This window comes from Cinclus cinclus, chromosome 17, assembly GCF_963662255.1.
Source record: "Cinclus cinclus chromosome 17, bCinCin1.1, whole genome shotgun sequence".
NCBI lineage: Eukaryota > Metazoa > Chordata > Aves > Passeriformes > Cinclidae > Cinclus > Cinclus cinclus.
In genome coordinates, this window is record NC_085062.1 from 3,505,509 (window position 1) to 4,049,656 (window position 544,148).

The 544,148-nt window shown below is 49.2% G+C and overlaps 25 protein-coding genes across 58 annotated transcripts; 11 read left to right on the top strand and 14 right to left on the bottom strand.

Moving 5' to 3' along the window:
- The first annotated feature begins 9,406 nt into the window (after nt 1–9,406).
- CUX2 (cut like homeobox 2) lies at nt 9,407–35,356 on the top strand. The gene is made up of 19 exons (XM_062504094.1): nt 9,407–9,505; nt 19,089–19,167; nt 23,911–24,048; nt 24,201–24,309; nt 25,095–25,171; nt 25,253–25,319; nt 26,053–26,101; nt 26,813–26,917; nt 27,409–27,600; nt 27,709–27,767; nt 27,884–28,128; nt 28,327–28,962; nt 29,877–29,978; nt 30,632–31,407; nt 31,834–31,993; nt 32,414–32,683; nt 32,917–33,105; nt 33,209–33,482; nt 33,899–35,356. Exons 1-19 carry the CDS (start codon nt 9,407–9,409, stop codon nt 34,560–34,562), a joined length of 4,290 nt encoding a protein of 1,429 aa, XP_062360078.1. The 3' UTR covers nt 34,563–35,356.
- Nucleotides 35,357–37,809: 2,453 nt separating this feature from the next.
- On the bottom strand, nt 37,810–40,131 carry PHETA1 (PH domain containing endocytic trafficking adaptor 1). 2 transcript variants are annotated; one of them, XM_062504121.1, is made up of 2 exons: nt 40,047–40,131; nt 37,810–39,553 (listed from the first exon to the last, which is right to left on the bottom strand). In XM_062504121.1, exon 2 carries the CDS (start codon nt 39,540–39,542, stop codon nt 38,793–38,795), a length of 750 nt encoding a protein of 249 aa, XP_062360105.1. In that variant the 5' UTR covers nt 39,543–39,553; nt 40,047–40,131; the 3' UTR covers nt 37,810–38,792. The 2 variants fall into 2 exon arrangements, with proteins under 2 accessions (XP_062360105.1, XP_062360106.1); XM_062504122.1 differs by lacking the exon at nt 40,047–40,131 and adding an exon at nt 39,784–39,807.
- A 2,404-nt stretch (nt 40,132–42,535) lies between these two features.
- On the top strand, nt 42,536–69,361 carry SH2B3 (SH2B adaptor protein 3). Of its 5 annotated transcripts, XM_062504112.1 has the most exons (9): nt 42,536–43,430; nt 44,174–45,201; nt 51,472–52,254; nt 63,321–63,422; nt 63,681–63,772; nt 63,858–63,952; nt 64,131–64,345; nt 64,614–64,785; nt 65,088–69,361. In XM_062504112.1, exons 3-9 carry the CDS (start codon nt 51,499–51,501, stop codon nt 65,381–65,383), a joined length of 1,728 nt encoding a protein of 575 aa, XP_062360096.1. In that variant the 5' UTR covers nt 42,536–43,430; nt 44,174–45,201; nt 51,472–51,498; the 3' UTR covers nt 65,384–69,361. The 5 variants fall into 5 exon arrangements, with proteins under 5 accessions (XP_062360096.1, XP_062360097.1, XP_062360099.1 ...); XM_062504113.1 differs by lacking the exon at nt 44,174–45,201; XM_062504115.1 differs by lacking the exons at nt 42,536–43,430; nt 44,174–45,201 and adding an exon at nt 50,290–50,311.
- Nucleotides 45,955–50,171, bottom strand: LOC134050790 (uncharacterized). 2 transcript variants are annotated; one of them, XR_009933737.1, is made up of 2 exons: nt 49,589–49,688; nt 45,955–49,001 (listed from the first exon to the last, which is right to left on the bottom strand). XR_009933737.1 is itself a non-coding variant. In XM_062504125.1 (2 exons), the coding sequence occupies exons 1-2, from the start codon at nt 50,169–50,171 to the stop codon at nt 48,682–48,684; spliced, it is 606 nt and encodes a 201-aa protein (XP_062360109.1). The 2 variants fall into 2 exon arrangements, 1 of the variants encoding a protein (XP_062360109.1); XM_062504125.1 differs by lacking the exon at nt 49,589–49,688 and adding an exon at nt 49,886–50,171 and having other exon boundaries at nt 48,682–49,001.
- A 493-nt stretch (nt 69,362–69,854) lies between the features above and the next one.
- Nucleotides 69,855–119,412, bottom strand: ATXN2 (ataxin 2). 9 transcript variants are annotated; one of them, XM_062504095.1, is made up of 25 exons: nt 119,148–119,409; nt 112,495–112,531; nt 110,835–110,894; nt 110,072–110,143; nt 109,702–109,852; nt 103,038–103,162; nt 101,731–101,822; nt 98,884–99,081; nt 98,200–98,378; nt 96,404–96,613; nt 94,112–94,294; nt 92,457–92,645; nt 91,652–91,759; nt 90,686–90,756; nt 89,691–89,998; nt 89,211–89,274; nt 88,963–89,115; nt 87,967–88,033; nt 85,858–86,042; nt 85,097–85,229; nt 80,928–80,981; nt 75,679–75,824; nt 74,870–75,097; nt 71,363–71,531; nt 69,855–70,512 (listed from the first exon to the last, which is right to left on the bottom strand). In XM_062504095.1, exons 1-25 carry the CDS (start codon nt 119,258–119,260, stop codon nt 70,484–70,486), a joined length of 3,324 nt encoding a protein of 1,107 aa, XP_062360079.1. In that variant the 5' UTR covers nt 119,261–119,409; the 3' UTR covers nt 69,855–70,483. The 9 variants fall into 9 exon arrangements, with proteins under 9 accessions (XP_062360079.1, XP_062360082.1, XP_062360083.1 ...); XM_062504098.1 differs by lacking the exon at nt 80,928–80,981 and having other exon boundaries at nt 69,855–71,531; nt 94,142–94,294; nt 119,148–119,410; XM_062504099.1 differs by lacking the exon at nt 80,928–80,981 and having other exon boundaries at nt 69,855–71,531; nt 85,127–85,229; nt 119,148–119,410.
- A 9,397-nt stretch (nt 119,413–128,809) lies between these two features.
- BRAP (BRCA1 associated protein) lies at nt 128,810–142,700 on the bottom strand. Its single transcript, XM_062504196.1, has 12 exons — nt 142,567–142,700; nt 142,258–142,416; nt 141,572–141,773; nt 140,636–140,825; nt 139,160–139,273; nt 138,578–138,726; nt 136,691–136,766; nt 136,026–136,164; nt 135,599–135,708; nt 133,962–134,051; nt 132,098–132,201; nt 128,810–131,057 (listed from the first exon to the last, which is right to left on the bottom strand). The coding sequence occupies exons 1-12, from the start codon at nt 142,646–142,648 to the stop codon at nt 130,697–130,699; spliced, it is 1,776 nt and encodes a 591-aa protein (XP_062360180.1). The 5' UTR covers nt 142,649–142,700; the 3' UTR covers nt 128,810–130,696.
- Nucleotides 142,701–142,783: 83 nt separating this feature from the next.
- ACAD10 (acyl-CoA dehydrogenase family member 10) lies at nt 142,784–152,627 on the top strand. The gene is given in 14 exon segments (XM_062504698.1): nt 142,784–142,821; nt 143,450–143,670; nt 144,311–144,459; nt 145,017–145,211; nt 146,317–146,475; nt 147,219–147,378; nt 147,747–147,891; nt 148,172–148,240; nt 148,978–149,156; nt 149,710–149,860; nt 150,351–150,496; nt 151,001–151,174; nt 151,620–151,972; nt 152,151–152,627. Coding segments are annotated over 13 exon segments (2,121 nt in total). The 5' UTR covers nt 142,784–142,821; nt 143,450–143,513; the 3' UTR covers nt 152,235–152,627.
- Nucleotides 152,628–154,577: 1,950 nt separating this feature from the next.
- Nucleotides 154,578–163,368, top strand: ALDH2 (aldehyde dehydrogenase 2 family member). 2 transcript variants are annotated; one of them, XM_062504699.1, is made up of 13 exons: nt 154,578–154,703; nt 155,778–155,882; nt 156,898–157,038; nt 157,244–157,323; nt 157,683–157,794; nt 158,201–158,329; nt 158,792–158,905; nt 159,214–159,316; nt 159,936–160,120; nt 160,425–160,589; nt 161,576–161,733; nt 162,415–162,529; nt 162,756–163,368. In XM_062504699.1, exons 1-13 carry the CDS (start codon nt 154,581–154,583, stop codon nt 162,786–162,788), a joined length of 1,563 nt encoding a protein of 520 aa, XP_062360683.1. In that variant the 5' UTR covers nt 154,578–154,580; the 3' UTR covers nt 162,789–163,368. The 2 variants fall into 2 exon arrangements, with proteins under 2 accessions (XP_062360683.1, XP_062360684.1); XM_062504700.1 differs by lacking the exon at nt 156,898–157,038.
- A 649-nt stretch (nt 163,369–164,017) lies between these two features.
- MAPKAPK5 (MAPK activated protein kinase 5) lies at nt 164,018–184,324 on the top strand. 8 transcript variants are annotated; one of them, XM_062504651.1, is made up of 14 exons: nt 164,019–164,418; nt 168,042–168,115; nt 169,043–169,118; nt 169,959–170,056; nt 171,060–171,168; nt 172,999–173,088; nt 173,655–173,750; nt 174,778–174,858; nt 176,251–176,438; nt 178,331–178,451; nt 179,027–179,157; nt 179,757–179,878; nt 180,176–180,280; nt 181,247–184,324. In XM_062504651.1, the coding sequence occupies exons 1-14, from the start codon at nt 164,383–164,385 to the stop codon at nt 181,339–181,341; spliced, it is 1,422 nt and encodes a 473-aa protein (XP_062360635.1). In that variant the 5' UTR covers nt 164,019–164,382; the 3' UTR covers nt 181,342–184,324. The 8 variants fall into 8 exon arrangements, with proteins under 8 accessions (XP_062360639.1, XP_062360635.1, XP_062360636.1 ...); XM_062504652.1 differs by having other exon boundaries at nt 164,020–164,418; nt 179,757–179,872; XM_062504655.1 differs by lacking the exon at nt 174,778–174,858 and having other exon boundaries at nt 164,018–164,418.
- A 2,225-nt stretch (nt 184,325–186,549) lies between these two features.
- Nucleotides 186,550–196,414, bottom strand: TMEM116 (transmembrane protein 116). Its single transcript, XM_062504588.1, has 11 exons — nt 196,292–196,414; nt 195,798–195,844; nt 195,607–195,670; nt 191,951–192,082; nt 189,719–189,823; nt 189,218–189,267; nt 188,667–188,750; nt 188,445–188,583; nt 187,590–187,734; nt 187,427–187,500; nt 186,550–186,750 (listed from the first exon to the last, which is right to left on the bottom strand). The coding sequence occupies exons 1-11, from the start codon at nt 196,337–196,339 to the stop codon at nt 186,550–186,552; spliced, it is 1,089 nt and encodes a 362-aa protein (XP_062360572.1). The 5' UTR covers nt 196,340–196,414.
- A 744-nt stretch (nt 196,415–197,158) lies between these two features.
- Nucleotides 197,159–201,743, bottom strand: ERP29 (endoplasmic reticulum protein 29). The gene is made up of 3 exons (XM_062504314.1): nt 201,624–201,743; nt 200,170–200,308; nt 197,159–198,901 (listed from the first exon to the last, which is right to left on the bottom strand). Exons 1-3 carry the CDS (start codon nt 201,741–201,743, stop codon nt 198,399–198,401), a joined length of 762 nt encoding a protein of 253 aa, XP_062360298.1. The 3' UTR covers nt 197,159–198,398.
- A 2,268-nt stretch (nt 201,744–204,011) lies between these two features.
- NAA25 (N-alpha-acetyltransferase 25, NatB auxiliary subunit) lies at nt 204,012–228,861 on the bottom strand. Its single transcript, XM_062504563.1, has 24 exons — nt 228,804–228,861; nt 225,967–226,052; nt 224,833–224,971; nt 223,078–223,196; nt 221,390–221,464; nt 220,471–220,578; nt 220,021–220,099; nt 219,450–219,561; nt 218,561–218,650; nt 218,066–218,235; nt 217,181–217,293; nt 214,860–215,070; nt 214,294–214,380; nt 213,240–213,420; nt 212,601–212,700; nt 208,885–209,036; nt 208,262–208,387; nt 207,777–208,020; nt 207,474–207,597; nt 207,048–207,113; nt 206,520–206,617; nt 206,202–206,312; nt 205,632–205,778; nt 204,012–205,499 (listed from the first exon to the last, which is right to left on the bottom strand). The coding sequence occupies exons 1-24, from the start codon at nt 228,859–228,861 to the stop codon at nt 205,377–205,379; spliced, it is 2,919 nt and encodes a 972-aa protein (XP_062360547.1). The 3' UTR covers nt 204,012–205,376.
- A 79-nt stretch (nt 228,862–228,940) lies between these two features.
- On the top strand, nt 228,941–237,245 carry TRAFD1 (TRAF-type zinc finger domain containing 1). Of its 2 annotated transcripts, XM_062504391.1 has the most exons (11): nt 228,941–229,323; nt 230,562–230,697; nt 230,769–230,822; nt 231,931–232,186; nt 233,148–233,411; nt 233,795–233,868; nt 234,048–234,263; nt 235,114–235,237; nt 235,452–235,746; nt 236,154–236,226; nt 236,344–237,245. In XM_062504391.1, the coding sequence occupies exons 1-11, from the start codon at nt 229,274–229,276 to the stop codon at nt 236,383–236,385; spliced, it is 1,584 nt and encodes a 527-aa protein (XP_062360375.1). In that variant the 5' UTR covers nt 228,941–229,273; the 3' UTR covers nt 236,386–237,245. The 2 variants fall into 2 exon arrangements, with proteins under 2 accessions (XP_062360375.1, XP_062360376.1); XM_062504392.1 differs by lacking the exon at nt 228,941–229,323 and having other exon boundaries at nt 229,438–230,697; nt 235,114–235,239.
- A 248-nt stretch (nt 237,246–237,493) lies between these two features.
- On the bottom strand, nt 237,494–304,706 carry HECTD4 (HECT domain E3 ubiquitin protein ligase 4). 2 transcript variants are annotated; one of them, XM_062504081.1, is made up of 76 exons: nt 304,536–304,706; nt 294,909–295,426; nt 292,118–292,207; nt 291,639–291,769; nt 290,459–290,567; nt 289,627–289,765; nt 288,286–288,456; nt 287,294–287,486; nt 285,747–285,908; nt 285,538–285,651; nt 285,213–285,353; nt 284,653–284,885; nt 284,109–284,254; nt 282,255–282,325; nt 281,630–281,735; nt 280,926–281,046; nt 279,954–280,082; nt 278,661–278,785; nt 277,479–277,632; nt 277,101–277,201; nt 276,110–276,308; nt 275,051–275,170; nt 273,858–273,962; nt 273,044–273,207; nt 272,483–272,716; nt 272,160–272,352; nt 271,909–272,013; nt 271,743–271,831; nt 271,280–271,455; nt 270,465–270,600; nt 270,175–270,316; nt 269,916–270,082; nt 269,229–269,375; nt 268,778–268,962; nt 268,210–268,363; nt 267,691–267,971; nt 267,072–267,261; nt 266,176–266,257; nt 265,417–265,619; nt 265,099–265,234; nt 264,304–264,486; nt 263,904–264,074; nt 263,307–263,476; nt 262,862–262,977; nt 261,941–262,044; nt 261,555–261,716; nt 261,274–261,422; nt 260,979–261,058; nt 260,698–260,861; nt 259,946–260,183; nt 259,380–259,516; nt 259,089–259,215; nt 258,360–258,497; nt 258,107–258,243; nt 257,796–257,956; nt 257,444–257,625; nt 256,870–257,075; nt 256,423–256,553; nt 256,050–256,255; nt 255,011–255,190; nt 253,417–254,723; nt 251,754–251,961; nt 250,861–251,084; nt 250,628–250,779; nt 250,101–250,207; nt 249,184–249,307; nt 247,540–247,730; nt 246,484–246,630; nt 244,284–244,403; nt 244,028–244,183; nt 243,446–243,549; nt 242,383–242,604; nt 241,870–242,036; nt 241,270–241,465; nt 240,762–240,984; nt 237,494–240,262 (listed from the first exon to the last, which is right to left on the bottom strand). In XM_062504081.1, the coding sequence occupies exons 1-76, from the start codon at nt 304,704–304,706 to the stop codon at nt 240,126–240,128; spliced, it is 13,260 nt and encodes a 4,419-aa protein (XP_062360065.1). In that variant the 3' UTR covers nt 237,494–240,125. The 2 variants fall into 2 exon arrangements, with proteins under 2 accessions (XP_062360065.1, XP_062360064.1); XM_062504080.1 differs by having other exon boundaries at nt 273,858–274,037.
- A 12,780-nt stretch (nt 304,707–317,486) lies between these two features.
- RPL6 (ribosomal protein L6) lies at nt 317,487–321,601 on the bottom strand. Of its 3 annotated transcripts, none has more exons than XM_062504198.1 (7): nt 321,554–321,601; nt 320,750–320,998; nt 320,561–320,659; nt 320,057–320,200; nt 319,134–319,182; nt 318,436–318,620; nt 317,487–318,041 (listed from the first exon to the last, which is right to left on the bottom strand). In XM_062504198.1, the coding sequence occupies exons 2-7, from the start codon at nt 320,996–320,998 to the stop codon at nt 317,889–317,891; spliced, it is 879 nt and encodes a 292-aa protein (XP_062360182.1). In that variant the 5' UTR covers nt 321,554–321,601; the 3' UTR covers nt 317,487–317,888. The 3 variants fall into 3 exon arrangements, with proteins under 3 accessions (XP_062360182.1, XP_062360183.1, XP_062360184.1); XM_062504199.1 differs by lacking the exon at nt 321,554–321,601 and adding an exon at nt 321,081–321,280; XM_062504200.1 differs by lacking the exon at nt 321,554–321,601 and having other exon boundaries at nt 320,750–320,873; nt 320,970–320,998.
- Nucleotides 321,602–321,984: 383 nt separating this feature from the next.
- PTPN11 (protein tyrosine phosphatase non-receptor type 11) lies at nt 321,985–345,915 on the top strand. 2 transcript variants are annotated; one of them, XM_062504706.1, is made up of 17 exons: nt 321,985–322,116; nt 326,369–326,491; nt 327,541–327,735; nt 328,789–328,981; nt 329,289–329,291; nt 330,068–330,184; nt 330,649–330,762; nt 333,424–333,520; nt 334,040–334,125; nt 334,206–334,364; nt 337,080–337,211; nt 337,849–338,003; nt 338,592–338,659; nt 338,794–338,945; nt 341,748–341,860; nt 342,072–342,173; nt 342,476–345,915. In XM_062504706.1, the coding sequence occupies exons 1-16, from the start codon at nt 322,103–322,105 to the stop codon at nt 342,139–342,141; spliced, it is 1,791 nt and encodes a 596-aa protein (XP_062360690.1). In that variant the 5' UTR covers nt 321,985–322,102; the 3' UTR covers nt 342,142–342,173; nt 342,476–345,915. The 2 variants fall into 2 exon arrangements, with proteins under 2 accessions (XP_062360690.1, XP_062360689.1); XM_062504705.1 differs by lacking the exon at nt 329,289–329,291 and having other exon boundaries at nt 334,040–334,119.
- Nucleotides 345,916–371,928: 26,013 nt separating this feature from the next.
- On the top strand, nt 371,929–394,838 carry RPH3A (rabphilin 3A). Its single transcript, XM_062504320.1, has 21 exons — nt 371,929–371,964; nt 374,283–374,486; nt 374,902–374,916; nt 375,585–375,719; nt 383,679–383,808; nt 384,392–384,478; nt 384,822–384,984; nt 385,402–385,428; nt 387,435–387,572; nt 387,676–387,768; nt 387,898–387,960; nt 388,033–388,221; nt 388,863–388,942; nt 389,504–389,578; nt 390,605–390,714; nt 391,261–391,387; nt 391,804–391,860; nt 392,550–392,701; nt 393,706–393,787; nt 394,290–394,386; nt 394,708–394,838. The coding sequence occupies exons 2-21, from the start codon at nt 374,410–374,412 to the stop codon at nt 394,836–394,838; spliced, it is 2,028 nt and encodes a 675-aa protein (XP_062360304.1). The 5' UTR covers nt 371,929–371,964; nt 374,283–374,409.
- Nucleotides 394,839–420,854: 26,016 nt separating this feature from the next.
- Nucleotides 420,855–431,934, top strand: WSCD2 (WSC domain containing 2). Its single transcript, XM_062504615.1, has 8 exons — nt 420,855–421,239; nt 424,040–424,154; nt 424,715–424,899; nt 425,643–425,764; nt 426,469–426,643; nt 427,428–427,592; nt 429,246–429,446; nt 431,481–431,934. Exons 1-8 carry the CDS (start codon nt 420,864–420,866, stop codon nt 431,831–431,833), a joined length of 1,692 nt encoding a protein of 563 aa, XP_062360599.1. The 5' UTR covers nt 420,855–420,863; the 3' UTR covers nt 431,834–431,934.
- Nucleotides 431,935–439,720: 7,786 nt separating this feature from the next.
- Nucleotides 439,721–440,806, bottom strand: CMKLR1 (chemerin chemokine-like receptor 1). Its single transcript, XM_062504585.1, has one exon. The coding sequence runs from the start codon at nt 440,804–440,806 to the stop codon at nt 439,721–439,723; it is 1,086 nt and encodes a 361-aa protein (XP_062360569.1).
- Nucleotides 440,807–460,174: 19,368 nt separating this feature from the next.
- FICD (FIC domain protein adenylyltransferase) lies at nt 460,175–463,103 on the top strand. The gene is given in 3 exon segments (XM_062504608.1): nt 460,175–460,282; nt 460,285–460,684; nt 462,016–463,103. Coding segments are annotated over 3 exon segments (1,581 nt in total). The 3' UTR covers nt 463,089–463,103.
- A 639-nt stretch (nt 463,104–463,742) lies between these two features.
- Nucleotides 463,743–479,467, bottom strand: SART3 (spliceosome associated factor 3, U4/U6 recycling protein). Of its 5 annotated transcripts, XR_009933753.1 has the most exons (21): nt 479,233–479,467; nt 478,635–478,761; nt 477,857–477,961; nt 476,690–476,874; nt 475,612–475,717; nt 474,765–474,889; nt 474,197–474,352; nt 473,263–473,401; nt 472,828–472,935; nt 472,365–472,442; nt 472,136–472,194; nt 471,561–471,670; nt 471,220–471,332; nt 470,642–470,718; nt 470,085–470,250; nt 468,931–469,373; nt 468,123–468,275; nt 466,859–467,043; nt 465,655–465,996; nt 464,227–464,311; nt 463,743–463,788 (listed from the first exon to the last, which is right to left on the bottom strand). XR_009933753.1 is itself a non-coding variant. In XM_062504606.1 (19 exons), the coding sequence occupies exons 1-19, from the start codon at nt 479,398–479,400 to the stop codon at nt 465,816–465,818; spliced, it is 2,730 nt and encodes a 909-aa protein (XP_062360590.1). In that variant the 5' UTR covers nt 479,401–479,467; the 3' UTR covers nt 464,326–465,815. The 5 variants fall into 5 exon arrangements, 3 of the variants coding, with proteins under 3 accessions (XP_062360590.1, XP_062360591.1, XP_062360589.1); XR_009933754.1 differs by lacking the exons at nt 463,743–463,788; nt 464,227–464,311 and adding an exon at nt 464,327–464,845; XM_062504606.1 differs by lacking the exons at nt 463,743–463,788; nt 464,227–464,311 and having other exon boundaries at nt 464,326–465,996; nt 475,612–475,663.
- A 465-nt stretch (nt 479,468–479,932) lies between these two features.
- ISCU (iron-sulfur cluster assembly enzyme) lies at nt 479,933–482,118 on the top strand. Its single transcript, XM_062504616.1, has 5 exons — nt 479,933–480,066; nt 480,140–480,253; nt 480,478–480,588; nt 481,220–481,298; nt 481,722–482,118. Exons 1-5 carry the CDS (start codon nt 479,983–479,985, stop codon nt 481,814–481,816), a joined length of 483 nt encoding a protein of 160 aa, XP_062360600.1. The 5' UTR covers nt 479,933–479,982; the 3' UTR covers nt 481,817–482,118.
- Nucleotides 482,119–482,715: 597 nt separating this feature from the next.
- On the bottom strand, nt 482,716–487,825 carry TMEM119 (transmembrane protein 119). Its single transcript, XM_062504614.1, is given in 3 exon segments — nt 482,716–484,679; nt 485,623–485,755; nt 485,758–487,825. Coding segments are annotated over 3 exon segments (1,182 nt in total). The 5' UTR covers nt 486,041–487,825; the 3' UTR covers nt 482,716–483,913.
- On the bottom strand, nt 487,820–491,612 carry SELPLG (selectin P ligand). Its single transcript, XM_062504613.1, has 2 exons — nt 491,571–491,612; nt 487,820–490,855 (listed from the first exon to the last, which is right to left on the bottom strand). Exon 2 carries the CDS (start codon nt 490,848–490,850, stop codon nt 489,636–489,638), a length of 1,215 nt encoding a protein of 404 aa, XP_062360597.1. The 5' UTR covers nt 490,851–490,855; nt 491,571–491,612; the 3' UTR covers nt 487,820–489,635.
- A 1,776-nt stretch (nt 491,613–493,388) lies between these two features.
- CORO1C (coronin 1C) lies at nt 493,389–533,229 on the bottom strand. Of its 3 annotated transcripts, none has more exons than XM_062504611.1 (11): nt 533,159–533,229; nt 515,530–515,729; nt 506,003–506,125; nt 500,758–500,887; nt 499,771–499,952; nt 499,118–499,237; nt 498,076–498,180; nt 497,062–497,207; nt 496,516–496,573; nt 496,187–496,432; nt 493,389–495,527 (listed from the first exon to the last, which is right to left on the bottom strand). In XM_062504611.1, exons 2-11 carry the CDS (start codon nt 515,722–515,724, stop codon nt 495,408–495,410), a joined length of 1,425 nt encoding a protein of 474 aa, XP_062360595.1. In that variant the 5' UTR covers nt 515,725–515,729; nt 533,159–533,229; the 3' UTR covers nt 493,389–495,407. The 3 variants fall into 3 exon arrangements, with proteins under 3 accessions (XP_062360595.1, XP_062360596.1, XP_062360594.1); XM_062504612.1 differs by having other exon boundaries at nt 533,143–533,164; XM_062504610.1 differs by lacking the exon at nt 533,159–533,229 and adding an exon at nt 516,547–517,347.
- Nucleotides 533,230–544,148: the final 10,919 nt, after the last annotated feature.

Sequence of the window (544,148 nt, forward strand, 5' to 3'; positions counted from 1 at the left end):
GCTGGGAGGAGAGGCACTGCCTTGCTCCGTGCTGGAGAGCTTTTCTGCACTGGCGGTGGCACAGTTGGCCGGGGTGGCACGGAGCATCCCGGGATGTGTCAGTGCCAGAGCTGAGCTGGGGAGTGGCTCTGGAGGTGACTTTGCCATGGAGCTGGGGAGAGAAACTTTGCTTTCAATCTGGAAACTTGTGGCCAGGGATTGGGAGATGTTAGCTGGGACCTGTGTGAGGAGTGAAGCAGGAGAGTGGGAAAATGGCTCCAGGTGCTGGTGGGAAAGAGGAGTGTAAAACTGGTGTGGGAGGGTGAACTCCTGATGGAACTGGTGTTTTAAGTTGTTTGTTTTTCCTAACTCATGAATCATGTCTCATTCCTGGTCTGGTGCTGAGCATGAACTCCCCAAGCCCCAGGGGTACACTCCTGTCTTGGGGACACTGTCTGGGACTTCCCATGGTCCAACGTTTCCCCTCAGCTTCGTATTCCCATATCCTCCTCACAACATTTCTGTTCCACAACATCCTCTCTTGATATCTCAGATGTGCTCCCCATTCCAGTTTCTGGCCATAGAATCTCCTTCTCCTTGGGACTGTCCCTCTCACTGGCACTGCCATGAACTTGGGGCTCGGGGAACATCAGGGGCTCAGTGAGAGGCAGCTGCTGATGCACGAACTACATATCTTGGTTTAATTGGCTTCTCCTTCAAATTATTAGTGCTTGTACAAGTTTTCAGGCCACGATGTTTCCCGGAGCCGCGCGGTATTCCCAGGTTGTGGCGGCTGCCTTGGATCTCCATCCCTGGCCAGGACACTCAGTGCCATGGTAAGGCCACCTAAATATCTCTGATTTACTTCTAAATCAGGAATTTCATTACAATTTAATTCATCTGCTGTGGGTCCTCTGCAACATGGCGACAGAGCAGGGTCCTCAGTGCCCAACCCTTCATATCCTCCCGTCCCACACGGGCACCTTTGGACACGAGCATGACTGGTTCTGGAAATTCCAGGTATTTACCCAGTTCAGAGAGAGCTGTAAGTGGGACACACAATGTCTCTGTACTAATATGGTAGGAGAGTCTTATTGTATTAGCAATTTCCCATCAGATCATGTCATATTAGTATTGTATTGTATTAATATTTGTTTTCACTAATGTGATGTGAAAGTTGCTAATATGATAAGACTCCTGCATTGTATAGTGAAAATAAATATTAATATGATAGGATGGAAAATAGCTAATAAGAAACTAAGTTGCTAATCTGACGTGATGGATATCCTAAAGGAATTGGTTGTAGCTTTCCTGTACTTTTCCAGGATCACCTTCAACCCTGCTCGGGGTGGGGGTCGGGAAGGCAGCAGCACTGCTGTGTGGCACTGGTGGGTTTTAAAGGGATGAATCCACCTGGAAAGCAAGAACTCCTCCTTTGGGCTTAAATCCAGGCTTTCATTAGGCAGAAGAAAAAAGTAATCACGTGTTTATGGGAAAGCCCTTGTCTGCTGGAAACCCAAGGGTCCTGGGGCAAGCTGATCCCTGGCAAACACAGAAAATATGAATTTAGGGGAGCACAGAGCCTCTGACAACCCAGGAGGCCACCCCAAGCTGCAGTTACACCACAGTCTAACCATGACAAGACATAAACACCAGTTTCCTAATTTTGTTTTATTTTTTTTCCCCAGTCACCGGAGCAAAATATCAATTTCTGACACAGAGATCCCAGGGTAGGTGAACCAGAGCTAAATAAAAATAAACATTAAACAATTATTGGAATTTAGCTTTATTTAAAAAATCAGCGGGGTTGAGGGAATGAGCCACCTATTAGCGGGGAAAAAAAAGCTATTGGGCTTTTTAACAACATGCTGTTTCTTGGCGGAGGCTGGGATTTGGGCTGTGCACAATCATGTTATTGATTAAAGATGATGTAGCAGCAGCACAATTATATCACAGTTTGTGCTCGCCGCGGTGGTACCGTTGGCCTCTCATTTGTCTGTCGGAGATTGGTTTGTTCTCCTTGCCCTTCCCAGTGTTGCTCCTCGCTCTGATGGGTCCCCTGGTGCTGGTGGAGGAGGCTCAGGGAGCTTGGGGACTTGGCGTTGTCACGGTGGTGAAAATGGTTTTCATTGTTTCTCTTGCCCTGTTCTGTGTTTAACGGTAATGCCGGTTTCTGCGCCGTCGACGGTGGTGATGCAAAAATAGGGGAATGTTGGTGTTTTTGCAGGAATTGAACAGCCTGGGATAGATCAAGGACAGCAACTCTAGTGGAAGATTTCCCTGCTCATGGCAGTGGCGTTGGTACAAGAGGATCTTTAAGGTGCTTTCCAAGCCAAACCATTCCATGATTCTATGACCCGTGGTGGCTCTCACCCTGCACTGCAGGGTCTGGTGTTTCCCTGAAATCAGGCCAGATCCAGCCCAGCTGATTCTTGGGGTGCCATAGCAGGCAAAGCCACATGGAAAGGTAGCTTTAAAGCATTTCCAGAAAATTCTCTTCTGGAAGTAAGAAGGCAACACGAGAGGATGGAAAGGGGCTGCGTGGAGCCGGCGGGTGGCTGGCGGGGAACGTGCGCCTTCTGATCGGTCTATAATGCAATCAATTCTGTATATCCCCAGTGAAACAGCAACATTTATTTAACGTCTTTTATAGAGCAGCTGAGTTTTATCACAAATCACATTCCATTTCTATTCTTCGGGGACCCCTTGAAGGCTAAAACGCACTTACTTTCCTCCAAGGAAGTTTACCAATTCTTCAATAAAGCCCCATTTGCGTCCGTATGTAAAATTGACATATTTATTGAATATTAAACATTTGCCTGTGCACTTCTTTCGGCTTTATCTGGTGCCCTTAAAAGTCGTTAAGGGAAGGATATATCAAAGTCATAATAAAGGTGTATTTATGGATGGGAAGAGGATGTTGGAATCTGCTGGATGGGTTGGTGTATCCTGGTCAGTGGTTCCATCCTTGGAGTAGCCCTTTTTTCTCCACTATCTCTTGGCAGTAATTACTTGGCTGTGTATTTGCTCTGATCCTCCTAAAGGAATTTCTGTGCTCAAAAACCTCTTTGGTGTTAGGTGCTGGTCGGGGTCATGCCAGGTTGCAGGAATACACTTTTCCAACCCATAGTCAGTCCAGCTAATTAGCAGGAGGTCCAATAAAACAAGTTTTTCTTTTATCACTGTTAGTAAGTGCTGCTGTAAATGAATTAAAATGTATTCTAGTAATTCTATTTTTCCTTGGCGACTTTGTTTAAAGAAATACTGAGCCATTAACAGCATTTTCCACATGTTTGTTTGTGTGTTTATGGGAGAATATCGAGCTGTTGATGTTAAGTTTGGTGCTCAGTGATGAGCTCAGGATCCTGTCCTGTCCTGTGCTCATCCCACAAGTCGTGCAAGGTCTTTGCATCAATTTATTTGGAGAAAGGTGCAGGTTTTTTGAAGGTAGTAAGGAGGGAATTTTCCTTTCCTTGAAGCATGGATATTCATGCCAATGGTTGTTCTAATTATTAATTGATGAAGAGGCAGCCGTGTTCTTTGAGCGCATTCTTGAGTTGTTTTTTGGGGAGGATGTGGGAGCAGTGTGTGGTGATCCTGCCTAAACAGACCTAAAAAATGCCAGCCTTCATGCAATGGGAAAAACCTGGGTGGCTGGAGGAGAAAATTTGCCAGGAGCAAAAAAAAAGAGGGATTCACCCCTTCATCTGAGCCATCCGTTCTCTCTCTCTCTCATTCCCTGCCTTTTCTCTTCTTTAATTCACATTATTTTAAGTACCACGTAGGAATCTGGACTGGCTTGCCCTGCTCTAGGGATAATTTCTCCCAGGCCACTGGCTAATTGAGGATGCCTCGTTAGACTGGGAGGTGGCTGCCGGGTGGTTTCATTGACTCTGGAAAGTCAGCAGAGCACAAACTTGAACACAGCCACTTGCTGGTGGCCACCTTGGGCAGCTCAAACAGCCACCCTGCCCCATAAACCTGGAGAGGTGAAGGTGCTCCTAAATCCCATCTGGAGACAGATCCCTGCCATGGGGGATTAACTCCTCAGCTCCATGTTCTGGCAGCTTTTAGGAGAGTCATCCCCAACCCATCCTTATTGTTTTCTATCAGTTGTGTTTATCAAGAATGAACTTAATAAATTAATACTTTGCTGACCACCAGGATGGGACCAAACTCTCAGGTTTTGGGGTTTTTTTTGGAGGGGCTGAATTTACCAGAAGGAATAAGGAGTGTTAGGTTGGAGATTTAGGAGTTGCTTGGTTGTTTTGAAGGATTTCATTTTGTCCCTCCTTTGGAGCAAGGTGACTTTTGGAATGCAGCTGGCTGCAGGATGGGGTTTGGCTCCTGCTTTGCCGTGGTTACAGCTCCATCCTTGGATGCTGAATTATAACACTGGGTCAGAAAATTAAGTTCCTAGGGCTGAGATATCCCAAATGGAAGAGCAAATGAGTGTGCAGCAAACCTTCAGAGGAGCCAGCCCATCCTTGCAGTGAAGGCAGATTTTTGGGGCACTTGTCCATATTAGCTTATAAAAGAAATAAATAATGAACGTCACCTGAATGGAGCTCCAGTAAACACAGCTCATCAGGAGTGTATAATAAAAATAATACACAGCTGCCTCTCGGCAGCTCCCGACTCGCTGCTGGATGGGAGGAGAAGCCCCTTTGCCAGGATCCTGCTGCTGGCACGACCCTCATCCCACTCAGAAATCCCCAAAAGCAGCTCCCGGCACAAATAACCTTCCTAGTGCACAGAGAGGCTCTTCTTTATGGGTGAGGGAAAGTGCTTAAAATGCTTAGAGGGAATAAACAGCTTTTAATGAAGTTACATTGCCACATAATGGGTATCATAAAATTGCCTTCATAGTACAGGGTCCCAGGATGGCTTTTATTATCGACTGAGCAGGAATCCTGTCTGTAAAGCTCCGGCAGCTGCAGAGAGGAGAATGCAAAGTCTTCTTAAATTACCTGATTGAAATAACCGGCAAATATTCTGCTTTGCTGCTTTGTTGAAGGCAAAGCTGCCTTTGGGGTGGTCTGTCAGACCTGGTTTGCAGCTTCTGAAGAACACAGGAGTTTCATTGCAGCAAAACAGATGTTCATCTTGTTTCTCTATCGGCTGTTTGATGAGAGATTTATTGCTCTTCTGCTGGGCTGGAGCTCCTCTGCTGCGGAGTCTATTAGGCAGCCTGGGAGCTGGCAGGGAGCCAGGGAAGCCGCGTTTTGATGAAACCCATGAAAAAGCCTCGGCTTGGAAGGCGCCAGTAATAATGCATCGGCTAGACTTGGATCGGGCGATTGATTGCCGTGATTTGATTTATTGATCAATACCCTCAAATTTGGCGTCTGAGAAGCTGAACTAATCTTTAACTGCTGTGAACATCTCTGCCTGGTGGAGAATTAGAGCTGATAAGGAATGTATGAAAGGAATCTGAGCTTATCTTAATCACACAGTGCCCCGACGCTGCCTGCACCGAGCGGGAGGGGATGTGTGCAGAACACAATCACCAGGCAGAACAGAGCAGATCTATAAATTGATGGAATTCAAAGCCTCCAGCATCGATTACCATTATAACAAACAGTGGTGCGCTGAATGTCTGATTATTTTTAGACAAAGATTCTGTGCTCTCAGCAGCAATTTTGCTGATGCTGTCACTGTGTCAGATGTCTGTTGTTGATTGCAATTAGATGCGATACAAAAAAAAGAGAAAAATTTAAAACTATCTCTGCCTATAGTTTTATTTCCACTTATTAAATCTCCTCCTTTGTTTGCCTCCTCCTAATGTCTGCAGCTGGATGAAATATTGCATTACCAGAAGAGATCTCGTATATTCAGTTGGGTATAATCACTTTACAGATCATTGGATTATATCTGATATGGTTCAGATAATCCTGGGGAAATGTGGGACATTTACTCTGCCTTGGTTAAATAAATGTGCCCTGGTTTAGGGTTTTCAATGTGAATCTGCATAACATTTGGGTTTCTGAAACAGGGTCTGCAGCCCTCCCAATGATCCAATTCTATTAAAGCACTAATCAATTCCCTGTGACGTCAATCTGCTTTCCTGCTGGTCCAACGTGGATTTATCCTGTCCTTTTTAAATGGCTTTTGGAGCTGCCATAGCATAGGCTTTAATGGTTCTAGGAATGGTCACTGCCAGCAGTGGTGTTGGATAGTGGGCTGTGGGGAGCAGGGCACATCAGGTACCACAGTTTGGTGTTCCAGGGTTCTGTGTGCCAGGATCCCAGGAACATCCATTGGTTTGGTGCTTTCCAGTTCCCTTCCAGTCTTGGTGTGTGGCTGAGTGGCCACATTTGGGACTGATCAATGTTGTGGGAAAGTCCTTACAGGGAAGTGTGGCTGGGAAAGGGCGGTTTCCAAATGGCTCTTGCCGATGGGGAAAGCTCTTGGGGAACCTTTGTGAGCTGCCAATGGGGTTTGTGAGTCCATACATGCATCAGGATTCCATGGACAGCCCTGTTGTCCATGGCTGGGTTTGTACTGCTGGGTGCTGGGGTCTCTCCCTGCATCCCACATTTGATGCTGGTGCAAGATACTTGGGGAATCTCACGTTTTAACTTCAACCCCAGGCAGGGGCCGTGGACTTTGGCAGGTGGCTGTGCAGTGGCCGTGGCCCTGGCTCTGACCTGGTGGCCAGAGAAGCTGAAGGTCTCCTGTTGAACGTGACCTCATCTTGCGCAGCCACGCGCGGCTCTGGGGCTTGATGGAAAAATGCAGCTCGACGGCGGAGGAGTTATGTGCTGCTGGCAGCTGGTGTTTTCTTTCTTTGGGAAATCTAATATATTGATTAGCTTTCTTCAGAACAGCATCAATAAAGCGTATAATGGCATGGCTGGTGCCTGCGGCGTCTCCTCTCCTGGTCTGAGCTCCTCTGGAGCCGGGAAGGACCTTGGCTGCTCTGTGCCAGGCTCCACGTCCCGTCGGCTGCTCCTCCCTTTCCTGGCATCCACGGGCCTGCTCTGCCTGGAGAACGTGCTTGGCTGGACACCCTGATCCTCTGCAGGGAGCTTATCTTGGGCAGCCTTCCTCCACCTCCTCCTCCTCCCTTCCTGTGTCTCTGTGCTGCCTCTGGCAGGTTTGGCTCAATCAGCTCCAGTATGGAGGAGCTTGGCCAAACCCTGGCAAATATCTCCAGGGTCTGGATAGACCATAAGGGATGGTTGGGATGTGCCTGTGCTGGTCATCCCCAGGCAGTGAATGTCACCAGTGGAGCCACCATCACTCGAGGGGGGTTGTGTGACTGGTGCTTTTGGAGAATATTGGGTGTCAGGGGAATCTCATTGCTCATTGCCATCGTGGTCCTCTTCCCATCTGTATCCTGGCCCATGGATGGTGGCTCCAACCCTGTGGTCACGGCTGGGGAAGATGGAAGGACTCATTAAAGTGCCTGAGAGAGTTTGGAGGTTGGTTTATTGTTGTTTTTGCGGTTGTTTTTCTTTAAGCTGATTGATTACAATAATGAATGGGGCCCAGAAATCAGCCAGAGCAGCGGCTCGAGGCCGCTGCTGGATTTAAAGTCCTGGTTGGCTTCAAACCCTCTCCACTATTTTAGCTTTCATTGGTAAAATACACAGAAAACCAGCAGGATCTTATTTAGGGCCCTCCCAAGTCCAGGTCTGCCCTGGGATGCCAGTGCTGGAAAGAGCTGGTGCTTGCCAAGAGCTGTTTTATGAACTGTTGTTTTATTTATTGCTCCACGTTTTGCTGGAGAGTGAATCCATCCGGAGCCACAGCCCGTTCCACCACGTGGTTCCTTGGCATCATGTGCCAGGTAAATTCATCCAGGATTGATCCCACTTATGGATGCTTTTATTTGATTTTCAAGTCTGATCCACTTGTGAAGGGATGGAGGAACATCCTGGTCCTGCAATGCCCTGGGATGGAGGTGTCCAGGCTGCATCCCACCAGCCAGGAGCCTGGAAGGGTTTTCTCTGCTTCCCAAGCATCTTGCAATGAGCTCATTTCAAAGAGAGATTTTCAGGGCAAATTGACAGCTGATGACTATGGGAAGATGTTTTCCAAAGGAGAAACAATTTACGATAATTAGAAATTTATAAAATGTCTTTAAACATGTTGGTAATGGGGATAAGAAAACACTTGCTGCAGTGTAATCAGTTATTAGCAGCTGATCATTTATCTCGATGGATAGTTGCTGCTGGTACGGGGATACACGTGATAAAAGGACTCTTGATTAACTAATTTGAATATCTTTTGAGAACAAATTCTGAGTTCTCTTTTTTCTCCATTGTAACAGATCCGTACATCTGTGAGATAAACATGGAATGAATATGGAAATGAATATTATTGTGGGAGTGTAGCCCTCGAATGCTGCTGCTGCTGTCCCAGTCCTGGCCTTGGGAAGATGCCTGGGATGGATCTCATAGGGAAGGAACCTTAAAGATGCTGGCTGGGAGGAGCTGAGGCTGTGGGATGCAGGGGAAGCCTGGTGGGGGATTTGCCAGGATGTGGAGTCTGGAGGGAGAGGACCAGGCTGGGCCCTTCCATCAGCCCCTCTTTGGCGTCTGGAAGGAGCAGGATAGCAAAACTCTGGAGATGCCTGTGAGCACCAGCAGAACACCACAGCATGTGATAGCATCCCTTGATAGATGGGTTTTTTAAACACACAGCCTGCTCCTGCCTCCCCGGGAATGGGAATCTGATGCAGGTCTCAAATCTGCCCTCTGTGAGATCCCATTACGGCTCCTCTGATAATGCTTCGTAAACCCTGATTCCATTTTAGATGCTGAAACCTCACTCTCAGCATCTGTGCTCTGGATCATTGGTAGCCCTGGGATGGGCCCTGGGGTGACCAGTGGCACCAGTGGGGGCCAATCCCTCCTCCCTCTGCTGCTGTGTTGTTTGCTGTGTGCTACGGGTGCCGGGGTTAAAGATATGGCTGGAGCACTTGGGAAAGCACAAGCTTGTATTCCTCTTTTCTGGCACAGCAGGCAAAGGGAGGAGGTGGCTGCTGATAGGGATTCAGTGGGATGTGGTCTCAGTCCCTCTTGGTTTCCCTGGCAGCTCCCAGCCCTCCATGCCAGCCACCCATGACCTCGCTGAGTTCTGGAGCAGCTCCTGCTGCCCGTGAGTTATTCATCGTCCTCAGCCACTAATGGACTCCATTCAGCGGCTTCTCCCTCATTCCCCCCCCCCCCCCCCCCCCCAGTGTGATTCATGTAGTGGCTGGAAGCAGATTCCTTTTGGCAGTGAGAGTCCCAGATATTTTATATTTACGCATCGTTTTCTTCCCAGGATCTCAATTTCCTCCTCCTCTCATCTCTCCCTTTCTCCCTTCAGCTCCATCCATGCTCAGATGGGGTCGTGGCTCTGGCTCTATCACCCACCATCCCTTCCCACGTGCTGCTGAGGGTGGGGGATGCTGGCTGCATCTCCTCCTGCAGGAATGGGAAAGGGATGCTTGGAGGTGTTGGCGCTGCTCCTTCTCAGCTGTATTTACTGCAGCGAGGAGCAAAGTCCACGTAGCTGTGGATGCAGTTTACAGGTAATTAAACTCAGCTTGGTGAGGATTTAAACATTAATATTGATGCTAAAGTTTTTAATAAAATATAGGGAAAGAGAGAAAGAGGTATCGATTTTTATAGGCTTTTTATTTTTTCTTTCCTCTGGCTTCATTGTCACAGGGAATGTGTTGATGTGAGCATGAAATTAGGGTGTCCTGTGCTGGCACGGGGTCTGCAGATGGGGACAGATACAATTCCAGAAGGATGAATTGTGAAAGACTTAAGAAAATGCATTCAGGATTGATCCATGTGGTGAGGCTGTTCTTGACCCAACCCTCCTGGGCATCCTCAGTGGTAGGCACAGGCTTGAGGACAACATCCTTTCCTTGGGAATGGTGCTGAACCTCCAAGGTTTCCATATCTTCTTCTGCATTCCCCATGTTGCTCTCTCTCATGGCTGGCTCAGGACACAACCCTTTTAACCAGGCCACTGTCTGTGTGTCTGGGCTCATTCCAACATCTTTCCCATTCCCACTGTAGCCTGGGGGGTCCCTGAGATCCCCCAGTACTGTGGTGGCACCGTGGTCATCCAACCCCTCCGCAGCCGTTCCTTCGCCGCACCAAAGGCTGTTAAAAAGATGCTGACGGCCGTTTTTCACTCCCTGCTTCTCTGTATACACACAGGACCTGGCTTTATCTGCTTTCTCACCAATATTTTTTTATATAACAGTGAAATATTTATATTGTCCAATAAAAGGCAGTAACTTGCAATCTCGCACAAATTCTTCTGAGACCGGGAGCTTCGTTGTCTGAATTTTCCACCCGGCAGTGACCCCTGGTAATTGGCTCCATACATCTTTGGCATCAGGGATTTACATAAAGGGGAGGGAGTGATGGATGGCCGGGGTCACCCCCCTGCCCTGTGGCCTTGGCTGGCAGGGGAGGCTGCTGGCTCCCTGTGCTGGCTCTCCTGTCCCACATCCCATCACGGCACAGCCAGGTGGGTTTTGGTGATGCCAGGGAGGAAAGAGCCAAATCCCTCATGATTCAGGCAGCCACAGCTTAAATCCCCACGGTGCTGGGGTGCAAGACTGGTTTCATGGGAGTTTTGAGCTTTTGCTGGGACATGATAATGCAGCAAACTGCAGATCCTGCAGCCCAGGACCAGCTGCTGATCCTGGGGGAGGTAGCTCCTTCCATCACATACCAAATTTGTCCCAAAAGTGCCCATTTTGGGAGCAGGACAGGCAGGTTGGGGACTGGTGGAATTGCCAGCAGCTGGAGCTTGGGGCACAGCTGAGCCCCAGGAAGACACCTCCTGACCTCAGCCAGCAGCACCTCGACCCCCAATTTATCAAAAAGCAATTAATGGCCACCCCCCGCCCAGTTTTTATGGTGTCTGTCTCTTCCACCGACTGCAGGGCAGTAATTAGAATCTGTCTGATCAGGTTTCCATAGTGGGAATACGTCCTCTCACTACATCTCCCCTCCAAACAAAGCCTTTGCCACAATTTTAAGGTGCCAACCTAATTTTTTTCCAGTTATTTTCACCATGGTACAAGCTGGATAAAGACCAGGACATCCCTTGGGCTGTGGAATTTACCAGGCAGCACCCAAGAAGTCTCTTCCCACCGCATCCACCCCATCATTTTGATTCGATTTTATTTTTTTCCTACATTCCACCAAAATTAAAAAGCCATCTATATCTTAAAAACCTTATTTATGAACACTTAAGCGTAAGTAAGTCATCGTTGGATGGCTTCCCTCCCTGCTGATGGATGGAATCTGGCACCGGGGTGGACCGGGAGGGAAATCTGGCAATACAATATGCTGTGCTTGACTATTTTGACACTCGGAGTGCGATGTTTTTTTTACAGTTACTGATGAGCTTATGGCACTGCTCCTTTTGGAGAATCGAGGAGGAGGCTGGGGCTGAGAATATTGATTAGCGAGCTCCTGATTATCTCAACAACCCTCTCGGCTTGCCTTTTCTTTTGTGGGGAATACAGAATTTCTTCAATTATTCATGTGAACCCCCTTGTCGATACTGCCAGCGTGACACTGAGCAAAACTGGTCCGGGGGAATTGTATTGCTCAAATTCAAACTCCAGCCCTCCTAAACCCCCTCTATTTTATCTCCCCCCTTATTTTTCTCATTGTTTTTGTCCATCTTTGGTTTTTGTTTTGTTCCAGAAGGAGCTTCCTTGCTTTGGTGCTGGCAGGGTGGCGGGGGGAAAACGCAGAGTCTCATAAACATTTAATTGAACTCAGTTGGGAATTTAGGATAAAATGTACCTGAGGTTCAGGAGATTTGCTGTTAAGGAATTAACTCGGCAGGATGGCGGATTTCCCTCCCCACCAACGAGATTTTTTTGGAGCTGTAGATATGAGTGACTAACAAAAAGGAAGTTAATCGGCCACAAAGGCAAATTTAAACCCTAACCTTGGGGATTTCTGGCTCTCACCACCTCTGGTATCTATTGGGTGAGCAGAGCTGTGGGAAAGGCATTTTTTGAGGGGTGCAGCATCCTGCTGGATGCAGTATCCACCTGGATGCATCCCAGCAGCGAGGGAGGGAATTTTGGGTTTCGAGGCGTTTATAAAAAGCAAACGTCGAGCGTTTGGCACGGAGCTGCTGGCACCCAGCTCGCAGCCCAGATGGGGGGAGATGGGTTGTTTGTTAGAAAAAAATGAATTAAAAAAAGACGAGAAAGGGGGAGAAGAAAAAAAAAAGAGCAACTCGAAAATAGCTTTTCTTGGAGGCTGTGCGGGGAGGGGTGTTTCTACCAGCCTGGCTGGGTGGGAGGGAAAACTGGCAGCATTAGAGGGAATGCTCAGAGGAGTTCTGGGCAACGGGGCCAGGACCTGCCCTCACCACCCACGGTCCTAGGGATGATCTCAGGCCATTCCCACCCTGCTGGATCTTCAGGAGTTGAAATGGGAAGATCCCTAGGAGGGAAAGACTGGACAGAGCTTCCAGGCAAGGCATGGAGCCACCAGTGCTGGGAGGTGCCAGAATGGGCCAAGATGTGTCTGAGAGGTGCCAGGGTGTGGCCAGGAGATGCCATGATGCTTTCAGGTGCTGCCATAGCATGACCAGGAAGCACAGTGACACGGCCAGAAGGTGCCACGGCCAGGAAATGCCTCGATGTCACCGGGAAGTGCCGGGAGGGGCCGCGGCACATCCAGGAGATGCCGTGGCACGGCCAGGATCCCCTGGATGAGGTTGCACTGGGGAATCTGAGGAGGAGCCGAGCCACTGGGGTGGGACAACATGGTCCCAGCCCATCATACTGCCAGGGCAGATTTCTCCATCCTGCCCCAGGTGCTCCACACCCATGTGAACCTTGGCTTTGGTCCCTGATGGTGGCAAGAGTCTCATGGCACTTCAGGACACCTCTTTTCACCCTGGCAATTTGGTGTTTTATTTAGGGGCTGCTTCCCTTACCCCTCTAATGTGCTTGGATGGAAATCCCTGGAGAGCTGCTGGTGTTCTGAGCTCGCCAGAAGCGACACATTAGGATCTGTCATCTTCTGAGCATTACCTGGTTTTAAATCTGTCTCTTTGGAGCTACGGAGCTGCATAGGAAAATATTAAAGTAAACAATAAGTGGATTTACACAAATGTGACTGATTTCCATATTTTTCATCACTTCATTTTATTACCGGGTTTACGGATATGCTCATTTATTTATAGGGCAATCCAGTATTGATTCATTCCGATGCACTGTGCATAAACACATAAAAGAGAGTGATAACAATAGGAATACATTTTCAGTCTTTTAAATACTGCATTTTTTCCAATAGTCTTCATTAGATCCGCTCCAGGAATATGAGCAATGTCCTTTGGGAAGCCCAGGCGGCCCCTCTGTCCAAGTGGCTCTGGATTTATGGGGGTGTCAGGGAGAACAGGATGCTATTCCCAGTGCACCAGCAGCAGCTGCTTCTCCAGCTCTGCCACCTTCCTCCCACCAGGCAGTTTTTCCACAGGAGATTTTGGGGGGATTTTAACCCCAAAAGGTGGATTCTGCTCCCTTGAGGTTGGGTTTCTGGGCTGTTTTAGTGCCAGGCAGTGCAGGGTGGGCACCAGTGAGCTGCTGCTGCTCCTGGAGCCAGACTTAAGGGGCTCAGGACTCTGTTCTTCCCATTTGTCCCCTCTTTTCCCTTCCCTTTTTTCCTTCCCTTTTTCACTTTCTTTTTTCCCTTTCCTTTCCCCCCTTCCCTTCAGTCCTTCTCTATTTACCTTCTTTTTTCAAATGTTTTCCTTTTTCCTCCTTTTCATCTTTTTCTTCTCTCTTTTCTCTCTTTCTGCTCTTTCCTGGTTCTTCTCTCTTTTTCTTTTCCCCCTTCTTTTCCCTTCTTTGTCCCTTGTCCCTTCTTTTCCCTCTCTTTTCCCTTCTCCCATAGGGAGAACCGAGTGCTCCATCACTTGAATCACAGGAAGGAGCCCATAAACTCAGGGTGATGGATGGCAAACATTCCCCCTCTGCTCCTTCCCCTAAATGAGAAGGAAAAAAAGGGAAAAAAATATAATTTTTAATCATTAACCTGGAGGGGTGTGGATGGGCCTGTTAGGCCCTTTTTGTCTCTTATTCCTGAATACATCTTCTAAATATTTAGGCTCTTACATATTTTTTTTTCCTTGAGGAAGTAGTAGCAGGACCAGGAGAAGAAATGATAAGCACAGAGGATAAACCCAGCTTTTATTTTTTCCCCCCTCTTCAACTAAAGGGCAGCTCCTTTCTCTCCCCAAAAGCAGTTTAATGGCAACAGCTTGAGAGGGACAAAGTTTGAATATCCTTGTGCCGGAGAAAAGAGCAGAGCGAAAGCCCTGCTAATTACAAAAGTTGCTTTATGAAAGATAATTCAAAGCAATAATTTAGCAAACATAATCAAGTAGCGCAGATGGGGATTTTGATGAATAGTTTGCAACATGCAATTAGCAGCTCTTGCAGTTACATATCATTAACCCTCAGAGCACAAAAATTATTTTCTCATTATTAGATGAAAAGGTAAAATTAAGCTGACTAGACAGTAAAGGAACAAACTACAATTAATTACCTTCATTTATTACAGTCATTATTTTAAACTTATTTTTTTTTACTCTGATAGATAGATGAAAACATCTAAATTAAAAGTTTTGTTCTGCTAAGTGGGAGGTGAAACTTTGTGATGCTTGGGGTGCGGGGCCAGCCTGGCTCCATCCCAGCTCCCTCCCAAATCTGGGGATCAGTGGGAACCCCCTCATCACCCCCCACCATCCATGCCAGGGATGCAGAGTTTGAGCATCCCTGCCTGTATCCCATACCAACCTGGACCACTGCTGTCATCCACATGGGGAATTCTTGCTTATTTCTGCAGGAAAATATTTTTCCACAAGCATAACTTTCCAGGAAATTATTTTTCATCGAAAATAATTATGGAGGGCTTGCAAGAAATCCAGACTTGCTGGGAATTAACTTGCCCAGGTGGCACCTTCTCCTGGTGATGGTCAGAAATCAGGCTGTTCCTCATTGGGTTGGATGCTGAAAACTTTGATTTTGGGATTTGTGTTGGTGGCAGATGGTTCAGAGCTGCCAACTGTCAGTGAATGCACTAAAAAAAATAAATTCGGGGAAAAAGAATGGAGGGGAAAAAAAAAATGAAGGAAAGAACCAGCTCGAACAGTCGGTGAAAAAACAGGGATTAAGTTATGGTGGGGAGGGTGGATAAGCTTGAAATATTTTCACTGCTGTGGGGGTTCAGCCCAAGAAATCCTGTGATGCACAGGAAGGAAAGAGCTTGGGCACCTTCTCCTGAGCCAGCAGGGTTGGGATGATGTGAAAGAAAAGGGAGGGGGAAAATAACCTAATGAGCTGAGTGTTCTCTGTCTCTGCTCCCAAGAACTTTGCCAAAACAGTGTTGAACTTGTCAGGCAATATTACAACAAAATTAAGAACCAGCAGCAATTTTCTCTCATTCGGGATCCCGCGCTTTATAAAGTAAATTATTAATGCATTTTTTTTCTCTGTTAAGCAGTTATTTGCAGCAGTCTTGGTGTATTTCTCATTAGAAATAACATCATCTAAAGAACTTATATTGATTCTTCTTTCCCCCACCCCCTTTTTTTTTTTTTTTTAATCTCTGAATCATGGACGTGAACAACATATTTCTGTGATGTTCCCTTTAACTAGAATTCTCAGGCTTTATTTTTATATTATTGATCTTTTTGACATGAATTGCTTTTTGGCCTTGTGAAAATCTTGGGAGCTGCTCCTGCCTTTGGAGGAATGGGGGGAGGGCTGTGGGTTCTGGGTGGTTCTGATGGGTTTGGGTGGGATGCAGTGTGTTTATGGGGGGGGGGGGGTGTGATGGGTCTGTGGATGCGTGTGAGGGGTTTTTGTGTGGCTGTGATGGATCTCTGGGGGCGTGGGATGAAGCTGTGGGTGCACAATGGCTCTGTGAACACCTGTGGTGGATTTAAGGACTTGGTTGGATACGGAGGCACCACAGGACCCCAACATGTGTCTGGTTCCTCATGGTGGTCCATCTCCATCTCCCAGAGCTCTCCCGGGACAGAGGCTCCTTCCCAATCTCCCCCTCCTTTCCACCCTCTCTCTCTCTCTCCCCAATTTCTTTACACATCAGCAAAAAAACAAAAACAAAAAAAACCCAAAAAAGCAACAACAAAAAAACACCACCCAAGGAAAACAGCGAAGGCTTGAATTAATTTTCTTCATCACTTTTCTCCAACATTTAGGGTCTCTGTTGCCGCTTTCTCCCCCCATCCCCGACAGCTGTTCCTCGACGCTGAAAAAGAGCTCATTTGTAGTTTACTGCCACCAGTATTTAGATGGAAATAACCCACTACTTATCCTGCACTTGATCTGGTGGATGTACGAATAAACTCTCCGCCGGTGTGATGCAAATCCCGCGCCTCTGGAGCGGGGATGCTCAGACGCTCCGAGCTCGCTGCCGCGCCGGGAGGAGAACCGGCTGCGCCGGGGGAGTTTTACCATTTTGTCAGTCAATTATAATAATATTTCTGCTTCCAAATGTTTAAAAAGTTGGCTTCGGAAGGTATAATCATGGCACAGAGGCCAGCCTGACAATAGTAATTAATTAGGCTATTACGCATTCTGCAGTGATAATTGCTTTGCTGGAAAGTCACCAGCCATGAAAAGGACCCGGCGCGTAAATGTAATTTATCAGACGGCGACGATCCCGCGCCGCTGCCGCGCCTCACCTTGAGCCCATGGATGCTGCGGAGGGAGATGGAGGAGGGAAAAAAAATGGGAATTAGGAGTACCTGGATGTTTAATGCCGAGGCAGAGCTCGCTCAGAGCGGGCGCTGAGGGCTCTGCAGGCGGGCGGGGGGTTGTGTCGCTGATGATGGGTGGTGATGGGGAGAAGGGAATAGTGCCATCCTGATCCCACTGAACCAGGGCTGCCTCCAGGGGACACTCAGCTCCCACCGTTTTTAGCCATTTTCTCCTCTTTTTAGCATGTTTTCAGACGTTGCTTTCTTGGATGTGAGCGCAGAGTTTGGTCCTCAAGAAAGTGAGAATTTCAGTGTTTTAATTATAAGAGCTTGATTTTGGGGCTGGTGTGGGCTTTTTCCAGGTGTTTATTCAGCTCTGTGTGAGGAATTACTGCAGTTTCAGTGTTGGGTGAACCATCCCTGTGTGGGACTCAGAGCTGCTCCAGCAGGAATCTCCCCTGACCTTTAAGTAAATTATCCCCCAACCAGAAAAGATCACTGAAAATGTTAAATATCTTTTCTTCTACTGACATGTCCTAGAAGCTTAGTGGGATTCTGCAAGAGCCAAGTGGGTGCCTGGCTCACCATCCTTCCAGTTGTCCTCACTGGTGGTGCCCTGGCACTGACTGGAATGTGCTGGAGCCCAGCTCAGGGGATGCTGCAGGCTCCTTCCCACCCCACACTGGGGGTGCTCAGACCTCCAGAGGCATTGCTGAGGAGAGGGAAAGGTTCCCCTTGGAAAATGCTTTGTCTCTACCATGTGACATGAGGAATGAAATGCAGTGCAAGCAGCTGGATTTGGAGTCTGGGCCAGCTCTTTGCCCCTGGCATGGGTTAGGGGTGTACAGGGTGATGGAGAGGGAATGGAGAACATTTGGGCTGGATCTTTGCTCTGCACCCTTTGGTCCATATCAGCTCAGGGGAGATGAAGCTCTTCAGAGCAGCTGGGGCAGGTCCAGGCATCCCCATGGCCCCATGTCTGCTCCTGCTCCCCCTCCCCTCCTGTGCATTCCAAAGGGTTTGGGAATGGGGAGGTCACACAGGGCTGATGCCACAAGCAGCCCAGCACTGCTGTGGCCCCACATCCCTACAAATCCCCCATCAGGGCTCACCCCACCGGCAGATTCAGCAGGCATGACTCTGTCCTGCTCCAGCACACGGCCACTGCTGGCTCCTGGCTGCCTCCTCCTTCCTTTCCCCTCTTCACTATTATTATTTTAAAGCACCCTGAAGCCAAGCATTTTTGCAGAACGCTGAAGAAAAGCCCCCAAATTCCTCCTTTGCTGGAACCACGGTGCTGAGAAAGTAGGTTTGTGTACGAGCCGCTATAAAAAGACCAGCTTATACAATTTTAACAATAGAAAAATGATCTTTGTGCTCCAGTGCCTGCGAGCTCTGGAGGAGAAGGCAGCTTGCTCAGGTGGCTGCTGGATTACAAATAAGCAGTTTGCTTTGGGTTGGAATGACAAGCAATGGCAATCCGGGCTGGCAGGGTGAGCCAGGAGCTCTGCTGGCACAGAGGAAGGAAAAATGCTCTGGTGTGGGAGCTGCTACTGGACTGAGGCCCAAAGTTCAGGGTTTCTTTCATAATTAGGCCATCAGTGGCTTAAGAGCAATTTAATTGATTATTTCCCTGTCACAACAGTGTGTCTGCTGGGTGGGCACCTCTTCCTCCATCACCGGCTCGTGTGAGTGCCCAGTTTTACTCCAGCTGAATGTTTTCCAGCTGGGAATGGGTCACTTCCATCTTGATGCCTGTGCCCTCATGTCCCTCTGGTGCCTCATCCTATCCGCTCCGGGTGGGGCTGGATGTGAGGGGTAACCAGGGGGGACCTGGTGGGCAGCAGCCCCTGCCCCGAGGTGTCATTGCTTTGAAAAATTAAAGAGAATAAATGATTCATGCTCATGAATGTTGGATGGGAACACGCAGCAGATTAATGTTGTTGTGTTATTGGGATGAGGCTGGTGTGAGTGTCACCAGCACCCCGGAACCTCAATGGCCAAGGGGGACAGGGGCAGGAGGACACGTCCCAGTCCTGGTGTGAGCATCACCTCCACACCCAGGTCCGTCCTGGGAGGATGGCTGGGGAAGGTCGTGTGCCGGATCCCGCCCGGCAGGCAAAAAAATGGGCAGGCTTCTTTATTTCTTATTTAAGCGCCAACATTAAATTATAATTTTCATTTACTCAGAGCACATCAATGATTTAGGGTGACGTGACATGGCAGAGGCACGAGGAGTTTAGCCACAGGCAGCGAGCGGCTGCGCGGGGCACGGAGCCGTGCCGGGGGGACCCCTGTGCCGGCTGCGGCCACACGGATCCCGCTGGCTCACCCGGTTCCTCCCTCCAAGCCCATCCCTGACCCCTTTATCCCTCTGCCCGCAGGTGATTGCACTTAGTAAGAGAAGCAAGGAGGCTGAGACGGCTTTCCTGAGCGTTTACAAGCAATTGCTCGAAGCTCCAGGTAAGCAGCGTGGTGGCGACCTGGCTGCCTAACGAGTCGTGTGCCGGTGCCCAGAGGAGCCAGCGAGGACCTCGGCACCGTCCCTGGCACGGCTGGCACCGTCCCTGACACGGCTGGCACCGTCCCTGGCACGGCTGGCACCGTCCCTGGCACGGCTGGCGTCGCTGACCGCGGCCGGCGCATGGTGCTCTGGAGATCCCAGCCGAAGAGAGGAGAGGAAGCAGCTTTTGCCATCGCTGTGTTTCAGCCCCTGAGCCAAATGCATCTTGACGTTAGGAAAGGAATACATTTGCTCAGCCCGTGTAGTAACACTGCGGCTATTCCCACTTGTCTGTTTGATGGTAAGTTGACCGAAACGCCTGAGCGCCGGCTTGCAGCACGAGCCACGGGCACATCCTTCCTCTGTCACCCTGTGCCATCCTGGGAGGGGGAAACTGAGGCAGGGGGTAGCCCTGAGATTGGTGTTGGCAGAGCTGGTCCTAGGGAGAGGCGAGGGGCTGGGAACCCCCTCCTGCTGCTCCCTACTTTGGGGGGGGTTCATGCGTGCCAGGCACGGAGCGTCCCCCGGCACGTCGGGGACTGAGAGCTGCAAACGGCTGAAGACGCGCGGAAAGGCTCCTGCAGGGCCACTAATTCATTTTCCAGACATTTAGGAATAACAAAATGTTTTAATGATTTCTTAGGGGAATTAGGGAGATATATTTTTGTCCTCATTAAATTTTCTCCTGTGCTACGAGAACCAAATGTCAGTTTGGTTTCCAGAACCCAGTTATCTTCCCTCCCCACCTCCCCGCACTCACCCGCCGGCTTCTCCAGCCTGCACATGGATGCACACCCCAAAACTGCATCCCTGTGCTCTCTGCACTCCTCCTTCTCTTCTCTTCTCTTCTCTCTGCTTTCCACAGCATCATGTCTTGTTCCCCTCCTGCTCCCCAAATCCTCCCTCCCACAGTTCATCCCCGTCTGTTCCATGTCCATATGTCTCTCGACAGGCGACTCTTTGTGGAATACTTTCCAAGCGCCACATAAGTCCTGATTCGACATTTTTTGCTTTGAATGGCTGCTGTCAACACAAATCTCTGGCAGAGACTGTAACAGAGCCTGATTGCTCAGCAAGTATTTTGATAAGTGAGCTGGCTGTGTGTCTGTAATTACGGGAGAAAACCGTAAATCTTTTGGATATTGTTCACACAGATGTGGCGTGAAGGGAAGGGGGGGAAGCAGTAAAATGTGTTAAAAGCATAATTAATGTCATTGTTGTTGGGGATGATTTGATTTAAGGCTGACTTTGACTCGTGGAGGGATTCGTAGGGCTCTGGTGGATGTGTTTGAGCAGGTTGGGATGAGGTGGCAGAGGAGAGGCCATCGTGGTGGAGAGGTGACAACACTATGGAGGTACTGTGGTTGTCCCGTGGGTGCACCACGGGTGACCTGTGCTCCTCCTGGAGCCAGGCAGCAACAGCATGGAATGTGGGCTGGGTAGAATGGCCCTGGCACCGGCATTAGCTGGTGATCCCCAGGGATACAGGTGCTCCCTGGAGCTGTGCCTGCTCAGAAGAAGGTGAGGAGCAATCAGAACTGCCCCGTCCCTGTTAGTGAACATCCAAAAGAGGGCGTGGAGATGGTGAAGGGTCAGGAGGAGGAGGAGCTATGTGAGGAGCATCTGGGGGCTTTTGGTTTGTTCAGTCTGAAGGAGACTGCAGAGAGCCCTCATCCCAATCCAGAGCATCCTCACGAGGGGCAGTGCAGGGGCAGCTCTGATCTCTGCTCCGTGAGCCGGAGCAGGACCCAGGGAACAGCTGGAGCTGTGTCAGGGAGGTTTAGGTTGGCTGCCAGGGAAAGGTTCTTCCCCCAGAGGGTGCTGGGCACTGCCCAAGCTCCCCAGGGAATGGTCCAGGCTGCCAGAGCTCCAGGAGCATTTGGACCCCACTCCCAGGGTGGGATTGTTGGGGTGTCTGTGCAGGGCCAGGGGCTGGACTCCTGGATCCCTGTGGTCCCTTCCAACTCAGGATATTTTGTGACTCTGCGATCCTGCTGCAGCGCCCCCGGTGCCACTAAAGGATGGCCAATGACGCCAGCTAGTGGTGGCACTTATACATGTATTTATTTATTTATTTGATTACTATGAATAAACTGCGTATATAGTGGGTGAGGGTAGGGAGTGATAGATCAGCGTGCCGGGGCAGGGACTCACTGTTTCCCAGGGGAGCTGGCTGTGCCACTGGTGGGTGATGCTGCACCCAGAGTGTGTTCAGGCACATGTGTCCCTCATGTCACCCACCACCCATCTGTGCTGCTGGCCAGTGCCAGGTCTAACCTGTCCCAGTGATCCATGGATCAAGGGACTACATCCCCATATCTCCCATGTGGTAGCAGAGCTGGCCCCACAGCCAGGGGTGGCGTTTCCCAGTGGATAGGCAGTGTGACATTAGCTCAGTGTAGTTATTCCACCTGGGAATTTGGCATCTGCGCTGCCCTGGTTGTTGCAAAGGTTTGCTCTTCCCTTCCCAAAGCTCTGCTCCCACCATTTCATCCCAGGCTGGCAGCTCCAAACAGGTAACAGCACACAGGGGCATCACCCCAGCTGTATCTCACCAGCAGGGCTGCAGCTTGTGGGAAGGAAAATGCTGATCTGAGGAAAATCCCTGGTGCTTTATCACTCAGACCCATTTTCCCCATATTACTTCTCATCTTGGAGACAGGAGGAGTTGCTGGTGAGGATTGAACAGGGCCTGTCCCAGCATTTATCTCCAAGGAGGCAGCTCACAGGCTGGCACAGAGCCTCCTCCCAACACTCCCAGGGCTGGGGAGTGCAGGGGGGACCCTGGCAGCCCCCAGAGTGCAGGGTTTAATTAACCATACCCTTATCTCCACTCATGTACTTACAGGGGGTTATTAATGGCTGTTTGGGGCTGTGCTGCATCGCTGCCATCCTGCACCTTTGGGTGGGGAACCAGCCTGTGGGATGATGAGCTGAGACATGCCAGGAGCTGAAGGATGCCTTGAGCATCCCAGGAAGGTCCCAGCTGCAGCCAAGTCCCTGATTCAGTGCCAAAGCTGGCAGCATTCAGCATCTGCCTCTGGATCCTCATGGCCAGAATCCTGGCACAAGCCTCTTCTTCCATCCATTCATGGGGTCTTTGTGATGTCCAGAAGAAAGAAGGGATAAGGTTCCCTGTGGAGGAGGATGCTCCAAGGGCTTTTGGCCTGGCAGTCACTAGTCCTGGGGAGAAGCTGTGTAGTGGGTGCTATGGGATGGCAGGGCAGCACTGGGGCAGGCAGACCCCCAAATCCCATTTGGAAGAGTGCATGTCTTGGCATTTCTTGTTTGCAAGGAGCATCCATGTGGGCATGGACCAAATCTTGGATCTTGGACAGGTTCACCCCAAAGTCATCCAGTGCTGTGTTTGCCCTCAAATCCCATGACATGGCTTCCTTCATCCCACACTACTTCCATCTCAGCCAGGGACTTGCTGAGCAGCAGAGCTGCTTTGTGTCCCGTTCTGAGTGGGGGCAGCCAGGTGTTGGAAGTTTTTTCTATCATTGTTATTATCTTTTACCCTTGGATGCCTGCCACGTGTCTGTGCCATACAGTCGCATGCCCAACTCCATCCCACTTCCCTGTTTGTCTAACTTTTTGACCCTGGAGAATTCAAATCTATTTTCTTTCCTCTTCTTTTCCATGAAAAAAAAAAAACAAAAAAAACCAAAAAACACCAAACCTATATTAACCTGGCTCAATAGGAGGCATTTTCTTGAACTTATTAAAAAATCCAGACTTGTAAATTAATTTGTTCATGTTGTACAATGGCAGTGCAGATGGACTCATTAGCATGCACACAACAAATAATTATAGATGAATTTTTAGCTGGCCTGCTTAATGGGCTTGCTGGGTTAATTATGTCAATGTATAATTACATCAGCCCTGGGAGACATAATGGCACACCCCGCTGAGCAGACACTAGCTAATGATGGTGTAATGCTGACAGAGGGAAGACGGACGGCTCCGGATGCACCTGCTTACCTCGGCACAAACCTCCATTGTCTGTGCCCAAACCAGCCCTGCCGGAGCCACCGGGACCCCTGGGTGCCACTGGTTCCTGCTGGGAGGTGATGCCCCCGTGCCCTCTGTGCCTCGGGGCTGGCAGTGAAAGGCAGGACGCCAGGGATATCCCCATGGCTCCTGGAATGGCAGGATTCAGGATGTCCCCACGGCTCCTGGAATGGCAGGACTTGGGGATATCCCAGTGGTTCCTGGAACGGCAAGATTCAGTATGTCCCCATGGCTTTGGGAAAGGCAGGATTCAGGATATCCCCATGGCTCCTGGAATGGCAGGACTTAGGATATCCCCATGGCACCTGGAATGGCAGGACTTGGGGATATCCCAATGGTTCCTGGAATGGCAGGATTCAGGATGTCCCCATGCCTTTGGGAAAGGCAGGACTTAGGATATCCCCACAGCTCCTGGAATGGCAGGACTTGGGGATATCCCCATGGCTCCTGGAATGGCAGGACTTGGGGATATCCCCATGGCACCTGGAATGGCAGGACTCAGGATGTCCCCATGGCACCTGGAATGGCAGGACTCAGGATGTCCCCATGGCTCCTGGAATGGCAGGACCTGGCGTGTCCCCATGGCTTTGGGAAAGGCGGGACCCGGGGTGTCCCCACGGCACGGGGAGGTGGGAGAGGGCCTGTGCAGGGCCATCCCCGCTGCTCAGCGCCCATCCCACATCCCGCAGACCCCGCTCCTGTGCTGGAAGCTGCCCGGAGCCTGGAGGATCGGCTGCAGCAGCTCCAGCGCCTCGACCCCGAGCCGCCTCCGCTGAAGGATCTCAGCCGGCCCTGGAAGAAGCACACGGAGCTCTCCGGCACCAAAGGTACCGCCCTGCTGGGGAAGGGTGACACCAGCCGGGCCCGGCGGGGCTCCCCGTGCCGCCGCTGAGCATCCCTGGGATGCAGGGTGTGTCCCAGGGCCAGGAGCTGTCCCCTGCTGTCCCCTCCGCAGCCGTGTGACTGTGTCCCCCCGCAGAGCGCAGGGAGGGGAAATCGCCGGCAGCCGAGCCCCCGCTCCCCGGCCTCGACAGCAAAGCGCCGAGCACCGAGACCTCGCTGCCCAGAAATGAGGCAGACAAGCAGAAGTACGTGAGTGCCGGGAATTGGGGTGGTTTTGGGGCGCTGTGGGGACACGTGGCTCTGTCCCCGCTCCTGCGCGGGGGTGTCTGTCCATCCCCGCGGTCGCATCCTGCTCAGAAACCTGACACCGTTTCAGACTCTCCCAGAGTCCGTCTGTCTGTCCATCCCCAGTCCAAGGTGGTTTTGGGGAAGCAGCAGGCACAGGCACAGGCACAGGCGGGGCAGGTCCTGCCTGTTGTCCCCCTTGCCAGGTATCCCTGGCACGTGGCTTTGCTTGGACTAATGGATTGAATCCAGGGAGCTGGATGAACCTCATTAGATGACCTTTTAATTTGGAGACTCCCGGCCTTCTCGGTGCCTTCATTGCTATTCCTTAACACGCTGCACCGGGAAACAAATGAAGAATCTTTAAACCCTAAATTGCAGATCTCTGCGAGTAAGTTCCTGGCAAGTGCAGGCTATAAATAATGCAGAATAACTTTTCCCTGATTGCTTCCCCCTCCTCCAGTTAATTACAGGTGGGGGTGGGCTGCCATACCCCCCCTCAGAAGGGTTTCAGCTTCAGGGATCAGGGACTGTTTTCAACCTAAAGTGAATTTTTTTACATTTACGGCCATAAACCCCTTAACACTGGGAGGACAACGTGGCCTGAACACATCCTGGTATCCACTGGTGGGTCTTTCCTAGCTTCAGTGAGTGATGGGGTAAAGGAGGGGATGCTTGGAGGGGCCTCTGTGTGATTTTGGGGGGCTGTGGGCACGGCCCCTGGCACATCCCTGGTCTCTCGCAGGGGCCTGCAGGAAGCTCAGGTCACCTTGGCCGCTCGGCTGGGGGAGGCAGAGGAGAAGATCAAAGTGCTCCATGCAGGTAGTGGGTCTGGGACAGGGGCTGCTGACTCTGGAGGGTCCAGCCCCCACCCCAAGCTCACCCTCCTCTTCATCTTGCCAGCGCTGAAGGCCACCCAGACGGAGCTGCTGGAGCTGCGCTGTAAATACGACGAGGAAGCGGCGTCCAAGTAAGTTCCCAGCAGGGCTGGGTTGCACTCAAAGCTGAGCTGAGCCACTTTTGGCAGAGCTGGGGCATCTCTGTGGTGGCTACTTGAGGAGCTGAGATACTTCAAGCCACTGCAGGAACATCCTGGGTTGTGGTGTCACCAAAACTGAGGGAAAAACAGAAAGTCTCCAACAACATCTTTTAAGTGTTGGAGAACCAAGGCATTACTTTATTCTGGCCACGATGTGAAAAAGAAATTATTTCATCCACACATGCCTGGGTTGCGCAGTGAAAACTCATTCAATCACGCATGGTTCTTTACCAGACCTCTCACATATTTATACATAAAAACCCCACAGAAATTCACATTCATTGGTCTCAAAGGACACAATTTGAGTATTCAATCTTCTATTAATCCCTTCACCTTCAATGCTAATTGGGTCCTCATCCTTTGGTTCTCTTACCTTTTCCCAGGCCAGGTGTCTCCGACTCAGTAGGGGGGAAATGTTTGTTAATGTTTTCTTATCTCCTGTTTATCTCCTGGCTACTCCCAATTCTTCCTCTGTGAACAGAGTCTTTTGAAGAGAAACTTCAATTCCCCTCCCCCTGGGCAAAGGTGAACAAGCCTCTGACTAAAGTTCCAAAACAAATTTTGAAAGTTGTATAATTTCCACCAGCGGGGTCTTTATCCCTAAGCCTCCTGCTCTTGGTCTGGGCTGTGTCTGTGCCTCCACACCTCTTGTTTTCTGTCACAGGGCAGACGAAGTCGCCATGATCATGACCAACCTTGAAAAAGCCAACCAGGTGAGCCAGGAGCTGACTTTGCAGGAGCTGGTGGGGTTGGCCCTGAGGAGCCCGGGGTGCTGCATGCACCCCAAGCATCTGTGTGACCTGGATGTCTGTCCCCAAAACTGATAAAGGGTTGACAGGCACCAGGATTGGGAATTCATGCAAAGGAGACCTCAGGTTTCCTCCCCCTGCTGGGAGCCCCTGCCCTTGTGTGGAGTCAAGGGTGTGTTTGGAATTCTGCCAGGTTCCATTTGGCTGCTGGAGCTGGCACTTGTCACCTCCAGCCTCTCACAGGTGTTTTAGGCCACAGCCCACACTGTTCCTCTGTTAGATTCTGGTGTAATCCCTCTTGGTCCTGTCCATTCCTCTTAATTAGTTTTATTTAATTCGGAAAATGTAGGTACAAATAAATGCATGTCAATGATTTAAAAAAAAAAAGAGGTCTAAAGAATCATTTGCATAAATAAAACCGTAATTTTGGGTGGAAAAAAAACGGTGTCCTGGAGGTGCTCTGCAGCCAGTGCCCAGGGATTGGGATCAGGAACCGTTTTAGGACATGGGGACTTTAAATACCTGGGGGGAGCTTAAGTACCTGGGCTGGGTTTATGATGTTGGAGGTGGGAATGGGATGCTCAGGAGAGGCACAGCCTGGGGCAGATCCTGGATCCTGTGTGGAGTGGGATGAGCTGCAGTGCCCGGTCTGATTCCTGTTTTGTTCTCTTGCAGCGGGCGGAGGCAGCACAGAGGGAGGTGGAGAGTTTGCGGGAGCAGCTGGCGGCTGTCAACAGCTCCCTGCGCCTGGCCTGCTGCTCCCCGACGGGCACCACGGGGGTGAGAGCATCCCCGGGGCCAGGAGCACCCCTCGGGGCCAGGAACAGCCCTGGGGACAGGAGCATCCTTTCGGGCAAGCAGCGTTCCACTGCAGCTGGCAGCATCTGACACAGCCAGGAGCATCCCATTGCACTTGGGAGTACCCCACTGATGCAGGAGCACCTTTTTGTGTTTGGGAGCACCCACCATGTTGGGGAGCAAGCCCAAAATGCCCGAGGAGTGTTTCCACCCTGAGGTGGTGGTGCTGGCTGTGCCCTTCAGCGTCCCATGGAGAAGGGGACGTGGACCCCCACAGCACCAAAAGGCACCTGGGAGATCTTTAAGGGCAGAAGGAAGGACTTTCCCTCCCAGGGCTCCGTCACTAGGGTCACCAATGCACCAGGCTGAGCTCTGGGCTCACCTGCTTGCTATGAGGACGTGTCCAGTGGGGAGGGTGGCCCTTGTCCCCTTGTTGGGTGGCCGGGAGCTGATAGTGTCCCCTCTCCCAGCAGGACAAAGTGAACTATTCCATGTGCTCAGGGTCGAGGTTGGAGGCAGCTTTGGCTGCCAAGGACCGGGAGATCCTGCGGCTCCTGAAGGACGTCCAGCACCTCCAGAGCTCGCTGCAGGAGCTGGAGGAGTCCTCTGCCAACCAGATCGCCGAGCTGGAGGGGCAGCTGGCTGCCAAGAACGAGGCCATCGAGGTGCGCACGCGCGGGCTTGGGGCGTTCTGGGGATGGGGGACTCGGGTCTGGCTGTGCCGGCTATCCACAAGGATCCGGCTGCAAGGACTCCCCTCCTCTGCTCCGCAGAAGCTGGAGGAGAAGCTGCAGGCACAGGCAGACTACGAGGAGATCAAAACAGAGCTGAGGTATGGCTTGAGCGGCACCCGTGGCTGCCTTGCCGGTATCCCGGCACCCTCGGTGCACTCCCACAGTTGTGACACTCAGGCACGGCTACCATGTCATGCCCTTGTCTCCCTCCCAGCATCCTGAAGGCAATGAAGGTGGCCTCTGCTGGCTGCAGCCTCCCCCAGGCAAGTGCCGTGGCACGTCCCGAGGCGCTGGCTGGGCAGTGCCAGCCCTGCCGACGGTGCCTCCGCCGCCTGTCCCCATCTCTTGGCTCCTTGCAGAGCATCTCGAAGGCAGAGGAGGCCCTGCTGCTGGGGAAGGAGGCTTTCTACCCCTCCCAGAAGTACCTGCTGGAGAAGCCCAGCCTGCTGACCAGCACTGGTAGGGATCCCGCTGGGAATATCCATGGGAATGTGGGCGGCAGGGACAGATCCTGCCCTGGCTGTGGTGGGGTAGGGGAAGGACAGGGGGTGGGATGTCACATGGGGAAACAGGTGGGAGCTGTTTGGCTGCAGGGCTGTGCCAGAGCCGTGGCCAGGAGGACCCTAGTGTGTCTCCTTCTCTCTCCTTCATCTCTAGAGGAGGATCACTCCGAAGACGAGTCGGGAAAGGATTCACTGGGCATGGAGCAGCCATACCCATCCCCCCACCACGCCCCAACCGACGACCCCGCCTCTCCCACTCCCCTCCCGCCACCGCCTGGCCCCGGCATGGCCCCCGACGGTCCCCGGACTTTCTCACTGTCCCCCTTCCCTGGGGGTGAGAGGCTTTCAGGGGACCCCAAGGCCCCCCACCTCCCTCTGCCCAGCTACAAGAGCGAGAGCAGCAGCGGGGGACCTCCCTTTCCTTCCTCCTTCTTCGGGGCCAAAAGCAGCACCGTGCACCCCGTCCCCGTGCCAGCCACCAGTGCCACCAGCCCGCCCGGCGAGCCCTCGGAGGGCAGCGCCGGCAGCTCCGCCGAGGAGGAGCAGCTGGACACGGCTGAAATCGCCTTCCAGGTGAAGGAGCAGCTGCTGAAGCACAACATCGGGCAGAGGGTCTTCGGGCACTACGTGCTGGGGCTGTCGCAGGGCTCCGTCAGTGAGATCCTGGCACGGCCCAAGCCCTGGCACAAGCTGACGGTGAAGGGCAAGGAGCCGTTCATCAAGATGAAGCAGTTCCTCTCCGACGAGCAGAACGTGCTGGCCCTGAGGACTATCCAGGTGCGCCAGAGAGGTGAGTGGTTGGGGCGGCCCTGGCCAATGGGTCCTGTCCCGGGATGCTGCAAGCAATGCTGGAGGCATCCCCTCCCAGTGCACCCCAGTTCACCCTGGCAGCACCCTGGGGTGCCCCATGCTATGGCAGGAGGGCTCAGCAGACGGTGACACTGGTCCCACCAGTGGCACCCCAGGATTTTCCCTGGTGGGATGGAGCTGGCTGCCGGGTGGGATGAACTCTGGCAAACTGCAGCAATTAACAACAACCCACGGCTGTGGAAGCTGCATCCCTGGATGTGCTTTACTCATTTATTCTGACAAGTGCCATTTAATTATTCATTAGACTGTTCTGTGCTGTATGAATCAATGTGCTCGGGAATATTTCGTTAAAATAATGAAGTTTTAGAGCTGCAGAACCTTGGTGCGGTGTTGGCACTGCCATGGGACAGTGATTCCCATCTCTGGGGACAGTGACTGCTGGTGATATCTCAGCAGTGGCAGCTGGTCACTCAAGTCCCCGTGGTGGCACCAGGACCGGACAATGCACACCCATGGTCCATGCACCTGCTGGTTTCAGCCTGGAGAGCTCTGATTTATCCCCTGGATCTGATCCATCATTAACGCTTCTCCTGCACAGCCAGGAGGGCACAGTGCCAGGGATGGGGACAGGTCTCTGCTCCTGGTGGAGAGAGGGTGCCCTTGGTTGGGATGAGCAGGGTGGTGGGAGATGCCGTGCCGGAGGCAGGAGCTGGCAGCCAGGGCTACCAGGGCTCCCTGTGCTCCAGTAGCGACTAATCGGGAGTGACATTTGTCTTCAAACCAGCATCCCTAAAAATAACTGAACATGAGGAGCAGTAAACACTTCCTGACATACAAGTGGAGCTTGTAAAACCAGCACTGGTGACAAAGCTGTTATCCTGCCTCTTTGATCAGGTAGCATCACGCCACGGATCAGGACACCAGAGACCGGCTCCGACGATGCCATCAAAAGCATCCTGGAGCAGGCAAAAAAGGAGATTGAGTCGCAGAAGGGAGGTAGGTGCTGCCATGGAGGTGGCTCCAGGGGTGACCAAGTCCCTGCTCTGCCCTGTGGCAGCAGCACCCAAGGGGGTGCCAGTGACTGGGGGTGTGGGTCCCATCTCAAATGGAATGTTTCACCCATTGACATCCATGGAGAATTTTAAGTCATGTTGGAAAGAAATACCATGTGGGAAGGAAGAGCCCCCCTGCAGCAGAGTTCAGACCTGGGCTTTCAGAAACTTTGGATGCAATCTTTTCCTCCCCCGTGCCCCAAACCAGATGATTAAATGAGTATTCAGGATCCATCTGGCACGAGGAAGCATTAAAGCAGCTGCTCTCGCAGTCAATTACAAGAAATGAAATACATTAAAACAGGTAGTCTGCTGAGAAAGCAGAATCCCGGAGAATTAAATTAGACGGGAACGGTGGAAAAACAGGCAGGGAAAACAAACATGTTTGTCTATCGCATTGTTGATAATGGGATTTATTTTGCAATCGTCAAAAAAGAACTTGGCTTCGAATTGGGCTGTTGAAGCTTTTGCTTTGTGGGTGCTGCTGGTCCAAACCAGGTTGGGATAAACCACTTTCCTCCTGCACTTTGACTTGTGGCCACGCAGTGAACGACGAGTGCTGCTTCTCGGGGCTGCCCTCACTCCTTTTCTCTGCAGGGGAGCCCAAAACACCGTCAGCATCGCAGGCAGTGGCCAACGGGGCAGGCGGCAGCAGCTCGGAGGACGCCATCAAGAGCATCCTGGAGCAGGCGCGGCGGGAGATGCAGGCACAGCAGCAGGCGCTGCTGGACATGGAGTCGGGGACCAGCGGGCGCGGGGGGGACGCGGCACCTGCCGAGCGCTCCACGCTGGCCGCCGTCAGCCAGAACATCGCCCCTGCCTACGTCAAGCAGGAGGAGGGCAGCGGGGCCAGCCCCGGCCCTCCACAGACGCCCCTGGCCGTGCTCTCCCCCGCCGCCTTCGTCCAGAGCATCATCAGGAAGGTGAAGTCGGAGATAGGCGATGCCGGCTCCTACTTTGACCAGCACTGGGCATCGGAGCGGAGCCTGCTCAGCCGGCCCTACACCTCTGTGTCACCTTCGCTGTCCTCCTCCTCATCGAGCTACTCCAGCATGGCCAATGGCCGGGGCTGGCCGCGGGGTGAGCCCGGCGAGGGTGGCACCAACGAGGACGAGCTACAGCCGGCGGATGAGGAGCCCCAGCGGCTGTCAGAGATGAAGGCAGAGGGAGCCGGAGCGGAGCCGGCATCTGGTGGGCGTCTGTCCTACTACCCCACGTACGTGCCACGGACCCTGAAGCCAACGGTGCCACCACTGACACCGGAGCAGTACGAGATGTACATGTACAGGGAGGTGGACACGCTGGAGCTGACCCGGCAGGTCAAGGAGAAGTTGGCCAAGAATGGCATCTGCCAGAGGATCTTCGGAGAGAAGGTACCAGCCTGGAGAAGGGGGGTCTGGTGTCCCCTCTGCTCCATGACCCAGAGCCTGGGGCTCACTGATGGCCTTCACCAGCTCCTTCCTTTTCCCTGGTCTGTTTCCCTTTGGAGGCTTCTGAGTCCTCAGGGTCTGACCCAATCCCAGTCTCACAGTGGCCACCACTAATTGGTCAGAGTTACTTCCCACCAAGAAGCCCAGTCCCCTGAGCAGAGCCCTTTGGAGACCAGCCTCCCACCCCACTGGGTATCCCAGGGGGGCCCATGGCAGGAGACAGACGGTCCAGACGTTCTGTGGGGCAGTGGGTGGCAGTGGGTGGCATCCTGCTCCCCCTCCCCTGACAGGGGGGTAGAGGGCAGGCAGTTTCCCATCAGCAGGGGAGTGCACCCCACCTTTGGTGAGTGATACCTGCCTGGTGCCCAGGTGCTGGGACTGTCCCAGGGCAGTGTGAGTGACATGCTGTCGCGGCCCAAACCGTGGAGCAAGCTGACACAGAAGGGTAGAGAGCCGTTCATCCGCATGCAGCTCTGGCTGACAGACCAGCTGGGCCAAGGGATCAGCCAGCAGCCCACACCCTCCCAGGGTAAGTGACATCACTGTTCCCATGTGTCATCAGTGTCCCCACACTTTCGTGTCCATCCCCTGCATCCCTGCTCCCACCCCAGTACTGGGAGGAGATGTCCCTGCCAACTCTAACACCATCACCCAGATCCTGGGAAGCCCATTTTATCCCCAACCCCCTTAATTTCAAAAAAAAAGAAAAGGCTCATCAAAAATCCTGGACTTTGTGCCCGACATAATGAAGTAACTGGATTTTTTTTATTATATTGGTGACATTTTCTCTAATTATTCCACCACCGCCACCTCCTGCTTTGCTGTAGCCACTGGAGAAGCTTGGCTGGTATCCCTCTTCTCCAGAGGGCAAAGCCACGGGCATCTCCCAAATGTCCCTGCTGGGTCCCTGCACTGTCCTCTCCCTCTGACCACTCTGTGTGTCACACAGCCAGCCCGGCAGAACCCCAGCCGTCCCCCTCGCCACCCCCCAGCCCCGCCGAGCACTTGAAGGGCTGCCAGGAGCCTCTCACCCTGGCCTTGGAGAGCAGCAAGGAAAACCAGCAGCCCGAGAGCCGTTCAACACCTGTACTGAGTGGGAAGACGTATCCCAATAGCCAGGGGCCCGTGGGCATCCAGGAGATTGTCGCCATGTCCCCCGAGCTGGACACCTACTCCATCACCAAGAAGGTCAAGGAGGTCTTGACGGACAACAATTTAGGTGCGGACCCTCTCTCTGCCCAGGTTTTTGGGAACTGCTGGTGAGAGACTATGAATCCAGCACCCCAATTCCTGTAGATGCAACGCCCACCCAGATGTTTTTTTCTCTGGGTGCTCATGGAAATTCCAGGAAGATACTGGCTGGGAAATGGGGTGCACCTGCTCTGCAGGGGGACTGCAGCACCCATCCTGCTGCTCTACCCCCTCTAACCACTTCTGCTTCTCCTCTGCCAGGCCAGCGGCTGTTTGGGGAGAGCATCCTGGGCCTGACGCAGGGCTCGGTGTCCGATCTCCTCTCCAGGCCCAAGCCGTGGCACAAGCTGAGCCTGAAGGGGAGGGAGCCCTTCGTCCGGATGCAGCTCTGGCTTAACGACCCCCACAATGTGGAGAAGCTGCGTGACATGAAGAAGCTGGAGAAGAAGGGTGAGGGATGGGGTGACACGGCCCTGCTGGGTGAGGGGTTCTGGCCAAGGGGGGCTCCTGGGCTGGGGGGTGAGTGTGGCCAGCTGGGTGTCCTCTCCTGCAGCCTACCTGAAGCGCCGGTACGGGCTGATGAGCGCCGGCTCTGACAGCGAGTCCCCCAGCGCCCGCTCCGAGTGCGCCAGCCCCAGCGTGCCGCCGCAGGACCTCAGCATGCTCCAGATCAAGAAGCCACGGGTGGTGTTGGCGCCAGAGGAGAAGGAAGCCCTGAAGAAAGCCTACCAGCTGGAGCCATACCCCTCCCAGCAGACCATCGAGCTGCTCTCCTTCCAGCTCAACCTCAAGACCAACACCGTCATCAACTGGTTCCACAACTACAGGTACAGGCACTCCCGGGCTTTGGAGGTCTGATGGTGCTGTGCCACGGAGGGGGTGTCACTGTTCCCCTTCCAGCCTTCCCTGTCAGTCTCCCCAGATAAAAAGTACAGACCCACAGGAGGTCCCCAGGTGCACCCCAGGCTGATGGGTGGCGATGGCTACCTTGACCAAGTCAAGCATCTAAAGATGTTTCCATGCTCCCACCCACGTGTTGACCCCAGGGTGGGAGCTCTGCAGAGGGGGAGGGAATGCCTTATGGAGGCTGCTGGAAAACGGGATCCATTCCCAAAGCAGCCCAGCCCTGGGGAGCAGCACAGGTTTCATCCCTAGGTGGTATTGTAGTGGCTGGAGACGTGCGGTGGCCGTGGCATGGGGCAATGGGTGGTTGCTGCCACCCCTCCGTGGTTGTGTCCCTCAGGTCACGGATGCGCAGAGAGATGCTGGTGGAGGGCACGCAGGACAATGACACGGACCCAGAGCAAAGTGGTGGGACAGCCATACCCGGCCGCCGGGCCCCCCACAGCCCCGATTCGGACACGGAGGATCACAAACCCATATTGGTGGAGGGCGAGCCCCCCTGCGCCGCTGTGCCCGCGAAGGTCAAGGAGGAGCAGGGGGATCCTGGCGGCTGGAGCCGCCGGCGGGACTCGCGCAGCCCGGCCGGAGCGGCCGAAGGGACCGGACCTCCCCAGGAGGAGCGGGGGGCAGCCCCCCACGCTGCCACCCCCAGCGCCAGCAGCCTCCCACGGCGGGGAGGCCGAGCCGGCGCCGCCGCTGGGGGACCTCCGCCACCGCCGCCGCCGCATCCCGACAGCTCCCAGTCCTCCACAGGGTCATCCCGTTGCAGTTTGGTGGTCTCCCCAACATCACCCTCGGCAGCTTCCTCACCTGGCCTCACCGGCTCAGCCTCACCAGGACCATCCTCTGCCGGGCCGGTCTCGCCGGCGCTTCCACCGGCTCCCGGCCCCCGGCTCAGCACCAGCGTCCAGCGGCGCCATGAGAAGATGGCCAACCTCAACAACATCATCCACCGCCTGGAGCGGGCTGCCAACCGTGAGGAGGCCCTCGAGTGGGAGTTCTGAGCCCTCCCCCCCACCCTAAATATATATATATACACCCCCACACACACATATATATATATATATTTTGATAAATGCAGTGTGCACCGAGAGGTGATGAGTGGCCGGCGCCACGGAAGAGGAATGCCCGTGGAAAAGAGGCTCCCCTCTATGGAGCCCTCTCACACCTCTGGCTTTGTTTTAAATGTGAAAAACTGGGAACAATTTTAGAAAAGAAAAACAAAACAAAAAAAAACACAAAAAAAATATTTATAGACCTCTTTTAGATATTTTAATAAAAGGATACTTTGGAATTTATTAACAGCTTAAGCTGCTTTGATATTAAAGATAGCTATAAAATCAAGATGATGTAGCAGTCGTGTCATTAAATGTACACTGAAGTCTTGTAGTTTGCCACTGGATGAGATTAAAAACAAATAAACAAACAAAAAAAACAAACAAAAGCAAACCAACCCACAGAAAAGACTTTTTGAGCAAAGCCATCAAGAAGCACTATGAGACTGACCAAATTTAAGAAACATTTGCGGTTTCCACCTGTCTGTAAGACACTGCATCGCTTCTGCCCCAGCCAGAGACTGCACCCTAGTCCCTGAAGACTCTAAAGCCCCCAGTGCCATCGAGTATGTATTTAGTTCTGGTGGTTCATGTTTTTGGAAGCCTTTGTAACACAGAATGTCCCGTGTGGTTGTATATGTTGTAGAAATGTCTGCAATAGCCTTCTGGAACAAGATGTAGCATGGTCCCAACACCGTCCCTCGCGCTTCCTGCAGCTCCCATCCGGCGCGGTGTGGCTTGTGCCAGCTCCCAAAGGAAGAGAGAAATTGAGGCAAAAGCAAAGAAAGCAACTTGAGTTTGGGATTTTGGGAGTGGGATGGGAAAATGTACCTGGGTGTGATGCTTGAGGATGGACATCCATGGACATCCATGACATCCCAGTTCCATTTGGGGAAGAAAAAGATGGAGCTTCTGAGCTTTGGCCCTGGGGCAGCAGTGCTTGAGGTGAGCACCCAAAAATCGCGCACCACACACTCGCAGGCTGAGGCTCAGGGCTGCTCCAGCATTGCAGCCAACTCTTGGGACTGAAGCACTTTTTTAGGGAGAGCGCCTGGGCAGGAGGAGCATCCCCTTCTCACAGACATGTCCCCAGGTGGTGGATGTCAGCGATGCCAGGATGAGCTCTGGGATGTCACACCAGGCTCCTGCCTGAATTGGACAAGCTCAGCCCTGAGCTGGGCAAAGCACCACTGAGCTTTGGCTTTCCAGGGCTGATCCTGTGCAGACACAGGAGCTCAGTGGTGGCACCATCCCGGTGTTGTCCCTGTCCCTGACCCCACCACCACCAGCCAGCCTCTGCTAACAAAATGCCTTTAAATGCACTGGAGTGTCCCACACTGGGCTGCTCTGCCCTGTCCCCTGCCCAGAGGGCATCAGCCATTGCCTACCAAGGCCCTGCCAGGCTCCCAGGTGATGCATTGACTGATTTTCCACTGTAGATGTTTTTATCAGAATAGAAGGTATTTTTATACTCTGGTGGTAGTGGATGAGCAATGCTGAGTGAGGGCTCTCCTTGCCTGCCTCCCCTGCCCTGGCAAGCCCCAGGATGCCCATGGCTGCTCTGCCACTGTGCTGTGGAAGGTGGAGGTGTGACCACTGCCTGTCTGCTCCGTTGTGTGCTAGAGGGAGCTTTAGTGGGACGGGATTTGAGGAAGCACTTAGGATAGTCCTGAGTACAGCAATCCTGTCGTATGAAAGCCAGCGGGACACATCGGTCACATTTTTGTTAGGCTCATGCTCTGTACTTCAAAAGTTTCTATGAGATCGATGAACTTTGTTTAACAATTTTGAAAGGAACAAGTTCTGTAAAGAGCCACTAAATACAGAAGTTGGATACGACTCTGGCCGTGGAGTGTGTTTGTCTGGAGGTGGTGGAATGGGAACTCCTCTCACACTTGCCCGGTGCCTGGTGTTGTCACCCTTGGAAGTCACAGCTTTGCCTTGGGATTATGGCAAGAGCTCTCATTATCCCAGTGACTTCAGGATAAAAAAAGAGGGTGTTAAATGGGGTTATTCCAGCTCAGGGTGTGATCTGCCCCATGAAATTCCTGTGCTCATCCCTGCTGCAGGTTTGCTCCTTCCCTTGGGGTAGCTCAGCATTGTCTAGCGTGAGTTTCAACTTGGTTTAACATTAAATCATAGTTTCCTGGAATGGTTTGGGTTAGAAGAGACCATAAGGATCATCTTATTCCAACCCCATGCCATGGGCAGGGACACCTTCTACTAGCCCAGGATGCCCAAATCCCTGTCTGACCTGGCACTGCCCATGGCACCGCACCCCAGCACGGCTCTTGTTTGGAGTCGACCATTGCTGGGTGAGTCGGCAGCTTCTGACATGAGGCAGGGCTGTTTGTGTTTGATGAATTAATAAATCCATATGTTGCATATCTGTTTAAGCTTGTTTGTCAGCTAACATGTTGAGAAGGACTTATTTTTGATGGATATCTGAACGTCTGGAGAAGCTGGGCCAGCTGCCATGGAAACTGGAATCTTCCCCTGCGGGGAAGGACGAAGCCGCGTGAACCATCTGGGTGCTCCTGGTGCAGCTGCACCCCGGCTGCCCTTGGCACTGCTCCAAATGCCAGATTCCACAGGGGGATGCTGTGCCTGGCCAGGAGCAGGGCTCCACGCTCTGCAGGGCTCTCAGTGAGCAGGTGATCCTGGCTGGCTTTGTGCCACGGTTTCCCCAAGAAATGATTGCCCAACCCCGTGTTAAAGAGAACCTGGAGACGTTCATGCAGGTGAGATGTGTGGGCAGGGGCTTGGGGACATGCTGGCCACTTTCCCAAGGGCAGAGTCCCTGGTCCCTGTGAAACGCCAACACTGTCCCCAACAAGGGGACAGATACTTTGTCCTGATTAAGATCCACCTCTGACATGGGACCACCCTGGCACTGGGTGTCCTGATGTTCGCAGGGTGACCCCATCCCAATTCACCCCATCCCTGCAGCCAGGTATCAGGCTCCAGGGCACTGCAAGACCCTGGAATTGGCCATGTCCCCTTCAGGTGACACAGTCCCTGACCTGCCCCTCAGCCATAGTGGGGACAGGAAGAGGACCAAAATAAAGCATTAATTCCCACCTGGACCCCCCTCCCTGGGGGCTTAAAGGCACAAACAAGGACCGTGGGTTGGAAGGAAGTTCTAAAACAACTTTTATTGTAGAAAAATCTTGTGCCTGTCCCAAGGGAGCAAAGGGAGCTGAAGCCTTCCAGCCCTAAGTGAGGGCACCCTGACTGCTCCCACCTGCTCCAGCATGGGTCACCCCACCTCTGGGCCAGCACCTTGAGTGTCTGTTGTGGAAATAAGAGAGAAATACAAGCATGAGACTCCAGCTTTGCTCTGGTTTGGCACATGACTCATTCCTCACGCTCTGCTGCTGACACACTTGTTCCCACTTGCCACCACGAGCGATGCTTCCCCTCAGTGAGCTGGCACGGGGATGATGTGCTGTCCCAAAATATCCACCAGCAAGGCAGTGCCTGCAGCTGCTGAATTCCCCCAGGTTCTGATCCCCCCATATTCACCATCCAGGCTGCAGGCAGCAATTCCTCCCTGCGTAATGCCCAGGGCTGGGTGTCACCAGCTCCCCGGAGCATGTGAAGCTGCTGCTGCTGCTGCTGCTGCTGTTAAGGAAGGGCTGCACTCACTGATATTTACATTTCAAACCACATCCTGCTGGAGCAGAGGGATCTGGCAGAGCTCAGCCGACCTCAGCCTTGTGCTGGGCCGGGAGGGGAAGTTGGTAGCAGGCTCTCCATTGTGGAACAGCCACACGGGCACTCAGGCGGGTGAGATCCCATCAAAATCCTCCTCCAAAAGCTGTCAATGTGTGATCCCACTGCCAGAGCATCAAGAGGCCCTAGCAGAGGCAGAGCAGAGGTCGATTGCCAGGAGGCCTCAGCCCGTGACTGGCTTGTAGTTTGCTTGTGCTCAGTGGAGCTCCCCACACCCACACGGGGGCATGGCTGGAGGGCACCCCTGTGATGCCCATTTCACCATCACAGACCAGCACAGGCATCCCTTGCTGCCAAACCCTCGTTGGCACCACCAGAAGGTGTCCATCACCACCACAGCCAGGCCTGCACAGCCCGGGGTGAGGAGGGGACTGGACCAGCACCAAGGATGACCACCTGCACCCTGCCCCAGTTCCTGGTAAGTTCCCAGGGCTCATCCCCCGCTTAGGGCCGGGGGTCACGCTGCCTCTGCTGCCAGTCCTGCCGCAGCCGGGCCACCTCCCGGCTGTACTGCTCGTGGAGCCGGCAGAAGGTGGACGGGCTCTGTGCCTCGCCGTCCGACACCCGCCTGCGCGGCGGCAGCGGCGGCGGCCGCGGGGTCCCCTCCTCATCGTGCCCAGCACAGCCAGAGGTGTCGGGCAGCCGCTCCGCCCCCAGCACGTTGTTCCACACCGCACAGCCGTTCTCCTTCGGCAGGATGGCGGGCAGAGCGGGCAGCCGCTCCCGGCACTGCTCCAGCCCCGACGGCTTCCAAGGACCGGGAGGCTCCCGGGAGCCCGCACAGCCTCTGGCCAGTCCCCGCCTCATCTCCTGCAGCTGCTTCTCCAGCTCCCGCACCACCAGCCGCATGTAGTCAAAGCTGGCTCGGGACAACGACTTCACCCACGACTCCAAGGCCGCCTGGTTCTCCGCCGCCAGCACGTAGGTGCGGGACTTGGTGCCGCCAAAGCGGATGGCGAAGGCATAGCTCTCGGCTGCCTCGCAGAGCTCCACATTGCAGCCCTCCAGCACGATGACGCCCACGGGCTCCCGGCTGTCGCGCTCCTCGAAGTAGAAGAGCATGTTGCCCTTGAGCACGAACCAGCGGCGGTGATAGGCCGTGTGCCGCTCGCCGCGCTTGTAAAGGAAGCCGGCGTTGTCGGCAGGGGAATCGCCGGTGGCGTAGAAGACCAAGCTCCGCTCGTTCAGCTTCATGGCTCCGCGCCCTGCGGGGACAGAGGGTGCTCAGCGCAGCGCCTTAATTGCATGAAAACGAACCATCGGCTTTTTGTTCTTGCTGGCAGCAGCCCTGACGCCCAGGAAATGGAGCCGGTGAATAAACAAGCTCGGGATAGCTGGGATAAGCCCGCTCCCGGACAAGGTGATGAGACCGGCGGATTCCGGGTGGGCTGCTGCTCCCCAGCGCTCACTAGGAACGAGGCTACCCCCTCCATACCCCCAGCAGAGTGTTTTCCCACGGAGGAGCCCCAGGCAGGGTTTGTCCCGGTGCCTCACGTCACCTGGCACAGGTGACCTTCCCGCCGGCGCCGTGGTTTCCGTGTCGCGCCGCTCCTCCCCACGGCGCACAGAGGATTTTGGCCGGCGCCGTGGATCCGGCTGCCGCTCCAGAGAGCTGTGGCCATGAACCCTATCACAAGACCACCGCTCCTCTTGTCCCCCAATCGCTGGTGGCCTCGTCGTGCCAGGCTTTCCACCCACCTGGATTCTACCTCCGGTCTGCGGCGGTCGCCAGCATCAACGACACGGGCACGGCCGTGGTGGCCGTGAGAGCGCTGGATGCGGGGTCGGATGGTGCGAGGGGGCTTTGGGGCACCGCTCCCGCACGGTCACCTTTGTCCTCGGCTCCCACCGGCCCGGCCCGGCCCGGCCCCGCGGGCGGAGCGCTGCTCCCGCCCGCCTCCGCCACCGCCCATCCCCACGGCCGCAGCCGGGAGGGAGGAGCTGGGAAAACGCTCCGGAGCTCGGCCCCGGGTCAGGGAACTCCTGGCTCGGCCCTAAACCCACGGCAGGTCACGGCTCCGGACACCGGGACTGAGGACCAGGCAGCACCGGGGAGAGCGAGGGGGAAGTGAGGGAGGGATGGGGGCACGCACTGGAGGGTGCAGAGGATACGAACATCCCGGGATGAAGGTATGGATGTACACAGGGATGTGCACATGTGTGGGAAACTCGGGAGCTTAGTCCTGAAGGTGGCTGCACAATGTTGAATATTTGGACACATTTTTGAGGCAAAGAATTGGGGTTCTGGGTGCATCTGGCAGGGAATGGGCAGAGACTGGTGGATGAGGTGGACGACACAACCCCACAAGGAGGGCTGGTGGCAGGCCGTGGACTGTTGCTGTGTGGGTGGGGGATGCTGCAGGGCACCAGGCTGCAAGTCCTGGCTTCTCTCCTGACCTTCCGGCCATATCCCTGGGCCACAGCCAAGTGTGGGGTGGTCTCAGTGCCGAGGAACAGAAGAAGCTGAATGGGGACCAGCCTCCAGTCTGACTTCTGCTCTTGGTTGGCCTTCCAGGCTCACAGGACCACCTTGGGCAGTGTTGCTGTGCTCACCATGTACCAGTAAAGACCAGCATCAAGGATTTGCACTCATCACTGTCCCTTTCCTCCAGTTTCTCCATCCCCTTGTTCTGCTCCATAGCCATGTGTTCATTTTAGCAACCAAGGCCCTGGCAACAATTTTACAGCTCCCCACCCCAGAAATCCTACTGTCCCTGACCTCTGCTACAGGTTGTAGTCCATTCCGCACCCATAGATGCCCCCATTTCCCTGCACAGCTGCCCAGGGCTTTGCAATTTTCTGCTTGTGTCAGAGGTTTTCAGTTCATCGAGGGATTTCCCTGTCACCTGCAGACTTTCACTTTCAGGCTATAAAAAGGGATTCAAGCCAGCAATAAAACCATCTGGGCTTTATCTTCCCTCCTGAGCAGAGCAGTTTGTTCAAGGTCGCTGCTGGGAAGTCTCAGGTCTCTGCACCACTTATCTCCCTGCCTTGCCGAGAGATGCCTTTTCACAAAGCAAGATTAGAACAGGAAGGGCCGTGGGGAGAAGCAGTGTCTTTATTAGAGCAGCTAGGGTAATTGGCGAAAGGCAGCAGCACTCCCAGCTCTGCTTTCCTTTCCTGGGACTCCAAAGCCACATTTTCATCTTGCAGAGGTTGTTCCTCCTCCACAGCTGCTCTGGAAAATCACCCCTATTCCTCAAAAACACCGACAAAATTCCCCTGTGGATTTTTGCTTCCCATTGGGTCTCTCTTGGGACAATCCAGTCGCGTGCTGCTGCACAAGCTCCAGGACTTCCCCTTCTGAGCAGCTCCAGATTTTCCCTGCTGTCCCCCAGCATCCCCTCCACCAAGGAGCCCGGACCCTGTGCCTCAGTTTCCCCTGTCAAGTTTTGATGGGAAAGATGGGAAAATGAACTCCCATACTGAGCTTGCCCGACAGCAGGGGAAAGGGAGAAGAAAAGGGTCTGAAAGGAGGCATGCCAGGAGCATTTCTGGATGTGGGATGCTCTTGGCCTCCTCTTCCTGCTGCTCCCATGACCGGTGACTTGGTGTGATTACACAGCAGCGGGTGCTGGCCGGCTCAGCGAGGTGAGTGGGAGCTCTGAGTCACCTCCATTGCCGGGAATCTTGGAGTGCTGGGGTACCGGGGGGTCTCGGATACCCAGCGCTGTGCGGATCGCCGGCCAGCGCAGGGAGGAGGACTGCGGAGGGGTTGATCTGGTCCGGGGGAGTTGCTGAGGCTGGGGCAGGGCAACCGGCTGTGGTCCAGGGGTGGCACAGCACCAGCAGGGAGTTTGCATTTCAGTCTTTTCTTCACTGGAAGATGGATTGGGAATGGATGGGGTGAACAACGGAGGCGTATTTCAAGCACCAGCAAAGCGACAGGCAGAGAATGATCATAAGGAACCCAAATGTATCCCAAGCTGTATCTTGGCGTTCAAGGCGAACAAGTCCCGACTGAAACTCGGGCGTGGGGCGGGCGCGACATTCCCCGGTGCCTCTCGGGGTGCGGGACCTGTCCCGCTCCACTCCCACGCGGGGTTCGCCGTCCCACGCCGTCTCCGGCCCGGTATCCGGACATCGGGGCGCGCTGCCCCCGGGATCCTCCACCCCGCTCCGGGGCAGGCGGAGCCGGGCGGGGAAGGGCCGGAGGCGGCGGGTGCAGCGCGGGGAAGAGCCGGGAGAGGGCGGCGGGAGCTCGGCCACGGCGGCCGGAGCGCTGCGGGGCTCGGCCAGCCTCCGTCACTCCCTCCGTCCCGCTCCATCACCACCCCCTCCATAACCAGCCCAGTCATCCCTAAATCACCACCTCCATTACCACCTTCATCCCCATCCAACCCTCGGAAGGGGCACGTAAAAGCCAGGCTAAGATTTTGGGGAGGCGTTTTCCAACTCGGCACAGACCAAACATTTCCAGATGTCGTCAACCCCAGGTCACTCCGGGCCGGTTGGGACGGACATTACCTCAGTGTGGGATGGCAAAGGTCACCTGAAACCCATCACATATCACCTTCAGAAATGCAAATGAGCCACTTCCAAACCACCCCACCCATTCTGAAAACAGAATGGGCCATAGCAGAGGAATTAAGGAGGGAAGTAGGAAGGATGGCTGGAAGGCAGCTAAGAGTTTTATACAGGAGAAAGAAAACAGCAATGGTTAAAAGCTGAGGGCAGCGCAGAGCGGAAGGGAAGCAGCAGCGCCTGAGTAAGAGCATCTGCGCAGCTCCACATACACACAAAAAAAAAGCAACCAAAAAAAAAAAAAAAAAAAAAGCAAAAAAAAAAAAGCAGAAGTCGTCGGGGGTAGTGAATTAGCAGTTGTGGACTGAGAAAATCCATACAGGAAGCAAAACAAAAGAGAAATCTCAGGCCACTGGGGCTAAGGACGCTGAGAGGGCGCTTCTGACATAGATGAAGTTGATAAAGAAAAGTGCGATCGCCGGGAGCTGGGACAGCCGCCCGCGGGAAGCGGGGCAGGCACCCGGATCCACCGGCCGCTCCTCCGATCTCAGGAAAAGAGCCAGAAGGTGCAATTATGCATAAAGCAACGGCAGGAGGAATTAAAAAGCAGATTTCAAGGTAAGATTTTATCATGTCAGCTGCTCCCAGCCGCTTCCTTGTGGAGTTTGGGAAGGGCTGATTGGACGCAGTCACCTGGATCACCCGGCATTGCCAGAAGGGGCTGTGGGGTTATGGCTCAAATCTGATCTGGGGGGGTTGCTGAGGCTGGGGGAGGGCAGCAAGGCTGTGTCCAAACCGGCTGTGGTCCAGGGGTGGCACAGCACCAGCAGGGAGTTTGCATTTCAGTCTTTTCTTCACTGGAGGATGGATTTGGAATGGATGGGGTGAACAACGGAGGTGTATTTAAAGCACCACTGAGGATGGACCCCACGGGGGGTGACACACAGATGTTGTTCACAAACAGCTCAGTGTGTCTCAGCCCTCTCCAAGGGCAAATTCTTGCAGCTTCCACCTTCCCAACACCCACAAATCTATTGTGCGGTGTCTGTAAAAGCCCAGCTGCCACATCCCTGGGCTTTCCTTGGCTTGGCGTGCTGGGTGGGCACCAAACCCTGGGCACCACCACGGCTGCTCTGCCGTGACTTTCGCCTGCCCAATGTGAGTGGCCTCTGCGTGGGGATCTGTCCCCCTGTCCCTGGCACTGTTGCCATTCCAGACAAGGCTTTGTAGGAGCTCTTGGCACGCCCAGTAACATGAGTGGGGGATGCCAATGGGCCAGACGTGTATGTACAGACCACAGTCCAGCCCTTCACTGGGAAAAGGTGCAGTGGAAGTTTATTTTCCCTCCATTCCCATGGCAGAGAGGGCGGCTGCAGCTCTGCCGTGGGGCCCCTGCTCCCCTGAGACGAGATGGCACCAGGATGGCAGCAGGATGGCTGAGCTTGACCCGTGTCCACCCACATCAGTCCCCAGTCCTGCTTGGGACCAAGGGACACTGTGACCGCTCTGTCATGGCTGAAGCCCTCGCCCACGGTGTGGGACAACTGTGGGTCCTGTGTCCCGATCTGTTCTGGCTGGACGTGGGCAGCAGCCTGCGGTGCCTTTCGCCACAAGATAATTTGGAAAATTATGAGAAATGGTGTTTGAGACGGCATCTGGCCCACTGCTGCCGCCGCAGAAGTCCCTTGGGTCCCAGCCCGCAGAGCTGGGGCAGACGCGGCCAAGCAGGAACAGGAAAGGGGGGTGTTTTTCTCCCGAGCCTCCAAGAGTCCCACGCTCAGGCTCCCTCCCCACTCCTGGGAGCAGGCTGGGGCGGACACCCCCAAATCCACGGAGAAAACATTCTAAAAGTCATAAAACCTAAATACATACATGCAAAAATTAAAAAAATAAATCCACCCCGGGATCGCGGCGGCCGGGGCTGTTTGTGCCGCCGGCTCCGCGGGCGCGGATGCGATAAGATAAAAGCAGGAACGGGGAGGGGCTGAGCGGAGCTGCGCGGAGCCGGGCGCACCCGTGGAGCCGCCGGCGAGGCCGGGCGGACGGACGGAGGGACAGACAGACACACAGACACACACAGACACACACACACACAGACAGGGTCAGTCGCACGAGCGAACGGACGGACGGACGGACCGGCCCCTCCGCTCCGCCCCCGCGCAGCCTCCGCCCCCGGCCGCGCCGCTCCGCTTTACATAACCCGTCCGGGGCCGGGGTCCGCGCCCCGCGCCTCCGCCCGGCGGAAATGCGGAGCCGCCTGCCCCGGTTTCCTGCCTGAGCCGAGCCGTGTTGAGCCGTGCTGAGCCGTGCGCCCCGTCCCGCCCGCCCCGTCCCGGGCGTTCCGCCGCTCCATCATGGGCGAGCGGCAGCCGGACGCCTTCTCCTGCAGGTAAACCAGGAGTGCGCGGCGGTACCGGGCTGGGCTAGGCTAGGCTAGGTTGGGTTGGGTTGGGCTGGGCTGCACCGGGACGGACTGGGCTGCACCGGGACGGACCGGGCTGGACCGGGACGGGCGGCCCCGGGAAGCGGCCGCTGCAAAGCGAAAGTAGCGGCGGGAGGAAGCAGCGAGGCGGCCGCTGCTCTTGTGCAGCCCCCGGAGCTCGCCCGAGAGACCCCGGCTAGATTCTCTCACCCGGGGAACTCCGGTGTTCCCGTTCCGGGTTTGTGAGCCCCTTCCTCTGCCAGCCCTCGGACAGCAGCCCCTTCCCCCAGACCCCATTTCTGTGCCTTATCCCTGCCCTTTCCTCAGGCTGCCTCTTTCCAGGGACTGCTCACCCTTGGGGACCTGTGGTCTCCCAGCTCCCGTTTTCCCCGTGGGCACTCCCTGTTCCAGGGGCTCTGTTGTTCTGTGGGTGTCCCCATCCTGGGGACCCCCGTCCTTCTAGCACAACAGGACCCCAGAGCACTCTTCTTCTGGGATCCCTCAACATCCCCCATTTCCCAGCATCCGTATTTTGGAGATCCCACATCTGGGGGTGCAGCAGGCAGAGAACCAGCCCTGCTCTTCTCCTCTGCCTCCTCCCGGACCCCTGCAGCCCTGCCATGGGGGTGACCCCTCTGAGAGGGTGCATGACCTGTGGGGTGATGCCCACCTGCCCCATGTTGTGGGGTCCTGCACTGTCCAAGGGGGCCATGCCTCACCTCTGCCCCCATGCCCGCTGTGAGTGCCAAGCAGAGGTGCCACCTGGAGCCTGCCATGCAGCTCCTCTGACTCTCTGCTCCCTGCAGACTTTGTTGGCTCCGTGACTTGGCAGGAGCTCGGAGCACGAGGCCGATGCACCAGCGGTCAGCATCCCCATGGCCTTGCCACGTCCTGCCAGCATGCACAGTCCTGCCTGTGCCAAATGCCATCAGGGTCACTCACAGAGAGCCTGGACCCGCTGGCTCATGGCAGTGACATGGCCATTGCAGCCCAGGCTGGGATTTACTGTCAAGGAAACCAGGATGAGTTGTTGAGCTGCGATTTTGATATTGTTGTAAATTGATTCAAGATGTGCTGAAGTTGTGGGCTGGTGGCCTGGGGACTTTCTGGGGCTGCAGCCAGAGGAAGAGGTGGCCTGTGCAGGGACCTGGTGCTGCCAGCTCCTGCACTTGGATTTGCTGGCAGGAAACAGGTTTGAAATTTAAAGGCCCACGGAATTAGTTGCAGGTTTCACTTTGGCTTGTTTGGGACTAGAACAATGCTTTGGATTTCTTTTTAGCTTTTAGCTTTTGGGGCAGGAGAGATTAATGCCTGTGCAATCTTCCCTCGCCTTAGTTTCTTCTATTTTTTCTTTTACTTTTATATACTTATTGCCTCTGGTAAGATCTGGTTTGGTTTCACCAGAGCCCACAGGGCTGTGGGTCTGCCAGCACACTGTGTTATGTTGGAGAGGTTGGAGTGTGAGTGCCAGTGGCTTCTGAGGGATCTTCCATCCTCCACCAGAGCAAATCCTCCCCACCCACACACCTATGGGACTGATGGACACTGTGAAGGTGGTGGGACAAATCCCAGTGGGTGACACAAAGTGAAAGTGCAAGCGCTCATCTCTGGTGGGGTTTGTGGTGCCGGCGGTGCTGCCGCAGCTTGGCAAAGAAAAAAGGGCCAAATCCAGCAATCCCTGGGGGGCTGCTGCAGAGAGCCTGGAGAGCCAGGCTGGCTGGGAGCTGAGCTGCTGGCTGCTGCCTTCTGTCCCCAGGGACCCCTGGGCAGCCGCTCCCCCGGGAGCGTTCCCTGCACCCCGTTTCTCCCACGCCTACACCACAGCGATTCATTTCATGCAACAAAACAAGCCCTGTCGAAAGAGGCCACCCTGCTGCTGGGCTTTTCCCCGCAGGCAGTGGGTGTAGGAGAGTGTGATGGTGTAAACCAGGCTGCAAGGTGCCAGACACCATGGTATGGAAGCAGGTTGAGGGTTTTTGGGGAGCTGGGGTGGCCACAGCTGTTTGTGCTTTTGAACTGCTGTGGGTCGAGCCAGCGTGGAGCTTGGATTTGACCTGAGATGGTTTTCTGTCCATCCATCCTGTCTGTCCTGTTGGAGTGGTCAGGGAAAGCCAAACAGGTGAACTTCTTCGGATTTGAAGTGCTGCAACATCACCCACATCCCCAGAGGTCTGTGGTGCTGCTCAGCCCACACAGAACTGTAAATTAAGGCCAGTTTGGGTCTTTAATATAGAAAGTTGTGCAGTGCCAGGTGGTGAAATGAGAGGAGTGTGTACATCCTGTGAGAAAGTGGGAGAAGGAAGGCAAAATCTGCCTTCCCACACTGGCTTTTAAACTGTTTTCCTACAGCCTGTATGGACATGTGGATTGGGGCATCTCTCTGTCCTGCTCCTTTCTTGCTTCTTAACTTCCTGGCTTGCTTCAGCCAAAAGAGAGAGAAGGAACCTCCTGAGACCCTGTGGGATTTCCAGCTTGTGTGGAAACAGCTAGAGGGGCACAGGGAGTGATGGTGCTGTGCCAACACCCTCTGTGAGACCCAGAGAATCCTCACCATCACAGGGAACTGCTCCAGAGGGAAGAGGACAGTGCTGGGCAGGTTCTGCTGTGGATTGTGCTGGCACTGGCTTTGCCTGTTTTGTAGTGATGCTGTAAATATGTGGGTGCATCCCACATCCCAAGGATGCAGCCAGACCCTTTTCCCACCTCTCCCCCTGCACCAACCACTCATGCCTTCCTGAGTGGCAGCATCTCCATGCCCAGCCCCAAATGGCTGCAGCACCCTGCTTGTCCCCCTCAATCCAGGGGTGCATCCTGATGTTCTTCCAGCATCCGCCGTCTCTGGGGGATCAGGATGCAGAGAGGGGCTGCACCATCCCCATCTTGGGGGGATGCTCTGCATAACCCAGCCCTTGCAAGCCCACCTGTGGCTCTCTGGATTCCCACAGGGAATCTGCATCCCTCTGAGCCCACCCAGCGACCTGCATCTCCCCAAACCCACTGTGCCAGATGCTGTTCCATTGAAAAGTGCCGTTCATTGTAACCTGGCCTTTTATAGCTGCCTCAGAGCGGCTGCGGGGCCATGCCAAGAAAGGCTGCAGCCGGCTCAGAATAGCTCTTTTCATGGAGGACATCCTGGGAAGGAACAATGTTCCCGCTCTTGGGATTGTGGGAACTTTGTATTTCTGTCACTCAGGAAGCGGAGAGCTGCAGGGCTGGCCAGGGCGTCTCCCAGCCCCTTGCTTCACCCTCTCCTGAAAATAGTCCTTGGGATGAGTTTTGAACAGTCCTGTGCTTATAAAGGGAGCTGCAAATGCCTCTGGACACTTTTCCTCCAGTTGGGAACAGTTATTTCTGGGAAAGCCGGTGCATCAATCATGTTTCCTATTCACGTCACTGGCGTGCATTTTCCTGGCGTGGAGCTGACGGCGAGTGGGGCTGGTTTCATTTTCAGGTGGTGGTGCTGCACATGCACAGCGTGTGAGCAGGGCTGGGCACGGGGCACTGGGCACGGCCATGTGGGCTCTGCTCCCTCACGCTTCCCCTTGAGGCTGGATTTGTGGTGCTGGGTACTGGAGGGTGACCTTCCCGTGTGGCCACAGCCCCTGGATGGCTGTTCCATGGTGGGAAGGTGGCGAGTTGGATCTGGCAGCTCCTCCGTGGCGAGGCCAGCTGGCTCTGAATGCTCATCCTCTGGGAGCGGGTGGCAGGATTGCAGCGCTGGCTCCCAGCACTGCCCTGGCACTGCTTGGTGCTGCCGGCTTCTCTGGCTGCAATTAAACAACAAATGCATTTACTGGGACAAATAACCCATTGCCGGAATCCAGGCGCAGATTCCTGTCCTGGTCAGTGCTGGCACCGCCGCTGCAGCAACACTTAGGTTGGGCAGGAGTTTAAGGGAAGCTGCTGGGGGTGGCTGGGCTGAAGGGCTGGATCCTGCACAAGCCCCAGCTTGCTGTCCCAGCCCGCATCAAAGCCACCACGGCCGGTCCGTCTTGTCCTGCCCTTCCTCGAGTTCCTGGCCCAGCACCCCAAAACAATCCCAGCACCCCAAAACAACCTCAGCACCCACAGACATCCCCGAGATGGGGCGGGCTTGGTGATGTACACCTCTTGCAGCAGCTGGCAGGGGTGGAAGGCTCCCATCCCAACTAATCCATGGTGTGTCCAAGGACGGGCTGGATTCTCCATTCAGAGCAAATTAAAGAGATCAGAAGTATTTCATCCAGCCTGCAGGATGCCCAGGAGCCCCTCACAGGAACATATGAGGAATAAAATGTCAATTCTGCCTAAAAGCCAGTGGCTGCTGGATTCCAGCTTTGTGGAGCACGATGGGTTAGAGCAGGGAGAAGCTCACCCGGCAGCAGGAACTCTCATCCCTGTGGATGTTGTTGCTGAAACCTGGGGCTGAGCAGAGGAGCGGGAGGCTGCTGTGGTAACTCCTCCATGGGTTCATCCGGGATAGCTCTTTCCATGTGGGAAATTTGCCAGGCAGAAGCAGTGAGCTCTGCATTGTGCCAGTTTTGGGAGGAGGAAGCTCTGAGGAGTATTTCCCATCGTCAGCTTGGAAAAGCCCGTTGCTACTGGAGACGGCCTTCGGCTGCTTCCCACCTCGTGGCACAGACGAAGCCCGGTTTTTCCCCGCTCCACAAACCTCTCACGAAGCTGGCGCGAAGAGACCCCGAAATCTTGGAAGGCGAATTCCCTGTCCTGCGAATCTCCCACCTGCCTGAGGAGCCGTTCGCACGAATGCCTCGCTTCCCTCCGCATTTTACCGGAGCATCCCGCTGAGCGTGCCGGCGGCGTGGGTGGTGCGGCGGCGATTCCCGGGTGCCGGGAGGAAGCGTGAGCTCTGCGGAGGATGCTGAGTCATGAGCGGGCTGGCGGCGCTGATAGACGGGGCCCTGCTGGGGGATTCGGCCGGGCTGCGGCGGGGGCATGTCCTGCACTGCCGGCACGCCGGACGGCCCCGAGCTTTGGGCGGCTCTTCTGAGAAGCCGGGCCCGGCGAGGCTGGAGGGGGACAGATAAAATCTCCCCTCGCCTGCAACCTTCGCGGGACGTGCTCGGCAGGGCAGCGGGTGGGAAGAGATAGAGCCCCGCTCCCCGGCGTTATCGCTGCCCCGGCTGCGAACGCGATCTGCTGTGCCCGCTTCCTCCTGGCCCTTCTGGGTTTTTTCTGGTTGCTTTTTTTTTGTTTTGTTTTGTTTTGTTTTTATTTTTTCCTCCCCCTGACAAATGCAATCTGCTTTTCCTCCCTTCCCAGCAGCCGGGGTGCTGCTGCTGGAGTTTCGGGGAGGTGGCAGTGCCCTTGCCGGAGCGGCAGGATCCGGGTGGGTTGGCCGATGTTTCCTTCCTGAGCGGAGTGCGCGGCCCCGATAAGTGCCCCGGGAGAGCACGAGGTTCTCTGGTGAGCAGCGGGGCCGGCCCTGGGGAGCACCACTGGCGGCTCAGCCGGGCACGCCGGGCGGGCTGCACGCCATCCACGGTGCCGCCAGATTGACCTGGCAGCGAAATCTGCCGGGGGGCAGAGATACGGTGTGGTTTGCCAGAGCCCGGCAGCTCTCAGGTCCCGCAGGCAGCAGAGCTCACCCCGGGCAGTGTCGGCGGCGTAGCCGCCTCTCCCCGGGCCGCTGGGACCGGGAGGATCTGGCAGCGAGGCAACTCCATCCCTGGATTTCTGCAGCTTTTCATGCTGTTTCCTCCCCTCCCGCCCCCATTCCAGTTTTATCAACTCCGTTGAAATCGGTCCCTGGAGGGAAACCCATCGGCGCTGCGGAGCCTTGGCAGGAGCCGAGCGGATGTGGCCGGGCCAGGCGTCCCCGCGGGCGGCGGGCAGCTGCAGGCAGCTGTGCTGGCAGGAAGCCGCGCAGACGCCCCGCACCGGGACCTGCCCGCTCCCCACCGCGCAGGTGGGGAAACTGAGGCACGGCCCTGCCAGGGGGGGATGGGCGCATAAGGGTTAGGGGCTCGGAGTCCCACGTGGCCACTGCTCGTGGTGGCCACGGGGGTTGTTCACATGGCCGTGCTGCTCGCTGGGAAGCGGCTGTGTCCCGGCCATTTCCGATGTGTCCATGGGAATGAGGCAGCTTTGAGTGGGACCCAGTTGACCACAGAGTTCCCGGCGGATGCAGGTTCCGAGTGGGGTACTGCCATGCCAGCCATGGGATTCCCCCGGGGGCGAGGGACACGCACGGGGACCCTGGGGCTGCCCTCACCATCCGTGTGCTCTGTCTTGCAGCGCGGCCGCCTCGCTGGAGTCTCGGCAATGAATGGGCACTCGCTGCCGGCCGGCACGCCAGCGCATCCCCGGGGCTGGCATGAGTTCTGCGAGCTGCACGCCATCAGCACCGCCAAGGAGCTGGCGCGGCACTACCTGCGCTTCGCCACCGAGCACCCGCACCATGACCTCCTGGCCGCCGAGAACTTCTCGGTGCAGTTCACCGACCTCTTCCAGCAGTACTTCTGCCACGAGGTGAAGGAGGGCATCGCCATGAACCAGCTCCGCATCCTGCCCGCCGGCCCGGCGCGGGATTACCGGGACACGCACCGGCGGCACACCGATGCTTCGCTGGGCACGGTGGCCGCCAAAGCCGAGGCGGAGCTCGGTGCCCGCCCCGAGCAGCCTGTCCGAGCCCCCGAGGCTGCTCCCTCTGGGCTGCGTAAGTCGTGGAGCTCGGAGGAGCTGGTGGGACCGGCACGGAGGCCCTTCTCGCTCAGCCAGCTGCGCAGGAGCTGGCGCAGCCTCTTCCGACGCCGCTCCTCGGATGCGCTCCCCGGGGATGGCGAGGGCGAGGCGGCGGAGGCGGCTCTCAAGCCGGGACTGGGGAAGCGCATCCTGCCGTGGGGGCTGTCGCGGGAGCAGCCCCCCGAGATGCGCAAGGAGGGGCTGCTCAAGTACGGGCTGCTGGATGAGAATTCCCTGGACAGCGGGACGCGCTGGCAGCGCTGCCGCCTGGTGCTGCGGAGAGCGGGGCCGCCCGACGCCGAGGAATTTGTGCTGGAGCTCTTCGACCCACCCAAGGTAAGGACCTGCTGGTTTTTGCCTGTTGCTGCCAGTGGTGCTGTGAGTCCCTCGGCTGGGGATGATGCCCAGATGTCAGAGCATCCCACAGGGAGGAGCAGGACCACGGTGCATCCAGTACCACGAGGGGCCCAGATGGGTTTGCTCTGCCTCTGCTCTGCCGCTGCAGCCACAGGAGGCTGGGCCTTGTTTATTTAATGCCCCTGAGAAGGAGATAAAGCCACCCCTGTGGGGTCATGTCTGGGGAGTGAGAGCTGCTGAGACCAAGGTGTGCTAATCATTGCAGTCGGTCAATATGTCACTGCATTTCTCCCTGCTGGGACTCCAGAACTGGGTTTTGCAGCTGGAAGCGGAGCCCCTGCCTTCTGAGCTGAGGATAGAGGCTGGTGGCCTCCATCCCACTCATCCCAGCCTCATGGACCCATTCCACCAAGGTGAGGGGCAATCCAGTCTGATGAACACCAAATTCACCCTGCCCCCTGTGCTGTGGCTTTAGCAGCCTGAGCGTCTTCTTGCCTGGGCAAGCTGGGAGAGGAAAGGAGAAATTCTCTGCTCCCACTGGGACCCATAGTTTTACTCTTTGTAAGTTTTGTGACTGGAAGTTCAGCTCTTGGCTGCTGCAGGGAGCTCCCATGGTGCTGGGATGTGGTTGGAGTGGAGATGATGCAGGATGTGAGGGAGTGGGGGGTGATGTGGGGGGAGCTGGGTGTTTAATCTGTGAAAAGATGGTTCCTCCACATGGCAAGACTTGACTTGCTCAGGCATGATGGGTTTTGTTCTCCTTTAACTTTGATGACAAACTTGTGCTTTGGAAAGAGGAAACCTCCGGTAGAGCTGGAGCCTTGTCCCTGCCTTCAGGGCAGCAGGGTCAGGGAGCAGCTGGCTGAATTCCTGCTATTTCCGTCAAACGACTCCAATATTAAATATTTGAAAAAAGAAACAACATCAAAATTGTAACATCTGAAAGTAAAAGCTGGTTTTGCTCTGTCATGTCAAAGGTTGCAGTTGTTTGTCCCCTGGGAGTGTGTGTCCCCATCTCGGGGCACAGGGAGGTCAGAGGTGCTCTGGGGCACTTGGAGGGTGCTCCAGCAGCTGGATAGCACTGCCTTTTTTCCCTCCCTCACACCTTTTCTCCCCCTTTTTTCCCCTTTTTTGTTTTCTTTAATCCCTTATTTTTTTAATATAGTTTTTTTCTTCCTCCTTTTTCTTTTATTCACTTCCCCTTTTCTTTTTTCAATTCTGCTCCCCCCTTTTTTTTTACTGCCCCCATTTTTTTCTCCCCCCCTTTTTTTTCCCTATCCTTGCTTTGTCTTTATTTCTTTCCCTCCCCCTTGGGAAAGCAAGCCCAGCACATTCTTCCTCTCCCCACATTCCCTGCCCAACTTTGACCCAGGGGCAGGAGACACTTCAAACAAGACACTGACCAAGTTCCCCCTGTGCTCTGAGCTTTATTCCTTGCAGTCTCCATGGGATGGAGATTTCCTGGTGCTCCACATCACCACAAGGCTGGAGACCCCACGGGCCCTGGAGCCCTGAGCAGGGGGATTCTCAGCCAGGCTTGCGGAAGTGGGGGATGCTCCTTGCTGGATTTTGCAAGTCTCTGGATTAAATTGCTTCCTGTGCAAATATTCTCAGGGCGGCTCCTTCCTTTCCAGTTCTCTGGGCTAGGGCCAGCTCCTGTCTCCTTTACAGCACAATCAATCCAGACCCTTTCCCAGTAACTGTGGTTGAATTCCGGGGGTGGTGGAAAATCCCCCGCGGTGCTGGTGGCTCCCACTCCCCAAACCCAGCACGGGGGCAAACCACAGAGTAGTGAGAACAGCACAGTTTGTTGGGATGTTATTTTCCTTTAAAATAACTAAATAACACTCAACACCCCCCTGGGAATGGCTGTGAGGAGCCCCCTCCCCTCCATCCTCCAGCCCCAGATGCTCCCAGGGCTTTGCCAATGCCTTTTCCCCATCTCATGGAACTGTTTCTGATTTGAGGATGCTGTTGATCACCATAGAAAATGGATGGTTTTAAATAAGCAACTGTAAAACCAATTCTTGGGATTTTTCAACCCAAACTGTTCTCTGAACTGTGGGGTGGGGTCTGCCTAGAAGCCCCTTTCCTCCTCTTCCTTCCCTCCTTCCTCTTCTTCCTTTCCCCTTCCTCCCTTCCCCCTTTCCACCCTGTAAATAATAGGATGCAATTGAAATTTCATCTCAGCCTCAAGGCTTTACAGCATCAAGCCAAGCCCCCAAATATCCATCCCCTTGGAATGACCTTGAAAAAGGCAGGTGTGTGGAAAAAGGAGAGGGGGTCCTGCTGCTTTTGGCAGCTTTTATCTAATTTTCCTCCCTTTCTCCTGGTGCTCCAATGGGGCCTCTGAGCTTAATCCCATAACGTGCCCAGCATCAAAGGGAGTGGGGGCTTTGAAGAGCCCTGATCCCATTTACTGCTTGGGTGGCTGTGCTGGGTGAAGGGGTCAGGGAGCTGTGCTGGAGAACCCAGCAAAACCTACGGCACTGCCTGGAGTGAGGATCCCCTGCTCCAGGCGTGTGCCAAAGGAGATGAGGATTTTGGGAGAGGGAGCATCTCCCCTTCCCCTGCTCACAGCCACAGCTGGCTTGGTTTTGGCATCACTCCCTCCTCCCTTGAGCACTGGGAAAATGATGTTGCAAAGGAGGGATTTGGGGATGATGGGATCTGGAGATCTCCTGGGAGAGGGTGACTGGCTGAGGGTTGGGGATCAATCCCACCCTGGGGACATTCTGGAGGGTGCTGGGGTGTGAGGAGGCCTGAGTGAGGTGATGATGCTGTATGAAAGAGGAGCTGGAATAGAGGGATAGTGGGATACCTGTAGTGCTTGTATATATGGCTATATTTATATCCGTGCCACAGGAAAACCTGGGCATGGTCCTGGAACTGCAGCCCAGCTGGATTCTCTGATGTCTGTTTGAGGGCAATGCTCACCAGTCCTCCCTGATTTCCTTAGAGGCAACAAGGGCTTTCTCCTCTCCCACGCCATTTAATCCCATATAACCTTTAGGAATGGGTACTTCTGAGGTCTCTCCACTTTCAACAGTTCAAACCAAAGCTGGCAAACCCAGGTTTTTGGGGCTGCCTCATTCCTCAGCTGAGCCCCAGCCCCAAATACTTCTCACACGGCCAAGTCCCAAACTCCGTGAAAACCGTGATTCGCAGCGGAAATGTCCCGAGCCGTTTCTGTTGACCAGATGTTTTTACAGGAAGGGGAAGGGAAATGGGATTTGCATTTGTGCTGCTTTCTTTATAGTGTTTTAATGAAATCCAGTGCATCCCATAAATTGATGGCACGCCAGGACTAGCCGGGAAGACTCCTTCCGGAGAAAACCCTTGGAGCCTCTGCCACAGCTCAGACATCTTTGCTGAAGCCACGGGAGGAGCAGTATTTTTATCTCTGCTCAGTGTGAGGCTGCTTTGACTTCCTTTTTTTTTTTTTCTCTTCTTTTCTCTCTCTCTTTTTTTTTTAATTTTTTTTTCTTTTTTTACCCCTTTCACCTGAATCTGGTTTCTCAGAACTGCTACCTCCTGAGCCAGCAGGTTCCTGTCCCCGATTTTTGGTTCTTGGGGCTGTGAGTGGCAGCTGGTCAGGCATGGGATGGGGCACATCCCAGTGTTTTGGTCCCTGCTCCCTATCCCTGCTCCTCCTGGAGCTGCTCAAACGTGGCCTGAGTGATGCAGCCAAGGAAGGGCAGTGGTTGAGGGGGAGTTTTCCTCCCTGGAACACCTTGATAAGAGTTTTGCCAGTGATGGGAAGCACGTTAGTGTCCCATCATCCCATCCCTGGTCCAGGAAAGGGCATGTTTGTATCAATCTGGATCCCCAAAATCACATCCCTCTCCTGGCATCCTTCTTCTGGCATTCCCAGGGACTGCGTCACTCTCTTGGCTTCTCCAGGGCCTGCATCCTGTCCTGATGCAGCTGAAGATGTCCCTGCTCATTGCAGGGGGTTTGACTCGTTGGCTTTTCAAGATCCTTTCCAACCCAAACTATTCTGTGCATCTGTGATCCCTCTCCAAACATCCTGCTCCCAGCATCCCTCTCCTGGCATTCCCAGGGACTGCATCCCTTTTTTGCCATTTCCAGGGGCTGCATCCTGACCTGGTTGGTGTCCCTGCTTATTGCAGAGGGGTTAGACTGGGTGGCCTTTGAAGGTCCCTTCCAACCCATGTTATTCTGTGATTCTTTGATACTGCTCCCAGCATCCTCAAGGATTGCATCCCTCTGGACCACACAGCCAGGAGCTGGGAAAACTGCTGTGATGACGAGCCAGAGGGGGGTTGGTTGTCCTGCAAATCCCTTGGGAGAGGCAAAACCACCCCTGAATGCACCCGGAGCTGCCCCAAAACCCTCAGGCAGCCTCACCCCGGGGCAGGGCAGGCACATCCCTTGAGCTCTCTGTTCTTCGAAGGCACCGGGGACTGGGCGGCCTCAGGGCTTTGTGAGATTTTGGTGGTGATTTTTGTTCCCTTCCCCCTCCCCCCCCCCCCGCCCCGACTCTGTTTTTGGGTATCGAGGGGGGTGGGGGGGAGGGCGAGGAGACAAAGGTTATTTGTCATTTATTAACCACAACTTTTTCCATCCTTGGTCATGCACGGAAAAAACACTTTTAGCAGCGTAACCACAGCCCCGGCGTTAATTGCTGAAGAGCAGAGTTTCTTATTTTGGAAACTGTTGCTGGGATGGGGCTTGCCAGGGCCTGGGTGTGAGGGGAAGGGTGCAGGATGGACCCCAACCTCTGCTTCATTGAACTCTGGGGTTTTGGGCTCGTAAGGATTCCATCCTTTTAACCCCATCCTTTAAAATCCACCCTTCCTGGGGATGTTGTCCTACTGCTGTGCCCACCCTGCTTATCAGAGTGTCACTCACAGCGATGCTGCACAGCTGCTCAGGGTGGAAAGTACCACTTGCCAGCTGAGAATTGGGCAAAAAATGGAGATATTGAGCAAACCACAGGAAAAAGGACTGAGAAAGTGCTCAGGGAATGCATCGCTTCTCCTCCAAATCTTCCCACAGCTGGAGTGAGAAGAGCTTTAAGTGCTGAAGGGTGCTCGGTCCACACAGTCGATGTGAGATGCCTAGTGGTTTTTGGTTTTCTTTTTTTTTGGTGGTTGTCTCTCTTTTTTCCCCCCTTTTTCTGTTTTTTTTTTTTTTTTTTCCTCTCTCTTTTCACGGCCCAGGATGTGGTTGTTTCAAGGCTGAGAGCTGCTTCTTTCAAAGGTAAATATTTATGAGAGCCTGCGAAGGCAGCGCAGGGTCTGGAAGGATTCAAGGATTCATCCCAGCCGTGGTGGGGGCTCAGCTGGGGTGAACCCATCTCCTTCCCACCAGGCAGCCAGTCCCAGCTCCAAGTATCTATGATGGGCACTGTGATGTTCAATGGCATTTTGGGATTTTGTTAAAAACGAGCATTTTGGGCAAACTCACTTCCTCTAGCCCTGGGCAAGGGGCAGGAATGAAAATACCTGTCCAGTGGGATTGAATGCTCCCACATGGGCTTTTGAACCTTTTCCTTCATTCCATGGGTGTTGCAAAACCTCGGGATGATAGAAGATCCCAGGGCATCCCAGGGACTGTGGGGAGCTGCAGAGTCTGTGCTGGACCCCCCCATCCCTCTGGGGCTGAGGTTTGGGGTGACTCAGTCCTGGCTGAAGTGGCTCCCTCTTGCACGCAGTCACCTTGTTTACTTTCCATGCTCATTATTTATTCCAGGAAATTATTAAAGCAGCCCACGCTGGAACTGAATTTGGCATAAAATAAATTAAAAAGAAAAAAAAAATCAAGGGGCTGGAGAATGCCGACTGTTTACAGATCCTGTTTATAACCTTCATCACCCTCAGCCCTGCTGTGAGCCACTGGGCTCGCTGCTTTTGGGGGGCTTTGTAGAGTTTTGAGGGGCTTTGCTGGGTTTTGGGGGGCTTTGCTGGGTTTTGGGGAGTTTGAGAATGTTGGCTCATTCAGAGTAGGGAGGTTTATCAATGAATAGAGGAACCAGCAGCTCCAGGGATGGATGGGTCCTGCCTGGACCCCCCCAAATCCCATCCCACAGACTCACCCCGAGGCTTTTGGGGTTCTGTTTAACAGCACCCCGGATTAATTTAATCAGAAATGAGGGCTCAGGGGGCGACGGGGCCGGGGCTGTGTTTTCTCCCATCGCCGTTCGCCGGCGCTCGGCAGCCGCCCGGAATGGGAACAGAGGGATCTTTGTGCCCCGGCCGCCCCCTGAGCCAGCGCTTCAGGCCAGCACAACGGTGCCTCTTGTCACCGCTGGGCACGGTCCCCTCGGGGACAGCTCTGTCCCCTGCCGCAGCCCGCGGGATGCTCGGAGACAGGGTGTCCTGGAAACTCCTTTGTGCCTCTGCTGTCGGGTTGAGGGCGCTGGTGAGGATTTGAGGTGGGCAGAGAGGGGGTTTTTTTTTGGGGTAGGGGATGTTGAGCTTGCCCAGCAGTGGGAATCACCTCCAATGTTCCTGTTTGACAGTGAGGGAATCTCCAGGCTCCAGTTCCCCAAGGCCAGAACAGAGCCCACGGTGGTGCTTGCTGCTGTCAGGAGGTTTCCAAATGAGCAGCGTCCAGCTGCAGAGAGGCAGGAATGTTTTGGGAATGTGTCGCCCTGGGGCTCGGGGAGAGCTGAGCTGAGCTAGGGGTCCCTGCAGCAGGCACGGATGGCCCAAATCAGTGGGATTCCAGTCCCCGTCCCAAAAACCAGCATTGGGAGGGGCTGGTCAGGGTGGACCTCTCCCCTTGGGATGAGCTGTGGAAGAGCACAGGGATTAACTGTGCTGTCAGATCGCCCAAGAACTGGGATTAGCTGCTGGAGGACAGAGGGATTAGTCACGCTGCAGATCCCTAAGGATGAATACCAGAATTAGCCGTGGTGAAGATCCCTGAGGATGAATAACTGGAGTGGTTGTGGTGCAGATCCCTGAGGATGAACACCAGAATTAGCCGTGGTGCAAATCCTGAGGACACGTTTTGGGATTACCTATGGTACAAAAGTCCTCAAGCATGAGCGTTGGGTTTAACTGTGCTGAAGCTCCAAAGGGAAACCACCAGGATTTCCTGCCACACAAAATCCCCAAGGATGAAGGTTGGGATTACCTGTGGTGCAAACTCCTGAGGACAATGGCTCTCTGGCAGACACTTTGCACTCTCCAGCAGGACCCTTGGAGCACTCGCAGCCCCATAGTGCCCCGCTGCCTCCCACAGCCCTACCCTGGCACCAGGGGATGTTTTCCCACCCAGTTCACCCAGAATTCCGTGTAAAACAGCTGTGTGCATGCAGGTGTGTGCATCCGTGTTCCTGGAAAACTTCACAACTTCCCCCAGGGCTTCAGGAACAGGATATGGTTTTGTGTCCATCCAGCACAGCCAGGCCCAGCCAGGCCTGGCACTGCAGCTCTGTCTGAGGTTTGTCCCTTGCGTAAGGACAGAGCTCTGTGATTTACAAGAAGTGACAAATCTCGCCTGTATCCGTTGGGGACCTTGCACAAGGGCTCAGGCACTTCCCCACGTCCCGTGGGTGACTCAGAGTGGAAGTGAGAGCTGGCACGGGGAAACCCCCGGAGCGTGGAGGGGCCAGGGGCAGATCCTGCTGCTCTCAAAGGTTTTGCTCTGCAGGATTTTGCCCTGATGGCCCAGCCACCATCACCATCACTGTGACAATGCCATCATCACCGTGCCACCGCCATCACCATGCCACTGTCACCATCACTGCGCCACTGCCACTGTCACCATGACACTGCTGTCATTGCCATGCTGCTGTCATTGCTGTGCCACCATTGCCAGACCACCACCCTCATCACTGCACTACTGCCATCATCACCAAGCCACTGCCATCATCACCATGCCACCGCTGTCATCATCATGCCACTGCCATCGTTGCTGTGCCACCACTCTGATTCTTGGAGAGCCACCTTCCACCTCACCTGAGTAGAAAAAGCTGCCCCAGCACCCTCAGTGTCCCCTGAGCGTCCAGACAGGATATGATCCTTATGGCAGCAGCTCACAGCATCGTGGGGAGAGCATTCCTGGCACAGGTGGGCACTCTGAGAGGAGCTTTGCTGTGAAAAAGGCCATAAACCCCAAATATCCTTGTTGGAGATTTGTAAGGGACCTGCCGTGCTGAGGCAGTGATTTCCCCAGCATAGGCAAGGGAAGGTGTGCTGGGAGAGCTGCTGGAGGAACGCCAGCCCTGAAGGAGCCAGTGCCACACACACAGGGAGTGAAGAGCTGGCTGTGCCAGCGCCGAGGCAGGGCTGCTGCTGGGGTTTGCCAGGAGGAAATGCAGGTGCTCCGCTCCGCAGCCGTGACCTTGGCCTGACCTTCACTCACACTCCTGGCTCAGCCACAGCGCTGAGCTGGCATCCTTCCTAAATCTGGCAAACTCCACTTTCTCCCTGCCTTCCCTGGGTGTGTAGTGGCCGTGGGTGCTCTGGTGGCACTGCCTGTGCCATGCTGGTTGTTCCTGTGCTGTGCCAGTGCTTCCTGTAACACGCTGTGGGGGTGTCTGGGATCGGGGATGTGGGGACACGCAGAGGGGGTGCAGTGGGGTGTTCTCACTGGAAGGGCTCTGGTGGGATGCTCAGGGCAGGGAGCAGGAGGCTATTCTGTTCTTGGGGGCATTTTCTTCTGTCTTCCAGTTTGCCCCATGTCCCCTAGCACTGGGAACAGCCCTGGCCTGGCTGAAGCTTTGTACTTTTAAACTGTGGGGAAATTCCTTGCAAAACCCAAAATTACTGGTGTATTCCAGTAGGTCCTGAGAGTTGGTGCATCTCCTCCATCCCCATCCTACGGAACTGTCACCTCCATAGGTGGCTATATGTTCCCAGCAGGGCTCAGCCACAGGTGAGAGGGAGTTTGGGGGAGCTGAGCCAGATCCCACTGCCCTGAGAGCTGGAGAATGACCCGAGGCACAGCCCAGGATGCCCAGTCTTGAGTGCCAGGACTGGGAATGCCACAGCAATGGCAGGATGGCAGCTGTCTTCTGGGGGCTTGGGAGTGCAGTTTCACAGAGTGTCACAACCCAGCTGATTTTGGGGGGCACTCAACCTTATCCTGGGCTTTCCCCCATTTGTACAGGATCTGTTTTGGAGCAGTGGGGTGGATCTCCACGTGGAAGCTGACGCTGGTGGGGTTGGGGCTGAGCTGGAGCACCATTCCTAAACCTTCCATCCCATCCTGAGCTCACTGAGCCAGGCAGCAGCAGGCATTACCCATCCCTGCAGTGCTTCTGGGGCACCTCCAGCCGAGAAGGAGCCCGTGGGTGAACCCTTGGTGTGTTGAGTGTGCACTTTTGGCTACTGAGAACTCCCTTTCCTGGTACTGGCTACATCGAACAGGGCATCTTGCGGTCAGGTGCGGCGCCCCGGCAGCGGAGGCACCGTGCCTGTGGCAGGCACTTCTCCGAACCCAACCTGGTTTTTTGGGCACTGTATCTCTGTGCTGCATCATTTCCTTCTCCCTTCACGCTCCAGCTGCGCTCTCCACACCGAGAGACTCAGGGGGCTTCGCCGAACTCCCTTTTCCTGGAAATTCCCGATTTCCTAAGAAGCTGACCCAAACGCTGTGGTTGGGATGTTGATAAAACCCGCTCAGGGTCATGCTGGACGTCACAACCCCTAGGTGGGAAAGTGGCCAGGACGAGCAATCCTTCCACCTTCCCCACACAGGACATTGCACAGGGCACGGTTATGTTCCAAAGGTGGCAGAAAAATCGAATTCCTTTGGGATAAAGCCCTGGCGCTAGCGCGGCGCCTCACGGCAGCCTGGTGACAGTGATTGCAGCTGAGCTGTGCTGAGCTGTGCTGCAATCACTGTCACCAGCAGGCCCGGGGGTGCCGGAGCCACCGCGGTGTCACCAGCCCTGTGCATGACACCGTACACGAGTGACTTCTAAGAACTTTCTTTTCAGTGCAGCTCGGTGCTGGTAAGGACTGATCCCTCTCACGCTGCGCTTCCGGCCCCAGAGAACACCGAGTGCTCGGCCAAGAGAGGGAGGAAGGAGGGGGGGGATGGAAAAAAAAAAAGGGGAAAAAAAAAAGCCACAGCTAAAGGTGGTGTGGCTGGGTGAGCAAGGAAATGTCCGATGGGGACACTCTGAGTGTCGTACAGGTGGTTGGGGATATGGTGGGAGTGGGTTTGCTGTGAGTATTGCAAGCTCAGAGCAGAATTTGGGTAGGTTGGTTGGCAGATGCTGTTGTGGGGTGAAGTGCCGCAGCCCAGAGTGTAGAAACACTGTCCCTGTGTAGGGACAGTGCTCCATGGGAACCAGCATCCCATGGGATGATAAATCAATGCGTGAATCACAGCCAGCAAGCCTGGCACAGGGGGATGAGGCAGTGCCTGGCACATGGTGGCACTGCCTGGGCTTTTCTGGGATGCATGGGATGGCTCTGGCCGTGGGGCTGAGAACAGAGTGTGGGCTCCATCACCCAGCACTGATGCGGGGGTGCTCAGGAAATTTCTGCCCTCCTGGCACCCTGGATCCTGTGCCACTTGCTACAGCCTCCCGACAGTCAGCGGGGCAGCAGAGGAACCGAAAGCTGCCACAGGGATATTTTAGCCTTTGTGGAAGTGTTTGCTCAGCATTTTGTCACGTGCCTGTGTCAGTGCCAAACCCTCTGGGGAGCTCTTGGCAGGCCACTGACCCTTGCACCCATGAGCAGGATGTTCCCTGCCTGCACCCCAATTTCCCCATCGGTGCCACATCCCTGGAACGTGCTGCCACGCTGGGAACCCCCTTCTCCCTCCTCTTCTCCACCCATCCCTCCACTGCAGGGTCTTTGGGACCCCTGATGTAGGTCTAGATGTCACTCAGCCCCCCTGGGGGGACTGGGCAGTGCCTTGGGGTGTATTTCCTCACCACAATGGAATATTTCCTTACCACACTGGCTATTTCCTTGCTGGCTGCTGTGCCTTGGGTGGCTCCTGGACCTGGTAGAGCAGTGGGGTGTGGGGCAGTGTTCTGGGCTCTGGGGAAGTGTTTTGGGGCGTGGGGGAGTTGGGGCTCAACTCAGGCTCTGCATTCCCCCTCCCAGGGCTCCAAGCCGAAGCTGCTCGTCGCCTGCTCCGCCGTGCAGGAGGTGAGGAGGTGTACACGCCTTGAGATGCCCGATAACCTCCACACCTTTGTCCTCAAGGTAGGACCTGCTGAAAGGGTCTGCAGCTGCCGCTGAGGCCTTTCCCACCCTCTGGGCCACACATGGCTCCCAAAATCTCCCATGCCAAATTTCAGTTCCTCTTCCCATCCGGGGAGGGGATGCACAGGGGGATTTGGAATGCAGGGTGGGGGATGTGCTGTCCCTGCTGGGGTCCCAAGAATGGGTGGGTGGGAGGGTGGGGGATGCACATCTCTCTCTCTCTCTGAAGACCCCATGTCCCTCTCTGATGTCCCCCAGGTCACCAATGCCACCGACATCCTGTTTGAGGCAGGGGATGAGCAGCAGCTCAGCTGCTGGACGGCCGAGATCCGGGACTGTGTGCACAGGGGGTAAGTGCCTGCCGGATGTCCCTGAGCCTGGGGCTGGCTCTGTGTCCCCACTGCCAGCGCTCAGCCTGACTTCTCCTGTCCCCAGCAGGTCTGACACAGGTGACCCTGAGCTCCTGACGTGCCGACACCCCGACCCTGCGGCCTCCAGCCCCACCACCAGCACCGACCCCTTCAGCCAAGGTGAGCTGGGGACACCCCGGGGACAGAGTATCCCTCACTGGGGGGGTCACCACATCCTGCCGTGGCTGGGCTGATTTGCCTTCCCCAAATGACATGAGGGGAGAACAGAGAGGGGAGGAGATGGGGGCCATGGACACGGGTCCCATTTCCCAGGGACACTCATCCCTTTGCCTGGCAGGGGCGACACCAGGGGGCCCGGGGGAGGCGGCGGGGCCGAAGATGGAGCAGTTCCTCTCCTCCTGCCCCTGGTTCCATGGGCCCATCTCCCGTGTGAAGGCAGCTCAGCTGGTGCAGCTGGGGGGGCTGGAGGGCCACGGCGTGTTCCTGGTGCGGCAGAGCGAGACGCGCCGCGGCGAGTACGTGCTCACCTTCAACTTCCAGGGCAGAGCGAAGGTACGGGCGGGACAGGGCTGGGATGGGGAGGGGAATCTCGCAGGAACACCCTGCTGCAGGGCAGTCCCTGTCCCACCGCATCCCGCCCCAGGAAGGTGCTCTCCTGGTCTCTGCCCCGATGTTCGCAGTGGGGTGGTTCCCTTCTCCCGATGGACAGAATCCTCAGGGAGCCACAGGCTGGGGATGTAACACAGAGCGCTCCCCTTCCCAAATACCCCTCCAGGAGGGAGCTGGAGGGAGGATAACTGGTCCCTGCTCCTCCCCACAGCACCTGCGGCTGGCGCTGACGGAGCGGGGCCAGTGCCGTGTCCAGCACCTCCGCTTCTCCTCCATCGTGGAGATGCTGCACCACTTCCACCGCTACCCCATCCCGCTGGAATGCGGCACCGCCTGCGATGTCCGGCTCTCCAGCTACGTCGTCGTCCTGCCCCAGGCACAAGGTGTGCGGGAAGGGGAAGGGGAAGGGGAAGGGGAAGGGGAAGGGGAAGGGGGACGTTCCCGTGGGATGGAGGGTGGGTGTGGATGCCCCAGGGCTGTGCAGAGCTGGGCCCTTTGGTTGCTGGTGGAGTGGGGAAGTGGAAGCCTCGGGGCAGTGGCACAAAAGGTGACTCCCAAGCTCCCAGCTTCCTCTTTTGAGAAAGGAGAAGCTGCTCCTAGCCACGGGCTGCAGAGGGGTCATGGGATGCACCCTGCACCTCCAGAGATGGAGTGACAGGAGCATCCCTCCTTTCTCCACCCGCAGCTCCCGGCTCCAGCACCACGGTCCCACTGCCCCTGCCCTTTCCCAGCTGGAACCCCGAGTTCAGCCTCATCCCCTCCGGCTCCTCCTGCCCACACGGCCCCGATGAAACCCTCGGGGGTCCCCCAGCCGAGCAGATCTTCCACCTGGTGCCACCACCGGCCGAGCTGGCACAGACCCTGCGCCCTGCCAGGGCCACCACGGCCACCGCGCCCCGGCCCCGTGACTCGGACTATGAGGTGGAGGCACCGGGCCGGGGCCACGTCCGTGCCATTGACAACCAGTACACACCACTCTGACCAGCACCACGCTGGCACTGGGATGCACTTTCGGGTGGAGAAATCCTGGAGACCTTCTGGGGGATCCATCGAGAGAAAGAATGTACCTGTTTCTTCCTTCTGGTTAGGGATTATTATTGTATTTTTGCAAGGAAGGGGGTAATTTTTCACTCCTGTACGGGTGTGCTCCCTCTCGTTGGCCTGTTAAAGGGCCTCTTATTGTTGTTTTTGTTGTTCTTATCAAAGCTTTCTCATTACTGTTTACACAACGCCGCTTGTGCCTGTGCCGGGCCCGGTGTCCTGCCTGTCCCTGACAGCGCCCAGCTGAGGAACCAGGGGCTTGTGTTACACCCACGGAGTTGGAGGGAGTTAAAAAAAAAAAAAAAAAAAAAAAAAAACTAGGATAACAAGAAGAAAAGGATTGTAAATTCATTGTCAAGTTGCTGCTCCAGGCCTCGTCCTCCCACCCTGGCTGCTGAACCCACCAGCAAAGCCTGACCTGAGCTGAGCTCCCATGAAGGGTGATGAGCAGGGTTTGGGCTTTTTTGTTTTTAGCTAAGGCAAAAACTTGCTTTTTCTTGCTTTTCCTTTTTAACCCAGCACAGCCGTGGTCACTCCCTGGGCTAGCCAGAGGGATCCTCATCCTGCTCTCCCAGCTGATTGAGACTGAACACTAATTGCTCCATCATTAGCCATGGCACCAGCTGAGAACTAACACAGAGACTGACACAAACCACTCCTGCTGGTGAGGGAGGGGTTTATCCTGATTTATCCTGGTGATGGATGCATTCTATCCCGGTGATGGAGGCTTTTTATCCCTGTGCTGAATGGGTTTTTATCCTGGTGATGGAGGTGTTTTTGTTCTGGTGATGGAACTGTTCTATCCTGGTGATGGAACAGTTTTATCCCAGTGCTGGAACCGTTTTATCCCAGTGATTTTAGGCACAAATCTGAAGTCAGTTTTCCCCCTAAAGAACCCCCCTACTCTTGCTTGCCTTTCTTCCCCCCAAAACACCCTGTCACCAGGAGCTTGGTGGCATTTTAAAGCTCCACAATGGCCTCTTGCAGGCAATGGGGGGCCCTGGGGACCACTCCTCACCTGGAGGAAAAACTTGTCCAAATCCAGGGGTCCCAGCATCCCCTAATCCCCAACTGTCCCCAGATTCTGCTGCTGCTCCTGAGCCCCTGGGGCTGCTTCACCTGCCTGGGGCAGCCGTGAGAGAGGAAGCACTTCTGAGAAGCTGCAGTTATTTTAGGAAAGAGGAAGGGCTGGAACCGTTGCGCCACACAGGAGGGGATGTTCACAGCATTCAACTTCCAGATTTCCCAGAGCAGCCTTCCCTGGGATTTTGGATGTAAAACTTGCCTTGAGATTGCCTTGTAGAAAGCTTTTTAATTTCTATTTCCCTTGAAATTGCAATACACGTGGGAGCCCTCAGGAGCATTAATATTTAGGAATTAATTTGAAAACAAAGCCTCGTTGGGCTGAGTTAGGGAATTCCACAAAAAAAATCCAGCCCCTAGGACAGGCTTTGGTGTGAGGCAGGTTCTGGGTGAGCTCGAAGTCCAAGGAGACAAAGTTAGGAGCTGAAGGGCAAGGCCAAAATATCTGGGGCCAAAGAGCCCAGGAAGAAGCCATGAGAGCAAATCTGGGTTTATAAATCAAAGTACGAGGCTGGGACAAACAGGAACCATCAACTGGAGAAACCATTTAGGTTTTCCTTCTCTGCCTCCCCGTTGCTTGCTCTTGCTCTCCCCTGGGGTTTCTGCATTTAGAGCAGGCAAAGGCTTTTTTCCCCCCTTCTTTCTCTACACTTGTGCCTGAAACTGGAGCATTAAGAGTAAATTGCACTGGTCCTGCAGCACTGCCAGCCCTGGAGAGGCTGATGGAGAAACAAAGCCAGCCCTGTCCTCACTGGGCTCCTCAGCTGTATCCGCATCCCATTCTCCTCCCTGGAGCAGCACAAAGGCTGCAGCCAGAGGCAGGAGCACATCCCCGGGGCTGGCTAGTGCCAGGCAAGGCAGCTCCTTCGAGGCTCATAAATAACTCCCCGTGCTCTTGCATTTATAGGGATGGGGAAGGGAAGGGGGGACGGCGCAGCACAAGTTGTCGTTTCCTTTCCTTGCTCGCTGCCTGCTTCCCAAAGCCTTGGAAAACATAGGGATGTGCTAAATCTTGCTAAGATTCCTGGTTTTACTCCCACTGAGCTCCAGGCAGCTGCATTCAAAGGGGTTTTCCCCCAGAAGGAGAGGTGGAATCACCCGAGTCTCCCTACATCTGCAAAGAAAGGATGGGCTGGGAAAAGGCAGCGCTATTCACATCCCTTGCCAGATGAATCCAGAGAAATCCTTGCCAGATAAATCCGATGCTGCTGGGGTGGGTTGTTTTGGCACGCCAGGACTTTATTGTTCCAGTGCCAGAACTGAAACATGCGTGTGCATGTGGTATTTTTAACCTGCAGTTTAATTACAAGGGGGTTCTCCACAGTTTAAATGGAAATTGCTGTGCTTGATTAGTAAAATACACGTTGGGTTCATTATCTCCCTGTCAGCCACTTCCCCCATGCAAACAAACTCCAGTAGGGGAGAACTCCTGTTCTCCCCACCAGTGAGCAGTGGGAGAGTCCCTCTGATTATTTAATAGTTAATTCCATGCCCAGATTCACCCACAGGCAGTGAGGGCTGTCCAGCCCTCCCAGCTCCTCCAGCTCCTCATTTCAGATCCACTGCAGCAGGACCAGAGGGGTTTTTTGTGCTATTTCCCAAGCTCCTGGGGGGACTGAGTTTGAAATCCCATTTCTCCTAGAAAACATCTGGCTTGTGACACAGGTCAGAGCCTGACTCTGCTCCTGCCAACATGTTACTCCAGCCCCAAGGTACTCACTCTGCGTTATAGCAGCGGGCAAAGAGCATTAAGCCATTCCACTCCATGGAATAGAAGAATTTTGCAGGATTTTTATACTCTTGTGACTTGAGAGAAGAGCTGAGGGCTGGGCAGGTTTAGTTCCCCAGCCCCTGTGGGCTTTTACTGGCATTTATGGGAATTTTAGGAGGAGGGGAAGCCAAGGGGAGAGCCCCTGGCTGGCTTTGTGGAGGTGCAGCCTCCTTAGAAATAAAGTCAGGTGCGGCCACCAGTTTGTGCCTTGGCCCTGGAGATGGGCACATGGAACACGAGTTTGGATCCCACCTAACAAAGCCGTGAGCCCCAGGAGCAGCTCTTGGAGCTGGGCTGGAGGCCCTGCCTGTTGCCCCAGGAGAGCCTGGGGATGGGAAGCCCCATTTCATCCAGCTACTCAGGACAGTTTTTAGCAATAAAGATGAAAACCAGGCAGTGCCTTTGCTCTGTGATAACAGGGACCTGGTTTAGCGCACAATCCAAGACTTGGGTCTCTCCAGGATCCCTCTCCCTCCTCTTCCCCTTGCTGTTTGCTGGAACTGCTCCTGCTTGGTGGCCTTTGTGTCCCCAGGGGTGTCAGGTTCTGAAGGAGCTCCTGGAATGAAGCATTATGTCTCCCTCCCTCCCTCCCACATCCCAGCCCGTGCAACAGCACCGGCAGGTACCGAACACTGACACCACCATTCCCCAACCATCCCTTTGGGTTGAAGCTAACTTGGGGTGAAACCTCCAGGAAAAGTTCCAGGGAGAAGCCAAAGCTTCTCATGCTTCATTTGGACCACCAAACCCCGGTGTCATGCAGCATTCCAAACTTCTAGCTTTGATCCAAACAGCCCAAATATTCCCCAGCAGTTCCCAGAGGCAGGGAGGTGACTGTGTATTCCCTAACTCAGCCTTTAGCAGGACGATTAAAGCCAACAATTTTGTATTAATTTGAAAGTTCTACTTTTCACCTGCACAGAAAAGTTCTTCTTGTAATTTTTTTCTATATATTGTTTCTGTATGTACTGTACAAGTAACTTATTCTTGAATAATGCAATTTTACCATAATATTAAAAAAAAAAATCTGCTCTTAATAAACTGTTTTTAGAACTTGTTTCTCACTTGTAGTCTTCAGTCTGATTCTCTCCAGGGGCCTGGATGGTTTTAGTGGATACTGGATGCTAAAAGTCAGAAATGCTCCCTTGGACATGAAAATCCTCTGGTTTGTCCCCATGGGATGATGCCTGCACCACACAGGACAGTCAGGACACGGCACTCGGAGCAGGGATAACTTTCTCCCCATCTTTTTAGGGCATTTTGCCAGGGAATTCTTACCCTTCCTTTCCTTTTCCAGCAGCACCACTGACTTTTATCACCTTAAAGGCTCATCCAGGACCTTTCCTGACCCCATCCGGAGCAGCCCAAGGCTGAAGGATCAGGAACACAAAATCACATTGAGACAAAACCTTGTTAGAAAACTGTACTGAATTTGTGATTCCCAAACTTTTCCCTTATTCCTGCAATGTCCCTGCAGCAGCAGCAGCAGCAGCCAACAGACTCAGGGCAAATCCTGGCTCCAGAGACTCAAAAATCACCACACAAACACCAAGGAGGGTCAGTTTTTAAAACTTTTTTTATTTTTTAATTTTTTTTTAAGTTTTTATTTTATATTATCTACAAAGTAAAAGTTTTCTTAACTTAAAAGTTACATCACTGTCTCACGATAGTGATTATCTCATCAAACGTGATTTATAAATAATAACTCATCCGTTTGACGATTAGAATTTTTTTTTTTTTTACTGAACCTGTTTCAAGTTTAGTTAGAAGTAAAAGGGATCTCCAAGTCTTGATTTTTAGTGATAATAGCAGCAAGAATCACTCTTGTTACTTCTTTTGCTAGCTGACGAGTTCATAACTTTGAAGGGTCATTAAAAAATAAATAACTTCCAGTTTTCAGCAAGCAGAGTTGGGGCACTTGCAGGACTCAGATACAGTGCATGGAATTATGGAATAGCCCACAAGTTCCTAAATGCCTCTACTCAGTCCGAATCTCTCCCACTGCAAGATGAACTGTTAGCATTCCTAGTGGATGTTACAAGAAATCAAAAAAAAAAATTTTTTTTTTTTTTTAAACAAAATAAAATGAAATTCTAGTTTTCTGTGCTTCCAGTTGGCAGAAGCAGTAGAAGGAGGGTATTTGGCCTACAAAAGGTATCCAGCCTTTCAGTTATTCCAGATGAGCCTTACAACTGCTGTTGGTGGTGGGCTTGTACTGTAAAAAAAAAGTTCAAATGTAAATAATAAATTGGCAAGCCACACAACAGTTTGCTAGTAAAGTGGTCACAGGACAACTACTGAGCTCAACTTTCTTTTATTTTTATTTTTTTTCTCTTTTTATTTTTTTAGAGAACAAAACAAAACCCTGCACATCAAGATGTCCTTGGGATGGCTTTTTTTTTTTTTTTCCTTTTGCCCTACCTAAGCCCTCAGAAAGCAGCTTTGTTCTGCTCACACATTCCCCAGGAAACATCAGGTAAAACTACATCACTACAGAAGTTCAGACGCTGTTTGAACTTGAATAATCAAAGAAGCCTAAATAAGGTTAAATTTAAAGTGGAAAGAAGTCACACAACTCTAACTTTTCCCCCAAAGTAAAGCTGCAGAATGTTACTCTGAATTCAAGTTTAAATTACAGTTGTCACTTTAACAGCAGCCCTACCCCCACACAACATTTCACTCCTGCCCTCAAGATTTACTCAAATCTCTGATCATTATAAACGACACACGGTCCATCCCCCACGGCAAATCCACGGCAACACCTGGAAAACTCAGTCCCACAGTGCCAGTGTTTCACACTTTACTTTTCTCTACTCCAGCTAGAGAAAAAGCAAGAATATTCCCTTCATTAGGTACATCTCACCAGCTAAACCTACGCTCCTCTAGGCTGCCAAAACACAGCGAAATACAAGGACATCTTAAGGTCGGTTGGTCTTTTTTTTTGTAGTTTTTTTCATTATTTATTTTTTTTTTCTTTTTTTTCCCCAAAAATCTGGTTTCTCCCAGTTCTCACTCCTCGACCTGGCTCAGTTAGGGTGCAGGTCTCCCGGGCACACACTCCTCACCTGAAGGGTGGGTCATATAGGGGAAATGTGTTGTTGTCGAGACTGGAATGGGCTGTAGTGCACTTTGAGCGAGGGCGGCTTGGGGACCACCGGGAGGCTGTGTCGTCATTAGCATCATTGGAGCATGGGCAGTTGGGTGAGAAGGAACCATTCCTGACTGTACATGAGCCTGAAACAAAGAGCTCTTTAGTATCATGGTCACAAGGAGGCAGCAACTCCTGGCCACATGACAGGCGAAAAGTCTGCTCCGGCTGCAAATCCGGAGGTTTACTCTTAATTTTTTTTGTTGTTGTTGTTTTTTTGGTTTTTTTTTTTTTTTGTTTGTTTGTTTTTTAATTAGGTTAGGGGTTAAGGCAGAGGTTGTAAAACAAAAAGAAAATAATAGTAATAATAACAACAAAAAGGAAAAATAATAATTAAAAAAAGGGCTGAAGTCCTTACTGCTGGCTCTGAGTTGCGGTCTCGATTTTAGCCGTTTTGCCAGCAATAAACAGGGGAGTATTAAAAAAATAATAAAAACAATTCAGCAACAAATCTTCAAAACATTTCTGTTAGTCACCTTCATCAAAGCACTTCCTAGAGGGTACAGATAGGAACTTCACAGGCACTGGGAGTCTGGCATCCCTTCCCCAGCTCTCTCCTTGCACAACCCCACGTTCTCTCCTGGCTCCCTGCCCTGGGAACCTCCCTGTCCTCTCCAGTGACCTGTGCCCACACAGTGCTCAGCCAAGTCCTCCTGACATGAGTGATTTCATCCCTTCACACTCTCAGGGCAGCTTTGTTCTGCTTCCAGTTCAGCTCATCGCAGTTCTTGTGTAATCTGAGCAATCAGGGCTAAGTCTCAGTGGAAAAGGAGATTAATCCTTCCCATGGCTGATCACCTCTGGCAAGTAAGTTCAGGAACTTGGTGGGTTCTTTAGCTCAGAGCAGTTCATGTCTCTAGAGGTCATCAATGTATTTTATTTAAAATCCTAGCAAACATTAATTTCTTAAAAGCACAAAGGAACTCGGAGCTCTCAGTGGATTTCTCCTGGGGGAAAAAAAGCCCCAAAACCCCATCATTTGTACCTAAGGTTTGCTTTGTCCTTCTACCATATCCCAGAACTGCAGCCTCACAGGTCTCCCATGCCAGTAAAGACAGATAGCAGGTAGTGGCTAGAATTTTATTTCTTTAAAGACAAAAAGGGTTACTTGACTCATCACAGACATTCCCAAACTCTTTGATCAGACTTGCACGTGTTAGTAGCACCCCAGAAGCCTTTAAAGGCAGGAACTGCAATTCAAATCTCACTCTTGCTCTAAAAAAGATTTAGGAGATCAGGCTGTGGAACAGAAATACCTCCCAGGACTGGCTCCACGTTGACTTTGACAAACATGCTATTGTAGAAGCCATCATTATAAAGCAGCTATTCATAGAGCAGCTGGAGTCAATACACACAGTGGATAAAATTTTTCTGCTGCGGCTCAAACATTTTGCAAATTGGCAGCTGACAGCACTCTGTAATGAATTTTAAAGTACTGGTTCTCAAGTGAGATATCTACCAGCTCAAGATTCATCTGATAACCTGAAGGGAAATTGAATTGATCCCCTGTGTTGGCCTGACTGAAATTCTTACTACGTGGTACTTCTGAATTGTGTTTAGAAGCTGGGAATGAGGCTGCTAAAAAACTATTAAATCCAGTGATTAGTTTCCCCACGATGGAATAATTACATGCATTTAAAATTTCTGACAGAACTGTAGCTATTCCTTCACTAGAGATTTTTGAGGGAACTACTTCATTGGGAAAGTCAATTAGTTTGGTGTAAACATCACAAATTGCAGGTTTCATTCTAAAAAATTCTCAGAAGAGACTGCACAAGTTAAAATCAAGGGCAAGGCAGGCTTTGTCTGTGATTGCTAAAAATCCTGCCCGAGCAGTCAGTTCTGACTCAAAGTTGCATCTGATTTGTTTAATTTGGATTGCTTGGCACACAGAAAGGAAGGCAATGGTCACATCCTGCATCCCTGGCCTGGCCAGGGCACAATTCAGGCACAGCTTTACCCTTTCATGGCCTTCAAGCAAATGTTTCATGTTTCAAATCAGAGCACTGGACTTGCCACTAAGCCAAGACCCCTCTGGAAGCTCTAAACACAACCCAGGCATTCACAGCAGTGCCTTCACACCAGAGCAGAGCAGGAGTCTTGTTTCTGGCAGAAACCAGAGAAGGGGAGGACGTGCCAAGATGCCACAGCAATCATCAGCTTTGGCCATCCTCTCCTTATCCTCTCCCCAAAAAAGCAGAGAAATCAAAAGCCTAAGAGCATCAAAAAGCTAAAAGCTCAACATCAGTAAAAGGATTCCTAAAGAACTACTGATTTATTGGCTTAACTGACTGTCCCAGGGACCAAAACAAAGATTTTATCAGAATTCTGCAAGGGACTGGACACCTGTCAGATCAACATCCCTAATCACAGTCACTTTATCCCAAACTACTGTTAACCTGCATGAGAAGGCAGAAGCCAGACACCAAGTTCTTGGTCTGAAGAAGAAATTGTGCAGGCAAATCACTGACTGAACTGCCCATTCCTTGACAAAGGACACTAAACCCAGGAGATTTAGTAAACATCAGAAAATCTGTGTCACACTGCTTTACATGGAGCTCTTGATTAATCTATCATGTGCTTCCCTTCCCCAAATCCTTCTTCTCAGGGAGCTGATCACAAGAGAGCAGTTAAGAGAAGTGGGTTTCTGATTCTGAAGCAAAGACTGTTGTTTTAGGTTGCCCAACAATCTTTGGGAATCTTCAGCACGAGCAGTTCATTTAGAACCACGCACACACCACGCACACACCACGCACACAGAGGCTTCTTTCTGCAAGGATTGGCCTGCAGACACCTTAACTCTCTCCTCCCTCCCTGCACTGCCTTGCTACTCCCTGGAAATCCTGTCATGTCCTTTTCTGGATGTATTTGTATAAAATTTGTCTATGATGCAGAGCCTGAAACTGCCACCAAAAGCAGCAATTCAGCCTTTCTGCACTCAGCTCCCACCTCCAACCTTTCTGTATGCCAGCTCGTCCTGGGATCAGGCACCTGACTGAGCAGGGAACTGATTTGACCAAGAAATAGCCTAAAAAGGGGGTAGGGGAGGCAAATTTCAGCTGAATCGTGTCCCCAGCCTGGTCTGCTCCATGGCCAAGCAGTTCTGTGAGCACAGTGGTGGGGCAGGGACAAGGATGGGAGCCAGGAACTGGGAAGAGAGCTCAATTTATTTCAGTAGCAGTGCCAGCTTAAGATGTCTTCATTAAACTACAGTTGCAGATGCACTAGGTGTTGGAAGCTGAGGTCCAAACACACTGTGTCAAATTCTAAATAAAGGCAATATACAGACAGAACCCTAAAGAACAACAACAGGTAAGTCTGTGCTGAGAGGTGACAGATTGGCAATCACTTCCAGCAGGCCCGACTGTCCTAACTTTTGTGGCATTAAGACATTTAGTCTTGAAGGTTGTTAAACTGTGTTTACCTGGGGGACATGGGCCATGTGTGGCGGATTGGTATATGCAGGTTGAACATGGGAGGGATGAATGGTGAAGACTGTTTGTTGTGCTGTAGGAAAATTGTTTTGTGGAGACTGCGTGTTGGAGCCTGGCGTCATGGAAGGAGGGGTTGGAGCTAGACCTGCGTGGTAAATCGCCGACTGCTGCTGGGGGTTGGCCAGGTGCAGGGCCTGGGCAGCCTGGTGCTGGTGGTGCTGCAAGAAAACACAGAGATCATCTAGGTTAGGGCTGAGGAATTATATTGATCACGTTAAGGAGAAGGGAGTGGGGGAACGGCTCTCAGTTCTGAATTTGTAAATGGTGAATCGAAGGATCGCCTGTGCTCGTGGGGAAAGTCTTTACAAGCCCACGAGGCCCAGCTTCTGCTGGCACACAGAACCCAGGCTGCCAGGTAAAGCCATGGAGAACCTGGAGCTGGGAGCGCCTCACAGCTGCAGCCAGAGTTATTCCCAGGAGGGAATTAAGGAATGCAGCACTATTCCAAGGACTACTTTGATCTTCAGCTGCTTTGACAAAATCCAATCTAACACTTCCCAGCATTTATCTGCTGTTTCCACTTCACCCACATGAAAGCACTGACACAATTATCATCCTTAATTCTTAAACTGAAACAACTCCCATGCCCTGTGAACAGGGAGAAATGAGCAGCTGGACTCTGCTCCAACTTTTTCCTCTCAAGAGAAATCAATATATCAACATCAAGGACCAGTCATCTGCAATCCCTTCAACACAATTGAACACAATTTGGAGCCACTCAGGCCCTGGGTTGTGTTACCTGCACGGGGCTTGGAGCAGGGTGGCTTCCAGCATGTTGGCTTTGCTGCTGGCCAGTTGGGGTGGCAGAAGGCTGAGGATGAGGAGGATGCGGGTGCAGGGTAGCATTAGGGTGGGCATACTGCTGGGCAAGTGAGCCAGTGGAAACTAGGATGAAAAAGAGGAATATTTAACACCAGGTACAGGACATGCACCTCTATCAAGTCACCATCTGCACTTGGAGAATTCACTACAACTCAATCTGTAAATATATTCCCTCCCCCTTCTAAAAAAAAATTTATATATATTTATCTTGCAAATAGCTGATGATCTTACCTTGCTTTTGTGTAGTTTGGTTTGGCAGGAAAGTCTATAAACAACCATAATTAGACAGTTCATCTTCCCTAATTTGATAATGTAACACATATTACATAGAGAAAAGCAGTATTTCATCTTTTGTTTTGTCAAACAGACCAGTTTCAAAGATCAAATTTATAATTTTCATACAATTTAGGATTTCCTGAGATATACTTTTCAAAGGTGTTACGAGCCATTTTTATTTCCACCATCCAAAAAAAATTCTTTGGCCTTATACCTGGCTAACCTCACCATGCTACTCTTCTGGAAATTTCTTACAGAACAGTCAGAGGGAAGCACAAACTCTGCCCATACGCTCCAGAGTAAATAAACACACCACAGCTGAAAAAACTGAGGCTGCTTGAGCATCAGATTTTTGCTGAAGCCACTTTCTTGTGCTAAAATAACCCATTCTGCCTCTGCCCTCGAGGCCAATCTGTTCTGGATCACCACCATCCTGTGAGCTCCCCAACTCTGCCATGGAATTCTTCATTCCTTGAAACAGTAGCAAATAAGGTACAAAATTCCCAAAAAGGAAGAAACTGAACAAGAGAAAACTTTCACCCCAGTGAAGCCACATTTGTTGCTACAGCTGTGCCAGTCTCCAACAACAAACACCAAGTTCCTTCTTGGATCCTGCTCTGTCCTGCTTCAAATGGGCCACACTAAATCCTACTTTTTTCTTTTCTTTTTTTTTTTTTTTTTTAATTTTTGAGGGAATCCAAGCAAGTATGAAAAGCCATAGTGACAACAAGTCTTTTCAACACAAAGCATGCAATGGGAAAGCAGGACCCTAAAAATGAGGATGTTTCCCTTATTTCTTTTAGGTCTTGTGCAACAACCAGACCATGTCTGCATCTACTTCTACTTGTGTGTGACAACACGTGTTAATCCCTCTGATGTCACAGCCTGAAAGACCAGGGAGAGTTTTGCTGACAAAAAGCTAAAAAAGCAAAGAGCCAAAGAAAATTATCAACCTGCTCCTCAATATTTCCTTCCACTGTTCCTTATTTGTTTTGGTGCCTTTTGGTCGTTCTGAAGTTAATTACTGATGAGTATCTACCAGGTTATATTTTTTCTTTAATGGGGTTGGTATTATATGATGGCATTATTTTGATGGCCACTGCAGTTTTCCTCCAGTCTGGTTTGCCATAAACCTTACAAATCCAAGTTCTAATACATTCCAACTCACCAGAAAACAGAGAGCCGAGATATTTTTGCCTAATTGAGGTTTTTCTCCCTTGTGAAGGTTCCTCCTTTAGAAAATAACTGCCTGCCACATTTAACTTAATCCCTGGCAAGCTCTATTAAATTTTCACTGAGCAAATGGCCTCGCAGTGATGAGCAGTTTCAGGCTATTAATGCAGATGAACTAAATTCCTGCAGCCTGGAGTTGATTCTAATGTTCTTATCCATGTGTGCAAGCACAATTGTACACTCTGAGACTTCCTGACTGAGAGGGGTTTCAAGAACACCTCAATATTTTCTAAGAACAGTGTCAAAAGCAGCAGGATCTTCTGCCACAGCATTTTGTTATGCTTTAAATCCAAGATTTTTTGTTTGCTTTTTTTTTTTTTTGCTATCACGACTAAAATGTATTTTGCAGCAGCATCCCTGCCATGCCCCTATTTGACTTTCAGACATCTCTCCTCTGACAACACCAAAATTATCAATGGCAACACTGATCAATTTTACAACACCAAGTTTATGTCTTTCTACGGGAGGAAAATTTCTCAACCTCATTATTATGTACACTCTGAAGAAGGCCAGAAATTATTACCTTTGTAAAAGTAATAGAAATAAATGGAAGGAGGGATTACTTGCTTGCCAAAAGCATGTTAGACCAGCAGTGCTCCCATTGCCTCAGCCACAGAGCTGGCAAGCCTGACTACAAATTAACTCCAACTCCATTGAAGAGGCTTTAAAATGTATATAAAATTTAATTCTGAGTTGTAAGATACTCAAGAATTCCCACATTATTTGTTAAGAACCCCCAGAATAATGTGGGACTCCCTTAAACCATTTGTGTAATTCATCTTTTGGTTCTTTATGGTCAAAAGAATAATAAAATCAGTTGTTCTGAAGCAGATATTTCTACAATAAAACTTCACAATAAGGAATTTCTCTCTTAAGATACCAGTTAAACCAAGGAATAGCACCCTAAAGAATAGCTATAAACCAGGGGGAGGATCAGGTTTTTGTCATAGTGGCAGCTCTTTCAAAACCATCTAATATTTTATCCACAGCTTTGGATTTGAAGCACTGGACTTTTTTATATGGAAGAATATTTATTTCTCTAGTTTCTCCTCTCCTTCATTTTGTCTTCAGCAGATCAACCTAATGACCAAAATTGTAGAGCTTCAAACCACTTCAGATGCTGCTGCAAATTATGTTTTAATAGTAAAAGTGCCTTTTAAAAAATGTTATCTGGGCACCTCTCTAAATCCTGGCCAGTCTCTGCACAGAAACCAAGAACGATTCAGCAGGTCTGAAATGCATTCCCAGTCCAAAACCAGAGCTCAGACTCCAACTCCAGCAGTCTACGTGGTATTTCATGTTTAGTTAGTGCAAGTAATTCCTGCCAAGCCAATGAAATCTCTGAGACCAGCAGGGCTGTCAAAGGAGTCTTGTAAAAGTAATGAAAAATTCACCTGCCCAGCCAGAACTAAAACACTTTCCCTGGGATTTTTTTTTTAAGGAACTTTTGCCTGATCATCAAAATAGCTCACTACACAAATTAACAGCAAATAAGACAAGACAGGAGGTGGGAAATAAAAAGGAAAAAAAAAAAAAGACCCAGTATCCAACATTTTTCCCCAATTATCAGTATTTTGGAGATTTTCCAAATGGCCACCTATTATCTGAGAATGTGCCAAGAGAGCTGGAGGAAAGGACACACCTTGCTGCAAGTCACCTCAGCTCATTCCAGCACAAATACACTGGGTTTCTCACCTTTTATGCCTTAAATTCCTCTGCCTGGGCTGACCTGCTTCACTTCTGCATCTTTCTAATCAAATTCCTTCTCATGTGAGATATTTCACTGTACTGACCCGGCAGGGACATGCGGGGAGGGAAGCAACTCAGTCATGGAATGGGGAAAAAAAAAAAAATATCACAGGGACTGAATGACTGAATTCAACTCTACAGAACTGCACCCCATTTCTGAGAGCAAACAAGAAGTAGTCAGCCACAGAACCCAGAGAAGGAGCTGAAATCAAAAGAGGTCAGAGCAGCAGAAATCAAGCAGAACTCCCAGCTACAAGGGAATATGTGAAACCACATCGTGTCATTTTGTAATTTTGTCTTTTCCCTGGAATTTCAATGGTGCCAATGGTGGTCAGCGTTGGTCATGGTCCAAAGATGCATTGAAGAGCCTATTTTCAAGAACTGACCAGTGAGTAAACTACAAAACTATTGCCAGAGCCAGTAAGATGGTGAGGATAACTACATTTAAAAGACCTGAATGGTAGGAAGCAAAGAAATATCAAATGTTTCTTTTATCATACAAACATTTCAAGAACTCATTTTACACAGCTAGAGTGGACTTCACTTCAAAGACAATCCAAGAAAGGAACGAGGTTATTGAAGTGATTTCAGTGCACCAAACCAAGAGGCATGAACACAGCACAGCACCCTACAGGCCCTGCTCAGGCAGAACCAGTGTGGCACAAGAAACACAGGAAATCAGGCTCCAGAGGAGATTTTTGGAGAATAAGTGTTTTTTTTTTTTTTTTCACATCCCTCTTGCATGAGCTAATGCAAAAAAAAAAAAAAAAAAAAAAAAACAACAACCCAGGAGAGTGCCTGGCATGGGCAGCACAGACTTACAGACAGACACAGCAACAAGTGCCACAGCAGGACAGCAGCAAGAACAGAAACACCCTGAGACTCTGAGACTGCAGCTCCTCCTTTCCCAGGTCCTGGGTGAGAGTTCATCCTGCAAGAACCCCCCTCAAACCTCAGCTTCCTCAAAGCAGCTGCTGAACACCAGCAGACAAGGCAGTACTTTGCAGTTCTCTGCCTTTTCTGGTAAGTGTGGATGAGCTGGATCAGGCTGTTGTGCCCAGAGAGCACCAGTCCCTGTCCCAGTGCCTCCAGTGATGCTGCTCACCAGCACATCCCCACCTGAGCCAGGGAATGGAACTGATAAAGTTCACCTGCCAAGGAGCCCTCGTCTCATCCCTGTCATACAACCAGGAGCACAAGTTGCTCCCAGCACTCCTTCAGTGGCAGCTCTACAGAAAACTTCCTCCACCTCGGCTGCAACTCGAGTTATTTCCTCCCAGAGGCTCAAAACTTGAGCCACAGCTTTTTAAAAGGATGAGGCCCAAGCTACTTCTCCTTTTAGGAAGCTGGTCAGGTGTAAAAATCATGTTTGGCTCACAAAAGGGTACAAGGCAGCTCCCACAGGTTTAAGTAAGGGCTACAGAATCAGAGTGGTTTGGGTGGGAAGGGACCTTCAAAGATCATCCTGTTCCACTCCTGCCACGTGCAGGGACACCTTCCACCACCCCAGGTTTCCCCAAGCCCTGTCCAAGCTGGCCTTGGCCACTTCCAGGGATGGAACAGCCACAGCTTCTCTGGGAACCTGTGCCAGAGCCTCCCCATCCTCACAGGGAAGGATTTCTTAGAGCTCACTTCTGGCTGCAGATGAAAAGACTGGGTAGGGAAGTCAGAAATTTTTCCATATTCAAAACAATTTTTTGAAGAATTGACAACTCAGCTTCCTGTGATCATATAAATCTGTTCCAAGGCTCCATTTTCTGCCCACTGAGAGGAACCTTCCTGCGTTTTCCACATCCTGGTTTGGTGCAAGGAAACTTGTTCCCTCAACACGTCCCATTCCTTTAACATGTGGTTCTTTAGAAAGTGCTTTTCTGTACAATCAAAATTAGTACAAAAAACCCAACTCACTGGCAAAGTAGAAAGAAGGGCCTGTCTCCTTGCTGTATGGTATTTTGGGACATGCTGAATTTGGGAAATAGAAAGGTAAATTAGCCTCTTGCCATGTGCATACTTCCCATCTTCTGGAAAGGTCAGTGTCAATTTTAATTTTTTTTAAATTTTTTTGAAGACTCTAGAACCATGCAGATATTTTTATTTACTTAGCTGCTATTAGAGCTAGATATTTCATTTTACAAATGAGTGGAGATGAAACACAAGTCTCAAGTAAGCCTTCCTTCTTAACTGTGACACTGAAGTCTGCAGTTCTTAATTAACAAAAAAAGAAACTTTTTGTCAATTCACGGTCTATTACTGTCCACTGTAACAAGAAGGTTAAAATGCAATTACACTAGAGCAGAAACTGGCCCTTGCTTTTTCAGCTATAGCACTGCCATTCTGAACAGTTCCAAGACAACTTTGGTGACTGGTTCACTCTTAGTCCCTGGAGAATCCTCTGAAGTTTATATTATATCCACCATTGTACTATCAGGGGAATAGAATTTACTCTACTGCTGAGACAGAAACCAGATAAAGTTAGAGACAACACCAGACCAGTAAAACATATGCAGAAGGGGAAAGGGGAAGGGAGAACGGGGACAGGAATGGAAGCACAAAAACCAGGAAATGCTTCTGTGTAAAACCAAGGTCTGGTTTTACACAAGCTCTTAAACACAAAAGTTCAGTTTTTCAGAGGACTCCAGTTATCTGAAAACAATTCAGCCACATGGAAAACTAACACAAGTTCATTGTCACAGGAATGGACAGATCCATCCTCTACTCCAGTAACCAAATTTTCTACCAGCAGCAGAAGCCTGGTCTGGGCTTTGTGTGACACAGGAGCCAAACTGGGACCGTGGCCAGCAAACTCCAGCAGCCCAAGCACAGTGACTGGGAGGCCACCCCAAGCCAGCAGCTGCCAGGCAGACACAGAACCTTCTGAACCCAAGGTGCAGGAGAGGGATGACACCTCCAGGTCGGCTGTGTGGCAGGTAAAAGTGTCACATTTCAAACTCTCCGGGACACGGGTGGCTCCGCAGCTGAAGTGTCACAGACTTTGTTACCATCTGGCTGGGAAGAAAGTTGTTTGGACATTGTCCTTCCCCATTTTGAGGGGAAAACCCCTGTGATCTGAACACTCCTCTGTTCTGTCTTTTGCTGTGGTTACTGAGACCACGCAGCTCTGCTTCTCTCTCAACCCCTGGTAACAGCGGGGCTGTGACACTGTGAACTGGCAAGGAAATCCCAGAAGTGCAGGAATATCCCATTAAACAGCATTAGACAAAAGTACTTTTCTTTAAAATGGAAGAGTGCTTATCACCAAGTGTAGGTCACTGTATGTATTTTGGATTCAGCTATCTCTTCACAAGACAGGAAGGAAAACAACCCCAAACTTTTGGCAGTGAGGGTGGCTCCCCTAAATCCACAGGAATTTCTCTTGGCTGCCAGGCTGTTACTATTTGTCACAGACTTTCAACTCGTCCCAAACCATTAGTGAAGGTGGAGTTTCAGATCTTACCAGAAAACATTTCACACCTTAGGAATACTTGATAAGCAGTTTCCCCCCAACCCCCAGGTCTCAGCACAGTAGTTCTTGCAGACATCTTCTCTCTACCATATATGCAGGAGAAAAACTGAGTGAATTTTGCAGGAATAACTCGGAGCAAGCACCAGTACCTTGAAGGGTAAAAGGGCAGTGTAGCCCACTGAATCCTGATATTAGTGCTAAAAAGAAGTAATAATATATTTTTTAAAAACCAGATAGCAATTTTAAAGAGCCAAAAGGGAAATTGTTGGAGCAAAATCAAAAGCAGCAGCGGTGGTTGTTTCTCAGGAAGTTGTTATTCTGTACTTTCAAATTATTTTTTAAGAGAGGACCAGAATCAAAGTGCACAGGTATATTCAGTTCAAATGTGGGTAAACCTAGGACTCCCAAAAGACAGAGCATAAGTTATAGATATTTTCTTATAGTCAGTCAGATGTGAACAATTCCAACATGATGGTCTTTAGCTCCACAAGCAGCTCAGATTGGTCACCTCTGGCATTCCTGCCTTTTCCCACACATGGATAAATGGAAGCTGAAGTGGACACGTTACAGCTGGACACCCTTTGAGGAAGCACAGTCCATCTGGGCCAGGTCTTCAGGCACTCAGCACATGGAAGACTTGCAAAAAAGTGAATTGAGAGGGTGCTGCAGAACATCAGGAGTCATTCCATGTGTCACTGTCACCTTGGAAGGTGAAGGGTGCATTTGAGACAGTTCATGTTCACTAAACACGTCTGCACAGGGGCAAGAACACACCCTCCAAAAAGGTCTATCACATGGACTTCATGATCCTCTTGGGTTGAATGGTTTCAGTAACAAAAATTTCAAGCACTCCATCATTTACTGGAAGGTGGGAGAATATTTAGAGGAGTCAGCAAGTAGCCACTTGAAAGTACACAAGAGGACAGGCCATTTCTGTTAAATTAGGTGCTCTTGGGAAAGTAATATTTAATTACATGGCAGGAAATACCAAAGAATTCTCAAGTTTGACCCAACTTAGTTGTTTGCACTGGCAGGCAGTCACATATCTACAACAGACAAGCTGCAAAACCAACACAAAATGAGTTCTAACAGTTTTAAATTAGAATATCAGTGAAAAAAACTATACAGACATCTGATCAAAGCCAAGCAAGGCAATGGACTCGTACTTCTGCAGAACCCACTGATTACAGAAGATAAGCATGGTGCACAATGGGAAATTGCTAGGAAGTCACATGCAGCCATTCTGAATCAAATCTCAGATTATCTCATGTTTGGTTTTATTTTAATTAGAATTTGAGAGGAGGGTTTTCACCAATAAAGGTCTGAAAGCCTTTGATCATTCACTTTCTCGGAATTCTATTTAATCTAATCAAAAAGCAAACAGAAGATCTGTTTACATGGACACCTCAAGCACAAGAGTTGAAAAGATCAAAGTAATACAATTAGCAAGGACCTGCGAGAGAAAAGATTAATCTCTACAAGTAACTTCCATTTCAGCTTCAGCACAAATGAGCTCAAATGTTCTTCCTCCAAGTGTCAAAATAAGTTATTTTTGTTTCTTAACTCTGTTACCACACCACTGCAGAGATCTGACAGGATGTTTTCAGATGGGTAAGACACCTCTTAAAATCAGAATTAATTTCCCACTAAACTCCAGATTCTCTGTAAGTTTTCATGACATGTCATGGACTTCCATTAAGTAGCAGTGTAAAACTAAGCACCCGAAAACATACAAAGATGTCTAAAGGTACAGAAAATCTTTTATTAGAATCTAAGTCAATAATATACGTGACCCAATAAAACTTTTCCTCAGATGCTATAACAAGTATTGAAATGCCATGTTTTCAAGAGACCATCTGCTGTTTTGACATTTTATGACAATTTCCAAGCCTTAAACAACCTTGACTCTACCTCTTTCAATAGCATGTTTTGCAGTGAACTCTTTTTCCTCCAAATTGGGCCTTGATTTATCATACATTTATAATGCTTTAGAAAGTTCTTGCACATTTTACTTTTGTCACAAGGTAACCCACATTTTCAGCACTTCACTGTAAGTGAAAAATGCCCATCTGATAATGCTAGAGACTAATTGTCCAAGTGAGAGCAATACATGAGCTGTTCCATTTACTTATTCTTGACTTACCAAATGAGAAAGGTAAGCAACACATGGTTTATTTTGCTTAAACAGCAGTGTTCATACTGTTAATAATGCCAGTAGTATCATAAAGACAGCATTTCACTAGTTGCCAGAACTAAAGTCAAGTTTGAAACTGAGGTCATAACCTTGCAATAATAAAACAAATACTAATTATAATCAAGGAACAAACAAGGGATGATGTATCAAGAGAACTTGAACAAACTTCTTTCAGCAGATATTCTTTAGCAGCTCCCAGGTTGAAATCTCATCTTGGTCACTGGTATCCTACCGAAATCAGCACACTTGAGTTTTCATTTGAACCAGCTGGCTCAGTTTTCAATGCTCTGCTCATCATCATCTTATGAAATATAAACCACATCTACTGAATGATACCCACGTCTGAAGGCTGAGATTAAATACATCCCCTGCACAAGGTAAGGACTTAAAAAGTTACATATAACACAAAACGTTTCCTACCATACATAGCATGTGTCTGTTCATGCGCACCGTACTGTGTTGCAGAGGAAGATACTAAACCCGGCTGTGCGTGTGCTGGTGGGGCCATCATCCTAGCGTTGCCCTGTATTACAGGGCTATAAACATGAGGATGCTGCAGGCAGAACAAAGGAAAAACCACACAGTTAATTGAGGAATTACTGCAAAGAAACTTCTGTCATCTAAACAGTCGTGGTTGAAACAGAGGCAGCTCGGCCTCGCTCAAACGCAGAGCGAGCTGAGGATTTCACACTGTTGTGATTTCACTGTTGTGATTGTCCCAGTTGCTTCCAAAATTTAAGGGCTAGAAACTGACAGAAAACATTGGCATATCCAATTTTTGCCATTCTGATAATGCACTAAGCTTATACATTTATCCAGTTACACATGTAGACTTAACAGCCTTTGAAGTAAGAGCAGTCCACCAAGTAAGTTATTTTTAGAACACTTAACCAGAAGATGTGCTGGCCACGACATAAAGAAATTCTTCAAAGAGCTAAGAAACCATATCAATAATAAATGCCAACTTCTAAACTGACCTTAAAATTCATTAGGACATTAAAATTCATTAGGACCTTAAAATTTGTTACAGGCTTTGAAGCACATTCCAAGATCACCACGTGTGCTCCAGAACACAGAAACTCTTCAGGGTGACTTAGGACTGGACACAAGGGGGTTATTTAACTCTGAGCTACTTCATTATTTGTGCTTGGACTGATCAGGAGCGTGGAAAGGACTCTTACCTGAGATTGGTAGTGTGGCACATGCTGCACAAGAGGCTGATTAGGAAACTGTTGGGGGCTATATGCAACATATTGTGTAGAGTAAGCAGGTGGAGTAGCTACAATTGGAGGGCCTGCTGCTGAGGCAGGATGCATCATGGTGCTCTGGTGGTGTTGGTCTTGCCGCTGCTGGGGCATATTTGGTACTGGAAAACAAAGATTGTCTCATGTTAGGAACACAGAGGAAAAAAATTCGGAGATTCCTGAAAGGTTCTACATTATAATAATGTCACTAGGACCATGTGGAATATCTTCATCCCACACCTTTAACCATGGGTTAGAGCTCTGTCAAAAAGGAACAGTGTGAAGAATTTCTCCTGGAAACAAGTGGTTTTCTTCACTGCCTTTGGGCTGGATATACACAGCCACAAACCCAGCCCTGCCTTTTTTTTGTGAAGGAAGAAATGTGGAGGGAGAGAAAGACTGACAAGAATCACTGGAAGAGAAAGGTTATATCAGGACACTACATTAACCAATTAATTCTGCTCCCTTTAAAAGGCTTTCTCACCCTCTACGGGAATGACTCAGCCACTGTTCCATCAGCTGGAAATCTGAGTCTTTACATTAAAATGATTTGTGCTTATGGCTGAGGAGAGCACAATAAAGGTCTCCATGCAGCCACAACTCGAGGTATTCACATCTTTTGAGCTCTGTGCTACCCCTCAGGGCAGCAGAAAGCAAATTCTAGGTCACAGACAACAGTGAGGGAGACAGAACCTATAAGGAGTAGGAATAAGTAAGAGGGAAGAAGGATGAAAAGAGCAGAGCAGTGTGGGATCACCTGAGCTCTCCTGGGAAGGTGACCACCCAACTCACTTGGAACAAACTAATTCAGCCTACAAAGCATGGGCATGGGAGCTCCAGGAGGGTTCCAGCTTCCTGCAGTCAGGCTGCAACTATGAACTGAGCTACCTCAAGCACCTGTGAACTCCACTGCAAGGGGCAATGCCTCAAATCCCTTAGGGAGAGGAGAGGGAAATGTTGAAAACATCAGTAAATTAACTCAGTGATTTTATTTACACTGCAGACCAACAACAGAAATAAGTAAACACAGGAGGCAACTTGAGCAGTGTAAAGGCACAGAGCTGTAACCCAGGCAGCTTCCTCAAGGCTGTGCTGCACACAGGTAGATATGCAGAAAATATTGGATCCTAAAAAGGAATTCAGAATTGGAGCTGCCCCACCCAGCAAACCAGCACTCAGCAATGTATTTCTGATTAAAACAGTGTTACCACCAGAAGATTTCAGGAGTGAGACCCCAGGGAAGTTACTGTGTTTTAACATAGAAATACATTGCAGGGTTTTGTCTCCCCTAGGTTGATAAAGGCCACTTGTTTGTTTCTAAACAGCAGGAAACAATTTCCTCCAGCAGTGAGTGGAGCTGCAGTGCTGGTCCTGCCCTGCAGCACTGGCTGCCACGGCAGAATCATTCACTGGGCAGAGCTACAGCATTCCCTGGAACAGGAGCAGAAGAACAAGAGCAGCACTCTCTGCTCCCTCACTGCCCTGCCCAGCACAGGGAACATCTCACCACCCATGGTGACTCCACAGCCACAGGTGTCACTTAAACACATGGCATTGTCATTGTTAGTCCAGCTGTTCAGTCACTGGGGCAGCAGGAATGAACAAGAACAATCTGGAACCAGCTCTTTCCAGAAGAGCACCAGAGCAATCTTTTCCTGAAGAAATAGTGACTCTGCACGTTGTTAAAAAAACCTTCTATTAAAGCATCAGTTGAGGCACTGCTGCAAACCAGCACAGAAAACCACCAGAGAAGTTTTCACTTTAAACAAACCTGTAATATTTATGAAATATAAGAGATGATCAGCTCACCCTAATGCTCCAAGTAACAGAGACATTTTCCTGTTTGTCAAATTGGATTCCAAACCAAGCAACCCCCCATTCCACAAGCCTGGCATGTTTTGGCTGCATCAGTTTATCTGATTAAAAATAGCATTTAAAATACCAATTGAAACCAAATTACCATGGATTACAAAGAAAACCACAAACATTTGTCATTTAGCCATGCTGCATGCAGACTGAGAACCAAACAGGCAGTATTATTCTCACCTTTACCTGCTCTATATGTCTTGGCTTGGTTCACTGGCATGGGCGTCATGGGAATAGGATACAAAGGCTGAAACAAAAGAAGTTGAAGGTATGATACTCCTTTAAAAACTCAGTGTCTGCTGGGTTGGGGGCCCCACTCAGCTTTGATGTGTTTCCCTCTGTTCTGTTACATGGTTTAGTGAACTCTGCCTAACCTATGAGATTTTCTTGGATCAGTGTCATTAAGTCTGAACGGACACACAACTAAGACCAGATGGTTGGCAACAACCAGCCCAGGAATGCTACTGCTTCTACTGCAGGCACTGGGCTCAACCTGACAGCCTCACACAGCAGCTTTTTTGGTATAAAGGTGAGTCAGGTTGGGGTTAGGTTGGATATCAGGGAGAGGTTCTTCCTCCAGAAGGCTCCCCAGGGAATGGTCCCAGCCCCAAAGCTGCCAGAGCTCCAGGAAGTTTGGACAATGCTCTCACAGGGACAGGATGGGATTGTTGGGGTATCTGCGCAGGGACAGGAGTTGGGCTGAAGATCCTTGTGGGTCCCTTCCAGCTCGGGCTATTCCATGATTCTATGGTAATGCAGCTTGATTTGAAATCCCAGTGGTCCCTACAACAACCAGAAACCAGCGGGACACAGCTGGAAACAAAGCAGCAGTTGCAGAGAGCGAGACTAGGCTTGGAGGACTGGGAGGAAACCTGCACAGATCCACAAGAAATGCAGGCTGCTGGCATTTACAAGTGTTTGGGATTATTTGAACATCCAGATTGAGGGAGCACTGGGGAAAAGTCAGTATTTACACAGCCAGAACTTAACAACAAGGTGATTTATATTTACAAGAGCAATACAAGCTGGACTATTTCACCGTTTTAACTCAGAGCTCCCAAGCTGTAACAACCTGATATTGAAGGTCCTTCCCAACCCAACCCATTGCATGATTCCTGAATCTGCTCAGCTTCCTGAGGATCTCTGTGAAGTGTTGAGGGGTTTGCAGCACTTTACCTGCACGCCTGGACTCACTGGAACCGGGTACATCATATTTGGTGCAAAACAAACAGGCTGAGTGTACACGGGGGTTGGCTGCTGATGCCCCACCATGGAGGGGCTGGGCTGAGCTTGAGGACGAGGGGAGGTTGGTGTAGTAGAAGGTTTCGGCTACAAACAGAGGTGAGCAATGGATATAGCAGGGTTAGTTTTGAGTATCCCCCATGGAAAAGTTTGGCTTATAAAGATTTACTCAAATCACTTACTTGAGCAAAAGATCGGGGGTTGAACTCTTTAGCATTAGGATTAAGTGTTGATTTTCTAACTTGCCTAAACATAAAGAACAAAAAATTAAGTTGGGCATTATTCTTTTACAAGAGTGTCTGCAATTAATAATTTAAGAAACACCTCATTTCCATCTGTGAGTCAGATTTCTGAGAAGTCAAGCACCTCATGGCATGCAAAAAGCCGCTCTCATTGAGGGACTCTTGCTACAACTATCCACAAAAGTTTTCCAGTTGATACCTCAGCTCATGTGAGTCAGGAAAACATTGAAATAAGGTTTTAGATATGAACTAGGCACCAACAGGGCCAGAGCTCTGCACTGAGTCAGGAGATGACTTTCAGGGCAGTCCCTTCCCTGCTGTTCCTCCTGTGGAACAGCACTTAGTGCAAGGAGCGTGTCACCCAGTCATGACTCCTACATAAATAAAGATGTGCTTATTCCAAAAGGCATCACTACTCACTCTGAAGTATCCTTCTTCTCCTCTTTATCCTCTTTGTCTTGTTTACTTCCAGGCCCAGATGTCTGTACACCTTGGGAGGTCACCTCAGGCCCTCGCTTTTGCTCAGAGCTGTTACTCATGGAAGGAGAAATACTGGGACTGTTGGGTTTGCTACTGCCACCATTGGAGTTGGTGTTACTGCCAGCTTCTATGATAGATTCTTTAGGGGTGGATTCTGTCTTTTCTTTAACTACATCTCTTGATTTTTCACCTTCTCGGGTTTTGTTTAGCAGCTGATCCACTGCATCTGAAGAGGAACTGGACTGTAACTGGAAAAACCCAAGGGATATATTCAGTAAATTGATTCAAAACTCAGGAGAGACCATCTAATGCTGTGACATACACAAAGTAAAACAGTCCCACAATCCCTCAATCATCTGGAAATGACCTTTTAAAACACACATTTCCATTTCTACTAGGAAAGAAGTCCATGGGCACTGACAGTGTTTAAGCTGGCACTGTGTAAGGAGCTATTCAGCCACTCAAGTGACCTGTATGTTGATTAGGGTGTCACAGGAAAGCTTCAGACAACCCTCTGGATTCATCCCCTGAGTGATTTAACAGCACCACTTTAAAAGCTAACCTGATTTAATAAACCCTTATAACCAGGAAATAAGTAATATGAATTCATCTTCAATTTTCCTCCGCAAAGCTTTTCATTTAATTTTGCAACAGCTCCTCCATATGGAGTGTGAGATGATTATTTGTGCCTAATGATCAAACAGGTTTCAAGACCTGTTTTCAGTCTACAGTCAATATTCACATTTTTGTGCATTAGGCAATTACACAAACAAGAGCCTGCATTGATTTTACAATATCTAACATGAATTCTTACAGATATTTTTATAAATTAAGCAAAAATATAAAGACTTGCTAATATATGCAGTGTGTTCAGTTCATTAAAATAATCTGGATGCACATGAGAATGATGACACCATTAACAGAGAGAAACTTACCCTAAAGTCATTCTTAAATTTCTTTAAATCATCAATCTGTTTTCTATGCTCTGAAACAATTGGAGAGACACCTGCCAAATACAAGATCAACATTGTCCAAGCATTTATAATACAAGTTTTATACACATTACTAAATTTGCAGCAAGATAATGGTTCTGCAGATATAAAAATGAAATCCAGCGCTTTATTTTGGGTTTTAATTTGGTACAATTCCATGACCTATGTGGATGAGCATACAGAAAGCCTCTGTGAAAGCAGAGCATTACATAACTGATTTATCTTTAGTTCTGATGCACCACACCAAGGCAGAAGCCCCGAGGTGCAGGGACTGCAGAACTCACTGAACACAAAGAACATGCAACAAAACCCCCAACCCAGCCTGTGAAAGCATTTCAAAACACAGCAAGTGAAGGAGAAACACTGATCAAGGTGAGCTTTATGGTTGGACTCATCCTAAAGGTCCCTCCAATGAGAGAATGAATGAATCTGGTTCTCAGTTTAACAACATGGAAAGATTTTGGTTTTTGAGAACTGAATGAACAAACAGTGCTACAGAGACAAACAAATGTAAGGCATAATAGGAAAAAGCACAGTTAGAGAAGCTCTGCTGACCACGATGCTCAGAAGTATTGTGAGCACAGTTCTAAGCAGAAACACTTTCAGTCCAAAGGCAGCTAAAAAGCAGCTCTGTGAGCAGGGGAAAGAAAGAAGGGGGGGGGGGGGGGGGAAGAAAAAAACAAGTGAAATCACACCATCCACATGAGCATCTCTACAGTTGGTGTTGAAGGAATGAGTCACAAACAACATTTCAAAGTGCCACTTCACAACTACATGACCAAATTTCACTGTAGAACACCAGACTGCCTCCAAGCCTTCCTTAAAATGCCAATTAAAGCAGACAGGACAGCAGGTTTAGTGTGCACAATTCCTACAGCACTCGAGTACATGAAAGCTTTTGATACAAACCTTTGTTTTCAGGTTTAGAAAAACTAGGAGAAGTCTCACTTGGCTTTATATTCTCCTTGTTTCCAGCTGCAGAATTTTGCCTCTGGTCCTGAAGCCTGGTATCTTTAGCTGGAAAAGAAATTGCCAAAGTTATTCTCTTATACACAACTCCAGCTGACCAAAGAGAGAAGGCAAGAGAGAAATAAGGGAGAGATTTAACTAGTTTTAGCTTGGAAAACCTTTTAAGTTACACATTTCCTGCTACCTAGTTGGTGCCTGGAGGATCATCCTCCCTCCCTCCCTCCCCATCCTACTGTCAAATGAGAAAAAAAACCAATTAAACTCATCCCTCTCATCATACACAAAACCCTAATTAGGCTGAACAAACTATAAACTTAGAGCCAATTATTTTCAGCAGTCCAAGCTCTTCATACAGAATGCTACAAAGATTTGAGTGTTCTTAGACATTTGACTGTGCTCCTGAATGTTTTTTTTCCCCATTCCTTTTGCTGTGTACAAAATAGTTCTTTGAAACCAGTGGCCTGTGTTTTTTTAACACAGCAAAGAGGCAAAAACTCAGCTTGGAAAAAGAAATCCTCAATTAAGTCAGACACCTATAAACCCATATTCCTTAAGGGCACAAGAAGCTAAGCATAAAGACTTCTCAAAAAGCCTCTCTCCAACCTTAGTTTAAAGCTGGAGAAATGGGAACTCACAGTAAATTTTATTTTCCCATCATTCAGCAAGCAGCTCTGCTCTTGCCTAGGCACCTTCCTTGTCAGGAATTTGGGAAAGGGAGCATTTGCAAGGTAATGAGGCCACTTACCTTCATTGGAGGGGGTGACTGCTCTGTTGGATGCAGGGCTGGCAGGTGTAGGAGAGGCAGCTGGAACAGGCATGGCAACAGATTCAGTGGGAATGGTACCAGGCTGAGGAGAAGGCAGAGCTGGTCCCATGGGAGTGCTGCTCTGCCTTGGAGACCTAGGCCTGTGTGTTTTAGGGGATAATCTCGGAACTAGAAACAAACAGGAAAAAGCAGTTATAGGATGAGCTTCTTCCATCTGCTCAGCAGTTTGTTTTAGTTTTAAAATGGCTAAAAACATGCTTTGAAACACTTTGTGAGACATTATATGGTAACTGAAAACCTGTTTACCTTTCAGGCACATCTCCTAGTCCTGTATAACGCAGCAATTCAGATAATGGGGTGATTTCTCTGCAGATTGTCCCCCAAAAATTATCACTGCCCTCTAATCCCACCACGAATCTGCAAAATGCTTCCCCAAGTTCCCAGTAGTACAACTACAACAGCTCACATCAACCCAGTTTCAGGCAGAACACAAAAGGTGGTCAGGTCTCCACACAAAGAGATGTAAAACATTTTTTAAGAGGGCTGAAAAAACACATCCATTTTACAGTGTCCTCTTTTGGAGGTTTGCCAGCTGGAAAAAAAACAACACAGCCTATTGAAAAAAGAGTGCTTTTAGGTATATTTTTGCCCCCGTGTTAAAGAAGCAAGGAAAGTTGTGTATTCTTTGAGCAGTAAGTTGTAGCTCCTGCTTCCTGCTCATCCCACTTATGCTTTTTGTCAAATATTAACTCCCAGTGAGTGAGCAGAAAGACAGGTAAGTGGTTTAACAGTCCTACTTGCATGTTAATCATGTATAAACAGGGAAGATGAATCACAAATAATGCCACAACAGATGAGTTGAAGGTTTTTTTCACAAGGCAACAAGTCTATGTGGCTATCATTTATACCTCCTTTCTGAGAAATGTGCTCCCACTATGCTCCTCTAGAATTCTGCCCTGCTAAAAAATACCCCAAAAGTACCTAAAAAGGACCAAACTGCTGCTCTGTTGCCCTCAAGGAAACACCCAGCTCCTGACAGCCCACCAGAACATGGCCTCAACTCAAGAGCTCCAGACTAGACCTGTGGCACAAGACTGAGCTTTAACTTTTAAGTCAAATATTTTAAATTATATATACATAATAACTGGTTAAAAAAAAAGACACTCACTATAACTGCTCCTACAGCACAACATCACCATTTAAAATCCATGTAAATTTTAAAGGAGAAATACACCCAACTTAACTTGAGTATCAATTCTTCTTTTAACACCAACCTTCCTCTACCCAAACACCTCCTTGATTTGTAAACCACAACCCAGCCACGCTGCCATAACCAAACTCAGGGATGCAGTGGCAAATCTCTAACTCCTCCAATAAATCCCCTAAAACTGAATCCTTTCAACAACTAATTCCCACACTTCTCCTTCCCTTCTCTTCACACAGCACCTGACTCTACAATTAGGACAATATTGCACCAACTCTCACTCAGCTATCTGGGAACCTCCTTCTCCCACTCCAACCTCAGTATTTGATTATTCAGAGCCTGAATTGCCTGGAAAGGCAGGATTCTGCTGAGCATTCCCACTCTAAGGATCCCCCTGCAAGCCATCTGCAATAAGCCAAGCTTTACCTACCCCCACTGACAACTGATGACCACGTCCCACCTGAAGGGCTGCCTCGTGCCACTGCAGCAGTAGATGCTTCCCCAGGTGCATTATGAGATACAAATTCTAAGCCACTTGAAATTGTACCCCTACCAGTAGAGACTCTGTGACCTCGAGGGTGCCGTTGAGCCTTTGGAGACATCCGTGGAGGCCCTGAGAAAAAAAAGACAACCCCACACAATAAGTGCTTAATGTCCACCAAAGAAAACCCAAATATCTCTTCTTTAAACAGCATTTAATTCTCAATAAAGCAGTAATAAAATCAAGCAATTGGCACTGATATCCTAAAAAGGCCAAGCCATTGGTCCAGCCAGGTTGCCAACACTCATCACCTCCCCAGAGCAGCTCCTGGGTATTCAGAGGTTTTATCAGCACTGAAACAGGTGTGCAAGGCTTGGATTTAAAATATTTCAATCCAAGCATCCACCACTGCCAAGTCATAAAGGTCAGTGGTGCAGCTGCCCCTGGATAAGCACAGCTCCAGGCTATGAAACATTTTTCCAGAAAATAAAAAATTCCCAGTGCTTTTGTCAGGTGGTCAGTGATCCCAATCATTTATAGTCACCACTGGCTGACCAATGCTCTTGGGGAATTTCAGCAGAGCATTCTCTGCAGCGAGGCTGAATTGCCTGCAGCAGGTCACAATTCATTTACAAGTCAGCAAAAACTGCAACTAAACAAGGGATTGTTATCCCAAGGTTCAAGTCATGCATGTTTAACACCAGAAGCCAAAGTCCTAAGTGAATACAGGAATTCTGCACAGCCTGTACAGCTGCCACACCATAGTTATGCTCAAATCTAAGCAGTGATACAGTTCTTACATCCTAATAAACATTTTCTTTACAGGATTAGACTCAAATGTTGATACTTCAGAAGGAGAAACTGTGTGTGAACAGAATCTGGCTGATTGCAGTTCATTTTTAACATAGGTTAGTAAGAGGGTCAAGTTCAGATAATGGCTTTTAGGTTTCAGAAAAAAACTTCTAAAATACCAAGTACCTCTCCTGGTTACATAAATCTTTAAATGTCAGCTTCTATTTTAACCAAGAATCTCCAGTGCACCTCAATGCAAATTTCATACAAGTGAGTATTTTAAAGAATACACATTTCCCAGGAATAATCTTGCAGCAGTAGGAATTAAACATTGCACTAAGCAGCACTGCATACCTGACAAACCAACCACGAGTGCTAAGAAATAATTCAATTTGCAGGTGGATTCTCAATTCCTTACTCCACAAAAAAAAACCCCACAAAAACACAATAAATGGACAGTAGGCCAGGCAGATATGGCTACCACCCACTTTTTGATTAGGAACATTTCCCAATGTTCCTGCTCAGTCTGAGGGATCATTCCTCTCTCTCCCATGGCTCCAGTGGAGCCAGCTACAGCACCCACTGCAAGTTTCCAGGGAGCTCACTATAACCACACTGTATTTTCAAGGCTTGCTACACTGTGTTGTGCAGGGTTTAAGTGCACTTGAAATAAAAATTATAAACCATGTTTCCTTATTGTACTCTTCCAGGACAAATTTAGTTGGGATAATTCTGCACACAGCTACCAAGGACTCACAGGTCAGCCTTTCTCTGTGTATTATTGACTTATAGGGAGCTGATTTATTGTTCTGAATAAATATTTCCTACAAATTCACCTTTGAAGCAGCTCATCCTACCCCATTCCACAGTTCACTTCTCTGAATACAGCATTTTTATTATCATTATTGTCATTGGTTGCTTTACAAGAGGTTATTCAATGATTTAGTTATGCTATTTTGTGGAACAACTGAGTTAAAATTGGTATTATATATAAATTTATAGTCTCTTTAAAGTTGTCAGGTCCTGCATGTTGATGTTGGTTAATTTGAGACACTGAGCAGCGTTTACAAAGCTGAGTTTAATTTCATACCAAACTCGGGAAATTTCACAGCTTTCTTTCGTTTTTGTAAAGCTCTTCAAATCAAACAAACAAACAAAAAAAAAAAAAAAAAGAAAAAAAAGAGATCCAAACCAACCACCAACCAAACCAACAAAACAAACCAAAAAAGGTTAATAGAAATAGTCTGATAAACTAAAGTTAAACACAAATTACAGGTTAAGTAACGAAGAGAAAAAAAAAAAAAAAAAAAAACAGCACGACGACGGAAAAAAAAAAAAAAAAAAAAAAACAACTCGCCAATAATTAAAAACTCACGGAGGAGTTAAAAACTAAACAAAAACAAAAAAAAAAAAAAAAAAAACCATGAACAAATCGTGGTATATTTGTACCTTCTGAAGACATGCGTTTAGGCATAGTAGAGACAGGAGCTGGAGAACCATGAGCAGAGGGGTGAGACGGGGGCCTGGAGGGCCGCGAGGGGGGCCTGGAGGGCGGCCGTGTAGGGGTGGCTGCCCGAGGTGGAAGAGAGTTGGGACCTGACTGGTAGCGAGAAGGTGGGCGAGAGGAAGGAGATGGGCAAGGCGATGGCCAGGGAACACCTGACAGAACAAATGATATGAAGGAAAGTATAAAAACTAAAGAAAAAAAAAAATTATGGGGGGTTGGGGGAGGTTTTTGGGGGGGGGGGGGGGGGGGAGGGTTGTGGGGTGTTGGGGAGGGGGTAGGGAGGTCAACAGAGAAAAAAAAAACAAAAAAAAAAGTAAAATATGACAAAATGATTTTTTTTGTTGTTGTTGTTTGTTGTTTTTTTTTTTTTTGTTTTGTTTTTTTCCTCCACGGTTTAACCCTTTGGGGATGGGTTGAGGTGGTAACTAAAGAGATAAAAGTCTCTGTAGGGTTGGGTTTGCCTTGGTTTTGGGTCGAATTGAACTTGTGAATGTCACAGGCTCCCCAAAGGGTTAATTAGGATCTACAAGCACTACTAAGGAATAGACAGTAAAGTTTGATCTGTTAGCCTGGCATACCAATGCTCCACAGCACCCAGCACTCCACAAGGTCCTTAACAGCTACCAGAGGCTCTCAAACAGCTGTTCACAAACAGCACTGACCACACAAACTGCTACTTTCAAACCAAATGATGAGTAAATATCCATCTAGGAGCTGGATCTTTACAAAAACCAGCGGTGTTCAGTGTCTGAATCCTGACATTTATGCTTTTATCACTTATCTGAGGTATTAATGGAGGATTTTAATCTAGGATACAGGGCCCATGGTTTCCAAAGCAGAATTAATTGAATTTACAAGCCATTCTGAATATTTTAGGTCTATGATGTTGATTCAGCAGAGCAGTAGGGTGAGAGAAACCACAAATACTACAGACAAATTTCAGGGTAAGCATTGTTTGGGCAAGGCTCAGTTGTCCATCCTTTATACAGCTGACTCTGGCTTTAGAAAGCAAGTCTCACTTACCTTTAGATGCTTCTCAGACTTCCTCTCCAGACAGATCACTTGAGTATTATACCTTTTTCATTTACTCACAGCAATTTACTACGATAGCATTTTTAAATTCTACAAATAATGCCTTGAGGACAGGCCACTGCTGAAATCCAGAAATTTGGTGTTTGGCTTCTGGGACACCAATTCCTGCCATGCAGTGCCTGCTGATGCCTGGTTAGAAATACTACCCATGTGTCCAGCAGAAAATACTCAAATACCCATTTGGAGGGAAGGCTTTGGATTCCTTGTCCCTAACACTGTTCTTGTTTCCCTCCTCTCATTTTCATGAAGTCAGCAAGTGGCTTTATTCTTTTGCAGAAAGGAAGGAAAGCTTCCTCCTGCCACTGTTTTTCACCAGGTGTCAGCACTGCTGCTCCTCCACACAGAGCTTTGCAGTGCTGATGCAGTTTTTCATCTTTAAATCCACACACTGCACCATCATCTAAGACAAAGGTGTTTGAGGAGGAAAATAAATGACATTTCTGCTCTGCAAAGCCACACACAGCACAGTGCAAACGACTGTTCCTTTGTAAGTTAAGCCCAAATCCAACTCAAAACCTCTGTGCTAAATGATGAATGCTAACCTGGTTTATGGAATACACAACCTAATCTCACAGCATTTCAACACAAAATGAGGTAATTTTCTGCAGTGTTATCAGGCACATTCATTCAGATTTCAGATACTTGCCTCCGTTAACTACTCTCTGATCTGCTCCAGAGTTAGGGCTGAATTCTGAAGTGTGGGATCCAGACCTTGAGATTGGTGGGCCTGATCCAGACTGGCCCATCCTCGGCGAGTTTTGTCTTCCACTTCCCCAGGACAGGACATCTCTGTTCCTCTGTCCAGGTGGAATGTATTTATTTTCTCTGAAACACAGCATATTTCTATCAGTGTCGAGACACAACTGAGAGGTAACAAAAAGCACCCCATTTTCTCTCTTTTTCTCCCATCAAGCCAAGGAGAAAAATCTAAATAGTATCAGATGTTGACCCAACAGTCACCTCATGAATTGGCTTTTGATAAGTGGCCACACAGCCCACTTTATGAGCCCACAGGCACTGAAGGATTTAGCAGTAATGCCTGAAATTCTCCAGGACACAGCAAAACCACTGCCCCTTCCTGTAATTTGGGACAAATTCACCACGGTGACAGGTCAGAATGGGGAAGTTTGTTTCACTACACAGATAATACAGGGCCAAGCAGAGGTGTCCAAGTCAGCCTGAGTGCCAAAACCAGCACAGGGTTGTTTACACAAGGTTCCAAACCTAATCAGGCCGGCTGAAAAAGCCCAGTATCAATGAGCAAACTGCTACAGTACCAAAATACCTCCATAATTTAAATAAAAATACTATTCATAGTGTACTCAAGTACCTAGTGTTCACACCATGTCCTTCTCTTTCATTAGCATTTCTCTGAACAGCAGTATATTTTTCTTCTTCTGTCCTTTCATCATTTTCCAAGGCAACCCGAGCTTTGTATTGGGCACTTGATTCAATTTCCTCTGCTAATTGAGTTGCTCTGGCTTCCCGTTTTAAAAACTCTTCTGAATTATCTCTTTCTAATGGCACCCTAAAAAGACAATGGAAAGGAAAAGAATCTCTGAAATGCATTCAAAAGCACAAAGGAGCTACAAAAATCACACAGTGTTAGTTCTAACCAAATCAGAGTGAAAAAAATTCTTGCTTCTAAGCCAGTAGACTTGCTGTCTTTTTTTAAATCCAGAATTTCTGGACTGGTTTGATATTATGGGCACATTCAGGGTCATTTACCTGCCTAGAGAGCTGAGGTCAGGGTGCAGAAGTTTTCCACAGGATTTGTAAAATCCCCAGTCCCTAAAAGCTGTGCAAAGGCTCCAACTCTTAACATGGTTGAGAACATCAGGAATAAAAAGCCTCAGACTGCTGTTTACATAGGAAGCTACTCCCAGAGACCAAATCTGATATTTTTTTAGCTATTTACACATTGCCAGCAGACATAATCCTACCGAAATTAGAGAGTGACATCCTTAATCCTTTGATAATTCCAGCCATAGAATTTCAGCTCTCCTAGTTATGAAGAACGGCAGAAAAGATGGATGCAACAGTTCAGAGCACAGGACCAGAAATTCCTGACTCATCTGTGAGTGCCAGGACCTCAATCCCATCCATTCCATGTCTCTCTCCATGGCAGGCAATGGAACATTGCAAAAATCATCCCTTAGGAAAGCCACCAAGTCAAAATTCAATACATGAGCACTGAAACACTGAAAAAACCCAACCAGGGGTGGGATCATACCTGGCATCTCCTTCTGACACCCATTTTTGGAGTTTAACTGTCTTAATTTTTGTGTCAGGTTTTAAAAAACAATTTTTTCCCCTGATTTTAACTTCAAGTTGCAAACGTTGTTCCACCAACCTTACTTCAGAATACATAAAGCTACATAAAAATACAGAACAGAGCTGAGGCTTGGCCCATTCTCTGCTGGGCATTATAGAATCACTACTGCCCGTATTTTGAATAATATAAAGGAGAAAAACAAAGAAAGTAGGTGGAGATACAAGCCAAGTATAAAATAATATATGCAAAATTGCTCAAGTGTTGGTGGCAGAACGAGGAAAACAAGTGGCTTTGCCAAATTCCAAGCCAGCACTCAACTCCTGCAGCACAAGTATTTTTCCCCACATTTTTGGCCAGTCAAAACATTTACTGGCCTTGTCAATGGTAACTGCAAGAATATTCAATAAAACCCTTCAGCATAAAGCTTTGGTTCAAATAAGATTTACATGAATGCAAACCTGGTCCCAGGTTCCCTTCTGTTAATAACACAGTAAAGGAGAACAGCCAGTAATCCTCATTTATTTAAAGCGAGTGCAAAATATGAAGGAATGTATGGCACCCTAAAGAGGCAAGGAATGATTTCATGTTTTCTAACAGGCCAATAAAGATGAGAGAAAGGGGATGGACAGGATGACATTGTTCAGAACCCTGGTGATGATCAATACATTTGCTGGAACATAAACTTGCACCTTGATGCAGTTTCACAGACTATACCTGCTACTGCTTAGCTCTAGGAAAAGAAAACAATCAAACAATAAAGCCTTTGCAATCCTTCAGCTGCACATCTAAGCATTTAACTACACTGCTGCTCATCCCAGAGTTGGAAAATCAGGAAAAGAGCTTCCCACTTTAGCAGACTGATATGCAAAGCAAGTTGTTTAACACAGGGGAAAAAAAAAATGGAATTAATTTAAAGCCACCTTCATGTTTTTAATCTGTTTCCATTAATATCCAGAAAGCAGAAAGATGGAAGACTAAAGTTCAAAAGTACAAAAAGTACTTAGAGCAGTGAAGGGAAGGAAAGAACAGCTTCCCCAGGATTCAAACATAAGCTGATTAGGACACTTTGGTTATCACCATGTTACAGGTCCATTTGCACAAAACACAGAAATCAGAATTGCTGAACCAGAGACCTGTAGACAAGTGCACGCACATACAGAAAAAAAAAAAATCAAAATATTCACTGAGATTCCTTGATATTTAAAAAAATAAGTTTCTGCTTTGGGGGTTAAAAGAGTGGGGAAATACTGAAGCCATTTCACAATGGCTGTGAACATCTGCAGTCCATTTGTGTTGCAGTTGCAGTGAACATTAGAGCTGCAGACTCTGGGGAATAAATCACTGCCAGAGTAGCCAGAGCAGCCTTTATACTACTTCTATATTTCAGTTGTTATTATATTTAACTAAAACTTCAGTTTAGAGCTGGACAAGTCTGCTAAACAAGCCATTCCCAGCACACAACCCCCATCCTGGTTAGCAGCAGCTTTTCAGCATTCCAGTAACTTCCAGATCAATTGTCTCAATAAAATCAGGATTTAGCCAAACTGCTCTGCTAGGTTAAACAAAAACTATAGGTATAGCAGCTACATACAGATTAATTCACAGCTTTCCACTCTATTCCTGGAAGTTTCTGCAAGAAACAAGCCTTATTACATGGCTAAATTCAGAAAACTCTGCAATGGGAAAGAGCTGTGCCCATTTAAGGGAATATATAAAGATTTCTACATCTAACTATTCACAGAAAGCTGGCAAGGTTTCTTAAGCACCATTCATTCATTGCTTTTGCAGTTATTCGATTCCACAACTTCAGAAACTATGCAAAATGAGCTGCAGAATATAAAGTTTGTCAAACCAGGGAGAACATTCAATACAAATCTAATAACAAAATATTTTGGAACTTACGTATAAGAAGATAAACTGCTGTCATAAGTTGACACTACACCATAATTTTCTTCATTGTAACGAAACATGTCATTGGGATCCCATCCATTAGACTAGAAGAAAATGATGCTTGTTTTTCAAAATGACACTGGAAACACATTCCCTTCAAATAAAGGGCTGAGGGCAGAAGTTAAACCTTCTGCCCTTTTACCTGGGCCTATGAATTCACTGCTCAGATAACGAAGTTATTAATGCCATAGTTTATTTCAGGGAGTTTTGTTCATCAGCTGCACAGATTCTACCTTCAAAATCCCCCCCCCCCCCTTTTTTTTTTTTTTGTTTGTTGTGAGTCTTTGTATTGCTTTTATGAGTTTTTTTTTAGGTACATGTTCACTCTGTACTAGAAGACTACTGGTTAGCAAGACTTACATACATTAATGTCTTTTTTGCCTCTTCCAAAAAGTGCAAATTAACACTCCTAGAACTTTTCAAAAGCACTGATGGAATTACCTGAGAGGCACCACAGGCAGAAGACTCCTGTTGATTTTCATAACTCCCCCACTTCAGTAAAATTGCTATAACAGCAGTCAAGCACAACAATAAATGGTTTGAATATTTTATAAAAGCTCTGAGAGTACTGGGTATTCCAATAAATCTCAGCTCTACAGTATGGACACCAAAACTGACAGGAGAATTGTTCTACCCAAAGTTAATATGCTCTAATCAGTAACATTATCTCCCTGAACACACTGTGGGCTGAATACCTGGCTACAAGAATTTCTGCTTGAGGAAAAGCTGACTGCTGTGATATATGAGGACATTGCATTTGAGACCATATTCTTCATCCAATGATTCATAATCTGAGACTGTCCCTGTGCTTGGGTCAGGCTTCCATCAATTCCCTCCATCTGCAGCACAGGGACACTTAGCTGAGCACAATCTCCCCATAATTTCCAAGTGCAATGACAGTCAGACAGGAATGCTCTGATTAAACATAAATCACTTTGGGGCACTGCTGGATTCAGAGTCCCTAACAAAAGCTGCTCTTTGGTTCCAGGAGTCCAACACAGCCCTCACCACAGCAGCTGCCATTGGTCAGAATTTGCCAAAAAATGCCATTTGTAAGGCAGTTATTCTCAGTCAGATCATTCCAAAGGGCTGTGGCAGCTGCTGGCAAAGACTGAACATCCACCAGCACAATGCAGAATGGCAATTTTGCTCCTCCAAAGTTCATTACTAGAGTGAAATTAAGGAATTATTTCAAGACATGTCCAGGGAAACAGCTCATTTTCTACTGCTGGGCAGAGATGATAAAAAGCATCACTTACAACATCTGTCTCCAGTGCCTCCAGCTCCTCAGAAGCCGTGTTCTCTCCTCCATCCCATGGCTCCAGATCCTTTTCCTTGTGTTCTCCATTAACTTTAGCACTGATGGCTGAATCAGTAAAAGCATCTGCAACACAGTGGGGAGGGAATGGGACCAGTGAGACCAGTTTGGGTAAGTTTGCACACTGGTTTTTATCTGAGGAACAGCCCAAATGCAGCTGAATCACAGGAACAATATCATCATTCTACTTCTCTTGGAGCTGCTGGACACCAGAAAAGTCCCTGCTCCAGACCCATGCAAGTACAGACTAACTTCTCCCATATCAGAATTATTTTCAGTTATTTCAAAATATCTTCCACAATTACATGTATATTTGGAGGAGAAAAAAGAGAAAAACACACAACGATCTTTATTCCTCTAGAAAACCAAAGACTTGTATAAAATTTATTTTCCAACGAGACCACCCTATTGCACACCACAATAGTGTGCAAATATCAAAAAAAGCAGGAAAGCAACTCCCTAAATGGGCAAAACACAATCTTCCTTTCAAATATCCAAATTTATTCTATTTCCACAACTCCACAACACCAACAGAGCAATCATCCACCAGCTTGGTGCTCCCATTTCCTGTGACATGAACAGAGGGGTCTCCTCTCCCGCCAGAGTTTTTCCAAGCAGCATCTTATCCAAATCACACAGAAAAATCCAGGAACTCTCTAATTTTTGTTCCCAACAACATAAGAGAATAAATAACCAGTAAGGTTCTTCTGTTGTTCATAAAAATTTAAAAATATTAAAAAAAAATAAAGATTACAAACATTTATTTTGAATCACTCGTGTTTCATTCAAGCCAGATTTAAGAAGAAATAATACCAGAGTATTCCAAGTACTGTAAAAATATATCTAAAGCCATTCACCAAGGAAGCCAAGCTTTTGTATTTGTAAGCAACTGGATCTCAGAACTACATACAGAACTTTAAAAAAATCAAATAAGCTTGTTATAACCTCATAAATAAATAAATCAGCCTAAAATAAATAAGTCTTCAATCCAGAATTTCCTATCATCATTCTACTGATGAAATAAGGAGCAAACATTTCAGACCTTTAGAAAAGATGAAATCAAACCAACAGGCAGTGCCAGATAAGGAAAAACGTGGCCTAAATTAAATTCTGGCAAGATCTAAAAATCTGCCTAAAAAAATAAAATTAACTTTAAAGCTATTATGAAAAGAATACCCAACATATGAAGTTGGCCACTGATGTAACAGCTTTTACACAATCACTGAAGATGTTTTAAAGAGAGACTGCTGACATTGCTTATTAATCCTGTTTTACCCAATCTCACTGTGAAATTCTGCACATACATTGAATAAAAATTCATTATGCTTGGTCTCTCTAATAACAGCCAGCACTAGCCCATGAAATGCTCACACAAACAGCTTTTAAAATATACTTTATTATAATATATATTATATATTTGCATTCAGATGTCATCTGGAACTACACAGGAACACAGTGCTACAACTCATAGTTAAGTAGCAGCTAAAGAGCACATTTTTAGGAATTTTTAAGAATGGAAACTCTGCACTTACTTCATCAATATCCTGTGGGCTAACTCAGATAAACCAGTGCTTCTCTTGCCCCAAACATCATTAATTCCATGATTTATTTCTGCTCAGACTGGGACATTTTACACCAGATCCGAGGCTGTTCATGTCTTTCAGGAAACTGAAATTTGTTTCTGCATCTCTGGGAGTGGAGGGAGCTCCTCTCCAGTGAGATTAGATAAATATGAATTAGGAGCCTGATGGCAGCACCTGATGAAGGCAATCTGTTTTTCAGAAGGGTGTTTCCTTAATTTCTATTAAATTCCTCCAGGCAAACTCCACACAACTGTGCCATTTTGGATACAGTGAATAAAATACCAGCTTAACAAGACTCATCTACTCAACCCACTAATTTTCTTATTTAAACAGCCACATAAACATTCAGAAGCGCTGTTATTGTAATGATACAGATGGAAAAAACACCCAAGTCAAAACAAAAACTCCACTATCAGCAAGTGCTACAGGTCTGAGTAGGATGTGTGCAGTCACTGCTAAGCTTCCCAGTAAATCCAGTATATCACAGGGCACAGGAAGCTCCACTGCTCTGCATTCCTCTCCCATTTTACAATGAAAGTCACAAGTGAGACTGTGCCTGTTTGACCTCCACAACTCAAAGAAAAACCAAAGACAGAGAAATTCAAGCTACAAAGGCACTCCCAGTCAGACAATGTGGTCTCATGAGCATGCAGGTAAAGTTTAAATGCAGCAGGATGGTACTTCAAGGTACAGATCAGTATTTTCCTGGAACAAACAACTGGGCAGGCACAGAGGAGACCAGAATTAAAAACCCAGCAAAGTCTCTACCAAAATTAATCAGCAACAGAATAGAGAAAGAATGTTAAAAACTCCAAAAATAACTGTTTCCAAAACAAAAATGTGGCTCTTAAAATTATTAATAAAGCAAATGAGCTGCTGCTACAAGTGCTGACTGGCAGAGCAATAACTGACAAGACACTGCACAGGCTCAGCTTCCCCCTTATCTGGTGCCTCTTATCTCTGAGCTTATCTCTGCAATTCACATGACACCTTGACAAGGCCAAATTTTTAATCAATCCCTTCTCTACATGGCAAAACCCAAGTTAAAGATCAAATGGAACCTGGTGAAACAAGAGGCTGAGACTGTAACTCTCAATTAGGCCCCAGTGCCTTTGTACCTGCTTAATGTGACATTTCCTAAGCAGAGGAGTTGAGTATCAAAGACCTTGTTTTAAAGCCTGGTAAAAAAATCATGAAATCATTTTTCATGAATGGAAAAAAATCCCAAAGAGAATTCTATGCAATGGAAATTCATATGAAGACAAATTAAAAATACACATTCTGCAAAATACTCAGCTGGGGCAAATTCTTCAAGTGTGTGCTACTAACTGAGTTAAAGATAAAAGTGCCAGAACAGAGCAATTAAGAGTCCGGGTTTAATTAATTTCAATGTCTAACATGCTTGTTTTCACAAACAGATTTGGGTGAAGAGCACAAATGTGCAATTAAGTGTCAGTCTGCAGCTGAAATGCCATTAAATCAATCAGTGTTATGTGCCAAAGGTGCTGATGCCACTCACTGAAGCTTTGATCCAGTCAGAGTAAGCTGAGGTTTCACCAGTAAACTCTGATTTGTTTTGTAACTACTTACTACTGATTTGAAACATTCAAACCAGTTACCACCGGCTCTGCAGAGCCAACATTTCCTTCCTTTGTTCATAAGATGCCTTCTGCTATTCCCCTTGCAACACTTTCTCTGGAAGGATGCCACTTTCAGAGCTAATTCAAGGAAAAACTGAAGTAGCCAATTCTCTTCTGCCTTTCTTTTCATTGGATTTGTAGTATTTTCCTCAGCGTGCCAAAAAACAATAAAAACACTGCAGAAGTCTTTTACTTTACCAGTAAGTTATGATGTTTGAATTGTCTTGTCTTTAAAGGGAAGCCAAGAAGGCTTACTGAACTTTGAACTCCAAAGCCTTACTGAAATTTGAATCCCATGCAAACCAGCTCTGTGGACTGATCAGTGTTCAGAACTGCAGGAAACACTTCTGGTGTAGAATCAGGAGAAACAGAACCTCCTGCATCAATCAGGAGCCCAAATCACCCAGCAGCAGCAAGATCCCAGCACTCAAAGGTTAAGCAGAAAGATGTGATGATATTAATGTACAGACAAGGATTTCAGCCTGCACGGAGAGTGGATTTTCAGGAGCTGATTTCCACTGCACATACAGAAACCAGTGTCAGTCCCTCTTTAAAAGCAGGCAGAACAGTCTCAAAAGGGGAATGATGGGTATAATACAGCTTCACCTGAATTTCCCAGTGTATGCTTCATTCATCAGCCTGCCTGTACTGCAGCAAATCTCAATTCTGCAGAGACAGACCCTCAGGTGAGTCCCTCCCATTCCTCTGGAAGCCAAACAAGCACCTCCAGGAGCTGCAAGGTCTGTGCAGACTGACAAGAGCTGCAAATAAGGGCCCAGGCAGCAGGGACACACAGATTCTTTTTCAACATTCACAGTCACAACACCCCTCTCTGCACAGACCTACCAATTTTTCTCCCAATTTTTCTCCCAATTTCTACAATCTGGGCAGACCCCAGGCTTTGTCCATGGGTGCCTCTGAAGGTGCAGTGTCATGCTTGGCACAAACCCACGTGTGCTGCTCCCAGTTCCACCCTGCAGGCCTGCAGTGGTGTTCCCTCCCCTGAACTCTCTGGGTGGGTTATCAGCTCCCTGCCCCAAAGCTGCAGGGCTGTGATAACACTGGGAGCTGCCTGGCAGGCTCTGGCAGAGGCTTTTCACACACAACTCAATTTTCCTTCTTCTGAAAGGAGACTCCATCCCATTCCCTTTCTCCCCACCTGCTGCTATTTCCCATTCCTCTTCCAGTCTCTTTTTCATAATCAAGAGAACATTTCTGCTACTCAAACCTGAGGGTGGACCAGGAGATCCAGACCCACAGCCAGGAGCCCATTTGCCAAAATTCCTCCAGCCTAGCAGAGAACAAATGCCAGAATAAAATCCACGGGTACTTATGCTGAATTGGGAGACCAGGATGCACTAAAATTTTCAAAACAGTATCTTCTGCAGAAATTTATTTAGTTCAAAGGCTCCACAAAATTCCTCAAGTCTCTTACAGGGTAAGAAACTACACAGAGAGAATCACAGAATATTCTGAGTTGGAAGGGACCCACAAGGATCATCAGACCCCAACATCCCTGCTCCAGGTAAGCCTCCCAATGGAGAGCTTGTGAAAAGTCCTTTTATTTGACTATGATGTCAAAGCCTTTCCAACCAAATATTTCCAAATTCTCCCCACTTGTCTGTGAAAGCCAAAATCTATTGAGGGTCAGACAATTTAGAAGTCTCTGTTCCTAAGTAAGTGTAATCAGAGGACCAAGCAGGGACAATTCCCAAAACCAGGAGCACCAAGTCCTCAGGTAGGAGTTCAGAGCCAGTTTTCACTCTAAATCATCCAGTACCACAAAGATTTGGGTTTAATTACAAGAGCAAAAGGCCAGCAGTTCCTCCATGCACATTCATAAACTTCCAGCCTTTTGAATTCTTGTTTATTTAATTTCCCAGGAAGCAGAAAGCCCCTCATTGCTCTAATTTGAAGGTGTGATCAGAGACTGAGTTACACTTTTAAGTGTCATTTCCAGATAATGTATTTTTGAGACAAAATGGAAAGCAGATTAATTCACCCACTCTGAGTTATCAAGTGCTGCAGCCTTCCAGTTTATCTTGCTCCAAGTCTTCATGGCTTTATTTCAGCTCTCCAGTATTTAAGAGATTTAGACTCAGTCATTCCACCTAATAAAGTGAACTGAGGGACTGTTCAACCTGAAACAGTCATTTTCTTCTAGAAAATGTCCATTGAGCAATTATTCCTAGAAGCAGTAGTATATTCCTCATTCAGTCTGCTCAAAATCCATAAAGATTGTGTGAGGGAGAGCCCAGTTTGCATTTACATTAAAGGGATGTTCATACCAAACCCATTATACAACAGCTCTCATGTAATTTAAATTCCAAGTCCCATCCAGAACCTGGAACTTATCTGCATTTCAATGCTGCATTTGCTCTGACATTATGCATCATCATCTGGGAAAAGCAAAAATTCCTTGAAACAACAAACCTCTCATTCTGCAGCTTTAAATCAGGCAAGAAAATCCACAGGTACAAACACAAGGTGAAGAGAGAAATTCTCATTAAATGTCCTCAGGTCCCTACACATCTCTAAGTCCCTGCAAATGGGAATAAAACCTGTGTTCCAATAACCACTGAGCTCCTGTGACAGTTGTTAATCAACCTGTAAATGTACACAGAGAAAATTTCACCCCATGCCATAAAAACCTGTGCATTTCCTTTTACTCTTTATCCCAACAAATCAGAAACATTAAGCACAAAGACTCTGGAGATTTGCTGCACAAAACCAGAGAAATCTGCAAAGGAACAGAACTGACCCATGAGCTCTTAGGTTCCAGAAAAATAATCAGGGGCTTGGAGGTCAGACATTAAAAGTATGAAGGCTGCCTGCAAAATTGTTTAATTTGAACAGTTTCAATGCCTTCAAGATTTTAAGATTTGTCTGAAACCTCTCTGTATTTTAAAGAGCTTTCTTTATCTACATGTCTACAAGAAGTAAAGGAAAAATTAAAACACAAATAGAGGATTTTAAAAGAATTTTTAGCTTTGTTTGCTGGAGTATTTACAGACTATTTCTATGAATTCATGTTTAGACACAGAAGTTATCTCAGTATAGACTATATCTCTCTGAGAAATATTTTTTTCCACAGAGCTTCTGTATTCAGTGATTCTTGTGCAACACTTAACAGAGAAATTTAGAAAGACATTCACAAAAAATGTCTCTACCTCCCATAGAACCTATAAAATATTCTGTAAAACCACTAAGGCTTTGCTTTCCAGACACCAAACCAGCCACTCAGATTTCTGGTTCTAATTTCACAAGGTGCTGAAGTTTTGCACTCTTTTTAAGAATTACGAATCTAAAGAAGAACTTCAGTATTTGGATCCTAAAGCATCTACTTCGAAAACATTAAAAAAAAATAATTTAAAAAATATACCTCTTCTGGCATAATTGGTATCCATATCCTTAAAATGCACCATAACAAAGTCTGAAGACTTGAACAAGATACTCTCTAGGATGTCCTCCCGTTTTGGCCCCAAACTGGATTCTGCAGTTTTCCGATGAGCAGCATCAACCACTAAATCACACTGTGGGAAATACAAACACAAGGCACTGCTTTACTGCACAGTCATCCCCTCAAAAATTTCACTTGTTTGCTAAAAGCTAGGTATTTACAATCTGCCTGTGTAAATCTAGGCATGAACAGACAAAATAATTCATGGTAAATATTCCAATTTTAATTAAATGTTGGTTATTTGGTATTAGGAATTTTCTCAATAGGGAAGGGTTAAAATGTAAAAAATTACCTTAGGACTGTAGGTTTTAAAAACTCCTTCATATATACCACCATTTTTCACCTGTACTTCACATTTGGATCCCTAGAAAGCAAGAAAAATGAAAATATAACTTTCTACAACACGACAAATGACATTACAGTGATTTTCTTGAACATGTGTTCTTTACATAGGTCCAAAGTGTAAAAATACAGCTCGGTTTTTAGCCAAATCTCCTCATTCAGCATCTGTCCATTTATAAATACACTGCTGTGCTCTGCAAATTGAAATAGCTGGGTGTGTATGGGCAGCTCTGAAGGGATTTAAGATACTCATTGGAGAATATTTGGTTCTCACAAGACTCTTGACCAGTTAAAACACACAAAGAAGGTTTTGTGCAAACCCAAATCTGTGCCTGTGTGGGTACAAATAAGGATAAAAGCTTATCCTGGCCTCAAGCAGATGTGGGACAGTCTGCCTTACTTCATTTTGCCATGTCAGGGCTACCCTTAAAATCTTGGAAGAAAGGTTTCTACTCCCTGCACGTGGACTCATTTTACTTAGCCAGAACCTCTCTAAAGACAGGAAATTCAAAATACAACCAGTGTACGTAAGAAATCTGCTTTATCTCTGCAAATTAAGAGTTAAACCTTTCCAAGCCTAAAATCACTGTGATCCTTTAAAGTTCAACCTTGGCAAAAAGTGTTTAATATTCACTCCTTTATATTATAATTAGTGGAGCAGTTAACAATTCCCTGTCACTATAGGAACCATTCTTACAAATAAGAAGACTTACAACAACTGATGTGAGTATGTGAACCATTCTCATGTTTGCATAGATGCCATCAAAAGAAATCTGAAAAATAAGAAAGCCATCATGAATAATGAAGAAATTCCAAAAGCCAGAACACCCAACCCAGGCTTTCATCAGTACACAGAAAATCTCAGAAATATTGGGCAGAAATCTAGCTCAGGCAAGATACATGGAATGTTTATTATTAAATATTAATACCAAACATGCCAGGGGAGATTTTCAGAGGGCCCCTGACTTTTTTTTTTTTGACCAGTTAAAGTCTAACACCCTCCCAAACAAGCTAAAAAACCCAGGAGAGTCCCTAATGTCACTCCATTAAGGAAATTCTCTGGCTGGCTGGGTGCAGCTGATATGCACAGATTTGAGAGATGTCAGCAGGGCTTTGTTTTTAAACAAAAAAAAAAAATAGCCCTGCTGGTTTAAGAACCATCAAGAGAATAAGGCACTTTCTGTGCTGCAGAAGCAAAAAGGTGTTTTCAGGCCTGCTCAACCTCATCCTTTCATCTCCCAGCCTTGATTACACACATTAACAGGAGCTAAAGCCATCAAATTGTGGAGTGCTAAAATGCCACAAACCCTGTCATTAATTTAGTCCAAAGTAACTCAGTGCAGCACCAGGACCTGCAATCCTGACTGGGAGAGCTGGGCAGGTGTCCCCAGGCTGCTGGAGGACACATTCACCTCAGTGCAGGTGTTTTGATGCAATACCTGCTATCTCTTCGTGTTTGTAAAACAAGAGATGCTAAAACAGCTCTTGGGATCTCACCATATTCTGAGTTTTTCAACTGACAATGTAATTTTATTTGTCATCCACTTTCCTGGGCTGAACAGACAAGTTTAGGGACACTCCTGTGCTCAGCACTTAGTACACAGCACACACAGACCAACATTTGGGGATGTTTAGTGTTTGCCTGTGACCTTTTCCACCAATTTTCCTCAAAGCTTCTTTAGCTTTCCTCAAGTGTCTTGATATCTTCAATAAACATTTATGTAAGCAAACTGCAGCCCTTTTAAATCTTCCTGCTTCTGCTCCATTCCCCAAAATTGGGCATCTTTGAAAACCAGGCCAGCAACAAATTGGCAAATATTTGATCAGTGAAGTTCAAAGACTCACTCTTTCAATCGAGATCCATGAATTTAGCTCTGATAAAATCATGTTCTGCAAGTCAAGCCACATCTATACTCCAATAATACACAGCCTTGAGAACAACTAAAGCTGCACGTTAGAGCTACTGAGAATAATGTTTCAGCAATTTTAAAGTAAAGCTAGACAAAGTAGTTATTTTTATTTCATTAAATGCTGCCTTACTGTCATTTGTTTCACGGAGAAGCCAATGTTAAAAATTTTCAGATAGGAACTAATTCAAAAAGCACTGCCTTAAGTTAAATGTTATTTATATTTACAGCTGTAATTGCAAGAAAATGCAGAATATTTATATTAGCGCAGTCAAAAGTTTAAGTGAACCTTCCCAAGAGACTTAAATGAATGCAAGATGCTAGTCTAGAAAATTGTAGATTACTCTGAAGTATCCACCCACCATGGTAAGGAAAAAAATGGAGAGAATATTCCAGTATCTGCCATTCTTATAAGTTGTTTTCTCCTGCTCTGCAGTGGCACAAAGAGGAAAAAGCACAAACTTACCGTAGGCTGAGGTGGTCCTTTGCCACTGCTGCGGCCTCTGGAATTAAACACACACATGGGATATGATTAAAGAACTGCTGAAACTGCTGGATTTCCTACCAAGCAACAATTCCAAACCCATCTTCATTTAGACTTGAGAATGGGGTCAGGAAAACCAGCATTTCCAGAGAGCAGACCCACTGGGTTTAGCTCCAGCCTGCTGACCTACCAAGTGCCATCAGCAGTTTGGGGGTTACCTGTGATAAATTAAAGGACAAAATGAAGAAAATGCTAAGCTTATAAAATCAGAGCAAGAATAAAAGAACAGCCCTGCAACTAAAGCAAACTCCAGAATTTTATGGCAGATAAAACCAGGACCCATCTCAGCCTCAAGCCCTACACAGAGGGTCCCTTCCTTGAGCCAGGAGGCTCCAGATGTTGTCACAGTGTCAGATTTGGGCCACCCTAACAACTGACCCTACCACAGGCCCCAGAGTAGCCCTGCTGTGAGGCTCTACCTACAGAGCTCATTTCTAACTGTTCCACATCCATGCAAACCAAATAATTCTGCCCATTCCCCCAAAAACACCAGCTCCTCCTAATGCCAATCTGTCACTGTATAGCACTCAGGACACCTGGGGATGTTCAGAACACCCTGCACACTGAGAAGGGTCAGTCTGTGCCCTCCACCCCAGACACCTGAGCCCCAAAACATGCCTGCAGTTAAAAAAGTGTCCAACAGCTCCACTGGTGTGTCTTAATTCTAAGTTCCTTTCTTGTACCAAGAAGTCCTAGTTTCAAATACTCCTCATAGTGATTTTGATTTGTGTTATGACTTGAGGAACGCTCACTGTGAGGCAAAAATAAATCTTCTGTTCTATTAAAATAAACCTCAATTTTTAAAATAGGCTCACCTTACTGACACACAACCATTTCAATAAAGACACGTGAAGAATCATGTCTGGTATTATCTAAACATCACTGAAATCTAGATCCAACTGGATGTCATAAAATCATGGAATGGCTGGGGTTGGAAAGGACCTTAAAGATCCATCCTCATCCCATGGGCAGGGACACCTTCCTCTAGACCAGGTTGCTCAGAGCTCCTGAGCACCTTCATTAGATACCAACTGCATTCAAATGCTTTTAAAAACACCAAGCTGAGGCTGAACACAACCTACCCCCCAAAATAACAGGCCCTTATAAAAGAGAGCTCACAGGGTAGTCAAAAAATCAAAGGAACTTCTCTCAGTGAACATAAATAACCCTTCAATAAATTCTGCCGAAATAAGCAAAGCCATCAGAGACCCATGAAAGGCCTTAATGAGGAAAAAATGAAAAACCACTAAACTATCACCTGACTCATTTCCAACAAGCTTCTGCAACAGAGCTGTGGTCTCACAGCATCACACATGCTGGGGGCATTGGCTGATGGCAGAACTGCAGATTTGGGGTGCCCAGCAGGCATTTACAGGATACTGCAGAGTGCTAACCTCACAAAAAAAAAAAAAAGCTCTAATGCAAATTACCTTTATTTAACTACTCATCAGCTTTGACTGTCCTTAGGGCAGCTTCACAATATCAGGTTTGCTCTGGAGCAAACCTCACCATTTAACAAATCTGACATTTGTTAAATGGCCTCTGAGACAATTGAAGCCTTGAGAACCTGGAACAACATTTTTACCTAATATTCAGACTCTCCTCTTTCTGAAAGTCATTCCACCAGATGTGGAACCCCCACATAAGAGGCACAGCCCAGTTTGATTTGTCCTTCTACTACAATCAAAAGCGTGACCATCATGGTCACTCACAGAACTTGGCCAAAGTCTAACAATTTTATCAGTTCCATCTGCTGCTGTCATTGATTTTTAGAAGATCCTCCTTCCTCCATCAGCTATAAATCAAAAGTGAAAGAGTTTCATGTCTTTCCAAGAGAAACCACTCCCATTTCTAGTGACAAAGTATTCTTAGACCTGAAATAACTGGGTTGCTAGACTGGGCAGAAAATTTGGAGTATTCCCTCTAAGCGTGAACTCCAGTGTTCCAGATTTTCCATCTCTTACCACATTTCCAAAATTACTGCTCCTGCCCACATTTCTTCAAGACACAAACTGATTGTGCACATCCGCATCAACAAGAAGTCCCAACCTCTGTATCAGCCAAGAACTGAAGCAGAAATTCTCTAATCTATCAGGTCTCTTTATAGATCTAACCTCTTGTTTTCAGGCTACAACTGTTAATCACAAACCAGTGGGGAAAAAAGAGCACCAAACCAAAACACATTCACAAAGATGAAAAAAGAAATATATTTACCAATCCTACCAATGCAACAATTTAGCCAAAACTGTATCTATTGCTAAAACCAAGGCCATCAAGTTGAGTTTCATATTCCAATCAGGTGAAGACTCAAGTTCAAACAATCATTTGATACATCTTTGATGCAATATATGATTAAAAAAAAAAAAACACTTAGGACTTTTGTAAAAGTAGAAGGTAGATGGGTTTTGCCAGATGTTTAACATAATTTGGAACAGGAGGGTAACACACAGAAATGGAGGTGGGGGAATCTAGGAAAGCTCAGTAGCAATTTGGCACTGCTACCTAAAGCCCCATTTCCATCAGGGCAAATATGGCAAAATTTAAAAAAAGAAATCATTTTACATTGCAGACATGTGGTTAAAGGTAAACCTGGGTAAAGGCAGGACAGCCTGGCAAATCTAAGCAGGAAGCCCTTTGGTTTGGGGTAGCAAAGTCACAAACTCAGGACAAAGTAAGGACTGGGCAATTAAACTCTGTGCCAACCCCTTGGGTCCAGCAGTTACACATCAAGAGGCAAAGTCTCCATCAGGGCCTAAAAGCTGCACTATAAATGTTTTTTCCCAGCAACAACTTGCACATTTTCTATGTTTGAGTATTTCCTCAGCATCCCTCACCTCCCTCCTTAATGTTTACATGCCAAGTAGAGCGTTTGTATAAGCAAAACAAGGTCAGGCTTTTGTATTTTCCCAGTTAATGCAAGGGAAACAAAGTCGTTCCTGGATGGGAAAGAAAGTCTCCAGTTTTCTCTCCAGCAGCATCTTCACTTTGAAACTAAGAAACAAATGCAGACACACTGCAATTAATGTCTGGAGCAGAACTGCAGCTACAAAGACTTGAATTTAAGGAGTGTGAATGGATGTTTCTGGAGCACTGACTGACATTGTTGCAGCTTGGAAAACAAATTTACCGGTCACTCTAAAGAACTTTAGGGCAAAGAGGTGGTAAAGCTTTTCTTCTAAGGGAGAAATCTGAAGTGCAAGGTTTTATTTCAGCTCAGTGTTTGGCTCTATAACGTCAAATTAATCGAAGATGTCAAATGGAGATTATACAAGAAGTCCTGCAGCTTTATTTTCTGTAGATTTGCCCCCAATAGTGATATCAATAATGTCAATTCCTGTCTCCACACAGGGTGACAGCTTCTACAGCATCTGGATATGTAACAACCTCGAGTCTGGCCCAGTGCACACCTGGAACCTGTTGATGGGCTTAGTCACTGAAGAACCTTCACAGACATTGCCATGAATCAGTTGTTAAATTAAAAGCTACTCAAAACCAGAGATGTAACACCACCCTGAAGTGCATTCACAGGGATAAGGAAACAGGCCTGCAGGTTAACCAGTCATTCTGCTCAGCAGTTTAGCACAGTTGCACTAAAACCCACACAGAGATGTCAGAACCAGCTAGAAAACCTCTGACTGGCACATGGGATCAGACCTCCAGAACAGTCACTGCCCTCAAATTCCATCACCCTGGCACTGCACATTCCCCCTTCCTTCCACCTGAATGGGATGTTCACCATCCTCAAGCCTTCAGTTAGGCTCTCAAGAAAGGGATGTCAAGGAAGAAGGGACAATAAATGAAGGCGGGAAGTTCGTGTCGTTTGCTTTTGAGACTGAACCATGGGGTGGTTTCAGTTTGGGGTTTTTGATGAAAAAAAAGCCATTTTTAAAGGACAGTAAGTCAGTGTACTCTTACAAGACCCCAAGCTCAGTTAGGCAAGCCAGCTACCAAAATGAAAACACCCTTCTGCCACAATAGTAACAAGACAAGAAACATCCAAACCCTGACTCTGAGGTGATCTGCTTTCACATAAAATAACGATGGGGGAAAATTAACAACAAAAAAAGGATGAAGAGATGGAAGAAAGCTGGGATAGATGCAACTTGCAGCCAGAGGACAGCTAACTCTCCTGTGCTTGCATAACAGCAAAATTCCCCTCAAACACAGAAAGTGGATGTTAGATAATGTTCTGACAGCACAGGGAGCAAGTTTGTGAACCAAGTCTACATTTTTCCTAATTACAGCTTGCTGTGCTATTGGCATCTCCCCTGCAGCCCAAGCCCATCTGCCATAGTCCACATTAAACAAACACAGCATTTCACTTGGGGACACTTTATAACAAAGGTATTAATACTTTTTTTTTTTTAATATCAAACACCTTCAAGGATGCCTTCATTTCTGATTTTTCCCTTTGTGTAAAAGCAACTAATAGTACAGTAAAATACACTGGAATGTCTTGGGTTGTTCACATAGGATTTTACCTTTTCTAAGCTGAAATACAGATGTGCAGCAGTATGAACCCATAGATACCAACACAGTGAGCAGAGCTGACCCTTCCCTCATGATCAGAGGTAGAAGGACAAGTGCTCAGCCCAATTCCTCCAGTAACAAGCCCACAGCACAAAATAAGGCCCAGGACAGTTAATTACCAATGACTTTTCTGCCCAAACTAAGCTTTCAGGAGGAACTTGGACATGAAAAGTAACATTTCTTTTTCAGCATGGGAATGTTAGCGCTACAGGGAAATGATCTGCTGGGCAGAAAGCTTGGAGATGTTTAGATTTTTATTAAAGAATACAATACATCAAATTGATACCAAGATGCAGGCGACCTAAATTTTCATTTTCCTGAACAGAAAAGCCACTCAGCTTCTCATCCACATGGCCAGGTTTACAGCATGAACCATCCTTGAATTTGCACTTCCCAAAAGACCAAGGACAGCTACAGGAGAAGTTCTCTGAAGGTGTTCCGTGGGACTGTGATTTTACAGACCCTCCATTCAGAAAAACTTTTAAGAAAGAGCAAGCATGAACACCTCTGAAGGAGCACGTCAGTTGTTCAGCAGCCCCAGCAGAACTCCCTAAGGAGTTCTGAAGTGGAATTTATCCAATAAAACCAGAAAGGCAACACTGGTAGGAGAAATCCAGTGGCTTTAATCTTGAACTTGGGAGGGAATTTGAGGCTCACATGCCCAAATCTATGGGGGCAAGTGCTTGCCATCAGGCTGAATTGCAAAAAATAAGCTGGAGGTTTTGTTGCCCTTCACGTTAACCTCTACAGTGCCACTGCGTGCTGGCAGGGACAGAGCCCAGTAAACATCACGTCCCATTTAATGTCATATGTAAAAACTATTAAATAGGTGCTCTGAGTTTCTGAGGTATTGTTGTTATTTATTTTGTCCTTTGCAACCCTTCCAAAGCTCTTCCGCTTCCAGTTCCACTGGCTGGGAACAAAGTAAAACCCTATTTCCAGTGATGTCCAACAATAGGGCCACTGTAAATTCTGTTTTATTGCCAGTGCACAAAACCGAGTGGGAATAAACGTCCAGTTGAAAAGGAAGATGAATAAAACTCGAAATGAAACTGCTCTGAGTGACTGTGACCTTCAGAACTGTTACCGTCCTGCTCTGATCGCTTGTTATGGCCCCCACAGCCCCGGAAAAATTCACAGCACTACAGAGTTTATTATTTGAGGGAAAGAAAGGGAAAAGATACGAGTAGATTTGTGTAGCTAATGATCTGAGAGCAGGAGCGGGATCAATCTTCCAGAGGCAGCGAGCGTGGGGCGGGGGGGGGGAGAAGGGAAGCGAGGAAAGGGCTCAGCCTCTGCAAGATTCCTGCCCCAAAAATCTGCGAGAAAGTGAGGCCGCGCTTGGAGCCACCATCCAGCGGCGCGGCGCGGCCCGCCTTCCCGCGAGAATTTTATTGCGATCTCCATTATTAAAATAATAATAATAATAATAAAAAGACTTTAAAAAACATTAAAATAATAACGATCCTTATATATTAAAATATTAAAAACAACAACAAAAAAAAAATCTCCCCCGTTTCCTCCCGGGTAAGCCGAGGGCGCTACGCCGCCATCGCGGGGCCGGATCGCCGCCCCCTTCCCCGCCCGGGCCGCCCCCCGGCCCCGCCGCCATCGCTCGCGGCCCTTCCCGCGCCGGCCCCGACACGTGCGGCCCGCGCCCCCCGCTCCCCCCGCTCCCTCCTCAGCAGGCGGGTCACGTCGGCCCGGGGGAAGCGGCGCCCCCCGCCCCGGGCCCCGCGGGGGGCCGAAATGGAGCCTCCGCGCCGTGCCCTCCCCGCGCCTGAAGGGCACCGGCCGCGGCCCGGCCTCGCCCCGGCACTGCGGAACCCTCTCGGCGGGGCCGCGAGCGCCGCGCCCGCCGCCATCGCGGCCCCCGCCCCGGCCCCGCCATGCTGCGGGCCCCGCGCCCCCCCTTCCCCGGCTGCCGCCGCCACCCATGGAGGCCGGTGCGGGGCGAGGGCGGGGGGGAGGGGGGCGGCGGGGGCGGGCGGGCGAGCGGCGCCCGCGCCGGGCCCGGGGCCGGTCCCGCAGCACTGCGTACCCACCTGCCCATGTTCTGCCTCCCCGCGGCTGACGGGAGGCCGGGGCCGCCGCCGCCGGGGGGCTTGCGGTTGTTGCCGGCGGGCTGCGCCGCCGCCGCCGCTTGCTTGAGGGACATGGCGAGGAGGGAGGGAGAGCGCCGGGGGTCGCGCCGGGCTGGGTGCGCTCGGCCGGTCCGCGCTGCGCTGGCGGGGCCGGGGCGCCGCTGGCTCGGCCGGTTGCTCCCAAACAGTGCGAGCGGGGCGGAGGGAGCGGAGCGCGGCGCGGAGGGATCCGCGGAGTGGGGGGGGGGGGGGGGGGGGATGGGGGGAGAAAGAGGCGGGCGGCGGTCGGGCCGCGCCGCGGGGCGAGAGCAGCTGCGGGGCCGGAGAGCGCGGCGGCCACACCCTCGGGCTCGGGGCACCCCCGCGGTGCCGGCGGGGCGCGGCGGAGCTGGGGCGGCGGGCGCGGGGCGGGCGGCGGCGCGGACTCTTTACGGGAAGTCGGAGGGCGCGGCGGCGGTGCTGCGGCGGGTGAAGGGGCGGGGAGGGACGGGGGGGGGAGGGACACGTGAGGCGGCGGCGGCGCGGGACGGCGGCAGCGCCCGCTCAGCCCGGCCTGGCTCGGCCGTGAGGCCCCGGCAGGGTCGGAAGAGTCCCCTCACCAGCTCAGCCCCCTCTCCGCCCGCCGGTGACACCGGGTGGGTCGGGCCCCGCGGGCTGCGCTCCCCGCGCTGAGGGCCCGCAGGCCGCGGCCTGGTAGGGCCCGGCCGCGCTCGCCCCTCCCCGGGCCCCAGCGAGCGGCAGTGGGAGGGCGGCGGGCTCGGCCCGCAGCGCATCGTTCAAAAGAAACCACGCATCGAGAGACAACGAAATGGAGGAAAAATGGCCGAGCCCCGGCCGGCTGCGAAAGGCCGGTGGAGGACGCCAGGCCCTGCGGAGCGGCTGCTGCTCCGATCCGCAAAGATCCCGAGCCAGCGCTGCCAAACAGATCCCTGCTCCTGGGGGAAAGCAAGATGGGGCTGGAGGATGGCTGCTTTCCCTGCAGTATCCCTCCATCTTACAGATTTTGAAGCAGTCAGGGCCTCCCCTTGTAGTAAAGAAATTTAAATATGCACTGAGTTGATGGATAAAATATTTAAACTCAAGATGCCAGTTTCCCCTCGCTCCATGTTACCTGTCCACCATCACAAGGCTCCTCGCAGAAATCCAGGCTGCAGTGGCTGTGTGTGGAACCTGCTTGGTGCAGAGTGGAAATTTCACCATACACAAAAATAAAGCCTGGTCTGTCTTATTAAAAAAAAAAATGCACATACAGGATTAGTAAGAGCAGATGCAACTTGAAAACCAAGAGCTAAATTGATTTATAGCCATGGTTACTCGAAATGCTTAGAGTTTAATCTATTCATAGAAATGCTCTAGAAATCCCACAGGATTCCAAGGGAATAAAAAGGAGCAGTGCTCCTAGGCAGACATTATTTATACACCTTGCTCCTAAAGCAACAGCTTTCCCATGCAGTTGGAAGAGTTGTGGGTGGCAGCACACAATGGTAAAAAGATAACAAATATTGAACAGCTTTCTTAAATTAGCATTTTCCTTACATTTTACCTTTTAAACTGATTTGTTTTACCTCGCAGGCCCAAGTAACCTTGTGGTTTACACTTTATGAGCTAGAAGATATCCTACCCAAAATGGGCTCAGCATGAAACATTGAAAATACTCTAAACAGAGCCAGTGATTTAAGGAAATTACATTTTTTAATCCTTTTAGTGAACTCATGAGATGCTTCACTATTTCACAGACACGGAACTGAGTGAGAAGGACACTGAGGATTTCTGGAGCCCAAGAGTTTCTGTGGGAGACATCAGCACCTGCAGAGACAAAGGTTACCACTGGCACCAATTTTGGGAGCATTTATTGTCAGAGCAGGAATCTGGTTCACTGTATGAGATGGGATAAATAAATCCCTAAGAGCAGCTAAGAAAAATCCTTTATATATATCTCTGTGTAAAACCCACTAGCATGAAAAAGCACTAGTAAGACAATATATAATAATATAGTAGTAGTAATAATAATAGTTGTAGTAGTAGTATATAACAGTATATAAAAATGTAAGAAATATGTAGAGCTGTTAAAGAGTGCCCAAAGAGGCTACAAAGACCTTGAAGGGTCTGTGCAGGACCAGAAGTTGGACTGGATGATCCTTATGGGTCCCTTCCAACTCAGGATATTCCATAATTCTGTGAACCAACCTCTTTAGGGTGCTGTTTATAAATTCTATGGCTTTTGGTTAGTCCTGAACCTTGAGCAACTTTGAGAAGGAATAAAAAAAAAAAAAAAAAGCACAAGGAAGTCTGATAAGAGAGAGAGTAGAATCCACCCAGGTCACTTAACGTGGAGGTTTTAGAGAACATCACTTCAATGCTTTTCCAGCCTGGAATGTTCACAGCTCACAGCAGTTAGTGACAATTTCTGTGGCTGAAGGTGAAGGACCATAAAGCCACCTGCAGCAGTTTGAAGGGGCTGTGGGGCAAAGATTGGGCCCTTGATAGTTAAGAATGTCAAAAAAAACGGAAACAAGTTGTACAGGCAGAGACAGTGACATGAACACACTAAAGTACATTTTAGGGTGACATTACATGCTCAGAAAGCAGGGGATGAATAGGCTGGTGTCCACATCCTCAGTAATGACTCAAGAGCAGTTGCAATTTGACTTGTTTTCCCCTTCAATGTATTCTTTGTTTTGTTAAGCTCTGTTTGGCTTTCGTTGTGCCCTCCCTTTTTTCTTTGTTGAGCATCTTTATGAAAAAAACAGATTAAAAGTAAATATAGAAGTGATCATTTAAAATAGCTCGGCAACGACCACCAGAGAAGCTGCAGGGTGGTTTCTAGTGGCAGCCAGCTTCTCCAGGGACACTGCTCTTCCTGTGTCTGCAGTGATCTCCCCAATTTCCCAGTGTAATGAGGTTCTGCTGCTGTTAAGGCACACCATTCCCTTTACTTCTTCCTGAATATGCTTTTCTTGATAGCCCACCATTCCCAATATTTATTATTTGATGGCTTGGTTTTATCAATTTCTCACCCTTTTTTTTTTTTTTTTTTTTTTTTTTTTTTTTTTTTTTTTGTTCTTCCCCACCATTTATAGCTGATATTTTGGATGTCAATGACGTGACAAAGAGCAGCCAACAGTGGATGTGGTGGTTTAGCTGGAGAAAAATTCAGGATTCAGTCAAGAAAGAAAGGAAACCATTCCTAATGAAGAATCGTGTTCCCTTTTGCCTCTCCTGTCCACGCTCCAGGTTAGAGCTGCTCCTTTCCAGGACTGCTATTTTCATCCAGATGTGTGAGTACATGTGCAGGCTGTATTTGCATGTGGAGATGAATGAGGCTGATAATAGCAGCACTTAGCAGGAAGTGCCGTGTGATGTAACATTTCCTTGATCTAACCTGCTGTTCGTCTTGTGCTCCTTTCCCTGAGCTACCCAGGGTGATCCTCAACAGCATCCAGCAATCCAAAACACGCCGGGGTACACAGGGACAGCAGCACAGGCACAGGGGGTTACTTTAAGCAAAATCACCTGCTGGAGAAACTCGGAGAACTGAGCTTTTCCACACCCTTGTTTTCCCTGAAGACTTCAGTTCTTCAGTGCCATTATCCCCACCCCTCCTCTGGGAGGGCAAAGCTTTGTGAACATTGCTGTGAGCACGGGGATCTCCAAACACTTGAAAGGATATTAAGAGAACAAATCAGGTACTGTGACACACAGGCAGCACTTCCCAGAGAGATACGATGTAGCTCGTCAGCAAAGCTGCCCTCGGTTCTGACTGATGACACACCCCTGGCCCGACCAGAGTTGGTACCACAGCAAAACCAAACCCCAAATTCCAAACCAACCACATGGGACAGCTGCTGCCACCTCTGCCTTTCCCCCCCACCCTGAGCTTCCCATTGCCTCCAGCTCCCAAATTCACAGCTCAGCTCTGAGCAGAGACCAGCTCCCATCAGATGCAGTTTTTGATCTGCACTTGCAGTTTTACTGCCATTTCTTCCCAATTCCCAGCCCTGCAGCTCAGTGCAGCCAGGGCATGCATGATGGATGTCCCTGCTGGGCCATGCATGCATCCAGCAACCAACAGGAGATGAAGGAAAGTGCTGATGTTCAAGGAGCTCTGGAGGGAGGCACAGAAGTGCCAGAGCTTGTGCGCCCATAATCAACACTTGAATGACCCTTACTCTTAATTTCCACGAGCCTTGGACACGACAAGGGCATTTCCTTCCTCACCCAGCAGAGCTCCAGGATCCATCTGACAAAGCCATGGTTCTGCAGTGATTGTTAGGACAGAGCTGCAAAGTGGGAGACACCAACCCTGCCCAGCAAAGCACCAGGAAATCATCAGCCAGGCGCTTTATGCCTTTAGACTTCACATTTTTAGGAAAGGGAGGGGGAAACCCAGCCTGGCTCCTGCTAAGCAGCAGCAGCAGCAGCAGCACACAAAGCAATCGTTATGCCAAGATTTAGCTGTTAAATCCCTCAAGATCTGCTGCTCACAGAGCATAAACAACCTTTGCCTCCCACCCTGGCCAAGCTGTACCTCCAGGTTTCCCATCACAGCCACACAGACCCTCCCATACCCATCCTCTCCCCAGCCCTTCGCTGAGGCTGCCGTGCCAACAAGAAAGCCAGTTGCCATGGCATTTTTTTCCCCCTACAGACAGATGTCCATTAAAAACCAAGTCAGCCTCAGGTTTGCTTCACAGAGCAGCTTTCAGTTATTATTACCAGCCTGTAAGGAATTTTCACTGTAGTCCTTCACCTCAGATGTTTCAATGCACTTCAGGATTAATCCCTGGGGATTAGAAGGAAACTACTACAGAGCAGGCACAGGTACGTTCAAAGGACAAATTTAGGATTATGACTGTGGTTTATGGTTTTGGCAGATGACAGCCACATGCCTGTGTTTGGAAAGGGTTGAATTTGTTACCTCTGGTGCTCTTTCCCCTGTTCACTGTGCTAAAATGATCAGGCAAATTGGAAGTGAGATGTGAAACTTTCCCCTCATCCAGTATGTCTTACCTGGGGCTCAGATTTGGGATTTTGGCTTCAGGAGGAACCTGCCTGTCCTGGACAGGGGCATCATCCGAGGTTCTGTCCATGGAGAAGAGAAAGCCCAGTCAGCTTCTGGGCCTAGCACTTCCAGCAGCCACAAGGATCAAGGAGCAATGTCTTCTTCCTTGGCCACACTTTATTTAAGAATGGAAAAAGGGATGAATGGATCCCATACTCCCCCCTCAGCCCATGCTGGGGGCCAAGGGCCTGTTGGAACTGTTCCTTGGGAAAAACAGAGGAGCTTCCTACTGCAGTGCTGGCAGTGCATCCCCAGCATCTCTGCAAGGATGGGCTTGGAGGGAACAGTCAGGTATTTTTATTTGGACTCCAACAGTGCTGAATGTGTGGGAATTAGACACTGAAATTTAACTGTACAGTGGAATTAGTTTTCCTTACTTAGCACTGCAGTGCTAGAAATCCTTTATGATGTCCAGGAAGGGATCTCCCCTCTCACATCTGCTCTGAACCTGGCAGGGCTTCCACAGCATTCCTTGTTTAAGCTGTGGCACTTGGGAAACCTCAGACTTCTGAGATTTTGGAGCCACCACTGCAGCTCAGAGCCCTGCATCCAGGCTGGCTCACAGGGAGGTTTCCACTGGAGCCTGGATCTTTGAGGGAGCCAAGTGCCACAAATCCAGCTGCAGGAACAACAGCTCCTCATGGCTCTGGGAAGCAGCAGGGTCTGAGCACACCCTGGCTGCAGGGTACCAAGGGAGCACTCCCTTCCAGGCTCTCACTCACTTCCCAAGGCGACACATTTGGATTTCTCCTCTTGGTTACAGCAAGCACAGCTGCAAATATGATCAAAAATATCTAATCCTCTTAACTGCTTCTGCAGTTTGACTCGATCACTGCAGAGGAAAATGCTGTGATTGCAGAGTGCTGCCTGCATTCCCACGTAAGCCTCGGCTTTTACACCATTGATCATTCCTCCACATTGATTTTTTGGAAGGAGGAGAAGGTGTTTGGCTCCTTGTGATGAAACTGAGGGCGTTTTTCAGAAAGAATTGGAGGCCAGGAGCTCCCATATCCCAGGGCACCACCTAGCTCTTGGTGCTCCTTCACTGAAAAAGCAGAATCCAGCTGGGATTTCTTCTTCACCAGAAGCCAGAGCACATTTGAAAGCTGCCAAGGAGAATTGCTTGGGAAAAGTCCTCTTTGCTCCTTGTGCAACCCCTGCACTTGCAGATAGAAACTCTTGGCACAGCTGTGCTTGGACAAGACCATTGGGCTTCCCCTCCATCAGCACGAGGCTTCCAGCTGCAGCAGCATCCCTGTCTCCTGTGGATAACTGGATAACTCCAGCTCACCCACCTCCCTTGGCCACATCTCCCACTCAGTTCCTCCACAGAAGGTTTTCCAACTGAGACTCCACGCAGACCATGGATTCCAGCCAACAGCAGCAGGAGTTTCTGCAGCCTAAGTTAATTCTGCTTGGGCTAAGATTCCCAGTGGTGCAGAGGAATTGTTCTGGGAGATCTAGTCCTGGTGCAGATTCTAAAAGGATTTATTGTGGATTTGGTTTAGTTTTACAGAACTCTGACACACATACCACAAAGCTGCTTTGGAACCTTGCTCACACCTGTAAGTGGAGGTCTCCCAGCACCCCAAGAGGATCAGGTGGGTTTCTTGCACCTGCTTAAACCCCTCTGCTGTACATGGTAAGAGGCTCTTCTTCCCCAAAGAATGTCCCACATCAGTGGAGACTGATAAATATCACAAATGACACATAAACGAGGGAAGAGGAGACTGGGAGGCAGAGACCTGTAAATTGTTATCAAAAACATCATCTTTGCATCCAGGAGACCAAGGTATGTCCCACACTGACATTGTCCTCCAAGGCCATTTCCACCATAATAGGGACACAGAAAACAGGCAAAGAAACCAACTCCTTGCAGTCTGTCTCCAGGAAAAATCAGCACAGCCCAGGATCTCAGGCTGGGAATAAAGTGTGCTTAACACAGCTCATCCTCACTCACCACCCTCGGGCCCACAAACCCAGAGAACCTCTCCAACCACCAAACCAGCCCATTACTGAACCTACAAAAACCAAAATCTCAGTTTCCTGGTAAGCTCAGAGCTCAGCTCTCAGCAGCAGCAGCAGCAAAGCTTCCCAGCCTCAGCACAGCTCAGGAAGCCATCCTCAAAGAGCCCTCACCTACCCTAGCTTCAGCTCCAGCTCCAGAAAGGCAGCAAACCCCCAAGTGCAGCAGCTTTGGAGGAGCTGTTGTCCCTGAAGAAGGTTCAACAGGGCCCAATTTCCTGGTGGGGAAGTAAACATTGTTTTCCCGGAGGTGGTTGATGTTTTTAACCACCTTGGGATGGAAGGAGTTTGACTCTCCAGCTCCCTGGGAGAAGGTGGAAGGAAACAATGTGAGTGTGTTGAGGTTTGTTGTCTAACTCAATTAACCAATTACTTCCAGGTCAAGAAGGGGCAAAGCTACAACTGCTCTTGCTGCTATAAATAATGTTTGCTCAGGGGTGGTGCAGGGGCAGGAAGCTGTAGGTGTGGGGCTTTCACTTGTAATGAAAGCAAATATTGCCAATTGCTTCCTGCTCCCAGCGAACCTGTTCCTATTTTACTGTTGCTCCTTGGATTCCCAAGCACAATTCTCGCCATGGGAAATGTGTGCAGGAGTTCAGGCTGGGGGAGGAATACACAGATATCCCTCCTGTGCTGCAAAACACCCCTAAACACTGCTGGCTGTCCTGGTGTGTGAGATCTCCTTTGGAGCAGCTGGATGAGTTTGCCTCTAAAATGCACATATTAGACCAAAATGCCCATTTATGTAAAAAAAAAAAAAAATGGGGGGAGGAGGTTTTGAGGAAATGGATGTGAATTTCTCAGAGTTCAAGCGAGAACAGACAAGTCAGTTGGTGCAGATCAAGGCAGGAATTTTCCAGTGGGCCTTAGGGAATTGGGCTTTAGGGGAAAGGTAAAGAGAGCTGAGAGCAGGTGGTGGGACAGCAGAGTAGCCCCATGGAGGGCATGGCTGTGGGGAGCTCCAGCTCAGACAGATGGACAGCTGGGGATCTTTGCCTGGAGGGGGCTCCCTGTCCACTCTGCTCACAGCCCTGTGCAAGGTCTTCCTTGGGCACAAGCCAGAGATGTCACCTCACCCAGAACTTTGGCTCCTCTGCAGAATGCTGACATGGAGGGGATTAACTGGCATTAAGGGACAGAAAATGAACGAGACCCTGGAACCAGAAACAGCAATGTCAGGTGTGTCACCCCAAACCGTCAATCCAGCTTTGCCATGGCTCAGGTGGAACATTCCTGTCATGGAGCAGTGACAGTCCAGCCCCAGGCCTCAGTTCCACCCCCCAGATGCCCAAAACTTCCCTCCCAAGCAGGGGAGCAGAGCCCTCTGTCCCTGCCTTCCCCCTCCGCCCGTGGAGTCGCCTCTTCCTGCACTCACTCGGGAGCAGCTGCTGGAGTGAATCATCAAAGCATCCTCCAGACTCTGCCAAGCTCCGTGTGGCTGCTGGCTGGGACCCCGCTCCAGCTGGGCTTCTCCCTGGCCACTGCAATCCCACAGCCTCTGCTGCAGCCCCTGCCAGCCTCCTCTTGGATAGCTGGGTGCTGTCCCCACGGTGGTGACAGCGGGGGCTCCTGGTCACCCTCCTGCCCCTGCTCACACAATCACTTAGGTGTCCTGCTCCTTCCCTGCAGGAGGTAAAGCAGGGAACTTTTCCAGAGGGGACAGCAGTATCTAGTGAAGTTGTCAGCATGTGCTGGCCACCTGCAGGGCCTTGGGGAGAGCAGGTTCCTTATTTCTTGCTCCTGCAGGAACATCTCTCTGTTACTCCACCGAGCCCACATGGAAAGTGCCAAGGCAGGCTGTGTTCTGCTCCCTGAGAAACCACTCAGCACAGCCAGCAAACCCCTGTGCTGAGGAAAGGTGGGTTTCTTTCAGGATTTCAAAATAAAAAAAAAAAATCTATTTCAAGGGTTGTAACCACAGCAGGAGCTCGGTCAATCTCAGCTCTCCAGTGCTGCTGCAGCCTCCTACTGTGGGGACAGTGAGTCACAGCCAGGGCTGACCTGCTGCTCCACTTGCTGATGTCAAAACTTGACCAGAGGCTGAGGTCCCAGTGCCAAAGCTTTTTCCAGGCACTTGTGGGCCCAGATGAGGGGTAATGAAAAGTCACAGACGGGCCTGAACTGGGACCTTTCCCTCCACAAGTCCCATTTCCTTGTGGGAAGTCTCCCAAGGGAGGGAGCCTGGGGGAGGCCCAATGATCTACAGCAGTGAATAAACACCCAGACAGGTGAGTAAACAGGAATAAACACCCAGACAGGAAACTCTGCTCACCTGGGATGGTTCAAGAAGCTGGAGGAGGCTCAAGGACTGAGAGTTACTTAGTTGAACACAAAGCATTCTATAATTCTTGCTTTTTCTACACAAGCTGCCTAGAACTGCCCAGCCTTATCTGCTCCTCTCAGCCCAACTTCCCCCGCCCAAAGAAGACCAAGAGCTTGTTTGGACAGCTTTGTCTTTGAGCTAAAAACTACCAGACTTCCAAAATAACCTCCTCCCTTCCCTCCAGTAGAACACACACACACACACACACAAAAAGAACTGCACGCTGATTTAATTTTCCATCACATATTTTGAAAATTAATTCCAAGATACAGTACAGCATCTTTAGTGTTCTACACAAAGCAAGCCTTCAGCAAAAGGTCAGAGGATCTTAATGGTGTAAAAATATATCTTAAATAAAATAGTTTCTCTAGGAGAGCAAGCCATGCTGTACATCTTGAGGTCCTTAGAGTCATTTACAGAAGGCAGAGGCCTGGTAGTACAATGCACACACTGGAAAAGTGAGTGTACATTCCTGCAACAAAGTCAGAAAAGGTCCAAGTTCCAGGTGGTGGGGGCAGATCTCCAAACCCAAGCAGGGGATGCCCAGAGTGCACTAACAGCCCTGTGATTCCAATGAGGAAGTTCAACTCTCTCTGTTCATACAGCCAGGAAGCAGATGAGAACCACCCGCCTTCCCGGGATCATTCCAGGGACTGGGACTTGTCCCTTTCAATGGGCCAAAAAAAGAACAACTTCTGGCAATAAAGGACCGGCTGTTTTATGCCTGTGTTCCAGGCTTGATCTGCTCAGCCAAAGCTGTTTCATAAGGTCATGATTGTTCCAACAAGGATCAGGATCATCCTGTGGCCTGGAAATACAACGGGGGACTCACCTGCCATTTTAAACAAAAGATCAGCCTTTAAATGATCTGATTCTGAGCACAGCAGCAACCAGAACAGTCACTTCTCCAGGGGAAAACTTCCCACCACAGAGCATTGAGTCTTAGATTCTAAGTGAAAACCATCAAAAACTCCAAACCAAAGCAGATCTGTACACAAAATTACCTTCCAGGACCTGTGTCCCTTTGGGTCAAGTCACACAGGAGCTTTGCCAGCTGAGGTTGTGGATAGTGCCACATTTTGGTGAGCACAGGAACTGGAACCAAGAGCTGCAGCTCCTGGTGAGGATCTGGTGGAGGGGCAGTACCTCCAGCTCCGAGGCAGCTCCAGCAATGTGGAAAGGGTTTGGCAAAGACTCTGCTTGTCCCTTTCCTCACTAGGCTCTGAGGAAAACAGCTCTGGAGCTTTCACCAACACTCCCAGTGCAGCTCAAGACAGGGGACACACACACCCCCCACTCCAGGAGCACCAGAATGCTGGGAATGTGTTCCCCAACTCACAGATGACTCTACTTAATTTGTAGAAATACCTATAAAATACCCCATTAGACAGCATCCAGAATACAAAACTTCCACCCTTTCTGCCCCACAGGCAGCACAGCAAGCACTGGCCTCTCAAAGGCCACTTTTAAACTGAAGAGAGATCAGAGCAAAGTCCCTTAAAGCCTTTAACCACTGACCTTTAGGACTTGCCTGGTTTCTTACACCACTAAGATGGTTTATTTTCCACACCTCACTCCTTTTTCTTTCCAAACTACAGTTCTACTCCTGCACAGGCAGTTCTGCAGTGTCAGGACTGCACATACAAAAAGGAGATGTATATAACCTAATTTACACTGTGTATTAAATAACTCCTTAATTGAGAATACTTCTAATCCAGGAGAAGAACTGGAGAAGCCTTACACACTGGGCTGAACCTACTCTACAGCATCCCTGCAGGGAATGGGATGTTGGACATGGACACACACCCCCCACCCCAAAACACTCTCCAAGAAAGTCAAATGCATGACGGGAGGGGCTCTGAAAAGGAGGGAAGGCAAAATGGTCACCAAGATCTGCCTAAAAACAGCTAAATAGTGCAGTGAAATGCTCTTAAATACCACAGACACCTCCACTGACTGGCAGCCAGTTTTATGAGCAGCTCTGGAGACAATTTCTAGCTGAGCTTTAGCGAGCTGGGCGTTCCCAGCCCGAGTCCCGAGGTGAGCCTGGCCTGCAGCTGGCACAGCCAGTTCCAGGGTGGGAGCAGAGAATTCCTGTTCTCATTTCCCTCTCTTGCCACGGCCTCTCCTGGAGGAAGGTTTGCCTGTGCCTGCCGTGGAGGAGCTGGCAGAAGATGCCACTGCAATGTTGATCTGTCCTTCCTGAATCTCCTGGCGGGTCTCAGCTGGGAGGTGATTGATTTTCTGTTGTGTCTCCAGGTAGAACATGACATCCCTCAGCTGCTCCTGGATCTCAGAGATCTGCAGGTCCTTCTGCTCACAGGTTTCCTTTAACACCCTCTCCTCCTCCTTCAATTTGTTCTGCAGCAAGGCCTGGTTTGCTCGCAAGCACTTGTTCAGTTCCTGCTCCTCCTTCAGCTCATTGGAGAGTTTTGCCACTTTGTTGTTCAGCTGGGAACACCTTGCAGAGAGAAGCACGAGTCAGGAGAGCAGCACTGCCTACCCAAAGCGAACACCACCTCAGCCTTTTCACTGGATAACTGATCCCCAGCCCACCAACACCACCTGGAATTTGATTTTCCAGCAAAAATGGGCAAGGGGAGGCAATACAAGAAGACTCTGATATCCTCCCCAGGTCAGGCAACTCCATCTCGTGATCTCACGCCAACAGCACAAGCAACAGGCAGGGTGCGCCTGGGAGATGGAACTGACCTTGGACATGCACCTGCAGCTTTTGGAATGGGTGCCAGAAAGGGCACAGGGATTACAAGGGACCCTAAGAGAGCTGAGGGCAGTCACGGGTCTCCTGCCACACTCCAAGACCCTCAAAATACCACTTCACTGGGAAGGCAGATGCTCCCACGAGGGTATCAGCCTTGCGATTCACATACAGGGCTTCCTGCTCCCAACAACTCTGCTTTTGCCCTGGCAGTTTGCTGGCACTCTCCTCTGCTTGTTTCCCACTCAGGAAGGTGAGCTGCATGGAGCTCAGTGCCTGTGCTCCCTGCTCCAGCCAGCACTGCTGGACAGGTCGTGGGCTGGGAGGAAAAGGGGACACAGTCCCACCCAGGGAACGCATGGATCTGCAATTCCCAGGCTTGACATTTTCCTCCAGGCACTTCCCAAGATCTATGTTTTCCTCTGTGCTGGGTGATGCCTCTGCTGAGCTGCCTTTCATCCCTTTGGATGCACCCACCAAGGGCAGAACATGCTGGCATCTCACTGGGAGCAGGGAGAGGAAGGATCCCTGAATGCTAAACATGCAGAGTGTGGAAAGGGAGCTCAGGGCCCCAAAGCTGTGCTCACTCAGACACTTCCCATTTGTGAACACCTACAGAAATCAGAGCTTTTTTTAAAGCAAGCCATGTTCTCAGTAATGCAGCTCAAAATTGCCCAGGAATAGCAGGTTGGGTTTTGTTTGTTTTTTTTTTTTTTCTTTGTGGATGTCAGTGCAAAATGCTTTAATGGCTGCATGGAACTAAACCTGGCAGTGGTACCCACTTCCTCTCCACTGACTGCTTTTCTTTGAGCAAGTCATTGAGCCGCTGTTCCAGACTGTCACACTTCTCAATGGTCTCTTTAAATTTGGTCTTCATGTTGTTAATCTGTAAAAACAAACACAGGGGCATTTCCAACAGCTCAAAGTCCACTGCCCTTTCTTCAGGACACTCAGTTTTCCAGAGCTGTTTTTAGACTTTGGCCAGTTCCTCTCTCAGGTAAGGAAAGCTTGGAGCCAAGGCTTTGTTCTGGTGAGGACCCCCCGTGCTACCCTCAGATCCCAGACAAGGAGCCGCGTTGCTGTGGAAGCTGCTCCCACAGAACAGCCACTCTGGCTGCAGATCCGTGCCAGGCACTGCCAAAAGCTGCAGCAGCTCCTTAACTTCTTCCTGCCTGCATCCAGCATTCCTTTGGCCACTCTCGTGGTTCTGGATCCATCAGCAAACTCAGATTTCCACCTCAAGGCAATACAGGGCTAGGGTTTTGCTCATTTTAAACTAAACCTCAGAGAACTGAGTGTGAAGATGAACAGGGGCTGACTCAGCAGTGCTGTCATAAGGCACTGACCCACTGACACCAAAATCTCCCTCACACAAACACAAACATCCCCTGGCCATGGCCTTCCTCTTCCCTCTGCTGCCCCATTCCAGTTGCTGCTCCTGGAGAAAGCCAAGCTCTCCTTCTCCAGGTGTCAAACCTCCAGCATAAGACTTACAGGAAATTTAGAATTCTTGTTTCCCTTCTGTTGTTGCCTCCAGCATGCTCACATGCAGTGGAGCAGGAATCTAATGGAAAATGCTTCCCTGGAGGAGCAGTCTGGACAAATGTCAGTGTCATCAGACATGGATGCAGAGCAGGTTTGAAGCCTTCCAGTCCTTATCAAGGAATGTTTGTGCAGCTGATGGGCAATTTGGGGAAGTAGCCTGAGCACTGATAATGGAATAGACTGCATGGTGGCACCAATCCAGACAGGACTTACATGGAGCAAGTACCATGGATAAAATTATTGGGATCTTTAAACATGAAACCATGTTTGGAGCAGGGATCAGAATGTTTCATTTTGAAGCTGCTTCGAGGATTGTGTCTCCCGGCCACTTGCAAGATGATTCTTGATAGATATTTTCCTTTTAGAGGGCTCTCCTTAAGATTCCTGGGACTGTTCTTTAGGGGAAGGTCAATGACCACCATTTCAACAGTCACAGTTTCTATTTTTACTTAATTGCAGACACTTAAATGGTTAAATAGAAGTCCTGATGAAAGTTAAGGACTGACTGACTTTAAACCTGGTTGAAAGGACCTACGCAGAGTGAAAAATTAGTAGAATATCCTCCCTGGATTTTTCCTGGTGACATTTTGAAGCAGTCCTGCCTGCAGGATGCTTTATAGGAGGAGACTCTGAACTTTTCCCAAAGGGTGATGAGGAGAGAAAGGGGATCAAAAAAAAAAGGGCAAATCAATATGCATTTGGAGCAGAGAGACAGTTCCACCTTCTGCAGCTGAGCAAATTAAAGTCATATTGTCTCTGCTCCACCAAGATTCCCTGGAGGTCTGTGTCGGAGAGACTGATGGCTCCAGGATCCTGCAGCACCACGCACTGCCTTCCACCACTGCTGCATTTCCCCAGCAGCACATTTAAATCAAGCTGCAATCTCTGTGGCAATCTACCTGCTTCTGCACCACTGAGCAGCAAATTGCTCCCTGGGAGCAGCCAGATAAGGGACAGATCCATCTCAGAGCCAATTTTCCCAGCTGGGAATGGAGCAGGCTGCGGCAGGCGGCGCCCAGGCTCAGCCAGAGATCCAGCAGCTCCTTCTTCTCCCATTTAACAGGGCCAGGAGCCTTCCCACAGGCCCAGGGCAGAGCTCACCTCCTCAGCTGTGTCCTTCTCGATCCGGACAATCTTGTTTTCCCAATAGATCCGCTGGGATTCCAGCTGGCTCGTCAGCAAATAGGAATACTACAAACACAGAGACACAGAGCAGTCAGGGTAGCCCTGATGGTTAAGGAGCCCTAAGGGTTCCAATCCACAAGTCAATTTAACCAGAAGAAATCAGGAGGTTCTGGACACACAAGAACAGAACCAGATGATGGCTTTCACCGATTTGATTTCCCAATCAAATAATTTTGGGGTTTTTTGAAATTAAGGAAAGCCTTTAGAGCTCAAGAAGGATCAAGTGAAAGGATCAAGCCGAGAACTGTTCAAAGAGGACACAGATTTTTCATGGAAATAGCAATAACTGTCTACAGGAAAATAAAGTATCACCCATCCTTGTCCTGAGAGTCTGAGATCCCAAAGGCTGAGGGGAAGAGTTCCCATCCACAACCCAAACTTCAGTGCAGTAGGATCAATGCATATATCCAGCTTTCCTATAAGGAGATTTCTGGGAAAGCACCTTCAGCTCTCTGTAACCATTTCCAATTAGTCTTCAACATGTATGGCCCATTCCAATGTCATTTTGGTATCTGAACAAGGATCTATGCCCTACATCCCATCTTTTCCCTTTCAGTTCTGCAAATGAGTAATGAGAAGGTTGAAAAAGGTGATTACTCCTTTTCATCAGGCTAATATGCATCAAATTAGGCATTCACTAGAGAATTAAACATGCACAGAGCCTTGATCACTCTCAGTAATTTCCGAGTGCCAAAACACTCCACCAAATTCATTCTCTCTTGAATCTTTCAATCTCATAAGAATGAGAGATCTTACATGCTTTAAGCAACCACCTCACAGGAAAAAAATGGGTTAAAAAATTAGCTGGTTGAACATCTAAGTGTTATTCAATATAAAATTCACTGAAAAGCAACCAAATATTTATGTGAGCAATGAGCTCCTCCAGCCTGGTCTCTGTGGGCTGTTCCTCCTCACAAACCCTCGTGTCTAATGCGGCTGAAATCGTGCTGCAGTGGCTGCTCAGTGAAGCAAGGATTTCAAGCTCCTCTCCTTTAGTTAGGAGAAGCTGGGCAACAGGTACAAAAAATAAATAAACCATTATCTGTTCAGGAGAAGGGAACAGAACAGGGCTGGCATCAGACTGTCAGCTCTCTGTGCTTGCCAAGGTGAGCACACAGCTGTGGATTCCTGCATCCTTGTTCAGTTTCGGAGATAAACTGCCCAAACTGACAGTTCCACACAGATCCTGGCTCTGAATCCAAGCTACAGATCCACAAGGAAGGGTCTGGGGGGAGACTCAAACCCACTTCTCCCTCCAGTGTCTGTTTGCAGCAGCACAAGCAGCTCCTCCTCAATCACCAGTGACCACAGGACAACACTGCAGCCAGCTCACACTGCACTGCATCAGCTCTGCAGAGCCAGGGAGAGGCTTAAAAATAAAATTTAAAGAGAGGAAAAAAAAAAAAGGCAGTAAACCCATCCTGCTCCTGCCTGGAGACAATTCCCTCCAGGCTGGGAGCAGATCTGCTGCCTCAGCTGATGGGATTGAACCGTGGTCATAGTGGGGTTGGAACACTTCCACAATGCAGAGTCCAACAAGTGAAAATATTTACCTCTAATTGTAAGGCATCAATTTTCTCCTCCTGGCACATATCCCCCTCACACTCATACTGAACTAGCTTGCCATCAGTTTTGCTTGCCACCAGCCGATGGACGTAGTTGTCTGGGGAGAGAAAATCCAACCGCGGGCACTCAGACCTGAGGAACCCAAATCGTGGAGCACAATTAAACCACCCAGACCCTGCCCCTCAGCGAGGCACAAAGCCAAAACCACATGGATTTGTTCTTTAGCAGATTCCTCCCAGCCACCTTAAGGGATATTTATTACAACAGCCCAGGGCAAATTGATGGAAAAGGAGTAACAAGCATTCCAGGGATGCTGTGGGACCGCCCCGGTTGGTGACAGAGTCACCTTCTCCCTCCTCCATGCCCAGCAAGCCGTTCCTCACTGAGCCCCTGTCCCTAAGGAGTGCAGCTCACCCCCAGCATAGTCCCAGACGCGGTGGTTGGTGAGCTGCATGGCGTACGTGTGCTGAGTCTCCTCAAAGTGCTTGTAGGCGTGGCGGCTCACGTAGCGCCCGCAGCCGATGTGCCCGCAGATCAGACAGATCCACAGGTTCTGCAACACAAAGGGCAGCTCTGGGGGGCAGCTCTGGGGGGGCAGCAGCACCCCGAGACAGCGTGAGCCACCCCCACTCCAGTCACACCCTCAGCAACCAGAAGTGTTTGTTTTCCTGCTCCCCTTCCTCAGCTGGAAGGCCAAGGAGAAAAGGGGGTCCCTGCCCATCAAAGGCAGCAACACCCCTGCAGGGGATGGATAAATCCCACCCATTTGGGAAAGTGGCCTTAGCTAAGGAATGAGGGATCTCAGCAAGCTCTGGAGGGCACAGACTGGAAGGGCCACCACCATCAGGCTGGTTTAGGTCCCTGCTGTCACACTGGTCTTTCTAAGAATCACAGAGATTCGTCAGAACAGGAAACCTGAGAGGTAACATCCCTTCTCAGCACTGATACAACTCAAAAGGAAAGCTGATACCCCACTGGCTGGTCAAGCCAGACCAAAATCAGCCTGAGAATTAAGCCCCAAAGCAACCCAAGCAGCTGTGCAGTCAGATCTAGGCCAGATCCTCCACCCACCTACTTACTTCTTGAACTCCACACTCAAAACACTTGTTCTCTTCCACGGGCTCTGGCGTCTGGCAGTACCTGCACACAGGGCACCTGGAGGGCAACAAGAACATCATGAGACACAGGCAGCAAACACATTCCAGTCATTGAAGAGAGAGCCAGAGAGCCTTGTGCAAGCAGGATGTTCCCTGTATCACCCATCAGCTCACATTTACCCCACCCCAATTCATTCCACACAAAGTTACTGGTTTTAAGCTGGTGACAGAACAAAAGTTCTTCCAAAGCCTTTTCAGCTGGAAATGGTTTTGCTGCAGTCCAAGGGGTTTACACAGAAGTTACACGCTGAGGAAAGGCATTGGAACTGGGGGCAGCCAAGTGACAATCTGCAAACACCCCTCAGTCCTTAAAACCCTGAGGAGATGCTTCAATCCCACTCCAACCTGAAGGATTCAATCCCAGCTTTCCCAGGAAGAACATCCCGTAACTGTACCCTAAAAGAATCAGTAGCAGGAATTCCTTTTGGACCTACCAAAGATCCAGATCTTTCATCTCTTTTGGAACTCCCTACGTGCTACCACAAAGACAGAACAGCCCAGACCAGAAGGAAGCAGTGTCCAGCCCTGGAGCAGCAGCAGCTCAGCTCAGGAATGGGGTAACTGAGGCTAAATCCTGCTGCCAGGACTGCTTATGTATTTTTCATTAGTTGCTGGGTAAGCCCCAGAAATCTTCCAGGGAAGAGACAACTGGGCTGCAGTCAGTTCCTATTCAAATTCAGGCACCTGCAGCCTCCGTGGTGCCTGAGCAAGGAGAACAGGGGTTTTCCTTTGTCATTTCTTTAGACTGGGAACATAAGTTCTGCTTAAATTGTATATTCCATATTTAACGGCTATTTGGGATCTCACTCCCACACTGGCTACACTCCACTGCCCCAAATTTCCACTAGATTTATGGAGCAAAGTAGCCCATCAGCCTGCACAGCTCCAATCTGATTTATCTCACTGAGTTCTATCACTCTGGCTTAGGAGTGATAGATCACAGAGTTACAATCTTCCTCACATTCCATCAGAGAATCCAGGAACTGGGATAGCAGGGATGGAGCAGCCACAGGGAGGATCTGCAGCCTCCTGCTGCAGTGTCTGTGCCTGCCTGAGATGCAGCAAACCAGCAAAGTGTCCAGAGGAGTGACAAACACCCCTGGCTTACAGCAGCACTTGGGGACTCTAGACACACCAAAATCCCACTCCACAGGGATTTGGGAAGCTGGGAGCACCAAGAGGAAAGGGTCAGTGGCAGAAAGAACAGCTGCTTTAAGGACAGACACAGGTCCAACCTCCAGCCTGCCCAGTGCCATGGAGAACACAACTTCCCATTACTCACCTGGAACAGCAGGAGCCTCCCCTGCCCGATCTACTGAGCCATCTTATAATCATCCCTTCTTCCCCTGCCTTCCCCTTCCCAGTGTTCCCCTGCACACCTCCTCTTCCTCCTCTCCCAGCATCCAGGTAGGAGAGAAGGCTGCAGAGCTCCCCACAGGAGCTCCAGGCAGGAGCAGATCCATCTGCTCCAACACCAAGGAAGGGCCTGGCTAAGCTGCCAAGGCTGAGTGAAGCAGGGCTGTGTGTGCAGCCAGGCCTGTTTAGCCCAGCACTTTTCTCCTAGAGTATTTTGAAATAATCAGCATTCCTCTATAACCCCCTCCCTGCCTCAGCAGCGAGGCCCCTGGGAATCATTGTTCAATTACTTTTGGCAGGGAGATTTCTCTCTGGGAGCCCCTTAATGGGAAAAACTGAGCATTAGGACTTGCAGTAATTCCTGCCCCCACAGTGACGAGCAGAGCTTTGTCAGCACAACCCCCAGCACTCCAAGCAGGGCCTCAGAGGTGGAAATAAAGCCCAGGCTCTCACGTGGTGTCCTCCCAACGCTGCAGGCACTGGCTGTGGAAGCTGTGGTTGCACAGTGTGGTGAGGATCCCGTTCACAGACTCATCCATCCTCTCCAGGCACACGGTGCACTTAGGCAGCTCTGTCAGGTCCATCACAGGCAGGCTGGCCCCCTGCAAGCACCAAGCAGAGGGAAACTGCTCAGCACCTTCCCATCACCAGCACTTAACTCCAACTTGCCATCACTGCTGGCACCAGGGTTCAAAACCATGACACAGGAACTCTGTGAGGTCACACAGTGGTTGGGAATTCATTGCAAAGATAAGAAAGTGATCCTCAACATTCAAAGGGCCACAGGCAGGGCTCAGTGAAGGGGCTGCACCTGGAACCAGCCCCACTGTGCTCTTTGGATTCCCTAAATTACAACCCAAGGCAGGTTTAAGTCACAAAGTCCATGGAGGCACCACACAAACTCTTCCAAGGACCACTGGAATGAGAAGTGGAGTTGGGGATGATGTATTAAGGTGTTTTTGCTGCTTATTCTCCAAATAATCCTGTTAAAATCTTCTGAAGTGCAGGGAAAAAAACCAAACATATCAAACTTACATCTTCTGACTTGAAAACTTCAGCCCTTTCCACATACACGAGCTGACAAACGTCCTCCTCGATGGAGTTGAACTGCCGGCCATTGCAGGCCATGTAGAAACTGTCTGCATCAGCCTGGGTACAGAGCAGGGGAAATTGGTTAAAACCAGAAAAATCCCAGCTGATCCAACCAAGGGAGAGGAGGAGAACCCTCCCATATCCTCCCTTCTTCCCTGGAACACCAGAGGAGGTGTTGCACCGGGTTTGGCATCACCACAAGGGAAGTTCAGAGCAGTGACACCACACTGACATTGGAGCATTCAGCAGGAATTGGTTATTTCTCTTCAGCACCTGTTTTACCTTTTGTTGGCAATTTCAGTGCATTTGCAAAGCAAATTTGATCCCTACAAAAATGTAAGAGGGTCACATTGCAGGTTGGTGTCAGGGACAGGAGCAACAGTTTAACTGTGGGAGAGAATCTATTCACCACTCACAGTCCAAGCACCTTCCAGGGCAAAAGAGCCAAAGCTTGCCACATCCATCATTCCTTTTCCTTCAGGAGCTCCCCAGATCCTTTCTCCACAACCACCACACTGCACTGAGGCAATCAGCTGAATGCCACGTTCTCATTCTCATTCTGGTGACTCCAGGCAGGAACACAGAGAACCTGGAGATTTGTTTTGCTACCTACAGGCACAGCCTTTAGGGGCCAACACAGCTTCAGGGAATTGCATGATAAACTGGAACTTCAGGGTGAATTGAGCAAAAATTTAGGGATTTACTGCAAGGCTGTTTAGCACTGAATATTTGCCTGAGTAATTTAATGCAACAAGAGATATAAAATCATCTTTGTTAACTACTGCAATTAGCACAAAACTCACACAAATCCTCCATCTGCACAAAGGGCTTGGGGAAATCTCTCAGGCAGAATTCACAGCTGAGGGAAACCTCTCCCTGAACCCCAAAATAAATCATGTGCAGCTGGGAGAAGGGAATGTCCAAGTGAAAGGGTCCACACAGGAACCTGAGGGGGGAACTTAAAGCTGCCCAGTCCAAGGGGCCTGAAGGAGCAAACTGTGTTATCTGGGTATTAATTCACCCCCAGGCTCTCAGATTAGGGGGTTCTGTCCTTTCCACACTGGCAGCAGCTTTGAGACAACCCAGCTCCTCAGAAAAGCAGGAAAAGTCTTTCTTAAAACAAAGGGAGCTCCCCTGGCTGGGTGCACAGGACTCTGAACAACCTGAGAGTAGAGAACTCTGTAAATGGACTAATTTTTGAAAACTATCCTGCCAAAAGAACAGGACAGCCAGAATATGGCATCCACTGCTTTCAGGTGTGGGACGAACCTCAGCAACCCTGGGAATTCTCTGGGAAGGAGGGCAGGGCTGTATCTCCACAGGTAAGTGCAACCCTGGCTCAGGACTGCCCAGTGAAGCCTCCTGAACAGCGACTCTGTGTGACATTCCTGCAGCCAAGGAATGCTGGAAGCATCTTACCTGGGAGCTGAACTTGATGAGCACCATGTACTGGTTTGGGGTGGAGTCTCGGATGATCTTCATGTGCTCGATCACTTCATAGAAGGAGGCCACAAACTTCATGAGGTCATGGCTGGTCATGGTGGCAGGGACAGTGAGGATGCAGAGCATGGCACTGCGCCGCACGTCCTCCTTCAGGGACGTCATCTTGCTGGGGACACAGCAGGGACACAGCTGCACCTCACCTCCAGGGGCAGGACACAGCTGGACACACAGCTCCAGCCACACAGTCACAGCAACTCTGCTGTCAAACTTTAACCCTCTTTTGTCATTGGGGAGGAGGAGGAAGGGGCTGTGGTGAGTGACCACCAACAGGCATCCCTTAGCCAAGGATTAACCTGGGCAGCTCCAAGAACAGGATTGCCAGGAATAGTTTGACAACTGTTTTTCTATAAAAACAGCTGGAGTTGGCAAGTTCCCAGATGTTCAGCACTACTCCTAGAACAAATGAGCAATGTTTGTTACTATTGATGGCTCCTGGTGGCTTTCAGGAAGACCTGAAATGGGAATTCTCCCACAATCATAGGGGAGTGGTATGGAATTGTAACCCCTGGAATACAAGATGAGACCTCCTGCCTCACACAGCTCCCCAGGCCTGACACCAGAGACCACAATTTAATTGTGGGATCCTTTGGAAAGCTGCTTTCAAATGTCGTTTGTCTTACACTCTCACAAGCCCTCAACACCCCTAGTGTCTCACACAGCTGTCACAGGTGTCACCCACAGCTGAGGGACCCAGGCCAGCCCCAAGCTCCACCATTAACACCAGTCACCTCTGCATTCCCAGCAGCGAGTCACTCTTCCTGTTTGTCCCCAGCCACTCAGGAGCCACAGCCCCGGAGTGGCCAAGTCACCCTCCCATTCTCACGTGAGCAACCATTAATCAGGAATTCTTACTTTGTTTTGTACAGATGCATAATTCCATGAACAATTTCAACCGAGGGGTTCCCGCTGAAGAAGGAAATCTGATCTGGGAGCTGTTTGGAAGGCGAGTCTGGAGCAGCCTCACACTCCTTGCTTTGATCCTCTTGTTTAGTTTTGTCTTCAGATGATGCAGCCTCCGAGGATTTTCTTCCCTCCATGGCACCTTTTGCTTCATCTTTCACAAAGGCAAAGTTTCCCCATTACTGAGGGGAAGGGGCCACAAGGATCACCCAGTGCAGCTCCTGGCCCTGCACAGACACTCCAACAATCCCAGCCTGTCTCTGGAAGCGACGTCCAAACTCTCCTGGAGCTCTGGCAGCCTTGACCATGCCCTGGGGAGCCTGGGCAGCCCGAACCCTCCTGACACAGCTCCAGCCGTTCCCTGGGTCCTGTCCCTGCTCCCGGAGATCGGGGCTGCCCCTCGGGAGGAAGCCGTGGATTGGGCTGAGGTCAGTAGGACGTGCCCACCAGGAATAACCACCTCTGCCACCCGCACTCCAGCGCCCATTCCTGAACTTCTCCGCTCGTTTTCCAAGCTGCAGGGCCGACTCCGGAACCGCAAACCTCACAACACCCGGGTCCCCCCGCCCCGACTCGCCGGTGACGACACCGGGACACTCTCCCCCCACCGGCGACCCCAAACTGCCCCCGACCGGTACCTGCCCGCGGCTGGATGGTCTCGATGATCACGTCGGTCATCTCCCTGCGGCCCAGGTGCTGGTGCAGGATGGCCGCCCGCTCCCCGGGGCCCTTACCCTCCAGGCAGGCGGGCACGGCGGCGGGGGCCGCGCCGGTGCTCTCCGCTGCCATGTCCGGAGCTGCGGGGACAAAGCAGGCGTTGAGACGGGGCGCCGGACGCGGAGCCGCCAGGGACCGGCAGCACCGGGACTGCTCCCGCCGGCAGCTGCGCGGTGCGGAGCGGGCCCGGCCGCGCTGCCCCGCCCGTGCCCCCGGCGGGGGGAACCCACCGGCCGCGCTGTAGGCGAAGCCCGTGGGCAGCGGAGAGGTCCCGGCCAGCTCCAGCCGGATCACGACCAGGGACACGCTCATGGGCTCCGCGGGGCCGCCGCCGACCGGGACCGGGACCGGCGCCGCTTCCGCCTCCCGCACCTTTCCCCTCTGACCCCGTGACGTCACGGCGCGGTGACGTAGCAAGCGGCGCGGCGGCGGCAGCAGCGCGGGGGGCTGCGAGGGGCGGCCGCTGCTTCTCGCGAGAGTTCGAGGTACGTTCTCGCGAGAGCGGGAGCCTTGCCCGCTGCCGGGCCGGGGGCTGTGAGGGATGCCGGGGTCTCTGAGGGGAAAGACCCCCGGGATCATCGAGTCCAGCCCCTGACCCATCCCCACCTTGTCACACAGCACCCGGTGCCACGTCCAGGCCTTCCTTGGACGCCTCCAGGGATGGGGAGTTCACCCCCTTCCTGGACAGTTCCACCCCTTTCCATGAATTCCTGATGCCCAACCTGAACCTCCCCCGGCACAGCTTGAGACCTTGTTGCGTCCCTTGTTTCCTGGGAGCAGAGCCCAACCTCGTACGGCTGCAGTCACTGATTTTGATCAGTAATTAGTGTGTGTTGCTGATGATTGCTTTTGTAACACATTGTCCCCAGCACCTGAAGGGATGTGGACCCTGTGTAAAACCCCATTTGGGGGTCCCTGTTTTGGCTGGGACACTTCAGTGGCTGCCCAGAGTGGAGTCACCATGGTTCAGAGCACGAGCAGAGGTGGCCCTTGGCCCTGGGGTTTGGTGGATCAGGGGGAGGTTGGATTTGATGATCTTGGAGGTCTTCTCCAACATTAACCATTCAATGATTCTGTGTGCATAAATAAACATTTTCCCCTGTAATTCTCCAGCTGTGCTCCAGCCTCTCTCCTCAGTTGAGGTGTGAGTCTCCCTGGCCCTTCTCTAGTTCCCAGCATGTACCTGAGGAGCGCTGCCCGTGCCCAGAACCTTCTGTGTGCCAGGATCCAGCGGCTCCTGCTGAGCCAGCAGCAATCCAGAGGGTTCTCTTACAAAGCTGTGATCTTTGAGGAGAGTGGGGTGCTGCTCCCAGCCCCTCACAGGACAGCCACAGGTGTGTATTCCCATTCCTGATCCCACAGAGTGTCCTGAGCTGGGAGGGACCCACAAGGATCATAATCCAGCTCCTGGACCTGCACAGACAACCCAGCAATCCTTACCCTGCCCCTGAGAGTGGTATCCAAATTCTCCTGAAAGAGAGCCCTCTGGGGGAAGAACCTTTCCCTGATATTTCAGCCTAACTGAGCCCTGGCGCAGCTCCAGCCGTTCTCTTGATGTGGTCCCTGGTCCCAGAGCTCCTGTTGTTTCTGTTCATGGAGGGAAGATGAATTTCAGGTGTCTCTGGTTCTGGTGAGAGACCCAAGATCTTGTGATGGTGAGACCTGTTGTGCCATCAAAAGTCACAGAAGTAACAGTGACCACCATGTAACTAAAGTGTCCTGTAGTGCCACCACCTGATAGCACCCAAGACTGGTACAGTCCAGCACCTTTAGGAGCTCTCCACACTGAAAGCAGGGATGAGGTGCTGCAGTTCCCAGAGTGCCCAAACTCTTCCCTCTGTGCTGGGTCAATCACCCCAGTCCAGCACATCATTCTCACAGTGCTGGGCCATGTATCAACCTCGGAGGGATTCTAAGATGATTTCCCAGTTCTGCTGATGCTCTTTCCTGGCTTCCCTACTGTTGTCCATGCAGACTGGGAGGCCCGGAGCTGCATTCCAGCCAGCACCATCCAGCAAGCTGCACTGTCTGGAGGGGAGAACAGCCTCTCTCTGCAGTATTCCAGAGGAGAGCTGACAGCTGTGGAGTTCCTGCAGGAATTGGGACAGCAGTGCTTTGAGATTGTAAGCCAACTCCCCCCTGCTCTCCTTGTGCCTCCTGACTGCATGGAAACAGGCCCAGTGAGGAAAAAGGAGCTTTAAAAAAAAAATGCTTTGGTTGAAGGGTCTGGATTTTCCATCTAGGAAGCACTGCTGTCGGAGCAGGGCAGATTTTCACCATTATCCTAGTGCTTGGGCAGGGCAGGCAGATGAATTTGTCTCAACTTCCCTACTGGAATAAATTCCTTTTTAAACATCTCAGTCTAAAATGCAGATTCCTTCCCTGCCTGCTGAGCTGTCAGTATCTGCCTCTAACCTGCCTTAATCCCATGGCAGGTACAGTCCCAGTGATTTCTCTTTCCCAAAAATCAGCCCTTTATCTCTGCTGTAGAATTAGGAATGTGAGAACAATTGTTTATTTGGGCAAAGCAATTTAGCCGAGAGATTCCCTGCCTGCCTTCTGCTGCCAGAGGAAGCAGGACAGCCAGATAAGATGATCAGGCAACCTACCTACCCAAATCACTCTTATTTTCACCCCATTTCTGGCCCATTATCACTCTTGGGGTTTCTCCATTTCTCAGGCAAATGCCCGTGTTCCAGTGCACTCCTTTCTCTGGGATTTAATCCGAAATGAGATGATAAAACAGCTCCCCATAATGGCAGAAGCAGCTCAGTGTATCCGGGCAGAAGGGCTTAAGACAGCTTTACTGAGCCACAGCTTGTGCCTGAGGGATGCAGAGAGGTCCCTGCCCCTGGACCAACAGCACTTTGATGTGGTAAGTCTGGATGGATCCCAAATGGAGCCCTGTTCCTCCACCTGTGAGTGCAGCGACTGAAATTCTTTAAGTGCAGGTAGCAGATGAGTAGCAGCACAGTTTGGTTGACATCAGTGGAACAGCCTGGGAAAACACTTCCTGACACAATTCCTTGTAGGCACTTGGAGAGGGGCTGAGTGACATTTGCAAATCCACTGCAAAGTGCCCACACAACCACGAGTCTCTGTGTAACAGGCACAGGCAGTGATGGAGATAAAGCACTTGGAAGCTGGAACACCAGACTAGAAATAAATCTTATTATTCTGTGCCCTGCCTGCTTTAAAAAACAAACAAACAAGATTCTAAGAGTCCCTGCACCCCCTGTATTACAAAAACCCTCTGCCCCAACATGCTGACCTGTTTACTCCTCTCCCAGCACAAGTCTCCTTTCCCAACACACTCCACCTTTGCAGAGATGAACCTCAAGGCTTCAATACCCGCGGCCTCCTCCTGGAACAGGAGCAACAATCCTGAACAATTATTGGGGGAAAAATAATTAAATTTGGATTTCCATTAATGTTGGCTTTATAGCCATCCAGTAGATTCATTGCTGTTCCAGAGCAGGAGAATGACTGCTTGGATTGTTGATGGTTGTGAGGGCAGTGGGAATGTTCAGACACTGAGTCAATGCTTTTTTGATGCAGATTTTAGCTGGATGGTTATGGTCAACACAGCTGCTGTGAAGGTGGCTTTGGGGTGGCTGGTGGATGCAGTGGTCAGGATGTTGCTTTTCCAGAGCCTTTGGAAGTTGCTGCCATCCATGGCTTCCTTGGACAGCACTGGACAATTGATCAGGGACACCCAGTGATTCTCCCACACTGGGACATCTCATTGGATATCTTCCATCCAGGGATTGGCTGATCCTGTTTGGCTGATTGGAGCTGAGGAGCCACAGCCAAAGCAGTTGGCACCCACACAGTCCCTGGAACCACAGCCTGCCCAGCTCCTTTATTTCTCATGTTAATTAGACCAGTCTCTTTCCCACCCTCCCATCTCCATTTCCAGCACTGCCCAGATGTTTGTGGTCACAGCAGGCTCATGCATAATCCATCTGTTGTTGCTGTAGATGGTTGAATCACACCAGGAAGGGATGCCCAGGCCAAGCCCTGGGATCTACAAGCTGTGCTTGGAGCACCTGGGTGTCCAGCCCCAGGAATCCATCCTGCTGGACAGCAGCAGCCAGAACCTGAAGGCAGCAGCTCTGCTTGGCATGAAAACAGTGAAGGTACAAAGTGACACAGCCAGGGTGGGATTTGGGGATGGATTTTGGATCCAGAGGCTGTTAGGTTTGAACAGCTCAGGATTTTCAAGTGGCAGTGGCCAACTCTTGCCAAGCCTTTTGTTCCAGCCTGTGCTTGTCCCTGCAGGATGTGGTGGGGTTAAAGCAGGGATTACTGGCAAAGTCTCCTCTGGGCTGTTTCATTCATGGCTCCAAACCCTGTGTAACCTCAGGGAAGTCTCTTCTCCTTCCTGTTCCTCTGTTCCCTATTGGAGAAACAGTCCCATCCTGTGGTTGAGACAACCACACCAGAAAATGAGCCCAAGTTAATGAATTCCCAGAAACTCTGAGGCCTCATGGATGAGTCAGCTGGGGACTGACAGGTTACCCCCAGGCTTTAGGGTCAGTCAGAAGAGGGGTTTTACTTTGGGGACCCTTGGGAAAAAGACAAGAGTGGGACTGCTGGGAAGAGTGACCTCCACTCCCCTGGACTACACACAGGGAATTCCAGCCCTTATCCCAGCCCAAACTCACAGTGCCTGTGCTACAGGCACATCTCTCCAGGGCAGAGTAAAGGTGGGAAGCTCTCTGTTGGCAGGCAATGACCCATGAATTCCTGAATGTGTGTCAGTGGATCAGTGCTGATGGACTCACAGATAAATGCACCCAACTATGCAGAGCTCTCTCTTTCCCCAGAAATTTTGTCTTCTAGCTGCCACCCAGTGCTACTCTCTCCCTCCTGGTTTCAGGTTGATGATGCAGAAGCTGCACTCAAAGAGCTGGAAACCCATTTGGGATTTCCTTTGCGAGGGTTTGTTCCCTATACTCGTTCAGTGATTCCGGGCATGGAAATCCCAAAGGATCGTCTGCAAAAGTACCTTGAAGATGTTCTTGGGGCTCACTCAACAGGTATTGCAGTGGGTTTGGCCCTTCCATCAGAAAAACTGGATATTCTGGAACTATTGGCTTTTTCCATATGACACAGGGATTGAAAAGTAATATTAAGGAAAGGCTCCTAATCTCCCAGCAAACAGCACAGCCTTTCCAGTAATCCATCACTTTCCTAGAAATAAGAAATGACATTTTAGGACTTTCTCATTTTGGGAGGGGTTGAGCACAAGTTGCCAGAAATGCCAGGAATATTTCTGTCCTGTGAGGCATCTGTGAGCTACTGCCATGTTCCCCAGGGGTTTGGGACACAGAGTGAGATCTCAGCCCCAGGTACAGGAAGGGGATGGAGAACTTGGAAGTGCTGACCCTCTGCTCCCAACTCCCAGCCCCACTGGAGTTAAGGCAGTTTGACCATGGAGAGTCCACCCGGAGCTATTCGGTGAAGTTTGGAGGTCGTTTGCTGGTGCTGAAGAAGGAGGAGGAGGAGCCTCCCGCTGGCCCCTTAGGCCTTTCTGTCCCAAGGGAATACAGGTGAGAGGTCCTGCTGCAGTTTGCTGTGCCTGAGGAGCTGCCTCAGCACCAGAGGAGCAGGACACGTGGGGAGGATCATTTATGACCTCCCCTTGTTTTCCAGAGTGTGGGAAAGGTCTGAGGGCTCTGGGCCATGGGAAGATGTGGATGTGCTCCTTTCACCTCCCCCCAGCCATGGTTTTTTTAGTGCATTTAAAAATGAGCCCAGTGATATGTGTGTCTGCTTCCAATACTGCAGTTACAGGACTGATTCCCTTGCTCCTCTCTCCTTCCCTGACAGGGTCCTGAAGGCTCTGGCTGAGGCTGGTGTTCCTGTGCCCCCCGTGCTTGCTCTCTGTGAGGACAGAAGGTAATCCTGTCCCTCAGCTTTCCCTCTGTGCTTGTCAACTGCAGCCACATTCCCCCAAACATGAGGAGAGAAGGAACCAGAGCTGACAAAGTGCTCTGATCTAATGAACATTTGTTCATTAGAACAAGGAACATTATGGGGAGGAGGCCCTAGAAGTTCAAAGGACAGAATCACTTTTATTCTGCTTGGTTTAGGTGAGTCCCATTTTAGCAATTAATCCAAAAGCTCTATTTGAAAAGCAGCTATAAAGCAATATTGTAGGGCTTCCTGCTGAAGCAGAGTGCTTGGGTTTGCAATATTATATCTTTAAAAAAAGAAAGGATTTTTCCCAACTGCCAGACCTCAGAGAGTAATGACAGCAGCAAATCTGTGACAGGACACCTGTCAGGCCAGCAGCCTGCTCAGATCTCTGCTGGCTGCAGGAATCAGTCTCTGCACTGCAGCTCAATGTGTGTCCACTGCTCCTGGTGCTCGTGAGCAGCCCGACAGCGCAGCTCACACCCACTGCAGGGAGCAGGGCAGCAGCTGCTGCTGGAACCTGGCTCCAAGCTCAGCTTCCTGGGGCTGGAGGATCCAGGGCTGAGCTGCCACAGCCGTGTGCCACAGGCAGCCTGAGCTGGCCTCCAGTGAGCACCCAAGTGCTGCTGGGGCTGCTCTTCACCTGCCCATGCAGGTGAGATCTGGGGGGTAGTAGCAGGATTGACCTCAGGCCCACTGGTCCCAATTTGCTTCCTCAGCATCCTTGGCACTCCTTTCTACCTTCTGGAGCACTGTGCTGGCCACATCCACCGTGCCGTGTCCCTGCCCGCGGTGCCACCGTGCCGGCGCAGGGCCTGGTACGGCGCCATGGCACAAATCCTTGCCAAGATCCACAGCCTGGAGCTCGGAGACAAGCTGCAGGACCTTGGGGAGCACGGTGAGAGAAGCTTCTGGATCCTTTCTTCTCCCATGTGTCAGCATTTCAAGGGATAGGCAGGATGGACCAAACAGGGGGAAGGTGGGAAAGTGAAGATGAGCAGTCCAGAGTCTGACTCCCCAGGTGTGGTGGGAGGGTGTGAAGAGCTCTTCAAATCCAGGTTTCCCATGAGTTCCCAAAGTTCTCCTACCTCCCAGAGCTTCCTGCCATATTTGCTGCCATCTCTGCCGACCGTGGGTACAGGAGTAACTTCTTTGCAGCCATCTCTGACCAAACCTTCCCAAGCATCCCCTCCAGTCCCTCTGCAGAGATAGCTCAGCTTCCTGGAGCTGGTGGAGAAGTTACATTTTTGTCCAGGACTGGATCATTTCCACCTAAATATTAAACCCAGTGCCCAGTTAAGAATGTATGAGACCCCTGGAAATTGCAATTAAATTCTTGGAGCTTAAATCAGGGTTCTGGACTGAGATCTGCTTGGTTGTTTGACGTTTTATGTGTCCCTTTAGAAGCTCCTTTGTGCCTTTCCCTGGAAGCCTGCATTCCTCTGTTCCAGGAAATTACATCCAGCAGCAGGTTGAGACCTGGACAGAGCAGTATCGAGCTGTGGAAACTCACGTTATGCCAGCAATGGAGAGGCTTATCCAGTGGCTGCCTCTGCATTTTCCTGAATCCCAGAAGACAACAGTGGTGCATGGTGATTTCAGGTACTGCCCTGGAGCACATCCTGGGAAGGAAACAAGGACAGAGTGTAAAATGACCCACAAACTCCAAACGGTGCTGATTGGGCTGTGGCAGCAGCTTCAGAGCAGCCCCAAAGCTGGGTTTTGGGTCAGGGTCAGCATCCCCAGGGAATGAGATTTAGTTTCTTCATCCAGCAGCTGCAAATGCTGCTCTAACACTGGAGGAGCATCAGCTCTTCCTGCAATACTCAGGAATCAGCCCTGATCTGAGGCTCTGACTCACTTGGCTTCATTCTCCAAAGCACAGTTTAGTTCATTATTAACAAGGTAGTTCAATATTGAGTAACCTCCATCGTCTGCTTGCAGAAATTAATCTTTCACTTTGTGCTGCCTTCCAAAGGACTCGGCAATTTTTGAAGAGAGTGAAGAGCACTGAAAGCACCACCTGCTGCTGAGCACTGGGATTTTTCCCTCCTCTGGAGACTTTTCTGATCTCTTTTTCCCTCTGATACAGGATGGACCACCTGGTCTTTCATCCAGACAGGCCAGAAGTCCTTGCTGTGCTGTGCTGGAAGTTTGCCACTCTAGGAGATCCCATGTGTGATCTGGCGAATAACTGTATGAGCTTCTTCCTGCCAGCCCACTTTGGTGCTCGCAGAGGTACAGAGGGGGCACAGTCACCTTTGGCACACACAGAGGAACCAGAGTTCAGAACAGATCAGCTCCTGCCCAGACAGCTCAGCTGGCAGTGGGGCTCTGTGCAGCTGGAAGAAGCTCTGGGTTTACATTATTTTCCCTCTCACTCCAGCTGGGAAGCTGGGCAACTCTTTTGGGTGGGAAAGTTATGAAGCTGATCAGGAATTGTTTGTGCCCTCAGTTAAAAAGAAAAATACAGGATTAAATGGAGAGTTTCCATCATTTAGGATGGAACTCTCTCAGTCAGAGTTTCACCCTAACCAAGAGAACTGCCCCACGTGCATTTTGGGGCACGGGCTGGTGCCAAACCCCAGAGTTCCACACGAGCCAGCATGGCAGCCGTGCAGGTCCTGGAGGGTGCAGGTGTCTCCTGGAAGGGCCTGGCTGTGCCACAAGGCTCACACCATCCCTTGGGAGCTCTGAGCTGCTCTGTCAGCTGACTCACTGTTACCTCTTCCCACCTTCCAGGCTTGAGGAAATGTGACTTGGGGCACCTGGGAATTCCCACGGCAGAGGAGTATTCCCAGATGTACTGTGGCCACATGGGAGTGGAGCTCCCGGAGAACTGGAATTTCTACCTGGCCTTTGCCTTTTTCCGCCTGGCTGTGATGCTGCAGGGATGTCACCGTGGCTCCCTGGCAGGTGAGAAGCCCAGCTAGTCCAGCTGTGTGTGCACAGGGCACAGCCATGGGCACAGAGCTGCCTCCCTGCTCCAGCACAGGCTGCTCCTGCTTTCCGTTTGTGCTGTGGGGTCTCTCCTTTCCTGGGAGAACTGAGCAGGGGCCAGAGTTGGGAGCCCAGAGCTGTGTCCTACAGATGGAGCTCTCAGACCTTCCAGCTCAGCACCAGCCTTTGTCAAGGGACTCACAGGGAGGTGGAGAGAACTCTCCTTCTGTTTGTCTGCACACATCAGGTGTGGCCTTGGAGCCTTTATAAGAATTAAATCTGATGTTATTTTCACATCCCTTAGAGAGGAATTTCCCTGAGTCCTGCTGGACTGGCCCAGAGGAGGGCACATTATGCTGTTTGGGATGTAATTAGGTAACACAGGCTCTTCCAAACAAGTGTCCTGTTCTCTTGTCCCCAGGGAGGCTAGCTCCAGGTGACAGCAGCCCCGAGGACGCAGAGTTTGTGGCCGAGCTGGCTTGGGATTTTGCTGTTAAAGAAGGATTCCGTGTGTTTGAGAAGCTCCCCCCAACAAAGCTGCTCGCACGCCATTGCAGCACCTGAGCCGGGCGAGGCCCGTTCCTGAGCAGGAGTTACAGCACCTGGACATGGTCTGGGGCAGCCCCTGTGCCCACAGCCCCCCCGGGCACTCCCCCCAGCAGCCTGCTGGGGATGGCCCAGGGTCACTCCTGCAAGATGGGAAATACGGGCATCCAGTGGGGCTTTCCGAGTTCCCATTCCACAGGGACTGCACGTCCTCTGCCAGAATTGCAGGTGAGACATCTGTGCTGAAGCTGCTTTGCTGCAGCTGCCCCAGGGTGGGGATTATGGCTTCCCAAGTGTCCTGGCTCTCCAGATCACGTCAGACATCTGGCACTCCTGGACTCCAGTGGCTTGGAGGAAAAGGGCTGGGTTCGTATGGCTGTAACAGTGTTCATATCCTGGGAAACAGGGATTTTGGAAACTGGCAGTCCCTTCCATGAGGAACACATTTAACACCAGCCCAGCTGTGGTTGCTCACCCAAGGAATAAGTAGAATGGCCCAGCATGTCTCTCCTCCTCCAGCACATCTCTACTTCTTCAGCACAACCTCCAGCAACCTGCAGATGCTGGAAGAGTCTTTGGTGGTGGAAGGAACTGAATCCAGTCCTCAAGGTCTCTGCATTCAGGAGAGACTCCAGAACTGAGGAGTCTCAGTGCCTGCCCTGTGGAACTGGGAGAAACTGGGAAGACTCCATGGTCCCATGAGTGTGGTGGGGTCTCTTTGGGGACCATGGAGGATGCAGACTGGATTAATGGGAGTTTTCGGTGCTTTACTGGGGCCAGAGCAAGGGGAGAACTGTGGGAACAACCGTGGTAACTTTATGAGCATGAGCAATTTATATGTTGTATTAATTAAGTATTAAAGTAATGGGTACGGTTCTTTGTATTCTCCTGCTCCTCCAGCGTGAATGCAGGCTCACAGCCCCCCTACCCGGGGTGGCCACCACCTCCCAGCCCTGCAAAGAGCCCTGGGGGGCCGCGCTGGCTCTCGGCACAAGGAGCATGAGGCTGTAGGGAAGCCGGTAACCTGAGCCTTGGATTCTCCCAAGCTCCAGGGTGAAATTCCACCTCAACCTCAGGCATTTGGCTCTGCTGTAGAAGGGGGAGCAAGCTGAGCCTGTATCTGCTCAGCCCAGATATTTGGGATGGCTTCCCAGCAGGCGCCTGACTTCTGCACTTCCCACCTCCTTCAGGCAGGCTCAGGGGGCTGAGAGCCGCGTCTGCCCTGAAGGATTTTAGTGCTGCTAAATCTGCCTCCAAGCCCCAGGGGAGGGAAGGGCTGCTCGAGAGAACCAAAAGCTTTATTTAACACAGGACTGGTGCTCAATGTCATGCGTTGTCCATACCGGGATCAGCAGAAGACACAAACGGGACAATCATCAGGGCTTAGCCCCGAGCTGGAGCTCAGCTCTGTGACGTGCCCTGGGGATACCTTGAGCCGCTCCCTCTGGGAGCCACGGGCACATCTCTACAGGCAGAACAGGTCTGGCATCTCCCACGGGTGGTTTAACACGAGCAGGGCTGTTACAGGAGGGAGAACACGTCGGAACAAGAGGTCTTTGAGAGTGGGCTTTTCTAAAGGGCTGCCCGGGAGCCACTGTGCGGGAATCCATCCCCTTCAAGGGATACGGGGGACAAGGATGAGGGGGGCTGAGATCAGGCACAAGAGGATTTCTTTTCAGCTGATCCGAGAAACACACGGCCTAATCCGTGTCCTGCTGGATAACCTCGGGCGGGCGTTTTGCCTTCTTTGGGCTGTGCTGTTCCTCCCTGCACAACCGGGCTGATACTCCCCTCTGCTGAGAGAAATGCCTGGAAAGTGCAAATGCAGGGATCTCCAGCAAGACTTTCAGCGATCTGGCTCGTCCAGGACAGCGGGTGAAACTATTCCTGAACTCACGTGTTCTACAATTTTTCTGTCCCCTTTAATAAACTCTGTCACCCTTCACAGACTCCCCACTGAATCTCTTACATGGGGTAACACCACAGGTATTTTTTTTTTCCAGAGTTAAAAATATCTTTGTATTTTTTGTCTGTGGCTTCCTTAGCGATGGTGGTGATAACCTGAGCACACCTCTGTTCCCTGCATGTGAATCTGCACTTGGATATGCTAAAGTTGCACAAGGCATCTAAAACAAACCAGAAAAAAAGCCCTTTAGCCATTGTTGGGAGCGATTTCTCAAAGCCTCTCATTTGTATTCTCCAAGAAACTCCCCGTTGTGAAAGTACTTCCCTGCCTTTGTTCCACTGCCCCTACACACCGGAGGGTTTTTCTGAGTGCCTGGGTGGACGGTAATGGTGGCACTTCCGTGGAACCAGGAGTCCAGGTCCCCAGATTCTCCCTCATCACCTTCCCGCAAAAGTAACCAGCTCAGAGGAGATGTTTCTGGGTTTTTTTTCCCCCTCTTTTTTTTCCTAGCTGTTGCCTGCAATGAGGGACAAAATTCCCTGAGCATGGACCAGGAGACGGAAGAGATGGGACAGAGACTAGGACAGGGACAGTCAGCGCCCGTGCTGGACACGGATGTGACTGACATCCCTGGTGCACCAAACCAAGCCTGATTTGAACTGAACTGAGCTGTGCCGAGCCCAAGCTGATCCCAACGGGCCCATGCTGAGCCGAGCTGCTCGAACCGAGCTGGATCCAGTCTATTCCATACGAACCAAGGACGCCGAGCTGGCTCTACTCGCGCCGTGCGGCTGAGCGCAGCACCGAGCCGAGCCAAAGCGAGCCGAGGTGGGCGGTGCCGAGCGGGGCCGGGCCGGGCCGGGCCGGGCCGGGGAGGCGGAGCGGGGCTGTCCCGAGCTGCGAGCCCGGCCCGGCCCAGCTGAGCTCAGCATGTTGCGGGCGGCGGTGCGCGGCTCCCGGCTCTGCCCGGCCCTGCTCCGGGCTCCCTTCTCGGCCGCCGCCGCCTCCCCCATCCCGGCGCCCAACCCTCGCCCCGACATCGCCTACAACAAGGTAGAGTCGCGCTGGGAGCCCGGGGCAGCGGGGCTGGGCCGGGGGGTTCGGGGCTCCCGTGTCCGCCGATCGAGCCCGGTGAGCGGCTGGGCCAGCCCGGGGTGACGCCGAGTCCGGAGCAGCCGGGGATTCGGGCCCAAAGCCTTGGAAAAGAGCAGCTCTGGGTGCAGCCGCAGGTGCGGGGAACAGGGCGTGTGTCCCATGGCCACCGGGCTCTGTCCCCTTCCCCTCGGGGGGCTCAGCAACCCCGCATGGGTGCGAACAACCTAAGGAAAAAAATTCTGGGAAAGGGCACGGGAAGGGAGGGAAAGGTGCTTGGCTGGTTATCTGCAGAGACCGGACCCTTGTTCCAGGAAAACCCAGTGGGATTACCTGTGCAAGGTGCTGCTGGAAGGCAGAGTTCCAAGGCACCCGGCCACTCCTTCCGCCGTGGCCGTGCCCAGGCTCTTGGTGTTTGTCTGAGTGTTCAGCAACTTCTTGGCGAGCACCACGGTCTTTGCACTCCCATTCCCTTGCCACAGACCTGGAAAAAAAAATTACCCTTAGAAAGAAAGATTTGGTAAAAAGCTGCTGTTAGCGCCTGGTTCTGATGCATGAGGATCCTAAAACTGGTTAATCTGGGAAATAATAGAATCACTTAGGTTGGAAAAGACCCTTAAGACTCATAAGACCATAAGAAATGCTGTAAAAGCTCTGGTGCTCTGGACAAAATCAACTCACTGTATTGTCAGTGCCTGAAGCATTTTCCCACTCTTCAGTCTCCCGAGCTTCCCAGTGTCCCTGAACAGCAACAGCCAGGCTTCCAGGTTTTGCAAGGACCTACCAAGATGGGAACCTTTTCCAATTCATGTGCTGCTTGCTGAGTTGTGAATTCTTTTATTCAATCGGGCTGTGTTGTGTACTTTTAGGCTAAAGTATCTCCTTCATTTTGCTGCAGGTTTGGAGCCCACACAAGTCAAGTTAAGCCCTTTTAATTAACCAGGCTCCTTAGATGCCATCAAAGCACTAAAGCTCCCTCTGATTCCCCTGGGATCTGGCTTGAAGGCTCAGCCCTGCTTGGCTTTTTCCTTGCAGATTTTCATAAATAACGAATGGCACGATGCAGTCAGCAAGAAAACCTTCCCTACCATCAACCCAGCCACGGGAGAAGTCATCTGCCAGGTGGCTGAGGGCGATAAGGTAAATGTTGTTGGGATGAGATGGGTTTGTTCTCCATGAGAGCAGATCCAGAGGGAGGCACCACCCCATGTCTCACCTGGGCAGCTCCATGTTTGCAGCGGTGTCTGATCTATGCAAATACTACGTCAAGTGTTGCCTGTGTCCTTTCTTGACTACTGCTTTTAAAAAAAAAAAGAAATGCTGGGGAATAAAGTCATGTAATCATCGCCTGCCTTATGCAAGGCCCTCCTGGGTGTCTGTGGCAGAGCTGAGGTGGTGTTTCCCAGCAATTCTGGGTTTTTCCTACAGTCTAGAAACTTGTGTGTGTTCCCCAAGGGAGGAGTGAGTGAGGGAAACCCTTTGTTGTTTGCTTCTCTGTGGCAACCTGGCTTGTCCTGGCGAGACCATTGCAGCAAGCCAGGACAGAGAACCAAGTAGGAACCAGCAAATGCCCTGACAGGACAAAATCATGGATCAGAGACAGCTTGGTCAAGGAAAAAACTCCTTTAGACTGGATTCTGAAAAAGTGAAAAAGTACACTTCCAGAGCTTTTTCCATGCCTTGTTCTAGGATGCAAATATTAACCCAGCAGGTGACATTGCAGAAATAACCTGATGATATTTGCAGTCTGTGTAGCTGAAATAACAGAGGGTGAGCACAGGCAGAGGCTGTGGCTGCACAGCTGTTGCACCCATCTGCTCCACTGCCATTCCTGCCCCTTGCTCCTCAGGGATGCAGCCTGGGTGGCAAAGCTGTGACCTCACAGTGTTTGTGCTGAGCTTGGTGCTTATGGGGAAGGAAAGTGGCCCAGGGCTGTACCCATGTGCTCTCCTGCCCTGGGATTTAGGAGTGCCTTGCAGTGGGGCAGCAGCCAAGGCTGCAGGTTCTTCCCCCAAAAGCCTGGCAGGAGCAGCCTCTTGTGCTGTCTGGCTGCAGGCTGTTTTCTCCTGGAGAGCAGGGAGAGCTTTTGCTGTTTGTAGAGAGGGAGTGGGGGCCGGTTGTTCCTTTCTCACCCTTTGCCTGGGCTCCCCCGCAGGCAGATGTGGACAAGGCAGTGAAGGCAGCCAAGGCAGCGTTCCAGCTGGGCTCTCCCTGGAGGAGGATGGATGCATCTCACCGGGGGAAGCTGCTGAACCGTCTGGCTGACCTGATCGAGAGGGACCGCGCCTACCTGGCCGTGAGTGCAGGGACTGGGAATCAGGGGGGGTTGTGTCCTTTGGGTGGGCTGGGGACAGACTCCCAAAAGGGTGGGGAAGCACTTTTGGGAAGCTGAGAGCAAAAGGTCAACGTGCAGGATGGATTCAGGCTGCAAACTGAGAACTGACTCAAGTCTACATGCGACTTCCCCCTGGGTCTACAGGAAACCTCTCTGTCTTCTGCAGGCCCTGGAAACTCTGGATAATGGCAAACCCTATGCCATCTCCTACCTGGTGGATTTGGACATGGTGGTCAAGTGTCTCAGGTGGGTTTGGAGGTCACAGCTGGAACTGAATCTCTGCAGGTTCAGCTACCTCCAAATTCAGGTGCCGTGGGATCTGGATCTGACTGATGGCTTCATACCAGACACTTTGGGTTTTCTTTTTGCTGTAATTCCTCTGACTTCCCAAAGTCAAACAAATGGTGGTGATCTGTTACAGCATAGAAATTGCAATTGGAGACACAAATCTTTCTATTTACTGTCCATTCTTTAAATCACCTGTTTCAGAAATACCTGCACTGAGCTGTGTCTGAAGTGACTGAAAAAGAGGAAGCCTCTCTTATTTTCTGTTGGCAGCAGACTTGTTATTTTAATTCCAGTGACCAAATTGTTATTGTTTCCAGATACTTCGCAGGCTGGTCGGATAAATTCCACGGCAAAACCATTCCTTTAGATGGAGACTTCTTCTGCTACACACGCCATGAGCCCGTGGGAGTCTGTGGACAAATCATCCCGGTGAGTTCAAGTGTAACAGCAGTTCCTGCAGCCTTGCAAGAATTCAGTGTTACAGTGTAAGTTCCCCTCTGTTGTCAACCACTGCTTCCTCCCTGGGGTAAACAAAGCTGGGCTTGCCCCAGATGGGAGGGCTCTTACTTCACTGGGGGAGTGCAGAACTGCCTGTTGAAGGTTTACTTTGTACCTGCTGATTAAAAAAAAAAAAGGGCTTTAAGACCATTTTTAGGCATTACCTGACTCAGAACCACAATTAAGTTTAAACTACTACCTAGAATTAACCCCAAAATTTTGTGTGATGAGGAAAAAATCCAAGACTCTTACCTATTTGAGCAGAACTCACTGGTTAATTACTGACTAAGCAGAAACGTTTCAAGTTCACACGAGCAAATCCCTCCTTGTTTTTCAGTGGAACTTCCCACTGTTGATGCAAGCATGGAAATTGGGGCCTGCCCTGGCCACTGGGAATGTGGTTGTGATGAAAGTGGCAGAGCAAACCCCCCTGAGTGCTCTCTACGTGGCCAGTCTGATCAAAGAGGTGAGGACAAGGCCAGGATTCCATCACTGCTGGAGACAGGAGCAGGGAGGGGCTGTCTGTAGGAAGGCTGAGTTGTCCTGGGTCTCTCAACAGCTGATTTAGCTAAAAAAAAAATCCCTTGTTCATATAAATGTGTGTGCAGATGATGTAAGTCTTGGTTTGGGAATGACTCTGAGGTTTGATCAGATAATGAACTTCAGGGTGATCAGAAAGAGAACATATATCTGTATCTCTATGTGTATAAACACCTTCCAATTGTGCTTGGGATGTGGGGTGGGAAGAGGAATTGTCCTGGTTATTGCAAACACCATGGGAATAAAGCACTGGGAAATCAAAGGAGGAATGAAAGGAGCAAAGGCTGTTGCTGGTGGGAGGCCTCCTGAGCATCACAAAGAGAGGAGGGGAGTGCAGCTTTGGTTTGTAAAAGGAATAAGGTTGCTGTGTCCTGCTGGGAATTGCCAGGCTGGATTCCCCCCGGGCGTGGTGAACATCATCCCTGGTTACGGGCCCACGGCAGGGGCTGCCATCTCCTCCCACATGGACATTGACAAAGTGGCCTTCACCGGCTCCACGGAGGTAAGGGAGCGTTTCAGCCCTTGGGACCAGGGAGTATCTCACAGCTGGATAAAACACTGGAGGTGCTTTGCCTTCTGCACCTCGTTAAAGCTGATCCCAGGGTGGGATATTTGCATTACATAAGACTCTGTTGCTCTGAAGGTTTCCTGTTGCTTCCCTTGAGCTGCTTCCTACTGGAGGTGAAAACTGAGCAGCCTTAAAGCCCTGACAATGAGGGGATTAACAGTAAATGCTGACTGAGATGTAAACCCAGAGCCCTCTTGCTGATGTGGGAGTTAATTCCAACACCTGCTCTGCTCTCCCTGCAGGTTGGACACCTGATCCAAAAGGCTGCAGCAGAAAGTAACCTCAAGAGGGTGACCCTGGAGCTTGGAGGGAAGAGCCCAAATATCATCATGTCTGATGCAGACAGTGAGTAGCTGCTGGGCAATGTTTGATCTGTGCCTTTTACCTTGGCTTCTTCCAAGGAGAGCTGGAGGGGAAAGGAAAAGGAAGGAAAGTTCTCCTGTGTGGGGCTCTAACCCTGACACCACCACTCTGTGCCTCCTGCTGTAGCTGCTGCTTTTGTGTATCAGCATTTCTCCACTTCCACTTTTTTTCCCAGTGATGGGTAGTTCAGTTATCAACAAAAAATAATTGTTTCAGTGTCGTGCTCCAGTTTTATTTCTCTTGGAGCACACCACTCTTTTCTCCTATGAAGTCCTGCTTCCCTCATCCCTTGCATATAAACTCATTTTTGGCCTTGATGAGCCAACACATGCTTTTATATGGCAGTTAAGTGAAGAAAAGAAATAGTCCTTAATACCTGGTAATTTCCAATGAGAACTGTAACCTGCCTTAGGTTGGATATTTTTCTCTAGACTGGAGTGCTTTAATAAAGATTTAAGTCTCCTGCCCTACCAGCACATGGTAAATGTCAACGGAAAGGACTTTGTATCCCCAGCAGTCTCTGTGATAACTGTCCTTTGAAAAGAAGTCACAGGCTCTAGTTAGGTTTATTTGCTTATTTGTTTTGTCTCTCTCTTCCTAGTGGACTGGGCTGTGGATCAAGCCCACTTTGCCCTGTTCTTCAACCAAGGGCAGTGCTGCTGTGCTGGCTCCAGGACCTACGTGCAGGAGGATGTTTACAACGAGTTTGTGGAGAGGAGTGTGGAGAAGGCCAAGGCCAGGGTGGTTGGAAACCCCTTCGACTTCAAAACTGAGCAGGGGCCTCAGGTAAGAGCAGGAAATGCCCTGAGCTGTTATCTCATGAACCAGTCCCAATCTTGGGTCACTGTGTAGATTAGAATGGGAGTATCCTCGGGTCTATTGATTAACCTAATGTGAACCGGTGCAGGAGGGAGGAGCTCATTAACCATTCAGATCATTCCAAAACTTGATGCTGCCCTTCAGAAACAATCATTTCCCTTTGGAGATTGCTTGGCAGCCTGTTGAAACAAGGAATTGCTGGAGCACAGCAGGTAGGAAGGGGGAACCTTTTTCCAGGTGGAGCTGACGAGTGTCCCCTCCTGGCTCTTAGGTGGATGAGGAGCAGTTCAAGAAGATCCTGGGCTACATCAGCACCGGGCAGAGGGAGGGAGCCAAGCTGCTGTGTGGTGGCAACCCCGCTGCAGACAGGGGCTACTTCATCCAGCCCACCGTGTTTGGGGATGTGCAGGACAACATGACCATTGCCAGGGAGGAGGTGAGTCCTGCAGCACCTCCTGGTTGGCTCCTTCCCACCTCGTTGTAAGATGTAACTAAAAGTATTTGTTCTAATACTGTTTGCTAAAACTAAATGGAGCAGTGGTTTTTATTTTTTTATTACTTTTTTTTTGGGGGGGGATATCTTTTGTTAATGAGCTTTATTTATTTTATATTATTATTTTAAAATATTATTTTATAATGTTAATGAGATTTATTACATGATTAATAAATTTCCATCATTTTTATTTGCTGTTTTACTTAGGGGGAGGAGCTAAGCATTCTTACTTCGATATAATTCAAGATTTAAAATACTATAAGCAGCTTTTTAAACTTAGATTTCTAGAGGAAACCTAAATTTATCTATATTACTACTAAGCTCTTAGAAGAAAACTACATCTTTTTATAAGATTGCTACTTTAACAGATTTACACCTATCACTTCAGGAGGACTGCAACTACCATTTAATCAGACTGCTACCAACACTGACTGACACGGTGTCAGGTTATATTGTGACTCTGTCAGGGCTTTTGTACTACTACATTTTATTTTAATTTTCCTATTAAGTTATAGAGTTTATTTATTTATACATACAAGTAAAAACCTGTTATTCCCATCTTCATATCTTTGCCTAAAAGTCCCTTAATTTCAAAATTATAATAATTCAGGGGGAAAAAAAGCTTATATTTTCCATTCCTTAAAAAGCTCCTGCCTTCTTTAACAAACACCTATCTTTCAAACCAAGACAGTGGCATTTTTCCGCCCCCCCTCTTGCAGCAAAAATCCCAGGTTTACAAGCACTGGCTGTTTATGAGCTGTGAAACTGGAAGTTTCTCAGTGTTACATGATCTTCCCTTCAGGTTACACCCTGGGCCCTTTGTCACAGGGGAAGTGACACTGAATTTCACACCCTGTGGGATTTCAGTGATCCGTTCACCCAAATTTTTTTTATTTTTTTTTTCCCTTTGCTCTGCTTGGATTTTGCAGATCTTTGGGCCGGTCATGCAGATCCTGAAATTCAAAACCATCGAGGAGGTGATCGAGAGAGCCAACGACTCCAAGTACGGCCTGGCAGCCGCGGTGTTCACCAAGGACCTGGACAAAGCCAACTTTGTGTCACAGAGCCTGCGGGCTGGGACAGTCTGGTGAGCCTGCACTGCCTCCCACAACTGCTGGGAGCTTCCCTGGCTGCTGCCTTGGCTCACTGGGATTGTTCTTGGATAGTGCAGCTCTCCTGTGGGTTTAATGTTAATGTGGACTTTGCTCAGACCTTCAGTAATGGGAATTTGGTAAAGTTTAGGTGTATTTTTTTGTATTTATTCGTTTAGGCTGGAGCATCTCTTCTATGAGAGTGGTTATCTGGGAGTGTTCAGCCTGGAGAAGGCTCCAAGGAGACCTTAAAGTCCCTTCCAGTGCCTAAAGGGGCTCCAAGAGAACTGGAGAGGGGATGGAGTGACAGGACACAGGGAATGGCTTCCCACTGCCAAAGGGCAGGGATAGATGGGATATTGGGAAGGAATTCCTCCCTGTGAGGGTGGGGAGGCCCTGGCACAGGGTGCCCAGAGAAGATGTGGGTGCCCCTGGATCCCTGGAAGTCACAGCAAGCTGGACACTTATCCCTGGGATAAAGAGAGATGTGGGTGGATTCCATGATGTTCCGTGTCCTGCCTGATAAATGCCAGTGTTGATTAATCCTGCTGGCTGAGGGAATGGCCAAACCCAGGAATCCTGCCCAGAAATTCCACCCAGAAGAGCTCAGGTATCCCTGTGCTGCCAGAGGGCTCTTCCCTGAGCTGCAGGTGTTTCATTCTCACTTTCCATTCCAGGATAAACTGCTATGATGTGTTTGGTGCCCAGGCTCCCTTTGGTGGCTACAAAGCCTCTGGGAATGGGAGGGAGCTGGGAGAGTACGGCCTGGAGGCCTACGTGGAGGTGAAAAATGTGAGTAGCCCTGGGTCCAAGGCCTTCCCAACCCTCTGGTGCAGCTCCAAATTGTCTTTGTGCCACAGGCATGGGCTGGGCTGAGAGTTAAAAGCAAACTGGGGCAAAACTGTGCCCCAAACCTTGAGCTCCCCCCTGTCCCTGAGCTTTCCCAGTCTCCAAACCTGTCCCTGACTGGCACACAGGAAAAAAAACCTATCTTGTAATTTTTTTTTTTTTTCCCTAGGTGACAATCAAAATTCCACAGAAAAACTCGTAAAGGACAGCAACCTTCTCCCAAGAATTTGAAAATAATTATGCAGCTTCATGACATGCGAAGGAGAGCTCAACACACAATATTTAGTATGCAAAAATATGTAACTCTGCATTAAGAAGTATTTTTTAGGTGTTTAAAGGAGCTTTTGTTAAAAAAAGAAACAAACCTACTTGGCTTTATCTTTTTAAAATACCAAATACAGCTGGCTGAGCACTAACAAGATGGGTGCTTACTTTGGGTACCTTTTGGGTATTACATGGGTGCAATCACCCATAGAAGAGGGGTGTGATCTTTACATCTCTATCGGATAAATAAGCTTATTTTTCCCAAGAAATCATTTAAATGCTTGTTTAGCCTAGGAGGATTTATATAATAGAAAATAACCATTGTGTATTAGCTGACAGAATTAGGTCTATATCCCTTGTCCTATAAACCATGTTTCTCTTCTGTGAGCAAAGTGAACTGAGTTCAGTGTGTACCTGGGCCCGGAGTCAGCGTGAAATCCGTGAGGAAAAAGGTGTTTTGTTCTGTCCTGCGCGTTGTAGCCACTCCAAATAAACATTTCTTGTCTCAGTACAGTCAACACTACTTTCGTAGGAGGTTTGTGCCAGTGAACCCAAGCGCACACGGATTCCTGCATCCGTTATTTTTAAGGATTTTCTCTGACTTTCTGCCCTGCTCGCTGTCCTTGTGTTGCCTTGATGATACAGGGAAAACTATAGAGCTGGGACCTGGCCCCAGTGCGGCTGGAGGTGTGAGGGGGGTGGGGGGTCAGAGTCTGAGTGAGGGCGGTGGAGCTGCCCTGGGATACACGGCCATGGTGCAGCCAGTGGGGAGGATGGTCCGTGCCCATCGGAGGGCACCGAGCATTTCTGAGGCCTCCCCTCGCCTTCCCCTCACGGCCCCAACGGCGACCATTGTCCTGAGATATCGCGAGAAGTCGAGCCACCGACCCCTCAGACTAGCGAGCGCCCGGAGTTCTCGCGAGATCTTTGAGATCCCATAGGATGCAACGCCTCACGTTAGGGCGTGCCTACCGAAATGTCGCGAGACTTCGTTTCGCCCCGCCCCTTACGCCAGCCCAGCAGGGGGCGGGGGCAGAATACTTCGCCTCGCCCCCGCCGCTCGGTGATTAAACGTCATCACAAGGCGCCGCCCCTCTCGAAAGCCCTGCGGGGGCTTTGCCGTTACCGTCGCGCTTTTAGAGCTGCCGGCGGCTGCCTGCAAACCGCGCCAGAGCCGTGGCGGCGGCTCCCAAAATCCCGCCGCGGGCGCGGGCTGGGCGTTGCGATCGCGCTCCTTCCTCCCCTGGGGGCTGCGGCGGCGGCAGCGAGGCTGCGGCGGGCCGCGGTAGCCGGCGGGGCTGCCCGGCACGGGGTGCCGGCGATGTCCGGGTCCCGGGCGGCTCCTCCCGGTTGAGCGGCGGCTCCGCTCGGGCCCCGCGCCCTCCCCGCGCCGCGGGGTCCGGCAGCCGCGGCCCGCCCGGCCGGGCATGAGGCGGAGCGGCGGCGGCACAAAGGTTCCTCCGGGGCTGCGCCTTGCCTGACGCGGCGCAGCGCCCCCGGGCCCCGCCGGGCTCCCGCGGCCCCGCGGGACGATGTCGCAGGATCACGACATGGACAAGACGATCAAGGTTGGCGGGACCCGCCGGAGAGGGCATGGGGACGTCGGGCTGGGGTGGCCGGGTCATGGTGCCCGTGTGGCCGATTTTTTTTTTTTTTTTTTTTTTTTTTAAAACCACAACTGGACCCCTGTGTGGGAAGCAGAGGTTGTTTGCTCAGGGGGCGAGGCGGAGGATCCCGCAAACCGAGCCCAACTATCCAAACTTTTTGCTATTTATACATTTTAACAAACAAAGGAATTAGCGCTCCTTGGCTACAAGTTATATAGTTCTCTTATTAATTAGCGTTCCGTTGGTTAATGATTCTCTCATTCCCCATGATAATTAGTGCCACGCTCGGTCCTTCTCTTCCTTTAACTCGGGGGCGTTTCCTGGTTCGGTGGCTATGAGTTGGTCACGGTCTGTCTCTGCTGAAATTCCTTTTTACCCATTGAAGCTGGGTAAACACAGATGCAAAGTTGTTTGCTTTTTTTTTTTTTTTTTAAGTTTCTTCCTTATCTTGGGGGTTCTGCCCAATGTCCTCGTGGCCCATAAGTTCCGCATTCCTTTTGTCCAAATCCCTTCTTCCCAAGTTTTGTTCATCTTTCCTAGATCTAATATCATTGAAACATATCAAGCCCTAAACCTTACCAAGGCAATTCCACCACCAAGTAATTTGGTTTTCTAACACCTGGACATCACTCAAAGCTTGTTGGCTGCTCTGTTTCACGGATTAAATATGCTTGAAAGCTCCGAAGATGAAACACTAAAGAACAACCCGTTCTTAAAGAGAATTTTCCCACATTTTCCAGCAGTCAGAACCCTGTTTCTGACCTTCTTTCCTCAGACCTTACACATTCCCTGCCACTGTTCCCTTTTCCTGATTCTTGGGATGACAGGCACCCTTCCCAGAGTTCCTGTTCAGGTGCTGCCATGAAAAAACAGCTCTGGAGTATGGGATTTGGTTGTTTGGAGCTGAACACATCCAGGGTTCAGGGTGTTCCCTCTGTGCCCTGGCTGGGTGGGTTTCCTGTGGGAGCTGGGGAAATCCCTGTTGGGATAAAGGGATGTAACTAAGGTTGTCAAGCCCCTCTGGAGGTTCTTTACCTTGTGCAATTGATTAATCCTGGAAAAAATTGGGTTAGAAGAACCTTACATCTCATCCCATTCCATCCCCTCCATGGGCATGGGCACCTTCCACTATCCCAGGTTGTTGCAAGCCTTTTCCAACCTAGCTTTGAGCATTTCTATATTGAAAATTTTTAGGGTTGTCCTTAAAAAAAAAAAAAAACCCAGAGTAGAAGGAAATCTAATAAGGTTGTAATTAACCCCTGAGATCAAGTGTCAGAACTGTTCCCTGTGTTTTTCTTGGCACACTCCAGGGAGTGAGCCATCCTGAAAGCTTGGAAAATAAAAAAAGGATTTAAGTGTTTCATGAGAAGGGAAAGGTCCACATGAGAACTCTTGGGGTTTAAAGCTAAAAAGCTGAAACAGTTGTGGAAGTCTTGGGACAATTCTGTGCTCCTGCTCCTCCCAGTCCAGAGGGGTTCAACCAAAACTCCCTGAAATTCTGGGCACAGCCCAGAATTTAACTCATAATTTAGATTATGAGTTACTTATTATGGGTACTTTTATGCTTTGTGCTGATTTTTTTGCTTCTCATATCCTTGGTTAGGTCAGGTTTGGTTGTTCTTGGGTTCAAGGTCTGGGATTCAGGACAGGGATCTGTGTTTGGGAATCCAGGAAAGGTTGAAGGAGCAGGAGGGGGAATTCCCCAGGATGTGATGTTGGACCCATGGAATTTGTCCAAGCAGCAGCCTGCACTTCTCCAAGTCACCCTCTGACCCCAAAAAAATCATTATTTCAAACCTTTTCCCCCATCAATATCCAGTGGAATCATGGAATCAATGAGGTTGGAAAAGCCCTCTCAGATGGACAGCTCAGAAGGGGCTGAGCAGTCCCTGATGTGTGAGAGCAGAGCAGCTTGGTGGAATCCAGGCTGGGAGAACTCTGGGAATGCTGCTTTTCCAGGCTGTGGAGCATCCCAGACTGCTGGGATAGTGCCCAAGCTGTTGGCTGAGGCTTTGTGGGAGGGAATTTTGCTGCTGGAGAGATCCCAGCTTCACGTGGATGTGAAACTTTGCTGTAATTCCAGGTATTTCATATCACTATCCTCTTTTCTCACTGAAAATTAATGTAATTAATCAGAAGTTTTTGGTTCCTGGAAGTTTGGAGCTGTGCAGGGGCTGCTGCAGGGCAGGTGATTGTGCCAGATGTGCCCAGAAATTCCATACCCATGGAATCCAAGCCCTTGTGCTTCCCACTTGGATATTTTCAAACACATTGGCGCTTTTGAAGCGTTTCCAGCTATTTAGGATCAGAATCATGGAATCCTTAAGTTTGGAAAAAAGCCCCAAGGTGATGGAGTCCAACTCCCTGCCAATGTTGAGAATTCCTGGTGCTGAAGCTGGGGCTCCCATTCCTGAGCTGGGAGGTGGAAGTGATGCTGGGCATCAGATGCTGGATTTGGTGTCATTTGTGTTTCTTGACCACTTAATTGTTCATTTTAACATCTTAGTAGCAAAGCTGCTTTGGGATGCAGGTTGGGATCCAAATTTTAAAAGTGCAGGAAGTAAGATTGTTGCCTTTTTCTTTAAAACAATGGCAAATACACAGAATAGGAAATGGGAATTAAATGCTCATTAATGCCCTCCTCAAATTATGTTTTCATCCCACCCCTGCTGCCTTCAGTTCTCTGCAGCTGAATATCAGGAAAATTAAATCAGCTTTTCCCTAACAAGTGAAATTTATCTGAGCTTAATTGATAAGTTTCTTTGAGTTCCTCCTGAAAACCACAAATTTCTGTGATCCACTGAAATTTCTTCCTCTTCCTTTTAAACCCTTTCTAAAACCTTCGGGGGGGGGGGGGGGGCTTCTTCCACAAATTTTCAGTGTATTTGGGAATTATTTTTCCTTCACCTTCCCCAGTGCTGCTGTTGCAGCAGCTCCTTCTGCTGTGATTTATCCTGAGCAGGGGCAGGAATTTAATAAAGGAACAAAGGCCCAGCTCAGGGCATCAATCAAAGCTCTGAGCACTGGATTTACAGCCTGCCTTGGAATGTGATTAAGCCTGAGAGCACCCAAGCTGTGGCCTAACAAAACCCAGCCCTATCTGGATTTGGACAAAAGGAGCCTGGTTCATTATCAGGAAAATCTAAAATTAATCCAGCAGGGTTTAATTTACAGTGTGACGGCTCCAACAGTTTGAAACCTGTAATTTTCTGTTTTCTGTGACCAAAAAATGCATTTTCATGCTGAAATGGGCTCCTTGTTTCATTGTGATTGATCATTTATAGGAAGCTGGAACTGAGTCAGGGAGAGATGTTAAACTTCAGGTATTAAAAGCAAAAAGTCACACTTACTGCTCTCAATAACCCTGTTTTGAAATTCCAGCTGCACAGAAACAATTTTAATCATGTAAATCATGACATGAGTATTGATATTTATTTGTATTTATATTTAATTTTCCTCAGGAAAGCAAACTCCCCAGCAGGCACTTTTACATTCAGATCTACTGAGATGGTTTTTTTTGGAAAGGCTGTAGTAATTTTATTTATTATGTATTTATTGACTGTGTTTTCCCTCTTCCTGAACAGGAAACCTCCATTTTAGAGGAATACAACATTAACTGGACTCAGAAGCTGGGAGCTGGGATCAGTGGACCTGTTAGGTAAGGGAACACTCCAGGAGGAGTCAGTGAGTATTTTACTAAATGTGGTGATGGGATCCACGGAAAATTATTAACAACAAATGCCTCTGCCCCACTGGGGTTGTGCAGGAGGAGCACAATTCTTTTTTGGGGAATTTGGAAAGGAAAACTTCTCTTCCCTGTCCTGGTGTGTTCCCCCAGCCAGGCAGGATCAGGAATTGGTTGTGGAATAATGAATTTCAGAATTCCTGAATTCCTGGAATTTCCAAAAGAAATTTCTCCTGGTGCCCTAGCACTGGTCCTTTCCTGCTTCCCCATGTGTTTTTCCAGCTCTTCCCATGAGCCCAAAGCAGGCACTGCTACTGGTTTTGCATCCCAGCCCTGCTCCTCATGGATTTCTAACCCCTGGATGCTTTCTGGGAAGCAAAACATTTTTCCAACAAGGCCTCTCCCTCAGGGATTGGGAATTTGTGCTGGCAAACCACTGTGCTGCTGTTCTTGGGTGCTCCCTTTGTCTTTCCTATCATTTATTTTCCTCTCTGGGTTCTCCTCATCCTTTTTGTGTTGTTTCATTAAAACACCCATTTGGTGCTTTATTCTTTTGGCTGCCTGTTCAAACGTGGCCCCTTTCCTCAATTGTTAAATGGGGGAGGGGGGGGGAAGAGAAAAAAAAATCTAAAATGAGGATTTCCTTCCCAAACCACTTTATCTATTCTAAATACTTTATTTATTCCAACATCCTAGGGGGTATTAAGGTGTGCTTTGGGTTATTTCCATCCAAAGTCTCTCTTGAGGCTGAATTTAGGGTGAGAGCTGGGATGTTCCCAAACTGGGAGCATTCCTGGGAATTCCCACGTGGAGAGCAAACTCAGAGCTACAAATCAATTGCTTCAGGTGTCTCTTTTTAACCTCCTTGCTGACTGAATGATTTTGTTGCTGTAATACCAGAGTCTGCATGAAAAAATCCTCCCAAGAACGCTTTGCACTGAAAATCCTCCTCGATCGTCCAAAAGCTCGAAATGAGGTACAGTTCCTGCTTTTCTCTCCAAAAAAACCCCTTCAATTGTTGAGATGTTTTAAAAATAAAATCCCCACCACCAAACTCCCATTTTTTGGCTGTGCTTCCAGAGATTTATTTGTAATGAATCGAGCTGTATTTTAAAGCTGTTCTCCTCCCTCTAATGGAACAGAACCAGTTTGAGAGGGAATTTTGTTTCCATACGTCTCACTCTTGGATGTCACTGCTCCAAGAATGCTTCAAGTTGTTCTGGAAATGGATTTTTCCATGTGCCAGGAGCTAAAGGAGCTTCTGACACTGCTTGGGAATTCCTGAAGTGTCAGACTGTCAGCCTGTGAAATGATGAGCACTCCTCCAAGCTGTTGGGAATTTAAAGAAGGATTAATTGTCCTCGAGGTTTAGGCAACTTCCATTTCTTGTTACTGAGCAAATTCTCCTTTTAAATTATCATAAAAATCACCTGTGTACAGAAAGCACCAAGACTTTGCTTGATTGAGAAGCCCAGGGAGCTTTAAAGTGGTGAAAATTCCTGGATGTTGGGACAGGAGGTGATGTTCCAGATGTTGTGAGCACTTAGCCATGAAAGAAACCAGATTATGGAATTTTAGGGTTTATTCATTCATTTTCACTTCCAGTTGCACCTACGTTACTACCTTAAAGCTGGTTCTGTCTTTAAATTTCTGTAAAGAACTCCAAGATTGAGCTTTTCCCGGAGCTCTGTGTGTGATTCCATAATCTGTCACCAATTCTGGGGGTGTTTTTATCCCAAGGTGAGCAGTGGCAGTGCTCAGCAGGGCTCAGGTGCCTGTCCTTGTGTGCAGTAACAGCTCTTCCCTTCTCTTCAAGGTACGTCTGCACATGATGTGTGCAACACATCCCAATATTGTTCAAATAATTGAAGTTTATGCTAACAGTGTGCAGTTTCCACATGAATCCAGCCCCAGGTAAGATTACATAGGGTGATTCATTCCCACCGCTTGCTTTCCATGTTTAGCCCAAGGTATAGTGGAGTTTGCTTTGTTTTGGTTTTTTTTTTTTTGGTTTGTTTTGGTTTTAATCACAAAATTATTATTATTTTAAAGGGGGTCCCAGGTATAATAATTATCCTACAGACCAAGCAGCTGTTGTTTTTTTTTTTCCTCTGACTTTTGTGTATTTAAATTATTTTGCCTCCTTCACTCCCTGTTTTGAATGCATCTCCATTTTTTTAGGTTTTCCATTGATTCAGTCTGCATTGTGTGAAAGAGTTGTTTCTAAAAATATGAAATTCAGCCCTGAAAACTTTCAGTGCATTGTCCTGCTTGAAATGAACACAGGAAAACATGGAGCAGTGTGATTTTTTTTTTTTTTTTGTGCATTATTATATTAGGATAAAAATATTGTTTTCTGATAGGATCTTAGTGGAGAAAATCATCAGAGCTGGGAGAATGAAAGAGCTGAGACCTGTCTTAGGCTCTGGTGTAGCTGATCTTGCTGTATGGTGGGAACTGGGAGTTGATTCCTTGAGGATCTGGCAGCCCTGATCCCCACCTTTCTATTTTTTATCCTTCATAATTATGAAAATAAAGCTATAAATTAAAATTATGGAGGATCCAGACTCAAAAGCATCCACGTGCTGTGTAATCCTTGAGGGCAGAATTATCCATTGGAGTGTCCACATGGCTACCAGCTCCATCCTGGGTAGAGCTGGATGTATCCATGCCAAGTTTGTTCCAGCTGGATGTTGGAGCCCATCAGGAGGAACAAACTGGAGATTCCTGGCTGCCAGTCACTGGGAGCCAGAAAATCCTGTGGATTTTAAGACTCGAAGACAAAACGACAGCACCAAAATATCCCCGAAAGCAGCGTAGAGAAAGCAGTGTTTGTGTGAAATATGCATTCTTAGCTTAGCAACTCTGTTCTTTTGGATGATTTTTTAATGTAACAACATGAAATGCTTTTGAACAGGGCTCGGCTCCTAATTGTAATGGAGATGATGGAAGGGGGAGAGCTCTTCCACAGAATCAGCCAGCACCGACACTTTACTGAGAAGCAAGCGAGCCAAGTAACAAAGCAGGCAAGTCACCCCCTGTCCCAGCAAATCCATCATGCTCTGGCTAAAGTAGGGACAATTCCTGGGGCTGGAAGGGTGGGAAAAAAGGATTAAATAAAAGAATCCTCAGTTCTGATCCGATGATCATTGCCTGCTTTGTTATAAGTGACAATGCCAAAGCTTTACTAGGAATAAAGGATTGAAGGTGTGGGCTTGTTCTCTGGGTCTGCTGTGCTTAACGTTGCTTTTCTACACCTGCTCTAGAGAAGATTTCCAGGAGAACTTTGTCATTCCTCTTGTCCTAAAAGTGTTGCCTCCAGCAGGACTCCTGAGCTCTGGAATCTCCGTGACCCCCTTGGCATTTCTCTCCTCTGGGCCAGGGGTTTTCAGGCTGGGTTCTGAGCTTGGGCTTATAGAATTCCTGGAAGATACCAAGGAACGTGTCTGTTTGTTCTGGTTTTGTGTCTGTTTGTTCCAATGTTGTTTTTTCTTCACCCTTTCTCTCCCAGCTCATTCCTGAGTGCTGTATTTTATAATCTCCATGGTGGTTTCTGCAGGGGTTTTGATGTCCATCAGGTTTTTTGTTGCTGGTGGGACTTTCAGAAGGATCTCTGTGGAATTCAGTGCTGGGATCCTCAGTTCCCCTCAGCTGGAGAGAGAATGTTTGAACTTGGGGCAAAAAAAAATCGTGTTACTTTTGTACTTTGACTTGTTTCTAATGAAATGCTAATTGTGCTGGTACTTCTTAGTCTCATCCAACAAAGAAATGAGGTGGAAGTACAGAATTATTCTTGACAGTTTGTTTGACATCCTTTGGGCTGTTTGATTCTGACACGGTGGGAAAATATTGTAAAACTTTACCAGAAGTCAAGACTTTGATTTGAATTCTGTGTGTATGCTTGGGTTATTCATGTCTCAAGTAACTCTTTGCTTTAATGTTTATAGAAATGAAGTTTGAAATGTGAAAGTCTCTCTAAAATTCTTTTCTCTAGTGGTTCTTCATCACTGTCTTGTACCCAGGAATGGTTAAAACTTGTCACAGCACTGCTTCATTTTCTCTGGGAATGCATTTGTATTTATTGCTGAGCTAAATTAGCAGTGAAGTTCTCTTGTGACAGTAATTTGAAGTTTTTTAAGGACTCTAAACTTGGTAGGATCCTACAAAATCCAGCAGGGATGCTTCCAAATAAGGATTGTGAGGCTGTGCCTCACTTTTTGTCTTAGGAATGCTGTTTAAATATTTATACTTGGCTTTTCTTTAAACGAATTGCACTTGGAAATGTGCAGTCCCTGGAGCTTTCCTGCCTGGATTGCAGGTTCCTAAAGCATCCTTGAAAAAATCCAGGAATGCATTTCTGTGGGACATCCACAGAATAATTAAAGTGCAGGCAGTGCTATCCAAAATTAAAGAATAAACCTGCCTGAGTGTTGGGTCTCCAGGCAGGAACAAGTGCAGTGAAGTATTCTCTGGAATCCTGGAATAAGAACTCACTGCTGAGTGTTCAGCAGGGTGGAATTGCTGGGCAGGGGCAGTCCCCTGGAGTCCTGGCACAGCAGGGAAGGGACACTGGCACCACCTGCTTCACTTTGAGTTCTTTGAGCCTTGAGTTCTCAAACTGAGGTGGTTGGGAAGCCCAGGCCAGCCTGGCTTTTGTTTTCTGTGGCATTCATGTCCCAGTTTGTCACTTCACTGCACCACTGCCCAGCAGGGTCAGGCTTGTCCTAACTGAGAACTCCATCCAAGTGGAGTGAAAGTGTTTGGGGGTGGAAATGTCCTTTGTAAAGCTGAAATAAATGTCCAGGCTGCAGGAGGAGGTTGGTGATTGTAAGCTGATTTATTGTGCCCTTTTCCAGATAGCTTTGGCTTTGCAGCATTGCCACTCACTAAACATTGCACACAGAGACCTCAAGCCTGAGAATCTCCTCTTCAAGGATAACTCTCTGGTAAGATGAACATTTGCTGCTGGATTCTGTGAAATGGCTCAAGGGTGGCTCTCAGAGTAGTGGTAAAATGACATCAACGTTTTGGTGACAAAATTGAATCACGTGGATGCACTTGGTGCTTTTCCATCCCCTGATCTCCTTGGAGGGCAGTGAGTCCCTGCTGTTGCTGTTAAACAGGAGTCAGGTTCTCCACCTGAACACAAAATCCAGCTCTGCCTCCTCATCAGGATGTTCTGTCTCTACCTAGAGGTGCTTTGGTAGATCCAAACAATTCTTTATCTCTCCTGCTCACAACCAGCCTGGATATGCAGTGACTCCCCTGCAAGGGGCTCAGTGCTTTCCCAGTCCCTGAGGGGGCTGTTCCTGGCCCAGAGCACCCAGAAAAGCAAAACCTCTGTTTTGAAAGGTCAGTTTGAGACCTTTTAGCTGCCTGGTGGATGTGAGGGTGTAAATACAATGAGGTGGAAGTTTGGAAAAGGTGAGATGAGGACAGGGGGGGAGAATTATGTGTTAGAAAAGCTGATTTAATGAGATCTGTCTCATGAAGCCTCTTCTCCTTGTTTTAGGATGCACCTGTTAAATTGTGTGACTTTGGGTTTGCCAAAGTAGACCAAGGTGACTTGATGACACCCCAGTTCACTCCCTATTATGTAGCACCTCAGGTAACAACCAGTTCCTGCTCTGGGCTAAAGGGGGATTATTTATTGCCTGAACCTCCATATCCACATAATTTTAGCTTCCTTTGCAGTCCTGGGAAGGGCTCTGAGTGCAGGAATCTTGCAGGAATCACTCCATTCTGGAGCTGGAGTGCCACAGGGATCTGTTGATAAGGCAAATTCCCCAGGCTCTATTCAGCACTGATGGTGACAATTGGCCTTTAGCTGTATTAAAGCAGCTGTTTTTGAGAAATCCCTGCTTTGCCATCCTTCCTCCAGCTCAAGCTCATTCAGTGTGCCATGAAAAAGGACTTTGCTGGAACAAAAAGGTTCTGAAAAGTGGTTGCTCACAAAGGGCAGTGGCAGAGGGTTGGTACCTGGGCACCTTGGCCTGGCCCCCCTGTCATTAAACACAATCTATAATTACACACAAGCTGCTCTTTGTAGTGCTGCTTTCCCTCTCTCTCCTGTCCTTTGTGTTGGAGTCCTGGAGAAAATGAAAAGCAGCTGCAGATGGAGATTTAATTGCAATGCTGGGCAGCCTTTAATCATTGGGAAGGGTAATTCAGAGATCAGAGCATGCCCTGAAAATTCCTTCTCAGCTGGAGCCTGCTGGGGCTCCCTGCAACCCAAACCCACAGAGTGGATCAGCAAGGGACACTTCTGATGGGATTTGTTCTGGGAGAAGCAAAAAGGGACAGCTCTGGAGCTTGGGTTACCCTCAAAACACACTTTGGGTTCTGGTTCCAAGCATGGAGGGGTTGGAGGTTCTGAGCAACTGATTTAATTCAGGCAGAGATTAAATCAGGAGATTTCAGTGCCCTGAAATATTATATATTTTAATATTTTCCCCATGCAGAAAGCTCCAGTCTTTCTTAGGGAGAAAAATTGGAGTTAGGTAGTCTTCAGTAGCTGGAAAAAGTTTCCTGAATGGAAAATCTCATCAGGAATCTTTGGCATAGGCTTTGCTGGTTGTGTTGTTTGTTAATGAGATGAATTTTTCTTTCTTTGATGTTATTTCCCCTCTCACCAGGTATTGGAGGCACAAAGAAGACATCAGAAAGAAAAGTCTGGTATTATCCCCACGTCTCCAACCCCTTACACTTACAACAAGGTGAGCTGGAAAACATCTTCAGAAGTCTTCCCCACCCCACTGGTGCTTCTGATAGAGCAAATAATAAAATACACAACCTAATTAATGATCCTCTAATAAAGGAAAAATACACAAATGCTCTTAAGGAGCACTAAATATGAACAAGATTTTGGAGGGAATAGAATGGCTCTGCTGGAGTGAGGCCATGAGGGAAGTTCTTTCTGCTCTATTCAAAGGGAATCTCCTTCCTGCTGGATGTGCAGAGCATTCCTTGTTCAGGCAGCTGTGCCAGAAACTGCTCTGTATCTGGATCTTCTGGAAAACAACCAAGTATTTATTGTGTAGCTGCTGGAATCTTGGCAAAATCATGGCAGGAAATGTTCTGAAAAAGTCATAATCTTTTTTGGGGCATTCTAAAACAATTTCCTTCTTTTTATCATCACTGTCTCCTGCTGGCACAGCAGTGCTTGAACCACTCAGTGTTCTGGGTGTGTCCATTTTAATTCAGGTTATCTGGTTTGTGATCCCAGTGTAAGGATCTGCCCTGATTCCAGCTTTAGGGATGGTTGTTTAATCCACCACGTGCTTGAGCAGGTATTTAATGTGCAATGTTAGCATTTAGTAGCCTCACAGAGAGAGTTAAAGTAAATATTAATTAGTCTGCATCACAAATTTGCCTTCTTCAGGGCTCTGACTGCCTCTCTCCATCCTGGAGAACCAGGTTGGTGATTGTAGCAGACACTTCTGTTTCTGAACTCCTCAGAATGTGGCAATAGTGTTTTCAATATGGAGTTTCTTCTTCCCTCTCTTGTCCTTTGATTTGGGATTCCCAAGGTGGGAGTGCTTTTCTTTTTATGTTTCATGTGAAGAATTGATCTGTGCAGCCCTGGTGACACTGGGGGGAAAGGCTGCTGAGGAAAGGGCTTTGTCCTCAGGTGTGATTCTGCAAAAGCAGCACCTGGCACTCACCTGGCTCCTCAGAATGGACACTGAGGGGCTTCCAGGTGCTCTGGCCTTCCATGGCAATCCAGTCCTGCTCCTGGCTCCTTCCTCTCCCTGACAGCTGTGATTTAATATCCCTGCTGGTTCCTTTGTTGGATGGTTGTTCTGTTTTCAGCCTCCCATTGTAAACACTGGATTCTTTTATGGGACTGGGAGAGTAGGATTTGGGTATCTTGAATAAACCTCTCACACCTCTGCAGCCCTGGCTGTTCCCAGACAATTCCCCTGGAAGTTCAGCTTGGAGCACAGAGCTGCTTTGTTCACAGCAGCCAGATGTAATCCGTGAAGGTGGATCTGGAGGAAGAGCTGAGCTGGTTCTGTTCCCTTAGGGAATCCCACAGAACTTTTATCATAACTCCCCCACTGTATGCTGCAAACTGCTCCCCAGAGTGACCCTTTCCTTGCTTGCAGAGCTGTGACCTGTGGTCCTTGGGGGTCATTATCTACGTGATGCTGTGTGGGTACCCCCCTTTTTATTCCAAGCACCACAGCCGGACGATTCCTAAGGACATGAGGAAAAAGATCATGACGGGAAGCTTTGAATTCCCAGAGGAAGAATGGAGCCAGATCTCAGAAATGGCAAAAGACATTGTGAGAAAGTGAGTCTGTGGAAGAAACTCCTGTGTTGCTCTGTGCTTTAAGGAATTGGAATGTTTTGATGTTAAGGAATTGGGAAAAGCACCTGGAAGTGCCTTATCCCAAGGGTTGTTTTTCTGGCAGTGAGGGGATTGTCTGCAGCTCATCCAGCTGACAAATTCTCCCTTGCATTCAGCATAAATCAAGTCTGGGAAATGTTTTTCTTTCCCTACCCAAGTGTTAAATTTTGATGTCTCTTTTGGTGGGGTGAATTGTGTATTTAGTCTTTAAAGGGAGTGGGAGCACTGAAGGGTTTCAGGATAACACAACCAGCACAGATTTCCTGGCATAACATTGAAATTCCTATGAAAATCAAGTGCATTTAATGGGATGTGGTAAATCTGTCCCCTAAAGCCCTGTACACATCATACACAGCCTAAAAAGAGTCAGGCAGGAGGATGGAGAGGGAGATTAAGATTTGTCATGAGGTGCCAGACTCAGATAAGGTTTTGCATGGATGTTTTATTTCAAATGCTTATGGAGTCTGTTTTCCATGCAGGGCACATCCCTCAGCTGGGAGCGTTTCAAAGACTTGGTCTGTTTGGGAGCAAGAACGTGGCACTGATTAGGGCTTGACCTCACTTGTTTTTGAAAAAGTGACAGGGACTTACTGCCTTTGCATCACCAGAGGAACTGAGAGAATAAAAGCAATATAAATAGGGAAAAAAAAATCAGTTGGGGAAGTAATTTACAAGTGTCACTGGCTCCTCAGAGGTACTGTAAATTCTCCAAGGATTCATGTTGTCTGGAGAGGGTGCTGGGACCTCTCAGAGCTGTGCAGGAGAACCCCCCAACATTTCACCAAATTAACTTTCCTTTTTACCAAGGTCAGCTCTTTATTTTCACACAGAAACTCCACAGGCAGAAGGTTTCATTGTCTTTTAAAATTCCCATGAAACTCTCAGGATGCTGTCACATGGATCCAGGCTGAATTTCTGACCTCAGGCTTTATGAGGGTTTGATAATGGGTTAGGATTTGGAAAATCCATGGAAAAGGAATGCACGTGCCTGGTATCAAAAGTGAACTTGGTTGGCAGCAAGTGGGATTTCTGAACTCCCCCGTGGTGCTGCTGACATTTTGTACAAGTTATTTCCACTTTCTTGGTACATTTAACAATTGTGCTCTGCAGCCAAGAAGCTGATCTGGAGTTGTCTAAGGAAGTGTGACAAGCTCATGGAGTCATTCCCATTCTCATTCAGACTTTGGGATGACTTTTCAGCACTCTGTAGGAAATTTGGCTTTTTTTTTTTATTTAGTTAGTTGTGCTCATCATGAGAACACAAATTTATCTGCAAACCCTCTTTTCCAGGGTTTCGTGCTAGAAAAACTTGATTTCATGGAGTTTTCAGCAATCTCGGAATAAAGTTGCTTTTTATTTTGAGGAGCTGGAACCAAAGTATTCATTACTTGAGGATTTTGCAGGGGGGTGAAAAGCTGAGGAGTGGCATGGTGGGAGCAGTGAATCCTGCAAAGTTTCCATGCTCAGAGTCCTTGGACTGAGTGTAGCCTGTTCTGGGGATGAGCTTGGGAGTGCATTTCCAGAGGATGCCAGTCTAGATCATTTCCAGTTCCTCTGGAAGGTGATTTCCCACCTGGGAGCAGCAGCTGTGGAATTCAGCAGCACAGGGCTATCCCAGGAATGCCTTTAGCACCTTCCTTTGCCCTGAGTGCTGAGTTGCCCTGGATGAGCTGTGACAGCATTCAACCACAGCAAGGTCAGGGAGCTGGGACAGATTTTGGGCTCATTTTGGAGCAGTTTGATCTCTTGGAGAAGCTTTTTTTTTTTTTTTTTTGGCCTTTAATGTTCTGTAAATCAACAAAACCCTACTTAGAGATTTATTCTTTCGTCCCCAGGCTACTGAAGGTCAAACCTGAAGAACGTCTGACCATTGAGGGGGTGTTGGACCATCCCTGGCTCAATTCCACAGAGGCCCTGGACAACATCCTGCCCTCTGCCCAGCTGATGATGGACAAGGTCTGAACAGCAGTTATTTGGTCACAAATGTTGCACAGGAGCAGGAGAGCTCTGGGATGGGTGGAGGGCTTTTGTGATGAGGGGTCATGCAGATGAGGAGCTTCTCTTCTGCTTTAGGAGAGCCTGAGATCTTAGGGAGAAAATGGAAAGAAAATGTGAAATTTGGGCTTGAAGGAGGTGCTCCCAGGTTGGTGGTGATGAGCAGCTATGTGCTGATGGTAGAAAGCAGAGCCTGAGGGATCTTCCATAGGTCTTTCCTCTTCTTGCCATGTTTTATCCTCGCTACAGCAATGACCTCTCTAATTAAACATACAGTCCTCATTTCCTTTAATTTCTGCTCAAAGAGGAATTCTCTCAATCTTGTGAATGTGAGAAGGAGATGATCCTTTGTCCTCTTTTCCCCAGGGATATTTTGTCACTGATTTTAGTTCCAACCATACCTTGCTTCACACAAATCTGATTTTTCCTGCACATCTCCAAAATAAATCTGATTTTGGTGCCTCTTCCTTTTCACCCGTGGCAAACACTGTCCATGTGATGTGCTGTTGAACCAAGTGCCCCATTTGTCTTTTCAGGCCATGGTAGCAGGGATCCAACAGGCTCACGCAGAACAACTTGCAAACATGAGAATCCAAGACCTCAAAGTGAGCCTGAAACCCCTTCACTCCGTGAACAACCCGATCCTGCGCAAGCGGAAACTCCTGGGGTAACTCCAAAGCTGGTTTTGAAAAGACAACGTGGAGCCAGCTGGGATGGCTGGAAAATGGCTCTGGGGATGGCACAGGCTCAGTTTTGATGGTTTAACACACTTTTGGTGTTGCTCAGACAAGTAATAGTGGCACAGTGTGTTTTTTCTGCCAAGAAGTGCCAAGAGCAGGAAGGAGGTTGGGCTCTGTTCCTGCATTGAACAGATTCCTTATGGGATAATGGGTCACATATAAGATAAGGCAAACTGGGAGAAGGAACTCCAAGATCTTTTTTCTCATTCTGACATTTATTTACTGAAGAGGTCAAGTAACCACTCTCTCTCTCTCTCTCTCTCTCTTTGTTCAAGTTAATCTGAAAAATAGACTCACACATTTTAGGTTTAACCTTGTTTGAAGTAATTTAAAGGAATATTTCTTTTTCTCCATACTTAGTGATCTCATAATGTAGGACAGTAATTATAATGAATGCTGAAGCTGTCTCCCAATTTCCCACAGAGGGAAGAGGGAAGGAGCTGTGTTAGGCTGCAGCAGTTACACAATGAGTAATGAGCTTGAGCTGCACCCAAATTCTAATTATTTCCCCCTTGTTCTTGTGCAGCACCAAGCCAAAGGATGGTGTTTATATCCATGACCCTGAGAATGGAAGCAACGATTCCAACGTGGCTCTGGAGAAGCTGAGAGATGTGATTGCTCAGTGCATTCTACCACAGGCTGGTAAAGGTTGCCACTTTTAAGAATGTTTTATTCCTAAACGTGCAAGACATCAGCTTTGGGTGTGTCTGTGTCAGTGGTGAGGAAGGAAGAACAAAACTCCTGGGCAGCCTCTGAGCTGGGATTTGGGTTCATTTGGAATTCTAGTGACATGCAGAGCTGTTAAAAGAACTTTCAAACAGGAATATTTGGTTTAAAGGCCATTTCCTGGTTGGTGTGGGGTCAGCAGTTATTCCTGCCCAGTTTGCTGAGCCCTGAGTGAGGCATGAGGCCAAACCTCCTGTGTCCCTTTGTTGTCCCAAACAGGAGAGAATGAAGATGAGAAGCTGAATGAAGTGATGCAGGAGGCCTGGAAATACAACAGGGAGTGCAAATTGCTGCGAGACACCCTGCAGAGCTTCAGCTGGAATGGTGAGAATTCCTGCTCTGCCAAAGGGAGTGTGAAAAAGGGGGAAGCACAGACCTCCTGCTATGGAAATAACCCCATATTTATTTGATTTGGACTGATTTAGGTTTTGACACTGTTTCATCCCTTCTGCCAGAGCTGGAGTTCCCAAAATGGGGGTGAAAGGGTTGCTTTGAAATTTCTGTTTGAGGGTCAGGGTTGAGTTTTCAGAGGCACCAGGAGTGTAACAGCACAAATGGATCACGATGGAAAAGGGGGAATTTTTAATTGTCAGAGGGCAAGGATAGATGGGATATATGCAAAAAACCCTTCCCTGTGAGGGTGGGGAGGCCCTGGACAGGGTGCCCAGAGAAGCTGTGGCTGTCCCATCCCTGGAAGTGTCCAAGGAGGGGTTGGACAGGGCTTGGAGCAACCTGGGGTAGTGCAAGATGTCCTTACCCAGGGAGTGGAACCAGATGGACCTTTAAGGTCCTTTCCAACTATTCCAGGATTCTTGGATCCTTTTAGGAACCTCTTCAGCTGTGTTGAGCTGCTTTCCATCCTGCTGTTTATTCCCTCTTTATGCTGAAGGCTGCTCTTCCCTGTCAGCACAGCAGCTGTGCAGCTCAGCTTGGGTGGGAAGCAGAATTAAACTGGAACAATCACCTTGGGAATGCTCAGGTGGCTCCTGGACAGAAGAGGCTGGTAGAGGTGTCAGCCCCCAGGAGGAGTTGCTGATGGATATAAGGGACCAGGAGCATCAGCCAGCTTCACAAGGGCTTGATCCTGCTTTCTCCTCTGTTCTATTTGCTTGGTTTTAATTGAGATTCTTAATTGCTCAATTTTTCCAACAGAACTATGGTCTGTAATTCCTTTTTGGATCCTGTGCTGCTGTTGCCCTGAATTTGTGTGAAGCATTGTTTAATTCCAGCAGGGATTGCTTTCCTCCTTGTGCCCAGCTCCAGCTATTCCCTGTTTTTTTTCCCTTCCAGGCAGAGGATTCACAGACAAAGTGGATCGACTAAAACTGGCAGAAATCGTCAAACAAGTGATTGAAGAGCAGACAAACTCCCACGACTCTCAATAGCTGGAGCTTCTTAATCTTATTTTTTTTACCATTTAAGATTTATTCTTTAACTGTAAAAAATATTTTTATGTAAATTAATAAATCATAATTATTTCATTAAATTTCCATACTGCTTGAAAATGCTGTATAGTTGTAGATACAAAAAAAAAATCATTGGTACTGTAATATTTTTTTAAAACTCAGTTCCTCGAGGTATATATGATCACTTATGTACTGTTAATCATGAGCCCCCCAAATGGGGTGGATTTTATTGTTAAAAAACATTCTTTTTCTTAATAACCAGTTGCAGAAGCTGCCTTTCACCTGCCATATCCAGCCCCTGCAGTGACTGTATGCGAAGGAGAGCCACAGTTTCTCAAGTCCCTGCTCAGTGAGTACTTGAAGCAAGTGCTGTGAAATGCAAATTCACAGCTCCCCTTGGCACCTAAATTCCAGGTCTTTCAGTAGAGAAAAATCAATTAAATATCCTTCAGTTTGGCTTAGTCCCTTGCCCAGGCACCTGAGGCCATATGCTTGCTGAAATTTTCAGTTCTGAGCAGTGACTCTTTATTTTTTTTTTTTTTTTTTTGTCGTCTTCCCCATCTCCCTCAGATCTTTAAGGCTAAGCCTCCTCTGTTTCTTCCTCATCTTCCTCAGAGCTTTTTTAAGGCTGAATCAGCCATTCAGCACAAAACTCTTCTTTTTCTCACCTTGTCCAACAGCAGAACAGAAGAATGTTCAAGTTCTTATGCACATGTTATTTTAATTTCCATGGTGGGATCTTCTATGGACCGAGACCAGCCTGGGGTTTGTTTGTTTGAGATCCACCCCTGTATTCCCATTCTTTCCTTCCTAGAAGATCCAAGGCTGGGGTTCCGACTTGTCCTTTTGTTTGGCAGAGCTGTTCCCAGTGCTCTGGGGAACCCCTGGGATTTGTCTCTGGAGCCAAAATTCCTGTCTCTGATGCCTTCGAGCTCCTTCTTGGGGGAGCCACAACTGCAGGGCTGCTCCTCGGCTGCCTCCCCAGGGCAGGTTCTTACTCTAGTCTGGAACGTTGGCTCTAAAAGCTGCTTTTTTAAATCCTGATAAACAAACCAATGGCAGGAATCTGTACCTAGTTCTAGTTTTCTACCTTTTCTGCTTCTCTTTCTTTTGAGATCGGGTGGAGGCTTTTTATAGAGCTATTTTGGTACCAAATCTGTGCAGCCATCGGCTGAGTTTGGTCTGCAGACTGAAGTGCCAACCCAGGGCCATCAGTGACCACTCCTGAACGTTGTTGTCTTTCACAGCTCATCCATTTTTGGGTTTACATTGACAAACCTGAGCCATGAATCTCCCAATTTTCTCATACTGAAGTCCAGCCTTGTTCTTTTTTTGTCTCTTTTCTATACAAAAAAAACTTCCTTGCAGCTTTAGCTGGATGGCAAAGCAGTGTCTGACTCTTTCTATACAATTTTCTAAACAGTGACTTGTTTTTTCTACATGAAGGAGATGCTTTGTTTCCTGTTCTCTGTCAGCTTTACTTAATCCCGTAGACAGTTTTCCAATGCCTGATTTATTGCAGGGTAAGAACAGTCCCTGCTTATCCATCCTCTGATGGGAGCAGGGATTGTTTGTGTGAGCTGGAATTGTACCTCTGACACTACCTAGAATATTTGTGCACTGACCTGTTGATGAAAACTGAAGAAAATTAGCAAAAAATGAGAGTTTTTGTCATCACCAAGCCCTGTTACGTGCTTTTCTGTCCTTGCTCTAATTCTAGGTCATGTCTTGAAATGGTTTCATTTTGAACTTGAAATCCATATTTTTTTCTGGGAAACTGAAACTTTCAAGTATGGCAGATAGAGATGGAAACAAGGAAATCACCTTTGTTTGAATGGCAGAGCAAAACAAACAAACAAAAAAAACCCTCCAAAAGCACTCTGTGACTCTGCCCTCCCAGGAGGAAAATCCTCAGGCAGTTTTTTGGGAGCCAAAATTTGTTGGAAGTGCAGTCAGGGGGGAAGGTGGGATCTGGTGTGTTAGAGGATTCCTCCTTTTCTTCATCCCTTAAGTGCTGCTGATCCTGAGGTGGGAACATTTGTACACATTTCCAAGGGCTTTTGCCACAAGGAACTGCTTTTGATGGATTTAATCTACATTTTCTTGTCTGTGATAAATAAGAAGGACATGATCTGAAGCAGAGGAAGGAGGGACAGATTAAGAAAACAAAATTTGAAGACTCAAGGTCAAATGGTTTTATTTCTATGAGAGAGTTGATTTTTTTTTTTACTCTTGGAGAAATTTTGTTATACATTTCAAAGTTTAATAACTTTAATGGATTCATTTACGTGTTTGAACGTAGCATTTGACTTTCTCCTTCCTGTGTTTAGTTTATTTTTTGGTTGAAGCAAGTGCAAGACACCTTGTCTTGATTCTCTGAGGTTTGACTTGGTAATAAATCTGCTGATCCTTTATAGAAGACTGTGAATATTGTAAATATCTAGAGCTGGAAGTGTGGGATCAAAGAAGAATTTCTTTGTACAAACACTAAAAATATGTGGGGAAAGCTCTGGAGGTTGTTGGGTTTTTTTTAGAATTTTATTTAAGTGAAGAAAAATCTCTGAAATCATTTGACCTTTTCAAAATTGTATGTATAACTGGCTTCTCCTGTGACTTGATTATTTGAAGTTTTTCTATATATATATATTAAAATTAGGAGAACCTGATTAGTGGAAGAGATTTTGATTGGAAATAGCAACATGTCAAAGTTTTGCTGTCATTGCATCTGGATTTTCTTTTGAAAACCTGAGTCTGTCCCCATGTTTAACTCCTGTTTGTTAAAATGTTCTCATTTCTCCTTCTCGGTGTTCCCTGTTAGTTCCTTTTGGATCAGTATTACATTGTAAATATTACCCATCCTGTATATAAATGATTTTACTAAACTCAAAAGTTCCTGGCTGCTTTTGTTTGGTTCCCAAATCCCTGTAGGAGAGAAGGAAGGAGCAGGAGGGAACAGCAGCAGGGTTCTCCTGCCACCCTGCTTCTCCCTGGAGGTATGCAGAAGGTGTGGATACAGCACTTGGGGGTGTGATTAAGCAGTGAACAGAGTGGTGATGGGTTAATTTTTGGATTTGATGGTCTTAGAGGGCTTTTCCAGCCTTAGAGATTGCATGATTTCATGTAGCTCATGCATTTCATAATCATGATTTCCAGCCCTCCATCCCAGCTCCCCTATCCATGGGGAATAAGCAGTTGAATGAGGCTTTGAGGTGAAAGGATGACAGCCAAGAGAGGCTGGATAAATCCCTAGGAAATCCTGGGCTCTGCTTGGCAACATAACCCAAACCTGTCTTTTTTTAAGCCCAGCTTTCCATCAGACAGCAGCAGTAGCAGCTGCCCAGTGCTCCCAGTTAACCCCTGAGGGCTGTGGGTCAGGGAAGGGAGGGATGAGTCCTGTCCTCAGTGACACTGGAAATAGAAAACAGTTCCTCTGGGCTGATGATCCTTGCAGGTGGATCAAGGAGGAGCCCTGCTGGGACTAGGGGACACTGTGTGGTGAGAAAGGGCTCAGCCTTTGCCCCTGATGCTTTTCCAGGGAGCAGAGAGTGCTTCCCCCTCACCCTTCTGGACAGAAGGCACTCAGACCCTTCCTGCCTCTGGAAATTGTTTTGTTATCCTCGAGCAGGGCTTGAGTTGGTGACAGGAACCAGACACACCCTTGTCCTGGGAGCATTCCAGGACTCAAGGTGGGACAGTTGTGAGGGCTGAGGTTCCTTTCTTGGAGGAGAATTCCCCTCTGCTTGGTGCCTTTAAGGAGTTTGGAGGGAAAGGGGTGCTGAGTGACCCTCAGAACATCCAGATTGGGAAAGGGACTGAGGGAACAATTTTCCTGGGAGCACTTAAAGCAGCCAAGCCAGCTGGGAATGCCCACGGAATGGCTCTTTCCAGCAAGAAAACTCCCCTCAAACAAACACTTCGTGACTGCTGAGCTGTCTGAGGAGCCCTAGGAATGTGCCAGCATCCACTGACAGCTCTGATGGTCCATTAGCAATCCAATCATTGTTTCCTGGGTAATCTTCCATCACTTAGGAAGCCTTAATCCCCTTTTAAACAAATTGCACCGGTTCCACAAACGGGGTCAGTCCCAGGAGGGTGCAGGAGGCTCTAAGGGATGAGACTGGGGGTGTTTCATTCCCTGTCAGTGCCAGGGCACAGATCCCATCCTCTCATTCCCAAAGGAATATTTGCCTTTGAAGTGGGGCTGGAGAAACACTGAGAGTCATCCATGCCCAACTTTGGGACTAGAGGAGGATTTGAAGGACCAGGTGAAAGAAGATGGCTGAAAACCTTGTTTTTTTTACCCTGGAGAACAGCAAAATTGAACTGTTTCACTCAGTCTCACTCTGTAGGAGAAAATAAGTCATTGACCAAACCTCCAGGGTCCTTTGTGTGACTTACCCTGAGTTTACACAGGGATGTTGTGTAAGTTAATTACACAAAGCTGGAGTATTTCCTCTTCTTGTCTAACCTGCTATGAGAAAAATTTGGGTTTGACCCAAAAAGCAAAGCTGTTGAAAAATAAAGAGTGTAAAGGTAAAGAGTTTTCAGCACAGCTTAAGATCTGGTTTATTTCCTGTAGAGTGGTGGGACCTCAGTAAATAATTCATGTCAACATCTGGAAATGCAAAGAGAGATTCAGACAAAGAAAGTCCTGCTCACCTGATTCATGAGAGATGCTCCACAGGGTCGAAGCAGCTGCTTTTTGGGAGTATTGTGGCTGAGCAGGAGTTGGCAGGAAGAAGAGAAGGAAAATGTGCAGAAATTCCAGACAGGTTGTCCTGCTTTTCAATTCTTCACTCCCTGCACTTGGTGCAAATTCTCATGGTTAGAGTGAATTAAAAGGCAGAGGTTGAAAAATACTCATTTTGTTTACTGTCAATTTGTAAAGACTTGGAGAAATAAACCAAAATAAAACATCCTCTGCCCAACCTCCAAGGAATTGGACAAGGTCTCTGAGATGTTACATGGGGTTTGCATTTCTAGGGGTATTTCCAGGAGGAGAAAGTCTGGACTAAAGATTTACCACGTTGAAAGAATCCATCAAATAAATAACTGTGTCCACTGAGCGCCTGGCTCTGCCAGCCCCGCTGAGGCTCGGGCTGTGCTGCCTGAGGGACAGTTCCATCCCCGCTCTGGATAAGGAGGAGTTGGAAGGACTCTGCCTCTCTCCTTCCAGGCAGGGCTGCATCAGAGCAGGGTGGAGGAGGAGCCCGCGGTGTCGGGCGGGCCGGCGGGGGCCGTGCTGGAGTAGAATTTTTTTTGGGAGCGCAGGAGCGGGGTCTGGGTGTCCACATCACGACGGGAGCCGCGCTTCAGGGACAGGAACACGTGCTGGGTCCAGCCGTACACCAGGCAGTTCAGGAGCCCCTGGGAAGCTGCGGTGAGAGCCTGGGAGAAAGCACAGGGGAATCAGGGATCCCAGCACTGCTCTGTGCTTCGGGATCCCGGGAAAACCTCCCCCTCCCAGCAGGATTTTATCTTCCCTGTGATGGAGAAATTGTGCTGTTAGTTTAATAAATGTTTAATTAACATATACTTAAATAGAAATGCTATGTAAATAGAGAATATATTTTAAATATATTTATATATTAAATAAATGTAATAAGTATTAATATAATAAAAATGTCTAACTTCTGCCTCAGGCACAGGAAGGAGCTGGACAAGTATTATTAAAGAATCACATTTGGAGACTTAGGGGTATAGGGAAAACTTAGAGACATGGGGGAAAAAAAAACCCAAACAATTTCTGGGGATCCTTCCTAGTCCTATTTGCTACAATTTCCATGACCACAGAATCACTGAGGTTGGAAAAGACCTCTGAGGTCACCAAGTCCAAACATCCACCCAGCACTGTGTTCACCACTAAACTGCTGGCATTTTAGGTACTGAGACCTTTTCAAGCCTGTGAAAAACACAAACCACCAAACCAAGATCTTTGCCAAGCAAAAGCACAAATCAGACTTGGGCTCACACAGCAGAGATCCTTGTCCAGCTGCATCCAGCAGGGATGTAGGGCAACAGACTCAAGGTGAGAAGGCAGGAGGCTGCAGGGGCAGACATTTACCTGCAGGATCAGCAGAGCCATGTAGATTTTGCTGGTTGTTGAAGCAGTCAATTTCAGCATTCCAAGGAGGACAGCTGTGGAAAGGGATGGATGAGAAGATGAAGTTAGCCCCACTTCTCTGGGGTTCCACAGGGGGATGCTGTGGGAGGAAATCTCTGCTCACCTGGAGCCCAGCAGCAGAAGAAAGCCACGGGGTAAAAAACCACTCGTTGTTCCACCATCTTAATCATGGCCCACTGCTGATCCCCCAGGAATCCTGTGGAGTTCATAAACCTTTTGTAGAGACTTCGGGCCTGGCTCAGGATAACCTGGGAAAGAACAGGCAAATGTTCTTGTACAGGCTGTGATCTGCTGGGTTCATCCAGGATGGATCCCAGTCTATCCAACCTTTTCATATGGCACTGAAATCCTGTGGGAGGTGTTGCTTTGTACATGGCCTTTTCTAAATTGAAGACTCTGAACTGATTTTAGAATCATTAAATTGTTTAGGCTGGAAAAGATCTCTAAGATCATGGAGTCCAACTATTAACCACCTCTTGCTGACCCATGCAGGAGGTGATCTCTTCTGCCAAGTTCCAAGCCTTTGAAATCCTGCTAAATATTTCTGGGATGGGTTGACAGAACACAGGTTCCAGATGGATTTATCTGGTGGCACAGTGATATTTTTCCTCCCCTACTACCCCTTCCAAAAGGGAAGCAGCACCACATAGTTATTCCCCTGTCCTATTTACCAAGAGTGAGCAGACAAGGAGAAATGGATTGAAAACTGAGAGCAGGGTTAGATGGGATCCTGGGAGGAAATCCTTCCAAGAACAGCTGTGGCTGCCCCATCCCTGGCAATGCCCAAGGCCAGGCTGGACAGGGCTTGGAGCAAGCTGGGACAGTGGGAAATGTCCCTGCCCATGGCAAGGAGTGACACTGGATGAGGTTAAGATGCTTTCCCACCCAAACCATCCCATGCTTCCATGCCTGCCTGGCCTCTGGTGCCATCCAAGGGCTACACAAGGACCAGCCTTACCAGGATGGCCACGAAGCTGATGAGGAAGGAGATGAGGAAGACTCCGACGCCGTAGAAATGCATCGCGCGGCAAACGGAGCCGCTCAGGCTCTGGGGCTCGTTGGGGGGCTCGGCCATCTCCGTGTGCATCAGGAGACACCTGTGGGACACAGGAAGAGCTCCTGAGCTCCTGCCCACACCCAGCAGCCCTGGGGCTGTGCCAGAGGAAGGGAGGAAGCTCACCCGTGCTTCTGGCTGAAGTTCTGGTAGCAATTACTGCTGTTGCCCAGACAAAACACTGGAACCATGAGAAGGAAAGGAATCAGGCTGAGAGGAGAAAGGACAGCAAGGCCATGGGTTATTGAACTGCTCCACTTGGGCACTGCTTGGTTTTTCTCCCATCACTACAGAGGACTTTAAAGTTGTTTTTATTGGCATTGCTCTGGAAAAGTATTTTATCAGCTTTAGCAGCATCAGGGCTTTCATTTGTGAGGGCTAACCATTGGCAAAGGGAAATCTTCTGGAAAACCACATCCAGTTAATATAGTTATTATTAACTCAGTTGAAAAAACTCTCTTCATCTGCATTCATGAGGTCACTCTGCTGTTTATGATGAACTTTACAGCTTTTTTAGCTTCAAAACAAGTAGGAAGCAGGGATCAGCACACTGCAGTTTACCAAATCCACATCCTTCTGCCAGGGAGAATAAACTCTTACCAAGTCCACACTCTCCCACCAGGGAGAATTAACTCCTCCTAAATCCACACCCTCTGCCAGGGAGAACGAAATCTTACCTTGAGAAGATCGTTGCTACTCGGCCAACACAACCTGCATAATCTACAACCTGCAAAATCCAAAAATCTTAATGAAATTATTTCTGGTCCACAGGAAGCCCCTGGTTCACAGGAAGCAGCTTCCAGGGAACATTTCAGCAGCTGAGGGTGATCTGCCCAGCCTGCTGCTCCTGAATTTCCAGATGGAATATCTGGGATACAAAGTTTGCTGTGCATAGCAAATGTCTGGGGAAGCTGGGTAGGGCAGTAAGGTTGGTGGGTTTGTTGGGAAGAGCTGCATAAGGAATGTGCCATTCTGCAGGAATACCTGGGGTATTCCCCAGCCTGGTCATAGCAGTGGTGGTGCCTCCCTGTTTAGGTGTGTGGGAGGAATTAACTGCAAGGAGAGATTTTGGTCATGGGCTGTGTGAAGTATTTGCTCAGCCTGCAATGCAGGGAGGATTTTCCTGAATGTTGTGTCCTTGTCCCTGCGTTCCCAGCCTTTACACCAGTCCCACTGACCTGGGGAGGCACTCTGAAGAGGTTCTGGTTGTATTTCACCTTGAGGTCCATGTACAGGTGCCAGGTGTAGTTGACAGTGTAGAGAAAAGAGGCCACATAGAATATCTGAGAAATAAAACCAGCATTTCAGTCCTGGAATAACAATTCCTGTAGCATGCTTAGCTCCTCCCAAATCCCATTGAACAGAGGCAGGGTGATGAAAACCTGACAAAGGTAAGGGTCTGACCACAGGGGATGTGCTCACATCCAGCTGGGAAGAGCCAGATTGGAGAGAGATTCCCACTTTAAACCACACAAAAGCAGATTCACTTTGGCCTCAGACAGGAGAACTAATGACAGCAGGACTGTCTTAGAAATAAAAATCTTTGTGACCTGGCTCATTTTTTTTTGGCTCACAGCCTGGTAGTGATGGTTTCAGAGGCACTTGGACCCTCTCAGTGCTGTGTCCATTAGGAAACACAGCACAGATGTGACATTTAGATTTGCTTCTTGCATAATGAGCTCACTACGCAGAGAATTCACGGAAACAGAAAACAATTGGATATTTCAAGGGGAATGTGAGGGCAGACATTCTCTGCCCTCAGCTTGAGTTAACATCCCAAAAACCCCTTTTCTTCCTCCATGGGAAAAAGGAGAGAAGATGGAGCACACTAAGAGTTTCATACTTGAGAAATTTCAAACTATGAGAGTTTCATATTTGATTCCAGCTTGAGAGGAGTCCAAATATCTAAAACTTCCATAAACCCCCCAAATCTTGATCAAATCTGTTTCCAAATTCATGCTTGCTCCAGGCTGCCTAAACAGACTGTGTACATGCATGTGCTGTGTTTGTCACAGGAAACACAAATTTCAGTGGCAAAGGCAAAGAGGAAGGGCTGGACAAGGGAATTTTTTTTTCTGTGGCTTTGCTATCCTTTGCCAAAAAAGATAAGGAGCACAAGCTTGCCAACCTGGTATCATCCACGGCTGGGAAATTGGTCACTAAACAAATCTGGCCTCCTTCACTGAGGTTGTGAATGCTCTTAGCTGGCTCAAGAGGCCGAGTCCAAGGGCTGCCACAGGAACATTGCAGTGACTTTCCAGCTCATTAAATGAGTTTTAATGAGGGGCTGTTGCCCTTTTCCAACTACTTCCAGAGAAGGCCAAAACAGTCCACAAGGATCGTTCTCTAGGATGCCTGGGAGAGGCTCATGAAATGTCAGTGCTGCCTTCTGGAACAGAGACCCAAATGCCACTTGTGAAGGTGCCAGCAGGAAGGGAAGGGAATTCTGCTCTCCTGAGCCCCAGCTTTAGGGCTGGGGGCAGTCCTGCAGGTCTGCCCACGAGGAGATAAAGCAGAGACACAAGAATCCCTCATTATCCCACTTGTGTGGCTCCCATTGTGCTGCCCAGCATGAGCAGAGCCTGCCAGGACATTATTAGGCCACTGGAACTGAACTGGAAGAACATGGGGGAGTTGTGCAATTACAACCACAATATCTATTCTGGATTTTATTATTGCAATCAAGGAGGAGAAGAGAAAGAGGGACAGCAAAGGGAGAAGTATTTACATTCATATCAATGGGGCTGAAAGAGGGAAAATCCAAGAAACAAAGCAATCTCCTCCTTTATGATATGGTTTGGACACTGGGCAGCTCCATCCACTGCAACATCAGTCTGTGGTGACAAATAATGGCAAAAAAAACCTGAATAAAGCAAAATATTACCCTGCTCCTAAGGTAGTGCCTTGAGACATCACAAGGATTCCAGTGTGAGCCCCTCCAAGGACCACAAACTCCACTGCTGGGCTATCCCTGCCTGTCCTCACCTCAGCACATCTGACACCTTCAGAGAAGCCCCAGGTGTTTGTGAGACACCCAGAAGCACAATGAGACTTTTATTTACTCATTCCATCAGCTTTCCAGATCCCTCCTGCTCTGCAGAATCTGCTGGTTCAACCTGTTACTGGCTCCTTCTTACGCACAAGGTGTTCCCACCTCTCAAGGGCACTGCAGGGTGTTGGGTGAGGAGGTCCTGCACTGTCACGTGCCCTGGGGGAAAGGTTGCTATGGCAAGGGCTCAGTTTGTTTTAATTTCTTCCTGAGCAAACAGCAGTGACAGCTCTTGCCAGGCACAATCCAGCTCTGCCACCCAGGCAGCCTCTGTGCTGTGGGGACTGGTGGTGGCACACACCAAAGTTAATTATGACAAATTACAAGATGAATTATGGAATGTGGTGTCAAGGCCACTCACCTGTCCCGTGGCCTGCAGGTTGTAGCAGATGAGATCTTGCTGGGAGGTGGGTGAGCTGTAGAGCAGGGCCCCAGCTAGCCAGCACATGCCCAGGAACAGATCTGAGAGGCTCAGGTAGAAAAGTGGACGCACCTGGAAAAGGGAAAAGGCTCAGCAGGTGCGAGTGGAGTCACAGCCCTCCCACACCCCCACCCAGCTGCAGGTTTACCCTGTTATCAGACATAAAGATATTTAATACAGCCTTCCAAAGGTTTTTCTGTAGGTGAGGGAGAGGAAACAGTGTCCCACTGTAAAGTTTTTTTTGAAAGACTTAATTGAGGGGAAGTGGGGCATAAGTGGCATTTTGTGGAGGGATGAGTTTACCCTCAGGGAAGCACTGGGACATTTCTGACACCAGTCAATTCATCTGCAGCAAACCCCGAGAGCTTCAATAAAAAGTCTCCTCTACTTTCACAGCCAAGCAAGTGTAACTTCAAAGAGAAGTTACCAGATGAAAACTTTTCAGCCTTTACTCCTGAATGTCATCCTTGTTTTCAGTCCTTTAAAATTCCTACACCAATGACAGCAAAAAGATTAATTGTGCTCAGACATCAATACCAGGTTATCTGGTGTTATCTGAACACTGACACCCCCCAATCTCTTCTGGTGAGACAACTCTCCTTGCAGGGAAACCCCACAAGGATTTGTGCTCTCAGGAGCTGTTCCAATGCACATTCCATACTCCAACCACCACTTCTGCCACAGGATCCAAGAGCAGCATCAAAACTTACAGAAAATATCCTAAATTAGGTTACAACTATGCAGGATGGGGCAGGTTGGCAGGGAGAAGAGAAATCATATTTTAAATAAACTCACATAGAAATCAGAACGTTTGGTAAACACAAATCCTTCCTCAGGTCTGGAATGACTCAAACATTTTTCTATGTGTTCCATGACATTTCAGCTGGTGACTACGACTGGGTTTATTTTACATGCTGGATTAATTTCCACTGAGAGCCATTAGTCTCTGCTGCATCTTGCTGGAAAGGAGTCATGTCTCCTTTAACAACAGTTTCCAGCCCATTTCCAGTTTGCACATGCTGGCCAGGACTGTAAACACTGCAGGAAAACATTTGTGCAAAATTCAGGCCAATATTTTCCTTGTTAGTGGGAGAGCACAGACTCTGGAAAAGCTGCTTAATTACCTACATCCTTAACTGAAGCTTTTGGTACCTCATTTTCAGCATGCAGTGTGGGGTTTTTCTTTCCCTACAGAAAATTATAATGCTAAACACAGCATGGAAATGTTTCAGGAGGCTTTGATCTTGTATTTATTTTCCTGGAGTTGAGTTTTTTGTGAGATTTGCCTCAATATTGTCCTGGAAGTAAATGTATGCCACCCATCATGTTTTGTTTTACTTTTTCCCATGTGCAATGAGACAGAGCTTAGGAAGATTGATAAGAGTTAAGGTAGATCTGATTGAGCCAGATTTGTCCTTAGGGCATGAAGGAGTATGAGGCATAAAGATTTGGATTTAATTTTAATTTGATCTCATCTATAAGTGTCCTTTTTTAACCAGGCTTTTCCTCGCTGGTACAGAAATGAAGTCTTGGCAGACAGGCTGGGGGCACTGTCCAGTTTGTGATCAAGGCAGGTTAAACCAAACAGCTCTAAAATAAGCAAAGAAGCCACTTTTGCAATCAAACAGGTGACCTCTTTCTCCAGCACAAGTGCCCTTGGAGCAAGGCACTGCTGCTGGGTCCAGGAGCTGTTTTGGCAGAGACCTGAATAAAGAAGTAGGTGACATAAGGATAAGTGTGGCTTGCAAAAGGGGAAAGAAAATAACCACTAGTATTTATAAAATAGAGGAAGGGACTGCAAAGATGTAATGATTTACATCCTGGCAGCTCCAGCTGCAGCACACACGTGGATTTGGCTCTGTGGCCATGGCCCAGGCATAAGCTGAGCTGAAGGTTCCTCAAATCTGTTGAGCTGAAGGCTCCTCCTTGCTTGCCATCACCTCTTCTGAATGATTTGCCTCAGGCCGAATGGTTTTATTGACCCCGTAGAGACAGAAAACAAGTTTCAAGAATGCAATATTTGATTTCTGAGGCTGGGGGCAGGAAGGGAAGTGTTTCTAAGATCCTTCTCCTCCCAGCCTCCAGATCTGTTTATTTTTAAACGTTTTGCTGTGGGTCCTCATGACTCAGGGAATAAGCTGTTTGTGGCAAGTTTTGATATGGATCTCTTCCAGCCCCTTTGTTTACAAACTTCCACTTCAGACTCGAGGCATGAGGACAAGACGATGGGGAAGTTACTGGAGATTTTTTTGCTTTTGAAACTCAGGACCAGATCTCCCCTGGCAGCACAAGAGCCTGGAAGGCTGATGCAAACCAGTCCCTCCGGCTGGCATCCAGCCCTCCTATCCGGATTTGCAGAAATAATCTGAGCAGAAACATCTGGACCTGCTGGAGCAGGAAGGGCCCATTGGTGACCTGGAGCCATGTGTGGCTCACGAGCAGCTCCCAAGCCACAGCCCCATCACATGACTGAGAGCAGAAGGGCTCCTGAGTAACCCGGCCATAGAAACCAACGGGATGAGGCTGCTGAGTCACACCAGGACACTGCCAAACCCAGCTCCACACATCTGGAGCTCTCCAGGTGCAGATATGGTAGGAGGAGGCTTTGATGTGCACCTTGAGCAGCACAAGCTCAAGCAGGTTTTCCATCCCAGTGCTAAGGTGAAGTCCCAGCCTTCGTTCTTCCCTGGGAGTGCATGGAGATCTCCACAGTTTATTCTGGATGTTCCGGGCAGAGCATTTCCAGGTTGGCTGGGAGCAAGGTCCCGCCTGTTGTAAGGGGACAGATTTGCCCTGCAAACATGGACTCGTTCTCCTTCCCACCATGTTGTCCAACAATGTGTCAGTGGCCTGCATTCCTTGCTTCTCGAGGGATAGCTCCGTGAATTCCCTTGAAGTCCCAGTCTCTGGGCTGCAGATCAAACTCACAATGTGCAAAGAACATGAAGGAAGGACAAATACAGCTGCTGCCAGCTCCACTGACTTTCTGCGTGGTCCACAGGCCAGGCTGAGCTGCAAACCCTGGACAGCAAATCTCAGCTTCACAGGGATCAGCTTGGCTCAGGAAGCCCTGGATACAAAGAGGGACTGAGTGTGGACATCCAAGCCTGGCAGGATGGGATGGAAGGCTGTGGGGTCGGTTTTAGTAGCACACCTGCCCAGAGAAACTCCTCAGAGACAGCCAAAGACCAACACCTGCAAAAGCATTTCTGCAGGGGCAGCTCCAGTTTGCACTTCAGCAGCTTTGTGCACAGCTCCTCAGCCCCTCAGGAGTTTGGCCCCACTGAGGAGGGCACACTAAGAAATCCCTGCTCCCAGGAAAGACTGGAGGACTTTTCTGGAGCAGCAGAAAGCAAGGGACTAAGGAACCTGCTTCTCCCTGCAGAAGCACAGGTTCAAGGTCAGTCCTTTCACCTCCTACCAAGACAAAGAGCCCAGTTCTTAGCAAGCCCTTTGCTTTCCAGCTATTAAACAAGGTTTAACCACATAATCCTGAGACCTGAAGCTGCTCTTAGGAGAGGGTCTGTGCCACAGGCGTGACACCCACCTGCAGGGACACCACGGTTTAGGGAAGGAGAAGGAAACTCAGACCTTACCTCAGGGGACCGCACTGCGTTTTGGAATACGGCATAGGCAATAATTGAGCTGGAACCTACAACGCTGAGAAAAAAAAGCACAGGTTAGAACACGAGTGCGTCTGCCTCGCTGGGAGACGCGAGTTCTCTTTTTTTGCTTTTCTGGGTAAAATCATCTTTGCGACAGTAACTCCGTGGGCAGCGTGTCGTACCTGAGCATGGCCATAGTGAACTGGATCCACTGGAGCGCAGAGTAGACCTGGGGAGAAGGACGGGAGGGAGCTCAAGTGACACGGCCCCAGGGTCCCGGGAGGAGCAGGCAGCACGGACCGGGGAGGAACGACAAGGATCAGGGATCGGGATAGGAGCGGGCAGTGCGGAGCAGGGGAAGATGAACTGGAGGGTCCCGGAGAAGAGCGGGCAGCAAGAACCGAGGACAGGGACCAGGGACCGCGGGGTCCCGGGGAGAGGCAGCACGGACCGGGCACTGGGGACAGCGGGGTCCCGAAGAGGAGTAAACAGCACAGACCGGGGACAGGGACCGGGGAAGGATCGTGCCGCGCTGCCGGTGCCGCCGAGCACGGATCGGCGAGCAGGGCTGGGGAAGGACCGTGAGGGGATGGAGGAGAAAAGACGCGACAGCAAGGTCCCGGGGAGGGGGCAGCCCCTGTTCCTAGGTGTCCCGATGCCGGCGGGGCTCGCTCACCTCCTGCCAGCCCCCATCCAGCCGGTCCACCTCCGCCGGCAGGGCCATGAGTACCGTACCGCCACCACCGCCGCACCGCTCCGGGGCTGCGGGCACCGCCCGCGCTCCGCCCCGGGGCCGCACCGCGCCGGGCCCCCGCCGGCGGGGCCGGCTGCGGGGAGCGCCCGGTCACAGAGAGAGGCTGAGGGGACAGGAGCCCTGGACAAACAGCGGGATTGGCGTCGCGGGGACTGGCGTACCGCGCGTCCCTCCGGGGGCAGAACTGGCCGAGCCCCGGTGGGCGGGCGGGCTCGCTTCGGTCACCGCCGGCCTGGGCTCCCCTGACGGAGCCGCCCTGAGGCGATCCCGCGGAGCCTCGGCCCTGCCCCTCCGTGGCGTCACCGGCACCGGGGGCGGGAAGGCGCTTCGAGGAGCACGAGGGCGGCGGAGGCTCTGAGGGGGCTGCTCCCCTCAGAGAGCCCGGGCACGGCTCCTTCAGGGTCCCGGGGGCTGCTCCCCTCAGAGAGCCCGGGCACGGCTCCTTCAGAGTCCCGGGGGCTGCTCCCCTCAGAGAGCCCGGGCACGGCTCCTTCAGAGTCCCGGGAGCTACTCCCTTCAGAGAGCTCGGGCACGGCTCCTTCAGAGTCCCGGGGGCTGCTCCCCTCAGAGAGCCCGGGCACGGCTCCTTCAGAGTCCCGGGGGCTGCTCCCCTCAGAGAGCCCGGGCACGGCTCCTTCAGAGTCCCGGGAGCTGCTCCCTTCAGAGAGCCCGGGCACGGCTCCTTCAGGGTCCTGGAACCTGAACAGAGCAATCACGGCCTTCCCTCTGATCACAGAATCAGCAGTAGTTTCTCTATTAAGTGGTTTAAGAAGCAGCTCTGAAGTGGACTTTTTTTTATTATAGCATTATTAATACATTTTATCTCGCAGCAACATCTGCTCCATGTACCCACCCCAAGATTCAAAAGGCAGCAAAGCTCCCACAGGAATCAGTTTTGTTTAAAGCATACTTTTAAGGTAAAACTTACAGGTGTTTCTGTTTTCAACTCTGTAATCCTGACCAGGGCTTCAGCATCTTCCAGAGGCTTCCAAATTCCACAGAGTGTGAACTGCAGTTTTGAAGACTGACCTGGGCCAGACATCTCCTTTTAAATAACACAATGAGGCTTCTAAAGACACAAATACTTCTGCTTCATCTTAGAAGACCTCATTTTCAAATATTCAGAACTACCAAACACTGAGGAGGCTTTAGTTTGACAGTGTCAACTGCTTCTGGAGGCTAGAAAAACATTTTGTTCATGAAGCTTGGACAGGTAAAACACCTCTTCAGCTGTAAGAAAGCTCATCTGAATTTACCTCTGAAAACTCGATTTTTTTGCACAAACTGGTGAGACTGAGTGTAATAGCACCTCAAGGAGACTCTGCCCTTGCTCAGAACTCACTTCACTCACTGTGTCAGGGTACCACAAAGGATTTCAGGAGAAATTTGATGAAACTGCTGCTCTGGACAGAAAATGAGGGGCAAGCTGAGAACTGTCTTCACTGCCAGCATTTGGCTGACACCCAAAGCACACAGGGACAGAAGCCATGGAAGGGGAAGACAGAAAAAGGAAGTTCTGAGTCTCTTAGTCAACAACAGGTAAGAACAAGACATAGAGCCCAAGTGGGGCAACACAAGGCGTGTGAGGGGTAGATTAACAAGCATAAAACCCAAAGATATTATGGACAGGGAAAAGTGGGGATGTAGAGGGCACCCAGTCTACCTTTTCCAGCATGTAAGATGGAATGAGAGACTGAATTTTGTTATTTGTTAGCCAAGGAACAGCTGTAAAAACCACCAGGAATGAGCTTCTAGCCAATCTAGAGCAAACATTTTTTGTTGTTGTTGTCTGCTTTAACACTGTTATTGGATAGTATTACACAATACCGGTGTCTTGCTCTTAGGTGATTTTTCCAACATTTAGAATACTGTGTTTTTAAGGAATGTCTTCCTCTTGATCTTCTAAACTGAGAATCCCAGAAGGAAATCTGCTGCCCTCTTGAAGTCAGCGGGAAATTTGCTTGCATTAAGGAGAACTGGTTAGGACTCTTGACAACGTTTCACAGCTTGTAGAGAGTTCTCCAACACATTAGAGCTCATCTTTGTCGCTATTCTTCTTCAAGAAAGAAGCGAGGATGTTGAGGCTTTTCTGGAGCTCCTCCTTCTTTCCATCACTCATCTTGTTCTTCTCAATCAGCTTTGTGATTCGGACAACTTCATTAGCAGCAAACTCCTCTCCCTGTTCCAGGATCTTGCTCATAATTTTCAAGTATTGCTCTGCTGACTTCTTCTCAGTTTCTTTTGCTTTTCCTAAATTCTCCTGCCCCTTTTTCAGGAGGGCCTGGCGATCAGATTTCTCTGTGGTGCTCATAAATTTGCTGGCCAGCACATCATACTCCTTCAGGCAGCCTGGCATCCCCAGGTAGATGCCATTACTCTTCAGCCAGCGCTGAATAGCTCCAGCCTTGATTTCACCACCATAAAGTAAAGGATTGTTAAAGTCACCATCCTGGAACAAGTAGAAAACAGGGAATTTTTCCTTGTCCAACTTGTACTTCTCTCCCAGCTCAGTGTTCAGTTTATCACCATAATCTATCAAGGGAAAACAGAACACAGAAAAGCACAGTTAATCAAAAATTCATTTAGGATTCCCTCCTACATAAATATTTGCAGCGAGTGCTTCAACATGTCCTAATAACCTGTATGCCAGGAAATCACAGAGCCAGGGAAATATCCTGAGCTGGCAGGGACCCACAAGGATCACCGAGTCCAACTTCCAACCCTGCTCAGGACATTCCAAAATCCCACCCTGTGCCTGAGAGCACTGCCCAAATACTCCCTGAGCTCTGGCAGCCTCGGGGCCCTGACCATTCTCTGGGCAGCCTGTACCAAGGAAATGCCACACACTGAAATAAAAACACCTCATAAAATATTTTGTGCAAGGCCAACCATTCAGTAGGTTTTCGAAAAAAACAAACAAACAAATAAACAAACAAGACTGTAATGGTGTTATGCTGTGGCTGTGAGAGTGTAAGACATTGGCAGGACCTTTTATATAAACCCCATCCTCCTCATGGGAAACCAATACCCTTTCTTCCTCTTATTTTCCTCTATCCATAGCTTTTATCTGATTTTACAGTTAAATAATTTTTTCCTGTCTGTGTGCAGAGAATGATTTGGTTCTGACAGCATGCCAAGCTACAAGACCTTTACTCATCTTACATAAATTATATGTATTCTTGAGGACAGAAAACCAAGACATTTCAGTTATTCTACTTAGAGTATTCCACATACATTTAGAAATACCAGAGTGGATAAAACTTCAGTTTGATAATTAAGCCCAAATTCTTAATTCAACCTACAAAGCCAGAGCACATCAGGTGACAGTGATCTATTATTCACTCTTTTTCTCTAAAATCAAGTCACAGTCACATCAAGTTAGAGCAGCCACAGTGCAACAACCCCTTGCTGTGGTGCCCCAGGGTTTACTGCATGGAATTAATCACATTAAATATTCTTTGTCTGACCAGCATTGTGGCTAAAGTGTGATTCTTGTAAGGTCTGTTCCCTGCACGTGGGACAAAAAAAAGCTTCTCTCAGCAAAGAAGAGGAAGAAAAAGCAGCAAGAATTGCTGGGGATGAGGAGGTGGCAGCAGTTCAGCAGCGTGGGCTGACTCCTCATTACCCAGCCCAGATGGATAAGCAGCTCTCCCACACACAGCCAGGCTCAACAGGGCAGGAGCTTCACTCTCACATCCATCCCTCATCCCCAGAATTGCCTCAGAACCTGCAGAAATCACACTGAAATTTATCCCCTCCTCACCAGCCCACGCTGTTTGCATGTACTCAGAGTTCCTCACCTGATATTCCCACTTCAGCCACCAGCAGATCCTCACTGGATCCTGAGCTCTCCGCCAGCTTTTTAAACTCATCTTGTTTCTCACCATAGGGATACTGTGTGTCAAACTTCACAAGGACAAACTTATGCTTTGGAATAACCTAAAACAAGAAGAAAAAGCGGAAAAGATAAAACTTGATCATTTCAGGTCTGAGCAACCTACAAGTAACCAAAAGTTGCTTTTGCTTGTCCTTTTTTTTCCCGTACAATGCGGAGATGCACAGGAGAATGGAAATTTTACATAATTATGGCCTTTCAGAAATGACTCACTGTTGTGTGGAGGAAGGACTGAGGTTTGGGTGTCTGTATTCCTGCACCAGATGATAAAGATAGTACATGGTAGGTTTGGGGGATCTGATAATGCCCGTAATTATAAGATCTGCTTATTGTAAATCTGACTGGCATCATGTCCCCCATTTCCTAGTGGGACATGAAGAGGAGAGAGGCCAAGTGTATTGTCATGCTGAAATGTCCCAGCATGAGAGCTGCACTCTTGCCTAGAGAGGAGGCACAGGGAGGCAGTGGAGATGCTGGAGGTGCTGTACTGGTTGAGGAAATGGAGAATTCACACTTTAATTGACTCCTCTGCACTTCAACCTTGCTCTGCACAAATGATGCCTTTTTTCAATTAGCTTGGCAATGGACTCTGCCACCCCTTGAGGGATTTCCCCTTCTCTGCAGGAGAAGACCTTGCAAAATCTTTTTGTTCTAGCGAACAGGTTGAGGTTGCACCACAGCTCCCCACCTACACAGCGCTCTGTCAGCTTTATTCATGTACTGCATAACATCTGGGTGCACAGGTGGTTGCAGGCTCCATCCTGGGCCTGCCGAGCAGTCAGTGTCCCGGTGGAGAGCGCACAAGGCCCTGGGAAGATGCATTCCTTGCAAAGTGATTTAGTAAAGGGGAAAAAAAAATGGTAAAAAAAAATACCAGCCTGTTGCTGTTTAATGAAAAGTGAAACCACCCAGCAGAGCAGAGCTCACGACCCGACTCTATCCCTGCACGGTCCTGCCCTCCCTCACCGGCACAGACAGCACAGCCCCGGCCCCGAGCGGCCCCGTGCTCGCCGTCCGAAGCTCGGGGGCCGGGGCGGCTGCAGCCAGACCTCCCCGCGCCGGTACCGCCGGGCCGGAACGAGCCGGGCCGAACCCCGCGGCTCGGCTCCACTTGGACCGCTCCCATTGGCTGCCGGCCGCGGCCGCCGCGCTCCCATTGGCTGCCGGCCGCGGCCGCTCCGCCAGCACCGAGCGCTCCCCGCGCCCGTGGCGGCCGCAGCGACCCCCGCGGCCCCGCCGAGCCCCCCGCGTTCCCCCCGGCCCCGGTGATGCCGCCGGCCACGGAGCACACGGCCCGGAGCGGCCCCACGCCCGGCCCCGAGCGCTCCCGCAGGCCCGCCAGCGCCCGCCGCGCTGTACCTTGTAGAAGGTGATGGTGTCGAGCGGCACGGAGCCCTTGGTGTGCAGCGTGCTGCCGCCGGGCAGCACCAGGCCGAGCAGGCAGAGCAGCAGCGAGCCGGCGGCAGGCGCCGCAGCCATGGCGGAGCGCTGAGGGAGCGGAGCTACGGGCCCACGTGACGGCGCGACGGCCGCCGCCGGGGGCTCGCCTCGCCCAGCCCCGCCCCGCCGCCCGGGGCCACCGGGGGAGCGGCAGCGCTCGGGGGCTGGCGGGGAATCCGCGCCGTGCGGGGAACGGGGAGAGCGCACAGGAGCTCCGCGTCCCCCGGGACAGCACGCCGGGCTGCTGCCGGTGCAGTAAGGGCAAGAGAGCGGCGTCCAGCGGCAATTCCACAGCAGAGGAAGGCAGCGAAAGGGGAGAAGGCAGGATCGGGCCGTGCGGGGCAGCAGGGAGAGAAGCCGAAAGTGTGCGTGTCTGTCCAGGTGGGCACTGCCACAGCCCTCTCAAATAGAGATTTTTGTACTGCCAGGCCGCAGTGGGACGCAACATGTCCTTATAGTGGAAAGACTGGATGAAAAGCAAACAAGCAATGCGTGAAGAGCAGGGTGACAGCTCATCAAGGAAAAGCACTGACCCATCCACACTCCCTTCCCCCGCCGACATCATTCCGCACTAATCCCCAGGTAGAAAACAATGAGCATTTTCCCTGTTTTTCCATCCTTCCTCTTTGCAGGGTCTGCTCGTCCTGCATCAGCATAATCTGGCTTCACCACGGAGTTTATGAAGAAGTTTATGACTTGGTCACATCTAGATCATCCAGACAGAAAAATGATGCAGAAATACTGATTTGTAACGAAACTGACTTTTATATAAATTATAAACCCATCCAGTTTAAAGCAGTTCAGTTGCAGCTGTGTCACTTAAGTCCGTAGAAGGCTGAGGCGTACATATCTCCTACAGTCATAAATTAACAATAATCAAGGAAGAGAGAAAGTTCAGATAAGGCTGCAAATACAACAAAAAAAAATCCCTAAGTTTACTAGCCGTTAAAATAAAGTCATGATTATCAAGGATTGCAAAATATAAATGCAATTTTTGAACAGTTAAAAAGTACAAAAATGATGGACAACACAAACAAGCATTGTACAGTTTGTCCTGTGTGTAGACAAAGAAGGGTAGGAGATTTCCAACCTTTATCTACATGAGACACTGATTTTAATCTGTAAAAGGATCGTGGCTCATGATCCCAGTAGTACAAAAGCAGTATTTTTTCAGTCTGTAAACAGTAGTCTTGGTAGCTTCTTCTAGGTATGTTTTTCAATTCATCACCCAAAGAAAATTCGAAACAAACAAAAACAAATCCTAAGAGTGGAAAAAAGGGGAACAGCAGCAATGGGTTATAGCTTGAATTTCTTACCAGGTCCGTGTGGGACATATTCTGGAGGGGAAATGCTCTTTTGTAAGAAATATATATTTAACTGTACATAATTTATAGGGGGAGAGAAATTCTCCCTCAACCAAGCCCCCAGTCAGTCAGTACAGAGTCATTTTTGTTTCTTTTGTTTCTTTCTAGAGAAACTACACCTTGGGAAGAGATGGCCTCTGCTTTTAGGAATCACCAAGTAATCCAAAAGTTGTGTGTTTGCCAAGGTTGTCATTCCCAGTGTCTGGAAGTGGGAAGAGAACAGCAGCTGGCACTGAGAACAGTCAGTATTCCCTGTGCTGGAAGTGAGTGAGCCATGGTTCCATCCTGTCCCAGCCCCTGTTCCCCCCCAGTTTCAGTTCTGCTTTCAAGGGATGCAGGAAAACTTTTTTTTAACCAAACTTCTGCTTTCAGGCACACAGGAGGATTTTAAACACTTGGTTCTCTTAAACCTCACTTACATTATCACCATTGCTTATTGATACGACTGAGTTCAACCTGGTGTAGCAGCAGTGGAAGGAAATTCCAGCCTGGATCAGCCCTGGGACTGTCCCCTGTGTCACCTTTGCTGGTGTTTGTGCAAAGCCCTCTGGAATTAGAGGGGACATGGATAGCAGCAGTGCCACTGTGCCCCCTGAAGGGCAGTGCCCATTTCTGGCTCAGGGCTGCTCTGAACTGCCCCACCTCAGCACTGGGGCTGTTTTCACTAACCCTACACACCTGACAGCATCACCTTCAGTCACCAGCCTTGCTTTAACTTAAGAAGCACACCCTTCTTTCAAAAATGATAATTCTATACAACATGACAGTTTTGTTTGTTTTCTTTTTTCCTTTGCTTTTGTTTCAGTAAAAGTATTTTTTATGAAACAGACTTAACACATTTTGGTATTCCTCTAGCCCAGAGCACTTACGAGACATAATTAGATTCAACCATCAGGACATCCTTTACAATTTGACAACCTGCAGACATTATTCTTCTTTCCCTTTCAGGATGGGGCAAAACCAAACTAAATCCAGCAAGAGCAGCTATGGGACATTTTTTTTTTTTAATAGAGGGGATTTATTAAAAAAATACTCTCATCAACATTCTAGCATTACTAACAAAACAGAGGAGATGACAAAGGCAGTCAAGCTCTCTTTAAACTTTAAATCTAGACTTGGATACTGCAGCTCTAAACCAGGGGATGAGGAATCTGTTGGGTCTGACCTGTCCCTTGTATTGCAGGTACATGAACTTTTTTTTTTTTGCCTATCAATTTTAGGCTGCATTGCTCTTTGAACATGAAAAAAAACCCAGCAAAAATGCAGATTCTGTGGGAGCAGATGAAATGGTCAAGCTTTCTAACAGAAAGCTTCATGAGGCAGTGCTTGGATAATCAAAGTTCAACTGCAAAAAGCAAGCACACAGGTACAAAAAGGATCTCAGCCTCAGATTGCAGCAGAAGCAAAAGTTACCTCTGCCAACTTAAAACCAAAGCCAATAGGATTCCATTTCTATTAAAATATTGAAGTCTTAAAGTTTCAGTAATCTAAGTACGCTTTTTTTAAGTCATGACGTTGCTGTTTGACATTAAACTGACATGATACCAGCGCAGTGTCACACTTCACTGCAGCCATTATTTACAAGGTCTCTCGTCTTTTTTTTTTTTTTTTTTTTTTTTTTTTGCTGAAACACCCATTCCCATCTCTCTCTCTGAAGTTTGCTCCTCATCACATTTGCAGTTTTCCCAAGTTGTGCACAGACACCTCCTCCCTCCAGCTCTCTCCTGGAGGATCCTGTCCCAGCTCGGGATGATTCCCAGCCCACCACAGAGGCCTCACCTCTACCTGATGGACCAACACAGGAAATTCTGTCAGCAGGACCAGGTGGTTTGCAGACAAAACAGGCAGCTCCAAGCCAGGCTCAGTTCATCAGAGGTGGCTGAACGTGGACATCTACAGTTCCTGCATTTCTAAGGCAAGGACCATACAAAAATTATGAACACTGTATGGTGATGAAAATATCCTTGGAGATAGATGCTTTACACTGGATTGCTATTGCTGCTTCTAAAGACCATCTCCAGTTGGTTCTAGAGATCTAAAGGGAAGAAAGTGAATTTTCTCCTGTTGCAATATGCTTATGAACATGTATAAAAAAGTGGTCAAACCCCAGGAAGGGTCCCTGCTTCTTTTATGTACAATAATTTAAATCAGCTCAATACATCTGTAATACCTAAAAAAATTGTTTCATGATTTTAAGTCCTTCATGCATTATGAGGAAGTTCTGGATTAAAGTGATGGCAGAGTGGATGTTGCTTCTGTCTGGGACTCTGGTGTCACTCCCCTGTGGAGCCTGTCAGGGATGCATTGCTCAAATCTTTAGTTTTTTAATGGTATCGAGTCTCTTTTTCAGCAGCTCTCCAATTTCCTGAACTGAGTGATGGTAACTGCTCTGAACCTTCCCTTGCACAGTCTTTGTAAACTTTTTTTCTTCCTGCAAAGTGCAAAAGAGAAATCACTCACTCCACAGCAACTGTTTAAATCCCCCTTTTAAACTTTCTCCAACACCTCAAACACCAAAAGGAAATTCCTGATGACCATGGTGTTTGCACAGGGAATCTCTTACCTGTAAAAGCAGAGTGTCCTTGAGGGACAGCTCTTCAAGTTTTAGTGCAGTAAGAATGATTTCAAGCCCTTTGATATGATCTATTACATTGGAAGTTAATGTCTGGAGTTCAGTTACATAATCCAGGAAATGGGTAAATACAGGTGGCTACAAAAAGAAACACAGGTCTTGAATTTATAAACACATATTAATGTCCATTTTATATAACTCACTTTGTAATATGTAAATCTTTTCTTCCCACCAGTGCTAAGCTATAATTTACCTACCCAGATTAACACTCCCAGCTGACAAGTTTACTGTAGTGCATTCCAGGCAGGAAGGTCAATGACATTCTACACTGAGAGTTTTCATTATAATGAGAGATATCTCATTAAAAAACTGTCACATGATATCACAGATATGACACAGCACTGATTTTAAACAGCAAAAATTACCCCCAATTAATCATTACCTGCATCATCCTCCACGAGTTTATAAAAACCATTTCATGTTATCTATTATGATTTTTCTTTCAGTATAAATAAGCTGTGATTAGGGTTGGGGGGAAATAGAAAGAAATATTGTTTGTACCATTGCTACACTGCTTTCTTTTTTTTTCTTCTTCTTTTTTTGCAGGTTGGATTTAAAAGGTCGGAGGACGCTGTCACAGTAACTCGATACCCACAGGGCAATGGAGATCGTCTGCAAGAAAGGTAAAAATATAGTTTTAAGTTTTACAGGAGGCTTCTCAACTCATTTTAGTGTTCCTGGTAAAAGCCAGCATGATTAAAATAAGCAACAAAATCCCTCATGAATGACTGAGATGAAACTTTCACTGTGTTTCAGTCCCAACATTTTAACCCCACAGTGCTCCCAAATTTCTAGTTTCCAAAGGGAAAAAAAAAATACCTCAACAAAGAAGACTAAGTTTTCTAACAGGTTTGGATGAGTTTTCAAGGTGCCATCTCTGACTTCAATCAAATCACCTTTACATTTATTGAACAAATCTGAAAAGAAAAAAGAAAAGCTTTACTTGAGGATGAAGTAGATCCTCTGAAATGTGCATTTTCTGTACACTAGGTATGTGAGTGTAGTGGGCAGAACTGTCAGGGCACTGACCACTGAGATAATGAGTCCTCTCCATCTCCTCTGAGTTCTGGCTCATGACAAACTTTTCCACACCCCTGATGAGCCTCCCTGACCCAAGCACCAGGAGAAGGAGCTACCCAGGCTGGGAGATAAATGCACTGAAGGGCACAGCACGTTCTGAGCATGCAGCAGCTTCAGCACACAAGCCAAGGGCAACCCCAGCCTTGTTCTCAAGCTTTCACAGGGCCTGCAGATGCATCACCACAGCCCATCCCTGCAGACACTCCACAACCATCCTCAGACATCCAGGAAGCTCTGCCTTAGTGTCTGTTCTTGAGTTACCATTACCTGTCAGTCGTTCTACTAAAGACTTGAAACTATTCCCTATTCTTTCCTGGATTTCTGCTGAATCTTCTGGAAAAAAAAAAAAAAAAAGATAAGCTACAGACTTCTATTATTTTCTGCTTCCAGAAACTCAAGAGGCATTTAAATGCAATTTAGTGTCAGTAGTCGAAAGTAAATGCAACTGCTTTCAGAGAGGAGCTAGTATTACAGCACCATATATTGTAGAAAAAAATGAAGACTTACATAAAACATTAAATGAATGCACTGACTCTCAGATAATTTAGTGTCAGACAGAAAATTAACAGACAAGGAACAGTTTTGAGTCCACATCCTCCAACGCCCACCACTTTTCAGCCTAAACAGAGACATGTGGTTCCCTCCCACCACACACCACAGCAATGTGGTCAAACCCCAGCCCCAAACACTTACCTAAGCCATTGGTATCTAGTTCATAAATATCACTAACAAGATAAAACAAGCTAGTCTGGCACTGACAGCTGCCATTGCTGAAGAAGCCAGCCATTCGGGTAGGAGGAGGGCCAAGGACAGGATACTAGGCAAGAAGCAAAGAAAAAGATAAAGGTGTTGCAGCTTTTCTTCATCCCACCCAGTGCCTGGCACATCTCCCAGTCAGTCACACACCACAAACCCAGGGGCAGTTAAGTGCACTCTGCAGCCTGCACGATGCATTCACGGTCAACGTTTCTAGGAGAGCTTTTGCCTTACTGGTACCTGGATTTTTTGTTCTAGAAACTTCTTCCCTGAATCCACTGCCGCTTCCAGCTGCTGCAGCAGGGCTCTGATGGTGTCAATCTTGGATGAGACACCGTTCTCTGCAGTCTTTTCAGAGTTCTTTGGTTGGATGGTGTGACCAAGAGTTGGGAGTCCGCTCACCAGCCTCAACGTTAAAGACCGGATTCGCAACCACAGGGTCTCCTCCTCCAGGGAGAGCTTCCGATGTTCCTCAGAAATGTCCCTAGAGAAAGGCACCAGAGCTCTTCAGGCAAACGCTCCAGGCACAAAAACTTACTCAAAGCTCCCCAGTTCTGGATGATGAGGAAGGAGTGCTCAGAAATTCAGAACTTAATATGTAAAAGGGCAGCACTGCCAGATGTGGCGGACGGTGCTTAAGTCAGCCAGCGCAAGGAACACTGAAATTTGGGAATTGCCCTGGAAGGAATTGTTTTGCTAAGAGAGTTGAGGATATTTCTACTCACCTGTCTTTTGGATCCCAGCTAAACAAGACTGTCAGGTCTCTGTTGTCACGCAGGTCTTTCCATGGAATGTCATCTTCCTCTGGGTTCAGACTCATGGATTTTATACTTTCTTCTAAACTGGTTGATCTGCAGGTAACAAGCAGCACTAAATCAAACATCTGATCACTGCAAAGAGAAAACAGCTCACTAACAGCCCATGCTTTGTGCATTGCTCAGCTCTTCCCTCTGTCAGGGCTGTGACACAACACTCAAGGATGACAAGCACTGACAAGGATGTGAAGGGACAGCAAATCAAAATCACAGAACCCTGAAAGTTGGAAAAGTCCTTTAAGATCACCAAGTCCAACCACCAATGCAGCACCACCACACCATAGCCTCAGTACCCTCCAACATGTTTTCTGAATGGTGTCTCCACTGCCTCTCTGGGCAGCCCATTCCGATACCTCACAACCCTTTCCACTACAGAATTTTTGTTAAACCTCCTCGGTGCAACCTAAGACCATTAAAAGCAGAACGAAACTTCTGAGGCAGAGCTGCAGCTCTGAGCTTTCTGCAGGTGCAATTCCCCAAGGCCCCTCTTGGCCCAGAACTCCCAGTTCTGCCATGCCAGGAGCTGTACTCACATATTTGCTTCAAGTAAGAGGTCCAACAACATCCGCTCGGTGCGAACCTGCGCGAAGTGAAGGGAAGAGTTCAGCCTGTTCCTGAACGCGATGAACTCCGGGATCTTCTCGAACGCCCCGTACTTGTAGGCTTGGATGATGTATTCTGAGGTCTGCAACACAACACACACCAGCTCTTGTTAGTGACTTCCCAAATTAGGAACAATCAAGGTCACTGCCAAGGAACTGAATTTCTGTGGTTTTTACCAGAGGTGAAGGACCTGGCAGATCCTCAATCCCTGGGAGGAGTTTGTGCTTCTGCTTCTCCAAGTCACCCGAGCAGTTTTGCTACTTTAAATTGGGAATGCCCAGATGATCCATGAGCAGTGAGGTTTAACAACCAAACCAACATTAAACATCATGTTGTTGTCACCACAATGAAAAATACTCCACAGGGAAGAGATGCTTTTGGAAGACTTTTTTTTTTTTTTTTCCCCTTCCTTTTCCTTTTAGGTGCGTGATTCAAATCACTAAATCATCATTTCATTGTGAGAAATAATTCCAGGCAGAAGAAATATAACCCAGATTTTCTGGAACTGACCTGGATGTGCAACATGTACCACAACACAGATTAAAAAAAAATTACACATTTTTTGTTTCTCTTTTTTTATTAGTTTTGAATACAGTATCACACAGTCTGTACATGACAGAACACAAACACCAAAGGAAGCTCTCAGGGTCCATGGGATATTTTGCTTTCCCTTTGATAAAATGCAGCAATACAAGGTAGACAGCCAGTATTTCACTTCAGTTCAACCAAACTCCAAAAAAAGAGATTTTTATGATGAAGGAGCCCCAGACAAGCAGCGTTTAATGAAAATGTCTAAGTGTAGACACAGAGTGAACGATTTCTGCTCCCAGCCATGAGTGATAGCTGAGTTTTTACATCACAATTACTCCACAATTGAGAAATTCTGGCAAATCAATGATTTTGTTCTGAACGAGATTATGAAATGCACTGAAAATGAGAGGCACAAAAAAAAAAAAAAAGCTTCTGCTTAACTGACTTCTATATGCTCCTAACAGACTCAACCTGCGTGAAAGGCTCTGAGAGACCAGAAGGCAACATTCACAGATTCAAAACACCTTTTTTTTTTTTTTTCCCCTCCAAACCAAGAAATATGCTCTAGGGAGTTTTCTTTATTTTTTCCCCCTAAGTAATTTGGTTATTTGCACTGAATGAAAAAAATATGCCAAATATTCAAGAACATACCCTCTGATCAACAGCCTTGCAGAGGTGACTGTCAGGGACTGGGCTATGGGCTCTAATTCAACTGCATCCACGTGGTTTTTAAATCCCCCCAGGACATGTTGGAGAGGTTTGCCTGCAGTATCTGGAGAGATTAAAGATGGATGGACACAAGAAAATCAGAGAGATTACTGGTGATTCTGCATAGCTGAAGGAGGACTATGTCGAGGAGGATAAAGTTGCCTTTTTAGTTTTGGCCAAATATAGCAATGCTGCCTTCTCTCTCCTCCCTGTCCTTGGCATTCTCTCCCAGAGCAGGAATAGTGGCAGGATTGCACAGCATCCTACATGGCTGTTACTCATGGGATCACTCTGACACAGGATTCACGTCAGGCTGGGAAGTTCAGCAAGTCAGGAGAACGGATTTATCCAAAGCAAGAAGTCTGATTCAGGAGCTCTATTTTTATGCCAGACTTCATTTACATCCCACACTTCCTACTCCAGGCATAGTCCCACACACAGCTCTGTGCTGTGACATTCCAGCTATCTCAGCATCGACCTAGGGGGGAGCAGGTAGCACCAGAAATCTGCAAAAATGGAACTTCTCAAGGATCCCCCTTTAACACCACAGATGTGGTTGTGGGGATTGAGGGGAAGCTGCTCCAAGCACCCTGAGCATAAACGGACAGCCTCAGCAGAACCACAGCAGCACAAAAACTGGGAGCACATCCTGACCTTGTGACATGTTTTATAGCAAGGAATCCTTCTTCATCCCCACTCTGGTCACACCACAATCCTCAGGGAACAGCAGCCTGAACTGAGCCTTCACCTCCTGCAGTTCTGGTTGCAAGAACAGCTTTTGAGGTATTTCCCATCAAAAGGATCTTAAGGAGAACAACTGGAATTGTCCAGAGCACAAGAGAGATTTGGAGACCTGAGAGCAACATCAGCTCATGGTCCTTTGGCTGCAACATTTCCAAAATATGACATGAGCAGTTGCGGTGTCTCATCCTCATCTTGTCACCTGAGGAATTCTGTCCTGCTGCACCACTTCTGGCCTCTTGAAATCCCAACATTTTAAGGTGTAGCAGCAAGGCAACACCTTTTTGGAATTTCTGAAACACAAGTTGTGTTTTCCTGCCAACAGCACCTGGAATGCAGCCATCACCATCCACGTACAGATGCTGAGCCACTGGAGACATCCAACTCTTCTCTGCCACAAGCAGCTCCATCATTCATGCCAGAGAATAACCTGCTCCCAAGGGAACCACACCTCAATTACTTCAGATTGTTTTCCATGGAAAGATGATTTCTTGATGCCTTACAACACAGTGTTCCCAAGCAGAGGAATCACATCCAGAAGTTTTTTTCAGTTCACTTTTCCACCTGGCACCCAGCAGTCGTGGGTTTCATTCAGAGTTGGTTCCACGGATGCTTTTTGTTAACATCCACCAAATGACTTTTGAACAAGACTGGAAAGTTACACCTCAGTAAAAAAAAAAAAAAAAAAGTCTGGATCCAGGGCTTCACTCCCAGGAATCAAAAGCAGTAGCAAGTAGGAAAAACATGAGCAATTGAGGGATGCAGAGCAGAGTGAGCTCCCATCCCATTGAACAATCCATGAGCATCCCTCAGGAAAACCTCTGTGTCAGACACAGCTCACAGGAACTCAGCACCTACACTCCAGGCACAGGGAAATGGCAATGGGGATCCTGTACACAGGAACCATCTGGGCTGCCAGCAGAGCAAGCTGCTGCTTCTGAGTGATTTCTGTGTGAGAATCTTTACTGCTCAGTACAGACAATTCCCATGGTTTTATCTGTTGCTGGCATAGTGGGAAAGCAAATTGTATGACAGCAGAGCCTCTGGAGCCAACTTAGCCAGTGGCTGACTGGTAGATTTACAACTGGATTGCACCTTTGTTTCTTAGGAAATAAAAGTAATCTTCTTCACCAACCTCTCATCAGTGCCCAGGGTGTAAAATACAATTACACAGGATATATTCCCACTCCTCAGAATGGGATGGTCCCTTTAAAGTGAAGGGCACCCTCACCATCCACTGAAAATACAGCTCCAGTGACTGTAACATGAAGGATTCGTCACGTGCCATCCCCATCCTGACCCACCATCACTGGCTGCTATGTAACTTTCCAAAATGCCAAATTTATGGCACCAGCACTTATTTCCACATGACATTCCACTTCAATTACTGCATAAAATCACCAGCATTAATTTAAAAGCAATCATATCTGTTTTATGAGGAGCATTAAAACTGGCTTTAAGAGAAAAGGAGCTGAAGCAAAACCTCATGTAACAGTAACTCACAAATCCGTGTAGTAGAAAATGCAGGTTGAGACAACCTTTACTACAAACCTGTACCTCCTACTGCTCTTTGTTATGTTTTAAACCACTGCATTTGCACAAGCCTTCTCTAAGACACTTTGCTATGTTACAAGGTCTTTGTTGGGAGGGTTTTCTTTCAACTTACATCTTTCTGGTTGGAGTGGAAAAACCTGAGTGCAAAGTTGCAGGATTGGGAAGCAGCAGCGTAGTGGCCCAGGGAGCCGGCGTAGCGTGTCAGGAGATAACTGCAACAAACAGCACGAGGCAAATGTCAGCCACTGCCCTGGGAAGCAGCTGCACATGAGACATCTGGACATTTAACAGCACTAACAGCATTCATGGGCAAGTTCAGGCTTTTAGCGGAATGAATTCTCCATTTTTTAAAAGCAATATGTGAGGGCTTGGAGTTTTACTTCACCTTAAGGGTACAAGAGCTGCTCAGTGAGAGACCCCCAAACACACCAGCCAAGTGCTTTGGGTGTGTTGGATTTCACTGGTGCTCCCAAGCTGGAACACCAAGCTCTGACTGCCAGCCAGCCAGCCATTTCACCAATTTCCTGAAGACTAATTAATACTCAAAAAAATCCAACACAGATCAAAATCACACGGGGAAGACACCCTACAAGAAAGGGGCAGCACGCAGTGAATGTGCCTCCCATAAATCCCACAACACTTTTGCACAACAGCACATGAAACAATCTGCTGAATTCTGGGTGGCAAAGGATGCTGCAGCTGCCAGGATGGGAGTCAGCAGGGCTGATTATTCTCAGTATGTACCACCCACCCGATGGTGTCGTGCTGGATGTGCTTGGCATCGAGGCTGGAGTAGAGCTCCGACACTGGCTCGAAGGCGCCGAGCCGGCAGTAGATCCGGATGAGCAGCAGCTTAAACTGAGCATTGGAGGGACTGTGAGACAACCCCTCCTCCAAGAGAGTCAGGCACTGCCACACGGCTGCCTCTTCACCTGGTGACAGACACAGCATGGGCAGGTGTGAGCAGGGACGGGCGCTGGCACGATTCCCTCTCCCCGCATTACACGGCGCTCAGAGCGCTGCCAGGGATTGCAGTGTGCAGATGGCCCAACCTAACACCTGCTCCAGAACTCCAGCTGCTCCCTGAGGGAATGCTGGGGGAATAATCCCTCCCAGGGAATATCTAGCTCACATCTGCACAGAGCGCACTGCAGGCAAAGTGACCTTCCCTGATGAATCCTGAGCTGTTTGGGAATTCCAGCTTGCATATTGCCAAAGAGCCAGGAATTCAAGAGACCACATCAACCTTTCTGCCAGAAACCTGAGCACAGATTTACTCAGGTTAAAGACTGAATCTTCCTTGGAAAAGAGACAGCTACATGGAAGGGCAGGAATATACACGTGGACACCCAGAACTGGACACTGTGGGATTAAGAGACTAACACAAGGAACAGGGGTGGAGTACAGGCAAATTTAATTCAGGGAACAGGTCCCAGCAAGTCTAGAAACAAGGGATCCAAAAGGCAAAGTAAGTCAGGAAGAGAAAGAAATGTTCTCAAAACACTTCTGGTATCAGAAAGGAGTTGTCAGCAGAACGCATGCGAAAGGAGAGAAAAAAAGGAATTAAGCATAAAAATTAAATCTGTTTAGAGGTCAGTGAGATTCAGGGCAAACACCAGCTGATCAGAGAGACTCCTGAAATACTTCATATTGCAAAAACAAAACAAAACAAAACAAAAAAAAACAAACCATAAAACTCCAGGCCTATCAAGCCATGCCAGGCACTCACTGGCCACAGGGCCACAGTCTTCCTTTCCCAATCTCCCACAGAGATATTAGAGCAAGGCATAATTTTGGGAACATACCTTCCAGCCACAGATCAAGCAGCAGGTGAACTGCAAGCAGGCAGTAATAATCTGAAAACTGCAATTCAGTTTTCAAACAAGATTTTCCTGAAAAGAGGAAAAAAAAAACTGTTACCCTTGAATTACTAACAGTGCTGCCAGCTGATCTCACAGTCAGGATTACTGAGTGGCACCACAATCAGAGAGCACCACAGTTTAATTTATAAAATCAGAACTGTCTTAAAATCCAAACAACTTTACACATCACTGAGTGGCCTTTGGGGCACTTCAAACATTGACATCTGCTGGAAGAAGAACTGACTCTCACAGCTACAAGATTTATAAATTAATAACTCCTGGCCACAAATGTGTCCAATTCACTTCAGTGAGAAAACCTGCCTTTGCTTAAAAGCACAGGCAATCCTGCAAAGTACAAACAGACCATCTGAACTACCCAGGAATGCCTCATTTATCTTCAAGATACACAGTTGAAAAGAAAAAAAATCAAAGGAACCACAACTCAGGGAAGATGAAGAGAATCAGAAAGGAAAAAGCCAAGTTTTATCAGCGCTACAGATTCTCCTCACCAAACTCCAACCCGTGATGGTATCTCAGCATCAGCTCCTGCACCACCGCCAGCTTCTGCTTCTTCTCCATGGCGTGGTAGATCCCCAGCAGCCTGGAGAGCTGCACCACACACAAGTGCTGCTGCAGGGCCTTGATGTCACCTGGCAAAGCCACCTCGTTCTCGGCCGCCGCCGCCGCCAGCGGGATCACGTCCAGCAGCTGCCGGATGAACTGCAAGAAAAACCCCAGTGACAAAGGCTGCAGGGCTGCACCAAATGAAGAAGCATCATTTCCTCCTTTCAATAAAAAAAAAAAAAAAAAAAGCAGCAAGGCGGAAAGATGTATGCTGATGTCACTGAAGATGTGGTTCAAGAGCAGCCTTTGAGATTTTTATTTGAGTTGCTCAATTATTTTTTTTTAGTTGCTTGAGGTTTTATTAAGTTTCATGAAGCAGATGGAGGGAAGAAAAATCAGAGGCAGGTTTCAAATTTATTGATACACCAGGGAGTTCAAGCACCTGCTAACACTCATGGTAATAAGAGATGCAATTAAAAAAAATTAGTTACTGACAAGATTCTCAGCACACTTCCAGGTAATGATGGTTTTGCACTGTTAGATTCTCCTTCAGCTCTGAAGTAGTGTGCAGTACTCAGTGAGGTCATCAACTCTTGATTAATGACTTTTTTTGGAACTAAGCTGTAAGAAAAGCAGCTTCTCATTGTTTAGCTTTAATGGGAGACAAAAGACTCCTACCAACACACAGAATTGGGCAGCAATTCTGCTCTAAAACCCAACATTGTCTGCAAACTTAAATCTGAGTTAAAGCCAATGAATTCAGTTTTACTACATTTGGTATTGACACAGAGAAGCTGCATCAAATGCAAGCCTGAGGCAAAAAGCTCAGGAGCAGCACCAAGCACAACACACACAATTCCAGTTTTCCCAAAGAATTTGATGAATGTTGTGTTGACAGATCTTTTCAGTTTGAAACTCTGCCAAGCTGAGCAAGGTCAACCACATCATTGGCTCTACTCTGCAATTTACACCTCTAGGAAGTTAAGGCTGGTGTAATGACCATTATTTCTGGACTTTCTCACATGTCAGTGGCCCAGCAAGATCATGATCTCGGCTACTGAAGTGGAACTCTCATGTCAAAACTCATCAGCACTTCAGCACCACAAAATCTCCTCAGCTCCTCGTGTCCTTGACCAAGTTAAACTGCTGCAGATGCTGCTTCAAGGACAGCCAGAAAACCACGCAATACATCAGTTTGATACAATATATATTCCACAATATATTCAGTAAATCAGCATCAGTTTTAAGGCCAGACAGAAAATTTTAAAGTCAGAGTCATAGTTTTAACAAGCACTGTGACAAACTGGAGTCTGAAGTATTATTAAATACAATTTTTCCACTCCTGGTTTTGAATTTATTCCCTGGAAAGTTAGGATGAAACCTGTTTAGTACTTCAGGGTTCCCTTAAAATGGAATCACCATTTCCAGGACTAGGAGTTCAATATCCTGCTTCCCACATCCCTTGTCAGTGGGCTGAAAACAAACCTTTAAACATAAAACATGAGCAACAGCCATCTCTGCTAGAACCACTGCTCCCATTAGCAGTAGGGCTGTGAGAAGAGCTTGCATTAGGAGTCAAACAATACTTTACTAAACCAAGAGAAGCTTGCTACCTACACTTTGTTTACCAACATTTGACCCCCAGGCTCTGGCTGATGCCGGATTCTCTGCCCTCCCCAGTGCTGATCCCTGGACACAATGGCTCAGACAAACACTGGGGTGAGTGACAGAATTCCCAGCTGCTGAAATCACTCCAGCCTGCTCATGACTCTGCACAAACGGGCTTTTCAGAGAAACTCTTTTCCAGAGAGCTGTTTCAGAAAGAGATTCTGGAAAGAACTGCCAGAGGTGCCTCCATGACCCCTGGATTGGGGTCAATGTGTCCCTTCTTTGGCACGGCCAGAACCAAGCAAAACATCTGTGACATCCCTGCATGGGATGAGGGGGCAGCTTCTTCCCATTAAACACAAACTCCAATACCTGATACCTTGAAAATGGGAATAAAAATGCCAAAGAATACCAGATCTGAGACTCTGCAGGATCAAACTTAGCTTTAAACGTCCAGTAAATATCTTCTGAATGAAACTTCTCAAAGCATTCAGATGTTCAGGATATTTTCTACAGCACAAAGAGTTCTCTGAATTTCAAGCAGTAAAAAATCAGTGTTTCCAGTCTTTTAATTTGATCCACAGGTATTTTAAGATAAAGGGACCAGAGTGCAAACAACCACTGCAGTTCCTGCCACCACTTCATGATATTTCCTTACCTTTGTGTACTGGCTGGGTGGAAGGAGATCCACAAACACCTTGAGATCAGTAAAACAGCAGGGCTTATCCCCAAATTTTTTGAAGTACTGGAACATTAGTTCTTCTGGATCACCTAGGAAAAAGGCCAGGTCAGCTTTCTAACACCCTCCACCAGAAGTGAAATCTCTAAAATCACTATGAGAAATCTTTGTTCATGCCTTCTTTTTTCTTCCCCCTTCAAGATTACAGAGCGATTCAGAAAACAGAGAGCTGCACTACTGCAGATTTTAACAGAGGCTCAATGTCTCTGGTAACCAAGGACACATTAAAAAAAGCCCAAGAGCTTCATTCAAGCTCCTTTAGCAGATAAGAGCTCAGCAATCCAGGCAGGCACACACAGCCTCCGCTTATCTCACCACGGCTTCATTTGGGATGGAAAAACAAAAGGAATTAGCAAAGAGCACAGATGTTGCTCTAATCACATTCCTTTTCATTGATTTCCTAAATGCCATTTTATGATGCAGGTTTTTAAAAAGCAAAATCTGGCCTTGCTGCCACAAAAAAAAAAAAAAAAAAAAATCAAAACCCACCCAGAGATTTCAGCGCTAACAGCAAGACTTTCCACCTGGAATACAGTGTCAGTGACTGAACGCTCCTGAGGTCCTTTTGAAATCCCCGAGGTCCTTTGGAAAACCTCCCTGCTGACTTTTCCAAGCCCTAAAGTAGTCTAGAAATACCTGCCTTTCCTCAAAGTTCATCTTCCAATGCTTTTAAAATTCTTCACACACACAAGAACATGTATCTTATCCTAATGAAAACTGTATTTAACTCAGTGATTTAGCAGAACGTTCATGCTCTCTCTTGCTGTCTCCAGAGATGAATTCCTCCCCAGGAGTGGCTCTTACCCAGTTTGTACTCATCATTGCAGCCCCTGTGTCGCAGGCGCCTGATCAGCTCCAGCTTGGCCAAATACGGTCCCCGGAGTGGCCGGGAGCTCTTGGACTCCTCTGCTATCCTCTCCTCGATGAAGTTCACAGCCTGCTCGATGGAGCAGTGCACCTCCCCTTCCAGAGAGCTGCAACCACACAGACAAAAGGTTCTTGGAGAGTTCCCACTGGTAACACGCGCTCAGCATACTCCCAAGACAGGGAAATGATGGATTCTCCAACTCAAGTCACCACACAAAACATGAGCTGGAGGAGTTCTGTATTGTACAAACTATTTCCATCCACTATTCCCATCCTCCAGATAAAAGCAGGGGAAACACACAATACAAAGCAAGGAAAACACATCATTTGGGCTCTGACATCAAGAAGTCATTCTAATATCGAATATATGACCCCAAACAATTTGCTCTAGCACAAAGAGAAAACAAATCCACAGCAAAATTCTCAACTTACTGCTCTTCCTCTGCTGGAGGCATCCAGGATTCATCAATGAGTTGAAATACTGAATCAAAGTAAGTTATATAAAACTGCCAATCATCTGAGCTGAAACAAAAATCAGGCACAGGACAAAATTTAGGGAATTGCCAAAATGATTAACAGCTAAAACTACATTTCTTGCCAAAGCTGAATTAAGGAATAACACGTAATCCTATTACAGAAAAAAAACAATTATAATCATAAAATTGTTTCCCCTTGAAAAGGTCTCAAATCTTAGGAACACCATCGTCCTAAGTTTCTGTAAACATATTAAGCAAAACCATTTCAGTTCAAAACTGAGGCAAGCTATGAATTCTCCTCCTAAAATTCAGTCAGAGCTCAGCAACATCCCCACAAAACGTGAAGGCAAAAGCTTTTCTTTTGCATTTAACTTCTGTCTAAGATGAGAGCACAGCTAAATTCAAAAGCAAACACCTCTCTCCTGACAGTTCTGAGGCAGATTTGATCACACTGGAATGTTCTGTCTCCTGATGCATCTGTTCCAAGCTTTACATGCATTTCTCACGATGAAGTCTGGCCAAACGGGAGAAATTTAGATGTAGAAAATTTAATGTAAATCATGGACAGGATGAGATCTGCAGAGTCAGAGCTAGACAATCAGCACAGGATTTAGAAATAAGGAGGTAACCAACCTTTCATTACATTAATGTGTTGCTATATTCTGCCTAAAAAAAGCAGCAACTCCAGTGCTGACCCTGACTCTCCCTGTGACCTTCACGATGCCTGACTTTGAAGTGCAATCTTTGGAAAAGCTTCCCGATATTCTCCTATTTTAACCACAAAGGCCATTCCCAAGCAAGTAGGGATTTTTGTTCCATCTTTTTTTGCAGGAATCCTCTCTCACTTTTTGAGCAGCAGCCTCCTGGCCAGCGCGTTGCACTCGGGCCACCTGTGCAGCTTCTTGTACATGGCCATGCACTTGTTCTCCCGGCTCTGCAGCTCACTCGTCAGCTTCTCTGCACCAAAAAAAACATGGAAAGCTCAGCTCATCCCTGCATTTCTTCCCTATTCCCTATACAAACCTTCTTTTTCCAGCCCAGCCCCAAACCAACCCAGCAGCAGCCCTCAGAAAGATTCCCCATGGAAACCTTCACATCCCAATTCCAAGTGCATTTTGACCTTCAGTTAAACTCTAAAACGCAGATATTGAAGACTTTTCAGTTTTGAAGATGGCAGCTACAACCAAGAGCACAATCCCAATTTACCACTGCAAAGCTCAGCCCAGGAGAGTATTTAAATACCATAAACAAAGTAGGTAAAACCAGGTTACACAAACACCCCCAGAGTTTACACTGAGGTTAAAACTGGTACCAAGTTAGGCTTCCTAGATTTTTTTTTAAGCAGTGGATAAATCTGAAGCGAAGGGGGACTGCTGTATTTTCCACACACATCTGATTTATTAAAGAATAAATTACCTCCAAGTTTCCCCCTCACAACATCCAAGGCTTCCTTGTACTTCTCCAAACGTTCCAGGATCATGTAATATAGTTCCACCTTAAAAGAAAGATTAGATTGCAATAAAATTTTCCAGGAACATCATACCTAGGTGTACCAAAAGAGAAAACAGGGGATACCAGGCCTGCAGAGCTATCTTTAGTATCCCAAAGGGTGCAATACTCAAAATTTTCCATTCTTAGTCCTCAGTTTTTTCTTGGGGCCTCCCAGAGAGGAAAGCACTTCATCAGTCAAATCAAAGACCAAAAACTGCCTCAGCCACAGGATTCTGAGGTCCTCCTAACTCCCTGCTTTTTGTCCCCTACATTCCCATTTAATTCCAAAACATTGATTATTTTAAATTTTCCAAAGTAATCAAATTCCCTTAACAGTGCATTCCCTGTCTCAACAAATTCCAAACCAAGCCTTACTTCAGCCTCAGCTTCAATCTTGTCCTCTTTCACCATTTTTTCCACCATTCTCTCAGCAAGTGGCAAAAACATGGTCTTGGAGAGGTTTTCATCCTGTGCTGAGATAGACTGAAAAAGAGAGGGATGACTATAACAGCTCAGCAATTTTCTGTGATGTCCCACTCACTGCTCTTTTCACTTTGGAAGAGGGGAAAAAAAACAAAACAAAACAAAACAACCCAGGTGCTCCAATCCCCCCCACCTGTTTGGAGCTGCCCTCTGTGACCTGAGAAAAAGCAGCAATAAAATTGCTGCTACACAGAAAAGCTCATTTTTGATCAAATCAAGCAGAGCCCTGCATGTCTGAGCACAAAAACCTCGTGGTAAAAACATGGAGCTATACCACTTTTTGTTTTTTAAAAGGCACAGGATTTTAAAGAGTGTGATTAAAACCCTCCAAGCTTATTTTTGTTTGATTTGGTGTCTGATTAGTGCCCAAATGTGCTGCCTCAAGCAGCAGCAGCACAGCTGATCTGTGCCTATTCCTGCAGATTTGCTGCTAATTCCAGAGCTCTCATTCATTCCCTCCAAGAGCTTTTATAACCTCGTTTAAGAGGAACAATTCTGACTAAGAAACTACAGATAATTGAGGATTTATTCATTATCTCTCTGCCCAAACCACAGGTAGACATTAGTGCAGATGACAGAATAATTCAGGTTGTATAAAAGTGGTAAGGCAACAGTTAAACTGGATTATTAACACACCTCAGCATTTATTTTGGACCACAACAATAATGCTACTTAAGGAGGGCTCAGTCTTTCTCCCAGCATCACAGAGAAACAGCTCAAACACACATTTTACCCAAAATCATCATTTTTTTCCCTCAGAACATTTCTGCACCAGCACTGCAGCAACAATCAAACCTAACACTGCACACACCTGCATGATCAGGCTCATCACGGACCAAAAATAATATGGATTTTTAGGAACAATCTTATAAAGTGCCATTCCAGCCTGAAAAACAGAAGACACGAGTTTTATCATTGCTGAAATAGATTTATTTCTAAGATCTCATGTTGGGCAGCAATGGTGGGAGCAGACAACACAGGACTTGCACATGGGAGGACTTTTCCCTACTCGTGAGCTCTTCCCTCCTAACACACATCCCCGAGGAAAACAGAGGGTGGAAATGTTCCCAAGGACTTTGTGTAGGTCTGAAAATTAACAGCAGTGAGCACTGATTGCCTACACAGATGACAGCTTTAACTGGAAGTGCTAACTCCAGGAGGAAGCACGTTTTTCCTTTGGGAATGAGGGGTTATCTCCAGTGCTGAAGGACACAGCAAACCCACTCACTTCACACCCACTGAGCCCCCCAAATCTGGGGTCACCTCCCTGTGCAAAGCAGGGGGAGCAAAGGTTGAGCAGAGAACTTGGTTGGATCAAAGCAGAGCCAAAGAATTCACGATTTGCCCTAACAGATTACCAGCTATTCCCACATTTCCTTCACAGTGCCTGTGTGTAATAAAGGACAAGACTTTCACTCCTACAAAATCTGTAATAAATTTCAAGAAGCTACACATAAATAGTCTACCACCACAGCTGGACTTTTGTGCCAATTCCCTGACTGCAGTTGGCATTTTCCAGGATTTTCAGCTGGAATACCCCAGAGCACAGGACACTGGGGTTTATTTTCATTCCCTAATCAGTCACCATCCACACACTTTTTACATCCCTAAATACAAAAACAAAGGCCAAGATCCCACTCTGACAATGTGATATTGATAATGATTATTTGATTCAATTGATACTGAAAATGATAATTTAATGAGATCCACATTTTTATGTCACTTCAGACATACAAAAGGTCACATAAATGTTAATTATTGTTATCTGTGGCATTTTCTCCACTCATGATTGTTATCTGTCACATCTAAAGTTTGGGTTGTATCATGAGGGTTCTCATTTCAGGTACATCAATAACTCCTTTTAGTTATTTAAGCCAAATCTGTGCTAAAATTCAAGTCACAGGAAGAACAAGAGCTAGTTTAGCACTTATTTCTTGGCTCTCTATGCTTTTTTACAGAGAAGAGTGAGCACACAGGCCTTGAAAATCATCTTCCATTTACAGGGATTCTCCAGGCACCTGATTTGGAAGGGATGAAAATAAAACCAACCAGTGGGACACTCTGCTGCCAACTGAGAGGGGATATTTCCAGTGCTTTTTAGTTTCTCTTCAGTGAATGACAACAATACAAATTGTATTTTAGATACTCAAGTAAGAGCATGGTGAGGATTGATCTTCCTAAAGTGAACAGAGAACTAAGGACAGAATCAAATGTGAAAACATGGATCAGAAGCTCTTCCCAGATGTACCTATTCCACAGTTCCTTTATTTTGTACTGTCAGTACAAAACCACATATCAGTAAAAGACACAAAACTTTTGTCTTCAGACAACCCAGCTCCATAAAACAAGGTTTGAACCTCTCTGTAAAAACCAACCAAGAGTTTAACTTCCTGCATTAACTCAGCTCAGCTTTTTTGGAAGATTACTCATAACACATGAGAGTAAAAGATAGAGAAAAACACACTTTAAACCAGCCAGAACACAAATTGTTGGTCATACCTGTTGCATCTTCTTGTATTCTCCAACCCTGGCATAGGCCATGAAGAGGTGGGAGTGATACTCTTCACTGTTGGGGACCTTCTTCACAGCTGCCTCATAAAGTTTAGTCACCAGCTCAGCTAAAAACCAAAACCAAATGCTAGAGTTAAGACCAACCTAGGAATATTTTAAAGCACAGCTCCCTGAAGAGCACCAGGGATGCTCTGAACAGCACCTAACTGCACTCATCAGCCCCAAAAATGTTGCTCTGTCCCCCAGGCACTGCAAACATCAGGCAAAGGAGGAAAGTGCTTAAAAAACTCTTAAACAAACCTCAAAATAGACTTAAATCAAAATAGAGTTCAACAACAGCAACGGAACTGTTCAGGGGAAATTTAGGTCTATTTTTAAAGTAAGTTTGTCTATTTTTAAGCATTAAACTGAACTAAGGTTTCTCTTGCTGGCAGAATGACTGCTCCACGTGAAACATTTATCAAAACAAACACTTTCAGAGCCTAATAGCAAATTAATTATTCTTATCACAGTTTTACTCATATTAATCATATCCTGCTATTTCCCAACTGGTTGTATCAGTACTATAAACAATTATTTCACACTATAGTTTTTAATAACAGGTCTATCACAACAAAATACTTCTGATACTACAATATATAAAACTTCCTTGCATTTTCATCCTTCCACATTCTTTTTTCTTACACAAACAATTGTAGCTCAGAGTAGAAACAGAAAAGCAAACATAATTTGTCTTTCACACAGTTGATACATCCCTGACACAGATGTAGAAAAACATCTAATTACAATTTTCTTGCAGGACCAAAAGTGGAAGTGTCTCACTCCAACCAGTTCCCGAGTTACAAACCAAAAACTACAAAGCTCAGCTTAATGGAAGTTAACAATCACAGAGAGGCTCTTGTCATTCACAGGAGTTTATATCCAAGTCAAAAATACACAAAAAAGTTGGTATTACTCAACAAATGATGCTTTAACTCCACAAACACACACACACACACAAAGAAATCAACTGAGAGAACAAAAGGAACTGCTCGTTTGCAGACTGATGCAAACACCCTTTTCTGAAGCTGTTTCACCCCTTGATCGTTTCTCCAGCAGTTGAACAATAAATTTTGGTGGTTCCAGCCACCAAACCCCACAATAAACATTGGTACCACCACACCACACTCCCCGAGAAGCTGCCAGAAACAACAACTGTTCAACCTATAGAAAAGCAGGATAGGAGATGTGGCATCTTTCAGAAAAGCACAGGAAACTTTCCTCCATCACTTCAACTCTGATGATTCAGTATTTTGAAAATACAAATCACTACAAGGAACCTGACAAAGCTGATGTGGCCAGACTGGGAGGTCAAGATTTCCCTCCTGTTTTTCACCAGTTCCCTGAGGCCTGAATCCCTCTACACACCCTGGGGGTTTTGTCATCTCTGTCACTCTACTGACAACAAATTCCAGTAGTTTCATTAACAAAAGTGAACTCCCAGGCTGCTGGATCATTAACAACATGCTTCATTTAGGACTTGCTACACAATGGTGGTCATAAGAAACCTGAATGAGGACTTTTTCAATTTATGAAGATCACTACAGCCTTACAGACATTACAGCAAGCATCACTTCAATTCTGAGTCTCTTAAGAGTCTCTCTCATACACAAATCCTGGATTTTACACATTTCCCACCAAACTGTGGGGCACAAACTTCCTGGAAGAACACAAATAACATTTCTGGGAGAGGAACAAACTCACGTCTGTGCATTTCCCGGTAGAGAATGGTCAGTGCTTGCAAGGAATTATCATCTGTGGGTTCAAGTGCTGCTACTTCTTGTGCCAGGGCATAGGCTTCATCCTGCTTGCCAGTCCTCTGCAAGCCAATGGCCTTCAGCACCTGTGGACACAACACAGGCAGCTCTCAGAGACACAGCTTGCATTTGGAAACCCTCTCACTCCTGCTGGGAACAGCTCAACCACCTCATTCCCTCTGCAGAACTCCAGGTTTTGTTAAGCTTTTAATCCATGTGGCTGAAAACGAAAACTCCCAAATGCAACAGCATCAAAGAGGGGACTTGACTTATTTATAAATGTTGAGGCATTGCCACATGGTTTTCTCTACCTGGAGTCTGACCTGTGCTGCCAATTTTCCTTAGTTTTCTTTCACTAACTGGCCAGAGAGAAGTGACATAAATGAGATTCAGGTCAATGACACTCACTGCAGCCTGAGAAGCTTTCAAAATGTAGAAGTGGAGTGAACTGCAGAGGGAAACCCCCAGGGAAATGAGAAAAGCAGAAACAGTCACAACTTCTGGAAAAGGAGGAACAGAACCCCTTTCCCTCAACAGGGGCACAGCATGGAAAACAAGCAGAAAAGTAAATGCCTCCAAAATCATGGAATCCTGGAATGCAATGGTTTGGAAACGACCTTAAAATCATCCAGCTCCACACCCTGCCATGGGCAGGGACATCTTTTATGGACCAAGTTGCTCCAAACTGGCCTTGAACAATTCCAGGGATGGGAGCATCCACAGCTTCTCTGGGACTCCAGTTCACCTTGTAATGTTTTCCTCAGATACCTCCTCTCATGGAGATGCTTTGATCCAAACTCCTCCAGATGGGTATCCCAACCCCAGGGCTCCAAGAGGCATTTTTAATGCCCACATGCCAATGTCACCTGGAGTGGTGCTGACAATCAGCCCAGGTGGAACCAATCACTCCAGTCCCTACCAGGGTGTCTGTACAAGTTTTCAGGCAAACAAGATACAGGTGAGCTGGAACAGAGACATTCCAGAGGGCTCAGAAATCACTGTGGAAGCTCCCAGAGAAAGGGACACTGGAACACCCTGAGACTCAGGCAGAACGGGCTCGGTGCCCCCCAGTCCCACTCACCTTAGCACAGTGAAGGTCCTTGTGCTTTTTGAGCAGTTTATCTGCTTGCTGGATTGCCATTTTATTATTGCCATTATCGAGATAATCTGCAGAGGAAGAGCACACACAAAATCAACACCAGAACACCAAGGCCATTCTGGAAAGCCACCTCCAATTTTAGCATGGAGCACCTGCTGTCACACCAGCAGCACAAACCACATTTTCCCTGTGCAGTTCCTTCTAAGCCAAACATTCAGGAAACTGTCATTTCAGGGATGAAGGATTCATCTCGTTGTACTGGTTTTAGTCATTCAAACAAACAAGCTTTTGTAATTACTCCACACAGATCATTACAGCAACAAAAGAGACCCATAATAGAGAGGATTCTGCAGCAACAGCTCTTTGCTGGCAGGGTAGCTCCAGTGCTTTAGCAGGACAAGTAGAAACTAATTTGGTGTGTCTTTGGGAGGCTTTCAATGACTTCTAACAGGCAGGAGGTTAGAAACCAAACACACACACTCCAGCAAAGTGGGAAACACTTGTCCACAGCATCCGTATCTCAGAGCAAACCTGACCCCCTGGAGTACCAGTACCCTTCCACTAGAATGGTTTTGAAGACACAGCTGTGAAGCATTAATATTTCCTAGGGAGATATCCCACTATCCAGTGAAACTTCAGCTGCAGGAAACCCATCTCCAGACCTTTTTCTCCTTTTTGAGCTCAGAATTTTCAGATTGATTTTCACATTATTACACAATTACAAAGAAGCGGTTTTAGACCAGGACATGACCCCTATGTGCTCCCCTTCCCTCAAAAATTCCTCCTTCCTCACCAGACCCAGCTTTGCTGCCCCTCACATGCCAAAGGAAGGAAGGGGCTGCTCACTCTCCTCTGGCCTTTCTCCTGCCAGTTAACTTAAATAAAACCACACACCTTTTCCTCATCAAATCTGTCGTTCTCATTATGAGCCAGAACTCTTTTACTAAGAGGTGACCCTTGGAGATCCTCAGCACAAATGGTACATCTATTCTGATTTACAGATTTCTATTAAACAGTTTCCACAGTTGTTCCCCTGGCCAGGTGGATGCTGTAAATTTAAAGCAGAGTTAATTGGGCTCCTGAGCCCATCCACAGCAAACCTCTCATGAGGCAGCCTTTCCACACTCACCAAAATAAACAAATGTTGCATGAAATCCAGTTTGAAGCCACAAGACACTGTCTTTCTCCACTGGGTATTTCAACTTAGGAAAACCTCTGTGTCACCTTTAACCTTAAAACTCTGGGTATTTCTCAGTGAAAAGGTTTCAGAGGTGTGGAACAGCACATCAGGGGCTTCTTGCTTTAAGGCTCTGTCACCCAGTTTAGTGACACACAAATTATCCCCAACACTGAGCTGCCTGACTGGGATTAACAGCTGTGCCAAGAACATCACAGTTTTGGGAGTCCCACAGTAAATCAAATACCCCTCAAACCTCCCTAAATCACAGCAGAATGAAGAGATCGGATCTTCCTAACAAGTCAGGTTGCTGAAAGTCAAAGCAGCTTCCAAAGGAAATGAAACTAAAGGAAAATAAACTTCAGCCTATGCTAGTTTATAGGTGGGGATGTACAAAGGCTGGAAATGCAACACCTGAACCCTCAGGTGAAAGGAGAACAAGTCAAGATCAAAGATCACCACAGCTGTTGAGGAATCCTAGGGAACCACGGCACAAACCCAGGTATACTTTGAAATCCAGAGGCAGACCTTGGACCTCACACTGCAGCTCCCAGCTGCTGATGTGGGGAAGTTGTGTGTTCATCACACGCTTTATTTCGGGTTCTGCAGCACCAGAGCCTGACATCAAACCTGGTACTGCAGAGAATCCTTTCCAGAACGAGCAGAAAGGAATTCTAAAGCTCTCTCCAAAATGAACATGGCGAGATGATCAACATCATCTGCTTCGGTATCAGCTGAATTTACCCAAATTCTTCCATCAATACCACTTCTCACATAGGTTAGGACAAAACTAAATACACATCAATGAAACTGCCAATCACAGCACGGATGGAAAACTAAGGAGAAGAACCTTAAAATCGTTACATAAAGACACACTGCAACGAACTTAAACACTTCTATTAATCTTAACTCTAACACGTCTGTTAATTGAACAAAATCCTTTCCCTGGAACCCATCACGGACTCAGCCTGTACTGCACCATCCCTCTGCCCCAGCAAAGGGCACCCCAAAGCACGCCCAGCCTCAAACCAGGACAGCTCTCCGCGTCTCTGGGGAGAGCTTTTTATCCCTGCTGAAAAAGTCAAGAACGTTTTCCCCAATACCAAGTCTTCGGTTTTAGGGACGAAACGACACCGTAGCCCGGGGAAGCGTTTTCCTTTTCTTTCTCCGTATTTGCATAATAGCTTTGCCTACAACCTCTGAAACAACCCCAACAGCACAGAACACCCTCGGAAATACTCGGGGACACAACAACACCGGACAATTCCTAACAACACCGTCCCCTTCTACTTCTCTCCCGCCTCTCAATTAATTCCCCCAACAGCGTCACCGCTCCGTGCCACAACATCCAACACAACTCCGAGGCATCCGCGGCTGCTCCTTCAGGGATGAATCCACTCGCGGCTCCTCCGCAGCAGCGCAAAAAGCTCCGGCCGGGGTTACCTGGGCTGCGATCCCCGCCCCCCCTCTACCCTCCGAGCCAAGGGGGCACCCCCGGGGCTCCGCGGGACCCCGGCCCGGCCGGGCGGGCGCCGCAGCCCCCGCGGGGCCGGGAGCGGGGGAGGCTCGCAGGAAAGGAGGGGGGTGCCCGGCGGGGCCGCGGTGTCGGCGGGGCCGGGCCGGGGCCGCGGCGGGTCCGTACCGTAGATGGGCCGCAGGCGGCGGTCGTTGGGGTCCTGCACATGGCCCCGCGCCGCCATGATGAGAGCGCAGAACGCAGCGCGCAGCCGCGGCCGGGGGCGGGCAACGGCGGACGGGCCGCGGGGCGGGGCTGAGGGGCTGCCGGGGCACCGGGACACACCGGGACACACCGGGACACACCGGGACCGACCGGGCACCACGCACCGGCATCCGGCACCGCCAGCGACGCGCGCCGGGGCGTCAGAGATCGGCCCCGACCCGACCCGACCCGACTCGACTCGGGCCGGGCCACCGGAGGTCGGCACCCGACACCGGCACCCTCAGCGGGCCGGGGGACCCGGGAGCAGCGCTCCCGACCGATCCCCGCAGGGCCGCGCTTTCGATTTGGCCGGTCCCTGCCCCGGTAACTCGCAGCGGCCGGGCCCGGTGCTCGGGGGTGTGAGGGAAGCGGGCCCGGCACCGCACGGAGCCATGGCCATCGCGGCCGTGCCTGCGGCCGAGGCCCGGCTCTGCGGCAACTGGTGAGGCTGGGCCGGGGGTCGGTGAGGGCCAGGCCGGGGCCGGGGCCGGGGCCGGGGCCGGGGTCGGGGTCGGTGTCGGTGTCGGCTGGGCCGAGCCCACCCCGCTGTTACATCGGGGCACAATTCCTTGAAATGCTGTGAAATACCGGAGACGAGCGTGCGGCCTTTCTGTAAACGTTTGGGCGTTGGATTTCCCTTCTGGCTTGGCAGAGGGCTGAACAGAAACCGAAACGTTCGGTTCGAAATCCAGGCTGGCTTTTCAGTGAGATCCACACAAAGCACACGATTCCAAGTTTTTCTTCAGCAGTTCAGTGGCTTAGGAGTAGAGATATAAACATAGCCTCCTAAAGTTTTTCTCTTTGATTGCACCTCTTTGCAGGGTCCCAGCGTTGGTAATCCAGTGGCTGGTAAGGAATCACCTCACAAGTTGTCTCTAGAATACAAGCAGCTAAAGAAATTAACTTCTTCTGCTATTGTTTTCCCCCCTGGGATCTGGCAGGAGAGAGAGCTGAACAGTTGTGGTTTTAGCAAACAAAAGGTTATAAAATTAATTTAGGTGTTTTCAGGATGGATTTTTTGGAAAGGGGATGATCCATGTTAAAATGATGCTGCCTGTTTGAGGCAGGAGTAAGGACTGAGCTCCAGGTGCCTCAGTTCCTTTTGGTCCTTTTGTCTTTGGTTTCAAGACAGAAAATGAGCAGCTTAGAAATGAGGTGAGTTGGGGAATTTTTTGCAGAGTAGTGTTGTTGGGGCTCTGAGCAGCCTGGTCTGTGGAAGGTGTCCCTGTGAGCTTTAAGGTCCCTTCCAACCCAAAGCATTCCATGGTTCCATTATCCTGGAACAGGGTCTGTCAGGTATAAAAAAGCAGGGTTTCACTGCTTTCCAAAGCACTGTTTGATCTCTCAGAGCCAAGTTATTTTGAGGAAGAAGCTTTTGTCTTCTCAGACTAATTTATTAATTTGAACCCTGGTGAGAACTTGTTTGTGCTGCAAGATTTGCCGTTCACATAAAGAAATAAATCCACCTGGATTTTATCTTAATGCAATGTGACTTTTGCATGTCAAGTGCATTAATATCCACCTGTGCTGGAACCTTGAGGCCTGGCTGGGCCTTTCTCTACTCACTTTAAACCATTAATTCATTGAAATCTTTCTTAGCATTATTTTTTTGTTGTGTACAACTTCTCAGATTTGTTGTCAGTGTATTTCTGCTCAGTAACCTCAGCGACTTTCTCACAGCAAAAAGGATATTCCTGCAGTCAATTTCATCATCCATGAAATCCACTGCAGAAGAAATATTGAAATATGTCCCTACTGCAGTGACTCCATCCCAAAGTCTGAGATGAAGAACCACATTGAGTCTGAACACGTGCAGGTGAGAGACATCTCTGCTCTGCCACTGCTCATTTCTGTGGAAATTCCTCTAATGAGCTCTCTTTGCTGTAGGTCACCTGCAAGTGCATGATGAAGATGGAAAACAGCCTCCTGAAGGATCATGAGGTTGGTGGATTTTATATTATTGAGCCCTTGGGGGATAGTCTGGTGTTTCACTGATTCCAGAGCCTTTCTGTCAGCCAGCACCAGCCTGGGGCTTGTGCATCCTTTTATTGAGTGGTGCTTCCTAAACTCACACCCTTTGGGAGAAGGGATTGGAAACTGCCTTAAAATCCTGGAGCTACTCAGAGCTTCCTATCAAAGGGGTATCTGTGATAATTGGTGTTTTTTTTTTTTTTTTTTTGTCCTTCTCAGTTGAAAAATAGCTCTTTAAAATGTAATTGACTTTTTTCATTCCTTTACTGTTTCATGTTTCTGCTGGAGCCATTATGAGACTTTTAATAACTCAGTCTGTCCAAACACATTTTAAAAATAGCCTGTAAAATAAACTAAAATAGGCCAGAGTGGGATTTTCTGAGTTCTGAATCCAGTTGGCTGCTGTCACAGACAGTCTTGTTATAAATGTCATCCCTTTCCTTCCCTCCTTTAGAGACAGCTCTGGAACTGCCACCTCAGCCTGCTGATTGCTGAGGGAAAAAGGATTTTCTTTGGAAATCTGTCCAGTTCTAAACCCTGGGAGTAGCTAATCCTGCGTGTGTGTACGTGGTGCTTTTGGTTTGTAAAGCAAATGATGATGTTCTCTTGCTGCACTAAAAAACAACCTGCACTATCTGTAAATATCACATATTGTATCTATTTTTTACCTCTTTTGAAGGGCATCTCAGCTGTTGTTCAGTGTGGAGTAAAGAACACATCCAAGCAGTTCTTGAGCAGTAAATGAGGTGTTCGTAATTTACTTAATTGGTTTTTTCTGTCCCTAAAAAAACAATGTGGATTTTAGCTGTGCTCTTGGAATGCCACTGGGTTTTGGGTAGTATCTAAAACCCAAATCCAGAAAGCTCCATGTAACCCTGGGGAATTTAAAATCATGTTTTGAGTATCTGAAGAGCTTCAGCTGCCGAGTCTGTGCCTCCAACACGTCACTGTTGCATTCCCACGTTGTACCTTATTCCAGCTTATTCCTTTGGATGTGGCTGAGGACACCACAGAGAGCTCCATAGCTGAGAAAACTCAGTTTTCCACATGGGAAGAGTGATGCTGTGTGTTTTCCCAGGCATCCTCGTGCCCCCTGCGCCCCGTGCTGTGCCAGTTCTGTGACATCCAGCTGGCCTTCAACAAGCTGCAGGAGCACGAGCTCTACTGCGGGGCCAGGACCGAGCCCTGCGGGCGCTGCGGCCGCAACGTCCTGCTCAAGGAGCTCAAGGAGCACCCCCGGGTCTGTGGCAGAGAGGAGAAGGCAGCCAAGGGGAGCAGGACAGCACCAGGATTTGGGAATGAGGATGGAGCCTTGAGGAGCCAGCAGGGAGAAGGTATTGGGGATGGGCTTGGGAAGAGCCAGAGAGGGGGAAAAGGAGATTTAGAGCAGCTGTGGGACACGACTCCAGGGACAGAATCCTTATGGGATACAGCTCCAGGGATGCAACCTTAGGGACAGAACTCCAGGGACAAAACCTTAGGGACAGAACCCTTAAGGGACCCAGCTCCAGGGACAGAACCTTCAAGGGCCACAACTCCAGGGACAGAACCCTTAATGGACAGAACTCCCGGGACCAAACCTTAGGGACAGAGCTCCACAGACAAAACGTTAGGGACAGAGCTCTCATGGGACACAATTCCAGGGACAAAACCTTAAGGTCAGAACCATTAAGGTTCACAGCTCCAGGGAAAGAACCTTATGGACAGAACCCTTTAGGGACACAACTCCAGGGACAGAACCTTAGGGACAGAACCCCTAAAGACAGAATCTTAAGGGACAGGACCCCTAAGGACAAGAACCTTGAGGGCATTCATGGGAGCAGCATGAAGAAATCAAAAGTGAGAAAAAGTGGGCAAAGGAAGAAGAACTGGCTGCTTATTTGATAGCTGGTCCAGGTGTGAGGTTTTGTGATTCCTTTCTGTGAAAATACAGGATAGTGGGTGCTCCAGAGTCCCCAAGTGGGAATGTTTACCCATGGAATGAGGTGTAAGCCAGGAGTGTTGAGGTGCCTGGGATAAAAGCCTTTTTTTTTTTGCTTCCTTTCTTTTTTTTTTTTTTTTAAATTTTTTTTGTCTCAAAGTACCTGGCTTAAAAATGAAACTGGAGTTGTTTGCTCTCTGTTATTTGGGCCATGATTTTTCTCCATCCTCCTGGATTAGGTAGAGGTGCCCTTGGCTTTGCTGAACTCCAGGAGAGTCCACATGTGAAACCCTGGGGCTGAGTCTCATGTCCAGAGGGAGCTTCTGGTGGCAGCTTTGATGTTCTCCCAAATTTACAATATTTGTCTTTTGAAGGAGATGAGCTAGAGAGACCTGAAATCCTTCATTCCCAACTTTCTGAAGACTGGAATGCTGACCTGGACTATGTGTTGGCTCTCAGCCTGCAAAATGAGAATAATCCTCACCATAACACTGCAGCTGACATTCCCGGGGATTTCTGGGAATACAACTACACCAAAGAGCCTGGACAATCTGCCCATCTTGGTGGAGCAGACCTGTCCAACATCTTTTCCTGTGACTCTCCAGGGTCCTTTAGCACATCAAACCACAGAAAAATAGGTATAAACACTGTTGTGGTGGGATTTATCCTTAAATTTGAGGGGAGGGGAAAAGGAAAATTTTGGTTGGGAATGTTGAAGATTACCTAGGTCTTCTAAAAAGTCAAAATCAGATTTTTTTTTGAGACTACTAAAGCAAACCAGCAAGTGAAGAAAGAAAAGCTTATTAAAAGTAGTGGGTCTCTGACCTTGGTGTATGGTGGGAGCCCAGGTGGAGAACAAGTTTCTTGTGGAAGTAAAAATGGTGGGAAGGAGGATCTGGGGGAAACCTGGAGTGTGCAGCTTGTTCTGAAAGGAGAAATGGCACCAAAGGGTTTAATGAGGCAGCAGGAGATGTTTTCACCAGATTCCACAGAGAATCCTTCCTTCTCTCTTCTCTTGCAGACAAGGACATGATCATGTTGCCCTGCGAGTTCTGTGAGGAGCTTTGTCCTGCTGAAGATCTGATTCTTCACCAGGTTTGGGATTACCTCGTGTGCTGGGGTTTGCAGTGAAGACTTTTGTGTGGCTGTCACTGAAAAGGGTGTGGGTGACATTGAGAGAACTCTGGCATTTGGGTCTTTGCCAAGGAGGGTGGTTTTCAGTGCCCACCTGGCTTGCCAGGAAAGGTGATTTTTCCATGTTGTTTGTGTAACAGACAGGGTGTAACCCAGCAAGTGCCTTTGCCTCGTTCAGTAAGAGAAGTTCTTCTCCATGTCCATGGGAGTACAGCGGTGTGCGAGCTGGGGGCTCCAGCAGCCACAGGACTGTCCCTTCATCCCAGCCCCAAGCTGTCCAGGCAGAAGGGGACATCATGATTCCATGTGAATTCTGTGGCATCCAGCTGGAAGAGGAGATTCTCTTTCATCACCAGGTACTGAACAGGACAGGATCTGTTGGGTCACATCCCATTGTTCAATGGAGGGCCCAGTCCCAGGGGTTCTTGTGGCACATTTCAGGAATTCAGGGAGATGTCCCTGGCTCAGACCTTCCCACACAAAGCTCTGGGATCCATGTGAAGGGTTGTGCCACACTGAGACTCCTCCTGAAAATACTGGATTAATTTGAAAGCGCTTGTAATGAAACGAAACAAAAGGGCCTGAAATTGCACAATCAGAATGTTTGAGTCACACAGAAAATGAACTTGAACCCTGGATGAGTCAGCTGAGGGGAGAGAGAGGCACAAGGGTAGGAGGGGAAGTAGAGAACAGACTCCAGCCCTGGGAGTGGTGTGCCCAGGGAAGAGTCCTCTGGAATCTGCTGCTGTTACAGACAGGATGGGAGGATGGTGAGCTCACTCATTCTCTGTCTCATGGTTCATTCTTAGTCTCAACAAACTGCTGAAGTTTGAGTTGGTTGTTCTGGGTCTCTCCCGGGGGCCCAGCAAAATCAGTGTTGTGGGAATGAGATCTGATCAAACTTCAGGGCTGCTCACAAAATCCCAGAATGATTTGGGTTGGAAGGGATGTTGAAGCCTGTCCCACCCCCTGCCATGGGCAGGGACGCCTTCCAGTAACCCAGGTTGCTCCAAGCCCAGTCCAACCTGACAGGGGGATGGAACTGGATGAGCCTTAAGATCTCTTTCCACCTAAACCATTCTGGGATTCCACAGTAACAATTCCCTACTCACCTTAACACCCCCAGTGCTGCTGCTCTGCAGTGTTTTCCTAGGAATTTTCTCCTGAGTGAGCCTCACTTGACCAGCACTGTGTGTTCTGCTGCAGCACCACTGTGACCTGCGCCCTGCCAGCCCCACAGGTGACATTCCAGCTCAGGAGCTGCCAGCTCAGCCCCACAGGGACAGACGGGAATCGCCAGAGCCGGCTCGGCGACGGATCCGGCACCAAGGTGTGGGCAGAGCACACCTGAGCTCCCTGTGCTTGCTCTGAGATGCTGTTCCTCTTCTATCTCAAAAATCTTCCATCCTGTGCTCTTGATCTGGGTTTAGGGAGGGAGGATTAAATCACTGGAACTGCGTCCTTGGGGATCCTGGGATGTACACTGGGGTTGTTCTTGATGCTGAAGTTACTGTTCCCGTTAAGCTCCACATCTCTCCCTGCAGGAGATGTTTCTCCTTGGCACGCAGAAGGCTTTGGGAAGGTGGGGCTGTGCCTTGCTGCAGGGACCAGGCTGGGGACGGAGGTGGCCAGGGCTGGGAATGCGGCGTTGTCCCCTCCAGGGAGAGCCGGTGACGCTCCAGCTGCACGAGGCAAGCCCAGGAAGGGGAATGGCAGTGAGGGGACACCGAAGGACAGAGGTGACTCTGCAGCTGGGACAGCACCCCGGGCACGACCTGCTCACTTCCAGGCAGGTTCCTTCACTTCCAGCTCCTCCAGAGCTTCTCCAGCCCAGCCAAGGTAATGCCTTTGCCTTCTGGCCTGTTCCACTTCTTACGGTGCAAATCTGAATCCCCTTGACTTTGTGGCTGAAAGGGTTTTCAAAGGCTTTCAGATTGACCCAGTTGAATTTGGCTGGTGCTTTTCTGAGTTTCAAACAACAAATGTAGGTTTTTATCTCAAAATAGAGCAGACCCACTGGCCACTGGGATAAAATGTAGGATAAGGCCTCATTACCTGTCCATGGGAGTGCTCTGCTCTCACCTGGGCTCTGAACTGGTTTTGCTGCTGAAACATCTGGGCCAGGGTCAGAGGAAGCACAAGGGCCTCTCCCTCGCCCTTCCCTGTGTCCCTGCTGTGTTGTCCTGTGTTTATCCAGCACGGGTGGCTTTGCCTCCTCTGAAAGTGTCCCTGTCCCTGCCCCGCAGCTCCAGCGCCGCAGGAGGGAGGAGCCTGGGGCTGGCAGATGGGAGCATCGGCCTCCGGCGCCGCGGCTCCAAGGTGAGGCTGCAGGGGCAGCTCCTGCTGGTTTTGCCAGGAGAAAGAGCTGCTTTTTACAGACTTCCCTTATTAAGTCCTATTCGAAACCATTATTTTTCTTTTCCCCCCTCCCCTAAGGCAAAAGCCCAGAGCCCAGCAGCCAGACATCCGGAGGAGTGAGCCAGTGCCTGTGGAAAACACGGAGCACCCGGCTTTGTTCCCAGGCTCTGCCGGACTCGTTGGGCCAAGCGTGAGCAAGTTCTGACACAGCTTCAGTTTGTAGGCAGTGACCATTTTCTAAATCTCTATTTTTAATCTGTGAGAGCAAACTTCAGGTTTTTATGTCTCACCACCTTGAGCACTACCCACCCCAAGGCATCCAATCGAGTCTTAGCTTGGGCCCCACCTGAGTTCTGTGGCTGTGTGGGCTCCTTGTGCCACCCCAGGATGGGACTTGTGCCACCCCAAGCTCTGGGTGTGTCCTGCCCTGGGATGCTCGGGCACAGCTGGTGACACCAAGAGGGAGCAGTCAGTGCTCTGGACCTGTCCCACACCAAGCAGGGTTGAGGGTTGGGGCTGCAAGGCTTCTCAGTGCTGCATTTCCAAGTTTAAAGCTTTTTAAATTCCTTGGAATAAAATTTCACTGATGCTGTCCCAAACTGTTGTGCAGTGCCATCTGTCCCGAGGTGACATGGGACCACAGCCTCTGGCTGAGGGCATGTCCCAGCCCCACTGTCACTCCCTGCCCTGGGTTTAGTTCCTGTTGGAATCCCTGGGACTTTGGGAAGTGGAGCAGATCCTGGATAACGCTGGTGAGCATCAGCCTGAGTAGGGAGGTGCAGCAGATGGCACTGGCTGGGCTAATTAGCTACCCCTGGGGCAGGGTCATGACTGAAGCCTTGTCTCAGGTGCCACCTCCTGGAACAGCCAGAGCCCAACGAGGGCTGGAGGAAACTTCCTCCTAAAATAAAGACAATTTACAGATGCTCCCACCAAATGTGTTTATTTAGACAAGAAAACAAGGATAAAGGTGTCTAAAAGCAGGGGAACACCAAACCTGTGTTCTTCCCATTCCTGGGGAGAAGGGCTGTGGGAAGATCAGGGAATGAGAGCTGGTCCCTGAGGTTTGGGATGGATAAAGGGATGCTGTGGGTCAGGTCATTTGTCATTAAGTATGACAGATAATTAATGACTGAGGTGGCAGAGCCTGTGCTGTGCCTCAGGCACAAGGAACATCCAGGGGAACAACCTCAGCAGTAACCGTGCTTCCCTTTGGTACAAAATCCTTAGGTTTTGTTCCAAATAACACAAAGAACCCAAAAAAGTGGGATTTCAACAGAGAAAGATTTCAACAGAGAAGCTGCAGCTCCCTTTGTCCCCGTTCTCCTCCTCTGCCTCAGGCAGCTCCAGCAGCAGATCCCACTCCCTGAAGCCCCAAAGAAGGACACAAACACCTCCAGGGATGTTAAGAATCTCCTTTATGCAGGTGTACACTCGATGGCCAAGAGCACTTACAGGTTAATGCCGTGTATGGAACCGAGATGGACACACACCAAGCTAGAACTAATACCCAGCTCCAGAGTTTTTCCATTGTTTAGTATAATTTTACATTCTGAATGAATATATATTAAAAAAAATAATAATAGTCATCACAAACCAATCTTTGCTTTGACAAACAAGCCTAGTACAGACAATGTCAAGTTCATTTAAAGCACGAGGAATTAAGGATGATTAGAAAAGCTTTAATTAAAAGGCCATTTGAGCCACAGCTGGGGGGCTGCAGCACTTCCTTCCCAGGAGCACGGAATTAAAAAAAAAAAAAAAAAGCCAAAAAACTCCCACAGGTCCTCTTGTGGGGCTCATCCTGTTCTCCAGAACAAACCAAAGTTGATGGAAGTTGGTTATTGGTGTGACATTTGTCCTGTAGAAGAAGCTTCATTTACACCCCCAGGTGCAAACGGCAGCGACGAGAAGTTCGTTATTTGTAATCATAAATAATTAACTGTAATAAATACGGATCAAGTAATGTTCCAGCACACGCCCGGGTGCAAGGGTGCTCCACTCGGATGTGCTTCCCCAAGGAGCACACACGCAGTAGCAGCAGTTTCTTACTCACAGCTGGAACTGGAGCCTTGGGAACCGCTGGCACACGGAGCCCTCCGGGATGGCCCCTCGGTATTTTGGGACTGGAACCCAGGATAAGCCCAGGGAGAGCCCAGCCCGAGGCCACAGCTCTGCCATGGAATCCAGCCGGCGTTCCCCGTGTCCCCACGGGAACAACCCGGCTCCGAGCCGCCCCTTCGGCTTCGTTTTCCCTTGGTCTTTGTAAACTCCAGGTGTTCCCGCTTGCTCCGAGTGGTTTCTGAGCTACATAAACGCTTCTACCAGGAAATGGACGAGATTCAAGAGTAAATATACTTCCTACATGGATCTGTTCCCTGGACAGGGCAATATGCATTGGGAGGGTAACAGCTTCCTAACCACGGGGTTGGGAGACTCCGGCTGCCGACGACTACGTACGAGTGCTGCACACGCATTCCCATTCCCACTCGCTCACGGAAGAACAAGGACACCCATCCCGAACTCACGCACCGCCTCTCCCGCATCCCACGCACTCAGCGTTCCCACTATTCACAATAATGTACAATAAATACATTTGGGATTCCCGGGAGCTGTTGCAGAGCCACGGGACACCGAGCTGAAGGTTCAGTCACCTCAGCCAGAGCCTCCCGGGCGGCTCCGCGCCGGCACTCGGCTTGAGGGCAGCGCCGACGGATTCCGGGACGGTCTCTTCCTCAGAACTCGGGATCCGAGGGATCAGCAAAGCTGGAGTGTCCCAGAAATCCTGGGGAGGGAGGAGACGCCTGTGGAGGGGCTGCTCTGAACCACCCAGAACAGCAGTGAAACGTGGAGTTGTTCCTGCTCCGCAGCCGGATCCCAGCTTTCCACACAAAACAGGAGCTTTATCTTCTGACAGGTGACTGCGTCCTCCTGCCACGTGGCAGAGGTTTTTAGGATAATCTGCTCTTGGATCAAAGATTTTTGAGTACAAAAATGAGTTCCAGGTGTTTGAGCACCCCCTGGTTGTTCTGAGAGCTCACTGGGAAATAGGATAGTCCACCCATTTGGGATGGACTGTGGTATCTTACACCCTTTGGAGAGAAGCTGCTTTGTTCTGCTCATATTTTAATTACAATATATTAATTTGTTGCTAAGCAAAGCAGACTTTCAAGAACATCTAGGGCAGGAACCCAATGGAATCACGGCCCTTTCACTGTTCTATTGGAAATTTTCCCAAAAGTGTTGAGCTGAACCCTCCAGTTCCCTGTGGCAGCCCCCATGTGCTTGGTCAGAGTTTAAAAAAATTTCAAGGAAAGTGGTGGAAAGGTGGAAAAACAGTTTTTGCAGCAAAGTTCCTGCTTCAAACCTCAAGCAAGTGCCACAAATCCTGCCCGTGCTCTGCTCCTGCCCACACAGTGATTCCCTCCCCACACCCAAACTTGGCATTTTTGTACTCAAAAACCTCTCGGGGGAGAGTGATCCATGAGCCTTCCCCTCCAAGGGCTCCTGGCCTTGGAATGCCCTCCCTGCCAGTGTTGTTTGCAGGGGCAGACCATTGTGGATTACAAAATTAGAAATGTACAGGTGGAAAGGTTTTTTTCCCCAGATTAAATTATACACAAACTGGTCTTTACTAAACTATCCTACAAATATTCCACAAACAAGGCAGCAAAAGAACCAGTCCACCACGAAGTCTACGAATACAAAATGGAAGTCTTGTGGGAATTACTGTAACGGGAACGAAGGTTCAGGAAATAAATTAACCCCCAAAGCCATCCCACGGGAGGTGCTGGATGGGAACCGAAGGGGTTCCAGTGGGCAGAGTCACGGAGTCACCTCCAGGCGTTCCCTGCTCCTGCTCAGCCGCTGAGCGGATCCTCCCGGTAGTGGATGGCGTAGCGGAGCTTTTCCAGCATGATGTCCAGCGAGGAATACTGCGGGAGCTTGATCATGAACATGCACGTCTCCACTCGGATGTACCGCGAGTCCGGGGAACCTGCAGAGAGCCAGCAAGGGGTTAAAACTCAACCTGACACTTCTCTTCCTGAGGTTATCCAAAATCCAAACCCGGCCTGTTGTGGGGATTTTGAATTGTAAATGTTTCTGTGCTTCTCCATCACGCCTCATGTCAATGTTTTTCCAATAGTTTAATAATTTTAAAAGCATTTCAGACAAACAGCAAAGTGTCTGCATCTCTACAGGGCGAAGCTTTAATTGTGGAATCCCAGAACAGTTTGGGTCGGAAAGGATCTTAACAGCTCATCCAGTTCCACTCTCCCACCATGGGCAGGGAACCTTCCACTGGATGCAGTTCAAGTTTTATGTGAAATTTTATTTTTATATCATTTAAACCCCAATTCTCTCCTTTTTTACCCTCATAACCACCTGTCCCTCATGTCACTGTCCATTAAACACCAGTTAAGGGGGGGCTGCAGGCTGGGGCAGTGCTGGGGACAGAACCAGCTCCCGTCCCTTGGGAAGTGCCCGTTCCGTACCTGCGGCGCCGTCAGGGGGGGCGATTTTCATGGGATAAGGGGGGACGTGGGCGGTGTCGGGGCCGCCGTCCTTGCAGGGGCAGGTGAAGGGGATCCTCTCCTGGTTACAGGCAAACTTGATGAACTTGCAGAGCTCCTCCTGTGTGAACATCTCCAGGGCACTCCAGAAGAACTCGATGTGCTGGTCGGTCTCCATCAGTCCCACCTGGTACATGGTGTGTGCCTGAGGGGACAGGGACATGTGTCCGCTGCTGCTCTGCCCTCTCCCTTCAGCAGTCTTCCCCACTACACTTCTAAATAAATGAAGTTCAAACTCTTACTCCTCTCTGAACAAGCCCTACCTATTATTTCCTGAATCCAGTGAAATCTTAATAAACCTCTCTGGGGGCAAAGGGGTGTCCAAGCAGCTCCCCAAGGATGTCCTGGCTGCACCAGAAGATTCTCCCCTCCCACCTTCCCATGGGGAGGATCCCCCTCTCTGTGGCCCACAGGAGTGTGGCCAAAGCACCTTGAGGAATTCCAGGTTGATGTAGGGAAGGCCACAGGTCCTCAGCTCCATCTCCAGGGGGGTGAGTGTGGTCAGGAGCTGCAGGGGGATGATGGAGCCCAGCCCTGCCCTCACTGCTGTCATGCACTCCGGGGTCTGCAGCTCCCGCATCCGCAGGCTCCGGATGGCGGCCGCGTACACGTCCTTGTTCTCCCACCTGCAGGGGCACAGATCTGGGATGAGGGAGGAACACCTGGGAGAGCCCTCATGCCCCACCCCATGTTACATGTGGAAGGGTTTTATGGAGAGATTCTGATCTGGAATAATCCAGAGTTAGCAAAACACACTTTGCATTCTGATGCTTCCCAGTTAATTCTGCTGTCCTCTGCTTCCTCCTCCCACCTGCCCATCCCTCTCAACTGGGACCAGCCCTGCTCCTCTGTCTCTTCCAGAGCCAAACAGCACCAGTGATCCCAAGTTCTGCCAACCTCTCACAAAGCAAAGCTTCCCCGGATCATTCCAACTTATTACAAAGTTATTACTTTGTGACTTATTACTGTGCTTGGAGAACAGTTCCAGAGATGTTCTGTGCCACATCCTGCCTGGAAGGCTGCTCCTTACCCCACAGGGATGTGCCTGCCCCTGGGACACAGCTCCACCTCCTCCCCAGTGAGGCTCAGGTAGGTGAATTTGCAGCAGGGTTTGTTGGGGCAGTCGGGGCTCTCTGTTGCCAGGTGCTGGGAGGCGATTTCAGCACACAGAGCTTCCAGCTCTGTCTCGTCACTGATCTGTCATGGAACAAGGACAAGGACCTGGTCACCAACATGGCAGTGCCTCATCACAGCTGTCCCCACAACAGGGACTCACTCCAACAGCCAAATCCTGCTTTGGGGGTTCTGGTCTGGCTTAGCTGTATTTCAGTAAATATTTCAGAGGCCGGAATTCCACCATGCCCGGCAGCAGGGGAGCGTGGGAAACTTCTTCAAGGCAACAGGATGTAAAATCCCGCATCCAAGAGGAATCAACCCATCTCCCAACCCTGCTGCCATGAAAACCACCTGGCAGCTACCAGTGAGGGCAGGCAGCAATGTGCCATGTGGGGATCCTGAGGAAAAGCAGGGAAAAGGGACCTACATTTTCAAATTTTTTGACGTAGTTGTAGGTGAGGATGTCAGCTTCCTGCAGATCCACGTCAGGATCCAGGGGCTCTCCCACCAGGGTCTTCCAGAAGGAGGGCAGGAGGTCCAGGGGCAGAGGAACATCGGCTCGGATGGCAATGCCCAGGAGCTGCCCGAAGAAATGGAACAGCTGCTCCTCGGCGTAGGTGATGGGGCTGGGGGTCAGGATGTACTTGCCCTGTGGAGAGAATGGGGCACACAGGGCAGGACTGAGCCCGAGGAGCTGTGTGCTGGCAGCCTGTGGAAGTGTTCTGGCTATGTTTAGTTGGATACCAAAGGATCTGCTGCTATTTTACACACTGGTATCACCTTATCACTTCCTGATCAAATCAACCCCAGGAAGTTGGTTCCCACTTTGCCAAGCTGTTGATCAACACTCAGGATTTTCTGGACTTGTTAAATCTGTTTGACATCCAAGCCTTTTAGCTGTGGGATGTTTCTGAGCCTGGATTTGCAGAGCCAGGTTTGCTACACAGTTGGTTTTAAGCTGAGGGAACCGAGCTGTTTCCTACCCTAAGAATATTCCCAGGAAGGAACTACTGAGAATTCTTTGACTACCACCTTTATCTTGTTTCTAGGGAACATCCACTGCACAAAGTAAGACATTAAATAGCATGGATGGAGCATCTTATTTTACTGGCAACGAGACAGATCTTTCTGGTAACATTCCTGGAGTAAAGCCACAGAATAAAAAAATCATGGAAGTTCACCGGTTTGGGACAGACAACCTCTAAAGCAGACAACTAAACCTCACTCTGAATGCTGCCCAGGAGTTTTAGCTGTGCTCCACAATTTGCATTTTGCTGCCTTGGCTCCTTCTCCAAGTACCTGCTGCACACAAAAGGTGCAACATGGGATTCACCAGCTCCCACTTCCAGCTCTCCAGGATGTGGGACCTGCTTGGTTTCATGGATCTGACACCTCTCTCTGCACCTCTGACCAAATGTATCCAACTCCTGTTCAAACCCAGCATTCAAAAAGAGAAAATACCCCTCATTTTTGGCATTGGGATCTCACACCTTGTTCTTATTGACAGCAGAGCTGGGGCACAGCAGGAGCAGGGAGAGGGAGGAGCTCTGGAGCTCTTTACACACTTGCCAAAGGAAGTGACGGAAAGATCCACCTGGAAAATAGAGAGGGAAAATAATGAAAATATTCCTTTGCTCCTGCTGAATTCCTAAGTGCTGCTTTTCTTTCCAGCACTCCAAGAACAGCAGGAATATTTGTTCTACCAGCTGGACTGCAAATGGCATTTGGTGCTGGATTAGGAGATGGATGGGGCTGTCCTAAAAAAAGGAGGTCCATGGCAGTCCCCAGTCCCCATTCCCAGTCCCAGTCCCCACTCACTGGTACCCTGTCCCTATTCCCATTCCCTGTTCCCACTCCCGGGTACCCAGTCCCCATTCCCAGTCCCTGTCCCCAGTCCCCACTCCCAGGTACCCAGTCCCTGTCCCCAGTGCCTGTCCCCAGTCCCCACTCCCTGGTACCCAGTCCCCACTCCCAGTCCCTGTTCCCAGTGCCTGTCCCCAGTCCCCACTCCCTGGTACCCAGTCCCCACTCCCAGTCCCTGTTCCCAGTGCCTGTCCCCAGTCCCCACTCACTGGTGCCGTGCACCTCCTCCCCAGTGAAGCGGATGTTGAAGGCGTAGGTGGGGTCGCCCCCGCTGGCCAGTTTGACGCAGAGCTGGGACGAGGGAACACAGCCCAGCTGCCGGGCAGCCTGGCAGAAGTAGGAATTCTCAGAGGAACGGACCTCCCCTGCCCAACACAAAGGCAAAAATGAACCTCCAGCCTCACAAAGCAGCAGCTGAGCTGGGGGAAAGCAAACGGGGTTGGAAAGGATCAGTGCTCGCTGTACCTCCAACGATTTCCAGGGGATCCAGGGTGATTTCTGGGGCTGCATGGTCAGCAGTTCTTTGCACAGTGGCATTGAGCACTCTGTTCATGACAGTGACTTTTGTGTCATAAAAGATTAAACCTGAAGAAACAAACCACATTTCAGCGAAGTTAATCTACTCCTGAAATTCTCCAGTGGATAGTGGTAGAATAAAAATGTCCCCTTCATTAGATAGGTAAGACATGGCTAATCTAAATTTAAAAAAAAATTTGATAAAATCATGGAATGGTTTCCATGATTCCACTCATCCAGTTTTACCCCCTGCCATAGTGCAGGTTTCTCCAAGTCCCATCTGTTTGTTCCTCACGTTTTCTGGAACATGTGCACTGGGATAGAACATTGATGAATACAATTCCCATGTTCTATAAATAGATCCCAGCAACTCCACCACAATCTCTGTAAATAGGAGCACTTTGCCAAATAGTTTTCAGCAGTCTGAGATGTTTTGACAATAAAGCTACAGGCAAGAAATGATGATAAAAAATAGGGCTGTGACACTACCCCAAAAATAAATTTAATACCTCCTATCTCTGGGAAGAGAAATCTCTGAACATTCCTCACTCCCCCATACTGTTTTAGGAGTGGTTTTTTTCCAGCTGGGCCAATACAAAAAACCTCCTTTGACACACTGACACCCCTGGTGAATTCTGTATCACCTTCTTCAGAAAACAAATCTGGGCAATATAATGACCCAAATCTTGGGGGCTTTTTTTTTGGTGTCTAATGAAAGCTGTAAAAATACTCTGATGCACTTTTGTATTTTCTTGATCTTTTAACGCTACAACAGCAAAGTCCTGGACTTACACCTGATCTCCTTCTTAACTAAAAGAATTTCAATTTCTGGATACTCCCAAAAGAAAAAAGACCCACAGACACAGAAGATGGAAACACTCCCTCTGTGGTCACAGTGTCATGAGGATAAACCCCCTTCCCTTTAAAAGCAAACCAAGAGAGAAGTGCCCAGGGGTCAGTGCCCTGCAGAGAGCCCTGGGGTCAGTGCCCAGGGGTCAGTGCTCTGCAGAGTGCCCAGGGGTCAGTGCCCAGGGGTCAGTGCCCTGCAGAGAGCCCAGGGGTCAGTGCCCAGGGGTCAGTGCTCTGCAGAGTGCCCAGGGGTCAGTGCCCAGGGGTCAGTGCCCTGCAGAGAGCCCTGGGGTCAGTGCCCAGGGGTCAGTGCCCTGCAGAGTGCCCAGGGGTCAGTGCCCAGGGATCAGTGCCCAGGGATCAGTGCTCTGCAGAGTGCCCAGGGGTCAGTGCCCAGGGGTCAGTGCCCAGGGGTCAGTGCTCTGCAGAGTGCCCAGGGGTCAGTGCCCAGGGGTCAGTGCCCAGGGGTCAGTGCTCTGCAGAGTGCCCAGGGGTCAGTGCCCAGGGGTCAGTGCCCAGGGGTCAGTGCCCTGCAGAGTGCCCAGGGGTCAGTGCCCTGCAGAGAGCCCCGGGGTCAGTGCCCAGGGGTCAGTGCTCTGCAGAGTGCCCAGGGGTCAGTGCCCAGGGATCAGTGCCCAGGGATCAGTGCTCTGCAGAGTGCCCAGGGGTCAGTGCCCAGGGGTCAGTGCCCAGGGGTCAGTGCTCTGCAGAGAGCCCCGGGGTCAGTGCCCAGGGGTCAGTGCCCTGCAGAGTGCCCAGGGGTCAGTGCCCAGGGGTCAGTGCCCAGGGGTCAGTGCTCTGCAGAGTACCCCAGGGTCAGTGCCCAGGGGTCAGTGCCCAGGGGTCAGTGCCCTGCAGAGAGCCCTGGGGTCAGTGCCCAGGGGTCAGTGCCCTGCGGAGTGCCCAGGGGTCAGTGCCCAGGGGTCAGTGCTCTGCAGAGAGCCCCGGGGTCAGTGCCCAGGGGTCAGTGCTCTGCAGAGTGCCCAGGGGTCAGTGCCCAGGGGTCAGTGCTCTGCAGAGTGCCCAGGGGTCAGTGCCCAGGGGTCAGTGCCCTGCAGAGTGCCCAGGGGTCAGTGCCCAGGGGTCAGTGCTCTGCAGAGAGCCCCGGGGTCAGTGCCCAGGGGTCAGTGCTCTGCAGAGAGCCCAGGGGTCAGTGCCCAGGGGTCAGTGCTCTGCAGAGTGCCCAGGGGTCAGTGCCCAGGGGTCAGTGCTCTGCAGAGAGCCCCGGGGTCAGTGCCCAGGGGTCAGTGCCCAGGGGTCAGTGCTCTGCAGAGTACCCCAGGGTCAGTGCCCTGCTGACCTTTGGCCTCCTGCAGTAAGGCAGCGATGCTGTTCCCGTACATGCTGGTCTGCCGCAGCTCCACCAGTGGCAGGAAGAATGTCTCCAGTGTGGTGTTGAGGGACTGCAGCAGGGCAAAGCGCAGCCTCAGGCTCTCCACGGGGACATCTGCAGGGAGAAACTCCCAGTCAGAGACAGCAACAGACCCCCCACCTCCTGCAAATCCCAGCACATTTGGTACAGGAACCACACAAACCCCTTCCAAAGCAGCCTCTCTGATCCCTGTGCTGAGGATGCATCCCTCATGTTCATCCCTGGATCTTGAGTCTTGGGGTAGTGAGTCTAGAATCTCCAATTATCACTGAATTTTCCTCCTAAAATGCTTAGAACAGGATTTAGGTGACTAAAATCTGCCCTATGTCAAGAATGGAAATCCAGCCTTCCTTCCCCTGCAAGTTGAACTCACCAGGTATTTCCTGCTCCAGCCTGAGCTGGGAATTCTGCTTGGAGAGCAGGTAGCAGCTGCAGTGCATCCCTGGCTTTGCCCAAGCCGATCCTGCACAAGAGCAGGAGGTGGCAGCTGCCAGCTTCCTCCTGCTCTCCCATCCCACCTGGGTCCCTTCCTAGGGAGTTCCATCTATCACACCTTGGTCAAGTCCCCCTCCCTCAGTGGCACCTTCTCACTCCCTCCCTCAAGGGCTCCAATCCCCACTGCCCCTCTGGAAGACCTCCCTCTAACCCAGTAGCAAGGATCCCTACTTGGCTGGGTGCTGAAATCCCCATTTTCTGAGCTAACCTGGCACTTCCTACCATGAAAGGCAAACTCTTTCACCTGCCTAAAAGAAAGTTCTGAGCACAACCCCTGACATGGCATGGCTATGCTGTCTCTTCCACAAGTTCTGAGGTATCTCAACCATCCTTTTTTACCCAATTTTCCACTTGTAAACAAAGAATTTCCCAGCATAAATTAAGAAGCACAATTTAAAGCCTCATCCCACCGAGCCTCCAAAGGAACAACAGGAGTGCTCCCAACTCTTCCCCTGGAAAAAGCCCTCTATGCCAACCATCCACACATACTCAGGAGACAGGAAATCCTGGGATCTGCTGCATCAGCTGGGTCCAGGTACACCTCGTGGGGGTGGAGGCGTGCGGGGGTGATGGCCAGGTGGCGGCACAGGCGGTTGATGTACTGCACCAGGGCCACGTCCATCTCCAGGCTCCACTTGCGCGACGCCTTCTGCGCGTGCCTGGCGTCGATGCAGGCACACCTGGCAGGGCACAGGGCACAGCTGCTCACCCACAGCGTGCTGGACAGCTCCACCTGGAGCACAGCCCCTCCATGTCCAACCCAGAGCACAGCCCCTCCATAACCAACCCAGAGCACAGCTCCTCCATGACCAACCCAGAGCACAGCCCCTCCATAACCAACCCAGAGCACAGCTCCTCCATGACCAACCCAGAGCACAGCTCCTCCATGTCCAACCCAGAGCACAGCCCCTCCATGTCCAACCCAGAGCACAGCCCCTCCATGTCCAACCCAGAGCACAGCCCCTCCATGTCCAACCCAGAGCACAGCTCCTCCATGTCCAACCCAGAGCACAGCCCCTCCATGTCCAACCCAGAGCACAGCCCCTCCATGTCCAACCCAGAGCACAGCCCCTCCATAACCAACCCAGAGCACAGCCCCTCCATGACCAACCCAGAGCACAGCTCCTCCATGTCCAACCCAGAGCACAGCCCCTCCATGACCAACCCAGAGCACAGCTCCTCCATGTCCAACCCAGAGCACAGCTCCTCCATAACCAACCCAGAGCACAGCCCCTCCATGTCCAACCCAGAGCACAGCCCCTCCATGACCAACCCAGAGCACAGCCCCTCCATGACCAACCCAGAGCACAGCCCCTCCATGACCAACCCAGAGCACAGCTCCTCCATGTCCAACCCAGAGCACAGCTACTCCATGACCAACCCAGAGCACAGCCCCTCCATGACCAACCCAGAGCACAGCTCCTCCCTGACCAACCCAGAGCACAGCTCCTCCATGTCCAACCCAGAGCACAGCTACTCCATGACCAACCCAGAGCACAGCCCCTCCAACTTGGAGCAGAAGCTGGTGCCCTGCTCTTCACTCCCCTTTGCTTAAGCAGAGCTGTTTCATGACAAGAATCCCAGCTGATTCATCACCCACTTGTCCTCACTGATATTAAATAATTAGGCACAGAGGCACTGCCTATTAAGCTCTCTTAGTGCACTATCTCCTCTGGAGATGATAAGGGGCAGTTAGCCTGTGGCCTGACACAGGCAGATAAGGAGAATTCATTTAAGGGATTTTCTTCCTTTACAATATTAAGAAGAAATTTAACAGTTCCCTCTTGTACAGCATTCCTGACCCAGTAGAAACAGTGCCAGTTAAACAATGACCCAGTGCACTGGTCGGGGAAGGAAACCAAAGACAGACAAGGAGCTACAGTTCCCTTCAGGGTAATTTATTACACAGTTTGGAAGCTCTAAAGGACACTATGGCATCTGATTTTGTCAGCTGTGCACAAGAAATCAGGACCTGCATTTGGACATGTGACTTTTAAGATGTATTTTGAGGAAATAACTGACTTCCCTACGGGCCTCGCAGCCATGGATGGATAAAGCTTCCTGGATTAGGAACACTTAGGATCAAGTGTTTAGAAGTGAGCACAGTGAATCAAGGAGATGTGCAAGCTGTACCTCTCGAAGTGCAGGTCGTAGCCACAGGACAGGATGGCTCTCCACACGCTCCGGATGTCCTGCTTGGAGCGATCCACCACGAAGCGCTGAAATCCATCCAGGGTCAGATACTTCTCCTCAGGAACTGCCACCAAACATGCACCAGCAAAGAGTTCAGGACTTGCCATAAAGTTTTCACCCCACACAAGAGCAGGAGGTGGCAGCTGCCAGCTTCCTCCTGCTCTCCCATCCCACCTGGGTCCCTTCCTAGGGAGTTCCATCTATCACACCTTGGTCAAGTCCCCCTCCCTCAGTGGCACCTTCTCACTCCCTCCCTCAAGGGCTCCAATCCCCACTGCCCCTCTGGAATACCTCTCTCTAACCAAGTAGCAAGAATCCCTACTTGAAATTCCCATTTTCTGAGCTAACCTGGCACTTCCTACCAGGAAGAAGGGAGTCCAAATCCATGTCTGTTCACTCTTCCACCTGCCTAAAGAAAAGTTCTGAGCACAACCCCTGGCATGGCACGGCTGTACCATCTCCTCCACAAGTTCTGAGGTATCTCAGTCATCTTTTTTTATACAACTTGTAACTGAAGAATTTCCCAACATAAATTAAGAAGCACAATTTAAACCCACCTGGTTCAATTTCATAGTATCACAAACCCTCACTACCCCAAAGCCTTGGAACTACACCCCTTAGGAAATTTTCTGCCTGGTTCATCAAGATGCTCTACACACTGCTGCAAGAACTGTTTGCTCTCACACTGATGGGCTCAGATTGATACAAATAAAAGCAGCATTTAAAATCCCTATTTTAAAAAAAAATTAGGCTTGTTAGAAATAAAGACAAACCAAATCCATTGTGAAGTCATACAAAGATGTCAAAAATATTTTTCTGTGATGCAAAACTATAAAAAAATTCTCTGCAGCTCCCACCTTCCTGTTTCTTTGTGGGAGACTTCTCAGGGTCCTTCTCCTCAGGTTTGCTCTTCTCAGGAGACTTGGGTTTTACAGTGGGTTTCTTCTCACTTAAGGCTGTTCGGCTGAGGGACAAAGTGGATGTTAGGATCAAACGTTTTCTTTCATCTGTTCACAGAATCCCAAAATTGTTTGGAAGGATCCTACAGCCCATCAAGTCACACTCTTGCCATGGGGCACCTTCCATAGGTTGATCCAAGCCCTGTCCAACCTGATCTGTTTTTTGGAATAAATGCACTAGGGTAGAACACTGATGAACACAATTCCAATGCTCTATAAATAGATCCCAACAACTCCACCCCAATCTCTGGAAAAAGAAACACTTTGCCAAATAATTTCCAGAAATCTGAGACGTTCCGACATGAACACCACAGCCACGTTTCCAATCCAATACAGGAAAGCACAGAGGGATGGGGGGATAAAAACCTGGATTTCTACAATGAAATCCAATATTCCCTAAGTGCCACAAGGCTGAGGACACCCACCTGACACTGTTGAGCATGGATTTCTCTTTGGTGGGGGGTTTGGTGACCGGACGCTTGGTGCTCACCACCTTCACTGGGTGCTGCTCCTTGCCTGCCTTGTTGTACTTGCTCTTGTCAAATTTAGGCTTGGGAACTCCATATTTCCTTAAAATCTTCCAAGACAGAAAGTGAATCATCAGCCAGTGCTTTCAAGTGACACCAAAAGAAGCTGAGAATAGTTGGCAAAGCACTACCTGGGTCAGCTGGTCCTCCAGCACCTTCTTGGGAGGGCGGACATTGGTGAAGAAGATGTGGAGAAGGTTCCCAGGAGTTTGGGAATTGATCTGCTCCTTGCTGAGGTAAATGTCAGCCACCTTGATGGGCTTGGCTGGGGTCAGGCTCAGCATTTGTTCTGAATGGACACAGCTTTTAAAGATCTCTGTGAGAACTTCCCGAGCGCCTGGGACCAGTTTTTCACCTAATTTAAAAAAAAAAAAAAAAAAAAAAAAAAAACCAACAAAAAAAACAAACAACAATTTGGTAAAAAATACCATGAGAACTGGTTAGAATTTGAAATGTGAAAATAGATTTTGCATTCAGATAAAATATTCTATCACATGACACTTGCTTTGAGATGGAACATCACCTTTGCAGGAAATAAAAAAAATAAAAAAAATCACTTTTTCCATGAAAAACCTGCTCCTTCTGCATCCCATTAAAGACAGAGAATTGGCCACATCTTGTAATTATTACCTGAAAGAGTAGTGGGGCCGAAAAAAGCACCTTATTTATCATGCCAGGATAAAAATTACATTGTGCAGACAGACATCAACACCTATCAACTGAAATAGCAGTCAATAGTTATTTCAACAGCTATTTTCTCAAAAAGAGTCCCTAAAGAATTAAATCAGTAGGGGTTTGGGTTGATGAGGAGTGTTTTGTTTATTTATGATTTATTTGATTAGCTGGGTGGACAACTGAGCAATGTTCAGCTTACAAATGGCCTCTGGAGGGATAAAACTTACTTTGGAATTTCTCCCTGGCTTGTTGTCACCCTTGATTTATACTGAACCAAGGAGAATCTGAGCCCTGTTCATGCCCCAAAATGCTGAACACAAGAGAGATTTGACAATAGCAAACCACCTACCTTTTATTGACTTATCATTGAAATAATCTTCTAGTGCTGGGCTCCCCTGGGTGTCAAACAAACTCTGATTTACAGTGGAAACAGTTAAAATCTCTTCAGTTGACATCTCCATGAGCTCATCCTCCCCATCCAGGCTGGACAAGCCAATGAGGTCACTGCTGTTGAAGAGGCTGGCTCGGATTTTCTCTATTTTAGCTCTTGACCTTATCTGTACAAATAATGAAATTAGTTCATAGCAATTCTGAGAAAACAAACAAATTCACTTCCATTCTTAGGAATGTGTGGTTCAAGTTTTTTCCCCCTCCCCATCTAGACAATCATTGCTTCTCTTGTCTGCTGCATCAATAATTGGATTCCAAAATTCAGGTTCAGCCTAGAAAAGATCCTTTCTGAGAACACTGAAATCCTCATATGCTGGGAGTTAACCAGGGCCAGCTCTGATCCAGCTCTCCCATTTCTCAGGCTGGAGACAGCCCTCGGGAACAGCAGGGAAGGAGCTGAGGGTGTGAGCCAGGTAAGTTGGCATTATTTGTAACTCTGCTGTCCCTGCCTCAATTCTCCTCTCTGAAAAATCTCAATTAGCACAGGCCTTGAAGCCTCAGCTACACAGACTGGGAAGGGGAACAGCAACTTCCTTTGATTCCTAGAATAACCAGAGCAGCTCCAGACTTGGAGCAGTTTCCATGTGAACACTCTGGCAGCTTTTTCTCCACACTTAATGCTTTTATTTCAATTATGTCCTCATGCCAATTAATAGCTCAAGAATAGCAGCTAGCAGAGCTTCTATCTGAACAAGCTGATTTTCTTCTAAAAGAGGAACTGATACAACCCCAGACTATACACAAACAACTCCCTGGATTTCCAGGCTATCAGGAATGGCTGTGCTTCTGGAAGCTCCTGATAAACCTGCAGCAGGCAATTTGTGGAAGCAGCAGAGAGGAAGGTTCTTGTGCAGAGCTGAACACCTGGAGTGACCCAGCACTGATGGCAAAAACCCACAAAGATTTTAGAAATTAATTTGGAACCAGACAGCAACAAAATGTATAGTATCTCCTAAAAGTAAGTTCATAGAGGAATCCATAGGTGGCTACAAATAGGTGAAAATGTACTGCTTAAACATTAAATAACTGCCTTGTGGGTCAAACCAAAAGGCCCCATTCTCTAAATTCATCTCAGTGGTGGCCAGAGCAAATCTCAGAGAAAGGCACATGAAAGAGGAAATGAGTTATCTTTCCCCTGACACGTCCTCCCAGCCTCTGCAAAGCAGTTTAAAGATTTCTTCAGTTGGAAGCTGCACTGGCTGCTGTGCTCCACAGCGACCAATCCTCCAGGAATTTTATCCCTTAGGATTTCAATTATGGTCTTGGCTTCAGCAGCACTCTGTGAAAACATGAGCACACGAGTTCTTCCTTCTGTCCTCCACTTGCTGCTGGATCACTCCACTACTGGCACCCCTCTGGCTTTGAGAGACGGGGACTGTTCCTAAGGCTGTGAATGTGGAGAAGGGAATTCTGTGCTCTTCAGCCATCCTGTCCAAGCTGAGAACTCCCAGTCTCCCTTACGCTTCGACTTGCATTTACCCTGCACCCATGGAAAGAGCCAGCTCCTAGAGCGAGACGCCATTCTCCCAGAAAACCCTGGCTCCAGAGGTGCTCTCCATTACCTCCACCACAGCGAATCCCTTGATGGGCCGTGCCAGCAGGGGCTGATTGTCCAGAGATGTCACCGTGTACATGGAGCCCACGTCCGACACCGAGGCCGTTTCCACGTTGTCCAGCGGCTCCCCGAGGCTGCCCAGGCTGCCCAGGCTTCCCGTGCTGCAGTGGGAAAGATCTAAACTCTCCTGGCTGGACACTACATGAGGCTGCTCCAGCAATCCGGGTGGGATGGCCAGCTCCAGCCCTGCTTGGAACTGGTCCACGGAGATGTCACTGACAGTGCGGGATATTCCCTGGGAGCTGCAGAGGGAAGCCTGGCTCGTGGAGGCCGAGGCGCTGACGCTCATGGCGGGGGTGACGCTGCTGGAGCTGCTGACGTCCAAACTGTCGGCGCTGCTGGAAACCGTCGGCTTTTCCAGCTCCGTCCTGCACTCGCCTCCTTCCGCTTTGTCCTTGGTTTTTTTGGGATCCTCTTCCTGCAAAGGGATGTAGATTTCATCCTTGAACACCCCGCCGTGGGCGTTGCAGGCTTTCCTGATGGCGTTCCTGACCGTGCCCTCCTCCAGGTGGGTGGGGATGCCGGAGATGACGAGCAGGCGGCTGTGGGCAGTGGGTCCCACCAGGGCCTGGCAGGCGTCAGCCACGGCATCGTTGGTCACACCCAGCCCCTGGGGGTCCTTCTTTGTCAGGTGCCTGAGGATTATGAGCAGGGTCAGAGCTCTGTGGAACCACAGCATGTCCTCAGGCTTGCTGCCCCCGATGCTGAGGAGTGCCGCGTCTGTCTCGGCCGCCCTGGATGAAGCCCTCTTCCCAGAAGATGAGGTTTTTTCCCTCTTCATTTTGACTTTTTTCCTCTTGGACAGCAAGCTCGGGCTCTGTGGTGTCTGCCCTGGGGAAGATGAGGATGAGGAGGAGGAGTCACTAAGATTTGGGGCACTGGTGGATGAGATCACATTGGCTGTCACGCTCATATTGATGGGCAAGGTGACTTCTGCCACGGCCAGGCACACTTCCATCAGGGCATGGAAGTACGTGGAGAATCTTCCGTGGTCGGACACTCCAACCCCAGAGCCACCACAGGCATTCCCAGACACCCAGTTCTGGGTTTCCTCATCATAGAGCTTGTGCAGCTCTGACTGCAGGGCCATGAGCATGGCCAGGCAGGGGTTGAGCTGCAGGGCGATGGATGAGGACAATCCTGCTGGATTCTTCTTCTGCTCCAGATTGTGGATTTTGCGAAGCAGCTCGGCCAGGAGGTGAAAGATCAATTCCTTCACACATGCTGCCATGTCAGTTGTCCAGAGGAAGTTGCCTGTGTGAGGAAGGCAAGGCATGGCAGTCAGCAGTGTTTCACTCTTAGCAGAAAGTGACATTTAAAAAAGCACCAGAAAAGCTCATTTCAATTTCACAGCACCAGTAAGAAAGGCAGGAAAGTTATTCCAACAACTGCAGATCAACAGAAAATTTCTGAAGCTCCAAGGAAATTTCATGATAGTGGAAGACCTCAGAAAATTTCAACTGTAGTTTTTGTTTCCTAAACTCTCCACCAGAGCCAGCACATTATCAGTGCTCATTACTAAGGAAATGCTCCATTCTCACCTAAAAATTCCACTACTTGCAAGAGAACTGAGGCAGGAATACTATCCAGTTCATCTTCGGATTTTCCATCCCCATCTTCTAATTTCCAGGTTAAGAGCTGTTCTGTGAATGCCATTGCTAGGGGGAATTCCAGGGGCAGGGAATGCAAGACCAATACAGCTCCAGGAGGAGGAGACACTCCTAAGCAAAAAAGTCCAAGAAAATCCTTATCATGATTCTGAGCATTGATAAAGTAAAAGCAGTAACATTTAGGATTTCTTCAAGGCTAAACTTACATTAAATGAGAATTTTCTCTTTAGCACCTTGTAATAAACAAATAGGAATGTTTCTCTACATTGAGAAGTTAGTATTATTTACAATTATAAATGTCCAGAGAGCATTTTATTCACATAAAGAAACAGAATCATTTTGAGCCTGAACATACCTAAATATACACACAGAACTTCCCCCAAAATCATTTATTTCTGTCTGATGGGTACTGAAAACAACATCAGCAGAAGAACTTTAGGATTTCCAAAGGGAAATTTTAAGAACTTGTTGCACTCAGTCACCTTCACTGCTCTAAATCCCACTCTCTCTCCTTCTGGGCAAGAGTAAAAAGAAAATGAATGATTCTTCTTGCTGGAGAAGCTGGGGTGACCTATGTATTACTACTCTGCAGATATATTACTCTGTGGATAAGAGACCTACAAACACCTAAAAAAACAGCAAAAAAAAATAAAAATCAGTCCTCGTCTGAAACAGCTCCTCAAACACCAATAGCACCAACACTGCAGAAATTCATATTTGGAATAAAATAGTTTGAATACAAACACTGCTGGGTGAACTTCTGGAATATAAAAATCAGAATCAGATGGTTGCCAGTGTTTCTAAACCCAGGATTTTTTGGCTAAGAACTAATTCCTCGTACAAAAATCCTGTCTTAACCGCTGCTAGGACCGGTGAGCACACAGGAAAGTGCTGCAGAGGCCATCATGAAACCATTCTCAGCTCTGAGAGCGCAGTGAAGGCTTGTCCCTCGTGCTGAGTCTGTGCTCACCCAGTTTGATGTGCACCCTGTCTGTGGGGGTGATCACAGCCGGGTACTGGTTGGTGGTGGGGGGTGGTGTGAGGCCGGTGTTGGTGGGGGAGGCGTCGCGGGGGTAGCACACGGCCTCGATCAGGTTCAGCTGCCCGTTCCTCTTCACCTTGTGCCCCAGCCCATAGACCAGCACCCGAGCCCAGGGGGCCTTGTACAGGGACGAGCTGGGGAAACAGCAGCACAGCTTGGTTAGGCTCAAACCAGCTGGGAAACATCCCAGCCACCACTCAGAGTACGTCTCGGAGAAAACTCAAAATCAAATAAAAAATAAACAACTCCATCCCTAGGGTTGCCAGGCTCAGAGCCAGCTTTGCCCCTCTCCATGACTCACTCTTTTCGGAAGCCAGACTGACTTTCCTTGCAGGACACAATCACAAAAGCAGCCCCAGGAAAATTCACATCCATGTTGACTTTGGATTCGGAAATTGGGAATTCTTCAGCAGGAAATTGTTCTGGTGCTGCCTGTAACAGGATAATTCATCATGAAAGATCCCAAACAGCAGCAAACCACCTCTCTTCTTTGTTTATGGAGTGCTCTATAGCCAATGGATTTAATTAATTGCAAATTATGACACAGTGGGAGGCCACTTCATTTTAATTCAATCCAGATCATTGCTACTGCTTCTGTTTTCAGTGTGCCTACTAACATCAGGGTAATAGAATCCATCCAGAGAAATGATTCCCTGTGAGGGACAGCATCATGGAAATGACAATCACACAGAAAACAAGGGCTCCTCAGAAGGGAACCCAAGACTCCCATGAAACATGAGTACTTTACCTGCAGAAAGGAGCAGATCTGTTTGGTGAGGTCCAGCAGACTCTCCTCTCCCTGATGCAGTGTCCGAGTGATGGCCACAGTGAGCCACTCCCTGATGGCCTGGGAATTACCCTGGTAGAAGAGGTCTGTGGCAGCACAGGTCTGGGAATGGATGCAGTGCTGCAGGGACTGAGCCAGGAGAATGGAGCTCGAGCTGATGGTTCCATCTGGAATGACAAGGAGAACAGCACAAATTCGGAGATCACTCCAAATGTTTACTGTTTACAAATATAGCCTGGGAAACAAAAGCTATAAAACACCTGGAAGATTCTCAACTTTCAGGTGGAAAATTCCTTGCCTAAAAGTCAGCAGGAGAAAGGACCTACCCAGGTCTAGCCTTGTGACTGGGATGGCCTCTCCATGCCAGCTGTGCCCCTCACCTCAGCCCAGCCCCTAGGCAAGGGTGATCTCCCTGGCTCATTCTTAAATATCATCATTAATAACCAGCTAATGAAGAAATACCAACTTCATTAATTTTTTTGTCCCCAGAAAAACACTGTACCAAAGAAGAGCTATGACAAAATCAAGTATTTACCAGGAAGAGGTGGTGCAAGAAGCTGGTTGGAGAGCAGCTGCAGGTGCTCCAGGGTGATATCCCGGATGGCAGGAATGTGGAACAGCCGGGTGAACATGTGGGGAGATTTGGGAGCAAAAATATTGAGCAGAGCCATGCGACAGTAAAGCTTGGCCAGGGCAGCTTCACTCCTCAACAGCTCCCTAGGGAACACAAACATGAATTCTATTAATTCCTTAAATTAAATTAAATCCAACCATGACAATAACATTCAGAAGTTTGTACTGCTTAAAGCTGTAGCAGGTAACTGTACTCTTCAGGATAACTCAAATTCAAGTAATAAAGTGCCTTGTCACCACATCTCTTTTTTCACCTGTGAATTTGGATGTTGGTGTTATCCAGGGTGACCAATCCATTGGTTGCAGTCCTCCTGTATCCTGCAGGTGGCCTTTCCAACATGTCAATGGGGTACCAGTACCTCACCAGGACCCCCTCGCTCCGCAGATAGGTCTCTACTTGCACCAGTTCATTCACCTGCAACACCAAACCCAGCACTGTCAGCAACACAATCATTATAACCACATTTTCCTTCCAACAGAGCCCCAATCCAGCATCCTGAGCTGTTTTTGCTCCCAGCTGTGTGATGCTGATCATTAAAAGTCCTCCCAGCGTGTCTTTACTCACTGAGTCCACGTCCAGAACAACCCCATGAAGGCCAAATGTCTTCAGCATGCCCCGAATGGCAAATTTGGGCAGAGCTGTTCCAACAGCGCTGCTGGTGACGTTGTTGCTGTCAGGAGAGCGAGTCACCACGGTGAGACCTGGCAGAAAGGGACACCACTCTGAAGGTGTTTTCCTCAGCTGACAATTTCTGCAGTAGATCCCAAAAACCTCTAAGCTTTTCTTTACCCCTCAGGATCTGTTGTGCTGCCCTTACCTTTCCGTACTTTATCAATTGTGAATTTGTTTGCTTCATCTTTGATATCCTCGATGGTGGGAAGGTAGAGATCCCTTGGGATGCCCCCGTTTTCCTCATACAGGAATTCCACAGTTTGCCTTGCTATATCTACCATTCCTGAAAGACAAGAGGGAGTGCAAGTTATTTCCCTCAGTTACTTGAAATAAGTCCTTATTCTCATTGAGTTCCCAAGCAGGTGAGTTTTCCAATTACTTAAAATACTCTTTCAGTCAGGCTGAAAGATGGAAATTGGGACTTTTCCTGAGCTTCTCATTCGAGCCCAGAATTCCTAACTCACTCTTAATGTGACTTTCCCACAAACATATTGTCCTGCCAGACCTGAATTCTACTGAACCCCCAAATCACCCCTCACTATTATTTAAACCTAACAAGTTTTGCCTGGCTAGTCACAGACAGAAAATGCGTGGATATAGTTTCTTCCCCAACTACTATTCCAGAATCCACATCACAACAAATTCTGTCACTATTTCTGAAAAAAATTTCCCTATTTAAATAGTCCAACATAATAAAGATGTCAAAGAAAAATGAGCACAAACCAAACTCTAAGCACTAGAAGGAAACAGCAAGTGATTATTTTTTTTTTAAGTTTTGCAGCCCAGAATACAGCAAAATATGAAAGAAACACAGGTGTTCTCTCAGATTTCCTGCACATCACAACAACATGCATGGAAATAAATACAGCCATACCTAATTGTAAAGCTCCTTTAATCTGATCCAGCCCAGACTTCCTCTCAGCCTCATTACGGAATCTTCTTCTAATTGTAGGGAAAACTTTGGTCTCCCAGGCTTTGACCAAGAGGGCATAGTGATCCTCCTACAAAGACAGAAGTGTTTCAGAACACTGAGAAGTGATACGTGTACCGGCAATTGTACTTTTGTTAGGGAAAAACTCTCGTGTGGCAATATTTCAGAATCTAAGTGACAAGATCTGGTTTTATGCTCTAAATTAGAGGAGGCAGAGTTTGCCACATTGCTCACCCTGGGAATATCATCATCATCATCGTCATCACTTTCATCATCTGCAATAGGAGGGGGGTGAGGATCAGGGCCTGAGGTGATGAAGTTCTCATAGCTCAGCTCCATTTTATAGTGGCAGGATGTGTCACTGTCGTACTCTGCAAGACACAGACAGAAATAATGAGATGATAATGCATGCAAAGACATCCCATGAAATTGGAGATATACAGCATTCCATGCTCTCCAGTAAGGGGGTGGGAATGCAATTCCTTTTGACACAGCATAACCAATTGGCTGATCCAATCCACCGTGACATCCTATTGTATCCCAAGCCCTAATGAGATGATTTCTCATCGAAGCTGCATTAATTAAGAATAATTTGTGTATTCACATCGAGGAAGACCAAAGAAGATGGTTTTAATTGCCTTGTCTAAAATCAGATAAACATGGCTTTGATTTGTGGAACTGCCCCACCAAAACAGGCACTACCTAAGGACTAAGGACTGCAGCCAGGCTGGGTTTAAATCCCATTTCCTCGCTTGGCATTTCTGCTGGGAGAGCTTTCAAAGGAGCGAATGTCACTTTACGTTGCTGAGCCGTGGCGACGGCGGCGATCCTGCAGGGGGGCCCGTGGGTGCCAGGGTCCGAGGCAATGCTTGTGCCAGCATCATTGTCACTGTCAGAGGCCATGGCAAAGGGCAAGGCCTCGAAGTTGGCACTGATCTCCTCGGCCAGGTCGAGGCACAGGTCGGCTGCGTTGCGGTGAGCCTGGCCCTCGGCGTAGGCGAACGGCCGCGAGCCGAAGTTCGCCCGCACCTTGGTGTTCTGCAAAAGGATCCAGGGAAACTCTCAGATCCTGCTCTGAGCCCTCACTCCACCCCAGGCAGGAGCTGCTCACACCTCCCCACCATCAGGATCCCCAGCTGGCACTCTGGGAAAGCTTCAAGCTGCTAAAGACACACCTTGAACTCGCCTGCTTTTCAGTGTCAAACTGCAACAGCCTGAGCTGGGTGCTTTGAAGCAAGGTCACTGGAATGCTCAGAGAGGAGCTCCTGGCATGGCACAAGGCATCCTGCCACTGCTGGCCTGGAATGCTCAGAGAGGAGCTCCTGGCATGGCACAAGGCATCCTGCCAGGCCAGCTGCACACTGCTGTGCTAATGGGGCAGGGAAAAAGAAAATAATGGCACAACACATGCACCTGGGAAGGCCAATGAATACCTCATCCTAGCCAAGAAAGGTTAAAACTATCTATTTGCTTTTCTAGAAAGCAGATTCAATATGCTGGTTTTAATATTTCTGAAGGTATATTAAGTGACGTATTTCTGTTACAAACTTGCCTTTTTCTGAATGTGGACAACTGGCCACATTCCACCAGACACATCCTCTAAGTAGGGCACAAGTCTCTGCCCACAATATGTAAAATACACTCTGCCCTTTGCTGGCTGCCCTGGAGGAGGAGGAGTTCCTTCTGTTCTTTCCCATCCAATTCCTGCTACATCACCTGGAGAAAAACACAATCATAAAACGGATTTAATCAGTTTTCCCATCCAGCATTTCTGTGAGATTTAGAGGATTTTCTGGTGGAGCAGATAAGGATTTTAGCCATGCTGTCACATACCAGGGGAAAGAGTCACATCCAGTCTGACACTCTTCCACTGCAGCAGGCTGGAGCCATTGTAATGCACTGCTCGCCCATTGCTGAGGGGAAACAAGGACCCAGTGAGACAGAGCATTTGAGCCAGAGCAGGATCACCACCCACCAAAGCTGTGACACTCAAAAGGCAACTCAACTTTCCTGATTTTGCAAAGATATTCCAGTCCACCATTTTAGCATTTCCATTTAAAAGTCTGCATTGCCCACTACTGCTGAGAAATGTACTGAGTGTGGTTTCTCATGTGCATCTCCAACCTACTTGTGAAAGAGGCAGGTGCCCACTGGGTTTGTCCAAGCCCCATCCCGTTTTTCAGCCTCTGTGGCAAATCCAAAGGAAACTATTGGCCCAGTGTCATCATCTGTATCTCCGTAGGAAACCACTTCAATTTCCCAGTAGAATGACGGTGCCTAGAAATAAAAATAACACATTTTAAAACGTTATTTACAAAACAGAGTTTAAAGAGGCAATTTTCTTGCTTTTCCTCTTCATATCCTGTTGGATATTCAATGACACAGTGTTGGAGAGCTGTGAGGTCTCACCTGTACTGGCACTGGGGAGGTGGCATAGATAAAGGTGCCCCGAGGAAGTCCCCCACCTGCACTGGGATCAGCCAGGAAGGTCACAGCAGTGAGGTGTGAGGAGAACATGCAGGCTCTCACTGGAGGGAACACCCTGGATGGGCTCCACGTGATTTCTTTGGGCTGCAGACAAAACAGAGCAGTTTCTTTTACCAACCACAGTTCATGTCACCCACTAAAACACAACCACATAGTTTATGAGGGGTGCATTTAACACAACTCCAACAAATCATATCCACATACAGAAATTCACATTAAATGAGAGATTTCAAGACGAATGCCCCCAGTTTGGGCAGCAGCAGGGGGTTGTCCCAGGGCAGAGGGCTCAGCACTGTCCCTGTGCTCACCTGTCTCCTGTCTGCCTGCAGGGGAGGAGGAGGGGGCCGAGCACAGTCCCGGTACAACATCCGTAACCTCTCACACTGCATCTCCACAACCACGAGCCTCTCCCCTGCAACAACAACCCAAACCAGGCATCAGCTTCCAGCTGCTTCCTCGAGTCCAACAGTGCAATCTTAATACGAAAATAAATATGATATTTGCACTTTGAGGAGGTTTGATCAGCCTCACTTACCTAAACAATGGAATTAAGGGGAAAATGTAACATACTCAAGTGTTTTCTCATGTTTAATTTGTATTTGATTTGCAAAGACACTGCTATGTTAATTAAGATATGAAGTTCATTTTAGTGAGCAAGTCTGTGGCCCAGCAAAGGCAGGAAAGCAAAAAAAAAAAAAAAAAATTATGTCTACTGACACAAAAATCAATCCTTGCCCTTTTACACCCAAATCCCTACCCTTCACTTCAGCCACTTTCTCTGGCATGTTCCTAAAAACTTGTCCTGAAAAAAGATTTCTGCTTGGCCCAGTGCTTTCCTTAAACAAGGACAGCATCAGGATCAGGAATAAAACAAAGCATTGCAAAAACCAGCAAAAAGGTCATAAAAAGAAAGCATACAAATGATAATGCCAAGTAATACAGAGTAGGATATGCTGGAAGCAAGGGAAGTGGAGCGTGCAGAAGAGAACCAGGACTTGCTGCTTTGATATACAGAATAATCCTGTTCTGACCTAAATTAATGCCTAATGTTTAATGATTTAGGCTGATTATTAGCTGCTCATCCATCAGCAGCTCTGCAGCTGTGACAAGACACTCTGTCCTGTGCCAGTTCCTAAACTCTGAGTAGCTAGAGGAGACAAACACTGCAATGATTTTAAAAGCTGCTCTGTCTCTGACCTGAATATGCCAAGAAGGTGTTGGCTACATACCAGGGCTGCACTCCTGGGCCACCAAATTCAAAACTTCCACAGCAGCTGGGCACTGTTGAATGAATTCTTCACAGAATGAGCTGTCTTCCAACAACTGAGCCATCACCAGGCATGCTCTGAAAAGAAAAATAATACATTTAAAGTGTTTCAAAGTGTGTGCTGAATTCAAAGCTGGCTTTTACAGTAGTGAATTCAAGGGTGGTTTAAGAGTGGTCTTAACCCTGATTTTTAGCTGGACCCTCCCCAAAGGTAGCTTTTCCCCGCTTCAAAAATGGATTTATTGATGCATTTGCTCAGTGTCTTACAGGGACACTCATGAACAACACCCAGACACTAAAAGGGAGCAAAGAGTTATTTCTGCAGTCCCTTGCTGCACACCCCCAGAGGAAAGGCACAGGAACTCATGCAATTCCCTGGGATGTTCGTGCACAAAGGCAGGACTCACCTGGTTCTTATTTCAGCAAGGAGCCGGACCACTGCCATTACTGGGGTTGAGCCATCTCCTGTTGCAGGAAGTGAGGTGTGAATAGAGAGACTTCCCTCCTGAGGGAGCAACATGGACTGGACTGCCTGTACTACCTTCTCAGTAATGGACAGTTTATGAAGAGGCAATGCCTGATGGTGGGGGGGCATGGTAAAAAGTTAAATTCAAGTAGTTAGTTTCTAAGAAATGAGGGTGTTTTTATTACCTGGAGTTAATTCTTATATTTTACTATCACAAAATCAGCACCAAACATCAATAAAAAGACCCAAAAAACCAAGCCCCCAAACCAAGCCAGAAATTAACAACAAAACCCCCCCAACCCAGTATGCAATGGAATATCTTTAAACACAAAAGATGAATATTTATGTTACTTGAATGAGAACTTAAACATATTGTTAATATATGCTAAAAAAAAACAAGACAAACATTACAAATCATTTATAAGCAAAGATGAAACACTTTTTTTTACATGCTGTAGATTAATAGTCAGTATGCCGTGACAGAAATAAAGCAAGAATCAAGATTATACTGAATATTGGATGTTTAAAACTGCCATACCTCAGATCTTGGAACACAGAGCCTAGATAATGGAATAGTTAAAGTGTCTGATGCCTGGGAGGTCTTTCTAGTGTCTATAGTGGTGGGTGGGAATTTGACCGTGGCTATACCTTCTTGCTCATTAATAGATGCCACAACTCCAATGCTTCCTGCTATTCCTTTGCCTAAAACCTACAACCAAAGAAGAGCTGCATGAGACTGAAGGTGCTCCAAGCAGGAATCAGTGTTTGACATCACACACCAACTGCACACACAAGCACAGGGGGGTGTTTTAAGAAACAGGCTCCACAAGCTGCTGATCCACAAGCACATCCTGCTCCCAAGGATCCCAGTGCAGGGAAAACCTCAGGAGAGCAGCAATTCTCAGCTAAGGTATCAAATATGAACAGTGATGAATTACCTGAACTTCAGAACCTATTTTAATTGTCTCCTTAAAGCCACCCAGAGCACACAGGGCAGCCACTGCCTGCCGAGCAATCCTTTGAAGTTTAGCCAGTTTCCTTCCACTGCTACTCCCATTCTCCAAAATGCTCTCTGCATATTTCCCAAGCTGTGGAATGTACATCAGAGCCCGAGACAGAACCTGAAGACAGAAACAAAAATACCAGGGAACAACTTCAAAGCACAATTCCAACAAAAACCAATGCCCCAAGCCTCCAGCCCACACAGTCTCAGAAGAATTGTTTTTGCTCTTGAAGAGAATTACATAACTCTGAATATTCCAAGTTCTCTGAAGTGTGAGCACCATCAAAGCCATGACCATTCCCTGGTAACTTGTAGGATAAAACATAATCTTGGCAATAGTCTTTGCTGAGGATTTCACCTAAGGAATACATTAGGTGCTGCAGGATTCAGAGGAACATAAAACCAACTTGTTTTGTTTCAGCCAATCCTTTGTACCCTCAGAGGCCACAGCCAAGAGAACAGCCAAGACAGAATAACCTGCCACAGGCAAGGGAACCCTTCAACAAACAGCACTGTGAATGCCTGAAAAGAATGACAGCACAATACCTAACGATGGCTAAAGTCTGAATATTTGTCCCACCATGAGACAGCTGAGAAAGGGCTGGGTCTGTGCAGCTGCACACCGTGGTGTGCAAATCAGAATGAGCAGCTCAAGCCTTGCTCATCATTAGATTCTCTAACTGCTCAACCCCCAGTGAGGAATGTGCCACTCATGGTTGTGTTTGCTCACTTTTTCAGCAGTTGTTGTCCAGATCTGGGCTGCATTGGACTCTGGGGCCATGAGCAGGCTATGCAGCAGGGCAATCACCTCTGCTGCCATGCTGTTTGCCACGTGCCCGCTGATGAACGGCCTCACTGGATCCGTCCTGGGCAGGAGACAAAGGCAATTTGACCATTCAGTTCAAAACCAGGGAACAAAAAAGCTTCAAATGTCAACAAGAGACACAGAAAAAAAAAGACAAAGGAAGTTGATGAACAGCCAGATTATCTCTGGGAGCACTAGGAGTACTGGTAGAGAGAAAAGCAGAATGCAGACTAAGGGATTTACCTGGCGAGCTCTGAATTCCTCTCCCTGCAAATGGAAGTTTGTGCAGTCTTCTTTTTGTCCCCAGTGGACAAGCCACTGGTGCTCTCTGGATTGACAGTCTCTATGGGTGGCCCCACACTCACTATTAGCCCAGATTGTGCCCATTTGGTTGCCTTTCTGAGAGCTGCAGCAGCTTCTTCTGTGATGACTTCACAGCAGCCACTCTGCAAAGGAAATTGCCACGGAAGGCAAATGTCAGACCTGTTTGGTCACTCTGCTCATGTGAAAGTGCTGACAACAAGCAAAACCCCCTCCTGGGTATGTGTTAGTCATAGACAAGTTCTGTCTCTTGCTTCTTATCATCTACAGAGAGATCAAGGATCAAGTCACTGCCTTGAAGATTCCATTCTTAAATTAACAGTTCAGTTTCTCTGATCAGAAAGACATCAATGACTATTTCTGGTGCAAACACTCAAGAACATGTCTGAAAACAGACATGACATTTTGATTCAAGTGTGTAGCTTAAAATTTGCGTTATCAATGTGCATTAAACACTTGAGGAAAGAGAAAATTAAAGAGGCTTAAACCTGACCTACTGCAGAAATCATCAGCTCAAATTCTTTCACCATTTACCCCTGTATTTGATCTATATTTACAGAGGTAAATGATGAATAAAACAACATTTAACAAAGGGGTCTTAACATCAGTAAAATCCAAGAATTCTGACTGGCCACCAATTCTTAGGGTGTTGAACAAGTCTTCAGTTATTTCTCCTCTTACTTTTGTCATGTCCCGATCCATCTTCACCACCTTCTCCATGTTGGCTCCAGTTCCCAGTCGGAATGGGCGACCTTCTGAGCTACTGTTGGAGGGGAAACAAAACACAGGAGCTTTGTTCTGATGTCTGGAGAACACAGCTGAGCTACACAGCCCAATTTCAGATATTATGGGTGGTTTGAAATGATTTGAAGCCATCCTTGCAGCTGAATGCTCCATAGCAAGAGAAATATTAGGCAGTTAAAGACATACCAAATTTACAGAGGGAATTTAATCCTATTGAATGCAGTTATTTGCAAAGCAATTTAACACTTCCCCCCTCAGGAAGAAGCCTCATGAAATGGTTTTTATTGATCACAAATGCTCAGGGCTCTGAGTTCACCTTTCACTTGTGCTTTTCAGTGTCATTTTTAGAGTATGGGTTCAAAATCAACCCACAGAGTAGGGGAAGATGAAACGAGTAACACAAAATGCAGGAGGTGACTGCATTGGCATTCAGTGATCCCAACATCCAGGTGGGTGCTAAGAATACTAAACAATGTTTAATAGCTAATTATTGTCCAGCTCATGCATTATTAAAGCAGTGCTTTTAAAGCCACTTTGCCTTGACAGTTCTATTTATTAGTCCTACCCATGCCATAAATAAGATAAATGATATTCCATCAGAAACATTGATGGAGCAGCTGATTTTTCATGAGATTGTTTTCAGACAGATGAAGATGTTCCCATGTTGCCTTGCACTATCTTACTGCTTTGCCAGTAAACACAACACATTGGGCAGACACTTTGCTTTCCCATTTACTCATATCTAGGATGCATTTTTCTGCAGCTGGAAAAAAAGAAGATAAAAGGGAATTGACAAAATTGGTTCTAACTCCAATCCAGTGAGCTGAGATTACCTTAGTAAAGGCTGAAGGACTTCATGAGAGGACTGATCTTCTCTTTTATGGATAAAAATAGAGAGTTTACCATCCACTGCCTCACTTTCTTCTCCAGGATCTTTATCACCTTTCATGGAATTTTTAGGGCTGGCTTTTGCCAAGGTAGTATCTGGCTCAGAGGCAGTTGGAGAAAGGACTGTCTGGCAGCCTTGAAGTAGAAAGGAAAAAAAGAAAAAGCAACACAACCATGAATTTTCTTACCCTTGGAACTAATGCTGACACATCTGGCATGTGTCTGAAACATCACTGGGACACCCACTGTGGTCTGAGGCCAGGGAAATTAGGAGGCAGATGGAAAGTCATAGGAATATCCTGCTCTCAGTGATATATCAGATACCTCCCAATACTTGAGCTTTCTGTCAATACAAAAGCTCTTGGCACAGGGTGCCCAGAGAAGCTGTGGCTGCCCCTGGATCCCTGGAAGTGCCCAAGGCCAGGTTGGATGGGGCTTGGAGCAACCTGAGACAGCTGAAAGTGTAGAAGAGGGTGGCACTGGATGGGATTTAAAAGTCCTTTTCATTCCAGGATTCCATAAAACATGAGTCCCTTGGGCATAACACCAAACAACTGCTGGTACCTGGCACGACATAATCTGCCAGCTTTGCCAGCAGCAGGGAGGCAATCTTGGAGGCTGGGTCACTGGGATCATCCTGCTCACTGTTCAGAGAGGGCACTGAGTAACTCCAGGGAGGCAATTCCACATTTCCACAGTCCTCAACACTCATGAGAGGCAGGGCAGCACGACACAACTGCAGGATTATAAGCACCAGCTTTGGAGAAGGACGCTGATCCAAGAGAAGGGACAAAAGCTTGGACACACAGGCTGGCTGGCTCAGGATGGCTTTACCTATATGACTCCTGAAAGGGAAAAGAATCTTGAAATTAAAACCAAAAATCATTTATTATTTACAAGATGTATTACAAGCAATTTCAGTGTCTGACAAAACATCTGTAGCAATTTTTCTGTAATTCGACAGCACTGATTAAACACTAAGATTAAGGGTCAGTTTTAGAATGGTTTAAAAAAAATCTCCAAAATATGCCACATGGGCTGTGATACACAGGATGAAAATACTCCAGAGCAAAGGCTTGGTACCTTGAGAGGTCATTCAGAAGGCTGAGGACATCCTGCAGTGCATCATTCCCTGCAGCCTGGTTGCCACAGCACTCAGTGGCTCTGGCCAGGTGGTTGGTGAGGAGGCTGGAGACCTGCCTGGCCAGCCCAGAGTGAACAGCATCTGTGGAACCCCCTTTGGAAGAGATGGAAGAACACACAGCTGTAATTAACAAAAATCAATGTACACACCTCAAAAATTAGCCCTGATACATCCACCAACAGCCAACAGCCATGTGTCTGTAAGTTTAAGTGTGTTATGGGTGAATTCTACCACAGGAGAAACGCCAAATGATCACTCAGAATCTCTGGGTTCTCTGATTGTGTCTAGACAGCATCAAGTAGCAAAACTTGAAATTATTTCCACGGGGAAAAAAAAAAGCCAGAACTAAAAAACAAGAAAAAGAAAACCCACTGAATTTTGTATTCACTTTTTAAGAATCCACAGAGTCCCAAGCCATGGTGAATGACTGCCCTATTTTAAATACATTTACCCCACTCCTCAGACAGTTCTAACACACACAGCAGAGGGAATTTCCAGTGTTCCTACCTTCTTCCTTTTCCCACTCCACACAGCGGTTGGCCAGCACCTGGAAGGCAGCCCAAGCCATGGTGGCCACCTTCTGTTTCTTGGTCTGTTTTTCATTTGAGCTGGACTCTGTCTGGCTGCTCAGGCTGCAGAGCCGGTCCATGAGCTGGACCAGGCCACTACGCACCAGGCACTTCTCCTCACTCCTGCAGGAGAAATTCAGGGTGGAATTAACCTCTCCATCAATATGGGAATCCAGAACTTGCTGTTAGCTCCGTAATTAATTAGTCCCCTTGGCAGAAAGATGGTTCTGCCTCTCCCTTCTCCTCCCCAGATGAAATTGTGAGGGAATTGAACTGGAGGTTCTCAGATGCTCCTCACGATGAGGGAAGAGGATGTATTTATACTGACACATCTCCTTAAAGCAAAGCCCACCAAGGCCAGGTGTAGATGCCCCCCTTGCCTGCCCCACCTGGTGTAGGGAATGGTGCACAAGAGACCAATGCTGTTGGCACAGGCGATGGGGTACCGGGCACACAGGGACACCACCGATGTCATCGTCTCTCCAAAAGCCTCCTGCACCTGCTCCACCATCCCACCACACGTCAGCTCTTCAATCCTGTTGGGGGTTAGAGATTGGGAACGGAAGGCTTCAATTCACAAACTGCCAAAGGTAGCTTTAAGAAAATAATAATCAGTGCATGTTAAGAATTACTCAAGGGAGAGTTGGAAGGGAAACTGCAAGTCAATCATGCTTTCATATGAAACATGTAAACAAGAGAGAGTGGTAGTTATAGCTCAGACATGATTAAATCTCACTACAAACAAAATACAAAATATTTACTACGTTTAGATGACAGTATGAGCTAAATCTACCACTAACAGCTAATTAAAATTAACTTAGAATCAAGAGAGAAGGATACCCTCTATACACACCTGGGTACATGTCAGCCCTAGTACGAAAGTTCATCTACTGATAAATAAAAGCATCTTAGACGTTTCTACCTTTTCACCCCATAAGAGTCAAAGTGTTTGTTGCAACCTTAGTTCTGCCAACTTGTGCCCTTCACAGCTACTCATTTCTGACTTTCACTTGTCCAAAGCAATTTATTCCCTTGCACAGAGACCAAACCACTGAATTCTGGAAAAATGCACCCACCTTGGCCCTCCCTGCAGCACCATTGTCACGGGGCCCACCAGGTGGGTGACGCCCCCGACGCGCACGGCGGCCGTCAGCAGCTCCCTCATGTGCACCAGGGCCTGCTTCCTGGTGTTCCCACGTCTCCAGCGGGTCTGGGCAGCCAGCAGGAAGCTGCTGCTGGACACCTGTGAAGTTTGGGTTGGGATTTTTGTGAGACACAAACAAGGCACCTCCTGTTTTTGAGCATGCTGGAATTTGAAATGCAATAACAACGTACGGCTTGGTCGGGGTTTGTCCCGATGAAAGCAAAGAGCTGCCCTAGCAGGACACTGTAGGTGGGTTTGTCCCTGCTGTCCTCGATGGCCAGGGACTGGAGCAGGGTGAAGGAGCTGCTCCTGTGGCTGGTGACGTGCCGGCGCCTGCGAGGGAACAGCAATGTTACACCTGGCAGCAGGAAACCGATCCAACCACCATAAAAATCCTGCTGTGTTGGCAGTGATAAACCTGATCAGGTAGATCACTGGAACAGCACAGAGGTGTGAAGGGAAGGAATAAAGCCTGCTGTACCTCTGGCTGGCCCGGGCAAACTCGATGTCCTCGTTGCCAATCATCTCCAGGTCGGATGGGGCGGACATGCTGCGCAGGAACACGGGCTGGCGCACGGCGTGGGAGATCACCTTGGTCTCAGAGGCTGATTTACAGGCTGAAGTATTATAAAATAATAATAAAAAAGGTCATTCCTGATGCAGGAAATTATTTACAAACTGGCTTTAAAATCACTGGTGGATATCCCAGTGGAAGATGAAGCACAGGGTGGGGAAAACCTGGTTAAGCAACAATGTGCAACTCAGGAAAATTCTCAGATCTGTTTTCAACCCTGTTGAGGGTTAAAGACTTGGAATGGAAGGCTTCAGTTCACAAAGTTCCAAATGTAGCTTTAAGAAAATAATACTCAGCACATGTTAAGAATTACTCAAGGGAGATTTAGAAGGAGAACTGCAAGTCACTCATGTTTTCCTATGAAATATGTAAACAAGAGAGTGTGGAAATTACAGCTCAGACATGATTAAATCTCACTACAAAAAAAATACAAAACCAGCTCTGAAGGTTTTCCTGTTTTCAGGTATTGTTTCAAATCAGGTTTCTTTTGATTTGTCTAAGTGTTTTTCCTTAATAAATCAGGAGACTGAAGTTTAAATGCCACCTATTATTACTCAGATTCTTATTTATCACCATCATGGCAATCAGAAAACAAAGACTCGAGTTTATTTATTGTAAAATAATAAATTAAATTGAGGGGGAAACAGTTAAAATTAAAGCAAAAGAGGGGAACATAAGAAATAAAAGGTATCTTTAGCAAATGCTGGTAATGAGAGACGTACCTGGAGTCTCTGCAGGGGTCCCAGATATGCTCCTTGTGATTCCAGACTGTGCTGCAATGGTCACATGCAACAACAGCTCTGCTCTGTTCATCAAGCTCTTCACCAAGGTTTTTGTCTTTGCTAAGGGATGAGAGGTCTTCTGGATCAGTGAATTCACCTCTTGGAAAAACTTCTCCCTGGGATTTTGAAAGGGAAGCAAAAGAAGCCAAGTCCATGTCTGAATGCTTTCAGAAGGGAAGTGTTACTGTGGGAAAGGTCAGCTAAAGAGGAATTATGGCACTGGTCTGTTCTATGCCAACAAAGGAGAAAGCAGAAAAAATGGAAGAAATAAACAAGTTGTAGGTATTAATATTAAGGTATTTAGCACTGAAGTTTCTAATCATTTCATCAGATACTTTTGGATGTCCCTGAATTCCCCTGAAGCTGCCCCTCCTTTGAGGCCTAAATGTTCCCTAATACTGACCTTAATGCCAGAACCACGTTCTCAAGATCACTCCCATCAAAAGAAACTTCCTTCATTGAACACAGAAGCTCCAGCTCCTTCATCTTGCTCTAAACAAAGGAAAGGAGAAGGATGAACACGTTTCAAGGGAGCAGAGTCAAGCACTCACAGTAACCCCAGGGCTCACCTCGTTGAAGTGATAATCATAAAAAAAGGGGACATTGTTCTCCAGCTTTCCGTGCATGGCATCCTCCACCTCGTTCTGCCACTTCTGCTCCAGCTCAGCCACACTCTGATAAAGACAAAAATCACACTTGTTGCACTTAAGGTGTGGAAGGGATTTTAAAAGAAATCTGAGTACACTGTATTTCTGTGGTGTTAAAATACATCTTTACTCTCAAACAAGCCTTCTGTTGTTTTAAGTAATTTTCTTTTTACCTGCAGTTGTCTCTCCATGGCATTCAGCTTCTTAAAGGTCTCTCCCATAATTTTACAAAGTAAATCATATTCTTCAGCGTGTTCCTCCTGATATTGGAAATTTATCAGGGACTGGAGAGCATCAACCAAATTGAGATGTTTAATCACACATGAAACCACCATCTCCTCCATGACTTCTGGCTGGATCACTTCCCTAGGGTTCCAGGGAAAGCCAAATTCATTAACCAGGAGTAAGAGACCAACTTGGACAATTTACATTCATCAATTATCAGATGCTGCATTCACAAAGAAGGTTAAAAACCCACAGGGAAACAAGGACTTACTTTATACTGGGTCTAAATTGAGGCCGAGCACGTCCAGAAATTTCCCTGAGCTTGATCATGATTCCTGGGGGCAGCCTAATCCTGGGCAGATCAAAGTAGTGTCCAACAGGAGGCACGAGCACATCAGAGGGATATGTGAATTCCCTGTCCTCCTCTATGGTGAGAGGCAATGGAGAAGGGCTTGGAGTAAGGGCTGGAGATATGACCCCGTTGGCTTCCACCTGCCACTGGCACCTGCAAAAAGGAGTAAAAACCAATTAAAAGGATTTTTATTCCCCTCCCCCCCCCCCCCCCCCCATTGAGAAAGACACTTCAGTCAGCACATTACAAAGATTAAATATTAATATATGAAGGGTGGCTTGTACCAAGCATAACCCAACCCTTCTTTTATTCTAAAAACCCTTCTGCTTTGGAGAATATTCCCCGAGTTCTAGGCAACACAAACTGTTGAAGAAACTACAGGAAAAATGATCCAAACATCACCTTAAAGCACAAGATTTGAACACAAGTCACTCCCCCTTAAAAAAAAAAAATTCTTATCAAAACTGATTTTTTTTTTACCTTTGTAAGAGTTTAGATCTTAAGAGCTCTTGACAGGTTTCTTCATCTTTGGTAATTTCTGGCCCGTTGTACAAGATCCTCAGCATGGAACAGGCCAGCACAGAGAGGCCCAGGGCCAGGTCAACCAGGAATGGCAAACCTCCTGACACATCCTCTGAGGATTCCTGCAGCAGGAACAGGGAGAAGTTCAAGCAATCCACCAGGAAGTCCTTTCCAATAGACTCAAGACAGGAGATTTTACGTATAATATTTTAAAGGTAAGATATAGGTGGATATCAATTTTAACTCTTAATCAAAAAATGTTCAACAATTAATAGCAACTTGTAAGAACAACTCAGGACAAGTAAGGTATTTAAACATCAGCTTCCTGAACCAAGAAGGAACAGGTGAAGTTACTTTTGGTTCGGTCACCCCAACTTGTAGCGGGATTTAATATTCCCTGTGTTTGATCCCAGAATCCCTCCCCTCTCTTCTTCGTTATTATTTCCTCAGGACACCTCTGATTTTCAGGTTGTTACAAAGAAATCCTGACCCACAAGCAGCAAGGGATGGAGTGGCTTCAGGAGACAGATAAGACATTTGATAACAACTATCCCCATGAATCCCTAAGTGCCAGCCCATCCACAGGGATCTCTGCGTCCCAAACTCTTTTCACTGCCAACACCTGATTTGTTTCAGTGCCCCAACCATCGGCTGCTGGTTTCCATTTCCAGCTGCCAAGCTGGAAGTACATTTCCACGGATCTGGAATGTGAGGCAGGCAGGAGGAAGCAGTGGAAGCTGAAGCTCCCCCCTGGGATTCCCCCCTGGAATACCTGTGCTCGAACAGTGCAGGCAAAGCCCCACATGGCTTTGTCCGGAGTGTTGTGCTCCCGCCCACTCCGCATTTCAAAGGAGAACGTGACTGTGTCTCCTTCCACCTTCAAATATCCACGGCAGAAAAAGTGGAGGGAAAAAAAAAAAAAAGAAAATCTATTTAATAATGGAGACAAACAGGCTTTCACACAAGTGGTTTATTTTACAGATGAATGCTTTTAATGACACTTATCTGGGGGTTGTTTTTATCTCAAATGAGATATTGTGACTTAAGGGTTTTTTTCCTTTTTGTAAAGGTGTCTTTTAGTGGAAAACTTATTGTTGCTGCTGGATGACTACAGTAAAACAACAAGAACCATCATAGCTGTAAAATCAAAAGCAAAAATCAGTGTGTTACTTAGCCTTAATTTTCACTGTTTGTCTGCAAGAAACCAGGCAATAATTAATAATTCTCTTCCTGAAGGAAGACAGACAAGCTCTTCAATTGAAGAATGACAACAAATTCATCAAGGAGCTTGCTAAAAGAATAGTATCAAAATCCACATGTGAAAAATAAACAAATTTCCACTAATTGTGAAGAACTGAGTTATTGTCTGAAATTGCTCTCCAGTTTATTACATCTTGATTTCTTTTTACAATGTGCTTTGTTATGTAAGTGAGCATAGTTTTAGTGTGGGACAATGTAGCAGCACCAAAACATATTAAAAATAAAATCACACTGCTGAGAGTGTGAGGGGACACATTGCCAAAGCAGTGAAATGCTGTGCAAGAAGTTTGAGAGACTCTTCTTAGTTTTACTGCCAAAAGCACCCAATGAAATTTTAAACGGTTGGAATTTATTTGTTACATTTGCTACTTTATCTATTTGGGGGTTATTATCCATAAAACTGACTTTAAGAACTTCTCCTAGGAGGGTGTACTTAGGAGAAGAGCATTAGAGACTCCAGGACTCAAACATCTCCATCAAGAACTCCAGGAAGACACAAAAACTCCAAGGGAAACATCACATGGAACACAGAGCTGAGTTTAAAATTCTCCCCCAAGGACACAACAGCTCACTGAGCAGGGATCTCATCATGGATAAGTGTACACTTAAAAGCTTGGAATGCATAGCTGTGAGGGTAAAATGGGCTGGGCATGGTTTCCAAAGGGAATTTTCTATGGGAAAGAGTGGTGCATAGGAATACTGTACCTTCACTAAGTCCTTGGGCCACCCCGTTCCTAAGACACTACGGCTGCCATATCCCAGTGTATTGCCTCCATACTCAGCAACCTTCCTACTGTTTGTGCTAGGACCAGCATAGATCACCAACTTCAAAACATAAAATACACTGTTAGACTGTAAGAGAAAAACAAGAAAACCTAATAATAATAATAATACTTAGCACTTCCACCGCGCTTTCGACTCTCAAAGCGCTCCATGCACGTGAAGCAATCCTCACAGGCTCTGTGAGGGCAGCAGGGTTAAGTATTATTATCCCCATTTTACAGATGGGGAAACTGAGGCATGCAGGGACTCAAGGGGCTTGGTCCCTGTTCACACAGCAGAGAGCAGGAGCAATCCTGACTGCCAGCCCTGAGGCAGAGAACAAATTCCTTCCCTAGCAGTGAGGAGCTGATCCTGTTCCCAGCAAAGCCAAAGTTTTGTCAGTGACTTTGGTGGGATCAAGAGCTTTTTGGGGGAGTTTAATCAGTAATGGGTGACATGAATATTGAAGATACTCCCATTAGTTATTTATGGGCATCAGGACTTGCTCTGTATGCCAAAGAATAAACAGCAGCACTCAACAAGCAGCACAAGCTCTGATAACACACTCTGATAATACAAAGTAGATAAGTGCTATTGGTAGGTTTCTTAAAATTAAAGTATTCATATTAATCCAGTAAATGAGCTCTTTATCTCAGGGAAAAAGGAAACTCTCCAGCTCTGCCCAGTTTAAACCAACTGTGCTGATCAAAGGAGGCAGCTGGATTAAAATTTGGGAAATAAGGAAAACTGAACATGAATAAAAATGAGAAAAGTCAAACTTGGACAGCCTGAACCAGCCTGAAATTATTTTTTACAAAACCAGAATTGACAGAATTTCTGAGAGGAAAAACCAACCCAAACCACCCCACAAATCCCCCAATCCCTGGAGCCTCCCACACTTGTCCCATGGCAGAACTGCCACTTGGTTTTTTTTTTGTTGTTGTTTGTTTGTTTTTGAGGGAATTCCCTCACTACAGAGGTGTTGAGCTGGCCCTTGCTTACCTTGTCATAATCATACTGGGAGGAGCATCTGTTGTCAAATCTAAGATACAAACAGCGGGCTCCTGGAATGTGGACAGTTTCCTTAAATTTATAATTATCCCTGACAGGATGCACTGTCTCCACAGTCTTCCCAGCAGCCCAGGGAGCAGGGATCTTCAAACCAGTCAGGAATCCTGGCTCTTCCTTCTCTTCCAGCATCCTGAAATTAGAGTGAGAAATTGGGCCTAAAATACACAGGGATTTCTGTCAATAAGATACAAAAGTACTAAAAATCACATCTCAGTACTGACACACAGAGACAAGGAACTGACTCTTGCTTTTAGGCATGACTGTATGGAGGCAACTCATCCATTACAGATATTATTATCATGTAATTATATATTATCATCATTATTCATACATTACATGTACTCTTATTAAAAAAAAAAACATTATCACAAATTCTTCAGTATTCCAAATTCTCCAATGCTGCAAATAAGCATTTTTAAATTAGATTTTAGCTGTTTGTATCTGTTCCTAAGCAGGAGCTGGAAAACTTTAAGCTGAGACACAGCATTTAAATGCAGGAGTTAAAAATGTTATTTCTCTGTAAATTAAACCATTTAATAGCTTTGCAATGGTTTTAATTCTGTATCTCATGCTGCCAGAGCAATTTACGTTTTCTCTTGATGGTCCTCCTTAGCCTTATTTATTGTGAGAGGAACATTTCTAATTCATTTCTAATGCTTAAGGTGAGGAAAAAACCCCAAACAAACCATAGTCTGTGTAAATAACCTGAAGTTATTAATAGTTTAATTCTATATGCAGAATAAAATTTGGAACTGCCTTTTGCAACAGCCTGTATAAAATGGAGAAAGCCTTAGCAATCATTCCAGCACACCTTTAAAAATTAATTCAAATAAAAACTGCTGCTTTATCCCACAGCAAAGTTCAAATAGACATTATAGTTCAGATTATTCCATGAAAAAGACCCAAATGTAAAGAAAATCACCTCTCATCAGGTAACTGCTTCCCTTTCTGCTCTGGAGCACAACTGGGAGAACTGTTCAGTTCTGAGAAAACTGGAGACTGGGTTTTAAGCAGCAGTGCAGTCTGTGGCCCAAAATACACAGTGTTAGGTACATGCAAACTGTAAAGCATTTTAAGAGCTCATTACTGAAATAATTAACAATCCCACTGTTGTTATTGACAATAAATCATTACTGAGTAGCTCCTGGAGCAGTCAAATTTAACACTCAGCATCAGCAGCTTTGGCAGCTGTTGAGAAACTCTGAACTCTGGTGTGTGGATGAGTCTCTGGAGGAAGCTGAGCAGAATTTTGGAGGCTGCAGGCCCCAGGTTTGGGCCAGGGGTGGCACAGAGCTCGTACCTGGCTGGTGTAAAGGACCAGCTGCACCAGCTGAGGCATCAGGGCATCAGCCATGGTCAGGGTCTGCAGGTTTGGGTGCATCAGGGATGTCAGCAGCACAGGCAGCAGGTGGCCAAGCATGGTGGCCTTTGTGATCTGCTCCAGGCCTTTTAACCTGGAAGGAGAGCCAAAGTTACACAGGAACAACTCTTTCCACAGAGCAGCACTTCTGCTTTTAGTCACTTGTGTTTCATCTTGGAACAGCAATTCAAAATTCAGCAGAGAATGTTTGTATTGTATTAACAAAATCCCCAAAACAATCTTGAAACCACTACAATTTCTCCCAAGTGTCAGTGACCTTGAATTGCTGACAATTCTCATTGAACAATCTGAGAGCAGAGACAGTAAATCAACAGTTTAATAATTACTCAGAGAAGGATAAGCTCCCCTGGGCACAGGGGATGAAAGTCCCCATCAAACACAAATGCACCAGTGTGGATATCAGCTCCCAGCACATGGAGCTCAAAGGACTTGAAAAGGATCTGCAGCTACAAAAATATATTTGAACATGAACTCGTATGAAAATATCACCCAGGAATTGTGTGTTGTCAATAAACACAACTAATCTTGCAGGCCCAGGGAAGCAGAAAGTGAAACCTGGAACACAGCTGGGACAGGGAGCTGCTTGTTTGAGCAGAGAAAAGTTCACAGATTTTGTTTCCACCCCATTCCCAAGGTGCATTTTTAAGGAAGGAAGACAGGGAAGAGCAGGTGATGGAATATGTGGGATATCAAATCAACACCCAAGGACTGTCATGCACAAATATCCAATCCAGCTACTAGGCATGTAATAATCAGGAATTGAAAATTAAACAGATTGTTCTAGCTTACAGGAGTATTCCCAGGTAATTAGAGTTTATTTCCAGGTATCCTACTCATAAATACCATTATAACTGATTAAAACCTTCCCAATTTGAGGTTTCTACAGAAATATCAACCTACAGATGATCACGACTGACACAGATGGAGTGATTCTAAATTCTCCTCCAGCTGAGTGCTAAACAATTGCTACAGGAAAAAACAGTTCCTGTGCATTCAGAGCTCAAATATAAAGTGATAAAGAATAATTAATGCTAACTGTGCTTGTAACAATAAGCCACAAAGATCCCTGTTTCCAAATTAGGATCCTCCCAATTGTCTTACCTTTGTTCCCTGTCAGAAATGTCACTGTTAATTAGTGCTGTAGTGACTTGTTGCAGCATTTCTAAGACTTCATCACATCCTGTCAGAATTTGTGTGGCAAGAGACAAAATGCTGGTCTTGAGTTCCTAAGTTAAAAAAAAAAAGTTACAGGATAAGTTACAGGGATTCTTAGAGAATCCCCCAAAAAAAGGACAACAGAACAAAAATATGGATTTCCAAATGAATAGAATGATAATGTGACCTGGCAGGCCTGCAGCAGGAGATTCATCCAAGACTTAAATTTGATTAATGTTTAAGCCCCAAAGTGCTGGGAGAAACTAGGTGCATGTTTTACAGGATGCACATCCAGTTTCTAGAGGGAAGGAAGCCCCAAGTCCAGCACAGGAGAGAGCTGAGAGCCAGCCAAGGTACAGGACTGGTGACACAATGTCCTAGCAGGGATGAGCAGCACTGCAGAGAGAGAAACTGAACAATGAACACAGCATGAATAGTGAGACAAGGAAAGTACTCCAATATTTAGCATTTACTCAATGAGCCTGAACAAATCACTTCCAACTGCAGCAGCTCACAAACACACACAGCCTCCAAGAGCAGCAGAGAAAACCAGCTTAGCAAAATACCAGAAATTCAGAAATCAATTCCATTAAGGAAGAATTATTACCAAAACTACTAGGAGCAGACAACCTGCACTCCAGGGCAAACGTGGGAGTTGGATGAAGCAGTATGAAATGCAGCATTTTAATAAACTTCTACCAACCAAAGCCTATCTTCAAACCTTGTCCTCTAACAGCTTTCTTGCCACAAACTTTATTCTTTCTATTTCAGACAACTCATGGAGGTGACTCTACACAAGCTTTGTTTAAACTGCAAAAAAGCAGAAGCAATGGGAGGCAAATAAGAAATCCATTTTCTATTTATTTAAAAATATTTTTTTCAAGGACCACCTGAGTGATTTGGAGAAGACAAGGTGTATGGGGTAATATGTCCAGGAAAGGAAATTCCCATGCCAGGAATCCTACTAGCACATATCAATTAAAACCTATTTAAAATCTCATTATAGATATATTTAGGAAGGGAAGTGTCTGCTCTCACTGATAATAAGGAATGCAAGCTGGAATCATGAACACAGAATAACTGCAGATTTTATTCTGAACCGTTTTTCCCTGTTCTCCAGCTATTTAACTTTATCAAAAGGAAAAGAACCACCAACAAACAGCAAATGCACTGCAGGAACAAGGTGTCACAGGCACACTGACTGGAGAGAGCCATACTAGAATAAAACTTGGTGTTTACCTGTACCTTCAATGTCTCTCCCTGCAAGGAGCTGTCACTGTCATCATTGTCATCAGGTTTAATCAAAACAGTGTTACTGAGGAGGTGGTTCTGCACAGCCATCAGGTACCGCAAGCACGAGGACGCAGCCTTGAACACAAATAAGTAAAACCTTCAATTATCCAAACCTTTCATCAACCCTAAGGCAGGCAAGCCTCAGACTTGGAAGTTGGAGAAAGGAAAAAAACGTTGAGGGAAAAAAAAAAAAAAGAAAGAGCAAAGAAATAATTTTATATATTTAAGAAACCGGTTGCAAAGCGCTGAATTTTGTGAAATAAATCACAAAAATACAGAGGCAGCATAACTTTGTTAAGGGTTGCAACATTATAACAATATGCTAGAACTGTAAGAATTAATTAATTCTGAAAAGATCATGCCACCAGAGAGGTAAATGTAATTCACACTCCTGAAGGTGATGGTTCCATGCCACTCCTCCCTCCCCCCAGGCCAGGACATCCTGCACCCTCCTGGTGCTCTTATGGAAGCTCAACCTGCCTTTCTCAGGGAGCCAATCCTGCTGAAAACACCTGCCCGTAGTTTTACCACCAAATGTCAGTTTTCACTCATTTCTGTCACTGATAACTCTTTCAGCCTGTACGAAGCACAATACACAACTGCATGTTTGGTTTTTTTTAAGCTGCTGTAATGCTTTGAACATTGAGATCCACAAACTTCGCTTAAACTGAACAGCAACCAGAGCAACTGGAAAATAAATCCATGTATAAATCCATTCCAGCATTAGTGAATGATTCCCTTTGCTGTGAGAAATTAATCTTTACTTCCCTGCACAGCACTAACAAAGGACAATTTTTCTGTATTTGTTTAGACACAACTGTAAAAGCTTCATGTCCTTTTACTCAGCGAAGACGATGCATTCAAAGAGGAAAAGAAGCCAAAGGCAGAGGTACTTTTATCAAAACACATTTTACTTACAGGCACAGTTGAAAGAAGCCTTTGAAAGTCATCTTTAGATACAGTTTGGCACTTGGTGATTAAGACACAAGATTCTCGGACAACAATCTTGAGGATGTAGTGCAAGAGCTCATCATTGAGTCTTCAAGAGAGGCAAGAAAGGTGGAAAATATTAATCATGAATTACTGGGCATTTTGTACAGCTCAGCTCACTCTGCAATCTGGATCCCAGATTATGGGAAACCTAAACAAAGATCAAACTTCAAATTCAGACACAAAAATCCCCAAGGTTGAAATATTTGACAAGTACAAGAGATTTCCAGGGCTTTGCTGCACTGTGCTGATGTAAATCTGTGATTTCTTATGGCTCCTATAAAAGACTCCTCTCAACTTGAAAAGAACTTGAGACTGGCAGTTTTACTGCTGGAAAGTCACTTATGATAAGCAGAGAAATGCTATTAAATCATATTTACAAAATTATCATTCAAATTTACCATGAACATGGCAAGAAACAAAGAATTCCAAACCCAGGCAGGGTACAGAAGCATCCAAAGTTTGCACTAAAACATCAAATCTCTCCCTCACCCTAAAGAAATCTCTCCCCACAGACACAAACAACATTCAGATCACACTACAGAACACACCAAGCAATTCCAGCAGAAGTTTCCTGCAAGTTCACCTCAAGCAAACAAGAGAAAAATGCCCAATAAACAGAAGCTTTTTACCTATAATGATCATCATCTTCACTTCCAAATCTGTTGTTCTGCAGCTGCTCAGCTAAATTGGTCAGGATAACATCCCGGAGCTGGGAGAGGCCACTGTTCCTCTCTCCTAAAAGGGAAATAAAAAACTTTTGCAAAGCAGCTTTTTACAGACTAGATCTTATTTCCCCAATCCCTCATTTAACACAGACTCCAGCTCAGCAATGGCTGCATTCCCAGGGCTGCTGTCCCAGACTGGGAGAACTTTTCCTGCCCATGGCACTGTTGGAAATTCCCAACACTGAGCACCACCACATTCCTGTGAAATAACAAATTACTGAGCATCAGCTGCTGCCAAAGCCAGATTCCCATTTCTTGGTGAACTCGAGGACATGATTCCCCCTTCACTGAGCTCTAGCACCAACTCTGATTATTGGGTACTTGCAAATATTCCTTTTCTCCACCTGACCTACCCTAGGCCATGCAGCCTTTTGGAAGCTGAAGCACTCCATAATTTCCTAGAAAAGTATGAGTTTAAAGCAGACTAGTGCCCAACATTCCAAACTGCTCTCCCTCTAAGCTTGAGATGTACTCTGATATTTTTTTGTTCCCTGAAAAACACTCTCACCAGGCAGTAAGGCATTCTCACCTTCAGTTAAGACCAATTTCAATAAATTATTGATTTCTGCTTCTCCGGGATACAGGATATTCAAACCAGAGCTAAAGAAAAAATAAAACAGTGCATTACTTGATGGATTTAGAAGTGAATAAAACCATTTCAGTGGACATGTGACAAATGGTACCACAGACTCAGCACCTGATGGAACATTTACAATGTCTGTGGAAAGGCTTAGAAGAGCATCCCCCAGATTTTGCCATCAATATTAGGACATAAGCAGCTGTTTTTTTTCCAGGAATCTCTTGTCATCAATTATATTTTATTGTTTAGGTCCCAAAGCTTCTCTAAGAGCTATTTGCTTCCCTCTAGAAAACTCCCCATTCATCACTTGCACACAGGGCAGCACAATCAGTCTGTTAAGAAACAGAGATGTCAGGAAAAATGATGATGGCTCAGAGAAAACCTCCAAAAACTGGTGATGGGTAAGAGCTGAGGCTTCTCTTGGGCCAAGAACAGTGGAAATAAAAATACAATAATCAAGAAATCACTACAGCTACAGCTTTGTACTTTTTGGAGACTGGCTCTAGAAAAGCCTTAGTTTAAGCTGCACAGAAGATTCTGGAAGGAGCATTTCACCCCAGCTCTGCAGAAACATTCCAGGTGGAAACTTTTCCCCTCTAACTTGTGATGAACTCTGTCCTTTCTATGTGAATTCCCCCACTGAGATCACAATCACTTCAGAGGAGCACTTCATGCCTGTCTGAAGTGCTGAAATCATTACACAGCTTTGCCATTTCCTTTCCCTTTTATTTTTCAGTAACAGAAAAAAAAAAAAACAACAACCAAAACCTGGGATATTTTTCAGCTTCACACCGAGAGCAGAGATTACTGCAGCTTCCTTCCCTCTGGCTCATGCTGATCCACTCTGATAGAAACCTCAGGAAAAGTTATCACACACTGCCAGCTCCCTTTGAGGGCTCCACTGGCACCAAAATCCCCCAAGGAGAAAAGAAGAGGAAGGAAACATCAGCCAGTCCCCACCCTGGAGCTGTTTAACAAGGCACTGGAACACACAGGTATTACAAGGTATCCATGCAGGTGACAGGAGACCAGATAATCCTCCTGAGCTAAACTAGTCTTCACTCAGAGTAGCACAGAGCCACAGAAATTTGGAATGTCCTGATTCACACCAAGAAAATGCAGGTTGATCTTCAAAAGATTTTGCTCTCAACCTCTGGAGCACTTCCCACTGGAAAATGCAGGCTCTGTTTGTCCTTGGCTCACTGGAGCCAGCATTCCTTGGCCCTGAGGTTTCCCTTATCTCCTTTTCAGGACATACAACCACACTTTTTTTTTTTTCCATGGGCCTTCAGTCTCAGAGCATTGCTCAAGTATTATTAATCCCTCCAGTATTATTAATTCTGCTTCTCCTGATGTTCCTTTTGCCCAGGAGAACTCCAGTGTTACCACTTAAAACACTGAGGTAAGAGCTGCCAGCACCAGCTTTGTTCTTTTCCTGAACACCACAGCAACTAAATAAGGAACTTGTTCAAGGAAACTTTGTTTGAATTTAGCAACTATTTTATAATAAACATTAAAAAAAATCCTTAAGAAAGCAAGTAAAAAAGAAACAAATTACAAGTAAGAAAGTAATTATTACCTGTTATTTCATCAAAATCAACACATTGTATTTCTCTTCTTCCAGTGACACAAACTGTAATAATTTAACTGTAATTTATTATATTATGTCTTAAAATCCATCACACTACATTTTCTCCTGTGAATGTAAAATTAAACTGAATACAATGTGAATGTTCATCTGGCACTACATTTCAAAGAAACTAAAATCTAAATTAAGTTGAACTGGATAAAAAAGATATTCACCTAATAGCCAGACAAACTTCCTTCTGGATTTCAGAGCAGATCTGATCTCTTGGGGCCATCAATAACTGCCACAGTAACAGCCCAGACCTTCTGACAATGTCTCTGTTCCTTTCAGTTTGGGGGCTGAAGAAAAATTTAAAAACCACCTAAGAAAAATTAAACACAACAATATTAATATTAAAAATATAAACATTACTTACATTAACTTATTTTCCAGACAGTTTCACGAACTATTGGTGTGGGTCTAGAAATCTGAGAGTCAGAATCTGATTTTGCATCAAAAAATGGAGGGGAGGGAAATACAAAGAAAGAAGGAAATAACCTCTCTGTGTTTTATTTTAATCTATAAAGACAGATTATATTATATTTAAATTTATCTTAAATTAATATATAAAATATTGCAAGGCCAATGCTAACCTCCACTACATGGATTCCAGTGGAGAAAAAAAAAATTAAATAAAAATGAAACCAGTGGTTGCCTGTACTCCAAATCAAGTTATTCATTTTTCCATGTGAATTTTGAAGTCCACTGAAGATTCTGTACCTGGAAGACAACGAGGATGCAGCGGATGATGCAGGTGTCTCCATTGACCATGGCCTTCTCCATAATGTCACAGATGCTGCTCAGATGATGGGCCTCAATGGGATGCTGCTTGCCCAAGAAATTGCTGATGGGGAGGTTGCTGCTGGCTGCCAGGAGGTTGAGTTGGTGGATGCACATGGCACCAACATGGTGCAGTAACTGGTTAATGACCTCATTTGTGGTTGTTGCATCCCCTGGAAGGAGAGGAGAGTTCAAATGCTGTCTATAAACACAGACTGCATCAACAGCCTTTACTTCTAAAATGCAATAAATCAACTTGAGGGCATAAAAGGATTACCCAAACCACCTTTTTAATGTGCTGAAAGGAGCAAGAATCTGCAATCTCCCACATATCTCACTTTGTAGTTTTACCTCTTTTAAATCAAACCTAAACCATGACCAAGTATTTTCAAGAATTAACTCAGCTTTTAACAGCAAGGCAGCTTCTGTCTGTTTTTCTCTGCCACTCCTCTGTGTCACTTCCCTTTTGTACAAAGTGCTGACTCGTGGGCTCTCCTCACCTTTGGGCTCTGTGATGATGTGACTCACTCCCAGTCTCTGGCACACACAGTGGAATGCCTGGTTCCCAGGATTGCACCACTGATCAATATAATCATTGGAGCACGTCCAGATCATGTTATTCATTGTATCATAACAGGCACCTGAGAAAAGGAAAATATTTCACACATCAATTTAGTAGAAAACCAGACTGAATATAGACATCGTAAATCCAAACTATGTGCTTTAAAAGTTTATAAAATTTCAGCACAGACACGCACTGCAGAGTTGCAGACTGCAAATTCAAACCCAGCTGCATTATTTAGGATCTGAGGGGCAGTCCCTTACCAAGCCCTGGCACCAGAGCTCCCCGTCCGAGCGAGCTGCCCGCAGCATCGATGAGATCTGCCCTGCTGGTGAACTGCCCATCTGAGATGTTGAACACCAGGCTAGAGGCAAGAACTACACAGAAACACAGTTCCAATCAATTCCTGAGAAGTTTATTGCATTCCAGACAGCCAAAGACTCCCAATCTGCCATAAATGACTCTGACTTACTTTTTAAGGAGGACAAAGCACTGGTGCCCCCGAAGAGCGAGCGCGTGGCCGAGCTGCCCGAGCCCCCCGGGGGAGGTACCAGCATCACCAGGTATGTCCCACACGTGTAGATTGGGGTCTTCCTCAGCATCTTCAGGGGCAGCCCACAGCTCGTGTTGGCAGCTGCAACGTGCACCAGAGAAAGGTCACAAACTGCACTTGTGCAGAACAAGGCAGAGCTCTGCCCAGGGCTCCAAAGGAATTGATATTTAGAAGTTCTGTTAAGGAGTTTCTACAGAATTCCAGAATGCTTTGGGTTGGAAGGGACCTTCAAGACTATCCCATTCCAACCTCGTGGACAGGGACGCCCCTTCCACAAGACCAGGTTGCTCAGAGCTCCATGAACTTTGTCTTGAGCATTTCCAGGGAGGAGGCATCCATGATTTCTCTGTGGCCTCCCAACCTCACACATTCAGCATCAATCCCCACAAGGCTACAAAGAGTTTCATGGGTTATTCAACTAAAGAAAACAACTTTAAAATAAAAGAAATAAAAAATCAGATACAACCAAAACTATTAAGAATTGTGCGGTGATAATTACATTGAAAGCACTTGGGGCCAAATGATCTCCTCACAGAGATCACTTGAGATTCACTATGCATTTACTGGTTTAAGTTCTGCTCCTCATGAAACACAGACAGCACAAATGATCTCCCTCCTGCAACAGCTGATCAAGACTTTTTGAGTGCTGACTCAAGAATTAGCCAAGAATAGCCATTTACTCTCCTTCTTCTGTAGCACTTGAGTTGTTAAATGGCAAAACACAACCTTTAAAATAGCTCTCAGAGCTAACTCCTTGCCAAATTCCCTGGAAGCAGAGCCATTTCATGTATAATTTATTTTTATGGAAATACTTTCGGTTGTTTCAAATTGAAGAAAGAAAACTCATGTACTTGTGAAGGAAGAAGAGAAATAATTCAAGACAAACTGAATAAAATCTTCAGACAAACCTAACAAAGCTCCAGACCATACTAAAAGCCATCAGTGCAGTTCATTCATGATTCCTTCACTGACTTGGGTTGTTTCCATAAAAGAATACCCAAACATTGTGCAGATGATCTTGAAAAAGTACAAAATCACCTAAGATATGTAATATTCCAGTGACTGTTGAAGCAATGATTCCATTTTCCAACCTGCAGGCCATTTTTACAGACCAATTAGAAGCCCAGTTGAGCTGCTAGCAGAGAAATGCAACTATCAGATTCCCCAAACTGATATATAATAATTAGCTATAGTTTATTATAGTTCAGTAATAAAACTGGAGAAGGCTGCTTCCCATTTTTCATCCCTAAACTTTCCTCACAATCCAAATTCAGCAAAGGAACTGACAATTCCAGCATTAAGCAAATACTCCGTGGATCTTCCAACTACATATTTAGGGGGAAAAAAAAAAAAAAAAAGACAAAAAATCACACACTTTTTTTTTTTTTAAACCTGTCCTAAGAGGTCAATGATAACCAGGATGAATGCTGTGTGTGTTAAGAGATGCAAAGCAAAAAGTTTCTGACCTGCCTGGTCCTCCTTGAGGGTGTTGGAGATGGTGGAGCCTGTGAGAGCAGCGAGGGTGGCCGAGGGAGAGGCACGGTACCGGGACAGGCGGCTCAGCAGCATCTCATTGATGCTCTTGGCAGATTCCCCCTCTTTCCTCATCAGGATTATTCTTTCCTGTAGAGGATTTGCTATACAAATGCCATTTTCTACCTAGTAAAATGGGGGGGAGGGGAAAAAAGTAGTTTAGATGTTGAAATCCATAGGTGAGAGATCACCCGAATTGTATCAGGTGGGAATACGAAGTGGAACTTGGCTGATGGAAGTTCTTGCAAAAACAAAGTTCTGAAAGGAAGACAGGAGTATTTTGTTGTTTGTGACTTTATGGTTCAATAGAATAATTTAATTAAAGATATCTGGTATCTTTTGAGATATTTAATAGGATATCTTCTATTTATGCCTGTTCTTAAAGACAGAACAGCTTGCCATAAACTTGAGTTTATTTATGAAACCCTGCCTAAAAACATATAATCCTCTTGTATTTTCTTAGTAGTTTTTCACTTGCAAATCATTTGGCTCTGAATCATTTTGCCAGGCCAAAAGTGTGAGCAGTGATTTCTTCAGACCATGCCGTGCAGGGGATGTTTTGCTGCAGAATGCATCCCTTAATGAAGATGTGATTTAGAGCGTTAGGGATTTTCCATGAGTTGTACTACTACAGCCTCCCAATTCCAGCCTCACCATCCCACTCCATCCTCCTCTGCTGAGCAGAAATACAGACATAAAAAAATACATTTTATGCTACAAGAGAAGTCATATTACTAAATATAATAATCCTCTGGAGATGGAATTGGACAGTTCACCTTCTGTTCTGTTCAGTTATTTCACATAAATCCATTTAGATCACGCCCATAAATACCCAATCCTAATATGTCAATTACAAAATGCTGTTATTTAATTAAACTGGGTTATGCTACCAACATCAGGCATAGAAAACACACAATTTGCTTACTATAATTTCAAAAATATCCATAAAGACAGAGTGGCCTTTGGGGGTTTTTTCATTGAGGCTTGCAGGTGACCAAATCCAGTAGAAAAAGGTGCCATCTGAAGAAAGATGCACGGTGGTCATAGTGCTGCCAACTGGGAAGTGATTTACTGGCATTGGGATTATCTGACATACCTATGAGACAGAAAACATCTTAACAGGTCTGATTTTGCAGTTTGGCCTTACAAGTATGAACAGCATGAAAAATAAACAAGAGATCACGTGCAGTTAGTGCAGAAAGGGCTTAATATTGGACTTAGTAGTAGCATTACATTGATTGATTACCAACAGCTATTCTGTGATATTTGCCAAATATCCAAACCAGCTCATAGATCTCAAATTTAACCTATCTAAAAATAAAAAGCTCAAGTCCTCTCTAATGATGGAGAGCAAACCCACATTACCACAAGGAAAATACACATCCTATTGAGTCACCTACTTTCTGCAACTTCTCTCAAACATTGCATGAAACTTGAGAAGAAAAGGGGAATCTAAACATTCTCAGTGTCAGGAAACACACTGGACATAAATGTGTGTATCCAGCCTTAAAACCACATCAGGAAAAACCCCAAAGTAAACAATCCACCCCAGTTTTACAAAGGGCAACAGATCTGAAACAACACCTGAATTTTGAGACAGGGGAAGAACAAAGAGCTGTTCAGGAAGGACACATTCTTGACTGAAATCAAAGTCCATTTTGCTGTTGTTTGATTGCTTTAAGATCTGACCACACTGGAATCATGGAACATCCTGCTTGGGAAGGGACCCACAGGGATCTTTATCCAACTCTGGCCCTGCACAGACATCCCAACAATCCCACCCTGGGAGTGGGGTCCAAATGCTCCTGGAGCTCTGGCAGCCTGGACCATTCCCTGGGGAGCTTGGGCTGTGCCCAGCACCCTCTGGGGGAAGAACCTTTCCCTGGCAGCCAACCTAAACCTCCCTGACACAGCTCCAGCTGTTCCCTGGGTCCTGCTCCGGCTCATGGAGCAGAGATCAGAGCTGCCCCTCCTGGGGAAACTGTGGATGGGGATAAGGTCTCCCCTCAGTCTCCTCCAGGATGAACAAACTCTATCAGTACCCCATAATATAAAACAGTGTAATTATAGATAAATACATATATTTATATATAAGCCACACTGAAACAGTAACATCTCTACCACAACTTACACATTCACCACACAGTCGCTTCAAGGCGGGGTTAGAAAAACGCAGTTTCACAAAGTAAGAAACTTCAAGGATAAAACTAATTAAAGCTCAGATGTGTGTGATTCACTCAGCCTGTTTTGTTGCTGTCCCCTTTACCTGCAGGGTATGTTGATCCACGAGCTGGAACAGGTAGTGAGGTTTGCTATCAAAGGACACGGGCCGATGGAGGAGTTTGCCATTGCCAAAAGCCACCCAGCCCGTCTCCAGCTCCTCGTTCCGGCAGTACACAAACCCCCTGGGAAAAAAAACCCACCAGGATGTTCAAACTCCTTCAATCTTGCCATGTTTCTTTGTTTTGTTGGCTTTTTATTTATTTTTTTTTTTCAAATAACTCACAACCACAGTGTTGAACTTTGAACTTCTATTCGAGTCAGCAATTTTTGTTGTGAAAGGCTTTAAGTGTAAAAAGCCTCGTGGTTTTCAAGCAATGAAGAAGCAAGGAGGTACAGTGAGTCACAGCTGCACTAATTACTTAATGAATGACATAATTAGAAAACAAACACTCACAAACTCAGCTATAAATAAAAAGTCACAGAACTGGTCTGTAGCATATATATCCCTCTCAGTAAAGAATCAACCAACTTACTAGACATTAAACAATAAAATTGAATCTAAAATTCTGTCACTGTGGAGGTTGAACTAATGGCCTCCACAGGTCCCTTCCACCCTTAACTTTCATTTTGGACAAAACACACTCAAGAAGAATTTCAGATGAGAAACTCAACACGTTAAAATAGCATTTAATGAAAATTCACAGCATTGAGGAATCACAGACTGGTTTGGGTTGGGAGGCACCTTAGAGATCATCTCCTTCCAAGCTGCATATCCTTCAGTCTTGCTACTCTCAACATCTAAGAAAGGTTTCCCAGAACAGGAACTTTTGGGTCTCAGCACTCTGCAGAACAGCCACCACTGAAGTGTCCCTTACCTCAGAGTCCCATGCAATCCTGATCCCAGTTTGCTGATCCCCCTGCCCACGGAATTGGTCGTGTACAGGTAGAGCCCATCGGCTGCAAGGCACCGGCCCAGGTCTGCATCTGGAGCAGGAGCAAGGACAGCAGAGAGCACCTCTGTAACATTCCAGCTGGGAATTCTCCCTGGGGGTTACACCCCATGGAAAGCAGCACCTGCTCATGGCAGGTCACTACCAACCCTTGTTTAAATACTGAATTTATTGTTTGGTGCTCTAAGAGCTGCTGTGACACAGGCACAGCTCAGGAGACCCTGTGGTTTCTTCACATCTCCTTCAAGCCTCAGAGGTGCCCAGATAGTCTCACACAGTGAGAGGGGAAAAAGAATCAAACTCTGTGATTCTCCTAAAGCTGCTCAGATCCTTCCAGCTCTGAAAACTTCAATTAAGACAAAATGTATTTGAAACACAGAGCAGTAATTATTAATAATCAAGATGAGACACAAGTCCAGTCAATATGCTGAAGTTCACAGGATCTGGACGCTCAGCTTGAGAGGGAAAAGTCCACTCAATCTCTTGCCTGAACACCTAAAAAGAGATGTCTCCAATAAATCTGCAGGTAGCCTAAAATAACTCAGATTTTTAATTCCTATGGATTGCATCAGATGTCATCAAAGCTTGAACTAATATTTCTAAAAACATGTGAACTCGTTATTTATTACAAAAACAGTAAGCAAACAAAGCAGTAAAAGCAGAGCACAAATTCAGGAAAAGAAATACAAAAGAAAGCACTAAAAAAAAAAAGAACTTCAAAATCAACTGAGTAGAAACAAAAGCAGAGGGAAAAAAACCCAATGAATTTGTACTTCTAAAAATAAACTTGCTGTGCTACTGATAGCTGGCTATTGAACAGGGGTACTGCAGGGGCAGTGATTATGCTCTAACGAGGGGATAATATCCAAACTCTGTCTGACCCCTCTGAAAAATTCCCACTGGAGTCAGAAAGGGTCGCTGGATCAACTGCTTTGGACTGCTCCCCACAGCCTGACAGTTTAAACCAGCAGCTTCTCTTCAGCAACCAAAAAGCAGCATTTTTTAAGCCCCAAATCTAAAGTTTTACATTGATCTTTAAACAATTATCAGCACTTAAAGCATCCTGTCCTCCTCTGCTGATAGTGACAGGGATGAAATAATCCACCTTTATTCTCACTGCTGGCACCAGTGTTGGCATCAGGGGCAGGTAACATGTCCTCAAAGCCCCAGGACACGATGTGCTTCCCTCCAAGCAGGCAGGAGGGGGATCCAGGGCCTCCCTCCAAAAGCAACAACCTTTAAGCAGAAAATAAAATAAAATTTCATGAAGAATAGGCAAAAATTGGCTAAATTAAAAGTTAAGACAAAGATGTATTTAAAGTAATTATTCTGTCACAGTTCATAAGCCACTTTAAGGAATCATCAATATTTAATGAAAAAAAAGGCAAAACACCTAAAACCCAATCAATGCTTTTAGATTTGATTTTTCCAATGTCTTCTGCACATGACTAAATCTCAATCTTCACTAAAGCTTTCAATAACTCTAAAGCCTTTCCATCACTTTTAAAGACATTCCTCCCTACATGCACTTCACACATTTGCAGAGCTGCTAGAAAAGTTTTTAAGGAGAAGAGTTCTACAAACCTGTAGAGAACATCAGCCACAGGCAGGGACCCCAGCTCAGTCTGTTTCTGTAATAGATGCACTGTATGAACAAAGGTTTTCAGCGACCCTCTAAAAGGACAAGAAAAACATGAATTAAAGATGTCTATTGAAGGCAGACTGAACACACACAATAGCAGCCATGGAGAACACCCAGAACCACAGCCAGGATATGGCACCAGCTTCTTTTCTGCCTGGCATCTCCTTCCTGGAGGATGTTCAGTCTTTGAGGAAAAAGGAAGAGAAGGAGACAGGCAGAATGCTGAAGAACCTCTGGCCTAAATTCCAGCACTTTTTTTTTTTTTTTGGAAGAAAGCCCCAGTAGGGAAGGAGAGCAGCAGCCATGGGCTGGGTCATCAACAACAGGTTCATAAAGGCACCTGAAAAAACACCTCAACACTGCTCCTGAGGCAGCTCTTTCAGGATTTTAGCTGATGAACCACATTTAGATCTCCAGTGCAACCCATGGATGTTCCTGGCTGAGCCCAAGTGTGGGCAAGGGCTGTTGCACTCCCACCTGGAGATGCCTTTCCTAACTCAAATAGGAAAGACCAGACTCATCCATTTCTCATCAAGATTCTAATTCCTTTTCACAGAATCATGGAATATCTCGAGTTGGAAGGACCACAAGGATCATCATGCAGCTCTGAGCCCTGCACAGACACCCCGACAATCCCCGAGAGCGTTGTCCAAGCACTGCTGGAGCTCTGGCAGCCTCGGGGCTGGGACCGTTCCCTGGGGATGTGCTCAGCACCCTCTGGGAGAAGAACCTTCCCTCGATACCCAACCTAAACCCCTGACACAGCTCCAGCCATTCCCTGGATCCTGGCCCTGCTCCCAGAGACCAGGGCTGCCCCTGCACTGCTCCTCCTGAGGAATCTGTGCACTGGGATGAGATTTCCCCTCACAACCCCAAATTTGGAAGATCCAGATGTCTTTAAAAATCGGTATTTTACAATCCCTGTTTTAAAGGTCAGGGTCATTTTCTGGAAGATGTGGTAGCTTTATTTCCAGGCATTACAGCCCACCTAAGTAGGAGAATTTGGCTGTGTCTTAGGTCAGTTATGAGCTGCTTTCTTCACCAATAAGAATCATCAGCTGCAGAGATCCTTGCCCTCTGCTGAATCCAACCTTTTGCTGTCACATGTGGTCAGTCAGCTCCCAAGCTTTCCTCCTCCACACCCCAATCCCTGTTTTCCCCAGTGACATCTTCAGCTCTTTGCTTTCACTGATAAACCTCAGCCTGGAGAAAACTGACACCAAACACATTAAAGCACCTCAATTAATTATTTAAAGCAATATTTACCCTGTTGTTTTATTTTTAGCAATAAGAACCACTGAAGACTGCAACTAGGAATGTCAATAACAGTCTCATTTCCAAGGTTTTTTCTTCAACACATGACTTAGATATTTAAAGCGTGAGGCTTTCAGAGGTGAACAAAGCACAATGGGATATTTCAACTCTCTAAGCAATGCAAGGCAGACTTGCAAAAAAAAATAAAAGATCAACCTGAAGTTCAAAAGCTCTACTTGAAATTTAGCTCAGCTGCAACAGAACATCCCGTATTTCCTGCAAATTGACATCTGGGAAAAAAAAAAAAAAGAAATGAGATTGTGTTTATCAAATCCAATTTCTCTGAGCTATGTTCAAGTACATTGCCTTTCAGATAAGGCAGTTGTCAGGACAGAATAATTTGCCACATACCATAAATTTCTCATTGACTTCATTAAAACAAGTGCACTAGAGATTTAAGTAGGTTTCATTTGAATAAACCTTTTCCTAAAGCAAATCATGCCATATCCTGGGAACTCCAACATCTAAATCAGAGTACAACTTCACAGACAAGGCTGGGACCTGGAGAAACATTCAAGCCAACATTTCCAAAAGGCTCCTTGTGACTTTAAAGCCACGTTCATGGGGCTTTGCAGAGGTTTCATATTTCCTCCCCGTCTCCCCATCCCCTAATACAAGTAGGTTTTGATTAAAAGCAATAATGACCAATTTGTCCTCAATCACCTGATGCCAAACCCATGCAGGACAAGGGGTATTTTAACCTACAGTGGTTGAACTCTTCAATAACAACAAAATTTAAAAAATCCCTCCAGACATTTGAGAGACAACACTGAAATCAAATCTGAAAGGAACTGCCCCAAAACCTGACAGTTCCACCTTCTCCAGCCAAAGAAAGGTGCACAGAAGGGCAGGACAAAGGGAAAAAGGAGACAACTCTTCTCCCTGATAAACACATTTGGAACCATTCCTAGAGCAGCTCACTGCAGTAGAAGCAGCAATATGCACACGAGGCATTGCTAACCCAGATCCTTTTGCTTTTGCATATGCTAAACACATGCAAAATAGAAATGCTTAGTTCCACCCTATCCAACCCAATATTTAAATATCAGAAAGAGAAAGGCTGGTGCAAGCTAGAAATAAGTATCATTGCAGTCATGTAATTTTTTTGATTTGTTTCAATGGCAAGACAGAATGAACACCAAGCACAGCATTGCCCAGGGGTGCTGGAGTCATCATCCTGGAAGGGTTCAAAAACCATGGATGTGGAATTTGGAGATACAGTTAATGGTGAATCATGGCTGGACTCTGCCAAAGTTCTTTAATTCTCTTTATTTTGCTAGTTAACTTTTGTGTACCTGTGACCCCTGGAGAACATCTGGCTGGGATCTCACCTTACGCCAAACCTCAAGAACCCTCGAATTTAAATATTCCAGAATGTTACATCCAACCTTAACAAATCCCACGATTCTCTGTCCTTACCTTGCACAAGCCAAGGCAACCAGAGCAGCAGCAGCATTTTCCTTCTGCTTGTAGGGGATGTGCTGGCCGGAGGGCGCCGCGTCCTCCAGCCAGGAGCAGAGCAGGGCCTCGATCCCATTGAGGCAATCAGCCGGTTCCTTGGTCAGGCTCAGGGGCTGGCAGTCCCGAAGGCAATTCAGCAGCACCTCAGCAGTGATGTTACACAGAGCAGGGTCCGTTCTGCTCTGCGACTGGATCAGCGGGAACACCAGCAGCAGCCCCATGCGGGAGGTGAAGGGAGCCTGCTCCGGTTGCTGTAACAACCCCTGGCGTTTGAGCAGCGCCAGCGCCTCCTCATCCCCGGAGCTCTCTCGGTCGTGCTGCTCCTCCAGGGCCAGCTGGCGCTGCGCGTTCCAGAGCCCGCGCAGGGCATTGAGCCGGTACTCCAGCAGCCGCGCGTACGCGTTGCTCTGGTTCCCGCACACCGAGCGCAGGCGCTCCGCCAGCTCCGTCGGGTTCTTGGTCTCGAAGGTCAGGATCTGGGAAAGGAAATGGGGGTGTTTATAGAGGTTTTTAAAGGGGAGGAAAAATAAAAAAAAAAAAATCCCATATGGTCGTGGTGTGATTTTTTTTTTTTTTTTTTTAGATCGGCTGTTCTCTGCAGCAGATGGAGGGATATTATTTTTAATTATATTATAATTCTGGGAATGGATAAAGCTACACTCGGGGCCAAAGAAGAGGTGAGTGGTGTTGTGTCCACCTCGGGATTAAATTAAAACTCATGAACCTCTATCCATGGAGGACGGCATAGGACTGGGACAGCTGCCCCAGGCAGTCTCTCTCTCAGGACATGTCCCTTTGTCACCTGCTCCAGGTTTGGACCGGGGAATCTCCAGAGATCCCTTCCCACCCCACAACTGTGGGATTCTGTGAGCCTATTACTGCTGAATCAGCATCCTCAGCAAACCCAGGTTTGGGGATTGCTGACGGGGATTTTTTTAAGCTTTCAATAAACAACAGCAAAAACACAGATTGTGAAGAAAAATACACACACGAAAGAGTAGCTTGGAAAATAAACATTCCCCTCCTCTGGAGCTTTTTCTGTAATCGAGGCAATTTTGCTAAAAACTTCAAAAGAACTGCAAGGTTGGAGGGTCCCAGGAGTTTAGAGCCCATCTATGAAAACTAATAGGTTGCTAATGTTGTGTAATAAGAACATGCTTGTTCTAGTCTTGGAGCTCTTCAAATAAACAAACAAACAAACAAACAAACAAACCAGTTCTCTCCAATTCACCAAGAATTCTGTTACACTCCCTCCCTCCCCTGCTTTTTTCCCCTCTTCAATTTTATCATCTTGCACATAGCTATACCTTTCTCAAAATACTTCACGTTGCTGCTGTAGTTAAAAACCCTAAAAGTCTCTGCCTCATCATTTCAGACAGAAGAAAGAGGTTTTTTTGGCATTTCTAAATAAAACTGGAGGCCAGGTTGGAACAACTGAAAACAAAGCACGACACAAAAATATATTTATGGTTTAGTACCCAGCCTGGGACTGGGATACTCAGAGTTTTAAGTACTTTACAGGTAACTCTTCTCCTTCCAGCAAACAACAACAGTGGAGATCAGCAAAGTCACTTAAGCTGTGGCAAGCTCAAGGAAAGCCATGAGCCAAGCAGTTTCTGATACCCTGGATCCAGTGTCCAAAGGGATTTGGTGTCCAAAGGGTTTCTGGCCATATTCCAAAGTGCCTCATCTCATCCACCCTCAGACACAATCTTCGGCCCATCTTTATGCTGTAAAACTGTTCTTCTCTCATTTAATAAAAAAATGTAAACATGGGAAGGGGAATGGGACAGACAAAGCTGCCATGGGAAATGGCATCCAGGGTTGTTTGTTTTGTGGGGTTTTTAATTGCAGGCAGCAGTTATAGAGATCACGAAATAAATGTTTCTGGCTAATTGCAGACTCCTGAAGAGCTTGGTAAAATGCTGCAGGACAAATCACATCTGCCAGTGCCACACAGCCCCTGACTAAAGGCAAGGAAACAGCTTTGCAGTATGACATTCACCACTAGAGCCAGGAAAAGTTCACTCGAAAGGAATTCACATTGTAATTACACTTGAATTGATGTCGTATTGAGCTCCTTATACCTAATAAACCTCTCAATTAATTTCTCCCAAGAGATTATGAATATTAATTCCTAAACCACATATTATATATTTAAAATAACCACCTCCTGTTAAGTTGTGTGTTCTGCTGTCTCAAGAATAAGTTTGCTTCCTGTTATAGATGGAATCACTTTCTACAACAGTCGGTTTTTGATTTTCTTGAACTAAACTGGATGGATTTTCCACTAAGTGACAACAAGCTGCAGAAACAGAGGAAAAGGAGAAATAATGTTTGCATTTTCAGAATTAAATGGTGAAGAAAACAGGTCTGTGGTCTTTGGTAGGAATAAAAATACCACCACAAATGACAAGCTGTGATGTACTTGGTATTGCATGTCTTGTTCCTCAAATCCCACAGTTCAACAGGAAAATTATTTTTTTTTTTGCCTTTGATATGGTTCTACTGCTCTGAGTCTGTCTTGTAGCAATCAGGACGAGTCAGTGTCAAATATGTGCAGTTCTGCTGATGAAAAGCCTTTTCCTGCTGAAGTTTTAGTTTCTGCCTGATCTCACAGTTCCCAGTTTGCTTTAAAAGTGTGCATGGTCTGTCTGGGATTGGTAAGAGTGTTTCTCTTCAGCCTTTCATAAGTGAAATGAGCACTAATTTGGGTAAATCATACAGGAAGTACATCAGCTCCAACAGATTCACAAGATCATTCCAAAATGGGACTTAGAGACTTCTGATAATGCAGTTTATGTCATCTGATTTTCACACACAGCTTATAGAAAAAAAAATTAATTACTCAATACCATCTGAGGGTCTAAGCAGGCATTTGCACTTCTAGAAAACAAGAGGATACCAGAAGAAAGGTGTGAGGTCATCTGCTACACAGGCCACTTCAGCAAATTAAATTAAAGGCTGTTTTCCTCAAAAGCCTTTTTACTAGAGGTCAGTACCCAGAGCTACTCCAAAAAGGAGCTTTAAGACCAAATGTTCCCACTGAGGCTGGGACAAACACCCCGAGAGCTTCCAGGGTTCAGACACATCCCAGGGAACTCCTCTGGCTCTCCCTGGAGTCAAACCCAGCCCTTCCCACCCCAACAGTGACAGAGCTTCACTTGGTCCCTGCCAGATCCATCAGTGCTTCCCTCTGGATATAACAAAGGCTCCACACAGGAGTCCCAGCCCTTGCCAGGGTTCTCGTATCTCCAGGCAAAGCTTGTCATCTTCCAACTATCTGAAGCCAAAACAAGTTAAAATAAAATACAAGAAAAAAAAAAAAACCATCACGTTCTTTCACAAATTCTGATACAGACAACACAACTAGCAGTGTTTATAAAAGGTAAAATTCCCTTTCCTGCTGCCTCAGCAGCTCTGATTTGGGATTGCTTTCCAGAATCCTTTTGGGGTGCCTCGATATTTCCCTGTGCAACACCTGGGGAGGTATCAGAGGCAGGCACAAACCCAGCCCCACACAAACCTCACCTGACACTTTCCAACTCCAAACATTCCTGACTGACAAGGCTGGAACAGAATCAAAGATGAAGAGGATGTAAGAAACATCACCTTGCCATAGAAAGAGTTACCCAAGTAGCTACTTACATATAACTAAAAACTGTGTTATTAAACTTTTAATTGGCACTATTTTGATTTTATAGTATCTTATCCTTACACATTATTTCCTTGTTTGATCTTTTAAATCAATTTTAGTCAATATTTTAATTAGAAGATGGTAGAGCCAAAGTTCAATCACTCTAATTGGTATTTGACATCTTCTTCAACATGGAGAAGCATAAAAGGTATCTGATTTTAGATGAACTATGGGGAGGTGTCATCTTTCCCACCGTATCCAATATCTGTCCTGTTACATCCTACTACATGACCTTACCCAGATCATTCTTCCCTTTAAACAGATTTTTTGCCGAATCTGCTCCAGAAAGGAGTGGCTGACATTCCCTATTCTCAGGGCAAGATGTTTCTCTGCTGGTAGTAAATACCAGACCAAGTACAATTAAAACATTCTAATATACATGAAGAGTTTTAGCCTGAGGTTTTATGACCCTATTAAGTAAATTCAAATGTGAGCTGTCACTAAAAGGCAATTTTTCCTCTGGCTACAACTCCTGCCCCTTGTCCTCTCCCTGGTGCTGGCACTGGTGCCTATGGGGGGTGTATTTTAATTCTGCAACACAGGGAACTGAAGAGCAGTGAAGTTGTGCACAAAGAGGGGGTTTTATCCTAAAGTTGCATATTGGAAAGGGAAACCTCTAAACCTCCCCAGTTACATTTAATTCTTTCTCTCCAGAGTTCAACTGGCTGAAGTTCACATGTGAAGATGAAGGAACATTTATCAGGATCAATTACATCCCTAATACCCCCCGAGTATAAAAAACATATTATTCCCATCTCACAGGAGGCACAAACCAGACAAAAAACAGAAACAACTGCAAAATTGTAACATATCTTTAAAAGCAACACGAAAAAAATGTAATTCTATTACTCTGACCACCCCATTACAGGTATAAGGTCATTCCTCTTGTACAGAGTTAACAGAGAGGCAGCACCACTTGTTTACCTGGCTCTTCTATCTGTACAAACACCAATAAAACAATGTAAAAAGACTGAATTACAAAAAGTATGGATTATTCTGTAAGAGAAAGAGCACAAGTGACAGTTTTAAAGGTACCCTGAAGATTGAAATACACATCCCAACTAAACCTGCTCCATCAACAACCCTGTGTCCCTGCTCCTCATTTCCCACTCTGCTGAGGAACATTTTCTCTCACTCTCCTGCTCTTGGCATTTTGTGGGACACCCAGCATGAAGCTTCCTCGGTGCAGAACCTACCTGAATTTCTTCTAAAACATTTCCTAACCCCTCTCTGAGGCATTTTCCTTGCTACACCATGTGCCAAATATATACACATTCGTGAACAATTTTTCCCTGATGTTTTAGCAGCTGCTGCACTTTTACACCATGCTTTAGTGTTGCAGTTAAAAACTACAAATCTCAAGGTTGCTCCAATCTTTTCTGCTCCAAGAAATTTTAACCTTATCCTCTTGTCCAAAGCTTCTGCTGAGTCCTGTGTGCAACAGTGCAGGTTTTTAACTACTCAGCTAAAAGCAGAAGCTATTTTCTTCTGTGAAAGCACTGGAAATCTCATTGCTCAGAAATAAGCACTGAGACACCACTATCTTTTACATCTTTTTCCCAAATAATTTTTGTAACCATACAAATTTAGGAAATAACTTTCATATCGCAGATGAATTACAGAGAACAAGCAAGCTGCAAATAAATAAAGTGTTGTTTCTTTTATTTGTTCATTAAAATATTTATTCGGCTCTTACTCAAGTAGAAGGTGAAAATGGCTGCAAAAGGTAAAGAAAAATTTCTGCAATTTAAACATCTGAGAGTGCAGACCACAGAATTAATCAACTGCAACTGGTAACAAGATCTATCTTTGGGAAACAAGATTTGCAAAATTATCCTTGAGAAGTTTCCTAACGTTTCTCTACAAGGTTACCTAAAATACAATTTCAAAACTCCAAAGTCAGAGGCACAGTGGTCCATATTAAAGAAGTTTAATCAATTCCAAGTGCTGGCAGAGGAACCCTGGAGCACTGGAAGGGGATGCACAGGCAGGATGAGGCTGTTCCAAGCCTGCCACACGCCTGGATCAGCAGTTTTCAAGTCAGAGGTCACAACCCCAGGAAGGGTCACCCACTTAGGAAGGAGTTAATTGTTGATGCTGGCATTAGGGACTTTGAGATGACAGAGGTGACACTTGTAGATGGCAGTAAGGTCACAAGCAGAAAGGTTTGGGAAGCACTGACCCAGATAATTGCAAGGAACTGCTCTCTCCTTCAGCAATCAGGGAAAAGTGACAAAATGTTTTCCCTGGGCTGGGAGGAAAATGGGTGAAAACTTCCAAGTTTAGCAGAAACCTTCCAGTCTAAATCATTTTATGGCAAACACAAATCAGTCACAGGACTGGCACATGCTGAGAAAAGAGCACTGGACTTCAGCTCTTCAACCTCTCTGTGGAGGGCCAGCCCAGGCCACACTGGGAAGAAGAGGAAAGACCACAACTTTTTCCTTATTTGTTTCATTTTTATTACTTTTACACCTGTCAGTTGATTAAAGGTAACTCTTTTCAGTGCATTTTCACCTGCTCAGTGGCACCTCACTCTGTCCTACAGAACAGAGCTGAACAAGAGTCCGAACAGGAGATGAGGACAGACATGATCCCAACAGCTACTGAGGGAGGAGCTGCACTCCCAGCTCCATGGTAAAATCACAGGAAGGTTCCCTGCCCATGGCACGAGGGGATGCTGGATGATCTTTAAGGTCCTTTCCAGCCCAAACCATTCTGGGATTCTGTGGTGGCTCTGCAGAGCTGGCAGATGACATTTCCCTGGTTTAAGGGACCTCCTCTCCTTCAGACAAACCCTGACCACGCTCCTGGTGTTCTGGATTCCAGGGAAGATTCTGGAAGTGCTGCAGTTCCCTTTGGGGCACATCAAGGAACAGCCACTGAATGTCCCTCCTGGGTGGGCACTGACCAACCAAAATGTCCTGACAACACCTGCAGCTCTGTCACTTAGGGTTGTCTCCAAGAAAAAGACTTTGCTCTTTCCGAGATTTCTCTGTGTGAGAGGTTTTAAAATAAAGGTCCAAAGGCTTCTGGAATCACTGACTAATCTCCTGACTAGAGGATATTAGTGGGAAACCCACACCAGGGACAGCTGGTTCATTACAGAACTCTATCAAATTTTTTTTAAAAAGCCCTCATTTTTTGTAAATACACTGAAACAATCTAAGAAGTTTGTACACATCATCACAGAAAAAAATAAAAACCTCCACACCCTTTAAAATTCCTAGAAAAAGAGGCAAGAGAAGGCTCTTGTAACATGCCACTAAAATATATATGTATAAATATAATTGTATACAAATACACAAAAGGATAAAATCAAAGCTGCATGGGAGTCAAAACAACAAAATAATAAGTTTTCATAAACCTTTCTTGGCACAGCACCAGCACTGTAACATTTTTTCCTCTGCTCTTCTTTTTATAAATAGACAGAACCTTTGAACAGAAGGACAAAGGAAACACAACCAAACACACTGACATTAGTCACCAATACACTCTTTAAAGGGATATTTAAGCAAAACAGACCAGAATGATACTTCTCCACCCAAAAAAATATCCATTAAAGTATTAAACATTATACATTTTTAATTAAGCACTTCAGCTCAGAAATTCAGCCTTCAGGCTTCTGACCACCACTGATGAAGCACAAGAAGTGAATTAAAGAAGTTTCCTAATCAAAGCAGCAGCTGCAGCATCTCCTACCCTTGGCCAATAGCACATCCCAAGAGATTTCTGTTTGGACCATTTTCAAAGATATTTATTACACTGCAAGTAGGAGTAGAAAGAGTGTAAATGAGCTCTTGTGTAGCAGTCGATTGCATGGCCACACTTCAATCAGATGTGTGCACCTAATTCCACAAAATGGCTCCTCAAAGCCATTCCACGTCACCAAAGTAGCCCCTGGTTAAATAAAAACAGCATTAAAAAAAGGTAGAGAAAAGTTATGAGCTAACTATTTTACATTTGCACCACGTGAAATTTCATTTTTTAAAACCCTCCCCCTCAATACCAAACTAAACCAATTTGCAGATATCTGAAAAACAAATTGTTCACTTGTGATCATCAATTCTATCAGTGAATGGAAATAAAAGGCTTTAATAAGCTGCGATTTAAGAATAAAGATCAAAATAAATCAAAATCAATACTTATCAAAAATAAGCACCACAGCAAAAAGTGGTATTTAATTATTTATTTAAAAGTTTTGCATGACAAACACAAACAACAGGAAAAGAATCTATGGAACAGGAAAAATTATGTGGCACTGGATTGCTGCAACACTTGTTATAATAAATGTCATAAAGCACAAGACACAGTAGCAGCAATTCCGTTCCTATCTCTTCCCAACAAGTGGAGTTTTAGAACATTCCTAACACTAACAAAAAATTCTCCAGAGCTGAAGTGTTTTTCAAGTGAAGCTGTGTGTCAAGTTTCAGGCTGGAACACCCTTCTGGCCTGGCTGGCAAGATTTTAAAATAAGGTCCTGTTTGTTTATTAAAGGATATCCTCCTTTGTTATGATATAACATGAAAAATTCTGTGGGAGCACGTTATTTTTCTAGCACAGTTTTTAAACTCAATGCTGCTTCTAGAACTATGCCATGGAATCAAAATATTTTCTTGCATCCAAGCTGCACCGAATGCCAGAGCAACTCCTATCACAAGGGAGAATCACTCCATGTTTATACACACAGATATAAGTCAGCCACCTTAAAAAAAAAAAACTCCCTTTTCCTGCTCGTGTGATATTTGCCAACATCCATTTCATGGCAGCAGCTGATTTTTCCCATGCCATTCCCCAGTGTCCCAACACACAGGACAGAAAACGCACACTCCGCAGAAAATATCTTTCCTTAGATAAGGTGGGGGAAGTTTCCCCAAAGCCCATAAAGATTCCACGTCACTCGATGAACAGTGATGTTGTCAGGACTGGGTTCTTCTCAGCAACACCCCAGACAGCAGCTAAAGCCTCACTAAAAGGGGTTTTTCGACCTAAAATGCCTGGGAGCAAACAGAGCCCAGAGATAAAGCTGAGGCTGGACCGTCCCCTGTCTGCTCCCACCGCTCAGCTCCGGTGACAAAGCCCCTGTGTCATTGCGAGCCACATTGCCGGGGAGGAGGGTGGGGTGAAAGAGGAGAAGGGAGGCACACGGGGGGGGGGAAAAAAAATGCAGTCTACAAAATAGATACAACCTATAATCCGTGACATTCAGTCCTTCAGCGGCTCCTCCTAAGATAAAACAGCTGCACCGCCTGCCTGCAGCCAACACCACGGGCAGTTTTGGGAAGGTAAAAAGCTGGGATGAAAAGATGGGATGAAAATCTGGGCTGCCCTCCTGGTTCCTTAATAACCATCACTGTCAACAGCTGAATAAAACACCCGGGCACCCTTGAGCATGTCGTTGTAAGGCTGATAAATTACAAACCATCTAAAAGTAACAGCAAGGAGACACAAAACCTTCAATAAAAATAAACGGGCCAAAGGCCACGCTGAAATCCGTGAGTGCGGCTTTGATTTCCAAGCCTTATGGATTCAAAACAAGGAGGACGCACCTATAGTTCACACTCCATTTACATCAGCACCTCACAATCCTCCTGCTCAGCTCCACTTTCATTATAATCCAAAATAAATTAGATTGACTCAAGACAAGCAGAACGCCTCGACACCGGCTGGCTCCGGACTCCAGATCCCTCAGCCGGCATCCGCATCCAGCATCCTCCATCCCGGCCCCCCCATCCTCCCCTAGTCATCCTCCCTGCACCTCCATCTCCCATCCCCCGTCCTCCTCGCCTCGGGCCTCCGCTGCCACCGTGCACCTCTCCCGAGGGCAGCCTCCCCCTCAGCCCCCGGCCCTGCCCCGTCCCTCCCCTCGGCTCGGGGGGCCGCCTCACCTCCAGCTCGGTGTCGCCGGGCTCGGCCACCCCAATGATCTCGCTGGGCAGCTCGGCCAGGTCGGTGACCCGGATCAGCCCGTCGTGCAGGAAGATGGTCTCCTCCTTCACCGACAGCCACTGCGCCGAGTCGGTGGCCGCGGCCGCCGAGGCGGCCGCCGGGGACCCCATAGCGCGGAGAGCGGGGGGGCTCCGCAGGGCTGAGGCGAGGCGGGTCCCGCTACCCGCCCATGGCGGGGGCAGGGCGGGGGCAGGCGCGTCCCCAGCGGCCTGGGCGCCGGACAGCCGGGGCGCGGCGGGCAGCAGCGAGGAGCGACGCGTTGCCACCGCGGCGGCGGCGCTCCGGGGAGCTCCGAGAGCCGCCGTGCCCGCCCGCAGCCCCGCGTCCCGCGCCCGCTTCACACACACCGCTGACAGCGCGACGCCATGTTGGGGGCTGAGGCGGGCCCGGCATGCACCGCGCGGGGAACAATACACCCGGCCCCCTCCCAGCCCGCGGGGTCCCGCCCCCCGCGCCCCGCGGCACCGCCCCCAGCGCCGGAGCTCCGCCCCCCGCGCCGCTCCCGCCGCTCCGCCTCACCCGCGCCGCGACTGGTTGTGCTCAGTGCTTTACCCGCACCGGGCACGGCGCATTGTCCGCGCTGTGTGTGCTCCGCTCAGTGCTTTACCCGCACCGGGCACGGAGCATCGTCCGCGCTGTGTGTGCTCCGCTCAGTGCTTTACCCGCACCGGGCACGGCGCATCGTCCGTACCGCGGGGAGTGTAGCAACCGCACCGGGTGCAGCGCCTCACCCGCGCCAAGGAGAGCTCCCCTCAGAGCTTTACCCTGCTCGTATCGCGCCTCAGCGCCTCACCCGCGCCAGGGAGAGCGGATCGTCCGCATCGGCGGGGAGCGCTTAAACCGCACCGGGTGCGCTCCCCTCAGCGCATTACCCTCATGGGGGGAGCCCAGGTGTTCTCCCCTCAGCGTCTCGCTCCCGTCGTGGGCAGCGGATCACCCGCACCGGGTGCTCTCCCCTCAGGGATTGCTCCCCTCAGCACCCCAAGGCCTCACCCCACTCCCCTGGCAGTGCTCCGGGGTCTCACCCTCGTGCAATGGCCGCTCCCTCACCACCTCCCGCCGCCCTTTCCCCTGACTGAGAGCTGTTCTCAGTGCTGTTCTCCTCAGTTTCCCTCTCAACCCTCTCGGCTTGACTTTTGGGGCCCCTCTGAAACCCCCTATTTCCCTCCAGGACTGATCCTTCTTGGTGCCTCACGTTCCCCTCATGGTTGTTTCTCCTCTCCCGCACCTCCGCTCATCCCTATTTTGTCTGTCCCCTCACAGAATTATTTCTTTTTCTCCCTCTTGTCACCGGCTCACAGGAATCCTGTCACCTCTCAAGGAGCTTTTCCCAAAGGACTCGTGAGCGAGCAGGTATGAACCTTAAAATCTGTACCTCTGGATTTATGGATTCCAGGGGGTGTAAAGCAAAAGGGTTGCAACACCTCAATACATGTGGAAAAAAGGGGATCCAAAGGAAAACTGATCCTTCTTTCTCAGCTGAATTTCACCTTCAGTTCCCTCAGACCTCGCCCTGAGCCCGTTCAGAGGCACGAAGTGTCACAGGCAGCTGTACCTGGATGTTCAGCAAAGGACGAGCTGCTGAGACAAATCATGTTAATGAGAGAGATGTGGTGATAAATGTTAAATAGTTTTAGTGGATAATTGCTGTGGGGATTCCCATTGCAAGTGTCTGCTTTTCATGGAACAGTGACTGTGTACAATGGAGCAGAGATAGAGCTCTATGCATTTGTTTACCTGTTTGATGAGATTAAATTATTAAACATATTATTGCATTATAACAAATGTGCTGTGCTATTGCAGGAAAATCTTATTCAGAGCTGGAGTAGAACGAGATCTACCACCAGTGCTTTATAGTCTATTAAATCTGGTTGGGAAGAAGCATTTTTTTCCATGTAATGGATGACCACTCAACATAGGACCCACGCAAAGCCCTTTTGTAGCCCTGATTCAGCAATGTGAGCACTCACACCATTGTGTAGCTTGTTTTTGAGGCCAGTTCAGTTGACACAGGGTTCAGGTAAGTTCAAACAAGCAGTAATTTAGAGATCTGTGTGATAACTCTGCACACTGTTTGGTAGGACATCCCTGTTATTCATGTGCTGGAGAGTAGAAGAGTCTCCAGGCTTGGTTTTATTCTATAAATAGATATTATTTGCCTCTGTGCTGCAGTAATTTTTGAACAGAGGGAATGTGCAGAGCTGCTATCAAAAGTTTTTATGAGGGAGAAGCTTCATGGGCATCTGTTATTTTTGGTCACGACGTGACAGAGAAAACAACGGCTGCAGATGGACCCTGATCCTCCTGTGGGAACCCTGAGAGGACTCAGAAGAGAGGGAATGCTGAGATTGGAAGATTTTCTGGCAGGTGGGACGTGGCAGCTTCTGGCAGGTGAGATAAGCCAGGCTCCCAAAGGTTCCTTGGAGCAAGGGATAAAACTCCTGGGGTTGGATTAGTCACAACATTTCATGGGGAGACAGCCACGGGTGTTATTGTTTTGTTCCCAGAGTGGGAGTCTGTTCTGTTTTCATTCATCCACACGTGAGAGGAATAGAGGGTGAGAAACACAAAGTGTGTGTGCATTTTAGTGGGAGTAACATTCCACCAAAAAAGCAATCCCTCTTTAGATCTTGTGGTACTATCATGGTGCCAGTTGAGTATCTTCCACAAAATGAGCACAAGCAGCAGAGCTGGGAGTCCAAGGGGATGTTCCCTTCACAAGCAAAGTGAAGGACATCAGCAGAAGGGGTTTGCAATGTTTTCCAGAGGTTTGGATGTACCTGTTCTCCAAAGGGATATTTCACAGGCTGGGTAACCCCAGGCTGAAAATGCTTTGCAGCTCTCCTGTGCTCTTTCCAAGGCCTCCTGGACTGCTTTATGCCAGAGGAATGTGGCTGCCACAGCAGGTCCAAGATGGAGAATCCGTGTTCGAGATGACTGTGGATTCAACCCACTGCCTTGGGATGCAAGCCAAGGCCTTTTATTGGATTGAGGAGCTGACTCAGAGCCAGGAGAGGAGAGTGAAGCTCTGGAAGCTTCCACAGCAGGTGAGGCACTGAGTGAGGTGTGTGGCCACATTATTCCCTGCCAGGGGCTGTGCTTTGACCTTTGTCTGGGGGCTGGTGACATTTTCTCCCCCAGGATCCTGATCCATGTGGGTTTCTGTGGGAAGTAACCTGAGCTGCCCCCAGTGAAAACAGCACCCTTGGCTCTGACCTGCACATTTGTGCAGATGTTTTGGAAGCCCTCCTTTTAGCCACATCTGTGTGAAGACTTCCCAAGCTGAACAGAAGGGATATTCACCATTTTATAGTTATTGATTTACTGATTTGGAGTTCTGAATTCTATTGACTTGACAATTCAAAGTTAAAGAGCAGTTATTGAATGAAAGCAATAAAATAAAACTAAGAAATGTACCCTATCTTGCCTTGGTGCAGGTAAATAAAATAATTATTGGTAAGTGTAATTTCCTAAATTATTTTCATTGCCTGCCATTCAGGAATTAAGAGTGTGTTGTACCATCTGTAAATTTACATAGCATGGAATGCTGATGTAGCTTCCTACATGGGATTTTTAGTACTAGGGCTGTCCTGGATGCAGCAAACTCCATGCAGTTTGCCTGGCATCTGCTGCAGAAGATGTTGTGTAATGGAATGAAAAGAATACCATATTTGTGTTCTGCCTGTCACCAGCAAATGTCAGCCACTGCAGCTTCAGTTGTGCAGTCAGAGGGGTACAGCAGCAACTACAAAGAAGTCTTGGACTACTTTATGGGAAGACTTAAAAAAATAGACCAAAATAACTTTGTGACACTGATCATCAAAATGAAGGAGTAACTTCAATTTGTAAATAGGCTCCTACAGGAAACCAGGCTTTTGCTTCCATTTTTTTTTTTTTGCATTTTTTTTCCATTATTTTGAAGCAGATGTTGAATGTTCTTTGCCTCTGGTGGAAGGATTTTAGGATCACCTCCTTTCTGTGCAGGTCTCCTGTGTCCTTGTGCTTCTCTGGACATCACAGATACTGAGATTTAGCAGAAGGTGCTCGTGGTCTGTGGGCAAAAATTCACTCCTGAGAGCTGCAAATGGAAATTCCCTACTTCTGCTTGGAATCTGCCTATTATATAATGGGATTAAAAGCAACATTGTTTCACCCTTCAGTTTAATTTTACATTAACAGCTATTATGTGTAGGGAGTACTCTTTTCATCCCAAGGCTTTGCTGTGCATCTTTCTGTTCATTTAGAAATGACACTTTCAGTGACCACTGTGGCACTAAGAAATGTGTGAAAAAGAAAAACAAGTTGCTATTTTTATGTGGTCTGCACTAACCAGATTTGCAGACCCTGAATCCTGGCTCCTCTGCCTGGTACTTGTTATTTAGGGAGCCCAAATGCCATCATTAATAAGGCCACTACCCAAGGAATACTGGCATTTCTTGGCACATTATCTGGGATTAAAAAATACAGTTTCTCCAAGTAAATCTTAGAAAAGACTGAAGTGGAAAAAAAAAAATCAGTTTTTGACAGAGGAGAAAGAAGAAATTAGACAGTGAAATAAAATAATTCCAAACCTCAGAAATGCATTTTAATTGCAAAGGGAAATATTCATGTTATTCTCATTTAGAAGAGCAATAATTTCTGAAGGTGGGCTTGAGGGAGGAAGAACAAATAGATATTTTTATTAAAATTAATAAGGGTTATAGGAAACAAGAATATGAATCATTACCTTGCAAACATGGCCTTACTTAAATTGGACAGGAAACAAATTTAAATCACATAAATTATGGAATCACAGAACCTGGGAATCCTGAAATAGTTTGGGTTAGAAGGGACCTTAAAGCCCATCCCATTCCAACCCCTGCCATGGACAGGACACCTTCCACCATCCCAGGTGGCTCCAAGCTCCATCCAGCCTGGCCTTGGACACTTCCAGGGACCCAGGGGCAGCCACAGCTTCTCTGTTCAGTCTCTTACCCTGCTGAATTGTCTTTACCTTTAGGGAGTTTCCTAACTCATAACTGGAGCTGTGCTATTGCAATTTAACCTTTTCATTTACTTTTCCAGCTGTTGCAGACACAGAGAACAGTTTCTTTCTTCCCTCTCCTGTTGTCTTCACCCATGAGGGCTGTGACCAGAGTTCCTCCCGCCCTCTTTGAACTAAATAATCCCTGTCCCTTCAAACTTGGAAAGTTGGAAGCTTGATCTTTTCTGTGGGATTTCCTGCTCCCTTGAGGTGCTGGCATTTAACAGTGCTCTCCCAAATCTCAGGTCTCATTTTTTTTACTAAACTAGCCTTCTCTGGAAGTACCTAAATGCTGCCCATCAGTGAGGAAGAATGGTCGGGAGCTGAGCAGATCCCTGAGTGGTTGTCCTGAATTTCTGAATCTCAAATGTCTCAGAAGACTCATTATTACTATCCAAAAATAGGTAGGTTTAAATACAGCTATTCTGTGCTGTTTTAAAATCCAACTTCTCTGAAAACTGGTGCAGTAACATGAGGGCTCATAGAAACATCATAAAGTCACTCCAAGACAGGGATAAATAAATTAAAAAAGAATCTGGTACAGTATTCTGCTCAATATTGTAAGCATATAAATATGACAAGGTGGAATCTCTGGTTCCTGATTTACCCCATCTTTTACTTAAAATTTTATTTAAAACCCTTGGAAAGAGAAAGTGTCATAAGCTGGTTTTCTTTTGGCCTATCAAGAAATAATTTGAGTGTCTACATTTGTATTTCAAGAATTTTCTCTAATTTCCCAAGTGAGCTGGTTGAAATCCTAATGCTGCATTCCCTGTGTTTGAGGGTTCAAACACAGAGGAAGTTCCTGTTCCTTCACCCTGAACAAGAGCTGTAATGGCCAAATTCCAGAACTGATATCCCTGGAAAAGTTCTCTCTCCCCACCTGGACAGCTTGCATGCACACACTGGTCAAAGCTGAGATCTGGGCAGAGCTTCACAGAATATTTATTAAATCCTAATCAGAATAAAAAGTTGAAATGTTGACATTTGCAATGTAACATTGCAGGGGGATAATACGTTTTGGGAAAATTTCCTTTTCCAGGGCCAGGTTGGAGAGGGCTTGGAGCAACCTGTGATAGTAGAAGGTGTCCCTGGAGAGTCTAGACCAACAGGACACCAAAGAAAAAAAGGGAAAACAGAATTTTAAATGAGGTGGTGGTTGAACTTTCATCATCTTTGTCTTTTTCTTGTAATTCATAAATCATATCCAAGAGTGTGAATTCCTAATTAGCAGGTTTGCACTGGTATTGCAGCACTACCAACCCTTTTTCCTGACAGAGGAAGGCAGGGCAGTGAATCCCTGGCCTGAGCAAATGTCAGTCTGTGCTGATTTTCTCTTCAGTGGTGACAGGCATTCAAAACAAAGCTAAAACTGAAAGCCACTAATTGAGAACTGAAGCCAAGCTGTGCAAAGTGGAATAAGTGGAAGGTTTTCCTCTGGGAAGAGCAATTTTGCTCTCTGTGTGGTGCTGTCTTGCAGCTCTAAGTGCCCCCATCTCCAAAGGTGCTCTTCCCATGGAGCCTTCCTCCCTTCCCTTTCTTTCTTGCAGCATTTCTCTTGTTCTTTCCAGTGTCTCTTTCCTCCATTTCCAGTCAAGAATCTGCTTTTAAAAGAAGAATAACTGTTACACAATAAAGTCCCAGTGTGTGAACAAGCTGACAGGATATAAATATGAGGGAAACAAACAGAAGAGGCTGGAGATGTGTGCTGTGGTTTGGGATGCTGCTGATTTATGTGAGAGGTGCAGTCCTTTTATGCTCTCTCTGACTCGCCTATTTTTCCCTATTTTCCTTCCAGCCAGATGGCACAAACCAGGAAAGGCCAAATAATTCATCATTTCACATTGAGGCTGGACTGGCCTCTGGGTGAAGCCAGGATAGTTGAAAATCTTTTCATGCTGCTCCAGGCAGGAGAGTTTCTTCCATTGTGATGTGATAGAGGTGAGTTTATGGTGCTGCAGTGAAATGTCCTGTGCTTATAAAATCCTGGTCCTGACAGGGAATAAGAATTGTTTTACAAACCTTCACTTTATGCCTAACAACACCACAGTGTTTCTTTAAAAAGAACATCACAAGCAGCCTACAGAGAACCAGGAGGAACTAAACTTCAACTTAAGTAACCCCACAAACAATCAATTAATCAACAGGAGAACCAGAGCAGTGCTGTCAGTCACCCAAAGCCACCAGCATCACCCTCTTCATGAGATTATCATTTCCCAGGCAGGTGACATCAGCCCAGCCCTCCTCCTGCAGCACAGGGACCATGTTTTGTGTGCTGGGCTCCATTCTGTTATCATGTGGCTCTTGATTGGGCCTGACAAACACATCAAAAAGCCATTTTTTAGGCTTGATTACCCAGTCTGCCCAGGCTTGGGGTGGTGGCAATTGAATGACATGAAAAGTTGAAGCTCAGGGTGACAGGATGGGAAGAGTGATAGAAATTCTAATGAGAATTATAAATCCCCAGGAGCAGCTGCACTGCCTGGCTCACACTGGGACACCCTTCTCAGGCACTTGTGAAATCAGCAGTTATTTCAAGGGAGCCCAAACCACACAATTTGTGCTGTTATTTGGATTATTTTAATTCTATTTTTTATTCAAGCTGTCAGGCAGTTTGAGGATTAATGGGTTGTCTGTGTTAGAAAGCAGTTACAGAATGATGTGAGACATTGCCTTGATGAAGTTCTGTTTAATTACAAGGCAGGCAAGTCTTTCCTGGAGTGTTAGATTAAATAAACCACACATTTTTATGCTCAGTGCTTTGACCAAAGCCAGGATTTGAACAAAAAAAAACCCCCAACCCTCTCGAAGTTTCTCTTGCATCAGCAACCTCAAAAGGCAGTTTTCCTTTTTCTCCCTCTGTGCCCCTGCTCTGGGCATGTGTTTGGCTTTTTCTCTTCCACAAACACAAAGCTCCAGGTTTCCAGTGGCCTTTTTGCACTTTGTCAGGCCCCAGGGAAGCTGTGTGGACGATGTGCAGTGCACAGGAGCTCTGCCATGTGCCTGCCCTTTGAGCAGGAGTTGCTGTGCTTTCAGTTCCCTGATTCCACAGGGATATTTGTTCAGGGGGTTTTTTTTGTGTTTTCTTGAAGGTAGAATTCTGGTTCCCCACCAATTTCTATGACATTTCACAAAAGAGATTTTCTTTTCAGCTCAGCAGGACACTCTCATCAGAAATTTGAATGGTACCATCATTTTGAGGGTGCATCATCCTTTTTAGGGCCTTATTCTGAAAAATACCCTTCCTCCCTTGTGAACCAAGGACTGCTTTTGTACATTTTATCTTGGGTTTTATTTCCTCTTGTCAAAATGGCCATTTTGAACAATAGGATCCCATATCCAGCACATGCTGATACTTGAAAACCTTAATTTTATAAACAATTACATCCTAAGGCATCTGTCAGGCCAGTGGAAAACCTCTGCATCCACTAGGAGTGACAAAATAGGTGAAATTGCTTCTGGATTAAATTTTATTTTCTCCATGAGATTTAGAGCTCCTTGGGGTGGTTCTCTGCATTCCATTGGCTTGTTCCAATGGATTTGCAGAGATCATTTTACCTTTGTGTGGTTTCTTGGTGTCCTCATGGCAGTTTTCGACCTGTGCTGGGTGTCACAAGGCCAAAGAGCTCAGCAGATGTAAAAAAAAGAGAAGCTGGTTATGATCATCATTAAAAGCAATCTGCAGGCAAAGCACCAGGAACTCCTAATTGGGCAACTGCAAAACCTCCCAATGACTCCAGAGTCTCTGATTCTTTGAGTTCTGCTGCCCTGTACAAATAAAACAGCCTAAATTCTGCAAAAAAATGACATTAAAAGTGATAAATAGGATGATGAGAACATTTATTCTTTGTGCCACCTGTGCCAGTCTTCAACACAGCACAACTTTTGTATTTTTTAGTCTGAAATGTTGATATGATCTCATAGAACAAGATCAGATTAATGGATCAGGTCTCCTCTCAGTGTCAGCCAGAGACTGCTTATTCTTTTATGTACTTCAGAAAATGGACAGAAATGTTCCATTTTCTGAAGTTGAAAACACTTCTTGAGACCAGACATGAGAAAGTATTTCTGCTTCTTGCAGTATGTGAGCACAGACTTGTCTGAAAATAAGTGACTTGCTCAAGATCACACAGAAAATCAATATTGCTGAGGAAAAAACATTGAATTTCTTTCATTTCAAGTCTTATTTTGACTACTGTGCTTCCTCTCTCCTCATCACTATTACAACTAATAGGTGTTTATGTCTGAGTGTGAACCATGCTTAGCTCAGAGAAGCTGCTGGCTCAGTGTGCAATCCATCATGCAAAGTCATTTCCCCTGAGATAAACACTGAAATAATAGGGGGGGAAAAGATAAAGTGAGCAAAAAAAAGGCAGCCAGATGATAAAAATGGGGTTTTTGACTAGTGTCTGGGAGAGGGTTAAGACTGCTTTGATCTAAACAGCCAAAACAACAAATAAATTATTAAAAAGTACCTAAATAAAGGAAAAATGTCCTGGTTGCTGTGTGGCATCCATGTCAAATCCCACATGCAACCATCCCAGACCCACCCTCTGCAGTGACTCAGGCACTGCCTGGCTTTGCTCAACCAGTGGCTTCCAGAACAAAACAAGGACTATTATGAAAAAGAGCCTTATAAAAATAAGGATTTAATTGCTCTAATTGCTTAAGCAATGAGTTGTCAGGTGCTCAGTGAAGACTGCAATGCAGGAGAACTGGAGAAATCCAATTAACAGGTAAAGAGTGGCTGGGAACTTCAGTTCCCCTTCCCAAACCAGGCCAGGAACAGGAGCTCTTCATGGTGTATCCATAGGATTGGCATTTATTTGATTATTCTTTATTGAGCTTGTGGGGACATCCACTGTGAATTTCTTTGCAACAGTTCTGAACTCTGAGGAGAGGGATGGCAGGGATCAGGTGAAAATTTGCTGGGAGAGAGATTCAGCCTTTCCTTCATGATGAGGCACATCCTAGAGCAAAGAACTGAGCAGCCAGTCCCTGGACATCTGGGAATTTGGCAAATTTTCCTCACCGCTTGGCCCAAGAGCTGTGGGAGTCCCATAAAAGCACCTTTGTACTCCAGCCAGAGCATCCTTTCTTAATTAAGGTTAAACCCGAGAGTGTCACAGCTGAAATGGCACAGGTAGCTGCTCTCTACAAACCTGGCAGTAGAAAGGACTTTGTCTTGCAGATCAGCCTCAGTTTCTCCTGAGGATCCAGAAGGATTCTCATTCCAGAGGTGAAGGCAGTGGCTGCCTCCCTGAGCCTACTGTCCTCTGTGGCAGCTGGACAGAGCCTCACTGGGCTGGAACTGCAGCCACCAGGTCACTGCACAGCTGACAGGTAAAAATAGGTGCCTAGAGATAACAAGGCATCACATCTTATTATCAATTCCCTGGGAAAGCCAACATCCCTCTCCCTTTACTCTCCAAAGGATGCTTTATTGTAATTACATATCACTTTATTAGGTAGCTGAAGCAAAGAGCACATTTGATGCTAATGAAGTGCTGCTGTGGTTGAGGCTGTCACTATTTTTGGAGCTGCACATCTCCAGCACTTTTCATTGGGTGATGGAGGCTTTGGATGTCTCTGGCATCTTCTGTGGGGGCTGCCCAGGAAAAAGCAGTGACTCAGCGAGCCCAGCTGCAGAACTGTTCACATGCTGGGAATGGGAAATGCTGGGGACAGCCAGAACACACACAAAGGCTCTTTATGTGCTGCAAGTTGTGCTCAGGTAGGGCCAGCATTATCTGGATTAAAAAAATCCCCTCTGTGTTGGTCACCTGCACAGACCTTGTTTTTCCTGCTTTCCATCCCTCACCCTGCAGCTTTGCAGAAGGAAGGCAGATTTCACAGAATTCAGGGAAAATATTTGGGAGGTTGGAGACAGACACATCACAGCTGATCACTGGCTGCCTCTCCTTATGGAATATGAGGGTTTTGTCATCTCCATTTCCTGCAGCAAAGCCTGAGGAGCTGCTTAGCCTCGGGAAGGATTTGGTGTTCCCACTTCCCGTGCTCCCACATCCCTTGGTGTGACACTGGCATCCAGCTGGGCCAGTGACTCAGCTCAGGGATTGACAGGAGCAGAGAGATGCCTCCCTTCCTCCCCACCTTGCAGGGTGTGTTACTGTCACCACCTCCTCACACAGGTGACAGGAACAGGGCAATGGCAGCATGTGAGGCCACTGCTCCAGAGCAGCATCTTTTGATAACCAATTCCCATTTCCAAATCACTTCCTGACAGCACACTGGCAGACAAAGCCTCCCCTCCCAGCAAACAAGGTCAATAGTTCCAGGTGCCTCCTGAGCCACAAAGCAAGAATGTGTCAGAGCAACTAGGAATTCCAGAGGACACCCTTGGATCTCCACACTCCACTGGTTTTGGGGCTATTTTGTTACTGCAACTTCCCCACTCCCAGAGGGAAGGGAATGACTGGAGCATTAATACCTCCTGCAGTTTTCCTTCAAGAGTACAAATGTACGACTGAATTGGGGGTTGCAGACTACAATAGCACATGTTCATACAAACTCATCTGATTCTCCTTGCTGGATGGGGATTTCCCCATTTCTGTGTTCCCACACTCAATTTTTAAATTTACCTGAACATTGTAAGCTTATTTGATAAAGGTTTTTCTTAGACCAACCTTAGGAGTCGCAGGAAGCTGTGTGCAACCCTTCTGTATCTTTCTACAGCTGATTCATGTCAACAGGCCATTCCCAGAACTGCAGGAAAAACTCCCTTTTACTTAAAACCCTCTGACTAACCCCATTATCCAGCAAACCACACACAAGAGAAGATGTAACTAATCACAGACAAAACTCCAAAGGCAGGGAAAATAAAGAACACGGGGCAGAACGCAGCACAGAGCAAGGGAAACCTCCCAGCCAGGCCACGAATTCTGCACGGGACACAGCCAGCTCACTGCCTCCCTCTGCTGAGCCTCAGGGATACTTCAGAGAGAATTCCAGGTTGGTTTGGCTTGACAAGGACCTTACAGCTCATCGTGTTCCGACTCCTGCCACTTCCACCATCCCAGGTTGCTCCAAACCCTGTCCAACCTGGCCTTGGACACTTCCAGGGATCCAGGGACAGCCACAGCTTCTCTGGGCACCCTGGGCCAGGGCCTACCCACCCTCACAGGGAATAATTCCTTCCCAAAAATCCCATCTAAGCCTGCCTCTGGCAGAGGGAAGCCATTCCCTGTGTCCTGTCCCAGGTGCCTTTCCAGCTCTCCCGGAGCCTCTTAAGACACTACAAATGTTTTTTAAAGTCTTCCTGGAGCTTTCCCTTCTCCAGGCTGACACCCCTCAGCTCTCCCAGCCTGTTAATTATCAACAGGAAGATGGTGGGAGTGCCCAGTGGTTTCACTTCCAGACACTCTTAACACCCACCAGTACCAGACTGCAGCCCCTTGGTGCAGACCAGGCACTCCACAGGTGCAAGTCCCTTCACTGCCTCTGGAACACTCCAAGAACAATTCCTCTTTCCCAGTGAGTATGACTTCCACTTCAGGGAGGGTTTTATTCCTCTCTTTCCTATCCTGCTTTCATGGAGCCTGGATGAATTTGCTGAAATCTGTTTCTTGTCAAGTCTAACCCTGTTGGCTACCTCAGCTCAGAATTACTGGGCAGACAGATGGTGCAGTTACATAAACCTGGATTCCTGCAGAAGTCTGGCTAAGGAAGAGTTCCAGAGTGCCAGACTTGGTGAACTGTACATCCCTGGTTTGTGTAAGAGCATTGATTTCTGCTGAGTTCAACACAGCACTAACCTTCTCCACTCACTTTCAGCTACTTTTATCCTACAAAACTGTGGAGTATTCCCAGCATTTCCACTTCAAAAATCAAAGCATAGCTCCTGAAATACCTCTAAAAATTATTTATTTGCTGAGGTTCAGCACAGACATATTTTATTCAGATTTTACCCTGCACGGTGTCAGCCCAGCATTAGCTGCTATTCCCAAAGCAGAATCTGTTCAGGATCCCTTCCCAGCTTGTTCACAGTTGAAAAAGCTGAATTCCTGTTTCGGTTAAATAGTTAAAGAAATCCAACCACCACCACAAAACTAGAACACCCAAAACTCCACCCCAAACTTTGCACACTCACAAGTTTTGGTCACTACCTACAGCCCCTCAGTTTTACCCCACAGCAACAAGCACTACCAAGAGCTGTGCAACACCTGCTGTTAGACTGCAATGAACACACCACAAATCCTTCGTTTTTTTCTTTTTTCCCTTGGAGTTTAATGTGGTGCTTCCAGAAGGCTCAGAACACCAATTTGTGAGGATAAACTCCATTTGAGAGAGAGAATGTAGAGCGCAGGTACCCTCGGAGCTGAGGCACCTTCTTGATCCGTGCCAGGATTTGGGAATCCACGGCCTTCTGGTCTGCCTTGCGCTGCTCCGTCAGCTCGTATTTCTGCAAAGCACAAAGAGCAACATTCAAATCCTGGGAGCAACTGCAGAATCCTTTAGAGAGAGGAGAAAATTCAGGGCAAATCCCGAGTTTTGGGGAGTTTTAAAAAATCTTTCCCCCATCTGGTCTCAATAGTGGGAAGGTGGTGGAGCACTGAAGCACTCCTTGGAGCCAACACAGTGACAGCATTTCTTGGTCAAAAAAGACATTTAATTGGAGTAGTAACTCCTTCTCCTCTGAGAAAAATCCCCAAATTTAAAAGGGAGTTTACCTCACCTTAATGGAATCACCTCACTTTATTAATGACCACTTCAAACCCACCAGTTTTTTTTTCCTGCTAATTCCCCCTTTCCAGCCTAGCCTGGAGCATTGAGAAAGAACCACCCTGTCCCCTTACTTCTTTCTCAGTGTCAAAGATCTCTCCTTCCTGGTGCTTGGGCTTCCGCAGCCTCTTCTTCTTGAAGTAGGAATCAGTGAGATGTTTGGGAATTTTCACCCCAGTGAGATCCACCTTTGTGGATGTGGCGATTACGAATTTCTGATGGGCCCTGCGCAGAGGGACACGGTTGACAGCCAGGGGGCCTGAAGGCAGAGAAGACAAGAGAGAGCAAGGTCACCTCTTCTGGTGAAAACCACTCCCTTGAAGCAGAATTTCTGTAGTCTGTGCAATGACCAGTTCTTCCAGAGCTGCCCATAGCTAAAATATCAATAGTCAAAGCCTTCTAGAAATACAAAAATCTCCTTTCCAACCTATTCCAGGTAGTCAGATACTGAAGCTTAATAAACTCCCCTCTACCTCTCTGCAAAGTCACAAATGACACAATCATAAAGGTTGGAAAAGTTCTCTGAAGATCATCAAGTCCAACTTCTGACTGATCAGCACCTTGTCAACTAGAGCAGAGTACTGAGTGCCACATTCAGTTTTCCTTGGATACCTCCAGGGTAGTGACTACCACAAAATGCGATTCCCCACTGATGTTCCAAACCAAACACATGCAAATCTGTTATGTTACTGACCCCAGAGACAAACTTGAATTAAAAAACCTCAAAGAACCCCCCAAAACAAAAATATCATGTTTAAATAAAAACTTTTACCTGTAACAAGGAGAAGGCCAGTATCAAGCTGCTTCAGGAACACAACACGCTGGAAAAGAAATGAGATGGGACATCAACCCTCAGGTCCCAGTGCTCCTATACAAAAGCCAAACTGGGATTGTGCCTCTGTTACTGGTACAAGCACTGACAGTGCTCCAGGTGGGTCAGCTGTGCCACCTGAGGAGCTGCTGCTACCTTGTGATCCAAGCTCCAGCACTTCCAGGTACCTCCTTTCCAACTGGGTGTGACTCTCCACGAGCTTTATCTCTCAAGGCTGAGAAAACCCAATTACTCCAGTTTTACTCTTCCCCCACCCTACAGGATGGCAACAGCCATCCCAGCACCCAAATCCTTTGTATGAGTACAGGCAGCAATTGGATAAACACCACAAGGACGCCAAAACATCTCACAGTCAGAGCCACCCCCTCGTGTATTTTGTTCCTTCTGGTCAAGGTTTCCTTCTCTGAAAGCATTATTTATGGAATCAAGGAAATCAAAGACAGAAAATTTCAGAAAATAAAGGATGCCAGTTGTGTTGGTGACCATCCTGAGGATGGAGAACCCAATATAAGAACTGATAGTTAGATTAAGAATAAAACTCTGATTTTCTTTTGCTGTAGGAGAACGTTTTGTCTTTGCAGGAGCAGCAACAGAAACAGGCACTGGCTCTGCACTGCAGGAAGACTCCTTCCATTTTGTCCAAGCAACTGACTGAGCCCATTTCACTTCCAGCTCTGCTCAGAACAACCCTAAATTAACAAACATTTCACCTCTGCTTCCCCTAAACGCTGGACAAGTAAAACACACAAGACAGAAATCACAGATTTACACCCAGAGGCCGAGCAGGGTCAGATGAAATCTTCTGGGAAATTCAGGGTGTCTGAAACACTGCCAAACCCCTGAGCCAGGGGCTGTGTGCCCACCTTGCCACGGTGCCGGCCGGTGAGCAGGATCAGCACCGTGCCAGGGGTGATGGACGCCCGCAGGCGCCGCTTGTGCTCGCAGAATGGCTTCTTGCCGTGGCTCAGCAGCTTCCGGGGAACGTCCTCCGTGGGGTAGTACCTGGGCTGGGAACAGAGGACAAGCATCTTCTACCACCTGTGTCCCACAGGACAGCAACTCCTCAAAAAGCTTCTCCCTATTTCCCCATAGTTCAGTTTTCTGGAGGATTTCTGCTGCACACGGTGCTTGAGAAACACGGTGAATATTTTGGAGTATTTTGTGCCCGGCTCTGTACCTGTGTGCTTCTACGTCAGCAGAGCAACGCAGAGGACAGAGAATTCCCACCACCTCTCAAGGACCCTGGGTCTGTCCTCGAAGAAAGCACAGCACAGGCTGAGGTCCCTACATCACTCCAGGCACGAGGCTCATCACCCAGCCTAAAGCTCCCTGGACCAAACCACGAGCATCCCGGTGCTTTTCCGTACCATTTTCCGGATTTTAACCACCCGGCTGCCTCCGTTCTTGTCTCCACCCACTGGCTTAGTGATGGTGGCACGGGGCATCTCCTTCTTCTTCTTCTCTATCTGTGTGCAAACAACAAGGAAAACTCAGCACATTTCAAACCAAAGGCACCACAACAAACACGACTGATCCCCCAGTGCTTCCCACCCTACCTTTGTCTCTGGGGCCGTATACTTGCGCTTGTACAGGGCTTTCCTGGCGTACATGGCAGAGCGGGAATACCTCCCGATGCCCCGGGCCAGGACGGGGTTACGGCTGGCATGGTACTTCTTCACCCTCTTCTTCTTGTCCCCTGCTGCTTTCTGGCTTGGCTTCTGCTCCGCTGGCTTCTTCTCCCCTGCCTTCTTCTTGGCCGGCTTCTTCTCAGCTGGCTTCTTCTCTGGTGCCTTCTCACCCGCCATCTGCGATCACAGACAGCAGGGTTTAGAGCTCGTTACACAGCAGAGAAAATAAAAATAAAAGAATCCAAACTGTCCTTCACACCTTTCCAGTAGCGTCAGCCACCTCCTCCAGCCGTAACTAACCCAGTCCTGCTCCCTGTGCGCCTCTACACGACTTAAAATGCTCCTGCACGCTGGTTACAACAGCTCCAGCACACATCCAAGCGCTGCTCGGTGAGAAGCCCGAGGAGATGCAAACACATCCCGAGCCTACAGCCGCCTCTGTCCCGGCATCGGGAGCTGCCGGGCGCTGCCCCAGCGACCTCCCCCAGCGACCTCCCCCGTCCAGTCCCAGCCCAGCTCCCGGGAGGCTCCGGCGCGGCCTCCGCATCCCGCCGCGGCCTGGCCCGCTCGGACCGACGACACTCCCGCTCCTCCCCACCCCCGCGCCCGCCCCGCCGCTCCGCAAGGTTGCCGGGCCGCGCCTGTGACCGCGGCGGGGCCGCCGGCGGGCGGATGGCAGCGGATGGAGCTCGGCGGGCCCGGCGCCGATCGCGGCGGCTCCGCCATCCTCACCTTCCGGGGGAGCAAAAGGGACTCACATCCGGGTGCGCGGGCTAAGGACAGCGCGGCGTCTGACGTCAGCGCGTCGCGCGGGGGAGCACGGGACTCGTAGTCCGCGAGGGTCCGCGCTGCCCGGGGCAGCCCCGGGTCACCAGCGAGGGGAACACCAAACCCCGCGCCCGCTCCGAGGGCTGCTGGACCCCCGGCCCGGAGAGCCGCCCCGCAGCGCCGCTACCGCTTAACCCGCGTCCGCTCGGGGCTCGGCCGGCTCCGCTCCCTGCCCCGTGCGCGGGCGAGGCTGCGATGCCACCGCTCTCCGGTGCTGGGGGTCCCCCGCAGCCCCCCCGGGCGGAGCGGCGGCGCGGGGCGGGGCGCGGCGCGGGGCGATGACGGCGCGGGCGGTGACGCGGGGCGGGCCGCGCCGCGCTCGCGGGCCCGAGGCCGCCGTTGTTCGCGCTCCCCGCAGCGCCCGAAGGCCGCGGCCCCGCCGGGACCCCCATGTGAGCGGCGGGCGGCGCGGGGGGGCCGGCGCACCGCGACCCGCCGGGGCCACGGGCGAAGATGACATCGCGGAGGTGAGGCGGGAGCGGTGGCCGCGCCGCGGAGGAGGGTGGCGGGCAGGGGCCGCTGCTACTGGGGCGTCTCCGCGCCCGCTCCCGGGGGCTGCGGGGACGGAGCTGCTCCCTACGGGCGGGCGGGACTACCGGGAGCCGCCCCGGCAGCGCCCACCCCGCCCGTTCCCGGAGGGGGATCTCCCGGATTCCGTTCCCGTCTGTTCCCGGGGGGATGTCCCCGTTCCCGGATCCCGCTCCCCGCCCGTTCCCAAGGGAACCTCCTGGAGTTGGAGGGTTCGGGTGGTTTCGAGTCTCTCCGAGTCCCGTTGGCGGCCGGAGCTGCCCCGGTGTCCCCGGTTTTGGAGGGGTTCAAGGGAGTGTCCCCATGGAGTGCAGGAGCCGAGGGCTGAATTGCTGGTGTGTGGGACCTGCTCGGTACCGACGCCCAAGGGTTCGTTCCATCGAGGAACGGATGCACCGCTGATTTACCGACGCTAAAACACGACTCCGCTGCAAAACGAGTGTTCTGAACTGCCCACTCCTGCATTCTTACTCAGCTATCATCATTCACTCGCATCTCAAACCCTTGTGGCACTGTTCAAGCACGACGACAAACAGCCGGACCCATTTCTTTGTTGTAGCTTCTTTCTCACTGTCCTTAATGTATTTTGATGTTTGTCTGGTACTCGGTGTTATTTTGGGCTCAGAGGTTTGGGTGAATGTGGGGCTTCAGAGGAATTATTATCATAGAAAAAAGTATAAACATATTTATCCTTTTTAACAGGATAAATGTCTGGGATTTATGGAATCCCAGAATGGTTTGGGTTGGATGGGACCATAAAGCTCATCCCATTCCATCCCCTGCCATGGGCAGGGACAACTTCCATTATCCCCGGTTGCTCCAAGCCCCGTCCAACCTTGCCTTGGATACTTCCAGGGATGGGGCAGCCACAATTTCAATTCACCTCTATAAGTAATATCTATTAAATAATAATTTCTCCTCCAAGGGTAAGTTGTCCTCTCTCTTCTGCTCAAGATGGTGAATGTGGGTGAGGTGGTTTCAATCCATGGCCCTTTATAGTAGGATCTGGATTTTTTTTTTTTTAACTGTATGGAGGTTTTTTTTTTTAGTCTGTGTTGAATTTTCTGGATGTCCTTGCTCACACTGGGAACAAGACTACAAGTTACCTTTTGGCAACACTGTGAACTTCCTCCTTGCCAGGAATAATACTGCTCCTCTGCTCAGAGCCCAAAATTGTAACTTGTGAGGGAGACTGAGAAAAGCTGGGAAATATCAACTGATGAGCCTATAAATAGGAGTAATTAAAGTTCCCGTCAGCACATCCCCAGTGCTGTGGTTGTGACAGCTGAGACAGAACTGATTTCATCTCTCCTTTGCTCTTGCGAAGGTGATTAAAAAACCCAATCACTGCATGGAAAATTGTATTGATTTATTTCTTTTTGTTTGGTGAGAGAGAAATGTGCTGGCAGTGTGTGACTTAGGGAGCACAGATCCTGCTGGTCTTTGCTGGACCATAATAACAGAAAAGGGATAATTGTGGGAAGGATGGATTTTCCACCATGATTATTTATTTATTTATTTAATCAGTCAGTTCCTTGCTTTGCTGATATTCCCTTAGTTTTTGTAAATGAGCCCCTGCTATTTCACTGGTTACTTTCTTACCAACATTTCCACCTTGCCGTGAACTTATTATGGACTGGGCATGGTGTATTCCAAGTCCCTGGGAGGGATGGTGAGGAGCCAGTTTGGCCAGAGCGTGGGTTTGGGGTGACTTCTGTGATTGTATTTACTGCCCTTGGCTGGGGCAGCTCTGCACCTGCTCCCACGGAGATGGGGAGGGAAAGCAGGATAAAAAACCCAAAATGCATTCCATCCCTATAAAAGGAAGCGTTGAGAGCAGGTCCTGGGGTGTCACTGGTGAGCTCTGGCCCTTTGCTGTCCCCTCCCAGTTTGGAAGGGCTGCAGCCCCAAGGTTGGGAGCACAAGGGGTGGCAGCACTTCAAGGAGGATCCTCCTCTCGGCCGGAACCGCTGGCAGGGATCGCTGACACCCCCATTCTGCTATTTGGGGTGGCTGACAAATGCAGCTTCCTACTCAAAGCCAAAAATACAGAGCTGAGGGAGCAGCAGGACGAGGTGCCAGCAGAGCCAGAGTTACTTAAAGTGCAAGAAACCCTCCCAGGTGCAGCTTGGCTTTGCTGCACTTGGCTTTTGGCATCTTTGTGTGGATGTGGGAGAGAGATTTTGGGGTTTGAAGCGTGGATTGTGTGTTTAACCTCTCCTTTAAATGCTGGTTAAATAACACGTTATTTGTAGTCACCTCTGCTGATAAATTATTATTTTTCCTTTACTGTAACAACTCATGTACAGCTACTTCCTTAAGGTTCAGGGTGGGGTACAGAAGATATTCCATTGGTTAAAGTTTATGGAATGTCAGTATAATAAATCTGGAGAACCAATCCAAATAATTTCCCCTCTCTCTGTTTAGACATTTTTTTGCTATAAACTCCAAAACTTGCCAAGGTTTCTCTTAAGTATTGTGCATATTTAAAAAGCTTTGCAAACTGTTCAAATTATTACTGCACTTTTTTGTGGGTTTTTGTTTGGTTTTTTTTTTTTTTTTTTTTTTACATTTTCTCTTAATGGAAGAAAAATTTGGGGAGTGAAAATGTGGTAAAAATATATGATCACCTTCTCCAGGCAACCTGTTGTGGGCTGAAATGTGTTATTTATTTAGTGTTCAATTCATCCCAGGTACTGATGCTTGTGCAGTTGCTTTTGTGAGAACTTTACTTGACCTTGGAATATAAATAGATAAGTGTAGCATTCTTAATTAGTTCATTCACATTTGCTGTGATAATTTGGGAGTATTTTTGAGTGTTTTTTTCCATATCCTCTGCATAAATTTAATATTTTCTGTGTTGCTCTTTGGTGAAAGATGGGGACTATTCACTAGATTTTCATGGTGCAAGTAGAATCTTATTAACTAGGGGAAAGAAGATTCACACAATTTACTTCTGAAATGGATCCTAGTTCCCATTTGAACAACTTGCTAGAGATCTGGATCTTCTAGAACTGTAAAACTCCAGAATATTTCTGAAGAGAATGGTCTGGAGAAGGCTTTGGTGGGACTATTGATAACTTTTCAGTAGAGAAGGAATTGTTGCAACAATTGAAATTATAACCCTAAATTTAGACCTGTGCTCTCATATTTTGCTAATTTAGCCTCAAATGCTGACTGGATCAGGAGTGCTGTTCAATTTTTCTGGATATAACACTCCTCTCTCTCTGTGATGAGCCTGACTGTGGAGTTTTTTGGATATATTTTGCTGTACTTTGGAAAAACCCAGATGTGAACAAAGATGAGCAGGCAGCACACGAGAATGAGGATTTAACTCTGGAAATTAAAGGTGATTTTTAATTGCCAAGTACAAAGGTGACAGAGCTAAGCTTCGGGGTGCTCGCATCCCTGCCCTGATGATTTATTTTTAGAATTTGCCTTCTAAAATCCTCACCAAGTCCCTTCATGCAAAACTCCTTCGGGGCTGCAATAAAAATGGGTAAATTCCAGATAAGAGCAGAGGCAGTGGTGACACCGAGTGGCTCCAAATAAGTCTCCAAAGTCAATGCCAGAGGTGGGGACACGGAGCTGTTGGCCACAGCCCAGCCCCAGCTCTGCTGAGCTCTGGGATAGTCATTGAGGGCACTTTGTGGGTGGTGAGGATCAATAGGAGATTCCTCTGTGGTTGTATTTAAACAGGACAGATCCGACCCCAGCTCCACATTCCTGGGAGGAAGAGCAGTGGGGTGTCCACACAGGGAGTTCCTTCCTGACCCCCTCAGCTGTGCCCTAAACCATGAGGTTTTGTTCAGTTTTTAACCTTCAAAATGTTGTCAAGTGTCACTTTGGATGTTTTGTTTTAATTTTAGGTATTTTTCCTGTTTGTCTTTCAGTTTCTTTGTGTGCTGTGTTTTGCTGGAGTAAGGAAATACCACTTCTGGTCTGTGTTTATGTTGTGTACCTTTGATATCGTTTTAATCCAGGCAGGCAGAGTAGGGATAAATATAATTCTTGGGCTTGCTTACAAAAACTTGCAATATATAAAGGTGCAATATGAAACTAATAATGAACAGAAATTTCATTTATTTAGGTGCAAAACTCAGTTTGGAAGCTGTCGGATTGCTCTGTGTGAGTTAACTCTGAAAACCTGCTGTTTATTTATTAACATTCTTTATTTTTAACCTCTTGTAGATGGTTTCATCCAAATATCACTGGGGTGGAGGCAGAAAACCTTCTGTTAACAAGAGGAGTCGATGGCAGCTTCCTGGCACGGCCCAGCAAAAGTAACCCAGGAGACTTCACACTCTCTGTTAGGTGAGTTTGGATCTTTCCAGTCTTGCCCCAAGTTGGTAATGATCTTAATTTGCTGCTGTCCTGTGGGGAAGGAGCTGTGGATGAACTCCTTGAAAGAGGTGAAAGAATGCTCAGATCACTTTTTAGTGTCGTTCACTTTTTCCTCTTCTTTTTCTCCCATTTTCCCTGAAAAGCTTCTCAAACACTTCTACCCAGCTCTAGGTTGGAGGGGAGTGAATTCTGATTTTACAGCAGGACATAAATGTTCAGGGGAAAAAGAAATAGCTTGATAATAACATTGCTTTTAGCCCTTTACAAATCCATTTGATAACCAGCTGGAAGGAGCAGAGGTGTTGGGAATTAGTGATCCAGCAGGAAATCCAGACTCTCCTTGCACAGGAAAAGTCAGCAAGTTTTTAAGGGCAACTATGGCTTTTTCAGCTTCCAAAATAGGCCTCCTGTGACAGTTGTCCCCTGACACTGCGTGGTAGGGATGGGGAAAAGACAGCAAGAGGAAGTAGATAAAGGAAAAGGGAAAAGTGGGATTGGTGATAAGAGTTGTGCTGCTTGGATACTTGTGAGATAAGGAGCCTTGTGGCACAGGAGGGGATTCCTGCTGGGAGCTGCTCTTGCTTAGTCTTAGAAACTATGGCAGCAGGCAAAGGCAAATGTTTACTGAGGGAGAGACCTTGGGAGCTGGTGGGAATTCTGGAGAAAGGAGCAAATCAGCTCTGCTGGGTCTCTCCAGAATATTATATTGAACTCCTCTCACCCTCCACCCTTGTGTGTGGAATTTGCTGTGGGTCTGAGGGGTTTTTGATGGAGTTCCTGAGGTTGCAGGGTTTATTCTGCCTTCAAGGACCCCTCCAGCACAGATTTGTTTTCCTGTTCTCCATGGCTGGTGGACAGAGAAGCTGAAGCAGAGGGGCAGTAGCTCAGCCCTTCTGCAGTAGTTCTGTGCTGGAATTGTGAGTATGGATTTGTCCACCTCAGGCATCACCAAATATAAAAGTGATTGACTGGTCAGCTGACTTGGGAAGGGGTTTTTTGTCTTCTCTTTCAAATCTTAGACGAACTGGAGCTGTCACCCACATCAAGATCCAGAACACAGGTGACTACTATGACCTCTATGGGGGAGAGAAGTTTGCCACGCTGGCTGAGCTGGTCCAGTATTACATGGAACACCATGGGCAGCTCAAGGAAAAGAATGGAGATGTCATAGAGCTGAAATATCCCCTCAACTGTGCTGATCCCACGTCTGAAAGGTCAGAGAAGTGGTGGAACCTCAATGTCCTTGTGCTTCTTAATAAATGTTGTGTTTATCCCTCTTAACACTCGGCCTCCATCTGGGAAAAGGGTGGCCACAACCTTGGATTCGTTTCAGGGAGGTTCCTTGCAAAATAGATGAATAAATGTGGTCAAAGGTGAAGCAATCCAAGTCTCAGAAGCTGTTCCCTTCAGTATTCTTCCTTGGGTGGGTCAGGACTGAAAAAGAGGGCAGAATTCCCTTTATTTTTACTTGGAGAATGTTAAATTGGAGAAGTTCTTCTGGGGCTGTTGTTGCTGCAAGGGTTTTCCAGGCATATTTCTGAGTACAACATTTTGTGCTTTTCCTAGCAGTGGGTAGAGAGTGAAGGCTGTACAAACCCTCAGATTCCTCAAACTCCTTTTTTTTTTGAGGAGCGTGGTTAATAAGGAGAATTTGAAACTCTGGGTTTGAGAAAATTTCAGGGGTCAGAATTAAACCAGCAGATACCTGTTTATTCTTAGAAGTGAAAAAAATGAGAAAAAATATTCAAAAGAGTTCTCTCACTCCTCAAAATGCCTTAACAGAGGTGGGGTGGATTGATGCTTTTTTGGCCCTACTTCCTGAAGAATTGAGATTGCTGGGATTATCCTCTCCAGTTCCTAATGGAATAGAAAGGTGAGGTCTCAAAAGTATGAAATTCCCACAAGTTTATCAGGAAAGTTTAGTGAAGGAAATCAAAGAAGAATGAATACTTTGACTGAGAGGAAGGTTGGAGTATAACCTGGTGTTTATTGAGATCCATTGGGACTGTTGTGAAGGATCCAAATCAAAGCTTCACTGGAAGCTTGTAGAAAACTCCATGGAAGTTCTCTGAAGTGTTTCTGTCCTCACTGGTATGCACCTCGACACTCCCAAGGCTTATTTTATTTATTATTCTTACTACCTGAGGTTTTCCCTAGACCTAGCCATTACTGCTGAGTGAACAGAAGGATTCCATTTCATAATAAATACCTGGAACAAGTGGGTTGAGCTGGAATGCTAAGCAGGATATCTCCCTCTTTATTTCCAGGTGGTTTCATGGGCATCTCTCGGGGAGAGAAGCTGAGAAACTCTTGACAGAGAAAGGGAAACATGGGAGTTTCCTGGTACGAGAGAGCCAGAGCCACCCTGGGGACTTTGTCCTTTCTGTGAGGACAGGGGATGACAAAGGAGAGAGCAACGATGGCAAATCCAAAGTGACACACGTCATGATCCACTGCCAGGTAGGGAAAGCAGGGAATCCATGGGCCCAGGAATTCTGGACACATTCCCTTTTTCCCTGGGGTTGCTGCAGGTCATCCCTTTGATCAAAATGACTCCTTTGCTGGCATCAAAATTCCAAAATTTGCTTGGCTGGCTGGCTTCTATCAGGGCTTTTTGGCTCAAATCACATTTTGCTGTGCTCAGGGAGCCTTTGCAGACTCCTGGATGGATTCTATCAAAGTAGGAGTGATTGGATAAAAGGAGATCCATCCACAGGTGTCTCTCTCCTGTCAGTTCAGGCAGTTACACCTGATAGATGATCAACAGCCTGTGAAAATGAGTGTTCACTCCAAGAAGTGCCCTGAAATCTTGATCTCCTGTTTAGTATAAGGTGGTTCTTCACTGAGATTAAATATCAAAACTGTAATTTAATAATATTTATCTCCATGGGTTACTATTTAAAAACTAATCATCAATTAAAATTAAAAACATGGATTGTTGTTCTCTTGTACCTCTGTTGTACCCAATGACTAAATTGTATAAAACGTATAAATTTATACAATGTAGTGCAATGACTAAATTGTATAAAAACACCTAAAATGCAGTAATAGAAGTAGCTTGGTGGTAGAAATGACCCACCAGGACTGTAAATGCTGAATTACCAGAATATGTTTATTTTTTTTAAGAAAACCTCTCTGATTTGCAGTTAGCATTTATGTCTTTGAGGAAAATAATTTGGCATTGCTTCCTTAAAATCGGGGTGGTGCCAGGCCCTTCAGGACCCAGTCATACACTTAGCTTTGGAAATTAATTCAAATCCCTGATTCCTGGATTCTCATCCTGTAGCTCCAGAGCTGCCTGAACCCTGGCTCAGAGGGAATCATCTCTCTAAGAAAGCAGATAAACCAATTTTCAAGGAGATGGTAAAAAATGAGATGTCCTGCAGTGCGTCTGTGTTTCTGTTTATTAAATTCCTATTCTTCAGCAGAAGGATTTCAGTAGATTATTCTACACGTAATTTTTTTATGATGCAAGGCACAGCCTAGAGGTGCTGTGGCTGTGCTGGTGGGAAGTGCATTTATTTTGAGGAGCATTCGTCTTTCCAGGATCTCAAATACGACGTTGGTGGAGGGGAGAAGTTTGACTCTCTGACAGATCTGGTGGAGCATTACAAGAAGAACCCCATGGTGGAGACTTTGGGCACTGTGTTGCAACTCAAACAGGTGAGAAGGAGAGGCCAGCCCTAAGCTTTGCCACCTCCAGGATGTTTTCCATACTTTCTGCAAGATTTTTTTTCTTTTCTGAGGCAAAACAACGAGGAGTTAAACTTCATGAAATGGATGACAAAATCATTTAAATTAGAACAATTTTTGTTAGGCTTGTGAAGGGATAGAGTGTTGTCTCTGACGTGTAGAATTTCCTGGTGTCATCCTGGTCTGTAGGAATTTCAGGGCAGGTCCAGAAATGAGACAATTTAATATATTAAATAAAAACTGTGAGACTTTAAAAACAACTGTTCACTGTCCCTTTCCTCACCGCCCTTTGCTTGAATTCCAAAATTCTGACATCCAGAAAGATGCCTAAAATTCCCATTAAAATCTCCTTATCTAGGGGGATTTGTTTTGGAACTGTGTTTCCATGGTTGTTGTTTGCTAACCCTGTTCTCTTTGGGGTCTGTGTCTCTCAGCCCCTGAACACCACCCGGATTAACGCCGCCGAGATCGAGAGCCGAGTGAGGGAGCTCAGCAAACTGGCAGAGACCACGGATAAAGTCAAGCAGGGCTTCTGGGAAGAGTTTGAGGTAATTCTTTACATTCCAGCTTGTGTTTCCTCCAGTGTTTTCCTCCAGTGTTCAATCTCACACTGCTAAAGTCACCTTGGGTTCTGCTTTCCTGGTGTTTCCTCCTCTCCGTCCCTTCAGATTCCTGGTTTTGCTCCCATCTTCAAGGGCTTGGCCAGCTCCACTCTCGTGGCTTTTTTTTCCTGATTCTCAGAGTGCTTTTTATCCAGTCCCTGACACAATCCCTCCTGGATATCCTCCCCACCATGAGGGAGCCTCATGTGTTTGTCCCACCAGGACAATCCTTTAAATTCCTTCTGCTGTTTTGGAAGTTGGGAACTGTTTCTTTAGGGAAACTTCCATTTCTCAGTCCATCCATTGCCCTTGTCCTTGTGGCTTTTTTGATACTCGTTTTTGGGGATCTTAAAGCCATTGTGTAGTGGTAGAAAGCTCTGGGATGAAGCATTGTGGATTATATGCATTTCTTGGACTTCTGGAGATCATTTCTCTCTGCAGGTAAAATTCCAATTTTCTTCCAGAAGGAGTGTGTAGGGACAGGACAGGGAGGAGTGGCCTCAAACTAGAAGAGAACTAGGTGGGATATTGGGAAGAAATCCTTCCAGAATTTGGAAGAAACTCTTCCCAGAGAAGCTGTGGGTGCCCCATCCCTGGAAGTGCTTGAAGCCAGATTGCCTGGGGCTTGGAGCAACATGGGATAGTGGAATGATTTGGGTTGTGAGGGACCTTAAATCCCATCCCACCTCACCCCCTGCCATGTGCAGGGACACCTTCCACTATCCCAGGTTGCTCCAAGCCTCCTCCAGCCTCTCCTGGAGAACTCCAGGCTGGGTATGATGGACTGGTTTATACCTCACACACACATATGACCACCAGTGGAGTCTGGAATTCCACCAGCAGATGGCAACAGGAAACTGGGAAATGCTCAGGGAGCTCCAGACAGGCTGGTTTGAGAAACTTCCTGAATAGTGATGGATTTGCAAAGTTCATCCTTGGAGAAATTATCTTTGATCAGAAATATCCATTAGCTAAATGTACTTTCCAGTGTGCTCTGATTACTGCCAGGAGAAGGAAAATTCATCCATGAAAAGTGAAGGAATTAGCACAGAGGTGTGTGAGGGGAGTATCAGATGGTGAGATGATGGCATAATGAGGATTAAGCTTTCTCCTTTCTCTTTCCAGAGAGAGGGGACAGTCCTTGATCCAGGGCTGCTGAATGGGCAGAATGGCCAGAATTTCATCTGGAGAGGGAGGGAAGTCAGCAGAGGTCGTGTGTGTGGGGAGGGATCATTGGTTTGGCAAAATATGACTGAGCTTTTAATTCACAGTTCTTCCCTGACCTCTGGTACATGTTGGAGAAATTTTTCTTGGAGTGGATTTCTCAGGGAGGCCTTAGAAGCAAAGTGTTTTCCTTACAGAAGGAAAAGTCTAGCAGGAAAAGCAAATTAATGAAGGATTTTTTTTCCCTGTGAGACATTGCACTTCTTTTTTCCCCTTTGCTGCTGTCGGTGAGGCCAACACTAACCCTTTTTTTTTTGTTTGTTTGTTTGTTTGTTTTTTTTTTTGGGGAATGAAGCCCTTTCCTAGCAGTTTTAGTGCCCTGCTTTTCCATTCCCCTCAGGGAAGCTCCAGCCTGTCCCCCATGGTGGCAGGAGGGGGGAGCACACTCCAGGTTGTCCATGCATCCCTGTCTGTGCTGTTCAGGAGCTGCCAGCCCAGATGGTGAATTTAAATTACTTGTCTCCAGGCAGGAATGAGCCTCTTGTCCCAGGAACCCCCAGACAGGAATGTTGGCAGTCCTTGTAATGTTGTTTTTTTTTTTTTTTTCCTTGTGAAAAATGATAATTTCTGAGCTTAATGCTGAGATGTTGTATAGAAGTCAAGGAGGATGTTCCAGATTTATGGTTGTGTTGTTCCAGCTCTGAATGGGCTTGTTGGAAGTCACTGCTGCTCGTGGATCTCTCCTTAGGGAAGCTCCAAGCAATAATAATTAACTCTAGGAAGGAAGATGTGGCTTCCACACATTTAATTGCTTCAATTCTTTAACTTGCTGGGGGAGTTTAGCTCTCAGTCCTGTTGCTTGGAATTCCACAGGCAGTGTTTGTGAGGGGGAATGTTTTCTGTTTTGTCACAAGCTTGAAACTTTGCATCTCTTGAATTTCTTTTGCTTAGGATGAGCCTAATTATCCAAGGTCATTAAGTGAGGGAGTATCAGACTGAGACAGGAGCAAGCAAATGTGCCAGTTAAATAAAAGCAAGGGTCTGAGGGTGGGAATGACCAGGGGAGCAGCTTCCAAAGCCTGAGTGCTCCTTTTAGTTGAGGCCAGAACTGCTTTGGGGATGAAAACTTGGAGCAAAGCATTGGGATCCTGGTGCCTCCAGCTTCAGGGGGCTTTGAGAGAAGGGAGATTTGGGAGTGGAGAGATTTGCCATGAAACAGCATGGCTGTGAAAGTATTGAATTGCTGCTGTCCCTGGGACATTGTGTTCCAGAAATCCCCACTCCGGGTTGTTCCTTCATGGGGATAATTTATGGATAACCCGCTTGTGGTCACCTAATTCTCCTCTCCTCCCTTTTCTCTGGGTGAAGGGATTGCTGTGAGGATGGACCAGGCCATCCTGCTTTTTCTGAGCCCCCCTCCCTGTCTGTGCTTCCCCCTCTTAGACCTTGCAGCAGCAGGAATGCAAACTCCTCTACAGCCGTAAGGAAGGGCAGCGCCAGGAAAACAAAAACAAAAACAGATACAAAAACATTTTACCCTGTAAGTATCGACCCTTCCTTGCCATTTAATGTTACTCTGGTTTATTTTCCTCATCAATACAGGGTTAATTAAGTACCACTGGGATTTGGCTTCTCTTTAATGATAATTTCCTCTCTTATCAGGATTATCCTGTGATTTCCAATTTGGTTTCACACATTTGCACTTTGTAGATATTTGTAATATTTGTTTTTTATCTTCAGCTTTCATTTAAAAGCCCCATATCCCCCAACTGTTACTCCACAGGCTGGAATCCTTAAATTTAAGAGGATTAATTTGGGGGACAGAACTGCAACATGCAAATCCCAAGGCTTTGCCTTGACTTAGTGTTTGAGTGTCCCTGTGTTCCTGAATTCCCAGGACATGTTTTGGCCCAACTGGTCACAGTCACTTAAAGGAAGCAAAAGAGGCAATTTGGAATATTCTAATCATTAATTTACTAAGTTTGATAATTAATTAATAGCGGCTCTGTGTTCACAAGTGTAGAATGCAAGTGCTTGACATCCATGTGTATTTTTGCAGTTGATCACACCAGAGTTGTTCTCCATGATGGTGATCCCAATGAACCTGTTTCTGACTATATCAATGCTAATATTATTATGGTGAGTGTATTCCCACCTCCTCTTTCCTAAATCCAAGGGAATCTTGTCACCATTTGTTAAACTGCTGGGTTTTTTTCCCCCTCTAGCCTGAGTTTGAAACCAAGTGCAACAACTCAAAGCCAAAAAAAAGTTACATTGCTACCCAAGGCTGCCTGCAGAACACGGTGAATGATTTCTGGAGGATGGTGTTCCAGGAGAATTCCCGAGTTATTGTCATGACCACAAAGGAAGTGGAAAGAGGAAAGGTAAAACCACACTCCAGCTTGCCCTGGGAAAGGTCCTGACATCTGAGTACAAGTAGGAACTGAACTGACTGGGATAAATTGATTTATGGCTGGAATTTGGTGTGGTACTGGAATCATTGGAGCTTTGGAAGGTGCAGAGTGTCCTTTTTTATTGATGCCTGTGGGAACTGGGGATAGATTCCTGTCACATCAAGCCTCCCTTTCTTAAGGTTTGCCTGATGAAATTTAGCTGCTGAATGTGAATCTCTGCATTTCAAACTTAGAGATGGGAGATGAGGCCAAGCAGGAATTCTGGGTGCTTGAAGGGAAGAATTCCCTGCTCCTGGAGCAAAAGTCTTGCCATTTATTTTAGCTCATCAAGCCTGTATGGTCCTCCATAAAAAAGGCAGAATTATGGGATTTTATTATTACAAGACTGAACATAGAGATGTTGCTTCTTACCTGGGAACTGCTTTGGCAGGATTTAGTGCTCTCAAAGAGAAATTTTCTCTCCAATGGTGTATCCCAAAAATCTCCATTTACCTTTGGAGTACAGGGATCTTGTCTTGCTTCCTGACCTGGGGATATTTTAGTTTGTTTCTGGTTTTTAATGACACAAGGCAGGAAAGAGTAGGAATAGTTGAACACTGATATCCTGGCTGTAGCCACACTCAGCTCCTGGGGATTATATGGATTTATCTTTGGAATTTGTTGCTTCTGATCTTTCTTCCGTTTGATAAACCCTTTATATTCCCTCTCCTTTTTAAGTTTCTCTGCTTCTTCCACACGTTATTGTCCACCTTTTTACCTTTTTTCCATATTCCCATGATCTGAAGGGAAAGCTGTTGCCTTTTGAGAGGAGCATCACTAGTGGAAAAAAGTCAAATTAGAACATGAAGTTTTTCTCTGGGTGACTGATGATTGCAGGGGTCCCTCACCCCCAGGAACTCTGTGTGTGTGGACGACTGAAGACAAATAACAGAAGATTTTACAGGATTCTGTCCCAAACTGAGGTCTCAAACCTGCCACTGGTGCTGTTTGTTGGAGTTATTAGACTTTGTCTTGTGGATTTTTTTTAGTCTTTGTATCACACTGATAAAGGGACAGGATTTGTGTTTCCTTCCTGAAAATTCACTGAAGGAGGGAGAAGCTCCCCCTTCCCAGTGATAACCTTTGTTTTGAAAGAGGAGAAATAAATGATGCAGTTGTTTTGGCAGTTTGCTTGAATACACCTTTCTTCCTTGCAGTTATTTAATATTCTTTTAAGAACCTCCTGAATGGCCTCTGCTTCTCTGCAGTTCCTCCATTATTCTTCCCAAAGTTAGCTCATCCCTGTTGCTGGAGAAAACACTTTAATTCCTCAGTGCTGCAGTGCTTATTCTTTCTTTACCCTTGATTGTTTTGTGATGCCTATTTTACTTCTTAAAGAATTGCAAATACCAGTCCTGATATCAAATCAAAGCTTTTTTTATCTCAGGCCAAGCTGTTTGCAGGAAGGAGAGAAACCTTTGCAGCAGAGCTGCCTCCAAGAGCTCATAGCCTGAGGAAAGGAGGAACTGTGGAATATCCCAGCCCTGCATCAAGTCCTGGATGTGCTTTAAAGTGCAGAAACAGCAAATCCTTGGAAATTAAAAGAGTTTTGGGGTTTTGGAGGCAGTTCAGCAACCCTTCCAGCAGAGTAAAGCTTATGATAACATCATGTTGCTTTTCAGACTTGCTCTATCAACTGCTCAGAGCTCTGCATTGAAAACTGCAAGTAATTTCTGCTGGCATCCCCAAAAATCATGTATTTGCTTCAGTTTCAGTGTATTTGCTTCAGTTTCTCCCCTTGTGACAGGGAAAGAAGGGCAAAAATAGCAGAAGAGCATCTTGTTGCCTACGTGGGCATGTGTTTAACCATCTTACTCTGCCTTGGGCTGGCAGAAGGAGCTTCTCTGTGCCATGATTTTTTTTTTCCTGAATATTCAGAATAACTGCAAATAGACCCTATTGCTCTGTAGGACTTGGTGTTTGGTGTGTGTTTGCTCTTGCTAGAAGTTGCTCCTGGAGTCATTTCAGCTCTGATGCTGCGTTCCTAGGACCTGTCACAGGAGCCAAATCCAAGTGCTGATAGGTGAATCCATTCCTCAGTGGATGGAATTTATCCCTGGGCAGTGATGGAGAAGCAGCACACCAAAAACTCTGCATTTTAGAAGCTACACACCCATGAACTGCTCCCTTTTGCAGGAGTCTGAAGCTTCTTTGGTGATGGAACCAGAGCTGTGTCAGCCCTTCCTGCTGCAGGCCATGGAAAAACAAGCATCTAAGTTTTATTTCCACTGGAAATGATTTATATCTTTGACCTTTACTTCTTTTGCAGCCTATAGGGTTTGGACTGTGGAACAGCCTGTGGGGCTGAATTCTGCTGGAATTCTGTGTTTTGACACCCGTAGCTGGGAGTACAAAAAGCAGCATTTTAATCTCCAGATTTTGAAAATATCCAGGCACAAAATATCCCAAAAGGTGCTGAGAGAAGAGGTGACCTGCACCTATCTGAAATTATCCAGTGGTTGTTATGGAGAGGAAAACCTTCCCATTAAAATGTTCTTTACCTCGTCAGCAGCTGATTATCCTCTGTGGACTCTGAAAAGTCCAGTTTGCAAAGCAGGCTTTATTTTTTCCTGCCTGATTATTCCTCTTTTGTTTGTTTGTTTGTTTGTTGGGGTGTTTTTATAATTATATTTTGAAATCTTGCAGAGTAAGTGTGTCAAGTACTGGCCGGATGAATATTCCCTGAAGGAATACGGAGTGATGCGCGTGCGGAATGTGAAGGAGAGCGCAGCACACGATTACACCCTGAGAGAGCTGAAACTTTCCAAAGTTGGCCAGGTGAGTACAAGAGAAACTCTTGTCCTTTTAGTTCAGCTTGTGGATCACCAGAGGAGAAATGGGCAGGATTAGCCCATTTCTCTGGAATCAATAAAAGCACTCAGAGATGAATAAATGTAGCCCTGTCTTTCTTTGAAGCTCCACGTTTAGTTCCATCCATCTTGCTCATTGCCCTTGGGATAATTGAAGATTCTCCTACCTAAGCAGCTTTTGGCAGGAGAGGAGCTGCTGCAGAGCTTGCAGGGAATCTGGGAGGAGGGATAATGCTTTTAACTGAGGACACTTCAATCCAGCCAGGCATTTGATCCCTCGTGGAAACGGTTGCATTGGAAGGAAGGGTTGTGTGTGGATCTAGAGTGTGGAAAATTCACTCAATCTCACAATGGTGAGAAAACAGGGTTGAAACATCACTTCCTGTTAAGGAAGAGTTTGGATCAGGGAGGAGAAGCAAATCAGGGGATTTAGTGTCTGATGTGCCAGGAAGGGCCCTGGCTTGTTCTGTCCTTTGGGAATTGTGGAGCTGTGGATGCTGTGCTGAGGATGCATTTAGGATATGCCCCCTCCCTGTTGGACTCAGCTGTGCCCCACAAGGAGCTGGATTTTGAGCTGCAGGGTTTTGTTTCCATGTTTCTCACAGGGGAACACGGAGAGGACGGTGTGGCAGTACCACTTCCGCACCTGGCCCGACCACGGCGTTCCCAGCGATCCCGGGGGTGTCCTGGATTTCCTGGAGGAGGTGCACCACAAGCAGGAGAGCATTCCTGATGCAGGACCTGTCGTGGTCCACTGCAGGTGAGGGGATGGGCTGGGCTCCTGCTCTTCCTTCTCTTGCCCTGGGGAGCTGAGGTCTTTAAAAAGGACAACTTTCCCTGGGAATTGCTCAGAATTCCCTGTTTTCTGTCTGTACAGTGTCACATTCTGGGTGTCATCCCTTGGGAAGGGGTTTCAGAGTGTGAGCTTTTGTATAAATAAAAATTTGTGCTGTTAGATGAGAAGATGGGACCATTTGAATTGCTGGAGCATTTCAAATGCAGGATGATGGGAATTCTGGTGTCCCATCCCACCTTTGAGGGTTCTGTCCTTTTTTGGTGTTCTCAGCTTGTAAATGAGATGCTTTTTAGGCAAGGAAGTACTAGAGCTGACCTTATGAGGTTTCTCTGATTCAGGGGTATTTATAAACACTGAGGCACAGTAGTGCTGATTTCTGTCCTTTCCCTGAGGTCTCTGGTTTGCATCTGGCTGTAATTTGGAAGCCTCTGGCTGTAATTTGGAAATCTCCTATCTCCTAATGCCAAACTCTTCCTTTGGCTGGGATTTTGGTGTACATTCAGAACGAACAAAACAATTAAATTCCCCTTTTTTTCCCCCCTCTTCTTCCAGTGCTGGAATTGGGCGAACAGGAACTTTCATTGTCATTGACATCCTCATTGACATCATCAGAGAGAAAGGTACCTTCCTTTTCCCTTTTGATTTCCCTGCCTGCTCACAGATCCACCCCAGCAATTCTGATGGAGGATTCAGGTGAGCTCTACCCTCACCTTGGTTATTTTCCTGCTCTTCCCATCACCGTGGATGTCCCCAGGGGTGGACTGTGACATCGATGTCCCCAAGACCATCCAGATGGTGAGGTCCCAGCGCTCAGGGATGGTGCAGACAGAGGCCCAGTACAGGTTCATTTACATGGCAGTGCAGCACTACATCGAGACCCTCCAGCGCAGGATCGAGGAGGAGCAGGTGGGTCCATCCCAAATATCCAACAGGAACGTGGCAGGATTCCAGCAGGGAGCAGCGTTGGGGAGGATTTTGGGGGGGGGGGGGGGGGGGGGGTGGAATTGTGTTGTGGGAAGGCTGGGTCTGAAGGTGTGAATTGTCTCCTGTATTTCAGTTCATTGTGCTTAAGAATTAATTAAATTGTTAGGTGGAATCCTCTCCTTAAATTATGGAATCTTCTCCTTAAATTATGGAATCCCGTCCTGAAATTATGGAATCTTCTTAAATTATCAGGTGGAATCTTCTCCTTAAAACATTGTATGGAATCCTCTCCTTAAATTATGGAATCTTCTCCTTTAAACTATCAGGTGGAATCTTCTCCTTAAAACATTGTATGGAATCCTCTCCTTAAATTATGGAATCTTCTCCTTAAATTATCAGGTGGAATCCTCACCTTAATTTGAGTGGCATTCTCTCCTACCCCTCCCTGTCCCCAGCCCTGCCCCCAGATCTCAAATTTCCTTCCTATTATCGAATTTCCTATAAAGGAATAATTAAAGATAAGGGTCTGTTAATTAAAGCAGGACCTCATGATCTTTGTGTTTTAAAAAGTTTTCAAATCTTGCATTCCTCCAAGGGGAAAATCAAATGCTGATCACTCCAATTCCAATTTAGGGAGTTTATTGGTAGGAGATCAATCTATTGGCGTGGAAAATGAAAGGGTGAATGTGGTGATCCAACAAAAAGCACTCTCAGGAGTGTGGTGGGATCAGAAAAGTTTGGGAATAAGTGGTGACAACCACAAGACCTTTCCCTCCCCGTTCCTCTTCAGGGTATTCCTTGTACTCCAGTTCTGGGGGAGTTTTACAGCAGTTTCCTGGTTTTATGATAAAGAACTGATGTTTTCTCCCTGTCCCTGCTGCTCCCTGCCCTGACCTCAGAGCAGCTGGGATTTGTACCTTTTGCTTTCTATGCTAATTAGTACCTTTTTTTTTTTTACTCTTTTTTGTATCTTTTTCCCTGCTGGGGACTTCCCAACACATACTGGGTTAGTTTTTCTTTATCAGCTGGTTCCTAAAAAATGTCCTTGTGGTCCATTCCACAAATTCTGCTTTCCATGTGTTCTTCAATCCATCGTTTCCTCCCAGACTTTGTTCAATGAAGCAAATCCAGCTTTGCTCAACAGAACTTTTCCCAGACTGTGTTCCCACAAACTGCTCAGCACATCTTTGTTAAATGCTGGTTAAGACTGATTTAAGAATCACCAGAAACACCAGAATGAACTGAGTGAGTTTCAGGAGACCATCTTGGAAAAGCTTCAATCATAGGAATGTTCTTAATGGGAATTCAGGAGCCAGAACTCCCTGAAGGCTCCACCAGCCTCTGCTGTGACATTGGGTCAGGCCTCAGGACTTGTTGCAGCATTAAAAAACCCAAAATAAACCCACAACCCCCTCCCCAAACCCCAATTCTCTGCAAAATTATAATTTCTACATGGTAGGTTTCAGTGTTTTCAGGCATTGTGAACATCTGGAAAAAGGAAAAATCCATATCCTGTTCCTTTCCCAATGTAGCTCCCTGGCAGGAGCTGGAGCTGGGTGCCAGCACAATTGGCTGCAGCCTGGAACATATGTGCAGAATCCAAATAACAGCTTGGCTGCTTTTTATATCAAACCTAATGGGCTCAGATATTATTTTATTAGAGCTCCTGCAAATAACGGTGTTGCTCTGTTGGCCCCAGCTCCAGGCTGGAAATAAGGTCAGTGGGAAGCCCACTGGCTACTCAAGAATGAAATGGGGAATTTTCTGCCAAGGAGATGAGGATTGAGTACATTCAGAGGGTTGGTGTGTTCTGCTGGAGATAGTGGGATGGGGAAAAATGGGAATTGTGTTGGTTTCAAAGACAGGTGTCTGCTAGGAAAGGCAGGAGCCTCTCTTGAAATGGAAAATATAAACCCCCTTCCTCTAAATTATTATAATTTTGTAATTACGGAGCGCTCAGGCAAAGATATGGAAATAGGAATAGCAGTTCTTTACTAGGAAAATTAAATATAAAATAAAATAAAAGTACAGTAATACAAACCAATGCAAAACTGGCAGAGTCAGAATCCAAGATGACCCCCCCATCAGTCAGTCAGGGTGTTGGAGCAGTCCCATTAAATGGTGGCTCCTCCTGCACTGACAGATGTGGTTCAGTTGAAGCAGTGCTCCTGTAGAAGGATGCAGCTTTCTCTGAAGCTCCAGTGATGATGTAGAAGGGTCTGCTTTTCCTCTGGAATCCAGTGGGAAAAGGCTGCTCTGATGTCCCAAATTTCAGTTTTTATCCAGGTAGGAAGTGCTTGGCTCCTCCCCCTGGGTGGAGCATCTCCCAATGGGATGATGGAATTTTATCAGCCAGGCAGTGGGACTCGATGGCTCATTAACAGGAGACATCTCTCTGAACAGAGGATGGGTCCTGGAAGAGATAAAGAAAAGATAAAGAACACTGCCCCACCTGGTTTTAACAGCTGGCACATTAACAGAGGATTTCCCCTGGAGTTATGAGGGATGGGTCGTGGAAAAGACAAGGAACACTGTTCCACAGTGATAAAGCTCATACTGCTGCTCTCATCTTCCATTGCAACCTCACACAGGGATTTTGGAGTTTTGTCTCACCAATAGCTTTAGGTGTGCTCTGTGATGTGTCCATTGAAGAACTGAGCTCCGTCCTCCCAGACAAACCTAAAACCACCCATGGTTACCTTTGGGAATTGCTGCACTGTCTCAATGATTGCTTGCTGGGATTAACCCCAAACCTGGCTTTTTGTTGTGTGTTTTGCTTCACAGAAGAGCAAGAGGAAAGGTCACGAGTACACAAACATTAAATATTCGCTATCGGACCAGACGAGTGGGGATCAGAGCCCTCTCCCCCCCTGCACCCCAACCCCAACGTGTCCAGAGTAAGTTCAGTCCTCTCAGTTTTGAGCTGTTCTGTCTCATCTTCAGACTCCTCAAACGAGGCTGAGTTCCCCCAGAAGCTGCCCTGTTCTCCTGGCTTTCCTCTGAAAATAAGTCAAATAAATTGTCCCTGAATTATGTGGTGTGTATAATAGGATTTTTTTTTTGTCTCAAATGAGATTGGTGGGACTCTAAACCCTGATTTCATTTCAGAATGAGAGAAGATAGTGCTAGAGTATATGAAAATGTTGGGCTGATGCAACAGCAGAAGAGTTTCAGATGAGAAGATGTTCAGAGCCTTCCAGGCCAAGGCAGGTGTGTATGGCCAGAGGAGGGGCTGTGTCCAGCCTGGCTTGGGAGAAAATGTACCCAGGAATGCCCAAAATGCTTGGAATTTATCCCCATAGGGTGCCTAAGTTCCAGAAGCTAATTTTAATTTAATTTAATGACCTCTATACACAATCTCACCAAAGCACCCACAGAGTTTCTAACCCAGGGTTGAGACTTTGGGTTGAATTTATGCTTTATTTTATGCACTTCTGTACAATGCCTGAATAAGAAATAACTGCTTGGGTTTTTTTCCTTAATAATTCTTCTTTTTTTTTTTCCTTTCCCAGATATGAAAATGGTTTTTAAAAAGGTCAAGAAAGAGTTGGAAGAAGCTTCACGTGAGCAGTGAACTCTGAGGGCTTGGTACCTTTTTATTTACGGTTTTAATCCTTCAGTAGGCAAAACTTCAGAGCATCTAAAGATTGTTTTTATCTCTTCTCTCCAATTTCCAATTGCTCATTTTCCAAATAAAAGGAAATCCTTTCTACAAGGTAGACAATTACTTTGTAGAGTCAGTTTTGAATCCTGCAAACTGTTGGACTGTCATCCATTTGTTTGTTTAAATAGTATTTTGGTTTCACAGTATGGCTGTTAGTGTTTTTGTTTGTTTTTTTTTTCCTTATTTGAGCAGTTGTGGGGTTTTTGGGGGGGCACTGGGTGGGGGGTGGGTGGTTGGGAGAGCAATGCCATGGACAAATCCGTGACATGAAATGTAAAATACTGATGGGAACAATGTGGATTGTTGGAAAACAGTGGATCACCAGCGTGAGTAGAACCAAGTGCATGATCAAATTAGTCCTGATACATTTCAAACTCAGACTGAGCTTCCTGGGGTGAGCAGTTCTTGAGATGAAGGTGCTTTTTTGTGATAATTGGTGGCTTTGATTCCAATTTTGCTGTGTGGCTGGATGGGCTATTTTGGTGGAATTTATGCTAAGTTGCTTTTACTTCAAACAAAGTTTCTTTTCCATGATCTCTGCCCAGGATAGGAATTCCCTGTGTCCTTCAGGAGACTCAGTGACCTGGGGGTGGTTTGTGAGGACACTATGGTGACTCTGTGCTCAATTAAATGAGATTGAACCGGTGGAATTCGGGTGTTAATTAAGAAGTTGCAGGATGATAACACCAGTGAAATCAGCAACCCACTGTTGGTGTCAGGAAGCCTACCTGAAGGGAAGTGGAAGCTGTGGAGTGGATTTTTAGGGAAGGAGGGATGTCCTGGTGGGACAGCGAGCGGCGAGGCCACACTGGGGGCACTGTCCCACCCCAAGTGCCTTTGGGACCTGCCTGGACCTTCCTGTCCCAGTGCCATGGAAAACCACCTGGAAGCACTTGTGATTGTTAGGGAGACAGATCTTCCAGACTCCCCAAGGAAGATCTGGTGAGCTTCCATTGAATTCCTTCCCCTGGCTCTGTCCTGGAGCAGCAGGTCCCCTTGGAGCTGTGGATGGCAGGACCAGGAGGAGGAGTGGGACCTGGTGTCCCCCCAGCACCTTGGCCCTGCTTTTTGGGGACATTCTGTGACTTCACTGGTGTTGAGGAGTGATTCCCATCCTCTCGCAGGGTGCCTGACCTTCCTGTGTCATTGGAATGGGGTTATTGGCCTTCCTGGTGGAATTCTGCTGGAACCTGGAATGTAATTAATGCAGCTTTGTGGGAGATTCCATCACCTGGTCCTCAGAGCACTGTGCAAATTCCAATATTTGAGCAGTTTGTTTGAACTGAATGAAGGTGCTTCATTAATGTTAAGCAGGATTTTGTTCCTTGGCCTCTTGTCCTTTTTGTCTTTAGGGGCTTTGGGATTTGATTTTTTTGGAACTCCTGTCACCAGCACACCATAAATGTGTCTGACTTTGTCACAGCCTTATGCTCTAGCCCTGAATCCTTACCCCTTCCTAAATTGGAATAGATGATGAGGAGAGAGAAATGTGGTGATTTGGTAGAGAGATTCCTGTTCTCCATCCCCTGCCAGTCTGTCCCTATTCCCAGCTCCCTCCTGCTGAGCAGGGATCACTTGGAAATGCTGAGATTTGCATGGAATAATTCAATATTTGCCTCAAACTCTGTGCAGAGTCAAACTTTGCATTTCAGAGGTTGGAGCAAGGCGGGGACACACCCGGCTGGGGTTTGGAGCTGCCCTGCTCCAAACTGGGAAGTAAAGGTGGGGGGAAAATCAGGAGAAAGGAGGGAAGGATCCTGAGGGAACCTCAACTCTTAGCACTCAGTTCCTGTGAAGTGTCTTAAAAGCTGGACCTGTGTGAGCAGCAATCAGCCCACAGCCAGCACAACGTTGCCTCCTGACCTCATTCAGAGCCTGCCTCTGGAGGATTTGATTTGGAATTGTTCTCCTTGGAAGCAGGGAATTCTTGCTGCAGAATGTGTGTGGGAATCCTGGGGAGCACATGGTGGGGGAATGTCAGTGATGGGGGAGCAGGATCTGATAGATTGTGGTTAAAGGAAGAAATTCTCCTTTCTGAACCAGTGTTGGCTCCAAAGGGGAGCCCCTGCATCCTAAAATCTGTCACCAGAGACAGGGAGGGTTCTTAAAGCATTTCCTGCATTAATTACAGCAAATAACTTTGGGGTTCTGACAGATGAAGCAACAGAGAAACATCCTTTGGTTCAGGGGAGATGAGTGAATGTGGCATTCAGGGATTCCCAGTTTTAGGGAATTCTGTTGGAAGCAGTGCTGGCTGAGCTTGTTCTGGAGCAGGGGTGGAAAAGGGATCCCAAGGTTCTCTTGGAGAAGCCTTTATCCCATGAGGAAAATTTACCCCAACTCCCAAGGCACAATGATTGATGCCAGTGTGAATTTGCTGCAGACTTCATTTACTGAATGTTTTAGATAAATACACTGTAATTTCAGCTAACTCCTGTTAGGCCTGATTGGTTCTATTAATCCTGACCAAACTTTCATTTTTTTTTCCTCCTGAAAAAGATGTGTTTGAGACACGATTAACCAGGACACAGCTAACAAAGGTATCCAACCTCTTCCCTTTTTTCATTGTAGGACTGAGGAAATTCATAGCTGGGACTAAGATGTGTTGTCAGGGTTTGATTCTCTACCCATAACTCCATTATTTCAAATTAATTGTTCATTTCTCCCTTTTCAATAGTGAAAGGTAATGAATAATTACAAGCCTGTTTATTTATGACATTACTGTAATTTTTTTTTTATTGCAGTACTAAAGACTAATGAAAAAGGATCTTATTAGGTGGAGTAGGCCTTGCATTTATTTTTTTTTTCCTGCAATGTATGAAGTATTGTACCAGAGTATTAAATGAAATGTAATATTTTATTGCAAAATTTCTATCCTTTAAAAGGAATACATTTAGGATGTCATCAATTTGATGTGAATCATGTAAATGTTGAGAAATGAGCTGTTTATTCTACATCTGGTGTTTTCAAAAAGATTTCACCTCTTGCCTTTTGCCCACAGTCTGTAGCCCATTTACAGTTGTCAAAATGTGACATTAAATAATAGTTCCTGTATAGAAATAGTGGTGGTTGTCCATTGTTTTCTGGGCTGGTATTTATGGGGTTTAATTCAGTTTGGGTTTTTTGGTTTTGTTTTTTTTCTTTTTTTTTTTTTATTGCTGCCAAGCTGTGTTATCAGGAATAAACCATATCTGTAAACAGCAGAAATTCCATTAAAAAAAAAAAGAAAAAGGAAAAAAAGAAATTCAAAATAGAAGAAAAAAAAAAATAAAAATCGTTTTCTTACCATGGTTTGTCAGTCCCTGTGTTCTCCACCTGCAGGCACCAAGGGTGGGATAATGGGAAGAAAAAAATTTCTGGGAGGGTGGGGAGGGGCTGGGATAGAATTCTCAGAGAAGCTGTGGCTGCACCATCCTGGGAAAAGTCCGAGGCCAGGTTGGACAGGGCTTGGAGCCACCTGGGAGAGTGTCAGGGGATGGAGCTGGATGATTCTTACAATGCCTTCCAACCCAAACCATTCCAGGATTCTGTGCTCAAAGCTGGATGGGGCTTGGCCTCTCCTTATGCAGTTTGAAGAAGGAAGGAAGGAAGGAAGGACAATCCTGTTCTTTCTCTCTCCACATTCTGCTCTCCTGTTCTTCCCATTCCTGCTTCTCCTTCCTTCCATTTTCCACCTTTCTCCCCTTGTTCTTGGGACTCTGCTTTTTCTGAGGTCCCATGCAGGGACTCCAAGGAGGGACCAGTGCTTGGAGCAGGAGCTGGGTTCTGTCCCAGACTCCTCTGCCAGCTGCTCCTCCTGCCACACTTCCAAAGCTCTCAGCATTCCTGACTCCCTCACACTTGGAGCCAGACACTTCCCAAAATGTCAGATTTTCCCAGGGCCAGAGCAGATGAGAGAATACCTGCTCTGAGGTTTTCCGTACCTTAGCTCCATCAATACTGTTTTTTTTTTCTGATATTTACTTCTCAAATCCATTGGGAATATTCCTACTAGGGATGTCCTTAGTGTTGTTGATCCCAAAAATCAGCCTGCATGAAGGGGTTTGAATTCCAGGGAGATCCCACCAAGCGTTGCCTCTCCCTTGATCCTGCTTTCAGGGCCGAGTGTCAAAAACAGAACTGGAACTTTCCAGGGAATAAATCAGCTCAGCCTGAGCAGTGCTGGTTGAACAGCAGTGGAATCTGGAGTAAAACAAGCTTTAATCTCATGGCAAAGGCACATCCCAGGGATAATCCAGGCAGGAAGGAGGCAGAGCCCTGGGGCTGGCAGTGGGATCCAAAGGAGGCCAGGAGCTCTCTGGAGCAGCAGCTCAGCTCTAAGGCGATTATCCCACAGAGGAAGATTGATTTATTTGTTTTTATGAACACATCCAATGGTTTACATCCATCTCTGGTAGTTTTTTATAATCCCTGCCAGGACTGGGGAGGGAGAGAAAAAGGGAAGGAGAGGAGGGAAGGGCTGTTCCAATCTGAGAACTTTGACGAAGATTGGAAGTGATGGTGCTGAGGTGGCACTTGGTGTCCCCTGGCCTTGACTCCTGCTTGTGGTGACAATTCCAGCCCTTCCTGCTTTGTGGTGGCACTCCCAGCCCCTCCTGCTGCTCCCAGCTCTCTTCATCTCCCACACGGGTGAGTATAAATCCATTTATTCTCCCGGCGTTCTCGGTGTTTGTACAAACTGAGGTGATCAGATATCGCTCAAGGACAAGTTTCTTATCTCCCTAAACCCTTGAAACTTCGGCTGACTTTTGTCCAGGATGAATTCCCGTGCACTTTGGGCTGGGGGAATTCTGAGTCATGAGTCATGCTCTCCTGATCAGGGCAGGAAAGGGGAAGGTGCCCTTCAATCCACATCTTTGCTGGGACCTAAGGAACTCTTTTTCCAGCCCAACTCTCTTGGCAGAGCTGGTGCAAACCAGGTTCTGTTTTCAGGGTGTCAATTCCTGTTTCACATCCCTGGTGGTGCCTTTGGAGCCTTCCCATGCTCACTTTTTCTCAGGATCACCCCGGAGCTCAGCACGAGCCTCTTGTGCCTCAACTCCCAGAAATCTGCCTTGAACAGGGGCCTGAGGCTTGTCTGTGTCTCTATTTTTTCCCTTTAGTAAATCTTGGGAAGGATACCTTCAAAGGATCCTTAATATGCTGCTCTCTTCCTGTTTTCCCCATGGAGCCAGGTAGCAGAACAATTCTGAGATCAAAACGTTTGATTTGAAAAATCCCAGTTTTCCCAAGGAATGCCTCAAGTGTTGGGAGGGCTATGACATTTTTAGCATGTCTCATCTTGACAGCTCCCTGCTTTTCCTGACTGTGCGGGTTTGCTCCTGATGGAGGAAAAATCTTTGGATTTTTGGTGCTTTTCTCAGTCTCCTTATCTGTGTCACTGGGAATGGGAGGGGGAGGAACTCCCTTGTCTCTCTTGTGCTGGAAATCAGGCTGGGAAGTGCTGTGGTTCCTTCTGCTCTTTTTATTTAACAGTGTTATATCTGAGCTGGAGTTTAGGTTTTCCTGGCTGGAATTTTTAATTTGATGGCAGTCCCATGGATATTTCAGGCTGTGGATGACAGCTGAAGGACACAAAGGAGAGAGAAATACGGAGGAGTGATGGTTTTCCCAAGCTCCTTGACCCCACTGACCTTTGTGTATTTGACATTTTGTATTTGTGGAGTGGCTGGTGGGGTGGGTGTGAGATGTGTTCCCATCCTTCAGGCTCCTGCCCATCACGGATTTGGGATATTACTCCTTGATTCCCATCCCTCAAGGCTCCTGAGCTGAGGGAAGGCAGCACTTGGAGCATCCCTGCTGGATCTCTGCTGTTCCCAGTGTCCTGCCCTGGTCTCAGCTTTCCCAGCTCTGTGCTCTGCTGCTGTCCCTAATAAAGAGATTGGACTAAACACTGCCTGGAATCAATCCCTAAGGAATCTCCCACAAGGATGTGCTGGAAGTTAACCTTATTGATCCACAGCAGCTCATAATTGTCCAAATCAGCAGTGGCTGCAGGAATTCCTGTTCTCTTTGGTCCATTTCCCAGGCAGAGATCCACCCAGGAATGCCAGTCTGGGAAACTGCTCCTGGAATTCAGCTGAGTCAATCAAAGTGCCTTGAGTGGAGACTTTCACTGCTGGGATGATACTTCAGAGTGAATTCCAGCCTGGTTTGGTCTGGAAGGGACCTTAAAGCTCATCCTGTTCCAACCCCTGCCGCTTTCACCACCCCAGGTTGCTCCAAACCCTGTCCAACCTGGCCTTGGACACTTCCAGGGCAACCAGAGCTTCTCTGGGCACCCTGAGCCCAGCGGCTTCTCATCACCCTCACGGGGTGGGATATTCCCAATATCTCATCTAAACCCTCTCTCTTTACCCCAGTGGATGCCATAAGAACCTGAGTGAGCCATTCAGGTGCCGGATTGACAAATCCACTCCCCTGGAAACTCCAGTTTTGGAACAAAGGAGATTATTTTGGGCTCAGGTTCCATCAACCCACAGACTCCGGGGGAGCTTCCAGCAGCATTTCCCAAACCATCCCAATGCCAGGATCCCATTCCTTTGCAACCCAACCTGGCTCTTACAGGTTAATTAGTTGTGCTTTAAATGTGCAAAAATTGCTGTGAGTTCCTGTTCTCCATCTCTGTCTGCCCCTGCCTGCCTTCCCCATGGCTGGAGGTTGTGCTCTCCCAGCATTTTCCTGGGATTTTGTGGCTCTGCACAGGCACAGAACTCTCCAGGCTGGGGCTGATCCGTGCTGGAGCTGTTTTCTCTCTATTAATAGTGATATCCTCACGGAGGATTTTTCTGCTTCCGTGCACTTAGGGAAGGTTGCTCTCAAATCCTCTCCCCATCACTCCCGATAAATGGTGTGTCAGTTCCAGGATAAACAGGCAGGATGGGGAAAGGCGTTGCCGTGGCAACGCAGGGATTTCGGTGATTGGTATCCATGGAGATTGTTGCTAAATTCTGAGAGGTTTTAAAAACGCTTTTTTTTTTCTTTTTTTTTTTTTTTTTTTGGGGGGGGGGGGGGGGGGGGTGGGAGCCTAAGGGGAGCTCTGCTCCCTGCGCCGCCGGGAGCACAGGCGGGGCTGCGGTCGCACACGAGCCCATCCTGCTTCCCGCAGGGAATTTAGCAGGCATGAGCAGCGAGGGGGAGTTTATTTTAAGGCCCTTTGGATGCTGTGTCATGTGGAATCACCAGCCCTGCGCAGGGGATCCTGTATTGGAAGGAGTGAGAGAAGTTTTGGGAAGCTGGGAAGGACATCCCGGGCTGCCTCCGTGGGGTTGTGGTGATGGGAGCGCCTCTGGATGGCCAAAAGGTTGGGGAATGGTGGCAAAAGCTGCCGAGGGAGCTGCTGTGGGATGCCTGTCCTGGTGTGGATTGAGGCTTTCCCAACTCACCATTTATCCCTGTGCTCAGAGCTTTTGTCTCCTCCTCAAGGAATGGCCCTGCTGGAAGTTGCCCTGTGAGGCAGGAGGATGTTCCTGACCCTGTGGGATGGAGCAGGGCTGGGAATGGCAGCCTGAGCCTCCACAGGGAACAAATGGGGGGGAAATCCCTTTGTCTGTGGGAGCTGGGGGAGCCGGGTGTGTGTCCGGGAGGAGCCGGGGCTGGAAGCAGAGCAGGAGCAGCTGCTGCTCCCCTCCTGATCCATCCCAGCTTGGCAAGGGGCTGGAGAGCTCCTGCAGCGAGTGCCAATGAAACACCTCTCCCAAATGATCCCAGCTCAGCCAGGAATTGGGTTTAATGAGCAGGGATGGACAAAGTCAGGAACTCTTCCTCAGGGCCCCAGCTGGTGCTGGCTTCATTTGGCTTTTGGTTCTCCAGGATGAAAATATTTACCCAGCTTGCTTGGAAAAGCTCTGTGTGACAGGAACAAGGGCCAGGGGAGGGAAGGTCCCCCTGGCTCTGTCTGCCAGCCCAGACTCCCAGGCAGAGCCCCAAACCTCCCTGTCCCAGCTCAGAGCAGTGTCCCCAGCATGCCTTGGGAACAAAACCATCTTAGTTTGGGAAGAGCACCTGGTGAGAGTGCCCAAATCCCACGGATGAGTTTGGTTTAAAAAGTGTGAGAATCTTAAACTTCATCCCATTCCACCCCCTGCCATGGGCAGGGCACCTTCCACTGTCCCAGGTTGCTCCAAGCCCCATCCAGCCTGGCCTTGAACACTTCCAGGGATTCAGGGGCAGCCACAGCTTCTCTGGGAAACCTGTCCAGAGCCTCTCCACCCTCCCAGGGAAGAATTCCTTCCCAATATCCTATCTAAACTCCCTCTCCTTTGGTTTCAAGCCATTCCAGTTCCTGATGAAATTCCCTCTCCAGCTCCCTTGTACCCCCTTCAGAAGGTGCTGTGAGGTCTCTCCACAACCTTCCCTTCTCCAGAAGCTTTTTGCCTCTGGGGAATTTCCTTTGCTTTTCAGTGTGGTTGTGCCAGGGATGAAAACTCCTGCTGATTCTTGGGTTGGGGTTTGATGCGCTGACTCCCTCCCTGCTCCTTCACTGCATTTTCCACCCCAAATCTCTGCCTGGGGAGTTTTCTGAGGGCATCCTGTGCTGACCTCACCTTGAGGCTCGCTCCCTTCTTCACGGCTTCCCATGGAGCTGACGATGATGAGACACCAGGGATGAATTCTGTGCCTGAACAAAACCCCACTGAGCCTGGCTGGACCCTGTTAGTGCTGCCTCGGTGACACTGCTGGTGTCACTCCTGGGGCAGCTGTCACCCGGGGCTGTGTTCCACACCTTGTGGAGACACCAAATCCCTTTGTGTGTTCCTGATGAAATCGTGACCTTGGCTTTCCATCTCGCTGCCCAAAGCTGCCTCAGCTCTTCCAAGTGAAAGGATCCAGGATGGATGGCTGAGGCCGGCTTGTGCTGATGGGAGAACGCAGAAATCTCCAGCTTTTCCCTGGCAGAGCTGCTTTCCATTGGGAATCCTTCGGCTCTGACACATGCCAGGCATCACTGTGGGTTACAAATGCAGTGTGTGCTGCTGATCATGGAAAGGGGGCTTGGGAAAGGAGCTCTGGATGAGCACAGTTCCCTTCCCGAGCTCCCAGCCATGATAAAACGCTGCTGTCCAGGCTGTCACGGGGATAATTGGTTGGCAATATGAATCAGGAAAGTGGCTTCCCCCCTGGAATTTTCTCCTGACACTTGATTTAATTCTTCCTGACATCCCATCCGTTGCACTGCCTCGCCCTCTGCAGCCCGATCTGTGTGCTGGGAGTAGGGACCAACAGGTTACTCAAGGAGTAAAGTGGTTGTCAGATCTCTGCAAAGGGAATAATCCCTCTTGGAGGAGCTCAAAGTTGGGAGGAAGCAGAGCTCAAACCTGTTGTCGTGAGGGGAGGTGGCTCTGGTATCCAAGGGATGGGATGGGTGAGGATGGGACACGAAGGAAAAGGGGCTGGGTGGTTTTTTCATCCAGCTGTGCTGGGTGTCCCTGTGCTTTCACATTCCCAAAACAAGGCACGGGGCAGGCACGGTGCTCTCTGCATGCCACACATTCCATGGGACCCTCCTGGCACGCTTGGAATGTGCAGTCCCTGATGGGGAAGGGGTCAGCTCCTCTCCTGGATTAAATCTTGTGTGGCAGCAGTGCCATGGACCAGCACATCCAAGGGCTGGGAATGTGCCACGGTGCTGCCAGGAGAGGGTTTGGATTCCCAGGGTTTTAATGAGTTTTGTGGAAGGTCCTGAACACACTGGGGGTTTGGGAGGCAGGAGAACCTCTGGAGTCCCCCCCCTCCCCCCAGACACTCTTGATGCTTCTATTTTGGCATGTTGGGATTTCCAGTGATATTCCCAGCTGGTGCTGGGATCTGCTGCTCCAGTGGGTCCCAGGCTCCCTCCTCCCCTCCCACAGATGGGCAATTAGTGCCAGTGTGGGATCTTATTAACTGCAGCCATCCTCATGTTTGGATTTATGGGATAATTGCTGATATCTGGTGTAATGTTCTCCCCACTGGACAGTTCTGATCACAGGAATTATCCTCCAGGGGATCAGAGCTCATCCCTGCATTCTCCAGGAGAAATCCTGCTGGGATCCCTCTCCATGGGCACTGCTGGGTGGGAATTCCCTGCAGTGTGTCCCCTCCACACATTTATCCAGCAAATCCTCGGGAACCTCAGGAAAGCTCAGGCTGTGCTGCTTTTCCTTGGAACCAGCAAAGATGCTGCCAGTGATGCATGGTTTTGGGAAAAGCTTGGATCCACGGGTCACTGCAGCTGGATCTGCATCCTTGGGTGTTCTCCCGAGGGCTGAGTCACCTCTGGAGGCTTCATCCAACCTTGGCACGCCCTGGCTCCGGAGCCTCCGTGTCCCTGAACACCAGACCTGATGTGATCCATCCTTCCTGCTCCTCTCTCCTGCTTTTTCCTGGAGGAGGGGGCAGCGGGAGAGGACACGGATGGTCCCAGCCTGGAGATGAACCAGAAGATCCTGGCAGAGTGTAAAATTCTCCCGGGAGGTGCGATGGGAGCGTGTGGGCTCTGCCAGAGGCTGGCTGTGGTTTGGGAATGTGGTGGGAAGGAGATGTGTCCCTGAGCCGGCGGGAGATGCCGGAGCTGAGGTGTCACCGGTGGAATTGCTGACGGGCAGGAATCAATCCCGCTTTGGCAGAGGTCTCTGGAGCAGGAATCCGTGTCTGGGCAGGCCCCAGGGAGGAGGAGAAGACAGGGATGCATCACCACGGGAATGCTGGAGCATCCCTGCGCTCTCCGACCCCGCAAAGCCAAGGCTGCGCTGAGCTCCCGGGATGAATTCCCTGTCCTGGGGAATGCGCCGAGCCCCGCGCTGCTGTGCCCAGAGGTGACATTGCAGCAGCTCGGGGTGTCCTCTCCTGTCCCCTCGGCCCTCCCGGAGGCGCAGCAGCCCGGGCTGGATGCCGAGGGCTCGGAGCCCTGGGAAGGAGGGATTTTTCCTCTCGCCCTGCCGAGACGTGAGGGGTTTGCAGAGCAGGAAGGAGCGTCTGCCTTTCGTCCCTGCGCTGCTCTTCCCATTCCCCCCGAAGGAATCCTGGCCCTGGGATCCTCCTTGCGCTCGATCCCCGTTTCCCAGGGGATGGCATTGGCAGCATCTCTGCCCCTGTGTCACTCCCAGCCTGGATCCATCCCAATTCCCAGCTCTTCCCTGTTCTCATTGTCCCAGTAAGTGATTTTTTTTTTTTTTTTCCATTTTTCTGTTTTGGCTGCCTGTTGCAGAGCTCGCTGCTGATTTCCCAGGAGAGGAATAAAAGCCAGAGCACAAACACAGCCTGGAAAATCACCGCCAGCAGGCAGATCCAGGGATGGAGCCCGGATTGGAGCCACAGGGATCATCAACATCCCAAACTGGATGTGTGTGTCCATCCAGACAGGGTGCAAGGAGAAGGAGCCTCCAGCTCTGATTCCCCAGATGTTTCCCCATTCCCAAGTCCTCTGTGTTAAGGAAATTTTCACCCTGAGCTTTGATGCTACCCAAAATCTCCTTTCATGATCAGCTCCTGTTATTTCAGGAGCTGTAATTCCAGGATGCTGTTCCCATCAGCATCCATTGTTCCATCCCCTGGAATTTGGGAAGCAGCTGCTTGGAGCTTTAACAGCTTTTGCTGGTGGTTTTTAGTCTGTTCCAGCTTCCCCATCCAAATATCACCTGCAGTCAAACCAAATGCCCCAAACTTGTCTGGGAACCTCAGGGAAAGCTGAGATAATGAAATCTGCTTTTCCAAAATGTGTCCTGATTGGCACTAATTAAATCCCACTTCTTCATTAAGCGAGTCCTGTTTCAGATCTTGCCTCTGTTTTTGCCTGGCTTCAATGTCAGCCCAACAAGCTGGATTGTTTGAACCAAGGAAATAAATAACCCCACTGGAATTCAAAGTGGGCTTTTAAAAAGACCTTATAAAGCAGGGAAAAAAATTAAAATAATATCTAGAAATAACACCCTTGCCAGTGCTTTCAAACCTCTTAAATTCAATTGCCCCACATCTTGCTGATTTTTGAGAAGCTCGGCATTAATAATCTCCATTTGTTGGTTTATTTTGGCTTGTTTTGCAACACAAAATATCTCATCAGGCTTTGGCACAAAGGCATCATCTCAGTCTTTATCTTCTGTATTAAATAACCCAGATTTCTCTGCATTATCTGCAGTATTTCCAACACCTGTTGGTCCCAGAGCTGGACAGGAACCATGGATTTCTTCCAAGCACCTCTTGCTCTCATTCCTTTTGCTCCATTTTGAATTAGCAACTATTTTGTCCTGTATATTCTATTTTTCAAAACCAATCTTTTTAAGCCTGATTACAGCTGCCTCCTCAGCGGGGCTTTTATGAATTTGTCTCTGCAGCTTTTACAATAATTAATTGTCCCCGAGCAGTGCTCAGCTCTCCCTGTTTTCCATTCAATCCTTTTTCCAAGCTGGCACCTCCCGTTTTTGTGTCTCAGCCCTTTTGCAGCAGGGAGAGGAGAGGCTTTCTCAGATCTGCCTTTGTTGTGTCTGAGTACAACTCAACATACCCATTCCAAAGGCAGAATCCTTTGGGATCCCTCTGGGGAGGCTTTGGGTGCCCGTCTGCTTCTCTCTTGGCTTTGGGAGAGAGGAGGGAGCTGAGGGATCCTGAGCTTAATTTAAAATATAGCTCAGGGCTTGGAGTATAACTCAGGGACAGTGGGAGCTGTCCCTGCCCATGGAACGAGATGAGCTTCAAGGTCCTTTCCAACCCAAATCATTCTGGGGTTCTTGGGCTCCTTATTTCCCTCTTGGTTTCCTTGGATTAAATCAGATTTTGGAGCTGTTTCGATTGCCAGGGAACAGCCGTGAGAAAAGCTGGACCAGGGGCTGGACCTTGACATCCTTTTAGACTTTCCTGAAAGCTGAGGGTTGTGCGGATTTTGGGATGGAGAACAGCAGAGGAATCCAACCTCTCTCCCAGAGGATTTTGGGGGGAGCAGCTGCATCCCAACCCCTGATTCCCTGAGCAATTCCAGCGCAGGGTGGGGGTGTGGGCACAGCGGGAGAGCTGCTGACAAACACATCCCATAAAATCTGCCTCTGGCGAGAGTTTTTACTCCTTTAGATTCCCCTGGTGCCTCTGGAATGCCATTAGAGGATCATTTTCGGGAGTAAAACACCCATCTCCTTTGAGAGGCCATTCCCCGAGCAGCAGAGGGATTTGCTCTCAAATATTCACTCCATTTGTTCCCTGCTTATTCTTCTTTTCTTTTGGAGTGGAAAAAAAAAAAAGCAGGAAGAGGAGGAAGAAATGCCTCAGCCTTGGGGGCGAAAATGTACAATCCGTGATTGTTGTCCTTGAGGATTTTATATCCTTTAAATTTTCATTTCCGTCCTCTTTATCAAAGCCTCCAGTTCTTGGCTCTGTGGGGTGAGAGGTTCCTGGATTGTTGGGAGGCAGCTGGAGTAAGAAAGGGGAAAACAGGTTGGAAAAGAGAAAGGGAAGAAGAAAGAAGAAACGAGGAACAAAAACCGAAGACAGGGAAGAGGGGAAAAAAAAAGGGAGAAAAGAAGAAGGAGAAGAAGAAAAGAAAGGAAGAAAGAAAAAAAGGAGGGGAAAAGAAGAATAAAAAACGAAGAAAGGGAATAATAAGAAGAAAGGGAATAACAATAAGAAAGGGAAGGAAATTTGAATCCTATGATATTAGAGAAGCCTTTTCCAACCTTAATGATTCTACGGAAAAGAACAAAGGGAAGAAAAAAGTGGGGGTGTAAAGGGAAAGAGAAGGGAAAATAGAAGAAGAAAGGGAAGATAAAAGAAAAAAAAAAGGAAGGAAAAAAGTAGAAAAGAAGAAAAATGAGTATCAGGCAGCAGAAGAATTCGAATTGCTTTCCCCTCTTGCTCCTTGTCTTGTCTTTCTTGATTCTGGAGCATTTCACAGCTTGTCCTGGAATATGGTTTTGGGCTCTGTGGGAATTAGGGAAAAAAGAGAAGAAAATTCCCAGGATCTCTCCATCCTCCAGGGATGCTGTGCAGCTCAGGGGATGCCCAGTCACTGTTGATCAGCGAGCCAAGGACAAGCCCTGATGATCCCACCCTGCCTGCCCCAAATCCCTGGCTGGAATCCCCTAGGAAGGGATTTATTTCCTCGATGGATCGGGAAGGATGGGATGGAAAGGAAAGGAAAGGAAAGGAAAGGAAAGGAAAGGAAAGGAAAGGAAAGGAAAGGAAAGGAAAGGAAAGGAAAGGAAAGGAAAGGAAAGGAAAGGAAAGGAAAGGAAAGGAAAGGAAAGGAAAGGAAAGGAAAGGAAAGGAAAGGAAAGGAAAGGAAAGGAAAGGAAAGGAAAGGAAAGGAAAGGAAAGGAAAGGAAAGGAAAGGAAAGGAAAGGAAAGGAAAGGAAAGGAAAGGAAAGGAAAGGAAAGGAAAGGAAAGGAAAGGAAAGGAAAGGAAAGGAAAGGCACTTTGAGCACTGGGATTTATTTCCCTCTTCTCTCCTCCAGGCAGCTCTGGTTCCCATGGTGGCACAGGAAGACCCTGTGGCTGTGTGGCCCTGTGGCAAATCCCATCCCAATCCCCTCCAAATCCCATCCCAATCCCATCCCAATCCCATCCCAATCCCATCCCAGTCCCATCCCAGTCCCCTCCCAGTCCCATCCCAGATCCCACAGCTCCACACCAAGCTCAGCCCTGCCGCAGCAGCAGCCCCTTGTCCCCTCCATGTCCCAGCCTTTCACCAGGACAGTGTCCTGGAGCTGCCCCTCTCCCTCTTGGAGAACAACGGGAAGCGAGGCAGGAATTTTTTCCCACTGCTGCCGGAGGGGATTTCTCCTCGTGCCCGGCAGGAGAGGAGCAGCGGTGCTGCCCAAGGAGGGGAGGGGTCGCTGCGTCACCCCCTTGATTTACTCGGTCCCTGCTCCCGCTGCACTGCGGAGCAGATGGAGCCGCTCCATCCTCTGCCTCCGGGGCTGTGCAGAATTCCACAAACCCTTTGGTTTTCCACCCTCCCCTCATCGGCTCTCAAATCCTTTGGAGCGGGAAGCTTCAGTGAATTTTAAATAAGCTCTGGAAGCCGTGCATTAAAACCTAACGAACCAGAATATCAATTATGAGGGAAATGAGGAGTCATTCCAGGGGAAGGAAATGGTGGCGTTGGGTTGGGGCTGCTGGTGAGAGATTGGGACCTGCTGAGTTAAAATTAAATCTAAATCCTTCATTTTCCCACCAGTATCTCATGGATGAGCAGGGGGAGCTGGAACAGTTGAACCCTGGAGGGGAGAACGGGGGCTGGAAGTTCAGAGAGGAGATAAAAACTGGATTATCTGGGGATGACAAGGTCTCCAGTCCCTTGGGATGCCAAGGATGTCACTGAGCATTGTCCTGCTCCCAAAATTCCCTCACTGCCTCAGCCTGAGCCAGAACCTGTGACTCAGAGAGGATCTGGCTGGGTCTCTGTCCTGCAGGCGAATGCACCAAAATCCTGCTCTAAAGTCCCCATCAGTTCCTAATTAGGGAACTAGAGGTGCCAATTTTTTCCTTGTGAGGCTCCTGCCCTGTGCCAGCTCCTCTGGGATTATTGATGTTCTTTTTGTCCTTTGTGGGAGTTTGGGAGTTCAGGAACACTTCACCCCCGAATTTTCAGCGTTACTCTTTGCTCTAAGTGTGTTTTGCTGTCTGTTAAATTAAATTGTGTTGCTAGTTTCTCTCCTGGAGCAACGAAACCCCAAAATGTCAAAGCAGGAGGATGTTGACCACAAACTCCACAGGGCACTGTTGGATCCAGCCCTGGCTCTGGAAAATCCTCTGGTTTGGGGTCACCAGGCACTGTTTCGATGAATTGTTGACAATTCTGGGAAGGAAACCTCTTTATCAGCTAGTTTTGATAACACAGGACTGAATCACAGGAAGAGAGAAACTCTGAGTGACTGAGTTTAATCCTCAGGCTCGGCTCAGAAGGGAGGGATGTGCTCCAGGATCCAGAACAGCCAGGATGGTGCTGGGATATCCCTGGTCCAGCTGTGCTCCTCAGTCCTTCCTTGGTGCTGGATCCCTCTGGGATCTGCTCCATGGATGCAGGGGTCATTTCTGGAGTGTGATGCTCATCCCAGCCCCGGCTGTCTGGGGAAAGTGGGATGTCTCCAATGCCATCTGGATTTCTGCCAGTCTGAGGAGTGAAACAGAGTGTCCCTGTCATGGGAAAATCCCTTGGGAAGAGCTTTGGCACCTCCCAGCAGCACCTGCCCTGGCTGTCATCACACCTTGGCTGCTCCACTTGCTGGGTGGATGGGACGAGCTCCCTCAGCTCCTGGGAGATGTCACAGAGGGGCCCAGGAATTCTCCAGGGGAATTCCAGGCATGAGGACCACCAGGAATGGGGTCACACATGCCAGCACCTTCAAGCCTTCCTCAGCATGGAATCTGCTGTGTCACTGGGGCATCCACTCAGATCCACTTTCCATGGGAAGAAAAGCGTGTGAGACCACAAGTTCTCCCAGGAAAACCCCAAAATCAGGAGAGGAGTGAGACTGACCAGCGGGGAATCACTGCTGGAGATGCCACAGGGGGAAAACTCAGCTGGGAGGGTGGCAAGAAAAGGAAAATATGTGTTTAATCCACTTTGGGAATGAGCTGAGGCAGGAGAAGCACGATGTGGGTGGAAGAGGCCCAGCAGCGCATCCTGGCTGTTATAAATTGCATTTTTCAGCCCATCCCAAACTTTTGTGTCACTTAATTCAGTGCCCGACTCTGCAGCAGATAAATCCAGGGCAGGTTTGTAAATGCTGCATTGCTGGCAGCCAAAACACAAATACAACCTGAACGGCTGCCAAATGAGAAAAAGCAAGGAAGAAAAAAAAAAAGGAAAATAATAAAAAGGCTCTGTGTCAGGATTTACAGCCCTGGAAAAGAACAGGCTCAGCTTGGGTACCTGGGAGGGGACTGGCACCACTCCTGACTTCCCTCCTATGGCACAGAGGGAGACATTTGGGAAAAAAAAGAAAGAGAAGAGGTTTTCAGGCTGTTTGGAGCTTTGGAGAGGGGTTTGGAAAGGAATTTGGGTGGGTTTTGGGTCTCTGGGATGCTGCAGTCTCAGGGAAAGAAAAGTGGAGGGGTAAAAATGGTGTGAAATTCCAGCTGTGGTGGAAGGATTGGTCCGTCCTTCCTTCCTTCCTTCCTTCCTTCCTTCCTTCCTTCCTTCCTTCCTTCCTTCCTTCCTTCCTTCCTTCCTTCCTTCCTTCCTTCCTTCCTTCCTTCCTTCCTTCCTTCCTTCCTTCCTCCCTTCCTTCTTCTCAGGAGGAGCCCCTGATAAATGATAAATCTTGGGTGACCAGCATTTATTGGGCTGATCTGATCCCTGACCTTCTCCACATTTCTCCTGGAAAAGGGAAGGTGCAAAAACCTTCCTGGGAGGATGCTCTGGAGGTTTTCCCACAAAAACCTCCTTTGTCCACGTTCACAGAATCCAGCAGGAGTACATGTTGGCTGCTGTTTTCTCTCAGTGTTTGTGCATTCAGGGATATTTCCTCCTGGTGATTGTGTATTCAGGAATATCAAAGCCCAGAGGTTGTTTTTCCTTTAAGCAGCAGCGAGATGACTCCACTGAAGATCAAAGCCACGGCTCTGGCATCTCTCAAACCCTCTCCTCTCCCTCCCCTTCAGAGGAGATGCAGGTGTTGGAGAGAATATTCATGGAGAGATACTCCAGGATTAACCCTTCCCAGGGGCTGGGGAACTGCAGAGACTCCAGTTTGCTCTGTGAGGAGCCACTTGTCCTTGCTGGAGCATCCCAGAAAGATGTGTTGCCTGGGATGAGGGAGATCTGTTGAGTTTATTCCCAAAACATGGCACTCTGGCAGTTGGAAGTATCCCATCCCACATCCCATGAGCTCCAACCAGCCCTTTCCCATATCCCAAAATTAAAACCTTGTGCTCTAGGCCCAGCAACCTTTCCATTCTCCTGTGGGAATTTCAGCTGCTGCTTCTTTAATTCCTCAGAGCAACAACCTGAGCAGGGATCGATATCCTGCAGGATTTGCTGGGAAACAAAACAAGCTGGAAAACAGCCCTGGGAATGAGATGGTTGCTGGTGGCTCTGAGTATCCCGTGGGATGCTGAGCTGGGCACCCAAACCCAGCACACCTGGACCTTCTGCCTGCCCTGGGGCTTCCTGGCCAGGCTGGGATTTGCCCTGGGATGGATCATTCCATGCTGGGAATGATCAACAGCCAAATCCCTGTGTGGCAGTGCCGGACAGGACTCGGTGACCCTGGAGCTTGTTAAACAACTTGTGGGGCTGGGGAAGCTTCTCCTTGCTCATTCCCATGTGGGAACAGCTGGAAGCTCGTGATCCAACAGGGATTTTTTTTCCCCTCCTTGGGGAATTGACATTTTAATGGAATCCCAGTTTGGGTTGGAAGAACCATGAAGCCAATCCCATCCCAGCCCCTACCACGGGCAGGGATACCTCCCTCTATCCCAGGCTGCTCCAGCCTGTCCTTGGAAAATTCCAGGGATGTGGCAGCCACAGCTTCTCTGGGAAAGCAGGTGCAGAATGCCCAGGGTGTGAGAAAAGGGACCCTCTAAAAATCAGAGAGAAGAGAAATAACAACAAATGGACCCAAAATCCCACCTTGTGCTGCCAGGGAGTGTCTGGATGGGATAACAATAAGATGGTCTCTTGGAAAAACCAGGAGATGCTGAATTCTATCAATGCAGCTCTGGACTGGTCCCGGCCCTCCCAGTACTCGGTGAGCAGTGCCATGGTGACCTGGCACTGCCATCCCCATTCCCTCTGTGCCTCTCCCCGTGATCCATGAGCGATGCTCCGGCTGGGAAGGGGCGGGGGAGCCGCCAGCTGAAATCCTCTTCCGTGTGCTGGCAGAACGGGAGGATATTCTTGGAGCCGGGCTGGGGAGCCAGCAGACACCTGCCGTGCGCTGGGCTTTTCTTTCCCAGTGTAAAATTTCCATTTGGGAGAGAGATAAGAGCAGGGCGATGCTTCCCTGCTGCACAAAGCAGCCGCCTCCTCTCCACGGGAGGCTGCTCCCAGCTTTGTGTGCCGGCCGGGAATGCAGCCTGGACACAGCTTTAGCTGGGAATGGATGCAGATGGATCAAAAATCGCTGCTGGAAATGTTCCCTCCCGTGTGGAGCTGGGATCTCTTTAGCTCAAGTCTGGCAGGGGAGGAGATTGTCCTCGGCCACCGGCTGGGGTAAGGAGGTGCCACCAATGCCACAGAGGGGTTTGGGGACAGCAGCACCTCCAGGAGCGGCTCCTGCTATGCTCACCCCGGAGATGGGAATTTTGGGGGGTGCAGCTCTGCTCCCCGGCATCCCACACACCCAATCCCGCCCTGTCCCCATCCCTCCCCTCCGGCTGGCGGCTGCCACAGCCCGGGCACGGCAGCAGCCCCCGGCCGTGGGAATGGGAAGTGGAGAGGCTCTATTTTAAACCACCGCTGTGGGTTGGTGACCTAGAAAAGCAGCTCCGGGAGCAGGAGTGTGAAGTCCAACCTCCCCCGCTGCGAGCGGGGCCGCTGAGCACAGGGTGACCTAAATAAAGCCACGGGAGAGGTGTCGGGGATGTTGCTCCCCCAAATATAACCATGGAGAGGTGTCAGGGGTGCTGCTCCCCCAGATAAAACCATATTGATGTGTCGGGGTGCTGCTCCCCCAAATATAACCATGGAGAGGTGTCAGGGGTGCTGCTCCCCCAGATAAAACCATATTGAGGTGTCAGGGATGCTGTTCCCCCAAATAAAACCATATTGAGTTGTCAAGGGTGCTACTCCCCCAGATAAAACCATATTGAATTGTCAGGGGTGCTGCTCCCCCAAATAAAACCATATGGAGGTGTCAGGGATGCTGTTCCCCCAAATAAAACCATATGGAGGTGTCAGGGATGCTGTTCCCCCAAATAAAACCATATGGAGGTGTCAGGGGTGCTGCTCCCCCAAATAAAACCATATGGAGGTGTCAGGGGTGCTGCTCCCCCATTCCCAGGTTTGCAGCTCAGGACCTTCCCAGCACCATCCCTGTGGGTTTCAGAGGGATAAGAGGAGTTTAAATGGATAAATCCCTGTGTTTGGCAAGGGTGCAGCAGGAGCAGTTCTGGGGGTCCGTCGTTCTGGATGGTTATGGAATATATGGAATATTTCAGCAATAATTCGGCAAAGCTGATGCTCCCCGTTGAGGGGTGGGAGGGGAGATAAAGCTCAAGAGAAAGCTCCTTCCTCCCCTCTTTTTAATGCGCTGTCAGGAGGAATTTCAATTATTTAAAGCTCACAGGTAGGTGCTCTTTGCAGCCTCCGAAATGAAGCAACGCCCAGCTCTCCTCAGCCCCAAACCCAGGAAGGTTCTGGGCCACTGCCTTCAGCTGAGTGCAAGACAGCCAATTAATTAAATCAGTAAATAAGTTCTCCTAATCCCATTAACAAAAGAGGAGCTGGAGATTAAATCTTTGATGGCACTCACTGCAAAATTAATGCAAGCAGCGTGTTAGGAAATGTATTCTTCCCCTCACCTCGGCAAGGATAACAGTGCAGTTTTATAGGACAGGGTGTTATCAGGAATGGGAAATGGATGTAAAACCAGCACGGATCTCATTAAAAGGGTGTAATGAGCTGCAGACAGAACGAGCTGGGCCTGATGAGCCAGATCCTGCCTGTGCCACCACGGGGAGGGGACATGGGAGTGCTGCTGAGGGGTTTGGGGTCCCTGTGGGATTTCTCAGCCCTGGGGTGAGGGATTTTTCACCCAGGACGGGAAGGAGCAGGGTGGGATGCCCCGAGCTGCCTCGTGTGGAAGCTCCCTGGCATTCCTGGCAGGTTGGGAGAAGGGGACTGACAGGCACAGGGAGGGTGGTTGAAAACATCCTGGAATCCCCAGCAGCAAGGTGCTGCTCCTCCTCGGCTTCTCCAGAGGAGAAAATCCCTTCCCCAGCCCTTGGAGCAGCTGGCTTCCCTGTGGCACTGCTGGAAAAGGGACAGGAGGGGAAAATTCCTTCCTTCTTTATTCATGGCTTTATTTTATCCCAGTACCTTCACTAGGGGGGGATGGATCAAGGATGTCTCCCCTGGCTTTGGTGTTTCCTGAGGGTGGGCTGGAGGGCTTGGAGGTGTTGATGGAATGGGGGGATCCAGCTGCATCCCTCACAGGTCCCAAGGGAGGATCCCAGGGATGGTTTTCTCCTGCTCAGGCCTAAATCTCGGCTTGGGGTTTTCTCTCCTGGAAAAAGGAGATGCAAACTCTGTGGTCCCCAAAATTCTGGGACAACCTCCCTGGATCAGAGGGCTGGGGCTGTGCCCATCACTCCTCCATTCTCCTCCTGCTCTTTTCTCCTCCCTGTCTTTTCCCAAAAGTCATTCCCAGTGAGGAGCTGCTCTGGGAGGCTGGGGATGGATTTGGGGCGCTGGATGCTGGATCCTTTCCCATCTCTCTTGTGTCTCCAAGAACTAAATCCCTCCAAAGCCCTTGGTGGTTGTGATGGGCAGCACATGCCGAGGAGGATGAGTTAAAGTGCAGCCAGTCCTTATCACATTCCAGGGAGATGCTGGAGGCAGATCCATCGGGACCAGCCTGGCTGGGAAGCAGCTCAGTGATCTACAGGAGTGACAAACGCTCCCCGGGGTGCCTGAGCTGCCATCAATCCTTTGAATTTAACTCATTGGAGCTGCTCAGGGAGTGCCTGACGTGCTCCTGATTTATTTTCCCCCATCAGAATCGGTGACAGCGGCTGTTATCCAGAGTTTTTTGTGTGTCTGATCTCTGAGAGTTTATCCATTGCCACTGGAACTCTTTTAATCTTAATTAAAACCAGAAGAAAAATTGTTGTATAAAGTTCACATTCAATTTCCCACCAGAATCTGTTGATATCAGAGGGATAATCCTGGCCTGGCGCTGGCTCATCTCTCCCTCTCTCCTATCTGGTGCTTCAATCAGACACCACTAAGTATGCTGCAAATGAGGGGAGAGGTGTCCTCATGGATTCCCAGCCTCACCCAGCTCCATGCTTGCCTCCATCTCCATCCTTGGATGCATCCAGAGCTCCATTCCCACCTTCATCCCCATCCCCAGCTGCATCCAAGGATGGGAAGGTCTGGATCTGACATAGATTTGATGCTTGAAGCTGTCTGCACCCATGAACTTGCTGGTATCCCTCAATTATTCCCACAGAAATCAGCAGGGATAAACCCAAGACCACTGGGTGGAGGCTGCATCCAGTCTGGAGCAGGGAAAAACTGCACAGGCTGAAGAATTTCCAGGATTTTTTTGCCTCTGCACTGGAATTTCAGTATCCAAGCAGGATCTGCTGTGCCTGGTTCTTCATCCAAATCTGGGCAGGATGGTCTGGGGTCAAATGAAGTGGGAAGCTCCATGCTCAGTCAGATCCCAAGGGAAACACAACAATTCCTGGAGAACCAGAGGGGCAGCGAGCGTGATGATAGAGCAGGGAGGAAATAAATATAGAAATGAATACAAAAAATGAATAGAAATGAATAGAAATGAATATAAAATGAATATATAAATAAACATATAAATAATCATATAAATAAATACATAAATGAATGTGTGAATGAATAAATAAATGAATGTATAAATGAATGTATAACTAAATATATAACCCTCCCTGCTTTGATCTGCTGAAGGATCTGCCAGACTACCAAACTGTACTTCCAATTCCACAAAAAAAAAAATCCAACTGCCTCTTTTATTTTTGAAGAGGGGCTAAAAAAAGGAGAGTGGAAGTGCCAGGGATTTAGAACAGACAAGTGCAGGTGTTGCTTTGTTTCCTTTCTGGAAAGCCACTTTTAGATCTGATTTTCAAATCCCTGCTGCTTTTTGTGAATCTCCAAGGAAGGTGTCAAGACAGATCAGCTTGAAAGTCCCTGTGCTTCTCTATACAAGTATTTTGCATAAGTGAGGCAATTCTTTTGCTAAATAAAAACACAGAGTTGGGCCTGGAAGAGAAGAAAACGTCCATCAAAGATCCATCTGATGCCAATCAACACTCAGCCTTCAGTGCTGCAATACTTCCCTGGCTGAAGGCAGGAAAAAGCTCCATCCTTCAAGGATTTCTCTCTTCAGCAATTTCTGTTTAAATCAAAAAGCGTGGTTTGCATGAGGGGTTTACTTGCATCTAGGGGGAAAACCTTTTCCAGGAAATCCAGGTGAAATATAGGTGAGATCCAACTGGAGGAGTGAGGAACTTTCCTCCTCCAAGGTCCTGGCTTGTGCCTGGGGGTCAGGAGCTCTTCAGGACTTGGGAAGGGCTGCCAGGCTCTGGGATCTGCAGGGATTGGGAACTGGGAGGGGCAGCAGCTCCCACAGCTCTTGGTGGATGCTGCAAGTGGGGAGGGTGTGGGAGCTTAAAGCTCATCCAGGGCCATCCCTGCCACGGGTGGGGATTCCTTCCACCATCCCAGGTTGCTCCAAGACCCAGTGTCCAGCCTGGCCTTGGGCACTTCCAGGGATCCAGGGGCACCCACAGCTTCTCTGGGCACCCTGTGCCAGGGCCTCAGCACCCTCACAGGGAAGAATTTCTTCCCAATATCCCATCTAACCCTGCCCTCTGGCAGTGGGAAGCCATTCCCTGTGTCCTATCATTCCATCCCTTGGCCCCAGTCTCTCTCCAGCTCTCTTGGAGCCCCTTTAGGCACTGGAAATGGCTCTGAGCTCTCCCTGGAGCTTTTCCTTCTCCATGTGAACATTCCCAGTTCTCCCAGCCTGGCTCCAGCCTTTGGAGCATCTTTGTGTCCAACTGGACTCGCTCCAGCAGCTCCAGGGCCTCCCTGTGCTGGGATCCCAGAGCTGGGGCAGCTCTGCAGGATGGGGATGGGATGGGATGGGATGGGATGGGATGGGATGGGATGGGATGGGATGGGATGGGATGGGATGGGATGGGATGGGATGGGATGGGGGATGGGATAGGGGATGGGGTAGGGGATGGGATAGGGGATGGGGTAGGGGATGGGATAGGGGATGGGGTAGGGGATGGGATAGGGGATGGGGTAGGGGATGGGATAGGGGATGGGGTAGGGGATGGGATAGGGGATGGGGTAGGAGATGGGGTAGGAGATGGGGTAGGAGATGGGGTAGGATGGGATAAGCGGATGGAAGATGAGGATGGGAGAGGGTTGAGGAGGAGGATGAACGGAAGAGACAGGGAGAGGGGATGGGCTGGAGGAGAGGGCAAGCACAGGGGGTCCCTGTGAGGAGCGGGAGTGCCAGAGGGGCCGAGCGGCTGCGCCTGGGAGGGGGGCGGCCCCGGCCGTGTCCCCTCCCGTGTCCCCTCCCGTGTCCCCTCCCGTGTCCCCTCCCCGCACCGCCCCGCGCCGTCCGCAGTGCTGCCGCCGGAGCCGCGCAGCGCCAGCACAGCTCGGGGGGCGGCCCGGGAACCCCGGGACCCCTACCCAGGTAAGGGGGGATCAGGGATCCCCCAGAGCCACAGCGGCAGCGGGGGGATCTCAGGAGGTGCCGCTGTGGCTCCGCAGGGACAAGGATCGGGATGCGGCTCTGGGGGGTCGGGATGCACGGCCGGGGGTGCTCCTCACCCCCGCACCCCGCTCTCGTCCCGGGGAAAGTTGCGGCATCCCGGAGCGTGCGGGTGATGGGTGATACCCCGCACCCCACGACCGCGTCGCCCGTGGGTGGCCGGCGGCTGGAGCGGGTCCCCGGCGGGGCGGGGGGCCGGCAGCACCCGTGGGTGCGGGTGAGGGGAGGCTTTGGGTGCTGCTGCTCGTCTTGGCCGTGTGCGGACAACTTTGAAGCGTGTCGGGCATTTGAGGGGGTTGAAGCCCCCAAATTGGCTCTTTCCCCCGTCCCCGCAGTGTGCCGGGTGGGAGCTGCGGTGGCACCAAGGCTGAGCCCCTTCCCAGAATCCTGGCAGCTTGGGCATGTAGGGAGAGCCCCGACCCTGCTGCTGGGACATTCTGGGGTGCTCCTTGCTGAGGTTCTGCAAGGGCATCACTGCCCGGCTCAGGGTGGTCCGTGGGCTCTGGCAGGTGCTGCTCCTTTCCCAAGATGAACCAAAGTGATTCAAAGGGCACCAAAAACCTCTCTGGAGTAGCCTGGAACCTCCAGGAGGCAAAACCCCCTCGGGAATGAGGCTGGGGCTGCTGGAAGCTGTTTTTCCTAGGCGTGGGTTCTTCCAGAAAGGGCACCTGATTATGTCTCTTGCTGGTGTCTTTCTAATAATTCTGGCTATAAGCTGGAGCAGCAATTTGTCTTTGTGTGATGATGAGCACTCCTGCAATTCCCTGCTCAAACAGCTCTGAGCAAAGGCAGCTGCCCCGGCCGTGGCTCTGCTCTGGGCTCAGGCCATGCCACATTCCTCCCGGGATCCTGAGAGCATGTGTGGATCAGCCTGATCCCTCTCTTCCCATGAGGTTGCAAGTAAAAAAAAAAAAAAATAAATAAAAAAAAAAGGAGAAAACACAAAGCTTCAAAATGCGGCCAGTTGGCTCCAGGGATGCAGAGATGAGAACAGATGAACCATTTGCTTTAATTACTGGTATCAAAAGCCCAGGCTGCAGCTTAGCCTGAAAATAAATATTGTTAATGTTGTGACACTGGGCTCTATTTGATGATGCATCATTCATCCGGGAGGGATTGAGCGAGCTGCTGCTGGAGGGCTGACTCAGATCTGCCTCGGGGGTTCCGTGGGGAGGGAGCAGCCTGGGGGACGCGGAGCCGTGGGAATGAGCCCCACACGCGGCACCGGGAATCGCTGTCGCATCCCGCAGGAGCGGAGCGCTGGGCTGGGCACAGCCGTGGCACCGCCGGGCGATGCGGTGGGAGCCGCTCGCCGTCACCTGCAGGGTGGGAAGCCAGAGAATCCCAGCCCTGCTCGGAGCCCCCTCCTGGATGCAAACCCCATCTCCTGCTCGGTGCCGGCTCCAGATCGGCTTCCTGCTCCCTAACACACTTCCCTTTGAGCTGCCCTGGCTGTGGGAAAAGCGCATTTCTGGTGTGGAGCATCCCTTTGTCAGCGAGGGTGACGGCCCGGAGCCCATTGCGGGACTCTGCGTGGAACGCGTGGGGCGGAACAGAAACATTCCCGGCTTTGGGAAGGGCAGGGGAGGAAAACTGCGGGAGGGTGAGGGACCTCAGCCTCGCCTTGTGCGCAAGTTTGGAGACACTTTCCGTGGGGGGTGACAGTGAGCCGGTTCCCCGTGCCCCCGGCGGGTCCCGGTGACAGCGGTGACCCCCGGGCCAGCTCGCTGGTGGCCCCGGCTCGGTGCCCTCCTCCCGCCCGCAGCCCGGTGACGCTGTCACTGCTGTCACTGCAGTCACTGGCAATTAGCGCTGAGAGTAATGAACCGCTCCAGGTGGTCCCGGCCGAGCGCTCAAGGGTTGGGAAGGCAGCGAGGGAAGGAGGGGGGGCTCTGCTTCCCAAGGCCGGGCTGATGAATTCCCCCGCCTTCCTCAGGCCGGGGAGTGGCTGGGGGGGGGGGGGGGGGGGGGGTGGTGAGGCCGTGCTGGTTTATAAAGGTTCGCGTGGTGGGGGCAGCAGTTCCCTTCTCCAGCCCTGGGAGGTTTGGATGCAGCTCTCCGGTTTGGACCTGGTGATGGGGGCACATCTGGCTCCGTGAAACCAGGTATTAAGGGGGTTTTGGGGAGGAAAACTGGGATCGCACATTCTCCCAGGCTGGTGCAGAGCCTGAGCTGGTGGCCTCATGCTCCTCTCTGCCCGTGGCCCTTGGGAATGGTTCACTGCAGTGCTGAAGGGTCCCCCCACCAGTGGCACCCCTCCCCACAGGTCTGGCGTGGGGGACCTGACCCTACGTGGCTCCTCTGGAGATGCCACCCCTGCTATTGCTCCTGTGGGGCACCATCCCTGGGGCACCTTATGGGGTCTGTCACCCTCCCCTGGCAGCCAGCAGGACCTGCCACCTCCGAGCTCACCTGGCTGATGTTTCCCAGCCTTTTCCCACCGCTAAAGCTCCGGCAGCTGCTGTCGCTGCACGAGGGGCTCAGTGCTGGATCCCAGCTGGGATTTGGGTGGCTCTGGCCATGCTCCCTGGCCCGGACATCGAGGGTGCGATGCCGGCTCCTTGTGCCCAAGCCTGCAGGGATCTTTCTGTTGCTAAGCAGCTCCTGAGGAGTGATGGCAGCACTGCTGCCGTGCTCGGGAGCACCGGGTGGGCTCAGGATGTGCTCAGACCTCACCTGGATTTGTGCCTTTGTCAGCCCCAGGTGAGTCGGATACACCTAGGAGTGAGTTAATAATTTTTTTTTTGCCATTGTCTTTCCTGTAATTAATCAAGGGGAGTAAATCCTCGTGACAGCATCCTAACAGTGTTTGGTTTGGGAGGGAGCTGCTGGAGGAAATGTCAACGTGCTGCTTAAATAAAACTGACTGAGCTGCTGCTCAGCTGCCTTGGGATGCAGCTTTGTCTGGAGGGTGATGAGGAGCTGGGGATTCAGGGGGAGTGGAATGAGGGCAGTTCTCAGCACCTTGTGGGAATTTAAAGGCAGCAGTGTCATTAGCCAAGCCAGAAGGAATTTGTGTTCCCAAAGACTCCCAGCGGCTGTGGTGTGGATTTAACAGGAGGGCAGTGGAGGCATCACTTTGCTTTTCCTGTCTCTGGTCTGTCACTGTCACCTGTGGACTGTGGCTGTCATGCTGAGCTTTAATTAATTAATTAATTAGTACCACACTGACCCGGGAAGTTGTGGGGCTGGTGTTCCCTACCGGGGTTTGGTGTGGGGCTGAAGGATGTGGAGACCCCAGGACTGGATCTGGGTCTTTGCCAAAAGCTTCATTCCCAGGACCCCTCAGCTCCCGTGGGGCAGTCAATGGTCTGATCCCACCCTGTGGTTGTTGGAGGATGTGGGAACACACAGCCATGGCTCTGTCACCTGCTGCTCTCTCTGGGATTGTCCTGTCCCTTGCCCAGGTGTCCAGGAACAGCTCCAGCCCCAGCAGCTTCATGCCAGCTGAGCTCTGCCTCCCTCCTTCCTGCCTTTAAAGGGAAGCCTGGGCCGTGGGCTGTTCCCTGAGCACCATCCATTGGGCAGCTTGCCCAATTTTGCCCGAACTTTCTAAAAGAGTTTGCACGTGGGATGAAACAAATGGCAGAATGTTGGGATTTGAGGGAGTTTGGGTGTGTGGGGCCCTATGGGGCTGGGCTGCCCTCCTGCCCCTCCCTGTGTCCTGCTGATCATCTTGCAGTGTTAAACAGCTGCTCCTGCAGATATTTTGGGGGATATTTTCCCTTTCTCCCGCCCCCCTCTGCAGGTAAATCCATATCAAATCCTGCCAGGAGCCAGAGGATGGTGAGAATCTGCTGCCTGTCCCTATAACCATGAACATGTTCCTTAGGGAATGGTGTGGGATGTGCAGTGGGCAAACTCCTTTTCCTGGGAAATGACAAGCCTGGATGTTGGGAGATGCTCAAGGCGCAGCTGGATGTGGGGTGTGATATCTGTGCCAGGTGTCTGGGACAGGATTTGGAATTCCCTGTGGTTTGCAGCCCTTCCTGGGTGCCAGGCATAGAGCAGGGCAGGATCTGGCTCTCATGGACTTGAGGGTTGGCTGGAAATGTCCCTGGGAGCTGGGAGAGGTTTCCAGCCAAACTTGGTGTTTTGGGATGTGTGCCCTGAGTGGTGAGGAGACAATTCCATCCTGGCTCATCCCAGCTTTGTCATTTACTCCTCACACTGCTCTTCTTGGGGGGGGTCTCAGTGGGTCCTTGTCACCCCAAAATGAGCCCCACCAGGCAATTCCATTCTCACCTCAAATTTTTCCATCCCCAGCTCCAACTCTGGAGCATAAACCTGCTCCAGCGCCAACATGCAAACCCCACCATCCCAACAGAGAATCAGTTTGGATCCATTCCACTTCCAAACCTCCTGCTTGGTGATGACACCCGATAATCTCCCACTTGGTACTGGAGCAGCAGCTTGGGTTGGCTGGTTGGGGTCTGGCTGCTGCTCTGTGTTCCAGGTGAGTGGATGATCTCCAAAATCTCCATTTTTCCACCCGGATTAATCACATCAGGCTTTGTCAATGGAAAAATTACCTCATCATTGGCACTGGCAGGTGGTGAGAGCAGCAGACTTATTCAATATTTAAGAAAGCTGCATTGCAGAGCTCAGGAGGCTGGAGGGAGAAATAGGTTGCCTGTGTCAGTGTCTGCTGCTGGAGACAATGTCTGCAGGCATCGGCTGGCAAGTGTGGAGCTCGTCGGAAAAACCTCACCTTTGTCCTGGGAGCCTGGAAAATACATGGAATTTTCTCTTCTCTCCCCTGGTTTGGCATTTCCAGGTGGCTGGAGGGGTGCCTTAGAGCAGCCCTTTGTGCCGGGCTCTCTGCAGGTGTTGGGTTGTGGGTGGCCCTGGGCCCTGCAGCACCGTGGGGCAGGATGGGCTCATTCCACAGGAATCCCGCTGCCTTTCCAGCCCTCCCACGGCTGCTGGAGGGTGAATGGAACCTGCTAGCTCCTGACACTGCACCTGCCAGATTTTGGGTGCTGGAGGTGGGCCCACGAGTCGGCAGCTCCGGCAGAGGGATCCACGGAAGTCGTTCAATCCCGCTTTATTAAAGCATGACCAAATCCACGGGCTCTGTCACACAGAAGTAATGGAGCGGTGTGATTGCAGTCATGTGGCCCTTCCTTAAGGCCAGAAATTAAGACCTCACTGCTATTCCTGGCTCTGCCCAGGATGTGCCACGTTGGCGCCGGCGGGAGCTGCCAGCCTCCATCGGAAAACCTCGGGATGAGACAGCTCCTCACATCCCCACTGACACCAGGGCAGCAGATTTGGGACCCTTCGGGGTCAGCCAAACCCTGGAAGGTCTTGGCACCCTCCTAGGCAGGGATATTTCCATTTCATTAAGAAAATGCTGCTGCATCCCATCGATCCCAGCTTGGATGGCCACATCCTGGTGCTCAGGAGCCAAGATTTGGCAGCGGGGGGAAAAAGCCACCCTGAGCTGTTATTTTGTTCTTTCCCGTGCGCTAAAAATGCTGGAGAAAGCATTAGGGCAAGCGGGGGTAGTTGCTGGAAGTAATGCAAAGTAGATTTTCCAAATCTATTATTTATAGGCGGAGAAAGGGATTGTGTATTCCTTCAGGAACCAGCCCCGGGCTCTGCTCCATCCCCAAAGAAGCAGAACACTCGTGGCCTCGCTGCTATTAGCAGAAAATTCCAGCTGGGGAAAAGAGTTTTCCTTCCTGATCTCTCTTTGCTAGGAAAACCCAGGGATTTTCCCCTCTTTTCCCCTGTGTCATGGTTGGGGTGGACACTTCCTGCCCCGTGTGACCTTGGGAGAGTCCCTTATCCACCTGCATCTCCCTAAAAATGGGTGGTAGCATCGTGGTGCTGCCCTGGTCAATCTGTGCCCACCCTGGGACCCCTCAGCTGTGCCAGGACACTTCATTCCCAGCAGGAATTCACTGCTGCAGTGCGGATTGTGGAGGTGGTAGGGGGGGACTTAAATGAACAATTTGCTTCGTTAAGTGACCTTGTTAATCGGAGCCTTCTGGTTTGGCACGGGAACAGTCGCTGTGTGAACCAGCAGAGCATTAATTACCCACGTGCTTCACTTCTCCTGCTTTTCCAAAAATACTTTTCTACATCCCCAAGTTTTCCACGAAGCCAAGGTGAGCCTCAAACCTTCACTGACTTCTCAGGGAGCGATGAGAAACCCCTGCAATACTGCAGAGTGTTCCCCCCCCCCCCCCTTTTTTGGGAAAATTGGATGTTTTTTCCTGGCTTGGAGCTGGTGGTTTCAGTAGGGCAGTTTTGCAAACTCCCATTTTCCATCATTTCCTGGATATAATCTCCCCAGTTTCTCTGCTGCAGTTTTGCTGGAAGTGCTTCATGCCCTAAAAAGCTGTGTTTACCAGTTTGCGCAGAGCTCTGGGATCCTGCTGGGATGCTGGTTTTGGGACCTGGTGGGATGAAGGGAACTGAGATGTCCCTTCCAGGCAGGGAGGAATCCAAGGCAGCATCTTCCCAGGGCAGCAGGATGGGAAAGTGAAAGATCCATGGGCTGGGAGCAGCCTCGTTGTTCATGGTAGTGCTCTGCAAAGGATGTTTTGGTGAATTTTTTAGCTCTGCTGCAGGCAAATCTGTCAAATCCCTGGTTTTCCCTTAGAAGAGGTGATGGATGAATGGATTCATCCATCCACATCCCCCTGCAGTGAGTGGGAGCGGCGGGTGGAGGGGCAAAACCTCTCCAAAAAATGGGAATAAAGCAACAATCAGTCTGTGGCTCTGACATCCATCTGAATTTTAAGGAGAAGGGTTTGAAGAACCCTCTCTGGGTGAACTTTTGGAGAGGAGTGGACAGACCCTCCTGTTTCAGTCCTGGTGCTGTGTTTTCCTTCCTGAATCCACTTGGCAAAAACTTGAGTAAACCAAAACAAAAATGGAGGAGGGTTTGTTTTTTTTTCCAGAGGGAATGTGGTTTGGGAAAGAACAGCCAGGCATGCTGGAATTTGGAGAGAATATTTCCTTGTTTGTAGCTCTTTCTCCAGATGGATTCCCGTCTTTCCCCCTGAACCTGAAGCCTCATAATTAATGTGAGGTTGGGGATGCATTAATTACATCCAGGCTGTGCTGCCCTCCTGGGAAGGAGGTGACTGGGAGCTCCTGTGCCTCAATATCCAGACAACCAATAAAGAGGCATTCCTGCTCCAAACCCTCTTAAACCCCACAAACAAAGCCTTTCCCAGTGTGATTTTTAGTTGGTTTTTTTTTGTTTGTTTGTTTGTTTGTTTTTTTCCCTACAGCGTGGCTGGGAAACTCCACTTCTCCATTGGCATCTGGGAGCAGAGTGATTGAAGTCCCTGCTGTGCTGGGTTGGGGACAGTCAGCAGGGCCCTGGTGTCCCCAAATTCATGCCTGGGGTGGCCGGCGATGACCGACGCGGTGCTGGGTGGCTCCTCTGACCAGTGGATGTGCCCCAGTGACAGAACCATGTCCCTCCGAGCCAGGTGAGAGCAGAGCACGGGGACAGCCCCCAGGCTGGGTGGTGACACAGCTTCTTCCCGTGGGGACACCAGGAATTGGTTCAGTGCTGTTGCATGGGGACATTTTGGGTGTGTTTGTTCCTAAACCCCCTGAGCGAGGTGGTGGGGACAGAGCTGGGGTGTGCAGGGACCTGGTGCCGTCCCTCTGTCCTGTCACACTGCAAGGTGATGCCACATCCACTCTGGAGCTCATCTCCAGCCCAGATGGGGGATGGGTTTGGTGCCTGGAGGTGTGCAGTCACTTTTTGGGTGCAGTGGGGACCGGGATTTGGGGACTGTCACCCTGAGCTGGGAAGTGTCACTGGCTGCGCCAGGCTGGGCTCTCCTCATCCCTACTCTCACCTAATCATTTTTCCCTCTCTTTCCCTGTGCTTCCCAGCAGTGAGAAGGAGCAGTAAGTATTTCCCTTGCTTTTATTTTTCACTTATTCCTCTTTTCCTGCTGCTTTGACAGTCTGAGAACAGGAGAAAACTGGGTTTGGATGCAAAAAAAAAATAATTAAGTTTGTGAAGTGTTGCACAGGGTTTTAATGAACTTAAAGCACAAGACTACGTGGGTCTGTTCAATCCAGAGGGGAAAAGAGCCAGGAAAGGTCTCTGAATGAGCAGGAAGGTGAGGAATGTTTTGCCTTTTGCACCCCTGAGTGGCAGACTTTACCCTGTCACCAGGATAGCGCTGTCTGACGCCCGGGCTGGGACAGAGGATCTTTGGGAATGATTTTAGAGGGTGAAACATTCCCGTGTTTGGAGAAATGTTCCCAAAACAAAAGCCACCCACTCCTGCACCACCGCTCTGGTCCTGCAGCTGCCAGGCAAACCTGGTGTTCCAGAAAAAGTGGAAATAATGGGAATATTCCTGAAAAATGAGTTTTTCCCTCTGTATGAAACCAATGTTTCCATATGAGACCTCCTAAAAATGAAGATCAGAGCTTCCAGCCGTGGATGGGGGCTCGCTGGATGGGATCAGGAGGATGAGGAGTGGGCTGGGTTTGGCGTTTGGAATTGGTGCCTGGGCACAGCCAGGGGTGGGAATTGCTCCATGGCTGGATCCCTGTTCCCGCAGGCTCCCGGCGGGCTGGGCAGCACAGCCCGACCGGCAGCGCAAGGGAGAGGAGCTGACGGACGAGGAGAAGGAAATCATCAACCGGGTGATCGCCCGCGCCGAGAAGATGGAGGAGATGGAGCAGGAGCGCATCGGGTAAGGCGGCGCTGGTGACACCGAGGGACAGCGACAGGGACAGAGGGACCCCGGGGCCGCGGGAGGAGGCTCTGCTTGGCTGCTTTCCTGGGCAGAGCCTCTGCACTGCGGTGCTTCTCCTGAAAAGAGCCTGCGGGGCATCTTTGGGTCTCGGCCAGGACGAACCTGTGCGCAGGGGAGGGAGAAGCTCCGGTGTTTCGTGGGGCTGGAGCCAGGCGTTCTGCTGTCATCCCGTTTTGTTTTGGGTTTTTTTTTTATTTTATTTTATTTTTTTTTAATTTCAGTCGAAAAGGGATCGCTGATAGCAGATCACACTGCTTGTCCAGTGCTGAGCCAGAGTGTGGAGGAGTTTGGTTCTGGTCTGGGAATGTGGTTGGAGGGGGGGATGGATCCATCCCGGTGGTTAATCCCACTCTGGAAGAGCTGTGTGTGAGGCTCAGGAGGGCTGAGTGATGTTCTGGGGGGTTCTGGGGTCCCCCACAGCCACTGGTACCTCATTTTTCACCAGGAGCATCCCCGGTGCCCGTGTTTCCTCTCCTGCCAGGTGAAACGAGCTCATGTCGAGGTATCCATCCTCTTGCTCTGCTGGGAATGGTTTTCCAGAGGGGATCTCTATAATCCCGTTGGGATCACTCCTGTTTTCCTGACAGAGGAACAGTTTGTTGTCGAGTTTAAGCATCCACAGCTCTTTTTTTTTTTTTTTTTCCTAGCAGGGTAAATACTGAGGCCCAGGCAGGACCCATGCTCCCCACTGCTTTAGGGAGTGCCAAATTCCCTCTCACAGCTCAGGGACAGTTTGCTGTCCCTTAAATATTGGGGATGCAATGCAGCCACGGGGTGCTCCAGCTGCGGAGAAAAGCTGGGTTTATTCCCTCGGTTTTAAGAAATCCTTGCTCAGGACGGCCCGTGAACATCTTGGGAAGGTTTTGCCTCTCCAGGGGCTGCTCTCCCTGCCTGGGCTCGGCTCCTGCCCCATGGATGCGCTGCTCCCTCAGGCTGGAGGTGCCTCTGGGCTTTGGCATCACTTTCCAACACGCAGCGCTTCCTTCACGAGGCTTTTTTTGGCAGAAACCAGGTGAAAGCGGCTCTGAGTGCCGGTGATTCACAAAACAGCTTTCCCTGGCGTTGCCCTTTTGCAGCCCAGTAAGAATTCCAATCAAACGCGATGCTCCTTGGATGAGGCGTAAATCATCTTGGGGAGAGATTTATTTCGTGAGGCTGTTTCCCAGCTCTTTCCCTTTCTCCTTCTTTGCCCAGCCGGAGGAGATTTGCTCATCCTCATTCATGAAAAGCCGGGCGGAGGGGCTGAGAACCGGGAATTCTGGAGGATGTGCAGCCGCAGCTGATTCCCCTCCTGCTTGGAGGCGTAGCGGGAGCCCTGCCAGCCCCTTTGTGTTTGTTGGCTTTGCACAACAAGAGCTGTAGGATGTTCAGCCTCGGGAATGTGGGACAGCGGCTGGATCAGCCTCGTACGGAATCATCCGCTCGGCAGAGGCTCGGATGTTATCCAGGATAGCTCCTTCTATTACAAAATAATCCGGGTTTGCCAGGCTGGCCTCTGGCAGGGAGGCAGCGCTGGTGGCTGGTCCTCCGCTGGCCAGGCTGCTTTAGGGAGCTGCTCCTGGAAAGCCGGATTTTCTGGGATTTTCTGGGATTTTTCTCTTCCTGTAAAAGGAAAAAATAAATCCATTAAAACTCACCCACAGGAGTTGTGGCTGCCCCATCCCTGGAAGTGTCCAAGGCTATGCTGGAGCAACCTGGGATGGTGGTAGGTGTCCCTGCCCATGGCACAGGGTCCTTTCCAACCCAAGCCATTCTATTATTCCATGAAAACACTGCTTTTGGCTAATATAAGGAACGATTCACACGGAATGAGATTCCAGAGGGGGAATATTTGGTGAATACTTGGAGTTGCCTCAATAAGTGGAGGTGTTTGAGGGATTCCTTTGATCTTTACACCCAGTCCTTGAGGAATCCTGAATCCCTTGACCAGGGCTGTGGTTGAACCTCCTTGTGCCTCAAATCCTTCCCTTTTTTTTTTTTTGCCCTCCATCCCACCGGCCCCTTGTCTTGGGAACAAATCGATGCCTCTTGTTGAGCTGTTGTTTGTGGAATTGGACTTGGTGTCAAACCCAGCTGAAATTAATCGTGTGAAGGAGTATTTTTAGCTCTGAGGGTGGATGGATCCTGCAGGATACGTGAGCTGGATGCTGATGAGGGCTGGAGGACAGGGACACTTCGTGTGGGGGGGGATTTTTTTGTCTTGTGGCACTGAGAAGGACAAGAGGAGCTGGAACCATCTTGAACATGACACAGCAGGAGCTGCTGGACTTCAGAGCTGCTGGATGACCAGGATCATCTTTTGGGATGAAGGTCACAGGGGAGGAAATTTTAGGGAAAAGGCATTATCCCTGTGGCCAGGGATATGGACCCATTCTTGTCCTGTCTCGCTCCGTGCTTAGGGGTCTCTGTGCCGGCTCTGGTGACACTCTGGTGACAGTGGTGCTATTGCAGCTGCAATCCACGAGGATCCTGTTTTCCAGCTGCCACAGGAGCACCTGCAGGCACTAATTGACTCCGTTCTGCATCTCTAATTGGGGGCCATCAATAACCCAGCCAGGTTGCTCCGCTGCCTAATGAGTTCCAGCACGCTCCTGGCATTGAGGGAAAGATCTGAAACCATCCCAAGGTACAAATGGATATTTCTGGAGAGCACAGAGCTGGCTCTCCCAGAGGGAAGGTGACAGCTGGCTCTGTGGTCCCCTCTCTATGTGCAGTGGCTTGGCTGTGTCCCCGTGGGTCCCACCTTTGCTCCAAGAGGAGCAGCTCTGCAGCAGGACTGGATTTTAATTCAGCTGCTCATGGCTGGGATGACACAGGGATAATGCAGGAGCAGATGGAAGTCCCTGGGGATTCAGTCATTAACCTCAGTGGCAGGGAAGCTGTCTGGGGACCACAGCCTGGGATCTTCATCGCTGTGTGCAGACAGCACAGCAATAAAATTCGGGCTCAAGTCAGGGCAGGGAGGTTGCTGGAGACAGCCTGGGAGCATCTCCTGGGATGCCAGTTTCTGGAGGAGGTGAGGTTCAGTCGTGCTGCTTGAGATTTTGTGGGGGTTTGGTTGAGCTTTCCCTTCCAAAAAAACCCCTCCTCTCTTATTTCCAAGACTGCAAAAATTACCACCCAACTGTAGCACATTCAGCAATCATTTGGATGAGTATGGAATGAGTTGGAAAAATTCTGTGGGAGTCTCCCCTGCCTGGGTAAGGGCTCAGCCTGGAAAAGCCCCAGTGTTGCTTTACCTCTAGCTCCCTGCCCACTTGGAGAGGAGGAAAACTGCTTCTCATTTCTCATCCCAATTTTAATTATGTTTCCCTTAATCTGGAGCTTGGCTGCTTTTCTTGTCCCTTTTCCTCCAGGAAAATTAATTTAATATTCAGCCCTTTAAGGCGTGTGATTTCCCCATGGAGATGAGGCTGGACTTCATTCTGGAGGCTCTTGGTGATCTCCTTTGTGTTTTACTGGAATTTTTTTTGCCATGGATGTGGTGGCTGAGCCCATCCCTGCAGCTTCCTGCACGGCACTGAGGAGCACGTGGATCATGGTGGCCTGGATCAGGTCCTTCTCCCACTTTTTCCTTCTCCCTTCTCCCACCCTGTTTGCTGCATTAAAAGCCCTCGATGCCACAATTTAAAGCCCATTAAGGACATCTTGGCCATTCCTTTCTGCAGTGCTGATGAATATTTAAACACAGCAAACTCCTGCTCTGTTGTTAAGTCTCATTTCCTAGGATCATCAGCACTTCATTTGGGTCACTCTGTCCCTGTCACCATCCCTCTTCTCCTGAAAGTTCCATGGAATCATTTGGGCTGGAAAAGACTTCCAAAGTCACAGAGTCCAACCCCAAACCCAGCTCTGCCAAAGCCACCACTGGTTCTGTCCCATCCAGGACTGAACAGATTTTAAGGTGATCTCTCATCCCTGTGAGATCCTTTTCTTTCCATTTCCTGAGGGAAATATTCGAATGTGAGCCTGCTCTAGGGCTCTGGTATGGGGCAGGAACATCCAGGGGTGTCTTTGACTGCCTTGGGGCTTCTCACCTTCACCCTTCCGAGCCACATTCCTGGGATTGGGCTGATTTCCTGGGACTGGGCTGATTTCCATCAGCAGGACCCCCTGGGATTGGGCTGATTTCCTGGGATTGGGCTGATTTCCATCAGCAGGACCCCCTGGGATTGGGCTGATTTCCTGGGATTGGGCTGATTTCCATCAGCAGGGCTCTGTTTTATTGCTGTTATCTCAGCCGCAAGTAAAACTTTTCAGATCAAGCTTCTCCTACCTCTGTCCCATCAATTCCTAATCCCTGTAATCCCATTTTCCCTGGCAGGTGAGGGATGCTCTCCCCATCCCCGGGGGCTATCCCTGAGGGCTGGGTTGAGCCAGCTCCCTGCCACCAGCTCCAATTACTCCACTCCCGGATTTTTTCCCTCATTTTAACAATTGGAAGGATATTTCCTGCACTTTGAAGTCCGTGTCTCAGAGGGATGGGCAGTCGAAGCTCCGGTATTGGGGAGGAAGAGGCTGCTGCAAGGGAGAGGGATGAGCTGGAGGGTTGGATATGTTCTATAAAAGTGAGAGGAAAATGGTATCCAGTCAAAAGAAAAGCTTTTGGGAAGATAGAAATCTCGCTCCTGGTGAGGACAGGGCTTCCCTTGGTTATTAATGGGAGAATGGGATGGATTTGGATCTCTGGAGATGCTGGGTGGAGCTGGAAACAAACCTGGGCTTTTTTTTCCTCCCAGTTACTGCCTTTATCGGGAACTTCCCAGCCCAGGGGTCTGGGCACAACCCCCTCTTTCCCAGAGCTTTTCCTGCCAGGTTCACACCAGGACTTTAAATTGAACTTCTCTACAGTTCTCTCCCAGCAGTGTTTGAGTCATGGGGGGGAAAATTAAAAAAAATTCCCAATTTCTCCCTCTTGAATGGATGTTTTAATTAGGGAAATGTACTTGGCTTGGAAGCAGTGCCACAGGTGTGTCCTGGCCTGCTGAGCTCTTCCAGTGGTTCAAAAATCCCACTTAAGGAGCAGCTCCTGCTAAATGAGAGCCTGGGAGAGAATTTTGCAGCTAAATAATGAACCTCTTGAAATGCAAAAGCTTTTTCCTCTTTTTTTTTGGTTGTGGGTTTTTTTTTTTTTTCCCTCCCTTTGATTGTGCCATTTGTTCCAGTTTCTATAATAAGTTTGTTTGGGCTTGCAGATTTCCAACTGGAAGCTGCTTTGCTTGGAGCTCCTGCAGCACGGCGGGAGGGATTGCAGGGGATATGGGGTTTGTCCATGTGCTTGGCTCCTTATAAAAGGGAGGTTTTCCCCTCAAAACGTTCCCCCTTGGTGAGGTGGGGATGATAAAATCATCCATGCATTCCATGAGACATGGGTTAGGGTTAATTCTTTTTAAATAACAATTGGGGAGCAGCCAGAATCCAGGTTTTAATTGGAATTGCTGGCTGGGTGTTTATGGGGTGATGCAGGAATCTCTGGGATGCCAATCTCTGGGTTTTCCAAAGGCTCTGGAGTTGGGAAGGCACCAGGGGCAGGTGGTGGCTCCAGAGCTGGGTTGTTCTCCAGGAAGGAACCACCCATGGATGTGAGGGGCAGGGATGGACCATGGCACCTCCAAGTAAATCCCAGAATGGTTTGGGTTGGAAGGACCTCAAATCTCCTCTCGTTCCATGGGCAGGGCCACCTTCACCAGCCCAGGTTGCTCCAAGCCCTATCCCCCACTGGAGCAGGGAGTTAGGCTGAAGTGGGAAAAGCACTTCTCCCTGAAGTGGGAAAGCACAAAAAATCCCCTGGCTGTAGTTCTGAGGATGGTGTTTGTCAGCACAGGGATCAGAACCAGGATTGCTGGATTTTGGGCTCCCTGGTGCTGTCAGGAACTTGTGAACTCTCCCATCTGCTGTCTGGTGACACCAGAGCTGTGAAAACAGAGCCTTGTCCTCGCTGCTTGCTCTCTGCTGCCCACCCAGCCCAGCTTCCAGCTGGGAACACTCTGCAGGTTCATCAGGAGCAACGGAGCCCAGCGTGGGGAGGAGGAAGAGATTCCTGGGTGGGTTTTGGCAGAGCTGATGTGTTAACGTGGCTTTGCTTGGATAATTTGTGGAATTACGGATCCACATCCCTGAACGTGATTGGGCTTGGGTGGCTTTGTGATGCTCCTGTTGACTGCAACGAGGCCTTTTATGGCTGTGATGGGCTGCATGTCCTAAAATGCTTTATTTTGGGAATAAATTCCTTCCTGGGAGGGTGATGAGGCCCTGGCACAGGTTGCCCATCCCTGGAAGTGTCCAAGGTCAGGCTGGAACAGCCTGGTCTAGTGAGAGGTGTCCCTGCCCATATCAGGTGTGGAACTGGATGATTTTAAGGTTCCTCCAAACCAAAACTATTCCATGCTCGTATAATTTCCCCTCCTCGTGCTGCTGGTCCTTTATTCAACATTTCCCCATGGAGCCCATGGAATTCTGGCCATCCCACACCAACCCCCAGAGGAATTTTGCGTGCAGGGGACTTGTGGATGGTTTACGAGGCGCTGGCAGCCGAGTCACCACAAATCTGAAGCTGTCACCACACGTGAGAAAACATCTCTTCAACACCAGATGGTTTTTTTTCCACTGTGGCTCCATCAGATTTGGGTCAGGCTGCCACGAGGGGCTGCTCTCTCTGGTGGGCTCAGGTCTCCTCCTCCCTTTCTTCGTTCACTCCTCACTCAGTGGCATAAATATTGCAGCTTTTTTTCCCTTCTCTGTGCTATTTTTAGGGCCAGTATTCTGGGTTAGCTGAGTGCCAGCTCCAGGCAGCTCCTTCCTGCTTTCCAAACTCCTTCAGCCAATGCTGGTTTTCCAAAACTTCCTGAACTGTTTTTTTTGTTTTGTTTTGTTTTGTTTTTTTACCTTTGCAGGAACCAGGTGGTTGTTTTACAGTCTGATCTCTGGTGGGCTTCCATTTCACTGCAAGAATTTCCACCCAATATACATAAATAAATAAAACATTCCATCAAATATAAACAACATTTTCCCTCAAATAACAAGAAAATTAATGAACTAATTAATTCAATCCTCATTAGAGCCCTTCCAGGACCTCCTCCTTCACCTTTTCATGGGCAGCTGCTGCAACTGGGTGGAAAGGTTTCCATCTAGAGATTAATTATTCCTTGCAAAGGTGCTCCCTTGGGTGGATTTTCCATGTCCATGGAGCTGGGGTCAGTGTCAACTCTCTGGCAGCATCCCTGGAAGTCGACATTGTGCCATATCAACCTGTTGGAGCTTTATTTCCAGTGGGATGTGGCTTTGTCCCATAGCTGGAAAGGGAGAGGCTCTGTGGGAAAGAAACAGTGCAACCTGCTCCTGAATCCTGGCATTCCCAGTGCCCTTCCCTGGCATTCCCAGTGCCCTTCCCTGGCATTCCCAGTGCCATTCCCTGGCATTCCCAGTGCCATTCTGGGTCCTTCCCTGGCATTCCCTGTGCCATTCCCAGTGCCATTCCCTGGCATTCCCAGTGCCATTCCTGGCCTTTCCCTGGCATTCCCAGTGCCATTCTGGGTCCTTCCCTGGCATTCCCTGTGCCATTACTGGCCTTTCCCTGGCATTCCCAGTGCCATTCCCTGACATTCCCAGTGCCATTCCTGGCCTTTCCCTGGCATTCCCAGTGCCATTCCTGGCCTTTCCCTGGCATTCCCTGTGCCGTTCCTGGCCTTTCCCTGGCATTCCCAGTGCCGTTCCGGGTCCTTCCCTGGCATTCCCAGTGCCGTTCCGGGTCCTTCCCTGGCATTCCCTGTGCCATTCCCGACATTCCCAGTGCCATTCCTGGCCTTTCCCTGGGATTCCCAGTGCCATTCCCGACATTCCCAGCGCCATTCCCGACATTCCCAGTGCCATTCCTGACATTCCCTGTGCGGTTCCCAGGCGCCTGATGACCCGGCTGGAGGACATGCGCCGCAGCGTGCTGGGGGACGGCGTGAACCGCTGCATCCTCTGCGGGGAGCAGCTGGGGACAAGGGGACAAGCCTGTGTCGTCTGTGAGGACTGCAAGAAGGTGAGACCCTCACCCCCCTTGATCCCCACAAACCCCTCCCCATCGCTGGGGCACCGCGGATTTTGGGGAACTTTAGAACCATGCGTGTCTCCCCACAGTAATCTTCTATTAGAGGTAAGAAAATCAAACGGGACGTACAGGCTTGTCCAAGACCTGAGAGAAGTGAACAAATGAACTATAGATTGATATCCAGTGGTATCTAACCCCTATTAAGTAAAATTCCTCCATCACGCTGGTGTGATAGATCTCAAAAATGTCTTTAGGGCCTGTCCCCTAGCAGAAGAAAGTAGAGACATATTTGCCTTTGAATGGGAAGATCCTGATACAAGGAGAAAACAACAGCTTACATGGACAAGATTACCTCAAGGATTTACTGACAGGCCTTGGAAGAATTCTTACAAGTTTTTCCTATAGTATCAGAAGTCAAACTCATTCAATATGTTGATGATTTACTTCTTTCAGCAGAGGATGACTTTCCACAGCCTGGCATTCCCGGAGTCACCGGTGGCCGCTCAGACCCTGCTGGTGTTTTGGGGACATTTTGGTGGCACCGGTGTCACCCAGCTCTTTGTTTTGCCCACAGAACGTGTGCACCAAGTGCGGGGTGCAGACCACCAACAACCGGCCCCAGGCCATCTGGCTCTGCAAGATCTGCAGCGAGCAGCGGGAGGTGCGTGTGGCTCCCCTGTCCCTCCTGTCCCCGCTGTCCCCCCTGTCCCCACCCCACACCTCCCAGACGGGACCCGTTCAGCATCCCAGGGGCCACCCGGTCGCTGTCTGAACGTGGTTCTTACAGGATGGGGTTTTTTTCTGCACAAAACGATGGTTTAGTTCGTGAAAACTAAGGTTTGGGTGTCCAAAGGGATGTTGTGGGAAGAGATTTGGCTGATGCAGCTTGAGCCGGGGAGTTAATTGTTTAGTTAATTAGCGGGATGGGATGTGGGGTCCTACATCCTCCACCTGCTGGTGGCGCGGGGGGTGAAGCCCTGAGAGGCTCGACTGTGCTCCCGCAGGTGTGGAAACGCTCGGGTGCCTGGTTCTTCAAGGGTTTGCCCAAGCAGATGCTGCCGCAGCCGATGCCCGTCAGCAAGAAGGGACCCCAAACCCCGAGCGAGCCCCGCCCGGCTGAGCCACCCATCCCGGACCCCAAACTCCCCTCCCGGCCACCCACCCGAGGTAAGTGACAGCGGGTGCTGTCCCCCCCGCCCCAGCACTGCCAGCGAGGCTCTGGTGCTCCTTCCCATCCTCAGCAAGGGAAAACCCAGGGGAAAAAGCATCCAGAGCAGTCGTGTGGCTGCTGCCTGTGTCCTAAAGGGGGATGCAATGGAGCCTGGAGATGTTTTATCCAGGATTTCCAAGTGGGGATGGATGGGGTTGCAGGACATCCTCGAGCGAAGCAGCGCCGGGTGGGGATCAGGGCACCCGGCTGAGAGTGTGGGCAGTGCCTGGGTAGGGATGCGGTGATGGAGAAGCCTTGAAAAAATAGGGATAAAATAAGGAAATCCGGGAAAACCATGGCAGCCTGTCCCGGGATGGGGTTGGGGGTGCGTGGGCAGCAGCTTCACCCCCTCTCGCTCTGTTTGTGCCCCCAAGGCCAGGCGGATGCCGAGGACACCGAGGGTAAGCACCGGCCTTTGTCCCCTCCCTGTGCCGAGCCTCGTCCCTGCCTCCTTATATTCCCAAGGCGTTTTCCCCGCACAGTTTTCCCCGGGGATGCTGCAGCGGGACCTCTCCTTGCTGCTGCCGCCCACCCTGCGGGGGAGCCCGGGTTATTCCAGGGCTTCCCCACCTCCCGCACACGCCGGGCTGAGCTGCTGCCATTCCAGAGCTGCATCCGTGGGTGGTGGGTCCTGCTGGGAGGGGCAGGTGGGGTTTTTTTTTTTTTGGATTTTTTTTTTTCTGGTTATTTAACGGCAGTCCTTGGAGAACCTCCCGGGGAATGTTTAGGAGGTTTGTGGGGGCTTGGCCTGTGTGTGGGGGACGGAGCAGCCGAGCCTTGTGCTGTGCACGGGAGGCAGAGCAGGGTGAGGATGCAGCAGTGGCTTGTTCTGGTTATTCCTTGCACCCTCCAGCGTTTCCAATCGTGGAATCATTCCGTTTGGAAAAGCCCTCAAAGCCCATGGAGTTCAACCGTTCCTCCAGCACTGCCAAGGCCACTGCTGACCCATGTCCCCAGGGGCCACATCCACACTGCTGTTAAATCCCCCCACAGGGATGGGGACTCCTGGGCAGCTGTGCCAGGGCTGGACAGCCCTTCCAGCAAGGAAATTTTCCCCAATATCCAACCTAAACCTCTCCAGGTATAACTTGAGGATGTTTCCTCTTGTCCTGTTGCTTATTACCTGGGAGAGGAACCTGACCCCTCCGTGGCTCCTGTCAGGGAGATGTGGAGAGTGAGGAGGGCTCCCTGACAGTTAATTTTGAGTAGCAGCCCCCAATTTCACACTTCCATATGGGATGCCAAGGGGATGAGGATCCCTGATCCCCCTCCAACACCATCTGCTCCTCATTTGGGTGATCATTAAACTGGGAGCAGTGCAGTGGCTGCAAACCTTCCTCATCCTTAGCTCCCTGGAAGAGCCAAAGAGGGTCTGAGGGGACATTTCCTGCCTGGAATGGTCCCCTCCATCCCACCCCTCCTTTAGCCCAGGTTATGATGCCCCCAACTGATGATCTCCCTCTTCCCGTGCAGCAGCAGTTGAGGAAAGCATTTAATTAGAGCGATTTAATCACACCCATAGCTGGTGCCGTTAAACCTCCCAGCCCCATGGGCAGCTTTTATTAATCCCACAGCTCCTGGAGTCAGGAAAGCTTTGCCAGCTCCATACATCCCTCCCGGTGCTCAGCATGCTTCTGCCGTGCCCATGATTTTCCTACAGCTCCCTTGGAAAGTTATTTATTGCACCACTCTCTCTGCACCACGGGGCTCCTGCTCCTGGATGCTCATTTCACCCGCTCCCTGCTCTTCAGCATTCCCGGTGTTTTTTCCTCTCTCCCTCCTCCTTTTTCCCCCCACAATCTGTTGCGTTCCGCTTTGTCCTCACGCTCGGTGACCCTGAGAGCCCAGCCAAGGAGAAACAGCCCATTTATGTCACGGCAAAGATTTATCCCTGGCATCTCCAGCAGCAGCCAGGTGAGCGCCGAGACCTTTTCCATCACGTCCGTGGGGTTGCAATTCATCACCCCGGAGCTCTGGGCTGGGATTTATCCACTGGGACAGCGGCTGCTGGGTGATTGGAAGGGAGAGGCAGAGGGAGCTGCCACAGCTGTCTCCTTAATAAATGGGAGATGATCAGCAGAAGGAAAATATGACATCTCCCTTCCCATCCCAGGCATGCGGAGCTGTGTTGCCATCAGGGGTTTGATGGGTGCTGAGGACCAGGTGATGGACACCTCAGGCATTGTTTTCCCATGGGACGTTCCTATGTCCTTGGGCATTTCCTGGGCACTGCGTGCAGGTTTGATGGCGCAGAGCTCTCCTGCTGCAGTTCCCGGAGCTCGGGAGGTGCTGCTGCAGTGGCCGTACCCATCGTCCCCTTGCTGCTGGCACCCGGGCCGGGCAGCACCCGGGGATGATGGCAGCTCGCTTTTCCAGCCTCACTGCTCCTTTATCCCTCTCCTTACAGGCACCGACGCCACAGCGGCCGCCCGGGGGAGCCGCAAAGCGGGCGAGGGCCGGCCGGGTCCGTGCGGCAGCGAGGACACCGCTGGGGACAGCGACAGCCGGGACTACACTGCCGAGAGTGGGGCCAGCAGGAGCCCCGGTGAGAGCGGTGCTCTCCTGCATCCCTGCCAGGACAGACGGGGGGACACAAAGCCGGGAGCCACCTGCGGGTGGTCTCTGCTGATTGTCCCCTGTCCTTACAGGCGTGAAGAGAACCAACTCCGTGCAAGGCCAGCGGCCACCCCCGCCATCCGCCGCCGGTCCCGCTGGATCTGCCCCGGCAGCAGCACCCGCAGGTAGGATGCGACGGGAATGCGCCAGAAGCGTTCGGTCCCTGGGGACACCTCACGGGCTTGGCGCGGCGGCAGAGGGCACGAGGGGAAAATGTCCCAGGCCAATCCCGGTGATGTCACCTCTGTCCCCAGCGCCGGCGGCCGCAGCAACGAGGCCGGGTCCCGGAGGCACCGCCCGCTTCCCGGAGAGACGAGGTAACCCCGGGCTGGCTGCGGGGGGCTGGGGGGCAGAGCGGGCCGGGGGCTAACGGGGGGTTCCTCCCGCAGCCAGCCCTCCGCTGGGACCCCCGGAGAGGGGAGGGGGCTTTGCCGCGCCCCCCGGCAGGGAGGACAGAGCAGCCTGGCAGCCCCCGGCTGGCGCACAGCCCCCGCCGGCATCCGCGACCCCGCAGCGGCAGCAGCAGCCCCGCGAGGAAGAGGAGGAGGATGCCAACAGCTACGACTCGGATGAAGGCAGTACGTACCCAGGAAGGGAGGGAGGGAGTTACTTTGGGAAATGTGGGATTTGGAGGTTGCTGGGCGGGTGTGACTCGTATTGGAAGGCGGTGGGTCTCCAGCACGGGAAGTCCTTGGGGAATGCGGCTTCCCTGCGGGGATTTGAGGGGGAGGATCTGTGGTAGAACATCCTGGGCCGGGAACAGTTGCTTGGACTGGAACAGCTGATGCCCTCTGCGCCTGCTCTTCATCCCTGGGATGAAGGAACACGAGCCTGAGCTGGTTTCCAGCAAGCCAAAACTGAGCCCCAGCCTTGGGAGGAGGTGCTATCCTGAGCTGGAGCATCTCCTCAGGGTGTTCCAGGGTGGAATTGCCGTGGGAAGGGTTGGTAGGGTTCCTCCTCCTCTGCCTGGTAAATACTGGAGACAGCTCCAAACCCCCAGGCTGCTCTCCCTGGGCAGTCCCTGCCCTGCAGAGCTGTGCAGAGCTCCCAATTCTGCCTGGATTTGTGTTGGTTTGGCCGCTGCCAGCACAATCTCACTGCATTAAACAGCTTTTACACTTGACCCGCAAATCTTTCTAATTATTACTAATCGGCGATGATTAAATGCAGTTATTGGCTGTGGTTTTAACGAGGTTGTTTCCTCCTCCCTTGCTGTCAGCCACGCTGGGAGCTCTGGAGTTCAGCCTGCTCTACGACCAGGACAGCAGCTCCCTGCACTGCACCCTCATCAAGGCCAAGGCAAGAGCTCCTCTTTCCCTCCCCCCTTTTTTTTCCCTGATTTAAATCCATCTGGCTCCCAGTTTCTCTGGTACAATGGGATGGAAGCCCTGTGGCTGCTGGCAGAGGCTGCTCCCTTGGGAGACCCCAGGCATAGCTGCTCCTGGCTGGGGAGGGTTGGGGGGCTTTTCTTTGTGTGGCTCCAAGAGATCTGTGATGCCCTGGAACAGTCCTCCCAGAGAAGTTGTGGCTGCCTCCATCCCTGGAAGTGTCCAAGGCCAGGTTGGAAAGGGTTTGGAGCAAACTGGGATAGTGGAAAATGTCCCTGCTCAAGGCAGGGGGTGGAACATGGTGATATTTGAGGTCTCTTCCAACCCAAACCATCCTGTGATTCTACAATTCTGATTTTTCCAGGGATGGGTTGGATGTTTCAGCACATCCTGGCACTCACAGCTGCTCGGGGCAGAGGCTCTTGGGTCACTGAACACATTTTCTCTTTGAGCTTTTCATGGGCAGCTTTTTCTCTTCCTTGGCTTTGCCAAAGGAGGATCCACATCCTGTGTTGCCTTTATCATTTTTCAGGGCTTAAAACCAATGGATTCCAATGGCCTGGCTGACCCCTATGTGAAGTTGCATCTCCTGCCTGGAGCCAGCAAGGTGAGGCTTTGCCAGGTTTGGTGCTGGGGATAGAGTAAGAGGTTTCTCAAATTCCCCTCAGGTCCGTCTCTTGGATCAGATTTTCCTGTTGATTTCTCTGCTCGCTGCTGTTTTCCCTGGGGGTTTCTCCAAACAGGGACAATGCTCCCAGATGCTCTCCCAGAGATGAAGAACAGCTCATCCTGCAGGCAGGAATCTGCTCAGGGATAGAGGGAAGCTCCAGAGGAGGCCTTGCTGTTAATGCATCACAAAACATCTGCCCAAAAAATCTAATTATGGCCAGGGTTGGAATTATCCATTTGCTCAGAAACTGCAGCACGTTCTTGTTGGGGCTGTGGGGAGAGAACCATGAGGGAAATTCTGGCTCCATCGTGGAAATTCCTGGAAATCTCCCTCCCCAGCCCAGCTGAACTGATCTTGGTGGGCAAATCTTGAGGAAGGAATGACCACCAGCTATGCTGGCTGTTTGCTTAGAGGGTGCAGCAGAGTTTTGCTCAGAGAAACCAAGAGTAAAAACCAGGGGAAAACTGAAAATAAAATCATTGGACTGATTTTACAGCTTTGCTTTATGCACGGGGGAATTCCTGGGTTTGGAGGAAATCCAGGTGTGATGTTGGGAATTGCTTTGATTTGCTTTCATTTGCTGATATTTATTTTAATTAAAAAAAAAATAAATTGAGTGTGTGGTTGTGAAAGACACACTAGCAAGTGACAGCTCCTGAATTCCCCACTGTGACCTCCTTTAGACCATGGGAGCTGTGACCTGAGCCCCCACAGCCTGCTCTGGGCACCTTCTTCCCTCTCCTTGAGGGAATAAACCCCAGGGAGTGACAAAATCCAGGCTCTCCCACGTGTCACCAAGTGTCCCTGGTGCAAAGTTCCACCTCGATGCTCCCATGGAGTCGCTGGCTCACCATCCCCCAGATGTGCCAGATGTGATGGGACATCCCTGCCAGGAGCTGGAATTTGGGCAGGGAAGGGGTGGATTCCGGGCTGTAATTCCTCTGTGTCTGTTTGACCCCACAGTCGAATAAACTGAGAACGAAGACGCTGCGCAACACCAGGAACCCCGTGTGGAACGAGACCCTGGTGTACCACGGCATCACCGACGAGGACATGCAGAGGAAAACCCTCAGGCAAGGAGAAAAAACCCTCCAGTAGGAGCCCCAGGATCCCACGGAAGGGTGGGATGGGGTTTTGGGTGTCCTCACTCAGAGCACCACCCCCAGGAGTGCAGCAGGGTTGGAAGTGCAGTTTTGAGTTAAAAACGACATGAATTTGCTCATTTGGATGGTTTGGGTTTTTTTTTAAGATATGAAAACTGGCATTTTTACCTTGTCATTTAATAGTAAATTATTGATTATTCTGTAATTTTTATCATCATAGAGATGTGTATCTCTGCTGATTTGACATTAGCCCAGGAAAAAAAAGTCCCTATAAATATCTCTCAAAATTTATGACTCTTTCCCCCTGAGGAAACTTCCACCTCTTGATTTCTTGACCCATCACAAAGCAAATATTAAAAATGTTGATTTTTTTTTTTTTTTTTGACAAGCTAAAAATTTGGGGGTTGATTGCTTTTGGTCAGAGGAAATCCAGATCAAGGGTGAGTTTGGGGGAGAGGCTTTTCTTTGCTTTTCCAGTCCCCCTGGTTGATGTTCCCCTTTCCCTCTTCCTTCCAGGATCTCAGTGTGTGACGAGGACAAATTTGGCCACAACGAGTTTATCGGAGAAACCAGAGTTGCCTTGAAAAAACTCAAAGCCAACCAGAAAAAGAACTTCAACATCTGCCTGGAGAGAGTAATCCCAGTGAGTGTCCATGAAAATTCCTTTGGCTCCCTCTGGGATTGCAAACAAATGGTACCTGAGGGATGCAGGGGTGGGCTGGAGGTGCCTGATTTCCCTGGCACCTTTAGGAGCTGGATTCCCACCCATGCCCGGGCTGATGTGACATCCCAAGGCCAGGAGATCAGAGAGTGGTGGGAATTGACTCCAGGGACTGCTCCTGTTGGCAATGCCAGCCCCTGAGGATGGATGTCACCGCGGAGGAGGGGACAGGCTGCCCTGTCCCCTGTTGAACCTGCTGGGGTGGGGGTTGATGGAGCAGATGGACGTCCCAGAGCCAGTGCAGGAGCTGGGCTGCGTGCGTTCCCGGATGATTTTGCTGTGGCATGCTGCCTCTCCTGGCCATTCATGGCAGTCTCCTTATCCCTTTCCCATCCCAGACGAAGCGCACCGGAACAACCGGCGCATCCCGTGGGATGGCTCTGTACGAAGAGGAGGTGAGTCCCCGGAGCAGGACAAGCCCCATCCATGTGTACAACCCCATTATCCCCCAATCCCATTCCCTGATATCCATCCTGCTCTGATACATGGAAAAGACTCTGTGACTCATGAGAAATGAGAATTATAAAGTAGGTATGCATTTATTCAGCGCTGAGGTGCACGGGGAATAGCTTCTCCCAAAGAAACTTCCAGCTACTGCTCTATTTATTCCCTAAAAGCCTAGGATTACACAATACACCTAATACATATTCATGTCCTAGCCCCACCTACCCTCGATTCATATTAACATGAACCAAAAGTCCTTTTGTGCTTGTGCTTCCCCAGTTCGGGGGTCTCTGATGAAGGCTTCCAAACTCTTCATCGTACTTGAACTTTTCCACTTTGTCTCCAGAGCATGCGTCTTAGCCTTTTGGGCAAATTCCAGACGCTGAGATTAGTCCTCGCTGGTTTAAGGCTTTGGGTTTATCACTCATCACTGGTAGCCTTGCACCCCTCGCCCTGTTTGCGAGTTCTGGCTCCGTTTATCACAAACCAGCCTGCCTCTCCTCCTGATTTTTGCGAGCGCAGTAAATGTCAGGCACCCCTCATTGTCTCGGTTAGCTCATTTTGATGAACTCTTCCTTACTCTTCAATTCCCTGTCTCACCTCCGCCGTTGAGTTTTGCTGTCCCGGCTCCCTCCCGCAGGTGGATCGCGGTGGGGACGTGGAGGAACGTGGCAAAATCCTGGTGTCCCTCATGTACAGCACGCAGCAGGGAGGGCTCATCGTGGGCATCGTGCGCTGCGTGCACCTGGCAGCCATGGATGCCAATGGATACTCGGATCCCTTCGTCAAGCTGTGAGTGAGCCAGGAATGGCTTCGGGCTGGAACACGTGGCCACGGAGCCACCCGCTGTCCTTGGGAGCCCTGGCACGGCAGGAGCTGTCCAGCAGCAGCGGTGGTGTCCCTGTTGTGGGTGCAGCTTGTGGGTGCTGACCCAGCCCTTGGGTCTGTTGGAGATTCCCAAATGTGCCCAGATCCTGTGGTTAACTCAGGGAGAATCCCAGTACTGTTAAAGGTTGGAATAGACTTCAGGAGTCCAATGATCACCTGATGTCTGCAAGCAAAGGATGTGTGAGGGATGTGGGGATGGGTTTGGGGCTGCAGGCCAAGGTGGAGGTGCCTGAATTTCCCAGGATCCGTAGGAGTGGGATTCCCACCCATGACTCATCAAGGGCATGGTGGGAGTCCAGGGACAGTGGGGTCCTTCCCTCCACCTCTGACCCACCCTGGCTGCAGGACAGAGGTGGTTTCATGTCCCTCTGTGCCCCACTTGCTGCTCCATAAACCCCCATGGCTCCTGGAAATGAGGGGGAATGAGGTTTTTATTCCGATTTCGTGAGCCGCAACACAGAGAGGTCCCTGCAGCCATTCCTGGTGGGGGTTTTGATCCTGTTTTTTTTCCTTTGCCTTCAGAAAAAGCACCTCTTGTTCTCCCTAAAACTCATTCAGTAACTCTTATGTTGGACATATTCTGCTCATCCCTTTGTAGCTCAGTGGAATTGAGCAGTTTCCCTTCCCAATCTCTGTTATATTCTCCATTTCCACAAACAGAAGATGGTGGTTTTACATTTTAAAATCAGCTTCTAATAGAGACCCAATTAATCCCAGCCCTAAATTGATTTCTAGATCTGCAGCCAGGCTGTGCAGCCCCAGCCCCACACTTTTCCCACATTCTCTGGAAGGTGGGAAGGGAGACTGGCCCTAAATAAATCTCTTCCAGCTCAGAAACTCATTTTTTAAGCTTATAAACTCCCACCGTTCTTGCACTTGAATTTTGAGCTGTTTTCTGTTGTCCCCAGTTGGCTGAAACCTGACATGGGCAAGAAGGCCAAGCACAAGACGCAGATTAAGAAGAAAACATTGAATCCTGAGTTTAACGAGGTATGGACAGATATTTTTTATGTTATTAAATCAATTCTCTGAATGCTGTGTTGAGTGGAGGAGGTGGAAGACAAACTCCCCAAGGTTTGGCTCTCTGCTCAATCTCCTTTCCCACTCCTGTGCCCAGGAGTATTTTGGGAATGGCTTTGCCGTGGCAGCACCGCACACCCTGAAAGCTTCCTGCTGCTGGCTCTGTGTCATCCCAGCTGGGGATGTGGGTGGGATGAGCATTCCCGGGGATGGAAATTGGAAATTCTCCATTGGTGCTGCTTTGATGGGACACTTGGAAAGGGCTCGTGTAGGTGCAAGGGGTGAGCTCAGCTCCTGGAACAGAGGTGCCACAAGGAAGGAGCGTTTTTCCTTCATTAATTATATTTTATTTTAACCATCCTCTCCTAGGTTTTGAATCCAGGCTGATCAGTGATCAGGTCCAACCCTTTAACTGCAGTTTTTAGGGTGTGCCTTCCTTTGGGGTGTGACGTGAGTGTTCCCATTTCTGCAGGAGTTCTTCTATGACATCAAACACAGCGACCTGGCCAAGAAATCCCTGGACATTTCCGTCTGGGATTACGACATCGGAAAATCCAATGACTACATTGGTGAGTGATGAGCTAGAAGTCTCTGCCCTCGGGGACAGGGGCTGGGTGCCTGGTATGGGATTTGCTGGATGGGAGGGGAGCCTGGGTCACCTGCCCAGTGGGATGATGGAATCTGGTGGGTGTATCCCCCACACTGCCCCACCTCCAGCATCCTGGGATGTCTTCTGGGCAGGAAAAGCATCTCCAGGTGTTGCCATTCCATTTTTGATCCAGGAGGTGGAAAAAGCATTGCAGGGTGTGAGGTGCGTCCCCATGGTGGGATTTCCTGGAATATCAGCATCACCTCTGGACACAAAATCTGCTCTTCTCTCCTTTTCCCAGGCGGTTGCCAGCTGGGAATCACGGCCAAGGGCGAGCGCTTGAAACACTGGTACGAGTGTTTGAAGAACAAGGACAAGAAGATTGAGCGCTGGCACACCCTGCAGAACGAGAACCACGTGGCCAGTGATTAAAGGGGGCCTCTGCCCGGCCCTCCCCACCCTCTGCCACGTCCCTGTAGGTCCCTGATGTCCCTGGTGTCCCGTCTTCCAGCGCAGCCACGCCTTGCTACAGCCTCTGATCCCAGGGTCCTCCGCCTCCTCCATCCTCCCCTCCACTGAAAACTCCCCCAAGATCTTTTCTACTCTCCCTTATTTATTTTCAGCTGGGGGACGGAGGCCGTGGAGTTCCTCTGGTGTGTAGTTTTGGCAAGCAATAGTTCCCTCCTGTTCCTCTCTCTCTCCCTGGTCCCTGTGGCAGCGTTCCCGTGGTGTTTCTGATGCTCCGTGTCCCTCCAGCCTCTGCTCCAGTGGGAGATCGGAGCGCTGGGCTCTGGAGCATCATCCTGTCCTGCTTGTGTGATCCCAATACCTCAGTTGCAATAAGGAAAAAGCTCCTTGGCTTTGGTGTGGGTGTGTCACCGTCGCCTGGTGTCCGTGTTGTCGTGGTTAGGCCAAATCCGGTGTCACCAGTGTCATCCTGCGAGTCCTGCTTGAGCTTCACCTCTGGTCTGGCCCACCCGAGCAATGCTGTGGCACATCCTTTGCTGAGAAGATCCACCACCAACACAATAGCAGCGGCAAGGAGGGTTTGGGGAGCTCTGTGCTGGCAGGGAAGCAGGTTTGGGTTGGTTCGTGTCGTGGCGGTTCCTTCGCCCGAGGAATTTGGGTGTTCCGCTGTTGTAGGAGCCCGGCTGTGTTTTAGGGTTGTGACTACCTCCTCTTCACCTCTGAGCTATGTCGTAGTGACTGGCTGAGCCCTGAAGGCAGTCCCTGGGTCCCCTCAGACCCCCCCTGCTCCCAAGGATTTGTTGTTCCTCAGGAGGGAAGCTGAGGGAGCTTCTACTTCCCCCCAGCCCCCTGATGTGTGCAAGAATTACTGCTTGAAACCACCCCAAATCCTGGAATTAGCTGGAACAGTCCGAGATCTTCCAAACTGGGGTCGTTTTGATTTGGTTTGCTTTTGTTTTTCCCAATTCTCTGCACAAGAACCTTTGTCCTCAGCCTGTGCTTTAAGGATGGCCTGGAGCTGCCTGGAGAACAGGAGAGGAAAGACTCTGCAGCTGCTGGGCAGTGCAACCATTCCCTGGCTCTGGAGAACCGCAGATGTAGCCCTGTGGATAGGAGCACACTAAGCACTATGGAATATTTGGAATTTTTTGTCACACTGTGCATGTTGTGTGAAACCTCCCCCTGCTCCCTCTGCTGCGGCCGCTCGCTCTTTGAGTTGGATGAATTTTGTTCTCCTGTTATTTTCTTTATTTTCTCCCACCTCCAGCAGATCTTGCTGATGTGCTCAGAGTGTCCCCAGCCCTGGGTGACACAAACCCCTCTGTGCTGGGCTGGCCCAGCCTGACACAGGGTACCCTCTCCTTAGATTTCCAGGTGGGAAAAGCCAACCCACCCCACCCCAGAGGGTCCAGCCAGAGCTGGGAATCCTCTTCCATCTTCCAGGCTCCATCCTGGGCTTGTGGCTTGGTGAACAGAGGGGTGGAATGGAAGGGGGCACCTGGAAATTTTCCCCTTTTTGATGGAATTCTTGCCTCTGTGCCAGTCAATGTGGTATCCTTGAGCCACTCTGAAACAATCCTGGTTTTTTGGACAGTTTCCTTCTGCATCCCGTGCTGAAGCCTCCCTTCTCCAGGCCCAGGTGAGTTGTGGGATGGTGGGATCCAGGATCAATGGTTGGACTCTCGCTTTTTCAACCTTAATGACTTTAAGCTGCCACCATCCTTTCCAGAGGAATGGACCTGGCCCAAACATTCCTGTTCATACCCAGAGCAGCACTTGGGCACAGAGCTGTGCTGGGGAAATGTGTGGCTGAGGGTAAAAAAACCTTTAAAAATCATTATTTAAGCAATTCCTTAATTTCTCACAGTCCTGCAGCAGCCTGACCTCCTTTGTATGTGCAGAACAACTCATTTAAGGTTACCCTTACCCTGTCCTGTATTCCTATACCCTGTTCAGCCTGCTTCTTTTGGGAAAAGGATACTCAGATCATCTCTTTGCACCTCCAAAAATCAATTGCAACTTTCCAATCTCCTCAGTGTTGTGCAAAACCACGGCCCTGGTCTCTGCCCCTCCTCTTCTCAGTTTTTCTGATGGTAATTTCTGCCCTGAATGACTTCTTTTTGTTGTAAATAAAGCATGCACCTATGGATTGGGAATGGTGAAAAACAAACAAACAAACAAAAAAGCAAAAAAAGAAAATGAAAAGCCTCTTCTACTGCTGTTTGCATTCAGATTCGCATGCAGTGATTTTACAGCCGAATATCAGATTACAACTGTTAAGAGAAAGAGAAAAAAGTTACACAGGAATTAGAAATCCTCCAGTCTTCCGCTGCATGCAGCACAACATCCTCTCTTGATGTGGTATCTAATAAAGTGAGACTATTGGAAAAGGCAAAAAGAAAAAAAAAAAACCAAAAAAAACCCGGGGTTTTGGCTTCTTTCCTTCCCTGTGGGAATAGGAACCTCGTGGGGTGGGCAGAGGGTCTGGTTCTGGGAATTCCTGCGGGGTTGGAGCTGCTGGAATTGAGTTGGGCTCGAGAGGTTGAGGAGTTTGGGGTGGTTGGGGGAGAAATCCTGGCTCCCCCTGGGGGGAGGGGGTGGGTAACAGGAATTCCTGGGTTTGGGAATATCCTGGGTAAAACCCTGCAGGTTTAAACCATCCACGGGCTTGGTGCTTGGGGAGTGAATGCCCTGAGGAAAAGCAGGAGCGGGGGTGTGAGTTTTTTCTTTTTCCCTCCCGGTGCCCTCCCTCACCCCCAGTTTGGGGACCAGGAGCCGCTCCCTCGGGTGGTGGCACCTTCCCTTGCCCCCATCTCCAACCAAGCAACGATTTCCTTTTATTTCCTTTAATTCCCAAACATTTCCTTTTATTTCCCTTTGTTTGCTTTTATTTCCTTTTGTTTGGGCGTTTTGAGGCTCGGTTCCCTGGGCAGGGCTGGTGGGAGGCAGCGGGCGGTGGCCCCACGAAGCCTTGGGTGGTGACATCGCCCCTCGGTGTGCCCGGGGGGGGACCGGGCCGGTGGCGATGCCCAGAGACAGCAGCAGATGTCACTGGAACTCCAGGGATGGAGCTGGAGGGAGGTGCCAGAAGGATGTCTCGATATTTCCAGGAATTTGGGAAATTCGGGGGAGGGCGGGGGGGGGGGGGCAACCGCACCCCGCTCCCAGCGCTGCTTCTCTTCCAAACCTTCATTGGCAGGGGTGAGTTGAGGCTTTGTCCCCTGGGGAAAACATTCCCAGGGAAATTCAGGAGCTTTAACTTCTTTTCACTGTTTTTTTGTCTTCCACAGTTGAGTTGTTCTCGTTGATTTTTCTTCCTCTTTTTGATTTCCTGCCCAGCAAGTGGCCAGCAGAGAAATCCCAGTGGAGGGATCCCAGTCCCATCCAAGACCCCCCAGCCAAGGAATCCAATCCAAGAGGTCCCAGCAGAGAGAGCATCCAATTCCAGAAGAGTGGGATGAGGATTCTCTGGGATGAAGGTGCTGTGGTGTTTGTGGATGAGGCAGCACCGGCTGTGGTTGGTTGTGAATTCCTGAATGGAAAATTATTCCATAGAGGGAAAGAGGGATTCTGTGCAAATCAATGGATATAAGAGAGGATCCTTTATTCCCTCTATTTCTCCTCTCATTTTCTTCTAAGCTTTTCCAGACGGAAAATCCTTGGATTGCAAATTTGGCTTGTTCAGGACCATCCTTTGCATCTCCTGCCTTCCCAGTTTAATTCCACCTCATCACATCTGAACCATTCTACTCTTCCAGCCACTTTCCTTGTGTGCTGATTGGACTTGGATCTCTGGAGCAATCAGTGGATTCTCATCCTGGCTCTGGCCAGGCCAGTCAGGAGCAGGAATTTACAGAAATCAATTCCAGTTTGCTCTTCATCCAGGGGACTGGGAAATGGGGATGGCAGCAGCACCTTTAACAGCTGCCAGGACCTGAGACAGGTCCTTGGCTGATCTGGGAGAGGGGCCAAGACCATCCCTGGGAAAAAGCCATGGGATGGAGGTGTTGGCAAAATCTTGGGTTCTTGTTCCACTCCTGAGAAATCCAGTGTGGCCAAGTGGCTCCTCTCCAAGGCTCCCGTGGCTCCAGGAGGTCACAGCAGCACTCGGTGACTGAACTCATGCCCTGCAGTGCTGCTTTTTGATTACCTCATGTGGTATAATTCATTAAAAATTCCATGATATGGCGCTCTCCTCATCTCCTGCCTAATCCTGGAGCATCAGGAGCACACTGAGCAGGAGAGAAATTTTCCCTGGCTTCCCATCTCCTGGGGGGGGGGATAAAATAAATAAACCAAGTTTTACCTCTTTAACATTTCACTTAAAAAATAGAGGAGCTCAAATAAATAAATCCTTCCTCTATCCGCTTTTGAGCCCAGCTTTTGCAAAAGCCAGCAGGGAGAAATCTCTTTATCTCCCAGGGCAGAAATAACAATGTAATTATGAGCTGGGATCAATGGCTTTCATCTCATCAGTCTTCAGTCTAAAATAAACTGTTCTCTTTCCCCTCCAATACCCAGAGCTTGGCTACTGCCTCCTCTGGGCTAGTGGCCACTGCAGTGGTGAAGATCTTGCTGGGATCTGGAGAGGCCATGAAAATTTTCCTAAGTTTTGGGATGTTTTTTCCACAGGGGAATGTTGCAGTTTGAGTGGGAGAGGCCAGTGGAGACCCTCAGGGAATGCTCAGCTCCTCCCATGCCAGTGAAATGCAGAGCTGTGTTTTAGGAGTTGTGTAAATTTCCTGGCTATTTTTTTTTTTGGGGGGGGGAGAAAAATCCACATAATAAATACCAGCTATTTATTTATTTATTTATTTATAATTATTTTTTTTTTATTTTTATGTCAGGCTGCAGAACAGGAGTGGAACTTAGTGCAATTGTAGAGAGGAGTGGTCGGCAGCTGCTGTAGATCCTGGGTTCCACAGACTCTGTGCTCCAAGAAAAGTAGCATGGGATAATGGGAAGGGAATTGGAAAAGGAAATGGAGTCTGATTAAGCACAGCTTGAATATTAACTGGGTATAATGGTGACTGGTTTGTACTGGGAGAGGCCCTAGGAGATGGAGTGGAAATGAGGAATGCACCCTGTGTGGGGGATGGGATGGGATGGGATGGGATGGGATGGGATGGGATGGGATGGGATGGGATGGGATGGGATGGGATGGGATCTCCAGCATGTGGGAACTGTCTCAATTCCAGGCTCAGCTGGGATAATTTGTGCACCTGCCCATGCTGCCCAATGTGGAAAGTGACATTTCATTAGAAACAAGCACCAAAATCCAACCTTTTCCACCCTGCTCCTGTCATCCCATGGCTTTGCTGTTTTCCAACCAGCACCACTCCAACCCAGCCTGGCTGTGGTGCTGAGCTCATCCCAGCTGCTCCCTGGAGTCTGTATTTCAAAGAGCAGCATTATCCAGGACACAGGGAATGGGTTTAGACTGGGGGACAGTGTGTTTAGATGGGATTTTATTCCCACATCCCACAGGGATCCCACAGTCTTCGGCATGTGGATCCAGCACTTCCAATCCTTCTGCTGCACCAAGAGCTGGAAAACTGCATTTTCCTGGAATCCAGGTGGGTTGAGTATCAGCTGGGAGTGGGATATGGGCCTGGCAGGAGTGGGGTGGGAGCTGGGGAGCAGCGGGTGCTGCATCCTTGGCGTGGGGAACACGGACACAACTCCTTCAGGGACATTTTGGGAATGCTGGGCAACGAATGCAAGCCCCCCACCGAAAGGCACAGGTGGATTGGGAAGATTGGACACTGGGATGCTGGCACCTGCCTTCCAAGCTGGTTGGAACAGCTGGAACTGCAGAGTTCTGCTTTCAGACATCTGAGCAACAACCTGAATCCATTAGGGCTGCAGAGGCAATGGATTTCTCAGGTTTGCTGGGAAAAATCCTAATAAACTCCTTTCAAAAGCTGTCCAAACAAAAAGACTGGCCTTGATTGGGGCAAACCCGGGAATAAAAGCTGTGGGAGACAAAAAGGAGCAAAGAAATCACTGAATTTAGGTCGGGTCAAAGGGAGTTGCCACTGAGAAGCCTTGGGGTGTTTGGTAAACAGGATGGGCTGAATTTGAGAGAGAAGGAGCCTGAGAAATTCAGGGGTGTCTCTGTCACTCCTCTTTGTCCCCTGATGAGGGTCAGCATCGTTAATTAAGGGGCAGCTGGGCAGAGCTGAGGAGCTGATCGGTATCTCCCTGATAAGAACCCTGCAATGGAAATCCAGAATCCCACAGCCAAGATGTCCAGAGCCTCGGCAAATCAGGGTTTTATTCAGCCTCTAACAAAGACTATTTTCCTTTTAAAATCTGAGTTATTCAGCTCCGTGTGACTCCTGCTTCATTGTAAAGGCAGGTGGGACTTCCTGAGGGGGAATTCAGGCTCTTATCTGCAAAACTCTCCTAAAGGATGAGTTTCCAGGAGCTCTTACCTTGCTGGAGCTCACACCTTTCATCCCCAGCTCCTCCCAGGGTGTTTTAAATGTCTTGGCCTAACAAATTGGCTGTGATCAAGCAGCTGGAATATTTTCAGGGAAACAAGACTTTGGAGAACGGCAGGAAAAGCGGGAATTAAAACCTACCTTAGGGAAAGCTTGTCTGCCAGGTAGTCAAGGTAGGTTACATCCCTGAAAAACAGACTCCTTCCAACTCCTGGTGAGGTTGGATGGGGCTTGGAGCAACCTGGGAGAGTGGAAAATAACAAGGAGTGGAATGGGGTGAATTTTGAATTCTCTTCCAACCCAAATTTTTCTGGGATTCGCGGAGGAAGCAGAAGAACGAAGCAAAGCCCATTAAGCAGCTGCTGAGTTAAAAACCCAGGAAAAGGGAAAATAAAGCCAACAGGTCCCTGGGAAGGGTTCAGCAGAGCTGGCAGGCTCTGGTGCACCAGGATAACCCCGAGCTGGAGCTGCTTTCCTGGAGTGGGAATCTTATCGATCTCCTTTGTTTTACAAGCGGCGCTGACGTGATGATATTTGGCAGCAGCGTTAACACTGAAATATGAGCTGCGCTCGGGCCTCTTTATCTTTAATTGTTTGAAAAATGACACGGACATGGTGTTGGTGCCCTGGAAATCATCCCGGGGCTGCGGGGGAGGTGCTGATCCACAGGTTGGGAACCTGCTCTTGTGACGCAGGGACCCGAATGGGTCATTCTGCCTTTTCCCAATCCCTGGAATCTCATGGTCCTGCAGCGGTGGTTGAAGGTGCTGGAAAGTCTCCTGAGCTCATGGAAGTGGCCAGTGGCTGCTGTCCCCGGGGCAGGGTGGGACAGGAGCAGGTGGGGGCAACAGGGCCACCCATTCATGGGACAGCTGCTGGTGGTGGCAGCGCCACGTTCATCCATCCCGGCTTATTTTCCAAGTCTTTTTTTTCCCCCTAATCGACTTGAAACCCTTGTCAGCACCCCACGCAGGAGCTGGGGAGAGAGGCAGAGAGAGGTGGGGTGCGCTGACATTTAACTCAGACAAGGATTTTAGGATTTACGTCGAAATGGGCTTTAAAAATTCCTGTCCTGGTGCGAACCAGCTGCAGCCAAGAGGTTGGGATAGTCAGGGCAGGGGAATACTGGTCTGTCCCTGAGATGGGGAGGATCTACACCTCAGATATTCCTGCTTTTGGAAGAGGGTCTGACACCTCTTTAGGCACTTGGGGCAGGTCCCTCCCCCCACATTTTATTTTCCCCGCCTGGGAGGTGATGAGGTGGGAATTCATCCCTTTGCTTCAGCTCCTGGAAAATCGGTCCCTGCCTGATGGGGAATGTGCTGACGAAGATCTGCACCTCCTTAAATCCCTAAATGCTGGTGAATTTGTGGAAGGGCCACAGATGCACTGGGAGGAAATTTTAAGCATTAGTGTGGAAAGGAGTCTTTTAAACACCCTCACTTATTTATTGATAGCTTTGTGCCTCAGAGTGGAAAGGAAACACAGCAGTTTTTTAGTCAGATATTTTCGTCAGATACACCTCAGGGCAGGTGTGACCAGCGCCGTGGATCTATCGCCGCTGAGCTCAGGGCAGCAGCGGCCAGGCAGCAGATCCGTGGGACAAATCCCAATCCATGCAGCAGCAGAGATGCTCGGGGTGTGAGCCAGCCCCGGGATGCAGGGAGGGCGCTGCCGCAGGAGCTGGCTCTGGGTGCAGCTTCCCGAGCCCTCTCTTGCTCCAGCAGCGGATGGTCCCTCCTGGAGCTGAATAATTCAGCTCTGAGCGCAGCACGGCTGGGCAATGGCAATGAGCCGGCACTGCCTGGGCTCGTCCAGCTGGGAATTCATCCCTTCCCCCTTCCAGGCGATGCCACCCCGACCCTCGGAGCGTGTCCCATTCCCAGGAGGACCAAGCTGCTCACTGGAGCCCCTGGAGCCAGGTTGGGTGGGCCGGGATGCGGAGCTGGCACGGGAAATCTGCTCCTGGCGCGGCTTTGGGAGGCGAGTGGTGTCGTGGCCTTGGGGACACGAGTGAGGACACGAGGTGGCTTCAGGACAAACAGCAGCTAGGCAAATAAACCTTGCCCCAGGTTCTTGTCACCCAAATGTCCTCAGGGCTGAAGCAGAGCCCAGGCACCCTGGGCTGCCCTTGCAGCATCCCTGTCCTTTTCCTCCTGTCCCTGAACTTGGCATCTTCCTGCTCTCCCGGGAATCCCTCTGGAGAACAGGAGGGTTTGGCACTAAATTGGGAAGCAGGAGCCTGGAGGCTTCAGCTTTCTGCTCTCCATGTGTCCCTGGGATGGGATGGGATGGGATGGGATGGGATGGGATGGGATGGGATGGGATGGGATGGGATGGGATGGGATGGGATGGGATGGGATGGGATGGGATGGGATGGGATGGGATGAATGCCAGGTTGAGATGGAGGGAGACCAAAACCACCCCTGCTCCTCAGTGGATCTGTTCCTGCACCGATGGAGCTGGGATCGGGGTCCTGAGCAGCACCTGGAACATTACATATTGTGGGATATCCAAGGGGGGATAATGGACTGAGTATCCTGTGGTTCTGGTGTCCATCTCTCCTGATGGGGTTGCTGACATTCCTGCTCCATTTTTCGGATTGAGCTGCACTGTGGATAAAATAATTTGCAGAGAATCATTAACCTAATGATGGAGGCTTTGGATAAACAGCTTAGCCTGGCTGGGGGGGAAAGGGTCTTAATTGTGGAAAAAGACAGGGAAAAGGGGTTGGGATGAGTGCTGGGGGGTTCAGGGGTATCAAGGCTGGGGTCTCCTCCCCGCTCCCCCAATCCCAGGGGCTTTCAGCTCCATCCCACCCTTGTCCATCCAGAAGGGAGCAGGAACAGGATGGGAGCACCAGAATCCTGCCTAGCCATGGGATTTATGGATAAAACCCCAAGAACACATCCCAGCCCTGCTGCAGGGTCAAAGGGGAAACTGAAAAGCAGCTTAGGGACCCGAAGCTTTTCCTATTTTTGGAAATATTGGAGATTATGGGAAATGGCACTGGGCAGGAGGAAGTTTGGAGTGAATACTCCCATTTATCTCAGAATTGTGCCATACAAGCAGGTTTTCCAGGAAGGGAAATGTCACCAGCTCCACCTTTAGGTGTCTTTGCAATTCTTCTGTTTTTATCAGAATTAACTTTGAATCTGGGCGAGCTTTAAATGCCAGTAATTAAACCAAATCTGCCGCAGATTCAGGTGCCATCCCCTGTCCCCAATAGGGCCCTGGCCCTATTATTTGAAATTGATGCAATTATTCTTCTGGCAGAGAAATAAATTTCAGTTCTGCAGTGCCCAGTGGACCCTAAAGGAGAACAAATGCTTTAATAAACCCAGGATGGGCCTTCCTGGAAGCTGGAAAGTCAGGTTATTAAGGGGAGGAGCAGGTTTGGAAATGTTTCATAAATGATTGCCCGATATTTCTTGCTTGCAACGTACCTCTCTGATTAGTAAATGATTTCTGCTCACTGATTAACTTTGTTTATTTCTTAATTAGGTTCAGCGCCGGCTGTCTCGTGGTTACCAAATAATTGTTTGATTAATGGGCTTGGATTTACATTTTCATTAAGCCCCCCTCCAATTAGCAGTGCCAGAACAGGCAGATCTGGGCCCTCAGAATGACAATTTTAGTCCATTAAGTAATAACTGTTCTATTGATTGGGGATAATGAAGCACAGGCACTAAACCCACAGCTGAGTCACAGAATTCCCGGGGGGAATGTTGGGAGTGCACCCCAGCAGCACCTGCTGCTCCAGCTCCCTTTGCCTCCACTCAGTGATTATGGGGTTTTAATTGATCCCAGTTTGGGCATTGATTGGTGAGGGAGGGCTCCCAGTCAGGGACTGGAGTCAGAATTTCCCGGGATGGGGATGAGAAATGGGGCTGGGATGGGATTGGATTGAATTTCCAATTCAGTGGGAGTGGGGATAGGGATGGAGACAAGGACAGAAATAGGAATAGGGGCAGGAACAGGGATGGGAACAGGAAGGGACACAGGACACTGCCAAGGGCTGTTCATCCTGAGGGAAAGGAGAGGAATCCCTGCTTGTGCCAGCCTGAAATGTGTCAGGAGATGCTTCCCCAGTGGGGAGGAGGAGACTCTGGGGGACAAACAAACCCTTTTCCCTATTCCCAGGGGACGTGCCAGGCTGTGGGGATGTCACTGTGGTGAGGATGTCACCCTGGCAGGGCTTTGTCACTTGTAGCACACCAGAAGAGCCCGTTGCTATATTTGCTCTCACCACAACCGTGCCTTTTTTTTTTCTTTTTTTTTCTTTTTTTTTTTATTATACTGAATTCTGCTCTCCAAAAGTAGGACACAGCCATTCCACGTGTCTGCTCCAAAGCTCCATAATCTCCTGCCTCTGGCCAGGCTCAGGAATCATCATGCTGGGAGCCCTCCAGCCAGGAGCAGCTTTGCCAGGTACTCCAGAGCTCTGGATCCAGACAGGGAAGGTTGGAGGGGATGGACACCCCCAGGAACCCCTGGGATGGATGTCACCCCTGCCTGGGGACCATCACAGAGTGACAGCCGTGTGGCACCTCCTCCTTCCCACCATCCCACTGCTCCCACCCCAGCCCTGGGATACTCCTCATCCTCAGGACCTGGGATGCTCCTCATCCTCACCAGCAGGGAGGAGGGCAGAGAAAATCCCTGTGCCAGGAGCTGCCAAGGGAGGATGGAAAAAATGGGGTTTTTGGAAGATTTTCCTGAGTTTCCCCACCCCACGTTGGAAGAAATCTGGGTTTGCCTCTCTTCTCCAGCTTTTCCCCTTCTGGAGTGCAAACCTGCCCCAGGGAGGGCGAGGAGCAGCTCACAGCTCATTTATCAGCCAGAGCTAAGGGAAGAGCCAAAATCCTGTGGCAAAGCCATGGGAAGCAGCTTTGCCTCTGGATCTGCAGCTCCATGGAAGTGTCAGGACAATCCCTGTGCACACAAATGATTCCTCTGCTCCCCCCTAGCCAAAGACCTGTGCTCCCATCAGGATTTGGGGACCCGCTCCAGCTGGGAATGTCCTGATCCAGACCAAAAGCACCACCAAGGCCATGGCCAGGAGCAGCCACAGCCTCGGGATGTGCCCAAAACTCCAAATGTTCACGGGAAATTTTCCAGCTCTGCCTTGTGTCCTGTCCATCCATGATCAAGGATTTATGGAGCTGCTTCTTGCCCAGGTCAGGGGCAGATCATCATCCCAGTCTCTGCTCCAGCCCTTCCCTGCATCCATCACTGTTATTCCGGGGATTTAATCATGCACAACCCATCCCTGAGGCTCCCAGGAATTGCTGGAAAATTTATTTCCCTGCATCCCGATGCTGCATTCAGGACATGCTGCCCTTTCAGGGTGGGTGCAGCTGGAATCCCTTGCTAATCCAAACCCCTCCAAAGGTCTCCAAAATTTCCTCTTTCAAGCGTTTTTCCTCTGAGTTTGCAGGGCAGGAAGAAATTCCAGGAGCTGTCTGGCGATGCCATCCGTGGATTCCCCTGGCAGGATGTGGTACAGTCTCATCCCAGCGCCTGCTGCACTACAAGGGCAGCTTGCAAACTCCAACACGTGAAAGACAAACCCAGATCCATGAATTAGTGGGAAGAAATGGAAATTCGATTCTTTTTTGATGTTTAAAGGGAAGGTGCTGGCTGCGTGAGGGAATGGGAGCTGCAGTTGGGATGTGCCTCCCAACCTCATGGAGCACCAGGAATATTCAGGACACTCCTGACAGGAATCTCCAGCACATTTTGGACTTCATCAGCTCTGGAAAACAAAACCCTGAGCCTAAAACCAGCTGGAAGCAGCTGCATGGATTGCAAAATGTCCATTGCTTGGGAATTCCTGCCTGGCTTAAGGACTGCTTTGTGTTTAGGGAGAAAATTGCTCTGGCTAAGGACAAGGGGGGATGATTTTAAACTAAAATAGGAGAGATTTAGATTAGATTCAGGAAGAAATCCTTCCCTGGGAGGGTGGATTGTGCCCGGAGAAGCTGTGGCTGCCCCTGGATCCCTGGAAATGCCCAAGGTTGGATGGAGCATCCCCTCTTTCCCTGAGCCATCCCCTCCTCCCCAAACCATCCTCTCCTGCCCTAAATCTTTCTTTCCTGACCCAAAATGCTTCCCCTTCCCCCTGCCCTGTGCCAGCAGCACAATCCCAAAGTGTTGGTTTTTGTAATTTATTAGCAGGACAATCTGATTTAGGCCCTGTTGACAAACGGGATGTTGTATTCCAGGAGTTTATCCCTGGGGAACAAATAAACAAACACAGAGCTGGAAACCTCATGAATTGTTTAAAGAGCTTATCAAAACCTCTTTTTTTTTCCCCCTCTCTTCCCACAGGCAGAGTGGCTGAAAGGGGAAATATCCCCTCCATCTGCATTCCCAGCACTTCTTTTCCCTTCAATCCCTTAATCCTCTTCTTTTCAGCTTTAATCCACACAGTTGCCTCTTTCTTGTTTTTTTTGGTTTTTTTTTTATTAATTCCCCCCACTCCAAATAATCACAAAACCAACACCCAGACTCTGGAGCTCCATGTCCCAACTCCCAGCTCCATGAGCATCCATAAAATCCTGAGCATTACATCGTCCCAATTCCTGTTTTTTCCCCCTCTTTTGCCCTAGAATGACACCGGATTTGCAGCCCTGAGGCATTTCTTGGGATTGCAGGCAGCAGGAATTGGATATCCATCACTGCCAGCTCCCCCCTGGAGACATCCCTGTCACTGGCATCCTAATGAGTTAATTAAGGAAAAGCAGGGCAGGGGAGGTGCAGGCCCTCCAGGAATGCTCCCTGGGAGAGGCTCATGGAATTCTCAGGGAACCGTGGATGCTTCCCAGGGGAGCAGGGAAATTCCAGAACTGAGGAAAACCCTTCAGCATTCACAGGGCACTGGATTCCCATTCCAAAGGGAATGGAAATGAAATCTCTTTTGATGGAAGTCTTCCCCAGCAGCTGCCAGGGGCTGCTCCACCCTTTTCACATGGATCTCCTGCCTCCAACCCCTCCAGATCCCAAAATTCATCCCTAAAAGCAATTCAAACTCATCGGGGAAAATCCTCTCCACCCCTTTTCAGTGATTCCAGCTTGTTCCTGCCCAAGTTGTACTGCTGGAAAATGAATGGGGAAAAGAAGAGCAGGAAAAGCCAGCAGGAGCTCGTTATTCCACAATTTTCCTGATTCCTGAGTGTTATTCCCTTTCCTGCCCCACACGGCTCAGGTGGAGCAGAGGCACCAAGAGTGCAAGATTTTCTAATAATTTTCTAAGATAACTCAGCCCAGCCCCCCAGTCTGGGAAAATCAGGATTGCAAGGACATTTTCCACCCGCAGAGGAACACCTTGGGAGGTCAGCAGGGACATAAATACATCAATAAATGAAATGAGGCTCCTTATCCTGCCCTTACCCTGGATATCACCTCCCTAACAACCCAGACCTGGAAGAGCAAACACAACCAACAAAACTTCTGGAAAACCTTTGGGATGCTGCTTCAGCATCTGCCATGGGAATGCCAGGGCCCAGCAGGAGGGAAACTCCCTTTCAGCCGTACCCTGCACACCCCGGCAAAAAGTGATCTCCTAAAAAATTGAATTTCCAATCCCAAGAGGCCCCAAATGGGACTTCAATCCCAAATTTGTTTTCCCACATCCCAGAACAACAGCACCAGGCATCCCATTTGAACTGGAGATTCTGACCTGTCTGCTGAGGATCTTCTCAGCCATCCTGTGTCCAGCTTTTTTTTTTGTGTGCGTGTGTGTGTGCTGGCACTTCTTAATCCTCCAAATGAGATTGGATGCAGCTTTTTCAATATTACAATGCACTGCCTCTTCTTTGTCCCAAGCCCTCCCGAGTCCTCGGGTAATTAGAAGGAATTTAAATGGCCATAAATAAGGAGTGCAGTGGTGGGGAGGAGGGGACGGTCACTCCAGTGTCCTCACCAGGGTGGGGACACAGTATTTGTCCTTTCCCAGTGAAAACCACCCCAGTGCCAAGCACTGGGAGCCACTGGCTCTGTTTTCCTGGATAAGGCCGGCGCCAGGAACCTCCACAATCAATTTTGGCTCCAAATCCAGCATCCCTGACGTAGGGATTTATCTGGGGACACGTCAGGCCAATGTCAAAAGTCTCTTCTCAATAACCTCGATGTCATTGGGATTAAAACAACCCCCAAAACCCTGCAGAATTGGGTTCTTCTGGTGCAGGACCACTGGGAGCAGGGATTGGGAATCGCTTGCATTACACCATGGTCCATCAGGAAAATAGATTTGATGTCCCAGGAGGATCCTGGGAAGCCAAACTTTATTCCAACAGATGGTGCTCCCAGGGGAAGACACCGTGTATCCCATCAGGAGAGCTGGGATTGCCAACACCTCTCTGGGGAGCTGCGGAGGGAGATGATATCCCTGCTGCTATAAAATACAAACAAGAATCGCTGGGTTTGGGGGGAATGTGAGAGAGTTTGGAAATCACTTGGGGACCTAGCCCAGCGTGGAGCTGTTGTCCCCAGCCCCTGGCAGGTCTCATCTTCCCCCATTCCCGCAATTCCCAGAGCTCGGCCGGAGGGAGGGAGCGCTGTGTGGCCAAATCCAAGGAACAAAACCCCGGGAAGGATTAAAATAGTACAAAACAGCTCCTCAGCCCCCAGACTGGAACTGAGGCAGCATTCCCAGCCTGGTTTCCTATGGAAACGAGCGCCGCGGTCCAGCCGCTCCCCTGTGCCTGCCCGGGCTGGTGTGGGGCGGCTCCTGGCACATGGATGTTCCCAAATCCCTCATGGATCGGGCCGAGGCTGAGCTTTCCCTCGGCAGGATCTATCCATCCCTTGGCTGCTGTGATCCCGGGGCTCCCCATCTCCCACCACGGGCTCCAGGAATGGGGAATGAATCCCTGTGGAGGTGTTGGATCCCCCTCGTTCCCCAGGAATGGGGAATGAACCCCTGTGGATGTGTTGGATCCTCCTCGTTCCCCAGGAATGGGGAATGAACCACTGTGGATGTGTTGGATCCTCCTCGTTCCCCAGGAATGGGGAATGAACCCCTGTGAATGTGTTGGATTCCCCTCGTTCCCCAGGAATGGGGATCCCAGCGGGATGAGTGAACCCCTGTGGATGTTTGGATCCTCCTCGTTCCCCAGGAATGGGGAATGAATCCCTGTGGATGTGTTGGATTCCCCTCGTTCCCCAGGAATGGGGAATGAATCCCTGTGGATGTGTTGGATCCTCCTCGTTCCCCAGGAATGGGGAATGAATCCCTGTGGATGTGTTGGATCCCCTCCCTGTTCCCCTGGCACCCGGAAAATCCCGAGCTCGTATCCCCGGATGCGGCTTTGGGAGCTGAGACTCCCAAAGATTTTGGAGAAGGTGCTGCCTTAATCAGCTTCAGGCACAGCAGTTTCTTCTTTGGAGCCTTTTGAGGGACTCGTTGTGTGCCACAGCTGGGAATGCTGAGAGATTGGGATCACAACCGGGAATTCTGAGGGACTGCAATCACAGATGGGAATTTTGAGGGATTGGGATCGCAGCAGAGCCAGCACCAGGCAGGGGATGTGGATCCCAGCTCCCACCAGCACCTTCTGAAAATCCCCGCCAGCGCTTAAAGTTGGCAATAAAAGGGGCGGGGGAAAATATTCCCGCTCACTTTAATCCCTTTAGAGTCACAATTTTCCTTATTCCCAGGCTCGGGAAGACTTGGAATTAATTTTTAATAGATCTAACAACATAAGAAAAAAAAAATCCACGTATACAAACATACCCATAGTTATATCCCATTATATATTTATACGTTTATTTAATTGGATATATTTAGCTATGATATATTTATTTAGAACGCTTATTTAGATCATTTATATGCATTTGCGTCTATACATGTGGCTATATATTGAATGTACGTGTTTATATATAGATTTATTTATGTATTTCTGTATTTATTTCTATATTAATTAATATTTTATTTATTTATATTTTAAATGCAGGTTTAATCCTTGCTGGCTCCGTTCAGTAGTTCTCCCGAGTGCCGGGAGGATGGAACTGGACTCCCGGGGGTGATCAGCATCCTTAGCATCCTTCTCTTTAGGAACAGCAGCGGGACCGGGGCCACCTTAGAGCTCCTTCCCGGCATTATCGCATCCCTGAAAAACAGGAAAATCAAGAAATATTTTTTTAAGAAAAGATCCCATCGGGGCTGCGGGAGGGAAGGGGTTAAGGCCGGCAGCCGGCGGAGGGAGCGGAGCCGCTGCATGGAGACATTAAGAAGCGGCACCCGGCAGCGGCTGCGGGCAGAACCGTGCGGGAGCCGCCGGGTCGGGCTCTCCTCAGCCGGTACCGGCATCACCGGAACCTCCCCGAGCGGTACCGGCACCGGCAGAGCCCCCCCGGCAGCGGGGCCGGGCCCCGGGCAGTGCCCGGAGCTCCCCCGGCCCCGGCGCTCCCGCGGATGGAGGCACGGAGGGATGGATGGAGCGATGGATGGAGCGGCTGGAGCGGCCGGGAACAGGGCCCGGGGACGGTGAGGAGGAGGAGGAGGCGGTGGGGGAGGAGGAAGGGCTCGGGGGAGGGGGCAGAGATGCTGCCGGAGGGGAAGCGCATTAAAACCGAGGCTAACGAAAAGAAAGAATATTAAAAAGCGCCCAAATTAACACACAAAAAAAAAAGAGAAGAAAACCACCAGCGCCAGCCCACATTACGCAAAATAAAATTAAAAAAAAAAAAAAGGGAAGAAAAAGGAGCACGAAGCTCGGCGAGCGGGGGGGTCGGCAGGGAATTGTGCATGGGAAGCGGCGGCTGCGTGTGCGGGAAGCTCGGGGGGCACCGCGTCCCCCCCGCCGCTTTGCGGGAGTTGATGATTCCCACCTCATCCCGGCAGGGATTTTTCGCTGATTTCTGCTGGTTTGGGAAGGGTTTTGCTTCTCAGAGGGAGCCAGGCAGGAGGGAGCTCTCCTCATCCTCATCCTCCATCCCAGACTTTGTGCGCGAACATCTCCGCCGGGGAAATAAGGAATATAAGGGCATGTAATCCTGCCAGAAGCCTCTCCCCTGTTTATTTTCCTCTTCCCACATCCATGCTGGCAACTTCGGGGAATAATTTAATATAAAGATGAGCAGGGAGGGCAGAGGCAGTTGCAGAACGGCGTGAAGGTAACCTTGAGCTGAGAGCCCTGTAAACCCCGGGCCTCCGTCAAGGCAGGATTAAAGAAACTTTCCTGGCAATCCAGAGCTGGGAATCACAACCTGGCACTGGGAATCACAGCCCCGGGCTGCCCCCACCCAGCCTGGCCCACTGCACCTTCTCATCCGGTGAGTGCTGTACCCTTCCTTCCTCTGGGAATTTATCTGGGAGTCATCCTTTGTAAGGGGCTGTCCCTTCCCTGGGTTTGGGAAAGAACTCTCCCTTGGAATATCCAATGCTGTTGGTCTCCAGGGGAGCCTCCAAGACAGGATTAGTTAGCTGTTGTTAGGGTTTTTAATGTATATTATTATATTATAGATATTATTAGCAATTATTGTGGTTTTATACAGTTTATATTACATCTATTCTATACATTATTAGCAGATATTATTTAAAAATTATTTTTCTGTTATCTATGTTTTTAGCCCTTACCATGTTTTTTATATACATTATATTATAATAATCCACATATTATTAGCAGTTATTAGGCCCAAGGAGAATTCCCCAGGGGGTTTTGCTGCTGTTTTTGGGATGCCTTTCCCAAATCCTGGTGCTCAAGGACCCAAGTCCAGCTGCAGCATCAGGGCTGCAGTGGGGCTCATTCATGTGAATGTCCCTGTCTTTTAGGGATGTTTTTATGATGTTTGGGATCCTGGCAGATGGGACACCCCCCCATGGAGCCCTGGTTCCCCACGGGACTTGGGGATGGTTCTTTTCTCCCAAAAGAAAACCAGCTCAGCTCTTCCTGGAGGTTCTTTTCCTCATGGAAAGCTGGGCCAACCCTCAGCAGCTCCAGGCACCCATCCAGAGTCACAATTCCCATGGCTGAGGCAGGATCCACGTTCATGCTTCCTCCATGAGTGTTCAGCATCATTCCCAGCCCAGATCCCAGGAAAATCTCTGCTTCTCCCACCCCCTCTGGACTAGCAGAGACTCTGTCACTCTGAGATGAGCTCTGGGATGAAAATTTGTCCTTCCCAGTGTGTTGACTCTCTCTTGGAGCCAAGAGCTCCTCCTGGGGCTGGGGAAAGAGCGTGGGACAGGAGGATCTGCCCTGTGCTGGGGGGATGAGCCTGCAGCATCCATGGGAACAGCAGATCCCTTCCCGAGCCGGGCCTCCCTCTCCCTCGTGCAGCAGGATGCAGGGAAAGAAAGGAATCAGCTCTCCCAGGAAAGGAGGTTTGGAAGGAAGTGTTGCACGAAATCCTCCTTCTCACTCCATTAATGTCTGTGGGCTGTGCAAGGCATTGTCTGCTGCTGGAAAAGCTCGTTAGTTAATTGCCCCAGTGCTGCTGTAATCCCGGATTAACAAGGGTTGAGGCAAATCTCCGTGGAGCAGACCTGAGTGTGGGATTTGTGGGGACATTGGATTCGGCTCTTCCCTACCTGGGGAGTCCATGGGGGCTTCAACCTGGGCTAGATGTGCTGGGTGCTCCCATGGGAAGAGGTTTCTGTGGGTCTGAGAGGGTCACACTTCCCAAATCCCCCCTGATGGTCCCCGTGGATCGTATTGCAGCCTCAATGGGGTTTAGGCTGCTCTGGGGGGTCCTGGTGGGGTGCACCTGGATTTCCCTTTGGACAGTCTCCCTTTGGTGTTTCTCATCACCCTCTGTGAATCCTGGAGCCAGGACTGGGCTGTGGTGCTCAAAACCTCGGGATGAAACCCTTTGGCTGCTACGGGGTTTGTTCCTTGTTATTAAGCACAAGGAGAAAAGCAGCAGTGTCCTGGCTTTCCCTGGAATTAGGAGCTGTCAGGCTCAGGATGTGCAGGGTTCAGGAATGTTTTTTCCACAGTGACAGGGATGTGCAGGTGTCCGTGGATGGAGTGTCCAGAGGATTTGGGGAGGATGAGCAGTGCAGGGAGGGCCGTGCATCCCTCAGGGGTGGCTGCCAGCCCCGGCACTGCCTCTGGAAAACTCCATCCCGTGTATCTTAAACCTCCTTCTCCTCTCCGGGATTCAGGCAGCTCCGTCTGGATTGAGCTTTGCTGAGCCAGCAGCTGGCTGGGATCCAGCTGTGCTTCCCTGGGGAACAGCCCCGGCCTTCATCCCGTCCTCCTCCTCCTCCTCCTTGCTCCGGGCGGGAGCGCCTCCCTTGGGATGCACATCCCGGCTCCCGAAGTCTGCTTGAAAACCGTAACTGGATTTTGCAGACTGGGCATGAACCCCCCCCCCCCCCTCCCCGAACGTGAGACGTTAAAACTCCTTAGGTTAAACCCTGTCACAGACACTCAGCGTCCTCTGAAGGAATGACATCACCTTTTCCAAGGGCTTAAGTGTCGGCAGGGTGGGGAGAAACGGGAGAGGGAATCTGGGAGCATCCCTCTGTCTCACTGAGACCTCGCAATACGGGGTGGCCTCTCCCAAATATTGCTGTGTGTCACCCAATAATGGGGAATTAGCGGAGAAATGGAGGTTTCTCAGCCTTGAATGCAGGGATGGGGCTGATGCCAGCAGCAGGAATGCTCAGGGAGGGATGCTGGAAGCTGGCAAATGAGGTGGGGGTTGGTTGGAATCCTGCTCCCCAGCACCCAAATTCAATAACCGTGATCCCAAAGGAGAGAGCTTCCCGCTCCTTCCACAGCTCCACCCGGAGTGCCCCGGGCAGATGGGATAACGCTGCTGGAGACAACTGCATCACCCAGACCCCTGGGGTTGCTGCAGATTAATTAATTAATGAAAACGTTAACGATGCTGGGTGGAGAACATCGAGTCCCACAGCTGGATCCCAGCTGTGCCACCTCTTTTCTACCATCCCACAATTCCCTGGACCCTCTCCCTGCCCGGATCTCCACAGTCCACGGCTATTTCCTTCCCTATTTCCTTCCCTGCCTTCGGCAGCTCAGCGCTGCTTTTTAAATGATTCATGGCTTAAACCATTTTTCTTTATATGAGCTGTTTTTCACACTTGTGAGGGGAATTCAGCCTCCAAGAACCTGGAACGGGCTTTGATGGAATTGTGGGCGGAGGAGCAGATAGTGAAGTGAAAACTCCCCATTTTCAGCTCCACTTGGGCCATTGTGGAGTAGAATACCCAGGGAAAGGAGCAGAGCCATGGAGGTGGGGTTACCTGGGAATTAGTGGCCTGGAGGCTGTGGCATTTCTTTGCTTCTGAGGACAGGAGCAGCCTGCTCATCCCAGCTTGGATTGGTTTTGGGGTATCTCGCCTGTCCCACGGCAAATTCCCACCACCATCATGGTGTTCCCACCCCATGCCAGTCCATGGCTGTGGAGTTTGGGTGGGGATGAGCATCCCTTGGGTAGGGATTGGCATCCCTTGTACAAGGATCAGAATCCTCTGGGCAGGACTCAGCATCGCTTAGGTCGAGGTCTGGGGAATCTGTGGGAATTTGCAATGCCAGGAAGCTGAATGTCATATATGAAAAATGGGGTTAAACTTCCTTAAATCAGCTTGATTAAACAAAATTACCTTTTTGGGCCAGGCTGCAGCCCTGAGCTCATGTAGCACTGTCCAGTTATTGGAATAAGCCAGGGCAGGATCATTCCCAATGTTCCTGGGTTTATTTATAGCTCAGCCCTGGCAGAAACGGGGCTGGTGCCCTGTGGGCTCCGTCCTCTGGAGAGCACAGGGAGCACCAGGAGGAGGTTGTGCAATTAGCACGACCTCATTTTAGAGAAGTCTTTTAGAGACTTTAATCAATTACTCCGAGGCTGCCCCGAATGGATCCTGGATCTGGATCTCAGTGCCTTGTGCCCTGGAAAAGTGCAGAGGCCATCGATAAATCCCCAGAATATTTCAAAATCAGTTTTTATCCAAAAACAAAAATCAGTTCCCAAATTCCAGTCCAAACTCCTCCATGGACTCCCAGCAAAGAGGAAGATTTGCAAACCCCACAAAACACTCGGAAATCCTACACAAAAATCCACCAGCAAATGGACAAATCCTGCCCTGGATTTTCAAATTGATCCAATAAATTCCAAATGAGAAGATTTTCCTTTGCATCCCTTGCTGGATTGGCCTGTGAAAGGGATTTAGGGAAGCCCAGGCCTGGGAAGTGTCTCACCCTCGAGAATGAGGATCTGATCCCAGTGCAGCTTCCTGGGATGAGTCTGGAAGCTGCTGAGTCAGCTGCTTTTAAGGCTTCCCCAGCAGAGAGGAGGCACAAACCCATTTCTCAGCAAAACGAAGGCAGACAGAAGCTGAATAAATAAACCTGGCTTTGATTTGAAGGTAGCTGACAGCTCCCTGTGCTTGGCTGGCCCCAGAAGAGGCACTGGAAGGTGCTGGATGCTCCAGGTGTGCTTTTCTGGGATGGGATAATCCTGGTTTATCTCACTTTCATTCCCGGCCATAATGGTGTTTAAATTCAGCCCCTTGCATCTCATTTGCTGCTCCCTTAAAGAGTGGGAAAGGGTGAAAATCCATTTCCACAGGGCTGGAATAGAGGATGGCAACTCCACCGAGGAGTATGGACTGCCCAACCTCTGCTTGGGCAGCAATTCCAGGCTTGCACTAAAGGACATTCCTGGGGGTGGAGGCTGAAGGGTTTGAGAGACGGCAGTGCCAAGGGTGCCCAGTGTCACTGGGGGTTTGTACTGGTGTCACTGGTTGGTGCTGGGGAGGAAGAGGAGCTGCAGGAACTGCCCTGCAGTGGCAGCAGCCACTTGTGGCACTGCTCTGGAATGGAGGGACATGGGGCTTTTGGTGGTCCCTGCACCCAAGTGGGTGACTTTTGGAGACAGCAGGTCCAGGGAACCTCCATGCACTGGGTCCCACCCCCCATAGATTGGAATCTTTCACCCCATCCCCTGGGTCCTTCACGCTACCACATTTCCAGCTCAGCAGAAGCATTCCAGCATTCCCAAGGGTGCCCAGAGGGGTGCAGGACCTGCTGTCCCCACATCCTGACCCAGCTTGGTCCTTGCGTCACAGCCCTCCCCTGGGGTCACCCCACTGATGTCACCACCCCCCTGTTTTTGAGCCCTGTTCTTTCCCTTCGCCTGTGATAAGAAATGTTAATGAGGGGATGAAATTGGATATTCCCAGTCGCCTTCTCCTCCTAATGGAATTCTGGTGGTGGTTAATTTGCTGGTTTTAATGGGCCCATTGTTCTCCGGGGCTGGGGGAGCCACGTGAGGGTGTTTGGCCCTGCTCGGATGGGAGGTGGTGCCTGAAGACAAGTGAACCTTGGGGTTCAATAATTGCAGAGCAATTTGAAGGCAAGCCCCAAATCCATAATTGATGGGCCCTTCATTCATCCTGCTGAAGCCTCTCCCTGACCTGCTCCCACCTCTCCACGCACAGAGGGATGGATAAACCTGGATAAAGCTGGCAAATTGTTGAGGATTTCCTTGGCCTGGGGACAGCTGACACTGCTCAGGGAGGTGGGTTGGGCGTGGAGTGATGCTCAGCTGAGTATCTCCGTGCTGGGATGAGGATTTTGGCTCCTGGTGGGAATGTGGTGACGGAATTTTGTGTATCCCAGTGCTGGGATGGGGATTTTGGCTCCTGGTGGGAATGTAGTGATGGAGTTTTGGGCGTCCCAGTGCTGGGATGGGAATGTTGGCTCTTGGTGGGAGTGTGGTGATGGATGTAGGCAATAAATATTTCCCCAGTCCCGGCTGGACCCACATCCTGGGAAATGCCCCCAACTGGGCTCTGCTGTGCTTTGGCTCTGGGTGCCAAAGGGTCTGGGGGAGCAGGGAGGGATTCCCAAATCCTGGCACTCCCAGTCGTGGGGATTTTTTCCTTCACTGCAGCTCCCTCCCCTGGGATTCAGGCAGTGGGATGGATCACAGCGGGTCACAACCGAGCGAGGGCTGGCAGATAATTCCCTCCCCTCCCTGCTGTCCTAGCAGTTTCCCAAGCAGCAGCAGCTGCCGGAAGGCCAGGCTGAGGACGCTGCATTGCACTGGCTGGGGACTGTCCCCGTTTGCTTCATTAGTTTGGGTGACAAAGTGTGTCACCGCTGTCCCCCCGGCCACGCCGCGGGCTGGGCTGGCACCGGCGCCAGGATCCAGGCAGAGGGGTTGGGGGGCAGGATGGAACCCCTGGGGACACCGTGGCGGGTGATGGTGGCAGTGGTGACCGGGAGGGGGCTGGTCCTTCATCCCAGCACTGCCGCACGGCGGGGGTGGATCCATCCTCACAGCGCAGGGAGCGCTGGTGGGATGCAGGGAATGGCGTTCTCTGATGAGTCCTGCAGCCAGCAGCTCCCCATATCCCCAGCTCCTGCTGATACTGGGGGCACTGGTGCCGGCTCTCCCTGCCGCCTTGTGATCCCCCGGCAGCCGGGAGCCCGGAGCCGATCCCATTATCTGCTCGAGACAATTAGCAGAAGCATTAATGGAATATATGCAAATGCGCAGTAATTGACCTGTGACTCCGCAGTTCATGATGGAGAAGGATGAGCTCCAGATGGCTTAATGAGAGTAATTTAAGCCCCTTCTTTATATGCTGTGCCGGAGCCTGGCAGGGCCAAACCGGGGAGGGGAGGACGAGGAAGGGTGGCACTGGGGAGAAGTGGGGACGTTCAATTTGCTCCCCAAACCACCCCGTATCCAGCTCCCATTCAAACCCCGGGAAGCTGGATTTGTTCTGGGTAAGGGAAAGCCATAAAATCCTGGTCAGGGAGCACGGGAGAACAGCCGAGCATCCCCAGATCCCCGAGACCACCAGGCTGGGGGCTGCTCTCCCAGCATGGCTCCCCCCTCCCTGGCCATGCCACAGTGCCACCTGCACCTCCCCTGCCACATCCTGCACGTGCAAAACCTAAACCCTGTTACTCCGAGGTTACTCAGCCTTTACTCCAGCTGTGTTGGCTCCGAGTTGGGCTGGGGAGGGCTGGTTTGGGGTTGTGCCCCTCCACTGCTCTGCCCCAGCCTGTCAAGCCCTGAGCTCCATAAAATTCCCGCGGCAGAGCCGGAGGTATCTGAATAACCACTCTGGGAAACCAAATTAAAATATTGATGTATAATTCATGCCATATGTTCCACCAATATTTTTTATTTAATCAACTGAAGACAGATGGCAGGAACATAGAGGCCATTAAACTAATGGCACTTTGTCTTTCCATTTATTTCCATCTCCTTTCCTAAAATAAGGCGAGACCGTGACAGGCAGCACACCCTGGGCACGGGAGCATTCCCAGCACTCGGATGTGTCAGCAGGGGCATTTCCCACGTGGTATTTTCCCAGGAAGGGCTGGGGGAGGGTTTAAAGGAGAGAAATTCCATGAGGGAAGTCTAGCCTGGTGGAGCTGGAGGGGACTGTCCCTTCTCTGCCCTTCCCAAGCCAAGAGCCACCGGGGTGATCCTGGAGTTCCTGGGACAGCACCATCCTGGTGGCAGGATGGGAATGGGAATGCTCCTGGCTGGAGGATAGAGGATGTCAGGCAATCTCCAATTCCTGGGGATGTGAGGGAGACTGGAGGGACACTGAGGGATGTCGTGCTCTTGACCCTGTGGGATGCTGGAATATTCACCCTGCTGCCCAGGCATGGATTTTCCTTGGGAACTGCTGGTGCAGAGCTGTTTGGGTATGGGGGTGAAATGTGTTCGTGCAGAGTGTGTGTGTACAGCTCGTCCTCCTGGGGATGAAATTGGGTGAAACTGGAAATTTTCCACGTCCCAGAGCCATCCTGGACCACCTCTCCTGCACAGCCAGGTAGAGACGTGCAGGCTCTAGGATTTGGACTCACCCCACCAGCATCACTGCCAGTGCACCCAGTTACCCACCTGGGAGAGGTGGAACTGTCACCTCTCCAAGGCTGGAAGGCGATGGAGACCGCGGGTGTCCTTCCTCCACCCCTGGAGGGACAGGGCCACCACCCTCCCTGTGCTGGGACGCTTTTCTGAGTGCGCCTCTCTCTTTGACTTGCAGGTGGAGATTTCTTGCCCTGGGAGTGAGCTGAAAGGGGTTCACTTGAACAAAGGGTCCCAGGCAGCATTCCAGGCTCCAGGCGCGTCCAGGGACTTTTCATTCTTTGTCTGAAAGGGCAGCGGTGCCGTTCCCATCCGAGCGATGCCTGACGGAGCCGGTGCCGCCGGGAGCGAGGAGCTGCGGCAGCTGATCGGCTTTCAAATCACCTTCAAACCTCGATTTCCTTAACATGATCCCTCCATCAGCGCAGTCCCCGGGGCACAGCAGCGGGGCTTTGCCGGCAGGAGAATAAACCGGGGCTGGAGGTGACACCCAGCGCTGGAATACCCCGGCGACGACGCGGGGACCCAAAATCCACCGTCCCTAGCACTCCAGGAATTATTAGGGTCGAGCAACAGCTTTGCACGACCTCGTCTTGCAGCCCTCACCCCATCTGCTCGCCGGGATTCACCTCCAATCCAGGCGGGATAATCCCCTCCTTGGAGCATCCCTGGAGCCGCCGAGCATCTTCCCCGCGGCGCCGGCTGCCGCGGAAGGGATGAAGACGCTATGGCCAAGCTTTTGCTAAAACTCCAGCGGTATTTTCGGCGCAAACCCGTGCGTTTCTTCACGCTGCTTGCTCTCTACCTGGCGGCCGGCAGCTTGGTTTTCCTGCATTCCGGTTTTTCCGGGGAGCCCACGGTGCCGGGGAGCCCGCGCAGCCCCGCGGCTGCAGAGGGGCCGGGGCTGCCCTACCTGGGGGTGATGCAGCTCAGCCGCGGCTTCAAGGCGGCAGCGACAATACCGGCGGGGAACCGACGACACGGCCCCTGGTTCAGAAACACCTCCAAGGAGCCGTCGGACAGGGGAAAATTCCGGGATAACAGCGGTCCCCGGAGCCGGGCGCTCAGGGGCAGGAGCGGCCGAGAGAAGGAGGAGGACAGAGGTGAGGGATGGGGACATGTGCCAAGAGGGGGGGGTGCCTCCTTTTTGTCTCTCCCAGGGGGACGTCACGAGTTGGGGCAGTGGTGTCTGAGCGAGTTTTGGATTGTGCATCCCTGCCAGGGCCACACGCCCCCAGGAAATGTGCATTAATTAATTTCTTTATGAACGACGTGCACGCGCTGCTGGAGCACCGAAGTTTTCTTCCCACATCCCACGGGAATGCTCTGGGGACTAGCACCCCACTCTGGAGAACATAGTGCAGAGGATATATCCAGAATGGTCATCTCCTTCCTTCTTTCCTCCTTCTCCTCCCTTCCCAAGTACCAATAATCTGCTTTTATTTTTCCATCTTCACTCTTTCCCCCTGGTGCATCACCAAGCTCCAAGTCCCCCCCTTGCTGTCACAGGCAATTTTGGGGGTGGCAGCTGAGGGGATGCTGTGCCCCACCTTCCTCCCACCCTTTGGCTCTGCCAGGGTCCAAATTCAGTTTTCATTCTGTTGGCCTGAATCAACACCAAATCCATGTTTGTGCGGGTGTTGTGTCAAGGTAGGGGCTGGCTGTGGTTCCTGTGGAAGTGCAGACAGGGCTGGGCTGTGGCCTCTGGAGCCAGGAGCTCCCTGCCTGGCTGGGGTCTTGTCAAGTAGGTTCATTATTAATGATCAAGCATAAGAAAACTGAGTTGTTCCCATTGATTTTTAAAATGTCATTTATTTATCCCACAGGCGGCTGGAGCTGCACCTTCTGTGGGATTTGGGTGGCTGGACTCCAGCAGGAATCCCTGACCCCACAGCAAACTGGGGCTTTCAGGGGTCCAGGCTTGATCCCCCCCAACCTGGGCTGCTCCCAGGGCATGGAGGGCTCCTCCTCCTCCCCCAGCAGGACGTGGTTGTGTTCATTCCAGGAAAGATGCATGATCCAGGAGTGGAAGCCAAAGGAAAAGTGGTGCTTACGGGATTTTGTTCTGCTAAAAGGAGCTGAAGGGGTTCCCCTGTTGTGATCCCATTCCGAGGAGCCTCTGGGGTATTTTGGTGGCCACGTGTCTCCATTAATACAAATTGACTTTAACACAGCCTCAGCAGATGGTCCCTGAGCCCAGGCTGTCTGTCCCCATAAAGACCCCAAGCAGTGCTCAAGTCCCAGGCCATATGTCCTATGTGCTCCAAGATTAACCTCATCCTGCACTGCCAGCAGGAATGGGATGCTGGGCTTGGGATTCGTGGGTTTATCTGCTCCCAGGTGGTCTGGGATGTATCGTTTTCCCCTTGGAGCATCTTGGCAGCTCCTGAGCGTGATGATGTGGAGAAATCCAGCAGCTTGAGGAATCCCACGTGCCCGGTGTTCCTGGTGTGGCTGGTGAAGCCTCGGGAGCTCCCCTTCACTTTCCTGCTCCTCTGGAGCACCGGGATATCTGGCAGGAGCAGGTGGATTTAATGGCGCTGATAATTAAGTGGGGACAGCTTAACGAGGTGGCTGCGGAGGCTGTGCCACGTGAAATTATTCCAGAGGGAATACTGCTCCAAAAATCAGCTCTGGTTTAGAGCGTGATGTGCAGCTCCCTCTTCCTCCTCCTCCCTCTCCTGGCAGTGTCAGGCGAAGGTGTGGGTGGAGAACAACCCTGTCTGCCAGTGAACGGCCTCATCCCCATGGGGAGGGATCCATCCCCATCCTCATCCTCATGCCCCCGTGGGAAGGGGCATCTCCTGCCTCCAGCCAGGGAGGATCTTTAGGCAGTGAAGCCAAGGGAAGCAGGAACAGACCCCAACCCTCAGCCACATCCATCTGTGGTGCCTTCCTGGAGAAGTCCAGCCATTCCCATCCGTGATACACAAGCAAGCAATTCCATGAGGATGGAGGGACCAACCACCCCAGACAGAGAGCAGGAGGCATCCCTATATCCCTAGCTCTGGGAAAAATGGGATGATTGGGGAATGTAATGACAAGCACTGGGTGGATGTGTGTGTCTGCTCACAGCTGTGTTTCCAACAGGCTCCAAAATTCCTCCCAGAGTGGTGCCCCTCTCCCTACAAACTGCCAGCTCACCCTCCCCCCCATTAATATCTTTCCCCTTCTCTTGTATCCTCATCTCTCCCTAATTATTCCAGCTGGTTTCCCAATAAGTGGCAGCACACATATGTCAGGAGCATTGGATTGAAGGTAATGCACATCAGTCACCAGCTCTGTGCAAGTGTCTGGAGCCATCCCACACCCACTGGATTGGGCATGGCTGAAATCCACTGACCTGCCAGGACCTGCTCAGCCCTGTGGGAATGCTGTGTGCCAAAACTGGGAGTTATGGCTCTGGTGATTGAAGTTATCCAGCACATTTGTCTCCATCTGGCTTCTCTGCCAGCCTCCAGGTTGGCTTGGGAAGGTGGCTCCAGTACTGGTGAGGTCTGTGCTGTGCTGGGATAATTGGGAATGGGGGGGTCTGTGTGTGAGGCAAACCATGGATGGGGTGAGTTGGGTCAGGGACCCCAAGGAGGTATGGAAAGCAGAGAGGAGGTGAGAATTGTTATCCTAATGTGTGGTTTGGAATTGCAGTGACACAGTAAAAGAAATTCCTTCCCGTGAGGGTGGGGAGGCCCTGGCATAGGGTGCCCAGAAAAGCTGTGGCTGAAAGTGTCCAGGGCCAGGTACGACGGGGCTTGGAGCAACCTGGGAGAGTGGAAGATGTCCCTGCCTGGCTTGGAACCAGAGCTTCCAAAACAAACAGGGAATGCTGCTGCACATCCCTATTTTGGGAAAAATCAAGAGGCTTGGGATCAGTGGGTTATGACCCCCTGTCCTCCCTGTCCCCAGCCAGGTACATCGGCTGCTACGAGGACAACACCAGGCAGAGGACCCTGCGTGGGATGTCCTTCTTCGACTACAAGAAGATGACGGTGTTCCGTTGCCAGGACAACTGTGCCGAGCGGTAGGGATGGTGACAGGGGCTCCATGAATCCCAGCACACTCCATCAATCCCTGCACACCGGCTCCATCAATCCTTTCCCACCATCTCCAGGAATCCCTGCACACCGTCCCTATCAGTTCCTGCACAGCATTTCCATCAATCCCTACCCACCATCTCCATGAATCCCTGTGCACTGTCTCCATCAATCCTTTCCCATAGGATAGGAGATAGGATGGAATGAAATTATATGGAATGGAATTAAATGGAATGATGTGATAGGATAGGGTAGGATAGGAGGTAGGATGGGATAGGATGGAGTGGAATGGAGTGGAGTAATAAGATAGAACAGACTAGAAAAGAATAAGCATAGGATAGAATTGTAGAATAGGATGGAATAATGGACAGGATAGGATAGGATATTTTCAGTTGGAAGTGCCCTACAAGGATCATTAGCCCAAAAATAAATCCCTGGGATGCACTGCTGATCCCAACGCTGGCCATAAGCAGGAATTCTCCATCAAAACCCACTGGAGCCGGGGGAATGCCGTGGATGTGCTGAGATCCCGTTTCCCTCTGGGCAGGGGGTACCTGTACGCGGGGCTGGAATTCGGGGCCGAATGCTACTGTGGGCACAAGATCCAGGCATCCAACGCCAGCGAATCCGAGTGCAACATGGAATGCAAGGGAGAGAGGAGCAACACCTGCGGTGGGATCAACCGGCTCTCCATCTACCGCCTGGAGCTGGCCCAGGAATCCGCCCGCAGGTGTAAGTTGGAGGGTCCATGTGGATCCCAGCTCAGCCCTGGAATGGGGCGATGTCTCTTGGTGCTGGAGGGGTGATCCATGGTTCCTGAGCCAGGAATCTTGAGGCTGGGATGTTTCTGCTCCTGGAAACATCAGGAATCTCGCTGTGGGGAATGCTGCTGGCTGGGGTTGGGTGGAATGAGGAGCTCCAAGGACTCCTGTTAGAATTTGGGGAATTTTGGGAGATTTTGGGTGGATTTTCTTCCCTGATGGCCAAACAGGACCATCAGTGTCTCCTGTGTGTGCTGCAGGATGAAGGATGTGTGGGAATTCCAGACAGAGCTGAGGGTGCGCCCTCATTTGGCTCCCAATTAGGCAGCTCTATAATTGCCCACACTCCCTGCTCACCTTTCCTCATATCCAAGGAATGGGAAAGGGGATGGCAACAACCAGGAATGCACAAGGGCTGAGGGTGACAAGGACCTGGGATAGGTCCAAAGACCTCACCAAACCCTGCTCCATCCCTGGGATCACCAAGCTGATAAAAACAGCCAGGAAAAAATTATCCCTGACTTTGCTGCCGGGGTTTTGCTCTGATTTTGCTCTGTCAGCAGCTGGATGAGCATCATCCAATGTGGCTGCACTGCTGGAGGGGCTGGGAGCTGCTGGAGCAGTTGGGAATTCCATGTCACACTGTGTCACACAGAGTGGCAATAGTGTCATTTTTGGGGTGTCACTGGGGGCCTCTCTCTCCCTCTCTCCCAGATGGAAGCGCGATATTCCGGGGGTGCTTCCGCCGGCCGGAAAACGTCTCCATCGCACTGCCAACCAGCCAGCTCATGCTCAACATGTCCGTGGATAAATGTGTGGATTTCTGCACAGAGAAGGTACTGGGATAAACTTCACCTCTTCATCTTTGTTTCCATCATCAAAGTCACACCAGGAGATCCGAACCCAGTTTAGGGATGTCATTTTTGTGTATCCAAATGGCAAAGGATTTGTGTCCCTGCCACGGGAGGGACTGGAGCCAGCAGCAGCCCTGGGAAAGTTTGGGAAGGAGCATCCCAGAATTAGAGTTTAGGTTGGGACATTTGAAGGAGCCACTGTGGGGTCCTGCTCTGATCTAAGGGTCTCATCCTGGGGTGAGGTTTGTCTGAGCAGGGAGGGGAAAGGTTGGCAGTGGGAACTGATGGAGGGTGGATGCTGGAATGGGCTGTAAGGATGCTGGAAATGGTCTGGAATGGTGCTTGAAATAGGTTGGAAAGATACTGGGAATAAGGTGGAAGATGGAGAAATTGGAAGGATGCTGGAAAGGGCTGGAATGGGCTAGAACAACACTAGAATTGTCTGGAAGGAGGCTGGAATTGTATGGATGCTAGAATGGGATGGAAGGATGCTGGTATTGGAATGGTGCTGGAATGGTCTGGAAGGATGCTGGAACTGGAACGATGCCAGAATTGGAAGGATGCTGGAATTGGAAGGATGTTACAAACCACCCCGCGCTGCCCAGCGAGGCCGAGTGCAGGGGGGCAAAGGCTGTGCTACAGGAGGAGGGGAGTGCCAATGCCATTCCCTCCGGCCACCCCTGCAGGAATTCCCGTTGGCAGCGCTGGCGGGCACCACGTGCCGCTGCGGCTTTCCCAGCACGCTGTTCCCGCTGCACGAGCGCGAGGACGAGCAGCTCTGCGCTCACAAATGCGCCGCCGAGGAATTCGAGAGCTGCGGCTCCGCCGAGTTCCTGCTGGTCTACCAGACGCAAGTGCAGGGTGAGCTTTTTCCCAAGCCTTCCCCCAGGAATGCTGGAGGGGGAGGTGGGAGTGTGAGCATCCCGTTATAAATGAGCGTTTCTTGTCGTTCCCTGGGAAATCGGGCTCCCCTAAAGAGCAGTGGTTGCTGCCTGACTCGGCTGCAGGGTGCAGCAGATTCTGTCTTGACTCCTTCCCAGGGCTTTTCCCACCTCTCCGTGATCCCATGGGAGTCTGCTATCCGGAGGGGACAAGCTCCAGGGTAAAAGTGTGGAGAGGGTGGAAAGGCTGTGACCAGGCAGAACGTTCTTGAGAGAGCTCCTGTCCTCCAGCAATGGGAGCAGGGAGCCAGGGAAGCACAGGGAGAAAGGAAAAATGTTCCTGAGAGAGGAAAGGGCTGAAGGGAGCAAGTGAGGACCCAAATTCAGGTGGTTTTGGGTCAGTCTTGTCACGATCCTTTGGTGTTTGGGGCTGTGCTGGAAACGCTGTTCATTGATCCATAAAAAAAGCAGGAGCGTTGCTTGGCACAGGAATCCCTGTTAGTCACTCTTCCCTAAGCACACAGCTGGGAATGACAGAGAACGCTTTGGAAAAATCCTCTTAGGATTTTTTGGGTGTTTCGGACTCTTTGAGGTGTCCAGGACCCTTTGGAATGTCCCTTTAAGCCTTAGGCACGGCACCTTTCCCTGCCCAGCCACCTCCCCACCCCTTCCCCAGCATTTTCCTGGGAGCAGCAGCATTTCCTAAGATACCCCTGTGGGAAAAGCAGGTTTCCATGACACATTCCTGACATCTCTCCCTGCAGACAATCGCTGTATGGACAGGAGGTTCCTGCCCAGCCGTGCCAAGCAGTTGGTGGCCCTGGCCAGCTTTCCTGGAGCTGGGAACACCTGGGCTCGGCACCTGATCGAGTTGGCCACCGGCTTCTACACCGGCAGCTACTACTTTGATGGCTCCCTCTACAACAAAGGTGAGGGCAGGGGGCTCCTGGGGTCCCACCCCAGCTGGGGACAGACCTGCTGACATCCCAGAGCTGCAGGAAGGGCAGAGCAGAGCTGGGTGTGACCGTGGCTGCTCCATGGGGTGGTTTGGGCTGGAGTGTCCTGGTGAGGGAATTCCTCCCTGGGAGGGTTGGGGGGGGGGTTGGTCCTGGAGAAGCTGTGGCTGCTCCATCCTTGGGAGTGTTCAAGGCCAGGGTGGACAGGGCTTGGAGCCACCTGGGATGGGGGAAAGTGTCCCTTTCCAAGGGGGTTGGAATGAGATGACCTCTAAGATCCCCTCCAACCCAAAGTATTTTGGGATTCTGGTTCTAATAACCCACCCCATTCCCAGTTCCCTCAGTTCAGAACTGCTCACAACAATTTTATCTGGAGACCTTGAAGGTTTCTCCTGTTATTCCTTCACTTTTTGCGGCTTTGAGAGAAAATTTCTCCCTTCCTTCTCAACTGTGCTGGAGCTGGGATCTGTATCTGCGCCGTGTGATCGGAGGGGTCTGTACCCAGGGTATTCCCTAAATCCCCATTTTCCTGACGCCACAGGCAGCACTCTCCTTCCAAATTCCTGCCAAATCCAGCCTTACAATGAGAGAGCTCAGTCCCAGCCCCCAGGGTGCAGCAGTAGTATCCCAGGGAAGGGAGCAGGGGTGGGAAAAGCCTTGGCTGGGTTTTGCTGAGCCACCCGAGTGTGGGTTCCCTGTTCATTCCCTGTCGGAGGGGCCAGGAGGTATCCAGGCAACCAGCACTGCAGAGAGCCAATTACACCTCTCTAATTGATGGAATACAGCTCCTTCCAGCTTATCCCCCGTTCCATGTGCATTCCAGGGACTGGGATTGACGCTGGCTCAGCCCCATGGTCAGTGCAGGGTCCCCTCTCTGAATCCCTCTTTGGAAACACCCCCAGCTTGAGCTGATCTGCTGCCCCACAGGCACAAGGATTTCCCTTTCTTTGTTTATTATTGTGCTCAGGGAGGTTAAAGCCATAAAATCTGCCATTGACCCCTCAACACAGGCACAAGAGCTGAGTGTGGCCAGGGCGGTGTCACCCTGAAAGGCCTCATGCCTGTGAGCCACCCACTCATGAATTTTATGAGACTCATAACATGGGAAAATAAACTATTTCCATCTGGGAGAGGGATGTGAATCCTCCTTCACGCCCCAGCTGCTCTCATCATCCAACAGGATTTCGCAACCTGATATCCCTGTGATGCTCCCTTTGATGGAACCATGGGATGGTTTGGGTTGGAAAAGCCCTCTGAGACCGAATCCAACTGTTCCCTCAGCGCTGCCAAGACCACCATGTCCCCAAGTGCCACATCCAAAAGGCTTTTAAATCCCTCCAGGGATGGAAACTCCATCACTGCCCTGGGCAGGTGTGCCAGGGACTGATCACCTTTTGGGTGGGGATATTTTATTTTTCCCTTTTACCCTATCTAAACTCCCCAGCACAACTTGAGACCGTTTCCTTTAATCCTGTGGTTTTCTCTGGGAGCAGAGGCTGTCCCTGCTGGCTGTCCCCTCCTGCCAGGGAGTTGTACAGAGCCACAAGGTCCCCCCCGAGCCTCCTTTTCTCCAGGCTGAGCCCTTTTCCCACCTCCCTATTATTAATCCCAGCTGTCTCCGGGCAGGTTTCAAGGGCGAGCGGGATCACTGGAGGAGTGGCAGGACCATTTGCATCAAGACGCACGAGAGTGGGCAGAAGGAGATCGAGTCCTTCGACTCTGCCATCCTGCTCATCCGCAACCCCTACAAGGCCCTGATGGCCGAGTTCAACCGCAAGTACGGGGGACACATCGGCTTCGCCGCCCATGCCCACTGGAAGGGCAAAGGTAGGGAAGGGAATCCACTGGGACAGCTCCAGCCCCGCTGCTGGAGCTGGGAATTGGTTGGGAATGCCCAACAGAGTCAGATTTGGGTGCCCATAAGGGAATCTCAGGTTTGGGGCCATCTCTTGGTGTGACCTTGTGGGCTCCTGTGTTGGGTGGGATGGGAAGGGATGAAACAGGACAGCAGGAGCAGCCTGCCCTGGCTGGCCCAGGCAAGAATGGGCATCTCCTGTCCCCAGTGTGACCAGAGGGAGTGGTGGCAGCCCCCAGCCCATCCTTGCGGTATCCGGGAATTATTTCCCTGTGTCCAGCTGCTCCCGAGCCACCACCTTTCCCACTCATAGGCGCGTGCTGGAGGCTGCTTAATTACAGCAATTTCCAAATTGCTGTTTTGGGATTGACTTCATTGGAAAGAGTTAACATGTTTAGCTTGATTGAACATCTGCTACCCTTAATTCTGAGTTTATTTAAGGGGAGCTTAGGCTGCTGTGGCTGGGATGTGCCTGGATTTCGTTATCTCCATGAGCTTACAGTGCTGGGGACGGCCCAGCCCTGCGCTCCCCATCCCATAAAACCAGCGGGGTGTGGTGTACCCCACTTCCTTGTGTCCCTGGGCTGGCACTGTCCCCACTGTGGTGGCACAGGAGCCTGTTGGTTGGTTTTTTCCCCCATCCACCTGTGGATAGAGCCAGGATTGGTATCCCAGCATCACAGGGAGCCTCCTCAGCCTTCCCAATCCCAACCCCCTCCCCAGCCTCGTGTCTCCAAGGGGAGGGAGATCCAGAGGGGACAATTCCCTGCATGCCAGCACAGTCTTGTTTGGATGCACTGCAAAATACATCACCAAATTATTTCCAGAGGATGTGTGGAATAATTAGCTGATGGGTTAATTGTCAGATTAATTAACCCAATTGCTGGGAAAGATGGAGATTTTCCACTGCATGGTTGGTGACCCCATTCCCAGTTGAGAGGCCCCTGGACACAGAGTATGAGGGTCCCATTCCCAGTCTTCCCTGCAACCCAGCTCTCCAAATTATTTTCTTCTCCCAAGAACTAATTTTGGGGCAAATTTAGGAAAAAAAATCCCCAGGCCCTCTTTCCAGCTTCACCTCCAGTGCTTGAGGGGGTGTTTTCCCATTTCCCCCAAGCTATTCCCAGCCCTGCAGAGGCCAAACCCCTGTTCGGTTCCGTGGCATTAATTTTATGACATCCCTGGAGCGGCTCCAAAGCAAAGTTTTATGTCCTGTGATTACACAAGGTGAATTGTCCTGGATCTGTTTAATGGAACACATCCTGTGGTTAACGATTCCTCAGGGAATTAAACCCAGTCCAGCTGTTAATCAGGCCTGGGTTTTGCGGGGAGGACACGAGGAACAGGGAGATGCCTGGAGTTTTAATGCGGTGCTGATGCCTAGAGGAGCTGGAACAAAGGCTAGACAGAGTTAAGAGGAATAAAGCAGATATTTTAAAAAGGGATATTATAAAAAGAGGCCTTCAAAGGCTACACCCTGGCAGCACCAGTGCCACAGTCATGACCTGGCCCGGATGGCTCCAAGATGGAAGCAGAACAGGGCTTGGCTATGAGATCTCACATTTTTATAAGTTTCAGTCCATTTGCACACAGAACTCAACTGTTCAATTACTAGCCTAAAATCATGAAGTTTCATCCTCCTTGCTTGCTTGCCCGCCCTCCTCTTTTCACATTGTTTATGCTTAGGGCTTGAAGTTTGAAGAGATTGTCCTTGAGTCCCCAGCTGGAATAGGACTGTTTTGTCTTCACCACTCCGTGAAAATACCCTAGTAACCCTTAATATAAAATTAAAAGCTGAACACCCAAGCAGAACAGAAGAACTTAAAGCATCAATTCCCCCCTGAGAGAGATGTGTCAGATTCTTGCTGTTCCATCACCCCTTTTCCTCACCTGCTTTGAATGGCAGGATCAGTTTACCAGAAGGTTAATTGAGAGGTTCCAGAAGAGGACAAAGAAGACAACCACTCACATCCTCTGCTCCTGTTTTTTTTTATTTTTTTCTGCAGAGTGGCCGGAGTTTGTGGCCAACTACGCTCCATGGTGGGCAACCCATACGCTGGACTGGCTGCGCTACGGGAAGAAAGTGCTGGTGGTGCACTTTGAGGATCTCAAACGGGACCTGTTCGTGCAGCTGCAGAGGATGGTGGCACTGCTGGGTGTCACGGCCTGCGAGGACAGGCTGCTGTGCGTGGAAGGACAGAAGGATGGCAACTTCAAGCGCTCGGGCCTGAGGAAGCTGGAGTTTGACCCCTACACCCCCGAGATGAGGAAGACGATCGGCGCCTACATCCGAACCGTGGACGCGGCGCTGAAGCTCCGCAACCTCTCCGGGGTCCCCGAGGATTATTACCCCAGATGATGGTGACCACGGCGGGGGGACCGTGCCCAAGGGTGTCCTCCCAGCTTCTGCCTAATTCCACCCAGTGGGTGGCTCCTCTTTTAACCCTCTGTGTGCTGCTGTAGCTGTTGGTCACTCCCTGCATGAGCCACCACAGGTCCCCAGCTATCGCTGAGCTTTTTTTTTGGCCAACCTGGGGACACGGGTGCCTTTCCTGTTCTGGCTGTCCCAGCCCTCCTGGGAAGTGAAAGGGGATGTTTGTGTCCCCTCAGGCTCTCCTGGGGATGCTGAGCTACTCAGGTTGTGCCTGATGCACCCAGAGCTGAGCTTCCCCCGGGCAGGGTGTCCCCAAAATCCCAGCCCTGGAAGGATTCCACTTGTCCTTGGATGGAATCTTCAGCCCTCCCAAGGGAGGATGGACCAAGGGTGTGGCACAGTGTGGGAGATGTTCCCATGGATCCCGCCTGAGGTTATGGGATGGACAAGGCAGTGCTGTGCAATGTCCCCAGAAATGGTGGCTGTGGCCCCTTGAGCCATTCCATGGCTCCCTGAGAATTCCCCAGCCACAGTAACAGGCAAAGTTGCTGCTCCAGCCTTTGGAGTGGCCCATGACCCCCACCAGCAGTGGAAGCTCCCCTTCCCTGTGGATGCTGCTCGCTGGACACAGGAGCTGGTGGAACCCACAAGCTCATCCAGGTCTCGTTTCAGAGCCCACGAGCTAGAACGGCCCCTCAGGAGCATTTTTGGGGGCCCAGGAGCAGTTTGGGGGAGCAAGATCAGTGTCTACACTTGCAACCCAGCTGCACCCAACCCCCGTGGGGAGCAAACCCTGGGGCTGAGCTTTGGGGTGTCCCAAAGCCAAAACCAAAGGATCCCACACACCGGGAACGTGCCGATTTCCGGGCTGGCTTTGTGCACAGCTGCATGTGGTCCCTGGCTGTCCCCTCATCCCACGCCATCCTCTCCATCCTGGCTTTGCCCTAAACAAGCTCCCCAAAGCTCCCAACCCGTGAGACCCCCTTGGATGTAGGTGCAAAAGCCATATATTGTACGCAGCCTTTTCTAGAGTTAGAGATTCACCAGTTGGCTTTTAACTCTTGATCCTGATAGAAATGCAGGCACAGGTCGAAGCCAGAGACCCTGCTTGGTCTCTATTCCAAGAGAGAAGAAAACTCCCTGGAGACAAAAGGAGAATTTCAATAAAAATCTATTTTTCTAAGGTGTGTGCAGAGCACAGCTGGGCTGGGGGGGGGCTCCTGCTCCTTGTTTTTTAGAAGGAGGTGGGGGATTGAGTTCAGAGGGAGCAGCTGCCCTGTTTTCAACTCTTCCCTTGACAAACACGTGGTGTTTTTTTGGGATTCGTAGCAGTGGGAATGGAGCTGAGCCCATGCTCCTTTTCTCATGGCAAACCTGGGGTTGTCTGGCAGTCAGAACAAACCCTCAGGGCAACCCAGCAATTAAAAGAGAGATTTTGTTGCTGTTCTGCCTTCCCATGCGTTTGTGCTCGGAGCACCTGAGCACCCCCCACCCATCCCAGACCAGGGATGTGGGAGTGAAGGGGGAATGGGTCCTCTCCCCTTCGATCCCATTAAGTCATTTCTGTATTTAAACCCATTAATGGGTATTTAAATCCCATTACTATCGTTTCTGTGTTGACCACACAACCAGAATTGCTCATTTTTGGGAGCTTTAGTACCTGGAGAGTGTCCTTACAGACAGATTTAATGGGATGCGTGGCAGGAAGGGGGAGATTCACTGCAGGATTTATTCCTGACCTTTCTCGGCACCAGAGCGAGAGCCGGGTGTAATTTATCCCTTATTTCTGACCTGGAGATTGTGAAATTCTCTTTTTCTTTTTAAAGAAGGGATGAAGTCTCACATTGGCCTTGATTTGCTCTGACAAGCCCCGGCCACCAAAAGGGCAGCTCTCCCTCCCACCTCTCAGAAGTAATTAACCCCCCAAAGCCAATTAATTGCCGAGTTAAAACAATTAAGGGATGACATCGTGTGAGGCACTCGGAGCCTGGGCTGCAGCTTGGGAGGAGGGTAGGGAGAGGACCCCACATCTCCACCTCCACAAAAAAAAAGCCTGGGAATCCCCCCAGCCTGCAGCAGTATCAATTTACCTCCTCTATTTTATTTCCCCCTGCTTTTATTGCATCACAATTGTTTGTTTTGTTTTGTTTTTTTTTAATTTAATTGGCACTGAAATGGAGCGATTGGAAGCTATTATGACCATGTCAGGGAGTGCTGCACATCTGGCTGCACCTCTGGATTGTGGGATCCCCCTTCCCCTCATCCCACTGACGAAGGAGCAGCTTCCTCCTCCTGCCAGGAGCTGCTGGCCCCGCACGCACAGCTCGAACTGGAGCTTCCTACTTTGATTTTTTTTTCATTCATTTATTAAACGCTGGGCTATATTTTAACCACGTGGAATTAGCACGCAAGTATAAAATTCCAATTCCCCCTGGAAAAAAGGAGCCAACCACCCTTCCCGCATTATTTTCCTGGGGAAAGCTCTTGACATTTAATAGCCTTGCATTTAATAATCTCCGTGGTGCCTGGGGGAGGCAGCACTCAGCCTTTCCATGAGGATTTGAAAAGCTGAGAATCTTTCCGCTTGACTCAGCCTGAGCACCCCTGGGTGGGCACAGTTCGCCCTGCCCTGGTGTGGAGCTGGGGGCACCGTGATTCCCCCCCCCCCCCCCCTCTTCCCTGGATTCCTGCAGGAAAAATCATCTATTTTTGGCAATCTCGCATCCCTAGGAGTGTTTTCCTGCCTCCTGGTCCTGCTGCAGCATTCCTCCCTCCAGGGCTGGATGGGTTTCTCAGCTGTTGCCGTGGCAACGGCGTCTGCACCAAAAAGTCCCGCATTTCCCCCAATTCCGGGTGGGTGTTGTGCTCCCTGCACGCTGTGATGCTCAAGTGTGGCTCGGGTCCAGATCCCTTCCTGGCAAAGGGAGTGGATTCTCCTTTGGGGTGAATTCAGAGGATTCTGAGTAATGCCCCCAGTGATGCAAACGATGCTGGGGGGGCTCAGAGAGAAGGAGTTCCCCTTCTTCCCAAATTAAATCCCGTGAAGTTCCAGCTGTGTTTAAAAAAAGGGAAATCCCTCCCCTCAGCAGCAGCACTTTCACAAAAACCCCAGAATGGGGAGATGGGCCATAAATCTGAGAGCTGCCATCTCCGTTGCTGACAAAACCAACAGGTTTATGTATCAGCTTGGCTATTTCCCCTAAAATTTACAGCTGACAGCATGCCTGAACACAGCAGGGATAATTCAAACCAGGCTCCAACCTGCCTGGCTCTGAGCAAAGGGAGAGGGGAACACGTTTAGTGCTTTTTTTTTTTTTCCTCTTAATTTTAAATTTCATTCCAATTTGGAATAAAAGAAGTAATTTATGGGAGAGGGAAAGCACGGCTTTATTTTAGGGCCGTGACAGCCAAGTGAAAAAAAGCTGTCATTAAGGATGGTAACACATTCTACAGCAATGGGGTTTGTTGTGTTCCTGAGTAATTTCCCCCAGGAAATGAGACCCAGCTATGGGTTTGGAGTGTGCGTGTGGGGTAAATCCAGGGGAATCAGCAGTGGGAAAAGGGCAGGTTTGGGATGTGCTGGGTGAGGAGCTGTCCTGCCACAGCTCCCGATGGGCTGCAACAACATCACCGGGTTGTGGGGGTGCTGAATCCCACAGCAGAGTGGGGAGCTGGGATAGGGAGAGGTGGGATGGATGGGAACAGGATTTTGGAGGTGTGGGCTGGGGGTCCCAAGGCTGGGGATTGGAGATTCTGGGCTCAGGTTGAGTGTCGCTGTCTGCGGGGTCTCCTGAACTTGAGATCACCCACAAAAGGACATTTAGGTGCTTTAGAGTTCAAGTCTTCCCAGCTTGAGCACCGAAGAAAAGTCAGGAAGCCGTTTTCTGAGGTTTCCAAGGTTGTTTATTCTTTCTTATCTAAGAAATTCTCTCTCTAACTAACAGAGGTCTGTGTATCATGTCGATCCAAGGCACACTCTGCCCTTGGGCAGGACTTATCTTTTATCTTTAAATATCTCTTATCTTTAAATACTATAAATTACGTACTTAATGTTTACAATTACTTTCCAATACGTGACACTTTTATTACACTGTCCAACTTCGTCCCAAACCAATCCAGTGATGCCATCCTGTCTCAGAAGATGGATGACATGAAGAAGAAGAAAAGACGTACCACACCCAAAATCCTCCATCTTAGCTTTAAACCCCCTAATATAAACATTTTTAAAAACTCACTTTTCTACCTTCTAACAATGTAATTTATACTCTACTTAATTTTTGTGACTTGTAATTCTTCCTGAAATGTTGGTAATTTTTTCCAGGGACTAAAATCCAGTCCCCAGGTGTCTTTGGCACTATACCAAGCCCTCTGAACCCCCTGCCTGAGGGGTCTCGAGGCACCCAGGGAAGCCAGGGGAACACCATGGACTCCCAGAGTTGAGAATCACAGGGGTGTGGATGGAGGTCCTGGGCTGACGGCTGGGGTCCAATGATTTGGGATGAGGGTCCTGGACAAGAGTTGGGGCTCCAAGGCTGGGCATGAGGGTCCTGGGATGGGGGCTTTGTGCCCCAGCTCCAAAACCTGCTGTTCTTTGGCACGATCCCTGATTTACCCTAAAACCCTGAACCCTACGACCTCCCTAATTCCAGATTTCATGGGGATGCTGGTGTGTCTCTGTATCTTACCCACCCCTTGACTCTGAGGTGCTAAATCCAGATGCACCCCAATTTCACTGATTTCTGCCCCAAAATGGGTGACAGATCTCAGCATCACCAGCCCTGGAGCTGCAGCTCCCACCCAGCCCTTTCCACGGATGACAATTCCAGTTTGTGCATGTTCCCCTGGAGCTGCCTGTGGTCATTAACCTCCTGCTGCCCTTAATCAAGAGGACTTTGTTAATTAATAGCTAAGGATGTCTCCAGCTGAGCAGCGCAGGGGCAGGATCAGGGTCACTGGGATGTATCCAAGGATCCCTGATTTAATATACTGGAACTTCCCAACACTCTGAGGCAGTGCAGCCCCCTCCCCTCCATGACCAAAATCTCCAGCACTGCAAAAAACCCGAGGAATACTGACAGGATCCAACCTCAGCACCCTGGGAGATTCCAGAGCTGCAGCTCCTGCAGTATTTTGGGAATATCAGAGGAATTGGGGCAATACTGAGCTGTATTTCTTTGTCACTCTGCCAAAAAGGGAAAGAAAAACCTGGCTGAGGAGGCTGAAGTTTTCTGAGGAATGTTTTTTTTTTCCCTGCTTCCATTTTATAGACATATAAAAATGTGCATTTTTAATGCTGCCTGGGTGAGCTCTTTGGTGCCTGTCTCAGCGGGGGACACAGGAACAGAAATCATGGATATTCCTTGGAGATGTTAATTCAAAACGAACAGGGTCCAGCAGGAAAAACTGAGTGGATTTTTCCCTTCTCTTCCCCATCCTCTTCCCAAACCCTGCCAGGATGAGGAGAATCAGGAACAAGAGGGGACAGAACAGCAGCACTGGTGTCTGGATGGATGCTGGCGTGGAACACGGATCATCCATGGGAGATCTCCCAAAGCCCATCCAAGAGGCTCAGATCCCACCTCAGTCACCCAAACCCCATCCCTCTGCTCCTGAGCTCTTTCCACAATTCCAAATTTGACACCAGGGATCAGAAATACACACAGGGAAGCGGCTGCTCGGTAAAAAACCTTGGGATCCTTCCCACTCCACACATCAAGGTATTCGTCTGGAAAAGAGAAGTTTTATTAAATAAGCAAACAGCTACAAAGATGGACACAAATATTTGAGAAACTTGGGATTCCCAAGCTGCCATTACAGTGATGATTTAACCCCAGGGTAAGTACCAAGGCACTGATTTTATTATTATTTTTTAATTTTTTTTTTTTGGAAGCTGTTTGGACACCAGGATGAGTGAGGAGAATCCTGAATCCATTAGGAACATCCCTGCACCAACCTGAGGGGCAGTGGGATGGCATTCAGTCCTCGAGGCTTCACCCCACTGTTCCCACATCCAGGGTTTTTCCAAATCCTGAGCCCAAAAAGCCCCAGAGACTGCTGGCTCTGGGTACATCCCATTCCCACTGTGCCCTGAACAGATCTGCAAGTTCTGTGTGTCCCCGTCTGTCCATCTGTCCCATCCATCCCATCTGTCTATCCCACTCCTAATAGGATCCCGGCAACCTTCCAGCAGTATTAATTAAATACTGGGGAAAATGAGCAAGAGGAGCTTCCTCCCACCACCAGAGAGGCCCTGCAGCCTCCGCAGGTTCTGCATCTTCCATGGGTACAGGTCCAGCATGGATTTTGGGGGAAAATCCCTGTGGGTTGGGGCTAGGAGTAGCCCTGGGCTTGGCCATGGTCAGGGACACGGCAGCACTCCCTAGGGAAGTGGGTGGATCCCAAACCCAGGAGATACGGGGACAATCCAGGTGCTGAGTGTCCCATCACATGAACGAGGTGAAGCACATCAAGGTGGGGCAGCGAGGCAGGGCTGGGGTGGAGAGGGCTCCAGAGAATCAGCCTGAAATCCCAAAATCCAGCTCCCACTGCAGCATCTGCTCTGATCCAGATCTGCTCTATCTGTGATGTTCCTGCAACTCAGTTCCTGGGGTTTTACTTGTACCTGTGCCTGGCACAATCTGCTGCCTGGAAATAGCTCCTGGTTTTTCCTGGGGGCCTCCTCTCCATTTTATTTCCCATTTTCTGACTTCCAAGGAAAGCTATAAATAAATATTTCGTCTTTTGTGGGCACCTGGGAGCAGACACTCAACTGCCAACGTGTCAAAACTCTGCACAAAGCTCTCTGAGGGACCTCCTGAAATGTCCTCAGGACCTCTGGGGGCTGCCCAAACCCAGCTCCAAGGATTCCTCACTGTCCTGGGAGCGACACGTAAATGAGGGATCATGGTGAAGGAGCCCTAACAGAGAAGGAGCTGCAAAATTAACTGGGCATGAAATTGGATGAAGGTGGTGGCTCAGCCCATCCTTCCCTGCAGAGATTGGTACGTGGTAGTGGAGTCTCCATGAGATTCCCAGAGTGTCCTGAAGTAGGAGAGACAAAATCATCCCACAGAACGGACTGGTCCCACCAGGGAGGAGCTGGCAACAGAGCCAGTCCCTCCTGGATGCAGAAGGAGACAGCAGGTCCTTCCCAGGAGCTCATGGGGCTGTTCCTGGTCCCAAATATCCATTTCTCTGCAGGATGTACCGTGCGGAACGTGCACCATCAAATGGAGGCTTAAAAAGCCATTTCAAATTGACCTTTCCCTCTTTCTTCTCCCAGTTTTCCATGCTGGTGGCCCTGTGCATGAGACCAGTCTCCACACTGGAAGGTGGCCCTGGGTCTGTATCATTTAGAAGACATTTGAGACTTCCCAGTTCTTTAAGGTGGGATATTCTAACCCCTCATAAGGACACTTCCCAAAAAAGCTACAAAATACCTCAGGAATTTACCATGAGGAGCCAAACACAGACATGGGACAGAGGAGTGTCACCAGTTTGGCCATGACAGGGATCACCCATGGCACGGGAGGTGCCTTCCTGATATCCAGAGGCACCCCACTAAGATGCCTCTGGAAACACCAGGAAAGCCCTTCCTGGGTCAGGCAATGCAGAGGTTGGATGGGAATGCCTCAAAATGTTTCCTTAGTTTGGTGCAAGGATTTTTGCAATCCCACCCAAGATCAAGGGTGGCTGTGTCATCTCCATATCTTGGAGGTCTCCATTCCCTGCCAGCCCCCAGGCAGCAACACCAGTCAAAAATGGGCTGTAGGACACAGCTGGACAATGCTTGACCCACACCAGGGCCACCACAGGGGTGGTCACTGTCACAGTGCCAACACCAGGGCACTCTGTCCCTCTTGCAGGCTGAGTTTAGACAACTGTTGTCTCTTTCTCAGTCATGGATGAGATCTTGGAGAAGCTCCTGTGCACGATGCTGGAGTGTCCTGTCTCCTCGCTGAGGGCGTTCACCAGCCTGGAAAGGAGGGTCACCTTGAACTTCTTGAAGTCCTGGCCCATGAAGACGTAGAGCACAGGGTTCATGCAGCTGTTGGAGGCTGCCAGAGCCGTGGTGAGAGGGATGAAGATCTCAAACACGGACCAGGGCACAGCATTGGGCACCGTCTCCAGCAGGTTCAGCAGGTGGTAGGGGCTCCAACAGAGGAAGAAGGTGACAATGATGGTGACAATGATCTTGAAGGGCTTCTTGGACTTCGCCAGGCGGTTCCGACGCAGGTTGAAGACGATGGCGACGTAGCAGAAGGTGATGATGGTGATGGGGAGGATGTACCCAGCCAGGAACCTGGTGATGTTCACTGTGCGGTGCCTCATCACAGCCAGCCCTTCGTAGGATTTATTCCTGGAGAGGGAGAAGTTGCTGAAACAGATGACGGAGCTGCGGGTCTGCGCCGTGTCCCGGAAGACGAGCGAGGGGCAGCTCATGACGATGCCCAAGGTCCAGATGATCACACACACCCCGTAGGCTAGGTTGGTGGAGCGGTGGTTCTGGGACCACACCGGGAACACCACGGACACGTAGCGGTCGAAGCTGATGGTGGTGAGCAGCAGGACGCTCGTGTACATGTTAAGGATGAGGAGGAAGGAGTTCAGTTTGCACATGACTGTCCCAAAGATCCAGTGGTAACTCATGGCCGTGTAGGCGATGTTGATGGGCAGGAAGATGTTGAAGAGGAAGTCGGCCACGGCCAGGTTGAGGAACCAGATGGCATTGACCGATTTCTTCATCTTGAGGGTGATGATGGCGATAACCAAGCCGTTGCCCAGGATGCCCAGCACGCAGGACACGCTGTAGATGATGACGGACAGGATCCTGGTGATGTCCTTGGGGTCGTGGGCCGGGTCTGCCCACACGCTGCCCGTGTCCTCATAGGTGTAGTCCGGGTAGTCGCTGTAGTTGTTGAAGCCATCCAAGTAATCAGAGAGGTTGGGAAGCGCCATTGTCCGTGTGACCCCAGGGATTTGGGGTGCTGGGATTTGCAGCCAGAGATTGTTCCCTGCTGAGCAAACACTCGGTGTTAAATGCAGTGAGGAGAGCGGGAGGGAGAACTTGTGGGATTTGGGGACAGGGAACCAAGGGACAAACACACAGGAATGGGGGATCCCATGAGAACCCCACTGGTCCCAAACAAGATGCTCCCGCAGCTCCCCCCTCTTTTCCACCCCCATCCATGAGACATCAGGACGTGATTCAGTCCCTCAGCCCCACCAGGATGTGGCTGCAGCCTCATCCTGCAAAAATAACGTTGATTACCCGCCTACTTCCAGAGGAAAAACCGGGATAATGCTCATTAACAGCTCATCAACAGCTCCGACCTTCCAATCTGCAACATATTATGGCTCCTCTCTCTTTTTTTTTTTTTTTTTGTACTGAATTGGACTGAAAACCCAAAGGGAAGTTCCCCACACACTCCACTGACACCAGGCACCCTCTCACCTCTCTCCTCTCTGTCGGGATGGGGGACAGGTGACAGTTCAGTTTCCCAGGGCACAACGGCAGCTCCCTCGACACCGACCTAAGGCATGAGCTGTAACATTAAAGCCAGGATCAAAGAAAGGCCACTCACCTCCGGATGTGGGGTTAAGGGAGGAAACCCACTCAGGGTGTGGTAACAATTAACCCTGTGCAGCCTCCTTCGGGGAGCTGTGCTGGCCTGGGGACCGTCCTCTCCTCCAGTCTGGGGAAGGTGGGGTCCTGCCATGATCCCAGCATCTTTTGGGATAACCCAGGACAGAAATCCCATCCTGTGCTCTCTGTACAAGCACCCAACACGAGCAGCATCCTCAATTGTACACAAAGATCCAAACAATCAACCGCAGGTTGTTAATAATTAAATAATAAATAATCCAAGGTATAAATGAGGTGTGCATTATCTACAGGATCTATTTTATAACCTGGATTCTCACAGGGTTATTTTCCTGATTCAGTTGGTGCCCTGGATGTTTAAATATGTTAATTGTGGTAAACCAACAGCACCATTTGCCATTGTCAGACTCCAGAGCCTGGATTGAGTGGGGTTCAACCTCTCCCCTGTGAATGTGGGTCAGGGGGCTTAAAGCCAAAATCCCCCAAAGCCTGACAGAAGAAGCACAGAGCATCCCACTCTTTTTGTGTCCTCACAGGAGGGATGTGGGGACGCCCAAGAACCCTCCCTGTTCCTGAGGTTTTTCACCTCAAAGGTCCCTGAGCGTCACCCTCCCGCCAGCCACGCTTTGAAATTCCCATGGTGTTTGTGTTGGAAGCTATTGTTTCTCCCTGGGCTTTTCCTGCTGTTCCTTCCTGCCATTGCTGCTGCAGAGTCCCCAGCCAGGGGTGAAATCCCACCCTGCCACCTTCCCCTGGCCGAGCTCCGGGGGATGATAAGCAGTCAGAACAAATGAGGTTTGAGTGCAAAGCTTGGGAATGAGCTGGAGCTGGAAAGAGGCCTTGTCCCAGGAAAAGCTCCATGGCCAAAGAGATGAATCAAAGTCAATGATCCGGTGGAAGGAACAGAATCAGCAGAATTGACTCACCCAGAAATGTTAATGTTGATTGATGAGTTGTTGCTTTATGGAACAAGGATTTCAGGTCATTCCCTTCCCAAAGGCAGAGCCCCAGAAAGGTGGGGGAGCCCAGAACCCCATGTCCACTCCACCCCATTGCCTCATATCCCATCCCATCCCACCCCAAGAACCCCAAAGCTCCCTGGACTTGCTCCACAACCACCATTTCCACCATGCTGTCATCCATGGGACAAGTGACACCACCCACTCCTCACCACCACTCTGACCCCACATTCAGCCCCTGTTCCAGCGGGACAGGAGAAATTCCCACTCCCCACTGTCTTCATGTTCATGTTTTTAATGTAAAATGCTCCCGTTATTATCCTTTTTAATTGCTGAGCCTGATGACTTCCAGCTCATTCTATAGCTCAGTATTTTATCTGAATTCTCTGGTAATTTTGCTCTGCCAGGCTGGGCAGGGATTGGTCTCTATTCCCAGCTGGGATGAGGATGGCAGAGAGCACCAGGAACACCAGGACTCTGCTTCCCTGTGGGATTTGGCAGAGGATGGTTTTATTTCCAGGCCTCATGAGGAGCAATCCCAATCTCCACAGAAGCAGCAGGCAGCTGCCAATCCCACCATGAACATTCCAGATGGGCAGGATGGGCACCAGGAGCCTAGACCTGCTGGAAAATCATCCAGCAAACTCCCACCTGCTTCTCCAAAATTCTCCCAAAAATGGAGAGTCTCAGGGGCAGCTGCATGAAACCTCCTCATTTCCCACAGTGAAACAACTCCAAAGTCTGGGAGGGAAAAAAAAGAAAAAAAAGGAAAAAAAAATGAAGCCACATAATACTGAGAGTGTTTCATTGCTACTCTCCGGCTTGAAAATTCCCTGCTCAAGCCAAAACCACTGTTCTCCCTTCAATCTATTCATCCTTGTCCTCCTACCTCAACAGAAACGAGCAGAGGATTTACCCAAAATAGCCTTTTCTCCGTCATTCCCGCAGCTGTGTTTGTCTTGGTACCCAGGGAAGGCCGGGTGAGATTCCCGACGGGCGGCTCGCACACCGGCAGCATCCCGGCACATACCGGGGGAGGATGAGGTCAGGGATGTTGTTCTTGGGAAGGCAACAGGAAACCGAGAGAACAGCAGAAAATGTTCAAATCCAGCTTTTCTGGGTGAAAAAACTCTGCCCTGGCCAAGGCAGACGGGCGGGGGACGGATGTGACCGGGGAAACGCGGCGGGATCCGCGTCCCAGGGACGCGGGGAGGGCAGGGGATGCTCGGGTCCCTGGCAGCGGATCGCAGAGGGCAGGGCGGTGCCAGAGCCCTGCTCCAGGAGTTTATAGGGATGGGCAGGCTGCCAGCACCGCCTCCTGCCTGCCCAGAGCCCGCCGGCCAGGCTTTTACTGGAGCCACTGGGACAGGTTGCAGAGAACTGATAGAACCTAATCAAATCAAATCAAATCAAATTAAGTTAAATCAAACCAGCAGAGCAGCTTTGGAGCACATCAGATCCTGCCTGAGCTGTCAAAGTGCATCACGCTTTGATCCACATCACGAAATGAATCCTTCTGGGGCCGGGACCTGCCAGGGCTGGGTTTGCAGCACTGGGGAAACTGGGGGAGCCCTTGGGTTGGTGCTTGTCCCCGGCACGGGACACCCCGGACGGGACAAACAAATCCCCTGGGAAGAGCCGGGTCCGTGCCCGTCCTGCTGCCGCCTCCTTCCCAGGCAGCTGCTCTGCCATTCCCTCCTTGGAGCACTTCCCTCCCCTCCTTCCATCGGCGGTTTCCGAGCTCCCAGCGCACCCCAAACCCCAACCCGCTTCCTCCGGGTGTGGGAGGCGCGGGCAGCTCCGGCACAGCTTCCCGGGAGAGAGGAATTGCCGGCAGATGTTCGGAGCTCAGCTTTGGGAAGGGCTCAGGGTAAAACAGGATCTCCACGTCCCACTGGAGCTGCTGGCACCAGACCCCACCGAGCCCTGCCACAGTCCTGAATGTCCCTGGAGGGCAGGGATGTCCCTGGGGACACGTGCCAGGTGCTGGTCCCGGTTTTGTGTGGGTCCATAGTTCTGGCTGAGCTTGAGCCCCCACCCTGCGGGCTGGATCCTGAGCACCCCTAAGAATTCCATGGCATCCCATGCCCTAGGGAAGGCGAATGCAAACCCCACCCCAAGCTGGCACCTGGGGCCACCCCATCAATCAATCCCTCTGGCACCCACGTATTTCCAGCCCAGGATTACACAGGAGGGACATCCCTGCAGGGATCCAGCTCCCAGGAATCTCAGGGAGCAAGGCACCAAATGGGAAAGCGGCTCTGGGTACCCAGCTCCAATTCCCCTTTATTTTAGCCGGTGATTGCCATGGCAACAGATGCCACAGGGATGATGCTGCTCAGCATCCCACTCCCCACCGGGATACCCGGGATGAAGTCATTCCTCAGTGTAGATCGATCACCAGCCCATCAAGTGAGAATTTAGACCTCCAAATCCCAAGATCCAGCCGACCCAAAAGCTGCTCCTGGCTGTGATTCCAGCCCTGCCACCATCCCTGACCCCTCTGTCCTGCTCCAGCAGGCTGGAAAGGGGACAGGGATGTGGAATGTCATGGAAGCAGCAGCAGCATGCTGAGAATGAGCTCCTGCCAGCGAGGATCCGGGCTGGAAGTTCACCCAAACCTCCCCCAGCAGCTGGATAACCCCCCAGGGCAAAGGGAGGAAGCACAGCCACAGGGGAAACTGAGGCACAAGGGCAGTGGGAAGTTTAATCCCTACCTGCATCCACTCAGACACATCCCAGGTCTCCACCACGGATCTGGGACACCCACACCCAGCAGCTTCCAGCATCCCCAGCCTCTCCTCTCCCTGCATCCCGGCTGAGGCTGTGTGCCCCACCCGTGTGAACGACGCAGGAAAAAGGGAATAGCTGGAAAAGACAGCTTTAAAAAAGCTGCTGTGCCCAGGGTGGGACAGAAAAACATGAGTCAGTGTTTATCTGGGCAGAGCCGGCCGGGCTGCGCGGGACGGGTCGGGATAGGATGGGATGGATCCTTCTGGTCACAGTGTGGGGTCACCGCCATGGGGAAAGCGCCCCAATCCTGCCAGAAAGTGGGGTTTAACCTCAAAATTTGGGTCATTAAAGGCTCCTCCCAGGGTGAAACTCCAGCACAGAAACCTGGCACAAAGTGTTGAAAGAGCCACCCCGTTCGTAACATCTTGGCCTTTTGCTCCATCTGTTCTGCTCTTGGGAAGGTGTGAGGATAAAAGGGGAAAATTTTGGGCGTTTGCACCTACACAGGCAAGGGTTTCCTTTAAAAAGGGCAGTTTGTCCTTCTGAGCTGCTTAAAATGACTCGGCTTCCAAGGTAATAAAAGTTCTTTCATCTCCTCTGCTCTCCTCTTTTCTAATAATCCAAGGTTTTCTCCTGGCACTTCTCAGGCAATAAAAAGACAAAAAAAATCCTCCGTTTTTCAGAGCATCCTCCCTGCTACATTGCAGCAGTCCAGTGATGCTGTCCCTAACCATGGCCTGGGCTTTGTCAGGGCTCCTTGGGAACAAAACCTTGGGGACATCACTCTGGATTTGGGGCGTTCAAAGGGGAAAAAAAAACCCAATAAAGCAGAAATAGGGCTGCAGGAGGGACATGACCCCACAGGGGACGTGACATGGCTGGGGACAGCAGATTCAGCCCCCCCTCGAGTGAGGAAGTCACCCCGGATCCATGGGAGCATCCTCCCAGCTGTGCTCTGTGTCCCCAGCTGAATGCTGATCAGCACAGCAAAGAAAAGCCACCCTGTTCTCCCTGTCCCCAACAAGGGGACACTGCCACTCTGTCAGGACATCAACCCCCCTCCAAATTCACTGCCAGCTCCTCTCCCTTCAGCGCTGTTTTCCCACCCCACAGGCTGCAAAGCCCAGCTCCAGAAGAGGTTGGGATTTTAAGGAAGATTTGGGGGTTTGGGGTGAAGGACAGAGGGGATCCTAGAGGTCACTGTATAACAGCAGGGAAGTAAAAAAAAACCTCAGCACCGGCAAACCTTTCCTCTTAAATCCCTATAAAAAATATAAATTAGCAAATATATATAAATCCAGAGGTATTTACCTGAGCTGGATAAATCCCCAAGGAATTTTCAGCATTTAGAAACTTCATTAGACATCTTTGCTTCTCCTACAGCCCCGTTAGGGCTGGCATGGGAACGACCCTGGGCTTGTGGCTTTGGCATCCAGCTGAAGCTGACACGGATATTGCCAAGGTTTCTCATCCCAAGGAGACACACATGGGATGGGAGGATGAGGAAAATAAATGCAGCTCGTGGAATACACCAGCTGCTGGTCTCAGCAGGGCTGGAAGGGGAAGGGGGAAGCTCTGGGGGAGGATGTTGAATCTGCAGAAGGGGATGTGGCAGCAGTGACATGCCCCATCCGCCACGACTCCTGTGCTGCCCACAGCGGCTTGGGAATCTCCTGGGAGCCTCTGGGAAGGGTTTGGGTATCCCTGACTGTGAGCACAGCCAAAAGGTCCCCTCAGGCTCATCCACCTTCCATTCCTCTTCCCCAGGTGCCCCAAATCCATGTCCTGCTGCTGGGATGCTCCTGGCCTCACACACACAGGAGAGGGGTAACCCAAAACCATTCCTGGGGTGCAGGGAAGAAGAAGAGCTGTCCATCAGATCCTGCCCATTCCCAGCTATTCATGCGGCAGTGCAGTCCCAGTGAGGAAATCAGCCTGTGCTGGTTTGTACTGGGACCCAAAGAGAGGGTCACCAGCCAAGGGCCATCCTGACCCCGGCCCTGTGCCTGCCAGGAGCTGGAAATTGCCAGTGGCATCCACGGTGCAGCTGGTGATCCAAGCACAAGCTGAGCCTGGATGGACACAAATCCCTGCCCTGAGCCAGGATAGCTCATCCAGAGGGAGATGTAAAACACCTGGAGCAAAAGCTGCACCATGCTGAGACACAGCATCAGCTTCCACCAGAGCCTCCACCTGCTCTCCATCATCAAGTTCCGTGAGTTTTCCAGCTCTTGGCTTCAGACGTACACAAGGGATAAATCCCAGTTCCCTCAGAGCTGGAAGACCACCACTCAAGTCTGACCAGGGTACAGGGGGTGATGCCAGCAGGGAGTGATGGCAGGTGGGAGGGAGCTCCAGATCACCATGTCCTGTCAGGTGGGGACATTGACCCTGTCCCATGTGGATGAGCTCTTGTGAGAGCCGAAAAAGAGGAATCAGAGGCACAGCCAGCTTTGCACAACTCTGTGTCGCAACGTCCCTGAGCTGAATCAGGGCTGGAAAAGTGCTGATGTGCCAGCTTGTGGGGCTGCTACGGGGAAAGGAGAAGCCCCAAAAAGCCCTGAAGTGTGAACCGGGCAGGGATGTGCCAATCCCCCCGTGGAACCAGGAAGGGGGGATCGTGACCTGCTCCCTAGTGTCCTTCTCTCCCAGGGGCTCCCGGGATGGGGTGGGAGCTCCGGGGCATTCCACACTTGTGGCACATCCCCAGCAGGGTGCAGAGGAGCGGTGCCTCAGGCCAGTGGGAAAGGCAGTCCAAAACTATAAAAACCATGAGAAACACGGACCCGGCTGGGGAGTGGCACAGGCTGGACCTGCCCCAACGCTCTGCCACCACCTCCTGTCCCATCTGCTCCCGCACTGACACCCCCCGGCGCTCCAGCATCCCCCACCAAGCCTCGCAGCGACTTTTCCCAATACCTCGTGCGGTGACAACGCTGTCCCACTGCTCCTTGTTGGGCAGGACGAGCTCGGCGTGCCCTGGGTGCCAGCGGGATCCCATTCCCAGGCGGATCCCGGCGCGCAGGGACCAGGCACAGGCACGGTGCCTCTCCCCGCCGGTTTTAACGGAGCGGGGAAGGAGTTGCATCCATCACCAAGGTTTTCTTGGCAGCGGGATGCTCGGCGAGCAACAGCTGGGAGAGGGTGTGACGCCGGGAGCTGGGAACGCTGGCCTGGATCACAACCCAGCGTGAGGAAGCAACAAGCTGCTTCCCAAGGGGCCTCCTTTCCTGTGCCGCCCCCCGGCCCCGAGCGCACCGTCCCACGGAAGGATAACGGAGCACAGAGCGCTCCGCAGGGATGCTGCTCCAGCCGGGAGCCCAAGGGGGAGGCAGGTGGCTGCCAGCTCCCCTCGCTGTGCTGTCCCCACCCTGGGTCAATCGCTGTCCTGTGCTCTCCCCCACAGCCCCCAACTCCTTCCAAGACGTTGAGTCACTTCCCTTCAGGCAAATCTGGCTCCCAAACGCCGCTCCTGCTGCTCAGGGGCTGCTTTTCCCCATGGATTTCATTACCACAAGGATGCTGCAGCTGCTTCCAGGCACATCCCCCCCCGCCCCCCCCGCCCCAGCCCGCAGAGGCTCTGTGGTGGCAGCTCTGTCACCCAGCCCCTTCAACACCTGCAAGAAAAGACATCTGGGGGCTGGGAGGGGCTCCAGGGTCTCCCAGGGAGGAGGGATGGGAAAGGCTGGATGTAGGGATGGAGTTCAGTGACACAAATGAGAGGTTATTGGGGGAGCCCCCCAGTTTGGGAGCACGGAGCAGCGCAGCCCACACCCACACGGAGCAGGAGGTTTGGATAAGCCCAGGCTTGATGTGGCACTGGGAAAATTCCTTCCCTCCCCACGCAGCTCCCACGCTCCCAGACCTCACCCATCCCTGGCCCAGCATCCATCCCAGCAGGATGAGAGCCAGTGCAGGGGTTGGGAGCAAAGGCAGCCCAAGGAAACACAAGAAAATTTGGCAGTGGTGCCCCCTCACCCTCATCCAGCCTGGAAAAGGAGCGAGATTTGCCCCACTGGGCCACCCCAGCACCAGCTCATGCCCTGGGTTTGCCACCAGCCTCTCCCCAGCAGAAAGGAAGTCATCTACCACAGGAGATTAACTAAGGTTAATTAATTACCCTCAGCTGTAAAGACAGAGCAAAAAAACATCCTGAATCCAGCCAACAAGGGAGAAAACCAACTGCAAACTGATGGGATTTCCTTTTGTGTGTCCAGAGTCTGATGGCGGCACCAAGAGATGCTCAGCCCAGGCAGCTCCTGGTGGCACCAGTTGGGACCTGTGGGCTTCTCAAAACCACTCCAGGGCCTGGTAGGGCTGGGATGCTCAGCCATGGATGCTCCCGCACGTGGCCTTGCCAAGGGCTGACCTCAGGACATCGAGCAATGGCTGAAATCCCGGCAGCTCCGAGGGGTCCAGAGCCAAGACCCGGCACCATCCCAGTGTTCCCAGCAAGGCTGAGCTCTGCAGCCCCACAGAACCAACCCATCCCTTGGCACTGCCTCCTTTCCCAGGCACCTGCCACTTCCCCATGTCCAGGCAGGATGAGGATGCTTGTCTCACGCTTATCCCTGCGTTTAGCAAGATGAAAACACGCTGACTTGGGGTATGATTTCCCATCCCGAGCGTTTGTGGGTTGGGGTTTCCCTCCGGGGCACTCGGCATCGCCTGCTCAGCAAAGCCCTGCCGGCAGCAGTGCCTGCGGAAGGACAAATCCCTGTTCCCAGGGCTGGTGATGGAGCAGGATCCGTGCAGGAGCAGCCATTCCAGGCGCCGCAGCCTTCGGCAGTTGTCATGTCCTTGGCGAGAGCCGAGTGCCACCCACACCGAGCAAAGCAATTAAAGCTCTAAATTGATTTGGGCTGATTAAACGCCCTGGAGCAAGTCCCTGCCGAGCTGGGATGCGCGGATGGGGCCGGGATACATCCTCGGGATAAATACGAGGATGGAGCCCGGCAGGTCCGACCCCTCCGGCTCTCGCCCTTCTTCCTTCCCACACAGGCGCTGGGAACCCGCCTGACTCATCCCCAGACAGATGTCGCAGTCAATGGGGAAGAATTTGGAGGAAGTTTTCCCTCTCTGGGGGAGCTTTCTCCGGCATCCAGCAGCACTTTCCCTCGCCCTGGGCAGAGCCGTGGGGAAAAATGGGAATGGCTGGAAAAGGAGTTAGGCTCAGCTATGAGAACAAGACAGGAGGCTCCCACTGCATATCCCAGCTCCAAATCCCGGGATTTAGTGCTGGGTTTATGCCTGTGGATAACTCTGCCCTGCCTTTCCCACAGGGAGCTCATCCCTGGCTCCTGGCTCCACACCCGCTGTGGTCCCAAGCTCCGGATCCTGTCACTGCCTCCTGATCCAAGTGCAAACTCCCTGCACAAATAAAGAAGCCACAGACAGGATGTTCAAGAGACGGCTCCTGTTCCCTTTTTTTCGCTGATTTGATACAACCATGGAAAAAAAGCCCTGTTCCAAACTTGTGCAACTCGAGCTTATAAATAGCCCCAGAAACACAGTGGGGCTGGGACAGGGTGGCCAAAAACCCCACTGTGCTCCTAAGGCTGGTACCATATCCACTGCATCCCACCCCCGTGATGGGCAGCTCAGGGATTTCCACGTGGTTCAGCACCCAAACACCCTCACAGAGCCTCTGTTTGCCTCCAGTCTTGCATCATTTCCCCCATTTTTCCAAGTGCTTCCCTCAGAGGCTGGATCTGAGCAATGCACACCCGCGGGCCAGGGCACAAATCCAAGTTCTTGGCTCCCAAACCCCACCCTTGGCAGAGAAGGATTGATGGGAATATTCCCAGGGCACAGCTGGGCCCTGTTCCATGGATTTCTCCACCCATGTCATCACCCACCTGCTCCCATCCCCATCCTGCAGTGACAGCTCCCCCCAGGAGTGATGGAAGTGCCACATGGGGAGATTTATCCATTATTTCCAATTCCTGCTGGAGCTGTCAAAGGCTACTGACAGCCCCCGAAGCAGGGATGAGGAATTGCCAGGCATGGACACTTTGTTCCTGCCTTGGAGCTCAGCAGGCGACAGACAGGATGTCACCTGCCCAGGAATTTATAAGCAGAGGTGACATCAAATCCTGGAATGGCTGGGTTTGGAAAAACCTTAAACTCATCCCATTCCACTACCTGCCATGGACAGGGACACCTTCCACAAACCAGGTTGCTGCAAGTCCTGTCCCAACCTGGCCTTGGAATGAGAAATTCCAATAATAAATTGCCTACAGGGTTCCAGGTTTGGATGCTCTGCATCCCTCTGGAAAACAGGAAATGCTGACAGGATACAACTCCTTGTGCTGGGAACTGCTGGCGCTGAATTCAGGCTCATCTTCCATCCTGAACTCCTTCAGCATCATCCTAAAATCATCTGGATGTGCTTTTCCTGTTGCTGGAATTGAAGATAGCAAACATAGATAGAGGGGAGTATTCCTGAATTTTCCCAGCAAAAATCAGTGGGGTCTGGCTGATAAAACTCCTCATGAAACTCCAAATTTTTTAAAGCACCAGCTGGATTTGTCTCAATAACAAGGACTTAATAACAATGGATTCCTTCAAATTCCCAAACACCCATAAGGAAAACCTGCCTTATTTATGATTTTTTTAATTAATAAGCCCAGTTTTCCTTGCAATCAACATCTGGGAACTCACCATTCCATGGAGCAGAGCTTTGCAGGGACACATATTCTTAAGGTTGACTTTGCCAATGGTCCCATCCTGTTTCCCATCACTGGGATGGGCACGGGGACTGCCCAGTCCCTGTGGGAAGGTTCAGCATTCCTGCAGCTCTGAGCAATCCATGCCTTTTTCGGGGTTTTTTTTTGGCTGGGGGGTGGCCTTGGTGCGGGTTCCTGGGCTCCAATTGCCATGGAATTTGTAAAAATAACAGCAAAATATGTTTTATTCCTGAGCCCTTGCCAGGCTGCGATTATTTCTGGAATGAGGGAGTTGCTCAGTGGTGCCAGGGAGGTGTGGGGGTACCTGTGCCCTCACTGGGGTCCCCCTCAGCATCTTCCTTGATCCCAATATCCAGAGCTCAGCCCTGTGCTGGATACAACCCTTTCCCACACAGGAGCCCTGTCCCAAAATGCAGCTGTTATCTGAGAATTATTTAAATAGACCCAGAAATGTAGGGATCTATCCAGAGGGTGCTGTTGATGGAAGCCAGATCCAGATTTTACCTTGGAAAGCAAAACCAGCCGAGCCCAAAGGGAGAGAAAGCTGCACCATGGATCCATGGGAACATTTGTGTCACGTTTTACGGGATTAATGCTCCAGGACTGATGGAAAGGCTTTAACCTAAGGATTCAATTAAGGTTCCTCACAGCCTGATTTAACCTGGGATTGGGGGATCCATAAAACTCCACAGAAGGGAGAGGCAGGAGCATGTCTGCCCATGAGGGATTTGGGGAAAAGTGGGAGTGGAACAGGATGACCACAAGTAGCTGGATCCTGGCACTCCCAGAGCACCAGCACAATAAAATAATGGATTTTTAATTACAGGGCGAGTAATAACCTCAGCTTTTTTCCCAGGAGCGCAGCTCACCTGTGGGTGGGATCCTGGGATGTGCCAGGGCTGGATCAGGATCCTCTCCAGGGCCTGGGCTGGCACACAACACATTCCTCATGACCAACTGGGATCACTGGGGTTTATCCAGGAGCGACAGATGCACCAGTTCCCAACCACGCTGGTGCCACCATGGGGACATTCCAGCTCCCAGTTCCTGCTGGAAGGAGCCCAGCATTCCTCTCATCCAGCCCCACGAGCTAGTGGCTCCATGTAAGAGCCCAACACCAAGAGAATAAAACCCAGCTCTGAACATGACAGAAGAAAAACTCTCTATTCATTTTCCCTCCAAGAGGGGTTGTTATCCTTTGGAAGATCTCAATCCTGCCCGGAGACATAAAATCTCCATAAATTCCAGAGGTGATTCATGGCTCTCATCTGGGACTGGCACAGTCCCTCACTCCTCACTTTTGTCCCTGTTTAAAGCTGTGCCACAATTAATGTTTACTCACAGAGGCATCTGCCAGGTGGGAAATCTCCAGGTTTATTGTCAGAGATTAATTTATGATAAATAACAGAGTGGGAAAACCCCTGGCATGGGTGAGGATGGAGCCTCCAGCAGGGATTGGCAGTTCCAGCATTTCCCATTTTCCTCCAGTCCTGGCTTCATGCAAGACACGTAACGCTGATGAATTCCTGATTTTTATTCCCTAAACGGTGCAGAGGGAATCCCTGTTATCCATGGCCTGGAGTGGATCCAGGAAGTCCCCAGCACTGCTCCTGGCTGATGGAGAATAGAGCTCACATCCAGCTGCTCCGAGAAGGATCCAGACTTTGGGAATATCTTATAAATCAATAGGGATAAATCGAAAATTCAGGTAGGACTTCACATAATTCACCCAGTCTCCCTTAATACTTTTTTTTTTTTTGGGAAAAACAGGTTGGGAAAATAGAATTTGGGGTACCCTGGCTGGATATGGCTTCCCCAGCACATCTGGCTTAATTCTGTGTGGAGATCATTGGAATGTCAGGAGACCTCTGATTCATCCACAGCCTTCAAGTGCAGGAATTAATTCTGGCCAAGGAATTCCAATGCAGAAGCTGCCTTCAAGGAGCCATAATTCCCAAGGGGAAGCTAAAGCATTTCCCTGGATATCCCACCTGGAATGTGGTCACCCTCATCTTCCCAACCTGGCAAATCCCCAGCACTGCTGGTGAGGAGCTCCTGCAAGACAATTTCCCTGTGGAAAACCAGGAGCTAATGGGATTTAGAGGAAGAGGAATGAGAGGCTGGATGTAAGAAGACCAAATTAGTGGATGGGTCAATTAAGAGAGAGGGGATGGGATACTGGAGATCCCAAATCCCTGAGCACAGCATAGCATCCCAGGAGCTCGGAGGATTCCACGTGCTCATCTCCCATCATTGCTCCTGGAAAATTCCACCATGAAGGATTTAAACAAGTCATTTATCAATTAAATGTGCGCTCTGGCAAATTAAAATCTGTCCTCTTGTTTAATTAATAGGGCAGCTTTATATTCGACAAATTAGGGAGCCTCTTGATGAGCTAATTTGTTAATTAATGGAAGCCTGGAGGCTCTTCCTTCATTAGATGTTGGCACATCCTTGAATCCAAAGTGCATCTCCTCCTTCAGGACCCCTGGGCTCAGACTGGGAACAGCCCTGGCAGTGGATTTGCCATGGGAGAGCTCTTGGCATGGCTCCTGGTCTTCCTGGGATTTATGGCAGCAGCACATTCCCCTTCCCTTTCCTTTGGGAAAATTCACATCCCTCACCAAGGAAAAGCATGAGATCCTGTGGCTGAGCCACTGCCAAATGGAGCCCAGAGCTGCTCCAGGATGGAAAGAGGGAAAGAAATTGATAGAAAGCAGGAAGAAAGCTTCAGGCCCTGTCCAGGGATCTGTGTTGGGTGGGAATCAGAGCTGTGGGTGGAGGATCCAAGGATTCCTGGGTGTCTCCAACACCTGGATCAATCCCACAGGGAAAATGAATGCCCCAGGTATATCCAGGCTCATGGATCAGCCCATTCCCTCATCCCAGATGAACACAGCCACCCCCAGCAGCCCCCTCCCAGTGATTCCAGTACAAACCAGTACCAGGATGGTGCTGAGGCTGGATGGGCTCCATGAGCTGCTCCAAACGATACCACAGAAAGAGGGAGTGCAGCAATCCCAGGACAGGGATCCCAAAAGGAATGTTGGAGTCTTCCCCAGCAAGAGCAGGACCAGTAACACCAGTAAGTGCAGCATGGTGGGGCACACCCACACTGACCCAGGATAAGATCCTGCTGCAAATCCCATTCCACGTTAAAAACCAGGAGTGTGGATTCCCAAGCTTGCAGTAAGGACCAATCCCCTCCAAACCAGACTGTCCAAGATCCCATGGAGCAGCTCCCTCAGTTATTTTTAGCCACCAGTGTCAGCTGCATTCACCAGTTATCAAATAAATATGGGGAACCAGGAGAGGCACCCTTATCTCTGCTTTGCATGGACTGGCAGTTCCTGGGATGTGTTTACACTCAGCCTTTAAAAAGCAACCCCAGGTTCACTTTCTACCACAGGAGTTTGCCAAGTTTCCAGCTTTCCCTGGATTTTATCCCACCCAGGCAGGTCCTTGAGAGAGGGCACAGCTCGCTCAGACCCCAAAGCTGCAATAAAATAATCACAGTGAAAGGCAAATTCCTGATGGATTTTCCACAAACACTTGGCCAAAAAAATATCGTTGCTTTCGAAGCTGCCCTTATTTGGGTGCCTTTTCCAGGAGGACACCCATGGTTTTTTGTGCTCTGGCTCTGGATCCTGATCCATTCTCCAGGAATGCCAGGCACAAGGAACTCAGCTGATGCTGGGACACCTCCCTAATTCCTGCTGGAATGTGACCATCAAACACTTTTCCCCAGGCTGATGCATCTCCTATTCCTGCCCTGTGCCTGTCCACAGCCTCTCTGCTGACACATTCCCACTCTCTGCCGTGATTCCCAACACATTTGGTGCTCCAATCCTTCAGAGAAATCTCCATTTAAACACCTCCAGGAGTCTCTCTCCCCTCCCCACAAGAAAAGGCAATTCCAGAGCTGTATCTTTATCCCATTTCAGCAGCAGGTTGTGCTGGAAGTAGAAGAGAGAGCAGATGCTTTTTCCGCGTGAATTTCCCAATGCATTTCTCCTTTCACAGCCTAACACACCTAAAAAGAGGGGGGAAAAAATAAACTTGGAATAATATTTACAAGCTCATTAGGCAGAGAATTGATTTGAACATCACAGGAATACCAGAAAAATGACAGCTGAGCTGGAAAGGCTTAGGCTGGTTTTCCATGGAAGTGAAAATTGCCACAGGCAATTCCAGGAGGCAGGAGCCATTCCCTGGGAGGTCTGAGCCCCTTCCCACACCCAGCAGCCTCCTGGAATCACTTGGTTTATCTTCAATTTGTAAAGTGGCTGTGAGAGGTGAAGGAAAGGGAATCTTCCTTCCCCACAAGAGAGCAGGATTTTAATTCCTCTGCCATGGAATTAGGGAGAAATCCAAGATATGCTGGAAAAAAAACAAATTCCTTTTGATTCCTTTTTAGCAGCATTGCCTTGCCAAAATCCGAGCCAAAATTCCAGTTCTTATATCCAACAGATTTCACACCAAGGAAGGACAACATGGAATTGCTTCTCTTTCTATTCCTCACTTCCCTTCCCAGCTTTCTCCTTCCTACCTTGCCAGACCTCAGCCCTGCACTTCCAAGGCTCCCAAGAGCAGGGATGGAGGCACCTCTGGAGCCCCTGCAGCTCTCTCCTGATTGATCCCTGCCATTATCCCAGTTATCCATCAGCCAGCAGCTCGTGTTTCGAACACTGCTCCCCTGTCTCCCAGGAATTATGGATCTACCCAGCAAAGGCACAGGGAAAAAAATTGTTTGTTTGCTGCTCGGGTCTCTGAAATTCCAGGAGAAAATGAGATTTCTTTTGCTTGCTTTGGATCCTGCGGTTTCCCCCCCCCCCTTTGCCGGGTTTATTTTTTCCAAATTCCCACTGTTCCTGCTCAGCTGCCAAACACAAGCAGGGAGCTGCCAGTGGTATTCCTTTAGGGAAGGGACAGGGAGCCTGGCACTGCCCCCTCCCAGTGCTCAGGGAGACTCACACCCAGCTCCTGTTCCAGCTCAGCCTCTTCCTGTTGAGAGCAAAGCCCAGCTGGGGGAATTTAACATTCCAGCACCAAAAGAATTAAATTCAGCCTTAAAAGGGGAAATATTTCTCAACTCAAGTTTTTGCGGAGTGCTGGAGGCACCTGATAAACACAGAGTTCCACCAACAGGGGCTGTTCCCTGCTGACAGGGGGAGAGGGGAGGTTTTGATTTACAGGAATTTGAAAGGATCCATTTTAGCCAGCAGCACTCAAGAGAATGAACAGAGCACCCTGGAAAGCTGGGAATGGCACAGGCTCTATCTTCTTATTTCCAAGGGGGCTCTCTGTGCTCTGCTGAACAGCACAGGTTTGCAAATCCATTTCTTCCATTTGCAAATCCATTTATTTTTCCAACTCCTGCCCTGTTCCCAAGTGTACGTGCTGAGGAAAGAGTGCTGCAGAATTCCGAGGCCAGATCTCCTCAATGTCACCAAGTACAGAGGGACTTTATGATTCCTAAAGGATCATCCACCTGCTCTGGCTCCCATTTATCACAATCATCACATATCAAGAGTCATTGGCATATCCCAGGCTCTGGGAGCCTTTGGAAACTTAGATCCATGGAGAAGCAAAATGTGAGTGGCAGGTGGTTTCTGAGGCCTCTGCTCCAGAGCTCTTGTTTCTCTTCTTGGGATTTAGGAACTTATGTCTTGATTTTCAGAAATATTCCTGCTTTCAAATCCTACTCCGGGCATCCTGGTTGAGCAGAGTCCCTCGCAGGTAGCCCACAGTGCCTGAAATGTTGGAATTCAGCCTGGGATCAGGACAGAAGACCTCCAGCACCTCTGCCAGGACACAGCTGTGTCCCCAGCATCCCTGCACTGCTATTGCCATGGTGACTGAGCATCATCCCCTCTCCTGCCACCTTTAAGGACAAATGTGCCTCCAAGGCATAGGGTTGTCCCCAGAGCACTCCCAGATGGCCTCTCCTCAGCCTCATCATGCACCCAGGACATCCTGGTCCCCCAGGACAGGGACTGCTGCCCATGAGGAATTTCCTGCTGGCTCCAGCCTGGAGTTGACCATCACCAAGGTCAAAAAAATCCAGGAATATCTAGTCATTCCCACACCTAAACAGGCGGGGTCTGAAGTGAAATCCAAGCAGGGAAGAGTTTAAGGTTGTAGAGGATCTTTGAGCATAGAAAAGCTCAGGGTCACCATTGTCCCCATCGCTGGTGGCACTGGCAACACCAGGAAATCCACAAGCAGTGCCACCCCCGAGTGTGCCAAGCTGCTTCCATGCCCTCCCCACATCTCCCTGGGACACCTGCTGAGCTCTGACAGCTGCCAGGACCTAAGCAGGGGGCGAGCTGAGAAGCTTAAAGGGAAAACAGCTCCTTCTGTAATCTGCTCCCACAGCACTCCCACCCTCTTGCCCGTTTTAGCCCTCCTTGTCCTACATTGGAGCCCTGGAGATGGGAAAGGGGTGGAATTGTAGCTGTTCAAGGATGCATCACACGGGGTGATGTCCCCTCTACGTGTGGCTGTGGCAGGAGGGGTGTCCACCCTGATCCCACTGCTCCTCTGGCACCTGGGAAACATCATGGAATCATGGAATGGTTTGGGTGGGAAGGGGCCTTCCAGATCATCTCATTCATGTCCTGCCATGGGCAGGGCACCTTCCCTATCCCAGCTCTCTCCAACCTGGCCTGAAAGAAACAGCACTGATTTATCTGCCTGATCACGTCTTCCAGATTGATGCCAGGGAAGATTATCCCAAGGCTCAGCCTCACTGTGCAAGCTTTGGGAAGCACAAGCTCCGTGCCTGAGCTGCTGTCACACGATCCCAGGAATCTCGGAGCGCACAGACAAGGGAATTTTATCCCAGCACAAACAGTTCCAGAAGGAAGCCAGAGCTTTACTCAACCTCCAAATATGTTTTCCAGGATCGTTGCCTCCGAAGGCAGAAGATGGGAAGGTCCTGGAGAGGGAATGCAGCAGGCTGGGATGTTTCCATGGAGCAGCGAGATGAGTCAGTGCCATCTGCTGGCTGCAGTGACCCAGCCGCTCCCAAATCCATCGGATTCGGCCTCGGAAAAAGAGGAATAAACCGCACCCTCGCCCTAAAGCTTCCAGGATTCCTCTGGAACGCTGCTTCAGATGCGAATTCCCCTAAGGGTCCAGACGGGATGAATATCTAAGGGAACAGCAGCTCCGAGAGAGCGGATCCTGCTTTTTCCTGCTGAAAAACAGCCTGAAAAGGGAGATTGTCTCTGGAAAAAGCCATTAACAGAGGAAGCAGGACGGAGCGGGAGCAGCACGAAGGTAACGTGGATTGGGATGCTGGGCACGGGCACATCTGTGGAGGTCTCCCCTCGGCTTCCTCTGAAATACAGTTTAAATACAGAATTAACTTCTGACAAACCGGGTTATTTTTCCCTCCTGGTGTTGATCAACACCTGGTAGAAAACCACCTTATCGCCTTGCCGTATACTGATTCTGAAGGCGTTATCTGCAATCCCTTAAAGCATTCTCTTTTTCCAATCTCTCCCTATTCCTGACCTCCAGCAGAGGGAGAGGCGCAGGTGTGGAGCACCAAGGCTCCCCGCTACTTAGGGTCAAAAATAAAGAGCACTTTTCCAAAAGGGCCAAGGATAGGCGACGGGAACTCTGTATCAACACAGAAAGAGGTGATTTTCCATGGAAATGGCCATAAATTAAATGCAGTGGAATGAAACCCTCAGCGAGCAGGGCCTGCCGCGCTTCCGTCGCCTAGCAACAGAACGCCATGCCCTTATGTGGCAACTGCGCCCGCCCACTCCCCATTTTCTCTTCTCATTGGCTATACGCCGCATGATTGACGTGCGCTCTCGCCAGTGCTCACCCTCCACGAGCCTCTCCCGCGCCCGGGGCGCGGCGCTACCCGGAAGTCGGTGCAGGAAGCGGAGGGGAGGAGCGCGACAGACGCGTCCGCTGCGACAGCCAATGGAAGAGGAGCTGCGGAGAGGCTCAGCCAATGGCAGCGGGAGGGGGCGGACCCCGGCGGCGGGGCTCCGGGAGCCGGCAAAGGTGGGCAGCGGGCGGTTCCGGGAGGCGGCAAAGGTGAGGGGGGGACACGGGGGGACCAGGACAAAACCGAAGGTCTTGGGCAGGGGGGATCTGGGGGAAGGCCTGGGGTGCACCAGGCAGAGAGGAGCCGGGGAGACCCGGGATGCTGGGAGGGGGATTCCGGCCGGAGTTCAGGTTCGAGGAAGCAGCCTTGGCAAGGGAGCGGTGGCTGAAGGAGAAGCAGAGGATGGGGAGGGATTCCAGAGCGGTGCAGAAACCTCTGGCTTGGGTGGGGTGGGGAGGAGCCTGGTGCCCACGGTGCTCCTGGGCATCCATGGCCCCTCCTGCTGTCACAGTAATGCACAGCAGATCCCATATGGTGCTTAGGGTGGCAGGGAAGCGGATGCCCGGGGCAGCCCCCAATAATTGTGACAAACCTAGAGCACGTGCACTCAAACCCACTCTTACCCCACACCACGGAGCTCTGGCTAAAGCTGTGTGTTCCCAGGTGGGAGCAGTGGCAAAGGAGATGCTCCAGGTGTCCGTGCTGGAAGCAGGATGAATCTCGTGGCCATGGCGACCGATCCTGAGCTCCAATGGGTGTCCCTGTGGCTCCGTGTCCGCTGGGCAGCCGTGCTGGTGCTGCTCTTGAGCTCCCTGGTGATGTTGCTGCTGCCCCTGGCTGCTGTGGACAACCAGTGCCACGCTGTGCTCAAGGGCCTGTCCTTCCTGAGGAGTAAACTGGGCTCCTCGGGAATCACCAGGTTCACAGGACAGAGCACGGAGCTGAGCGTCACCTCCAAGGGGCTGGAGCTGCTGGTGCTGAAGGGAAAAGCCTCCCCAGGTGAGAGGGTCCTGGGTGGGCACAGCTGAGTTCCTCAGGTCAGGGAGCTAGCTGCTGGAGAGGGTCCAGCAGAGGCCACAGAGATGATTTGGGATCTGGAGCATCTCTGTGATGAGGAGAGACTGTGGGAGCTGGGCCTGCTCAGTCTGGAGAAGGGAAGGCTGGAGGGAATCTCATCAATCCATACAAACATCTCCAAGGGGTGTCAGAGGATGGTGCCACGCTCTGTTCAGTCGTGCCCAGTGACAAGGAGCAATAAACTAAAACACGAGGTGCACCTCAACATGAGGAGGAACCTCTTTCCATGAGGGTGGCAGAGCACTGGGACAGCTCCCTAAGCAGCTGTCGAATCTCCCTGCATGGAGACATTCCAAACCCACCTGGACACCTTCCTACTCCAGGTGACCCTGCTTTGGCAGGGGCTTGCAGTGGGCAATTTCCAGAGGGCCCTTCCAGTCTTGACACAAACCCAGAGATCTTCACCCCCTTCCTGACCATGTCCTGTACCCCAGATGGGAGTGACACTGTACCCTGATGGTAAACTGCAGTTAACACTGGCTGTAAATGCAGAGGTCAGGCAGGCCCTCACCAGCTCCTTAACTGCATTCCAGGGCCCTGTGCTGGCATTGCTCCGTCTCTCCAAAGTTTTCCCTCATGTTTTCAGTATTAGTAACTTCTGTGGAGTAACTGGAACACAGAGAGGTGATTTAATGCACAGAAATCTGGGCTACACAGTGTTAATCCCAAAATCCAGGCTGGCACAGAACAGCCTTCCAGGCAATGCCAGGCTGTGGCTGTGGCCTGTATCAGCCAGGACGTTAATTTGGAAAACACTTAAAGGAATTATGATTCCAGCACTGTATCTTTGTTTGCATTAAAGCTCTTACTGCTGAGAAAAAGTTGGATAGTTCAGTGGAAAACCAGAAGTGCTGTTGGCAGCCAACATAATAATGTTAACATTATAATTTCACCTAAAAGAAAGCCAAGAGCATGTGTTTAAAACACTCTTTCCTTTCACATGAAGCAGTTTGGTGGCCACCTGTGGCCACCTTGAGCCTGCTGCCCACAGGTCCTGCCTCCCCTCAGTTCCTGCCAGGAGTGGCTCTGCTGCCTCATACTCAGCCTGGAAACGTGCCATAAACCTCTGGGATTGTAACCTGGAAAAAGCTAGAACACAAATTCTGTTCCAGTCCTTTTAGACTGGCTTTGTTTAATTTTAATATTAGTAAACAGTGACTGCCATAGAATATCCTGAGTTGGAAGGAGAGGCACGAGGATCCAGTTTTCCAGTAAAACCTCACCGCCCTTTATCTGTTACTATTTCATTCCAGAGGTGAAGTTGGAAGCCAGAGCAGCTCTGAATCAAGCCCTGGAGATGAAGCGCCAAGGGAAGCGGGAGAAGGCCCACAAGCTCTTCCTGTACGCCCTCAAAATGGATCCGGATTATGTGGATGCCTTGAACGAGTTTGGGATCTTTTCTGAAGAGGAAAAAGACATCCTCCAGGCCGACTACCTGTACTCCAAAGCTCTGACCATCTCCCCCCACAACGAGAAGGCTCTGAGCAACCGGGGCCGGACGCTGCCCTTGGTGGAGGAGATCGACCAGAGGTATTTCAGCATCATCGACAGCAAGGTGAAGAAGGTGATGGCCATTCCCAAAGGGAATTCCGCCCTGCGCCGGGTGATGGAGGAATCCTACTACCACCACATCTACCACACGGTGGCCATCGAGGGGAACACGCTGACGCTGTCCGAGATCCGGCACATCATCGAGACCAGGTACGCAGTTCCCGGGAAGAGCCTGACGGAGCAGAACGAGGTGATCGGGATGCACGCGGCCCTCAAGTTCGTCAACACCACGCTGGTGTCGCGCATCGGCTCCGTCACCAGCAGGGACATCCTGGACATCCACCGGCGCGTGCTGGGCTACGCCGACCCCGTGGAGGCCGGGCGGTTCCGCGCCACGCAGGTCTTCGTGGGCCACCACATCCCGCCCCACCCGCAGGACGTGGAGAAGCAGATGGAGGAGTTTGTGCAGTGGATGAACTCTGAGGACGCCATGAGCCTGCACCCCGTGGAGTTCGCGGCGCTGGCGCACTACAAGCTGGTTTACATCCACCCCTTCGTGGACGGCAACGGCCGCACCTCGCGGCTGCTGATGAACCTGATCCTGATGCAGGCGGGGTACCCGCCCATCACCATCCGAAAGGAGCAGCGGGCAGAGTATTACCACGTCCTGGAGGTGGCCAATGAGGGTGACGTGCGGCCCTTCATCCGATTCATCGCCAAGTGCACAGAGACCACACTGGACATGCTGCTCATCGCCACCACCGAGCACTCCGTGGGCCTGCCCGAGGCGGGAGGCACTGCTGGCTGCAAACAAACCATCCCCGTCAAGACTTGAGGGTTTTGGGCAACTCAAGAGCTGGTGAAGCTGTGGGAGAGCAAGAGCTCCAAGCTACTCAGTGTTCCTGCTGGGAAATGACTGGACAGGAGGTGTCACTCGAGCATTTTGTTTATTTAAAGTGTCTTATATTTGATTAAATTAATGTAATTTATTTATATACATGATGCCAAACGGAACTGGGGATGGTGGCTGTGCGCTGGAAGGAGGTGGGGAGAGGTGTCAGAGGGTTCAATAAGATGAACTAAAATTTAATTTCTCCTTTGAGGAGCTGCTTCGATCACAACCCTTTACCCAGGCAGTCAACTCTACTGTCTGACCTCAGCAAAGTCTAAACTGAGTTGGTTTTGTGTTGCCTCTTCCCTGTAGCTCCAAAACACATCCCTGAAGGAACAGCACTCTCCCAGCTGTGTCCATCAGTCACTTTGGTGTCAGTCACACAGATACTGAGCAGGAAGGAGGCTGAACTCCAGCCCAAAGGCATCTCTTCCCCTCCCATTTCTGTGGCACTTTGCATGTTTACTTTCAGCTGCCTTTCCTGGGGTGAGTTTTGTACAAATGGGAAGTGGAACAAGAGGAGAAAAGCTCCGACTTACTTGAGGGAGGACTCAGAAAACACCTCAGCCAACAGGAGCCCTGGGAAAGCACAGCTGTCCTTAGACATTTCAGTGGAGGGGTTGGAAGGAGTTTGTCTGCAGAACTGTGGGCAGAAAAGGTCATAAGCAGAGCCAAGAGACAGCAGTTGTGCCAATTTGGGAAGAATGTGTAGAGGAAGTTTGCCAAAAACATCAGTTTCTTTAGTCTAGGTAAGGAAACTTTCACAATTAATCACTGGTCATGTCATTACTCTGATAAATGTGTCAAGAATCACTCGAGGCCTCTGCATGCTGCAGGGGCAGTGCAGTGCCTGGAGCTGCTGAGCAGTTCAAAGAATCACTTTTTCCTTGGTTTTTAAGGTAAAAATACCTACAGATCTCCCTACCCCAAACCTGCCAGGTGTGTAACAGCATCATTAATCCCACCATCTCCAAGCTCACAAAACTTCCATTTAAAATCCCAGTTTAGAGCATTTAACCCCTTGACAAAAGCTGCCAGGCTGTCCCAGGCTTAGTTTCCTTCCCTTTTAACTCTCTCTTACCTGACAGGGAGTTTAGGACATGTTTTAGAAAAGCAGAAACCAGGATGAGACTGGGAGTTCACTGCTGCCAGGGAAAGCAGACAACCTAGGAGGAAAGGTGTCTTGTCCTTACAAAGCATGTTATTTTTGTAGTGCAACCTGAGTATAAATAATGCACTTTAGAGCTCTGTGGGGGGCAAAAAAGTTATTTTAGTAACAGATTAATAAACTATTTTAATATGAAAATCTTGGTTTGGAAGAGGCTGTTCTCAGAGCACACTTGGCTGCGGGGAACTAAGTGGTTGTGGAGGAGGAAAGGCCACGGGAGAGATTCTGGTTCCCTCAGTAATGTGACAACATGAGCAGTCATCATTTCAAAGTAAAGCCAAGTGAAATCAGCACAGAAAATAGTGTTTTATTTGCAGCAAGTGTTTGTGTGGTCCAAGTGAACTCAGCACTGGGGTCCCCCCCTCACATCCACCCTTCTGGGTAGTGACTTCCAGGGTATTTGACAAGCAGGAATGTTTCTATCCAAGATCACACCACTGTTGGAAAGTCTGAGGTGATGACTGACGTGATTTCAGGATATTCAGAGCAGATGGAATGAGCTGCTTCAAGGCCTGAGGGACACTGAGCACACCTGAGAGGTGAGGTACATCACTATCACCCAGCTGCCAGAGGAGAAGTACAGTTCCAACACCCACATTTAAACAAAAGCAACAGTATTTATAGAAAACCTTTGAGAACTTGAGTTTAATAAACTGAGAAACGTCAGCTTGCACTTCACAGTTGTACAAAACCATACAGAAACCACCAGCAGAAAGACATGAGCTAGCTAGGAAAAAACAACCAAAAACCTGGTCCTCAGCAACAGCACGTCCAGCTTCATGGGAAACAAAAATTACCACCTAAGGGTCAGCTCCTGACACTTAAAAAGAATCATCTCAATGTCCTTTACAAATACACCATATAAAAAACAGGTCAACTGGGATAGAACAGGAACTGGATACATATATATGTATATCTGTGTATCTACATATACACACATATGTATAGAAACTCTCCCAATACCAAAAGAGGCCATTGTGGTGAAGTTGGAGCATCTGCTGTTGGATTCTGCATATGGAAGGAGATGACAGTCCCTGCGTGTGTGGGTTTGGGTGGAGAATGGGGCTGTTGGCAGAGAGAATGACTGCAATCCCAATCTGAGCTGACCAGTGGAGCTTACTGAGGTCCTCCCATAGCATCTCATTCTTTAATGAAAGAGAAAAATCATTGGAAAGTACTCCAAAAACTCCATGTGGCATCCGAGCTGAGCAGGAAATGTTTCCCCCCCTCGTTACCCTCAATATGAGGGATCGCATTAACGCCGTTTCACCAGAACAAAAGTGTAACTCTTTGCTCTCAGAGGAAAAAAAAAAAAACAACAAAAACAAAATAAACCACCACCTGGATTTGTGCCATCCTCCACTGATCCCGAGGAACGCAGCAGTCCAGTATTTACACGGAATTGGGATGGGAGTTCTCTCCTGGCAAAGCTTAAGGACACAACATGGCTTCCAGAAAGGCATTTCACATTGGACCAGACCCGCTGAGTGCACACTCCTTGCTCACTTTTTCAGGAGCATCCTGGCAAAATCAGCATTGGACATCTTTTTAGGCTCTGCAGGAGGGTCAGAGGATGCTGCTGGTGAGTTCTGGACCATCCCATTCTCAGCCTTGGCCACGGGGTTGCTCTGACGCTGCAGCGCCCGGGGCATCATGGAGAGCTGTGTCCTTCCCTTCCCTCGCCTGGAAAAGGAATAAATTTCCACTAAAATACACTCTTAGCTTGGGGGAACAACAAGGACTTGTTTGCTGTGAGGAAAGCACATTTCAGTATTATTCCTGCCATTTGTTTCAGGGATAAAGCTTTCCATGGATGTCTTTGAAGCATCTCCAAGTTCTGGTAGGCAACAACTGCCCCACAGTCCCCAGGACTGAAGCTCTGTTTATCCACAGGGGCTCATCCAATACAGGAATACTAAAAGATGAAGAAACAGCCTTGATGCTCACTAGGAACAATGGCTGCTTCTCCAGAGGGAGAGGACGTGGAGATTATTAGGGATCAGTGCCAAGGGGATGGCCAAGGCATGATCCTCTTGTCACTACAGAGCTGTTTCTGTTAAAGAGGAAAAAAATCTGATTTTCTTCATCCATCTAACAACCCATTTTTTTATGGTTCAGCAGCTTTTAAATGTTCTTTCAGATTCACAGAATCTTACACTGATTTGGGTTGGAAGAGGCCTTGAAGATCACCCAGTTCCACCCCCTGCCATGGGCAGGGACACCTTCCATTATCCCAGGGGCAATCCCAAGCCCCAGTGTCCAACCTGGCCTTGGACACTTCCAGGGATCCAGGGCCAGCCACAGGTTCTCTGGGCACCCTGTGCCAGGGTCTCTCCACCCTCACAGGAAAGGAATTCCTTCCCAATATCCCCTCTGGCAGTGGGAAGCCATTCCCTCTTGCCCATATATAAAAATCCCTCTCCCTCCTTTTTCTATATCCCCATATTCCAGCTAAGATTCCTAAACTATAGCACAGAAAAAAAACCACAGCATTTCCTTTCCAGGCAGTGCCAGGCAACCCTCCCTGAGCCCCTCCCTCACTCACGCTCCATAAATCTGCCGTGGTGTCAGGGACAGGGAGGGCAAGGTGTCGGGCCGGGCAGGAAGTTTCCGGAGTGGGGGGTTGCTGATCATCACCTTGATGACGTGGTCCTTCACTGTCAGCCCATCCATCTTCAGCACAGCCTGAGAGGCCTGGGCTTCATTCTCAAATTCCACATAAGCCAGGCCCTGAATTAAGAAAAGAAAGAATGTACATTAGGTTTTGGTGCTTCTATAATGGCTGGTAAGGAATTAATAAATTAAGGATACTCAATGTTCATCACTCCAAATCATCATTCTCCTTACAACCTGTATTTCCTGTCTCTCGTTCCTGATGCCCTCATGTGTGGAAAAAAAAAAAAAAGTATTAAAAAAGGAAAGAACCATCCCAAAAATGCTATGAAATTAGATATAATGAAGTACCATGACAGGCTTGCACAGAGAAGGGCATCACCTCTCCCTGCTGTTACTCTTTTAAATGACATTCAAAGCCTTAAGTTGCATTTTTGGATTATCCAATTTCACAGGAGAAGCATCAGGTTTTACCCAATTTTCCCCAAACACATTCATTTGTGGTTTACAAACAATCTCAGCTCACACTACACTCAGAACAAGACTTGGGGTTCTCAAGAACACTCATTACAAGGTGTGCACACAGCAGGAACTGCTCCTGAGGTGGTGCAAAGGGCAGGAATATTCAATTTAAATGCATTAAATAATTCCCAGGATGTCCCTGTGGGCAGGACCCACCACACAGACACAGCCCAGGTGTCAGATAGAGTTTTGGCAGAGCAGCAACTGGTTCAGAATTCCTTATTTAACAAGGAGTCATTTATTCAGGGATGGAAATAATGAGAGGGGGCTCATTTCTCACTAGCAAATCCCTTCCTGCAGCAGATGTTAGGAACAAAAGCCTCAGGAAACTGAAGAAAGGAGAATGGGAATTGGTTGCACCAGGTAAACCCCATTTAGCCAGTTATTTAAAAACCAATCCTTTACAGACTTGCCTGTTTTTACTATACTGAAAGTGCTGTTAACATTTCCCCCTCTACCCTATTTTTCTTGGGCAATTTAAGAAGTATTTTGGAAAAAATTCTTTTTGGTTTTCTGCACAAAGACACACTGGGCTGTATAAATCCAAGCTATTCCACAAGTATTAATACAAAACCACACTGGCAACTTAATAAACCCTACTTTTTTGTCTTCAGACTTCATGTCAAGCTTCTTTAAGGATTCCTTAAAACCAGGAGTGTGTTAAGGATGCCTACCTTGGGTTTTCCAGCTCTGTTGGTGACCAGTCTGATGTCCTTCACATTCCCATGTGCTTTACACACCTCCTCCAGCTCTTCCTTAGTGCAGGAAAATGGCAAACCAGATATAAAGAGTTTATGTTTCTCCAGGGCAGTGCTGTACCTGAACACCTGAAGAAACAAAAATTATGTTGGTTTGCAAACCAGCCAGAAATTCCAAGGATTTCAATCCCACACCCCAAAAGTAATTCCTGCTTGTGGGATCCAAAACTGCCTCAAAGCCATGAGTAGTGTTTTGGAAGATATTTGCATATAAACACCAAGGACTTGCAACTAAATGCTATTAAACCTCTTCCCAATGAGGGCAGACACTGAGAATCACAGAATATCCTGAGCTGGAAAAGATCCAAAAGGATCAGAGCCCAATTCCTATAATAAGGTATTTATAATATTGTCTTCTTGCTCAGCTGTCACTATGGGAACATTGAATTTTTCTGTGCAGGAACTCCAGAATGCAGAAATCCCCTGATTACACAACTGAGCTCTGGTACAGAGCATCCCCAGACAGGGGATTGGGTAACAAATGCTGACCAAGAAAGCTCTTCAGAGGTTGAACCACCATTTAAACTGCTCAGATCAGCAGATTTCTGCAAATCTTGAGTGAATTCTATCAATCCTGGTGTCTGGTAAAGTAACAGAAGATGCAAAATAAGTCCCAAAAAGAAGCACAAGAAGAATCGATTGGATTCGAGCACCCTGAACACAACGGATTCCACCAACTCCTTTCCCCAGCTCCGCTGTCCAACAGGAGCCAACAAAACTTTACCTTAAAGTCAGGATTCTTGCTCTTGTCAACACAAGGGGACACAAACATGGGCCTGCCCTCCACAGCCGTGCGATCCAAGGCCAGGGCCTGCCGAGCAGCCTCCTCCTCCTTGAACTGCACGTAGCAGTACCCCCGGAAGGTGCCCTTGTTATTGAACACTGCTCGGATCTCCACGACCTCCCCACAGCTCCCAAAGAGCTCCCTCAGCTTGGCTTCAGGCTCTGCCATGGTGTAGGAGAGGTTGCTGACAAACACAGTGACTTTATCCTTGCTGCTGTCGTGGAAAACTTTGGGGATGTCCTTGCGGCTGGTGGATGCTTTTTCCTTTGGGATTGCTGGGCCATCTGGCTTTTCACTTCTCCCAAAGAGCCCAGTCTCCACTTCCATGTCTTCTTCAGGGAGCACTCCATCACCCTCTCCCCTGTGCCTCTTGCTGGGCAGCTCTGATTGATGGAATTGAAAGCCTTGTTAGAAAAAAATTACCCCATTTCCTTCCCCTGTTGAAACTCCATTCCCACTGTGGAGTTTGGAAATGGCACAGGGAAGCACAAACACAATGACAGGTCTTAAAGACACCAAATAAAAACCTCCCTGGGGTTTTAAAGAACAAATAACAGATTATTCCACCAAGAGAGTTTTAGATGAAAGGAACTGGAATATTTGTTCCTTTTCTCCACCAGTCACAACTGACAGTTGCTGATTCATGTTCTTCTTTGTCTAATGGTTCTTTTTAAAGAAAAAACAAATCTGAAAGCTCACAAAAATCCCAGGGGTAACAACCTATTAAAGTCTTCTGTTCCCACCTCCAAGAAGCTTCTACAATCCTGAATAACCCAATTTAGACACAAGGCTCAGCATCACAGGATGAGTCAGAAAAATTACTTTAAAGGAAAATTAATGAAGAAAAAAAAAAAAATCACAATATCCCTCCAAAATAAGAAACCCCAAGAAAACTCTGGAAGTTCTTATAAACCTGTTATTCTGTTGGTATTTAAACCATTTAGCCTTGTTTGCATTTTGCTCCCACACTGAAGACTTCCCAGGAAAAAGCAGCCCTGGAAAGACACCAGTACTGGCAATACCTCAGTTTCCTCTACCACAAGACAACCAATATCCCTGTCGCCAGAGCTCTGAAATTTTAATTTTATTTTTACCTTCTTCTTGTCCCCATTCACCCTCGTCATCCTCGTCTGCTTTGCGCTTGTCCCCAATCCTGGTTTTTTTGGCTTTTTTGGAAGCTTTCTTCTCTGCCCTTGCCTGCTTCCTCTGCTCAGCTCTCTCCTCCTCCTGCTTTGCCAGAGCAGCTTCTTTCTCAGCAGCCTAAAACACACAAGATTTATTTCTTTTTTTTTTTTTCCCCACACTGGCTGCAGATCACAGAGCATTTTCCAGAGCACTGAGCCCAGAAGGTTTTCTCCTAACCCCAGCACTAACAGGGACATCATTTAAAGCTGATCCCAATTCTTTGCTCTCACAGCTTTCCTGGAGGGCACATCACTCTGTGGCCATCCAAGGGGCAAAACGGAGAAATATTAAAAAAAACAGCAAAAGGTTGTTAATCATAGTTTTAAAGTAAAAATCAATAGTTCTGGGGCTTGAAGGTATTTCAGGCTTATCTGGGGGCAAGCCACATTAAAAATGTGACATTCAGAGAAACATGAACTTAATTTAGGTGTGTAAAATGCTTTGGCAGATCACAGAAAGTTCTGACCTTTGCTCTTTGTTCATTCACTCGAGCCAATCTGTTCTCAGTTTTCTGAACAGCTGCATCCCAGTCTTCCAGTGTTCCTAAAGGATAAAATTAAAGTAACTTTTACAAGCCTTTTATTTAGCTCTCTCATAATTCAAAGGTACAATTCTGGAAAAATAAGAGTCACTGAGTTTATGGCATTTGATGTTCATATTGAACATTAGACATGAAAATTCTAATTATAACAATTGGCCTGCAAGGTAAAAAAAAAAAAAAAAAAAAAAAAAAAACAAAAAGGCAAGAGCCAAGCAGAGCAGAAACCTCTCATTAATAATGCAAGACTCCATGGCATGGAAAAATCCAGTGATTTCAGAAAAGCAAGGAAGAAGAGAGCTGTCTGTGGATTTGACAGCATTGAAAAGGAAGTGAGACTTCAGTGGAACACAAAATACAGGATTCAAAAGCCTGCATATCACATCTGCCTAACCAGGCAATTATCTCCTGCCAGACATTTAGTTACCTTCTGTTAATTAATTACCTTCTGCCTGTCACTCAGTGACCTTTTGTCACTTAGCCACCCCCTGCCAATGCCCAGGTACCTTCTATCCTCTCGAGGGTGAGCAGCACCTCGCAGACGTGCTCGGGGTAGTCGCTGGTGCACTGCACTGCTCGGTGCAGGGCCTTCCTGCAGTGCTGGGTGTCCCCATGGGCCCTGCAGGAGGGGACAGCACGCTGAGAGCACAAACCACACACACACAGTTCCAGCCATGCAAGCGTTCCCCCTCCTTCCCCAGCTGCTGCAACACTTCTGGAAGCCGCAGCAGAGGCACCCCAAGAACCTCGAAGGTGTTCTGTAAACCCAAATGAAACACGCTCGTGTTTCTAAACTGTTTTCTGCCACAGATGAGGAAACTGAAAGGTGAATTAACCAAGTTCCTACCTTTCCAGGTTGTAATATTCCAGCCACATGTTGGCATATTTGGCATTTCCTTTAGTCATGATGTTGTCCCAGAGCTCCCTGGCTTTCTGCATGTTGTTACACAAGCGGGCCTGCAAGGGAGCATCCAAAATATCCATCAGGATTGTTTGTTCAACATCATTAACTCCAAACCAAAAAAAAAAAAACAACATCCACAGATGCTGCAGGCAGACCCAGGAAGATACATCTGAGCCTTACAGTGGTCAAAATAAACACCTGACACAATCCCACTACTGAATGATCCCTCTCTGTCCACCTCTCCCCCATCAGTCCTGGTTCTGGCTCCCACATCCATTTGATTTTGGTCATTATAAAAGAAATTAGAGAGCTGTTTCTGAATTTTCCCTTTTGTTGTTGATGAATGTACCTAATAACTTCTCAGACTGAGAACTTGCTTTGTGTCAAGGAAGGGGATCAGGGGAAGAGGGAAAATTGATTGGGAAAGGACTGCATTCATGGCAGGAATGTTAAAATATTTTCTTTAAAATCCATTTTATCAGGTTCAGCAATTTAAATACAGCAGAGAGAAACATCACCTCAACTCTTGCCCAGTTCTGCATGATGGTGCAGGATGGATCTCCACTTTCACTGAACCCTAGGAAGAAAAACAAGAAGTGTTTGTTGCACTTGGCTCTCAGAAATGTTTATTAAACAGGTCCCACATGGAGATGAAATCTTTATCTGCAGCTTTCTGAGAACATTCAACATTCTTGATAAAAATTATTTTGAAGAGAATAAAGCAATACTTGGGATGATTTCACTTACTTTCTTCTACTTCTTGTTTCAAGTACTCCACAGCTCGTGCAAATGCAGAACGCAGCTCCTCCAGCTCCTTACTGGAGTCTGCAGGGAAAAAAAAGAAACACTAATAATAATAATAGTAATAATAATAATAATAATTTGGTTTTCATTTCCCACCCAATAAATCCTTCTCCTTAATACCCACAATGATTTTACTGGGCAGCAAGGAGAGATGAAATTCATTATTTCTCATTGTCATTATTGCTTAAATTTATGATTTTATAATGAGTAAAACTCACTACATGAGTAATTTAAAAATCAGAGATCAAAAATATAAGGCAGGGCATTTTTGCAATAGCAAACCGACCAAATTCCTATTTTTTATAGACATTAACTGGCTATGCTGTTAATTTTCTTTAAAAAAAGTAATATCCAAGAAGTACAAAGAAAATAGTGTAGATATTTATTCCGTATTTATCATACGGACCTTGCGTAAAATCCACCCTTCTCCTCAGGTAATCCAGGTAGGCCTGCCAGATCTCCACATAGTCTGTTGCTTGAATAAAACCTGCATTCAGAGCTTTTTCAAACATTTCTAAAAGAAAAATGGGAAAAAAAACCCAATTATTTTCCCTATACAGTCAAAATTAGCAAGTTGCAGTGACAGCACAAAGTATTTACACAAACACCACTGTATTCTAGGAAGAAAAGAAATTCTACACAATAAATTGGTTTAGGAAATTAATTTAAAGGCAGCTGAACTCAGGAATGCTCATTCCAAGCTGTTCATTGCTTGCTCAGGATGAAGCTGCTCAACCAAAGCAGCAGCAGGATGAGAACAGTTCCTGCAAGTCCCATTTGTCCCAGGCTGTTTGGAGTGCAGAGAGCAGCTCTGAACTGCATCTGCTGGTTCCTTCCTCACCAGAGATGATGCTGTGCTCAACCCTGTGCCTCTCCATGGCCAGCAGGTACCTAATCCACAGCCCAACAGTCCAGGGGCAGTTCCTGACAGCGCGGTCGTGAGCGGATAAAACCAATTCCTTCACCTTCAGCTGCCTGTCCTGAAAGAACCACACAAGAAAAATGAAGTTCCTGTCAGCCAGAGAGACCAACTGAGACAAACTTTTGTTAATAAAGAGCCAACACCTAAAACCCAGCACTTTCTTTTTATATTCAAAAAGCTCAGATAGGTATTTTAAGATCTGCACTCGTAAAAATCCAGTGAACACCTTCCAGTGAGGAAGAATATGTTCAGGAAAGAACTACCAGGCCAGTGAGGTGTTTTCTGCCAAAGAAATAAATTAATAAAGGCACTGAGTGAATTCCCAACTGCTCCTAGAATGTCAAGGATACAAAGAGAGAGCACACCCAGCCCGTTTGTGGAGATTTTGTTCCACCTACAACCTGCCATGTCCAGCTGGGAAGAGAAAGAGATGATGGAAAAACTGAGCCTGGATAAGCTCCTGCAGGGAGTCTACCCTGATCCCTTAATCCAGACACCTTCTGTCCTGCCTCTGGAGCTCAGCAGCAGCTTCAAACTGCACTAACAAAACCCCCTGGAAACAAGGGCTGAACATCTGGGTTTGCTTCAGTGCCCACACCCTGTAATTCTGCAGAGAAAACACAGCTAGAGCAGAGCAAAGTGAGAAATGCTCACATAAACAATAAACACATCCCTGAAAACAGGAGGAAATCAAAGGTGAGGTGAAAATCAGTTTCTGGAAGATTTACAGACTAAAGGACAGGACTGAGGTAGAACTTACTGGCTGTTTAACAGTAACTGAGATTAAAAAGAAACAAACAAAAGTAAAGGCAGGAAAATACATCTACAAATGTTCACAGGTTTATTTCCTTACCAAATACTGGTTGTAGCGTGCCCAGAGGTCTGGGACAAGGCAGTTCTCAGCCAAAGCTCTCTCATAGATCAACTGAATCCGAGCTGGATCACCTGCTTTCATTTCAAAATCAATGTAAGCTTGGTATTCTGCCAGCTTTGGGGTTTCAGCACCCAGCTGGAAAACAATCAGGGAGAGACAACATCAAACTCTTCAAAAAAGCAAGACTCCAACAGTTCAGCTGTTCCTCAGAGCAGCTCTTATGCAAGATTTGACACAAGAAATTTGTCTCTATATCAGCAGCTGTTGATTTTCATACACCTCTGAATGGGTCTGAGATCAGTCAGATCCTGGATTTATTCCCCTTAACCCAGTGCTGGAAAACACAGAATCCTCATGTGCAGCTTAAGGTGGCCTGGCACACTCAGTGCCATAATTTCCAGTATTCCCAGTATATAATTGTCAGTATTCCCATTGCTGACAAAGTCCCCTAGTTGGGGACTAGAAAAATAATAAAATTGGGAAAAAAAAAATCACCCCAAAGCAATTCCCTCTTAGTTTTAAAAGAAGGTGTAAGTGCCAGCATTACCAGTGCCTCCTCATAGGGTTTATACTTCTCCAGCTGCTGTAGAGCTCTTTTGTAGTTCTTTATTGTTGTTTCTGGAATGGGCTCTTCTGACCACTCCTCATATTCAGCATAAGAAGACTCCATGTCTATTAAAACATGAAATCCTATCAATGATGCACTCATGAAACAAAAAAATCAGGTTTCAACCTATGTTTAGTTCTAAGACAAATTCTTATTATTTAGTTATATAATAATTATAATTTATTCAGAATAAATATTTAAATTTTTATCTTCTTTTGGTCCTTACTGTCACATTGCTGCATTCTTAAAGGATTCAGACACTTCATCTCACACAGTGTTCTATAACAAACTCAGGGCAAGTTGTACTAAAGCTGCTCATTTGGAATTAGAAAACCAAAGTGGCAAAATTTTCCCCGAGGCTTTAGAGGAAAGCAAACCCAAATTCTTTCCAGATGGAAATGAAGTCAAAAGAACTGTGATTAACTTCTCCCACAAGCAAGAAAAGAGACACAAAGAGCCTAAAGCAGGAACTAGAGAAGGCAGAATTCCAACAATCCAGCTGCCAGATACTCCCTACCAAGGATTTTATGCAGCAATCACAGCTAAACTCCTCACTTTTAAGTCACATTTTGTGCTCCTTGCTTGCACTTTGAACACCCTCCAATTCTCAACCAGATGACCCATATTGCAACAAATCAGAACATTCCTGATCCAGAGTGATCTGTGCTTCATCCAAGAGAGCACAAAACCTCCAGCTGCACTTGGTGTGGTTGTGCCAGGAGAATCCTGATGCCTGGAGCATCACCCAGCAGCTCCAGGCCCTCTGGCCCAGCACTGCAGCCCTTACCCAGCAGTGGGATCCCCAGCTGGCGCCGGAACAGAGTGTGGATCTTCTCGAGCTGGCTGCACAGCACCTGCTGCTGCTCTGGGGATGGAATGCTGCCAGGGGCTGGCTGCAAGCAAAAAAAAAAAACAAAAACAAAACAAAAAAAAACCCAAGGAAATTCAATCCATCCCCTCCAGGCCAATGATGGACATGAGAGGGAATTGTTTATGAGCTGAGGGAGCTGATATCCAAGTGAATACACGATCCTTGAAGGGCACACCAGGGCCAACCTGAATTTGTCGCTGCCAGGAAAGCTAAAACATGGGAATTGCTTTCCTTGGAAGGTGGATGAATGGGAAGAGCATTCCTGACTGAAAGCTGACACAAGCACATGGAAATGATCACCTGAGAACAAGGAAGCAGCAGGTGACTCTGCCATTTCACAACACCACCGTGCTGCCAAAGAGGGTTTCAGTAAATCCCTGGGGTGTGGGGAGAGGATCTGAAACTTCCAGCCTTAATTGTGCTTGGGAATGAAAGAACATCCTCCTGTTACTCCTTTGTTAGGGTTTGAAAAGGACCTTTACAGATCAAATCATTCCCACTGCCACCACGAGCAGGGGCATCTTTTATCTTCCATCTCTTATGTAGCAAATTACCAAAAATAAGGAAATATTCCCATTCTGGCCTTCTTGGAAAGGTCACTTTCACAGATATCAAACTACATTCCAGGGATAAAACACCCTCATCCACAAATTGTGGAATAATGAGTAAGTTAAAAGCTGAACACTGTAGAAATTTAAACTTGATTGGCTCAGTGCAGAAACAGACACAAAACACTGTTTAATAATGGAACATTTCAATTTAAAGCTGTTCTTGGCACCTCAGTCAGCAGCAGAGCCAAACTTGGCATCTGGATTTGAGATGATTTTAGGATTTTACTGAAACACTTTATCAGCCAAATCCACAGAATGGTTTTCCTGAAGCACAGAGTTGGGAAGAAACAACTGAGACACGACAGACAGGAGACAGCTCCAGGTGACTCCAGGAGCTGCACAGCTTTTTTTTTTGGGATGTGAGCCCAGGGGATCAGGCTCACCTGTGCTGTTTCCAGGATGGCATTCTCAAATTCCCTGTAGGCTTCCCACAGGGCCGTGCCCTTGGTCACATGCAGCCCCACGGCTGTCAGAGCTCGCTCGAAGATGGACCGGACCTTCTCGATGCCTCCTTCCTGACCAATGCCTCCAATGGAATATTGAGCATATTCCAGCCAAATTTCAGGACCTAAACAAGGTTAGGAGAAACAGGTGATTTGATTTTTTTCAAAAATAATAACAAGAAAATGCAGCTCTGCTTCACCAAATGCTGCGTGTGCTGCACGTAAATAGAAAAACATGTGGCGATGTTATTTTTTCTCCAAAAACGTTAAAATATTTGGGAATTGTATTTATGCTGTTGGCTCAGCAGCAGCCACAGTTTCCTTCTGAGTGGTGCCACTGCTGTGGTTTTGCTGACAGGGAATAGCCCTGCCTGTCACCTCTGCCACACAAACCACAGCAGGGTTGCACCAAGATGCCTGAACAGCAAATTTCTGTTTCCTGAGCTGGGACCACACAGCTGTCACACTCTGGAATAATTCAGATTAAAGCAGCTCCTCTTCCTCTTTCCAGACTCCTGAACTTCCCTGAGCAGCAGCTCCTGAAGCAGTTGGAGCCTGAAGGTGAATGGGGGAGTGAGAGAACAGCTTTGGCTGCCTGGCACCATTCCCACCAACACCAAATTCCAGTCAGGAATCCCAAGTTTGGGACTGCCCTGGGTTGCAGAAGTGCTTCCAAACTCCAAATGCAATCCAGCAGACCCAGAGGATAATTCCTCACTTCTTCATCTCCATTCCTCCTTCCTGAGGGATCACCATCACCAGGTAATGTCACTGATGTGACATTTTGTACGCAGCTTTCGAGGGAGATTTACCTCCACATTCCCTCCATTTCCTCAGGCTTCATTTCTCCAGCTCTTTACCCCAATTCCCAAAGAACTCAGGGATTTATCCCCAAACATTTTAAGGTACAGCTGCAGCAGCTCCTGAGGAATGGAGAGACCAGACACCCATCCGTTCCACTCCTCACCCAGATTTTAAAAATTAATTTGAAATTTTGATCCAATTTCTGCATTACAACAAAAGAAAGAAACTTTCCCACAAGAAAAAAAAAAGCAGCCAATTCTGGATGCAACACAAGCCATTTTAGAGCATTTTTGAATGACTTACAGATGTAATCTTTGACAGCTCTTTCAAACAGCTCATAAACTTTTTCTCTCTCAGAGATCTCTGAAGCCATTTTTATCTCATCTTTCAACCAGTCCAGCCAAATTTCTGAAAGGAAAAAATTTAGAACACATCACTAATATCCAGAAATAATGACTACTTGGGGAGTTTTTAGCAACACACTTAAAGGAGAGGAAGCAAGGCAAAGAGAGGCATTTTAACCTCCGTAACTCCTAATTAATTTCAAATAAAAGTTAGGTAGAGACCTTTTAAACTGGTGCTAAACAAGCACCTTTTTATTAAAGAGAGAAGCTGGAATTTCTCAGGACTTTGAAAATCATCCCATTCCACCTCCTACCATGGGCAGGGACACCTTTCACTATCCCAGGGGCAATCCCAAGCCCCAATGTCCAACCTGGCCTTGGACACTTCCAGGGATCCAGGGGTAGCCACAGCTTCTCTGGGCACCCTGTGCCAGGGCCTCACCATCCCTTTCCAAGAATAAAATCTCACACTGGTAGAGCAGCCTCTGCAGTATTTCCATTGCCTCTGAGTTATGAGTAAAAAGAGAAATCCCCACTTCAAGTATCCCCGATTTCCACAAAATCCAACAGGGAATTTTCTTTGCCGCCTGTCTACGAAACGTCATTTTTAGCAGGAGTTTGCTGAGCTCTGGATCACATTCTCTGATTGAGGGTGAGGAAAATTTGCCCAAATGTGTTGTTTCACTCCTGAAGCATCTCGCACAGGTGACCTGTGGAGAGCAGAGGATGCTCTGTACCTTCAGTGAGGGGGAAGAGCTCACTCATCTTCTGCCGAGCTCTGCGGAGCTTCACCAGCTCTCCCTCCTGCCGGAGCAGCTTGATCAGATCCAAGTGACAGTTGTAGTCAAAAGCATTGATGGAAAGCTTAAAAAAAAATTAAAATATTCAAAATCAATTTTAAAAGCAATGTTGAGTGATGGACGCGAAAACGCCAAATAACAAATCACGTAATTCTCATGGTGTGATCACAACACAGTTTTCTCAGATTTAACCTAACCCTTGACACAGCTCCGGGCGTCCCCTCGGGCCCAGTCACTGCTCAGAGAGGATTCTGTTTTAATTTCTTTAAAGGCAATTAAAAAACCGCGGGCAGCCGGCTCAGATTTCTCAATGAACACAAGCTGTCTACTAGGACTTCCCTCTTATTTCCTTCACAAAAAAAAAAAAAATCCAAGCTGTTCAATTTTTTATCTCAAACTCTAAACAATCACGGCATAAAATCACGGAATATCCCGAGTTGGAAAAGATGGTGCTGATAGATTCCAGCACCAAATCACCAAGGCAGACACGGATTATCCTCCGTTCCCGCCACACCCGCTGCCCCGCCGGGCCCACCTGCTCCTCCAGCCGCTGGATTTCGGCTTCGTTCTCCTTCTCCTCATCCTCTCCGTCTCCAGACGAGTCCGAGTCACCCTCATCGTCCGAGTCCCCGCCCGACTCGGGATCTCCCTCCGGCAGCCGCTTCTCCTCCTCGGCCGCCGCCTCAGCTCCCGCCGCCGCCATCTTATGCAGCTCCTCTCGCCGGCCGCCGCGCTCCGCCGGCCGCTGTGGCTGCCCCGGCGCCGCCCGTCCCGCCTCCCCGCTCCGCCGCCGACCGAACCGGGCGGGAAGAACCGGGATTCTCGTCCCGCCCAGCTCCACGTTCGCCCGCGCACCAGGGCCGCGCTGCGCTCAGTGCGGCCGCGGCACGAACCGTTTGTCTTCAGGTCCGTGGCGCAGGCAACACCGCGGGCACCCCGCTGTGTGGCCATCAGGGGGCCTGCGGGAGGGTCGGTGGCGTGCGCGGCGCCGCTCGCTCGCCATATTGAGTGTGGCGCCGCGTGCCGCACAGCCGCCGGCAGGTGCGATTAAAAAAAACCCTGGCGCGATTGAAAGTCCGTTTCCATCGTTTATTGATTTACTGATGGTTTTAGCCACGGCGCCAAGCTCTTCCCCAGCGCTCGCGCCTTCTGCACAGCCAATGTATGACCGGGGCGAGACGCGAGCTCCGGAGGCGAAGGGGCGTGTTTGGGCGTGGCCTAGGGCGTGGCCAACTCGTCCGAGGTTATAAAAAGAAGGCAGACTCTGCCCCTCCCCTCAGTTAAGATGGCGGCGCTGAGGGCGGCGGGGGCGGTGCTGCTGCGGCCCCGGGCCGGGCCGGCCCAGGCTGCGCTGGGCTACCACAAGAAGGTGAGGGGCGAGCGGGACACGGGGAAGGACACGGGGGTGCAGGGCGACCCTGGCTGACGCTGTGTCTTGGCAGGTGGTGGATCACTACGAGAACCCGCGCAACGTCGGCTCCCTAGACCGCAATGCCAAGAATGTGGGCACCGGCCTGGTGGGCGCCCCGGCCTGTGGCGACGTCATGAAGCTGCAGGTGACCTTGGGGACTCGCTGGTACCTGGGGAGGGGGTCATATGGGGCTGTCGTGAGGGTCAAACCTGCCTGTGTCCCCTCAGGGAACAGCACGGACTTTCCTCACGCCCGCCCTGCCCGTGCCCTGTGTCCGGGGCAGGGCCAGGCCCGCTACCCGGGGGCCCGGCTGGGGTGACCTGGCCGAGCTGAACCGGGCGCTGAAGTGTCCCCAAAATGTTCCCACAGGTGGAAGTGGACGAGAACGGCAGGATCGTGGACGCCCGCTTCAAAACTTTCGGCTGTGGCTCGGCCATCGCCTCCAGCTCACTGGCCACGGAGTGGGTCAAAGGGAAAACGGTGAGGGAAACTCCGGGAAGGCTACAGAGCTTCCCACGTGCCTGTGTTCTCTGTTGGGATCGCATAGGAAGTGCTCTCCAGGGAGTCCCTGCACTACTTTGTACTGCACAAGCAACTGTCAGCAGAGTCAAGGCTTCAGTTGTAGGGCAATAATTGCCTTTCTCATTAGGGAATCATTAAGGTTGAAAAAGCTCTCTAAGAACATCAAGGCCAACCCTTCCCCCAGCACTGGCAGCTCCACCACTGACCATGTCCCTAAGTGCCACATCCATGTGTTTGCTTTATTTTAACAGTTGCACCATAAAATTACTTTGTGTCTTGCACAAGGAGCAAAACCAGGCTGACGGCAGAAATTTTAGTTCTAGAGGATCTTTAGATCAGTTGGGTTGGTTTTTCTGCCAGCAGTAAATGTTCCTCAGTGTTATGATAGAGGATGAACAGACTTGAAGCAGCCCAAGTGGGGACAGTCTGTGACACTGATATGTGAGTCAGATATTCCTTAATTCCACATCCCTCACTGCCCTGGGAAGCTGAGATGATCTCCCCTTTGGATTCTGCTGGCTCTGGAGCATTAAACCTTCTTAGCAAACACAAACAGCAGGGCCCATGACAACCTCTGCCTGTGTTTCAGGTTGATGAAGCGCTGAAAATCAAGAACACAGATATTGCCAAGGAACTCTGCCTTCCCCCTGTCAAACTGCACTGCTCCAGTAAGTAAAAACCTGGATCTCAGATACTCTGGGAGCAGCACAGATGCTTCTGGATGCTGTTTTCCAAACAGTTGCTGCACTGTGTTGTCCTTAAGAGAAAACTTGCTCAGATTTCAGAGTTAATTCAAGAATTTTCCGATCAATATTTTGGAGCCTGTGGCTCAGCAGACTGATAATAAGCAATCAGATTCTGAATTATATTATTATCTGAAGTTATTGTACATGAAATCAGCATTATAGAATTCAGTATTTTAGGAATTCCATTCAGGATCTACTCCTGAGATCAATCAGTCTGTGCTGCTGGTCTTGTTTGCTCACCACTGCCTGCTTTTATTTTTACATCATCTTTTGCCCTAAAAGCTTTTGAATTACCCTTAAAATCCTCTGGGGTTTGTTTTTTTTTTTTTTTTTTTTGCTTTTCAGTGCTGGCTGAAGACGCCATCAAGGCTGCCTTGGCTGATTACAAACTGAAGCAGGATCCAAACAGAGAATCCAACAAAAAAGCCGACAATGCCTGAACTGCCTGCACAGCTTCCCCTCATCCCTCCTCACTCTGCAGTGCAATTCCCGAGCTGTAGTAGGACCCTGTGCACTACTCAAGCTGTAAGATACGCACAAGTTACGCACAACATGTCCCTGTGGTGTCCAGCCACTCTGTAGTGCTCACGTGGATGGGGGCTCCTGTTCCCTCGGGAATGTCGTGGGAAGACTCCGCTCCGGAGACAAAACCCCGCTGTCCGGTACTGGAAGGGCTGCACTTTGATTTTTATTTTGGGAAGATGTCTAGTTTTGCCTAATATTTTATGGAATTTGGTGGGAAGTGTTGCCCTGGTTTGGATGTGTGTGTGTGAGAGAGCTGTGGCACCGCCCTTGGCTCTGACTGCGTCAGGGTTGGTTTCACAATCCAGGGGGCAAATTCCTGCTCTTGGAATTCTGGGACCTTTTGCAGGTGCCAAAGGGAAAAATGGCCAGGAAGCACTGGTGGTTTCTGCTCCCATCATGTCACTGCTTAATTTTTGAAGCTCTTGTTTGAGGAACCGGCTGAATTTTGGGGTGTTTTCTCTAAAAATTTCACTTTTTCACTCACCAGGTGCTCTCTTACACTGTAAATCCTTGGGCTAGAGAACCTGCCCAAGGAAGGGGTTTGCAAATCGATGAGCTTTAAAGTCCTTTCCAACCAAAACCACTCTGTCTAAAATACACCCTCAGACTGGAACTCTGGTTGGGAATAGCACAGTTGGAATGCAGAGCTGAGGGAGAGCTCCCAGAGTTCCTCTTTTCTGGAGAAGCATTTCCAAATCAAGCAGACAACACATTAGCAAACTTCACTTTTTTTACCTTGTAACCCCCCACAAGACACCTCACTTCCCATTTTTCATACTGAGGGTGTTGTTAAGAATTTAAAACCGTATTTAAAAAAAAAAAATTCTCTCATTCTGTTCCATATGGGCACAATATTTGTAATTTTTAACACAAAGGTCACACATTTGTCACTCACAAGGTCCCTCTTGTGGTTCCTCAGCTCCTGGCACCCTCCAGCTCTGCAGAACGTGCTTCTCCCTCATGGAACAATCCTGTTATTTCCCAATTTAAAAAAAAAAATCCGGGAAACTTCACACACTCGCATCTGCTTGGGGGCAAAATCAGCTCCTTGTGGTGGCACACTCTACCCAAGGGAAGGTTGTCCTGAGGCAGGGCCATAATGGGATAAAAACAGGGACACAGGAGGTTATAGGGATGTGGGGGTGTGCTGCTTTTGAGGCAGAACAGCCTCTCTCACCTTCCAGGCTTCCCTGCTGTCCCCACTGCAGCAGCTGCACCCCAGAGCCATGGCTGAGTCCCCCACAGCCCCCCCCTCGACTCCACAGCTGTGGGTACAAGATAAAGGGTTCCTGGAAGGGCACGTGATGTGCTGATGTGGGGACTGATAACACCCTGCCCAAGGCTCCACTGCCCCTGGAGTCCAATCCAGCTGTGCCCCTGGAAGAGCACAGGGACACAGGGACTGTCCCCTGGCCACCCCACGGCTGCAGAGACACACAGGAGAGGAGCTGTGCGGAGGGAACGTTTATTTCTATCTGAAGGAGATCAGGAAGTGAGGCAAAAATCCAGCTGGGCTCTGGGATAAAAGAAGGAAAGGAGGGTCCTTGTCCCTAGATCCTCATCCCTCTTTCCCTTGGGTGGCCATGGGCAAAGCTCACCCATGTCCTACAGACCTCCAGCCCTGGTCCCCTTCCTTTTCCCAGAGGGACACAGCTCCCAGCCAGGCGCCTGGCACGGATCAGGCTGCTGCTGCTGATTAAAATAGCATTTGGGAGGAAGCTGGTGGCACAGTGGGGGCAGAGCTGGAGCTGGGGGGATGCACCCACCCAGTGCCTGGGGTGGGAGAAGCCCCTTGGGCAGCAGGAGCTGGGGCCGACGGCGTTCCAGTGCTGGGGAAAACCACCAGCTGGCAAATCCCTCCATCAGCCCCAGGGTCGGGGGAGATGGGGGGGCAATGGGATCTTCATCAAGGCTTCCTTGAACCACCACGTATGTACAGAGCCTGATCCACCGTGTCCATTGTGTGTCCCAAGCCAGCAGCTCCTCAGCTTGCCTGGGACTGTGTCCCTGCCTCAGATTCCAGAGGGAGCCTGGGAGCCAACTTGGGATGCATCAGGAGTCTCCTTACTTCCTGCGCTCACCCCTTCCTCCACACCTGGATTTTGGGCAGGGGGCTTGGGTTGCTCATCCCCCAACTTCTTTTCTTCCTCTTCTTTCTCCTCCTCCTGAGGGGAATTCTGCTCGGCCCGGGCCCCGTTGGCCAGTGGTGCCTTGGGGGGTGATTTGAGGTTCTGGGCAGCAGCCAGGATGTCTGCCTGGAGCTGCCGGCTGCCATCCAGTGGCTCCTCCGCACCCGCCTCGGGGGCTTTCTCAGGCACCTCGCTGAACGCCCGCGCTCCCCCTGACTTGTCCCGCTCATCCACGTATTTCTTCTTGGGAAAGGAGGAGGGATAGTAGGCAGAGGCCTTGTGCTTCTGCCTGACGATGATGGCGGCACAGATGATGAAGAGGAGGACGAAGGACAGCGAGCCCACCACCACCACCAGCAGCAGGTACTCCTTGAAGAAATCCACCAGCCCATCCAGCACTCCCGGGGCCGAGCTGTTGGTCACCGTGGTCCCCGGTGCGTCCCCAGCCGTGGGGCTGATGCGGGGGGTCACGGGCTGGGCGGGCAGCGTGGCTGAGGCCTCATCCCCGTCCCCGCTGCCCGCGGTGTCCGGCAGCACCGGGCGGTGCCGGGGCGCTGCCGCCTGTGCCGGGGCCACCGCCAGCAGCACCAAGAGCAGCAACCACGTGCCCATGGCTGAGCCCGTTCCCAGGATTTGTGCAGGAGACCTGTGGGATGCAGAGGGGAAGGGGACATGTTAATACCCCAACAGAGCGAGCCCCCCCCCCCAACGCCAGCCCCCACCCGCCTGAATTTCCTTATGGAATCAGAAAGGCAGCTCTGGTTTTCTTGCCCTGACAGAGCGAGGGGCTCCGGTTGTTTTCCAAGGGTGCAGCTGGAAGCCAGCTGGGTGGGATTGCTCAAGGCTGGGGGAGCGGGGCTGCCGCCAGCGCCTGGCTCCAGACAACGGTCATTTGGCTGATTAGAGAATTCCTCAAAAATGGAGGTTTGCAGTGGAAACTTTGACACAGGCGACGCTACAAAGGGGCGTTTCCCAACCGCCCGTCCCAGACCGTTAATTCCCAGCTGGAACGCGGTTAAAAATAGGTTGGGGCAGGATTTCACCCCGGTGCCACCATGGTGGTTGAGAGGAGCCGGGATGGGGTGTGGGACAAAGGGGCAGCCCCAGAGCTGGAGTGCAGGTAACGGGTGCCCGCTGCCTGAGTGTGCCTGGTGAAAGCTGGCTCCATCCCTGCGCCCTGTTCCTTGCCTGGATGGGGCTGGATCTGCCTCATTCCACAGCCCACAGTGTGCCGTAGGACACAGGACACACATTTCCCATCCCAGAGCAATGACTGGGATGAGCCCCTGACCTCGCTCTGCACCCCACGGGATTTGGGAGAGGGATATGACCATCTCCACCACGTCCCGAGACATTCCCAAGGGACATCAGCCCGTGCCACGCCACGTTAACGGCATCGAGCCATTCCCAGGGCTCTTCCCCTCCTCACGGCTCTATGGGGAGGTCTCAGAAAACAGCTCCATAACTCCCCAGGTCCATCAGCAGGGACCCCCCCCCCCCCCATGACAATTCCCCAACCTTAGGCTCCCCAAATCCCAACCCACCTCCTATTTTCCCCCCCAAACAAAGCCAAGCCAGCAGCTCTACAGACCGAGGGACTCCAGGAGCAGGATTTGACTTCCAGGCTCTTTGCCGGCTGTACAATCTGGTTTCCATTAATCCAGTGCAAAAAAGCGGCAGCGGAGGTGGGAGGTGCCCCTGACCCCCAGCCCTCCCAGCTCCCCACGGTACTGCTGCGGCTCTGGGGTCACAGCACTGACCAGCACCGGGAGAATGAAGGGTTTGAGGGGCTGGGATGAGCCCCTTCATCCTCCTCTTCACCCCAGACAGGGGCCCCTCGGCGGGAAAAGAGTCCCGGGATGGGGACGGCATCAATTCCCCGGCAGCCATCGGAGCTGAGGAGCAGCCGCAGCCATGGAGGGGCTGAGCAAAGCCCAAAGCAGTGCCAAGAGCAGGGCATAGCACCACGGGCATTGCCAGCCCTCCATCCCAGTCCCATTTCAGCCCCATCCTCGCCCACCCCCAGACTCACAGTTCGTTCCCAACTCCACTTCCCAACCGCTCCAGAAATTCACAATTTTGGTGTTGTCCAGAGGCAGCATGCTCCGATCCCTGCCTGGGAATGCAGCCATGTGGCTGACTCCATCCCGTGTCCCGCCATGGGGACCATGCTCAGCTCTCACCACAGCACCCCCGGCTCCAGAGCCACCCAAAAACTGGGGAGCAGCTTGGCACATCCAGTGGGATCCTCACCTCGCCCGCAGCCGGCGGGAGGGAGCCGGGAAGACGGGATCTGTCCTACGCACCTCAAGCCCCTTTCTGCAGCCTGCTGGGATGGAGCCTCCTCCTTCTCCCTCTTCTCCTCCTCCTCCTTCTTCTCCTCCCCCTGCGTTGCAGCCCGGGACCAGCTTGTTCTCATTAGGCCGGGATGGGGAGGGGGTGTGGGAGGCCAGGGGAAGGCAGGCAGCCCCCAGCCCCCTCCCAGATGAACTCCAGCTGGGGTTGGGGCTGGGGGTGTTTCCTGGCTTATCCCATCAGCAAAGGAGCCATGGTGCTCCCCATCATCAACCTCAGACGGGGCCACATTTTGGGGCACAAGTGGGGTTGGGGATCACACAAGGGGTTGTTTTTAATGTTGTTTTTATCCACGAAGGTGGGGTAAAACCCATCCGAGGGTGCAAGAGGGACAGTGAGGGATGTGGGCTCAGTACCCTGGCATTATTGGGGTGCAAACACAGCTTGGGACCATCCCCTTAATTCCAGGAGAACATTTCCTAAAATCCCAGCCTGAAAATGTTCTGGCCTGGGCACCTCTGCCTTGGTGTTCCTGTTCCCCAGACAAACACAGCAGCTGCTCAGTTCCATGGGTCCTGGTCTGCAGTTTGGGAGTCTGGGAGCATCTCTTGAGCTACCTCCAGCTCTGTCTCCCCCTGCCCTGGTCCCCTCGGCCTGACCTGAGGTTGCTCAAGAGGCTGCAGCCGCTGCATGACCTCATCCTGTTGCTATTTTCCTCTGCTCCTCTCTGGGGACCTGCCAGACCCCCCAAAAAGCCATGGCCAGCGCCTGGGGACCGTGACCCCCGCAGGGTGGGGGGAGGGATTCTGTCCCCTCTGTCGGAGGGGAGCTGGCGCCTCTGGGGTTTCTCCGGCGTCGCTGCCGACGTCGCGGCTCCCCAAAATAAAGGCTCCGTCCGTCTGGCTGCCCTGGCGGCTCCCAGCAGCTGCTGGGGCAGCTTTTCCCAGCCTTAAGTGCTCAGTGATGAAATCTTAGAGGGGAAGGGGGAAAGGCAGCCTGGAGGAGTTCCAGCAGCATCCAGCCCCGCTCCTGCAGCCCAGGTGGGGATGGGGCTGAGCTTCCCCTCGTGCGCACAGTAATGCCGGTGTTGGGCTCAATCTCCTTGTCCAGAGTCCCCGCTGCCACTCATCCAAGAGCCCCTTCCCTAGCCAGGATCCCCATCTGCTTTGCCCAGTCTCCATCCCTCCTTGCCTTGGACCTGCATCCCACCCTGCCCACGGTTCCCACCCTTCATTGCTTAGAGTCCTCATCCACCCCTGCCCAGTATTTCCATTTCCCCTCAGCCAGGATCCTCATCCCTCTCTGCCCATTGTCCCCACCCTCGCAGCCGGGATCCCGGTCCCAGTTCCCGGTGCCAGCTCCAACTGACCATTACGATGCCGTTTTTGCCTGCAGCGGGTGCGGGCCCGGCCCCTCGGAGCTGGGCAGGGCCGGGACCGCCCGGCCCCGCTGTGTAATTTGGGGCAGCAGGAACGCGGGGCCGAGCAGGGCTGGGCTGGGCGGCACAGCCCGTCCAGGGAACCGGTAATTTGGGGTATTTCAGCCTTGCTCTGCTTCTAATTTGCTTCCCTGGGCTGCGCTTTGCTGTGCCAGCAAAATAGCCGGAGGGAACCCATCCTGCAGAGCTGCACGAGGCGTGTGGAGCTCCATGTGCAGCGTCGTGCGCGGGACTGTGCCACCCCTGGCCTCGCGTCACCCACCACAGCCCAGTGCCACCCCACCCCATGCTGCCCTCCTGCTGTCTGGGGGGATCCCGAGGATCCTGCTGTGACACCGCACAGGCTTCCCGTGAATTCCTGTGCTGTGAGGTGGGCAATGGCAGCCAGACAGGACCTGCTGACTGCGCCAAATAGGGCAATTCCCGGCCCCCAGCTCCCGCTCCCACTCCTGCAGTGGAGGAAAGTTTATCCTTGCTGGGCTCCTGCTGGAGAGCAGCTGGCACAGGGGAGCAGTCCCTTAGATCTGCACCCATCCAATTCCTTGGGCCACACCAGCCTCATCCTCACTGGGGGCAGAGGATGGATAAGGATGAAGCCAGAGGATGGGAGCATCCCTCTTCCCCCGTGGCTGCTTTGGCTGGCACGGTGCTGGTGTGGGGACACAGTGGGACAGAGCAGAGTGGCATCAGCAAGGAGCCTACAGCCACGGTGTTCTGTGTGGGGACTGGCCACTGCCACCGGCTGTGGATCCCCTGGGCTGGCTGACTCACCAATAAACATTTACATTCACAGCCAGAGCAGGGCCATGCAGCTGCCAGGATCCAGATGGAAAATACCCCAAGCACAGTGTGAATGTAAACAGGCAGCAGGTCTGGGATGCAGGTGAATGATCACGCTGGCAGTTCCCCTTGGACAGACAGTCCGGAGTGGCCTTGGAGGAAGCTGCAAGCTTGGGGATGTGGGGAAGGGGATACGGGGATGTGGGAATGGGGATGCTGAATCTGGCAGGGCAGGGATGGAGAGATGGGGACGGTGAACCTGGTCACAGCAGGGATGGGGATGTGGGGATATGGAACCTGGGTGAAGTAAAATGGAAAAATGGGGACATTGAGCCTGGCAGGACAGGGCCAGTCCTGAGCTATTTCCACCCCCCCAAGGAAGGGATCAGCTAGTGGCCCGAGGAGTGACTGACACCTGCCTGAGCGGGTGAAATGGTGAGACCTTCGCTGGCCTCTCGTGGGTTTGCTCTCCCCATCCCTCCCAGTCCCAGCTGGGGCCAGCGCTGCCGGACGATGCCGAGACCCTGCGGCCACCGTTCGCCCCCGGGGCCGAGCACCTGACAGGCAGCGGCGGCTCCGGAGGCGTCCCCGCCTCGCAGCAGCGACCGCAGGCAGGAACACGTTGTGACACGAGCGCGCCCGTCCTGTCCCTGTCCCTGTCCCCCTCCCCCGGAGTTTCCGCCCCGTCCCCCCCGCCCTTCCAGCTCCCACGCTGGGAGGAGGTCCCGGGGGCTGCGGTCCCGTCCCCAAGGTCCCGGGATCTGGTCCCTGCCTGGCGAGGGGTGGCCGCGGGTTTCGTTTCTGCTCCGCCAGAGGCTCGAGGGGGAGGATGGAGAAGCGAAATTTTGGCAGCAGGATGTGGGCAGGCGGCGGGGCGGGAAGGGTGCCGGCCCTGCCAGGAAGAGACCACCATGTCCAGGTAACTCTTTAATGGGATGAGCCTCAAGGACTGATCTGGCCACGGGGGAGTAGCTCCGTCACACTAGTCCAAGCTAAAACACCGGTGGACAGGAAATCCTCTGCCCGCGGCTCCACCGGCGACGGGGCACGCGGCCCCGCAGCGCTGCGGGATGCAGGAGCCATCCCTGGGGCTCAGTGCTCCGGTAGGAAGCTGCTGAGAGTCAGGTTGTCTCCATCGGGCTCAGAGCTGCCGTCGGGCAGCAGCAACTTGTGCCGCCGGGCCGGGACAGGTCGGGGACCGGCGGCCGCCTCGGCGTCGGGCAGGAGCGAGGAGATACAAACCATCTCGGTGCGGCTGAACCGGCGCTGCCCCGTCCGCGCCCGCCGCCACAACAGCGACCCCAGCACTCCCGTGCACACCACGAAAGTGGCGGCCACCAGCCCCAGCAGCAGGATGGCCAGCAGGCACTTGCTCATCACCCCGTTGGGTTCCCAGGGCACCGCGGTGTCCCTCGGCGTCGTGTCCCGAGGGGCCGGGAGGGTCTGTGCAGGCAGAGCTCCGGATTTCTTGGGTTTCTTGTAGCCCGTGGTGGTGAGGACAAAGGCTGGGGAGGCAGCTGAGTGTGGCCCCGTGGAGGAGCTGCTGTCCAGGCCATCAGTCACTGTGTCCTCCTCGATGGGTGACATGAGCCAGCTGGGGGTGGTGGTGGCGGCAATGCTCTTTTGGGGTGCTGACAGTGTGCCAGGCTCTGAGCCTGGCAGCAGATCGGGATCAGGGGTATCTGTCTCATCCATGGAATCAGCTGTGGTTGACACCACGAGTGCCCAGCTGGCCTTGGTGCTGGGCGTTGGTGGTGGGGCAGAGCTCAGGAGCAGGTCGGGATGAGGGGGATCTGTCTCATCCATGGGATCAGCTGTGGTGGACGCTACAGGCACCCAGAGCAGGGTGGTGCTGGTGCTGGGCACTGCTGGCGCCACAGAGTCCTCCAATAAGTCGGGTTCAGGGGAATCTGTCTCATCCATAGGCTCGGATGTGGTGGGCACTGCAAGCACTCGGAGCAGGCTGGTGTTGGTGCTGGGCACTGTTTCTGCAGAGCTCAGGAGCAGCTCAGGCTCAGGGGAATCATCCATGGGATTGGCTGCGGTTGGCACCTGGAGCAGGCTGGCCTTGGTGCCGGGTGCTGGTGGTGGCACAGAAACACCCTCGCTCTTGTCACTGCTGATCATCGCGGTGCCCCCGGGCTGCTGCCCACTGTCATCCCTCTTCCCACGGGAGAGGGGCAGGGGCTTGGCCACTCCCCAGACCCACTGCCCTCCCTGGGGCAGCCCCGGTTCCAGAAGCTCAGCCCCACACACCCGCAGGGGGCTCTGCACCAGCAGCACCAGCACGGCCCAGCCCAGCGCCATGGGACCTGTGGGGGACAGAAAGGGCAGGTGACATCGGGGTCCTGGTCCCCGCGGGAGAATGCTGAGCATGGAACTGCCCCGGCGTGGGATCACACTCCAAGCGAGGATTCTTCTCCCCCTCTGGAGAGCGGGGGATGGAGGATGCACCCAGCGACCTCCTCCTGCCATAGTCCCCACCTGCGGGAGTGGCTCTGCTCCAGGAGCAAGTTTTGATAAGGAAGTTGAGGGTCTGGAAATGGGAAACCAGCCGCGACGGAGGCGGCTGCTGCGGGAAGGGGCAGTTGCGGGATGAGTCTGTGTGGAAATGAAACCACAGGGATGTCACCCATGTTTTGACAGACCCCCCGCTCCGGGGTGCCCGTCCTGCCCCACCGCCTGTTGGACCGGCACAGGGCTCCAGGGCTGAGGCCACCATGAGCCTGTGCCTCTGTGCACGAGGGGCAAATCCACCTCAAACTCACCCCAAATCCCCCTGTTCCATCATCAATCCCTCCCATCCCTCAACAGCTCCAGTGGGCGGAAGCCACCGAGGTCCCCGAGGATCCGCACCCAACAGCATCCAGACAAGGCTCAATGCTCCCACATCCCCACAGCCTCCCCAAACCCCCAGGGACCAGCACGGAGTGTGGCACCCTCAGGGACCCTGAGCACCCCATTGGTACCCAGAGCATCCCCGGGGCCCATCCATCCCTGATCCAGCAGCTTCCCGCCAGGGCTCACCTGTGCTGGTGAACGCGGTGGGATCCCGACTGCAGGACTCACCGGCGAGGACCCGGCACGGGGGACCGAGAGCAGCCCCAGCACCGGCACCCGCGGGGCGTCGTGGGCCACGGTCCGCCCGCACCTCCGGCCGGGCGGAGCAGGGAGGGAGCGCGGAAAAGCAGCTGCGGTTTCCAGAACCCGCGGGGGAAGGACGTCACGCCGAGAGTGGGGCCACGGAAGGCTGGGGTGCTGCGGGCACCCCTCGGGGAGGGTGGCAGGGTGTGGGGTGCACCCCAAAAAGGGGCTTCCTGCCCTGGTGGGAGCCCCCGGCTCGGCCCCACCGGCGGCCCCGCGGAGCAGCTGCGCGCCCGGGGCTCGCGTCGCCCCGAAAGCAGAAGTGACGGCGAACCTGGTGTCAGGGATGCCACCCCCTCCCGGGCACGGTGTGGGCATGGCCAGGGAGGGGGCCAGGGTGTTCCGAGATACCTCAACACCGGGAGACGCCTTAGACTCGAGGAGGAGGGGGGGTGAGGGCCTGACTCGATGTTTTGCACAACCCTTGTGCCGGGCTCCTCCTCTCTGCACCGTCCCCAGGATGCTCTGAGGAGCTCTCGGGGGGCTGCTGGGTATTGTCCTGGGTGTTGTCCCGGCCTCGTGGCATAGGCACGACAGGAAACCCCCCACCCCAACCGCAGGCTCCCGGGCGGGAGGCGCAGCCGCAGCCGCAGGAAGGTGCTGCAAGAGGCACATCCGCAGGAACGGGCTCGGGGCGTCAACAACCACCCCGCCCTCGGAAAACCCAGCTCGTCCCTGCTCCGAAACACCTGGCCAGGGGGCTGCAAGAGGGAAGAAATGGGGCTCAGGACTGCGGGATATGCAGCCCTGGGATGGGTCCATGGTGCCGAGGGAGTGGTGACTCTCTGGGAGCATCCCAGCCCGACTTTGGGGGGGCGCCGGGGTCGGGGTGCTCCGGAGGTGGTTGTGCAACATCCCCTGAAACGCCGCAGCCCTGAGAAAGCTCAAACCTGGGCGGAGTAAGCGATGCTGTTTCCAGCCCAGGCTCTGCATCATTCCAGACTTCCTGGGGAAGAGCAGAATGAGCCCAGCCTGGATCCAGGGTAGTTTCCAAGCAGGGCTGTTCCTTCCTGGGAACACATCACCCCTCCCATCCACCCCGAGATCCCCCAGCCCGTCTGTGCCATCACATCCCACATCCAGCCAAGCTCTTGGGTCCATCACTGGGAATCACCAGGGAAGATTCCACGTGTGACCCCAGGAATGGGCCGTGCCTCTCTTGGGACAGGAGCAGAAGGTCCCCAAGGACCCCCTCAGCCACTCAAGTCTCCATCATTCCATATCCCGGTTATCAAACAGACCTGGAATGCCGGGGGCGGGCGCAGGATGCCGAAAGCCAAAGGAAAAGCAAAGCAGAAGCAGTTTATAATCAATGACTTTTATCTTTTGAAAATGGAAGCAAATATTTGGACAGATACTCTGGCCGCTCTATAAGAGCGCGTCTTTCCGGACTGGGCTGGTTCTCTCCCGGGATATCACGGCTACAAAAAGCTTCAGGCACTGACTCCGGTTGAGCCTGGCGAGGCATCAGTTCATTTAAATAAAATACAGGCTAGGAACTAAAATCTCCCACACCCCCACCCCCGGGCACCTCAATCCAGCGGCTCCCAAAACTGATTTCCCTCCAATGTTAGGAACAAACCCGAGGTCCCCGAGCACACAACCCTGAAGTCACACGTACAAATCAACACAGAAATCACCACTGTGGGGAGAACGACCTTCGGGTTTGGGTTCCAAAAGAAAAAAAAAAAACCATAAAAATACACATCTCAGGCATTTACTGCAATACAGAAACGTCACCAAACAGCCAAAGAACCCGGAGCAGCCGGATTGTGGATCCACAGGCACAGGGCAGGGGATGCCACTTGTCCCTAAAACACAGAAATCCCACTTTTCTGAAGCTTTCCTGCTCTGCAATCCTACCACATCCTCTGTCTCCTCCATGCCATTCCTCGTGCCTCTCCAGCTACATCCCCCAGCCGATTCTGCCTCCATACACACATCCCTCCACAACAGGGAATCCTTAACCTGGAAGTTCAGAACATGCAAACACTGTGGAAAATGGAAAATCTGAGAATTCCTAGCTAAACTAATGGAAAATAAAAAAATCAATCACTTCAGCCTAGATGAAGGGACTCGTGTCCGCCAGGATGCTCCGGGTGGGAGCTGCCACAGGGACAGAGTCCAGCTGGGATAGGGATCCAGAGCTCTCAGACACCTGATGGTCTCTGGCCACCTTTGGATTCAGGATGGGTTATCAGCACTCCCTGGCACTGCAGGGTTGGGCTGTGTCAGGAATGGCAGCACAAATCCTGCTTGGCACAGCTTTCTAGGCTGTCCTGGATCCCATTCCCAGCACAAGGACACGGCCTGGGAGCAGGGAGCCAGCCTGCCCCATCCCTGACAGCTCCTTCACAGGGGAGACCCTGCCTGAGCAGAGCTTTGCTGAGCTGAGCTCCCATGGAATTTCAGGAGGAGCCAGCCTAGAACACTCCCAGGGCCTCTCCCTGCAGGATCCCAAAGGAGCCGTGTGAGAAACCAGTTCTCCAAACTGGGATCAAATCCACCCTCCCAGTCCCTTCTGCTCTGAAGGGCTGGGAGTGTAGGGGGCAGGGGCTGGGGTTGGAGGTTGTTAATCTGATCCAGGAACAAATCCTTCCCTGCAAAGCTTTCCAGCATGGCAGGGTGGGAGGCAGGAATGGGAATGATGGACAGGAGAAAACAAATGATCAAAAAATAACAACAGAGGCATTTTGTTTGTGGAGAATTATCATGGGAAAATCACCTTTCTGCTGCTAATGCTGCCTTGGAAGCACAGAAAATTCCTATCATCAGCACTGGTGTGAAGAGCTGATGGATTCCAAAAGCTTCTTAAAATCCATGAGCTCAGGAGTGTTGGGGGGCAGCAAGGACAATTGGCATCCCACAGCTCACCTGGAACTCCATGCTCCACAGATAAAAATATTCCTGCATGGAAGTCACTTCTGCCTCAAAATGGAAATAAAAATGAGCCAGTAAAACTCGTGAGTTTGGTCATGGAATGAAAACCTTGGAATTGTAGGAAAATGGGAACATGGTACTGGCTTAAAACTTCAGTGGGAAATAAATCCCCTCGTTCAGAATGATGTATTTGTATTTTTCTGTCAGCCAATGGGGCTGGGGACATGTTGTGGAGTAGGAAAGGCAGCTGATCCCATCTCCAAGGGGATTCCTTAGGGAAGAGAAGGGAAGGGAACCCACCTGATTGTTCCAAATGGCAGATTTATACAAAATAGCTCCAGCTTTGTTCTCTGCACAGTGTAAACACCCCCCACATCCCCTGTCCCTTGGAATGGAAACACAAATACTGCAAAAGTGGCAAATAAGAAAAATAAAAGCAATTTTTTTTTTCTATTTTTTTGGCAACTCTAAAAAAAAATGGTTAAGAACAATGTGGCGTTGGTCCCTAAATCTAGAAAAAGATATTTGGGCATGACATTGCAAGTCAAGAATGGATTCGTTTTTCAAGGATTCATAATAACATCTGGGAAAAAACCCCCAAAAATCTGTAAAAGTAGCACTTCTCGTTTTTGCCTTGTTTTTGACACAGTCACAGAAAATCATCGGAACATCGGGAAACAAAAATAATAATAAAAAAAAAATCTTTCACTAAAAAGCTTGGCTTGAAATCATCGGCTCTTGTTGACGTGGATTTAGGAGAACAGGAAAGCTCGTACTGGAATGCTGCAGGCTGCTGCTGGCTGAACTGGGAGCTGGGATGTGCCTGGGCTGGCAGCCCCGTCAGTCCGCGATCTTGGCCATCTGCTGCTCCAGCTTGGAGATGCGCTCGTCCTGGTTGGAGATTGTGTCCTTGATGGATTTCAGCTCCTTCAAAATCTCGTCCAATTTGGCGTCGTTTTGCTGGAAGACAAGAAAGGATGAGCGAGGAGAGCTCCGGGGTTTTCCAAGGAACGGGCTCCTCCCAGTGGGATTGTTGGAACTCTGGAGTAGCTGGGATGCTCAGGGCATCTCCAGTGCACCCATCCAGGACCAGTCCCTGCTCTTTAAGCCATACTTCCCTCTGTGTCCCAAAGGACACGGTGAGAGGACAGGGATTAGTGGTGAACAAGGTGCTGGTGCTGGATTAGGGTTGGGCTTGGGGATCTTGAAAGTCTTTTGCAACCTTAATGGTTCTGTGATTTAGGAAAAACAATTCCGAGTAATCTTCCGTATTTACAGAAGCATTAGAATCACAGAATTATGGAATATCCCACGTTGGAAGGGACCCACAGGGATCATCCAGGCCAGCTCCTGGCCCTGCACAGACACTACAAGAATCCCACCCTGAACCCGAGAGGATTATCCAAACACTCCTGGAGCTCTGGCAGCCTCAGGGCTGTGCCCATTCCCTGGGGAGCCTGTTTAGTGCCCCAGCACCTACTGGGGGATGAACCTTTCCCTGATATCCAACCTAACCTTCCCCTGTCACAGCTCCAGCCATTCCCTGGGTCCTGTCACTGGTCCTACCCTGGCTTTCCCCCATGAGGTCATAACCCCCAAAACCCCTGGAGTTTACTCACGGGGTTTGAGGCATCCGCTGCTTTCTTTGGAGCATTTATGAGATCACTCTTCTTATTCCCGGCGGGTTTGTTGTCCAGTATGTTCTTCTTGACCACCTTGAGATCCCTGTTTTTGCCTGGAATGTACCCGTGCTTCAAGGAGATGAGGAGAGGATCAGCGTTCTTCCCCTCAAACCACTCCTCTGCTTCCAGAGCTGCTTCTGGGCCGGCTGTGTCCGGGTACAGGTCATCCTGGAAGAGGTCAGACTGCAAGGCAGGGGACATGGGTCAGTCAGGAGCTTTGGGAGGCAGGAGCTGGCTCCGAAGCCCGGCCCAAGGGCAGTGCTCACCTTGCGGGGAACTGTCATGATGATGGGCTCACATTTCCTCTCGTGGAGCTTGAAGAACCTGCCGAGGAAAAGGAGAGGTGGGATCAGGGAGATGGAGGAGATGGGAAAGGAGCAACTCCAAGGAAGCACAGAAATCCCTGAGACCAAGATCAAGTCCAACCATTCCCCCAGCACTGCCAAAGCCACTGTAACCCATGTCCCCAAGTGCCACATCCACAGGGCTTTTAAATCCCTCCAGGATGGGAACTCCACTCCTGCTCTGGACAGCCCCTTCCAATGCCAGACCACCCTTTCCATGAAGAAACTGTTCTTAGTATGCAAGGACACTTCCCCTTCTCCTATCACATGTTTCCTGGGAGAAGAGATGGATCATGTTCCCAAGCAGCAGTGATATTCCCTCCTGGAGCCACTGCAGTGACATCCCAAGATATTTCCTGCCCTTCCCAGATTTTCTGAACCACGGCTGCTCTGTGCTCACTGCTCTGCAGCTTTAACCACTCCTGAAATTCCCAGCCCCATCTCCCAGCCCTCCTGAGCTCTCCTCACCTGGCAATCTCACACTTGTTGACGTCGAGGCCCCTCTTTGGCATGAACCCCATGCCCCTCTGCGGCTCTTTGCTGCTGAAGGTGTTGAGGTAGTGAACGTACGGGGACTCATCCGTGATCTCAAAGTAGCGGATGCTGCTGTCACCCTGCAAGGAACCCCAGGAGACCCTCCAGAAGCTGCAGGACCCTGTGTTCCCTGTGCCCACACTGCCTTCCCTTCCAGGAATGCTGCCATGGACAGCTCACAGGTGTTTTTGAAGCAAGGCTGATCCCCTTCACAATTGGAGTTCATCAGCTGTACAATTCCTGCGAGTCCTGTTCCAGACACTGGGACAGATATTGAGCTGGTGCTTCCAGGCTAGGAGTGGCCCCTTCCTCACCTCTTGTAGAAAAACCTCCTGCCACAATCAGGCAAAAGGGCTATAAACCAGTTTATCCTTAATTCCAAGTAATTCCACCACACTGTTGTCACTGAAACTGCAGGAGGGGTGGCAGATAGCAACCAAATATTCCTCATCAGCTGCTACAAAGATGGGATTCATGAACGTACTTGTATGGATCCTCCTTTGTAATTCCTTGCTCATCTTGGCTTTGACTCCTATTTGTAGAAGTCCATCACATATGGGCACCAAATTCCTACAAATTGCTTTTAGAAAGAAGCACCTAATTCCAGTTTTCTATTATTTAACCCCACAAAATCACAGAGAGAGTTGTCACATGCTCCAGCATCTCCAAGGATGAGGAAGACAACACCTAAAATATACCTTCCTCCCATACCAGTGTAAAATCATCCAGGTCAACACCAGCAAGAAATGTTTTGCCAACAGTGTGGGACTTATTGCACTAGGAGCAGCTTTACCTAATCCATCTCAAAGAAACATTCAGGTCCTTCCCAGGTTCTGCAAAGTCATCAAACCCATCCCAGAGCAGCCTGGTCTCACTGCAGCATTGACTTTTTTGGGGAGCATGTCACAGCCACCACTCTCTCCAGGTGCCTCCAAAGCCTCTCCTTACCTTCCCACACAGGTAAATGATGTTGGTGTCTGGGTCATAGAAGGGCAGCAGGACCCCATTGCTGGTGTCCATCTCGTGAAGGGCAATTGGCTCCTCCATGTTTTTCTGGAAATAGAAATGCCAGGGATGTTAATAAAGACTGGAAAAGCTTCTGTTCATAGAGGGAGGGTCTAAATTATTAACACTCTGTAGGCAGTGAGCTCCCAGTGGTGTCTGCACAACCCAGAAGGATCCGTGTGTTACAACAAATGCTGGGAATGTTCATGAGCTGATTCATTTCCCAAGGGCATTTTAATCACTAAATTAAATAAAAACAGGAGCCAGGGAAATTCACCAAGTCAAGGGAAATATGTGACACAGTGAGCTAGTGTCAGTGGGATGGGATGGGATGGGATGGGATGGGATGGGATGGGATGGGATGGGATGGGATGGGATGGGATGGGATGGGATGGGATGGGATGGGATGGGATGGGATGGGATGGGATGGGATGGAGCCTCCTTCCCTGGAGACACTCAAAAGCCACATGGACACAATCCAGGTGGTCCCTTCTACCCTGAACCCTCCTGGAATTGCTGCTGTCCTGCTCTGCACAATGAACAGAGAGCAGTGACCTTCCCACAGCCCCTCTGCTCCCTGTGCACCTTCCCAGGCACTTCCAACCTGCAGCTCCCAGCTGATCACTGCTCCTGCTCAGGTCCTTCACTGAGTCACCACACAGCCAAAATCATGGAAGCAGGAGCAGGCAGCAGATGGAGAGGGAATAACCTCAAGTATATAAACTATGAATTTAGGAAGAAATTCTTCTCTGTGAGGGTGGTGAGGCCCTGGCACAGGGTGCCCAGAGAAGCTGTGGCTGCTCCATCCCTGGAAGTGTCCAAGGCCAGGTTGGACAGGGCTTGGAGAAACCTGGGATAGTGGAAGGTAGCCCTGCCTAGGACAGTGGGTTGGAATGGGATTGGCTTTAATATCCCATCCAACCCAAGCCATTCCATGATCCCAGGGCTGGGCTGGTAACTCCAGGGATCCAGTCTGGGATCGTACCGGGTTCCACAGGGCCAGCTGCCGCTCGCTCATACGGCTGAAGCCGGTGGTGAAGATGTTCCCATCTGCCAGGAAAATGGCTCGCATGGGCCGGGCTCCCTCGTGGGTTTTCTCTTTCTCCTGGAAGAGAGGAGCAGGTCAGGATTAGAAGTTAGCAGAAAAACCCTTGGAGTGGTGGCTCCTCCGTTGTTGCTCCTCCATGCAGGAAGAGATCCAAGGAGCAACATGCAACTCTCCTTCCCTGCTGCTCGAGGGCAGAACCCAACCACTGAACCACGGGAGAAGGGAACATTCCTGGCTCCTTTCAGCTTTGACAATCAGACTCTTGCAAGGCTGAAGGAAAACCTCTTTGCAAGCTACAGCTAAAGCTCTGCTTTGCATGCACAACTCTGGAACTGTAATTATACAAAAGGATTAGATGTGGAATTACACTCCTGCAGGTTTAAAACTGAGCCCTAAAATCCCAGTTCAAACACTAATCCCAATAAACCCAGACAAATCCTCCAACCCCTACTATTCCTTCTGTAATTTTTCGAAGAAAGCAACCGAATGTGGTTTCTAAAGCAAGCAAGAAGGTTCTATCTTCCATATTTTCTTGCTCATTCCCTGCTGGAGTGAACCCAGTTGTTTCTTTAATGAGTAAACGAACTTACAGCAACAATTTCTTGTTTCCTGGGGTCAATAACTCGGACTTTTTTGTCTTTGGAAGCTGTGCAGATGAGGCTGCCATTGCGATTCCAGCTCACATTGTAGATCATATCCACGTGCATGTCATCCAGGTTAATGAGGGCTTCTCCTGTTCCCACATTCCAGATGATGATGGCATTATCACAGCCTAAAAAAGGGAAATAACAGCTCAAGTCACAGCATTAGGGTACACAGGGGCAAAGCCACAGGTGGGGAACAAGGGATAAACCCCCTGCAGCTCCAAAGGTTTTTTGGTTTTTTTTTTTTGGGAAACCAAAACCCAGACTGGGAGCTCAGGAGGGAATTTTATCAATGGAAAACACTCAGCTCATGCAACAATCCAGCTGAAAGGACTCACTTCTTTCCTTAGGACCGAACCCATGGAAGCCTCAGATCGTGCCAATGGATAACAAATTATCCAATTTATTTCCATAATGATGTGACTGATTTTCAGTGGTCAAAAGAATCTCATTCCATGGACTGTACTGGCCAAGGAGACAATTTGGAAAATGCTGACCATGAGAGCTTGTGGGAAAAACAGCTGGACTCTGGGATATTTTGCAGGGATCAAGGGAAAGGAGAAACACTTGGGCCTGTTCTAAAAGTGGATGAGAACAGGGATGTGGGGAATGCAGATGTAAATTGTTGCTGCAAATTAAATAAAGTCTGGAACAACTTTCATACTCCAATTCCAGACAATTCCTTGGTGCTTATCCCTGTAAAATGAAGCATTTCCAGACAATTCCTTGGTGCTTATTCCTGTAAAATGAAGATAAAAAAGGCTGAGACAGAGAGGGGGCTGTGAGCCACGTGTCCCAGCATTCACAGCTACTGCCAGGGGTCTTGTGATTCACAGGGATCTGAGCAGCTGGGAGAGGGCAGAAGGAGAAGGAAAAGCTGGAGAGGAAGGAGAGCAGGGAGAGGAGGCTGTTGCCCATTCCTGTGCTTTGTACCTGCACTGAGCAGCACGTTCCGCGCCGTCGGATGCCAGGCCACGATGCCAACCCTCTTGGAATGGCCTTCTAGCACTACCACGGGCTCTGTCAGGGACAGGGTGAGCCCATTCTCAGGAATCTGCCACACCTGGAAGGGAAGGGAAAGGAAAGGAAAGGTGCTCAGTCAAGGGCAGCCCCTCCAAAGAGCGCATGGCTCGGCTGCTTCCCACGTCCCGCAGCCGCCAGAGCTGTCACTTCTCGGTGTAAACAGGAAGGGAACTGGGGAGGGAATCGTTCCCAGCTGTCAATAAACCCTTGGCTGATCCATGAGGAACATCCTTCCTCACTCATGTGCCAGCATAAACTCACAGCTCTTCGTGGTGCAACCTCTTTATTTCCATGTCCATGGACCCACTCTGCTGCTGCTCACCAAGTCTGAAATATCTCTCCTGCAGCTCCAGTTCCAGGGGAACAAGCTGCTGTCTTTCCAAACTGTGCTTGTTCCTCAGAGGGATGATGCTGCAGCTCTACCACTGCCTACTTTTCATTTCTTTAGGACCACCAGCAATTCATTTTCCCGTTAGATTCGGGATCCTTTCAGATCACATTTAATCAGGGAAGAGTGGTTTGGTCCTCCAAGAAGCCAGAGCAGCCCAAATCAGCATTGCCTGCTCATTTCTTGCCTGGTTACACAACCTTTCTCTTCCAAACTTCGTCAGGGAAGGGCCATCAGGAGGAGGAACAGCCACCCCAGGATGCCAGAGCACTGGAATTCCAGCAGGAGGGAGGTGGCTTTTGCAGCTGGCAGCAACCAGGGATGGGACAGACAAACCCATCACCCCAAAGCCCCAGGGCAGAATCAGCCCCACCAAAACTATTCCTGCAATTCAGCACTGGACAATCATCTTGGAATTGAATGTGACCTACATAGAGTGTAATAAAAAATGCCATGGAATTCCAGGGAGAGCCCCTCAGGGAGCAGTTGGAGCTGCTGTAGGTAGGTGGCAGCATTAGAGCACATTTGCTTTGCTTCCCATTGTTTGCTGTTCCTGGAGTTGGGAGAACTGGGCTTGCCAGACCCTGCCCACGATGCCCAACAATCTGAGGGATGCGAGGGAGTGGATTTAGGAATCGAGGCAGACTGAGATGGACACGTAGATTTCTGCACTAATCCCAGTTTTTCCCTTCTCAAAGGAACGACTGGCACTTGGAAAAAAAAAAAACCAGCAAGATGCAGAGATTCTTAGTGAGTACCATTTCCCCCCTAAATAACCTAAAACTGATTTAGTTTTTCATGGATACAGCTCCCAGTGCCATCCTTCCCAGTACCCTCAGCACCCTAGGAGGAATGACCGCGATGGGAACATTTCCCCAGGAGAGGATTCCTCTGCAAGGGGTGACAATGGGCACAGCCCCAAAGATGTCAGAGCTCCAGGAGCCTTTGGACAAGGCTCTCAGGCACAGGGTGAGATTGTTGGGATGTCTGTGCAGGGCCAGGATCAAACCTGGTTCACAGAAAAATTACAGAACTTTGGATGAGGACTTACCCTGCCAAGGGGGAAGACTCAGTTCTGTTCTGCACCATCTCAGCCAGGAAGGATCTTGAGATCCCTCTGAGCAAGTGCAAAGGGGCCAGAAAACTCCAGAACCAAATTGAAACATAAGACAGCAAGTGCAGAGGGTGAAAAAGGGAAGGGAGGCAAAATCCCAGTGAAAGAAGGGGTTTCTTTTAAAACCTCTGGAGGACAGATGGAAATTTCTGTCAGGTAAAGCCCTGGAAGCTGGCAGCAGCTGCAGAGCAGTGTAATCCTGGGCAGATTTCAGACTACTGACCCAATAATCCTGCCTGCTACTCCCAAAAATAATAAAGAAACGAGTGTGAAAGGTCAGGGCATGGTCCCAACTGGCCCAGCCCCTCGTTCCTGCACAGGGTGTGGGGGTCTGGCTTCAGCTGGGACAGGGAAATTACAGAATTTTGGATGCAGGACTTACCCTGCCCAGGGGGAGGATTCGGGATGACTCCAAGGAAACCTTAAAATGCTGCAGGATTGCCTGGGCTTTAGGAATTGCTGTCTGCTCTCCCTCCCGTGGGTGTCTGGGTGTTTTTTGGGGGGTTTGATGTTATCAAGGCTGTTTGTTTGTGCAGGAGGAAGTGGAGCTGTGGCACAGCTGAGGGAGAGGTTTAGGGCTGCAGGAAGGGCAGCAGGGGAAGGTTTTGCACAAACAGCACGTGAGAAAGAAAACAAAGCAAATTTTTCTTTCATCCCCTTTAAAGAGAAGCAAAAACTGCCTCCTCTGGCTCTGCACAAGTTGAAAAGAAGATAAATCCATGTTTAGAAAAAACATTACTTCCTACAAAATATATTTCAATTTTTATCATTTTAAGAAAGGAAGCAATTGAATTTGAGGCCTGGATTTATCCATGGCCCTGCTCCAATATCCCTGCAGGAAGAGGCTCTAGGTGCATCATTTTTGCAGGGTCAGACTTTTTCCTCATTCCCCCTGTCCTGGTTGGTGGCTCAGGTCACTGCAAGGATTCTCTCTGATTTTTAAAGGAATTTGCTCCATCACATGAGCTCTGCCCTGGCCTTTCCACACAAATTCCTTAAAATCCACCTTCTGATAAAGGAAATTTTCTATATCTGAGGAAGGGCCTCAACACCATCTACAAATCTTTACCCACTAAAACATTTTCCAGCTGAATGAAAAGCCTGCAGTACATCAGAGCCGTTCAGCACAACATCAAGCAGGAATATTTAAGTAATTCCTCATTTTTTGGCACAAGGAAACAATTCTTCCAAGGGAAGAGGCCACAGAAAGCATTTGCAAGGGCTCTAAAGGAAGTATTTGGAGAGGTCCTCTCCTCTTTCCCAGTCCCCTCTCCAATGCTATGTCTGGTATTCCCAACACCAAAATTCTTCAAGGTTTATGTGCAGGTGGTGTAAAAATCTGGGAATTTCTTTAGAGGAAAAGGTTTCTGGCTTTGGATAGGACCAAGTTTTAGCTTCCTTGTGCCACACGGGGGCTGCAGAGTTATGGCTGCAGGGAATCAATCCTCTCCACCTGGAGACAGTGGTTTGCACCTCAAATCCATGTTCTCTCCCTCAATACCATCCCAAATTTATGTTCTCTCCCTGAATGCAAATCCACATTCTCTTCCTCAACACTGTCCCAAATCCAAGCTCTCTCCCTCATACCATCCCAAATCCACACTCTCCCTCTCAACACCATCCCAAATCCATGTTCTCTCCAAATCCATGTTCTCTCCAATACCCGTCTGGCTGACTTAGCTGAGATCTCTTGTGGCAGAGGATGAGATCCTAAATCCCCAAGTGCCAGGGCACAAATGATCTTTAAGAACAAGTTTTTTTCTCCAGCAGCTGGAATTGCCACAGAATTCCCCACATCACTTTTCCTTGTCTCCCCCCAGCAGAGCTCAGAGCCCAGGAACAGCCACATGTCCTGGAAAGATCCCTGGGTTTATTCCCTTCAGGCTGCTCAGGAAACAGGACCCAAAGCCTTTATCAAGGAAAACAGGATACTGAACTACCCATGCCAGGCCAGAAAAGCAATTAGAACTGGGAAAGCTCACTAGCTCATTCTCAAAAGTCCAAGCCAGGCATGTTCTTTACACACCAGTGCAGTTCCCAACTGTCCCAAATGATTTGGGATCCATCATTTCCCATTCCAAACCTCCAGCTAACACACCCCCAGCATCTTCCAAGCCCTGCACATCCCTGATCCTGGAAACACAGCAAGGACTCACCTACTCCCCCTTCCACTCCAGACAGGTCACAACAAACACAACCTTTGTACAAAGGTGCAAACCCCCAGGCAGCTCCACCCTGAGGCCTTCCCACATGGGTGTTGCCTCCAGGGATGGATGGGAAGCTCATCCCCACCTTGGGATGTGTGGAGAGCCCCCAGAGTCCAGCAGGAGGTGCAGATTCCTGCAGGATTCACATCAGGGTGGTGTGAGGGAGAGAGTGTAGATTTGGAATGGTGTGAGGGAGAGATCTTGTCCACTTGGACAAGCATTTGGACAACTCAAATGTCAGTTTTACTCCAAAATTCAGTCCCTCTGGAGCCTCCCAACATACTTCTCATTGAACTTGGATTACAGACTTATTTTGCCTCCAAGGAAGCAGCTCTGGGCCTTCACTGATGTCCACATTTCAGAAACATTCCCAATGCACAGCCCTTCTACATCCCAGTTGGAGAAACAATCCTACATCCTTCCAACGCTCAGCTGCAGCCCAGTAGTGAGCTTTGCAGACACAGAAGTTGTTGTTTTGTTTAATATTAAATATAGCCTGTTCTGTTAACATGCTGCAGCTTCCAAGACTGAGAGATCACAGGCAAAAGCTGTCCCAGGAAAAGGCTCTTGGGAAGAATCCCCTCCCATACATTTTAATGATGAACAGAAGCAAAGGAATTTATCTGACATGATCTATAATAAGATTTCAATATAACATTCAGCCTACAGCATTTCTAAATATGGCCAAATATCCCTGGAGTTATTTGGCATTATTTCATCTTCCAAGGATTTTCTTTCACTTATTCTGCTGTGTTTGCATACACAGGATTCCACATCCATCACAGAGCAAGCCTGACTGGGCTATCACTGAGTTAAAACAGGTCTCAATCCAAGGCTGGCAGGTGCAGAATTTGGGATTATTTTTATTTATTTATGGAAAAAAAAAAGACCTTTTGACACCTGCTCAAAGCTTGGAGATACAGGGAAAATTTCAAGTGACTCACTTAACTCAAGGGTTGAAAGAATCCTGGAAGCTGCTGGGCTCATTCCCTTCACCATCCCTACCTCTTCCCAACACACAATTCCACATCCATTGGGATATTTGAGTTAAGGAACCACTTGTCTTCTCAAAGCTTGACAAATCAGAACACCTCACCACAGACTGGCACTCTCATTCCTCTTCCCAAACATCAAAGCCTAGGGGAAGGAAAAATGGAAGAAGTTCTTCCCTGTGAGAGTGGTGAGACCCTGGCACAGGTTTGGCCATCTCTGGAAGTGTCCAAGGCCAGGTTGAACACGGAGGGTGTCTATGGAAGGTGTCCCTGCCCATGGCAAGGGTTGAAATGGGATGAGCTTTAAGTCCCTTCCAACCCAAACCCTTCCATGACAACTCTGCCCTCACCTCACCTCACCTCACCTCAGAACAGGAGGTTCCTGGAGACACCTGCAGGAATTCCAGAGTGCTTTGGAGCAGGGAGCAAAACCCACCCCACAAGGAACACTCACCATGACAGTGCAGTCCTCGGAGCCGCTGGCGATGACCTGGTCATTGTGGGGACACCAATCGATGTCCAGCACTGGCCCCGTGTGGCCACACACTGTGGGGTAGGACTTGTCAATCCTGCCTGTCTGGAGAGAAGAAGAAGAAGGAGAGCTGTGAAATCCCAAAGGAAGGTGTTTCCCAACCCTCTCTTTGCTCTTTCATACCCACAGTTCCATGAGATTTGAACTCATGGATCAGCAGAGGAAAAAGACCAGCAGCTCTTCTCCCCAGCATCCATGAGCTGGGAACTCCCCAGCGAGCAAGGAAAGGGTTCAGAGATCCAGCACAGCAGGGCTGTGATCCCACATCTCAGCATCTGCTGCCACACCATCCCTTTGCCCATCCCAACTTTTTGGGAAGAGCAAAGCTCTGGTTTCATCTGTGCTTCCCAACAGAGACAGCTGAAGACAACCAAGCTAAAAATGTGATTGGAGGGCGTTGTTGGTCACTGAATTTACCAGGTTCCTTAAAACAGAGGGATTTTGTTTGGATGGGAAGATTTTAGGACGTAGCTGTGCAGAGGAAAATATTGTTTTGAGGAATAAATGTTGCCAACATGTGATAGGCACACCTGATCCACATATATCTCTCCATGGCCAGAGGACTGAGGCCACCAATGCCAAGCTTCCTGCAGGGATAACATTTCCAAAAAAACAAAGTTAACGAGCCACTTAAACCTGAATTGGGAGAAATCCAGTGATGCCAACCCAGCTGATGCTGAGACACCACTTCTGCCCAAGTTTGCGTTTTGCTGAGGAGCCCCTGAAGATCCTGAAGCACCTGATCCCCCCCTAACAGCTGATTCCACAAAAAAAGAAGGAAAAGGAAAATCACTCTCATCACCCTTCTCTCTCTTGTCCAAGCCTTGCACACAAGGGAAGCAATATTTACAATACTGAAGATGCACAGCAGTAACAGCAGGGTGAGAAGGAGACTCCTCCACTTCCACAGCCACACCCCTGCTCCTGCTCCATGGGGTTTTGTTTCCAGGGAATGACCTTTTCATGATGAGTGATGGGAGAAGAGACATGGTAGGAAGAGGTCTGGGATGGGGTCGTCTTCTTTTGTGTTTAAACACGCGGAAGAAATGGTTGGAATTTCACTTGTGCCATTGCATGGTAACATTCCCCAACCTTGGAGGTGACATTCCTTAATTTATGCCTCCCACCCTGCTCCATGTGGGAGGCTGCTCCTATTCAAGGCTAATAAGCAGAATAATGCTGGACATTGGCTTTTGAGGATGACTGATCTGGAGCCCTCCACAAACAGCAAAACAAGATCTTGATCCCAAAAGATTCCACTAGCTCCTAAATGGCCAAATTTAGGCTTCAAAAGGAAAAAAGTCTCAGTGATTCAGCTGCCTTTGGAATTATTAAAAGGGGAAGAGTTGTAGAAGAAAAGCCATAAACCTGCCATTCAAAAATTAAAGCCTGTGTAATCCCTCTTGGATGCCATAATGTGAAATAGGATTAAAAAAATTAATACACCCAACTGCCATGTAAAATTCATCCATTTTAATTTACCCAATTAAAAGGAGAATCATGCAGAGCACACCAACTGCAGAAGGCACATGACAGGCCACAGACAAATACAGGCGTGAACCATAAAGGAAAAATAGGAATAATAATGCAAAATGTCAGGGACTGCCTGTTCTGGCTCCATGGCAGGAATCAGTGGGATCCTCCAGGAGGAGCTCCTGGTAATTTTTTCCAGGCTGCACGAGCATTTGTTGGATCAGTTCTGCGTTTTTACAGGCATTTATTGCTGTGGGGAGGGGGAAAAAAAATAATATGAGCAAATTAAAGCCCAAACTTCACCTTTCAATTTTGATCACGATGAACCTGCACAGCCTGAGCAGGAGCAGCCAAGAGCCTGTGACAGCAGTGACACCCAGGAGCTGCTTCCCACACCTGCGACGGAGCTCAGCTCTTAAACCAGGATCTGCACTTCCATAAAGAGCTTCCAGAATCATGGAATGGCTTGGAAGGACCTTAAAGATTATCCAGGGCCACCCCCTGTCCTGGGCAGAGACACCCTTCATTATTCCAGGTTGCTCCAAGCCCTGTCCAACCTGGTCTTGGACACTTCCAGGGATCCAGAGGCAGCCACAGCTTCTCTGGGAAACCTCTGCCAGGGCCTCACCACCTTCACAGTCAGGAATTTCTTCCCAGTATCCCGTCTAAATCTACCCACTTTTATCTTAAAGCCATTCCTCCATGTCCTATCTCTCCATCTCTTGTCCCCAGTCCCTCTCCAGCTCTCCTGGAAGCTCCTTTAGGCTCTGGAAGAGGCTCTGAGCTCTCACTGGAGTCTTCTCCAGGTGAACACCCACAGCTCTCCCAGCCTGGCTCCAGCTCTCAGACCATCTCTGCTCTCCTCTGGCCTCCTCTGGACTCTCTCCAACAGTTCCACACTCTTCCTGTGCTGGGATCCCAGAGCTGGAGGCAGCTCTGCAGGTGGGGTCTCACCTGAGCAGGGCAGAGGAGCAGAATTCCCTGTGCATCACCTCCAAATATCCCCCTCTCCCTGCCTGCACCAGGAGTGACACCAAGCCCTGTTTCCAACAGGGAACAGGCAGGAAGGATGGGGAAAGGTGATATTATTCAGCAGCAGCGTGGGAGAGGCAGCAACCTGAAGCTTGTTTATCCACAAAGAATTATTAAACCAAGGAAGAGAGGACAAAGCAAGAGCAGATGTCCCACACAGCAACTCCCTGGGATCTGGCAGAGGGAGACAATCCCAGGGAGATGAAGAACCAAGAGGCATCAACATCTTCACTTGGGCATGAAAGGAGAGACTCTGCAGCTCACCAGGCTCCAGGAATAATCCCAGAATCATTCAGGTTGGAAAGGTCCCCAAGATCATCCAACCTGTGACCAATCCTCCACCTTGTCACCCTGAGTGCCACATCTGATCCTTCCTTGGGCACCGCTGGGGACGTACAAAAAATGAGCATCAAAACGAGACTAAATAAGGACATAAAGACGCTGCTGGAGGCCCCAGTGGGGTGAGCATGAGCCCCAACCCTTTGAGAGAAGCTCCTGCCTTGTGGTCAGAGGCACCAAACAGTCTCTGCAGAGCAGAGGAAACCACAGTGTTTTCCTGAGCGTGTCCCCGGAGCTCGGCCGCGCTTCCCAAGGCGCCGCGTCCGCCCCTCGTCACCAACACCTCCACCAGAGACCCTCCCAAGGCACTGTGGGGACACCACAGGACAGCCACCCACAGCACCACCCCAGGGCTCACCCCTCAGGCTGAGCAATGGGCAGCTTTGAATTCAGGGATTTTTTTTTTTTACCACCTCTCAGCATCGCTTTTGAAAATTCCATCCATCAGATTCCTCCCCTTGCCAGAATTCTGCCCCCCTGGAGCAGGGAACCCCAGCTTCCAGCATTGTACTGTACTTGGAAAAGCTGGAAAAATCAGTATTTTAGGGGATTTGCCCAAAGGGAAAGCCCAGGAAAGCTGTAGTGGGGTTGTAAAACCCACCAGGCTGCAAAAACATCACCAAATCCTATGGTTTTCAACACAATTCCGTCCCAATTCCAGAACACCACGAGGTTTGGCAATGTGGTTGCAAGCTGGGTGTGTTTCCATGGTACTTTAATGCTCCCAGGTTTGGGGATTTATTTATTTATTTGTAAAATGTAATCTTATAATTAGGAGAGGATTTTAAATAAATCTCAACTGCTGATACACAGCTTAAAATTAACTTTAAGAAATTTGATCCTTCTCATAATCCACTGGGGCTGAGGTTTGACACATTCCTGATAACTTGTGAAATCCAGAGTTGTATTTTATAAGATGTTGGTCAAAAAGGTGAATTTGAGGATTTTTAATAAAGTTGGTGTTGACTGAACACACATTTGAAATTCAGGTGTTTCAGCAAGGGGCAAATTTGCCTTACTAAATTTATCTTAATTATTAAATATTCCATGTATTCCAGATCAGAAAAAAGAAGTTAAATCATCAGAAATATTAAACCCAGAACAGAAAAAATGCGACAGATGAGAAGAAAAAATATAAAAATATTATTAAATCCAAAAGGGATGGATAAGCAACACAAGAAAAGTGCTCCTAAAAGTGGGAGTTTTATGAATTAATTTGAGTGTCTTGTGATCGTTTCTCTGCCAGAAAAGGGCATTTGGTGGCAGGAAACAGCTCATGGATTATGGTAAAAATATCAGGGAGAACAGCTGCTTCCCCAGCCCATGGCTGTGCTCCTTGAAATCTCCATTTAAATTAGGGAAGTGGCATCGAGTTGCACAAGCCAAAGCAGCTCCCCCCTCACTCTGCACAAGTTTGAGGAAGGAAATCAGGTCACAACTGCAAAGTTTGAAAGCCCAACCGACTGCACCTCTTCTCTGCTAGAGAAAATGCTCCTGTTTTCTTTAAATTGTGGATTTTCCTTTAAAAAAAATTAAGTTTCATCCAGGGAAGCTGAACTTCTGAGCACTGACCCTCCATCTCTGGCTGCAGCAGCTGGGTCTGGAGGAGGCATATGGGAGAAAACTGGGCTGAAATGGAAGCTCCTGCCCATGCCCAACAGCCACCCCACAGCCCAATCCAGGCATCCAGAACTAATCTGGAAGATTAGGAAGTGTTATTCCCAAAAGATCCACTGGAAAGTCAGGCAATAAGACACCACTGTGCTCTCCAAGAATCCCTCAGCAGCGCTCCCGTTCTTGTTGTCACCTCGGCAGCTGCAGGGCTGTGACACTGGATATTGGGGAAATTTTCTTCACTGGAAGGGTGGTCAAGCATAGAAGAGACTCCCCAAGGAAGTGGAGGAGTCACCATCCATGGAAGTGTTAAAACACAAGAAGTTGGGGCATTTTGTGATGTGGTTTTGTGGGAATGGAGGCACTCGGTGAAAGGTTGGACTTGATGAGGTTGGAGGTCTTCTCCAACCTTAAGGATTCCATGATTCTATGATTCCATCCCAGATGCCACAGAATGGCTTTAAAAAGGGGAAAAAAAAAAAACCCAAAAAAACTCAACACAAACAGTCCTCGCAGCCCCACCCCAACCTGCAAAATCCCATCACTCAGAGCTGGGAGTGCAGCACAGCTCCAGCATTTCCATGGATATCTATCCCAGAAATTACATTACAATTAAAAAGGCACAGTCACTGTTTTTTTTTTTTTCCTTCTCCAAAGCAGTTCATCCCCCCTGCTCCCTCCCAGCTGCAGGAAATCCAATGGGTATCCCAGAGGCTGAGGACTCTGGACAGAGTGGTAAAATCCTGCTGCTGTTCAGAGGATGAGCATCCAGAGAGAGCAGAGCTGCTGGGCAAGGAGAAGGGATCCACAGGGATCATCCCCACCAGCTGGGAACAGATGATCCCTAGTACAACTTCCATTTTCATTACTGGACAAAGCCCTACAATTGCAGAAATACTTGTACAAACCTCTGACTGTAAGACAGGGGCTGCAATTTGTTGTATTTTTTTCCCTGGAGGAATGAGATCCATTAGCCCCTCTGCTGCCCTCTCTCCCCTACTACATTAGAAGCTGATGATCCATTGGAATCAAGCTGGCAGTGATAAATATAAGCTTCTTTTTATAGAGAAAAATCCAAGGTGAAAATAAAAGGACAAAATCCATCATACTCCCCCCTAAAATGGCTGGAAAGACTCAATAAACCCATCACATCAAAAGCCTCCTGATTTTATTTTACACGTAGTTCAGAAAAGGATGATTTTCTTTCTCCCAAATCCTTCCTGATGGAATAGGAATTGTGAAGAGCTGCTTAACAACTCTCATATGCCATGGATGAACACCAAGGCCTGTCACTTGCAGAACAACATATTCCTTGGAGATCATTCCCGAGGTGTGCACGCCCCCACCCACATGCTAATTGCCTCTCAGGGCACCATCTGATTCCAGATCCTGCAGGAATGCTGCTGGTGGTGAAGGGGGTGCAGGAAGGGATCAGGAAAATGGAAAATCTAATAAAAGCTATATCCAAAGGGGACTGAATAAACCTCTGGTAAAGGCCTTATATAACACAACTCGGGGCTGAACGGATCTTTCTGCATGAACTCAAACAAAACAGAACATTTGCAGCAGATTTTTCTGTGCAGATAAAAACTGCAAAGAGTTTTTGAAGAGGGGAAGAAAGAAATTTTTCTCTAGTTCTGCTGGAACACTAGCACCAGAACCACCTCCTGAATCCAGTTGTTTCCAAATCATCCTACCCAACATATCAAGAAACCCAGAGAATTTTTATCTTGTACCTTCCCTGTGTCCTCAGAGCTTTCCCTGGGACAAGGCTCAGAGAAAACCAACTCTATGACCACAGCCCAGAACAAGCAGGGAAGTTTCCAGTTCTTTCCCTGGTGAGCAGTTAATGCTGATTACCCTGGCTCTTATCACCTACACAACCCTGACCGAGAGGAATTACAGCTTTTCCAAACTATGTGGCTCGTTCCAACAGAGGCCAACCCTCCAGACCAAGCAACCTGTGGGAATTAAATTGTCTGATGCTCAGCAGCTCCTGCCGGAGCATGGGAATGGCGAATTCCTGGCAAAGCCCCTGCACATGTGCGTGCAAGAAAACAGGAAGTTCAGACAAAGCATTTCCACAGCCAGCAAAGCCGGCTCGGCTGCACTGGCTGCGGCTACTCCGGGAGCTGCGGGGATGGAAAGGGGACGCAGCTCCTGGGTTTCCCACTTGGCAGGGGGGATGCCGGAGAGACTCTCGGCGGCACGTGGGAGCTGCGGACGCGGCGGGGACGTGGGCGCAAAGGGGTTAATTCGCGCGCGCGCACACACACACACACACACACACACACACACACACACACACACACACACACACACACACACGGGTTATACCGCGCACGCACGGGTTAATGAATTCCCGGGCGCACGGGTACATTCCCGCGCGCAGGGGGTTAATAAATTCCCGCGAACAGGAGTTCATGAATTCCCGCGCGCACGCGTTAATTCCCGCGCACTTGCCGCGCCGCGCCCCCGCCCCCGCCAATCAGCGCGGCGGCCGCGAGCGCTGCCATGACCATATAAGGTAAAAAGCCGCGGCCGCCGCAGTGCCGCTGCGGAGGGCGAGGGTGCGCGCGCGCGGAGGGGCGGGGCTGGCGGAGGAGGGGGCGGGGCTTCCCCTCCCTCCGGTGGCCCGTTCCTTCCTTCCCCCACCTTCCATCGCCACCGAGCTCATGAGTGCGGGGAGAGGGAGTTTTTTTGGGAGCTCATCCCATTCAAAAAACACCCCCAGATCTCCCGCCCAGCGCCGGGAGACACCGGCCCGGCAGCGACAAACCCCGGCCATAACAAAAGCCTGAAATATCACTGAAAATTGGTAAGAAAAAGCAGATTAAAACGAGTAAAATCTCCCCTTTCTTGTGTTCGTCCCGCACCGAGGGTCAGCCACATCCCAGGTAAATCCCAGTGAACCGCAAAGCGCTGGGTTTGAGCAGCCACGATGGCGTTATGGGACATTTCCCCTGCAGAAATGCAGCAAGTGTATTTTTATGGCTCATTTTTAAAACCAGCCCGAACCCTGGGCTGAAAGGAAAATTGCCGTCTTTTATTTAATTTTTTTTTTTGCTTGAATATAACAACAAGGATTTTGCTGCGGGGAGCTTAATAAATATCTCTGCTAAACGGGCTCAAAGAGAAATCCAAATGTTATTTAGGGTGTTGAAGGAACTGAAGGAACAATTTCATCAGCCCGGGCTATAAAAATAAATGCGGAACACAGGAACTGGTTAGGAGAGCCAGAAAAGCACTGCATTGCAAAAGAACGTGTCAGGCTGGGGATGAGGGACACAGCTCCTCCAGCTTCCCATGGAACCTCCTCAGATGTGGGTATTAAATGGTTGTGGAAGGCAGGAATGGAGCTGAGGGCAGTGATAAATAGAGGGTGGGAGGAAGAACAGAATGGATGCGAATGCAACGCCAAAGATGGCACTAAAAATGCAAAAGGGCACTCAGAATTAGCAGGAATTTCTGCCAGGGACTGAGAAAACACAGAATCATGGAATCATGAATGTTGAAAAAGCCCTCTGAGACCATTGAGTCCAACTGTTCCCTCAGCACTGCCAAGGCCATCATGTCCCCAAGTGCCACATCCACAAGGATTTTAAATCCCTCCAGGGATGGGGACTCCATCACCGCTCAGGGCAGCCTGTTCCAATGCCTGACAACCCTTTCCATGAAGAAACTTTCCACAATATCCAATCTAAGCCTCTCTTTGAACAACTTGAGGCCATTCCCTCTGGCTCTCTCCCTTGTTCCCTGGGGGCAGAGCCTAACACCCACCCCCAGCTGCCCCCTCTTGTCAGGGAGTTGTGCAGTACCAGAAGGTCCCCCCTGAGCCTCCTTTTCCCCAGACTAACCCCCCAGTCTCCCTCATCAGATCTGTGCTCCAAACACTGGGATTTCAGAGAGGAAGAGAGGGATGCACATGCCCTGCCATTGGCATTTGTGCTGTGATGCAGCTGAAGGAGGAATTCCTAATCCAGGGCTGTGCCACCACGCGTGGTCCATGCAGGAGGAGGACAGACACGTGGCCTAAGGATGAGCCCTAAGCAGGGAAGGGCTGCTCATCAGAGCAGCAAACTGAGCTATTTTGGGAGGTTGGGGTTTGGCTTTGCTTGACACGATGTAGACGTCGCTGCCTCTGCTCTGCCCTGGCCGGGTGGGAAGTTGTGCTCAATCCTGGTCACTAATTCTGTATTCCACAGTGCAGATCTGGAAGTGGAGCTGGGAAAGCAGCTCAGGGCTGATGACAGACTGAGGACAACTTAACCACAGGCTTCAGAGAGGAGTTTGAGGGTCACAGAGAAAAGAATGTTGCAAAAAAAAACCAAAAACAAAAAAAACACTTTAGATCACAAGAATTTGCTGGTTAAGCAGCATAAAGAAATGAAAAACATCTCCAGAAGATGGATGTGACTTTTCAATGCAGGACCAGGGGCAACAGGAATGCCAACTCATTCCTTTGCATCCCTCCAATGTGGGGCTGCGAGGAGCAATTAGACTCAGGAGCATTCCTGAATTAAATCTGCAAGGAGCAGTTGGGGTCAGGTGCATTCCTGAATGAATTCTGCAAGGAGCAGCTGGATTCAGATAATTCCTGGTTTAACTCTCAAGGAGCAATTGGGCTCAGGTGGTTCCTGGTTTAATTCTGCAAGTAGCAGTTGGATTCCTGAGCAAAGTGACAAAAAAATAGCTCAATCCCTGACAGTAGAAAAACATGACTTGATCATAAAGAGGCTTCTAAAACACAATTCTACGTGCAGAGTTCTGCCAGAATCAACTCAGATGAGTCAAGCAAACAGCTTGTTTGTTGTGTTTAATGTACAGGAAGCATCAGACTGATTAGAGACATTAAACACATTCATACACGGCACCACCGAGCAGCCGTTGTCACCACAGCCGACACTTCCCCACCTTCATTATTCCCAAAGAAACGCCGGCGTGACAGCGCAGCCGAGCAGGGAATCAAGAAATCTCCCAGCAGCACTTACCTTGTGCAGAGGCAGCACCAGGAAGGCTCCCCCACCGCTGGCATCCACGATGATGGCCACGAAGCGGGGGTTGACGGCGCAGAAGGAGCTGTCCCAGGTGACGCGGGACACGCGGATGTCATCGTAGCACTGGTCGTTCTTCACCGCCTGGCCGAAGACGTGCCGGAATTTGCTCTGTCGTACCACCCGCCTCATCGTGTCTGTACACGGATGCAAAAAGAGAGGGTGAGTTCCAGGGAAAGGGTGTCTTGATTATCCAGGAGATTCCTGGACAAGGATCGTCTCATCAGCTCCACGAGCGCGCTTTCAGCAGCGCGGAAATGGAGATTCGCTCGCTGTTCGTAGAATCGTGGAATGGTTTGGGTTGGAAGGGGCAGGATCCCAGAATGGTTGGGGTGGGAAGGGATCTTTGGAGATCACCCAGTCCAACCCCCTGCCACAGCAGGGTCACCCAGAGCAGGTGACACAGGAATGCATCCAGGTGGGTTTGGGATGTCTCCATCCCTGGGCAGTTCCACTGCTTGGCCACCCTCCATGGGAAGAGGTTCTTCCTCATGTTGAGGTAGAATTCCACATGGTTTCGTTTATGGCCATTGCTCCTCATCCTGTTCTTGGACACTGCTAGGAAGAGTCTGACACCATCCTCTTGGCACCAAAGACCTCAAAGCTCATCCCATTCCACTGCCATGGGCAGGGACATCTTCCACTATCCCAGGCTGTTCCAAGCCCCATCCAACCTGGCCTTGGACACTTCCACTTCTACCTTAAGACCTGCCAAATTCTCAGCCAGCTTTACCTTTTCCTTCTTTTGTAAACTGAAATTTCAGGTTATTTTGCACCCAACCCAACTGCATTTCCAGGGGGCTTTTACAGAATTTGCCACTTAAGCATTAATTTCCCCACTGTAAATGTGTTCCCTGACTGCAATAAAGGAAGTTCCTAATCCCAAAAGCAGTTTTTAGACAAGTCTCCACATATTTTCAGGGATAAATCTAGTCTTGGATTGAACTTGTTTACTTTCAAGTCAGACAGGGTCCAGAAGATGTAAATAAAAATGCAAGCTCTCAAAATCCGGTGTTCCTGTGAAGTGGTTCCACATGTTCCCTAGCTTCCAGTTCTTTCTTCTAACTCCAAAATCACCCTAAAAAAAAAAAAAAAAAGAGTTTCCTAGACAGAAAGGAGTAATGGAAACAAGTTAATGACTCCAATTAACTTGGTGTGTCTGTAGCATTTCTTGAGAAAAATTATTTTCAAGAATGCTGGAGTTAGAATAGAGGGGAAGAGAATTGGTGTGGAAAATTCCAGCACCTGAGAGAAGACACAGACACAACACCAACCTTGGACTACAAGGTTGACTACAAGTTAGACTTGGTTACAACCTGTGGAGCCCTCACATCTGGGAAGGGCTTTTCCCATCATCCCAGACTTTCTCCCTCAGAGAAGAGGGAGTAGAAGAGTAGCTTCCATACAGCATCTTGCTTTTACATATGGGAAAAATATTTCTGTCCCAGTCTCTAGGGATAGCAAAAAAAAAAAAAAAAAAAATTAAAAAAAAAGGAAAAAATAAAAATAAGCGGAGTCCACCTCCTATCTCTCCTCCCAGAAGGTCCCCAAGCAAAAGGAGAGGCTGGGAAAAACTGCTCAGTCCCTGGAGCTCCTCAATGCTCCACAGTGAGAGACTGGGAATGTGGTTCTATCCCAAATCCCTGCTCCCAGGCTGGCTGCTGCAAATGTGATGAAAGCTTGGAGGGCTGTCTCTGACTGCTTTGCAGGAAAGCACCGAGCTTTGATGGCTGTTTTGTAGTCTGGGAGGTTAAATAAAAAATTAACAACGACAAAAAGCGGGATAACTGCGGGGAAGCGCTCATCAGAGCCGGGAAATGCCACGGAATGTGTTTGAAGAGGAGAAAAATGTTCCAATTAACGAAACAGACAGCTCTGCAGTGAAACTCTCCAGCTCTGCAGAGATAAGGGAGAAGAAGCAGAGGATTTGTTTTCCACCAGAGCCCATTTGGGAACTGGCACTGGTCACTTCCATGGCGGCTCAGCTGCTGGGACAGGGATGTACCAATGTCACTGGAGCCACCAGTGTGCCCAGTCCATATAGATTTGGGGTCAGTTTTGTGATGGGGATGCCTGTCCCAGGTGTGGGACACCTTCCCACTGAGCCCCAGCACTGGTGACACAGAGCCAAGGGCTCCACGGGCATTCCCAGATACAGAGAGCAGGTAGGGGCTCCCCACAGTACCCCTCCCACACTGATATTTTAAAGAGGATTAAGAATGTTTAAGAAAAAAACAGGTTTTAAATGCAAAATTTTGGGAAGAACTGAGGTGTTTGAGAAGTCCACAGAAAAGAGCTATATGGAAATTGTTAATGATTTCTATCCTATTAAAGCTGAACTTAGGCTCCCTCCCTACTTCTATCAGTTACTGGAATTGTGTAATGCACTTTCTGTCAACTGTTTCCCTCAGAGCACAAATCAAAGGCCTGGACACACCCCAGAACACCGGAGTGTGATGGGCAGTCATAAAGCAGGAGCTGCTCTCCAGCTCCAGCCAGCAGGTGAGAGCACTAAATAAAAGCATGGAACGGTTTAGGTTGAAAAGGACCTTAAAATTCATCTCATTTCACCCCATGCCATGGGCAAGGACACCTTCCACCTTCCTATCCAGTCTGGCTCTGGACCCTTCAAGCACAATCCCAGCCCCACCAAATCATGCACAAAGAAAAGGTGAATTTCAACTCCAAGATGCCCAAATAGCAAGAAATGCTGAAGCCTCAAGGTTCATTTAAGACACATCATAAAAAATGCAGTTCCACACCCAGTTTCTGATCTGTGTCGACTCATTCTGAGCCCTGTCACACAATTCCATCCCGAGGGCTCTTCACAGAGCTGGGAGGGCTTGGCTGAACCTCTGAGTCCATGGCCAGGTCTGGAAGTGAGCACCCCACAAGAGCAGCATCACCCCATCTTCCCACTACTTCCAGGTGACCCCAGGATATTGGGAATGTTCTCCCAAACCCAGTGTGACACCACCAGAGCAGTCCAGCTCAGCCCTTTCCCACCTGGGAACACCCCTTGCAGCAAGCCCTTCTCATCACCCCCCCCTGCACAACTCATCCAGGAGCAGGGAAAAGGCTCCTCTTTGTGCATGGTGGATTTCCAGGAGTGTTCATCCCCTGGCAACATTCCCACCCTGCTGTGAATCCAGATTGAAATCAGATTGTTGGGAAGTAAGTGAAGGTTTGAACTTGTCGTGCTGAGCCAGCACAGCAAATTGCCTGGAATCACATCCCACAGAGCCAGGGGGCTGGGAATGTGGCTGCTCCACTGCTGGGGAATTCAGGTGTGATGGTTACAAAGGATTATTTGTATCACTTGGATAATTGTATCTATTCTTCACTTGATCAATACCAGAACAGCAGGAAAAAATGTCCATTTCAAATATCAGATCTTGTGGATCTGTTAGCCCTTCCATTTTCATGGAAGAGAAACTCCCTTTACCCCATGATGAAATCCTACTGCTTAATTTCCCTTATTTTCACCCTATGATGCAAAGGGTAATCATTCAGTTTTCTATAAATGACTTTTAAAAAACGCAGAGAGTTCAGATGACTCCAAAAATATCCTTATTTGTTCCAAAGGGATCTGTTGGAACACACCTTCCCTGCCCTCTTCCCCACCTACAGCTCATCATCCTTAGCAGGGATTCTGATGAACACATGGTGAGCAGCCTCCAAGTGCTCATTTCCATAGCAAAGGGAGTGATTCTTGGCGTTGGATCAGAGCCATTTTGATCTGGCTGCTCTCCAAGCAGAAGGAAGGGGGGGGAATGTGCTGGTTGTGGTTGGAAGGAGCAGCGACTGCAGCTGTTTCAACTCACCAGGGAGAGCAGGTGAAAAACCCAACGGGAGGAGTGGGAGCCTGAGCACCCCAAAAGAGTTCTAGCCCTGCCACAGACTGGCCCTAAATGGGAAGAGTGTTTAGTCTCCTCTTTGCTTCTCAATGCTGGCATGCAGAGGATCCCCTCCCTTCTCCTCTTCCTCCTTCTCTTCCTCCTCATCCATCTCCAAGAAAATCCACAGCTCAGTTTGGTTGCCCACAAGTTCTCTCAGCAAAGTCACATACAGGAGCTCCAGGCTTGGCCAACTCATGGAATGGTTTGGAAGAAACCTGAAAGGTTCAGTTCCATCCCCTGCCATGGGCAGGGACACCTCCCAGCCTGGCCTGGGACACTTCCAGGGACCCAGGGACAGTCACAGCTTCTCTGGGAAACCTGTGCCAGGGCCTCTCCACCCTCACAGTCAGGATTTTTTTCCCAATATCCCATCTAAATCTTTCTTTTTTTGTCTTTAAGCCATTCCCCTTGTCCTGTCACTCCAGCCCTTGTCCCCAGTCCCTCTCCAGATCTCCTGGAGCCCCTTTAGGCCCTGGAAGGGGCTCTAAGCTCTCCCTGGAGCCTTTTCTTCTCCAGGTGAGCACCCCCAGCTCTCCCAGCCTGGCTCCAGAGCAGAGGGGCTCCAGCTCTCAGAACAGCTCCGTGGCCTCCTCTGGACCTGCTCTAACAGCTCCATGTCTTTTTTTGTACCACTTTTAGGATTATCAGGTGAGACACCAACACCTGAGATGATTCACCCTAAGGAAAGGCTGATTCAGCCTCTATCACACTTGCAAAAGGATGACCTGGGCGGTTGGGAACTTTGGGAAGTGACTTTCGAAATACCCAAGTGGGTAAGGAAGTGTATCCATGGTTAAGTGGGCTGTGCTGGGATTTTCTCTTAGGAAGTGGACTTGGAACATGAGCATTAAAAAAAGAAGTTAATTGGATCATTATCTATGCTGTTAAACCTTGGCTGAAGAACCATCTCCATCCACTTGCTAGACAGAATGTATTTTTGGGGGGTAAAGTGCAAATTTAGAGGATTTAAAACCTCCTGACTGGGAGCTGAAAAGCCTTTAAATTTTGCCAGAGTTACAACCCTCAGCAAAATTAAAACAGAAGCACTGGACACCCTGCAAAGGCCTCCACAATAGAAGTGCTGACAGATCTACGGCTGCTGAGCTCCTGGATCCCTGTGAGCTGGCCACACACAGCATCTTGGTGGGGACAGAGGAATGAGCCTTCAAACCTCCTATTTATTCCCCCCCCCCCCCCCGAGTGACTTCCAGCTGAATTTTACCAAAACTTCGGGTTCATCTGCCAGTCTGTGCCCTCTGAACAGCCCAGCCCTTGTGGCAGATTCTAAAAAGAGCTTGGAAAGGCTGGATGCCGCCGGCCGCGCTCGCACAGGGATACTTTTCATTCCACTCCTTTCTGATCTCCCATCACAATGTGTCACAAGAACTACCATGAGTTTGCCCATTTTCCTGTTTATAAAGGATTTATCTGTCTCAAGAATCCAACAGATGGATTTCTGTGGCTTCGGAGGGTTTGCAGCCTGCTTATGCAAGAGGAAACGCATCCTGCTAGGGAACACTTACAGGAAAACCCCCCACTAATGGCAAAATCCTGCTCAGCCCATGTGATTGTGATCCCTTCTGGAAAGGGAGGCATTGGAATAAAAGGCCAGTTGAAGTCAGACAGCCCGAGGCTACTGTTAAGGGGGGGTGAAGAGATACAAATCCAGTGGATAGGGAGAACAGCATTTATAAAAGGTTGGTACTTGGGACTGGAAAGGCTCTTACTTAAGTGGAAAAAGTCGAGGTGCAGCTGTTGATGGTGAATCCCCAAACTCCCAGTCTGAGGAGCTTTGGAATAAAGGTCCAGTCTTAATTATTAAAAAATGAGAAGCAGATTAAGAAAAATAAAAATTAAGAGGTCAGTGGTTGGACTTGATTATCTTAAAGGTCTTTTCCAATCTCAATAATTCAATGGTTGTACAGGCAGTGTACCATCAGCAGTTATGAATGATATTATGGGATGGAGGGGGTGCAAGGGTCAGCAGGGACAGGGGATGGTCCCATTGGTGAAAGTGCAACATGGAAAAGCCCAGAAGATTCCTAAGTACCAACTGTGAGGCCCGAGGTCTTCCTGAACAGCTGGGCTGAGCCACTTGGGCCTCATCAACAAAACCTCATCAGCAAACCAGCTCTGTGCTCAGAGCTGGTTTTATTAAAAAATCTAGGAGGTATGTTATAATCCAACCCCAAAGCAGGCCATGGATGTTCCAACCTGCCCCTGGCATGGAGAGAACCTGCACCCTCTGGGTGTGGGTACAGCTGCAGAGCAGTTGGCCATCAGGGAGATAAGCACAGGAGAAAAGCCCACAAGGAATCTGCTGATTCCCTCCTCGGAGGGCTTTGAACATCCTTTGGAAGGTAAGGTACAGAGCCACACATGGAAGGGAGGACAGAGGCATTCAGAGGGTTTGAGGCCATTCAAACACCACCATCCCCTCGTGCTCCTCAGGGCAAGGACAGCTCTGTCCCACTGCTGTGGGCCCAAGGGAGCAGGGACTGAGCCAACAGCTGCACCCCACTGAGAAAAGGCACAGAGACCTCCTGGTTATTTCCTAATCGCTCCCTTCTGAGATTTCTTCACTCCAGAGCCTTGGTTGTGCAACCTCTGGGGTTCTTGGTGACCCAAGGCCATGCTCAGCCCCAGGGACACACTGACCTGGGCTCAGTCCAGCTGCACACCTATTCCAGAGAAATCCTGCCACCACTGTCACCAGCAAGGCTGGAGGAGGAATTAGTATAATAAAATCCCAGAATGATTTGGGTTGGAAAGGGCATAAAGGCTCATCTAATTCCACCCCCTGCCACAGGCAGGGACACCTTCCACTATCCCAGGTTGCTCCCAGCCCCATCCAAGATGGCCTTGGACACTTCCAGGTATGGGCCAGCCACAGCTGTTCTGGGCACCCTGGGCCTCACCACCCTCACAGGGAAGAAATTTCTTCTAATATCTCATCTAAACCTTCCCTTGTTCAGTTTGAACCCATTCCCCCTTGTCCTGTCACTCCATGCTCTTGGAAAATTTTCATCTCCCTCTCCAAGTATCCACAGAATCAAAGAACTCAATTTCGTGAGATGAAGTCTTGCAAGACTTGGGCAAAGAAGGAAGTGGGGGGAAAAAAATATCACATGGCCACAAAAAGTTCAGCTCACCCCACAACTTCACATGAAAGCTCAGCAGAAAAAGGGAACAGCCACAAATGCCTTGATGCAGTTTCTGTTTTTTTAAACAATTCTATTCCCTCTGTGTATCTCTTTCCCAATCAATCCATATCCAGTCCACTGCTGACAGAACTGTTGTTTTCAGCTGTTCAGAGTTATTTAAAACAAAGGTGAACACTACTACAGATGGTCACAATTCCAAAACACATCATATTTGTGTGCAGATTATTTTCAGTCTTTGGTTACTTGAGCCTAGGTTGAGCAAGACCCTGCCATCTGATTTCACTTCATTTTAAAGACAAAAAGCTGGAATATGAACTTAATACTGAAATTTCCAGCTGTACTACCACTGGCAAGATTCTATTTTGGGATGGGAACCTAAACCACAAACTACCAGGGAATTTGATTATATCTCAACTGGGGAGCCCAGCACATTCAAAAATGTAACACAACCCAAACTTTGGATAAGCTGAAATTTCTGTTCTGGACAAAGTGCAAGGTGTTGGCTGCAACCTGCAAAACACTTGATACAAGAGCTGCAGCCTGAAATGATCGTATGAAAACCTTTAGAATATGAAGAACTCTTAAGTCAGAAGTGCCTGTAGAGCTCAAATCTCCCAGGATCACCAAGAAGGACTCGTTATATCCTGAGGTATGTGCTCGTCTCACATCTCCCCTCCGGGGCTATTTTCACTTCAAGATTTCCAGGGATACAATTCATCTTCTTGAGGAATCACCTGATTGTGGAAGGTATCCCTGCCTGTGGCAGGGAGGTGGAATGAGATGAGCTTGAAGCTCCCTTCCAAGCCAAAACCTTCTGGGATGATCTTACCACTCCCACACTTTGTCACTGTATCTCCACATCCAGCATTACATCATTGACCATAATTTGCAGTGACAAAAGGACGCCACAGTTAAAGTCATTACCCTGAACTCAGAGCGTTGTCTGGCTTCATTTAATCTGTGTCATCTACCAGAAAGGCAGAGCAATGAATGCACACAAAAATCATTACACAAAATAATTCAGCAGGAGCCATAGCAGGATGGGGGAACCAGCAATGGGAGACACCAGCAGGAATGGGAGTTCTCCTGAAGCACTGGAGCAGCAGCCTCCAAAAAGCTTCTTTTTTGGGGTTTATATCTTTTAGAGTATCCTCTGTCAGCTGGCACTAAAGCTGCCCCAACAAATAGGTGGTTTTAGGGAATGTTACCACAGGCTGGGCAAAAAAGGGTATTAAAATGAAGAGAGCAAGGTGGAGATAAAAATAAAGGATTGAAACTCAGGACAAAACCTTATAAAGGCAAGTAAAATATAAAATGCAGGGCTAAGAGGGATTGAATGTTCCAGGTGCCTCAATGCATTCAAATCCAGGCTGGAGCATGGAAGGTGTCTCTGCCTGTGGCAGGGGTGAAATGAGATGAGCTTTACGGTCCCTTCCAACCCAAACCATTCTAGGATTCTGTGATCCCTGCATTTCAGCTTTCCCTTTTTGCTGCCAGCAGAGACAGTTGCACAGTGGTTGGACACCACAGAAGCTTTTTAGTGGACAAGGAAAGGGAAACCTCCCACACACTCCCACCTCCAACACCACTGTTCCAACAGCCAACCACAGAAGGCCGTGGCCTTTCACATGATCCCCTCCAATAATCCTTCCTTTTCTTTTCCACTGGAATAAACACCAGAAAAGCTTCTTTGCACACTGTATCCCATCCACTGCCAAGAGACAGAGCAACATCCTGAACAACAGCCCTGGGAGCTGCAGCCAGAGACATCCCAGCAGCCCCAGGGATGTCTCCTGACACTCATCCGAGCAGCCATGGGGCTCCGGACCACACTGTGATCCCAAGGGAAGCACAAGCAGGAGCACACAGCTCTCCCAGGAATCCAGCTAAGGGAAGCCAGTGATAAAATGCTTCTCCCCAGCACTGACCTAGTTCTCTTATCAGAGCTAAGAGGGAAGTAGAAATCTGGTCAGAGCTGCTGCCCCAACCCACTGGATTTTTCTCTCACTCAAAGGTTACGTGCCAGCATTTTCCAGACCATATTCCTGAGATACATTGGAGGCTTCTTTTTTGGGGGGGGCAAAGGTTGGTGGTTAAAAACAGAAAAAGAGCTGTTCCCCAGCACAGCTTCATGAAATTCTCACCAAATCACCACCAGATCCCAGCATTCCCAACCAAGCAAGCAGAAAAATGCTGTGTTTTCATCTCTATTTTCTCCTATAGCTCAAAGTAATCAAATCTACCTAAATGAAATAATTTCTCACGAGTTCCTATGTGTGTGATAGAGGAACTCACCAGTAGCACTAGACCTGACACTCAGCTCATACACAGGATTTATCTGTCCTCTCTGATGGTGGATTTAAGGAGAAGTCAAGCAGACAGCAACTCCCAGGGGCTGGGAGCCTAAAGCACAGAAAGAACAACACCAGCAGGATTTCCCATTCTGCTGGAGTCAAGAAGAGGTGCAGACATGAAGGGAACTCCATTAACATGGTGTTTTCCAAGCATGGTTCCTGGTAAACTCCAGTGGACATTACTGGGAACATTACCCTGCTTCTCCTCACTTAGTTAATTGGATCATTCCTTAAAAAATGACCAGAAGATTTAGTGGAAGTAGAAATCCCAGAATGGTTTGGATTGGAAGGGACCTTAAAGCTCATCCAGTCCCACCCCCTGCCATGGGCAGGGACACCTTCCACCATCCCAGGTTGCTCCAAGCCCCATCCAAGATGGCCTTGGACATTTCCAGGGATAGTCACAGCTTCTCTGGGAAACCTGTGCCAGGGCCTCCCCACCCTCACAGCCAAGAATTCCAATATCCTATCTAACCCTGCCATTCCCTCTTGTCCTGTCACTCCACCCCTTGTCCAAAGTCTCTCCCCAGCTCTCCTGGAGCTCTTTTAGGCACTGGAAGGGGTTCTAAAGTCTCCCTGGAGCCTTTTCTTCTCCAGGTGAGCACCTACAGCTCTCCCAGCCTGGCTCCATGGCAGAGGGGCTCCAGCCCAATCTCCAAAGGAATAGACAAGTTGTTTTCTATGCCTCAATTGCAACATTTCTTGGCATCCATAGGAAAAAATTCTAAATATTAAAGGTGTTTTCAGAGGTAAACAGATAAAAGGCTGTAGGTCCCAGTCCTCCCAGAGCACTGCACCATCAGGGAACCAAGACCTGCAGAACCCTCTGCTCCAAACACTAAATTAACTTAATTCCTCCCAACTCCAGAATAAGGCAGCAACAACAGATCAGCACAACCAAGGCTCCCAAAGAGCCTGGCCAACAGTGAGTCAGACTGACCAAGCGAGGAGCAGTGTTCTCCACAGGACCCAGCCTGACCACAGTGGCTCCAAGCTCTGCTGGACCAAGCACAACTCCCAGACCAGCCGGGAGCCTGTGGAGAGGCCGGAGCTGCCTTGGGAAATGTGACCCAGGAGCAGCAGGATGAGTGCAACGGCAGCTCCTCATGGATTAACACCACAGCCACACATCTCCTGCTGGAACAGCAAACAGGATGGGCTGGAGTCCTGGAGAACATCTCAGGTAGACTGGAGGTACAGCACAGAGAAGCATGGTCCATCGCCTTGGAATTTCGAGTGGACACGCTCTGCTCCAAAAAGTGACAATGAGCTTGGCTGGCACATCCTGAGGAACACCTTCTTCCACTTCTCAACGACACCCACCCAACAGGTGAGGCCCCCACACTGAACTGCTTTTAATGTTCTCAAAATAACCCCAACAATGGTGAATTGTCAAAGACAAGACAACATCCTCACCCCAGGACGTGGGAGGTTCAGGCTAGACAACGCAAACATCTTGGATTTTAATGCAGTACAAACAAGCAGCAAAATGAATCTCAGTGCTCCCAGTTGGAACTGGCATGTGTTTCTCCACATTTCCATTTGCTGTCCTGCCAGCTCTTCTGGCCAAGCAGCCTATAATTCCAAGAGCACCATTGTCATTCCGTCCTGTTTCCGTAACGTGCAATTTGAAATCAGGGCTGGGGGAGGGAGGATGGAGGAGGCTGGAACTCAAATCCAGATAGTTCAATCTGCTAACTTGATTTTAAATCCCTGTCTCATGGTGCCAATTACAGCTCCCCAAACATCTGTATCAGCAGAAGCTTCCGAGTTCAAACACATTTCCTCTGTCCTACAGATGTTCTTTGTCACTGACTTGTCCTGGGATGACAACGAGGGGGCACAACCTGGGGTCAAACCACAAGGGTGGCACAAAGCACCTTTCTCACTTCTCTGGGCAGGAAAGAAAACAAAAATTAGCTTATGGAAGTAGATTTAGTCTATAAAGGAGCTTTAATAAACGTTCTAGGCTGTGAAGACAGATTTCAGATCCAAGGAGGAAAATCATCTTCCTAGCTGTGTCCTTGACACCTCCATGGCATCACTTCTACCTCGGAGGTTCCCTGACAGGGAAAATCACACCTTCCCCAACACTGGGTAAAGGCTGACTCCTTGGTGAATTCTTGGACCTTCAGCTGGCTGCTCTCAGCTGGAGAACTGGTTTCCAGTGAAGAATTACAGCCTGTGCCTTGATGACCTTTAAGCTTTACTTACCTGTTGGCTTGACAGTCACGTTGCTACACGTGCAACCCACACTTCCAGTCCTTTGGGAATTCCTGTGGCATTTCCAGCAGCCCGGCCAAAACAACAGAATTACACCCAGATAAGCCCAGCTGGTTTTTATGGGAGCTTTCAGGGCACTTAAGAATTCCCTGAGTAGAGCAGAAGATGGATGTGGCAAAGCATGGATACAAAGAACAAAAAGATAACCTTTACCCCCAAGGAAACATCAGGGAGCCAAGGGAAGAACAGAGAGAACACCAGGGTAGCCTGACCTTAAACAGGGGCACCCACCTTTAACAGCAGCACCAGAGCAAATTGGTCCAGAAAGGAGCAATTTTCCTGGCAGTGGCCAGGGAAGAGATACTGGAAGCACAGCAACACTGAGCTAGAAGAGTTTTGTGCCCATCCTTCAGGCTGTGCTAAAGCAGAATATATTGCAGAGGAATGTCTGGCAATTTGTATTTGCCTAAGCTGGCTCAGGATTATCTCCTGCCTTGCAAATTGATCTCAGCAGATCCAAAAATTCAAATAAACCTTAAAAAGTATCACTGAAAACTTAAAAAAAACAAAATGCAATGCCCCTCCTGTTCTGAATGAGACAGCTTTGGGCCTCCAGCCTCCAAGATTTGGTATCATTAATGTAAGCACTGGAGAAGGGAATAAAGTAAGAAATTAAGAGTTTAAAAGTGTAACAATGGTCATTTGTCCACATGTACACATCCCACCATGAGTGCTGGGGCAAATACCTGAACCACGTGTAAAACAACTCCATTTAGTAGTACATGCTACAAGCAGTACATGCTAGAAGTATTCCTAGCCTAGTATCTGCCAGTAAAACATGTCACCTCACATTCTCAGCTTGGAAAGAAGGATACCTATCTGTTTCACACAGGTATGATGAAAAATGCCAAGGATATGCCAAGCAGACACCCTGAGTCAGCTGAAGGATCCAGATTCCAGCAGGAAGCAGCAAACCATGAAGGCTTAAGTATTTAAAGTGAAAAGGGGTCGGGAAAAGCAACTCCAGGAGGTAATTCCAGCCCTGAGCAGGTGCCTGAGCATTGAGCTTTTGCTGATGACAACCTTCCCTATCAAGCCATCATCTGCCCAGCATGGCCAGTTTGCCCAGTTCCCAAGGGACACACTGCTTACTATGGATTGAATTTGTTACTGCTTGCTAATCCCTGGAGCTGCTAATTACACCCATTATCAGTTTGTTCTGCATCCAGACCTGGCACGCTGTAGGATGTGAAGTCCCTGTCAGGTTTACAGACTGGTTTGGGTTGGAAAGGATCTTAAAGCTCATCCCATTCCCCTCCCTGCCATGGGCAGGGACACCTTCCACTGTCCCAGGTTTCTCCAAGCCCCATCCATCCTGGCCTTGGACACTTCTAGGGATCCCACAGCTTCACTGGGCACCCTGTGCCAGGGCTTTGCCACCCTCACAGGGAAGAAATTCTTCCTTAAATCTAAGTCAAAATTCCTCTCTTTCAGTTTGAGTCCATTGCTCCTTGTCCTGTCAAAACAGTTCCTGATGAAGGAATGCTTAGGAATGGAACATCGTAAAATCTGCTGCTTTAATACTGCAGATTTTTATGTTTATTTGGGAGAAACAATGGATTTTCAAGGACTCAGGAACATGGTCTCTATGGCAACTATATGCAGAACCAGGGGGAGGGAGGGGAAGTTCCCCTATTTCCAAATACTTAGAACTGAGTGATTTGAAGTCCATTTCCCAGGGATTACTTAAACCAAGAACTGTAGGTGCAATGCACTGTCCAGGTTCACACAGGGATGCAAACAAGGAATAGTTTCAGGCACACCATTCCCATGTAGTTTTAGGAAATCCTGCTCAGACACATCTGCTAAAAATGAAGAAATGGCTGCCTTAATATTCAGCTCAGAAGAATTATTACCTATGTCCTTGATGGCAGCCAAACTCTGGAAACCACAGGGAAACCCTGGTCCTTCCTAACGGGAGCACTTGGCCTCAAGCACAGCTCAGCAGCACTCCAAGGAGAGCTGTGAGCTCATCTCAGCATCAGGCTGAGCCTTAATCACTTTAAGTCAGATCCCACCACTGGTTTATTTCCATTGCTCTTCCAAATTCAATTATTAAAAAAGGAAAACAAGACAAACCTAATTATGCTGGGCTGAGAGGCCCAGCTCAATGTCAGAGCCACAGCAACTTCTCCCACCAAGAGCCATCAAATGTCATCACAGGCTCAGCAAAAAGCAGATTAGAGATCACTTATTGTTATCACCAGCAAAACATGGACTGAGACAAAGCCAGTGGTGTTGGAAGAAACCAAGTGGTCGTGCTGAAGAAATTGTTCTTTCCCTAGTGCAGGTGATTCTGCCTTGATTCCCCCTGTAAGTCATCAGCACAGAGAAGAAATGGTCCAAAAGGCCACATTTTGTCACTTCCAGACCAAGGAGATCCCTTCTATCCACCATGGGCACATCAGCAGCCTTCAAAAAACACAAAGTTTTCCCCTTTGCAGACAGCAGCAAATGCCATTTTCGATATTTCTCTGTTTAAAATCCTGCTCTGTAGGTCAGGAACTTAAGTTTTCAGGATGTTCCATCACTAAATCCTCTTCCATTTGAAGAGCACTTTGTGACTCCTTAGTAAGGTGTCTGCTCCAAGGGATCCCCACTGTCTTACTGGTATCAGGAATTTCATGGGAGGGGGGTAAAGTAAAATTATCCATTTGCCCCATGGCCACCTTCTACTTTCCAGCTACATCATTATCTCCAGCCATTAATCCTGATTGGATTTATATTCCCTACACAGCCCCACAATCACAACTGATGGCTGGTGATACAACTAATATTCCATTAGGATCCTCTCCAGACAATTTTTTTTTGTCCAAGGACATGCCCTGCAAAGCTGTCACTGGAACCAGGGAGCAGCTGAGCAGTTCTGTGTCACGCTGGTATTTCACATGCCTATGCGTGGTTTGAGATGAGAAAAGCCACAAAAAGTCATGTACTAAACAATTATAACCTCAAAAAGAAACAAATAATCCATTTTTTGCATGGTTACTCACAGAGGGAAAGCAGAACAAAGCAATCCTATTAACAGATAAAAAGAAAGGGCCCAGTAAACAATTCCCAACCATACTGGTGGAGCCAACACATCCAGAAAAATGGAATTTCACTGCTGCTTTCCTGAGTCACTCAGCTAAGCCTAAAACCATTTTCTGCTTCGTTTTAACTCGGTGTTCACCACCACTGGCAACTGTGCAGAATGTGACACAAACTCAGCAGTTCCCATCCTGTCAGCCCAAGCCACCAGCAGCCTGACTCCTCACACAAGGCTCCAGGAGCTGCCTAAACTGAAGCTCTAAGCAGTTTCTAATCATACCAATATCAGAGTTACCCAACAGAATACACCAGCCCAAAAATATTAAGTGGAGGAGACTACAGGGAGCGAGCTAGAAGACAGCACAGACATTTAATTCTTGTTCCTATGCCCTGCAAAGGCTTAAACTGGGGCACTTCAAATCCTCAGTGAGTTTCTGTTCCAACACATCCTCGGAGAAGGGCTGAGATTATCACAAATGCCTCAGTAAAACAAAATCAAAACAAACAAACGCAGACTTTAAAAGTCAAGTGAAAATGTGCCTGTGAGCTTGCCCAAGAAGACATTCCTGGCCCTGGGAGTGGTGCACCGATGACCTCACCGAGCTGCAAACCCAGGCCAGGAAGTGTTTTGCTCGTGTCTTCAGACTAGGAAGCTGGCATCCCAGGGATATTCCTCGGAATCGATCACTGAATGAAAGCCAGGACCATAAATTCCCTCCCCATCACAACAAAACATTTTGGTTTAATGAGCCATTTTACAAAGCCATCGTTGAAGTCGAATGCTGGAGGAGGCCACCACGATGTCAACGAGGGCAGAGCTCAGCACCCTGTGCTGCATCACTCAGGGAAAAGCTGATATTTCCCCCTTCTGCACATTCCTCCTCATTGCCATTAAACTGAATCCCTGCCTTTCGCTTGGAGTGAATCCCAGAAGTGACAGATGCAATAAGCACGAAGATTTCACTTGAAAAAATTCAATGATGTTTGAAAAGACAGCTCAGGAGAAGACAGAGCAATGCCAACACAGAACACAAATGCTGATTAAAGCAATCTGGATAAAAGGCTACAAGTGACCATTGAAAAATTACTATTATGAAGTGCTGTATTGAAACAAACACTGAACAAATGCTGCCTGATGTGTCCCTGAGTGTGTCAGGTCTTACTGGGGCTACCAAAAACCCAGAAAAACACATATACCCAAAATAAACAGGCATTGCCACAAAAGTATTTGATCTTCTACCTTTGTGTACACAGTCCTTAGCAAACACCACTATTAGCTGCAATAAAACCTTCCTGCAAGCACACAACCATCTGGATTTTTCAACCCCCTTGAGCAGAAGAGATGATTCAATGCTCGTGATTCAAATGAAAATGGAATAAACCCTCTCCTGCTTCCCGCACACAACACCCGCTGCTTTCCCCAAATCCAAACACGCTTATCCCAGGACATGCTGTGCCAGTTCACACCATTCTCCCACACTCCAGAGCTTCCCTCGTGCCTGCCACAGAGGCACACAGAGGGAGAGGATGGCACCAGGTAATTTAGGAACAGCCTGGCCTAAAATTAAAACAAAATCGGGAAATTCAGCAGCGAACTGAAAAATCAGCTGCAGCCTGCTGTGTTCAGAGCATCCCTCTCTGATTTTGCCATCATCCTTGGTCTTGCTCCCAGTAATCCCCACGCACATCTGCATGAACAGACGTGCTCAGACCAACTCCAGCTGCTAAAAAACCCCAACTCTAACACATATCACTTTATCTTCAACAATAAAACTGCTTCCATCGGGTTTACTTTTGTTTCCTGGCACCTTTCACTGCCTTTTTACATTTTCTTCTTTTTTCAGACCTGTCTCCTGTGCAGTCAGGCAGTTATGGCATCACAGTGTTCTACAGTTGAACCTCTGTGTGGTGCACACCTGCCCACATGTCCAAGACCTTCCCTTGTGCTGTTAATGGAATCGGTGGGAATTTCTTAAAGCACAGGTATGGACTAACCTTTAAATTCCAACCTTTGGCATATCAGTGTTAAACAGTGTGGATTCCTGCATAGAGAAAACAAAGCCTAGAGACATCTGCCCACTGCAAAGGGATAGGATGAGATGGTCCTTAAGGTCCCTTCCAACCCAAACCATCCTGGGATCCCCTGGCGATTCCATGACATGTCACACAGCCCACACATCTCCTGCACAGCCTCCAAAGAGCCCCTAATAACGGCGTGACAGGGACCTGCCCTACAGGAGCCCTCCAGAAAAATAAACCCAAACTAAATCCCCATCAGTGCGCTCATCTTTTGTCCTCTGCCACGGTGCACGGCAGGGACGGGCGCACCGGGGGCGGCACACGCCGGTGCCACCGAGCGGCTGCTGCATCGCCGGGCGGTAAAGAAGGAAGAGAATTTAAAAAAAAAAAAAAAAAAAAAGCCGAAAAGAAAACGTGCCGAACAAAAGCTCCCCCCCCCTCAAGCGTTGTCCGCGCCGCGGCATCAGGTGCGCGGCGGGAGCACCCGGCGCTGCCGCCCCGCCCCGGGCTTGCCCTGCCAGGCGGCCCCGGCCGGATGCGGATGCGGCGGCGACCCCGCGCCGCTGCCTAATAAGGAGGGAGCGGGGAGCGGCCGGGGCCGAGGCGGTGCGGGGCGGGCGCTGCCACCGCGGGCCCCGCGCTGACAGCGGCCGCCGCCTCACGGAGGGCTCGGCGGCCCCGCGCGGGAAGGGCCCGCCCGCCCGGCCGGACCCCCGCCCTGCCCGGCGCCCTCCCGCGGGCGCCGAACCTCCCGCCCAGCCGCATCCCCGCTGCTCTCCAGTTCTCTCCGCTCGCCCTCACCGCCCCCGAGCCGCACCGCGATCCCGAGCCGCCTCCCGCGTCCGCTCCTCGACCCGGAGGAGCCGCCGCCTCCGCCTCCTCCTCCGCCCGCCGCCGCCGCCCGACTGAGCGCCGCGGGGTGGGGCGGGGCAGCGCGGCCTCGGGGGCCCGCCCCCCGCATAAACCACGCCCACAACGGGGACGCCCCCTCAGCTCAGGCACCGCCCGCTCCCGCCTCCATCGGTGGGGGGCGGTGCGAAGTGGTGATTGACATCTCGTCCAGCCAATGGCCGCGCGGAGCTCGCCGTCGCGCGCCCTTAGGCCCCGCCCCTCAGCCCCTCAGCGGCGGGTGGGAGGTGGGAGGCCATGAGGGATCTGAGGGGTCGATCGTGTCCGCCCTGTGGACCAGTCCTGTCCGCTCTGAGGGACCGGTCATGTCATCCCTGGGGATCAGCCATCTTATGCCTGAGGGATCGGCGGTGTCTGCCCTGAAGGATCGATCATGTCATCCCCGAGGCGCGGATCGTCTCATCCCTGAGGGACCGGTCGTGTACTCCCTGAGGGATCGGCCGTGTCTGCCCTGAGGGATGAGATGAGCCTGCTGCCCTCAGAGGCAGCGCTGAGGAGAACCAGTAGCTCCACAAGAAAACAACCGCGTCACCTCACGCTGTCACACCGAATCACAGTGGCTGTGGTGAAAAAAGGACGGTGAGAAAAACCCTGCTAAAGACTGCAGAGCTCAACCTCAGCTCAGAACCACACTTCAACGAGACACCCAGGGCAGAGGTTCTCCCCGTTGCTCTCGTAGTAAAGACAATTCGGGGACGCTGTGCTTTGAGGTGTAAGGTTTGTATCTGTGCTGTTCTGACAGGTGAGGCGAGCACTTTGCACACACACACCTGGCTGCACACAGGTGACACCGCCACACTCGGGGCCACTGCGGCCTCAGGGAGCCCAAGGGGCGGGTGAACAACACCCGAGCAGAGCCCACAGCCCTCAGTGTTACCATACATGGCCAAAACCAAAACTCCTCGAGCTTCCTCATCTGTTTGGGCCGACGTTTGCGCGTTCGTTTGCATGTGGTTTGATGCTTGGGGGGGCGGGGGTGCTGATGTTTCAGGGGAGCATCACCTCGCTAATTCCTTTTCTAATCCGTCTGAATTTGGAGGGATATGTGTCGTGATGAGCTGAGAGCCCTCCTCTTCCCCCACGGAGCTGCGACAGGACCATGAATTACCCGCTGTGAGTGATAGCTGGTGTTAAAACCCACGGAAAACCTCCAGGAGATACATTTATCCTGGTCTGACTGTCACAGCCGATGGAAACATCAGTAGCTACAGATTAAACAAATGTTATCCTGCATTTATTAACCTTTGACACTAAATGTAACCGATGATCCAACGAGCAGGAAAGCCTCTCGTACCTGCTGAGCAACACCTCGATAAAAAAAAATTACACACACAGATTTGGGTGGCAAGGCTGCACCCTTGCCCATGACAACAATTACCCTGAAATTAATCAATAGCTTCTTTCTGAAAGCCAGCCCAGCACAATTACACCACCCTGCTCCCTCAAACAATCCCATTAAAGCAAAAAGAGAAGAAGACGAGAGCAGCTTCAGAGCAGAGCTGTAGGTAACTCAGAGTTTAGGGAGTTCAGGTTCTGATTCACATTTTCCATGTACGTATGTGACGTGTTGAAGGTCACAGAATGAGTCAGTGATAGAGCTGAGAGTCCTGCCTGCCCATCCTTAATTTATTAGAAGTCTCAAATCTGTGGGGAGGGGTTAAATTTTATAAAACTGATATTTTAATCATGTACCAAGCAATGCTTTAGCCTGGACTGGAAGACAAAAATGAAGGCAGCAGCACCCAGCACTTCCCAACAGCTCAGAACCATGGAAGATTTTTCTGGCCTCTAACTGAAAAGAAAGTGACACACAGAGGTCACAAAGTGAAATTTGTCCTGAGAAATCTGATTGAAACCTAATCCTCTCAAGAGCTGCCTTGGGAAGGGTAGATCCTGCAGAAATGGAAATTCCTTGCTTGAAACAGCACTGGAGGAGTCGCTAAGGATGGACTCAGGTGGAAATAATACCTGTGGAATTTTTACCAGAGCTTCCTAAAACAGCTGGATGGAAGCACTCCAAAGAACACCCAGCTCCTGTCTGGGATTAACGAGCTGTTTAGATCACAAGGTGATGAAGAAATTACAAGAATTTAAGGCTGAATTCTCCAACAAACAGAAGAAACAGCTCAGGTTTTACATGTGCTCTTTAGTTCTGCTGTAACCACTAATTTTCATCACTTCAGATGAGTAAAACCATCCTAACAAACAATTTAAATGTTATCCACGGCACTACAAGGCAAACAACTTGTCAAAATATGCCACAAATCCTAATTTTTCTAGAGGAAAAAGCATCAAATCCTTACAGCTATAAGGAGCAACACACCAAAGTTTGCCCCATTATACCAGCACCTGGTTAGCACATTTTGCAGAAATTCAGGATTTATTAAAAACCCCACTTTTAGCCATCCCACATATTTTCCCCTCATCTACATCACTGCAGGATTGCTGCAAACTATCTCACAGCCTTTATACGGAAACAGCACCGTGGCTACAGACTCCACCTCTGAAACTTATGTCAGTAGCTAAATTTAGCCTCCTGCAAATATGCATCAATTCCATCCCTGCAATAAATCCCCCTGCTTTGCTCCTGGGATGAGCCTGATGTGCTTCACAAGGACCACGTCGGGTGTGTCCTACAGCCTTCCCCACCAAGGCCACGTTTATAGTTAGAGAAAGTAAAGAAACACCTGAGGCACCTTTTCTTTAGGAGAAATTTTGAATAATTTCTTCGTTTTGCTGTCTCTGAGCCGTCCCAAACAGGTGAAAAACCCATTTTTGGGTCACTGGAGGGGTGAATTTGTTTCAAACATTTCATTTGGTGAAATCCTCATTGCAAAATATATTCTGAATGGAGGGAAATGGCTTAGGGAGGGTTTGGAGAGATCAGCAATTTAAAGTCCTGTTATTTTGCAGCTTAACTTCTAAATCTAGCAAAATATGGCAGACAGGACAGTTTTGAACCCTGGGTTTGCAGGTATCAAAGTTATTAAGCTTTTCAAGAACCCTTATCTTATGTCCCTATTTAACTATTTACTTCCTGAAGCCTTTTGGTTTATTATTATTGTATTTACTTTACTTATCATAATATTTATTTACCAGGAAGCATTAGGTTCTCCCACGTTAAATTTGAATATTTTTATATTTCTCCTTCTATGCTTCCATAATTTAGGGATTCCATCAAGGCCAGGCCCAGAAGCATGGGGAAGAGCTGCTCCTGTTGAGATCAGGAATGTGGTCTTACTTTTCACTTAACATTATTGAAATTCAGTGATTTTTAGTGCAGGAAAATGTTCCCTGTCCATAGCAGAGAGTGGAAATAAGATGATCATTAAAGTCCCTTCCAACCCAAACCATTCTGGGATTCTCTGAAATCTGAACTGATTGCAGTGACAAACCCTCCCCACTCCACTTTCTCCATGTGGAATTAGATTTACTCTCAGCATTAATTTACTTTTTCTGCCTTGATTCCTCCATGTCCGTGGGCACGGAGCGAGTCCCAGGGGCAGCTTTATGAAACTACTCCCAGTCCTGGTTTTTAAGAGACATTTCCATAGTAATCAACTGTTGAGCAGCTGCCAAGATGAAATTTTTCTCAGAGCCACCACTGTAAGGACTCTGGATAATGGGAAATCGATTCTGTCTCTGGCTGCGAGGATGTGCTCTGTCCAGGGAAGTGTTCCCCAGCTCCTGCAAAGGAGAGACAGGGAGAGCAAAATCCCTTTGGACTGGCCTTATTCAATCCTTGACCAGAAAGGGGAGCTGTAGAATTAGGGAAGGAAGACAAGGAGAGAAAAATGTTCCATCAGATACTTTGAAACAACAGCCAGTAAGGGAGAAGTGTCTGAGCGTGGCAGCGAGGAAAGAAGAAAACATGGATTGAAGGGCAGGGTTGGGAGCCAGCACCCCTGAGCTTTATTGCCAGCTCTCTGTGATGTGGAACCATCACTGTGCTGCTTCCAGACCCCAGAACTGGGGTCGTTCACAACCCCCCTCCCCAAAGAGCAATCAAATCCATTGTGGTGAGTGAGGGCCTGTGCTGCCATCGCTCCTGCGCTGCTTGGAAGGGCTGGAGGATGCTGGAGATGGATAAGGAGAGAGTGAACATTAGGCCAGGATGTGCATTAATAATTGATGCTATCGTTATTAATGATTTACAATAGATTTCATCCAGCACATCTATTACTGCATCTCCCCACTCTCACGCCTTTTGTGCATCAATATTGGTGCCAGACACGTCCCTCCCAACTTGGCTGGAAGAAAGGCATCCAAAAATGAGCTTTTACAGCAAAAAGAAACCCCTAATTTCAAGCTGATAGATTTCCTCATGTATTTTTCTCTGTCATTAGACACGACTGTGAAATATATTTTAATTTCTTTTCTATTTCTGCAGTGAAGGGGAGGTAGGTCCCAATACCTAATTAAAATGTTGGGCCACCAAATAAACCCAAAGCAATTGCTTGCAACAGATGGGATTTCCTTTGTTGCTGTCTTCAGATGATTAACAAGGAGGAGAGAGACAAGAAAGCAGAACTGAAAAAAAAAAAAAAAAAAAAAAGCAAGCTGTATTTTATTTACAACATAAATATCCTGGGATTGACAATTCCTAGCATCCTGAACAGCAGGAAAATATCAGGCAGGCAGGGAAGGAGCCAGGGCTGGGTGCAGGGGCTCCTGGGCACTGATCACAGAGCCTCACTATTAAAGCACTTTGAAATTCTTTTGCCATCTTCTGTTTCTCTCCCTGCTGTCTAGGATCAGGTTGGACCAAAGGTGCTGGAAAAATCAGAGGTATAAGAAAGGAAACACTTAAGGGTAAACGCAAGGGGAGGTGTCCGTGTTTGAGATTTGGGAAGATCGGTGTTTAACCCAATTTTTAAAACCCCAACAGACTGTCACAGATAGAGCAAAATGGGGAACTCTTCCTGCTTTTCTTCCTGCTCCAGTGGAAGATGTCCCTTGCGGGGGGTGGAACAAGTTGGACTTTGAGGTCCCTCCCAACCAGAACCTTTCCCTGAGTCTGTGATTTTTTTATTGTAACATTTCCACAGTTCAGCACTGAAATATTGTCTCTACCGTCCCTCCCTGTTTCTTGTGGAGAACAAGGAGGTAAAAATGTGTGAGGAGGGATTGTGCTGCAGCTGGTATTGTCTTGGGGAAGGAGCTGATTCCTTGTATCCCTTCTCACCCCCTTCTTCTGCCAGACCTATTCCATCCACCTGCTCCTTCCATCCCGGGAAGGATGAGCTGATCAAACATGCCAGTGCCCGTTGTGGCTGGGGGGAACGCTGCAGCTCAGCTGTACCAGTGACAGCAGGCACCCTCCCTCTGGAGGAGTGTGGAGATCCACGCTCAGACACCACCACCCTGCTCCATGCTCTGAGCCTGGCACTGCTTGCAGTGACAAATATCTCCCACCTCTATTCCTTTACATCCTGCAGTGTGTCCTCAGCTGCTTCCTGAGAGCACAGGAGCTGTTTGTCATCCCTGCAGGGATTTTGTCATCCCTGACACGCACAAACTGTGGCAGTTCACGCTCCGACTCTGTCGCGACAGTAACCGATCACACCTATTTTTTAAGCAGACTCAATTCAAAGCCACCACAGATTTCCTGTGCCTTAAAACACTTATTTTCCCATATAAGGAAATGCACAATTGCAGATTGTCACTGAACAGAAGATGGGAGTTAAGCAGCGTGGGTCGGGTGGCTCCTTGAGGGATCCAAACTCTCACACAAACACTCATTTCTATCTCTCCTGTTTCTGAAGAGCTGCTGTTTTACCAGGAAAATTTCAACAGAGTTCTCTTCTCCATATTTTTTTCTGTGAAAGGGTTTCCAAGTTGATGTCATTCTCCTGAAAGGCTTATTCAATGAAGTCACAGTGCAGGAGAAAAAGAACTTGGAGAAAATAATGCTGCTTTTTTATAATCAAAATAAAATTACATTGGCTCACCCTATGCCTCGAGGGACAGAGGTAAATAATCCCACATGGCAGTGGGAGGACACATCCTATGGACACCACTGCACTGTAGCTGCCGTGAGAAGCAGTAAATTCTACTTATTCCTACACAGGAACCTGCAAAACAAATCTTTCTCCAAAACAGTTTCGCTGCACCAAGGGCTTTGAACCAGCACCCGATTCCCATCCTGCTTCCTTAGGAGGCTCTGTGTGCCCTGAGCACATCCCGTCTATCACCCGGCTATTCCCGGCAGCTGTTTTCCATCCACGGCCGTGTTCCCACCTGCCCTGGAACAGCGATCTCCAGAACCCTGGCCCCAGTCCCCCGGCAGAGCCGGGACCCCTCACTCCTCACCTTTTTTGGGCGCTGGTGCTGCTGCCGTCCCCTCCGACGCCTTGGGCTTTTCGAAGGTTTTCTTGGCATCGGCAACTTTAAGCACATTCTCATCCTCCTGACTCTGCCTCCCCTTCCGCTCCGGCTCCTCCGAGCCCCCTCCTCCCGCAGTCCTGCCTCCAGGGAGCAGCTCCGTGCCCGCCGCTGTCCACTGCTCCCTGCCGGCCTTGGCCTCATCGCCGAGGGGCTCCAGCAGCGCCTCCGTCAGCGCCACAGCCTTGCTCATACTCAGAGCAAGGCTCTCCTTGCTGTGGGTCCTGACAGGGGGGGCCGGGGGGGTTCTTTTCGGGATGTAGGAATCGAGTTCATCAGCTTCACCTCCGAGCTGCTCCCTGCTCTCCGGGAGCTGGCTGCTGCTCTGTCTCGAAAGCTTCCCGGTGTCTCTGGCCACCAAGGGATAATTTGTGACCGCAGGCACCATTCTCTCGAGGCTCTTCACTGCCTGCTGGTCTGGTTCAGACTTCCTAGCCGGATCCTCTTCGCTGGCCTGGCCGTTCTGGCACAGGTCAAATGTTCCATCGGGCTGGGGAGCGAAGCTCCGTGCCTGCCTCAGGCTCTCGGCTGCCCTGCTGCTGTCCCTGGGGATGTAGGAGACAGGTGTGCCTGCCTCTTGCTTGCTTTGCAGGATGTAATCCATGAGCTCGAAGCTGTCGGACCTGACGGGCACCGTTGGCTTGTTTCCCTCCGAGGGGCCCTTGGGGCTCAGTTTGGTCACTTGCTTGTTCTCCACGCTGCTTTCTGAGTCCGAACGGCTCATCTGCCTCCTCAGGACCCTTTCCAAGGAGTTGAGCCTGCTGAGGCTCGGGCTTGCAACCTTCCCATCCCCTGCGTAGCCCTCCTGAATTAAGGGTAGCGTGTCCTCTGTCTCTTCCCATTCCTCCTCAGGTTCTGTTTCTGCCTCCTGGATTAGGCGCCGGTACTCGCTCTCCTCCAGCCTGTAGACCACCGGCCTCACCGTCCTGCCCGTGCCCACCCGCCTGGGCACCACCTCCAGCTCGTACACCTTTGGAGGGGCTTCTCCCTCCCGCCCTCTCCTGCACCCCTTGGACACGGGATGATCTTCCAGGCACAGCTCCCCTGTCGGCGCCAGCTGCCCTCTCTGCCCACTGCTGCTCATCTCTGACCTCTTGGCAGGGCCTGCAGTGTCTCCCCGGAGGTCGGGGAGGTCCCCCCGCTCCCGGCTGTGTCCCAGGCCCTCCTGGCTGAGCTGCAGCAGTGGATAATCCTTACACGTCCCTGCGGATTCTCCCCGGGAAGCTGGGCAGTCTCTCCCCCTCGCCTTACTTGTGTCATCCCGTAAATATCCATAGTTCTGCCAGGTGGAGGCTTCCATGGCCGGGAGCTGTCACCGTAATTCCTGGTTCCAAGCGCTTTGGGACTTACCAGCCAAGATTTTTCCCACCTTGGGTCTCGGCAGTTTTCAGCACCGCCTCCTCCTCGCTCCACTCCGGGAGACGGCGGCACTTGGAAGCGTCGGAGCCTGGGTCATGTGAACCGGCGTTCCTTGGCCTCATGGCCAGCAGAGAGGAACATCCCGTTGGCACGATGGAGCCTGTGCTCTGCCGCTCCTGACACCACACCCAGCACAGCTGATGCCACGCTGGTCCCTACCCAAACACATCCCACCTAGATAACTGCAAAACCCCCCTCCAGCTGTTAATTTGCTGGTCCGTGGCACTTCACAGTCAGGACTTGCTTCCCACCTGCCTCCTTCTCCAGGGGATTATCCTCTTTCTCCAACCTGCTCCAGCAACAGCTCCCCACAGTCCTGTGCAGCAATCCTGGCTTCCCTCCGATTTCACTGCTTCCAGAGGAATTTATTGCCAGGCTGTCTGGGCAGGATCACCTCTGCCAGCTCCTTGTGGGCTCCACGGAGAGATGGTGCCCCTGCACTGTTCCCTCCTCCCTGCCCCGTGCTTGTCGGATGTGGAACGGCTCCCCCACAGCTCTTTCCTTGGAAGCAGCACTCAGCCTTGGGCTGTGTCCCAGAGCTTGGGGGAGAGATGCTGCCTGCACAGAGCGTGCGGGGCAGAGCCAGAGCAGCTGCAGTGATCTGCGGGAACACATGATGGCAAAGGGAATTGCTGTGACAGAAAACGGCTGCCCGAGATAAACACGGGAGCCTGACAGTAGCCTCAGACACAACTTTCCCTGTGGAGACTCCAAAACGCAACTTATCAAAAATCCCTATTAACGCACTGGGCATTTCTGTAAATAACCCTCCCCGCAGAACTTTCCTCCCTTTGGCTAACCCTCCAGAAGGCAGTGGAGCCGGAGAGCTGGAGGGCTCTAATCCGTTTGTACACAGCTGGGATGCTTGGCATTGCAGCGAGCCGCAGCTCCCAGCTCAGCTCCCAGCCCAGCCGCTGCCCCTGTGCTTTGCCTTTTATGGTTCCCCAAGCCGGGAAGCATCCCGAAGCAGGATGCAGGAAAACACCTAGATCATCACAAAAGAGGTGCCTGCACAGGCATCTCTGCGGTGTCAGGGCTGAGTTACCCCACTGTTACCTAAAGAGTTTGCAAACAGGACCTGACCTCAGCCCAAAGGCATTCCCTGATATTCCTTGAGGCTGGAAAATCCTGCAGGTCCTCATCTAGAGACCTCAAGGACCCAGGCAGCCTCTGAGCACCACGGACACACAGCAGCTGCGTGGGTGACACCTGGACCACAGTCACGATGCCACCACCTCGTCCCGTGTCCTGTGTCAGGAGTGATCCTGGCCACTGCTGAGGGGAAGGAGAGAGGGATGAGGGTTATCCCAGCTCTTATCAACCTGGAGCCAGCCAGGCCCTTTACTGGGACAGTTCTTTATACATGTTGCAGAACTGCTCTGCACAGACAAAACCCCGTTTGTTTCCACTGGAAGTCTTAAATCCCTGCCCAGGCTGCTCAGAGCAAACACAACCAACTCCCAGCAGGATCAGGGCTGGTGGCCGGGCTCCTGCTGCTCCTGCCAACACCGGCAGCGGGAGAACCTGGCAGCAGCAGTCCTGACAGGTAGAGAAATGCTGAGCAAGATGTGCTGGCAGGTGCAGGAATTTCACAGCCAAGTCACCTCTCCCATGGGATGAACTCACTCAACATTGACACTGTGACCCAATCAGTAATTCTGGGTGCTCCCCTCATGGCAAAACCAAATTCCTCCTGAGCTTCTCACAAACCCTCATGATCTGGGAATATCATGGTGGTTTGGGCTTGTCCTGCGTTGGGACTGCAAAGCTCAGGGCTGGTGTGGAAGGGGCACGACAGTGTCCTGGGACCTGCCCTGGGTGTTGTGTCCCCTGTTCCAGAGAGCTGCTCAGAGTTCTGACATGGCACCAACGTGGTTCTGCTCCTGAACCCTCTGCATAAAAGGAATGGCAGCTGCTGCAGCGTTGCTGCTGCTGTGTCCTTCAAACAGAGGGAGGAAGAGACTTTTAGGGAATAGGCACCGAGGCCCGAGCAAACCTGACCGGCAGCACAGCTCGGCCTGTGCTTGCTGCAGGAACCAGCTCCTCTGGCCTTGGCAGCACCAACTTGCAGCTTCTGCTTAGAAAAATATTTATATTTCCACCTTTCCAGAGGCCAGAGAGGCTGTTCAGCCACAGCCCAGCAGGAATAGACACAGAGGCATCATCCTGGGGCTGCAGGCAGCTGGAGAACCACTGTCAGACAGCAGCTTCTCCTCTGCCAATGTAGAAATGCAGTCACAGCCCCTGAGTCCTTCCTGTGGCTTCTCTGTGTGCTACAGTCAGCCTCAGCCTCCTGCCAAACCTCATCTTTTTACCCAAAACCACAACTAAGGTACCTGCTCACCACGCTAACTCCACATGGAACTGGGAAATGCTGGCAGGGAAACATCCTCCCATCTGAGGGTTCTTGAGGAGATCAGCTTTGGAGCACCTACAGCTCCTCCATGGGGAAGAGACGAGGGGCACAGCGGGACTCTGCACCTTCCCACCACCCCAGTTCCCAGCCAGGAGGGCACCCAGTGCCAGGCTGCCCCTGCCCACAGCAGCTCCAGGCTCAGGCATCTCCTTTGGTCAGGGAGGCTATAAATAAACCCTCCCTGGTCACCGGAGACAATTTGTGTTGCTCCAGATGTTGTCTGGTTTTGCCATGGCAACATCACAACAGGATGTAACATTTGGCCGTGAGGAACCGCTCCGAAAAGGACCAATTTCCAGTCCTAACAAGAACAAAAAAAGAGCCAGGGACTCACCGGCAGCCTGGGCATGCTCCAGCCATCGCACAGTCCCAACTTGTGGTTCCCTGTATCCAACTCACACCGGCCTCTGGAGCTGGGAACGGCTCCGTGGGGAGGCTCCTTCTCTGGGAAGCTGAACTGAGCAGGGAGCGATGTCTGTGTCCACCCAGCCAAGGGATGTGTGAGTTAAATGAGCCAACAGCAAACATTGACCCCAAAACGGTGTTGGCTGAGGGACAGGCTGTGCTCCAGGATCTCCAACTATAAGAAGCTGCTCTTCCCAATCCAGAACTCTGGGGCTCCCAGCTCAGTGCGAGCTTCCCAGCTCTGAAGAGAGTTAACCCCAGGGTGTAAAAGCCC

Excerpts from the sequence above, each read along its gene's own strand:
- CUX2 (XM_062504094.1), top strand. The coding sequence starts at position 9,407 with ATGGGAAAGGGATGCTTGGAGGTGTTGGCGCTGCTCCTTCTCAGCTGT. Across the intron at positions 31,994-32,413 it reads GCAGCCCACACCCTCCCAGG|CCAGCCCGGCAGAACCCCAG; the intron begins GTAAGTGACATC and ends TGTGTCACACAG. Across the intron at positions 33,106-33,208 it reads GAAGAAGCTGGAGAAGAAGG|CCTACCTGAAGCGCCGGTAC; the intron begins GTGAGGGATGGG and ends CCTCTCCTGCAG.
- PHETA1 (XM_062504121.1), bottom strand. The coding sequence starts at position 39,542 with ATGAAGCTGAACGAGCGGAGCTTGGTCTTCTACGCCACCGGCGATTCC.
- LOC134050790 (XM_062504125.1), bottom strand. The coding sequence starts at position 50,171 with ATGCCCCCGCCGCAGCCCGGCCGAATCCCCCAGCAGGGCCCCGTCTAT. Across the intron at positions 49,002-49,885 it reads TCGCGCCAGCTTCGTGAGAG|CCAGAGAAGCCGGCAGCACC; the intron begins GTTTGTGGAGCG and ends GTTTAATTGCAG.
- SH2B3 (XM_062504110.1), top strand. The coding sequence starts at position 51,032 with ATGTGGCCGGGCCAGGCGTCCCCGCGGGCGGCGGGCAGCTGCAGGCAG. Across the intron at positions 63,423-63,680 it reads TCCACACCTTTGTCCTCAAG|GTCACCAATGCCACCGACAT; the intron begins GTAGGACCTGCT and ends GATGTCCCCCAG. Across the intron at positions 63,773-63,857 it reads CGGGACTGTGTGCACAGGGG|CAGGTCTGACACAGGTGACC; the intron begins GTAAGTGCCTGC and ends TCCTGTCCCCAG.
- ATXN2 (XM_062504095.1), bottom strand. The coding sequence starts at position 119,260 with ATGTCCCTCAAGCAAGCGGCGGCGGCGGCGCAGCCCGCCGGCAACAAC. Across the intron at positions 103,163-109,701 it reads TACCAATTATGCCAGAAGAG|ATGCTTTTACTGATTCAGCC; the intron begins GTATATTTTTTA and ends ACTGTGTTGCAG. Across the intron at positions 91,760-92,456 it reads AGTCACCCCCTCCAATGAAG|CTAAAGATACCAGGCTTCAG; the intron begins GTAAGTGGCCTC and ends TTTCTTTTCCAG.
- BRAP (XM_062504196.1), bottom strand. The coding sequence starts at position 142,648 with ATGAGCGTGTCCCTGGTCGTGATCCGGCTGGAGCTGGCCGGGACCTCT. Across the intron at positions 140,826-141,571 it reads ATGCATCTGTACAAAACAAA|CAAGATGACGTCCCTGAAGG; the intron begins GTAAGAATTCCT and ends CTGTGTCCCCAG. Across the intron at positions 136,165-136,690 it reads TTGAGTGTGGAGTTCAAGAA|AACCTGTGGATCTGTCTGAT; the intron begins GTAAGTAGGTGG and ends TTTGTGTTGCAG.
- ALDH2 (XM_062504699.1), top strand. The coding sequence starts at position 154,581 with ATGTTGCGGGCGGCGGTGCGCGGCTCCCGGCTCTGCCCGGCCCTGCTC. Across the intron at positions 157,324-157,682 it reads ATGGTGGTCAAGTGTCTCAG|ATACTTCGCAGGCTGGTCGG; the intron begins GTGGGTTTGGAG and ends TATTGTTTCCAG. Across the intron at positions 161,734-162,414 it reads CTGCGGGCTGGGACAGTCTG|GATAAACTGCTATGATGTGT; the intron begins GTGAGCCTGCAC and ends TTTCCATTCCAG.
- MAPKAPK5 (XM_062504651.1), top strand. The coding sequence starts at position 164,383 with ATGTCGCAGGATCACGACATGGACAAGACGATCAAG. Across the intron at positions 164,419-168,041 it reads ACATGGACAAGACGATCAAG|GAAACCTCCATTTTAGAGGA; the intron begins GTTGGCGGGACC and ends CTTCCTGAACAG. Across the intron at positions 170,057-171,059 it reads CCACATGAATCCAGCCCCAG|GGCTCGGCTCCTAATTGTAA; the intron begins GTAAGATTACAT and ends GCTTTTGAACAG.
- TMEM116 (XM_062504588.1), bottom strand. The coding sequence starts at position 196,339 with ATGGCCCTGCCGGCGGAGGTGGACCGGCTGGATGGGGGCTGGCAGGAG. Across the intron at positions 189,824-191,950 it reads ACCTGCAGGCCACGGGACAG|ATATTCTATGTGGCCTCTTT; the intron begins GTGAGTGGCCTT and ends TTTATTTCTCAG. Across the intron at positions 188,584-188,666 it reads AACTTCAGCCAGAAGCACGG|GTGTCTCCTGATGCACACGG; the intron begins GTGAGCTTCCTC and ends TGTGTCCCACAG.
- ERP29 (XM_062504314.1), bottom strand. The coding sequence starts at position 201,743 with ATGGCTGCGGCGCCTGCCGCCGGCTCGCTGCTGCTCTGCCTGCTCGGC. Across the intron at positions 200,309-201,623 it reads ACACCATCACCTTCTACAAG|GTTATTCCAAAGCATAAGTT; the intron begins GTACAGCGCGGC and ends TTCTTGTTTTAG. Across the intron at positions 198,902-200,169 it reads GGCTGAAGTGGGAATATCAG|ATTATGGTGATAAACTGAAC; the intron begins GTGAGGAACTCT and ends TTCCCTTGATAG.
- NAA25 (XM_062504563.1), bottom strand. The coding sequence starts at position 228,861 with ATGGCGGCGCGGGGCCATGTGCAGGACCCCAACGACCGCCGCCTGCGG. Across the intron at positions 220,579-221,389 it reads TGATGAGCCTGATCATGCAG|TCTATCTCAGCACAGGATGA; the intron begins GTGTGTGCAGTG and ends TCTCTTTTTCAG. Across the intron at positions 214,381-214,859 it reads CCATCACGGGTTGGAGTTTG|GAAAATCTTGTTTGAAAACT; the intron begins GTGAGGAGAATC and ends TCCTCTTTTCAG.
- TRAFD1 (XM_062504391.1), top strand. The coding sequence starts at position 229,274 with ATGGCCATCGCGGCCGTGCCTGCGGCCGAGGCCCGGCTCTGCGGCAAC. Across the intron at positions 232,187-233,147 it reads GAGGAGCCAGCAGGGAGAAG|GAGATGAGCTAGAGAGACCT; the intron begins GTATTGGGGATG and ends TGTCTTTTGAAG. Across the intron at positions 235,747-236,153 it reads GCTTCTCCAGCCCAGCCAAG|CTCCAGCGCCGCAGGAGGGA; the intron begins GTAATGCCTTTG and ends CCTGCCCCGCAG.
- HECTD4 (XM_062504080.1), bottom strand. The coding sequence starts at position 304,706 with ATGGGGTCCCCGGCGGCCGCCTCGGCGGCCGCGGCCACCGACTCGGCG. Across the intron at positions 280,083-280,925 it reads GGCTTCTTTCAACTGTGCCT|GCTGCGTCCTCGTGCTTGCG; the intron begins GTAAGTAAAATG and ends TTTGTGTTCAAG. Across the intron at positions 246,631-247,539 it reads CAGGATTTCCTGTCTCCTGA|ATGTCCCCGTGGAGAGCCTG; the intron begins GTATGTGTGGAT and ends TTCTCCCTGCAG.
- RPL6 (XM_062504198.1), bottom strand. The coding sequence starts at position 320,998 with ATGGCGGGTGAGAAGGCACCAGAGAAGAAGCCAGCTGAGAAGAAGCCG. Across the intron at positions 318,621-319,133 it reads TGGCCTTCTCCTTGTTACAG|GCCCCCTGGCTGTCAACCGT; the intron begins GTAAAAGTTTTT and ends CTCTGCCTTCAG. Across the intron at positions 318,042-318,435 it reads TCTTTGACACTGAGAAAGAA|AAATACGAGCTGACGGAGCA; the intron begins GTAAGGGGACAG and ends TGTGCTTTGCAG.
- PTPN11 (XM_062504706.1), top strand. Across the intron at positions 326,492-327,540 it reads GACTTCACACTCTCTGTTAG|ACGAACTGGAGCTGTCACCC; the intron begins GTGAGTTTGGAT and ends TTCAAATCTTAG. Across the intron at positions 330,185-330,648 it reads CTGTGTTGCAACTCAAACAG|CCCCTGAACACCACCCGGAT; the intron begins GTGAGAAGGAGA and ends TGTGTCTCTCAG.
- RPH3A (XM_062504320.1), top strand. The coding sequence starts at position 374,410 with ATGACCGACGCGGTGCTGGGTGGCTCCTCTGACCAGTGGATGTGCCCC. Across the intron at positions 391,388-391,803 it reads GCCTGGAGAGAGTAATCCCA|ACGAAGCGCACCGGAACAAC; the intron begins GTGAGTGTCCAT and ends TTCCCATCCCAG. Across the intron at positions 391,861-392,549 it reads TGGCTCTGTACGAAGAGGAG|GTGGATCGCGGTGGGGACGT; the intron begins GTGAGTCCCCGG and ends TCCCTCCCGCAG.
- WSCD2 (XM_062504615.1), top strand. The coding sequence starts at position 420,864 with ATGGCCAAGCTTTTGCTAAAACTCCAGCGGTATTTTCGGCGCAAACCC. Across the intron at positions 424,900-425,642 it reads CCAGGAATCCGCCCGCAGGT|ATGGAAGCGCGATATTCCGG; the intron begins GTAAGTTGGAGG and ends CCTCTCTCCCAG. Across the intron at positions 425,765-426,468 it reads TGGATTTCTGCACAGAGAAG|GAATTCCCGTTGGCAGCGCT; the intron begins GTACTGGGATAA and ends CCACCCCTGCAG.
- CMKLR1 (XM_062504585.1), bottom strand. The coding sequence starts at position 440,806 with ATGGCGCTTCCCAACCTCTCTGATTACTTGGATGGCTTCAACAACTAC.
- SART3 (XM_062504605.1), bottom strand. The coding sequence starts at position 479,400 with ATGGCGGCGGCGGGAGCTGAGGCGGCGGCCGAGGAGGAGAAGCGGCTG. Across the intron at positions 472,195-472,364 it reads GAAACAAGAAGTAGAAGAAA|GGTTCAGTGAAAGTGGAGAT; the intron begins GTAAGTGAAATC and ends TTTTCTTCCTAG. Across the intron at positions 465,997-466,858 it reads CCACGGCAGATTTATGGAGC|GCGAGGGAAGGGAAGGACAC; the intron begins GTGAGTGAGGGA and ends TTCCTTTTCCAG.
- ISCU (XM_062504616.1), top strand. The coding sequence starts at position 479,983 with ATGGCGGCGCTGAGGGCGGCGGGGGCGGTGCTGCTGCGGCCCCGGGCC. Across the intron at positions 480,589-481,219 it reads AGTGGGTCAAAGGGAAAACG|GTTGATGAAGCGCTGAAAAT; the intron begins GTGAGGGAAACT and ends CCTGTGTTTCAG. Across the intron at positions 481,299-481,721 it reads TGTCAAACTGCACTGCTCCA|TGCTGGCTGAAGACGCCATC; the intron begins GTAAGTAAAAAC and ends TTTGCTTTTCAG.
- SELPLG (XM_062504613.1), bottom strand. The coding sequence starts at position 490,850 with ATGGCGCTGGGCTGGGCCGTGCTGGTGCTGCTGGTGCAGAGCCCCCTG.
- CORO1C (XM_062504611.1), bottom strand. The coding sequence starts at position 515,724 with ATGAGGCGGGTGGTACGACAGAGCAAATTCCGGCACGTCTTCGGCCAG. Across the intron at positions 506,126-515,529 it reads TGGTGCTGCCTCTGCACAAG|ACAGGCAGGATTGACAAGTC; the intron begins GTAAGTGCTGCT and ends TCTTCTCTCCAG. Across the intron at positions 495,528-496,186 it reads CAGCGGATGCCTCAAACCCC|CAAAACGACGCCAAATTGGA; the intron begins GTGAGTAAACTC and ends CTTGTCTTCCAG.